A 491,137-nucleotide genomic window follows, 5' to 3' on the forward strand; every position below is an offset into this window, starting at 1 on the left:
TGATGTAGGCAGAGTGGAAGTTGTGGGAGCGCCAAATGCTTTCTTTCTCTAAAGAGTAGAACCAAGGTACTGTCAATGTCAAAAAAAAGCACTGTCTTTGTACAAAAGAAAGTTACCTGTGAGCACTGCTACTGATCTCAAGTGTTTAATCATCAAGGAAGCGCCCCCCAACATTTAGAAATAAAGTATTACTAAATACACAGAAAGACCTCACTTTTTATGCCTCCTGGATATGGATGTCCTTAGTGTATAGGGCAGTTATGTCTCCAGGCTTTTTGCTGTAGCCATTACAGCTCAAATCCCATTTTCCTTCAATCAAAGCACCTGTGCAATCCCTTGACAGTGGAGACTGCATCTTTAAGGAGAACATCAAATATTGAAAAACTTCCCTTTATAAAAATACACAGATTATTTGTAACATCCATCAACCAGACATTGCCTCTGGTTCAGGGTAGCCCTGGAAGCTATCAGGGGACCTCCAAGAGGTGTCACTGTGTGCGTTCCTGTCCTGCTACCACTCACGGCACGTGATAGCAGTAGTGTGGACACTGAAGAGTTAATGACCATTCAGATTCATTTTTCTTCCTTTCTAATTAGATCCCAGAGGAAAAATGCCACAAACCTCAACCGTGTCCTTAATCTCCTGAACAAGAGAAGCAGTATTAAAAGAAAACAGCTCCTCCTGGGAGGGGTGGATACTCCTCATTGTTCCAGTGCCAGGTTCCTGGTGCAAGCCCTGTGGGCTGGCTGGGGCACACAGGTCCTGCTCACCTGGTCTGGGCTCCTGCCAGCATCGTGTGTGGCTCCAAAGCAGCCTGCACTGTGGAGGACAGTGGAGAAAGGGAAGGAGAAGCCCAGGTATGTGGTGAGGACCATGCTCGCCTCTTCGATACAGCTTCTTTCCAGGCTGGCAGCACGGTGGCAGAGGGATAAGAGGACAGGTGTCTTGTGCTTGCTCGATGGAGCTTTGGAGTAGCGCCTTCCCTCACCAGCTCTGTTGGCTCCCTGGCACCATAAATACCCTATGAAGAGTGTGCTGCTCTGAATCCATGGTGTAGAAAGCTTTGGCCAGCCTGGCCAGTCTGCCAGTGGTTTCTGTGTGCATCGGGAAGACTGCATACAGCTGCCCAGACCATTATCAAAAGAATTGGGACACAGAAGTGCACTCACTAACCCACCCTCTCCTCCTCCTCCCTGTGACTCAACAAGTGGTGTAAGCTGCAAACAGCAACCTTATCCCAGCAAGCGAGTGCTTTATTTCCATAACAAATTGAGGTATTTTGAATTTTAAACCCCACATGTTTCTCTGAGTTATACAAACACAGAGGCATCTAGATGTTCATATACTGCCTCGTTAGAGCAAGTGGGAAAATCCCTTCAATAGTATGTGCCTGCTCCATGGCTACATGGCTGAGCAGGGTTATTCAGAGTGTGCAGCAGGCTGACATAAATGCCCAAAAAGAATGCAGAGAAAGGTGCAAAAGTTTCCCAGGTGAACCTTGGTAGAACTAGAATGTACTGGAGTCCTGGCTCCCAAATCAAAAGTCAAGTGCTTCTGTGAATGAACTGATGCAGAAAGCTATCTAGCAGGAGAAGAAGCAAAGAATATTGAAAGAAAGAGGGTGTAGCTAGACAGGTAAATATTGCATTCAGTGTTTTCCAGTGTACTATATTTCGTTTTCCTCTTCCTGCTTCCTTGTTGAGACAGAAAGTTGTCATCTGGACACAAGGAGAAATTTCCCATTGATTTGTTATATTAAGGTATATAGGGGAAGTCTGGTGGTATATAGCTTCTTTCAGAAGATGTTCTACCTTTAGAACTATCACGGACACCAAGACTAGCTGCTGGAGGTCTCCCTTGGTGGACTTAATTTATAGACTTCAGGTCTATAAATACCTAAGGTGTGGGGGGCAGAGTGGCGAGGCCGGACTCTTTTCAGTGGTGAGTGGAGACAGGACAAGGGGAAACAGCCAGAAACTGCAGCATAGGAAGTTCCGCACAAATGTGCGCAAGAACTTCTTTACAGTGAGGTGACGGAGCACTGGAACAGGCTGCCCAGGGAGGTGGTGGAGTCTCCTTCTCTGGAGATGTTCAAGACCTGCCTGGATGCCGACCTGTGCGACCTGCTGTAGGGAACCTGCTTTGGCAGGGGGGTTGGACTCGATGATCTCTGGAGGTCCCTTCCAACCCCTACAATTCTGTGATTCTGTGACTTGAGATGTTGATGAGGAGGTCCCAGAGAAAGTGGCCATTTCCTTCTAATAGATTTGGTATTTTAATCAAAGAGGTGTTAATGAACTCAGTGTTAAAAGCAGCTGCTCATGCCTCATACTAGAGCTCACCTTCGTCATAATAGCTCTGCTGAAAAGAAAAGAGTGATTTCCTGGTATGGATTCAGACCTGCGTAGGCTTTGTCTCTCTGGTTTTCTTCTGTGAGGCTCTGCCCCTTCCATGGAATGGGCAGCCTGCCTCTGTCTACTTCCCACCTACCTTGGGATGTCCAGAGTTACAACAATCAATGACACGACCCAACCTTATCATCTACTTGGAAATTATAGAGCTATTAGGAATGCGGAAAATACATTTTCTCCCCCTCTTCTCCCTCTAGGCAACTGCAATCAGCAAAAGCTTTAATGTAAGTGCAGTGATTCAGGAAAAAGCAACAACAGGAGTTGTTTTGGTTTGGATGGTTTTTTTTGTTTTTGTTTTTTTTTTATTTTTTTCCTGGTATGGCTCCTCTGCTATCTGGGAAAATAAACTGCAAATGCAATACTGAGCTCTGCTTGCTACAACACTACACTGATAGCTGTGCTTTGTGTGGGGAAGACAGTGAGGTCTGAAACTGTGCAACTGGTGAGGCAGTAAAATATTTTGTTAAAAACTGCAGCACCCTGAGAGTGAAGGAACAAAGCTGTAGGTAGATAGGAAAAGCATTTGACAACATTATGAGGACATTCACATGCACACATAGACTTTCTAAGGAGAGCTTCCCAATACCACTATGTATGTGGCTTCTTGTCCCAGCTTGCGTAGGCTGGGATGCCAAAAGCAGCTTGGTATGAATATCACCAGGTCTTTCTGGCTGACAGGTATTGACCATAATACTAAGTGGCTGACTCAGTTTCAGCCTAGTGGCCTCCTAAATCTCTCAATTTGTGCCAGATATAAGGAGATCTCCATCACGCGGGTATCTCCAAAGCACCAGATTGAGGCCAGCACATCCGGGCACGCAGAGTACTAATCAGTCCTCCAAGGCTGAATCATCATCCATTCTTACCAGACCTGGTTTTGAATCAGGTCAGAGGATCAGCTGTTTATTGTAAAAATTCTTAAGCTCTCTATCCTTCCTTGCCAGTAAAGCTATTCAGCTTTCCACTGCTGTTTCACAGTTACCCCATGTGGCCTGTGCTTCACTTCTCCTTAATGTTGCTCTCCAGAGAGAAGCAAACATAGCGTCACCCTTGGTCAGGGCAAGGTGCCCTCTGTGCATGACCTTTACCATGTTAACCTGCCCTCATCTTGCCTGACAGTGTTAATTGCCTCTTAGGGCAGCTTTGTCTCCAACCCTGGGAGCTTAGGATAGACAGCTCATGCTTCCAATATTTAGTTAGGAACTAGTAATAGCTACTTGGGATTCCAGTATGAGAAAAGGAGAGGCTGATCACAGCCCTGTTTCAGCACTCCATTAGAGCAGAGGAATACCAAGATGCACGTTAGTTTCAGCTGAACCCTCTCCCTTGCCGACACAGGCTCTTCCTCTTCTCCTGTCTCAGCTCTGCAGCACAACCCACGTGAGGAGGGCATGATGCAGTCTGTTCTTGTTTCTTCCTTCTCTGGGTTCTATCAGAAACACCACGCTGAATCAGAGGCAGGGGCTGTGACTGAAATGAGAAAACTCAGAAATGCACAGATTTTAGCCACAGCTCTGCAGAGGAAAACTAGGCCTCAAAAATTTCTGAGATACTGAGCAAAACAGTGGCTACAGAAACACTGTATGAATTAGAAACTGCCTAGCAAGCAGCAAAAAAGGAAACCGGAAAGTGGCCAGCTTAACAGAGGTAACAAACAGGAGTCAGGGGTGCTACGTGACCTTCTACGCTCTTGGAATATCTGTTGTTTTTGTAAATTTGTTTGAGAAGAATCCCTGCAAGATCTCTCTTCTGTTCTATTGGGTGGTGATGGCTGGGTTTTCCAGCACAAACATAGCTGTTCTACAGTGAGAAGTTTCCAGCAGGGATACTCTTTTCACATGCATTTGGATGAGAAGTTATTTAAAAGCCCATGCTCCACATTTGGTAGTTAGGGACAGAGTACCACAAACCAGCAACACGTGTAGAAATATTCTAGTTCCAGACATGTAAATCTAGCTGCTGGCAATATGTTCCCATTGTATATTAAGCAGCACAGATCTGGAAGTATCTGGAAATACTTCCTGCATCCAGATCTCCCCAGCAAGAACCATGTCTTGGGCAGGCTGTGTTTTTATTGCCTTTACTGCCTTGCTCAGATGATAGCCCAGTGCTTAAAGTGAGCTGTGTGAGTAATGGGATTTCAGTATAATGGAGCCATTTGCATCTGCCCAAATGAAATGGTGTTTAATGGTCTGTACAGTTATATGACCTCTGGTTGCAATCTGATCAGATATTGCAAAATAAATGGAGTCTTACTGATAAAGGGAGAGGAATGGAGGATGTTATAGGGGGAAAGATTGAAATCTAGGGTATTGCCCCTGTAGGGGTGATCACTAGGTGGCAATCTTATATCTGAAGCAAGAAAGGCCCATGACAGTGCTAGAAAATTCCATGCTACCAGCCATGTTTTCCATAAGATGTGTAATCATGAGGTCTAGACTCTTTGGGTACCAGTTCTAATTGCACTGATTTATTTTTTCTGGGCAGTGTGTTAACCCTGCACCATTGCCAAGTTCCAGTTATTATAACTAGGTTTCCTTTCCCTTGATTTTTCCATACCTGCGGGTTGCATGTCAGATAGGTCATATAGTCTTCTCCTCAGGTAGAGAGCAGTATGTGTAACCTTGCAATTTGCAGTTAGAAAGCTGCTATGAAATAGACACACTGTGCAAATATAAGTTGTAGATTATCATGAACCAAATCTGCCATTAAGACATATGAGAGGTGGAAAGCTTGGTGCTTACAGCAGTGAGTGACCACCTTATAGATCTTGCTGGCCTGGTTTGTCTGTGCAAAGCCAGTCAATTGCTCCAGTTTGATCAACATTGCTTTTAACTCAACACTGCAATTTAGGCATCTTCGCTGAAACAGTGCTGACTTGAGAAATGCTTTCATTTGGAGCTTTTTAATATATACAGAAAAAGTACTGCAAACCATTTCCAGAGCATTTGACCTCATTTGCAACCTGTCATGTGGGAAAGAGGCCATGAAGCAGAAGGAGAGTGGTTGTGACAAGTCAGGAGAGCACAGCAATGGAAGCATTTGTGATATGTGTTGTCCTAACAACAGCAGCTTTCTCTAACCTAAGATTTCCTGTTTAACATCTTGAAGAATCTCTGGGTATGGCCTGTTACCTGAAAGGAACTTCAGGAGAGGGAGGAGGTGAGAAAAAAAACACACGCTGCTGCTTTAGGGTGAATTTAGCATCGATGAGAGAAATTGTTCACAGCCTGGAGCCTGAAGCTTTGCTTCATTCACACATATGTGGAGGACAGGCAGAGCTGGAGCAAACACACTTGCCATACCTTTGCCATGAGTGTGCAGGTCCATGGTCTTTCATGGGGACCCTTCTGGGACCACAGTCACTTGACATGTCACCAAACTCTGTACAAGCCTCAGTACCAACCTGTGCCCTGATTCAGTGAAGCAAGGTGAGAGAGCTAAAAGGTGGCTTGGGCATGGTTACATATCAGGTTGTGGCAAGGCCAAAGCCTTCCAGATCCTTGTCCTTCCTCTCAGGTTAGAGTAGTCTCAGTTGCATGTTCAGAACTTAACCTCACAGCTGAGCAGATAATTTGGGTCCATTGCAACCGAGATGTGAACCACTGAAGCCTAAAACTTGTTTCACTCAGCCTGCCAGCAACCACTGACTGGAATTTGACAGCTAAGCACTGCTAGTCTGTGTTTGATTTACACTGGCGGCCTTCTCACTGGGAGTCAAGGTCAACAGGAGCAGCACAAGGAGGTGAAGAGACTGTTACAGCACACAGAAGCCACCCAGACACTCACATGCAGCTTGATTTCTCACTCTTTTTCATTGCTTATTTTTCACAAAGCATACCCACAGATTTAGGTTGTAACCCCAGAGGTGTTGCAACAACTCATGTCACATTTCATCTTTGACACTTGCACGGTCTGCTTTGCAAGCAGCCTGGGCTTTCCTGGGCACACCAGAAAGCACTTGCACAACGGCCGATACTAGGTGAGCTGCACGCTGAGGCTGGCACATTGCCACAGCAGTGTTGCCCCACATGTTGCAAGGATGAGCAAAGCATATTGGCATTTTGGGAAAAGTTCTGTCTTGTGTCTAAGCCAGAAGTCTCCCAACTTGAGGAGCCAGTTTGAGCTCACAGAATCACAAGCAGGAGTGGAGGAAAGGCTGGGATATATAGGAAGGCCTTGAGCCTTTCATGTGGCCTGGTCTATTTGTGCTTGTTCCTTCTCACCTTTGGTGAAACACTGTTTGCTTCTCTCTGAAGGCCATTTCCTTCCCAATCACCTACTGTGTCAGTCCTCGAGAAAGCTTGCTCTGGAGTAAAATGCCTGGTCAGTCAAGCTTCACATCTCCTCTTCTCTCTCTTGACCTTGTCCCCAGCCATCTGCCCCATCCCCACCTCTCAGCTGCCTGGAGGCCTCCCCACGTCCCAAAGAACTTGGTATGGGGGCTGGGAGGACAGCAGTGCTGGTGTAACTGGTTTGGTCAGCACAGCAAGCTGCCCAGACTGCAGCAGGTGCTCCTCAGGGCACGACAACCATTTGTACTGGCATCCTGCACTGCCTTGTGCTCCTTGTCCAGGGAACTTAGGGCCTCACAGGCCAGGGAGCAGGCTTCTGCTGATAAATGATCCTGTCTGACATATGGGTGGTGGGAAGCCAGCAAAGAACATTCACTGGTGCTGGGTTCAGCAGCGGGGAGTTAGGGATCTCCATGAAGCTAAGAAAAAGGATAGAGATGCTCTACGTCCCCTTTAGCCCCGTGTGCACATCCAGGCACAATCAGGTGCTGCCCGCTGGTTTGCAAGGGAGCAGTGTCCTTGTAGAAAAATGACTCTCACCAGCACTCTTTTGCAGTCCTAAGTGGTTGCCCTGAGGGAAGTGGAAAAAGCCAAGGGGGGAGTCCTGTTCTGCAGCATTTTCTCCTTGAACTCCAGAAGGATAGGTAAAGTAATGTTAAATGGCCGTGGACTCTAGCAGCAACCATGTCTCTGTTGGGACATTTCTGCCTAGCTGGCGGGGATTTGCATGAATGTACAACAGGCAGCCCAGGGCAGCATGTTGGCTGGGCAAGTTGTGTTGTGGCATTTTGCTGGTACTGTTTGCCAGTGTCCAGATGTTCAGGAAGCTGGAGGTGTGCACTCCTGGCCTCAACAGGCTTTTTTTCTGCTCCTCCTCCTCCAAGGGCTGATATCCAACAAGCAAAGAGCATTAGGCAAGGACAGCTAGCCCCTTTCTTCTGCCAGTTAAGTCTTCAGCAGGAGATTCTTGCTCTGGACTTCAAGCTTAAGCCAAAGAAACTTCATTGGAGCAAGCGTAAGTATCAGATCCCAAGCCCTGAGTTGAGACTCGGTCTTCACTTCTGTCACATCGGAAGGGCAAAGCCAAAATGGGTTATTTCCCTTTCATTTTTTAATTCCTTTTGCCTCAATGCTGTGGACAAGTGCAAAGAACTTCTGGATCTCCTTTCTTTGGACTTTTTCAGATACTGCTGGTATCCCTGGAACAAGTGATCTTCCCACTCTCTTACCAGTGATTTCATTTTTTAACCCTATTCTCTGCAGTGAGTTCCAGTGAGAGAGGTGGCCTGTAAGCCTGAGATCACCCTGCTCTCAGCGAGCCAGGACTTGTGGAAAGGAAATCTTTTCAGGCCAGGAATGTGTTAACTGTTCAGCATTGGCTCTCCCATCTGTGTGTTGTACTGGGGATTTTCCACCGGTTCTGCCTGTTCCAAGTTCTCAGCTGGGTGCATTTTCCCACAAAGATGTGGCCTCAGAAATGCCATCTTCATTGTAAAGTCACGCAGGTAAAGAAAATGGTCAGAGCATGGTTCTCATACTCCCTCCTTGAGAAGGAGGCACTTTGCTTTATCTTGTATTATAACTGAGACTGAGCCTTTGAAAAACTACATGTCAGGGCTGAATTATTTATAGTCATGTCAGACATTCCTGAGTATATGGGTAAAACCCAGGATAACGTATCCTGGTATGCAACTGATGAGAAAGGCGTGTTATGCTGACAAAGATGGTGTTTGCCAATCAGAGATCTTTGTTGTTTTAGTAGCAACATCAAACAACATGTCGTATTTTATGATTACCTTAATAATCACATATATAATAATGCATTTTGTCAGCAGCAGACTTGCAGCAGGAGACAAAAGCCAAATTACATTTGTGAATTTGACTGGAGGAGGTCGCAGTCTGTTCTCAGGCCACGTTTGCACTGCTCGCCAGAACAAAATATTACTTAAATAGAAGGCTGGAGACACTACATTGTAGCTAATATATGACCCATTAGAAATGCTTGAGAAACCGCAGTAAAAAAATCTCCTTATTTCTAATAATTTCTCCCAAATAAAGCTGTGGGGAGGGGAGGCAGCTGTATCGATGAGTCAGTAGTGAGTCCAGATCTTGATATGTAGCTGTTTATTTTCTTCATAGTCTATTTGCCCTTTTTAAAAATAACACAGGCTTTACACACGCGTGTGTTAGCTATACAGTGATACACTGTTGTCCTGCTTGTCCTTTAAATAATTTCCTACTTAAGAATATTCCAGCACTTGTAATGCTATGCCTTGTATTCAAAAAGTGCTTAGGTTTAGTGTCTGTGCTCACCTTTTCTTAGTGTAATAAAGACCTCCACATCTCTAGATTTCCATGTATGTGGGTATTCCCATTGCCCCCCGTGAGAGGAAACTGTGGTAAATCATATCATTCATTAGAGAATGTCTGAACCAGGGCATTTGGGAATTCTTACTCCCTGCTTTCCTGTTGAAATGGGCTAGAAGGTTATTCAGACTGTTGAATCTGAGCCAGATCTGAAATGGTTTAAATGGAGTGTCCAAGAACAAATAAACCATTTTGGTCTTCTCAATCATATTGTACCAATATATGCTTTGCCTTCAAAAGCAGGTAGGCTTGCTAAAAAATTAGATCCTCTGATTTGCTCTATGCTTATGCAAAAACAATCTTGATTCACGAAATACAGAAATATTTTAACTTCCACCTTTCAACTAAGGAATGGAGAGGACAAAGAGTAAAGCAAGTTTGCCTATAATAATGTAATGCTTTACGTTTCTGTTTAATAGACAGCTGCAGTGGAGAGAACAAGCTGTTTGATCTGTGTCTTCCTCTTGACCACCAAGCCTATCTCTCCTTGGGAATAAATGCATGCATCCCTGACAAGCCATTGTGCTGGGGAATCCAAGCACTTTGTATTGTGTTTTGAAGGCAGCTCAGGTTCTCTGCTGTCACACAGAGTATGCAGATTTGATTGTTATTTATTGATGGTTTTAGTTCAGGGGCATACATTTATTTTCTGGTAAATCTCAGACAGAGGTAGAAGTTTCCTGGCCATAAAGGAAGCATTGACATCCTCAGTGTATTGACATCTGCGGAGAGACCACTGAATGGAACAGTTAAATAAATTGTGGGAGAAATTGAGTTAACTACTGTTGGCTCTTTGTCAGAGCTGTGTGACTTCTCATACTGGAGTGAATGTTTTTCCCTAGGTTTGTTTTTCTCTTAGTGACTTGGTAAAGTGTAATGGTGATACTGATAATGTGCATGCAAATCACTCTGCCTTGAAAAGTTTTGCTGTCTGGTCCGAGATATACTAGCTAGGAGAACACACATCCAACTCATATCTGTGCTGGCCCTAATATAATTTCATCTGTGCTTGCAAAAAATAAAAATAAAAATGCACAGCTTAGTCTATTTAGGTAGCTAAGAAAATAGCTCCTCCAGTGGTATGAATGGAATCTCTATTACTGAAATATTTTTGTCATGGCTCTAGCAATATATATATGCTGAAAAATCCCCTCTAGTGTAGACACACCCAACAGGAACATATGTCCAGCTCTGTGGGAAGGTCAACTAGGTGGCTAACTCTCATAGACACATTTGAAATCAACACTGTCTAAAGCCTGTTGTATTTTTATTCTTTTTTTATCCGAGAGTTTATACTAACTATTTGTATTCCCAGTGGGGTCTCTGGCTAATGTGGCATCACCTTTCCTCAAACCCGAATCCAAGACCAACCTGCTGGTCACCCTGTCTTCAGCGTGGGCTTTCAGCCATCCCCAGGCAGCAAAGCCAGGCCTGGAAGCCTGGGCTGGGCTGCACTGGGATGGAGAGAAAGTGCCACAGGCACTTGGAAGGGATGACTGAGCTTGTCAACAGCAACAGCAAAGCCTATGTTAGCTTAGCCGTGGCCAATCAAGGCACATTCCCATCTAGTCAATTAGACCTGCCCCCACGATGCAAAAGAAGTGGAAGATTTGGAGTGTTACACCAGTGGGTGTAGGTTTCACTTGTTTTAAGATACACAAATCCTAAGCCTATTTTTCTTTTCTGCCTCTGGAGCTAATGCGTTTAACTCTCAAAGAGGAGACAGCTGGTTGTAAGCTTCAGCTTGTCTTGATGTTCATTTTCTTTGTAAACGAGCTTGCATATTATTCTAGCTTAATGAGATCTTTCTACAGATAAAATCCTTGGAAGGGGCCCACACCCCTCCCCCCACTCTGCTAGGTTTCTGGTTTGATTCCTTTCACATGTCCCTTCCCCAGTGAATTCATCTGAACGTTACGTGGCATTAATTAAGGATCTCAATTGCATATTCACCTTTGCAAAGTCGTGACTGACTGACAGCATGAAGAACAATGGGGAAGCCTTAACAAGGCCTGGCAAGGCACGACATTGAAGGGCAATCAAAGGGGAAGAGCTTCAGCAGAGGCCTTCAGGTAAATCTCTGTCTGGCAACTGTTATTTCCTTAATCATCAACAGCAGGAAACCGTTCAACCCTGCTGCAGTTGGTGATAAAGTGCTCCCCCAAGGCCCACCACAAGATGAAATAACTGTGTGGCTTGAGGTAGAACAAGCTGTTCTGTAATACAGTTGTATGGTTGTTCGGGGAAATCTTGAGAAACTGTTTCTTTCCAGCAGGGGAGTGAGATTGGGGCAGATTGGTGCTGGGCTCTATAGCTGTGCCAAGATCAGGTGCTTGTGACACTGATGCAAACAGGCTTCCAAACAGGAGGTTGAGTGTCCCCTCTTCTAGGCAAGGTCCTCGTCAGTAGGCTAGAGTTTCACCAGGTCAGTCATCCCTTCTGCTGGCCTCCTGGGGTAAAGCTTGACAAAGCCTGCGTTTCCTCACACAGGTGGTCCATAGGGTCACTAAGATGTCACCTTTTTGGTTTCCTAAGCAATGTGAGAAAATCTTGAGGCAGAACAAGTAATTAAACTTGAGTTTCCCATTGGTATTCCTCAGGGAATTACTTCTGGGATTTCCTGCCTGCAGACAAGATCACCACAGCATATAGCAAGAGGGCACAGTGGCAAAGCACTACAGCAACATGGTGGTCTGGGATCTGTTTAGTTTGGGAGCAGCAGCACAACACAGCAGCATTAAAGCCTTTCCCTCCATCTGTCATGCCTGAAATGGCATTTACGCAGGCAGATCTCTATGCCAAGGAGTCGCATTACAGTGCAATTCTCTGTTAACCATGTTACTGCATGTTTTTTTCCTCCCCTGTGTATGCAAGTCCAGTCCGTGTTACAACTCAGGGGACAAATTCCTTGCTAAAACAGAGTTTGCCCTTACGTGTAATAACCAATACTGCAGTAGGATTCTCAGACACCTTCACTTTGCAGCGTGGTGAGGACTCTCACACCAATGAAGGAAGACTTCCAAAATGAGGTGTGCACTATAAAATTTTATAAAATTTATAATTATAAAATTATAAAAATCTATAGAGGTTGGCAATATCCTTTTAGGCAATGGTGCAATTATTATTTTTTTCTTTATTTCAGCATCTCCTCCCTATTGTATGCCAGTCTCCTGAGCTGAAAAGCATTACAGATTGGGTGTTTAGGTGCTGGCAGAGCTCTTGAGAGACCTGGAACCAGGATCATTGCCTACTGCAATCTTTTGCATCTGGGCTGGGAATGTCCCTGAGGATATGTTTGTATCAGGTGAACTAAGTGTCTGAGAAGCTCTTCCTTTTTGCAGGCCACAGCTGGCTAAACTAGCCCAGGGGCAGCAAGGCATGACTATCTCCCCACTGATTTTATAGCTTTTCTCTTTAAGAGGCTGAATGGACTGCCAAGCTGGCTCAGCTGCTTATGAAGCCGTTACTGAAGCACTGTGGTTAACAACTCTCAGTATTGATGTATATTAAGACCAACATAAAAGGTTTCATGTGAAAAATGGACGTACTGGCTCACTCTAAATGTTTATCTGTTCTAGTTTCCTCTCTCTGTTGATTGGTAGCAGATGCATAAAGCAAAGTGCATGAAAATGGTGAGTCTCTGGTACACTGCATGCACGAGGGTGCGGGTTCCTGAAAGCTTCCTAGAATCTTGCTGTTTAATAGCCCCTAATAGCTATACTCGTGACTTTGTCAAATCACTTTTCAAAATGTCTTTTTGGCATCCACAGCACTATTGGCAGCAAGTGACAGAATTTAACTATGCATTTCATAAAGCATTTCCTCTTGTTAGCTTTGAATCTACCACCTTGAACCTTTGTTTTGTGCTGTGTAGTCTTGTCGTGTGACAGAAGTGCATGGCAGCCTTTCTGCAGTCACCAAGTGTGTCAAGAGGAGGTTGTTATTCCCTTGGAACATAGCAGTATAACTCCCAGTTAAAATTCCCTTAGAGCAACCCCAGCAGGTCCGTCACTGACGCACCTCTTCTCTCTTCGCTTTGCAGACATGAAAGCTTTGCCCATGCAAAGCACCAGTGCACAAACATGACTATGCAGCAGCCCCACAGGCAGAAGGCAGGGCTGTGCTGCAAGAGGGAGGCGGGGAGGTAACGTGTGCCTGTGCTCCCATGAGCAGTTGGTAGGTCAACAGAGCAGCAGCTGTAGATTCAGCCCCTGGGGCTCAACCAACCTGACAGCACACAGAGCTGTCCCTCAAGTCATTTGAATGAAGAAGCATAAACATTATGAGGTCCCTTCCTATATTAAGGAGTCCCTGCCCCACAATAGCTGTACTAGCTATTGTGGCTATAGCAATACTTATGACACAGCATTCACCAAAGGCCTATGCTTCTGATTTGCTTTCCAAAGCTGTGTTCCCAAGTCCATATTTGACAATTTGATAAAAGACTTGATTCTTCAGGAACCCTTGAGTTTCTATTAAAAGCAGCGAGAGAGCAAATTTCTGCTCGTTAGAAATTCAAGCCATCTACTGAGGAATCTAACTATGGAATTGGACTTTTATTTTATGATGTACTGTCCTTTGTCTTGGGTTGTCATAGAGCAAACATGATAAGCTAGCGACTGGCATAAACTTTTCAGTCATTTGCTGAATGTTACAGCAGCACAAAATGAAGTAGAATTACCAAAGGGTCAAAGGCATAGATTAGAAGTGGCATTAAGAAATGGCAAGAATTGCTGATAAGTCTTAGTATCTTTGTTTTATTACTTCCCTGTCTCTGTCAAATCTGCAAACACATTGAATCATGTATAATTGAACAACAGCTTCATTGTGAAACCTGCCATTCTTAGCTCCAGTACAGAAAATATCTTTAAAAGCCACCTCCGCTTTCTGGCATTGTGCAAAGAATTACAGGTCGTCTGCCATAGGTATGCACCACGTGCAGCATCATCTTCCTTCAGTCCTGCTCTTTGCCCTGCTGCCCTCCAGCTCTTTGTGCACCTTGCACGAGTCACCAGCAGTGTCCTCTGGGCTGGTGTCCCACAGCTGCAGGGCAGGGCAGGCAGTGCTGTGAGGACATGTGCCAAGGTGACCTTCAGGTTCCCGAAGCCCTGCCCACACTTGGCACGGCATGCAAGCAGACTTCCCTGAAAACACTTCACAATGAAGTGTGTTCTGCTTCCTTCTCCTGTGGGCTATTGAAAGTTGCATCTGCTACCTGTGATCAATCTTACATTGTTGATTGCTCTTATGTAAGTAAAAAGATTAGATGTCTTGGAGCATTTGCCCTACATTTCACTGTTTTGCTGGTCAAAGCTGAGCTGGGTAGGAGTGTGAAAAAAACAAAGCTTGTGAAAGCCCTGATGTTGACAAGAGTTATGTCACCAAAAAAGCATTTTTGTCCAGATAACTGACTTCCTTTTGGAGAACGCGTTCTGTTGCTGCTCTGAGCTGTGGCTGTACTGCGGTACTGGCAAGCCTCATCTGGAGATCACAGAATCATCTAGGCTAGACAAGAACTTCAAGAATCACGCAGTGCAGAGATGCCCAGCTACACAGTCCAGCTGGGTGGTGACTCAGTCTGTGTGGTTCTGGCAGATACTCAACCTACTCTGATGACCTTGGTGCACCTCCTCAGAATGGTATGCACCTATTGCAAAGTCTAGGCATGAGGAGGGTGTGCAAGAGCCTTCTGACCTGCCTCCGACTTACGATTTTTAATCGGTGAGATACTGCAGCTGTGGGCTCAGAGGTTGTTCACCTCTGCTTGTTTCAATTCCATCATACTGGACACTCTGCAGCAGAAGATGCAATGGTTTGGAGGAGGCTGGGTGATCCTTTAGGTCAGATGACAGATTCATGTACGTGAGATGCCCCATGCTATATAATACATCCCTCTGTCTTCCTTAGAACATGTAAGGGTTTGCAGTGCTGATGTTGCCATAATTTAAACTCACTGGAGTGACCTAAACTGACCCAACCAAGGCTAGAAGTGACAGTTTCAGTTTAGATAAGCCCTTCATTGGGCTATTTACATGATATCAACCATGTGAGTAACATTCTCACACCTGAACAGCCCCTCAGACCTGAACAGCCCGCTCTGTTACTTCAGTGGGGATTTCTTGGGCTCTTTTTTTTTTTTTTTAATTATTTTTTGCTGTTTTAAAACTTCTCATGCAGTCAAGATCAGGCTGGAAATTTCTCTGCAGCAGTGGTGCATTCCCATTGCCTCTTACTCTCGGTTTTAACCTTTACTCATTTTGCTTTCAGCCAAAATTGCTGAAAGCCCCTTCCTTCCAATCTGCACACTAAAGATTATGAAAAGCTAATGAGAAAAGCTAAAACTCATTTGATCAGAAAGAATAATTCCATCTCTCTTCTGTGGCAAATGAGAAAATCAGGCAAACACAATGCATCTGTCAAAGACAGTTGAGTATTCCGTGTTTTATTCAGCTTCATGTAAGGGCACTATAATAAAGGTGAGGGCTTAAATCCCCGACAGGTTGACTGTATGACTGAATGACTCTAATGTTGTTTCTTCAGGGCTTGTTAGAGCTCTGTAGCTCTCCACATGGAGGACTGAAAGCTTGAGGAAAGGGCTGGGCTCAAGAGATCCTGGTAGCACAGAGGGTAGATAGCATTGCTATAGCAGGTTGTGTCTGCAGATCTCAGCCTAGCCCCTACATCCAGCTTTGCTGTTGTCCCTGTGAGCTCTGGCCAGATAGGTCTATGGATCAGGGTGCCAAACATGCAGTAACTATTATTTGACTTCTAAGCATTGCTCCAAGTTCTCTAGAAAACATCTATCCATTGTCACCAAGGTAGAGTCACATTTCCACTCCTCTCAGTTTCTGCCTCAGGAAAAGGTAAGCTTTAGTGCTTCCTATCTTTACTACCATTATAAGATGCAGCACTGGAAAACTTCACATATAATTCTGAGCTTTACCAATGATCTCGGGATGCTGGTACAGCTTACCAGTGCTGTGTGGCTACACCTAATCTGGCAAGATAAAAATATTTATAGGAGTGAATTATCTATTCTGTAGAGGCAATCCTATGTTTTTCTGCCTTGCTCAGTTTTATGCTTTGTTCCACTGTGTTTTTGAATCTTTCAGTACTGCTCCATCTCACCCCACTTTTGGGATAGGTGGAAAGATGAAATTTATGGCTCTCAGAACTGCCTTGAACTCCTGTGGAATGCCTGTGCCTGCAACCACCTTGTAAAGCCTGAAGACGTTGATGTTTCTGTTTCAGCTGCACTGCTGACATGGGGAGGTAGACAAACTGAACCACTGTACATCCTCAAGAACTTAAATATAGCAGCAGTGTCATGAGAAAGGTGTTGAGACTCAGAGAAATCAGCATTCATGTTGGTGTAATAATTTCAGGCTGAAGAAAAGCAATGGCTTTCTGTCCTCCTTTTTCTTAAGCTGCTACAGACCAGAGCTGTGTTCCCAAGAAAGCAGGGACTACAGATTTGCAGAGAGAAGCATGTCAAAAAAAAGTACTTTATTAAAAGCAAAAATTGGTTTCAATGGAAAACACACATCCAACAAAATGCCTGGAACAATTTGACTGCAGCAAATATCTGACTTCATGCTTCAGTCAAAGATAAGCTATCAGGCTGACTGAAGAAGTAACAGAATGAAATTATACTGTCTGTGTTACGCTGGAAGGGCAGAACAAATGATCCCCAGACTTTGCAGTCCTGAAGAACTGCGGCATTTTCATGAATTTTCTATGCAGTGTTACTTGCAGCCAGACAAGGCTCTTGCTAGCTTGTGCTTCCTGCCTTGCCTCTGCCCTTTGGGTCTGCTGCAGAGCATGATGTGGTGGGGTAGGTAAAGAGTACAGTAAGGCTAGATCCACAGAAAACCTGTTGGGCCATTCTGGCACTCTGGAATGATCCTAAACAGGGCCCTTCTACTCCCTCTGGGAAGGCTTCTTTACAAAGGATTGCTCAGGAAGAAGTCATCTCAGTGAACTAAAAGTGTGAATTTCAAATAGGTGAGTTAACCATATTAAAGTGGACACCTTCAGTAAGAGTTAAATGGTGGGCTAAATTAATTTGCTTCAATTTGCTTTGGAGGTGGAGTATACTGTAGAGAATAAACACACCTCTAAGTAAGAATGCCCACGTGGGGCTCTAATGTGATTTAATTATGTTTACAAGTTTTGTTAGCTTGCCAAAACTCCATTCAAATGAGGTTTCCAGACCATCTTCATGCAGTCATACCCGTAGCCTCTGCCGCTGATGAACAGGCACCTCTCTGCCTTAGAAAAGCAGTAGTGCTGGGCTCAGTTCATTAATATCTGGAAAGCATTTTGCTGTGTGGGAGGCACGAGGCAAGATGCACCTCATTCTCAATCACAGGTCCAGCACAGGCAGGCTGTGGGCAGCTGCCTGCTAGCTACAGGGATGTGACTGTCACCTGCATGGAGCTGTACCTGAGGCAACAAAACACCAGTTCTGTTTGCTCTTCTGCCCCCAGCTTCCTTCCAGGTACCTCAGGTACCTGCTTGTTCTAACAGGGACCACAACAGCATCAGCGTACTTTAAAGAGGAGAGGGGAGAGAAGAATTTGCAGGCCTATTGTGAGCACCTAATGCAGGTGACTTTTCCTGTGGCATTTTGTTACAGGAACTCGACTGCAGCAGATCCCTGGAAATCTGATCCCTGGGATAAATGTGGAAGAACCAAAACAGCAAAATCTGTCCAGAGCTTCACACTTTCAATTCAGAGGCAGGTCAGAGGATCCCTGGCCTAAAACAGGGCTGTTGGCATAAAGATAGCCATCATCATCCATATGCATCCAGTGGGCTTAGGTGGAGACAAAAGGTACACTGAACAGCTCTGCTGCTTTCAGAGTCACGGCCTGCTAGCATGCATTTTCTAAGAGACTGATGACATTTAAAGCTCTTTGAGTAAACTGTTTGCTTTCCATTTTAAACAGGAAACTCATTCTGCTGTTTGTCACAGAATGAAGCACAGCGATCACCGTTCCAATCAAGAAAATGTTTGCCATCTCACAAATGCTGTCTCAGAGAACAAATACACATCTTTGCTTTTAAATACAGTCTCATTAGTTATGCTGGGACTGATTCTCTTACAAAGGTATCAGATATAACAGAGCATCCATCTTGCTAACCTCACCAGCCTTTTTCCAGATGGTGTTTTGAGTACAGTATAGATGAGAGGCCTTGCTAACCAACCCATTATTCAATTAATTAGCACTTAGAAAGTAAGGATATGCCTAGCAGCATGTCATTCCGTGTGGCTTGACTCTTGTAGTGCAGCCAGATAGGATGGAGAGCCACTGTGCCACCACAGGTAACATGCTGACCACTTCAACTGAAATACAAAAGGCAGAGTAGTTTGTATGTGCTGAGAGTCCAAAGAAGAAACTCAAAGATTCAGAGCTCTCCACATACACTTATGCTACAGGCTAGTGTGCTCTTTGGGGTTGTTGACATGTAGGTGACTGCTCAAACACAATTGTGAAAGTAAGATGAAGGTGCAGGTAGGCACCTCGCTCATCAGATGCACTAGCACATATCTACAGTGTGCCTCTTACTGCTCAGTCTGCAGGAAGGCTGATCTCTGGGCACCCTGAGCTGATGATGACTTACATAGTGACACCATGGACAGCTTTAAACACTTCTGCATGAGCTGTGATGATAGGTAACAGTGCAAAGCCCAGCAAAGGCCGTAGCTGCTCATGTGTAGCTGTGAGACCTGCCCTCACATTTACACAGCTGCTGGCCTCTCAAGTTTACACAGATGAACATAGAGAGGCTGCTGCCACATCACAGAGCTGGAGGGTGAGGTACAGTGTGCCAGATAGAAACTGCTGCTCCAAAGTGAGAAACAGATGAGGTTTGGGACTATACCCATTTTTCTTAGCTGTTAATGTATTCCCTGGCTTGGGAAACCCTAAGCTGTTTACACCTGGGAGGTTGGTTGGTCACTCTGCATTTGCCCTGCTCTTAGGAGATTCTTTGAACTATTTGCTACTGGCCACAGCTGAGGAAGAAACTGGCCTAAGTGGACTTTGATGTGTTCCAGGTGTGTCCAGTCTTATGTCCTTAAAATTGACGTGACCAACTTGTGATAAAACTGCCTAGACGAGGCTGTTTTGGTAATGAGTGTTCATTTGTGAAGCACTTTGAACATACTCTGATAACAGCTGATCTTTGATTACCAGTAGAGACAATTTCAAAAGGAAATACAGATGTGAAGGAAAGGGAATTTGCATTAAATTCCCAACCCTGATTGCCGGGGGAATACCTTAAGATACAGAGAACTACGTACTACTTTGTATTTTGGGAATTTTTCCAGCAAGAAAATAGCGCGATTCCAGGTCCTGGGGTCCTTTGTCTTTTCACAATCATGTGGATTTACATAGCAAAACGAAGATGTTGCCTCATGTCAGTAACAGCAGCAGCACATGTACTGTCCTCCTCTACCTATCACTAGACCAGACATGATGGAGTGGCTTGTTTATGGTGTTCATTTCCCTCTGCGTGGAACTTGTGGTTTCATATTCAACAAGAAGTTCCTGAAAAAGAGCAGAGGGATCTGCAGACACAAGTGCCAGGTCCCACTCTGCCTTTGTAGAACAGATTAGCTTTGTTGTGGGCCAGGCACAAATGTCCATGTGAAAGGTAACTGAGCTACATGAGCAGAAAGGCTGAACCACAGAAGACAAAAGCAGATCTTCCAAGGTACAACAAGCACCTAAAAATACAAACTGAGGTCCATCTGGCTTTTCCAATGCTCCACGTAGATCTGGCCCTTCATCTTCACTGATTATAATGAGAAAGACTTCAGCACTTTTTAAAATCTTATTAGGTACATGTTTGCCTCCACTGGCCTGTGTACTAATGACTCTCATATGGAGCCTTTCTCAACCAGAAATGAGGTTGTGTGACATGCTGTGGTCTGTGTAGGACTAGTTAAAAGAGAAGATTTCAGATTCAAGTGTGGTTACAGCACTGAACTTAAGCCAGGGGAATGAAGACAGATCATTTCCATCACAGAACTGAAGTGTGTTCTGTCACAATAACTGAACGTCAAAGAAAACCTCAAGACAGATTCTCCAGTCAAAATGTGGTCATTTTTAACATGTATTAATTTACTGTGTTTCAGGTCAGGGTGCAGTGTTGTTATCGCAATATGCTGCAGTCATACCAAACAACCCAAAACAAAGCAAAGGCCAACAAGAGTTCAACAGAGGACAGCAGGCTTTCCAGTTGCTAGAGCGAGCTACCTTCATATGGTAAGAACTTACAGTGTGAACAACACTGGAGCAATCTTTAAAATTATTAAAGACATTTGTTAGTTGTTTTAGGGAAAGGATCTCCCATGAGAAGGAGAAGAAAGGCCTCAGACAAGCACTGCAAATCACGTAGCATCCCACTGTGGCCCTGACGGAACAATTAAAACAAGTTGTTTAGGAACAAGTTGAACCCTAACTTTCCCATTCTGATTGCCAGTTCCTGTGTGGGGCTACTTAGGTAAGTCTTGCTCCTGATGGCTAAAGATAGAAATATTTTCCACTCAGATTTTTGTTTTACTTTTTAAACTGTGTTAGAGCAGTCCTCAGAATAGTTTTGGAGTTTGTTTAGTTCTCGTTCCCTGACTTGCTTTAGTGCTGGCAGTCCCAGAATGGCCAGTCCTGGAGTCAGCACAGGTCTCACTGGGGCAGCCAAGCAAGCTGGTGCCTAAATACAACTGCCATCAGAAACCTCTGTCCGGAGTGAGCAGGAACTGAAACCTTATGATCTTGCTGCCAAGACAGAAAACTAACAATGGCCTGTTTCAATGGTGCGTATTGCTGCTCTATTCAGTAGGAGCCAAACAGGAGACATTTTGTGTTAGCCAGCAGGGGGTGAGGCTGAAGCAGACCTCTGGAGTTGCAGGCTCTGTATCTCCCCAAGCTGTGCAGACACTGAACGAATCAGGAGCTGGTGTAGCTGTTGGAGCTCAGTGGACAGCTACCAGACAGCTGACTGCCGCTCCAGGAAGGGCTCCGGGTGCCCGTTGGCACAGGATATGTGCTGTTCTTGCCAGTTTCATAGCTGGTTCCTGGGTAATACTTCTTCCCTGTGTGAAAACAGGGTGGATTTCCTGCAGGAAATTATTTTCATATTATCTTCACTGAAGAGATTAATTTTCTCCTCTTCAGCCAAAAGGAGAAATCCTGGCAATATGGTTTGACTTCTGCTGCCTTAACAAGTTGCTGTTGCATCCATCAGAACCATGTTGATAGCTGGCAGGTTCCGTTGCTAGTGGGTGTGCTCAGACAGGGTGACTCTGTACTGTCCACCATTGATATTTATCTCGGCTATCAAACACCAGGCACACAGCATGCTGTCTGTCACGCATCCCCCTTTCCTGTTTCCACTTTCCTGCCAGCCAGGCCACTCCAGAAACCACCTGGTGTCCTGCACCTGGTCTCCAGATCATCATGAAGTGAATGTTTTTTTCTCTGACTAAGCACACGAGCCTTTGCCTGCCAGGGTTGGTGAAAAACTTATACCAGTTGGTCATTGTTGCAGAAAAACAGCTCAACTTGCATGGGTTAAATCAAATCAAGACTGGGGTTGGTTTACTGATTTATTAAGGATATGTGATTAACTATCAGTGAACTGTATATTCAAAACGAACACTAGCAACACATCAGCTGACCCACAGCGTTAAGACACTTAGGAAACACGAATAAATTCCTAGAAGCTCCTAGGCATACTTTTATAACCAGTCCCCAAAGGTTTTCATCCCTCACACACAGACACCCACCCCAGTCTCTCCAGAAACGGGGTCATTTCTGGCAGTGCAGGTCCCTCCCACTCACATCCTGCTCCAGCTTCAGGGCTGCCCATGCTGCTCCCTACTGATGCACCCCACTGATGCTGGGGAAGGCACCCCAGCAGGTTATTAATGTGCACTTAAAGTGTGGGACCCTGCCCGCAGGGTTAGGTTGCTGCCAGCATCCCAGACAGGATGCACCTAAGCTGGGAGAGTGTGATGCCAGCAGGGCAGCTGCTGCCAGCGCCAGGATGGGTTTCCACTTCTTCTCTGTCCCTCTTTGAGGTTTCTCCCCACTCTGATACATGTTTTTGGGCTTCTTTTCTACATCTTTATGATGTCTTTCAGATCGATGTCTTGTCATCTCTTGCTTACCACTTAATTCAGCTGATGGTAATTCTCCTCTTTACCCTAGTGGCTGTTTCCCCCTCCAGCAAGATCATTTTGGTGTAAATGCCCTCTCAGAGACTTCTGGATTTTCCATTCACACGTGCTGTTTATGCTGACTTCTGTCTTAGCAGCTGTTATTGTCCACACATCTCGCCAAGGGTGAGCTGTGCAGGCACCCCCACAAATAACACTACACTGCCATAAAACTGGTATTAGAGAAAGGAACGGTGGCTTCACAGCTGAATTTTCTGTTCTATATTTACTTATTTTGCCAGTATCTACCAGTTCACAACATTTTAAACGTTGTTAACTCACATAGCTCTGTGTGGCAAATCCGTTCAAATGCATTTGTCACATTCATTGGACCAACCATGTGTGTCTATAAGCTAATCCCTCTTGATCCCACATCTGTGGGGAACAAGGAGGAAGACATGGAAGCTATTTTTGCCATACCATGCTCTGGGACGCTACAGGTCCCACCTGAGCCAATGTGAGGCTGAAAATCAGAGGACAGTGCCATGCAGGACCAGGAAGCTGTGTGGGAACCACACACTGGCACTCCCCTCCTGGGGAGACAGAGGGTGATTCTTGAAGGTCATTCCTCTTCCCCCAAAGCCCCATGCAGCTACCAGGGGGGTGTAAAAGGTTGTAAAATGCCTGTGTGCCACCAGGCCCCTGCTTTCAGCAGGAGAGGCTGGGTTGTGTGCTGCAGGGCTCCACTGCCCATGCAGTTCCTCACCCCCTCTCACCTGCTGTGTGTGGCTGCAGGCCCTGTGCCAAGCTCTTGAGCAGCTGCCCTTTTCCAGCTCCAGGCACGCGAGCCTGAAGAGGCCTAGCCTCGTTTGTTGCTGGTGGCAGCCTATGAGCAGTAACTGTTTAATGTCATTTTGCCCACTTCTGACATCTTATAGTAGCTCTCAGTCCTACAGCCTGTGAGCTCCTCCTCACAGCATGCCTTGCCTCTTCCTCCATGCATGCCATAGCACAGACCGCAGCTGCCTTCAGAGATGGTTCTCACACTTTACCTATGCTTTCTGCCCGTGACCGTCAGCCACAGTGCCTCATTTCCCAAGTCACCACACTAGACAAACCATGGCTTTGCTCTGCTCTATGCCATGTTCTTCTCTGTTGCTGCTGCATCAAATGTCTGCCCTCCATCTGACCTTCAGTGGGACACCTTTGCTTTCTTCCAGTCCCATAATGCAGGAAACCGCAAGGAATATCCTTGTTGGACAACTATGGCCAAACCCACTGGAGGAAACCAGAGTGCTCTTCACAAGCCAGCTCCAAAGGGTGGAAAGATAAACCCTAACAAAGTCCATCCCACGGGTTTTTCTTTCCTAGGTGCTACTGCACAACTCTCCCCAGCCCCGTCCTTCCTCCCACAGCTAATCTGGATGTGGATGCCTTTGCACATTTTGTTCTTTGTTCTTGGCAGTTTCTAAAGTTGCCTCAGGCTCTTATCACCTCAAAAGATCAGATCATATACTGGTGGCCTTAGAGACAGCCTGATTGATATCTGAGCAGTCAAACAAATGGTAAATCTGAATAAAATATGGCACCCTGTTGCCTATTAGTTCTGCTGATTCAGGGAGAATAATGTGCCGACATCAAGCAAAGCGCATGTCTTGAGCGTGCATGGGATGGCAGCTTCAGCAAAAGGTTTGCAGAAACGGTGCACAACCCTCATGGAATGCCTTCTGCCCATCCCGGACCCTGCATGCCCTGTCCTGTGCAGTTATGGGGATTTGGTGCTGCTGCCAACCTAAAAGGGATTCTGTGTTTGCCCAGAAATACAGACTCTTGCAGGAAGTTTCCCGATGATCCTTAAGCAAACAGCAATGAAGCCAGGCTCTCCTGCAGCTCAGCTTCCACAGGCACCATCAGTTCTGGTAGTGAGAGAACGTGCTCAGAGAAAGATCACGTTTCCGAGTGGCCATTTATGCTGTAACCGTGATATGGCTACTCAGGTTAGATGGATCATTCATCTTAGTTGCTTTCTCCAGACTTACTCTCAATGGCCATAAACCTGCTGTTTTCACTTTGGGTGTCCCTGTTGCTTGGACAGAAGGCAAGGAGGGGAGGGCTGCATTAGTTGCTGCCATTCCACCAGCCCTAAGCCAACTTGTGTGGGATTTTCTTGGCTTGTAGACATGGCCAGACACAGCATAAGTGGACAGGCTGCCTCATGAACACATTTATGTGGCAACATCACACATCTGCACTCAGTTCCCAAAGTACTGGCTGAGGCAGGGCAGGGTACTGAAGCCATGAGGGGCACCCAGGATATGAGAGGGAGCCGGTTTTGTTACCAGGCAGCCAGGCAGAGTGGGCGGCCCACAGCTGAGGATGTTGCCTTGCTGGCTACAATAGCTATAGCACTGGGATCTGTGCAGTGGACATGGGCAGCTATTCCTCCCACAGCGTCTTGTTTATTGGCTTGATTGTAATCACAGTCCTCTTAACTCGTAACCGATACTCCTCCCTACAAGGCACACGATGTTCACTGGGTATCAGATCCTGCTGTCTGTGTTTGCTCTTGTTATCGCCCACCATCAGCAGGTCTCTTTAAAGATGAGCTCTGACAAACACCACAGAGAAAAAGAGAGATGCCACTCATCCTCTTCCCCCTTGGAAGATCAGCTGTCTGAATGCCATTGGGAGCAAGTTCCCCTAACTTACCTAGGACAAAAGTCCATGTGGCTGGCTCCTTTCATCACCTATAAGGTGCCACAGAGCTGGCTTCCTCTGATACCCATGTTACGCCATGGATATCCATGGAGCATTCAGCAAAGCGGCTCTCCCACTTAAACACACTTAAACTCCCCATTCTCCTGCATGACGCTTCTAGCAGATGAGCCTGGGAGGCTTTGGGAAGCACCATCAGGGTGTCTGTCCCCACGCAGCCTCAGCAGGCCAAGGCCCCATAAACCATCTCAGTATTAGTTGCCTCAGGGGCTTTGGCTGTGCTTTGGCCACGGGACCTGTGAAGGAAGGCTGGGGGAGCTGGGTTTCTTCAACCTGGAGAAGGCTTCAGAGAGACCTCATTATGTGGCCTTCCAGCACTTGAGGGGAGCTGATTAACAGGAGGGAGTCCGACTTCTTACACGGGCAGATGGTGCTAAGACACGGGGGAGGCAGTTTTAAACTAAAAGAAGGGAGATTTAGGTTAGATTAGAAGAAATTTTTCACTCAGAGGGCGGTGAGAGGCTGCCACAGCCGCCCAGAGGAGCAGCGGTGCCCCATCCTTGGAGACGCACAAGGCCGGGTTGGATGGGGCCGTGGGCAGCTGAGCCGGTGGGGCTCACGTGGAAGGGGCACCCCGCTCACCGCTCTGCGACGCACGGCCATCCCCGCGGCCTGAGCTCCCGCCCCGCCTCTCCCCCGCTCCTCGCGCCGCAGCCCCGCGCACACCACCGCTTGCCGCAGCCCCCCCGCGGGTCACCTTGCCAGGGCGGCTGCGCCCCGCGCCCTCCCTCCCCCCAACGGGGAAACAAAAGAAGCTGCCGGCAGGTGCCGAGCGGCGGGGGCGGCGCCTGCTTTGCACGGAGCGCCACGCACGCGAGCGCGGCGCGAGGCCGCTACCCGCTCGCGGCGCCACACCTGCGCGCGCGCCCGCCACCGCGGGCGCGAGCTCCGCACGAGCCCCTCACGAGCCCGACTCCGCCCGCCTGGCACCGCCCGGCCCGCCTCGTGCCCCGCCCTCGCGCCCCACCGCCGGCTCCCATTGGCCGCGCCGCCGGGGGGGCGGGAGCCGGCGGCGTATATGAAGGGGCGCGGCGGGCGGGGAGCGCGGCCGCTCCGTGCCCGGTGGGCTCAGCTCGCTTCTCTTTCGCCCGTCGCCGCCGCAGCTCGCGGTAGCGTCCCCCGCCGGGCCAGCGCCGCCGGCCGCCCCTCAGCGCGGGCGGGAGCACCCACGCCTCCTCGAGCCCGGGGTGCGGAGTACCGGCCGGGGCCCCTCCGATCCGACGTTCATTCTCTCCCGCCGCCCCCCGCCCGCTCACCATGGCCCGCGGGAAGGCCAAGGACGGCGACGGCAATTGGAAGAAGTTCATCTGGAACTCGGAGAAGAAGGAGCTGCTGGGCCGCACCGGGGGCAGCTGGTGTGAGTGCGGGGCTGGGGGCGGCGGGCACTGCAGCGCGGAGCGCCACGCCTCCATCCCCTGCGGCGGGGTTGCGGCGGGGCCGGGGGCTGCGCGCCTTCCGCGGGGGGGCGGGGGGGGGGGGGGGGGGGGGGGGGGTGGGCCGACCTTGGCGAGGGCGCCTCGTCCTTGGGGCGCCTTCCCCGGCATCGCCGCGGCGGGCGGGCGGCCTCCCGGCTGCGCCCCGCTTCTTCCGCTGTATCCTTCCCCGGAGAAAGGACGCCGAGCTGCCTGCGCCTCGCCGCAAGAAAGCGGCTGTCCGTTTCCGCGCCCGCGAGGACGGAGAGGCGGCTTCTTGCGGCGATGCTCGCCCTCGCGGGGCGCCGCACGAATGGCCCTTAAGAGCCTTAAAGAGGGTTTTGCTGCTTTCCGTGCGCACGCGACGCGGGTGCCGCAACCTGGCGGCGGCTGCGGGCAGCGTGATGTTGGGTAGCGCTGACCGTGCCTTCCCTGCGGCACGCCTGTGTTGCCCGCCAGGTGCCCGTGTCCGCTTCAGGGTCACTCCTTGAGCTGCTGGCCCTATGCCCAGGCACGTGCCGACCTGTTGCGGGCCGCTTTCTCATACGGTGCCGTGTGCTTGGGCCCGGACCTGTGTGTTTTTTGAAAGCTTGACCTTTAAGGTGCCTTTGGTGCTAAGAGCATCCTGCCTGGGAAGCTGATCAAATGTGCTACCTCCCAGCACCGGCCTTTTGATGTTACAGTGCTCAAAAGCATCGTTACGCTGCAGACAACGGCGTTAGTGTTTGGTTTGTTACAACAGCACCTCCTATGACCGTGCTCTGGAAAAAATTTCCAAATGCTTCTGACGTCACAGCCACTGGCTTTACGCTGCCTGGATACCAAAGAGTGTTTTTTAACTCGTGGAGAACCGCGCTGTTGCACCGAGCTCTGCCCGCCAGCCCTGGCTGTGGTACGCACCAGGAGGACAAGAGAATGGAGTGCGTGCTCACCGCATCCCTCAGCCTCCATCGCTGGCAGTTCCCCCTGGTCCTGGTTCCTTAGCAGATGAGAAACAACCAGCCAGAGACAGCTGTGTTAATCAAGAGGCTTCTCAGCTGATGGAGGCTTTTGTGCTGGGGCTCAGGAGAGGAGGAATACTTTCACCTGCTGCATCCTCCCCTGCCCTTGTATCTGCTCACCTTGAGGCCTCCAAACAGGCCTCTCTTCTCCCTGGCCTGCAGCAAGGTCAGGGCATTGGGATCAAGTGCTCAGCGCCTGCCGCACTGCCTGGCTTGTCCCTGCGGCCCCATTAGCATACAGTTGCTTGGCATGGGCTGGCTTATCCTGGTGATGCCTAGTACGGCATGTTACCGTGCAGTTAATCAGTTGAGATAATCTCTGTAAACCAGTAACCGATACCCAGAGTATGAGCTGCGCTGTGTCTGAGGTTATTTTAGTCATCTCTGTTCAGACCAAAACTGAATTCAGTCTGTCATTATTAGAGAACTCTTTTTAATTGGAATTGGCAGTGCTGAACTGCCTTTATAGATGCAAGTGATTGGCAAATACGGAGTGCTTTGATGCATATAAGTCCTTCCCTACACTTGAGACAGAGCATCGGTGATTATTTGTGCCTAATTCCTGCTCCTGTTCTTGGATAGAAGCCAAATTCTGTATTACTAGGGAAGGTCAGACTTCACTGGTGCTCATAAACCAGAATCTAATAGCTCTTTAAGATTCCCTGGAAGTAGCTTTGAGGCTTGGAGAAATGTGGTATGAGCGTCCTTCAGAAACCTACTGTGTGCAGCATGTTTTCTCTGTGCTGGGCTTGTGTCCCGCCAAAGCCTGTCACCTTGTGGTGGCATTGCTTAGCTGAGGGATCCATGGAAATAGAGAAGAACACAATTTAACCTTTGTGCTTCAGAGTACTGAGAGTTTTGGGGCTTGATTCATCTTTCTGTTCTTCTCTTGCAGTTAAGATCCTCCTCTTCTATGTCATCTTCTATGGCTGCCTGGCAGGGATTTTCATTGGGACCATCCAAGTGATGTTGCTCACCGTCAGTGAATTTGAACCCAAGTACCAGGACCGTGTGGCACCCCCAGGTAACTGGATGGAGGAAAGTGATGGCTGGTGCAGACTGTTCTGGGGGCACTTCAATTACTCACCTCAGGGAGGAGGATGAAAACAGCATCTCCTTGCTGCAGTGCATATTGCTAGGGGGTGGGTATGTTCCAGGCCTTCTGTGTGCAGCACTGGTGCTAGAAGAAAGTCCTGTTAGAGCTCAGGCTTGCAGCACACTAGGCTTTCTTCCTGTCTGAGAGAAGCCTGAACCTGGATTAATGCTCTCCCTTTAAACTGAAGCAGTGGGGTGAGGTTCAGACTTCACTTGGGAATGAGCTGCGCAAAGAGCTTGGGTTCAAATTCTTTCATAGCCACTATGTTCCCATGGGGAAAATGGGTGGACAAAGTAAAATGCTTGTCAGTGAAAGTGGGGTGCACAAGGAGAAAGGGGAGAAGGTTCCAGTTCTGGATGTGCTTAGTGAATCACATTGGTTAATGCTAAGTTGTGAGCTCCGGGAGGCAACTGCAGCAGCGAATGTGCAGTGGGAGGATCAGAGGTGAGTCTGGTGTCTCCCGATGCGCAGCTTTTCTCTGCTAGATCAAGCATGGATCTGCCAGAAATGCAGGTATCTGCTTGAGTTGTGCCCAGCCTGCCTTCTGTGCCCACTGCCGCAGGGTCCCTGCTCTGCCTGCTGCCTCCTGCGGCAGCTCTGCACGTGGGGGGAGCTGCGCAACTGCTGCCTTCCTGTATCGCGGGTGACCTTGAGGCTGCTTGGCACTGGGTATGGTAATGATCTGTCTCCAGTTGCTCTGTAAAACAGCTTTTAATAACAGTGGTATTTAAGTGACAATTGTGAGGCTGATGGCTTGTGGCTGCAGAAGCTGGCTCTGGTGTCACACGGCGTCTTACAGTGCTGCTGTCTGCGGAGCTGTTCTGTAACCATTCCCAGCTCCAACAACGCAGGGAGTGCTGCCTCACCAGACGGTGCTGGTATCTCGGCAGAGAATTGTCTCTTGTGGATAACTGCTTTTCCACCAACACTTTGAGAACAGAGAAAGGAACTGCTGTCAGCTTGTGGCAGTTCTTAAGGTACTGGAATGGCTGGGATAAGCGCTGCCCTCAGCGCTGATGCTGGCTGTTCCCACCTCTGCATCAGGCCGTGATGCTGGCGGTAAGGACTCCATACTGCTGACACTGACCAGAGCTGTTGTCTGCATTTGAAAGACAAACATGGCTAATGGGGAATAGATATTTCTTAAATGTGGTTTTCCTCAGTTGAAGCTCAGGCGTGAAATAATGAGCAGAAAAGTGGATCTTGGGTCGCATCCAGACAGTCTTGCTGCTTAGTCCGGTGTCACCTAGTTACTCATTCTAGGTAAACTGTTAGGATCACAAACTGCTGTTAGGCAGAGCTAATTGCAGAGCAACTCTGTAGTAAAATTTCTTTGCAAGATTTCAGCCTGCAGGATGTTATTTGTCTTTTAATTGCCTACTGCACCACTGAGCTTTATCTTCTCGTAACAAAGGGAAATGAATTTCAGGATGCTGGCTTAGTGTGTACTATAGAAATTGAAAAAGGAAGAAATAAAAAGGTTCTAAGGGATTTTCTGAGTTTGAAATGGGCTTTGGGACTGAAATCAAGCAGTATAAGAGAATCCAACAGTGAACAAATGGCAGCATGCAGCCCAATAGAGAAGGTTTAAAGAACTGCTGTAATGGCATATGCACACAACACAGCCCTTCGCAGGGCGTCATCTGATGTTTTTCTCCATGTGTGGACAGGTGAAGGGTGGCTCTTACTGTGGTGTCTGTTCCTTGTTCTGCAGCATGGCACCTCTTAGACCACAATACATCATAAAGCTTTCATAGAGACTGAGCTTGTAGTGGGGTGCAGGGGATGCTGTGGGCAGACAGTAATCACTGTGTTCCTGTAGTATGCAGAGGGCTCCCTGTACTGCTAACAGAACTGCACCTCTGGCAATTAGCATGTGTTCACTCACATGGTGAGCATCTAACTAATTTTCCATGAACTGACAGCCCTGCAGCCTATGAACTATGTTTAAAAAAGTGTTATGCAATTCTAGTTCCTGGTTCTTGTAGGGGGAGTTGCAAGCAGAGTACATATAGTGGCAGCTTGATAGGTCCCAGATGTCCTGGAAAGCTAGAAAACCTGATTTTGTGCCTGTTAAATCCTTTGTCCTTGAGCAAGACCATTTTGTGATCCCATGTGGTTGGGAAGGGTGAATACTTGACTCTCCTTCAAGGTTTACAGGAGGAAGTGCTGTAGAGGCTGCTGTAATGTCCTTTTAGTTCTGCGTTATGAAAGGTTCCGAACAGCAGCAGAAGATACAGGATGTTTCCTCAAGTTACTGATGTGGGAATATAGCCGTAAAGTGCTCTTTGTAGCCAAATGTCGTTTGTATGCTAATTGATTTGTGTGCTGAGCACAACGGGGATGTGATGCAGCTTTAGGGCAGCTGACTGCCATACCTTCCATGGTGCTTTTTGCTCTTTCTCCCTGGGCTGGGAGAAAAGGGGCAGTGTGGTCACCTTTTGTCCAGCCTTGCTGCTGTAGCAGCAGGCACAGTAGGCTTCCATGTGTGCTGTGCCTCGGACTCTGCTCTACCCACAGCGCTCGCCCTGCTGGCAGGGAAGAGCCTCTTCAAAAAATGAAGGTTTAATATTCTGTGTTGAAGTCCATTTTTCTTCTTCCCCAATGGAAATGGGGCTGTGTATCCTGCCATCTCGTGGTGCTCCTGTGGACCATGATGTGCCTTGCAAACAGTGCTACGTGTGCTTTGAAGTGGTGGCAAAAAGGAGGTGGCCTTTTCTAATTGGGAGAGCTCATGTCTCTGCTGTGTTAAACGTTGCCTGGGCAGCATCTGCTGGGAAGGGCTGCTCTCCTGTGTGTTCTCCATTCGGTTTATTCAGCTCTGATAGCAGCGGGGAGATGGAAGCCAGGGTGATAGGAAAGCCCCAAGAGGCCTGTACCACCTCCTGTTGAGTCACACTTCTGCTTCTGTCTCTTATCTCAGCACCTAAGCATGAAAAGCATCTGAATCTCAAGCTCTAGGGACACTGTCTGCCTCCTCCAAGCCAAGCAGATTTACTGCATTTCTAGAAAACTTGCACCTGCTTTCTTGCGCTTCTGGGACAAGATAGAGGGTGAGTTAGAGTTTGGAAGGGCATCAGTTAGCATGGAGACGTTGAAAGCCCACCCTCACTTAGTGTGTGGGGTGTGAAGTAGCATTGGTGTAGTGGTTGCTAAATTTGTCATCTGTGTCACCCAAGTAGTGTTTAAACTTATTCTGAACCACGGTGCTGGGAAATGAGCACTGCGTGATGAAGCAACTGTAGTTCCTGCAGGCTTGCACAACCGCTGCTACTAACAGCCCTGACCTACTGCTTCTAGTTCCTTCTCCTTCACCTTCAGGACAGTGCTTTTTCTCAAGTGGTGCTCCTGGAGCTTAGAAAGCTAGAACACGGAATGTTCAGTTGGAAATGAAATGGATTAAGTGCACTTGTAATCTGCGGCAGTATTCTGGGAGTGGAACTGTGGCTGGAAAAAGAATTAGGGGCTTGTCAGACTTGTCTGGTTTGAGATACTTCAGCACATTTGGAATTAGATACAACCTTTCAATGGTTTCTGTTACTGAGGTGAGGCACCATTTGTCTCTTGTGCAGACAGTGTCAGTCAAGTGAAAACAGTGATCTTACTGCCTAGCAATGCACTCTGCGAGGCAATTACAGAAATAGTATGTCAGAATCAAAAGTGGTTTTGTCTCTGTTTTCCTGGAAGTGAGTGCCTTGATTCTTCCATGTTATGAGCAGCATCACCAGATGTGACCGGTAATAACACGAGGTGACCTGTGGCACACGTAATTTGAAAATGGAGAGAGTTTTGTTTGGACTACTGACCGTGGGAACATGCAAGGCTTCATTTCTGTCTCCCAGAGTTTGTTGATGAATGGCTTCCTCGTGAGCACGAGTCCCTGAGAGCCTTATGCAGCCTTGTACTTCCTTATTGCCCACCAACCCCTGGCAGGTAGCACTGGGACGATTCAGCTCGCACCCTGATGCTTGTTTCAATTCTCCCTATAGGGATGAGAAGCTTTCAGAAAGATCACAATGTTTTGGAGAGGGTTCCCCCTCTTTTCTTAGCAAATCAGCATTAAACAAATTTGCTCAGGAAAGGTTTACCTATGGTGCCACTCTGGTAACGGTACTGAAGCTTTTGTTATTCCTTCTGTGCCATCTATACATTCATGCTCAAAACAAAGAAATAAATGATAGGCCTGTGCTTAGGGCTGTGCGTGCAGTCAGTCATGTGTGTGTGAGTACGGAAGTTGTGGTGGAAACCACTGATAGGTTTTCAGTCGGCATCGAGCACCTTTTGTCTTCTCATAGGTTCACTTGTTTGTCTCCAAAGTGGAAAAGCTGATCCTTACTTTGTTCTTGTCTTGAACAAAGCGAGCCCCTGTGCCACCAAAGCATGTGCTGGGCTGAGGGCAGCCAGGCTTTGCTGTGGCTGATGGCTGTGGTCAGGAAGAGCTTTCTCTTGGAGCCGCTGCACGAGGTGCTGCTTGGACTCTGGTGCTGCTCTGCAAAGGTTTACAGGATGGACTGGGAGCCTGTTCTCCAGGTCTTGTGGGTGGCTGGAGGATTGGTGCTGGGCTCTCCTGGCAGTGAGCTCGGGGCTTTCACGGGGGCTGCAGGGCTCGCTCTGCCCTTCACCCTCACTGTGCCTGCCTGGGTGGCTGTGGGTGCGATAAAAAGCAAGTGGGGACTTCCTTGCTGCTAGCAGGTCTGAGTGAGCTAACAGCCCAATGGCCTGAGCAAAACTTAGCAAGCCTGGCCAAGCTTTCCTCAGTATTATATTTACTCACTCAACTGATAACTGTAACTTGAACTCTGGAAGAGGCAGGCCCAGTGAGTCATTTTGAGTAACTCCACACTCACTGCTTCCTGGTGGATCAGTAACGTGAGGAGAGTTGCCGGGATAGGTTGAAGTCCTTTACGAAAACCAAATCCAACTTATTTTATGCATCTGTAACCATTGGTAGGACAGGAAAGCAAGGAGCTGCTTGAAAAGAGGTTGAAAGCTCCACTGACTTTGAAGGGTGCAACTTAATTCTGCTGATGGAATGGTGAATTGCTTCTGAATATGTAATGCTGAGCATGGGCAGTTTGTACCAAAGGGAGCTTGGAGTGGGCAAAGCTGCTTCTTGGAATAAAACCTGAAATTGCAAGCTGCTCTCCAGGTGTCTCACTATCTTCAGCCACCAGGAGCTGCCTTCAGAGGGAACAAAGCTCATCTTTGTCCCAGGTTACAAATTCCATCTCAGTGGGTAGGGGGAGCGGTGAGCTGGCCGAGCAGCGGCTGAGCAGAAGCACAAGAGTGGCCTTAGGAAAACAGCTGGAGTCACAAGCTGCTGCCAGCTGGGGCCAGACTGCTGAGCTGCCCGAGCCTTGCTCTGAAGAAACTTGTTGGCAACAGACCTCTTCTGAGCTGTCAAAGGGAATACTGCTCTCCTGCTTGTTTTTTTTGGTTCTTGCTAAAGTGAAGATGGCAAACTGAACAAAAGTTGAGACCTGAGTAATTACAGTGGCAGCCACGAAGGCAGCATGAATTCCAGTTCCCATTGCTTTAAATTTAAGTGTTAGCCATGCATCAGTGCATTCAATTAAAACATGACCTAAACTTCACGCAAGAGCAGCTATTTCCAAGTCCCATACTGACAAAGGGCTTAGTGTTTTTCATCATCTACGGGCACTGCTTCTATCTATTCCACGCATTCTTTTTCTACTTGTCCTCCTGAAGTCAAAACTGGAGCCAGTCAGACAGCCCAGGATATAGGATGGCCTTGAAGCATCTCTCTTGGTGGAGTGGTGTTTCCCAACTCACAGCATTGCAGCTTTCCAGGTCACCCTGTGAGGTATGCATGTGTAGGAGCCAGCGTCCCTGAGAGCTCACAGTGTGGCTGCTCTCAGGTGCAGGCAGCTTCCTGCTGTTGTTGGTGAGGAGGCAGGGGCCTGCAGTTGTCTGCTTTTCTGGAGGAAAACCTTGACTTGTAGCCTTCCTTCTGGAGCTGTGATTTTTATCTGTGCAGTGATGCAAACCTCATGATGAATATTCCAGACTCTTGGTGGAAACTGGAGATAAGAGCCCTTCAGAACCTCCCCTCTAGTGAGCTTAAGTTGTTTTCTGTGAGTCGTGAGGCCTGAAAAATACAGATTAGTAATACTGCTTTGTGCTTTCTGTGTGTAGTGCTGCCCACAGGCCATGCAGCTCTTCATGTTTTCTTCCTGATTTTGTTTTCCTTAGGACTGACTCAAGTCCCTCAGGTACAAAAGACAGAAATTTCCTTTACTGTCTCCGATCCCAAAAGCTATGACCCATATGTGAAGAATCTGGAGGGGTTCTTAAGCAAGTACAGTGCTGGTGAGCAGACTGACAACATCGTATTTCAGGACTGTGGAGGTAAGTCCTGGTTATTTCCTACATTGAGGGCTCTGACCAGTGCCTCTGTTGGCACATGAGGGTCAGTAGTGGCATTTTCTGTCTTCATCTGTCCCTTTCCTCATACGAGCACCACATGGTAGACTTTAACTGGTGGGCTTTGGTTCCATTTCTGTCAGCTGCTCATTTAAAGATGAGTTTGGACAGACCGGATCTGGCTGGGAGTGTACCAGAAGCTTATTGCAAAGGGTATGTGGCTGGGGACTTGCAGATTGCTCTTGGAGAAGATTGCAGCTGATTCTCCACAGCATATAGCACTGACCTTATAACTTCCATGAAAGACATGGGAGGTTTTACTGGTGACTTTGCTGGGGGACTGTGTCAGTAGTGTTGATGCAGTTCTGCAAAACATCTGGAAGATTCTAGAGGGCAATGAGATGATAACCTGTTAATACACGCATGTAAAATCTGAGGGGATCCCTCTGTTACAAAAAGTTACCAAAAAAATCTCTGTGCTCTTGTATTGCCAATGTTTGCTCTCGTGTAGCCCATAAGAACTCTCAGTTAGGCAGACAGCCCACAGACGCACGGGGCCGTGATCAGTCTGTGTAGGGGGAGGAGCAGCTGGGCACAGGCCTGTGCCGCAGGCCCAGGAGGTGGTATTGGAGGTGGTATTGCCCGTGTGGGCGAGTGGGAATCCTGAGGGCACAGGGATGCAGAACTAGGGCTGTCCCTGATGAGAAGAGGGTCGCACTGCATGTGATTGTTCTTCCGTTCCTCCCCGTGGTAGACACACCTGCGGATTACAAAGAGAGAGGACCATACAATGATGCCCAAGGTCAGAAGAAGGTCTGTAAGTTCAAACGTGAGTGGCTGGAGAACTGCTCTGGGCTACAGGATAACACCTTTGGGTACAAGGAGGGCAAACCATGCATTCTCGTCAAGCTCAACAGAATTATCGGCTTCAAACCTAAGGCAAGTACCTCCTCCCTTTCTAAATGAAGCTACTGATGAGGATGGGAAGCTGGCTGCGGATTTGCTGTGGTTCTGGAAAAGTCCTTCAGCTTGTGCCTGCTTTTCTGTCTCTGTAGAGAGAGAGCAGTATTAACCCCGTTCTGCAAAGGAGAGACTGTGAGATCATTGTATGGCCGGCTTTAAAAATGGTTTCATTAAAAAGCAACAGAAAATGCATACGGCAGGTTCACAGCAAGTAGCCGTGAGCCTCATAGTGCAGACTCCTGCTCAACTCTGGTGACTTACAGAGCCTGCTAACTGAATTACTCCAATGAGGTGTTTTCTTCAAATGATAAAAACCCACGTTACCTGTGTGCTGCTACATGACAGTCCCAGACCTATGGTGTCTGCAGTAGGATCAGCCAGTTGTGTTGTGCCTCAGACACCTTCCCCAGGTGCTGCAGAGCTGCCTGCCTTGCTAAAACCACTTAGTTCAGTGCAGTAGTGCTGTATGAGGTATTAGACTATGAACTGTAAACTACATCTGGGAGTTTGGTACAGCTCTCACAGCAAGAAAGACAAGATGAGCTCTGGGTTACTGAGTGCAGACTCAGAAAAACCATGAGTGTCTGCTGTTCTGCCCCATGCTTGGTGCTGCACTGAGAGACAGGTTTGTGGCAGCTGTTGAAGGAAGTTAATCTGGGCAGGAACTGCTTTTACTTTATTTTTTTTCCCCAGCCCATTGAGATGCCAATAAATTGTATGAGAACTCAGAGGCAGAGTACAAGTTATTGAATGAGGCAAAGTTCTCAGTACACCGCTCCATTTCCTGGATGGAAAGCCACGCGCTGGTACATCAGGCAGCCTGCATCACCATCAGTAGGCGTAGTTGAGAGGAGGGGGAAAGGCTGGCTCACTAACGTGGTTGGAGGCAAACTTGTCTACAAAAGGAAGGCTGTCCTGTGCTACAGGAGATCAGTTGGATCTTGAATCATCTGATCCCAGGTGGAAACTGTGTGCAGGAATTTCCTGTGGCAGTTGCAGGGTGCTGTGAAGATGCACAGTGTGATTGAGGAAGAGGAGGGTTTGGTGTGTATTGAAGAGCAGGGTCTGGGTGCAGTGTGACTTAAAGTGTGTGTATCTGAGGCGGTGTTCATTTGTTCCTCTATTTCATGCTTTGGCAGAAGCCCTACATCTTGTGTATAGGGAATGGTGTTTGCCAGGCTGATCTGAGCTCTGCACACAGCTGGCACTGCCAGCTTTTCTGGAGTCCTTCCACATGGGTGATGTCAAAGTTCAGCAATGTTGTCAGGTGTGACCACCTCTGTTGTTCTTTGCTGTGTGTTCCTAGTCCTGACTGCATTCACCTGGCGGTCGGGTTGGCAATCTCCCAGCACTGCATCTCCTTCTGCCACTGGGTGACATTTGCACAAGCAAACAGGAGATGCTTTCTTCAGTGACTCCATGAAATGAAAGTGTCTGTAGGAGTAGATAGCAGCTGTACTTGGGTGCACTGCAGTGCTCACAGTTGTGTCACTCTGCCTGTCTGTCCCAAGAACCGCCAGCGATGGCTTGTGGCCTCAGGGGCTGAGCCAAAGGGATTCCTGTTGGCTGTGGTTTGGTGCCACCGAGCTGTGCTGCTGCGCAGGTACCCCAGTCTGTGTGGATGCATCATCCAGTGTGTTAACGTTGCACTCTTCTGGGTTTCTTCCAGGCACCAGAAAATGAGAGCCTCCCTGGAGGTCTTGCAGGAAAATACAACCCCTATCTCATCCCTGTCCACTGTGTTGCTAAGGTGAGTGAGATATAACAATGGAGAAGTGGGGAACTGCAGGCAGAGTCTTTGTCCAATAGTAACTGCCTCCTGCTGCCCTTCAGCAGGTGGTTGGGGTGGCTCTCTCGTGGGAGCTCTTTCCTCAGTAGTGGGAGCTTCTCAAGTGCTCTTGGTGATGAACAACAGCAGTGCCCTCACCAAGAGGGTGAGGCCAGAAGTGGCTGTAGGGCTGCAGAAAGTTGTACTGCAGTTCTTAGCAAGGATGGCTGGGAAACTGCTCTGGTGAAGAGATATTTACTTAGGATGCTAAAGCTGCTGAAAAGGAGCAGAGGCTTTTTTGTTTTGTTTAACCGAAGACAGTGGTCGCACAGAAGCTGTGCTGACTTCTGAATGTACAAAGAAATGGTTGTGTGAGGTTTTTAAATAAACAAATTGTGAAAAATGCTCTTCCTGGCTGCACGTGCTGGGAGGGCACAGCTTGGGAGCTGGTGGGTAGGCAGCTCCCTGGTGCCCTTTGGGTTGGGGCAGTCCTGGTGAGGCTGTGGATGCGAGGAGCAGCAGTCACCAGAGAGAGGGCACAGTACTGATAAAATAAACCAGCCAGTGTGAGAGAGCACAGCTATGAAATGGGTGTTTTCATCGTTTGCTCTTTTTCCCATCTCAGAGGGAAGAGGACTCGGACAAGGTCGGCGCGGTGGAGTACTACGGCATGGGTGGTTACCCGGGCTTTGCCCTGCAGTACTACCCGTACTATGGCAAGCTCCTGCAGCCACACTACCTGCAGCCACTGGTGGCAGTGCAGTTCACCAACCTGACCTACGATGTGGAAGTGCGTGTGGAATGCAGGGCCTATGGGCAGAACATCCAGTACAGCGACAAAGACCGCTTCCAGGGACGCTTTGATATTAAATTTGACATAAGAAGCAGCTGATTGTAAGCACAATTCTCTCTCCCCCCTCTTCCTCCTAGCCATTTAAAAAAGGTTTAAAAAAAAAAAAAAAAAAAAGAACAAAAAAGAAAACCTACTAGTCTTGAACAAACTGTCATACGTATGGGACCTACACGTAATCTATATGCTTTACACTAGCTTTCTGCATTTACTAGGTTAGAATGTAAACCAAGTGTAGCAATAGCGACAAATATTTATTCTACTGTAAATGACAAAAGAAAACAGAATTGAGCCTTGGGACATGCCCATTTTTACTGTAAATTATAATTCCATAACTGACTTGTAGTAAGCAGTGTTTCTGGCCCCTAAGTATTGCTGCCTTGTGTATTTTATTTAGTGTACAGTACTATAGGTGCATACTCTGGTCATTTTTCAAGCCATGTATCGTATCTGTTTTCTACTTCTTGTGAGCAAAGACTTCTGCTGTCCAAGGTGTAAATACTCAATGGGACTAGAACTGGCATGATACTTCTCATTATTTTGTTCCTTTGAAAAGAAAGGCCCACCTGTGAGACTCTATTCAACAGCACTCCATAAGGCTTCTGACTTTTCTGTGGTGTTAGGATGTTTTCTTTGGAGGGGTGGCAGGCTAAACTAACTTAAGTGAGATTAAAGAGAATAGATGACTGTGTACTGTGCTTTGTAGCGAATGCTGTCTCTCTCTCCACCTTTTCCCTCATCCTCCAGTGTGTCTGTGAGAGACCTGGGTCAGGCTATTGCTGTCCTCAGTGATAGGCACAACTCTTTGCTTTGTATATTTTCTTTTTTCTTTTTTTTTTTCCTTCTGGAGGCATCGCACACTGTGGTGCTAATGTCTTTATTGAATGTTTTAACCATTTTCATGGTGGATGAATTTTATATTTATGCAGTTGTACAATTTTATTTTTTCTGCAAGGAAGTGTAATGTATGAAATAAACCAAAGTCACATGTTTGAAAATAAATCTTTATTTTAAACTTTATAAAAGCAATGCAGTACCCCATAGAATGGTGTTAAATGTTGTCTAAAGTGCAAAACTCTATGTTCTAACATGTAATACTTGCCAGGAGTACAGTGCTCTTGTTGATCTTGTATTTCAGTCAGGTTGACATATTGGACAAATAAATGAATGAACACTGCTCTGTGCCCGTGCCTTCTGCTTTGAGGGTGGGAGCTCTCAGTTGTCCAGAATCTTGAAGAAGTACTGCACCTGTTTCAGAAATCAAAGGACGTCATTCTCATTTCCAGCTGAGCTTGAGAGGTTGACACATCCGTAACATCCACTGTCAGTGTCATAAACTGCTGCTGCCACCTTTGACCAGATGTTACGTGTCTGCTCTAGAACAAAGTGACCTAGGATGAAGTAGTGGCTTCCCTCTCTCTCAGCTAGTTGCTCCCTCAGAGGCTGCAGCAGTACCTGCAACTGTGCTGTTCCACAACCACTCAGTTGAAAGGTTCAGCACTTTCCTCTTCACTTCACACTCTCTGAGCCTGGGGTGTCAGCTAGTGGGTAGTAATAGTGCATCCTTAGCATGAAGCAGCCACCAGAGGTGAGTGCCATGGGAGCAGGGAGGGCGGGAGTCACAGCAGCAGGAGAAGGGAGCTGCAGGGCTGAGAGCTGGGCTGGGTGCCGCACTGAGCACAGGGTGCTGCTGGCAGGGCTGCCCAGAGACTTGATGAGGTTTGGCAGCCAGCGTCCTGCTGGAGCCACTATCATTTCATTCTGTGTGAAGCGGATTGCCAGGCAGAATTTCTTTGTGCTGAAGTAACAAAACATTGATATCCCAAAGCAAGCTCTTGAAAAAGCCTTCATAATAGGAATGCAATATATTAGAAAAGCGGCCTGCTGAACTTTTTGCCATCTGCTAGGAGGACAAGCGCAGCTATTGCATGCTACAGCATTTAGCGTAAGCATCTGATCATCTCCAAGCAGAGCAGGAGCAGACTGGAACACCACCTTCAGCTGTTTGATGTGCTGCTGGGGCTCAACAAAGACATGGTAATTGCACTAAAATCCTCCCCTGCAGGCAGGCCAAATGAGCAGCGTTAAGAAGGAAGTGCAGCCATTTGGCTCCTAGAAGTCAGTGGGCTGACACTGATCAATCACAGGGGTGCTTGGATCACGGTTGCCTTAGACACGGCCTCACCCCTACAATTCATGCCCTACGTGCATGGCATTAGAGAAACAAAAAGCTTTCATTTTCAGAGCACCAAGAGATCCAGATAATTTATCTCCTAACTTATCATGTGAGAGCAAAGTCCAAGCATGAACTACTAATAAAAATAAGGTCTTACTTCAGGGTTTGGTCTAACATCATAGAAACCTTACAGCACCTGTCGTCCTTCAGGAAGCACGTGTCACAACGCACTCGTAGCATACACCCTGATTAATACACTATAAAATAATACAACTCCAAGCTCCTATCCTCAGCTCACACCAACTCAGTGACCTCATGTCACCCATGGATGAGGTGCCCACACACCTGCCAGCCTCCCACCGTGGGGACCAGCAGGTGCCATGACAACCCCGCTATCAGCAGGCTGCTCCTGGCTCCAACCACAGTGGTCTGCAGGCTGTTGGACTTCTCGCTTGTTTATTTTTCAGTTTGTGTTGCCTATGTAAAAGCTGTTCTCTTCAGGTTATCTCTGCCTTACTGCCCAGCAGTAAATCACCCTATAAACCAACCACCCACCTGAACACTTTGTTCCCTCTGCTAGGTTGGCTCAACACCGTTAAGTACAACTATAACCATTAACGTGAACTTTATCACCGTGTTGATACAGGGCACCTGTGTTTCTGGGTTACACAGAGATGCATAAAAATACTAATAAAATAAATAGCAGCGTAACACATTTAATGACAAGCATCTTTAAGCCTGTGCCAGCACTACCACTTGCACAAATACACAACAGCCATCGGTGTTAACAGTGCCAAATCTGAGAACTTTTGGACTGGTGCTGCCCACTTGGCCCCAAGCACCTGAGCTACCATGGCTAAAGCCTGGTGCCACAGACACTGGGCTGGGCCCCTAACAGCAATGCTCACAAAGCTGTGTGTAGCACAGGTCCCGTGGCTGTGAGAAGTGGGCAAACTTCAGGCAAGGAAACTACCAGATCCCACCACTCCTTTGGACAGCCCTGTCCCTCCACGCCGTAAGATGCTGAGCAAGTGCCTCCTGCTCGCTATCTGTTGGCACCAGAATTGTTTGCTCTGACCCCTTGGGTCATTCACTGCCCCTGACTTTTGGCAGGCAATCCACCCAAGCCTGGCTGAAAGCATCAGCTTACTTATGACCTACAGGTGACATGAGAACAAGCACAGCAGTTATGCATTGTATAACGTGAAAATGAGGGCCACTGTGTTCTCTTCGTATATAATTATGATGTGGGTCAGCCACCTCCCAGTGCCCATTAAAACCTATTAGCGTCTGAGATGGCTGTGGTACACGGAAGGCTCTTCACCCCAAGAGCCTCACCCTTGGGAGAAGCTCCAGGCAGCAGGGTAACAGCTGTCCCGCTCACATGACAAAGCATGTGGCGCTTTGCAGAGATGAGAACCAAGGCCAAAGACTTCAGTACCACCAAGAGACAAGGGATGCCCTCCCAGTCACAGGTCACAGCTCCAAGAGCCCAGCTCTAGAAGCACCACGCCATCTCCCAAGGGGAGCCAGGGCTGGGAGGTACCCATACGGAGCTCCGGCCAGGGTCAGGCTTTCCACAATGCCCGACATTGCAGGAAATACAGCCACTCTCATTACCAGAGTCCAAACAGCATAAACCACAGGAAAAGCAGCCGTGCGTATATAAAGCCTCTCAGCACACCTTACGTTTGACCCAAGGCAAGGTCAGCTCCTATGAACCACACACAGATGAAGAGGTGGTAGGGGAATTCACCTCTGCACACACCAGGGAGGGGTCAGAAACCAACTGACTCCATCTCCTGACCTTCAAAGAGTGCTGATATTCAGGCGTGCTCATTCTTTCCCAGGGATGGAAGAGGATTAAATTTAAGATCAGCACTCTCCTTGCAAATCCCAGAAACCATCTACCTGCTTTACAGCATGCCGCTATGCCCGCTCCAGTTCCTGCTCAGGGACTAATAACAATAACGTTCAGGAAGTAATAACAGGGATGAATAACCGCGACTTTCTGGCTCTGACCTTACAAACTGCTTCAGCCGGGAGGAGCTGAGAGCTGCTTCAGTTCCCTGAAGATTTGCTTCCATCACAAACACATCTTGCACAACTCACTCTGATGGGGTCGGCTGCTCCCGCTGGAAGCTTCCAAATGTTACCGCAAAGTTTCAGTAGTTAATAAGGATGGCGATAATGAATTCCAGTCTAATGCCATGGCAGAGCACAAGTAATTATCATTTGAACAACGTGTGCACGGAGCATGGAGAGACAGGCAAAATCAGGAAAAAAAGAAAAAAGGAAAGAAATCAAATGAGGCATCCAAGGGAGAGTAGCAGATCTTGGTAATAACCCAGGACCCAGTGCGGTCACAAAATATCCTGAAGAATTCTAGCGTAAGTGGTACAGACACCTACCATTTACTATTTTTACTCAGTAAACAAAGCAAAAAACAGTGCTGAAGAAAGGTGTTGGCCCAATGATGACATGGAATGGCAGAATGGTTTGGGTTGGAAGCGACCTCAAAGACTGTGTGGTTCTAACACCCTAGTGCAGGCAGGGCTGCCACCCACCAGCTCAGGCTGCTCAGAGCCCCATCCAACCTGGCCTTGAACACCTCCAGGGATGGGCATCCACAGCTTCTCTGGGCAGCTGTGGCGGGGACTCACCACCAAGTAAAAAATGTCTTCCTTATGTCTAATAAAATCCCGCCCTCTTTTAGTTTAAAAATGTTACTCCTTGTCCTATCACTACAATCCCTGACAAAGAGTGCTTCTTCATCTTTCCTGCAGCCCCCTTTGGGTACTGGAAGGCCACCAAGTCTCCCCACTAAAAAAGGAGAACAGCACAGCTCCCTCAGTCTGTATTCAAAGAACGGATGCTCCAGCCCCTTGATCATCTTCACATCTCTCCTCTGGGATGGGAGCAGGACCTCACAACTTGGCCTTGGTGAACCTCATTAGGTTCTCACAGGCCCACCTTGCAAGCCTGCCTCTGGATGGCATCCCTTCCCTCCAACACATCAACTGCACCACTCCGCTTGCTGTCACTTGCAAACTTGCTGAGGGTGTGCTCAGTACCCTTGCCTGTGCTGCCAACAAAGTTGTTAAACAGCTCTGGTCCCTCCATCGACTCCTGAGGCACATCACTCTCCCTCTGGACACTGAGCTGTTCACCACACTCTTCGTGCAGCCAACCAACCAATTTCTTATCTACTTTGTGGCCCATGCATCAGATTCATCTTTCTTCAATTCAGAGACAAAGATGTTGTGCAGCACTGTATCAAACGCACAAGTCCAGGCAGATGACATGAGCTGTTCTTCTGCTTTCCTCTCTGTCCCTCCCAGCTCAGGGTATCCTATGATTTGCCATAGAGACAAAGCAAGGCACACATTGAACACGTCTCACAGCATTGTGAGACATGCAGCAATCATTATGTCTTGCCATAGAGAAAAATCCTGGCAATTAAAGAGTACCTTAGCAGTCATGGTCCATTCATACTGACCCTTGGGCTGGCAGTTCTGGACAAGTAGTATTAGAATGATGAGGAGACACATCAGTAAAAAACACGCTGAGATCACAGATTCAATTCACATCCATCATTCAAAACATGCCAGCAGTTCCAGTCCTTCTTCATCACTGCCAAATCAGAACTGGCAGCCGTGAGATGGAAAGCTTTCATCCCTGTATTAATTTTGAGCCATCAGTCATCTCAGTGCCTTTCAAGCAGCCAGACACTCATCAGTACCTTCTCCATGAAATCCCTGTGAAACTGCACCTTCTTGACTCAGTGCAGGTATCTAGCAACATGATCCAGGGGGATGTTTGCTAACCTTAATTTATAGCATCACTAACAAGTACCACTCTCCCAAAACACTGAAGTCTTATAATTTTTATAGGTCATCTCACCTTGAGGTCACTAGTAGGAAACAAAGATCTTTTTGTTCATTAATTTTGTTTTGAACATCAACATGAACTTGGAGCCTTTAGTGCATGCCTGCAGGCACTCAAGGCCAGGTTGGATTAGGTCCTGAGCTGGCAGGTGGCAGGGCTGCCAGCCCTGCCCACAGCAACAGGGTTGGAACTGGGTGGGCTGTGAGGTCCCTTCCAACCCAACCATCTGTAATTCTATGATTTGCTAATGCCTAAAATGCCTTTAAGCCACACTTCACTCAGCACGTCACTAAATTGTTAGGTTAACACACCCAAAACACGTAGATTCCTACCATCTTTCCAGGCAAAAGCAGTGTAGAAATGAAAACTGTTGTCAAAGAAGAGCATCTAATTCACTGACCATACAGAATTATTTTCACATACACACCTGAAGAGAATTTAATCCTAGCAAGTGTGTTTAAACTGAAAGTTAATCATTCTTGTCTCTCTCTAAGGCATCCAGCACTGTAAGAAATAAGGCTCCTCAGGCTGACTGAGACTGGACACACGGGTTTCAAGTGTCCAAATTAATGTCTAAAGTACAGCTGGGAAAAAAGACCCTGTGCACACAAAAAAATCCCCACACCTTTGTAAGGAAAGGTTTTAATAAAGAAAGACTACTGAATAACATAGTGCATATCCTGCTTTATGCTGTGTGCTGAAAACAGCCACCTCAAACATCATGTATGGTTATGATCAATTCAGAAAATATGGTGAAAGGGCAATGGGAGATACACGTTTTGAAATTTTACTGTACATTAGAGAAATCTGGACTTTAAACAGGATGTAAAAGAATCACTACAAGACCACAACCAAAATACAAAGAAAGTGAGTTTTATGCTATTTACTATGTAGCAGCACAAGAAAACAAGCAAAATAAAAACATGACAGCAAGCACTGCTTTCACAAGGATCCAAGGTAACTCACTGAGTCCCCAGAACCACTGCCTCTATGCATCATACACATCAGTAGGGTCACTTGCCTGCTGTAAAGGTGGAGACTCTTGTGCATCACAGAATCATAGAATTGTTCAGGTTGGAAAAGACCTTAAAGATCATCAAGTCCAACCACAACATACTACCCTAACTCTAACAACTCTCCACTAAGTCATGTCCTGAGCACCACATCCAAACGAGTTTTAAACACACTCAGGGATGGTGACTCAACCACCTCCCTGGGGAGCCTATTCCAGTGCTTAACAACACTTTCTATAAAGAAGTTATTCCTAATATCCAATCTAAACTTACTGTGGCACAACTTGAGGCCATTTCCCCTCGTCCTGTCACCAGTGAGAAGAGGCCAACCCCACTCTCACTGCAATCACCTTTCAGGTATTGGAAGAGAACAGTAAGGTCTCCTCTCAACCTCCTCTTCCCCAGACAAAACAGCCCCCAGTGTGCCTACAATGCCCCAGAGCCAGGCAGCTCAGGTGCAGACAATACACAAGGCCCAGCATCACAGGTGTCGGTGCAAGTTGCAACCCTGAAAAAGCACCTGAGATTTCTCAGTAAAGCTGGGTGTGGATGTGTTCTCACAAGCCACAGGCGCCACTGGGGCTTCTTGCCAACAGTGAGTTATGGCTCTCCAGCCTACTCTCAGAGTATGGAAAGTCACAGTTCTTCTGATTAATGCAAATAGGGTGGAAGTTATCACAAAGAGAGGACAAGAATGTGTAAAGCAACAAGCACGTAAGTGGAATAATGAATAAAAGCAGCCACCCATTTAAGCTCTTTCCGAGCAACACAGATGCTTTGCATTTGGCCAGGGGACCTAACAGGATGCCCCTGGCAGCAGGACAAATGTTATGACACATAAGACAGTAACATAACATGCTGCAAAATAACAACAAAACAGAAACACCATGCAGTCCACAAGCAGTGGTCTCCCGGGCACCGTCATAACTCCTGTGCAGACCGTAGCTCTGTGTTGACAGCGCAGCACCCAAAAAAAACCCACCTTCTATGTAACGTCAGTAGATGTGGAAAGCTCCGTTCTCCTCTGAGACAGGTCAGCGTTGGGAGCCCAAGAGCTCTTTTTAAGTCTCAGCAATCCTCACTGGTTACAGCACTCTTGCCACGGGCTGAGCCCTGAGCTGCCACATCAGGACCAGGCTCCTGGCACATGGATGACCATGCTCCTGTTCAACAGCTGAAATCTATGTGATAACTGCCACAGGAAGCCCTCAGTTCCTGGACTGTGATCAGATATTCCCAACACAGTGTCCCTCCCCAACAGAACAGCAATAAATGCCACTGAGGTCAACACAGAGAAACTTGCCCACATAACCATGAGATACACTTGTAGACAGGTCACTCCCCATCTATATGTCAATGCACTTAAGATTTGAAGAGGAAGAGGGAGAATTTCACTCTGGCTGGTGACTTCAAGGAGCCCGTGACAACAGCCAGTATCCTTATAGGTGATCACCACCATTTTGTTCATTCTGCTCTCTATTTGCACAGCTGCCAGCACAGGATTATCACTCAGGGCCTGAGCCCTCAGTATTACCATAACAGAACACAAAATCAGTACTAGTATGACACTACACTTTGAAAAATTGGTTATTATTAACTGTGCAAGAAGAATTGGTTTATAGAGATTGATAACTCTTAAGATTGTCCATGTTGTTAGCATCTACGCTAGATAGAAAAACCATGTTTGCACTCCAGTCTTCCGTCCAGATTAACACAAGTCTGGCTTTGTTCCCTACCCTCCATGCTTCAACATGATTTTCAACACATACATGTGTTGAATGATGAATGACTTCAATTCTTTTCTCAATTACAGATGGTATACAGTGGTCAGTCACTGACAAAAAAAGGGGTTAACCCAATACAGAAAGCACAAATGCAGCTGATCATTTGCCTATCTAACCTCTGAGGCAAAGCTGGGAGGCGCAGCTAGTTGAGGTCAGGAATAGGAATTCATGTTAAAATATATTTGCAACGCACAGCCATGTGCCACAGGAAAACAGCGCTACTATTACAAGAAGAAAAGGTGAAGGACTCTGTGCTTAAGAAATAAAAGGAGATTCTGAGCTTCTACATAACAAAACCCACTTACTGCTTTTGCTGTAGAAGGCAAGGTTTTTTCTGTTCTCGCTTTAGTCTGCCAAAGAGCCATTGAGTTGCAGCTTAATTGCTGTTGTGTTTCAAGTGGAGGAACATGGAGGGCAAGAGGAAGCAGTGCTGGGGATTTTGGGCTCAAAATGAGGGAACAAAGGTAGCAGTTGAGTAAAAACCACACAGTGGGCCTCAGATGAGTTTCAAAGAAGCATCGTGCCTTCTCTCTGCCTTGACCTCCCCTCCACAAAATGACCTTGCTCAGCGCAACGTGGACAGGTGCCAAAAGCCAAGCACACACAAGTTACCAGGAGAAGGTGAGACTCAAAGAGCTGCTTGATTGACACTCACTGGCTGCTCCTCTCCAGCACTCAGAGAGCTCCGACCTGGCAGAACGAGGAGGAACCAAACCTTGCATCTCACCCTCAAGAGGAAGTACAAGGGCTGAACTATTTCACTACTCTGTTTAAACAAGGTTCTAATTTAGTTTGCCTGTCTAGCCCACAAGCACAGTAATTATACAACTGATGTTCAAAATTAGGCTGCAAGTGACCCAGTATCATCATTTAAAAGAAAGAAAGAAAGAAAGAAAGAAAAAATCGATCATCAACAACGTGTTCAAAATCCATCTACTGTTATTTTACACTTTCTCTTCATATAATGATCTAGTGGGCATGGTGGTGATGGGTCAATGGTTGGACTACATGATTTTAGAGATCTTTCCTCATTCTTTGATTCTATAAGCCTATGGAAAAAGCTTAATTTGCTGTACAACTGTATATACAGCCTGGGGAAATGTTTGGAGGCAGAATTCCAGTGCTAACATTCTCTGATATGCAAAACCATCACCAAATGAGAAGAAGTTTTCCTACACTCCAGGTTCTTTCTGCCCTGTTCCTGTGGCTGTTGGATAAAAAGTGTCAAGAAGTTAAAACAGAGAAGCACTCGGAATCATAATAAGCATTACCTGACAATACTCACTATAGAGCAGAGAGACTAAAATTTCCAACTGCGGCCAGAAAAAACTATTGCTTTGATGAAAACTTGCAAAAAAAGAAACAACAACCAAACCTTCATATTTTTCATTTCTGTTCACTGCAGATGATTAAAAGCACCTTACCATGGATTATGCAGCTCAGTGTGAGCCCCTAATAAAAGGCTTCATTGCAAAATTGCCGTATGACTGAGTGAAACAATGGCTGCTTTATTAATATTTTAAAGGCTCCCGAGGGAAATACTGTACAGCTGAAATGCCCTCAGTGAAAGGTTCATTGCCATGCTATGCACTTCTGCTGTGTAATGTTTTACAAGACACGCTGCCCTGTGAATGGAGAGAGTTAGTTCTCAGCTGGTAGGGGCAGCTTGCATAATGCCAGACAAGTTAATCGGTAACAAGCAATACAGGAGACCTTTGTTCAGAATGTGACACACACGAATTCCACACTAAGCACATTGACGCCTCTGAGAGTTACTCATTGACATGCTGTATTAAACCGTTTGGACTATACCTTGGTGCACCAAAAGATGAGTTTAACAGAACTTCATCCCTCCAGTGTCTTCTGTCCTAAACCGCTGTGTTACAACCTAAAGGCAGCGATCAGCTCGCGGTTGGTACAACAGCATTTCCACCCTGCAGCACACCCACACGTAGAGATAGTGGCAGTGAGGAGGAAGGAAAGAAGCAAGCAGAAAAAAGGCAGGTTGGCAGGGAGCAAGAGTGCTCCTGTAACAGGACTCCGTTCTGATGGAAATGGTTATGGGAAGCATTTATCATGTCTCCCTGCTGCAAGGTGAGTGTCTTCTCATTCACTCTGAATAGCACATGAGATCAGCTTGCTCCTCCTTGACCTCCTCAAATAAATGCAAAGGGAAAGCAGGAACAAGGCGTGCTTCTCATGGCACTGCTTGGAACACCAGACCAAGGTACAGCTGGCTTCTAGCAGGTGGAATGCATGCCGCATCAAAACCCATGGCCAGCTCTTAACCAGACAGAGCATTTAATTAACACAGAGCCTAAGGAAAGCAATACTGGTTTGCATCACCCACAGCACTGGTACGGACTAAGCACAGCTGTGAACTGGCCCATCTTGTCACTGCTTATTGTCTGTCATTGCCTCCCACTGTCCTGAGGCTGGATTCAGCCAGCTGAACTTCCTAGTTTCAGAACGTGGGCAAGTCTGTTCTGCAGGTCTCTGCCAGTAGTTTGTACAGCTGGCGGATACCACGTGTGTGTTTAGAAACAGCAAGCCAGGAGAAAGAGCTTCCAGCAGTACAGACTACCTGCACAGCCAACATTTAAAGTAATGGGGGAAAACATCACACCACTATGGCACAGAATAATAGAATTGTAGGTTGCAAAGGACCTCAAAGCCCACCTGGTTCTAGCCCCTGCCATGGTTAGAGCTGCCATTCACCAGCTCCGGCTGCCCAGGGCCCCATCCCATCCAAGCTGGCCTTGAATGCTCCAGCAGTGGGGCACCCACAGCTTCTCTGAGTAGCCTATTCAAAAAGAAACCATCAACCAATCAACCAACCAACCAAAAATCATCTCTCAGAAGACAAACACATCCCATTCTTCCTGATAACAGCAAAACCACCCCATCTAAAAGGTTATTGTCGTATCTGCAGAAGCCACAAATAGCTCAGAGGCAAGGGAGAAGGCCAGCAGATGATCCCAGAGGAGGTTCTCACTACTGCCTGGCTGGAAGGCTGCCTGTGACACTAGAAGCTGACCCATCTGCCTCCACAGTCCCCCGAAGGAAGTGCCTGATGGCAACTGGCAGCCACACGGAAACATGCACATCCTCCAAGAGGAGTCAGTGGAAAGAGCATCCACAGATGCAGGCACAAGGCCAAGAAGAAAGCTGGCACATTCTCCATAAAAACTGGCTTGACACCTCTGTCCGCTCTACTGTTTCATACATAGCCTAGAAGACACACACTCCCACAGCAAATGCCGTGTTATCGTCCACTAGAAGAATTAGTCATCTAATAACATATCTCCCTCAGCAAAAACAAGGTTATCCCACCCAGAACTCACACACTACAGGACTTGGTTTAGTGGGGAAGTATTGGTGGCAGGTGGACAGCTGGACTAAATGATCTTGGAGGTCTTTTCCAAGCTTGGTGATTTTATGGCTCTGTTTTGAATCATTTTGTTGTTTATCTCACTTATGGCACCATCCTCTACATGTACACATAGATACACATGCCTATTAGGCATTCTTCATTAATGCAAAGAAGCTGCAGGAGACCGACCCTACCCAAACACCATGACATGGGAACACAGAGCTTGTGGGGACAGCCTGGACATGGCAGGTTGCACCTCAGTGGAGAGACCTTTCAGACAGCCCACATAGGAATAACCTATACTCCCTAGTGTCTGGCTACAGTGCAAATGCCCTTAAGGAACCACTCACAAAAATACCTTGAACTGCATGGTATGGGTAAAAATTTACAGGCAGAGCATGATAAAACCCAGAAATACTTGTTTTGTAACAACTGCAGGTTTAGGATAGCAGATTTTTAATGGCTGCAGATGAGTGGATTCCTGCATAATCTGCAAGGTGTTCTGCTTGGTGGAGCTGCAAGGAACTGAGGTGTGCACACAGCACCACCTCCTGTGGAAAGTTGTACTCATTGTACTTCAGCAATGTGAGATTTTCACAGACTGATTTTTAATTTTCTTTCATTCTGTAAGGGGGCACATCAATTGTGAAGCCCGGTAGCCACAACACGTTCCAGAGTACTTCAACTAAACACAGACCAGGATTAACTAATTTCAAGGAACCTTGTTTGTCCAGGGGATGCTGATTCATTGGATCTGATAGTTTGCCAACACACCTATTTCAACAGCACTTTTTACCAGAAATGATTCTCAGGTCCAAGACGGTGAGTGGAGCCAGAGCAACCTTTTCACTGCATGCACATGAAAGAAACAGATGCAACACTGTCTCTGGTGTATTGCTCAGATTCAGAAAAAAATGTGAATCCAGGTGAGCACTGTAACTGTCTGAATGGTTGAAATAGTGCCTGGTGTTTAAAACAGAAAAAAACCGCCAAGATGTAGACTGGCACCTGCTTTGCATATGGAAAACAAATACAAACGCCTGCTCTGAATGAATATCCTAAGCAACATTATCAGTTCACCCGAAAAATAAAGAAATTGAGGTTTTAGCCATTACCTGTGAAACGCCAACATTTCATAAATACCCCACGTCTCACAGATTTTTTTCCTTACTTCCTCCTTTCTCTCCTCTGCCCATTCAAATGGAAGATTTACAGGAGAGCTGTGAATACAGACTGTGCTGAGCTATTTGCGTCTATATGTTGTCACTTACGACAATACATTTTGTACTGATACAAGGACACACAAGTACATGAAATCAATAAAAAAGTGCCTGGCCCAGTAAGTCAAAGTGCTCATCTAAGTGGCTTCAGGGCTCACTCCTCCTGTATCAGCATACTAATAAAAACATTAGCTGCTAGAGCTTTACAACTGAAAATACACTGGTTTTTCCACATGGCCAGTTGTATTTTAGACTCACTGCATCATTCCTCATCTGCGGAGCCCAAGCAAGTTATTCATTAACTCTCTGATATGTTTCAGTCACTGCCCAAAACGTGGAGTAGAACGTAGAACAAAGATAGGACTTAAGGGTCAAACTAGTGGGAGCAAGTGCTGGTGTTTGATTTTTAGGGTTTGGCTTGTTTGTTTGTTTGTTTTTTAGATTAAAAAGTGAATGTTCCTTTTTCCAGGTCCATGGAAAAGAGGACCAACAGAAAACACTGGAAAACTACTGCACTACATTAATTACATATAGTGTTCTAAAACTACGCAGGTAAGCTGACCCTTCCTTAGTTAATCAGCCCTTGTTCCTGAGAGTGCTGCTCCCTTTCCTCCCCAAGCATGTGCCTTTCTTGATCATGATTCTGGGGAGAAAGTTCACTGCCTTCCCTTTCTACTAACCACTGAGTATATGAACCACCAAGGACATAAAGAATCTGACTTAACATCAGAAAGCATCTGATCTTCAGGTACCTCTCGCACCTCCCTGAACAGTTAAAGGACATCACTCCATTTATGGGCAATCAGCCAGCACTATAAGCACCTTTAAAACCTCAGCTACATCTTCAGCCATGGTTGATAAAAACTGCATAGGGTGGTGGGAAAATATTAAAATATGCAGTATCTGGCACTGAGGATACCTGAGTCCTCAAGAAAGCACTGGTATGTTCCCTTCTACACAGGAATGCATCTTTATTGTGCTTTAATAAATGCCATGCACTTCAGGTACACAACAGGATAGTGAGTTAGCCAGGCATCTCCCCTTTCCATACCCATTTTGTTCTGGAAGATCAGAAGTTCCCAGAAGAATTAACATACACACATCAACCTCTTCACCTTCCCAGCGACAAAGCAGCAAGAGCAGCAGTCCCTTTTGACCATTTTGCCCTCAAGCTCCTATGGGCAATGCTGATCCTGTGGACGTGTGCACAGAACACGTGACCACAACGGAGTCTGGATTGTGGCAGGGACCCCCAAAACACTGCATTAACATTAGCAGTGTAAGTACTCTGTGTGCTGGCTAGCTCTTTGTACAAACCCACAGGGCTCTCTGCAAGCTCAGAGTTGAGGAAAATCCACTCTGCAGGCCCTTCAGCCTGTAAGGCGAGGCAGTACTGGAAATGGGAGCATCTGGAAAACGGTGATTCAGCCATAAAACATGGTCAAGGTTGCACAGAAGCTCTGAAACAAATGTAGCAAACACTATTATTCACTGCCTATCAGACTGACTCCGTCTGCTTTTGGGGCTGCAACAGTTGGGTAAGGCCCTCCTCTCTGGCTGACCAAGAGTTTCGGAAAGATTACACCACAGCATCCTCTTTCCAAAAATACTTATCGGGTTTAGGGGTGGTGCAAAACCTGACAGGATTCAGAAGAGAAATTACACCATTTCCTGTTCTGCAAATTAAAATAGAATATAGAAGGTGTATGTGGTAGGAGACAGAGAAAAAAGAGGTTTTAACAACTTAATGTCATTATTTGCAATAATGATTCTGCAATTTGCTTTCTAAAACTAGTTGCACTTATTTTTGCCTCCTCCAAAACGGAATACTAAGTCAGAACATCTACATACAGAATAGGAGATTCAAATAGTTTCATGCCAAAATTTGAAAAGAGGTTTGGCCAAACTCACATATAATCAGCACCAGAGTTAAAAATGAAACTCTGAAATTCCTAGCTCTTGTGCCTGACTTCAGGTTGCCAAATTTACCTTTTAAAACAGCAAAAAGGAGTGCAATGATTTGCGTGTAGTCTGGGGTTTTGAACTACACTGGATGATAGCTGTAACAGAGTAGTAATCTGGTACAAAAAAACAATGCCACCTGAAGAAATGCTAGCGATTATATGCTTTCCTTTGGGATTTTTAAAAGGTTTGTTCATCTTTGTACTGTACACCTAGTAGGATGGATTTCTTTCTGCCATTTCAGTCAAAGAAGTAACAGCAGTACGTTTACTCCAATCTCCCCCTCTACTAATCAGCTGTCCTACAAGGATACTGTAAAGTTTTTATCAGAACAGCAGCATTAACATCTCAGTAACAGTTACATCTTCCAGGACACAGACATAACAAATGCACACAAACTACACTGAAAGAAGCAAACCCCCACTGCTACATTTGGCCAGGGAGCCAAGGTAAGACTGCCAAGCTCATTCTCCTCTACAAGTGTTTTATCTATTTCTGGGTTCTCCCCCTCTGAGGCTAATCACTCTGTTCAGTTCAATATATTAAAATATTCAGTTATTCATTACAGAATGAAAATATTCTCCACCATTCATTGAAAACAGCGTATTTCCTGTAAATGTTAGCCTGGCCTGGTGCCTTTGGCTGAAGTTTTCTTCTGTAGTTGTCTTCCATGCCACAGCATCATTTTGCCCAGGACATACAGCACCATTACAGTTAATGGGGATGGGCAAGGGGAAAGCCTGGCTTCTGCTTGCCAAGCGAGACCTCCGTGACTGATTTTAAGTACAAAAAGCTTATAGAAGAAGTTTTTTCCCCAAGAATCACCTCTGAGCACACTGGATCATTTATTTTTCATAATTCGTGACAAGCTTAAACAAATCCAGATGCTTACCTACGTTTTCAGACACCTCCATTTCTTACAAAACACAAAAAACAAGATCTGAGGAAACACCATAAAGTACAGTTCTGACAGTAAAAGGCTTCCATATAATGCTCATTTGTCAACCAAATTTAAGCACTCAACTGATGTCCTTTACAACTGCTGCTTTAGCCTCGACTATATAGAAGAAACTAGAAACATGAAGAACCACATTCTGTATACAATTAAGCCTATATTAGCTGTAAACTCAATTTAAACCATCAGCAAAATGGAGTTATAGTTGCTCTGCACCATCATACACAAGACCAACAGTGAATATGAAAGAGAGAATTCTGCTGAAGTACTAAATGCTGTATCAGTGTTGGTGAGATTCTCTTCTTTCTTGTGGATTACGTCTTTTTTTCTACTGCCATTTAAAAGAAATAACTGATAGATCTTAGGCACATGATGACAAATACCTGCTTGCTTGTTTAAATCCAGACCCATTGCACAGAAATTAGAAGTTGCCAACTTTCAGTGGCAGCTTGGAAATGGTTTAAAAAGCTGTGACTTTGTTGATGTTGGCTGCAATTTTCAATTAACACTATACTATTTTTTAAGTTAGATGCAATTTCCTGTCAAACAGCACTTTTAACCCACACATCTAATTTTACCTCACACTGGGAGATCATGACGCAGTTAGCTGCTCTTCCTCCCTCAATGAAAACACTTTTGGCCATATAAAGTTATCCAAGCTAGGAGAACTCTCACTGCTTCATCATGTTGCTATAGTTTGACAGCAAACCACTCATAAATGCTTGTAGAAAGTACAGTAGAAGCTATGTACACACTGAAGAAACGCATGCATTGATAAAAAGATCCATCCAAGATACACTGACACACTACTTCAACATCTCTTGTCCAGACCTCATTTTTGGGCATGGCATTAGGTGGCTGAGCTTGTTCTGCCTTTACAAATTCCTTTAATTCACTTTTTTCCATTTTATTGGACTTAATGAAAGCATACAAAGCCAAACTCTTAGTAAGTTACTATAAAACATGGTAAATCCCATATGATATGCATAATTATGCCCATGTATCAATAAAGCTGGTACCTATGTGAAGAATTTGAACCTTTAGTGCCTGAAACATTGCAAGCCTGTCACAAGCTCTCTGCTGGGACATACTAGACTGGGTGTTATAGTGGCCATTCAAGCAGAGGCCATGAAGGTGTCCTTGCAGAAGCACTGCTAGATGTTGGTGTCCAGTTCAAAAGATACATTCAGCCAAACAAAAGACTCAATTTTCATTTCACTAAGTATTCTAGCATACTTTGTGTTCAAGAAAAGTGCACAGATCAAGTTTTTACAGTATCTGAATTAAATGAGTTTATTGCTCTTTATAAACTTTTTGCTTTTGCTTCTCAGTGATCACTGGAATCCAGCAAAGCTACTCTACAAATAAAACACTTCAACAGCTTAAAATAGTGTCAAGTGCTGTTTTTCACCTTAAATTTCCTACGATATAAAAGCATATGTTTATCTAACAAGTCTTACCTCCAGAAGTCCATCTTCTGGTAGATCTGTGCAGTGGACAGCATTCTGAATCTTGTTCTTCCCAAAGACAGCACGCAGAGTTCCAGGTCGGAGATAACGGGCTATCTCCTATTAAACACAAGAAAATCAAAAGACCTTGTGAACTACATGGTGCAGTAGAATCTTATAATGCAAAACATTACTGTGTTATACTAGCATACGTGGTGTGCTAGAAAAGAAAACAAAGAGGGTAATTTCAGTTTGAACTACGCAGGGACAACTGCTAACAAGTCAAGATCAAAATCTTGAATGTCTGCTTGAAACTGGGCCAACTGAGGCAGCTTAGTTGGAATGTAGGATTCTCCACATTACAGATAGTCCTTCCTAGCATTTGTATCATTATAGTTAACTTGTGTTAACAATTTTGCAGCTCCTGAGCACAGAATGTGCTAGTACTTAGTGAGCAGACACCAGCACAGAGCCTGTAGACTGCCTCCATGAGCAATGCACTCCTCCTCAGAACCTGACATTGGTGACAATGAACTACTGAGCAGTGTTTCAGCTATCCAATGCTGCTGTGCTTCTGTGACCCTGTGACCACCACCAGTATGGTTCTCAGCTAAGGAAAGATGTTGTCTTTGGTTTGATCCTTCTCCGTATCACTCCAGATTTTTTACATCTCTGTTCTTCATATTGACATTTCAACCCTCTTTCTTTATCTATAGTACCAAACTTTTTCTTGGCCTTCAAGAGTATGTTTGATTATTGTAGCAGATACCGCTCAGATCTTGAGACAACAATCCTCTCTCATCTCTGCTATGGTGAATTTCTCACCTTATACATCATAGGACTGCTTTTGTTGGCTCTTACTCCCACTATCCTCCTTCTTTCAAGGCACACTTCAACCCTGCTGTACTTCTCTGCACTATCACCTTGCAGACTTACCTTTTGACCCTTTTCCTATGCTAACCACACCAAAACTTGTTGATCTGTCCTCCCTGCATTATTAGAGAGTAATCACTTTGGAAGTGGCTAGCATAGTTTTACTGTGCCCCTCCCAGGTGTTTGCTTTGATGTCTCAGCTGGTCATTCCTGACCCTACAGCCAAACCGCCACACTGGATTGTCCAGGCGTTCCTTAACTTCTTGGGCCAAGGGCTTTCAAAGCAACTTCAGTAATGGCTCCTGGCTAACGTGGAAATCTGTGCACAGGTACAGATGAGAACCACCTGCATGACGCAAGCTTTCCTCTGGGAAGAAATGAGTCCCACAAGAACTCAGAAGAGCGTATCTGCCAGCACTCTTCAGCCACTTTCCAACTTCTTTCATTTGTCTTAGTTTAGGAAAGAGATGTGACAACTCGACTTTAAAGGCAAGATTTTCCCTTAGCCCAGCAAGCCCTAGCTGTTTTCCTGTAATAATAATTAATAATTATTTCCTGTAATAATAATCTCTTACCTAATAAATCTCTGTTTCCAATGCAGATCTGATATACACCTAAAAGACAAAATGCTTTAACACCTGAAGCATGTCTAACATGGTAAAAGTTTCAGTTCCCCACTGCTACATTACTGATCATTCAATATCTTTGAATATGGATGCCGGGGATATTTAATAAGATACTCTTGACATCAAGCAAATTTTTCTTTAAAGGTTCATAGTTTGATATTAAAAAAACAAATAAATGAACAAAAGACCTCCTTACGCTCCTCACTAAAGCCTTGCAATGAGAAAATCTGCTGGAGAAATGGAAGTCGTACCAGCTATGTAACACTTCAATCAATCACTTCCTTAAAACAACTGCTGATTCCAGTAAGAACTAACATGTCAGAAAGCTGGCAATAAGCTTGGGAATATTACAAAAAAATGTTTGTGGCCAAGGAACGTTTGGAAATACTTCAGTAAAAGATAGCTTAGATCTCAAAAGCTAAACAGAGCACGAAACACCTAACTTTATCTCCTATCTATCAAACTCTTTGGCTGAAACTGTTCCCTCCTCCTACGGGTCCAAAAATGATAGTTCTTAAGAAACTTTCCCAAGTTTTTCCTCTTTTCTCACAAGACTCATTTTTGCTTTTTTTGGGTTTTTTTTTTTTTTTCTTTAAAATCAGCAATGGCCATTTCATTTGCCCTTAGCTCCCATTTCTGCTTTACAACTTCACGCCAGAAGACTTTGCTTTTGTTCTTCACTCGGACTCAGCTCACTCTCACTTGGGCTGGCAAAAGCTCCCACTTTTTGCAGTATATGACCTATTCTTCCTCCAGTTTTCCTACATGGGATATGACACATTCTCCTGCTCCCTTGAAATTCATGAACCTTCCTGCACAAACAGGGACTGATTCTGTTCTGTCTGCCATCGGATTAGATTAGAAGGAGCAAAAGGTAGGCGTTTCAGCTCTTTACGTTGTTAGCACTTGATTAAAAAGAATCTAAATAAACCTTTCCGGCCATCAGTTAATAAGCAGAACAAGAGGTAGGACATTCTCCATTTACAATTACATAGCCAGAAGAAGAAAACAAGCATCAATTCCAAAGTGTTATTAATCTATCTCTTATAACACACTGAAAAACCTCCAGTAAACAAAGTAGCAGTAAAGGACAGGGATACAAACAGCTGTATAAGACCCACGTACAGGTGTTTGCATGTATGTATAGTTGGAAATCTTGGGAATGTTTCTGAGAGGTGGGAAGAAAGTTCCTTAGAGAATTTAGTCCTCACAGCACATCTTAATATACACTCTTCAGCTCTATGACAGGATACTTGCTGAGTACTTTATATATAGTGCCTTATATGCAACAACAGAGACACAAATATAATAGTTGTGGGTTTTTTATGTTTTTTCTTTTTTCCTTTAACCATTTTTATAAGTTTGCTAGTTTTAGGAATGCATTTTGCATAGTAGCCATTTTCAAAAACTTTCTCAAAGGCTTAGCTAAAGCAATAGCTTCAAGTTGTGCCAAAGGAAGTTTGGTCTGGAGGTCAGAAAGAATTTCTTTATGGAGAGGGTGGTCAGGCATTGGAACGGGCTGCCCAGGGAGGTGGTGGAGCCACCATCTCTGGAGGTATTTGAGATGTGGTGCTTAGGGATATGGTTTAGCAATAGACTTGTAGTGTTAGGTGAATGGTTAGACTTAACAATCTTCAAAGTCTTTTCTAACCTAAATGATTTTATGATTCTGTGAGGGTAGAATGATGGAAGAGTTAAGAGCAACTCCAGCTGTTCTACCATACGTCTAAGAGAGGAAGAACGTGTGTGTGCGGGAGCTTCATGCATGTGTGCAAATGAGAATGCTACAAACTCACTTCTCCCATGAAAATTACACTATGTCTGCAGCAGAGCCAGCCATGCTAGGCTACATATTCTTGGATCTCATGCAGCAGGTTATTTCATCACACTTTACAGACTGGGCTTTGATTTACAGCCCTTTGAACAGCCTTATCCTCTTACACAAGCTACAGTCACCTATATTTCATGTTTCTATCCAACTTTGCCCTATGAAAATACTGCTTGTATGAAATACAACATGCTAAAATCTATCTCTATATGAGCGGAAGGAAAAAAAATCACCAGTGATATTGGTAGAGTGTCAAAATCAGACTGAAAAATCATAAACGTTCTTCATGAGCAAGGCTTGTGAATCACTTGTCTTTCAAACAACTGATTTTTCATGTGCTGGAGAGAAAGTTATTATTTGAACTGTTAAAACATATTCCAGCCAAAACTGCAGATTTCAAGTAAATTAGCCAGATTGTTTTTTAAAGCATCTACTTTATTTGGATGTCTGGAAGGGCAGAAAGGTCTGTACCATGCTTTACTGTTGTTTAAATAGCATTCAAGCTAAAACCAAAGCTGCAGTCACTGCTCTGTGTAGCAACCCTTTCCTCCTTCCTCACCCGGAAACCACAGAAACCTTGAATGTATCAAAAGCACACTCAAAATTTTATAGCCTAGAACTGTGTTCCACTTAAACATCAACTGGAACAAGGGAACCTTGACAATCTGTTGCTAGTTCTGTTGAGTGAAGCAGAATAAAAGTAAGAGAACTCATGATCCATTCCTCACCTATTACAGTGTGCTGCCAGAGCAGGTTCATTCTTTTAGGTTTGCTTTCAGGACAGCAGCATTGAGAGGACTTCTTGTGCTGCAAGAAACCCTGCACAGTCCCCTCCAAGCTTCAGCAAAACATCCTGTTTGCCTTCTTCTGAGCCCTAGCTATGCATTGGCTCCTTGCTGCTCTCAGCACTCCTCATTCATCACTCTTTCTAAAAGCTTTATGATGACCTAGTCTTCCACTCTGTACACTCTGGGAGTTTCTTCCTTCTCTGCTTCTCTATGCTCAGCCACTGTCATGAAAGTGATGGCCTGTGAGGGTGCTGTATGATTCAGAAGGCAGGAGGCAGAGCCACGCAAATAAAATAGATGCTTTTCTCTTTCTAATGATCAGCTATGCCTTTTTTCAAGAGAACAGAATTCCTATTAACAAGGAATAAGGTAAATTTCAGTACTTGCAGTGGAATTTGTCTGATCTAGCCTTAATCACCTGAAAGCTGATGGCAACTGAGCTTCCGCTGTACTGAGTGAAGGGTGATAAGCCCCTTCAGAAAAAGATTCCTTCACAGCACAGTTTGCAAGGCAGGTAGGATAACTGTCTTCTCTTCCCATCAACACAGCTTTTCAGTGGGCTCTCCTCTAGGGAGATTTTAGCACCAGTCACACAGCACGGATTGCAGCAGGGAGCTGCAGAGAACAGTCATTCTGACACAAAAAGTAAAATAAAAAAGCTAAACAACCTCTGCTATGCAGAATGCAATGCTAGACCAGTGTTTCCTGTAATGGTTATTCAAGTGAAGAAACACCAGAAAAATACTGTTACAGTGGGAGCAGGTTCACTTGATTGGTCTGATACATCCTTCCCAGAAGCTCTCACCCAAAGGCAACGGCTATGCTGTCAAAATCACATTTGTGTTCACGGATGACCTTGAGCATGATATCAAAAGGGCTAGCTTGCCTCAACTTGCTTTGTATGCATTCTCTGCAACGCATACTTTCTCCAAACTCTAGTCAACCATTTTGATAGGGGTGTTTTCTCCATCACCACTTCAACTCTGACCTGGCTGACACTCCCCAGCTTCATACAATGAACCACCTTATATTCAACATCAGTCACAGCAGAAGAACGTGACATCTTCGAGCTCTTTCACCAATCTCAGGATTGCTTAACACAGCAAATGCACTGCTGAGCCTTCTACCTACATTACTGAGAGAAAAGCCTAAAGGAGATGGTACCGTCACCACTGTAACTGAGTAAGAAACCATTTTGCCCTGAAAGCTCCGGCCCTTCTGCTGACAAGTACTTCAGAGACTTTCTAAAAACAAAACGAGGTCAATGTTAAAGAGAATGCAGCAGGTATCCTTCAGCTTTCATTTTATAAAGCTAACCAGAATGCAAGTCCCTTGACACATTGATACATTTTCTTTTTCCTCAGGAGCTGCAGCAATGTCATGTAAACATATATGGACTCAGTATCTGAGGCCGTACACACACAACTAGGGGAGTCAGTGTTATCAGAAACTCTTTTGTATATTCTGCATATCATAAAAAAGTTAAACCAAAACAATCCTCTCTGAACACACATACATACCCTTCACCTCCTAATGTTTTTCAAAAAAATGAACTGATGTACAGATCCTCAGGAGTCTAGAAAGACAACACTGAAATTCTTAATAAAATTTAGCATAACCTTCTATCATCTGAGCACTACACATATGACCTAGACATCCAAGCTGTCTTCTCCTGATGGATGATAAAATATTTACGTTCCCGATCACTTACTGGATGTCATCATTAATTGAGCAAAGTCTGTGTGCATACAGTTACATTTTTGAAGTAGTGTGGTTGTAAAGGTTTGCTCAGCAAACTCAATGATCAGAGCCAGTCAGGAATGTTTTCAGTTGCAAGGCTATAGAAAGTGCATCAGAGACTCGTCTTCTGAAATCAAATAGTTTTGCAATGATAACAGCAAGTAATCAAATCATAGTTTATTTTGTTACAAAAGCCCACACTAGCTTGGGTAAAAAAAATCCATCTGCTCTTCTGTTTACTTTAAAGTCAGCCTACCTCTGAACTAAGCGCTCTGCAGCCCAGTATCTTCTGGAGTTTTTGTTAACAGCCCTAAAATTATGTTCTGTACTCCAGTGTTGGCAGGTTTTTCTGAAGCTCACAAGTCTGCAGAAGTTGTTATACTGTCTGCTTCTCACCCTGCATCCCCTTGAGGCAATATCACTCTCTCCACTTCACTCCCACACACCCTCCCTACGGAGCCTCCTCGCTGGCGGCCCAAAGGTGCCACACCAACTCTCTACAGACTTCTCTGTGGGCAGCAAACGTGGCACATTTGCCAGCCTGAGACAGCATTTTTGCTGGTCTTAGCACTACCGATTGATGTATGAGCAATTCGAATGATAACCGCCCTGCTCTAATTTATTTACTGTTGTATTTATGTGCATATCTGACACAGCTTACGGGCTTAATTTAGATAAGAGTAAGAAGCCACACTTCGGAGTTAAGTCTGAGCTAGATTTGATGACGTTTTGAGGATAACTGACGTACCAAGTGTTAGTTGGCCACAAATTAAAGATAAAATACCTAGTTATCTTGCTTTACTGCCGGGGTGGAATAACATATTACACACATTACTCAACAAGCTGGAAAAAGCATTTAGTAACTAAAAAGCAACTAACTCCACAAGACATCAGAAAATATAGTATAACTGTAAACTGAGCTATTAGTTACATTACTTCAAGCTTCAAAGATGAAAGGTTGGTCCTACTGATCCTTTTCCACCACCTTCAATGCATCCAGAATTTCATCCATTAACTCACATGCAAAACAAGGATAAAAAAAAATACTAGGCTGCAGGAGATATTCTAGAATATTAATCCGTGTTAGCAAAACATACAGAGAGTCTCCAGTGAAAGTCACTATGAATTGGCAAGACATTTTTATCCTGCAGATATCTTGGCTAAGTTTGCCCCCCTAAGAATAATTGCAAATTACCTTTTTTCAGAAATTATAAAGACAGAATTTCACATTTGCAAAAGCAGTCCAGATATCTGACTGAAAAAACTGCTTCTAAGCTTCTACCAAGATTTCCCAACTTGAACTATCAACTTCAACAGAACATGCAGACCTTTCTCACTTGGAGCTTAGCAACAGAGAGTGATTTCCCTTCCACTGCACCCTGAAGCCTCTCCTAGCCAATAGCCAGCTTCTCCTTGGAGGCAGTAGCTCTGTCATCTCTTCCCACACAGTTGTGAACAGTCCTGTTCAGATGAAAGAATCAGTCATTATTTTGTGTAACAACTATATTCTCTAAAGTCCCTGCTGTGTTCAGGACAAGTTGTACTAGTGAGCGTTCCTATACATATCAAGACCAAGTTCCCGGTCTGAAAACCCTGCCATATGAACAGACATAAAGAAGAACAGAAAATATGAGGAAAACGGAATAGGAAGGCAGAGAGAAAGCAATTTCCTAGAAGCACAAAGAAATACGTACTTCACAAGCATCATAAGCTCTATGTCTAGTTCTTAGCTCAGATTTTCCCAATCCAGTTACTCAACTATTCTCTCCTTGACTTAATGCTGCTTTAATGGCAGTGTAGCACACTGTTGATAAGTCATGGTCTACAAAATCCAGACCATTCAGGTCACCAAAGGAAAACTGAGAGTTACACGGGAATATAGCATTGTTCAATTGGAAGGGACCTTGAGAGATCATCTAATCCAACTGCCAGATCAATTTAGGGCTAACTAAAAGTTAAAGCACATCACTGAGAACATGATTCATAATGACTCTTGAACACTGACAGGCGGGTCATCCACCAGCTGTCTAGGATGGTTTCCAGTGTTTGACCACCTTAAGAGTAAATAAATCTTTTCTGGCTCTTCCCCCAGCACAGTTCTGTGCTGCTCCTATCCTGTCACCAGTGACCAGGAGCAGAGCTCAGCACCACCCTCTGCTTCTCCTCCTCAGGGAGATGCAGAGAATGAGGGCCTCTTCTCTAGACTGGGCAACTTGAATGCCCTCATGTCTCCCAGCCCTGCTACCAGCTTATGGCCCTTAGTGAATGCTTTCAAGTACCTTAACATCCTTTTCATATTGTGAAGCCCAGAATACGCACAGTATTCAAGGTGAAGCTGCACTGATGCAAAATATAGTGCAAGAATCACCTGTATTGATTGGCTGGGTGTGCTGTGCATCTCAAAACTTGATTTGTCTAGAAAGATGTTGTGAGGGACAGTACCAAAACCATACTATGTTCTGGAAAGATTACATGCTGTGCCTTTTCTTTCATCTACCAAGCAAGTGACCTTATCTTAGGAGATCAGATTACTAAAGCAAGACTTCTCCTTCATGAGCCCACGATGATCTGATACCAGCTTTGTTCTTCAAATGTCTTTCAGTAACACCTAAGATAATCTAACTTCAGGACTAAGGTTAGACTAGAAGAACTGTAATCTTTCCTGGGTCTTCCTTTGTGCCCTTCTTGTAATTAGCATCCTCCATGGCCTTCCAAGACCATCAGTAAATTGCTGGAAGGGGTCTACTTCAAACATCTCCCAGAAAGATGAGGGCACATGATCAGACATTTCTCCTAATTGCCTATAGAGTGACTCTTCAGTGTTGGTGATCTATAGACACCCATGACAACATCTGCTTTGTCATCCATCCCCTTAATTTTCATCCAGAGGTTCTCTACTGAATCATCCCTAACAACAATGCCAGCACAGTCTAAACTATCCCTTACATACAGTGAAACAACTTTACTTTGTATGCCCTGCTCACCCCTCCTGGACATTAGATAGTTTTCCAGCACTCCGGTCATGAGACTCATTGCACTGAGTCTAACTAATTTCCATGTCAGAGCTCTGGGAAAGGACCAGAGCTTCCAGTTTATCCTATCTGTTCCTCCTACTGCACAAGTTGGTAAATAAGCATTTCAGATGTGCTCCTGAGGCCTCAGGGCTCCCTAGAGCAGCACAAGTGCTCCTACAACCCTTGCTGCTTTCAGATGCTATCATTCCATCCCAAGGCTTAGCTTCAGTGTTCCTAACAGTATCCTACTTTCTCCATCACTCCTAGTTCAAAGCTCTGTCAATTAGTCCTGCCAAGTTACAAGCCAAGAAACATGATCCTCATCAAGATGACTGGATTCTGTACCTAAAAGATCTAACTCCTGAGGAGGTAGCAAACTTTTCTGAAAAGAGGGTCTGATCTGCAGATGGGATATTTCAGGATTATTTCAGGATATTTTTTTGACTATAACTTGCTGTTGCTTCTTTGCAGCACTGTCTTGATATTACACTGGCTACGTGGGGTATTGGTTCATCTGACCTTAGTGGGAGAACACAGATTCCTCTTTTTCTATCTTTTCATATCACTTGCATACCATATCCCACAAATATGAAGAACTCCTGCTCACACATCATCTGCCCCAACCTCATTCTACCCTTCAGACCAGTAAGTACAATAGGTGCAGAGAAGTCTCATGTGGACATCAGATGCATGCCATCACACTGCAAATGAAGCTGCTAAAAATTCTGCACAGGTGGCTCTGAAAAAGTCAGCCTAAATCAAACAGACCAGCAAACAGAACCTTAAATTCTTCAGGTTCTCAGCATTTTAATTATTCATTTTATATCCAGTTTTCTTGAATACCTTTGTTAATAACGCACAGAGACAATAAGACCAGCTAAAGACTTAAAACTCTGACTGCAGCTGTTTTCAAAGCTATCAGCAATTGCAGAGAGGAGAATTTAAAGAAAAGTAATAAAAACAATAAAATATCCATCATCATCAGAAAAGTCAATCCAGACAATCTATTTACTTCTGTTACAGAAGGGAAGACTGAGATCCCAGATTTACTTTTGCCCAATTTAAAGCCATCATAATGTAGCTCAAGCAGAAAGTAAATCCAAGTATGTTTTGATCACAGCATGTACATCTCACAATAATTTAATGGCATACAAAGCATCTACAGAATTTCAGTCCATATACACCTTGCTGAAATGACTCACGCCACCTACAAAGCCAACCAATCCATTTTAGGGGAAATTCACCTGAGAAACTGATATATCTCCTTCCAGCAGTGATCAATCTCCCACAGATCAATTTATTTTGCATACTCTAAGATCAATTTATTACCAAATTTAAGACCAAATTATCAAAAGAGTACATAAAACACACTATGATTTGCATTTCTTTTTCTGTTTGGTTATGATTAGGTCTACCACCTATTTATTAACCAAGCAGAGCTTGAATAAGCATTCCTCTGGGATAAGAGCTTTTACAGACCTGGTCATCCTCTCCAGCTGTCTATTCCAAGAGCTCTTAATAAAGGAAAAAAGAAAAGTCATGGTCATCCAGGAATTGCCTGCTCCTAAGTTGCCAGCTGAAAGACATGAAATCTTTTGGGACAGCTGCAGTCAACTCCAGGATACACAGGCTCACACCATCATCATGGTTATATGGAAAAGCAAGGGTACTACTGCCTTTTTCTTGCATTTTTGTAGTTTGTTCTGCTGTACATTTTCAATGAGCACCTGTGTGCACTAACCATAACTGCCTTCTACAGTACTCTGGAAAAAAAACCCTTGCAGTGTGGCAAAATTCCAGCTCGGTGTATTATTTTCTTACATTGTTTTTTACTGAAGATAAAATTCATATTACTTCATAAATTGGAGTATACATAACAGTAGTACAAAACTACTGTGTTCCAACCTTCAGTTCCCTTGAACTCAGGAAGAGTTCAAGGGAAGGACAAGCCTATCTACAGTCAACAAAAGCCTGAATCAGGCATGTAAGGCAAATGCTTTTAATCTATTCAAATCAAAGATTCTGCAAAAACACAAGGTCACTGTGACCAGGATGTATATCTGTTCTACGCTATGAAACCAGAGAAGGAAAAAACTGTTGTTCAGTGCATAACAATAACATATTCTTCCCCAGACAGAGTGACGTCAGCATTTCCCACATCTTCTGAAAATACTGCTCCTTTTTTCCAAGAAAGGACTAAGGTCATATGGAATTTTATTGTTATTATTATTATTATTTATTTCAGTCCCTCTTTTCAGAGATTAGCTTTGTATATTCAAAAATATTGCTGTTCAGCGTAAAAGAATGATTTGCTGCCTACTGTAACCAAACAGAACACAAGGGAAACAAAGGAAACAACAGCTTAGACTGAAACTAACCCAGAACCAAGCACATTTTCAAGGAGGCTCTTACCTTGTGCTTTCATGGACTGAATATTTCAATGAGTCTATTCTCAGAAAGAAGAAACCATCACAGAGTATTTCAAAGGCAGAAGTTTAAAAAAAAAAAAAAAAAAAAAAAAAAGGCAATCACCAAAGAAGTTGGATCTCCCATGACTGCAAGAGAAGACTATAGCCTGTGGCTTCTGATGGCTAGATTTGATAGAATCATAGAATCACAAGGTTGGAAACGACCTAAGATCATCCAGTCCAACCGTCTCCTCATCACCATTGCCACCACAAGCACTAAACCACATCACATAGCACGTCATCCAGACGCCTCTTGAACACTGCCAGGCACGGTGACTCCACCACCTCCCTGGGCAGCCATTCCAGTGCCTGACCACTCTCTGAGAGAAATAGTTCTTCCTTATGTCTAATATGTGTCTTATTGTCAAAGATTGTATATGGACTAGGGGAAAGAATATTGTCATTTTTAGAACAGAGTATTTTAACCCTCCTGTTGGCATGGTAATCACATTTTAACCCTGTCTAGCAGGGAGAAACAAGCCCTGGAGAGTGAATTCTATAGGTCACCTTTGATCAGCCTGCCTGTGATAAAAGTACATTGTGTATTTGTTGGCATCAGGCTGGTGTCGCACAATCACCTGGTATGTTAAAAGCCTACCTCTTTTTCTACAGTAGTGAGAAACAAAACATTTCTCCCCAGTCCATCTACAATACGCAAGGAATGAGAGACAACTAAGATTCTGCCTTTTGAAAGAGCTTTTTTCCTTAAAAAAAAAAAAAGCAAAACAAATGCTAAATGAAACTAGATAAGAGAAGCATTTTTAAAAAGTTACTTGCTTTCAGAAATAATATACAGTCCATCTACATTACATAGGTTGCTCCAAAAATAATGTCTCCTATTTATTCCCATGGAAACTACAACAGATACAAAGAACACAATAACACTATTTGACAGAGCGAATTCTCAGTTACAAAACACTTTTTCAACATAGTCACTACCATTAGCTCTGCATTTTCACCAGCGATGAACAAGAATCTGCATGCTGGACTCATCAAAATCTGCCACAGTGGGGGTGACCCACTGTTTCACATGGTTACTATTCACATCACTATTACAACATCATTTCTATGAAAATTTTGCCTACGCAATCCATCCATCTTTCGTTGGTCCAAACAGATGGAAGCCAGAAGGCACCAAATTCAGACTATACAGTGGGTCTGGTGGGACAGTCAGCCAAGATTGGCAGTGACTTCCAACTGGTGGTGGTCAATGGAGTGAAGTCCAGCTGGAGACCTGTTACAAGTGGTGTCCCCCAGGGGTCGGTACTGGGGCCCATCCTCTTTAATATCTTCATTGATGACTTAGATGAAGGGATTGAGTGTACCCTGAGTAAGTTTGCAGATGACACCAAGTTGGGAGGATGTGTCGATCTGCCTGAGGGCAGGGAGGCCCTGCAGAGGGATCTAGGTAAGCTGGATCGCTGGGCTGAGATGAATGGGATGAGGTTTAACAAGGCCAAGTGTCGGGTTCTGCACTTTGCCCACAACAACCCCATGTAGCGTTACAGGCTTGGGGATGAGTGGTTGGATGATTGTGAAGAGGAAAGGGACCTGGGGGTGTTGGTTGATGCTCAGCTGAACATGAGCCGACAGTGTGCCCAAGTGGCCAAGAGGGCCAACGGCGTCCTGGCCTGCATTAGAAATAGTGTGGCCAGCAGGAGCAGGGAGGTGATCATCCCCCTGTACTCAGCACTGGTGAGGCCGCACCTCGAGTACTGTGTTCAGTTTTGGGCCCCTCACTACAAGAAAGACATTGAGGCCCTGGAGCATGTCCAGAGAAGGGCAACGAAACTGGTGAGGGGTCTGGAGCACAAGTCTTATGAGGAGCGGCTGAGGGAGCTGGGATTGTTCAGTCTGGAGAAGAGGAGGCTCAGGGGAGACCTCATTGCACTCTACAACTTCTTGAAGGGAGGTTGTGGTGCAAAAGGGTCTGGCCTCTTCTCCCAGGCAAATAGTAGGACCCGAGGAAACGGCAAGAAGTTATACCAGAGGAGGTTTAGGTTGGATATTAGGAGAAACTTTTTCTCTCAGAGGGTGGTCAGGCACTGGAATGGCTGCCCAGGGAGGTGGTGGAGTCACCATCCCTGGCAGTGTTCAAGAGGCGTCTGGATGAGGAGCTACGAGAGATGGTTTAGTAGCTTGTGGCACTGATAGGAATGGGAGGGTGGTTGGACTAGATGATCTTGCAGGTCGTTTCCAACCTTGTGATTCTGTGATTCTGTGGTGTGGGCCTCAGTGATATCGTGTTGCAGAAGAAAGGCTGTCTTCTTCTCTGGCCTGACTCTGGAAGATCAAGCCTTCAGCTTAGTCAACGTTGCGATCCTGTGGTCAAAAGTTGATTGTCCAAGCTCCCGGAAATGCAGCAAGATCCAAAAGGACAGCACACATCACTTCACCTGTTCAGGGCTATATCTTAAACTTTTTTCTTTGATAGAAAATTCATGCCGTTAGTCCATGGACTGCCATTGACACCAGATTGTAGTGGTAACACCAGATCTCATTACCAGTAATGATGTGATCCAGGAAAACGTCACCTGCAGTTTCATATTAGTTCAGTAGATCTTGACAGTTTCTGTCTGTTCCTGTGTGAGAATTTCGGGGAGTCATCTGGTGCAAATTTTGTGATAATTCAACATTGCCACTGTCATTTCCAACATACTGAAGATGATATTCAGCTCTGTACACAGTTCTAAGGTCATAATCCAATGATATGCACCTGATTGAGACACTCTTCATTTTGTGATGTGACAGCTGTGCACAGCCATCCAGAACACAATTTGTCTTTCATGTCGCTGTTGCCATGCTGAAATGCACCACCCACTGCTTCATTGTGCTTACATCCACTGTTTGATCTCTCTAAATGTTCAGCAAGCATTGATGAATATCAAGGGGAGCCATTTTTTCTTCACAGAGAAATTCAGTTCCACATCTATGCTTCATATACACTTCCGTGCCAGATGCCATTTTGTCAGACTGCCTCTCTACTGCCATCTGTGACATGACAGCAATATGTAATGAGGTACTGGTGGGATGGTTCAGCCTCTACTGCCATACCAACAACATCCGCCTTTGAGACTGTGGGCCAACATCATAAAATAGGAGGCATTACTTTCAGAGCAGCCTTAGTATATACTCAATCCATATTATTCTCTGAAACACAGCGTACAGTGAAAACTTACTGAGACTCTAAACAGAAAAATAAAGTACAAAAAGGTCGTGGAAAAAATGATTTTCTAAAAAAGACCTACAGATGGAGAGTTAGAATCAAAATCCCCCAGGATTGAAAAAAAATCAGATCCTAAAGGCTGAGTAGACAAATTTATATGACTCACAACATTTGTAAGAATCTTGTGTTCATCACAGAAGCCTAAAATACCATATTTTTAATCACACCCACCTATTGCTTTGAGACGCACACAGTCTGAGTGTAAAGGGAGCCTTTACAATCCCTAAGACAAGCTTTAAGACTTCCTTCACACTGATAGACACAATTAGTCTGTGTGATTTCAGACCAACCTGAATGTCTTTACCTTCATCTCTGAAACATCTATTGAATGGCACGAAAGTTCTTAAGCAAGAAATAAAGTTTTCTTAAAAGTAAATATTCTAAGTATAGTTTAACTCTTTATAAAATGGTTAGGCCTAAGATGTGTTGTAAGGAAAAGTCTAGAAAACCTAGCTTCAGCATTCTTTCAGAATGTTACACATACTGGGGCATAGCTAGGAAGTCTCTGTGGCAGCACAGCAAGTCAATGAAGATGGAACTGAACTTGGCAAGGTATTCCACAGGTATGTAGGTCAGAAGAGACGGGCCAAAGAGAGCACACCTCCTCTGCTAAGTAGCCAGTCCTTCTTTCCTACAACAGATACAGAGAAGGCTGAAGTCCTCAGTGAGTTCTTTACCTCTGTCTTCACTAGCAGCCAGGATTCTCACATCCCTGAACCTGAACCTCTGTGTGGGAACTGGGGGAACAAAATCCACCTCACTGTAAGGTCAGAGCAAGTCCGAGACAGACTCATGAGACTGAATGTGTATACAAGTCCACAGGGCCAGATGACATGCATCCTGGAGTCTTAAGGGAGCTGGCTGATGTGACTGCCAAACTGCTCTCCATCATGTTTGAAGAGTCATAGCAAAGTCCTCCAGGACTGGAAAAATGGAAGATATCACTCCCATTTACAAGAAAAGGAGGAAGGAGGACGCAGGGAACTACAGGCTGATGACTCTTACCTCTGTGCCCAGGAAGATCAAGGGACAAATCCCAGAAGATGCGTTAAGGCACATGCAGGACAAGCGGGTGATCTGAGATAGTCAGCATGGTTTCACCAAGGGAAGGGTGTGCCTGACCAATCTGGTGGCCTTCTATGACAGAGTGATGGCATCAGCGGACAAAGGGAAGGCAAGTGATGTCATCTACCTGGATTTCTGCAAGGCCTTTGACATGGTTCCCCACCACATCCTTATCTCTAAATCAGAAAGAGATTGATTTCAAGGATGGATTGTTCAGTACATAAGGAATTGGTTGGAGTTTCGTAGCCAGAGGGTTGTGGTCAATGGCTCTATATCTAAGAGGAGGCCAGAAACAAGTAGTGTCCCCCAGGGTTCTGTTTTGGGTCTGGTATTCTTTAATTCTTTAACATCTAATGACACAGATTGAGTGCACCCTAAGCAAGCTTGCTGATGACACCACACTGAGTGGTGCTGTTGGTATAGCAGAAGGAAAGTATGGCATCCAGAGGGACCTTGATAAACTCAAAAGATGGGCCTGTGTGAACCTAATGAGCTTCAACAAAGCCAAATGCAAGATTTTGCACTTGGGTCAAGGTAATCCCAGATATGTTTATAAACTTGAGTAGCCCTGCTGAGGACTTAAGGGTTGATGAAAAACTGAATGTGAGCCACAAGTGTGAGCCTGCAGCCTGGAAGGCCAATGGTATCCTGGGCTTCATCAGAAGAAGAATGACCAGCAGGCTAAAGGAGGTAACTGTCCCCCTCTTTTCTGCCCTTGTGGGGCCCCAGCTGGAATACTGCATTTAAGCCTGGGGACCCCAACATAAGAAGGATGCTGAGCTACTGGACTGGATATGGGGAAGGGCCACAAAGATAATTCAAGGGCTGGAGCACCTATCCTATGAAGACAGGCTGAAGGAACTGGGCTTGTTCAGTCTGAAAAAGAGAAGCCTGTGGGCACACCTCATTGCAGCCTTTCAGTTTTTAAAGGGAGCTTATAAATATGAGGAAAATCAACCTTTTACATGGGGAGATAGTGACAGGACAAGGGGAAATGGTTTTAAATGAAAAGGAGATTTAGATTGGACTTCAGGGGGAATTTTTTTTTTTTTTTTACTGAGTGGTGAGGTGCTGAAACAGGTTGCCCAGAGAGGCTGTGGATGCCCCATCCCTGAAGGCATTTAAGGCCAGGTTGGATGGGGCCCTAAGCAGCCTGATCTAGTAGCTGGCAACCCTGCCTGTGGCACAGGAGTTGGAACCTGACTATCCTTGAGGTCCCTTTCAACCAAATCCATTTAATGATTCTATGAAGATCAATAATCAATGCTGTTAATGCCTTGTGGCACATCCTTGTTTTCCTTCAGTCTCTGGTCTTATGTTCAGCTTCCTCTTGCTAAATGCAAGCCATTTATTCCAGCCTGGGACCATGCACAAGGAGCCCAGAGCAAAGTCCGATATAAGGGAAATACAGGGATGCAGATGGGCTTGAGGCTTCTAAAGCTAATGCTGATTTCTGAGAGATCATACAGAACCTTTGATAAAATGTTGGTAGCTTCCTCAAAGCATCCAGAAATTTCAGTTAAGGGGCCTTCACTGTCATGGGATACAAAAACATTGTCTCCCAGAACCTTCTCTCCAGTGGATGCAAGCAGCAGACTGCCCCCCAGTCATGCCTCTGTGGTGCTGGTGGGCTTGATATCAAGCCAGACAATACTTTTTATTATCTACTATTATCTATTTTATCAAGTGACTGCAATTTTTCATGACTAACATTAAGTCCAACAATTTCTGATCTAGCATTTATTTAGGCAGAAAATGTCACACTGTTGACACTGTCAAGTCTTGTAGTTCTGGAGCATCAAATGAGGAGTGTCAGATAAAAGTTTTGTTCAAACCGCAACCTTACCAACACAGCTCAGTCACCCTGGATTAAAGGCAGAGCTCAGTCTTGAGAACTTTCAGCATTTAGTCTCCTGATGATGACTGCCAATCATGACTAAAAATAGCAATTTTTAAAATATATCCATTTACTTACTGAGAATCAATGTGCGCCTACAAACTCCTTTTCCACACTAAATGGTCATCATATGACAGTGATCTTTGGGCAATAATAAGTAACATTTAAAGCAGCATCTAAAAGCAACAGTCTCTGCCACCACTCTAGTTTTCTGATTTCCCCACAAAGATGTATTTCAGTGAGGCTGAAGTCCCTTTCCCTGTCAGAGGACCATCACCATTAAAGGTGATTTTCAGAAGTCAGTATGTAATAAACAAGAGCTGAGTCATCTCAAAACTGTAACCAGATTGTGCATCCTGCAGCCGTAAAACATACATACATATGAAAAAGCCAGGTGTCAGGGGGTTGGCAGACCTTGTGATACCCTTGCAGAAGCAAGAGGACACATCGGGAAAACTCTGAACACTGCAGTCATACCTGTAAAATTTTTTAATCAGATTCTTAATTCTCAGCTGCTCCTATGGCTACGACACAGCTTTGAACAGAAGAACAAACATGACATTTATGAATGTCTGTTTTCTAGTACAACCAGTGCAGACTCTGTCCATTTTAAACAAAGGAAAGCAAACCACTACCACAGATGTGGGGTTTGACATCCACAGAACCACAAGACGTAAATGACAGCAAGCTGTAACACTTTTGGAGGCAAATGTCACACCATACGCCAGTGTATCTGGCACAGTCTAAAGCAGCGATGGCAGCTCATTACTACAGCCACATTATAGCCACGGTCCATTAGCGTACAGCAGTCTTAACACTTTCTTTCTTCTAGACAGGGTCTTAATAGGTCCCCTGCTCCCCCTGAAGGTAGAAGCCCTAAGCTTACTTTGAGCTGTGTGAACCAGCAGCATCAGCTCAGCCAAAACACCACAGGGAAGAATCTCTCTCCGCGGCCTCTTTCTCAGAAAAAAATTACCAACTAGCAGGCCTCAGCACTGTCTGTATTACATTTTCATTAGACCTGCAGAGTTTGATGGGGAAATTAAAAACTGAAAGGACAGAGTCAGATGACTGACCCTGGATAACATCTAAGCAATTCAATCATGTCTTTCCCATTGCAGGCTTAGACAGCAGGATATCGTAACTCAAATCGATCTGTTTGCTGCTCTAGCTGATAATGGTCTGGCGCTGAATGAAAAATTTTATTATTATTACATGACTCAGACTCTCTGAACAGGCAGTTTAAGATATGAAAGTCTTCATTAGAGAATTAGATTAATAAATCGTATTTCTCTTGAGACACATTGTGTATTTGATTGTCAACACCCTGATTGAGGCTCACCAGGATACAGGGAGATCCACACTGAAACAGGTCTGAAGGTATCACCAGAAGACACATACTTGAAAATAACCTTTATATTTCTTTATACTTTTCTCTGAACTCATGTGTTGTAATAAAAAATACTGTGCTTCTAATACATGGCTGAACATAAACATTTTTTAGCCTTGCATGTAGATCATTTCCAGTGCTAGATGTTCACAGGAAGGCTATCCAGATAAAAATCTTACAGCAATAGTATGAGCCAAAGAGCATTGTTATCCCTATTTAACTGATGTGATAACTGAGGCAGAAACATATTGAACCTTTTGTCCAAGGTCACACAGTGAGGTCAGGAATGGAGCTAAAGCAGACTCCCACTCTTCCAGTTCACTGCTTTGCTTTAAACCAGCCAATCTCTCTTTCAGCTCTTTGTCACTGATGCAAAATTACAAAAGAATATTAATACGCTGTTACAATTAAAATTGCAAATCCCCTACATAAAAAGAAGGCAGGTTAGGATCAAAACCAAATTTATGAAAACCCCCCAGCAGACCCAGCCCATCAGCTGCAGAAATACTGCACCACATCATCCCATCATGTTAAAAATATTTCACAGCATAAGGCACTTGAGTAACTTTCAGTGTACTGCCACTCCTAACTAAAAGGAGTTAAGATTACTATAAATTACACAATCAGCCAGAAGCATGTAGCTTACACAAATTCCTTCAATCACGTTACAACCAACCTTTTCATTTGTGCATGAAGGAAGTTCAAAGAACAAAAAAAAGCAATAGATCCAATTTCTACAGTATTTTTCAAGTGTTTTATGAATAGAAAGTAATCACCTCGACAATTCCATGACAAAACATTACAAGCAGCTAATTCAACACAAGATGATGTGAAATGAAAGCTGTATCTTCAGATCTAAGTATTAGCAAAAGGCTTTTAAGTGCTTCAGAGGCCAAAAAACCACACAAACACCCATCAGTTGAAACATCCATGCAACTGAACTCAAGCAGTAACAGAATCCCCTGGACTATTTATCCTTGCTATGAAGCTGAGGTTTTCAGTGCTAACCTTTGCTTCCAGTTACATGTGAGACAACAAACACCTAAAGGCTCTTCACTATTTGCAGCAGTCCCACCCACATTTTCTTCCCTGTCCTCAACTCAGCGTGGAAGAATCTTTGGTGTTTTTGGATAAGGCATGCTGTGCTACATTTACCCCATGGTGCACTCCCATTTCTCAAGAAGAAACATAACTTCTTTTCTATTTAACTTTGGTTGCAGTTAGCAACTCTTATTTCCAAGCGAGTGTGCACTGAAGTTCAAGTTAATTGACTTATCAAGTCCTCCTACCAGCTTTCTAGATCAGCTGCCTTTTTACCACAGGTGTATTTTTTTTTTCTCTCAACTTCAGAACCACACCAGCGAAGAGAGTGAGATAACAGCACCCAGCATGAAATACACAGTTTGATAATCTACTTAACAAGATTTGATAAGGTGGCATGATTTTGAAAAAGGGCTCAGTCAATTCAGAAACCATAGAAAATCTGTGGAACTCAGTCATTTCAGAAATCCCATTCCTACTCAGAATTCAAATATCTAAATAGACGTGTTCCACTGCTCATAGGGTCTTGATATCTCACACCTCCTCACTTTTGGGTCTTAGGAGAGAGTGGGGCTTCCCTGAGAAGTTTAAGACTGGTGTGAAACTGAGACTTTTTTTTTTTTTGAACAGCACATGATAATTTTGTAAAGAGCAATATTTTCAAGATAGGCATCAGAACAGCCTGTTAACTTTTTATAGAGTTGCTGCAACAATATGTAAGGCATGAATATTTATTTATAATAGCAGATGTGGAGAGTCTTTCATTTCTGTGCCTCCACATCAACTACCAAGAAGCCTTCCAGGAAAGAGAGATCAAGGTGCAGAGGGATGTCGAGAGTAAGCTACATGATCCGTCTGAGGTCTGGCTGCAAAAATAAACTACAGGCCTGCAACCAGAAGACAAGACAACCACCACAGCTGATCTGAAAGTACAGAGAGGCCTCAGTTGAGGCCACCATAACCAGAAAAAATCTGGCTGTGCTGCAGAAGGCTAAGCTATGTATGATTAAAGATTCTGACAGTTCACCAAGAGTGCAACAACCCAGACAGCCATTCATCAGCAATGTACCACTTTAAAATGAGAATGCAGGAAGCAGCAGGATCTGCAGAAAAACATTTCTCATTGTCCATTCTCTATCCAACAGGGACACACACACACACACACACACACACACACACACACACACACCCCAAGACCACGAACTGTGACGCCGATCCGCTCAATCAAGTCAGGGACAGTAATTTTGAGAGTAAGAACAGCTAGCACAGGTCATTACATACAAATATCTTTACCCAACTTTCCAGATTTCATAAGTTATTCATATTCTCCTACAAAGAAGCTCAGAACAGGTTTCTGGTTAGCAGCCTTCCCCTAATACCACCCAAGACGTTTTAATAAAGAATTTCAAAGCTGTATTATAACGAAGGATATTTTTGGCAGAGAGCCTTACTGACCTGCGGTGCTAACAAAATATTACCCAGTTATAGAAAATAGCACGAAGTTCTACTTCATTTTTAGCACTGTATACTTGGTATAAATTGCTAGCTTATTAAAGTCTAGTGCTCAAAACGGAACAACTCTGATTCTTTCTTCAGCCTTAATGAGAGACTTGGACAAAAACTGAATTTATTTCTAATCAACATCTTGCTTTGATTTAGCAAAATATGGATCACATCTCTTTGGATGCCTTTTATAAAAGAAGCGTGTCCCAGTCATCTCCCTGCAAAACCAAGAACAGACTTAGAGTGCTGCTGACAATCAGATCCAATTGCAACACATGACTTGCCACAGAGTGGTTATTACATTTGCGACGTAGCTGAGATATAATTCACAGCACACGTGACTGAGAGCAATTCATTACGTAAGTCAAATTCCAGTTCCTTTACTAACTTTAAACACGACTTTGCTTTGAAAGTAATCACTGTGATCTCAATACTACTAAATGGAAAATACTTAACAGGAGCCAGAATGACTCAGATACATTCTGTACTATAGCTACAAACTTTTCTTCACTTGTATTTCTAAATAGGTTGTACACACACCAGGACTTAGCATATATAAACAGGTGAAAAAAAATACAGATAGATCCAGATCTCCTAGTCACAATACATTATTTGCATGACACATTTACTTTAACCACTAGAACATCAAGTGCACCGTATCTTAAAGGTCCCTCCATCACGGTCTTTTTCAACCTCGGTGATTTTATGATTCTATGATAACCTTGCTACATAATGCAACTCCAATGTGGCTTCTGATACCTTTATTTGAGACAGATATTTTCACTGTAAGTTCATTGGGGAGTTTCACTGACTACACAGGTTATGAATGACAGAAGGCCACTGAAATACTCAGTCACTTCTTCCTCAAGGACAAGCCAGTAACACAGTCTGAAGAGACACACATTTCAGGCAAAGATCACTCTTGAAAACAGGCACAGTCACTGCACATGCACTTTACATGCTTGAAGAGTCAATTAGCTTGAAATTCTGATAGAAAACAGCATACAGAAATACTAAACACAGCTGCCTATCTTCCAAACATACATTAGTGCAACTGCTGTGAAGATGGTGTCCAAAAGTTGCAGGTTATACTCTGTTTACAAGATGCTAACTGAACAGAGGAACATTTGTAACATTCAGTGTGATCAAACAGAAGGGGAAGACAGGTTTGGACAATGCCTTTAGCTTATACTTCTCCAGATCTGAAGAGAAATATATCCCAAACAAATTACAGTACCAGTAAAAATCTTCATGATCCCCCCCCCCCATGGAAACTGTTAAACTCACCCAGCCTGCAACTAAAACATGAAATTATAATATCTATTTATAATTGTAATATCTAATTTCATTGCCTCCCTCTTGATATTTCTCCTTGTGGCTTCTGTGTGGTACGTTAGCATTTGCTATTTAAAAAAAAAATGGCAAACCTTTTGAGACAGCGTTTATGCTTGTTTTATGCTCGTCTCCAGACTGCTTACAGTATCATGCATATCCAATTACTTACCTCAAGAAATTAAAAATAAAAGCTGGAACTATTAGCATAACAAACAGCTACAGTAAGATTTGCATTTTTTTGTTTCCTTACAAAAGCCACAGAAACTGTTTCTTCTTTTATAGTTTTGTCTTAGAACAATGCTACAGACTGTAGTGCACTAACAACTGATTTCCACGGGCATACAACAATAATAACCATTTGTTCCAGCTCTCAAGACTTGTGCTAGAATACTTACACATCTCTAACAATGGATAACTTTATTTTCACATAAATATTACCATCATAGTATTTTATCATCTGTTTTAGGTAAGACTGAAGAAATCACTAGTGAATTTGCAAACTGATCCGAAGTCTAGCATTTCACTTCCATAATGTGATGCTCACATGTTTTGAGGAAATGCAGCAGGTATATGGCAGTCATACCACACTGTAATGTTTCAGTTCACATAGATTTCAATTCATAGACACTGCATCTTCTTTTTTTTTTTTTTTTTTTCAGCATTCCTTATCACTCAAGCAAGTACTTACAGGGTCAGAAGGACCACAGAAGTCTCTGAACACTTTTGGAAGTTCAGGCTGTATAATCTCCATTGCTATGCAAGGGCCTGAGCACAACTCTGTAACCATCTCCTGGAAAAGAAAAAAGACCAAAACAAATCTGAGCTTTCAGCACTATGGAGGGTTGCATTCCCCCAAAAAACTTGATCCAAACATACCAGATAGGAAAGAAAAAAAGAAATACTGGTGGATTTAGGAAAGCAAAGATGTGAAGCAAAGATATCATTTGTATTCATAAATACATATATACATAAATACATATATATATAGCACATTTTGTAACTTAGTTTACGTGGTGGAGATGGAGATAAATTGAATATTCTATCTCTGGGATACTGAACAATGTGCAACAGTATCCACAATACTTTAAATTCTTTTACAGGTGCATTCTTACTAATCTTGACTTGTATTTCACAGAACTGCCTCATAACTTGTCAGTCTAAACTGAATCAATACTACACTTTGCAAGGCATAAGTGTGAAAAATGACACCATGTTGAGCAAGTTCTACAGACATCATGTTTAACAACATTTCCTATAGGAAGCACAGGACACAGCCTATATTTGATGGCTTAAAGTCAAGAAAACATCTCTTGGGCTTTTGGTTCTGTCATTTATTTGTGTATTATGGAAGCTGAAACACACAGGACAAAAGAACCAGGAATTTAAATTGAAAGGAGTGCATGGCACATCATTTCAGGAAAAAGATCCTTGATCTGGCAGTATTTCTTGTGTATGCTCTTACCAGAATCTCGGTTACACTGAAATAAACCTTTTTGCTGGAGCCTCCTGAAGCGTAAAGAGATATCCTCAAGTCCTCAGTAGATGATAAATACAGGTTTTTAGTTTTTGCAAGCTTAGGCTATCTCCAGACATTAGTGCCAATTTAGAGTTTGTCAATTAGAGGCATAGATTTCAGAAGCAGAAATATGCTACCTTAGTCTAAATTGATTTAAAAAACAAACAAACAAACAAACAAAAAAAAAAACCCTGCCTTTATAATTTCATTCTTGTCCACCAGAAATTTGGGCAGGCAAGTTTTAAAGAAATAAGGGCAACTAAAAGAACTAAAGTCACTGAGGAAAGAGAAAAGAAGAAAACATTCACAAGAAATCAGAGAGAATAGGGAGTAGTGCACAAGGTGCAACCAAGCTCACCAGCTCTGCACAGGTCAAGGATGAGCAGAGAACAAGAAGAGAAGCAGAGAACAAGAGCATCAAGAGCAGGCAAAAAGCACTAGGAAAACAATGGAGTCCACCTCTGCATTTTATGAAGTATGACAGAAATGAAATACTCAAAAGAACCCAAGTCAAGCAACACTGTTCCAAAGAGTTGCTATCTTTATAATAAATATCATGTTAGGAGCACATGCTTCATCTTAGCACTGTGACATGAATAGACAGAATTTTAGCCAAGTGCCTCTATCATTAACCTGCTCCCAGCAAATGTAGATAGAAATATTCTTGAGAGCACGTGAGTAGAGTGCAGGCTAGTTTCATGCTTTACGACAAAATAATACATATTTCCCTTCTAAAAAAGGCCTCATCACCTTTTCCTCTTTGGTAGGACTTGTAATTTAATTACAGCTAAATTAATTTTTTTTTAGCAAATGATTTATTCATCAGATAATGTGGCTAGTGGTCAACCAAGACCATTCTTGAAACTGGATGAAGTTCAAGCATTTTTTATTAATAAGGTGAATTTGGAGCTAGCACAGAATCTTCCTCCTTTTTATCAGTAAGCAAAATCCTATGTAGAATCCATTGATTAGAGGAGATACCAACAAACCTAATTTTTTTTTTTTTTCAATTTAGCAACTGTTCAGCATTTTTTTCTAACAGATATATGTTTTATGTACAATACATCAAGCCTTCACCTGACTGTAAAAGTGTAACCAGAAGAAATAAGAATACGTTTTCTGAAGAAGACTTCTGGATGATGAGTATCTTCCTCTTCTGCACCAACTTATTTTAAAATGATAAATAAAATTCAGATCAAAACAGACGGTTCTGAGTTACAGATATAAGAGGTCATATTCTTTCTTCAGTTCCTTATTTCAAAATGTACTTCTTCCTATTTGGCCTGCACTGACAATATCTACTGCTGTTTCCATATGTGTCTTTTCTGGATGTCTTCACCATCACGATCAGCTTTCCCACATTATCCTGTTTCACAAATAAGCCGAGTGCGTGAAGATAACCCCTTAATTTCAACTAAGTGTGTCAAGCACATGTGGCTTTCAGGACGGAGCCCCAGATTCTCACTTGAAATCCCATCTGAAACAGATTTCCTTATTTACTTATCCAGCTTAAATGTCACGTTCCCTTCTGAGTAACTTTTCAGACAAAGTATGTAACTTTACCACTTTTCTGAGGGTCAGAGCATATACCAAACAGCAGAAAATGATAGAGACTATCAAATTTGGTTCAATTTGTATTTTTATAATACCAGAGGATTCTCTGGGTCTTGAAATACCAGTCAGGCACTACCACATCTGAGTTCTGTAACTCACCTTCAAGTCTGTCTGTCCAGTCTTATATGAGTTCCTGGCACAAAGGATGTTAGTAGAGGAAATTTTGTAAGTATTCATCAATCTGACAGCAAACAAACAGCATCCCTAAACTATATGAAGAGGAATCTATAAACCCTGTTGAAGTTGACTAAACAATCATAAAGGAAAGAAAAAGTCACATTGTCAGAGTACTATTAGTAATTGTCTGGAATAATAGAAGTAACTGAGTAGAAATCTTTTAATAATTTAACTATTTATAAATTAAGGATAATTTGCATGGTACATATCATGGCAGTGAAAAGAAAATCATTACTAATTGTAAAATGAATAAAGGTTATAGGGAAACACCAAGTTGTCTTCCTGATTCCTGTTGTTCTATCTGCCATTAGGAGGCTTTATACTGCAATACAACAAACCATAGTAATATCATGTGATCTTAGATGCCCCTAGGATTACACTATATCTTAAATTTCTTAAATTTTCTGAAGATCCACAGAAGCCAGATCAATAAACTGAAGAACAGCTCAGAACATCACTAGGAAACATTCCAGTATAGCAGCCCCACTGTAAACAAAACAAGACATACTTATTCTGGTACAAGCTACAAGCAATATCAAACTGACCAAAGATGTATATGCTATATATAAATATGTATATATACATAAAATGTGTGTGTGTGATACATAGTTCTACCACAATAAAATAATTTACCTGAGGGCTTCTTTCTCTCTGTTGTATTTTACAAATTACTTAGTTCAGTAATTCCCACAAAGGATACTCCTTTCTTACAAGATAGGCAGCACAATTTTGGATATGACATACATTTTATTTCAGAACAAGTTAGAATTGGACAAAACCAAGTTCCTAGAGGAAGTATTATCACAGTCTCACGATGGGCAGATGTGACCACTTCCTTGTTTAATCATGTTTTATTTATAAATAGAGACTTTTCAAATTTATGCTTACCATATATTCAGCAACAACACCTTTGTAAATCTCATAAAACTCTTCCACATTTGCACGCTCCATGTTGAACTATGAAAATAAAAAGTGTTAGTCATTCACATTAAATGGAAAAAAATGGATAGCCCTTCATAACCATCAAGAATTCAGAATGCTATTCTAAGTTCCACCCAGTAAAAGAAATGGCTTTACAACTGTAATATGTTTACCATCCTTTTAGCCAATGGTCCCACACGCAAAAGAGCATAAAGTACCTTCTTCTACCTTAAACATCAGTAGACAATGTACTTCATTTGTAGTGTTGGCTAATGCCACTAAGATCTACAAGAGGATCTGTTTGTTGCATAGGAAAGAGAAGAAACTAGTCTTCATTTCTGGAGTATTTGAATCACAAGGAGATTTCAGATCTGAAGACTTTCAGAAAACACAAAAGGCAGTTCTTATAGGGCTACTCTCAGGAACAATCTCTGTCCAATTCCCTTTAAATTCTGCTGGTGATGAGGATGTCAATCTTTGAAGTGTCTTCAAAAACTCTCCTATAAGTTCACACTAACTGTAAGTTTAAAGACTTGTAGGATGTTAACAATCTTTTCCCTAATCCTAACTAGTTCAGTTTTCAAAAGATATCTTAAGTGTTCCAGAAAACATCAGCATCACTATGCCCCTTCTAGCCATGTGAAACTGAAACACAGAGATGAAGTCTCTCCAGTCATGGTTGAACAGCAAGGGGAAACAGATCAGCTGATCAACCAAACAATAAAATACAAATATAACAAAGGCAGCACTGATCCTAAAACATAACTACACAGCTGGTACGAGGGTTTTGTATTTCAGGAAGTCATCTCTGAATTGCTGTCAAGTGCATATAGCACAGTTCCAGCCTCTGTTTATAAAAAAGATAAAGACAAAAGAAAACCTACCATCTGCAAAGCCGAGATCTGAAATCCTTCATTGATGATGGCTTTTATAATCTTTCCAGCTAGTCCTGAAAAAACATACAAAGTACAGTACTCAAACAAAAGAAGTTAGAATTCTAAAGTATTTATGCTGCCATAACAGTTAAGCCAGTGTCTATGCAAAGCTATGAAAAGAAGCAGGGGGCAAAGCTCCCTATCTAAATACTCTATATTTATGAAATTATAATATTTTTATTCTCTATCTAAAATGATGCAGTAATAATTTTGAACAAGTAAATTCTATTCAACTGCTGAAAAATGATTAATTAGGCTCTAGCCAAAAAGGTTGCTGGTGAAGTCTTTTTTTTTTTTCCTGAGATACCCAGTAACTTCAAAATCAAGATTTACATCCATACTGAAGTTCCAATACCAATATTTGTAGCTTAAGCAGTAATCAATTCAGGGCATAGGCTACCTATTTTGCAGTCTTACACAGTGCTCACCAGAGCTGGATCCAAGTTTGAATTAGAAACAATGCAGAACGATAATAAATATCAGCACAGAAGTTCATGTCACTATGTGAAAAGCACAGTGAAAAACAGCCCACTGCTTCTGAGGTTCTAACTCACAAATATGTTACTGCTGATCATACTATTTTATGCTATGAATATATGCTCAAAGACCCAATGACACTGAAAAGGAACAAAATTAATGTAATAAAATATTAATATAGAAGAACAAGAACCACTGATTTTCCACTGAATGCGCGTTTCAGATTGCCTGCACTTATACTAATCATGCCATTTGAAAGATCGTGGCAGCTAAGCACAGTACTCCGTTATTTGAGAATTGTAGAGCATTCCTGTTTTTACATAACAAAACTGTCTGCCCTCTAGTACAAACTGTGAGCAACTACAAATTTCTGGACATTGATTCAGAGCAGAGTATTCTGTAATGAATTACAACAGCAAAATTTGACTCTTAATCATTGAATCCTTTTATTAACTAGTCTTTAAGCTGAAAGTTTTTTTTAAATAACATTGCATAAATTCAGTAAATGAAAATAAAATAAAGCTGATATCTCAGTCCTAGCACACTCGAGACCTGAATTGTATACTGTCTGCTAATACCTGCAGCACACAATTGTAAGCTTCCTACACATTAAAAGGTCAGAAGAAGTTCTGAATAAACAAAATAGATACCTGGAAAGAATCATAGAATGACCTGGGTTGAAAAGGACCACAATGATTATGTAAGTTTCAACCCCCCTGCTATATGCAGGGTCGCCAACCAGCAGACCAGGCTGCCCAGAGCCACATCCAGCCTGGCCTTGAATGCCTCCAGGGATGGGGCATCCACAGCCTCCTTGGGCAACCTGTTCAGTGTGTCACCACCTCTGTGTGAAAAACTTCCTCCTAATATCTAACTTAAACCTCCCTTGTCTCAGTTTAAAACCATTCCCCCTTGTCTTACCACTATCCACTCTCATAAACATTTGTTCCCCCTCCTGTTCATATGCTTCCTTCAAGTACTGGAAGCCACAGTGAGGTCTCCCCAGAGCCTTCTCCAAGCTAAACAAGCCCAGTTCCATCAACCTTTCCTCATAGGAGAGGTGCTCCAGCCTCTGATCATCTTAGCTTTTAAAGAAGTGTTTTTTACAAATGAAAATGAAAAGACTTGTGCCTGAAGTATCCACCACAGCATTTTTTAAATCAAGGCTCATGTAAAACCACCTTCCCCCTATAAAATGGCACAATTTTTTTTTTTTTTTTAAATATTTAAACTGCTAAAGGGAGTGCCTGAGATTTGGGTATGTATTCAGTGCATGCAGCTCTTGGGGCTTACAGAACAAGTGGAGGTGAGTGCAATTCCTGTTGTCAAAATATACTGTTACATCGTGGCTCACTTGCACTGATAAAAATTTCCTTTTAACGCTCACGTAAAGCTAGAAAAATATGTTTTCCCTATTTTTCAAAGGAAGTTTTTAAAAAATGCAGCAGCAAAATGAAGAGACTAAGAAATTTACACAGTAAGCACAAGACTATATAAAAAAGGAAAACACCTCTAGTTTCTTTTTGTCCACGCTACAGAAAAGGTTGACCAACCCAGTGCATCTACACAAAGGTCTCAGGGAAGCAGCAAGCCTGTAATTGTGACTTCAGAGATGAAAGGCCAGCTTGGGAATCCCTCCAGGAAATAAAGAAATAAATAAGTAATCTGCAGCAAAGCATAAAAACTTCCTCATTCTCAGTCTTCAGATACAATATTCCAGTTAACAGCCACTGGCTTATGAGAAATCAAAGACGGAAGAAGGGACAGTGCCAGGCAAAGGGCAGTCAAGGTTACGTTGATATGAGAAAGCTGCTTGGCCCAACAGCTGCCCTTCTCCATTTTACACTCTGTCAGTAAAGAATAGCCCGCTTGGACAGGCCTTCACAGCTGGCAAGAACACTAAAATACTCATCAAGTATCAGGTTCTGAGGTACCAGGGGAATCTGATTTTTTAGAATTTTATCCTCGACCGTTTTACACACTGTAAGCAAAATTCCTCTTTTAGACTTAAATATTCAGTTTTCTGGGCTGCTCCTCCACTGAAGTGTTAAGATTTTTCTTCTCTGTAGAGATGGGACAGGCTTCTTTAGTGATAGAAGTCAAATAAAGTAAGAACATTATTTGCAAAATGGTCTTTAATACAAGATTAGTTTAATATTTAACCGTGATAAACCCATTGAGATTGTCCAGTACCTTTATTTCTGACTTCACTCTCACTCAAAGACACAGAGTGCCAGAACTGCAGCATTAAAAAGGCTTAACCACAAAAATCACTGTCACCATTGCTCACAGACAGATGTCTCTCTCTCTATAGAGATATGTAAAGGGGGAATGGCTGTTAATATATTACCTATATTATATACTACAAATATTAAAATATATAAAAACATAAATACAATAGTATACATAATGATATATATTATATATAATACATAATTATATAATGTATACTTTTAATATATTTATATATAATTTTTTTGTTTATCTATCTATCTATTTACAGGGGTGAATGGTTTTAAATTGAGACAGGGGAAGTTTAGGCTAGATATTAAGAGAAAGTTTTTCCACACAGAGGGTGTTGACACACTGGAACAGGTTACCCACGGAGGCTGTGGATGCCCCATCCCTGGAGGCATTCAAGGCCAGGCTGGATATGGCTCTAGGCAACTTGGTCCAGTGGTTAGAGACCCTGCATGTAGCAGGGGCTTGAAACTAGATGATCATTTTAGTCCTTTTCAGCCCAGGTCATTCTATGACTCTATATGAATATGTATATACCATATAATCTCTTTGAGAGAGTCATGAGATTTCATTTATGCTTGCAAAACAAGATGTTAGCTCCACTTCCCAAAGGCAGGAATCAAGGCACAGGAGGATATATGCGCTGTGAGCCTCCACTTGGCCTCCACTGTCTCAATCTAGGCAACACATGCATCACTTCTCCCAGCGACGCCTTCTTTTTAAATTCTATCGCCCCAAATAGGAACAAAAAAACAAAGGCCATCCTGAAGCAGATGAAACGCACAAGCTCAAGGTTCAGCCTGAGATGTCTCTGGCTTTCAGCCAATTACATGACTGAATTGGGACGTATGCTCTCCTTTGTGGGCAGATAAGGCCAAGGAAAAGAAGAACTAATTAGACAAAGTGTTATTTCAGCAGCTTTTCACAACGTGTTTTCAACTTTAAAATCCAGATATGTCATGGAAAAACAACTTTTTCAACTTTTTAAGGACCCTCCAAAAAGGGCCAGTGCATGTTTAAAATGCGATTACAGTAAGAACCCAAATCAAAGCTGCAGATTAGGCGCTAATTATGATGAATTTTTAATCGCAACACACCAAAGAATCACAAGTATTACTAAATACAACCAGGGAATTTAATACTAATCCTTACAAATGACAGAAAGAGGGAGGGAGCACTAAGTCTCCTAGAAAGCATTGTTACTATGCAAATTACACTGGACAAATAATCTTCCAACAGAGTTTAATCAGATGAAATGATAAGATCTCATCAGTGACACTTTTCTGCAACACAACATTTGAAAATCGCACTCCATTAAGGAACAGAAAATATCAGGGAAGACATCAGACTGAAAAAAAGCTACAACTTCTTGCAGAATTATGGATTGGAATAAAAATAAAACAGTTCACAAAAGTCACCTAACAGCACTTTAATTAATGGGATGTAGCAGCTGTGTTCCTGGGATCTGCCAGTCCCAGGCACTACCAACCACCAGCCCTATGACTAAGAACATTACATTCTCTTCCCTTTGTTCTTGGCCCATTTCCCAATGTAACCACTCCACTGTTAAAAGCTTATTAAGGAAGACAGTCTGCCTTCAAAGCAAGTCAGGCATCTCAGTCTCGATGCTTCATTTACTTATTACCCTTCCAATAATTGAAAATAATTCCTCAGGAACAATAGAAGATTTTTCACATGAATACATAACCTGCCATCAGCAATGATATCAATGATCTACCTAATCCAATAACGTATTTCCAGAGGCAACCAATACAACACACTTAAATTAGCACCAAGTAGCTACTCATTTTGTGTCTGGCTTTTTTTGACATTTGGAAATGCATTTCTGCTTCACATTATAATGAAAAGAAAAAGGTTATCTTATTCTTTGCTGCCAAGATTTAAGCTTCTATCCCAGAGGATCATCAGGTTTGGCTCTAAACAGTCTTTTTTTTCCCCTCCATTTCAAAAGAAGAGAACGAGGGACTCAGAGCTGGGCCTTCTTGAAATGTATTTCAGCCATAGGTCAACAGTGCTCCAGAGAACAAATTTTATTGGTCCCTTCTCTTATTTTCTACTGAAAAATAATGCAACTCTGAGCATTCTTATTAAGCAGTGCGGATACAATTTCTAAACACCCCAAACCACAATCACAGTGATAGCCCGCGGCTACTGATCTTCCAGCCTCACTGTGCACTGTATGAAAAAGGATTTCCAGATGTTTTTTATTTGCTTTATTCTGGAGCACCAAAAAGCGGACTACAGGGGGAAAGATGATCTTATGAGTGACCCACATCAGGCAAACGGAAGGAAACTAAAGCATCACACTTTCCCTTGAAAATAACACATTCAAGCATGCCACCTAGAATGTTTCCACAGTTATCATGACTTTCATTTACTTCTTTCCTGAGCATAAACAAAACTAAACACAGTATTTGAATCGAGACTGCACCACTGATTTATACGACAGGATCTAGCATCATCATTCAAACCACTCACATGCTTATTAACATATTTTTGTTATTTCTCACTGAACACTGTGCACGAGACTGATCATGAATGGTTATAATTACAAAGAGGAAGTGGTTAAAACTATTCCTTGCAGTTTGCGTTAGCCCATAATTATAAATGGCAATTTTAATCTATTGTTGCAGTTATCAATAAACACAACTCTAGAGGTTAAAGCCCTCAAGAGATTCTCTAGAATCTGTTCCAGAATATACTAATTTTCTAATTTTCTATTTTACTCCCTGCAGAAAGTTTGCCAACTCTGCCCAAGATCAATAGTAAATGTACTGTAAGTTCTATCATTTATTTTTGCCTTGGCAAAAGACCATCTCATACCTCTGCATTCTGTATTTTTGACTCATATTGCTTTTGCTGCTCGTTATGTTATTTGTGAAACAAAGTGCCTAGAAGCAGGAGGCAGTGCACAGGTTGCAGCCTTACCAGCACTGAGTAGAACTACACTGTGTCCAACACTCACAGTGCTGATTGTGCACATGATATATCGCTGTTCCGACCACTTCTCTGCAGGCTTTTCACCAACACCCAGCCTGTTCTTATTTTACACTTGTGCTTCCTCTATTTTACACTTGTCTCTATTTTATACTTGAAGCTTTAATTTTCCTTCCTCCACTGTAATGCTATGAAGTTGTTTACATTTTCATCTGCACATTCTGCAGTTTATCAGGAATGTTTTGAGTTCTCATCGCATCCCCCAAAACTACTGTAGGTGCATGGTACCAAGCATGCTTGGTTCTTCCCCATCCCAGTCATTAATAAAAATATTGACAAGAACTAACCCAAGGATGGATGCCAAGACCTCACTTGTGGAGCCCCTTTAATTTCACATGCTCATGTCTCCAGTTCAGTGTTAGGGAAAAATTATTTAAAGCTGATCAGATGACTATTTTGCACAGCTCTAAACATGCAAATTATTTCATTGAAGGAAAACTTTGGTTTCCTAACACCAAGGGGCCCTAATGAAAGCCCCAGTATTCAAGTGAATTAAACTATCTGGATCTGATTTATCTTTCTTTATATAAAGTGTACTTAGAGAACTTACAGACCAGTAAAGCACGTTATCCTTTATAGAAGACATGCTGGTAAATTTCCATCATATCATCATTATCTAAGTGGTTTAAATTAATTTATAGACTCTTGACTCATCAGCTTTCCTTGTATTAAAGCAGCGTAATTAGCCTGAAATTCCCTGGACCACTCTTAGAAACTATTAAATCTAACTACAGCATTAACTTTTCACTAACACATTACGAAAGAAAATTCCCAAATGCAGTAATAAATGCTCCTTCTTAATGTCTTTCTTGCAAAACATTAAGTCTGTCTTCTGTACACAGAAGGACGTTCAAGTCTTCCTAGTAGTATGAGATGCGAGCTTCAGCAAAGATTAGCAGTGCCATTTTGATCTTCTTTTTTTTCCTATGATGTATAGCTCCTTCTCTTCCCTTCTGTCTCAAAGATTGAATTTGGAAATGCTTTCTACCTTCCCCTCTACCTCATTAATATAAGTTTATTTTTCATAATTGGAAAAATAAATGTCATTTCCCCACTAGTCACTGAAATCACAGAATGGGCCGGGTTGAAAGGGACCTCAAGGATCATGAATCTCCAACCTCCCTGCCACAGGCAGGACCACCAGCCTCCCCATTTAATACTAGACCAGGCTGCCCAGGGCCCCATCCAACCTGGCCTTGAACACCTCCAGGGAAATCCAAAAATCAGACTAAACTGGGAAGCCAGTGCCAAGCTGTAAAAGCATGCAGGAAATAACTGAAAAACAACATAGGCTTAGTTTCAAAAGACAAACATCCCAAAACCAGAATATTTATCATTACAACTTTACAGTTTACATTTATACATTTATCATTTACAGTAAAGAAAGTGAAAAAAAGACAAAAGTGGATGGACTGATATTTTAGTGGAGGCTAAAATTTTCTCAATTTTAAAGTGGAAAAGAAGGTTGTTTTTAAGTGATTCTTCATTTCTCTGTAAGAAAAGAAAATTACCACTAGACCAACACTTCAGAACACCTCAACACTCTAACATCTCCAAGAAATATCTTAATGCCTTTAATTTTACATAAATGCTGCTTCTTTCAGCGTAAATCCTTTTCAAAGAGACGTCTGCATCTGAAAGCATGGTGCATTACTGGGTAGTTTTCATTTGACTGCAGCATTAAGACTGACACATTGCATGTGAGACTATCCAGAGGTCACACTCAAATGATCTATTGTACATATCTCAAGTTCCTGCAAAGATTTGTGTTCATCCTGCTTATCACTGATGCCTTTCTGCACTCAAACTTGTAGAAATTCACAGCATCTACCTTTCACCTTTCTATAGTACATACTTAGAGACAGAAAATATGCTTTTAGATTACTTAAAAGAAAATGGCATTCCTATTTCTTCCTCAGTTATAAGAAAACAGCTTTCTGAAAAGCCTGTTCTATTTCTGAAGTCTCCTGGAAATAAAAATGAGTTACTCAGACTTTGCCTGTTTAAAAACTCAGGGTGAGAATATATGATTTCCAGAGCTTGTTTACAATTTTTCAAAACCTGACATAATGTATACAGATCATCTTCCTAAAAGGCGAGATAGATGCTGTTATCTGAGAACGATGACCGATTTGCACCTCTCCTATTACACCCTCTCTTCTTTCCCAGTTTATTTACATTCCTAACCGCATACACGTAATTACACTTATCACACTACAGAAGTGAATTGGACATTTACACAGTGATGTATTCCCATTCAAAGGGCAATAAGTCTGTTGTAGATCAGGAACAGTTCTCCTGTTTGCAGTCAGACATATCTACTGCAACGCTGGATTTTAGTTCTCTCTCCAGTCTGCCTTAGAAAGTAACTTCATTTGAGGTCTTATGTGGGTGCACTCTTTTTCTGCCTTAGACTCAACTGCTGTCTTAGCTTCTCTTTTCTTTGACAAAGTAAAACTTGTCTTATGAGTGAATAACTACTCTCAGTTATGATTTTTCCTAGACTGTATAAATAAGGAAACATGATTCTTACACTGAGCTTTCATGTAGCATTTTGCTAATCAAAATAAAACTCTGTGATTTGCTAAGGCAGTCCAGTAAGTATTAAGTTAAGAGAGCTGGTGATAGCTCCCAAAGATTTACTATCCATTCAAAACAGAGTTAAAATGATATTTGTACTGAATATCTTTTACTGAATATCTTTTGGAAAAAAATCAAAACTGTCCTGCTTCTTTTGTTTTCTATGAGATTTAAATCTTAGTTGAACAATTATGTGGAAGACAGCACTGTAATTACTGTATTTTTTTTTTATTTTAATTACAAAAAAGCATAAGATTTTAGTAGTAATGTTAGAAGAAAATATCTAGCTTAACACATCCCAGCAGAACAAACCTGTCTGTGTAGGCAGTCATGCACCTAGCAGTTCTTGAGGCCATAGAGGCTTCTGTGTCTTTAAGCAAGCTTTTCAGATTGCATCAGATCCAATGAAGTCCCAATTACAGTTTTGTTTTTCAAGTTCATGTCATAGTTTTAGCCTCAAATCTATTTTCAAGAAAACTCTGACTTCAGAACTCATGTCTCAAACTTGGGAATGCAGAAACAGAGGGCAGGATTTCAACTCTTGAGTTCTGTGCTGTAAACTACGAATGTGAAAATGTGAAATGTAACACTTCTGAACCCAGCCTTTACATCCTGATCATTGCTATTTTCATTTTTTTTCCCCTGCTCATTTTACAAGGAAATAAAATAAAAGCCATATTAAAGAAACTTTACAATCAAAGTCATGAAATACCAAGCTCTAATCCCTACAGCAAACACGACTAAACTATTACAGATAATAAATTAAAGTTAATTCCATCCAGTGATTTACAAAGCACTGTTTCTACTGACAAAACAGTTGTGCCGTAACTGTCAGAGCATTAGATTGAAGTTCATATATTTTGGTGTATTTATAATTTTGCCTTCTGAGCACTACTGGTAATACCTCTGGACCTAATAACATGAAGGGAGTTACAAAAAGAATGTCTAACTGGTTGCAGCTGTGACCTTGTATACCTGAGTTATCAGAAGCTCCTAACACAAGAAGCAAGTGGGAAACACAGCAACACTAAAACTCTCCAATTGTTAACAGATCAAGCCCTAAAATCCTACCTAACATACTAAAGATGCGTGCTCACTAGTTGTCATCCTTCTTGGCTGAAAACTGGCCCCAAGACAAGTGAAGGAGGTAACCAGAAGACACTGAAAAGTATGGCAGACTCCAGAGGGGTCAAATCAGGCTGTGACCCTCAGATACACTTCTGGTCAGATCAAGTATGCAGCTCCATGCAGCAGATTGGTTTTTTCAGCAAAGAGGAACTGGAATGCTTTTGCAAACCCTCTTCAGAGTTCACAGGCAGAGCCATGTGCTGTGTACTGGGCTGCTTAGCAACTGGCGTTTCTGTGCACTGGTCAGGATCAGGTCAGCAAGGCCAGAGATTAAACTCATGGTGACTTTCCACTGCTTTGGCACTGGACAGGAATCTGTAAACTCTCTACGGTAATCAAAGCCAGCTTCTAAGAATGATTCTGTCCTTGAATTAACCAACGTAAACTAAAGATTAGATCCAGCCTTCTGATAGCAAGGGAAGCTAACTAAAAAGCTTTTTTGCTTATCTATGGCTAAGCAAACCCTTTCCTGGATCTAAAAAGTTGCAGATTTTTTCCTTCTAAGAACTACTCACGCAATGGACTCTGCAGGAAAAAAGAAAAAAAACTGGAAAAAGGAATAAAATTCAAATCAGAATCCAGTTAAACATTCCTATAGAAATAAAGACTAAAGCTCTGAATAAGCTCAAATGTGTAAGAGAAACTTCATGTAATTGTACGCATGTAATGAGCAGATTACATTCATGGTAATTAAATAAGTTCAAGCTCAGCAGTGCACAGGAAATTACAGAAAGGTTTATTTTTAGATACTCAATAGTAAAAATTTGTGGAGCACAAATCAAATCTGCAGCGCATAAGAGACACTCCTGCATTGACCCACATAACTTTCCTCACTGAGCCTCAGACAGACCACCTCCTGGCACTGATGGCTGCATGGGATTTTCTCTCTCTCCAGATGCCTTATTTTACCTTACATTCTACCAGCCAGAAAAAAAAAATCAGGAGTGGACAACTGCAGCAGGGAGTGCTGCTTTGTTGGGAGGGGGTGGGGAGGAGGGAAAAGTTGCTCATTTTTTATACCACGCAGTCTCCTACCAGCAATTGCGCCTGAGGGGAAGCTCATTAGTTGCTATAGCACCTACTCTAATTGAGATACAGGAGACATCTCAGGTATCACCAAACACAGTTACTAATAGCTGTTAGAAGAGAGGTGAGATGAGCAGGGCCTCCCTCTTCTGTTGCAGACCGCTGAGCCTGAAGGAGTCTCCCAGACTCCAAAATAATCTCTATGGGGAAGGAGGACCAATCATACCAGAAGAGCTGCCACTCTGCAACAGACTAGAGAGGAGTACAAGAGTAAGGAATACAGAAGAAGGCAGGCTAAGATAACCAAACCCTCCCTGGGACACTCCTGGACCATTGGGAGGAGAGCTCCCACAGCCTTTGTAAAGAAGGATTCCTCTCATATCTAACCAGTCCAGCTGCAATATAAAGCTAAAGCAGTGCTCTCTACCAAAAGGGGAAGTTGCTGCCCAGTCACAGTGACTCTTCCCTTCCTTAAGATTCACTCCCTGTCAGAAGTCAGGCTTCTGAAAAGATTAACAAGACTGTCACAGAATCATTATCTCTAAAAAGTGCAGGACGTGTGGCTATGGAAATAGTCAAAGTAATGGCAGAAAGAACAGATAGAAACAACTAAATTTAGTAAGACAAAAGCATAGCCAGCCCGAGTTCCATCACTCTTGATAATCATTTTAAATTGATAAAAAGTTTTATTAGCTTAGAAAATGCAGTGTTGCTTCCTTCATTCTGTTGAAAGAACTTTTCAAAGCAGTATGGATGGAGAACATGCACACGAGGTACACTATTTTGCAAATTTTGCTTGAAAGCAGTGGTCTACCTTTCCTGTTCCCTATGGTGTGAGATAGGACTATAGTAGTGGAACCTAAGCTTCACTTCTGACCAGTCCTTTCAGCTCTCACACTATAAAGCAGAGTATAAACTCGTATTTTCTGCTTTTACACATACACACACACACACACACACACACACACACACACACACACAGAGGAGAGTACGGCCAGGGCCAGAATTTGATGTCTGGAAATTCAGAAAAATCCAGAGAAGTTCAAGAAAAATGAAAATAATGAACAAGGCACTACGAAATCTACAGAAGTGGAGATGATTAAAATTAGGGACAACTTTCGCTCACTAAGAGTTTGAGCCCCCATATATGACACAAATTGCATCTTAAGTATGAGAGAGCACACTTCAAGCCACCCACTTTGCAATTTTGAAAAATTAAGGACGTTAATAATCCTACCACAATAAAGTCTGCCTTTTGCAAATGTTTAAATAGTTAAGTTCACAGTTTTAGCTGCTGCCTATATTTTCTTAAGAGGAACATCTTTCTGTCTGTGCTGCAAGGCAGATGTATCAGGAACAGATAACTTCAAAGGCCTCCAAGAGATATCAGGCATTTTTATCAACGCTGAGTGCAAGACTCTTCATTATAAAAGTTTTTTGGTTTTTTTTTTGGTTTTTTTTTTTTGTTTTTTTTTCTCCATGTCCTCCAGATATTCTATTGGAGATATGAAAGGTCTGGAAATTGCCACAGCCATTTCTGCTGTCTTTATTTTAGCTGTCCATAGAGAAATAACTACTGTGCTGCATCTTACCAAGAAAAATCTAAACATGCTCACGTGACAACATTCATTTTGCACTCAAATACTGTTGAAATGCCAGAACTGAAATATTTTACTGCACTTACTGCTCTTACACATGCTCCTGTATCTAAGTGCATGACACAAAAGTGAGATTATTTCAGCACGGTAACAATTGGGCATTAAACTTTTCTGAGGCTCATGTAGTAAATTTGCAAGATATGCTCCAGAACAGAAAGAACCACGGAGTCCTACAAATATTTGCTACTTCCCATCCCCACAGTGCAAGATTCACATCTGAAAAAAAATTCCCTTTGTGAGAAGTTTTAATGTAATATGTTACTGTGTAAATGGAAGACGCTGTAATATAACCAGGTGTCCTGCTTTCATGAGGAAGCTAACCTCCACTAGAGTGGTAGACAGATAGGAATATGGTTAAGTTATCACAGCTTAAATGAGATTCATTGACTCATTTATTTTTTTTCCCTCCAATCTCTCAGTGTTTATTCTGAAATTAACAAGTATCTACACAGCACACAACCCATGATAGTAAACTGGAGAAATACTAAAGGCGTATGAAAAAGGCTTTGCATACACTTTCAAGTACAATGAAATACTCCACGTTCCTGCAGTTTCACGCTGTCACAAAAAGTGGCACAGGAATGATCATGAGATAAAACAAAGTGTAATTTGTTTTCACCTCCACTATTTATATTGCTTACCTTCATTAACTGCATGAGGCTTAATAATGCAACAAGTAGAGTTTGTGAATTTTGCACTGTTGGCTGGTCCATGACCTCCACTGGAGGGAAAGAACAACTCCAGCTCCTGAAAACAATTGCAATTGAATTCACTTTAGTTTTATCTAGTTGCATGCATGAGCTTTCATCATAAGTAACAACATCCAAAGTACTCAGTCACAGAAAATTATTGATTTTTGCATTACAAATGTAGGTTATTGTTGGGGAGAAGTATATCTTTCACTCCCTGGCAACATTATGATTGCTACAATCATAAAAACATCATTTGAATGTTTCTTGTAGGTTTTTTTTTTTCCCCTTTCTGCTTCCACAATACAATCTATTTCCACTCAGAACATTCAAAGTGCTGCTACTGCTGCCACAATCATTTGGCAGATGAAGCATTCCCAGATTTCTAAATTCTCTTTCCTCAGAATTTTTTGCAGATCTACTCCCATATACAGATTTTAGCTTCCCTCTTTTCATGACACATTTTCCTCCACTTAAGCAATAACACTATGAGCACCCAATTTTTCCTTATACAAAACCAAACTCCATCCTACCTGCTTACAACTATTTTTTTTCCTTTTGTATTAAAAAAAAATCTTCACCTAAAATTGTTGGCTCCACTCTCATGACTTACAGACTCTTGTACCCCTTCTCCCCCCCCCCCCCCCAGCCTTAGTGAATGGAAGATGAACTCAATTACTCTGATTTCTGAGAAGAATCAAAAGAACCTCTTTGTTTCCCATTACTTCCTCTCCTCCTGCCATCATTATTCAGTCTTAGACTACAGCAAGCTTGACACCCAAGCTTCTTTCCTCAGCGATTTTTAGTATTTTTTTTTTTAACTGTTCACTGCCAGCTTCATGCTTTTTCCATACCATTTATTCACATAGCTTACACAATCTGCCAATAAATATTAGTCAAATGCTTGAAACACAGATTCCATTTAAGACCTATTGGTCAAGTTAAGTAAGAGAATTGATGAATTTCTATTTAAGGGAAATAATAATATCCTCGAGATACTACTACCAAATCCATCTAATTTTTTTTGTGTGTAACACTAAGAGCGCCGAAGGCCATTTCCTGGAAATGTCTCATTTAATTTACTAGCTCAATTCAGATAGAATAAACTTAACTATTTCTCAATCTTCTCCTCATGTTACTATGGCAATTCCTGTAATCCTGACTTGAACAATTACACAGTTTTCACTGATGGATCTTTCAACAGGAAGGAAGGTGAAGTGTTTTTATTTTCTGGTTTTTTTTTGTTTTTGTTTTTGTTTTTTTTTTCTTGTTTTTTTTCCTCCTAGCAAACAATGCCCATTTTGAGTGCCCATAACATCCTTATTTTGGTGACATGCTGCAACCCTCAAAGACCTTGTGCCATTCTGTTAACTAATGTTCATTCTAAAAGCAGCAGCGAGAAGGAGACAACAAAATACTTCAAATATTTACCACTTTCTTTGGTCCATTAAATGCCAGAAGAGAAAAGTATCTAAATAATGCTGAAGAGTAGGATAATGAAATGACAAACAAAATCCAAGTGATGCCTTAAAAAAGCAATTTTTTTATTCATACCTAATATGAAAAAAAAATTGTCCTACAGAAAGAAAAATAATCTCAAAGTACACCAGGGGCCTACTTTCATTTGTCATTGCACTGTTCTACTCTAACTGCTCAGTGTATAGTACATCCATTAGATGTAGTTGGGACTTTGGTTTTCTTTCAAGAAAAATTTCATTTAGGTCCCTCTATTTTCTATTTCTTTTCAGGAAAGCTTCTGCAAACTGCAACCAACTAGTTTCCATGGCAGCTGCTATACAAGCAGATAGTTCTGCACCTACAATGTTAAAATACGTAGAGGCCTATTAAATTCACAAGTTGAGTTGTTTTATCAGAAAGTGGTATCAGCAACACCACAAGGATGCCTACATCTGCAAAAGTTCAGCAATACAATAATTTTAGTCAAAAATACTACACATGAGCAGGGCCTTCAAACTGTTGAAATGTAAAGAGAACTACAAACTTAAGCCAAAGCACATAATTAAATTTCCAATCAGAATCTTATGCTAATACAGTCTCCTACACTCTCAGGTAAAAACCTGGCACAGCAGGTCACTGCAGCACATAGAAACAAAGAGAAACTTTTCCCATTGTTCATGAAGACATCAGTCTACTTAACCAGAATTACAAAGACTTGTTTAAGATTCTCCTTCATAAGAATTCAACTTCATCCAACCTCTTTCTGGATATGTATCATTTCCACCAGACTTGCCACCACAAGAAGTATTTCACATCCAAAACATGACTTGTCAAAACCAAAAGGTGTGCAGAGAGGCCCCACAGGCCATGCACCATGCAGACACCTGAGCATAGTGCTTCAAGCAATGCCCAGGACTCACAGTGAGTTTCCCATGCCCTGCAAACCCACAGCAGCTGCAGCTACGCTCACCACTAGCACATCATTGCTACACATTTTCTAGTACATAAACTGCCAACTACCATGAGGCATCCCTCAAAAGAGGGAATCTTTTTCAAGTTTGTGCTACTGCAGCTGTTTCAGGGTAAAAAAGAAGAAAGACCAGGATCCCAGAAGCAACAATTATCTTTTCCCTGCTAGTTTAGAGCTAAGATAACAGTGCAGTACTGAAAAACTGTTCAGTAAACTTTACTCTAGCCATTGCTTATCAGCAGATCTACCCAACATCAGCGTTCACAAACACCTCTGTTCTATGGAAATGCTGGTAATATTTAATCACCCAGTCCTAGGGCTTTTTCTTAATACTTTAAGAAAATACAGACTACAAGGAGAAGGGGAACTCTTAGAAGCCAGGCCCACTGTATTACCTTCCAGAACACAAAGCAATACAAAATGGTCTGTCTTCATAAATATTTGATATGCACAATGGGAGCAGGGTTTTATAGGACTAGGCACGTTGTCCGGATCAAAATGTCCAAGACTTCCATTTATGGCAAATATAAACAAGATTCCTGTTTCCAGACAGTTTATTCTTCCATGCTAAAAAAGAGAACACCTATTCATTCAGAACTCAAATGGGAAAAAAGAGAAATGAGAAATTCCTGACCACTTGCATTATCAAATTAAATTAATAAGAAAACTAGTTAAGAAACAAAGTCAAAAACTTACTCGAGCAGCTGAGGCAACTGAATCTGGGCCATGAGCTGCATTTCTTATGCCATCATGTCCAAAGTTTGCTCTAATGCTGTCTGGTTCATCAGTACGAGCCACTGCAGAATTTGCAGGCCCCAGTAATGTTTTCCATTTACAAACTGCATCATCCCGTAAGATTTCCATAGCAACAACAGGACCACTTGTTATAAACTGGAGAAGCTCACTGCAAAATGGAAACAACATATGGTGATCTGGGCTGTAAATTAAAGCCAACGAAAATATGTGACCCAGTAGAGAGGTTCAGAACTCAACTCAGCAAAGCCCTGAGCAACCTAACTTTGTAGCTCTGCTTTGAGGAAGATTTTTCTTCTCATTGTTTTGAAATGATTTATAATTATTTGTTTCTAAACTTGAGAAAATTCCTATATAGAAGATGTAGTGAATAAGACTGTAGTAGGGAAGACCAAGCAAATAAGGACAAAAGCTTAAGGTTCCTCAGATAACTATCATTAGTGTAGATAGACATCTGTGAAATAACACCACAGGCAAAACTCTTGCTTTTTATCAACATACTCAAACAATTACTTAGCAAAAAAAAAAAAAATAAAGTTCTAGATCATCTGATCTCCATCATGGTCAGATATAGCCTGTACTCAGTCTCACTGAAGGGCTTGAGTTTGGACCCACAGTAAATTAGTTGCTGTTGCAGAACAATAAATGTCAAGCTCAAAGTGATGTACCTACTTATAAAAAGGTTTTGATTGATGGTCTACGTAGAAATCAACTGCTTCTTTTCTGGAAAAGTAAAAAGATGCAGCTTTATATAGATATATACAACGTGTATATATGAGTACACATATATACACACACTCACACATATAACTCTGAGAACCACAAACTATCATTCATCAACATTTTTCTATTGATAACGCCTTCCCGAGTTGGAAAATTTATGGGGCATTCATACCCTGTAAAAGAAACTACACAGATTGCTCCAGAAGTAATGCCTCCTATTTATTTCCATGGAAACTAAAATAGATACAAAGAGTACAATAACATTATTTGATACAGAAAAATCTCAGCTGCAAACAGTATTTTTCAACAGTTACTTCCATTAGCTGTGCATTTTCACCAACAATGAACCAGAGCCTGCATGGTACTCTTATCAAAACTCGTGCCAGCAGAGGTGACCTACTATTGCTGTCAGTGTTGAAATGCACCACCCACTGTCAAACAGTGAATGTGGGCACTGTGAGATCTCCAGAAATGTTCAGCAAGCAACAGTGAATGTTAATGGGCATCATGCTTTCCGCATGGAAAAATTCAATGACACACCTTTGCTTCATCTGTGTTCTCATGTCAGGTGCCACTTTATCAGACTGCCCCTCCGCTGCCACCTGTCACACAGCAACGTGTAAGGAATACTGGCGTGAAGGTTCAGTCTCCACCATAGTAAAACAGGAGGCATTACTTTTGGAGCAGCACTCTTACATTTAACTTTGTCATATTTAGCATGGTTAGAGGTGTAACTGACTCCTGTTCACAATCCTGATCTGGGAAGGAAGTCATCACTAAAACTAAGATTTTTAAAGTCACTGATGAGCTCCACATTCTTAGCTTGGGAAACAAACACAGCAGAAACGCCCTCCTGACAAGCTATTCACTGTTACATTGCTTTGATCTTTCAGTTCAATTTGAGTGTATACGTCGGGTAATGAAATCTGGTTTTAAAGCATAAACAAACAATTCATCCACTTCAGTGAAATCTATTTCCTTATTGGGGCTAGTGTTTGATGACAGTGAACAACAGCATATTGCATGATCTGGTTTCTACTCAGTATCCAGAAATGTTACAATTCCAATAGGTAGCACAACCCCTCCAGATTAGAACATGCTTTCTCATATGCTTTTCCCTTTTATAACTGAGTTTGGTCACGCACTTCCCTCAGGGAAAAATCCAGTCACTACACACTGTCTGCTCCCATAGCGAGGGATTTCCACGAGGAGAGCTCAGTACTTTTTCAGGTAAAAAAAGGCAAGCAAGCACACAAAGTGTACCTGTACTGCAGCTGTTATATAGTCTCAGTACCCGAGTACAAAGATAGCACATCAGATGCTGCAGGCTAAATGCCAGAATATTCATCACTAACACAGCATGACAGCCCTCCCCAAGCTCTGCACTCCCACAGCCATGCCTCTAGTAGCCCTGTGCTCAGTTTCAGGGTCCATAGTGCAGACCCTCCTTCCATTCACCTGTGAAACATCACTCTTTGGCTTTTCACCTTGCCACTTCCTGAGCTAGACAGCCCACCCTCCTCCCTCCTTCTTCTTGAATGGCTCCTCATGCAAACTCTTGCTACCTTCACTGCTTTTTCTGCATGACAACAGCTAGAAGAATCCATGAGAGTTTTCAAGTTTAGCCGTTATTTTGCAACTGCAGCTTCAAAACGCCAGTTCAGAAGTGCAGGTTTGGACTTATCCCACCGTGTACCATGTTCTGAAGCTGGAATTTGCTGAGATGGATAAACTCTTGAAGCAGACTAGCAGCTGAAAGCAAGCAGTAATGCTGATCCCCCAGTCTGTGTACAAAGCTCATAATCAAAGCAGAGATGCATAGAAACTGAAAGATCCCCATCTGAAAAATTATTTCTGAAGGTAAAAAATGTCTCCTGAAATTTTCTGGTCTCCACAGTTTCACTCACTTCAAGCAGCTCCCTTTACTGAAAGACACCACCTGAATATATTTCAAGTAACATGCTGCAAGTCAGAACCAAGTCATAGTAACTGTCATCTGCAATGCAACTTCTCACATCTTTCTTCATTTGCAGTCCAGACTTAGGCCTGATATTGCCAGAGGCAAAAAATAACCTCAAGAAGTACCTAAAGATAATTTAATTTCCCTGACAAAGATTTTAACAATCACAAATTTCTTCTTTGAGGAATCAGAACAGCTATCTGCCCATTGGAACCAAACAGTTCCTGGTTGGTTGCTTCAAAACCAATGCTAGTCACAGGAATACTTGCACTCTCAAGCTCCAAGTTTTTGCTTACAATTCACTATTTCATCAGAACATCCCTTGCCGAAATTAATTCACCAAATAATTTTGGAAAGCAAATGGGGAAAAAGTACACAAACAGATTCCATACTGTCATTTCTGAATATGAAGAAATATTTCTGGAATATTTTTTCTGTATCAAGTTGAACTCTACTATTCAATTAAGAATTCCTATTGCAAGAAATATAGAACTATGGTTGTGCTGTATAACTTAGCTCCTTTTTCCATTTCATCTCTTGTTACTGTTCTGCTTTTAAAGAAAGGAAAACAGCGTTCACCAGGAAATAACAGACTCAACTCACATGCGATTAACTTCTGTGTCTAGATAGCTGACCTATCAAAGCAGGTATCTGTCCTCACTTTTGTATCTTGGCTATAGCTTTTTTTTTTAAAAAAAAAACAAAAAAAAACAGAGGCATAAACCAAGTTAACAGGGATTGCCAGATGAATGTCAGTAATATTTTCTTCACTGAAAGCAACAGATGACGATGCTTGCTTGAGTAAGTATGCCAGATCTAGTACAAAATTTTGGCAAAGCCACTGTTCCAGCATTTTAAAATGGCAATAGCAAGAAACAGTGTATATGTTATGCAGAGAAACTACAAATACTCGTACATCATTTAACTAGATTTAGTACTGAGGCTCAATTTCACACTTAATAATCATTTTCAATTTTACAAGACAAGCAGGGAGTTTTATATAGGCAGTAGGCAATAAAAGTTTAATTCCCAGTTTCCATTTCCTTCAGATCACACAACTTGGCTCAATAGTTCTCCAAGTTCACTGACACTGAAATAAAGAACCACTCAACACTTGAGAATCAAATATCTCAGACTGCAGGAAAGCAAGCCAAAAAAAAAAAACAAAAAACCACTGGCTTGAAAAACACTGAATTGTAAGCCAGCATTGCAAACCTGACTGAACTCACAAAGTGGAGTTGTTTGAGAGAGCATCTGGGACCAGTCTCATCAAACACTGTAGTAAGTGAACACAGACATAAGAGGAGGTGCTCACTTTTTTTTTAATTAGTATTTCAGAAAGCCAAAAAGAACTTCAAGGTAGGATAAAATTGTTCTTGACCTCACAGAGAAATCCCAAGGAACCATGAAAATTGTACTATTTAATACTTAATAGCTTTTCTTGTCAAAAAGATGTTGCATATCAAAAGGCTTGGCAATGCAGCAACTGAGAAATACCATAATAATCTTGGAAAACTCTTGTAGGGTAAATTAATCATCTTTATGGGAAAGCATTTTGCAGAGGAAACCATAATCTTGTGGTTGAATGAGACAGGTGGAGAGCAGCAAAGGGTGCAGGGGGAGCATTCAGGGAGATGCACCTGTTCAACCCTGCAACGTGATCAAAAGATCACCTGCTGTGCCTGGGTTGCCTAGTTATTAAAAAGCAAACATGTTCAGGCTTCGGGAGCACAAATTAAGACAATGAATTTACAGAGAGTGAAGAAACCAAGTACTTTTAAGACAACTCTGTTATAATCTGTAATATGGCTTATATCAGGAAGTTACAAGGTGAGCACATGCAGAGAAGTCATTGGTGAATGTTACTGAATTGCTGAAGTAATGCTAGTCACCTTGGATTCACACAAATTGTTGAATCACCCATACTCATTTGCACAAAGCTTTGTAATACTTTATTTTCTGTATGTATTTAAAAACCTACACATTGTTATGAAACAGATGAGCCTTCCCTTTATTACTCACTGGAATGGATTTAATGTGTAGAACAACATGGGATAAACTTCAGAAAATGGTCTGAACTGCAGAAATAGTACATACAATAGAGCCAACCTTATAATTTCTTACCTTGAAAGCACCATCATTTTGGCCTTAGTTATTGTAAATCCTGCATTAATAATGATATCTACTAGTTCTCCAATCTTTGGTGTCGCATCAGGTTTAATCAAAGCCAACGTTCTGAAAGAAAAGGGAGAGAGATACAGCCAACATTACTTTTCTTAAAGAATTTAGTGTGCATGTTGAGTTTATGCTCAGATGGAAAAGCACCACAGAAAGACATTCTGCCACAGTCAAGCATTCTAGTCCCACTGTCTCACCAATTCCTACGCTATTCTTCAATGCCTGTGCAAGGCATTATTCCAATGAGAATAAGCTTTGCTTATTACAGTTTCCTCAGCTTTCTAAAGCCAAGTCAGCCCATAGCGTTCCATCAGTTGCCATTTACCAGCTTCTTCCCTCACTCTGAGCAAATAATCTGATCACTTCTTGAAGTGGTGCATACCTCTACCCACAGTAACGGCTACCTTTCCTAACCCAAACCTCACAGCAACTGTTCACAGCCTGCTCCTGAAGTTTGGTTCTTCTCTTTCACACATGAAATTCCTTGTATTCTCAACACTTGCCTGTTTCCTGATATTCTCAAACTGATATTCTTCCCACAGAATCCATCCAATTTAAAACCTACACTTTTTAAGCAGTTTGTCCACGAGATTTTATTCAGTGATTTCAGTTTTAAATATTCGAGAACGATAACCTCATAGTCACACAATTGTGCCTTTAGCAAGACAGAAAAGAACACTTTCCTAGAGCACAAAAGCTATGAGGAATATTCAGTCACAAGGAATTATGAGATACGTATTAAATTTTTTGAAGTACATCTCTCTCATGCTGCAAAGGTAGATAGTTTCTCTATGCTCCTCACTCCCTGCTTTGAGTTAGAACATCACTCATTTGTTTCCTTCTCCCTCCCTACGCTCTTTCCTTAAGTAATCATTATATACATAAAAAAATCAAGCTGATCAACTTCTGTATTTAAAAATATTACTTAAAAACATGCATCTCCTACAAAAATCAAAATGAAATGATTATTGTATTATTATTTTAAAAGTTTAGGAGGCCCCAGTTTTCCTTCATACAGTACAAACACTTCACAGTATATGAGTTGTGTGCCACGGTAGCTGACGCTGATAATGGACACAATAAAATGTTGGGAGATAAGGTATTAGTTACTGACTGACATCTGTATTCTAAGAGAGACCAAAAAAAAAAGTCTCAATGCTCTCCCCCACATTTTTGTTTTCAAGTACATCCTATCTTTTCAACAATTATCTTTTCATACTGTACATCCCCCAAGGCCAGGACAGTTTTATTAGCGTGCTTTGCATCAGACCAAGTACACCAAGCACTAAATATATTATTAATCAAAAGTAACAAGCAAAAAGGAAGGTCTGTAAAATGGCATTTTCTATTTGCATTCATCTTGTGGTGAGTCAGCTTCAAATGTGCTCAGCTTACAAATCAACAGATGATTTATTCAACCCTGTATCTCTGAAACTGTGACAATCCTGAAGAGCTCTTTCACTCTTTCCATCTTTTTACACTGTTTCTAATAACAAAGGCTTCTCAAGATAGATTTTTTTTAAAGCAGCACCTCCATAAATGACAGGTAAATAATGGCAAACTTCTCTTTTTATTTAGCAGCATAAAAATGAAAAGCAACCCATAGGTTTGCAGCAGTATATTCCAGTGAGAGCAAATATGCTGAGGTTACAGGAGATGGATGAATTTCTACTACCTTTATTACCTTACCTTAGGCAACCAGAGATTACCAGATGCTTTGGAAATGAACAGGCTATCTATTTTACAGCAAACGTTAAGGAAGAGAGGTGTCAGAGCGGAAAACAAAGAGGGAAATTTGAATGCATGCAATATCGCATGTGAAATTAAGAGAGAGACATAGATGACCTTCACGGCTCAGATACCAACGCAGATTTCCACAAGCATCAGAAGGCTTACATACACAGATCAGCGGGGAAACATAACACAGGAAGTCTTGTTGACTAAAGGTAGAGGCAAGCAATTATAAGAAATTGCATTTGAATAGTCAGCTGAGCCTATGCTTCAGTACATCGCAGTCCAAACCAAAAATGATTTAACCCTGTCTTCAGGCCAGAGAAGGCTGACCTCAGGGAAGCGTGCTAGCATAATCCACGTGGCCATAGCCTGACAACATTTCCCAAGGATTTAATAGCTCCAATTTATTTTGTGGTATTATTTATCATATGACAGAATGTGCCATGTGCATCAAGGCACATGAAGGTGAGCAGTTGTGTGCTAGGCCAATGACAAGCATACCTTCACACAATGCACAATGTACACCCTGGATCAAGAAGCTCTCAACTTTCTCATTTACCGTGATCACCAAGGATCAAATCATTGAATAAAATCGCCAGTGAAGTTGACGTTTCCCTGCGGAATTATTTTTTTTTAATCTATGCTATTACACAGGCTGTTCAGCACAAAGTGCTAACACTAGAAATAAACAATCCCTTACACTTCTAATTTCAAGCTTTCCAGTAAAACTCTAATTCCCAGCAAAGTGCAATGAAACATTGCTTTAAGTTGTAATTCACCTAGAAGACACTAATTGTGACTCACCTAGAAGACACTAATTGTGACATTGAGGCCCTGGAGCGTGTCCAGAGAAGGGCAACGAAACTGGTGAGGGGTCTGGAGCACAAGTCTTATGAGGAGCGGCTGAAGGAGCTGGGATTGTTCAGTCTGGAGAAGAGGAGGCTCAGGGGAGACCTCATTGCACTCTACAACTTCCTGAAGGGAGGCTGTGGTGCAAAAGGGTCTGGCCTCTTCTCCCAGGCAAATAGTAGGACCCGAGGAAATGGCAAGAAGTTATACCAGAGGAGGTTTAGGTTGGATATTAGGAGAAACTTTTTCTCTCAGAGGGTGGTCAGGCACTGGAATGGCTGCCCAGGGAGGTGGTGGAGTCGCCATCCCTGGCAGTGTTCAAGAGGCGCCTGGATGAGGAGCTACGAGAGATGGTTTAGTTCTTGTGGTACTGATAGGAATGGGAGGGTGGTTGGACTAGATGATCTTGCAGGTCGTTTCCAACCTTGTGATTCTGTGTGATTCTGTGTGAAACCGCAATGAGCAAATCTAACAAAACCTTTTCGCTAACATCAGTGTATAAAGTGTGTAACATCTCAGTATGAGCTTTTCAGAAGCAAGCAGGGCAAGAAAAAGTGTAATTCAAGATGCAGAAGCCTGTTCCTGAGATTCGATCAAAAATGTCTTATTTTTAGCTTTAATTAGCAATATATTTTTGTAGTCTTACATGATGCAGTCTGCAAAGTACTTTTTGAAACAATTTTAGGTCTAGGAACAAAGAATGAAAACTCATCCTGATTGCTTACATTTTCAGAAGGATTGTTTGACAGTACTCCAACAAGTGCTAAAAAAAAAAAAAAAAAAAAAAACAACCAGGAGATGGGAGCTGATCAAAGAAATGGTGCACAACTCATGTTGTAGCTATGCTTGTGAGACCTACTTATTAAAAATAAGCTACAGTACGTGCAAAAGTCCTATGTCATGTAGGGGAAGAGATACTGATTATGTCAACGACACAGCCAATTTGAAGAGATTGAGTATTTCTGCTTGAGACACAAGTTTTCTCATACCATTTTCAAAATCATGGATATTAACTGACTTTGAGTACAGACAACTTAGAAAGTACACACTGCTCAGACAAGTGTTTACTTCAGGTTACAACTGTCCAGGATCAGAAGTGGAGGACTATACAACAGAAGTCACTTTCTTAAAGCAGTGTTTCTTTACACAGCATGCTCTAAGTAAATACGTGCTTACCTACCTGTCTTATTTCCTTACACTGGCCTCTTACCATGTGTTTCACACCTCATGTAATTAGAGTGACATTTGCTGGCTCTCCTGACAAGAACAAAGGCCCCTAATTCAAAACATTCACTTTTTTCTTCTTATGTACATTGCTTACTTTCCCTCACAGGTCTTTTCTGAGCTTTGTCTGCATGCATATTCAGAAGCCAGAGAATGTACCTCCAAAGCTGAGATAAACAACAGATTATCCTGTACAGTATAAAGGCAAGGAAAGACAGGAATATTTTTCCGCTCATACAACATCCGCAAAATTATTAGCAACATTCCAACTAGAAATTATTTTCAGGAATTAAGTGCTGCAGAAATCTTACTAATAATAATGTTTAACTAATAACTGCTTTAAATGCTGTGAGGACCAGGCCAAAAAGACAAACAGTCCACATGCAGCCATTTTGCACAAGGATTCCTTTACTATGACCCTGTTTACCCAGTGAAAGCCAGCTTCTGTGAAGGAACTGGATTTTGAGGATACCTTGCCTGTTTAAGACACCTTTCACTATGTTCCCCAAGGCCATTCTGAATATGTAACATCACTTGCATATTTATGTTATCTTTCAGCTGACATTCCTAAAATGTTTTCCAGATAGCTTACGTCATAAATTCTCTCCTTCCTTTTGTAGAGCACCCCCTCTCCAAGGACCACCTCACTGACAAATCTGTGGTGTTGCTGGCTATACAGTGTTGCTGTACAAACATACAGCTACACTTATGAGAAAAACGTTGCACTTTATCACAAGCCACCTTTTCTTATTATAAATCCATCAGTACCAGGGCTTATGCAAGTTTAGGCAGAGCATGAAACATGCAGCAATAAAAAAATTACACCGAGATAAAACCCATAAACAAGACAGATGTAATCTACTCAACACTCCAATGAGAAACACAGAGCAGTGTCATACACAGAAGTCCTTCTCTGCTATTCTCCACCCTCTTTGCTACTCTTCCACCATTGCTACTCTTCCACCATTTGCAACTCCAGACTGAAGAAAAAGCACCAGAAATCATCCTTCTGGAAGCTTCTTATGAAAACTTATTATGGCAGTCATTTCCAAGGCAATGTTTTTGTGAGGTTAGGACAAAGATACATGCCAAAACTTGCAGCTGTTCCAAAGTGTCCAGTTATGCTTCTTCAAAAAGAGTTCAAACTAACGCCAGACAGTGGAAGGGAGCAATAAAACTGAACAGGGCTCACTGCAACACCATGCCTATGAAAATACTCTATGAACTTCTTTAAAAAAAAAAAAAAAAAAAAAACAACAAAAACCTGGAGCAAATGATCCAAATTCACTAATTCCTGAATTCAGAAATTACATGCAGTGCAGGCAAATCAGATTTAAATTTCTCTTAAAGTAACCTTATTGTCATTCTAAGTTTCTCCTACTACTTTTGTTCTTGGATGGGTTTTTACCTATCTACCTTAACATACAACCACATAGGTTTTATTGACATTCCCACTCCACACTTCTCATCCTCATGCATGCATAGTTTATGAAATGCTGAAAGCATTCTCAAATGAAAAACCTCCACAGTGAGAAAAGCAGTAGAGGATAGGAATGGCCACTCTCACTCCAGTCCCTACTGTTCTGTTACTACTGATAATACAGGGTAGACATGTTTGGTAAGGTACTAGTTTTCTGCACTGATTGCAGAGAGGCAGTTTGCAAGATTGTGGCCCAGTATCCATTAAGGTTACTACATCAATACTGCCCTGAGAGAATCCACAAATCACAAGAATGCTACTCCTACCAGCCCTGCAAGGAGTAACAAAGCTGAGTTGGAGCTCATGCTTTCCTCCTCTACCTCTCCTCTTCAGAGAGATCTGGAGAATGCAGCATCAGACACCGTGGATAAACTGGCCTTGAAGATGTATCAGGTGGGAGGGATAATGGTGGGTTTGCCTACAAGCAGGGAACTTCTTCCCTCCAGCTGTCAGTATGCCAGATGACTGCAAACCTCATGCAGACTTGTGACTAATTCCTCCTTTTCCCACAGTACAGAAATCTTATTTTCAGCAAAGAACAATTACCCCAGTCATAAAGGAGGATTTCAAAAGAACAGGTTTTCTTACCTTTCTTTGCGGCTCCCTAGTTTGCGTGCTGTATATTGATCTCCATAGTCCACTAAGGAAAGATGACGAGAAAACACAGTAATTTTGTTGCCCACAAACAGATCCTCAAGGTGTAAGCTCTCATACTTGGTGCGCTTTAAAAAGGTACGATGGTTCTTCACATCATACTGCAGACAAAAGAAGAATAGAACCATAGAACCTTCTACAGCAAGAGATCTAAGCTGTTGGCAAACTCAACATAATTCTTACTTTTCCTTCAGAAATTTCCATAGCTCTGTGGGATTGAATCTGATCATTAAATTGATTTTATTCTTAACCCTTTGAACTTGCACATGCACCAGGAATGCTTAGAAGATAAACGGAACAAATGTGTAGCTTTAAGTGGTCTCAGGGGGATGGCTGCCTTCGCAGTTTTTATTCTATTACTTGCTTGTGCTAATTCCAACTATGGTAAATGGTTCACGTTCCTAGTGGCTAACTCTGCTCAGTCTCAATCAGAATTCCCCCTAGCTGGTCTGTGCTGTTTCACAGGCCAATGGCTTGAAGCAGTAGCAACCATAATACATGCTGTGGCAGGTCTTGTCTTCAGGGGACTGTTCCAGTGATATTATGATTTATTTGGCTGTATATAACTGAATGAGGGATGGTTGGATGGCTGCAGCACTACGTTCAGAAGTTCTCACTGCCTAGAGCTGCAAGCTGAAATGCCTGTCAAGACGATTCAGCTACATATCAACATTCTGAGCAAGAAGGAAGACATTAATGCGCAGTTTCCTGGGTGGACTGCTAAAGCACAAAATACAACCTCATGAACAGTTTCTTCTCTACTACACATAAATATTACAGATCCCTTCAGTCTCTTAGAGAAACAGAATCTCAGGAAAGGAAAAGTTTTGTCCTCTTCAGGCCAAACTTTTTTTTTTTTTATACCTCCTTCTATAAGCAGGATTCCGTAATAAAAACATCCTTAGCCCTCACCTGTACGCTCTCAGTGTTCTTCATTTTCAAGAAGAGTCCTATTAATTGAATCAAGCATTAAAATTCTTAATATCTCAACTAAAAGCTTGATCACACCTTCACTGAAGCACAAACAGTTCCTAGAAAGGCACACCCCCTTCTGCTTCTCTCTTCTCAAGCAGAAGATGAAGAGGGAAGAAAAAAGCAGCATCTATCTGTATTAACAAATCCTTTAGAGTGGAATTTTGTATCTGCCTAAAATATCTTTATAATACAAATGAAAAGTCACAGCAGAAGAAATGTAAGATGTCTCTGATTTTTTGTTTTCTCTCTTCCTTCTCTTATGTATATGTAACAGGTAAATTGTCCACAATAATTCTCTCTAGGAATGTGTCCTTTTCAAAGATCTCTTCTTTATTTTAGGAAATCTCCTCTAGAAAGAGAAGTTTGGATTTAAAAATTCTGCAAGAGAGTTAACTGTGGAAAACTTGGATAGTTGGGGATGTCTCTCTTAACGTACTCAGTCTGATCAGAAACAGTTGCTTGCTGTCCTTGGACAAAAACCTGTGCTGCTTTCTAATGTCTGCAAAGCAAGCTGGAAACTTGTCATGTTATTTCCACTGTATTTTTCCTTCACGGGAAGGAGCAAAATATGAAGGAGTAAAAAACAAATGGAAACCTGAGAGCCTCATAACATAAGCATTGAACAGCTCTATTCCACCCTCAGCTAGAGTATTACAAAGGAAAGCTACCATTGCAGAGATGGGAAGGGTGATTGACAGCTCTCTCATAAGCAGAGAGAAGCTGACTCGTGTCCATTACCTCTCTTCTCCAAGAATGCATTAGAGGCAAAGCGAGCAGCTGCCATCTCCTTGGGAAGATACAAAAGATCCAGAAGAATTTTGCAGTAACCAAAAAAGAATCACCAGACTCCAGATAAGTTTCAGAAACCATAAATAAATCCAGAAAATCATCTTAAATGTAATTTCTGTCTGCAAATTCACCCCCAAACTGAACTTGCGGAATCGCTTCAGCAGAGATACTGTAGGCATTTTTGCTTTTTTAGCAGTTACATTGATCTCACAAAGTCCATGCAAACTCATGACTGCATACACACAATACTGCCTCAACCCTGAGAACACACTGGCAAAATGTAGGAGCGTACCAAGTCACAGGTGTTAGATGCATAAAGCCCAAGAACACCTTGAAAGCTATGGTTTTGAGATATCTAGGAGAAATGAACAACAATTTTGTCAGCCTCCACATGGTTGTGTAGGAAGATTATTACAGCTCCTGACTGATTAGCTCTGATGTCTCACGGAAAAAAAAACCCTCACGTTTTGACAACTGTGCACACACATATCATACAAATAACTAAGTTAAAAGGGACAACATCACAGTAGAGTTTATTTCAAGAGATTATCAGTAAAAAGTGCACAGTGCATCTCCTCACAGGTGGGTACCATGGTTTCAGTAAATAACAGTTTGGATAAGAAAAAGGTGGATTCGGATAGTTCTGTTATTTCTGTGTTTGATATTTAAGGCAAGAAAAAATTTAAAAATATATTGAAATTAATACATGTGAATATTCAAATTTAGGCTATTCTCAGACCTTTCGATCCTCATTAAAATCTAGCAAACTCTAGTCAACAATCACTAATTCATTCCTAAACGGAAGCACAAAGCACTGGCTATTTTACTGGATTATCAGTACAGGATTATCTGCACTATATTTCTTGCTTTAACCTACTATCAATTAAAAATGAGGATTAGGTAAATGTGGCACAAGTCAGAAAAGTCTATGCAAGAACCAATAATGGAAAAATTTGGATTCCACTCGCAGAAACATCCTTCCCTGCTGTAAAACCAAATTAGTTCACTGTTTCCTCCACTTTGATAGAAGCTGTTTACAGCTAACGCTTCAGAGACTTGTAGAATTCTAACTGAAAATTGTTCTTGTTAAGGATCACCTTCAATTTGTGCTTCTCATGCAGTAGGTTGATGCTGCTGTGTTCCAAACTTAAATCCAATAAAAGATTAAATGAAAACAGATCTGTGAAAATGAAACTCTCCAAGCTTAAGACAAAAATCATTAATATGGAACCTCTTGTACATGCTCCACTGTGAACTACCACGCTTATCTCTATTTCTCAAACTAGAAGAAAAGCATGTCTTCAGCTACAACCTAATTACCTGGAAAAATAATTGGCAGTGGTTTTCCATTTTATAAGCAGTTTAATTATTATATTTAAAATTACTGTTTTTTATTCTTACCATTTCAACTGATCCATCTTTTGGATAATACAGAAGCTCATAACGCCGAAAGAGTGAAGCATTTGGGTCATACCATTCAGCAGTGAAAGCATACCTGTCATCTTGACTCTGCAAAAACAAAAGGGAGGGCTACTGAAGTAATCATACGTGTAATAAATAAGATGTACAGTTTTGTTGCATTTGTTATCAGAAAAGCAAAAATTGTTATTGGATGCATTTGTACACCCTGCATATTATCATTTGATAAATACAGCTGGTGACATCTTTTCACTTGTTACACATCACCTTTTAAGTGATGATAAAAACAATATGGCAGTTTTCCAGGAAATATCAAAACTTATTCTGATTCCACCAGCCATGAAATCTGGACTTTTGTAGTAGTTCTTATGAGACTTAACTTTGTTACATTGAGTCAGGGATTAGACTTACTTTCATTTGTTGAAAAAGTGTGCTTGTTCCCAATTAAAATACTGAATTTTGTCATGTTTCCCCACACAGATTACAGGAAAATCACTTTCTTCCTGAGCTGTGATATCTGAACTTCTGTTAATGTTGAGAAAAACAGAACTAAGGACAGTAAAGTGATTCAGGAGTTAACCTCCTGAAATGTATATAAAGCATAAACAACCTGAATGCATTTACAACTTATTTCCTGCTCCTAAGAAGCATGCTTTTAAAGGCAGACTGCAATAATTCTAGATCTGTAGCTACCCGCTTCGTTCCCCCTCACACACCCTCGAGGGAAGCAAGCATAAAGGCAATGCAATCCATGTGGATGTGCAGCTCTAGCACCTCTTAGTGGCATATGTTAGCTATTCTGCAATGTCAGCTACTTGATAGCTGTTAGGTGGAGTTGCAGCCAACTAGGCCTTTTTGTCATCATATTTTAGAGAACAACAACATTTTAATTGCTTCAAAAGACTTCCCACTAAGAAATGGGACAAAGACTTCATGTGGGCTTCCATGACTATGGAAGTAGGTAAAAAGAAAAAATCATAATCCCTTTTGCAGTGAGTGGAAGCCTAAAGAAAGAAAAAGATAATGAGTCCACAAATCTGTGATCTTGCTTTTGTTGTCAAGTGCATTTTTGCTTCAACATCTTCAGCTTAAAATTGACTTAAGAGTTTTCCCAGGTTACAGTCTGAGCACAAGCAGCAATGAGAAAGAATTAGATAACGAATCATTTCAGAATTTCACAGTGTGATGGATAATTAAGTGTAGGCAGTGAAAAGCGTCATGCCTTACTGTCAGCCTCTGTGGTGCCCCTCTGCTGCAAAAAAAATACAGGATCCTATCAGGAAAATTCACCCAGTGCCATGTGAAGGCTGCAAAACTCTTATTTCTAAATGCACAAGTTCATACAGCAATGAACTCAATATTTGTGCTAGTTACTTTAGAAGTAACTTGCGTTATCTCTACAGCAGACACTACAGCCTTTGACATTATTTAAGCACATCTTTTAGGCACAGAATGATGCACAAAAGTTCCCTGCAGACTTACCCTAGTTTCTGATCCTTAGTTAAGTTAGTTGTGCTTGTGTTTTCATTGCTACTGCCATCATTCGAGATAAATGTAAGCCAGAATAAACACCTTCCTACGGCAAATCTCACACTTTGTTTTCCATATAGGCCTGTGCTTGACAATAATAAGGGCTAACAGATAATAATAAACGACTAATTTCAACCTTGTTCTTAAATGCACTCATACTGCTGAAAGACAAGACAAAACATTGACTGATGAATTGGACCACCATCTTATAAAGGATGCATGTTATATAGAACCACAGTGAACCGATAGTCTGCTGAAGAGGTTGTCTGAAAAGAAAAGCAGTTCTTGTTCCTGGAGTACAAACGACAGAAGAGGACTTCTGCAGAAGGCTGCATCAAAGTTCATTTTCTGAGATCTTACTCAATGCCTGAGCTTATTCATTTCTGTTATTCAGCAAGCTCTACTGCTTGCTTTGTATTTATATACTTTATATTAGCTGAATGACCATTCTGTGTTATCTTCTTTTAGGATGGTAAGCAAACCCAAGGCAAAAAGGTTACTTAGTCTTGGAAAATGCCACCGAGACTACACTCTCAATGTACAGCAATGGAATCAGTAGGAAAGTTTGAATTGATTGCTATTTTATACCTGAAAAACATGTAGAGCTAGTAGTTTTCTACAACGATCATAGCGAAGAAGTCTGTACATCATTCCAGGAAATGGCTGAAGCATGTCAGTTGCTAGTAAAATCCCATCAGTGTGAACAGTTTGATTAATAACAGAACAAGGCAATCTATGCATATCATAACAAGAACTTCTCCCTTTGAAACAGTTTCCATTCATTTCGTCTCTCTGCTCATCACAATCACACGCAGACTCTTCCTTCATGGCTATGCTACTACACAAGCAATAAAACTTAATTTTCTTTAGTTTTCACATCAGTGGAAAAAATTCCGACATCAGAAAACCAAGAAGTAACTGCCTGCTTTATATTTAGGTACCAATGGTTTTAGAGTTACTGAATTCAAGTTCAGTTTTTACAGGCTCTTTTCATTGTGAAAACCAGCATATAAGAAATCAGTGACATCAGAAATTTACCTAATGTGAAGATGAAAAAAATAATCTTTCTTCTTTCATGGGCTGCAGAGAAAAACGTTTTGATACACATCAGGTTTAGCTAGCTTGGTTTTTCTTACTTTATATTTCTATGTATGAATATGCAGTAGAAGTATGGTTTCTATGGTTCCGTGCTTATGAGAAACATTTACTGAAATACAGCTGAACTTTTTTTAAAAAAATCAAATATTGTATGTACATAGTACTGAAAGTGATGTAAGTAGCAGCAGCTCTCAGCTAGTGTGGGGCTACATTCTGGAAGCCAAAGCACTCATAAAAACTCATGCTGTAGAGGGAAATGGTTTGTCTGGAACATAGCTGCCAATGAAGCCCATAACCAGAAGGGAGAATGCTTAGTAAGCTGGGCAGGAAAAGATGTCTTGCTGTATAAAACTCTTAAATTTCCACAGGGCTTCTGTTCAACAGTAAAACAAAAATGGAGCTTTCAGAGATTCTCAGATGAAGGAATGTGATGGAACAGTGGATGGAACAGTAGAGTTCAGGCACTAAGGAACTTGCATGCAAAGGTGGAGAAATAACATCCCTCCAATCCAAACTAGGCAGAATATATTCTGATGTTTCCGACTGCCACATCACTTCATTCTTATGGGATGCACACTTTTATATCTTCCTCTGGTTTTGACTAGAAATTTCATTGTGGAGCTTTTCTTATAATGGAGAAAACAGGAAATAAGTGCTTAAGTAGTCTGTTTTCTACTGGACATATGTACTTTCTGGCTCATCACAGTCTAAGAAAAGGGCACCTAAAATGATTCCCTGTGTTAGTATACAAGTAACTTCCGCCCCCCCCCCCCCCCCATCACGATCTCCAGCTGTAACCTCTCTGATCTCTAACCGAATAGAAGCAACCACCCACACATACAATAGTTACCAGCCTGCAACGTTTCATAACCTCTACAGCTTAATACTCAAGAAAATTTCACATGGAACTATCGAAATAGTCCTCAGAACTAAAGGAGACCTAAGATATCTAGGAAGTCCACCTTTACATGCTATCAGTAATCTATATGTGCTATCAGAAACTTCAATGTGCATGAAATATGTGACGTGGACTCACAGACTGCTGCCTGCATATTTAAAAGTTTGGGAGTCACAAATAATATCACTGTTCTAATTCAGTAGATTTACGTCTGCTGCTCCTTCGATTTTCCCAGTAATTCTGAAATCAGATCAGAAGGAGAACAAAAGCACATGAATCAACTCCCAGAGAAGCAATAAAAAGACTGCAGAAACCTCAGTAGAAGCTGAAACGGAGCCAGAAAGATCCATCTTGGTCTCAGCATTCTGTATTTTGTAAAACTCTGTGCTGTCACAGGGAAAGGTGTGCTTGAGCATGGATTTTAATGGTAAAGCTGCTTGTACAAAAATTAATGGGAACACACTGGGCTAGCACAAGAATGATTCTCACATCGAATGGGTACTTCTCATAATTCATAGAGAAAACTTTCCAGAAAGCCTGCCCTGAATCTTCCTAACTATAGCTTATATAGTTCTTATAGAAAAATGCAATAATTTTTCCCTTCTATCTCAACCTGTTGATACTGTCTGACATATTTTGGGTGAGCAGGAATATTTTTAATAAAAAAAAATGGTATTGAAAGTCAAAGATACAAATTATTTCAAACTTTCCAGGTGACAATATGAGGCTGAATCCAACATAAAGAAGTCTACTTATGCGCCTGCCTAGGGAGCTGCATGTCCAATAGGACACCTGGCTTTACAAGTAGCACCGTGTGCTTCTGAATCCAGACAAAATGTGTCACTTTAATTAGCTTTAAAGGTGGTCTCTGCCAGTGGGCTTGGAGTGCTTTTCTTTTATGTAAGGACATCTCAAATGTGACAGCCCCCTGCGGATAAATTCATGAACCTGAAGGACCAAAAAAAAAAAAAAAAAAAAAATCAAAACCATTTTAAACAATCTGAATCTCTACAAAAGTGTTACATAAAACGCTGAACTTGAAACATCACACAAGACGTGGCAAGCTAAATTAGATTAGAAGATGGCAAAAATACTTAATGAGTTGCCCAGCTCCATTTGCACAAGTTTTTATCCAAGAGAATAGGAAAACGTCATGAAATGTCTTCTGGATTGTTAAGTGAAGGTTGATGGAAGACAGGAAACAGAACTGAGATCTCTCTGCTCCAGCTCTTCATGGACTTCCTGTGCTACCTCAGGCAAGCCCACTTAACCTTGCATGCCTCTTTTCCTCCAAAAAAATCCTTAGTCTAGAAGGGCATGCCCTTCCCTGGGCACTGGTAAATAGAGGGTATTCGTATCAGAAGAACTGTAAAGCCATTTTAGTTTACATAACACAGGGTATAGCTTCCTATAATGCAGTCTATACCTGAACTGCTACAGCAAGATGCTCCTCAGAGAGCAAAGGAAAAGTCAGCAAAATGGACAGAGTCACTTTATCACAGACTTGCTGTTTCATTATGTAAGCCTGCCTTCATACCTTCCACATTCTCTATGTTCTTCAGCTTGATTAAGTAAGAAGGTCTGTACACTTCACTTCAATAGGCGACAAGATTAAGCAAATACACTTCTCTATCACTACACTCTGCCTTATTTTAAGGCCACCTGACATTAATAAATAGCAAGAAATCATAAGAATGAGGCCTGGTTTTCTGCACTGGTCTTTCTCAACCCTGACCATTCTTAATGCAACTTTTCTTCAGCTCAAGTATTAGAGCAGGCTGAAACTCACCTGGATTCTCTGAAGTGTCACCAGGGCTGCACTCAGTGAAGTCTTCCTTTAAAAATGCCTTGGAAGGTTCCCTCCCATTCCCAAGACACCCAGAGGAACATCATTATACCTCTATCAAACCTACCTGACATCTGCCAGTAAACCTCAAACTTACCAGGGGAAAAGCAAGGGAAGAAGATGGGAGTCAGACACGCATACTGCGTTGACATAAGCTTTGTTTTGTGAGGCAAACAGGTTGAAAGCAGCTATGTGAAAAAATTCTATTTACACAGTACAAGTAATTTTTCATCATCAATACTTCATTAAAATAGATATATCAATTTGTGAAAGAAAAAGGTGCAAAAGAGTAAAAAGAAAGTGCAGAAGTAACTAAGCTATTAAATGCTAGCAACCATTTTGCAAGAAATGAGAGGTTTCAGACATACCGGTGGTATTTAGCAAATAGCATACTGAGTGGCAGAAAGTGTTCTCATTTTCAGCATTGTAATCACCCTTAAATCCCAAAATAAATCCTCAGCAATGCACGCTTATTAAGTTCTGTTATTCAACCCATCTCTGTCTTCCACAGTTCCAATACAGGATATCTTCCAGGTAAAACTTAAAATCACAACACTGCGTAGATAGAGCTCTCAATTAGCTCTGTCTCTTAAACCTCATCTTCCTCCTCCTCTTTGTTCATGTTTCTGATATTGGCACCAGCATAATTTTTAGAACTGGTATTTTTTTAGAACATCCCGCCTCGCTGCTCTTGCACCTCCCCCCACATTTGCAACAGGCTTTTCTTCAGAGGGCCAAAAAGATCACTTTCAAATTGAGAAACACCTGGAAACTGCAGATTCCATGACAGTGCCTTGACTACAAGCAGTTCTCATTCAATGTCAAATTCAGAAGTTCACTGGTGAATTTTGAAAGCATCTCCTTTCCCCCCCCTCAGCATAAAGCAAATCCTACCTATTCAAAATTTTATATGAATTCTTCTAGATAACTTTATGAAACTGTTGGTTTGTTATTAAATACTTAATATTAATATATGAATCAAACACAGCTGCAAGTACAACATTCACCCTACCATAAACAGCTGCTATTTTCTTTAGTTCCAGTTTCCTAACTCCCAATATCACAGGTGTCCAGCTTCTCAGATGCCTTTAGAACTGCCTGCTTATATGACTTGCTGCTTGGGCCGTCTGCTGCGAAGTAATGGTTATTTCTGCCTCTGTTTTGACCAAGTGAATCATCTTCGACTGGGATTTTGGCTCAACAAAATGATTCCATATGTGCACGGGTCTTGATGAGCACAGCTCTAGAAGGCTGAAGACAAAATTCTCTTCTCAGATTCAGGAATGTGCACAGCTACCTCGCAAGTCATCTGGCCCTTCTGTCAATTTACTAAGGAAGAAATCCTCTTACTAGACTATGCAAACCCTGCAGGCTTTGCATGAAGCATGTAGGCATGATTAGTGGAAGATACTCCCTATTTTTTTCCCTGTCTCTCACATAAGAGAGTCAAGAACTGAAATCTTCAATGTTTAATTCTAACCCTCTGTAATCACATGTAATTAAGTACTTAAAGGATTCATGTTATCTAATGATGTTGCAATGCAGTTCCTCTAAAACAGCCACAGGATCCTGTATTGCTATTCTAGCTTTAGAAGTCCAGCCAAACAGTCTGTCGTGGAATAGCTCCTCATTTAACACATGAGCCACGATGCAGTCATATGTACATAGGTCACTCTAAAAACAATACCTCCTATTTATTTCCATGGAAACTACATCACATACAAAGAGCACAATAACACTGCTTGACAGAGCAAATTCTCAGCTACAAAACACTTTTCAACAGAGTCACCACCATTAGCTGTGCGTTCTCACCAGTGGTGAACAAGAGTCTGCACTGGAGTCACCAAAATTTGCGACCTGCTGTTTCACACCTGCTTTGACATCATCATTGCTAGTGAAACGTTTCCCATCCGGTCTATGTTTCACTGGCCCAAATAGGAGCAAAAAGTTGCTACATACAATGATTGTGATAGGACGGTCCAGACAACATCACAGTGTGTTCCACCATCTTCCAACTGGCATAGGGGCCAGAAACATGGTGTTACAGGAGAAAGGTGGTCTTCTCTGGCCTAACTCCGCAAGTCAGAGCCTTCAGCTTAGTCAGCATTACAATGAAGTGGTCAGAATTGGCGGTAGGGGTTCCAGGAAACCCAGGATTGCCCCTTTCCTATCCCAAAAGGCAGTGCATATCACTTTATCTGCTGAGGGCTCCATCTTTAACTTTTTCTGTAATGAGGAATTTGCATGCTGCCACTCCGTGGACTGCCATTTTGACTGTGACATGTACTGGAGATACTACGCCTCACCACTGGTAATGATTAGATGTAGGAAACTGTCCCCTCTAGCCTACCATTGGTTCACTAAATCCTGAGGAACAGACAGAACAGCGTATGCAAGTTTCTGTGCAAGCATTCATTATACTCATCCATTCATTTGGACTCAGCTTCGCAATATTCTAACATTGCCACCATCACTTCCAGTGCACTGAAACCAAGTTCCCTCTTGTAATCTGCCAATCTGCATTGATTAACTGATCAAGACACTCTTCATTTTGTGGTGTAACAGCTGTGCATGTCTGCCCAGAACATCACTTGTCTTTCACATTGCTGTTGCCACTGCTGAAATGCATCACCCAACACCTCACTGTGCTCACATCCACTGTCTGATCTCCACAAATACTCAGCAAGCATCAATGAAGGGCAACAGATACCTTTCCCCCCCCCCCCCACATGGGGGAATTCAGTTCCACACCCCTGCTTCACCCACACTTCCATGTCAGGCATTCTGTCAGACTGCCTCTCTGCTGCCATCTGTGGCTTAGCAACAAAATGTAAGGGAATACTAGTGGGAATGTTCACCTTCTGCTCTACCGCAACCATTTGAAGTCATGGGCCAACATAATAAAATAGAACGCATTACTTCTGGTGCAACTCTCACAACTGCTCTTAGAGACATTAGTGCTCTGCAGCACACTGTTGGCCTCCACCAACTCAGAAAGAGTGTGACACTGACTGCAGTGAAAGCAGAGCACTTCCCTAACTCAGAAAAGCATCCATTACATAATAACCTATGTCACAGACCTGAAAGATTTGCATACAGACTTGGAATATTTGAGCATACAGCTCAGGTGCTTAGAAAAATTTACCACAAGAGGCAGAACCACAGAATGACCCAGGCTGGAAAGGACCTCAAGGATCACGAATTTCCAACCCCCCTGCCACACGCAGGGCCACCAACCTCCCCATTTAATGCCAGACCAGGCTGCCCAGTGTCCCATCCAATCTGGCCTCAAACACCTCCAGGGACGGGGCATCCACAACCTCTCTGGGCAGCCTGTTCCAGCACCTCACCACTCTCATAGTAAAGAACTTCCCCCTGACATCCAACCTAGACCTCCTCTCCCTCAACTTAAAACCATTTCCCCTTGTCCTGCTGTTATTTACCCTTTCAAAGAGTTGATTCCCCTCCTGTTTACAGGCCCCCTTTAGGTACTTAAAGGCTACAATTAGATCACCCTGTAGCCTTCTTCTCTCCAGGCTGAAACCTGCACTGAACCAACACTGCCCTGATGAGCTACCGAATGCTGGGTCTCTGACATTGGAGTGAGGTCAGCATCTGCATGTGACCCCAGAGGGCAAGAGGGCTATATACGCTTTGAGGTGCTTGTGTGCATTGCATTACATGCTCTCATCCGCACTGTACGCATACTTTTGAAAGACAAAGCTTGGCCAAACATTAATGTGGACAGCAATACTCAAAGGTAGTCTTCCTTTACAATGACTATTTCTTTGTTAAAAGCTCTTGGAGGAAGACCTGCTTACCCACTTATTTGTTGGGACTGACAAATTTTTCAATTTGTTTCCCACAAATCCTTATTCCATTAAATTTGCAACCCCCAGTAGAAGCTATCTGGAAAATTTCAAGCAGAATAATTAAAACCTGCAGAAAGCTACAAGCAACCGGAAGTAAAGGTTTGAAGGAAAACACCTACAAATCTTGAATGAAAGTTTTCAACAGCACTTCAGCCTAACCTAATTCCTACAGCATCCTTAGATTATCTCAGCTCATAATAATCCTCTGAAAATCATTTTTAACAAGAACTGTTTGCCTTGGAATCACAGCTAAGGAAGTTTGTGTCCTTCAGCCCACTGATACCATCAAGCACTAACACCCAGGAGTTTGTGTGAACGTTCCAAAGACCACACATGCTGCATCTACCTCGAATGTTCAGAGCACATAACAGTGTAGTAAAGATTTATGATCCACTGAAGTAAGCAAACAACTCTGCTGACAGGTTTCTTATTTACTACAGTGGGCACTTAAAGCAAGTACTTTGCCTACGCCACTGTTTAACCAACTGTTGAAGTTAAAACACTATTTTTCTCCTAAATTGTGTCAAGTATTAACTCTAATGTAACTGGACTAAATCCAGGTTTCAGCTAGCACAGATGTCATGCCCATTTACTCTATACTCTGCTGTTGATCTATTGACAGTTAACATGAACAGAATTTGTCATAAGAAAAGAAAACCATTCAGCAGCTTCCCGTTAGTGAAGTTGTCAAAAAGTAAAAACCTCTATGGGGTAAAGAAAGCAAAGTGGGTACTTATAACCCTGTTCTTAAATTCTGCCATTTCTAATGAAATTCTACAGGTCAATTTTATAAATGTTTGGCAATTTAAAAATTGACTTCTCTTCCCAGAGCACAGAACTTTCGTCACCACAGTTTGGAGCAGAGTACATTAGTTCCCAGAGATGTGAAGGTCTCTGATGGATGCAGGCAGCGACTGAAGGATACATTCAGTCTTGTATATGGTTCTGATCACATTACTTTTCCCCACCTTCACAGCTGTATTTAATGCTCAGCACTTTCAGAAAAAAGACACTACACAACCCACTTCATCCTTTTGTGAAACAGGATAAGTCATCACCATTCCTTTCACATAATAGAAAGATTTGATGGATAAAATATCCAGATTTCTTGTGTAACCTGCTACCACGTTTCTCCAAAACCATGGCAAAGGCAGCCCAGTTAGTTCATCCTCATTTCCCACTTCTTTACACTCCTCACTGCAATGCAAAAACTGGACACTGAAAGGAGGAAGAGCAGGGTTGCTGATGCTGCCCAGCCTGCCAGCTCCACAGATGCCACCAGCAACCACTGTTAGTCCAACAGCTCCCCAGAGAGGTGAGTGAGTCACTGTCCCTGGAGGTATTTAAGAAATGTTTAGATGTTACACTAAGGGACATGGTTTAGTGGGGAAATACTGGTGGTAGGTGGACAGTTGGACTGCATGATTTTAGAGGCCTTTTCCAACTGTTATGATTCTACAGTTCTATGTCTTCTCACCAATGAACCGTGAATGTTCAGGCTGAGCAGCCGCAGCCCAATCAATTAAGAAATGTGCCATAATAGAGAACAAACACATTAAGGTCAGCATTGTAATTAGGTAACCAGAAAACACATTGCTTTACTTAGTCCTGCTCCACAACCACAACTCCAGTAAGTGAATAAATATACAGAAAGGATAAAAACAGAAGGGCTACTAAATTTAGTGAAAGACCTAAATACGCATGGCATTGGTATAAAAGAATCTGCACATAGCCTCAAGTATGCATGCACACATTTCCCACTTCCCATTAATATACCTCTGCATACCTTCTCTTTATAAGCATGCTAGAATATTCTGCAGAAAAAAAGATGACTTTTTAAATGAATAAGGCAGTTAAAGAATCCCACGCAAATAGAGAGCCTGTTATATTCTCAAGAATACGTTTCCAAGAGCCACTTACTTGCAAGTGTAGGAGCACCATCTAGCGTTCAAAGGAAAAAAAGCAAAAATGGTAAAAAGCAAATGGTATCCTGTGCTCCATCAGAAGAGGGGTGGCCAGCAGGGAGAGGGAAGTGATTGCCCCTCTCTACTCTGCTCTTGTGAGGCCCCAGCTGGAATACCGTGCCCAGGTCTGGAGTCTCAGTACAAGACAGAGAGCTGTTGGAGAGGGTCCAGAGGAGAGCCACAAAGGTGATCAGGGGACTGGAGCACCTCCCCTATGAGGACAGGCTGAGGGAGCTGGGCTTGTGCAGCCTGGAGAAGAGGCAGCTGTGGGGTGACCTCATTGCAGCCTTTCAGTACCTAAAGGGAGCCTATAAACAGGAGGGGAAATAAACTCTTTGAAAGGGTAGATAACAGCAGGACAAAGGGAAATGGTTTTCAGTTGAGGGAGGGGAGATTTAGGTTGGATGTTGGGGGAAGTTCTTTACAGAGGGAGTAGTGAGGTGCTGGAACAGGCTGCCCAAAGAGGTTGTGGATGCCCTGTCCCTGGAGGTGTTCAAGGCCAGGTTGGATGGGGCCCTGGGCAGCCTGGTCTGGCATTAAATGGGGAGTTTGGTGGTCCTGCAAGTGGCAGGGGGTTGGAGATTCATGATCCTTGAGGTCCCTTCCAATCCTGGCCTTTCTGTGAATTCTGTGATTAGGCCAAGCAGTTCTTACACCCATGAAATAGTACTTTCAGTGATTATTCACAGTGGCCACAGCTGTAGATAAAAGTCAGTAAATAGAAGTCAGTGTTCACGGAAAAAGCCTCAGGGTTCCAGGCTCACAGCAACAGGTGATCCTTACAACCTCCATTTTTCAGCAGTCAGCTAATCATTAACAGAGTATCCCACCTGGATGCAATAGATCCCTGCAATTTTTATTTACTTTTAGGAACTTAGTTAAAACATTTAACCGAGCAGCCAAAAGTCCTTTTCAAAGATTCACTATTCTCACAGATTAAATGCATAGAAAAAGGCAAAACCTTGTGCTTCTCAGAATTTTGCCACTGGCCAGTAAAACCAGTACAGACTGTAGAACAAGACATGCAAGATGGAGCTGAGAGAGCAGGACCTGCTCAGCCAGGGAGGAAGAAAAGTGAGAGAGACAGCAGCCCTCAGCTCCCTGACTGCAAGATGGGGCCAGCCTTTTCAGTGTGAAAGCAAAAAGGCAAAGGACACAAGCTGAAACACAGGAATTTCCAGTAAGGATTTATCTGATTATTCCTTTCTTTAACCAAGAGGGTGGGAACACCAGGACAGGTTGCCCAGGGGAGCAGAATCTCCATCTTTTGATATGTTCAGGATGCACCCAGGTGTGTCCCAAAGCAACCTGAGCTGATTAGAACCATTTTTGAAAGGTAGGTCAAACTGGGTTACCCCAGCAAGTCCTTCCCAGCCTAAATGATGTTTTCATTGTCAGTTTGGCTGCTTCTTGCCAAACTTTCTTTCAGGGTCACATCCATCAGAACTTCTCAGTTTCTCCAGATCCTACACAGATGTGTGGGCTTCTTATGGTAACCTGAGGTGCTTTAAAAAATAATTGAGAGCTCAAATACAACATTCTTAAGTATCAATTTTATCCATATGAAATCTGCTTGGAAAAACACTTTAAATAACCACTGACTCTGTCAATAAATCTCTTTTTTTAAATCATAAACTTTCAATTGGCAACTTCTCCTTATGCTCCTGGCAATGCTTCACTGAATAATTCCCGAATTTCTTCACTTTCTAACAGTATTGAAAGAAAAAAAAAGTCAAATCCATACAATTAGAATAGATGTGCCAAGTTATTAAAAACTGCAGCTATAATCTGAAGAATCCTGAGTGACAATTCTGGGTAATAAAGGGAGATTAAAATGGAATTTATCATTATGTAATTCTAGATAACTTTGCCTTTCATACCATCAGCTACTTCAGACACATCAGTCAGAAGAGCTATCATTGCATCTAAAATTGCTTTTAGGGATGGCAGCTCCTGCAAGCCACAGCTCAGAGCTGGCTAGAGTAGGAGGCAATTTATCCCATGGATTTCGAATCTGTCAGCTTTATATATGTAGAGTGGTATTTTATATAGCGAGTCATATCATAAAGATGGCAGTATCAAACCCAGAATGAGTTCCTGGAACACAGTTTTCCACTGCTGAATCAGATACATCTCACAGGAAAGTTATATTCTTTTAGCAGTTTTCACTCAGCTCATACAGGGCCAAAGATTCTGTTATTTTATCAGATATACCTTCTGCTGCATTCACAGCCCACCTGCCCAAGAGAAAACTAGCATTACTAGGAAACATTAGTTCAAGAAGAAACCATATCATAATTCAGATGCTTATAAGATTCAACATGCAACACTTTTTATCTTTCCCAATGATGAAATGCTGCAAATGAGAGTTAACCATTATGTCAGGAAACATGTTTGTGCCATGCCAGCTTATAATGGAAAGGCTTGGGCCACTTACTCTGCAGAGGAAAAAATCAGGGTGGTCATCTGCAGTGAAATTCAGCCTTGGTTTCTGGGCCACAAAAGCAAGTCTTCACAACTATTAAGAAAGCTGTTCTCAAGGGAAGGTTTTGCATCTTTTTCAGGAAGAGTTTAAAAAAAAACAAACTTTTTTTTTTTAAGTACAAGAGTTTTGCAACAAAAGGTACAGAATTTATGAAATAACTTCTAGTCATTTGCAAATGTGCACTTGTTCAGCTCTATGAAGTGGGAAAGTTTTGCCTCTCTATATGATCATACCTGAATGAGAGTTTTCTTCACACAAAACATCCCATTTTGCCAGCTAATCCACTATGGCTGAAATTACTGGATCCCAAATGAAACTGCAGCCTACAGCTGCCTGTGAGCTGTACTGCCTCTATAATGCCTGCAGCTGAAAATCTGATCACAAGATACCCTGGCCATGAGCAACCCAGGGTTCTGCAGCTGTGCTGTAGGAATGGCTGATGTACTACTTACTTTCTAACATCCATTCCCAAATCACAAAGTAAATCTCTTCCACTGATGAATCAAAGCTGTTTTTCAAAAAGTACCGATTTTAAATAATTACTCATTTTACAAGAAAATTACTTATTTTTCTTCCCTGCCTTAACTAAGCACTTCTGTATTAGCATTCACTGAGCCAGGCTTTGGGGATTTACCAATGTACTGAAGATAACAAACATATAACACAGTTGTTAGAAAAATCTTTGTTGGAGTGTGCTGAACTGCTCATCTCCAGTTACACTCAAGATAGTGGTCAACATGGCATGATTGCAAGCTCGGGCAACCTAGCCCAGGAAAGTCTACTTCATAGATGTTTTTCTGATTTTGTAGAAAGAACTAAGGAAGCTGAAAGCTCAAATTCCACTGCATGCTTCCACACCCATAAAATCAAACCCAGCTGACATCCTATTAGACTAAGCCACCTGTTCTTTGCGTGCAAGATGGAAAAAGATGCTTTTTAATGTACTCTGCTGTTACCAGAGCTGTGGTGACAAGAACGCTTGCATTAAAGAACAGAGGAAGAGAAATATGGAACTGCACCTATAGGCAGCCTGAGTGCAATAAGGCTCTGTACCTGCCAGGCAAGCTGCTTGCACACAAAAGCTATTTTTCCCAGGTAAATGGTGGGTTTCCATATCTAGAATGCTTTTAAGTGACAGAGTACAACAAACTCATGAATAAATAAAAACTAACATTCTCAACATGATGCTCTAATACATTACTACATTTTTCTTTCCATGGCCATAACCATGACTTGTAACAGGATTATTGTCTTTCACCTTGAGTAGATACATACACTGTAACTAACACAGTCACAATTTACACTGACTATAAACAACACAGTGCTATAAGCATACTAAACTTCCTACCAGGAAATTCATTACTTACAGGATGTTATTAGGTTCCTGATGTTTAATCCTGACTTGCAGAAAAAACTGAATACATAGGAAGAAGTCATTTATTTTTTAACTCCGTCTTTCTGAGAAAAAGAGGTTTTAAAAAACACATGAGTGAGATTAAATGCTTTAAGTCCCAGTATCAAACCCTTAGAAAAAAAATATATCCATAGCAAAATGGAAAGCACAGCAATGACAGCAGAATAGCAAAATCCTAAGCCACAACAAGCAAGGATCAGCTCAAACACAACTGCTGTAGACACAGAAACAAAAGAAAGAAGATACTTACATTTATAAGGCCTCACAAATACAGGAACCTCCAGAAAGATATCCTTACCTCCACTGCCAACCCTTATAAGAGGTCTGGGAAAGAGTAGATACTGCTCCACCCCCTCTGGTCAATCAGGAGCATTGCTTGCACCTGAGCTCCCCTGAGTTGGCCCTGCCTTCCTACCAGGTGTTCAATCACTACTTCAAGCTGTGACTTAGCATTTTTACTACAGTATCCCGCTTCTAGGATGAAACCAAAGAAGGAAACTGAAATACAGAGTTTCTTCTTACTGCAGCACTCACAGAAGCAAATAAGCGGGTTACAACTGGAAAGGTAATTTAGCTGGTTTAAGCCAGAGCACAGAACTAAAAAACAAGGAAAGAAAGAAGAGTTTAAAGAAGTTAGACATACTCGCATCAGCACATGAAATGGTCTCTGATGCACTAAGGACAGCAGCCACAGAAACCTCAACCCACTCGTACTGTTGAGCAGCTGTAGAGAACGGCCTCAGGGACTGGAGGAGATCAAGGATGGGACAGCTCACTCAACTGCAGACTTTGGAAGATAACAGAATGAGTTATTAGAAAATCAGTGAGCATCTCTGAAGACAGAACGTTATACAAAGTTGATAACGTTAATGTGACAAGAAAAAAATCCTGTCGTGACCGTTTTCCCTTTCAGATATGGTAACTGGGCTAAGTAAGTAAGGAAGAAGCCACTGATGTGACACGCTTGGCTTTGATAGGACCTCCAATCTAAGACACCCCATGTTCTGGCAAGTGAAGTAGGGAACTGCAACCTACATTAAAGCACAGTTACAATCGCCACGTGCAGAAGTAACTAGGAATAATTCTCTTGCAAGCTGTAAGTCAATTTAGTCAATTTCAAGTAAGGTTCCAAAATGTTCTGTCACCCACCTGGTTTTATGTCATGTTTTATTTCATTGCTATGCTGGCAGTGAAACAGAGAAATGCACTTTCAGAATCCAGGCTCACACTAAGCTGGGAGAGACTGCAGTTTGGTAAACAGAGCTCAACGCGATTTTGATGATCTGAGAAATGGTCTGAAATTCTGTAATCCCATAGAGATGGCTGCAAATTATTACAGTGACAACCAAGAAAATAAATTCAAATATCTAGGGGAAAACTAACAGCAAAAACACGGGGAAAAATCCCTGAAGGTTACAGTGGATCACAGTTAGATTGGAGAATGCAGCCAGGAGCGGGAGAAAAGAGAGATCATTTGGCACTACGAGTAACTGGGACACAAGAAACAAGAGTTCTGCTCTGTTTAGTGGCAGCGAAACCTCAGCTGGCACACGTTATGAAGGTCGGACACCGCACTGAGAGAAAATTACACACAGCAAAAACTAGATCTGAGCGTGCACGAACAGTGAACGGGAAACTATCAGGGCACGAGCGTCTGCGATAAGAGGGAGAAATAAGATTGTGATCTCCTCAAGCTCTTTAGCGAGTAAGCGACAGAAATGGATTCGATTTATATCCATCAAGCACTGAACCGGTAACCTCCTGCGGTAAGGAAAAAAAAAACAAACACAACAGCGACTTATACAAATCATCATTAAGTCGTGGACCTATCAAGAGACCGCGGTGCCCCTGCCGCTGGGTGCCTGTAAAGGCGGGTGGGGGGCGGCGCCCCGTTGCTTTAACCCCGAGCGAAGAGCCCACCCAACCGACCCCAGGCCCGGCGCTCACCATGGCGGCGGCCACTTCGCTTCCCGCGGCCCTGGCAACGGACGCCCCGCCCTGCGCTGGGCGTGAGGCTGTTCCGGACGGAAGCGGAAGGTGGGCAGCGGCGCTGGCGGAGGTGACGGGTGCGGGCTGTGGAGCTGGTAACGTGTGGGGGTTGTGCGTGGGGGGCGGCGGGCGCCGGTTGGGGTTGGGGTTGGGGTTGGGGTTGGGGTTCGAGAGCGGCGCCGGGCGGGAAGGAGTATGATGGAGTCACAGAGGGTGAGGGCTCTGCGTAAAGGAGGGAGACTGCAAGGAGGGATTTGAAGAATGGGAACTAGAACTGGACGAGCAAGAGATGGAAGTTGAAGCCCGGCCCTCGGTGAGAGAAGTAGCAAGTGCCAGACGGCTCGGATCCTTCTTTTGACTTTTCTCGGGTTTCGGGGGCATCTTTGCTTTTACATTTGTTTTGGTGTGGGCTTTTTACCTCCTTTAGAGCTTATAGTTCACAGTAAACAGTGTATCAGTGTGCCACTGAACTGAATTTTAGAGGCTGTATTCGAAAACACGTTGATTAACTTTCAAGATTAACTTCCCTTGCTGAAGATGCTTTCCCTCCTTTCCTCCTCAGGATTACGTAGTTAAGAAGAGCTGACTGCTAGCAAGAAAATGACATCTCTAGAAAAAAGTAGGTGGTTGGTGAGGTATCTGAGCTGACTGGATTAAAAAGTCTTTAACCTGAATTCTAAGGTCTTATTTCTTTAACTGCATGAAATGAGCAGTTAATTAAACTAGATCTCCTAACGTGGTTTTGCCTGGAAAAGCAGGTTTGTCATTCGTGCGGTTACGTGTCTACACCTTTGTCTGATAGCCCTCTCTGGCCTTTAGAAATTGCTGGCACTGCCTGAATCCTGAAAGTAGAGCACTGTAATGGCAACACTATTGTGTTTTTGAAGTCCAGCATGGGGAATAGGACAGAGGATGCAGGCACATGTTACTCCCTGCAGTAAGAGAAATAATGGCAGTATGTGTAGCAGTGTTCTGAGAAGCTTTCCTGCCATGTCCACTGTGGGGAAACCTTACTGTGATAGCATTTAACTCAGCCGAAAACGTAATGAGCTTCAGCAAAATGAATTTCAGGCATATTTGGGAATCTAGAGCAGAATGTAGCCTTACTAGGAGTACTGGGGGCTGTTAATTAAAAATGAAATGCAACTGATATGTTGGCTTTTTTAAATCATTAACTCAAAACATGTTGTAGTACTTAAATCCTCTTAAATTTCTTATGGTGTTAGTAGCTGTATAGCTTAATAGCAGCTTTGGATTTTTAAATAGATCTGCTGTGATTTTTGTCAGCTCCCAGAAGCTGAAGTTCACTGTCACTCCATAGGTAACATTGTCAGGAGTTTTTCTCCTTAATGGTTGTTGATCATATCTGCACATCTACCCAATATTATGTGATGGAAACTAGTAAAATTTATCAGTGAACGTGTCATAATTAGCAGTGCATACTTGAGTAAAGGCTTTCTAGATTCTAATTTGTGTTTGATAGCTCCTGCTGCAAAGGACTGTTTTGTATGCAGTGTAAAATTAAAACTTTCACCTCTGAAGTACGTAAATGAAGGGAAGAGTTGCAATGACATTAAGATGGTAACTTCCTCTGCTATTTCTGAACTGTAGTTGACTATGCCTCATCACCCATCCGAGGACCTGGAGATGGCATGGAAACAGAGCAGACGGGTGAATCTGTAGAAGTAAGCACTGGAGCCAGCGCTACAGCCCATCACATCCACCACAGCCCACAAAAAAAAGCAGTCTCATCGCTGAGTCCTGGAGTTCTCCAGCTAGGGCAGATACATGCTGATAAATCAGTAGAAGTTGAAGCTGTGCGTATATTAGTCCCCAAAGCAGCTATCACCCATGTAGTTGCAACTAAAAATGCTAAAGTAGCTAAATCGGTGGGACACAAAGGAGATGCTTTCCATCAGTCAGATGGAACTGCAGATCCCAAGAAAGAACAGACTGAGCTCAAAAATGCAATCGAAAAGCTGAAGAATTCAGAAAAGCGGTTGTTACAGGATAAAGAAGGTCTCTCTAATCAGCTGCGTATACAGACGGAGGTAAGAAATGAAGGGTTTTTTTTTTCCTCACAGTTGAGTTGCTTTGGTTTATTTAGCTTGTGAATAAAATCAAAGATAACTGCTACGACACTGAAGCTTTGAAACAAATTGTTTTCTTTTTGAACGTACAAGATAGAGAGTAGAAATGCATCAGAGTACTCTGGTGCTTCTCTGTCAGCAGATAAAAATATCAAAGCATGAATCTGGGAGAAACAAACACACTGTAGGACTGCAGGGAAATGTCTTTTGAGGTGCAAGATCTTTTCTCATGACCCAACACTTAGTAAAAAAAAAAAAATGTTACACCATAGAAGGAGGTGTAACATAACTTACAAATGACTTATGTAATCCTTTGCTATTTTACTGAGTCAGGACTTGAATAGGACTGAAACTTTCTTTGTTTCATGTACCACGTTTTTATTCTTCCTCCTCGAATGCTGTCAAATTTAAACAAGGAAGTGTTAAATGTGCGTTACTCTTAAAATTTTGTCTCACTGGAGTGGATTGTGAGGCTTATTATCCTCTCCTTTGGGTGCATTCCATTCTGGAAACAGAAACTGCTCATTTTAAAAAATAAGTTGCCTAAGTTGCACTGCGTACAAAAGTAGTAAGTGTTTCAATCCATATTGGTAATGATCAGATAGTTTGGTCTGATTCTAGGTGAATCGGGAGCTGAAGAAACTCCTTGTTGCTTCTGTTGGAGATGATCTGCAGTATCACTTTGAGCGGATGGCTCGTGAGAAAAATCAGCTTATCCTAGAAAATGAAGTCTTGGGCCGGAATCTGTCTCAGTTGTCTGAACAACTGGAGCGCATGTCTATACAGTGTGATGTGTGGCGAAGCAAATTCCTAGCAAGCAGGTATTCCCACTTCAAGCAGCATTTTTCTGTAGGCTTTTATTATATGCACCCACTGCAGCACTTGGGAATGTGTATGTGTGTGTATATATATATGCAGAGGGCAACCACAACAGCTATTGTAAGACACTTACTATTTAGTTTCAATCAGAGAAGAGATAAAAGAAACTGAGCTGCTTGTAAATCTCAGTAGTTCTGCCTTTCAAAAGTAATAGTGTGGGTCCTAATACTCCTAAAATGCTAACTCCAGTTCTTGTTAACATAAGAGAAGTTCTTATTTCTGATCAACTGTGTAACTGTGTCCAGTTTAGGGTTTGAAAATGTCTTCCATGACAGCTGAAAGTATGATGCAATCACCAATTTGTTTTTAAAAAAAAAAAAAATCATTAATTTATCAGGGATCTACTAAAACCAGCAACTAAGAATGGAAGAATAGAGAGACCTCTTCATTAAATGTTTGTTTACAGAAGGAACCCTACGGTAACTTCTGTACTCATAAACTAATACATTGTAAGAGTTAAGAGCAAATCTTAAGCTGGTCTAAGTGTCAGTCTCATTTGACAAGGGATTAGACTTTTAACTTGCCAAGTGTAGATGATCTATCAGATCTGCAAATAGTGATAGGATTTTAATCTTCTACTGTACCCATCTATAACTCACTGCATTTTAACTAGTGATGCTTAGTGCATATTATGAAAATGACTTACTGCTTGAAGGAAATGAGAATGTATGATCTAGTCCATTTAAATTGCTGGTATTCAGCAGTTTTGATGTACTGAGTGAATGATAAGCAGTTGTGATAGTACCATCCAGGCAAGCATTACTATCCTAGTTTTACTTGTTTCTTCAGCATTAATATGAATCCTAAGATCACTGCAAGGGAGCCTCTTCCAGTAACACTTTTGACAGTGTGGAGATGTGATCAAAGTAACACCTGTTCTATTGTAAGGCTCTCATTCATTCAAGTCTCAGATTCCTTGCTAGTAGTTGTTAAAATGCATTCTGTTCTTGGTGTTTGCAGTATCTCAGGCATTGAAGTACCAGCTCCAGGGGTCTGTTGGCATAGAACAGCAAAATATCACAAGCAGTTCTCACATGCTTGTATCTGGAGCATTTGACATCTAGGTATTGTGCCCCGAGAGAAGCAGTGAAGTGGATGCAGTCTGCAGCCATAGCTGTCATCTTTAGAAACGACTGTGAAAAGATGTGATTACAGTGTACCTGCAAGAAACCTGTCAATAACAAAATGTATTCAGCTTTGTCTGTCAGGATGTTTGTCCACCGTGCTCACTTACCCATTTGTATAGAGTGGCATAAGATTATTTAAACTCAGATGTAGTTTTGCACTTAAATGCTTGCAGTTGAATAGAAATTGCTCTTAATGCATGTCCTTTGTAATTAGGTTGACAAGTTCTGCATGGGGAAGGAAGGGGAATGGCAGCTTAATCCTTAGACTGAGCTGATTAAATACTGTCTGCAATAGAGTGAAGGTGACTTTCAAGCTGCTCACTTAAATTACTAATTGGAAATGTCTTTTGCAGGGTTATGGCTGATGAGCTAACCAACACCAGAGCAATTCTTCAGCGTCAAACCAGAGATGCACAAAGTGCAATTCAGGATCTGTTGAATGAACGTGATCAGTTCCGCCAAGAAATGATTCATACACAAAAGTATGATTTTCCTAATCCAGACTATTTCTCTACAAACTTCTCATTTCTGTTGGTTTATTCTGGGCTGGAGAAGAATTGAAATAACTTTCCCCTATTCCTGTTACATTTAAGAAAAAAACAGATATGCAGATGATTATATAGCTGCTTTTCATTCTCAGTGTTGAAAGCCAAAGTAGCACTAATTCTTTCCCCAGTATTCCATAGAGGTGTGAGTTCTTGAAGGTCATATAGCTTCAAGGTATGAAGGTAGAACTAACATATCTCATATCTGCAGACTATATGTAGTTAATCACTTACTGTCTTAATTTCAAGAATCTTCTCTTTCCAAAGCTAACAGATTCTTTTACCTGCCATGACTTTCCAGTGCTTAGTCTGACAAATGTCTTTTAATTTTTTCCACTGTTAAAATTCTGCATTGGCGAAGCCTTGTCTGTGAGAGTAACCTGTTTTGCCTCCTTGCTTTAAATAATGAAACCTTTTTCGATTAACATCTGACTTGTACAGCAAATTTGGGGAAGATTGCACTGAAGCATGTGTGCTGATAGTATGGAATATGAAACCACTAGATTGTTTTTCTCTCTCCGCAGGCTTCTGGAGGAACTGATGGTTTCTCTTCAGTGGGGGAGACAACAGACATACTATCCCAGTGCCCAGCCTTACACTACAACAGAGCTAGCAGCTGTGAACTGTAAACTAGCCAAAGCTGTAAGCTCACATCTTCTTGGAAATGTTGGAACTAGCAGTCCAAAAAAGACTTCAGCAGCTGTGGAATTTTGCAATACCCCTGCTGAGAAAATGGCTGAAAGGGTAAGAACCTTCCATACAACTCAGTCTTTCAACATACCAGAGGGGCAGGATCAGGATCACGTTTTCAGAAGGAAAAGCCTTGCTTTGTGGCAACTGCTTAATATTGTATTTAAAAATGATTTGCACGTGAAACATGCTGGATAGAGCTGTGTGGTGTTTAAAAATCAAAAACACAGAAGAATAAGCACAACATAAATAATATATGTATTGTTTGAAACCAAGTTGAAAAACTCTGCTTTTGAGCAGAAAACCTTCCACGCTGTTACAGAAGGATAAATCCTATTAAGCTTAGCAGATAAATTTTCATTCTCAGCTTTTCTTCTCATAGGTGCTACGTGTACTGGATCCAGCTGCACGTACAGAAACATCAACAGAAGCTTCTTTTTCTGAGACTTCTCCCTCTTCCTTCCTTTCTACAAAGAAGAATATTGGAAGGTTTCACCCATATACAAGATACGAAGACATAACTTTCAATTGTTGCGACCACTGTCAAGGAGAGCTCATAGCCCTTTAAAAACATGGCTGATGTTTATGACCACACATGCACTCTTTCTGAAGAATTCCACTAGTTGGTGTTCAGCAGGCTTCCCTTTTTCCTGTTTCTTTCTATATAAGTGGGTTTAAAATTGGAAATCCTGTATTTTCTGCTTCTCTGCCTCTTGAAGCCAGGGACTGCCAGGATTTCTTTATTCTGTGGGCTGCTTTATTCCTTTTCAGTCTGAAAAACTACTTCCTTCTACAAAGGCAAGACCAAAGACTTTATGCTGGTCCAATTTGTAGAGCCTAGAGATCCCCTGACTACTTAAGTTTGACAATCTTATTAGCAAATCTTAATGAATTCATCATCTTTACGGGGAAGTAAAAGCATAAACTATACCAAAGCAAAGGAAATGCTATATTTTTAATAAGTAATAATCATAGGTCATTAGGATATAGTCAGCTCCATGGTTCTTTAGTGTTATCCAAGGCAATGAACTGTCCTCAGGTGTATGTTCAATCTTTTAAATTTAGTCATAAGGAGTGTAAGCAATGAGTCTTTATAGCTGTAAGCTCTGAAAGAGTGCAGAGGAGAGGAAAAGAGCTTGAATGAACTCTAGCTACAACATATAAATAGTAACTGGTTTTAAATGGATTCTTGAAAACTGTGGAGTGATATTCTTGTATTTTCATGCAGGTAAAACAATGGCTTTTCCCTCTCTTTTGTCTTCTACAGTCATGCTGTTAAGTAGTCAATCCTCAGAAAAGAAACAGATACACCTCCTTTAATACACAGTGTTGAAAGCTAAACTAGCATTAGAGTTCATTCCTTGCCCACAGTCTTCCTGGGTGTTAGGGGAGGCTGAAGATAAGCACTACTTTTGCACAAGTATTAGTAAAAAATATTTTTTTACTTTATGATTTTGTTACTGTGAAGCAAGTTCAAATGTATATTCCTGCAGCTTATCTGCTAAATCCAAAGACAGGACGTAGAAGAAACACAGGAGCAAACGCGGAGGAAAAGCAGGAGGATGCAAATAAGCATTTTTAATTTAACTCCCAGATTTATCATAGGTAGTGCCTATCTTAGGAAAAGGGTTTCTACAATAGCTGCTTTCACCCTTTTTTTTTTTTTTTTTCTTTTAAGTCTCATACTACAACCAGAATTAGCAAGTTACAAGTTCTTGCTTTCTTGGGCATGCTTTGGTTTGCATGAAGAATACAATAAATTTTCTTTGCTTACAAGTTACAATTTTGGATTTAATACAGCTCATTTCAGACCCTGTGTTCCCCGCAGATAACCTTGATTTCATAAGTCATTTCAGCACATTCTCTATCACGAATTCCCAATATCAAGGTAGTGGTATATTTTAATAAATGTGGCAAACATGGAAATGTACACAAGGAATTCAGCTTCCTTGATATTGGCAAAGGTCATAATTTACATTATCTTTCATTTCATGGAATAGAAAATTACTAAATATGAATGCATCAGTTTGACTCACAGAAAAGAAGTTCCAGAAACTTGCAGGTTCACATACACATTAGCCTTTAGTCACCACTTCCCCTAGTTAGAATAGTTGGGCTGGAACAGCTGCTCCACAAGCCAATAGAAAGTGGCAAAGACTCCAGAAAGCATTTTTCAACACCACAAGTTGCACACTCATCACAAGCAGCAAATACCAATATTAATCCAGAAAAAAAAAAAAAAAAAAATCAACATCATAATAGCCTGCATCCAGGAATTCATGGTGGAGTTCAATATAAAGTGCCTTTTAAAAGGAAATGTATTTGCCACCCCCGCAAACAGATCTTGCTCTCATTTTGATTTGGTCAAACCAAGAAGATCCCTGAGTTGTGCATAAAAGCAGGCTTTTCAACAAAATAAATTATAAATAAATAGCAAAACCATTGTCGGTGAAGGGGACTGTCGAATTTGCTAGAAAGCTTTAAAAACACCACAAAGTCAGTAGCTGTAAACAGCAGTAGCTCAAGCCATAAAAATTAAGAGGGCTGTCCCCAGGAACTCAGTGGTTACCTCCAAATTTTCAACTGTAATTGTCTCTGAAGCGAAAAGATCTAGGCTCTGAACTAATGCTGTGCATGTTCTGCATCTGTTTTGCCCTTCTAGCTTCTAATCGAAGCTGCCTTGCTGCCTCTTTAGCCGCCAGTTCTTCAGCTCGCTTTTCTTCTCTCTTTCTTTTTAGCCATCTGTAGAGAGAGAAACACGACTCACAGATAAAACTGCAAATTTTATTTCATTCTTTCAAGGTAGGCTTGGCCTTGTTTAAATAAAGCCACCAGGATAAAGGTATTATGGCCACGCCAATCTAAAAGCCTGTCTGCCACAAGCATGAGAGGCACTACTTCATCCCAATACTCCTGGTGTCATTTTCAAAATGGTTTTCATAGGATTCTACTCACTCCTTAAAAGCTCTGTTGCATTCCTCTGTCCTTGGAAAAAATGTAATTCCCTCTTCCTGCCGTCTCAAAATTTCTATTTGTTTTTCTTTCATGTGTTCTTGGTGCTTTTTTTTAAGCCATAACTTGAACGCTTCTTCTGGATTCCTGTTTCTCTCCTATTTAAATAAGACATATGCACAGGGGTCATCTTTAAACAGCCTTTATATTAACTGTACTCTTATAATTTTGGAGCTCTGCTGACATCTCCCATTGACATTAGAGAAACTTGTAGCATTGGATGTTTGCTGACATGTCATGGAATAAATACATGAGCAAGCACTCAAAGCAGCACGTTATAAAAAATACAGAATTTAACTTTTTCAGCTCGTTGCAACATAGGAGAACTTCAGAGCATCTGAATCATCATTCTGGTTAAGCCACACACATTAGCTGATTGCCAACAAATTCTGATGGTAAGGAATAAACTTTAAGGGCTTTCTGCTCACAGCTGGGCTCAATTAAGTCATCCACTTGATTAAAAAAAAGGGCATCACTGTCTCTCCTGTGATTTTATTGTGAATAAGTTCACAAATGGAGCCTGTATGACAAAAGCCAACTTGCCAGGCAGAACCATCCAGAACATGCAAGGCAATCTAGCTCCTCCCTGCAAGCAATGTGACAAAAAAATTCCAATCACTGCCCATTTTCATAGACTTAGCTAAGAACCCAGGCTTACAAATGGAATCAGATCAGTATGACTGCCAGTCCTACATTAGGGTGACCTTACTTTGGTGTTCAAGTTTTCTAGTTCCTTTGCACGACGAATTCGCTTTTCTTCTTGCACTTGTTCTTTCTTCTTCTGTAACCAAGCTCTAAACACCATCTCATTCTCCCTTCTCTTCTGTTCTTCTTGCTCTTTCTTCCTTTCTTCTTCCTTGTATGAAATTAAGAGCAAATAAAACTTTACTGAAACGACTGCCTTAATCTGCAAAGGCCTTATTGTCACAATGGAGTGATTTGAGTGTCACAGTGAGTGATTTGAATTATATTCTGACAAAAATATTGACGAAAAAGGGATAACCAGACTATAGCTAGTTGCTACAATCTTTAGGAAGAAACTAGTCCAAGCACTTCCCTGCAGCTTCAGGCTACATATAGATACCCCCAGTCTAACTGCCTTTCGAGATTACCATCATTTCCATGGTACATCTTGACTTGTGAACATTTCAAAAGCAACAGGTCAGAACTTTCAAATGGACGTCTGACATCTGCCCAGTTGAGCTGATATGAAGACAGTCATGGGTAATTGATACATTTTAAAAAGTAAAGAAACACTCTGACTTGAGAGACCACTAAATCCAAAAGGATATTTAACTACTTATTGGAATGCTGGCATTATCTTAGGGAGCTTTTTCTGGGCATGAAGTTGTAATATGCTTTCTTAGGGATGTATTAATAGCTCAGCACCATTCAAGTTCATGAAATGAATTGATACTTGGAAAATTGAGAACTTTCTTCTAGCTACTAATCACATTTTAGCTAACAAGTACGTACAAGTAGGGGAAAAGACTTCAAACAGTGCTTCAGAAAGCTGATGAGGACATTTTACCACATTTTGATAACCCCCACTCATTGCAATAGTCTTCTCCTCCCACCTATGCACAGCATCTTTACTGAAAGAAACCCACCAAAATAAGGCAGATGGATACCAATAACATCAAGAATGTTTCGTGCCTGTGAAATCAATCATGCATTTGTTCCCCTTCAAGAACGAAGAAATGAAGAACTACATTCTTACGTTCTTCATAAATTGGCCAACAGAGATGTAGTGCACACTGTTAGTCTAACAGTGGACTATCATACTATTTACTTTAAATATGTGAAATATGTGGTCAAGAGATCTAGTCTTCTGTGTACGAATTAACACATACAAAATTACCACATTAGTAACTCTTCACATTTCATACCTCTTGTTACTGATCTATGCCTCAGCAAACTTTCCAAATAAAGCATGCTAGAGGTATTTTCACGGATTGAAAGGCCTTCAGAACTACTTAGCCAGCTCTTTTAGAACATCGTGGCACAGCAAATTGGTAGATGCTTCCATGACCTTTTTATTCAGTGACCTTATAAATATAAGGAGCACCTGACTTATATAAGATATATAATTATATATCCTTATATATAAATATAAGGAGCCTTATAAATATAAAGCACCTGACTGGAAGCCTAGAGGAGTGTGAACAGCTTGGGTAGAATCCATGCTACCTGTCAGGTCTGGAAGGAACATTTTTAAATGTGACCATTATTATGCTCACATAGAATTTGTGAATTGAAACGTTGCTCTTCAAAAAAAATTAAATATTTAACTCTTAAGTAGAGAAACAAATTGCAACATATCACAAGCTTTTTCCTTTCTCCAATTGCATCACCAAAGTGAAACAAAGCAGCCCTGTTTTTAAAGACTCCACTAAAGATTTATGAAGCTCCTGCTAGCAGCTGTCAGCAGCTGATTCTGCTATTAAATATTTTTCTGAAAAGAAGCTGAAGAAATAATAAAATATTGAGTATATAAATCCCTGAATAGACAGGGATTTGATTTTCTAAAATATACTTTTTTTTCCCCCCTTTTATTTGACTGCCCTGTATAGACAAGAGAATAACAACCTCTGCCATGGGAATATTTCTTTCCTTTTGTCCTCTGTGTAGCAAGCAGGTAAAACCAACAAGGGAAAATAATATCCATTCACAGAGAAAGGGAAAGCGTCCCACTTTGCAACAAACTCATTAAGAAAATTTACTACAACAGCCATGCAAAATATTTATAGGGAAAAAAAAAAAAAGTATCCTGTTGCATTACCTTTCAAGGTGATACTACCTGCATGCATCTCATGCAGCCAACAAGGCATGCTCCTTGTGAAGTCTTCCACACATTTGAAACACATGCACTCTTGTTCATAGTTCTCATAGTCACTGTCCTGTGTAAAATCCTATTTTATGACTAAACACTGTCCCATATGAGAGTTGTCAATTACCTGCTTCATCAGCACCCAAATGTGCACCTGCATGACTGTGGTTTCCCCACAGATTACACTGCAATGTGGATGTGATACCTTGTACAGTGTTTCAGTAAATAATGGGTTTGCAATGGAATTTAGAGGGAGTCAATAAACAAAAGCTGTAAGTATAGAAAAGCAAAAGAAAGTCTATTCATGAGGAGATGATTAAATATTTTGTTTCTCCTGTGAGCAAGGTATAATCCTATGTCATTATCTGTAATTCTGTTGGGTTTTGTTTCGTTTTAAGAAAATGAAAGGAATTTTAAGAGATTCTATGCTAACTCCAGAGAATTAATATTACTACTGTCTCTTTTATCATAAAAGAACAGAGTAAATGCTGTAAACACGTGGCCTTTATGAGGCAGAGGAATGCGATGGTCATTGTGATCTGCTTGTTGCCTCTGTATCTTTACCTCTTTCCTCAGTTTTTCCTTCCTTTGTTCCAACTGCTTCCGTAGTTCTTTTTGTCTAGGAGAAAGGCAGTAAGTGGAACTTCTCAAGGGCACGTTTGCAGACTGTGCTCTTGGTGGCGTCTTCCGTTTTCCCAGACCTCTTGCAGCATTGATAGCAGAATTTGGACGATGTTTAGGGTGAGATGGAGGCTTAGGCAAAAAGGCACACTCTTCTGCAGCAGGAGAAAAAGAACGTATGCCTTGTCTTATTGGACGTACTTCCTTCATTCTAGAGACAGTGCCAGAAGAACTGAGGTGAGAGGATTTTGGAGGCATACGTTGGGTTTCAATATCAGTGAAAGAAACACTTATTGGGGGCAAAAAGCCCTGGCTTTCAATATCACGTAAACTTAAGAGCTCAAACTTTCCATCTTTTTCCACTAAGACTTTACCATTCTTCTGTTCTTCATTCTTGCCAGCAGGGAATGAAAGTGATGTGCTTTCTGGTCCCGTTTTATTAGAAATATGCAACTGAGACAGCTTAGTTGAAACATCACCTCCTCCTGCAAGGTCTGCTTTATAAACTTCAGCATCTTCAAGAGGAGGAACCTCAAGATCCACCAAAGTATCCTTAAATTTTAATTTCCGCTCTCTGTTCTCACCCACAGGAGCCTGATTCTCCAGCAGTTTGTTGGCTTCCTCAATTTTTTCTAATACGTAACGCTTTATTTCTTCATCTACCTCCTCATCCAGTTCCTCTTGGTTTTCCAACTTGGATTCCTGGATAGAGCATTCACTATCAGTATCAGAAACCTGGTCTCCCTCTTTCGTGTCAGATCCAGACATCAAACTTTCCTCCTCACGGGGCTTCACTTTCACATCTATGCCTCCTTCTGAAAGCTCATCTGGATTGTTTTCCATTTTCTCATGGTCTTCCTCAAAGGTCGCCATGACTTTAGCATTTTTCCCCTCAAAGTCGTCTTCTTTCTTTTCAGGAGTCTGAAAAAATAAGCTCTTTGTCTCAATTTATTCTCTCAACAAAGAACAGTATCCAAGAAACAGAAAAGAAAGAGTGAAAGAGGAAAGCAGTACTATGTACATGTATTTTAAAAGGGGCTATCACGCAGAGAACAGATTAACAAATAGCTTTTTCCGCACTAATAAAACATTTTCTCCATGTACATATCTACACAAAGCTTAACTAACCACGGCTCGAGCACTGAAGCAATCAGTGATAAGGTGAAAACAGAGCAATGTGCTGCACAAGTACTCCAAGGAGCCTGCACTGGAAGCAGTACTTTTGTACCAAACACATTTTCAATGAACACTGAATTTTTTGTGTTAAGACATTTGTAAGCAAACTAACCAGGTCACTGGATTATTTTCTGCTGTCATTCCAAATAACCTTCCTTGTCAAAATTCAATGAGCATACCCACGCATCTCAAACCACAGTGAATTTAGTGCTTAGTATGCTTAACGTATATTCTTTTGGCCTTCTAAATAAAATGACTAACATTTAATTTAACAAATACCTCTCTTTCACCAAGGTTTTCCTTCTCCTCTTCATTAATTAGCCATTCAAGGTCTTTTTCAAAGTCATCCTCATATTCTTCTCCTTCTGTTAAATTATCCATATTTGCCAGACTACCCTGGTCTTCATTTTCACTCATTTTGGTGCTATGGTAGAGTGATGCTATGAAAGAAGGAAGAAATGCTTTAAAACTCCAGCACAGAACACAGCTATCTCCCACAGCACCCACATCAAACTTGCGAGCAGTATCAGTACAACCACGTAAGGCAGTGCCACGGCATCGCAGAACTAAGGATGATTTAAAAATATGAATGGCTTTGGCCTTTCCAGCTCTAATTAGGAGGAGGAAGATTTGAATCAAAACACAGCAAGACGACATACTCAGCATCTCTCCTACAGTTTTTGACACACAATCTCCTAACTGGTATTCTCCTTATTTAACAAAAAGATCACTATTTTCTCAGTTTTAGAGGTATTATGAGCTTTCAATGCTCCCAGGTGTGGGATTTACATCCTCAGCGTTGCTCTCTACCTGCTTGCCCCCCTCTCCTTTAAATATTTTTAAGTTACATTACAAAGCTGTGGGATTCTAGAAGATCTACGTCACAGCTTAAAAGAGAAGGAGCCAACAAAAAGCTTCTATTAAAATGAAAGACACTCACTGACTGGGCAGGAGCCATCTGCTACCATTACCAAACATATACAAGCAGCCAGCACTTACACCATGTTATTTCCACTAATACTTGGGGTCAGGAAGTCAGACAGACCACGTGAGACTGACAGAAAAAAGATTCCATTCTGGTTTGAATGGATGAAAAGGGTAATGATGGGAAAGAGTAGCCAGTTAATCAAGCTGGATATAGCCAAACTCATGACAGAACTGAAGATAAGCCACCATAACGATAGAGTCTTTTAAACAGTCTTTGGACTGCACAGCACATAGGTGCCAATGGCTCCTGTTTGGATGCCAGGGTGCCTGCCTGGAATCACTCCCACCTAAAGTCACAATAGGGTTGAAGGTATGCAGAGACACAGGCCAGACAGCTGATGATGTTCTTTTAACAGCGTTAGCCACTCATCATTCACTCCCTAATTTGTTTCTACTTGTTTATTGAAGCAACATAAAAGGAAGCTGTTCAAAAGTTCCCTTCCTCTTTGCACCCTTTGCTGTAACCTGGAAGTTGCCGCTTCCACATCTCTCTCCTATAATTACTTTGCATCCTCACAAACACTATAGGATCTCAATATGAGTAAGCACGTGGCAGCACAACATGGGATGCAGGAATTAGCTCTGAGCCAGGAGGGCCCCAGAACAGTAGGACAACTCCAGCTGTTTGATTTGCCCTGCTGTTCCAGACAGGAAGGGCTGTGCCTGGACTTCCCTCTCTGCCTAATTATCTTGTCATATGTTCTGTAACATCCAAAAGCTGCTGCTGAACCTTTTCTTTTATATTCTGATGAGCATCACTGAGTTCTCAGTTATGTACTCACACACAGTTCTGTCTCTCACAACTCTTTGTTCTATGCATGATGAGCGCGTTGTTCTTTTAGGCCTCGAAATTTAGTCAAGATTTAGTTACAAGGAAAGAACAGTTGTAAGGTTGGTACTTTTATTGCAAACATATACAAACAACCCTTATGAAAGCTCCTTATTGTTTAAGCCATTCTCAGTTCAAGGAAATCTGGACACTTTTTTATTCTTAGCTCTCATTTCTGTTTAGCTACCACTTGCTGGGATAATCACTTCAGGTCACACCAGGTCACTCTTGAGTTAAAATTTTCGAGACTTGTTCTGATTCTTGTCTTGACTTTCTACACCACATCTATTTCCCCTCACGTTTTACCTGCACCTCCACTCATAACAGACACAAATCTTTTTGCTTGGAAAGGCCCCTTCCTTCCCAAACTCCTTTGCTCTGGGTAGTGGCACATACCTTAGTTCCTAACAGAGGTTACCTTACTCTAGGACATACTCAGCATAAAGAACTACTCCTCCTACACTTCTTCATAATTATGTGAAGCAGTTTTAAAAGGCACAGAGCTGAACTGTGCCTTTAACAAAACACATTCATGACAATCTCTGCTGCTTAATAGTGAATTTTTTTTTTTAAAATGATGCAGATAACAAAAGAGGCTAGTGTGAGCTCAACCTCTTCTGTCTTAGCATGAAGCAGTTGTGGCTGAAGAGGTACTTTCAGTTTAGCTTAACAATCCTGTTCCAGAAGATCCTGAATCAGCTCCTGCTCCATTGTGGGAATTATGAAGTAAGAATTAAAAGCACTCAGCTTCAGGAGGGACCAGAAGTTTTTAGTGAATCTCAGATCTTCAGTTCCATAGAACAGTTGGGCTGGAAAGGGCCTTAAAGCCCATCCGTGTCCAACCCCCTGCCCCCCCCACCAGCTAAAGCTGCCCAGGGCCCCAACCAACCCAGCCTTCAACGCCCCCAGAGATGGGGCACCCACAAGCTTCTGTGGGCAGCCCGTACCGGGGCCTCACCACCCTCTGCGTAACAAATTTCTCCATAGCGCGTCATCTAAATTTAGTTTAAAGCCGTTACCCCTGGTCCCACCAATGGAGGCCCCTCTGGCCTCAGGCCCACCCCTCCGGGCCTCGCTGGTGCTCAGAGCGCGGCTCGGCCCGGCGCGGTAATGTTGCCATGGCAACAGCTCCGCCCCCCCCCCCCCCCCCCAACCCCGCAGCAACGGTCACCACCGATGGCGGCCCCCGAGGGCCAAACTCCCTCCCCCGTGGCCGTCGCCATGGCAAAGGCGGGCGCGAGCCCTGCCGCCGGGCGGCGCCACCCCGTCGCCGTGGGGACGGCATGGCGGCCCTCTGGGCCCATCCGCGGGCATTCCGGTGCCGGAAGCTTTGCGCTGCGTCGTTCATGCCGCGGTATCAAATCGGGAATGTTTGTTAGTGCTACACCGCTGGGGAAGTGCCCCCTCTGTGATAATCGTGCATCGCTCCGACAGCTTTGAAATGTGAACTAAGAAACAATCCTAAATAAAATTACCTTCTGGGCTGAGATGGCTCATCCCCACCAGCTTCCCCCCCCCAAGCTGCAGGCCCAGCCACCCTCAGGTCACGCTAAGAACGGGAATGTTTTCCCTGTGCAGAGCGTGGTGCTTCCCCACACCTCACTGCGGGGCATGTCCCTTCTCCGGGCTCCTGCTGGCGTGGAGACTGTGGCCACAGCAGCACAGTGGGCACAGGAATGGGACAAGGAGACGTCCTGGCATGCAGCTTGTTATTCTCAACACGGCAGTAGAGCCCTGTTTTGATTTAAAAAGTCCTAACAAAGCTGAAAGAGACAGCCTAGAACCACACCAGAAGGCCAAATGCCTCAGAGAGAAGGGAGGGCCCCACGGTATTTACCTGAGATAATGTGTTACCTACTGATGGAGGTCCCTGCTGCAGTAGCAAAAACTGGCCTCAGGCAGGGTCAGATAGCCTGTATGTGAAGATGACACTCCAGAGTTTCAGTTCCCCACATTTACATGCATAGACAAGTTCACAGCATCTAAAATAAAACTTTGATATTGCCCCAGTTCTCTCTGTGCTCTTCTACTTCTAGCACACCCTTCATCTTACAAAGCAGTGCCACCCTTTTCATTTACCAGAGATGCTTTATTCTTCTAATTACAAGTCAGCCTGATTGTAAGACAAGGATTAGACTTAACTGCTGAAAGATCAAGCTTTAATGCCTGATAATGAATATGTAATTATATTTCAAGATGAATCTAAAAAGCATGCACATGTTTTTGAACCCGTGTGTCATTAAGTTTATGTCTTCAGATGTTCCTTTCTGTGATGGAACCACAACACAACACGGTTGTGAAGAAACACAATGGAAACAATAGCTGAGCAGTGCAGCACTCCAGGGACAGGTTTCCTACATGCTGGTTGCTCTTTTTTGTGTCACTAATGCACCAGATACTGCATTTAGGAAACACCAATTTATTCAGGACAAGTGTGCTTAACAGAGAAAGGCTGTGTGACACCTGCAGAGAACCACTGAACAAGCACTGCCACATTTTTAGTAGGAGACAGCTGACACTGTCACATGTCACTAGGAATAGGAACTGGAGCTGCTAGCCCCCTGCCCTCCTTCATAACTAAAGTCTCTCTTTCCTTCCCAGTAATTAGCTACAATTGTGCCAACAAAGTAAAAAATGTAATCATATCTGTGCAGAGCCCTTCCCTTCCCTGAGAGCACAACCAAACAGCCCCTGCTTTACACATGCACACAGCCACAGCAAATTTTAACATAACTCTGCAGTGCCCTCGCAGGCTCTCAAGGCCAATGACAGCCCAGAAACACAGCAGTGGGTGCTGCCTGCTGTACTGAGTCCTCTAGCAGCTCCCACTGTTCCTTATCTTTTGAACACAAGCCTCTCCCCTAACAAGGACCAGAAGCCCAGGAGCTATGTAAGGACCTCAGCAAACCGAGCACAGGATGCACAGATTCAGTTTTGACACTTACCTGAAAAGGGTACCAGCCACCACGTCCCAGGGAAGCAGCTCAGCCACGCGTGGTATTTCTCTCGTCCCTATCAAACCACACCTGCTGCTAAGGCAGGAATCCAGTTTGTGGCAGTAGCTTGACGTCCCTTCTCAGCTATCACTGTGGCAGTGTGCGATGGGAGGAGCAAGAGGGATTGCCACGGTTCACGTGGACCTGCTTTGCTCACAGAAGAGAAGCAGCATCAGGATTCTTGTCACAGCACCTTTCATCAGCAGCAGAGATGTGAAACACTTGAATCTGCTTTGAAATGTAATGCTATGCTATCTGAGCTATTAATTAGTCCCCTGCTTTATGCAAGCATAGATTTTAATCCCCTGAACGTTCAAGAAGCTAATGCTGGCATTCCTATTCACCCAGATAAGGCAGAGAATGAAATTCACGTGTCTGACGTACTGACAGTTGCATCCATCCTGCCTCAGCAATAAGGCTCTCAAAGAAATACTTGCAAGAGCTGCATTTTTTCCTAGCATACACACACACCCTCCCCAGTCACCTATTTTTTCCTCTTAACAAGCAATACAGAAGGCTTGTTGGCTACTCCCCACACCCTGCCACAGTCTGGTAGCCCAGAGAGTACTTCCCCCCCTTAAGCCCAGCCTGCACTAGCAGGTAGCAGTCATCTCTTCCAGAAGTACAGCACAAGGACAGCTTCCTAATGTAATCAAGCGTAGATGTGCCTGGACAGGAAATCTATAGTGTTCTGCCTTAGAACCTCAATTTTGTAATCTGGTTGATGTAAATAGAAAGATCCACCTGCACAGTAAACACACCTGCTTTCTCTTGCAGTCAACCTTAATGAGACTTGTGCTTCCTGCCCAGGGTTACCCTGCACCAAGATTTTCCCTCAGCTGCAGTCTGTACTAGAACTACAGAATGGGATTTCTGAACTGCTCAGCAATTAAGGAACCCCAAGGCAAGACACTCACACAGAGTTCTGCAAACCTATACAAAACAGAGCCAAGAAGATGATAGTTGATTCTTTGCATGGTTTGTCCAGATTTTTTTCCCCCCCCTTGTAGCAGAGATGCTCAAGAAAACCTGCAAACATTAATGGCAGCAACGCCATGGATTAGCAAGATATCAGAATAGAAAGACATTGACCACACATGGTATCTTGAAAAATTTTTATTTAACAAAAATACCTATTAAATTAGAAACAAGGTGAATGGGTCCTACCAACAGCATCAACATGTTTACAGAATTTCATAGGCATCAGTAATTCTGTGTACAGCTGCAGTTAGCCACTGGCATTTCATCACCACACCAGCAGCACAACATAATAACATCCATAGCCTTCATACTTTGACAGGCCTGAAGATGTACACAGTGTAACATGCTGCTCTATTACAATTTCATTACTTTTGTAGAAAAAAAAAAATCATTGTTACTGCTGTAACTCATAACTATTTGACTTTTTTTTTTAATAACTGTGTTGCTCCCCATCAAACATTTATTCTCTGTAATAAAAACAGTAAAATTGAGCTGCTTCTTTCAGTCACTTGATACAAGTGCCATGTATCCATGCCTCATCTCATGTCACAGCTGTCATCAGGCTAAGGAGTCCAAAGGACAGGAGACGCTCTTTCTACTCCTCTCTCAAGACACCCTGTCAGCTAGACTTCACAGCTTCAGATTTTTTTTTAATACATTAAAGAAGGGAACGTATACATAGGTGGCTTCAAGTTTCTATTTCAGGATAAGGCAGTTAAATTTATGCATTTCAGTGTCACTACAGCTGAACCCTGAAGACACTTCAGGAGGTGGGCTGCTGGTACTATGAAGCTCTGGAGAGTGCATCTCCTTGCACAGCCAACCTGGAAGAGCTCCACAGACCCCAGAGAGCATAACCTCAAATGTGTTAGTCATTCATTTTGTGTGGTTAAGACTAAGGCTCACACAAATGATGAGAATGGCTGTATCTCTTCCAGGCAGGAGAGAAAAAGCTATGAGTTCTCCACAGCACAAGACAGACCAGGCAATAAAATGAAGCTGACTCTTCAAGGCTGACTGGAATAACTCCAGCTGCACAAGGAGTAGGCATGGAAAAGAAGCAGACTGTACAACATGTTCTCCCATATGCTTAAAACCACAACCTGCACAGCAACAGGGACAATTTACAGGACATGCCCACAGTGCTGTGCTGGTTATGGTGCCTGAGTACCCAGGTGCCCAGGTCTGGGACAGCTCTGTGTAACTCCTCACCAGTGCTGAAGCAATTTGGAACAAATAAATTATTTTAAAAATCAGCTATGAGGCAAGACCCAAATTATCCAGACCAAAGAAAATAAAACATTTCTCCCACAAATATTCTTTTCTTTTTGCTTAAGTGGAAAAATAAGGCAGAACTAGTGATGCAGACCCACCAGAAACAAAGGCGCTTTAAAATGGGAAGGAGTGACAGAGCAGTAATCAGTATTTCTCAAGACCTCAAGAGTTCATTCTGTTAAATACAGTAACTGAAGTAAATACAGTAACGGCAGTCACAATTCTGAGGTTACACAGAACAGTCTAAAATCTTGCAAGTCACCTTCCTCCTCCGATGATGCACTCATATCCACCATCCCACTGAGATAGCCCAGCCATCAGGGTTATGAATCAGTGACTCATACAATTGCAAGAATCTGCAACCCTAGAGGACAAAGGCAAGGACATCAAGTGGTTCTGCAGACTAGCACCTAGTCCACTTGAAAATGGATCCCTCTCAGGCTCCCCTACAGCTTTACATTCCCTTGGGCACAGGCCTTCACAGCAGAAGTAGCATCACTGAGAGCAATTCAGGGCTGCCACAAGTTGCCCCAGGACACAGTTAGGCTTTTGGAGAGGCAAAACTATCAGCTATAGTAAAAATCTGACAGCAGAGATAGGAGACAAGCAGCAGAAACAGTACAAACAACTGAAGGAAGCATGTGCGTATGCAGAAATCTTAGTGTCAGAGACCTCAAAACAAAGTAACGAACATCACAGGGCAGGCACTGTGAGAACCATGCTGCAGAGTACAGGCCTAAGGCCACCGCCTCTCCTGGGCCCAAGTCTCTGCAGAAAGAAGTCTTTGAACACACCCTTTATGCAGCAGCATCTTAACAACAAGAGTAGTGGCTGACCAGGCAATCCTAAAGCTGCCTTTCCTACAGCAGCCTCCAGATGCACAGCCTTAGACTAAAACGTCCCAAGGCTTTCATTTTTTTGAAGTTTGTTCTTCATTGCGCATCCCAAACATGCAACAGAAGAACAAAAGGCATTTTAGAAAGAAGATATTTGTTCTTACTTACGTAAGACCTAATACATTTACCTTTGAAAGTGTACTACTAATATAGTATAAATATGGATCAAGTACCATCAAGATGACTGCCTTGGGAAGAAAAGGCAGAGATTAAAAACAGACCTCTGTCTTCATATGTAGCCACACAGTCTTCATGTAGTGCACTAACAGCTTTCAGGAGACCTGCTTCGCACCCGCTCTTGTCTTCTGTGGGCTCTCATAATACTGAATAAACCACTGCCCAAGAACACCAGGGAGATAGCCGCAAAATACGATGCATAAATCATGAACTGCAGAGAAGAGAAGGAAAAAGTGACTAAACAAAACAGTTACTAAACATGTAAAAAGGTTAATTCATGAGCTTCCTTATTCTTAAAGATCAGGAATTAGTAAGCATTTCTTTATCAGCAAACCCTTGCCCCAGAAACTGGTGGCTGAGAGACTTCATAGCCTAGTTTTGCATTCCTCCCTCCCATCAGTAAAGAAAAAAGTCTGTCAAACCTGAGTGAAGATGTCCAATCCAAGCCCACTGGCATCCACGACAATTAATGTGAGTAAAGTCTGAAGTGCTAAGGCAATGAATGTGTTGACCCCAAACACCAGAGCATACCGCTCCACACTGAGATTTGTAGCAATCTGAAACCTGGAGAGACAGGGATGGACAGAAACATAAAGATGGGGAAGGAGAAGGGAAATGTAAGACTAGGAGGAACATCTCTGTATAAGATAACTAGGCAATGGAGGAGCTACATGTTCTCTACAGCTAAATTAGCTTGCACTGGTAGTATACTTGTCTAACTAGGATCAGACTAGTGGAGACTCCAGAGACATATAAGAAGCTACAGATACTTTGGGAAGCTTGTGGGTTTCAGACTTATTGAAGCAGCTCTGTCTGATGCAGTCTGAACAGGTACAATGCCCTCTAATCTCAAGAACTGCTGGCAACCTCTAAGCGTCAACCTACCTCAGTGTGGGCCGTGACCTCCTGCACAATCCTGAACAGGAGTTCAGGATCCCTTTGCAGTTACCAGTTTCACCATCTCCCCTCCAAAGTACCTGGGCTGTCACACAGCACTGGGTATAAGCTCAACAACAGCTGCGTTTACCTCCTCAAAGCAAGGAGGTAACACTGAAGAAGTCTTCTCCAGTATATGTTAGGGAAAACTGACCCCATAAAATGGATAAAGTATTGTCCTCTCCTCGTGGCTAACACTTCACCCCCGCCATGTTTACAGAAATAGTGGTTCTTGCCAGGGCAATCTAATATTTAAACATTCAGAAAAATATATTTTTAAATATTTTTAAATATTTTTTAAATAAAGCCATTTGAGCTTGGGCACACTTCCAGCAAAATACACACCGCTGTGCCACAGTTTCCAACTTGAATCAGAACACAAACCCTTACAACAGATTTCCTGAACCAAGGTGAGACACTGCTTACATAGAAAATAGGTCAGCTTTCACATCAGTTATAGCCTTGAGAGTAATTTACATTAAAAAAAATATACACTTACGTTGCTATTGTGATTAGCAGCATGTAAATAATTCTGAAGACAACATAAGATGCATAGCACACCCAGATGTTGTGAACAGTGTTCATAATATATACAGCAGCAGCAATAAGAAAGGAGAACAGGGCAAGTGCCACTTCACCCCACATGGCCCAGGATGTTTTTATATGACCCACAGCAAATACTGCAACAGCTCCTGTGAAGGGAAGGAAAGTATAACTATTAGTTACTGCACTTGGAACAATTTGGACACAGTATTAGTCGTATGGCCTCTACTACCTAAACACAAGTGAAGTGGAAGATACTTATGCACACACCTTAGCAAATCTAAGCTCCTATTTATGCTAAGGGAGAAAAACAAAATAGGTCAGTGAGATGACTCCTACTGAAATCTCCTGCCTGGCTTCGTAAGCACAGCAACCTCGTGACTCAGAACATAGTTGCTCTGATCAGAGAAGTGTTGTCAAGTAGGCAACAGAAATGTAAACACTGCTTTACAGAAGCACCCTGTTAACAGTGCTGTGGTGCTTCAGGGTCTGCATTCACTGGGTGTATACCCACTTTGACAGGCAGCTGCTAGAACTATCATTTAGGAGGCAGGAAAACTTACACTTACTGTCTTCTTCCCACTGGGCTCATTAAGTGAGAGCATGGGATCAAACCCAGATCTAAAATGACAAAATTTCATTACAAACTATTGAGGCCAAAAAAAGAAAATCTTACCACTGACTGTGCACAAAAAATCCTTTTATAACTAGAACAGGTCTGTAGATCCTGCTGGATTTTAGAAAAGTGGAGATGGAACAAGACAGATCCCAAGATGGGTGGCATGAAATACGCACTTCTCAAACTGCAGGCAAGGTGCATTTCATGCACTGTCACAGCTGTAACTACTAAGGAGCCAAGATATCTATTACAAGAAAATTCCTATTCAAAATAGGCTTTGTTTTGCAAACAAGTGAAAGAGCAACCAATATTGTAATACTGCTGCTAGAACTAGACAAACAGCATACTGATAAAGGGAGGCTTACTGGAAAGCTCTGAAAAACAGGATTGTATTCAGCATTTGATCACCGTACAGAAGTGCTACACTGCAACATCTAGGCTTTGTAGCCCTCAACTGGACTGTTCTCTTAGAAAAATCTCAAAACATAGAGGCTCTTTTTGTCAGGGCATACGTCTGCAATCCTGTCAGATCTCACAATAATCTTGCAGACTAGAAAAGGTAGTTCTTTTTGCCTTGGAGAAAGAACATATTCACCCCAACCAAAACTCTTCTTCCCAGTGCCTGCTGTGATACTACCTGACTGACATTTTGCTCTCTGAAAGCCCGGCTCTCCCTAGCAGAGAAACACTAATATGCAAAAAGAAGCTAGGTCCTAGAGTCTTCTTTCCATCATCTCATTAATTTTGAGATTTGGAAGGAGGCATTCAGTGTCTCATTCTGGGGATCTAGGAACAACTCAAAGTTGTATTTCCAATAATGCTCAAAGTTATACCAGTCCAGTACCTGATTATAATATATACAACCTGTGTCCAGCAATTAGACACATATAGCTGATCCAGTGTTTTCACATCCCAGCCTGATGAAGGTCTGCTACAACCCTAAGAAACCACATAGATTTGGCTAAACAGTCAGTTGACCTGACTAGAAAGAATAACATTTATGTCACACAGGACAGGAAATGAGAGACACATAAGTCACTATGCTCTATTCAAATCCTTCTGCAGAGCAGCACATGTACAGGCAGGGATAGCAGCAGTATGTTATATGAAGGTAAACAGACATTACTCATAATTGATCACAGGATGACTAAGATCCATGACAACGGCAGATGAAATCTGGGATGCACCAGGACAGAGATCAGAGATTTCCGGTAAAGAGAGAGAAGTGCATTCATGCTCTTCTACAAGACCAAGGGCTCCTTGAATAAAGCTGAGTGCTGTTCTGGTCCATCCATCCATCCATCTTCAAGAAGAAAGCAACTCACATCAGATATGACACAAAGTTGGTGCAAAGAGAGGCCAGTGAGATGAGCTCAAATGTACTAAAGAATAGGTACAAAAGCTTGGCAGCACTGGCCCATGGTAAAGAACATCTACAGATAGGCCAAAATGAGAAGATTTCGTCAAAAACATAGCCTTTATGTGAAGTCAGAAATATACTGCTCATAAATACATTCAAACTGGAAAACAGAAGTGAGAGCATATGCATTACTGCCTAGAAAGTCAGGTTATTAGATGATCATCTCAGATTCCTCTAGTCCTATTATACATAAAAATCACAGAATGGCTTGGATTGCAAAAGATCATTTTGTAGATCATCTAGTTCGAACTCTCCTGATGTAGGCAGCTGCAAACCACCAAATCAGACACTAAATCAGGTTGCCCAGGGTCATGTTCAGCCTGGCTTTAAACACCTCTAGGAATGGGGCATCCATAACTTCTCTGAGCTTGCGCCAGAGCCTTACCACCCTCTGAGTAAAACCCTTCTCCCATCATTTAATCTAGATCTCCCCTCTTTTAGTTGAAAACCATTCCCTCTTGTTCCATCACTATCAAACCATGGAAAAAGTTTGCCTTCCTCTTGATTATAAATGCTTCTCAAGTGCTAGAAGTATACAAAGAGGTCTCCAGAGTCTTCTCTTCCCCAGGGTGAACAAGCCCAGCTTTCTTAGCTTGTCTTTGCAAGAAAGCTGCTCCAGCCTTCAGGACTTCATGGCCCTGGATGCACTACTCCAGATGGGGCCTCATGAGGGCAGGGCAGAGGGGGACAATCACTTCTCTCATGCTGCTAGCTACCTCTCTTCTGGTGTAGCCCATGGATACAGTTGACATTTCAGGCTGCAAGCACATATTTGTCCAGTTTCTCATCCACCAAGACCCTCAAATCTTTCTCTTCAGTGCCACTCTGAATTCTTCTCTCAGTCTGTATATGTATTTGAGATCACTCTGACCCAAGTGCAACGCCTCTTGCACCTGGCCTTATTGAAACTCATTAGGTTCACACCCTCCTGCCTTTCAAGCTTGTCCAGGTCTCTCTGGATGGCATCCTTCCATTCTGTCATATCACTCGGCTTGGTGTCATCTGCACGCTCTCTGAGGGTGCACTCAATCCCACTGCCTAGGTTACTGAAAGCTTTCAGTTGAGATTACTAATCTTCACTTGTTCCAAATACTTAGTCTGTGTTAAGCAGAAGAATTTTTTGGTTCTCTTTTATGAGTGGTTCAAAGAGAGAAGCTAATTCATTTTCTGAAAGCATCTCCCAAAATGACTCAGCCCTTTGCAGAAAAGATATCAGAGGGGAAAAAAAAAAAAAAAAAACCCAACAATGTAGCTTTGCCTGAGTTGAGTGTCAACTACCTTTTCTAAGGCCATTGTTTACAGGATTTGATAAGCATAGAATCATAAGGTTGAAAAGGACCTATCAGATCATCTAGTCCAACCCTGCTCCCATTACCACTGCTACCACAAGCACTGACCCATATCTCGCAGCTCCTCATCCAGACGCCTCTTGAACACTGCCAGGCATGGCGACTCCACCACCTCCCTGGGCAGGCTATTCCAATGCCTGTCCACTCTGAGAGAAAAAGTTTATCTTTAATTTCTAATCTCCTCTGGCACAACTTGTGGCCGTTTCCTCAGGTCCTGTTTTTATGCCTGGGAGAAGAGGCCAAACCCCTCCTCATCACAGCCTCCCTTCAGGAAGTTGTACAGTGCAATGAGGTCTCCCCTGAGCCTCCTCTTCTCCAGACTGAACAATCCCCGCTCCCTCAGCTGCTCCTCATAAGATTTGTGCTCCCAAATCCCTTACCAGTTTTGTTGCCCTTCTCAGGGCATGTTCCAGGGCCTCAATGTCTTTCTCGTAGTGAGTGGCCCAAAACTGAACACAGTAGACAAGGTGCAGCCTCACCAGAGCTGAGTACAGGAGGATGATACCTCCCCATTCCTCCTGGCCACAGTATTTCTAATGCAGGCCAGGATGCCATTGGTCCTCTTGGCCACCTGGGATCTCGATCTCAAAGATTTGAAGAATAATTACCTCCATATTTATACAATTTATTTATTTTTACTTTTTTTTTTTTTAATCTCCCTACATTATACCCCCTTAACACAATAAACTTAGATGCTTAGTAAAGACATCTCAGAACCTGACAGCTTCCCTCTGAAGCATTCTCCAGCTGAAGTAAGAAGATGATGGTGACCTGTTATTTCTGCACCCAGACACTGACCGAACTGGCAACTTCTTTCCCTTGTTACCAATTATTTTCTTTCCTGAGGCCAAGGCAGGATAGCAGCGGAAGACAAATAAAAATAATTAAAATAAGAGCCATGGTATCATGCTGTGAAGGCATATCTGCACATGCTATTTAAGTGCCATTCAAAGAAAACTCTTTAATAGTCAGAATCACAGGATTGGAAGGGACCTCAAGGATCATGAATCTCCAACCCCCCCACCCACAGGCAGGGCCACCAACCTCCACATTTAATACTAGACCAGGCTACCCAGGGCCCCATCCAACCTGGCCTTGAACACCTCCAGGGATGGGGCATCCACAACCTCTCTGGGCAGCCTGTTCCAGCACCTCACCACTCTCATAGTAAAGAGCTTCCCCCTGACATCCAACCTAAATCTCCCCTCCCTCAAATGAAAACTATTTCCCCTTGTCCTGCTGTTATCTACCCTTTCAAAGAGTTGATTCCCCTCCTGTTTGTAGGCTCCCTTTAGGTACTGAAAGGCTGCAATGAGGTCATCCCACAGCCTTCTTTTCTCCAGGCCCAGCTCCCTCAGCCTGTCCTCATAGGGGAGGTGCTCCAGTCCCCTGAAATCTTTGTGGCTCTCCTCTGGACCCTCTCCAACAACTCCCTGTCTTTTTTGTACTGGGGGCTCCACACTTGGATGCAGTATTCCAGCTGGGGCCTCGCAATAGCAGAGTAGAAGGGGACAATCACCTCCCTGTCCCTGCTGGCCACCCCTTTTTCAATAGAGCCCAAGATACCATTTGCCTTCCAAGCCACAAGGGCACACTGTTGACTCATGTTAAGTTTTTCATCTATCAAGACCCCCAGGTCCTTCTCCATAGGGCTGCTCTCAAGGACCACTCCGTCCAGTCTGTATGGACGCCTGGGATTCCTCCAGCCCAAGTGCAAAACTCTGCACTTCGCCATGTTGAACCTCATCAGGTTCACCCGAGCCCAAAAACTCAATGGTCAAAAACTCAAGAATTAAGTTGCTGACTGGTTCAAACCCAGTTAACACATTAGATAAGCTTCTAAAGCTATAAAACAGACAGAGCCTCCCACCAAACTCCAAGATAGGGCTGAACATGCCAAAGACAGATTTCAAGCTTGTTTGTTGGGATACCATGATTTCTTCTGCCCCCAAGAAAGTACCGTGCACAGGAGATGGTTAGAACAACGTTCCATCAAAGAAAAGAAATATATTACAGCAACATCTAAAAAGCCTCTGGAAGGATAAGTTAGCTACATTAAAAAGGTATTGTCCTAGTACTGATAATGAAACACTATTAAGCAACTTATTAGACAAGTTTGTGCACTGATGGACCATCCTGGCCCTTTCAAGTCAAGAGACACATCTTAAGTAGCCTTTCTTCTTAACAGTGCTGAAATGACTATATGGCAATTCACTGCACCCTGCATGTGTACAGGAAACTTTCATATGTTCCCTACACTGCCATAAAAAAAGCAGTAAATGCAAAGAACCTTCACCCTGGCTTTGAGTGGCTAAAACAACAACCATCCCAACTGCGTTAAGCCTATAGCTACAGTGGCAGCCAAGAAGGGGCAGCCAGATGCCTGGAGCCTTCTGCCAAGTCTTTCAGAATAACTGACTCAGGATGCTCCTTTAAATACCTATGCACTGAATTACAAGAATTAGAGCTTCACAAAGCAAACTCAGTGCTGAGTACTGCATCATGCATGTCATGGATAACTCATCTCAAGTGCAGAAATTCCCTCTCCCGCATGTATAGGGGAATATAAGACATGTCCAAAGTGCGCTTTGGTGACACTCAGGGACATAAGACATTTTTCACAGCAGAGCAGGAGCTACATTAGCAGCTTACCTAGCAGCGTTGAGGCTGCCTCCACACCACCATTGTAGATCTCTGTGCTTTGAGAAGGCAGCACCATCTCCCACAGGCCCTGAGCATAGTTGATGACCTGGAAGTAGCCACAGGTAGACAGCGCCCACCAGACTGACCAGCACAGCATGGTCCGAGAGGAATAGCACTGCAGGAAGTCCCGCCAGAGATCCTTGAGCACTTCTAAGGCATCTACTTTCTGCTCCTGCATAAGTTGGAGAGGGAGGGAAAGATAAATGTTAGTCTATAAATACTTCAGGCTGCTCTGCAAAATTATAGCTTCCAAGAGGTCTGGTCACTGAGTAACAGAACCACTTTAAGACACAAAGTTGCACCAAGCAATGAACAATGATCCCTCATCACACAGAGGTCCCAGGAGCTGATCCCTGCCCTAACCAGGTAACCAATGTAAGTGCTGATTCCTTACATGGGATGGAAGGTCTCAGTCACAAGCACCCTCCCTCCCCATTTGTCTTTCATTACAGAGCAGTAACTGCTGGTTACCAGAAGCATTACATGAGCAACTGACAGATAACAGAGAGAAGAGACTAGGGACAACAACCACTTTGAGGGAACAAGATCAGAAGTCAGTCATTCCTCAAAGGCAAAAGCATCACTGACAGCTCATTTATTAAATCCTAGCAAGTCTGGTTGAATTTGGATCAGCATAGAAAGAACTCAAGTAACAGTATTTTTAAAAATATTTCTCCTCACAAATAAAAGTCGATTTTCCTTAGTCCAGCATTCAGGGGTTAAGAATTCAACGAGGCAGTACCATTGCACCACTCTCTATCCCTGTTAATGTCAGTCAGTGCTCTTAGAAGAGAGATATTGTGTGAGGATCTAAAGAGAATGAAAGGTCCTTCCATCAGACACCATCACAAACGACAATTCTTGCACATAGAAGTTCTTTGACAAAGCAAATGAGGAAGGAGTGAACCTTTCTCTTCCAGATCTTTCTAGAAAGAACACAAGAAAGAACACAAAAGGGAAAAGGAAGAGGAAAAGTCCCACAAAGTGGTTAGAAAAAAAATTAAGTAATGAATCTTAGGGATAACATTCCTCACCACTTTGTTCCAAATCAGCAGAGGAAGCAAGCACGCATTCACTCTGTAGCCAGAGCTGCTTGCAAAGTCCACCCTTCTCACATCAGCCCGAGCAGCAGTTAATTCACATGGAATGTGATTCAGTCAAGACCCTGATCCCAGCTGCATCACCAGCCCCATGAGCTGAAACTCCCTGCAGGGAGACCTGCCAGTGTGAACTTCTGCACACACAGCCATGGCACAGCACTGCTTCCCTTCAAACCACAAGTCTCATTTTGAGATGTCTCCACTGAAATCCCCAATAAAGGCTGTGATCTCACTCTGTCCTAAGCTCCCCTTTTACACTTCTCAAAGTAGCACCAATTTCTGAGCATCATTATTTAATAGTACACAGTCTGTTCAGTGCTTTGCCAAAGGCAAGATGCTTACTCTGCACAGACACTGCTTCTGCAAAGTCCATCAGAACAATGTGAGAAGAGGTCAGCACACAAAGCATGCAGTTAGGTGCAGGAAAAAAACAGTAGCTGTGACCGTCACACACTGCAGACTCTGATTTGCAATCTTGACAGACTTATGCCTGATAAGGCCCCATCAGCCCCTCCCCCTATCCCTCCTGGCAGTGCTTCTGTACATTAGTGGTAGTGCAAATAATGGTACATTCATCAAATGTGCTTGTCATTACCTTAATTAAGGCTGCAGCCAGGCAGCAGTGCCTCTCAGATTTTGGCACCTGGTGTGACCCAACCCCAGGCTGGTACTGAATTCCTTCACCCCTCCCCCCCCACCTTCCCCAACACGAGTTCTGGAGCAGCCCTGTCCCTGGCAGTGGGGGGTAGGAGTCAGATAAATAGAAGGGGCAGAAAGGTGATGTTAATCCTGTCATTTATTGGCACTGAATTTCAGTCCTGTTTAACAAATATTCAGGCAAGTAGAACGTGGATAAATATACTCTTGCTTTTAATCTCCTCAGCAAAGCCACTCCTGCCCTAAAAGCAGAAAATCTGCAAAAGCACGTGCAAACACCACTGAGGTGCCATGCTGCTGCCCTTCCTTTCCAACAGAAGGCAGAGCAAGATAAAGATATATGCATCACTTCCTTAAGAAAAGAAAACAAAAGACTCTATCCAGCATTTCATTTTCCCCTTGCCAACTCAGCAATGGGGTATGTGCAAGTTGTGCCCAAACCACAGCTGCCTGGCTGCTAGGGCATAAAGCTCCCTCGTTAGCAAGCAAACCCCAGCCCCGACACACACAGGAATAACACAACCCAACTCTAAATTAAATAAATATAAGCCCAACTCTCCATTCCTCTCACTCCAGGGACTGGCTTGCTTTCGAGGATGAATCACACCTCAGCTGCCTGAAGCAGCAGACACGCCTACCTTGTGCCCTGTTCTCAAAGAAGCATGACTTCTCACTGCTAGGAGCAATGCTGACTCTCCTCAGGGCCCCAAGTCTACCCTGTGCCACCACAGGTTCTCACACATCTCAACAAGCTGCAAACAGGTGTAACAGCCTGCAGCTGCCCCCCCCCCCCCCCCCCCCCCGCTGACTGTGCTGGAGGTCACAGGCCTGCAGCAGCTGGAGCACTGCTAGCATCAACTGTGGTGCACAACTAGAATGCAGTAAACTGAACACCAAAGATATCCCCTGCAAAATATCCAGCACCAGTCTGTAAATGCTCTCCAGGATTACCACAGCTCCCTTCCTGGATCATAAGACAGAAACCAATTGCTACATGCGTATTACTGCAGTTTGCATAATATTCAAAGGAGCAAAAGCATTCAAGACGTGGGTACAGAAAGATCAGTTTCTTTCCTCTGAGAGTCACAGGCATATCTAGAAGTGAACACAGCATTTGGACGAGCATAGAACTTTCAGCACCCTGAGATACACCTTGTAACATTGGATAGAGATTTGGCAGCCAGAGAGATCTAACCAAAACCCTGTGATAGGTGCAGAGAGACTTCAGAAAAATCAAGGAGCAGCCTACTAAGCTCAATCAGAAAGAGGAAACCAGGAAAAGATTTGCCCGTGCCATAATTAAGGAAGTGGGGTAGGTGAAGGGATGTTTTTTTGCTGTTGGATATTGCACCTGCGTACACAAATAAATGAGGCGCACGGAGGATGGAGCTCACCTTTTTCTCTGCCAAATGTCCCTCTCTGTTTAAGGGCATTTTGACCTCATCCTCCCATCCAGGCACTCTTGGCACACCGGGCTGGTCCTGCACGATGGCCCCATTCTTACAATCCATGACCTTCATCTCCAAGCTGAAGGGCTGAGTGGCGGCATGGTGGAAGAAAAGGCTTTTCCTTGGCATCGGCAGGAACCACGCTGTGCCAAAGGCAACAGAGATGGAGGTCAAGGAGATGACATTGAGTCTGAAGAGGGACCACCCTGCTAGGGACACAAGAAGCTGCCCACACACAGAGCCCACTGTGTAGCCCACCAGTGTGGCACTGCGGCAATAGCTGGTGACCTTGCGGTACAGATCCACATCCACCACGCTGTAGATATAGGAGTAGTAGGCAATGTCTGTGGCGGTGCCCATCCCATAGAAGAACTCGAGGAGCTGGAAGGCACGCAGCCCTTGGGCGTAAAGCAGCAAGAACCAGGTGACGATGAGGCTGAGGCCTTGCAGCAGCACCACAGGCTTGTAGCGCAGGTAGTCCGTAGCCAGGAACACGGGGAACAGCAGTGCCAGGTACGAGTACGTCCACACCGGGTAGATCTCGTTGAACACCTGAGGAAGGAGGAGGAGAAGAGAGGGCGGTCACCCCACGGCGAATGGAAATAAAGAGTGGGCACCCGGTCCCGAGCAGCCCAGTACCTGCGTCTCGGTGAGGTTTTTGTGCAGCCCCAACAGGTAACGGGTGAGAAAGGGCTCCGAGGGCCGCACACTGCAAAAGAAGCCGTAGGCACACAGCAGCCCGGTGGGCAGAGCCCAGCAGCAGCCGGGACCACTCCTCGCGGGCCGGGCCCCCCGCAGCCCCGCCATGCCGGCGCAGAAGGCTGAGAGGTCACCTCCCTCCCCAAAGGCACCTCCAACCTCCGGCCCGCCGCGCGGCTCTTAAAGCCCATTCGCTGGCGCTTCGGAGGCGGGACTGCGTACCGCTCTCTCATTGGACGAAACCTCCTTCTCCCGGGCAGGCCGACCAATGGGAAGAGGGAGGTGGGAGGGCTGTGGCGGGAGAAGAGCACGTGTGTGCGGGAGTAGGGGCGGCGCGGCCGGCCTCTGGGGTCCCGGAACCGTGGGGTCGCGGGTGAGTGGGGGACGCAGGGAACTGGGGTAGGGAAACGGTGGGGGGAGGTGGCTGAGGCCGGGAGCGGGCACCGGAAAAGAGGGAGAGAGGAGAGGATGGAGAAAACTGCAAAAACTGTTCATCCGCCCGTTGAAGAATTAGCAGAAAAATGCATCAGTTCAGAAAAAGATGTATACAAAACGGCAGTAACCGAGAGTCCACTAGAGAACGCGATTCAGTCTGAGCATCGCATCCCACGTCTGAATGGTGTAAGTGGGAGGTCCTCTGGTTCCACAGCTTACAATACGCATTCAGAACTGATTACTGAAAGGAAGGTTGATGCCCCTCTTGTGTATGGACAGAAGGAAAACTCAATCAGTGTGTTGCCATTGCAGTCCTCTCCTTGCCATTCTACTCCAACAGCTCCCCACCTCCCTCTTCTCCAAGGGCAGGCACAAGCTTTCCCTGGAAACCAGTTCAACAAACAAGGCCTCTACCTGCCGCTCTGCACTGTGCTGCCCTGCTCAGCTGTGCTGTGCTGGCTCTTTCTTTCCTTCAGCTTCTTATCTCCCCCACTTTTTTCAGTTTAGGAAGATAAAGAGCTGGAAGCACTCCTGTGGTTTACTAACAGCAATACCTTGTTGTCCAGTCGAAGGAAATACTAAACAAGAGAAGAAAATGAAGCTATTACATGCAAAACAGTTATCTAAAGCATCACCCAGGACTGCTGCTCTTAAAGCTTTGTCAGTCTCCTTCTAAACTGCTGCTCTGCTACTTGATCTATCCCACACTGGTTTACTGTCTACCTATTTCACCTCATCCTGTGCTGCATTCCCTTGATCTCCACCACATTGCTACCACTGCTATGGCTTCCTACTCTATCTACCTAAGGTTTGTTCCCCAAACTAGCTGATGCCATAGAAAGTTCACAAAAGGGTCTCCCACCTTTGCCATTGCATATCTTCCTCCTAGCTGAGGCTCAGTGCATGAAGATGCGAAATAAAAGCCCTCAAAAGGCATCTGGTTATGCACAAGTAGACAGGCAAGAACAGGTTCTTCTTGGCCTTAGAATAGATTCCTTGAATTGCAGGTTTTTATTACCATCTCCATCATTATAGCTGAATAGATATAGCTACAAAGTATTTTAGGTCAATAAGAATACCTAGCTGTGTAAAACTCAGCTAAACATTTTGGGCGTCCCTTGGTGCATCCTGCTTAGGGGCAGCACTTCCCACAGCTTCCAGGCTGCTCCCAGAACCTGATGATTGGCTTTTGTCCTTCCTAAAATGGCAGCCCCTAGAGCAGACATGTCCCACCTGTTACTTATATATATTAACTATATATCTATATCTGCTCTAAGATTAATGCCTGCTTTTTCATCATGTTGCCCACAGTGTCAAAGGCAGATGTAAATGGTATAGCAGTAGAGGTTGAACCTTCCTGCTAATATTCCATTACACTTGGTTGCTGTGTGACAGATGGCAGCAGAGGGACAGATACTCTGACAGAATGGCTTCTGACATGGTATTGTGGATGAAGCAAAGATGTGTCATTGAATTCCTCAGTGAGTGTTCACTGACACTTACTGAAAGATTTCTGAAGACCAAACAGTGAATGTGATCACAGTGAGGTGGTGGGTGGTGTGTTTCAGCAGCGGCAACAGTGACAGTGGGTTATCTCCACTCGTACATAGTTTTACAAGCCTGGCTCACAGGCTCTTATTCACTGCTGGCAAAAATGCACAGCTAGTGACTATATGGAAAAATCGTGTTTTGTAGTTGAGAATTTGCTCAATCAATTAAACAGTGTTATTGTGCTCCTTGCATCTGTTGTCATGGAAATAAGTAGGAGGCATTACTTTTGGAGCAACTACATATGTGTGGCCCAAGACAACTCCTCTTCACTCATTCAGCCCAGGCAAGTCTAAAGGTTGGACAACCACGCCTTAGAGTTACACCACGGGATCTGAGCTATGGTTTCCAGGGTGCAGGCCAGAGCAGAAGTTATGTCACTCAATGTGTGTACCTAGGTGATACAGACAGCAGTCAGTGAACCTAGATTTGGCTTCCAAGTGCTGTGTAAGAAAAAGAACCTGCAAAGTATTGTTAGAAGCACTCCAGGCTTTCTGAGGGCTTCTTTTGCTCTCCAAAGAACTCACTTTGTTTTGTTTTCACAGAACACTTTCTTCCTTTGGAAACAAGCCAGAAGTTTCTTGTCTGGATTTTTACTTCTTTCCTTTCCCAATCTTCATTTTCTCTCTCCACCCCCTCTATTCTAGTAAGAACAGTATGTTAAGGTTAAAGGGGTTTGATGGTAGAGAAAAAAAAACAAAACCCTCATTTTTTTTTTTTCCCCAAGATGGAAAATGTGAGCTGTGAAAAAGCAGGATTTCGTTTGCATTTGTCTCTTAATCATGACTGCTCCCTACCTTTCTCAACAAGCACATACATTATTCATTAGAGAAAAAAAAAAAAAGTAATAGAAAGTTTAAAATAAAGAAGTACAGAACAGTAATTCCTATCTCTCAGTTGTAAGTTAAGTTCCAAGGCCAAAATAACCTTACAATTTACATTAGCGCTAGACAGCAGCGTGGTTCTCTCCAAGGCTATATGTTTGTTCACTTCTAGATTCACATGATGTGAAGAGTGTTTTGAAAATAAATGCCTTCCACACGGGATAAAACTATTTTTTTCTGAGAAAAACATTTTCTTACTGGAATGACTTGACCAGTTTGAGTGATCACAGAATCACAGAATCACCAAAGCTGGAAAGGGCCTCCAAGATCATCTGGTCCAACCATCCATCTACCACCAATGTTGCCCACTAAACCCTGTTCCTTTGTACTACATCTACACACTTCTTGAACACCTCCAGGGACAGTGTCTCTGATGACTCACATTGTGAGGATTCAACACATGTAATATAAGTGGAAAAAATGTAACATCTCTCAAGACCATAACAGTGCTAATCTGCCAGAAGCACTTGACATGTATGACTTAAAGTGCCAGAGTGAGTTATGGTATGGATGTGATGTGTGATGGCTGCCTTTTACAGACACAGCTTTGGCTTGCACAGCTCCTGAACATACCCCATCCAGCAACATTTCATTGGAAGGTACAGCTCATGTAGCACTGTTGGACAAAACAGGAGCCCAAGACAAGGATTTAGCCAGACAGCTCTGTATCATCCCTGATATGATCCTGAAGTTAAAATGTCAATAGGAAACCAAAGCCATAGGGAATCCATTAAAAACTTGGTCTGATCTTGGATGCAGTGATGCAATTTGCATTAAAATAAATGTCACGTGGGTAGCAATAAGCAAGTCCTTATCTTCAACTCGTCAAGTAATTGCAGTGGAGTAAATATGAATCTCTGAGAATCCCACCGACCTTGGCGGCTGCAGGTCATTGCCCACTGGCTCAAAAAGCCTTTCCTGCTGGGCCTCCCTGGACATAAGCCCACTTGTTTCTCATGCAGCCCACTCCTTTGGTGGCATTTTCTGTGCTGTGCTACCTGACCGCTCAGAACTGCTGTCAGTGTACGAGTTTCCTCAAATAACCTCCAGTTCTTTGGCCGGCCAGGGGACATGCTGGCTCTGTTTCCTACTCCTCTGTTGCACAAGCAAACCTTGCAATCCACCTGTACTTGCCCAGAACATTTCAGATTTTCAGAGCAATCTCATAAATTGCTGTTGGCACTTTGGAAGAAAAGAATCACACCAATCCCTTTAGAAAGGTACTATTGCTGTTTTCCTTAGTGCTAACAACTAAAAAATCCCTTTTAGTTTTAAGTGAGGCAGCAACTATCACCCCTAAAGGATGCTTTGTTGGGCATGGGATCCAAGAAGCTCGTCTGAATGCACAGTTCAGTTGCAGACAATGACATTTTCAGGTCATGCCTTACCTGCACTATAAACTGGGAGAAGTTTCACACAAATATGCATCAGATAGGAGTACTGGTAACCAGTTCTGGCCCGCAGTTTGTTGTGTAGGATTTTGTAAAATGCATGTGTGAGGGAAGTTCTCTTAAAGTCTTACCAAGCTGTTTGGAGAAAAGCCTCTGTATGTTAAAGCTTCCTCCCCTCTTGAAAAGCCAGTATGTGAGAGCACTAAGATGGTCCAGATGACTCGGGAACTCATTAAAACAAGGGAGTAAAACAGACTTTTTCTTCGCTGAACGTGGACAGAACAAAGGCACGTAGGTATGAGGAAAGGCAGCAACTAATTTCTGTGGTTTCATGATTATGCCTGTTTAATTAATCTGAGGAAATAGATTTTACTAACAAGCCTATGTGTTGGAATAGAGATGGAAGAAGGCCAAATTATTTCTGAAATGAAGCATGCTTAGTTTACCCCAAGGCCTATAGATTGTAGTGATTTTTAAGAACAGATTGGTTGCAGTCTTGAAGGTCTATCTCTTCCAGCTCCTCCTCACAGATCTTTTGATAGTGTGAGGGCTCTGAACAGGAGATTTACAGAAATTTGACAGCCATGAAGGGTTAATTCAAAAGCACACACATCAATATCTTTACTCAGATGCACTCATTTCCTTTACCTCCTGTGTGTCTGGGGTTTGTTAGTTTCAGACACTGAAGGTCTCTCCCCTATTGAAGAGAATAGCCTTGTTCTGTAAGCACAGAGCACGTGTTTCCCCAGCATTTAAAAAAATGAAATAAAACAATTTCACTGGAGGGACAAATACACCGTTATCCCATCAAATTGTAAATGAGTGATTTTAAAAAAAGCATTAAGAACAGAACTGTTTCAGCTCCATGATCCTTTCCTCTTACATTATTCTTTTCCCTCTGCAAAAAAGATTACTTGAGTTCCGCTAGGATATTCTTTCAATGCCATGGCCATTTTGGAGCCATTCTGGCTTTTTGAGAGCCACAAAACTGCTGCAGGAATGTTGCAATTTTGTTTTTTAGAGAAATGAAGCGAGGATCAGCAACCATTGCCATGTCTATTTTAGTATAATCTGATCAATTGCCCTTGAATTGCAAGAAAATGTCCCTCATTAAAAGAATACAACAGCCCTTTTCTATTGCAGGGAACAGTGAGAAATATTTTCTGCTTCTTTTTTACTACAACACGATCTGGAAGTCCAAGATATTTTAGCACAGTATTTCTATGCCAATTCATCTTATTTTTATTTTTTCTGAAACGTCACTGCTTTTTGCCCATAGTTTGTGCCTTAATGACTGCATCATTCCACCATGTGTCTCCTCCAGTGCTGTGTTCATCACCTCTGATCTTGCTTGATCTTGTGTTCAACATGACTGGTAGGCCACACATATCCTGAAAGCTGTGCATGGGGAAATCACTGAGGAATCGGTTGCTACAAGATCTCAGATTAACCCTTAGTCTTAGATGAATCATTGTACAGCAATAGACATTTCCATTTGGGGCAGAGCATTTTTGAAATGTTTTTCAGTCAGTTGCAAGGAAAAAAGTGAAAAGTCACTTAAGTCTGCCACAGATGGGGATACCAGTGTGCAAATGTTCATGGTGAATGCTGGAAAAGAGCGCAGTGGATCAAGCAGAGTTAGAACAAACTCAGTGCTTTCATTAAATGTAGAAGCATGTGGACCATTCTGAATTTGTGCCTTTAGACATACCTATGTCACAGTGGGCTCAGCATAGCATTTCTCCTGTTAGGAATGGTGTCACAGAAGTTCCCAGGACCCCTCAGAATGATTCCATGTCCCATTTTGGAAAGTGTTACATGAACTTCCAAGAAGATGGAGGTTATTGTAATTAAAGCATAATGCAAACACTGGGCGTAACAAAGAAGTGGAGAATGGGGCGCAGTAATGATAGGAAAATGCGAGTGGATAAACTGGATGGATGAGATACAATGAGCATGAATAAACTTAACAAAATAAAGGAGTGAGAGCAAGAAGGGTTCTCTGAGAGGAATGAGTGACTCACTAATAGGAAACAGCAATTGGTTACCCCAGGATAGTGTTTCATTTCTGTGATGATAGATGATAACATGTTAATAAACAGTCTTTCCTCACGCCTTCCTCCTCCAGGTATGTCTCCAACAGATCTTTTCCTGTCAGAAATGTACTTCCAGCTTATTACTGCATATGAAGTTGCAATCCATTGTTTTGCCACTTTGGCACAGTCCCATAATTCTGGTTAAGCCACCTGTGCTCACAGTCGTATCAGGGTGCTGCTGAAGGCTGGGCATCTGCCAGATTCCTACCTGGTGCTTTTTCCATGGAGTTTTCTTGGCACTTCACACAGGCATGCCTTCCTTTTGCCACACACACTCAGTGACATCACTGAAGTGTCCCAAAGCCCAGATCCACCTCTGCATCTATTTTCATGTACACTTTGGGAGATAGACAATCCACGTTGACTCTGATTCCTGCGTAATGTGCAGCATTGTATTCCCGCCAGGCGTTGCTCTGCCTATGTTGTGAATGGAGCCACCCACTAGGCAAACAGCAGGACGCCTTGGTGGAGGTGAGCCTGCTCAGCTGCAGTCCTGCTACCTTGCAGCACATGTGGTATGGCCAGAACTGCCAGCAATGAGCCAGCAAAAAAATGGAGCCTTCATCTATTCTATGAGAAAGAAGGCTGCTGTGCTGCCTGAATCGCCTCGAGACTTTTCAGTCTGTACAAACCTGCCTGAATACTGAGCTCATGTCTGGCTCTGAGCTGCTCAGCTGTGTTTATGTGTATGTCCACCTCGCTTCCACAACCAGTTGCACAATTTCTGTGTGATGTAGCACAGCCACTGCCTCTGGAAAGCAGAAGGGAACACTCAGTGGCATTTAGTGAGAAAAACACAGGGATTTGTACACTGCTATCCCTATACCACGCTCTGGAGATGCTTTGGGCTCCCCAAGGCCACCTGGAAGCATTAGAGGGCAGCAATTCTGTTACCATTCATTTGAGGCTACAATTAGCTCTGGGGCTTTGGATCAGGAGGGCAGTGCAAGGCACCCTCAGACTGAGGGGAAACATTACTGGTGAGATACAACTACTCCCAGGCCTGGCGCTACATTTCTGCTTTAGTCCAAAAGAGCTTGTTTGCTTCATGTTCTGATGCACATCTTTATTTTCTGCTGTGAAAGAACTGCAGAAATTCCTGCTCCCCTTAAGTATTTTGCAGTTCATTTCAACATACACAGGATTTATTCCATGGTGTGTAGAATGTGGTGCAAGTCTGACCATTTTGATGGTCTAAAGCCTTGGCAGATTCGGTCTATGCTGGCTGCTTCATACAGCCAGTGATGAAAACTCTTTTCCAGCCACCAAAGTGCTCACTAAGCATAGATTACTTTCAGTTTGGTTTGGCAGGTCCCACACAGGCATGTTTTCGCATCTCCCTTCCTGTGAACAGAAGGAATTTGTCCCCAAATTGCGTATGGAAATACTCTGTGTAATTCGTCTCATTAGGATGGAGTTAATTTTCTTCACAGAAACCCCCAGGTGCTTTATTTTGAATCTGTGACTAAAACCATATTAACAAGGCACCGATGGTTTGGCTACTGCTGAACTGCTTGCACAGCGCCGAGGCCGCCTCTGTTTCTACTGTGGGCTGCAGTGAGCGGACAGGTGAGAGGCTGAGAGGACAAAAAACCACAGCAGCTAGTGCAAACTAAGCGCAGGGATATTCTGTGCTACATGGCATCACGCTCGGCCATAAAAGCTGCATGAGAGCACGAAAAGGAGGGATATTCAAGATCATGGCATTTGGCATACTGAGGCCCTAATTTCCAGGAAGTGGCTGGATTTCTGCCCACCAGTGGGAAGTAGCAAATTAATTCCTTACTTTGCTTTGCTTATTAAACTGTCTTTATGTTGATATGCAAATGTTTCTTGCTTTTGCCCCTTTTGTCAGGGGGAGCGAGCAAGAAAAGGGGTGGGGGCTTCCCTGCTGGCTGCAGTCACCCTGCCACGGTCCTTTTTGGTGTCCAAAAAGGGGTTTGAGATTATGGCAGATTTGATCAGTGTGCCAGAGGATTTGTTGCTATTTGAGCTGTGTAGCTGTGAATAAGCAGGGTCCTGAGCCTTCATTAGAGTCTGGTGCTTATTAGAGACTGTTTTTGGCTTTTGCTGTTTAGAGCACTTATCACCTTACTCTGCTGTGCCTAGGAACGTTTTGATAACTGCACTCGCCACGTACCCAGGCTGGCAGATTGCTTGGGCAATGCTTCTGTGCTGGACGTGCTGCAACTCCAGTAACTCAATACAACACTTCTCCCCTCCCGAGCAATGACCTCAGCAAACGGAACCCCAGTCATGGACTATGAACTCAATGGATGTTTCACAGAAGTGAACCATAGGCTCAGAGAATAATATCTGTGAACGCACGCATCAAAGGATGAGAAGCGAGGTGGTGGTTAGCAAGGATCTTGAAGATGTATTACAGTGTAAGAGCTGAGTGTGATGTAAACGGTGTGGAATAAGGAGTGGAGATCGTACTGAGTCTGGCAAAGGATGGAGCTGATTTTCTTCAGGGATGGTGCTGAGTTGTGGATTTGTGGCTAAAAAAATGTTGACAATGGTTTAGCTATTGCAGAACAATATTTGCACAGTGTCAAGGTCTTCTATTTTTTCCACTCTTTCCCTCCAGCTTGTAGCTGGGGGATTCACAAGAGGTTGGGAGAGGACAACAAGGACAGCTGCTCAAACTGACCAAAGTCCCATCTGTTAACAAGCATAAGCAGAGCCTCCAACTTGGAAAACCGATGCAGATGTATGTAGTCCTGCTCCTGCACTTGTCTAAGTCTAATAATTGCTTATTTAGAATCTTTAAGAACACTTCTTAAAGCCTTTTGAAATCATAATTGTTAAGGCTGGAAAAGACCACTAAGATCACTTAGACCAACTGTCAGCCCATGCTCCCTAGCCATGTCCCTCAGTGCCACATCTACACAGTTCTTGAGCACTTCCACAGACAGTGACTGCACCACCTCCCTTGGCAGCTGTGCCACTGCAGCACCACTCTTTCTGAGAAGAAAATGTGTCCTCATATCCAACCTGAACATCCTCTTGTGCAATTTAAGGCCATTACCTCTCATCCTATTGCTGTTATCTGGGAGAAGAGACCAACCCCAAACAGAGACTGTTTAGTACATCTCTCACAAAACTCTTGTTCTGCCAAACTTCGCAAGCATTTAATATTTGTATTCTAGGGTAAACAGTGTCTCCAAAGTTCAAAATTTTTTCATCTAAGTGAATACAGCTTGTGATGCAACTTAGTAGATGTATGAAATAAAAATAATTTAAGCACCGTCATAAAATATTAAGTAACCAGTCTTTCAAGAATTATACTGAATTAATATAATATAAACTGAATTCATACTATTTCACAGTTTGAAGTTAATTCTAATTAGCACTGAAATTTCCCATTCAGCAGAAAATTTTACTTCTGCGATGGAAATTTCACTAATTATTGGCAAAGATGTAGTACTGCAGAGGCAGATATACAAATTAAAATGTTGATGCTTTTCATGCTACAGTGTTATCTTTATTTTTAGTGAAAAATGACAACAGCTTTTGACAGTTGAAAAGAAAAAAGAATTACTTTACACTCCTGCTTTACATCCTTATTTTGAAATGTGCATTAAGATACAAGGACTGAAAAACTGCTGAAGTAAGCTGGATAACGCCATGAGGCTCAAAAATAACTTCAAAAATTCCACATTCTCAAGGAAACCATAACAATGCAAGTTCTGCAATGATAAGTGCAAGTTCTGCAAATAATTTGCAGGATGGAATCCAATGACACTTCTGAAAGCTTAGCTAACCCTCTGCTGGAACGATGAGTTCACAGTCTGCATAGGTGTTGTCGCTAAATGTAGCCATCCTATGAGAAATGCACATATGCTTTCCTTCTCATTTTTGGGCAGTAGATGTTGCTGGCTATCCCTCCCCATTCCTGGGCACTGAAGATAAAATGTTATCCAAAATCCATAGCATTTCCAGTGTGCTTGCTATGTAAGAACCAAATCAATAATGTGAACCCCATTCTCAAAGAAGAGAGGATACATATACCTTGATGCTGGGATGCTTTCTACCTTTGTCAGAGCGTAGATGAAAGGCGTCTGGAGGTGAGCTCATCTCTACAATAATTTCTTACCAAGGCATTGCTGGAATGCAGAATGGCAGCTCCATGTCTGCACTGGTTTTCCCTCTCAGCCCTACACATGGAGAATGTCCACCAGTAGCTTTCTATTATTCCCCTCTGCTGCAGAAGTATGGCAGATATTTAAAGATATAAAAATAAGTACAAAGCAAGACAGTCTACTCGTAAAGATGAAGAAGCAATATATAAAATAGAAGGGACCACTATTTATTTCCACAGAAAAGAAGCTTCTTTCTGAAGTGTGTATTTATAGGAATGGGATGCCTGCCAAAGAACCCTCTCTCAATTCTTGTTAGCAACACATTATGTCCTTTGATGAGGCACACATCTAAACTATTACGTACGATCACTTTAAGAGTTTGTGGGTATTTCTGTTGTTTTTTTTTAAGAAGTTTCTCTGTGTGATGATTGCAGAAAGGTTAAGAGCTCCCAGACTTCTCAGTTCTTTTAGCAGTCATATCCCCACCAAAATCACAGCCAAAAAGTTCCACCCGAAGGGCAATACCATTGTACCATGTTTTTGGAACAATGCGGATAAACCTGGACAGGATAGGTGGGTTGAAGAAGTGCTTGACGTGCCCATTGTTGTTTTCATTGCCAGAGAAAACCTGCAAATACAGAATACACCCTTAGGTAAAAGGCAGCACTTTAAAATAAGCTGTTTTTTTTTTTTCTTTTCTTTTTAAAATGCTTCTAAGCCACTGCATTAGCTGCCCAGAGCAGATGGACCAGCTGGATGCTGATGTTATGCAAAATGCAGTTTCCTCTTGAAATGCTGGGTTGACGCTATTTCAGGCCATCAGCATCTCAGCCACCTCTGTTGTGATGTCCATTCACATCACAAAAGGTTCCTTTCTAATTTGAACGGATTACAAAACCAAACTTCCCCTATTTTACCTCTATCTTGCCCCGTGGGCCAGGTTGATGTAAAGTGATATGAGTTATAATATAAAGTATGTCACCAGCTCTTGGGCATCCAGAGCTCTCCAGCTGCGTTACACATAAATGCTCATTGATTTAAATCATATGCTAAAGGCAAAAATAAAAAAAAGCTGGAAAGAGGCCCTTGAAAATCTTTTGTTCATCAAGATTAAATGGCCTTGTGCATTCAAATGAAATGTCCTTTACAAAGTATCAGTTCCTTTCATCACAAAGTTGACTGCATTCTCTATGGATTTGGTGTTCTTTCCTTCTATTACTGTAAAGTACTGTGAAAAATCAGACTGATATTACGACATTATCTTAGTAACTCCAGCTCCCTAACATTTTAAAGTCCTGAGAGAGTATCTTTTTGGCTGAGTGCTCTGCCCTTACTGTGCTCAGAATCTGAAACAAAACAATGGCAGAGTTGTCTGAGCTGAAGATGATACCTTTTCCACTGAGCTTGAACCCTCTGTATAGGATTTCCACTCCGAGCCTTGGTTGCTGTAGAGAATAACATAGGTTTTCACAAAGTTTTCGGTTGATACAGACTTGACCCCCTGGGTAGCAATAGCAGTTATCTTCTTTATCGTGAGGAGATCAATTTGCAGCCACTGTTGGTTGTTGTTTGACTGTAATTGATAAGCAAGGTAACCCATTAGAAAACATGTATATCTTTTTATTTGCTTAAGTGAAAATTCTTGTTGAAGGATACAAGGCCTGCTCTGAAGATAATGCCACCTATGTTATTATGTTGGCCCAGGACGTCAGAGGCAGATGTTGGTGGTATGGCAGAAGAGGCAGAACCTTCGCATCAGTATTCCATTACATGTTGTTGCTGTGTGACAGATAGCAGCAGAGGGGCAGTCTGACAGAATGGTGTCTGATGTGGAAGTGAAGATGAAGCAAAGGCGTGTAACTGAACTCAACCATTTGGAAAGTGACATTGGATCACCTCTGCTGGTGCAGATTTTTACCAGTGTGGCAGGCAGTTCATTGCTGGTGAAAATACACAGCTAATGGTGGTGACTACACTGATAAATATTGTTTTGTAGCTGAGGATTTTCTCTTTCAAATAGTTTTGTTGTGCTCTTTGTATCTAAATAGGACATATTACTTTCAGAGCAACCACTGTAGTTAAGAGCGTATTAAAACTGCAAAGAGGAAAAGAATAGTAAAGCAAAAACAGAAGTCATAAGCACACTTTGTGGCCATTGCAATTAACTTCTTCATTGCAGATGGTGTATCTTAAGATTTTTGCATTATTTTCAATACATATAGAAAAATAACTATTATGTTTATGTGGCAAGGTTTTGGTAATGGGGGTGGTTTCTGTGAGATAAGACCAGGAACTGCCTGTTTCATATTGGATAGAGCCGATTCCAGGTGGATCCACTGCTGGCAAAAGCTAAGCCAATGAGCAATGCTCATTGTTTCTTTGATACCACATTTAGGAATGGATAAAAAACATGAGCAGCTGTGAAAGAGGAGGATAAGAAAAATGTGAGAAACAACTCTTCAAATACTCAGGGGAGGGGAGGAGAGAGGAGGAAATTCCACTGCAGCCCATAGAGAAGACCATGGTGAAGCAGCCTGTCCCCTGCAGTCCATCATGGGCCATGTCAGAGCAGATAATGACACTGCAACAGGTAGACATCCTCCCAGAGGAAATGTAGCCCAAGGACAGCCTACTCATGAGCAAGCTTCTGGCAGGAACTGCAGCCCATGAAGAGGTGCCCACATTGGAGCAGGTTGCCTGACAGGAACTAAAGCTTGTGGCAAACCTACATTAGAGCAGTTTACTCCCAAAGAACTGCACCTTGTGTAAAGTACACATGCTGGAGTAGAGGAAGAAGCAGCAAAGAGAAAGCCTGTGAACTGAGCACAGCTCCCAGTCACCAAGTGCCACTGGGCAAGGAGGAGGCAGGAGAGTCAGAAGTGAAGCTGAGCCTGGGAAGAAGTAGGGGAAAAGGTGCTTTTAGCTTCTTGTTGTTCTTACTGTCCTGCTCTGTAATGAGTTAGCAATAAATTAAATTAAGCTTGCCAAAGTCAAGCGTTTTTGCGTTGTGACAGTAAGTGGTGAACAATCTCCCTGCCCTTATCACAATCCATGAGTTTTTGCATAGCTTTTTTCTCCCCATTCTGCTGAGGAGGGGGAGTGAGAGAGTGATTTGGTGGAAACCAGGCAAAAAGCCAAAGTCAACCCACCACAATAATAGATTTATCTCCAATGTTAAAATATATAATGTTAATATCAAATGCTTATATAAAGCAGAAGCTTCCAGCAAATTTCAAAGTACTTTGTACATAATACTGTTACCAAACACTTCTAGCAAATGCTTGCTTCCAGCAACTCTGAGGGTGCTTCATAAATAAATGCAGCTCTATTTTGCAGATGCAATTCACCCGCCCTGTTGAAGGCTTTCAGTAGAACAGGGGCAGAATGAACCACAAAATCTGCAGCCTCAGATCCATTATGCTGTACTGACTACATGCCAATCCAGGAAGGGTTTCTTTAGCTCCATGAAGCCAAATATTCAAACTTGTGTTCATTTAGAAATTAAGAGAGAGATTTCCGCAGGGAAGTGCTGCAGGCTGTGGATCTGAGGGCACCATCCATCTCTCCAAAATATGATTTCAACACTGTTGCCAAAAGTTTAGTAAGTTTTCTAGTGAGAGTGGAATGGGCTTCTTCACACAAGATTGTTAAAGAGTTGTGAAGTAACCTATCATGTTTGGCACTGGGCACAGCCTACAGAAGGCACAAGAGCACAGAGTACAAATTTATTAGCAGTAACTTTCCTGCACTTGTCCCTCTTTTTCACTTGTTACCTTGGCTCGCCAGGCATTTATCTTTCCTTTCTGGTTAAGACGGGCGAGGGAAGGCTCCCAGGTACTAAACCAGGATGTCTTAACAGATGAGGCTGTTATCTGAGTATTCTTGATCTCTCCATTTTCCATTCCAAGTGGCAAAGAGCAACCTGTTAAGAGAAGTGCCATGTTCAACCAAGTAGCCATAGTCTAAGTGACAAAGCTGGAATTGGAGAACACTCACAATTTTAGCTTCATTTAACATAGAAGTTCAAAAATTGCCAGAAAAATTGTCAAGCACAAGCACACAAATCATTCTTACCATCTACTTCACAGCCAAGGAGCTCCATGCGAAGAGTAGGTTCATTGTAGGCCTGTGTTGGGTAGACTCTGATATACCTCGCGATAATAGGAGGATCAATGATGTTCTCTTTTATACCATAGGCATCAGAATTGCCTTCAAAAATCTTAAAAAAATAAAATGAAATACCCACATACAGTTAATTTAATGCAAACACAAGCTTGGATGCTGAAAGCCTGCTCTGTAATGGAAGTCTTTTTTGCCACTAGCCCTATCCACCATGATGGAGCATCTTATGTTGCAGGGAACATGTATTATTTCATGGTCCCATCTTAGCACATTTGGAAGCATCCAAACCTTCAGTTCAAATAAGCAACCCATTGCTATGCACTACATAAAACTGTTGGAAAAGAGGCAAAAGGAGAGGTAAGAGAAAGTGCTTTGATTTGGGAGTCCTACCACAGAAAGCTGTATTTGGCAGGGCTGGAGTGTTTGGGTATAAAAGGAGCCTCTTCTGGGGTAAGGCCAAACTTGTCACACATGCCTACTGCAGGCAATTCAGATAGTTTAAAATTCAGTTGTTGTGATAGGAGGAAGAACAAAAAAGGAAGAAGCATTTGGTTCCTAATGAAATAGGGTCTAATTTTTAGTTCATCTTCCTGCTTGTTTCAAAAAGTTAATGTGGGCTTAGGAAACAAAAGTAGGAAGAGATGCTTGTGAGTAAGCCAGACTCTACAGAAAAGGTCACAGGGACAATCTAAATCCCAGTCTAACAGGTTTATCTTACAATTTGTCTTCTGGTCTGAATTTTGATTGGTAAATGCTGTTTGAGGTTTCAAGCTCAAGGTCTCTAAAGACCACCGATTCTTCCACTGTCTCTAACATAAAATAAAGTTACCAACTCACTGTATCATCCAATGAGGTTACCTAGGTTGTTACAATCCCTATTGTATGTACAAACCTTTTTTGCTGGAGAGCTGTCTCCTCTGAAAGTGTTCCACTTTCGTTTGTCTCTGCTGTAAACAATAAAGAACTTCTGGACGTAGAAGGACTTTAAAAAATGCTTGGCACCCTGCGTCTGTATTCCAGTTAATAGAACTTGTCTTTGAAAGTCCACCTGGGAACAGAAAGATGTTTATAAAGTCAGAACTGCACAATGATATAAGTTGTATTCATTGGCATCTACACAGTAGCTTTGAGCCCTGCATTTTGGTACCCACAATATAACACCCCCAGGAGGAATACAAGCAGTTGCTGCAACACTAGTTTGAGTCTCTCTCTTCTTTCAACTGGTCATTTTCACAAGAGTTTAAGGAAATCATAGGTATGGGTTTACCTTAGCCATCTGGAGCAAAAGTGATTAAATAGAAGAAAAACATGGAAGTGAGGCACCTGAAAAGTACAGTGCTTGAAGCCATAATTTTATCAGCTTCATTTGCATGTGATACATCAAGCTGAACACAGAAGCATCCAATAAAAATAAATATTCTCCAAAACTATCTTAAGTACTACTTGAGAGTATTACACTTTAAATCATCACCCAACAAATGTACATAAAAATAAATATATACAGTTAAGTAAACATAAAGAAAGTTAGAGGAGAGAATGACTTTAATTGCCTAACAAATGGTTTCAGTCTAAATTGTAAGGGTGACCGTTGAGCCATTGAGCTTCAAGGGCACTACAGATTGGGTTAACTCCAAGAGAGGTAGGCAGTTTATGGCGTCTCTAAACAAAGTTGATTCATCTTCTGCTTTCAACAGCAGTTTTCTCTATAACAACAAAAGCAGCTTAATTTTCTAACACAAGTTGCAAGAAAATAACAACACAGGATTGCATGGACACGTCCAGGCTTAATGATGGCCAAGCATATGTTGTAATATATACCTGAATCCAAGGAAGATCATTTGTCATTGTTGTACTCCAAGCATTATATGTTCCAGAATTGTTTAACCGGGCTAACTTAGGTTCCCAGTAGTCTACAGAAAAAAAATATGAATAAAGAATTTAAAGAGATATGCTTAAAACATGGAGTACTTTGGTTCCTTTAAGATCTGTCTTGGAGAGAAAAAAAAAAAAAAAGAAAAAAGGAAAAAAAGGTTGCTTGTGCAACCTGTGTACACCTTCACTTGCTACTGTCTGTGTAGAATCCTAACAATTTCTCTAGAAAATGATATAGTTTTCATGTAAAAAGTTAACCTGGTAAAGCAAAAACTGTCATCATTCTGGATGCCAGTTTCCCAAATCTTTCAATACAAATGCACTTTGCACTTTGACAGCTCATATCACATGCAAATTCCAAAAATTTTTTGAGCACTTCATGTTGATTTTCAAATGGGGATAAAAAGATGAAGTTATATTTGTTCCAGGTCATGCAGCAGGCCATTGACAGAGGTCTGCTTGACTCTTGGGCTTATGGTGCTGGCAGAAGATCCATGACAGTGTGTGAATTCAGTGGTGAGGGCTATCTAGTTCACATCAGTCTCTGAAGAACTGGAGAGCTTTTTAACCTGTCAAATGATTCATTACTGATGTAAGATGTAAAAATAAAATAAAATAAATGGAACTGCAGCACTTTGGTGGTGATATTCCGTATCATGCTCAGATCTTTTCAACTATTAACTCACCTATATGATGCGAAGCGTTGATTTGTGAATCAAGTATAACTCCACTTGCCATACCCATTGGAATCTTGCACTCTGGGGAGAGCACAGTAAGTTTGTTGTTAAAAGGAAGATTTAACTTCAATATATATCCAGATGGAATGTTCTAAGGCAGCACTGCTCAGAGCAATTCTGAATAATAATGTAACTTTACCATTCTTTTCCCAGAGGACAAATAAATCTCTGCAGTTTCTTTCAATCGATTAATCTAATGGTCACTGTGAGAAAACCAATGAATTCAAAGCTAGTATGCTAAAGGCTGAACATTTTTTCTTTCAGAATAAATTTGCAGTAATCACTCCACCCCCTTGAAAGCACATTTTGCAGAGCACTCCCGAACTTATTTTCAGTGACCCTGAAAGGACAGAGATGACTTTATAGCTTGATTCCCCTAGCCAAAAAAATACCTTAATTCAGTACCTTTCTCAAGAACCAAATAGGATGCTTGCATTCCTGCTTGCTGATATTCCCCCACTTCAGTGTCTAAAAGCCACCAGCCAGGTCTCTGTGGTTTCATTTCAACTGTCTGAAATGAGCCTTGAAAAGATGGAAGAAAAAAAAACATATCAGAAGTGTTAGCATTATAAAGTTGATGTTAGTGAGGCTGTATGTTAAATTAGAGATTATACTATGGCTTGATTCAGAAAAATTTCTCCATGCTAAACGTAGCAGAGAAAGCAGAACTAATACCACTGATGCCAATCCTTTTTTCTTCTTAACAAGCAAGTTCAATCTGGAGACAGAGAATTAAGAGAGCACATCAAAACCTAGTCTTTCCTGCTACTATAAAAGTTACAGAAGCGTAGGTGACGGTATGCAACAACAGACATCTGCACATAGCAGATCTGCACATGGCAGACTGATCCATGTAATGAACAATACTAAATTTATTACATAATGTAGGGGTGTTGATTCTGTGGTGTTGATTGCAGTCCTTACTTGTGCTCCCCAGTTTGTTCAAGTAATGTACTGGATGGATGTAAAGAAAACTAGATGAAGGACACTGACATGTATGAGCCCTTTCTTCACTTTTTGCATACCTCAAGAAAGCCAAGGATTGAGTAGGAATCAGACCTTTAAGGATATTTGTGTGATCTTTTTTTAAATTATTTTTAAGAAAACACAATACATGCTTCATTGCTTTTCTTATGTTTCTAGTTAGTGCAGACATGACAATTCTGGTTCTCATTTAAACAAAAATGGCCCTGCATGTGGCAGGGGGGTTGGAGATTCATGATCCTTGAGGTCCCTTCCAACCCTGGCCATTCTGTGATTCTGTGAAAAACATACAGAGATGTCATGGTGAAAAATATTACAATAAAAGGTTTAAACCGTGAACAAATCATCTAATGTTCACTGAAATAACATCATATCCTTCCAAGCCAATCCCATTATTTTGATTGTTTCCTATATTATTATTTTTTTTAAAACATGCACAGCTGTCAATGCAGCCTTTCTAAGTGCTGTTATGCACGTCACAGTGTTGACGGTGATGGGTAAAGGAGGAAGTTCTGGCCTAAAGAGTGTTTTTAGCTTATTTAATTGCTTTCTGTATGTAAGTATTCTCCTAGGGCTGACATTTGTTCTGTTTTTTTCTGCATCATACTCACTTCACATTGTAAAAATAAATGCTCACAAGCCAGACACCAATAGTAATTCCCAGCAAACACTGATGGGACTTCCAGAGGTGCTGACGTCTGGGAATGTATGAACAGGACAGCTGTGTTATTGTATATTCTTAATTTCATGAGGAATTTGTGGCAGACACTATCCTATGGAATTCCTTTACTTTCTTTACTGTTGAGCACTTTACAAAGCCAAAGCCAAAGCCAAATCCAATCTATGACCTACTTTGTAGAAAGGGAAAGAAAGACACAAAGGACAGAAACCTTAAACCAATAGTCACATGCCTAGTGAGCAGCAAGAAAATACAAACAAAAGGTAGTACTATGGACCATACTAATATTCATTTTCCACATACATTTCTACTCATCTGAGAGGAAAACATTTGCCCAAACACAAATGTTTTGACCATAACTTTATACTTATCTCTCACGTCTTGATTTCTCACCTCCCAAAATATTAAGTGAGGTGCAAATAATGAGTTTCTGACCACTGTTGGCACCTGGACTGTTAGCGCCCTCAAGTTCTTTTTTCCTGTGCCCAAAGCCAACTTCTGTTCACATTTACATTGGTATGACTGTACTAACTGACCCTTAGAATTTATTCTGATACTTACCTGGAAGGAGTGTGTATGTACCAAGCTGATACTTCATGAGCTCTAGTTGTTCTGTGAACGTCTGTCCATGAAAATGAACAACATGAATGTCTTTTGGCACACCCATATTAAGCAAATGCCATCGGACGAGTTCACCTTCATACATCCTCAGGCCTTGCAAACTGTAGGTAATCCCATTAATGGCTGAAAAAAAAAAACCCATTGCTGGAATGGTTAACACTTCACTAAACAGATCTTCAAAAATGTGAGAAAGTAGTTATTAAAATAAGTCAAGTATTTAATGAAATATTTATTGAAATATTTAGTATATTCAGGAAAAACATCACTTTTTCCAATCCAAGTGCTGTACAGTACAGTCTACATACCATCAATTATTTCAAAGAGAACAAAAGATTATCTCTCAGCACTTAGCCACTTACTCCATTCTACGTAAATAAAATCCCTGTGTCCACACAGAAGCACACGAGGTCCTAGATCTGCTTAAAATTCTCTCAGTAGAACTAGTCAATTTGCCAAATTATTATTCTGCTTTTATATTTCTTGCAAAAGGATTCACTTTCCCAGAGTATTAGCCTCTTACCGAAAAGAGTGGTTTGGGGGGTTTTATTGGTATGGTTTTTTTCTGTTTGTTTGTTTAAATTGAAAAGCCTTTTTAAAGTTTCAGGTCAATATCCTTTCTACATTTTAATACCAATTTTCCAGTCAATGCTAATCTTCTATGATAAAACTATGACTGTTATGGGGACAATGGAGAACAGCAACTGCAAAAAAAATATTCAGATAACTTATGTGCAGGATTTACGTTTGTTCACAAGCAAAGTGAACTGACATAATTCCCTCAACACCTTTCCCTTTACCCCACTAAATACTTGAGAAAAGGAAATAAGTACCATAGAATTTGTGGCATTGTTTCATTTCTCGGGTCTTCTCAGTACAAGGCTTTCTAGAGCGTTTGTCAAAGTACCAGCTTTTTTCTTCATCAAAGACCATAAAAAGTAAGAAAAAGTCTCGAGTGTTTGTTCTGTTGTTGTCTGATGCACCGAAGGTTCCTTTTTCACAGATCAGTATCGGCCCAATCAAACCCGAGTGCGTATCTTTCTCCTACAAGGTAGCAAACCCTTAATAAACGTAAGAACAGATTTCCTAAAAGATGTCAAAAACATTCTATGGAAATGCATAAAGCTCTAAAAACGTAGCAGAAGGGTCCTGAAATTTCCAGTGCTCTATCTCTTTAGTTGCCTCAATCTACTAGTGTTTCCTATTCTAAATTAATCAACAGTTTATTCCCTCTTTTAACTGAATATAAGAGATTAAATTTCACATCGGAACATCACACCCAAAAGTCAGGACAGCTATCTAAAAAGTGTTCAGCATCTTACATTTCCACATCTGTACAATAACATCATTTGGAGATACCAAAAATCTGACTGGATGTGTAGTCCAGGCAACCTGCCTTAGTTGCTTAGAGCAGGCACGGGGAGATTGGACTAGATAATATCAAGAGATCCCTCCACACTCTATGATTATATATAAATCATAAATTGCAGCAATACTATCACTTCTAGTTTGATTTCCTTACCAGATTTACATCAGAGTAGTAGACCCAGGAACGACAAGCTGCTCCTGGCTGCAGTGGTCCTGATCGTTTGTTTGCATACCATACATATATGTAGCTGCTATTTGGCTGAACTTTATCATCTTCTTTAAACCAATCACTAGACTCATCATCATAAATGCTTCCCTCAGAGGACTTTTCATAAAAAAGTCCATGGGCGTGGAGGGAATATGGTCTGGATGCCAGATTCTTAAAATGAACCTAGAAAAAGAAGAAGAAAAATCCGTTGAGCAATTTTGGGCCTAAAGTAAAGGTCCTGTGTAATGCCTTCTAATAACCTCAAACCAGGGTCGACATTTGTATAATGACCACAGGCCACACTGTCAACAGCAAAGCTGGTAAGAATAACTTTTCAGAGCTCCACTCAGTGTCATGCTCTCCAGTGATGGTTGATAACTAAATATGATAACTAAATATTAGGAAGCATGAGACAATCTCCCTGCCTTCTACTGGGTCCAGGTTCCTAAGCTTTAACATAGCTTAGTGTGTTCCTACTGTACATCACTCACAGAAATAAGGAGAAAGGTGTGAGATCTACTTTATGCAGTCCATGCTTGTGTGTTGGAAGATAGATGGGGAAGGGTGAGGAAAGCAGGAAAACACTACGTCATCATGCTTCCTAGTCTAAGTATACTACCAGTATACTACCAGTGTACTACCAATTCTTCTTACAAGTTATAAAATGATCCACTTTCACATAAAAAGTAATACTTTTAGTGCAGTTTGGGTCTAAGAAAACTTTTTAATGCTAAACATAAATCTGATGGGAAACACGAGAAAGAAAAACAGGAGTGAATTCACAGTGAATAAGACAGCAAAAATCTTACTCCTTCAATGAAATAACACATCACTGTGTTCTTTTGTCCTCTGTTCAGTTTCTGGCTCTGAAAAATGTATCTCCTCTATCATCTTTTAAAATCTGTGGCATTTTTAGATCCATTCTATGTCACACTGTAGATCACCATAAAAATCCTATCTTGTGCACATATTGAAAGAACAGCGACTTACCAGGATTACATCATTCACTTCAGCCCGGATAACCGGTCCAAGGATGCCAAGATGTTCTTCATACTCGCCTTCATCCTGAAGAACCGTAAAGGTACTGTCTGTGTACCTTTGAAAAATCACCTTCTTTGTGCTGCCATCTTTACAGATTTTGTCATACATCATCGTACTGAAAGCAAGCCCCCAAAAGAAAACACACAGTGAATTGGACACAGTTTTGATGAAGTCTGGTACTTGTGCAACAGAAACATTTCAGAATGTAAAGAATAAACACAGATGTGTCAGATGATTTTGAAAATCATAACTTACATTGTTTAAAAACTTCTAGTTCTACAGTTTGGGAGACTCTTCAAATACTTGGCCATTTGTCACTGACAAAAACTACAACTAGTCTCTGGAAACAGAGATGGTAAGAACAAATTAGCTCTTAAGCACTTGAAGCATTATTTAGATTTTAAATAGAAGCACTAGGGACTCATTCAAATAAGTCCAGGAAATTCAGCCTGAAAACTTAGATATTTCAGAGCTGAGTTTTCTGTAATGACAGATGAAAACTGAAGTTATGGTTGTGGTCTTCATTTCAAAAATCACAAAGTTCAGCCCTTGGATGAAAGATGACTAGGAATTCTACACATTGTAACGTAAGTAGTGACCTTAATTTGGTTAAATCAAGATAATAAATTTTTAGTATGGAGTCTCTCACGAGTCATACATACTTTTTTTTTTTGTTGTAGCATTGAGATGCTGTCAAAAAAAACTCAACAAAAATCAATGTTAGGGTTTGTGATCCTGTCATTCTGTGATTTCTCTACGCACTATGAACAACACTGCAATAATTCATCCAGCTGTATTTTTACTTTAAGTGTAAGGAATTCTCTATCACCTGCATGATTAAGCACTTTGCATTTATGTTTCATTGCTAGGTCTCGTAAGTGTTTTAATTTTATAATAGAGAATTGAAACACCAGAACCATTTCTTTCCAGTGCTAGAAATGGTGCAATTTCGTACTACCTGTAAGCACAATCTTTCTGTATTAGATCAGTCACATCATTTAATACCTGAAAAGTCTTTATACAGAGAGGTTTCTTTGTCCAGTCTCTACTACAGAATCTAAGAACTGAAGGAGGATGTAAAACAGGTCATTCAAGCACAATAAAGCTAAATGAAAGTTAATGACAGAGGTTTTTTTCCACTTTTGTATTAAAGAGTGTTTTGAGTGAGACTGCAAAGGATTACCAGCCTCCATGAAAAATCCTTAGAGTTGTGTAACTGTAATGTCAAAATCACACCACAGGTTACAGATGCTCTTCAATTCATCAGCATGCAAATCAACACTTTGTTAGTGTCAATACGACCAAAATGAAAGTAAAGGATTTAGCCAAACCTTTTTTTAAGTCCTGCATAGTTCCAGCAGACTTCCTTAGCTGCAATGTAGTATCTCCTCTCATTCCCTCTGCTACGCAGGTAATGTTCAGCAATGTTTTCTGGATTACGCTGTTCATTGACGTTCAGTTTTGGGTCTGTCATGTATGGATCATCAAAGCTCACATAATAGTATTCATATTCATCACCTGATGTATCCTCGCTGTAATATTCTCCTGAAGTATATTCATAGTTCCCATTTTCGTGGGGAAGCCCAATGACGATGGATGGCCTAAGCTGCTGTGTATCACCTGGCAATTCTCTGTGGCTGGACTTACTGGGTGACTCTGTGGTGTTAGTGCAACACGGCAGTGTTACGTGGTTGGCCCCACCTGGAAACAATGTGCGGCCAAGCTCTTCAGTAGGTTTGGTGAATTTCTGGGGCTTTTTACTCCTTGGGTTCAAAAATTGAGTAGTTTTTGGGTATTCTTTTTTTTTCCTTCGGATCTTGACAAAGGTTCCAGATGTACTCAAAGTATTATTCTTATTCCCTTCCTTTCTTTTCAGAGGTGGGTGCTTGTAGTTGCCTTTATGTTTTTCTCCAATTAGATGTGAGAATCCCCCATCCTTCTTCATATGCTTCTTATTTAGGAATATTGTACCATTTCTGCCTCCATAATTCAACTTACCACTAACAGATTTGTCTAAGTTTGCTTCCAGTCTCTGAATCCCCTTTGCAGACACCAAATTCCATTCCTCATCTGTCATTTTAGATGAGTACTTCACAGCCCTGGGCAACGATGCTTCCAGAAAGTTCTTCACTAATGCAGGGCTTGAGTGAGGTCTTATATCACCCAATGTATGATCTAAAGAAAATGAATCTGTTTGTTTATCTTTGGATAGCTCAAGTTGAGAGAGGCTGGATGCATTAGACTCATTTTCTTCTACAGTGACTTCCAACTCAAGCGTCAAATTACCTGCATGCATGGCATTGCCCCCCTTGGTTTCTTCCTCTTCCAGATCACCATCATAATCACTTGGATGCTGATCATCTCCCACTGTGGCTGTGCTGGATGTGTTCTCTGTATGCTGCATAGAATTAGGTGCATTTGTCTTATCAGAAAATGAGACATTTTTATTTCTTACATGATTTAGAAGAGCTTTCATCTTTTGGACAGAGTAAAATTTAATGGCCACCGAGCTTCGCTTTTTTCTTTTGCTATTAATGCTGTTATTTTTTTTCCCTGTGCTTTCTTCTTGATGTTCTTCAGTAAAAAAATTACTGTCCTTTCTATCAGTCAGATGCTCTTCTGCATCTTTCACCTGGACCTCTCCATTGCTCAGCAAGTGCTCACCTCCAGACATATTACTGTGATTTACTGCATAATCGCTTCTGCTTCTATTCTCAAAAATTAAGTTAGGCTTTCCATCACTTGCATTAGCTAAAAGTAAGTACTCTTCTGCTGCGACTGATGTATAATTTGATTGGAATGTTTCAGTCTCAATTTGGAGAGGAGGAGCAGTACGAGTTTCTAAGAACTCTGTCAATTGACTACCATTGGTAACTGTCAGATTTGAGTCAACAGCCACCTTAGAACTTGCAGTATCAATGTCTTCAGATTGTCCCCAGGCCAACGCTGTAAGGTTTTGAGTTTCTTCAGTTTCTCCTGTATTTCTTAAGCTTCGGATGGAATAAACAGAAGCCAGCAGATCCTGATATTCTGAATCATCTTCATCTACCTCTTCTCCCAGATCTTCTTCAACTGAGGTGGAAAGAGCCTTTTTATCAGTCTTGGTGTTTGTGAAATCCACAACATCAAACAAGCTATCATCCTCATAGTCACATCTGACATCTCTGAATCTCAGTCTCATGCCATAACTCATCTCTGTAGAACCCCAGGATGCCAAAAGCCAAGTGCCTGCAAGCAAAACAAAAATGTTTTTCCAATATTCAGTATTTATGGGAGTGAATGCTACCTACCATGTAAACAGTGAGGGAAAATTGCTGGTTTTTTTCTACAGCACCTGCTATAGAAGAGTGTTAATCCTCAGCTGAGTTTCCTAAGAGCTACACTGCAATGAAAAATAATACTTGTAAAGTAAATAGGAGCCCATATAAATAAACAAATAAATAAATAAGAACTGGAGATCTTTCCCAAAGATTGAGGCATACCTTGGACATGAGTGAAAACATATCCCATGAAAAAGATCAATGTGAAGAAGAAAGAAAAAATGATATGAAAGATCCTATATTTAGAGTTGGATCTAAGATTCTGTCTTTTGAGATTAAGTATTAATTTTAATCAGTCTTTGTTATTATATCTATTGCCACACACATAAAGATTCTAAACAAAGCACTTTGTGATACAATGTAGACAAATCTTTGACAAACACAGTATTTCAAAAGCTTTTGAATGCATACCAGACAATCTTTAGAAGAATAATAAAATATTTTGAGTTTCTAATCTCTACACAAATATCAAACTGTCAGCCTCAGCATCTAAATGACTAGGTTTGGAGGAGTTACCAGAACTTTCAAATTAGAAGATGATATTTTCCATTTGAAACTAGGATCTGTAGAGAATAAAAGTACAATCCCATTCCTCAAATGGCATCAAGTTCTTTGCTTGTTGTATATTTGCTTTTGGAACTAACAAAAGTGACAGAATACAGAAAGATAGAGTCTGAAAAAAGACAAACTGCAACCTGCATTGCTTTCCCTATTTCTAACAGCAATAAATTTACAGGACCTAGATGGTAAAAACAAATTGCATACCACAACCAAACAGAAATACAATTATTTCTGGGGAAGTTGTCATTAAATCTGATGGGTTTTTAACGATTCCCTAGTCCTGAACAACAATGAAAAATCCCTACAATGTATATTTTTAACTGATAAGCTCTTGAGGCTATGAGATCATCAAAAAGCAAGCTGGGAGGACAAAAAATCTTTATGAAAAAATCTAAAAACAAAACCACAACCAGAAAGCTCACTGATATTTTAAACAGAATAAGGATACCTAAATCCTATGGGATTTTAAGATAATCATTGGACACTCAGAGTCTTCAATGAGGAATAAATTTTTGTCCTTTCACAAGGTAATTTCTCAAGTGTAGACTACATGAACTGTACTATTTTTTTTTCAAGGTCTAGTATTAAACACTGTTAGATATTGAGATAGATACTGGTGGACTAGTGACCTGATTCAGCGTGGCAGACTTTACTGCTGCTAAATGACCAATAACCTGAGGTAATGTGTAGCCACTTTGTTCAACAGTAACAAGAGCAATTTGAGTCTTAGCTTTTTTAAGTTACTTAAGATGGAGAAGCTGGGAATCAGAGTCGGGAATCAAAACGTCGGAGGTGATACCAGGTTGTTACCATGAACATTAATTTTAATACCTTAAAATGACTGTTGCTAACCCCAATTCTAATTGTGAATTGGAAAAAAACCCAAATACACAAAGAACCACTAAAAGAACCTCATTATCAGCACATATAATTACGTATGTGCTAAGCACCTGTGCAGCTAATGAAACTTCATACACATCAGCTGCAACAGACATCGATTCAAGATTTTCCTGGCACTGTGTGTATCTGAAAAGGTTTTCTATTTTGGTAAATTCTTATGGACCGGGGCTTAAAAGGCAGTTAGAGGAGCTGTCAAATAAGCACTGCAGTCCTGCCTCTTACCAATATTGTCCATTTCCACTGTGACTGATTCTCCACTCATTGGGAAAAGGTTCAACACATCTTGGTATTTTCCTCTATACAGGAAAGCATGCCCAGAAAGGCGAATAGAGACAATCTCGTCCTGAGTGCCAACACTGGAGAAGTGCCACTGAACAACATTATCTTGGCAGAATCCAAGGATTTCATTTCTGTCAGTCACATAGCCATTTATTGCTAAAAAGAAGGCAAAATATAGACGGTCTTAATATTTTCATGCCTCACCAATGTAAAAACTAAAGTGAAAGACTTTTAAAGCCTCTTGTTCATTGATGTCAGTCCAGTTTATTAGGCCTACACTTGGCAGAGAGAGACTGACACAGGGCTGAAAACACAATACAAACTAGGATGGGAATTCCAGCTCTGGAAACAGTATCTCCAAATCAGCAGAATGCTGTATTAAAATTAAAGAACTCTTGCTTTTGCTTCAGGGCCAGTAGTCAGCCCAGTCCCCACTAGAGAAAAACCCAATTGCGTTACATCGGAGAACTGCAATCACTGAACGCTCGGTCTCACATGACTTCCATAATCTTCAGTTTGTTATCCCACTCACTGTGCATTATGTTTGAGTTATAGAACTTGAGGTCATCCTTTCTAACAGAGGCAGGGTTACTGCAGTAGTCCTTGATATTGTCTTCTATGTACCAGCTCTTATTTTCATCAAACACAGCAAACATCGCATGCTGCTCCCCATCTGCCTTTTTCTGAAAGACAATCAGCATAAGCACAATTACATTCTATGAGCAGAGACACTAATGACTCAGATCTATTTTACTTACCTACAAGGTAAGTGACATAAGCTTCAACACAGTTATGGTGCAATTCAAAGTGAATAACTGAAAGGCAACTGGGGGTCAGGACTTCAGCGTGACACTCTACTCCAGCTCAGCTGTGTGTGGTGCAACCCTGAGCAAGATACTAACACTACTGACATGCAGATGGGCTCTTAGTAAATGGACCGGCCTTCTGGTTTGATCCAAGCACAAAGTTTTTGATGTTCTTTCTCTGAAGTGATGCTCTAATCTTTTCCAAGCAAGATTTCAGTCGATGGCAAATAAAATCTCCCAGAACTCTTCCATATCACTGGGTTGCTCTAGAATCAGTGATGCTAGAGACTGGCAGATCATGTTGAGTTAGATGTGTTACAAAGAAAGACCAGCTCAGATCTGAATGAAGAAGTGTGAAGGTGTAATAGCAGCAGGAAAGTTCATTTCCAAGTCTAGAAACAGACATACAAATAAGGCTGACTTCTTGTTGAAATGCTGCTCTTGCTAAGAAAATCAGAATAAAATTCCTCTACCACTGCAGACAGTTAGACTGTATCTTCAAATAATTTCTTCAGGAACCTATTAGTTTGATTGCTCTCTCTAAGACATTTCTCTAAATTAAAATAAAAACAAATTTCACTATAGATCAAGTAATATTAATGAGCAAAATCCCTCTGAGACGTTACCTGCACACCCTTCTGAGAAAGTGCTTCACTTTTACAGATCAGAAGTGGGCCAATCAGTCCAGAGGCTATATCTCTCTCAATATCTACAGCACTATGATACAGCCGGGTAATGCACTGTGCATCCTCTGCAGTGGGTTGATCTGTTTTAGCAATTTGCCATTCATACGTGTAGGTCTTCCCTGGTAGAATTCCTTTACTCTGGGTGGCATTGCCTAAGGAAAAATAAACAGATAATACAAACTTAGAGCCAGATCTTTATTTAGTGCCAGACTGCACCTTTTAATGAAATTGGTGCACTTACGTCATTTCAAGCTACGTCTGAGATAAATGAAGTTCAGCAAGAGCTTTTGGTTCTAAAATCACCAGCAAGACACTGAAGAAAGGTTATTTGTTAATGCTTTGCAAATAGTACCTTGGTTTCTCCATAAGGCAGCACAAAAGGTCAGCAGAGGCAGAGCACAGAATCCAGGTAATGAATTATGACTGACAGCATCTCTTCGAAAGCAGCAGAACTCTCCACAATGATACTCAAAACATGATCCACAAATTTCTTACCTGTGGGATCCTGTGGATAATTAGCTCCTTCTGCATTCTTTGAAAGCGTCACTCCATGGAAGTACATACTGTAGGGTCTGCTGGCCTTATTTTTGAATACAATCTGCATTGATAGATGAAATAAAAAGGAAAATTTAGTATTCCAAAAATCTGTGTCTGAACACATAACCAAGTTTCAACTGTAGTAGAATTTGCCTAGTTTCAGCCCTGAAAAAGCTGAAAAGGCAAAAGGATGCTTCACATATGGTTTCGCAATATGAATTCATTGTCTAAATGCTGCTGGTACCTGGTGGGATCCTGCTTCTGCAGGGCTTGTGGAACCCACACTGTGAACTTCAGCTTCTCACACTTGCTGCCTAGAAAACATTTGTTCTTCCAGCTTCTAAGCACATACTGCCTCAGGAAATATGAAGTTATTGACTGAAATGCCTAACAGCCTTCAGCACTAGAGAAAACCAACTTAAAAGAAAACATTTTCCCTAATTCCAAGAGGGAAAGAGATTAGAAAAGACGACATGCTGTCTACTCATGATAAAACCAGGAAAAAAAAGGAATGTTTTGATAAATTCATGCATCATTAAGTGACAACGGAAAGGCAAGAGGATGCGACACTACAAAACAGCAGCACAAACTTGTAATGTTTTGTTGTTTCATTTAATAACTCTATGAAAGAACATTTAACTACTGAAAACTGAGCAACACTAACTAAAACAGCCCAAAAAAATAACATCAGATGGGTGGCTCATGAGGCTTAGCCTCTGACCTAAATTTCCCTAGAAGTCCAATCTGATCTGGCTTTCTTCACTGTGTACCAGTGACAACATACTTTACAAAAGAAAGTGTAAACGAATTAAGTTATTAAAATAAAGAACAATCGTGAAATTATAGATAGAACGTTGAAAAATTTAACCTAAAGACTGTCACCTGTGATTATACTTTTTAATAAGGCCACTATTTATTAAATTAGCTAGAGGATTTGGAAAAAACAAAAAACAAAAAACAACCAACAAACCACAAAACCAACAAACCAAAAAGCAATAAAACCAGCCAACCAAAAAAAACTATGAACAAATCAAACTAGTTCTTACATATCTCTACCCAATAGAAAATTATTCTACAGTACTAAACTCTGAGCTTACAGTACTTACTTTAACTTTATCATTGATTTGAGCTCTTATAACTGGACCCAGAATCCCAGTTTCCTTGGGACGAGGATTTTCCAGACGTTTGGTGAAGCTGCCATCAGTATATTGTCTAAAAATAGCCTTTTTGTATTTTTTACCTATTAGATTTGAGTAGTTGTCCAAATGTTGAGCTTTATAGTGTCTTAAAAAGAAAAGAAAAGACAAATGGATCAACAAAACTTGAAGAGTGACACCAATTACTGATCTGGCACTGAACAAACTAGTAGAAATCTCACTATTTGAAATAAAATTCAACTCCAGAGTTAATCTAATGGTTCTCACCTCAAATTTTAATCCATATCAAATAAGAAAAAGCTTGCAATGCTATTTGTGTTTTAGGGTCACGTACAACCAATTAATATCAGTGCTTTCATGGAGTTTAATAGCAAATGCATGCAAGAAAGAGATAAATTGAAGTAGCACCCACATTTTCAAGATAAATTAACAGAAAATAATGTTCTTTAAAAAGGGCACAGACAAATTTAGGAAAAACACTGCTTACAATAGCAAACACTTCAGGGAAGCCAGGAACAGTGCTCAGATAACCTCAATCCCAATCAAATATTGTATAACAAGTTGTGAAATTCCCATGTTTAAAAACATTGAGAATTATAATGCTGAGCAGAACTAAGATAAACATTTCTAAGCAACAAAGAATAACGTGTTCGTCCTGGTCACTAGCCCTTCAAAAAAGGCTACTGAACAAAGCCAAATGCCGAAATTCCAAACAAAAGAAGGCAGAGTACTGTAGCAGTTGAGGGATGCCATGTAACTAGCCGAGAAAGAGACAAAAAGGAGACAAGTATGCCAAATATGCCAATGTAATATGACTTTTATGTCATCTATTTGGTGCCATGCAAAGGTCACATATAGAGCAATCTCTCTTTTGCCCTGTCCCATATTTTTTACCATGCTAACATTTTTAAAACCTTGATTCTCTAGAAATACTGCCTTTCTCCTCGAAGGATTGTTTATTTCAGCAGAATTTGTGTTGAAAAGTGATTTAGAAGGCAGGCTTGCATGCTACCTTCTGCATTTCCTGTCATCTGCATGTTTTAAGCTCCCCTTTAGAGGTGAAAGAAAGTGTTTTCTTAAAAGCACTGCAGCAAAAGAAAGGCACTGACACACTGAAGAGAGTGCAGAGAAGGGTCACCAACGTGATTAGGGGGACAAAATACATGTCATACATGGAAAGGATGGGCTTACTCAGTTGTAAGAAGAAAGGGTTAAGGAAGGAATCTTGTTTTTATCTTTAGTTATGAAATGAGAGATACCATACTCTTCTTCAGAGTTGCATAATGATGGCATGAGTGGCAATAGCTAAAGGTCTCAATATTAGAACATCTGATTACATGTGAGGTTGAAAAGGCACCGAGGAGAGGCTAAGAGGTCCCCAGCTGTGCAAACAATGAAAATTCAATCAGATAGGGGCTGCCCAACCTGGTGTAATTTTGCAGATGGATAGAATTTTTAAGTTTACGCTGCTTTGTGTAGAAATTCAGGTGAGACAACCCTCAGAGGTCCTCTCCAACCTGAATTACTCTGTGATCTCACATTAACATTCCATATTATGTTGACAAAGTATTATTTTACTTATCAAGGCTGTCTGGAATGGTTGGGGCATAATCCCAAACAACTTCTTCTGCAGCAATGAAATATTCCCAGTTTTTGATCATGCGACGTTCCTTAAGGGACAGACGACTCTTCTTCACCTGTCTGTCTCCACAGTCTCTTACAGTAAGGTAACCATGCATTCCAGCTAATTGAAAAGAAACAGAGTACCACAGTGATTTTCCACTTTGAGCTCTGACCACCTGAATCACATTTCTTGTTTCTCTTTACCTCAGCCTGCAAGGTTTGTTTATTACTGTTATTTTCTCAGGCTTAAAAAGGTTGCATCGATGTGGCTTGGGAAGCCTTCAAGGAGCCTGTATTAATCAAATGGAATACAACAGCTCTCTCACCTACTTGTCCTTGGAAATATCAGCTGAATTCATAAAAAGCTTTGTTTTTGCCTGTTTTTTTTTTTTTTTTCTTTTTCTATATTTTTCCCCAAAACACATCTTTCTGCTCTTATGAGAGATTTTTCTCAATCTTTCAAACAGAACTTTGATCGCTACTATCAAACAAACAATGAACAGCAAATATTTTCACTAGACTTACTAGATTTAGTGCTCCATATCTGAAAGAGCTCCATTTCTCTGAAAATAGGTGATTCCTCACTCATTTTAAAATGGTGATCAACTGAACAGCTTGCAGAGACTTAGAAGTTTGAATTCTGACTTACTGCTACTCTAATCTGCATGCAGATGTATAGCTGTAGATAAGAATGATTTGTAATTCATCTTGCAGTTCTAGTTTCAACAGAACATCCTATTTTCCAGTGTTTTCTTAATTAAATGAAAACTATCTGAAGTATGGTTATTCACTGCAGGACAGAAGCTTTTGGGGGCTTAAAGAAGAAAAGGAAAACTCTAAAGTTGCTTAATAAATAGATGTTTCCTTGCCTTTCAAGTGCTTTTGGACAAGAGAAGATATCAGCCACCTTCCTTCCTCACTCACTGTCATGTTCACTGTGGTTGATGCTCCTCCCACTAGGTTTACAGTAGAAATGCGGTGATGTCTTTGCTCCATGACCTGGCCATTTATATGAACGGAGAAAATTTCTGGCTTAGAACTCATTCCTATCAAATGCCAGCTAATGTTGTCATACATACAAGCCTCTAAATCTGAAAGAGAAGTGAGAAAGGTGTTAAATCTTGCATGCAAATGACAATCTGAATTACAGCAAACTGGGGAAGAAAGAAAAAAATCAGCAGCCTCTTTCTGAGAGCCAATTTCTCCTCACTTGAAAGAAATGAAAAGGACTGAAGTTGAAGAATGAAGGCTATGGGTAGTGAAATTAAGTACCCTGTCTAGTATTTGCTTAATAAAAGCTCAATACCCTAAACAGCCTTCTGTATTTGCTCTATGGACTGGACAGAGATAAGAAAGGAGAAAAGGGAGAACGCTAACAGAATAGTCCTATTATCACCATCTTGGTCTTCTCACTTAACTGTCTGATTTAATGGTAACTGATTTTCCACTTCCAGGAAGTTTTTCATCTGGGATATTCCATGTGCTGAAAAATCAGAAGTTCACCTAGTTACATCACTACTTCCCCCATTACCCAAGTTAAAAAAAAAAAAGGGGTTTTGTTTGTTTTTAAAGTGAATAATCTTGTTTTCCTTAATAGCAGTATGGCATAGCACTCGTCCAGAATTTAGGTGATTAAAAACATGTTCTAAAAAAGGCTGTACCCCACTCATCTAGTCCTGTCCTCTTGCACAAAAACAAACAAACAAACAAAAAAAAACAAACAACAAAGAGAGGCAACGTTCAATCTTCATTCATGTGTACGCCATGTCACATCAGCTTGTACAGTACCTGGTAACGTTCCATCAGCGTACCCATTAATTGTGTATTTAAGTGATGCTGATCTTTGCCAACTCTTGTTTTCATCGAACACACCAAACATTAGTATATATTCCTTGTCAAAAAGTTTCTGTGACCCATCCTCATTTAGGCTTCCTGTGAAAAATAAATAAATAAAAGGTGTTAATTTCAAGCAGAAGTGAAGCAGTTTCCATACCAATGTAATGGCATGTGTATGTATTTAACTAACTTGCTTCTGTTATCATGTGCTGCCTGAATCTGCTTCCAAAAACAAAGATCTTAAGAATGATCATAAAGTGATTTTATTTCTGAAAATGCTTTTTGTTTTAGGTAACCACGGAATCAAAAAGTCTAATATCCAAGAAAAGAATATCCAGCAGCCTTCTCGACACAACTAGACTGACTTCTCTCTTCTGAGACTACAAGGCAAGGAGAAGGATGGCTGAGCCATCTGCAGTGTGAACACTGCCTTTTCAAATACCCCATGAGGTCATCAGCTCCTTTAAAAAGCATAAAACTTCTGCATACGAAAGACTCACAAATACTTCAGAATTGGATCAGTTATAAGAAAGTATCGAGTTGAGTTTGTCACACAGGTGAGATTTCTATCAAAAAGTAGAATTCATTTTGGGCATAAGTACCTACCACACAGAATTATGGTTCTTTCTACAGATTGTTCACATACAAAAAAAAAAAAAAAAAAAAATCCATTTGCTGCTTTCAATAGATGTACATCATTTAAGACTAAAATAGATGTCATTTGGACTGCAGAAACTAAAAACTTTGGGAGCATGCAGATTTTTCTACTTAGAATGAGGCACCTGCCTTAAATGTCTTTCTTTAATGAGAGACTACTCTTTTATATTTATGAGAGACTACAAAATCCTGTTTTCTTGCAGAAAGGAGTCTTAGCTTAACAGCAGAATTTATCTGTTTCTCATACAAAACTTAATCAGTTAGCACTTTAACTGAAAAGTCCCTTTTTATAACATTCCCATATTCATTACCTTTCTTGCAGATAAGCAGTGCTCCAATCAATCCAGAGTTAAAATCAGTTACCATGTTCTCATGAGAATAATACGCATAAGTAAGACAAGGAAGGTCAGCTTCTCTTGGACCAACTTCTTCTGTTATATCCCACACATATGTGTAGACCTGGCCTGGAAGCACAGCATCATCTTGTTTTTCTGCAGATGATGTTCTGTCATCATACAGAGAACCTTCAAAGAAGAGAAAGCAGGGTGACATGAAAACTGAGTAATGAAAGTATGAGCTAATTGAAGTTCCTACAACAATTCCAAAAGCTTGATATCTTTCTTACGTACTTGATATTTCATAGGGATGACTGATGGCTCCACTTACATTGTGGGGAGTAGCATGTAGGAAAGTATCTATTTCACTATCCCGTTTCTTACAGATTCAAGATTTTCTAAGACTGTCACCTCTGTCAAAAGGTGTCTGTCTTCAAATTAACAGAGTTAAGATGGCATGAACCTTCAGCCTCTGCTCACTGATATTCAGTAGAAGTTGAAATACTGCTCTCTTTGCCAGCTTTCTAATCACTTCTCATAAAGCCACTATGCAGGCTAGCATTGGCTTGCTGCCTTAGAGCTTTTGTGCACTGCATATCTAAATAACAGTAATGTCTCATATCTAAGCCTACAATAACCAAAGAAATGCAATATTAAAAAGAGGAGACAGAAAATGAAAATTCTAGGTGCCAAAGACACATTAATAGAACAGTGAAACTGAATTACTTATCATACCTATGTGATATCCCAGGAGATGAAGGTAAAAATTTTGTACCCACGCAACAAATAAAGTGTTGAATAAATTTGGAAACAGCCAGTAAAAACTTTGGTTCAGCACCTAGGGCAAGGCAATCCAAGGAGCACAGGCAATCGCAGAGATTCACCCCATGATACAGCAGGAATTGATGTGTCAGTTTGGACACTATCAACAAGAGATCATAAACTGTATAAATGAGTTTACAGTTCCTGAAGAAGATTATTTTACACTTGCAGGATAATATTCTCCGAAAACTGTGTGTTCATCCTAGCAGTTATGTGAGGGAACAAGAAAATGGCCCAAGTTTCATTTATTTCATGAACAGTTACCCACCTGCTCAATTCAAAGGTCACAAAATTGTCAGACCCTCCACGTAGTCTACAAAACCATTCATGGAGAACTTTCTCAATGTTTGTTTCTGCGATTCTAAGATCAGTGTTGTTCTGAAAAGCTTACAGTTTAGAATCCTTCTCTCTTACACTTCTTTCACCAAAATCTGCTCCAAAAAGAAAAGGCCAAAAAACCTCAAGACACCCTTGCCCCAATACTTTCCTGGGCCACTCTCTTCCATGTTCAAATATCAACAGCTACAGCTCTTTGAGAAGAAGGGGCGCTTCATTCATGCCTTTGCTCTGTCCAGTTCAAATTTACAGTCATTTTCAGGTTTCTGGGGACAAAACCTGCATAAGTCCCCACTGTTGAAGATGCTTCTCTTTTTATGAATAAACATTCTGTAGCACAGTCTTGAGTCTAATTTTCCTTCATTCTGAAAGAGCTAGATTATTAATTAGCAACTTTGTCTTTCTACCTGCTTCAGACTGTCTTCACAACCTTAATGAATTTTATAAGGCCAGTCCACTACTGCACCTTTTTTATACTTCCATGTGAATTCCAGCTTTCTGCAGCCTACTTGACTATCCTTTAAATTGTCTTAACATCAAGTTGTGTTTTATTTTTGATCGTTAGAGAGTTTTAAATGGCCATACAGCATTACGTTGAGTGATAAAAAAAAAAAAAAAAGAAACATGCTAGTTCTGCCCAATCATTGTTGTACCCTGGAAAAGCATTAGACTGTATTTGTGTTATCCAAATGCATATATTCAGGTTCTGCTAGGAAATACAGCTTCTCACCCCTTAACTCCCTTCACTTCCTCAGGTTCCTGAGGTGCAAACTGAACTAGCACAGTGGAGCTGGTCAGGAGAATGTATGTTTCAGAAGACACTCATGTTCCTAGTATTACAGTCACAGACAAGAAAGAAGCTGAAAATAGGTGTGAAGTTTTAATCCACTATCAACAGATATCTGTGCTACACATAAACCCAAACGTTCAAAGAATCACCAAGGTTGGAAAAGATTTCCAAGATCATCTAGCCTAACTGTCCACTTATCACCAATACTTCCCCACTAAACCATCTCCCATAGTACCTCATCTAAACGTTTCTTGATCACCTCCAGGGATGTGACTGCACCATGCCCATGGGCAGCCCATTCCAGCACTTGAACACTGTTTTGGAGAAGAACTTCAGAACATCCAACCTAAATCTCCCCTGGCGCAACTTGAGGCCATTCCCTCCAGTCCTGTCGCTAATCATTGCAGGAAAAGAGGCCAACCTCCACCTTGCCATAACCTCCTTTCAAAGTAATTGTAGAAAGTGATAAGGTCAGCCCTGAGCCCCCTCTTCTACACACAAAACAATTCCAGTTCCCTCAGCCACTCCCCATAAGACCTGTGCTCCAGACTCCTCACCAGCTCCGCTGACCTTCTCTGGACACGCTCCAGGGCATCAATGTCTTTCCGGTAGTGAGAGGACCAAAACTGAACACAGTACTTGAGGTGCGGCCTCACCAGAGCTGAGTACAGGGGACAATAACCTCCCTGCTCCTGCTGGCTGCATTCTTTCTGATACGAGCCAGGATGCCATTGGCCTTTCTGGCCACCTGGGTACACTGTTGGTCCATGTTAACCAGCCTAGCATCAACCAACCTCCCCATGTCCATTTCTTGCACACAATCTTCCAGCCTTTCTGCCCCAAGCCTGTAGCATTGCCTGGGGCTGTTGTGGACAGCATGCAGGACCTGGCACTTGTTGAACTTCATCCCATTGGCCTCAGCCCAGCTTTCCTGCATGTCCAGATTGCTCTGTAGGACTTTCCTACCCCCAGGCAGATCGACACTTCCTGCCAGCTTGGTGTTCCCTGCAAGTTTACTGAGGGTGCACTCAATGTCCTTGGTCAAGATCTTAAACAGGACAGGCCCAGTACATTCCCTTGGGGAGCACAACTCGTGACCAGTCACCAGATGGATTTAATTCCATTCACCACCACTTTCTGGGCCTAGCCCTCCAGCCAGTTCTTTACCCAGCAGAGCGTACCTGTCCAAGCCATGGGCTGCCAGTTTCTCAGGAGAATAATATGGGAGACAGCATTGAAGACTTTGCTGAAGTCTAGGTAGACTACATCAACAGCCTTTCCCTCGTTTACCAGGCAGGTCACTCAATCACAGAATGAGATCAGGTTAGTTAAGTAGGACCTGCCTTTCACGAACCCATGCTGGCTGGGCCTGATCCCCCGACTGTCCTGCACATGCTGATCTGCTCCATAATCTTCCCTGGCACCAAGGTCAGGCTGACAGGCTTGTAGCTCCCCAGATCCTCTTTGCAATGCTTCTTGTAGATGAGAGTCACACTGGCAAGCCTCCAGTCCTCTGGGACCTCTCTGGATGACCGGGAACACTGCCTCTGCCTGCTCTCTCAGCACCCTTGCATGGATGCCATCTGGCCCTATGCACAGTCTAGGTGGAGTAGCAGGTCTCTAACTGTTTCCACTTGAATTCTGCTCCCCATCTGAGACTTCCAGGTCAGGGGGTAGAGTTGCTGAGGATAACTGGTCTGACTATTAAAGACAGATGTAAAGAAGGCATTGAGAACCCCTCAGCCTTTTCCTTATCCTCAGTGGTCACATTCACCACCACATACAGTGAAGGACAGAGATTCTCCTTAGCTCTTCTTTTACTATTAATATATTTGTAAAAAAAAATTTTGTTCTCTTTCACTACAGAGTGATTTCAAGCTGGGCTTCTGCCTTTCTAATTTTCTCCCTTCGTATCCTAACAACTTCTTTGTACTCTCACAAAGCTGCCCATCCCTTCTTCCACTGGAGGTAGATTCTTTTTCTCTTGGAGAAAAAGTTTCCTGTTCATCCACAAAAGTCTTCTTCCGCTCCTGGCTCATCTTACAGCACAGGGAGACAGCTTGCTCCTACTTTTACCCTTCAGAACTGAATCTCCAGATACCCTCCCTATCAGCATCCTGAATAGTTTAAAGTCTGCCCTCTGGAAGTCCAAGGTAGCAGTTTTGCCCCCCTACTTTCTTGACATCACCAAGAACAGAGAACTGCCATTTCATGGTCACTCTGCTCAAGACAGCTCCTGTTCTCCATATCTCCCACCAGTCCTCTGTTTGTGAACAACAGATCTGGTGGGGCACCTCCTCTGGAAGGCTCTCTTACAAGCTGCATCAGGAAGTTATCTTCCACACACTCTAGAAACCACTCTAGAAACTGCTTCATTTGCACTGTATTTACAGCATATATCAGGGAAGTTGAAATCCCCCGTGAGAACAAGAGCTGGTAATCATGCAACTTCTGCCAGCTGCTCATAGAACACCTTGTCTGTCTCTTCATCCTGGAAGATGAAGACCCCCACCAGGACGTCAGCATTGGTCGGTTCTCTCTCTAGTCTACAAGAAGTAAACATGGGGATTTTACAGCATTTACCTTCTGCCTTTTTGTTGTAAACTAAACCTTGGGGATGAATACTTATGGGCTTGTCAGCCATATTCTTAAAGTGAACTATTAAAGTATCTCCCACTTCGGCACGCAGGGTTGGCCCAAGCAATCCTGTCAAGATAAGGAGAGAAAAACTGTGAACAAAACAGTTTGCTTAATGAAAGGAAGAATTCTTTTTCCAGCAGAGAATAAGAGCTTGCTCAAAGTACAAGTTGCACAAACTATAGACAGGAACGTAATACCACTGCAAAGATTTACCTGTAAAAAGGCTCATCAGGCAGAAAAACCTGCAGTTTACTGACAGTTATGTTATAAAACTGAGTGAGTAGCACTCTGGCTATTTTCCAGATATTGCATATTAATCAAATGGTTTCTGTTGGACGTTCATTGGGAATTTCTAGGATTCATTCCTTCACATGCAATTTAGGCAGATATTTTTAGGGAGGCAGAAAAAGAGATTTCAAGGGCATTAAAATATTTCTTTAAGTAGCACTCTCAATGCATCTGTCAAAGAACAAAAAGTACCTAGAATGTATTCTAAAGTTCAAAATCACATGTTGAAAATTTTTTTACACAAAGCCTGCAAATGGTTCTAGGAGGGCCTTAAACCTTTTCTCATATTGCAGAACCAACCAAAAAAAAAAAAAAACCTCGTTAGAAAAAGCCTGCTAAAGTAATCTTTCACCTGTTTGTCTCCTTTATTGTAAGCCACTTTGTGAATTTCTTTCTCTGTTAAATAAGAATTTTCAGAAAAAAGAGGAAAACACATTTGGAAAAAAATCAGATTTTTCAGGCTCACTTGGAACAACTTGGTATCACCAAAACGACATAAGTTTGCTTTGAAATTAGATTTAACATCTGAAGTTATTTTTTCCATTAATATGAAGAACAGACTATGTAATTACTCTGCATAAGTATCAAAATACAAGTATAACACTTATGTATAGCATCAATACAAGACTTTGCCTCCATCTATCTAAAGCACCTTGAAATAGTAAAGGACATCAAAGGCAAGGAGTTATTTTTTCACACTTGACCTCATAATTCATTTCTTCCTTTCCATTCCTTCCTTTCCGGTGATCTATCAGAAACACATTTAGTCTCAGACCTTAAGCAAATTGTACATGAATTTATAGTGTCATATATAGTGTCATATAGTGTCACATTACTGTGTGTTACTGGCTTTAAGACAAGCAGCAAACAAGCATCTTCTTTTCTATTTACCTGTAGACTTATCTGCTGGCTTTTCTTTTTTAAAATCCACTTCATATTCTCTGTAAGAAATTTTCTTAAACACGGGATCCAAATGTATCAATCTGAAACCACAAGAGTTACAAAAAAATTAAAAGAATGAAGATTCAAAAAAATGTCATTACAGATTAACAGATACCTTGGAAAATGAATTCTGGAATTACATTTCATCACTTCCACATTTCGCTGAAGGCTGGCCACCATATTCCAACTCTCTGTACAGTCTTTCTTTCCCTGTTACTTCACTGTACCTATGATATTCTTGAGCTAAACTATTCCATACATATTAGACATACAATTACAATACCTAGCACAGTTTACCCTTTATTTTGCTTGTCGTTTCTATAGTCCTGATTTTGTGATGAAGATGTCTTTATTTTCTTCATTATTTAAGACACAGTGGAAGATGTTCTGACCATCTTTATCTGGAAAGCATCTGACACAACACTATGAGAAACCTGTATTTCTCTTTAAGGCTCATCACAATGATTCTATAATAGCATAAATAACAAACACCAGTAGCAGCTATGACAAAAATAAATAACTAAGACAACTACTGTTCAGGGAAACCTGGCAGTTCTTAGTCTTGTTACATAGATGACATGCACACCAAGTAGACCACAAACTGTTTTCTCAGCAAATGCACAGGCAAGCAGACAGGAAACCAGCACAGAAGCCTTCTGGAATTAAAATAATGGTGAAACAAATGTTAAAGGGAAAATACTTTGTGCTTAGTTTAACATTTATGGTTGATTTCCTAGTACGTACAATGACTGAATCCAACAGTACTTCTACTTGCTATTTTTGTAATGCCTTCTCAGTTAAGCAAGGCACTTTTGATAGCAGGAAGTTTATGGGCTGCTCACACACACAGAGGCTGAGCAGAGATAATCAAATGAGCTGGCTTCAGTGACAGTCAGGGTACAGATGGGGGAGATCTATTCTTGAAGAGATTTTTGTAAATCCTTCTCTTACACTTTTGCAACAACAGTCAGGCAGAAGCAGTTCATGCTTCAAATCTTGGAAGTCACTGATAAAATTTAATTTCACTCTGAAGGAGAAGGGCATGATCCACGATCTTCACTGATATGCTGCCCTAATGTGGCAATGTGCAATAGAACACGTACATAAGACTACAGGGGTAGAGAAAGAAACTTACCAATGCCAACTGTACAGCTAAAAGAAACCAAGTAATTGGGTTACCAACACTTCACAAGTCTCAGAACATGCAATTTGGTCTAGTTACAGAACTTTCAGTAGCTGCATCTGCAATGCTTCACTCACAAAAAACACATTTTCACTCTAAGTATTTTAAGTATGTTAATTATACACGGTAATCTATAAACCCCTATAAAGATAGAGGGATCTTGATAAACTCAAAAGGTGGGCCCATGTGAAATTATTGAAATTTAATAAAGCAAAGTGCAAGGTTTTGCACCTAGTTTGGGGTGATCCCAGATGTTTATACAGACTGGGAGAAGAACTTTTTGAGAGCAGCCATGCTGAGAAGGACTTACTGGTCCTGGTTGATGAAAAACTTACCACGAACCAACAGTGAGCCCTCATAGCCTGGAAGGCCAACGGTACCCTGGGCTGCATCAGAAGAGGGGTGGCCAGCAGGGTGAGGAAGGTGATTGTCTCTCTCTACTCTGCCCTTGTGAGGCCTCAGCTAGAGTGTTGTGTCCAGGTCTGGGGCCCCAAACACAGGAAAGATGCAGAGCTACTAGGAAAGGCTTAGAGGAGGGCCACAAAGATGATCAGAGGGATAGAGCACCCTTCCTATGAAGACAGGCTGAAGGAGCAGGGCTTGTAGAGAAGGGAAGGCTCCAGGTAGACACCATTATGGCTTTCTAATATTTATATACTAGTCATTAGGGAGATTTTAAACAGGAGAGAAATCAACTTTTTACATGGGTAGATAATGATAGGACAAGGGGTAATGATTTTAAACTAAAGAGAGAAGATTTAGATTAGATGTCCAGGAGAAGTTTTTCATTGAGAAGATAGTGAGGTGCTGGAACAGGTTTGCCCAGATAAGCTGTTGATGCCCCACTTCTGGAGGTGTTCAAGGCCAGACTGGATGAGGCCCCAGGCAACCAGAGCTGCTGAGTGACAACCCTGCTGGCAGAGGGTGGCCTGGAACTATGAGATCTTTACAGTCCCTTCCAAACCAAGCCATTCTATGACTCTGTGCTGAAGAGAAGCTAAGTATCCTTAGTCTAAACATCTTGAAGCTCAATTAAAAAAAAAAAATAAAAAAATCAGCAGAATCCACTTTATTTTCAGCATCATCATTTACCTGGAACTCTAAGAAGCAAACAATCACATTCTTACTCTACATTTAAGCACCAAGTTTCTGCTGAAAGAGAATGAGTTACATACTCAAATGCCTTTGGGATTCAAGTCATTAGCCTTTCTGCAATAAATATTTTTCCAGAGGTTTTTTGTTTTTTTTTTTGAGCTGATGTTCTACAGAGTTCATTAGATCCACTCAAGATTGTGTTGCTCTATGTACTTATGTGATATTACTTCAATAGGCATTGTATATGGAAAAAGTCTTACAAAACTATAGACTGAAAACTTCAAACTGAGGTTTGAGGCATATCCTATCCACTGCATGAAAACAATTTATCCAAAATGTGATGTTTAATAAAATGGTAGGTAATCTGCATATTGATGCATTTAGTGCAGACAAGAATTAAGTTCTAAACACTAAATCCACACGTCCAGGTCAGTAGTTGACATTTGGCTTAGTTTACCCACACTTAAATTCCATTTTCTTCTATCTTGGCCGTTTGGTATTAAGGTGATAGCAGTTTTCTTACACTTCCAAGGGGAGTTTTAGAAACCATAGAAACTTTGTTTGAATTAATCTTGAAAAACATTTAGAAAAACTGAAATCCGACCTGGAAGCTCAGATTTACACACACACAAAACCAGACTAAGAAAACCAGTCATGCGCTGATACAAAAAAAATGTAGTAGTATCAAAATACATCCTTCAGTATCAGAGAAAACACATAATTTGTATTATTTAACCCCAACTCATGAACAAATAAAAGCTGTGAATTGTGTCCATACAGTGAGCATAGTATAAGAACGAAGTACAATTAAGACAATTCCAAAGAAGGTGCAAGTCATTTGCAGCATTGCACTTGCAGTGTTTATTATCACAAGCATATCTTGTCAAAACAAAAAGCTAATTTATATGCTCGATCTGCATGTGCATGTAGCATTATCAGCTTGCAATGCAATAAGAAAAAAGAATTTTGAAAATAGTATTTTCACTTAAATAGCAATATTTGATTCTACAACCTTTGCTCAGCGGAACCCAGGATGAACATTTCACAGAAACTACTGAATAACTCAGAAACAACATCAGCTAGTTCCAAAGTTCATCAGGCTCTGATTTAAGTGAAAGTAAGAGTACCCAAATTAGAAGCTACTTATTCCCTAAAGTCTGAAAGCTTTTGCAGAATTACCACTCTACTGCTAATTCTAGCAATCCACAAAATCCATACTTTTAAAAATAATGACACCAAAACAAAACAAGACAAAACAACCCAAGACAACAAAACAAACAAACAAAAACCACCGTACAGATACAGAAGATGATAAAAGCAATTTCTGAATATATGCAACAAAAGTGCTCTGAAAATCTAAAAAAATGATTTTATTAAAGCTTCTGATACTTCATTGGTTCTAGATGAGAACACACAGGTCCTCCAAAACCAACTGAAGTATTCCTGGTCTCTGAAATTCTATAAGAGACTAAAAAAACTTTCAGTCACAAGACAGGACTAGTTTCACCCTTCCCATCTTGTACTTTGTTACCTGGACTTTTCCTCAGACTCCGGTTTGTAGGTCCAAACAGTGAACTGAGCAGCTATATAATGCTGCCTGACCTTCACAGCTCCCACCACGTGCTTCTCTGAGTCCGGCCACCATGAACTGAGCAGAAGCAAGAGAAAAAGATGCATGCAGTGGAGTGTCATGGTACGAATGCCTGCTTATGCTGCTCTGGAAGATGAAGCAGAAACTGCTACTTTTATTGCTGTTTCAGCTTCTAACTTCCCCTCAGAAATGAAATAATCCTGACGCAAGAGGGTAACACTGTTCGCTACACTCAGGTCACTGCTCTTCACCTCCTCCTCCCCTTGCTGACAGGGATCCAGTAGAGATAAAAAAAAAAAAAAAAACAACCTGTTTAAACTACCTTCACTCCCCTCCTCCACATCATTTTCAGGAAGAGACAGGAACCAAGGGGAAGCTGCTTCAGCCCCCCTACAGACTGTGGGTGGGTCATTGTCTACTGAAGCAGCAGGATATCAGAAGCAGGAAACAATTACTTAGATTACTTACAATTACAAGATGTTTGACTTGGTTAGGAAGAAGGGGGCACGTATTCCATCTTCCAAGAAGATTTAAAAAAAAAAACTCAGCAGATGGTCAGTATAGTGGAAATTTCCCAGTTGGATTTTGCATCTCTTAGAGCCTAAGGAATCATCCCTTTTGAGAGGCAAAATGCTGAGGGATTAGATAGAGGGACTAGAAGTGGATGCAGAGCTAAATATATTTCAAGTTTACTTCAGGTTACCTCATACTGAATATTCATCCAAACACGTTGTTAACTTCAGCTTGGTTCTCACAACATTCTCAAGAAACTCAGATAATGGATAATGAAATGGCTTCCCATTGGCAGCTCACAGGCCAGCCTGAAGATTTGTCTGTAATCAGAATCCTTCTAATCAAGTCTTCATTAGGATTTATTGTAATTTATCTAAGGAAAAATTATGAGGAAAGTACCTTTTGATAAGCTCAGTATAAATGTCAACTATATCAACAAAGGCGTCTCCCTGTTTTTGCTAGTGTTTAAAAACATGTCAAAACAACAAGAAAATTGTTAAATTTGATCCCTGTACACAGGGATTATTGGAGAAAAAGAAAAAACACTATTTTTTTCCCCATGAATACATATTTACAACGTTGTTTCTTTTTTTTCTTCAAGAATGTCTTGCTGATGTTTCCAAGAAAAAAAGAACCTAACTTACTTAAAAAAAGAAGTCAAAATAATTTCATTCCAGACTTAGACAAAAATAAGGATGAAATTACTTTATACTACTTCAAAACAAAAGCTGCTAAGTTCCAGGTTCAACAATTCCTTGCTCAACAGCAGAATGCCTAACTGGCAGCTTCTATGGTAACTCTATCCAAACGAGTATGACATAGCCTTAGAAGAGATAGGGAGACAGTTATAAAATAAACAAATGAGACATGACTAATTGCTAAATGTTCACTTACCAAAGTTCTGGATAGTTCAGTGCCTAAACCTGAAAAAAAAAATCACAATCAACTTGTAGAGCCAAAAACCACAGGCATGGAAAAATAGGTTAGCTCCTATTCCACCTGCATGGAGCTCAGTAGTTGCAGCCAAGAGCTGCTTTGACTCATACATGAACTTGATTCAAAATCCAGAATCCAGCAACAACCAAATAGGACTACAGTGTGTGCAATACTATTGAAGAGAAAATCTTAGGTACACAGTTCAATAGTATTTCATTATTAAATAATTATTGTTTTGATTAAAGAATCCACCACAATCCTTAGCAAACTGCTTCAACGATTTTAAAGTAATTAGTTACAATATTTGTCTCACTTCTGCTTTGGTCCTAATCTTATCTCTGGCTAAGGATTTATTTCAGTGCCAGTGTTTAAAAGTTTGACAGTGTAAAAATGCCTGTAATTTGGATTTTATGAAAAAATAATTTCTGGGCAAATGAACAATTTGTACAAAACTGATGAAGAACAGCTGTTTCTGAAGTACATTCTGTTAAAACTTAACCATCCTCGCTTTTAAATCAGTTCGTCTCATGTCCAGAAGCACATTTCTCAGACACCAAATCATGAAGAAGTAATCAAAAAGTAAAAGGGATCAAATACATTAGGAATCAAAAATGCATTGTATCAGTGAAATCGCTTTTCACAAACCTGGCTGATAAAATCAATAGTTTTAAAAGAAGTGATCAAAATAGACCAGACCAATCTTCCATTAAGCTACAAGGATTAGCATGCATCAGCCTTCTCTAATCTTTTAAGAACAAAGTCCCATGTTGGCTATTTACCTATTTTCTCCTCACTTTTCCCGTCTCATAAGATCCACGTAAAGTTGAGTAGCCTGAAGTCATCTGGGTTAGCCTGTTTCTTTTTTGGTAGTAATTTAAAAAAACTTACTGTACCTCACTGTGTCCTCCAGGCTTTGGGATGTTTCAGTGTTTCGAACATCAGTATTAATAACCTGAAGACCCTGATTCTTTCTATTTTTTTTCTATTAACTGCCTACAGTTGTGGTTGTTTTTTTTTTCCAGTTAGCATTGGCTGTCTGCAAAATACTAAAATAAATAATGTTACAAGTGATGCAGAAATACATTTTCAGGTTCAGCTCTTTCAAAACCATGCAATTTTATTGTCTATACATAAACATAGCTACAATATTAACAACTTCTCCTTGGCAACACTGTATGTGCATCTAGTTTTGTTGTCATCATTGCTTGCCCTTATTTTTAAACAGCAACAGTAACACCGAAAGATTTTGTGGGCAAAAGCCATGCATGGAGTTGCATGGATCCAGTCCACACTGACAAAAGACATTCAGTGTTATTCCCAAAAACTATGTAGTACTTTTGGGATATATTGATATTTACATGATTTTTTCACATTGATATTTGGGATGTATTGATATTCACATGCTCCATAAAAACAAAGCATGGAAAGAGAAGCATAAGTAGTATTTTCTAATAATAAAAGCTAGCTACTTCCTACTGAGGAAATGTATTGTCTATTCCAACACCTAGTAATTATGGTCCTGGAACAGAAACATACTGAAATGGTGGCACTGTAGATTGACCCTTAAAACAAATTAGAATCATAAGTTTTTCAGGCCTAATAGCCTAGACTGAGTCTGTGCAATCAAGAATAGATAACTTTTCAAGAAAGAGCTCTGAAATTATTTTCCTCTTTCTACAAATTACTATACCTATACCAAAATTCTTTCTGCTTTATCACAAACACTATCCTAAGTGCTCCAAGGCAGCAACAACTCAAAAGCTGCTGTCAGTTTTAACAGTTGCATTATTGTGACAAAGAGGGAGCTAGCATAAAGAAAAGGTTATATAGCAATTATTGAATTGGTTGCTATTAATAACCTCACACAGACTTCTCCCTCTCCCATTCAAGCACACAAAAAGCACAATGTGCCCAGTAAGAATACTTCATTTAGCAAAGGGTGAAAGGACTTCTATGGGCAAACAGTGAGTTAATTATTGATCAGCAGCAAACACATGGTTTTGAATGCAGGTAAAAGATGGAGAGGGCACTTACCAAATCTACCAGGCACAATTCATATGAGAAGCCATCAAATAAATATCTTCACATCTGTAAGAATGCACTAAAGCTAATAAAAGTTAAAAAATGACTAATTTTAGAAAATTTGAAGCAGATGTACTATGTTGAAAGCCACAAGTGCATACTGTGAAAATGAACAGTATTTAGAAACTCTTCACCTTTCTTTCTGAGAACAACTTACACATTCTGTATTTGGTGGCAGCACACATAAGAATACATTCTGTGCAGCCCTTATATGACCACATAACATCTGTGGTCATACACACTATAGGACAGCAAAAATGCAGAACAAAAATATTTGACATATTTGTCTGACATTGTTGCCTTTTGGTCTGAAAAATGTTCATATTAAGAAAGAAAAACTACCTTCCACTGACATTAGTAATGACAGTCTCAAAAAATTTTTACTTATTTTTGCCCCAAATTTTCAGTCTTATTCCACAAGGGATTTTGCTCCTACTCTCAGTCCTTCTTGTATTCTGTGTTTCTGTTTGACTTCTGTACTAGGATTTCTTTATTTGTTCAGTCTTACAACTGATTTGCTAAACAGGACAAACTGCCTTCATGCTAAGTCAGTCATAGCAGCATGTCCACCTTGGCTTTCTTTCTGCTTAGAATAAAAGCGGTCAGAACACAGGCATTCTGGTTTTCTAGCAACTGATTAGGCTGTTTGTTACCAAGCTGGTTAAACCAGCTGCACTTTCCCACACCTACAAGGAACAGATGAATTGAACTTTCAAAATTCTAAATAAATAAATGTGGTTTGTTTGTTTTTTTTCCACATCTCATTTAGTATCACTGAGGTTAGTCCCTTTTCATCAAAACCCATTCTCTCTAGTAATAAATAAATGAATAAATAAAACCACAACTTCAGTTCAGATTCAATGGAATCAGAATTTTACCCAGGTTTCCACTGCAATACCTGTAAACTAGGATGTATTCAGAAAAGTCTAAGACTGATACATAGTGATCTAGAAGGCAAGTGTAAAGCCATAGAAACTATAAAATGTGCAGCAGAGAAAGCACACCAGAAGAGCAGAACTTCTCAGGAACTTTTTTAACGTAGAAGAAAAATTCAGACCATGCAGAATTTGCTAAAAGCTACAACTGAAGTTATTGTATTTGCTTAAATTTATAGCAGATCCTACAACAGCAATCCTCACTTTAAAAGGAATTTTTAATACTAGTGCCAAACAGAAGAAAATATGAATGTACAGTTTAACTGGTGGAAGCATACACATCAGCTTTTCAGGTCAGGTACAGCCACTCTGATATGCAGCCAAATAGAGAGCATCATACATGTTAGTCACCAAGTATCTGCTTATTTTCAAGTGTGGGATGGGCTTTATGGTACTCAGAGTATATTAGTGCTACAAATTCAATATTTAATATCCTGGTGCTGATGGAAGCCACTGGCTAGCTGGCTTCAGTGCTGTTGCCCTGTTTATCTGAAATGGTCACACAAAAAAGCCTTCAGTAGTTTAAATCATGCCAACTTACTTTCACCAACAGCCTGACTAAGAAGAATGTCATAATTACTATCTTAACATATTGGAAACCAGTGAAAAACTAATTTACCCTCCTAACAAGAACATTTTGGCAGAGCAAAGAAACAGAAACTCCAACATAATGTATTAATGCTGGTTAATTTTAAATCATAAGATCTGTTTGGTCCCTTCCTCATTAAAAAAATAAAAAGAATCTATTCACTAAGTGAAGAACAATTTCACCCGCTACCAAAAAATCCAAAACATCTTTGAAATGAATCTGATAAGGAAATCTTATTGCATGACTCAGTGGGTGTGGTTTTTATCATGTTTCAGCCAGCATTACTGTTCACTTACGCAGACATTGCTTAAATTCTGTCCAAGAAGGAAGTGAAGATGGATATCAAAAGAGGAAAGTTAATTTAAATACAGAAGAAAGAACTGGTTACAGGCTCTCAGGTAAGAGCATGGTACAGAGAACAGCCAAGAAAGGGTTCCCTTATGCCAGCCTTCTTCTCCAACAGTAAATTCAGACAGCCACAGGTATCCAACTTCGGATTCTCTGGCAGGGTGACGTTTGGCAGACAATCATGTTGCGATAGCTACACAGATTTAAGTGAACCTATGACATACACTTACCAATCCTTTCTCCCCATCTCCATCAATGAAAAACTAACATTTGATAGCGAAAAAAGTGGCTGCCAAAACCAGGACGCGTCTGTGATATCTGACTTCACAAACAATACCAGGTACAGTTACCCTCAAAATGGAAACCATGCTATTAAGCTACCAGTTAGCATAGTCTATAGGTCAAGACACGTTACAAGACTAAACTTTAGTCTAACACAGTGATTTTAACCCTCTACCTTCAATCTGGGATTTTTTCAACACGTCTGTTCTTGCCTTTATTACAAGATCAACAGACTGCACACTAATACTATTTCTCTCCCTAAAAATTCCATCTCAAAATGCTAACCTTGTTCTCGTGTGAATATAAATTAGCTTTCATAGCATGCTTATTTGGAGCTACTTTAGTTTAAGATGCAGTTAAGTTTTCCTAACAAGATTCTACTTAATTTCTTTCAGGTTTAAGTCTTCCTACAGTTACAGCAAATATAATCATTCACAACAAGGGGAAAACAAACAAATAAACAAACAAACAAACAAACAAACAGCAAAAAAACCAAACCCAAAATGCCTTCGCTTTCAGGTGAATTTAAATCAGACAAAAATAAATGAATCACATTTTTGAGAATCATCTTAGCAACAAAGCCAAAAGCATACGGATTCTACTAATAAAGGAGACTGACTTCCATGTGTGGAGGAAAAAAAGTTTTCTGTTGAAATCATTTTGAAAGAATTATGAACAAAAAAAATCCACCTCTTATTGCAGTATTTATACAGGAATGAAAGTGATTTATTTATTACACACAAAAACTTTTATTAAAAAGGCTGGTAATGGAACATTTTATTTTCATCTATCAGCTCGATAAAAGGTTAATTACAGAAATTGTGTATAATGTATGTCACATGGATGGGTTATTTAAAAAAAAGACTTGATAGAGGATCTTTTATCTTAGTTACATTGTAAAGTGCCTTGTGTAGTCATATTCTATTGTTGGAATGACTGCCTGTACAAATTTCAAGAAAATAAGAAGGTACCTGAATTTCTTGTTAAGGAAGAGTTGTAAAAACTGGAAATCCCATAAAACAAACTAGAAGTCACTTACAATATTTCGTTCAACTGTTCTTCTTGCTAGCAGGAAAATAGCACTTAGAAATTATACAGTTAGAGACTGGGAAACTAATACAACAGATCTCTAGTAATAACTTGTGCTTGCCCAAACATAGAAGTCTTACTTTTTCAAGATAAAACAAGGAACCAGAAGTTACTTTCAGTAACTCTTACAAATATCATACAAGAACATATAATGCCATTTACTAACTTAACATTTGTTATTAACAAATGCCAAGCCGAACTGAACCTAGCAAGGCTAATTCCTTCCTGCAGCTGCAGCGAAAACAGGCTTCTTCTCACAGAATGGCTCATGGATCATGAATCTTCAACCCCTCTGCCACATGCAGGGCCACCAACCTCCCCATTTAATGCTAGACCAGGCTGCCCAGGGCCCCATCCAACCTGGCCTTGAACACCTCCAGGGATGGGGCATCCACAGCCTCTCTGGGCAGCCTGCTCCAGCACCTCACCACTCTCTCTTTAAAGAACTTAAACTTCTCAGTTTCAGTCTCTCAGAAAAAAAAGTAAGCTGCTGTTCTGAAACACTCTTTGGAAGTGCTCCTTGCTCTTGAGAAGGGAAATAGAAATAAGCTTTGCTAAGCTCAAAAGCTTGCCTTTAAATAGCAGATTTTCTTAGTCTTCCCTGTACGATACACCTTCAAACGATTGTTGGTCCCAAATTTGTAATGTTGAGTATGCTGGACAATTGTAAACTGAGGTGTCTGTCCACTTGTGACTGAGGCATACAGTGAAACAAAAACTAAAATAAATCACTAAAATCAATCTCAGAGCCAAATCTAATATCAAAGTAGTACATCTGATATTTCCAAGTCTACTATGTGGTAATATCAAAGCATGGATTCTCAAACTTCACTTAAATACATGCCAACTCCGGCCAACGTCTATGTAACTCCAGCCTTATCTTCTTAATACATCCTCCCTCACCAGGATCTCAATTGCATATTCATAGCTACCTCCTTAATTGAGATGCAAACTTTCAATCTTGTCCCTTCAATACTACTTGTTTTCCACTCTGGTTCCTCACTTGCCCTTCCCTCTCCTCAGCAGAGTAGCAGTGTTCATTTACACAAAAGGAGCTCATCCCAGAAAACTAATTAAGTACTACCACAAACATGGTTTATTGCTTTCACACACTACTGAATTCTAGTTTAGGAACCCTTAAGTAACAGCTCCCTACACTGAAAGAAATCCTTACAAATAGCATGCAGTAATGAAAAAGGATACATGTGAACTCCAAGTTCTCCTCCACCTTCTGCAACAGTCTCTATTATTTTCTTCATCACTTCCGCGTGCCTGAAATACAGATTAGAAACAGTGAACGAAAAAATAACGAAAAAATAACTTCTTCTTCATCTCAATAAAATCATATTACCTGCAAATTAAAAAGTTTCGGATGTTTGGTTCCACAGCAGCAAGATGAAACTTGCAGTTTATTAACAGAGAAGTCCCAACAATGACTGAAATATTAATACTGAAGTGCTGAATATAACAATTGCCAGCCTCCTACATTCACAAAGAAAAAGAAAATATTCTATGCTACAGTGAAGACTGAGTAGCATAATGCAAGACAGTATATTTTCCTTGCTGCTTGTACAATTGTTAATTGTAAAATGACAAAGTCATCAGGAAAGTCTCTAGAAGGTAATCCTCACTAGAAGCAGCAAGCCAGCAGAAGTCCCCAGATGATCTCTGAAGGTGACCTAGAAATCACTGCAGCGTTTTCATCTGCCTCGGGTGATTTTCAGTGTGCTTAAGAAATATCAAATACATAACTCATAGTTTCCTTGGAAATGCAGGGTAAGCCAAACCTACATAAAATACCTTTTATAAGAATATAAAATGGAATCACAAACTATCTGAGGTTAGAAAAGTTTCTGGTCATTGCCTAGTACTGCCAAGTCCAGCTTTTCCTGCAAGAAGAACAGTAAGCTAGAACCGACTGCTCAGGAGCCTGTCTGATCTAGTTTTGCACACCTCCAACAAGGAAAGCTAAAAATCTTTTAATGATCAGCTACAATTCAGGAATAATAGTCTTGTGTTCAAGACAGCTATTCTATATCATAAACTAAGGGATGAAGAACATACCAACTCAGAGGAGGAAAATACTGTACGGTCAATTGAAGTTTTAATTATAACTTATTAACTCAGACTCACAGGTTGTCACTTTCACCTATCCATCAGCTTTAAATTCATGATTCTGTAGGCAGTCCTGACCAGAAACGCCACGTGGTGTTTATGTTTGCCCACCCATTTAACAGTGCAAGTTAGTCAACAGTAGCAGTTTAAAGTACTCATCCTGAAACAAACTGTATTTGTAAGAACCAGGAAGAGTGGTAAGCACAGTCTGAATAACTTACTGAACATCCTTTGACATAATTATACAAATCAAAACAGCCTAAATAACTGACTAATAGTGGCATTTAGTAATTATCTCTAAAGTTACTCATGCCGACAGTGACTGCAAACACAAGGAAGGAAGTTGTTGTAAAGTTACCAAGACACTTTGTAAACAGGAATGTGTAAGTCTGGGAAATGATAAAGGTCAGCATTTGTCACTTACTGTGCTGTTGGTCCTTAGAAACCAACTTATCATCAGAGTTGATTCCAATTCTGGATCCTCATGATGCCACTGCAGAACTTATGCTCACACAGGTACCTAAGCCAGATGCTTCTCTGTAGGCATGTGGCCTCTGTTACAACTTAAGTTTCATCCTCTCATCTGTTAATGGTGAGTTATTTTTTGTAGTGGCACAAGTACAAGTCACCACACAGCTATTTTAAGTCTTTTACAGGATACTGGCTCAACCTCATACAGAATCACAGAATCACAGGGTTGGAAGGGTCCTCAAGGATCATCAATCTCCAATCCCCCCCTGCCACACGCAGGGCCACCAACCTCCACATTTAATGCAACCAGGCTGCCCAGGACCCCATCCAGCCTGGCCTTGAACACCTCCAGGGATGGGGCATCTACAACCTCTCTGGGCAGCCTGTTCCAGCACCTCACCACTCTCACAGTAAAGAACTTCCCCCTGACATCCAACCTAAATCTCCCCTCCCTCAACTTAAAACCATTTCCCCTTGTCCTGCAGTTATCAACCCTTTCAAAGACTTGATTCCCCTCCTGTTTATAGCCTCCCTTTAGGTACTGAAATGCTGCAACGAGGTCACCCCGCAGCCTTCTTTTCTCCAGGCTGAACAAGTCCAGCTCCCTCAGCCCACACGTATACCTTAATGAGAGTTGTTCTTTCCAGTTTTCTAAGAACTAGTAAAAGATAACTGGAATTCTCTAACAGCCACATAATGGTCATTCTTACAGTTTTACAGTTACCTGTGAGAAACTTTGTGACTTAGAAGCTTTCAAAAGTTGGTTTCCTTCTACAAGAAAATTTTGAGAAGACAACATGAAGAATATGTATCCTAAAAATAAAAGAAGCAAGCTAACTTCAGGAGAAGTGTAATTTGAAAAACCCTATCTAGAAATCTCAAAGATTATTATTATTACCTTACTTCTGAATATTAGTTCCCCCAAAATAACTGGTTGCCTTAACCCAAGGTAACTCTAAATGCTACATGTTCACTGATGTTTGTTTCAGGCCTGTTTGTATATCACTTGAGCTAACAAGTAGATCAGTAGATCAAACATTTGAAACATCTACTAAAATCTCCTAATTTACTTACTGGTATATTACCAACTCTTGATGTGCTTCAAGTAATATGAGTTAACATTCATATTCTAAGTAAAAAATACTGTTGTTCATATTGAAAAGAAATTGAGACAGATACGTATAGAGATAAGTCCATAAATAAATAAATTGAGAGAATCCAATTTATTAGATTGATTACACTCTCATAAGTTTTTACTTTGTTAAAAGTTTTTGCTTTTGAAGAGAATCACAGAATTGTAGGGGTTGGAAGGGACCTCCAGAGATCACCAAGTCCAATTCTCCTGCCAAAGCAGGCCCCCCACCGCAGGTTGCACAGGTTGGCATCCAGACAGGTCTTGAATATTACCAATACAACCTGGGCTGCCCATTCCAGTGCTCTGTCACTCTTACTGTGTGGAACTTCTTGTGCTCCAGTTTATGCCCAATTCCCCTTGGAAGTAACTAAAATCCTTCAGAAGTAAATGAATAAATAAAATCAGCCTGACAGTGGAATTCAGCACAGTCGACATACTGATATTTTCTCAGTATCAGCTGAAAGGGAAAATTACAACACTGAAAAGTAAATGTATACAATAAAAACCATCCTGACCTATTGGGGGGAAACACAACCCACAAACCACACAACAGCAATACCAGAAATGATCGATTATTCACAGTTCAAAACAGTAAAAGGCCTTCTTCAGGAATTTCAGTGTAGTGGACAACTATAAGCTTCTAGAACAAAGAGCTGAATGTAAGACTCTGTAGGACAGTGTATTTTCAAGAGAAAACTGTCCACGAATGTGACTCAGTGTCTGTAACTGCTCACACAAAGACACTGGCGGGAAAAAAGCACAGAGGTGCTATTTTCAGTATAAACCTGCATAATCTTGACAGTTGACCATAAACTCTACAATTCACTTATCCTGAGCCTTACAATCACTTCCCTGCTGACAGCTTACACTATGTAAGGTTAAAAGACTTCAAAAGCCTATTATTATACATTCTGAAGGAGAGGAAAATATGATCTTGGAATTAGTATATGTAATTCAAACCCAATTGTAAAAGTGTTTAGTAGTTAACTAGTTTGCTATCAAATTATCAATCATTAAACCCACATAAATAGCGAGAACTGTGGTTAAACCAGTTTCCAGCAATTAATGAGGAAGTTGAATGTGTTCCTGCTGGTATCATAAAAATGCTGATAAGGAATACAACTTCCAGAAGAGCTGCAAGATTAACACTTTCAACTAACTACTTAAAATAGAAGCAGTCTCAAGAAGTGGCAGTCTCCCTCATGCCAACATCCCATTTCCTCCTGTTCTCTGACGCAGGACAGAAGGACATACGCATTGCAAGAAACAGCCAAGTGAGTTTAGGACCACGCAAGTACCCCACATTACACAATATATGTAATGTGTAGGGAAGCAACAGCTGCAGAGCTAGAAAAACACTAACTTAACAACAAAACATTTTTGACCTTTTAAAATAAATTAATAAATAAAATCTCAGAAGTCCAGACCTTCTCAGCTATAAGCCTAATTAAATTAAGGAGATGGAATAGCTTGCCTCATACAGCAAGAGAACATATTTAATGCTTTAAGAATTAAGCAGCATGAGGCAACCTAATTTAACCACAGCCTTTGTAACATTAGTACCTAGCAGTCACATAGAATTCCATTTTAAACCACCATTTTAGATACACTATCAGTCACTTTCTTCACGTTCTCAGGACAACATCTGCTAACTTACACAATGTCAAGCAGTTGCCAGTCAATTAGATCACCTCGTCTTGTTTTGGAGAAGGCTACATTGCTTCCTCTACATTTAAGACTAGTGACAAACTGATCTCACTGCAATATCAATCTTCCTTTTTTGTTCTTAAAAGACTAATTGCAATAAGTCTCATGATGCAAGCTGTTTTTCCAAGGGTAGATGTGAATTATGTAACAAAGTCACTGAAACTTTACTCATTTCAGAGGAAGAACACATACACTCACAGCTCTCCTCTGTGAAAAAATTTCAATCCAAATTCACAGGCTAATAGGAAATTGGTTCTTCTTCTATAAAGAAATCTGCAAAATTAAACAGGATACATTGTAGTCACAGACCAGAATATACTCCCCAGCTTTAAGTAGTCAGCAAGGGTTGTCATGTCCAAATATCTTGTCATCTTTATTTCTTTTGTGAGTGCCCTCCAACATGCATCCATCAGAGGCTTCCTCACATCCCTTTATTAGCAGGTCTTTCAGCATCCACTAAATTGAGCCGCATCAGGAACGTTTTCTTCTTTGCTTTGGTTAATTGCCTTCCCACTCAGTCTGCTAAACCATCCTACATTCATCCCACCTGATCAACCATCAAAAGTAAAGAACAGCATATGCTATTTTCTTCCCAAATCCTTCTTACAGCAAAAGATCTTTTTCATTCTCCTCATTATCTGACAAACTCATAGTACATGCTCAAAAAAGAGGCCTGAGCACGTACTTAGTAATGCTTCCCTCAAATTTTTCAAGTCTCCAGCAGTACACAGACTAGAGGCTTCCTAATTCTGAAACAGTAACCACACCTGACAACTCTTGACAACTTTTCTTCCATTAACTTCCTAAACAACTTTAATATTTAGTTTTCTTAGATACATGCAGATTTTACTCCTTTTTCTGGCTTTCAACATGCCAGTAATGAGTTCCATTCAATAATACGCACTTTACTACTGAGGAAAAAAATAAAAAGAAAGACGTGCTGGCTATTGTCCCTCTGTGGCTTTCATGATAAGAGTCACTCAAATCAGAACTCATTCCTCAGCTGTCTTTTGCTAGCTAAAGGGTCCCAGATTATTCAAATCATTTCTTATTTGGAAGAAGCTTCATAACTGCAGCTGTTCCTGATACCCTATCTGTACCTCTTCCTTTATCTCAAAGACTACAGAATGGGTAACAACAACTTACTGCAGTATTCAACATACAGGTCATCCCACAGATTCACAGAAGGAACTTAATGTTTTCTGTTTTAGTCTTTATTCCTTTTCTAATAGTTCTCTAAGTTGTTATCTGCTTCCTATACTACTCTTGAGTACCAAGGCTTGTCTAGATGGGTCTTTATAGACTTAAACCTGGTCATTTAAAGACCAACAATGAAGTTCATTACTTAAATTTCTCTACATCAGCTGAACTGGGCAGAAAGCTATTTCCCACTTGTAAAATGTTTTCCCTGCTTAATATTGTGCAGGCATAAGCTTGAGTGCTTGTTAAAAGCAGAGACTATTGCAAGGCGGTAGTTAAAGAACCAAAATCTGGAAGACAAGATACAGATTATAAAACACACGGATATACAACCTCATAAGATCAAGAGCAGCCATCCACCAGTTCAAAGCTTCCATTCTTCATAAAGAATGGTACAGCCTTCCCAAAATTAATCGTATGTTCAAAGAATGCCTAACCTAGAAGTAAGAATGCTTTGAATCTGCAGAAGTTACCACAAGCTTGTCAGTCACATGCTAATTGTTTGGCATCTCAACTAGCGACACAAGATCCAGAATTGTTTCTTCAAGCACAAAGAAACTTCTGTGAGTGAAAGGGACAATCAGAATTTTTATTTATTTGTATAGTAAGCATGTACATGATACTGGATGTTTTTCCTTTTTATTTTTTAATGGGAAAAAAAAAAAAAAGGGAGAGAGAGAAAGCCCGAATTCACATCTCCAAGATCTTGACAATAGCAAGAAGCTGAAGAATCACTCTACATCTAAGATAAAAGCCATCTTCAAAAACATGTTAGAAAAAATATCTGTGCAACTAGTCTAACTACAGACTACTTGTATATTGGATGAGAAATGTGGAAATGCAACAGAAAAGATCCTGAAAACAATTTTTTTTTTTTAAACATAAGTGCAAAATAATATTTCAGTGTGACAATTACAGGACCTGTACTTAGCAGTTTAATGGACATTTTGGGGAGAAGGTAGTAATGAAAGAGAGTTCTTTCACACTGAAATAACATTTTCCTGCTCTCAAAGCATATATTATACTTCTACTCCCCCAAAAACAGCAAATGAAAGCACAGAACTTGCTTTATAGAGTTCTAGTAGTCTGCCATCTTCTGGAATTTCTGGGAAAGTGGAGGAAAAGCAAGTTAAGCACAGAAAAGAGAACTCTAACTGCATAGTACATTTGCAGCAGTGAGCAGTGGAATGACCTCAGAGAAAAACTATTATCTGTATTTTATATTCCTTCAGAAGCTAAGAGGCCATTGTGGCAGCCAAGTATGGAAATAAGTCCAAAAAAACCTGAATCAAAACCTTAACAAGAACAGCAAAGTGCCTTATGTCCACATCCCGCCTCACACTAGAAACACTTACCTGCATGGATGAACTGAGCACATGGGAGGTGGAGGAAGGTGAGGATGGTTTTCAATGGTCACAGTCTTCTTGACGTGATCTTGACTGATGTCTTCATACATATGCTCTACTGTTAAAGGCTGCCGTTGCTACAAAGAAAAAAGGAACACTCCACCAAAAGCATTACTAAAAAAGAATTTTTTACTGCTTCTTAGTAATTCCAGCATCACGAACACATGTAGTACCGTAAGTCACAAGTACAACACTTCTGAAAGTACACTGAAAATACAGATTGTGTTAAAATTCATACGGTGTTGAAATAGTACTACATAAAACCTTGCTTTTAGTATATAACGTGAATGGTCAATTCTATATATGACAACCAAGGCCCTGGTTCCCATCTAGGTACCTGAGTCATAAGCCCTCATCAACTTTGATCCAAGAAACTTAGCTAGTAAAAGGGAAGTGATTTATCTGATCTTTTTATCACAAAAACATGTTTAGTTGTCTGAATTGACAGGGGTTATTTCTCTTAGCTTCTCTTAGAGCAATAGCTTAAAAAATAACAGTGCACAATCCCCCTTTTTTCCCAAAAATACTTAGTTATCAAGTACAATTTTTCAGTGAAATAATTTCTGTGTCCTGCAACCCTAAAAGCCCTGTCTGCAATCCTGACTGCATAATGGCTTCCTCACCATTTCTTCCTTTCAATTTGCACTGTGATTTAGAAAGTAATAACAAAGTAGCCTTGTTATCTGACTTGGTCTCATTTCACAGAAGTGGGAAAACAAACAAACAAAGAAACATTGCTGTACCTCATCATATCCAAATAACCAGAGCCTTGGAGTTTGGTAATACTTGTCGTAAGTGATGTAGAGGTCATAAGTTCTAGTCTGTAGAATAGCATCTTCCCCTCCAACATCAACTTTGGCTTTGTTAACTTCTACAATCTGTCTTGTGTCAAGTGTTGCCTGGTTTTCAAGGTGAAAATGACAACATTAGTACAGTCCTGTTTGTATTCCCTCTTGTCCCATCCTATGCAGCTAGGTAGGGCTGCAAGATCAAAATAAATGTTCTCCAGTGTACATTAAGAAATACAGGCTTTTAGGTTTTGTTTTCAATATTCAAAGAAGTAATACAAATTTCTCTCCACTTTTTTTTTTTTGTTTTTTAAGACACGATTTCTCATAGAAAGGTGCAACTACGTTGTCCTACCCTCTTCCCTTCTTCCACCAAAAACTTTTAAACAAAAAAGACAATCCCAATGAAATTCACAAGGCAGGTCTCAGATTATGCAGGTTTCATGAAAACCTCAGAAAAGTGCCTCCAAATAATGATGCCCTGTCTTCCCTCATTAGATTCTGGAGTGTGCACGTAATTAACTGAACCTATAAGACACTCCGTCCACCACATACAGGTTTTAGAACAACCACCACACTTTATAACTTGCGAATTGAGCACAGTATGTAAGCAGAGCAAAACAGAACAGCAAAGAAAGCAAAATTACTGCGGTCAAAATTTCTAAGGACCTAAGAGTTAAGGTAGTTAGGAAGGAGACAAATCCATAGGAAACCAAGCTCAGGAATCCCACTGCTCCTAATAACCTTACGTGAGCCACTTAACATCTTTATTTTTACTTTGCTTGTGCTCATACTGGTGATAAGTATTTTAACAGACAAGACAGAACAGTTCACTCACATCATCTGTCTCCAATAGCCCACTTTCTTCATATTCTGAAAAGAAGACCCATAAAATTCTGTGTTCAGTTCACAGCTAGTTGTCATATTTCTCATTCCCACTGTCACATGTATATAAACATGTTTTACTCACATAGATTTCCCAACCCCCAAACCAGACTAAGCCTTTTTAATACAAATGTGACACAGCCTACAAGTACATGATAAACAATCCTTAAAAAAGTGGTTTTTAGTTGACAGATTAGGTACAGCCATGTAGCAGGAATAAAACTATGCTAAATTCCTAATTTTTCTTTGCTTCTACGTTGCTACTCAAACCTATTCGCCTGTCAATAGTCACTGAGATTTCATCACACAAATTAAACATGCACCAATAAGACCATACAAAAGATAATAAAGGAGATCTGCCTGTTGATTTTTGTTAGCATGCATTCTGTAAAAATAAAGTAGTATTCTCTTAAAGTTTACCACTATAGCTAAAGGCCTGAAAAAAAGTGCATCCCATTCAATTACGGAAATACCTTCCATGTCTGCAGCTTCTCCTTCATCTTCCTCATCATCATCTTCACAGGATGCTGATCGCTCTGGTATTTTTATATTATCCTTTAGATAAAAAGTAAAAATTGAAAGCACTACTTTAAAGACAGCTGCATTTAAGATGCCCCAGCAAATCTCAAGAATTTAGATCCAGTCAAAACAGCCATGCAAAAAATAAATAAATAAATGAAACAATCTGCAATACTAACAAGGATTATACTGAACTCAAATATTTGCCTTAAAAATCCACTAAAAATTTCTCCTTTGACTTTGTAGTCCAGACTGATTCTATTTATATGTAAAGAATAATCACAAATAAAGAATAAAGTATACACAGCCATAATTTATTTTCAAATAACCCACTTGCCTCAAATGAAAGCCCACAACTAGACATGTAGATTAAGACCTTCTATAAACTAAGCCACAAACAAGCCCTCAAACAACTTTTGTGCCTATGGATAACGTTTGAATCCAACAGACAATTCCAGAGAAATTCAGAGAGGGAGGCCTCAATTTATGCCAATGTCATGAAGACTTCAAGAGAATACTCAAAACAATGACTAGAATTAGGAGCTGCTCTAATTATAAGGAAAACAAAACAAAATATAATCAGTACATAACTATGTCGTTGAGTACTTCGGCAAACGGTATATTTGCCAGCAGAAAAAGATTTGCCATTCTGGATTGGCCTTGTGATCCAAGAAATGAAGTACTCTACATGCAGATTTTTTTTCTGTGCACAAAACAGAAGTGAAATCCTTAACACAACAGCAGTTGCACATCCAATAAGGTTCTACAATTACATTTTGTAGAAACACCAGTCACCTCCAGGTGATTCTTAAGAGAGTTTTTTCTACCCTTACGTAACTGAGTTGTCAAAAAGTTGTATTTTCACAGTGTTCAGTACAGTCTCACTTGGATGAATTTCACAGTTAACCACACCAACAGAGTTTGAGTTGCTTACAATTTCCATTCTCTTTCCATCTAATCTTCAGAATCAAAAGATTCATGCTTGGATGGTTTCGCACATTCTTAAAGGACACAAATAGAACTCCACTCGAGTGTTCATCATTAAAATCATTTTGCCCTTTGTGACATTCTCCCCATCTCTTAAGCACATTAGCTATTACATATATCCATTTCAATTTCTGTTCTCAGTTTCATGAGGCCTTAAGTTTCAGATTTGGATCCTGCTACCGAGTGATTTTTTGGAAACGTACAGAAACTGATGACTTTGTAAGATATTTAAACAGTGCTAGTATGTCAGTGAATGTGAGGGCATCAAACAGGACTTAAAGAGTTTAAACACTACTGCAAATGAAGTTTAAAGATTATGAATAAATACTTTCTACTCCTGAATTATTTTTCCACAAAAAAAAAAGAAGAATTATTTACATTGGATCACCAAACATCAGCTTCCTGAGAAACAAGGGGAGTTATCACTGTAAATCCAGGTGCATTTTCAGTTTGTAGAAGTTTGGCACAAGAGCACACTAGTTAAACACAGCCTAAAAAGAACACCGCTCTGGTAAACACATGGTAATGTAGAGATTACATGCTTAAATCAGTATCACAAGCTATGAAGGTCAATGAATATCTGCAACACATCTAGTGACAAAGAGTATTCTAGACTTTCAGAAGCAATACTAGATGGCTGCAGGGAAGATTTCTATTACCTTTATGTCCAATAATAAAGCAAAAAAAATAATTCCAAAGCAAGTACCTTACAGTCTAGAGTGATCTCCTTAACTGCTTCTGTTGCACCCGCTATACCTGTTAATTGAACAATAAGTTTGCATTAAAGAAACCTGCTTCTCTGTTACAGAACACTACAACGAATGATGCATCTCAGAAAGCAGCATATGATCATTCCTATTACATCTCACAACAACTCTAGATACTTGAAAAGCTATTTATTTGGTGTTGGCAGCATGCTTGGAGCTGGACATCCATAAACAGACCATGCTAGTAATGCATAGCACAATAGCACAGCTCTTACGCTGCAAACAAATTTTGTTGATGGAATAACAGCAAAGTAATTTGCATTTTTTATTTTAAGGATCGTTTGCACAAAGAATGAATTCACGATGTGAATTCTCTCAGCTTCACAAGCAAGGTATGCTTCATTAGTTGTTTCGAAGCATCCTGAAGGCAAAGTGCTGACAACAAAGCAGAAACATGGTAGCATACAATGCTTTCAGCTGAGAAGAAGTGGAAGTAAAAAACACCCCAAATCACAGCAGTATCAACATTTCAATGCCTCTGCATTTGATTCCCAGTTTTATTGTAGCACTCATTTGCTGCTCTTTGGGATACGCGACAACATTCTGCTTTGGAACAGTAAATGAATCTTCTTAACTGCTCAGGTGAGAAGTTATATCATGAATGAATGAACTTGAAATCAAGTTACTGTCCTGCAGAAATGCAAAAATGGACCTTAATTGCTTAGGGAAAGGGATGTCAGGTGAATGCTGCTCAGAAACAACGCATTTCTAGTGGCAGTGTGATTCTTTACATGCAGTTTTGCCCCACACACCAAAAAGTGTTGTTATAAAACTTATCAATACAGATGAAAGGAAATAAATTTTTACCTCCTAAGATTATTCAGACACCCGGCTAGATCTAATTAGAAGTCTTATAGCCGTACTAGCAAAGCATAGGAACCAAATCAATCAACCCAAATAATCTCACTCAATAAAACAAACAAAAAAACCCACACCCAAAACTTGACAGAGCAGAGAAGGAGAAGGCATACCTAATTAAAGAATATGACAAAGCTACGTCTCACATGATTTCCTTGCAGAGAGGTGTTCAATTATGAAGAGCAATACAGAGAAGAATTTCCAGTGATCAAAAATACACATTTACAAAAGCAAAAGCATCTTCTTGCACCCCTGCTCTCCTCAGTATGGCTAAATTATTTATGAGAGAAGATTTGCCAGAATATAGCAAAAGAAATTACACTGAAAAAAGTAAAGCTGACTGAAATATATTCCAGCTTTGGAGGCAGTAGAAGACAACGTAATTGAAAGACTGAATTTAATCAACTCATTACAGCTCATGAAGAAATTGATTAAAACTAATAAAACTGCCATTTCTCAGAAAAGGACAACGTGGTTTACTAGAAGCTGTGCTACACAAGATCATAGAATCACAGAATCCTAGAATGGCTTGGTTTTGAAGGGACCTCAAGGATCATCAAGCTCCAAATCCCTGCCACAGGCAGGGCCACCAACCTCCCCATTTAATACTAGACAAGGCTGCCCAGGGCCCCATCCAACCTGGCCATGAACACCTCCAGGGACGGGGCATCCACAACCTCTCTGGGCAGCCTGTTCCAGTACTCATCACTCTGCAGGTAAAGAACATCCCCTGATATCCAACCTAAATCTTCCTTCTCTCCACTTAAAACCATTTCCCCTTGTCCTGCTGTTATCTACCCTTGTAAAGAGTTGGCTACCCTCCTGTTTGTAGGCTCCCTTTAGATACTGGGAGGCTGCAATGAGGTCACTCTCCAGCCCTCTCTTCTCCAGGCTGAACAAGCCTGATAATGAGACAGATCCATGTAAGCAATAATTTTTAGACACAAGCTCATTAAAAATAAAAAAGGATCATCTTTCACAGTCATCACCTTATTTAACAATATTTTTAGCCCTTCAAATGACATCAAATACTAAGAGCTGTTTTCTAATTGTTCCCCTTTTTAACTCAAACCCTACAAATTAACAACATGGGAAATACTACAGTCATTAAGTCTCTTTGCATCATCATTTAAATATCAAAATCCTTCACATGCAATCTGACTAAAAGCAGAAATTAGTACGTTCTTGACATATATTTTAAACCAGTGTTCTCTTTAACAGATCTCCTTGCTGAAGAATGAGCCAGTACACAGCCCCTAGCTTCCCCCCTGGCAATAACTTCCTAGAACTTTTCTAAGAGAATACCAAAATAACTAAAATACCATTGACATCTCTGAAAAGCAGCCTATTTCAGACACATACAGGCATACAGTTAAATATGTCATACAAGCAGTCATACACAAAGCACGTGGGTTTCTGGCACAGTAACATACTTTCTTCCAGATTAGATACTAATACACAGTCAACCGCATGAGAAAGATTTTACTTTCTAATAGTGGAAACTGATAATCTTATTGATTACCAAATGCAAAGTTTGAAGCAAGACTCTGAATACCTGCATTGTGAAAGGTGTCTACCCATCCCCCATCACCATCATCTTCTTCTATAATTGCCTCCTGCTCATCTGAGTACTCCATCTGCTTGCACCTTTTGTAGCACGGTACTGCAAAAAATTGCAAAACAAGATGACTGCAGCCATTCCTATACAAAATCAGATTGATGCAAGAAACTTTTCTACAAGGTCTTCTGAAATATAGTTAGCTCATATCTTTATTTAAGGAACCCTGGATATATATATTTCAAATGAAATTAATTATGCTGATGAGCTGTAAGCGGTGTTTTATCTCACTACAGCACATCACTTGTTTGAGTTGCTGCAAGTTCATTCTTCTTCTAACAATTAGAACTTTCACCCAAACTCACGAGTACCAGAAACAAATTAACTTCTCATGTGTTTTTATGCTACCTATTCATTTGCTAACAACTAAACTACTGCTAAGCACTAAATTACATCTAGCCCAAGTACAACGTTGCCTATATTACCACCAGTTTACTGAGCTGATTTGTCTCTAGAATTCTTTTAAAGTTTGTATCAGATATTTACTGTTAAACGTACCTAATTTATCATGCTAATTAACATCTACAAGTTTGGAAGAGGCTAAAATTAATTTGTTAATTAAAGTAACTTCAGTCATGTATTATATTGCCATTTAAGTACAATTTAAATATAATTTTCAGAAAACAGTCACAGAAAATGCGGATCCAGTTAAGACAAAGCAGACTCTTTCCAATTGCATAAACGAGCAGTACAACAAAAATGCTAATTTTCAGAAAGAGAGAAGGTTTGAAAGTCACAGTGAAAGAACGTTCTCCAAAGACTTCCAAAATGAAGCCTGTAGAGTGGCTTTTGGCTTCACCCTTAGCCCACAACTTCTACTCAGGTGCTTGGCCAACGTGTCACTACCAGTAGAAAGAGCACAAACACACTGCTTTAAAACGTGGCCTAGGAAGCTCACAGCAATGTGGTACCCTGGAAGGAGTAGAAGAGATAAACAAAGTAGATCACCTGGCTATTCAGCTATCAAGGCTATCTCACTGAAGTCTGTCCAACACTAGCACTAACATCTTCATATGATAGTTCCCTACAGTTCCCTGCAAGACTTCAAAAGCTTGCAAGGGACATCAAAGCATGAAATACAACTTCCAGCGGGTAAAAAAACTTTTGAGGATCTTCACAGTATTGCAGGTACCTCTAATTACATTATCTTTGACACATTTTTATACAAAATCTCTCAAGAAAACAATTCTGCCATGGTAGTGCCAATGCACATCAATGTACAGGTCTCTCCTGCATTTTCTTAAAAAGGTAGTCATCACAAGTATTATACATACACACAATTGTGAATCTGATGAAAACTGGATTTAAAATTGCATTTTATATAATCGTATAATATAAATTATTGAAAGGAACAGTGACATCAGTTATGCATTCCAGAAGCACTGGTATGACAATTCTGGGAACTTCAATAACCCATGATTTCCAAAAGGAGGTGTAAAATAAACATATCTTATTTATTTAAACATAATAAACCAATTATGATCCGAAGGGTGGAGGAAAAAAAAAGATAGACAAGGACAATAGACAAGTTTATGGCATTTACTCTTCATTTTTACTTCATCAAAAGAAACTGCACTGCTGGTATAAAGTCCTGGTAATAACAGATAAAAGGAAAAGATTTCAGATGTGCAGGAAAAACTTCTAGTATCACAAGAACAAAATATGCTTCAATTGTCAATACAGGCAATGAGTAGATTTGACAGCACAATCAACCATGCTGTCCTAAACACACTTATATTTAAACTTCAGCCTTACCATTTTTAGTTACCAAAAATTGTTTGTCTGTTGGCAGATAAGCCTTGACTTTTAGCTCTTCTCCTGAAGCCCTGCAAAACAAAGTGCACCACAAAAAGGTTGGGAATTTGATGACGTGCAAGCAAAAGAACCCTATTTTCAATCTACATCACAAGTATTTTATGTACTCCTTTTGAACTTTTAACAGAATTTGTTTGCTATAACTTTGCCCTTGGTTATATAGAGACTTCGATATCTGTATGGGATCAAAAAAGTTGGCCATTCCTAAACTATCAAGTCTTGGATTACAAATATTTTCTGCTTCAATAACCACCTTCACTTTGAGATAGCCTAGCAAAGATGGGCTGACAAAACAATCTAGTCTGTAAGAAACATACTAGAATCAGCAACAACATAGTACCAAGCATCTCTAGAAAGCAACTTCAGAAAAAGAAACGGAAGTTATAAAACCTGTCCATAGTAACCAGACTCCAGTAATTTTGCTAAGCTCACATTATTCAGAGCACTTTCTTTTACCTTCCTTGCTTTTTGGTTTGGAATAAAAGTCTTCTAATCTACTAAATAGTCTGCTGCAAACTATGTGCATAAAGCTTATGTACAGACATGATTCAACATCTTATTTTTTCTGAAGACAGTAAAAAAGGCAAGAAACTGATTCAAGTATAACAATTCTTTATCTGTTCACGGTCCAGAATGGTTTGTTTTATAATGCAAGATACTAATAAAATGCAAGAAAGTACCTTGTTTGCACCCCCCACTGCGTGTGAATAACAATGAATTTCCCAGAACAAGCACAGCACAAAGCAACCTGGCGTGGGTCTACTTGAAAATACTGAACCAAACTCTTGCTTAAAACATACCAATTACAACTTGTTCTTAGCAATTCTGTTTGGACATGGCCTTTGCTTTTTTTTAAACACGAAAGACAAACCTGGGAAGAGACACTGCTACCGCAGCTAAGTACTGAAAGCATGCATGGTATGTACAAGTTTATTTCCACCAGAGCCTTTGGAGAACAATAACAACGAAAAAAAACCACAAACAAACCCTTATTTCCCCTACTGCTACAAAGAATAAAAAAGACCTGTTTGACTTAAAGTTCATATATCTTCATCATAGAGATAGAGCAGATTGCACTGCAAGAGCCAGAGTACTATTCTGAAATGAGACAATTGTACGGTTGTATCCAGTGGAAACACATCAAAGCATAGGTATGTAGGGATGCTACAACTTTGTGCAATTCTTTTGTGTTTACTTACCATTGCCAAGTAGGACAGTGGTGAACTAAGTGATCGCCAGCTGCGACAAACTGTTAAGGCAAGAAAAAATTAAAGAACTGTTAAATATAGCATAAGAAAGCAATGTGCAATTCCTGCAATACTATTTATATTTCAGTTGCATATTCCTCTGATTCTTATTACATAGTTAATCTGTTTATACTTTGTTTGATGCTTTCTTTAAACTATTTTTCAGCTAATCATAAAATGACTAACAAAACTAAATCAACTTCACCTGAAGGAAACGCATACTAACCACTGTTTCTTAATCCAAGTTACATCACTGATTTTGTGAAGGATAAATTATTTTTATTTGCTACTCTTCATGTTTTACAAAGACATTGAAGAGATTAATATGAGATGAATAACTGAACTTAAGCTTTCCATCCAAAATCAACCCAGTAAAAACTTTATGTACATTTATTTGAGTTTCAGCTACAAAAAACACAAAAGTTTAATTCTCTTCTAGTGTTCACAACAATTTTGCAGCAAGAACAGAAGCGGGACTGTCACTACTTCATTGAATTAGTGAGAGAACTGCAACAGAGGAGTAAACAGTATGCTTCAAGAAGTGAACACCAACCACCATATTTCACCACTGGCATTTACTAGATATGGATAACCACACACTTAGTAAATTGAAAAAAATTATGTAGAACGCTGTTCCAAACAAAGAACTTTTAAAAATCTTCACTCTACTTTTTCTTAGTATCAAAGATAACAGCTATTTCACCATGCAAAACTGTACCAACTCAGAATCTACCCAGCATATTCTAACCCACTGGGCATAGTTTTCCTGCACAAACTGAAAAAGAAATCCGTATTTAAGAATACTGATTTCTGTGTTCCATGCACTAGTTCACTTTGAAAAGAAGGTACACACCTAATGCTACAGTTGTTTTCTTCTCTTAGAATGCCAATTTACAACAACATATTTGTAAGCTGCCCACAAGGCGTTATGGGGCGATACAGCAGGCTTGTAGCATTAGCATCAGCCATTTTCTCATCGTGCCTTCCAATGCAAAGGCTCAGCGCACAGTGGAAAATACCAGAACATGTACTGCATATGAGTTAGCAGACCTGATCTCTGCAAAAGCAAACCATTTCAACCATTCTCCAAGAGAAGCCTCTAGCTGAAGTGAAATTTTCAATTTAAGGAAAACTGTAATCCCTTCTAACACACAGGGAAATTAAAAAACAACAACAACAACAACAAAAGCATGCACTAGGCTTTATGTGATAATAAACACCACATGGAACTCCAGAATCATCTAAAATTCTCTGTCCAGGGAACAGGAACAGCGCTTGCAGCTCCACTGTTAAAAGACATTATTTAAGACGAAAAAATTCAAAGCATTCTTTGCAGGTTTTGTAATACAAAAAACCTAAAACAATCTCTAAATTTCACTTGCATTTTTCTTCAGCTTGGACTGCATAATTAAATCAGGTGGTTTCACTTTCTATTTCTACTGTGCTACTGCTATCGTACCTTAGTCGGTAACATAAAAGTGACAAGAGAACAATTTTAGGACAACATCTTACTTCTACTCTTGAAAAGAATTATTTTAAAGATTTGCCCATGCTCACATATGAAATTTAAAGGGCTGTCTTTATGAGTTATTAATTAACAAGAACACCTGGCAGGCAAGAACTTGCTAAAATTATATCAGTTACGCAGATCCCAAAAAAGAGTACTAATGTTGAATTTAATTAGTCATCATTAGTGTTATTATGAAATGGTTTGGGTTGGAAGGGATGTCTAAGACCACCCAGTTCCAACCTCACTGCTATAGACAGGGATACCTCCCACCAGACCAGGCTGCTCAGAGCCCCATCCAGCCTAGCCTTGAATAGATTCATCTTCACAGACAAGCCACAAGATCATAGAACCATTAAGATTGGAAAAGACCTATAAGATCATCCAATCCAACCCCAACTCATCCCCACCATGTCCACTAAGTCATGTCCCTCCTCACAGAGTTTACCACAGTGGTATCTCAGACTAAGATGCAGGAAAAACAAGTTAAATTGAAATTCATTACTCAGGAAACCCAAACTCATTCAAAGATAACATCCTATCATCACCACAGGTGACTTCAACTCTTTAGCAATCACTGTTCTATAAAGAACAAAACCATCAGTGAGTAAAAAGGTTGTCAAAGAGACAATAAGCAGGTCCACACTTCAGCCCTACCTAAGTTTAAGAAAACCATTTGTCTTGCTACATAACCATTTCTCTTGAGTAAAGCTTTGAAGGATTCAATTTATTCATCACATCAGTATCTGTGTTTACACAGATAATACATATTATTTGCATTATTTTACTGACCCATAAATACTGCAAACAGCTTAATGTAGCATAGAGTGTTTCTTGCCACTACAGAAACTATCTTTTCAGTTCTACTATGGAGTTCCCTCCTTCAGATCAAGAAGGGATTAGGCATTAGTACATTCATTTACACTTTCTCTGTAAAGTTATACTTGTTTTATATAGAGAAAACAAATATATTAGTATGTACAATATATAACCATCTACACATATATATTGTTATCAATACAGCAGAACACTTTGTTACTAAGCCTGTTCTTCAGAGTACTGCTCTTCTGGATGACAGAGAGCACAAATGTTTGCATGTCTCGTAACACAGCAGAACAATACTAGCTACCAACATTAGGAAAAACACTCCTGCCCATACTAGCTGCAGTTGGTTTAATTTCATCTTCACATTTGTAAGTCATCACATTTTTCTTTCATTCTATCTAACTCTGTTCAGTAAGGACAACGTATTTTCAGAACAGAAGCATTTTAATGGGAGAAGAAGCGTAACCAGGGAGCCCAAACAGCACTGCATATTCAGTGTTTTTACAATTCTAGAAAAATTCTTTTTTTCCTCTTTAAAAATTGCAATTGCTTGGCAGCATGAAACAGCCTCCAGAGGGGGAGAAAAAAAAAAAGACAAAAATAAAAGCATTGAATGAATGCTTACCGTAGGCAAGCATATATAATGATTTAGCCATAGTCTTGGAAGGAACCAAAAGTGAGGTAAGCAAGATACAGTAATAAATTTACCTCATGGGTTTATGGGAAAAGCCTTTGAAATAAACATATTCCTGTTAACCCCCAAGACAAACGGAGCTGTTGACCCAACAAAAACTTTCTAACTAGTGTTTTATTACATAACACAGGAAAAGACATCCCACATTCAGATCTCAAGAATTCTGATGCTGACCTACTTCACCTGTAGGCTAAGAAGGCTTTTTTTTTCACATTGTGGAAATTGTTTCAAGAAGGAATACTTAACTGACAAAGAAGTAAACTGTTTGAGATGAGCACAGTCACTTTGAGTAAAAATTATCAGTACTTTCACAGTTTCCAAATGTATTTCAAAGGTTCTAAATACTTACTTCTTCAGGTGTAATGACTCCAGTTTCTTTAAATTTGGATTCCTGCAATAAATAAAAGGTAGAGTTTTTGAGCTCGGCTGGCAAATCAACATATTCACTTTCGTGGTGACAAAAATATCTGCTCAGTCCACATAGATCTGCAAAGCAGCTTGGAGGCAGCCTCTGCTTATGCTGATACCTCCATATCCTATAACATAAGGCTGATGAAATTACTTTGTAGCAGACTTGGGGGGGGGAGGGGAACAAGGTTCATGGTAAGATTACATAGTGGTTTTTAATTTATTCTTTTTTGCTTTTGATAGAGTCAGTTATGTCAATAATAATAAATATATTATAAAAGTAATAATAAAAAAAAAGAGAAAAAGGACACCTTACACTCTGTATTACATTTACCAGTTAGAGACAGAAAAACAGCTGGAAATAATGATCTTTAGAATAACAATTTTGAGACTGTTTAAATACTGAATGACAGCGTAATGCATCAGTATGTGGGTTTCTAGGTCATGAAATGAAGGACTGAACCAGCTTTCACCTGTGATAAGAAAAGCTGCAATGACTGTTACTAAATCTTTTTGGTATCCATTTTGTTTTGATGCCTTCATTATACACACCATAGAACCAGTTATGATTACAACAGATGGCAAACGGCCATGTAATTTAGCTTTGCATAGAAAAACTAAGAACTTTTGCATTAAAGACAACATCTATGAAGTTTAAGGCTACATTTTCAGCGTAATCAAATTTGGAGAGAGTATTCTGTTTATGATTCATTTGCTTTTTCATTCAGAAAAGCCTCAAGGAAACCTACAGTTTTTCAGCTATTTAAGAAGAACTTTTGAAAGAATATAAATTTCAAGGATGGCATAGCTCACTTTTCAAGTCATCAATTACTACATAGCTTCTTGCCCTGAAAGACTCATGATTCTTTCTATCAAGACTAAAAGCAGCAAACACAAAGGATTTTATGTTTGGCTACAACTTCAGCAGGTTCAGTCACTGGGAAAGCATTAAAGAAAACCAGCTGCTACTTAACTTAGTTCTTCTTGGTGCTTGACCCTGGTGCACGCTACCACCTGCGCTATATAAAAGGAAACAAGCTCACCTATTTCACAGAATCACAAGGTTGGAAATGACCCACAAGATCACCCAGTCCATCCTCTCATTATGATTGCTAACACAAGCTACTAAACAATATCTCATAGCTCCTTATCCAGATGCCTCTTGAACACTGCCAGGGACGGCGACTTCACCAGATCCCAGGACAGGGGAGGTATTCATGAATACCTGATTCCTTTTTCTCCCATTATGTCCCTGAAGAAGAGACACTGAAGTGAATGATTAATGATAAACAAACTGGTTGTCGTGCAAACGTCACTATATGCACTGCTATACGCAGTTAACAAAAATAAAAAAAAAAACCTAAAGAACTAATTTAGCAATTTGCATTACTATAAAAATTGAGAATAACATATTATGCAACACCTCGTTACAGTCTACTTATTATTTAACCTCAAAATTATCCATATATTTTATGCAACAAGAACAAGCTTGTAGTTCTGGAATTACATTAGGAAAAATGTAAAATAACCACTCTCTGTTCGCAGAGGGTAAATAGTTCACTTTTTCTAATCTATGTGCATCATGTGGTATGCAAGCCCAGCACAAGACACAGTAGCTAAAGTGAATTTCTGAAGTCAAGAAATCAGCGTACTTGCTTAAATCCCCTTGTAAAGGGAATACATACATGTTATCATCACCTCCCACTCATGAGAAGTTCCACAGCCCCCCAGCACATCTGAGCACAAAAACTCCTCTGCTATTCACATAATAAAATACCAGTTGTGCAACAGCCATACTGCAGTGAACAAGCCACATTTCCACACAACTTCACAGCAGCAGATGGTTCGCACTGGTGGTGAAACCTACAGACTATCCAGGCAGGAGCATGTTATTTGCTTTAAAGGGACAAGTTCAATTAATAACTGCATATCACCGACTTCTGTCCAAGGATCCAGGTTGCACAGTACAAGTTGTGTAGCAGGTCATGCAGTAGACCTATAGCCAGAGAGCTTATTGTTGTAGGCAATTACAGCAGGCATACAAGGGTTGCTGCAGAAGTAATGCCCCCTATTTTATTAAGTTGGTCTACAATGTCAGAGGTAGATGTAGGTGATACGGTAGGGTTGAACCCTCCCACCAATATTCCATTACATTTGGTTGCTGTGTGACAAATGGCAGCAAAGGGGAAGTACGATAAAATGGTGTCTGACCTAGGAGTGTGGATGAAATAAAGATATGCCACTGAATTCCTCCATGCAGAAAAAATGGCTGCTACTGACATTCATCGACACTTGCTGAGCATTTCTGGAGACCAAACAGTGGATGTGGTGACCTTCGTTACGGTGACAGAGCACTGGAACAGGCTGTGCACGCAGGTTGTGGAGTTTCCCTCTCCGGAGATTTTCAAGACCTGCCTGGACACATAGTTGTACGATCTGGTGTAGGGAACCTGTTTTGGCAGGGGGGTTGGAATTGATGATCTCTGGATGTCCCTATGACTCTGGCATGGACAAGGTGAAGTGGTGAGTGGTGTGTTTCAGCAGTAGCAGCAGCTGGTCATCTCCAATGATGCAGATTTTGATGAGTGGCATAAAGGCTCTTGTTCATTGCTAGCAAAAATGCACAGCTAATGCTGGTGCCTATGTTGAGCAATCAGGATTTGTAGCCGAGTATTTTCTCTGCCAAATAGTGTTATTGTATTCAGTGCATTTGTTATAGTTTCCACAGAAGTAAGCAGGAGGCATTACTTTTGGAGTGTCTACATATTTTAATAAAAACATAGAAAAAGTCTGAAAGTCAGTAGTGAGAGAACTGCTGGGAAGTTAAATATTTCCATACAAAGTCAACTTTTGAATAGGAAAACAGTTGAAAACTGAAGGTAGAATATATTATGGAATTGAGAAATGGAGAAAAAAAATAAAAAAAAAAATCACTTCCTACCTACCTAAGCAAGCAGGAATAGATTTGCTGCACACCTTTATAAGCATACTATTAGAGGAGACCATGAAGAATTTCTACTGTTTGCTGTTACGTTGTGCAGACGCTTCCTTTTATTTAGGAATGCTGATACAGCCAGCCATGCTATACAGCTTTATATTTGCGCACATAACGGAGACTTGACGAGTTTGTTTCTTTCTGTCAGCTGAGAAAGCTGCACTCTTACCCAAAAGACCCACTGCAACCCACCCCTGAAACCACGCTCAAGCACGCTTGGCTTCCATCCCTGCTCACACAGGCAAACGTTCAGCCACTTCAGCACAAACCGATGACAGCAGACAAGCCGTTCTTCCAGCAACCCGCCGCCTCCCGAGGCCTGCCACCATCATCTTCCCCCACCTCCCCAAGGGATGCTCCAGCCCTGACGGAACGCAAAGCGCAGCTCAACCCCACGGAAGCAGGCAGCTGCCCGCTCCCTCCTTTGGAGCCAATTCGCAGAGGCGGGGCGGCGCCCTCGCGACCCTCGGGGCGTCAGCGCGGCCTTCATAGAGAGGGCGGCCACCCACCCCTCCCCCCTCCCGGAACGCCTCGCAAGGGAACGCGCTGGGATCTCCGCGCAGAGCCGGCACCTTGAGGACGGGAGTGAGGTACTCGGCCACCTCCAGGGCCTTCCCCTTCACCGTATTGATGACGTTCTGCATGCCGCCACAGGGCCACGGGAACGATCGCCGCAGCCAACGGTCACGGCTGCACCGGCAGCCCCGCCCCCTGTCCCGGCCACGTGACCCAGCGCCCGCTCCGTCGCGCACACGTACGTCATGTGCGCACGCGCAGGCACAGACCAAGACGGGAAGCCGGCGGCTTTTCCTTGCACGCGTCCCCGAAAATAGACGTATGCATCACGTGGTGGGGAGAGAAATCCGGAAGCAAGCCTGGATCACGTGGGTAGTTGTCATGGAGAATGAGGCGGCGGAGGAGGGGCGGTCAGGGGGCGCGCGCTGCCGTCCGTCTCGGGGAGGGTTCCGCCCCGTTCGGCTCCGCGCCGGCAGGTGAGGCCGGCGGGGAAGCGGGAGAGGGGCAAGGTGCTGGGGATGAGCACCGGGAGAGGAAGAGAACGAGCGGGATTAGGGACAGGGTCGCGGTCTTCATTCCCCACCAGCGACGGGTGTGTTTGATAGCGGCGTCGCCGTGCCCGGTGCCCGGCAGCTGCGTGCGGCGGGGCGGGGAGCTGAAACGGGCTACGGCCGAGGCCGGTGGGAACAGAACGGGGAGAGTCGAGCGTCGGATGCGCCTTCCCGGTTCCCCGTCTCGGCGGCAGCCGCCCTCTGTCGGCCCGGCTTGCCCCGCGCCCGCGAGGCGGAGACGTGGCAGAGAGTGGCGAGCGCAGCCGCGAGGCTGAGGCGCAGCCGCTGAGGTGGATCGGCGCGAGGCGAGAGACCGTTGACAGCCGGTGCCTGGCGGTGCCGGGGCCGCCGCCCTTCCGTCTTTCGTTAGCGGGTGGCTGAACAGCGGAAACAGCCGCCCGGAGCGCGTCTGGTAGCGGACGAGCCTCGGGCGGCCCTGTGCAACTCTGTCTGCTGCGATCGGGAACAGAAGCTGTTTGTGAAAGAGATCGAGGCCGGGTTGGATGGAACCCTGGCAGCCTGGTCTGGTGGGTGACAGCCCTGCTCGCGGCGGGGGCTGGAACTGGATGGGCCCTTTTAACCCAGCCATTCTGTGATATACGTACATGTATATTCAAACATAAAAATCCTGTGGAGAAATAACAATGTAATTCATTTATCTTGTTCAGCTGGTGAGTATTCCGTAGATATCACTGTGTATGCGAGGTGTTTATTTCCCCCTGGCTGGCCCTCATTTGAAATAAAATGTTGATTTTAGCATGCAATTATAGTTCTCAACACAAACCATTTTGTTTGCGATAAAGCAATAAAAGGCACACGTTTCACCTCACCATATCAGCTTCTGGAAGTACTGTTTATAGCATATGTGTGTTGTGTCATCCAAAGGGCACTGACAGCAAGGCAGCAGAATGGAGAGCAAGTGCTGTCGTCGCTCTGCAGTTTGCTCCAAGACAACCATCTACACCTTTCTACTTGGAGGAGTCTTCATTGCTCTGGGCTCGAGTCGAATCCTTCTGATGAAATATTCTGCTAATGAAGGTATTGTTGGACAATAAACGTAATGAACTTCAAATAAGATTTGTTATTTCAGGTGTAACGGATACCCCAAAACCTACTTTTCCACCTAGTTCTCCATTACATAAACTGAGGCATAAATTTCCCTGTGTCTAACGTAGGATAACAATCTGAGGTTGCAAGATATCTGATCCAGTTGAAGATTAGCCTCAAAAGATGAGACAGTAGATTACTTTATAGCTGATTTCCAAATATTAAACTGTGCAAACACTGTTGGTGGTGCATGACCAGTTTATTTGTTTCACAGCACCTTCAGGAGAAGGTGGTATAGTGGTGTGCAAGCTGTCTTACAGCAAATGTTAGCAAAATACGCTGTCCTTTTAGCAAATGTTAGCAAAATATGCTATCAAAGAAAAGATAAAATCCACGATGTAGGTCATGTCATCCTGGAAGCTTTCTCCTACTAGGAAAACATACTCTATCACTCTGGGGGGGAAAATATTTCCTGGTTTGATTGTTTTAAAAATGATGGTTAGTTCTTCCAAAAAAAATGTACTGTAAACTGAGAGCAAATGAGGAAAGATTTCAGCCTAGAAGGGCACCTGACTTGTCAAAAACTGACTATCTGTAATAGGAGTGCTAACACTTTGTGTTTATGAGCAGGGGGTCTAATCCTGACTGAAGGGGTTAAAGTATTTCCTTTTCCAGTTGTGAATGCAGAAGGAATCTGATGGTGTACTCTTTACAATTTGCTGAATCCCACAGATAATAAGTATGATTATCTTCCTACAACAGTGAACATATGTTCTGAAGTAGTAAAACTGTTCCTGTGCGTGGTATTGGCACTATGGGTTAAGAAAAAAGGTGAGTACATATGTTTCAAGTAACTAAGATGTGTTGACTTGCTAAGATTTATTATACTTCATATCTTTTTTTTTTTGTTTTGTTTTGTTTTTTTACTTTCCCACTAATAGATTCACATGTAATGGCATGAAGTCCTGACAGTAATGTTCTCTGGAATTATGTCTTTGATACACAATTATAGCCATACTTATTATAACTCTAATTTTTCCATTAAATTCAGATGTTCTCAAGTTGTTTGTATGATAGCAGAAATGAGGATAATGAGTTGAGTTAGTGTAATGAAGACAATCTAATCTTTTTGAAATTTTAGCACAGCGTTGGGCTAGGGTAATAGGAGTTGCCTCACTGTGAAGACATGACTGAAAAGAAGCTTGTTACTGGCTACCCTTTGGGTGCTAAATGAACAGATCCTCCATCTGTGTCATTATTTCTAATCTAAATGAGATTGATAATCAGCTGATACTGATGTGACTATTGTGTGGGGGCTTTCTGGAGTGCTTTTTGGTCCTCAAAGAACAATTATGATGTATTTTTGCACCAGTGGAGAAACACTCTGATAGGATTAAAGGATTCTCTAAGCATCTTTTTGCTGTTTCTGTTCAGCCCTAGAACAGAACAAGACAAAATGACAAAAGGAAAAAAAAAAAAAGAGGAGAGCAGAGCTAGCGATTGCAAATTTTGTCTCCTGGTTTTAATTCTCACGTGAGAAACCCTAATTCAGGTTTCTGTCTTGTGGACAGATTAGCAAAATCTGCTTAGAGAAATTGTGGAATCTCCTTTGGTGATAGTCAAGACTTGTCTGGGTGCCTGCCTTTGTGACTTGCTGTAGGGAACCTACTTTAGCAGGTTTAGCAGGCAGGTTGGACTCAATGATCTCTAGAAGTCCCTTCCAAACCCTACAATTCTGTGATTCCTTCATAGTTTCCTTAGTGAAGCAAGGATGTGAATGCTTACAGACACTAGATTTTTGCTTTAGCTGTTTGTTCTGCCTTGGGGCTGTCCTCTGTGTTGCCAGAGAACACTGCTGACTATTCAAAGGGCTTCGAAATGGACTTCTGATAATAAAAAAGTTGTTTCTCCTATTGATTTGTTTTCCTTCCAGAGGGCTGCTTAGATCATCCATTTGGCTGTCTTTCCTGGAAGAATTTTTGTAATTCCATGAAGTGGTCAATTCCTGCCTTTCTTTACTTTTTGGACAACTTGATTGTCTTCTATGTGCTGTCCTACCTCCAACCAGTAAGTATGCCTGTACTGACTAAAGTATCTTTCAGTGTGTTAATAATTGACAAGACTGACTGTAGGCTATCAGCAATTGCTACATTGACAGTACAAGATTGGCAGGTAAATGAGTCATCTGAACAGCTAGACCATCCTTTCTCCTCCCAGTGATCCAGTTCTACAGCTCTCAGTAGAGGAATGTTTCTGTGCGTTTTCTCTATCCTAAGTGAGTGAGGAACAGGCTGAATTCCTTAAGTAAGGGGCAGGTTTTTTGTGCTTTCCAATCTTTGACTTCTTCAATTCTGTATTTCTCTCTCAAGGCATTTGCACTTGTTGCTGATGCTTGAGTTGCCCTTTTCTGTGTGGCTTCTGCCACTTTATTTACATGACTTCACATGTTGACTTGTTTTCTTTCCTCAACAATTCCAAAGAAAATTAAATAAATGTAATCCCCCTAAGTGAAAAAAGTGTAATGGGAAGTGAGTAGGCAAGGAATAAAACTGTTTGGCTCTCAATTTTTTACTTTTTATTTTTATATAACAATATATAAGACTTAGTTATGTTTAACATGTTTCATTTATACTTTTTTTCTAGCTGCATTCAGCCTTCTGAATGAATCTATGTATACTTGGGAAATATGGTTTTATTGTGCTCTCTCTCTCTTTATGCTAAAATACCTTTTGGCTCAGAATCTGTTTGAAATTTCATGGAAGCAAATGGTTACTGCTTGCTATAAGATACTGTCTACTCTTTTTTTACCATTAAAAATCTGTTTAACTGTTTCTGTTCATTCTCTTTCAGGATTTCTTCTCTAAACTAATGTCCTTTTAGATCTGCATTTCTGGTAGGGACAGAACAGTGTCTAGAATAGGACCTGGCTGAAAAAAAAAAAAAAAGATTAAAATGAATAATTCCCCTAATTCTGTAACTCTTTGTAATTTGGTATTTTAACATTAGTAGATGGTATTTTGTGTTCTTTGCTTTCTTGGAGGGGGGGGGGTTGGTGGAAGGAAATTCAGCTATAGCATTTATAATAGCAAAGTCTGATATTTAAAAGGCTACACAATACTTATTGCTTTCTTAAACAGTTTGATTTGGCTGAGTTAGAGCAATCTCTTGTTAAATGTGCATTGCAGATTTTGTGTTGCATGTACACACCCACATGCATTCATATGTAAAACTTTTCTCTCTCCTCAGAACGTGTGCACTAAAGTTACTTTTCTTTGGAATTCTTAGTGTCTTTTAGTTTTTACCTGATGGGTAGATAAGACTGTGACACCATCATGGCTAACCAGACAGAAATAGTAAATGAGGTAACCAAATACCTCTAAGGTAGAATATCTTGATGGAGTTGCAAAACCCTCAGAGTGGAAAAGGCAGATGCAAGATGCCTGAAAGAAGGCAGCCATGCCTGGCTACACTTTGTTTCATGTGAATTTTGACACTAAATAGGCTTTGGACTATGTTATACTTAGGTGAGCAGGCATCTTGACTGTAGAGTTGCTTTGGTGAGGTCTTTTCTCTTGAAGCTTCAGCAGTAACTGAGGTTATTCTTCAGTATTTAATGTATGTTACTGGTAAGACTTATTTTTACAGGCTTTGCTTGTAATGCTGGCAGCATGTAGGCCACTAGTGTGGTGGCCTTTTGTAAATTGTTTTCTAATTTGTACTTATGTGAGATTGATGTCCCCTGTGGCCTCAGAATAGAGCAACTCAAAATTAATTCACTTTAAGTATTCTTCCATCGATTTGGGTTGTATTAATGTTACCAGAGATGTTGTTCCATGTATGCTGTGTTTTTGTCTCAGTCAAAAGCTCAACCATTGTTTTGCACGTCATTTGTACATCAATTTTAAGTCTCTTTCTTCCAGAGTGATTTCTACCAGCTCCAGTTTCATCTGTTCATTCATTGTTATTTTCTTCCATAATTTTCCCCTAACATGAGTTTTTAACTGAGTTGTAATTTCACGAAGCATAAAATGAAGCTGTGATTTCTTAGGCAGATGTGTCATGTGTCAGCTTACTTAAGACCCCATGTCGTTTCATGAGGAAGTGATCTGAGAGGGCCAGCACAGCTTCACCATGGGCAGATCATTCTTGACCAATCTGGTGGACTTCTACAATGGAGTTATAGCAACAGTGAACAAAGGAAGGGCAGCTGACATTGTCTGCTTTGACACTTTGAAATGACGCTCCAATGTTATTTTAGGGCTATGCTATCCTAACACTTTGTTAAGGAAAGAAGGTTCAGTACTAGAGTGATGCTTTCCGCTCTAGTCTCCCTTCTGTAAGGTATTACTGAAAGTTGTTGGGCTGATATCAACATGTCTGAATTATAACTTTGTTCCTCTTCTTTTTCTAGGCAATGGCTGTCCTCTTCTCAAATTTTGTCATTATAACAACAGCTCTTCTCTTCAGGATAGTGCTAAAGTAAGTAGTACTTAATAAGGTAAACAAAACTTTAAATTTTGTCTTTCTAGCCTAGATACAGTGGTTACACTACAGTCTTTCTTTGTCTGATGGCAACAGTAATACTGTTTTCTTGCAACTCTACCATCTTAGAGAAATGGCTTTGTGTTCTACATAAGAAGGTGTTGGAAATAATAGGTTTTCAGAGGCTCCTGTGTATCTCCACGTATGGTCACCTGTCACAGATTGCAAGTGATAGCTGTTGAATGATCAGACTTAAGGTTTGGGTTTGTGTATCTTCGTTTGTGCTTTAAATCTCATACTTAATGATGAGCAGTACATCTTTTCAGACCAATGTAACTCTTAAAGGAATGTAAAGGTAATCTAGCAAGAAAGGATGAGATATATGAGAGTGAAATAGGTGTTTTCAGTAATATTGTTCCTGCCCTGATGTGTTTCTGCTTATTTGCATAGGGTAAGTCTCTTCTTTATTATTCATGTGATAGGGAAAAGGATATTAGCTTTCATACACTACCTGAAAAGTTATTTGTGATGAAGTCTGAACAAAGATGCATTTTCCACAGGTGTTAATATTCCAAAAGAGCATCTAGTAGTTTGGCCAAAGTGCTTTTACTCAGTTCTTTAATTTTATATCTCTTGTGATGTCACAGTTTGTTTAATCTTCCAAATTTTGATTTTTTTTTATTATTATTTTTTTTTCCCCCCCACAACAAAGTAGTTTCACTTGCTTGAGTGAGAGAGTAGTTACAACAGATAAGACATTAGGCCTTGTACATTACATTTCTACCATCATAAAATATGTAAAAAAATGTACAAAATCATGGGGAAAAAATGAAATGCTGTAAAGGTTTACTGGAGAGAGAATTATTGGAATGTCTGACTTCCTTTTAATCCTTCAAGTCTGTGATTACAAGGACAGCAGTTGATTTTAGTTGTTAGGTAGCCAGCATCTACAACTGACTTAATCTTGAAAGATTTTCCTTTTGTTGTCTCTACATTGGTTTATTGTCTATTCTGTGTTTCTGCGATCACCAAGTTGGGATCCCCTTGCCATAAAAAAGTATGTTATGTTTTGGCATTTTCCTGTCGATTCTGAAAAATCAAGATTTTTCATCATGCCACAGATAAGGAAACGTAGTCAAGCACAATGTTTTGTGTGTGCTTTATAGGGCTTGTTCTCATTGAATTTGTGTGACCATGTTTCTAAAGTTCGTGGCTTTTTTTGTCTGCTCCTAGGCGAAAACTCTCTTGGGTACAGTGGGCATCTCTGGTTATCTTATTCTTATCCATCGTCGCCCTTACACTAGGAACTGGAGGCCATCAGCAAAGCTTGGCTGTGCATGGATTCCATCACAGTATGTTTTTCAGCCCATCTAACCACTGCCTTTTTTCTGCTGGACCGGAGGAAACGTGCATGGAAAATGGTAGCTGTGGAGCACCAAGATTCCTTCCCACCTTCCGGTGGAATGTTACAAGTACCATGGCAGGAGCATTGAAACCTCTACGACTCAGTCTGGGGCATCTGCTTATTCTAGTGCAGTGTTTCATTTCTGCCCTGGCTAACATCTACAATGAAAAGATATTGAAAGATGGAGATCAGCTTGGTGAAAGCATCTTCACACAGAACAGCAAACTGTATGCCTTTGGAGTGTTGTTCAATGGACTGATGCTGGGCCTACAGGCTAAGGACCGGAGGCAGATAGGGAATTGTGGTTTCTTTTATGGGCACAACATCTTCTCGGTGGCTCTCATATTTGTCACTGCTTTCCTGGGCTTGTCTGTAGCTTTTATCCTGAAGTTCCGAGACAATATGTTCCATGTTATGACAGCTCAGATCACCACTGTCATCATCACTACTGTGTCTTTTGTCATCTTTGACTTCAGGCCTTCTTTAGAGTTCTTTTTGGAAGCTCCTGTAGTGCTTCTCTCCATATTCATCTATAATGCCAGTAAACCAAGAGGCCTGGAATATGCCGCTATGAGGGAAAGGGGCAAGCTCTTCAAAGGAGATACATGGGAGAGGTCAAGTGGGGTAAGGCTTTTCTGTGCTTGTCTTCTCTGATTATTTTTTTTTTATTATTTATTTTTTCTTATTTCCTCTCTATTTACGCTATGGGATATGGACCGAAATCACTCATCAACTGAAACACCAAAATCCGTGTTCTTTGTCAGAAACCTTCAAAAGTGATTGAGTATTGCTTTGCATGTCACACTCTTTCAATTCATAAATCCCAGATAAACAATGCTTTTCTGCAGTGACTGTGCTATGAGCAACTTCAGCTTTGTACAAATTCTCTGTTGAGGATATTGCTGGCCCTGGGAATACAGAAATTGGAATCGATGCCAGGAAACTAACAATACTGAAGTAGAACTGAATTTTTTGTGTAGCTGAGCCCACATCATGAAGAAATCATATTTGTTATTAAGATTATTTCTGTCATAACAGTCAAAGATACACGCAGACACAATGGTAACATTGGAGTAGACATTTTAATATTGTTTCTTACCCATTTTCTCCAGGGCCTTTTGTGTGTTGTTTGTTTGTTTTTTCCCTTCCCTAAGTTGAACTGTAACCTAGATAACTCTAATATGGCACAGAGAGCTTGCCCTTAAGAATCCCAGTTAACTCACCTGAGCTGTAGAAGTCAGTCTGAGGGGGAAGGAATTGCTTCATTCTGTGTGGACAGCTGTATGTCTGTAATACATGTTGTAACCAGCAGAGAGTGCTGTCTCCATTTAATTCTAGGAAACATTAAGCTTCCAACAGATGTTTTCTGAAACTTACAAATGGTGCCCTTTTTAGATGCTTGTTTAACAAACAGTATGTGGGGTTTTCTTTTGTACCTGGAGCTATTTATTTTAGCATTTACAAGTGAGCGTATGCAGTAAAAACAAAGAATACTATGTGTGCAAGTTTCCTGATGGTGGGCTACAAGATTTTTCAGGGATCAAGCTACAGAAAAAAGCATTGAAGATAAAGAGGTTGTCATTCATTAGCATATGTGTACTAGAGTAAGATTTGAACGCACTTGTAGAAGATAAATTACTGGGTGTTGACATCACAGAGATTGCTTAAAAATAGACTTTCTTCTTCTCTCCTTTCTTTATGTATTGATAACCAGTTCACTTTTGTTCACATTGTTTTCTCCTGCTTCTGGTTCTTGCAGGATGGAGAAGAATTTGAGAGATTGAACAAACCAAGCAGTGACATTGATACAGATGAAGATTCACTCTAGCATGGAGCAGGCTGAGAAGAATGCTATTACTCATAGTGAGGGAATGTTCATGCTTCCTTTTTCCCTTTCTGCAGAATGATTGAGACTTCTTTGGGCCTAAATGTCAGAGATAGATGAGGAAAACATTCAAACTCTTAATTTGAGCCACACATTCTTGAAGCTGTTTTCCCTCTTACTGTCTCTGCAAATGAAGAGGTTAAAATCTGCTGTAATAAACCAAGTTTATAATTGATGTGAACAAGAAGAGACTTGGATGCTGGACTCAGTTGTGTGGGTGACGTGCTGTATTGGAGGGCAGTCCTTGCTGCAAATACGCCAGCGTGTGTCTTTCGTCACTTTGGTTGGTTGTGAAGCGGTGCAAATTCCTGTATGAATGCTTTTGTTAGCAAAACAGAGGTGATAAAACTGTTGTTCATGTTGCAGAAGTGGTAGGAGGACTGATGAGCATCTTCTAATTAAGCTGGCACTAATAACCTTATAAATAATGAAGCATATTGACTGTTTTATTGTATTTTGGTCAATCAGATTGAAACATCCCTAGCTGAGTGAAAGAGTCCCCTTGAAACAATCTTATCAAACCTTGACTTGTGAATGTATAATAAATCAGACAATTTGGGTTAAGGATTCTTCAGACAGAGGAATCTCTAGAGTGTGATTTCAGTATGAATGGTTTTAATTTAATTTTCATTCCTGTTCTACACCAGTGTAACTCTGTACTGGCTCCTGTGGAGTCCTTCTTGATTCTTTGATTGAAGCAGAATAGATTTCAGTGACTTCAGCCACTAGCTCTCTCATATTTCTAGTATGAGATTGCTTTGTGCCTGTCTCCCAGTGTTTGGGGAAAATGAAATATGGAATGCCTTTATAGAAAATAGTGTATTTTACATGCAACTTACGTGGCCTAACACCGAAAGAGCCTGAATAAAACAAAAGTATGTTATTCAGTTTGAATGTATCATAGGATCTTTTCTGCATGTGGAAAGCATGTATGTAGAGATATACTTACACTGGGGCCACCATCTGAAAGTGAATATTACATAGCTACAGTGAGGCACTACAACATGTAGTACTAAGTACATGGAGCACCAAGCAGGAGGGCACAGGTGTTGGAATCATTTGGTGTTGCTCCACCAACTCAGATTGATAAAGGTTTGCATTCGGTTTATAGAGAGAAAAGTTATTCTGCATAGTGCCAGGCAGGGTGATTTCAGAATAACTGTTGGCTTCTATTTTGAGTGAGATGAAAAATAGATTCCAAGTAATTCAGTGAATCCTAAAAATTGAAGGATGAAGTGAATAGGAATGCAGATAAGAGTTATTAATGTGTTCTTGGAAAGATACTGTCAAAGGAATTCCTAAGGAGGTATGCAATAAGTTCAGCATCAAACTCTCATACCACAGAATATAGTAATGCATTTCTCTGTGGACAGTTCTGTCTTTGTTCCCCTCTTCTACCCTGTTTCCAGGCTCTGTGTGCTAACAGCTTACTTACACATACTGTATTGATGGCTCATTGCTGCATTTATTAGCATACCTCCTGTCACTGATCCATCAAAAAGAGCAGCCTGTTTCCAGTTGTGGCCAATGCCTGTCAGAAACTATGTATGTGAAATTCTTACTCTGATTTTTGTTTTTTTCGGATGATGAATGTGAAATCTTACTGTTGTTTTTTTTTTCCCCCAGAAGTGTAAGCTTTTTCTAGTATGTATTAAGACTAATTATACAAAGAGAAATTACTGTTGTGGTTTGTTTATATGAGGTAACATTGTAAGTAGTGTTGAAAAATGAAAAACATTTTACAGCTGATGTCGTTGTGCTTGTTGTGCTTTCAACAACAACAAAAATCTTGTTGTTTGGATCTATACAGAATGAATAAGAAAGTATATTTGAATGTAAACTCCACATGGTTTCATTGATGTATGATATCCTGATTTGGGAAATGAAAGTTCAGTGTTAAAAAAGAAACAAAGAAACCCTTAAACTGTTTTGAGACTTAGTTTGCAATATGACAGCTTCATTTTGTTTTCCATTGCATACAGGTTTGCAATATATGCTGCCTGAGTTCATTGTTTTTGCTTTTGGTTTTTTTTTTTTTCCGGTCACAGCTACCCACTTTTAGCAGATATTTTCATGAAAAAATGAAAGTACTGTTGGCTTTAGACTGCTGTTAAGAGTGGTAGCTTTTTATGTTGACTTTTGCAGACAGTTTTGCCTTAGATTAAGTCACAGCATAGAATTCTGCTTCATACCTCTAGTGACAGTGTCAAACCTTAAATGAATGTCTTGAAAACATTATTTGACCTTCCTGCATGAACTGTCTGCCTTAAGAGAGATAAGAGTTGGAAATGACTGATTTGCAAATTTTATGAAGTGTATTTGGGATTGCATTCAGCTCTTGTCAGCCTTAGTCATTTCTTCCCTCTTTAAGTTTCACTGATGTTGTAACACTTGACTTGTTTTGCCGAACTCTGATTGCACAAAGATACCAGATATATAACTGTGAATGTATGCTGATATACTGATTTACTGATCTATCTGATTTACTTTCCACGTAGAGTTAGGTGCTGTCTAACGTGTGGAAATCTTTCTGTTGTCTTCAGGTGAACAGGTTGGAATGAGGCTGTTGGATTGGCCAGGCAGGTTTCTTTTAATAATGGAAGAGAACTTTGAATCCTCTCAGCAGTAACAGGAACATTAACTGTCTAAAAATGGGTAAGGACTTAATATAAACTTAGCAATAAAAAGTAATTCAGAAATATGACCATGCATTTCTGTGCAGTCATACTGCCCATGGTGATAGTCAAATGTAGTGTGTATATGACATTTGTTAGAGAAAGTGACTATAAGCAAATGTTAGCTGAAAAAAACAACTCTGGTTAGCAAGTGAGGCTGTTCTGTGGAGCTATACATTGCAAATAGATCATGTGATCCCTACAGCAGTAACAGTGGTTAAGTACTTCCACTGTGGAAGACTTCTCACTGTGGTGTCCTTCACCTACTCTGTCAGAAAGCTTACTTTTTTTTTTTCTTCTCTAGCTTACTATTTTACTCCTCAAAAGGCAATAGGGAATTTTATTAGGAGTTTTTTGGATATCAGCATCAGTTTGACACGTAGTCTTTAATGAAGGTGTTGGACTGAGAGCTCTTTCAAAGTTGTGGATCAGAGCCCAGATTCACAAATGTTTGAACTTTATCACTGCTTAGAATGTTATGTTCCTCCCTTGGATGGGAGGAATTAGTTCATAAAATCTCTAAGGAAGAGAGATCTCTTCATGTTTCTCTTGTTTGTAACAAGTATGTTAAAGTAGTTTTTATTGGTTAATTTCAGCTACTTTGTGAAAGTAGAAGCTGAGCCATTGTGCTTAAAGGACAGCTCAAGCTGAATCAAATCCCAGAAATATGGATGAGAAAAAAGTTTTGAATTTTTTCCTTCATTGTGTCAAAACTTCCTCCTCAGAACTGTAAAAACAGGGCTTTAATCTCAATAAACCTGTCCTCACAGTGGTGCTGCAGGGACGGATGCAGTATTTTTGATCTGTGTTTGGCACGATTAAGTGTTGGTCTGGAGTTGTCTGTCTCTCTGATACTTTTGGAGTCTTTGAGGTAATTTTTGTTAAAAGGATTAGTGTTCCTCCCAGGCTTTGCTTTTAGTTTTCCACAGGGAGAGGTAGGTTGCAAAATCAGGATTTTAAGTCATTGCTAAAAGTTGTTAGTAATTTTAAGCCATTTTGTAATGAAGGCAGAATTGGCACCAGAAGGTACAATCATACTGAGTGTCTCAGATTTTATAATGTTAAAATGTGCAGTTTTGGTTAAGAGCACATCCCAGCCTCCCTTATCAGTACATAACTTGTTTGGAGTTGCTTTTTTTAAATGCAACTTCCACATCCAAGACTGGGTTTGATATTTGCACAACTTGGATTAGGCATAGCCCTGTCTTTTGTAAGTTTACTGTCTCTTCCTACTGCTTGGCACAGGATGTTTAGGTTCCATGTTTTGTACTGTCAATTAAAACAGCTTTTATTTTTCATTTGCATGAAAAATAAGGTTATAGGAAAGTTGAAATGAAAAACTGAAAGAAGACACTCCAGAGATGCTTCTCCTTTTGTCAACAGGTGGTGGCTGTTAGGTACACTTTCCTCTGCTTTTGCTTTAGGCAAAGATGGTTAGGTAACTGACCTTAATGCATTGGTTCAGTACTTGTACTTGTTCTCTAAGACTAAGCTGTGGGACTCAATCTTTTTTCTTAGAAAACTTTCAGTTCTATAACTTTTTTTTTTTTTTAATCTGTCCTCTTTGGGCTTTTTGTTTTGTTTTCTCTGTCCTCTGTTTTCAGCTGCAGAAATTCTGTAGGTAAAGAGAAGTACTGTGCAGGCATCAGTCCTCTCAGATTGGATCTGTCAGAAGTCTATCTTTGCCCACTTAGCTCCAGACACAAACCTGAGAGTTATAAGATAGAAGCAGTATCCTGTGTTGGCTAGACCTTTTGGCAGAGGGCAGCCAGCCCTGGAAGGTGACTAGGTCTAATGCAGAGGAACAACTGGCCAGGCCCTGTGACCTCTTGACATCTGTCTGCCTTTCAGAAGGGTAAGCAAGATATGACCTTCCCCCCCCCCAAAAAAAACCAACCCAACAACAACAAAAAACAACAAAAACCCTCACTCCATCAGAAAAACTAAACAAAACAATCCACATCTGGGGGGAAAAAGAAAGCAAAAACAAAATGGAAAATACAAAATCTCACATGGTAGAGCATGCTCTGTCCAGTTTTGAGTTGTACTTTCTACCTACTCCAGTGCTACTGCTGTGATGACAAAACCTAATGAGTGCCCTGTTACACATATGCATGAAAGGCATGAATGCATATCTGGAATATGCTTCCATGTGACAGATTATAAAAAGGAAAGGTGACTGATCAGGTGTGCCTGAAACAGTAGACAAGACTATTGTGCCAATGTGAAGATTTGCATGATGCCTTCACTTCAACATATTCCTGAATCTTGCTGCTGAGTCTTTAGCATTTGGGAATCTAACCCAAATGATACTGAAAACACAGCTTTGCAAGGAGTTTCTGCAACTGACTTCAACAGAATAAGGTTATGCAATGGACCCAATGCGCGAAGACAACAGTGAGAAGGGAGAAGAAAACCATTTCAGAAAATGTGGCAGAAATACAGCTGGTTTAGTAGCAAATCAAATTATACTCAAACAATTCTATAAACATTTCATCCTTTTTTTCTTTTTTCAGGGGGTAGGATATGAGAAGAGGTAGAAGGAAATCTGGAGTTTAGAGCAATAGTTTACATAACATTACAATAGAGAGCTAGTACAACTTATTTAAAATATGTGAATTGACAATGTTTTCCTTTTTTCTGATTAGAAATAATGCTTTTAGTTTATTTCAGACAAGACTATATGGCTGGTGTTTTCACTTAGCTCTCATTAACTTAGAATTAACTGCCAGGTGTGTAAGACCTAAAAGAACAGGGACCCAATTAAAAGACTAGATGGCCGCGTGCAGCCAGCTTTGCTGTTAAGAGAACTTTACACTGTTCAGCGTTGGAACAAGTACTGCCGGAACCAAAAATTCTTACTTTCATTGGCAAAGTCAGCAAATTACAATGCTGATGCACTGTAGAAGGGATGCTGTGTTTTTTAGACAAATTACTTCAAAAGGATTTTTTTTAATTATTATTGAAGAACTTGTCAAAGGCGTCTTTCATAATGTTTCCTTTTTTGGGAAAGTTTTGAAGTTCTTTGCTTATCTTCATCAGCGCAATGCAAAATTCTCACTTTCCAATAAATACAGGGTTTTTTTTCTTAGAAAAAATACTAAAAAGAGCATTGCAATATTTGTCAGACCATTCATGTCCTGCCCTACAGTAGCGTCCATGGACTGAGGCTGTGGGGACTTTCTGTTTAGTTTTAGTACAAAGAAATAGCAACTGCTGATGCCTTTTGTTTTTAGGATTAAAAATATAAAGGAGTCTTTATTGTTTAAAGCTTCAATACTATGGTTTTGAATTGTTTCACTGTAAAAAGGCTTCTGCATTTTTGAGAAGGCAAATAACCAAAGTTCCTTGATTGAACAGTGCAAGAAGGAGGCGTGGATATCTAGATGGCCTGGAAAAACTCTGCAACAGGCCACATATTGCTTGGATAGCTATTAGAAGACAGGCACAGGGCAGTCAGAGACTATCTTGCTCTTTTCAGTATGGGTATCCATGGTGGTAACTTCCATGGTGACGGTAGTCATCTTGGTAACCTTCCTGGTATCCCTGGTGATAGCTATGGTAACCATACCCACCATACTCATCTTCTGGGCACTGCATGCCGAGCGATTGCTGAATTGTCATTTCCTGTCGCCGAAGCTGCATGGAATCAATCAGATCATACACAATTGCCATAGACCACATTGGAGAAGGATACCAGGATTTGACGTTTCCATCTTTCCCAACTAGAAGCATGGAGAAATACTCTGGGCTGATTTGGAAATAATTTCGAATGTCTTTAACCAAGTTAGCTGGGATATCTTCTCGGTCTACAGTAGCGCTTCCTAGAAAGTGATCACATAAAACAGCATTGGCATTTTGTTTAAGCAACAGTGATGAGTGTCAGTAACTCAGTGAGTTTGCAGTGTGAGAAGAGATACAGCCTAGCGTTTGATAATGTAATATTCTTGACATTTGCAGTGTAGTATTTCCTGGTTCTGAAATGAAAGGCTGCTGTACTGTGAACCAGAGATGCATTTTTAACAGTTTTGTTAGGGTTAGTAAATTTGTCTTTATCCTCTAGGCTGAAGCTACTGTGGTCTGGCACACCTTTTCCTCACCTGGCATGCATGTGTGTCTTTTGCTTCTTTTGCAGCTTGAGTAACGGTTAATGTCTGCAGAAGGCACACAAATAGTCACAGTGAAAGAAATCACTACACTAGAAATGTGATAGTGTGAAGCACTGCAGGATGAATATGCTGGGTCATTAATGGCAGTGTAGAGCCTCACTTTTGAGCTGGAATGCTGTATGAAATTTGAGAAGTGGCAGATGTCTTGATGACTTTAAAAAATAGGCTCTCATGCTGATCTGCTGAATTTGGCTTATAAATATGAAGGCTGTACTAAGTGGGCAGAAAGTATAAGACAACTAGGGTCAATGGACACCTATATGCAGAGTTGATGTAGTAACAGGACTACCATGAAGTGGCATCCTGCTTACCCACTTTGTGAGATTCTCCAAAGGAGATTTGTGAGTGGGTAGCTGAGAGTGGTCAGGCTGATACAGTTGATGAAGATTACTAGAAGGCTTCAAAATAAACTTTGATAATATGATTGGAAGGCAGAAACAGGGTAGGAATAATATATCATCAGTTCCTAGAGTACAGGAAGGTAGCTTGTGTGACCTATTGTAGGGTACCTGCTTTGGCAGGGAGGTTGGACTCTGATATTCTGAAGTCCTTTCCAACCCCTGCAATTCTGTGATTCTGTAACCAGTAAAGTTCACAGTTGTCTATGGTGGGACTGGTGCTATTCTAGGTTAGAGCTTATGTTTATGAAAGGGAGTTATTTGAAAGGCTTGTTCTCTGCTCACTAGTGGTCAAAAAGCCAAAACAGATGTTAGAAGCTATGAAGAAAATGATACAGGAAGGAAAACAATATCATTATGCCACTATGTAAACCTTTTGTGTCCCTCTTGAATACCACATACGCGTCTGATTCTCTCACCTTGAAACTGGAAAAAAATCTAAAGCAATGAGGATGGTCATAGGTTTGTCAGTGGGTTGGGGGAGCAGGATTGTGTATATTACTGCAGGGATTAATTAACTTTTACCCACAGAAAAGGTAAGGGATATCTAATAGCCCTATAGGAATCACGTTTAGGACAAGTAAGAGTTGGTTTGCAGATTTATGGAGTTTCTCAGAGGGAAGTATGGATGCTAAAAGTTAACATGAAATCAAAGGGTGATTTGACAAGCACATTAAAGGTATCTGTTGAGAACTACATAGCATGTATAACAGTATCTGATTTGCTCCTTTGATTGTTATCTTTTATTGATAGTTCAGGCCAGCAGCAATGAAGTTGCTGAGAGAAGCCTGAGGATTATCAAAAAGAATTTCAGGGGACTGAGGCAGTTAATAGGCAGAGCAGGTGTACAGGTTGTATGTTCCTCTATCAGTGGCAGGGATGTATTCTGAGAGAAACGAGAAAACCCATCTCATAAATACATGGCTGAGGCTGGTGCAATCACAAGAAATTGGGGTTTTTTTGACCGTGGGGCAGTTTACTCTGTTCCTGGCCTGATGTCTGCTGATGGGTCTCATCTGTCTTAAAGCAGGATATGGATGCTAGCCAAGGAGCTGGTAGGGCCTGTTGAGAGGGCTTTAAACTAGATGTGAAGGGGGAGGAGGGGGCTAAAAACCAAGCTTGCTAGAGATGAGCCTAGGGGAATAATGATGGGATTGGGAATGAGGCAACAGGCCCAGCTGAAGTGCATCTACACTGATGCATGTAGCATGGGCAACAAACAGGAGGAGCTGGAAGGCATTGTGTGGCAGACAAATATGAGTTAATTTCCGTTATGGAAACATGGTGCGATTGCTTCCATGACTGGGAGTGCTGCTGCAGTAGATGGCTGTAAGCTCTTTGGAAGGGACAGTTGAAGAAAGAGAGGTGGTTGCATGGCTCTCTATGTTAGAGAGTGTTTTGATGTTATTGAGCTTGGGGCTGGGAATGATAAGATTGAATCTTTAGGGGTAAGGATCAGAGGGAGGGCCAACAAGGCAGGCATCCTGCTGGGACTCTTATAAACCACCTAATCAGGGTGAAGAGACAGATGAGGCATTCTACAAGCAGCAGGCAGAAGTTGCATGATCGTCAGCCCTTGTTCTCATAGGGGACTTCAACTTTCCTGATGTATCTTGGAAATAGAACGCAGCACAGAAGAAGCAGTCTGGGAAGTTTCTAGAGTGAATGGAAGATAACTTCCTGATGCAGCTTGTAAGAGAGTCTACCAGAGGTGGTGCCCTGCTGCTAGACTTCAACAGAGTCTTCGATGAATTCGATGCCGCCTCCCTGGACTTCAGCAAAGTCTTCGATGCTGTCTCCCACATTATTCTCCTGAGAAACTGGTAGCCCATTGTTTGTACAGATACAGTCTTTACTGGGTAAAGAACTGGCTGGAGGGCTGGGCCCAGAAAGTGTTGGTGAATGGAGTTAAATCCAGCTGGTGACCAGTCATGAGTGGTGTTCCCTCGCAGTCAGTATTGGGTCTATGTTGTTTAATATCTTTATTGATGATGTGAATGAGGGCACAAGTGCACCCTCAGTAAATTTGCAGGTAACACCAAGCTGGCAGGAAGTGTCGATTTGCTTGGGGGTAGGAAAGCCCTACAGAGCAATCTGGACATGGTGGAAAGCTGGGCTGAGGCCAATGGGATGAAGTTCAAGTGCCAAATCCTGCACGCTGGCCGCAACAACCCAGGCAATGCTACAGGCTTGGGGCAGAAATACTGGAAGACTGTGTGCAAGAAATGGACATGGGGAGGTTGGTTGATGCTAGGCTGGTTAACATGAACCAACAGTGTGGCCAGAAAGGCCAATGGCATCCTGGCTTGTATCAGAAAGAATGCAGCCAGCAGGAGCAGGGAGGTTATTGTCCCCTGTACTCAGCTCTGGTGAGGCCGCACCTCAAGTACTGTGTTCAGTTTTGGTCCTCTCACTACCGGAAAGACGTTGATGCCCTGGAGCGTGTCCAGAGAAGGTCAGCGGAGCTGGTGAGGAGTCTGGAGCACAGGTCTTATGGGGAGTGGCTGAGGGAACTGGAATTGTTTTGTGTGTAGAAGAGGGGGCTCAGGGCTGAGCTTATCACTCTCTATAATTACTTTGAAAGGAGGTTATGGCAAGGTGGAGGTTGGCCTCTTTTCCTGCATAATTAGCGACAGGACTGGAGGGAATGGCCTCAAGTTGCGCCAGGGGAGATTTAGGTTGGATGTTACGAGGAAGTTCTTCTCCAAAACAGTGTTCAAGTGCTGGAATGGGCTGCCCATGGGCATGGTGCAGTCACATCCCTGGAGGTGATCAAGAAACGTTTAGATGAGGTACTATGGGAGATGGTTTAGTAGGAAATAGTGGTGGATGATTGGACTGGATGATCTTAGAGGTCTTTTCTAACCTCAGTGATTCTATGATTCTGAAACCAAGGTCATGAAGTTCTTCAGTGAAAAATAATTGGAGACTGCGAAGGTGTTGAGAAAGGAAGCACAAAATCTGCTTTCTCTGTTATTCTTTCTTAGGCATGGAATTATGTCTTTATGAAGCTAGAAGGGCAGGGATGTTTTCTAGTACAGTGCTGTAAGAATGACAAGGGAGTAAATAAGCTCTTTCCTGTTTCCATCTCTTCACTGATAGATGTAGTTGTTTGGATCAGGTAATAGAAGAATAATTAGCCTTTGAAATGTTCCTTGACAGCTAGTGCTCCTAAGAATCAGTTAGCTTGCTGGGATGCAAGTGGAACAGACGATGGATAATGGATCCATATAAGAGAATCTGCTAGATATTAGCCTTACAAATTCTTAAGCATGTAGATCCTTTACAGCAACATGTGTAGACTGTACCTAGGACTGTGTATATCGGTGGAAGATGAAAATGTGAGGTGCCTTCCTGATCATCTTCGGGCTTTTCTGTCCTACAGAAGCTGTATGGTATTTAGCATAGGTATATCAAGAAAGTTTGCTTTTCTGCCACCTTTTTTCTTAAGCAATGGAAAGAAAAATGTAATTCAATCATATCCATCCCTCTAGAGAAATTACAGAAAAAAAAAACAAAACACAGTACTGCATTATGCTCTTCATGAATAGTAGTGAAGAAACTGGAAACAGTCACTTACCATTAATTGGATACAACTCTAAGACACCACCAATATCTTCTCCAACTCCTAACAATTTGAGGATAGTTATATGGCGCAGACCTGTGGAAGAAATGAGGGAGATTTTGAGTGAGACCAGTTCTTTATGCACATTCTTGGACAGATTTCAGTTAATTCAGCCAGATCTATGCTGGCTAAATTAGCAGCCAGTCTCTGTGAAATTAGCAGCCCTCTGTGAAGCTGAACAGCCAGTTTTCCTTGAGTCTCTGCCAGTCACATCACCTGGTCGCAAACATGGGGATAAGCTAGCATACTGACATACCAGTAACTCACAGAGGCCACCTCCAAAATTAACAATATCTGTACTGTTTTGTTCATGGGTAAAGTTCTTGTCATATAGCAGAAACATAATTAGGGGTGATATAAGAAACAGTTAAACTGCTGATCAATGTACTGTATGGCTCAGGACAGACATTCACTTCTTTCACTTGCTCTGAGCAGAAGTTTGGACTGTTGCCTCAGCGTTGAAGAAAGTCTTAAGGGACTCAGAACCTCTTCGTGAAATGTGAGTCTATGTGATCTACAAAATCTCTGATGTAACTTCTTACAATGTGGAGATCAGATGCTTGGAAACATCACTTGGTTAAGAAAAACCATTGAAGACAAACCCTTTAGGAGGTCCTTCAGTCTATTCTTAGCAAGAGGCAGAAGGAATGGCCGTGTTCTGTTCTTCTGAAAGGAGTTTACAATGGTTTATACCACAGTTTTCTTTGGGAGTTACCAAATAAGATGTTGCTAAAGCTCTAAGTGAAAGCCGGGTGATTATGAGTAAACAAGGCAGTGTAGCAGTAACAGTGTTGAAATGTACTGAAATAATGGCTTTTGAATGGGACCTATTTCATTCTGTTACAGGAGTAATAAAGTCTAGGCCTTGCATCACGCTGTTATTGCTAGGAACCTAAGTTAAGGTGCAAGGCTCTCTAGGCTTTTGTAAACAGTCTTGCTCTCAACTGCCTTGTGGAACAGTCTGTCTCTCTAGTGAATATCTTAAGTGCCTAGTTAAGGAGCTGAGAAGGTTGTTGCTGGATTAAAGTAGCTTCCATTAACATTTTTTTACAGGTTTTGGAAATGGAGCAGGAAGGAAAAGGGGGAAAAAAATAAATAAAAGAAAAAAAAAGCAACTGATACCCATGCATCTCTCTAGCTCTAAGCTGGGTATAAAAATCTGACTTTTCCAAGGCGCTGCATCATTAATTCATGCAGTAAGGTAGATCTTCTGAAGTATAAGCTGGAAGAGAAGCTTCAGAGCACTAACCTTTCCTGCCTAAAGCAAAGGATTCTAGGGAACGCTTGATTTAGTGTTGTTAGCTGACGGTGCTGTACTACCTGCTTATCATGGTATTTTCCAATTGTATTTGGAGTAGCTACAAGCTTCAGTTGTGAGACTCCTCAGATTGTCTAGTTTCAGACTTGAGCAAAAGAATCCATCGCATCACCAGGAAGGATGTGGTTTTTGGGGAGCAAGAATGTAATTTCCTTTGACTCACCAAAATTACAGGCTTGTCCACTGAGAGCAGCAAGCTGCTGGGAATAAGCCCAGTCCTCATCACTGGGAGCAGAGATCACCACTAGCCGCCTTCTCCATCGGAACCTGAAAACAAAAGGGAGTGCAACAGGGAACCATCATGACATACGATTGGAGTACTTTGAGGATTTTTGTTCTTTAGGCTGAGATACGTGTAACTTTCACAACTTCTAAGAAATGGCTGCTGGGAGTTCTTCCCAGTTCCATTCATCATGGAAAGAGGATAAAGCCTATCTGGAATTGTACAGCTCCAAAACAAAAAAGACTCTTGCAGTTTTGCTGCAGTTTAGCCACACAAGCACTGAAAAGCTTAAGATCTTTGCTGAAGGCCACCTTTGCTGGATATTACAATGCTGAGACCTGCATATTCAAGTGCAAGAGAGATTCCTGTAGAATTTCTCATTAGACATTTTAGCTTCTATGTCATTTGCTGCTGCTGGAACTGCTCTGTTATTTTGCAGTCCAAGGGCTGTCTGAGAATTAGGGTGTATCTTCATTTCAGACATAACTCATGCTTCTATGTAAATAATCACTGATCTCTTTTTCTTCTTTACCACACACGCTCACTCAAAATACTTTTAACATTCTCTTAAATCTAGTCTTGTTTACGTAGATGTCTGTATGAGACTGTGGCTACATAAGCCATCCATTGGGCAGCAGAATAGATTTTGGAATTCTCTTTAACAGGGGTGTCTCATCTAACCAAACTTATGCACTGAGGATCACTTTTCATTGTCCTCTCAGAGAAAGGGAATGCCATAGGGACACTTGAAACCCTTAAGAATTCTAACTACAGAGTTATTTAATACTCTGCAAACAGCCCCTTTTTTGAGTAAAGGTACTTATACACTGAACCTAAATAAGTCAGATTTATAGGAATTTGCAGAGCTGCAGGGATATTTTTATAGCAGGAAATGATATTTTAAATGGATGCAGATGTTACTCTGTTACAATAATAGTCTGCCTTTCTGCAGCACCACATGAAGATCTCAAAATAAAAGCTAATGCAGTGGATCGACACTGTTCCACTTGAGAATGCAGAAAATACTGTGGGATTTGCTCAGTCACAGAAGTTACTGAGAATGCATGGGATGCTCCTGCCTAATTCTTTATCTTGTTGACTGACTGATGCTTTTTTTTTTTTTTCTTAAATAAGTTATTTGTTTTGTTTTGTAAAATAAGTTCCTCAGTTTTAATCTTGCCCAGGAGGAACAGCTAGGAGATGTGAGATGTGCATGCAGGTATGCAAATGGGAACAAGAAGATGTATTAATCATATAATGATGTAAAGAAAAGAGGATAAATTTCTTGTTTTTCTGAAAATAGTAGATTTTTTTTTTTTTTTGGTGATACTTTGTATAACAAAAACACTTGGCTGCCTATAAACAAGGACAGAGAGTGGGAACATTGGATCATATTTTGTCTACGGCGTAAATGAGTATAGTACCTTACCTTTGAGTTGCTTTAAGATACTCTAATGATTACTTACTAATTTTTGAGTATCTGCTTTGGATGCTTAGAGATGAAGAATATTAACAGTCACTTGAGTTGTGAATTCTTCTATCCCAGGCAAGGCCTATACCTGTGTGCTTGTTTGAAGTCACATCTAACCAATACATTAATTTATTTAGATTTTTACAGCTGTTGGTTTAGAAACACTAATATACAAATTTATGCCTATTTTCCTGACGTGGGAAACACAAACTGGTCTTCCTGTCCCAAATAATCTGCCAGACCCTTCCCTTTGTGCACGCTGTCTTCCTCATCTAACTGGTTTTCTTTCTCATTCTGATTTGTGAGCCCCGAAAGCAGCACAGCCAGTGTCTCAGTGTTACAGGGATCCAAGGAAATTCAAGGATCTCTTGCCAATATGTGTGGTTTTTAAGAATTACTTAAGGAAGTCCTGGCTCTTGGTCTTCTTTCACACTAGACAGAGTTGTAAAGAACAACATTTGCAATTTTACAAGGGCTGTTCTAAAAGTAACGTCTCCTGTTTTATTATGTTGGTTGTATGGAAGTAGAGGTTGAAACTCCTACCAATATTCTGTTAAATTTTGTTGCTGTGTGACAGATGGCAGCAGAAGGGCAGTCTGACAAATTGGCATCTGACGTGGCAGTGTGGGTGAAGAAAAGGTGTGTTGCTGAATTCCTCCATGCAGAAAAAATGTCACCCACTGTCATTCATCAACACTTGCTGAATATGGAGATCAGAGTGTGGATGTGTGCACAGTGAGGTGGGGGGGGGGGGGGGGGATGAGGGGGACGAGGGACTTTTCAGCAGTGACAACAGCAACAGTGGGTCACCTCCACCTGTGCAGATTTGTATGAGTACTGCATGTATGCTCTCTTTCATCACTAGTGAAATTGCACAGCTGATGGTGGTGCCTATATTGAAAAATGGTGTTTTGTAGCTGTTAACTTGCTCTATCAAATAGTGCTGTTGTGCTCTTCGTATCTGTTATAGTTTCCATGGAAATAAATAGGCATTACATTCAGAGAGACCTAAGTACAACTGACCTCCCAAATCTGCAACGCTAGGTCTCTTGTTCAGCTGGAAAGTTAATCTTGGACAAAGCTGGAAGTAATCTTGCTGGGAATCTGACCAGTTATCGTGGCTAATGAAGTCCACCCAATACTTAAACCTGATGTCTATTCCACAGACAACAGACAAATTTTGTGCAGCAGTAGTTCTGTTTATAGATGCACCATTCTGTATTTTTCCTGCCTGCTTCTCTAACGTGTATTTACTACTAAGGCTGTTCATAAGCAAAGAAGTATTTGGGAGCTGCCACTTCTCAGCATACAAGCTCTTTCTTGTGTTGGACAGCTGCTTCCAAACTGTGGTTCTTCTTGGTGGTCTTGAGGATGAATCACTGAGACCTAAGCAGGAGGTGGTGAGGAGGGTGGGGTATGTCTTGTTAAAGGTTCTCTTTCTGTAGAAGTGGCCATAAAATTTTAAGATGTTCATGAATAAACAACCTACCAATTTGCCTGTTGCTCCATTCCCCCTCGTGTCATAACACATTATTCTGTCCCAGTTATTTGCATAGGCATCTGGCATTAAAGGTGTACCTGGATGGATTCTGATAGTAGGTGAGGAGAACACAGTAGTACCACTTAAAGCTTAGAGTGATGAGATAGCCCTAATTTTGTGTAAATTTTTCTGTACTGCTGTTCTTTGGGTCTGAATTTTCCCACAATCCAAACGTTTATTTCAAGGTATTTAGGTCTCGCAGGTAGAGAAATATAGAGACTGCACAAACAAAACTGCCTTTCTACAGAAGGCCTCTCAGGCATTTACAAGAAACATCTGCAAGATCTGTAATGCATGACTAATATGACTAATACTGGCAAAGGCCAACTGTTATCTTAAGCAGTATAAGAAGGAAATTACAGCAAATGAATTAGTGAATCAAACTACATGAAAAGGATTAGAAGGGGATTAATGAGACTGTGATGGTGGTTGAAACATCAACATTGTACTTTATACATTCAAAACAATGAGCTAACATCTGTGAATTAATCCTTATTTGCTCTTCTAATGCAAATCAGTGTTATTATCTCCGTATCTTGGGGGGGGAAGTTGGGGGAGGCTGATATACAGAAAGTTAGTGTCCAAAAAATGTGCAACAACATGCACACTGACTTCTAGCTCTCTGTGCAAGACAGCATGCAGCTGTGGCTACATCTCTGTTTTGCTTAACACTGATAGCACTGAGAAATCTCTATTAAAAATTGTAGAAGTAGTTGGATAGTTATTTTTCTAGTAAGACAGCAATTACTAGGACAAGCAGCAGTTAAGAGCAGAAGGTAATACCTGGATAAGAAGCTTTCAAGGGATTGCTTTTTATCTTCTTTGCAGACAATGCCCTCTTTTTTCTGTCTTTCCATGTCTTTAATTCGTGACTGGAAGGTATCGATCAAATCAAACACGGACTTCATTGCTATGGGTACTTCATAGTATTGCTGTCAAGCAAAAAGAACAGTTGAAAAATGGTCCACATATTAGCATTCTTTCTGCATGCATTGCAGCACTGTAGGGTATACAGAGATTCAAATATCCTCCTATGCACGCAGGTAGCAGTGCCTAAAACAGATGATGAACTATGGTAATATTCCTATTTTTGCAGTCAGACTGCTCCTTGGGAATGACAGATTATTTGTCCAATGTGTTAAGACCAGGCCATTGCAGGCAACACATTGTCAATATATGCTTTTGTAGGGCGTTGTCATATAAAATAGTTAACATCTTGGTGAGTTGTCACACTGTGTTTAAAATACCAGGTACTGCATAAACATCCCTGTCCCAGCAGTGTCAGCTCACCATCCCCACAGAAAGCCACAATCCCTGAGATCCTCCCATCTGCAGATTATGAAGATCTAATTCTTGACATGTTCTCTTACTGTCTTTTTTCTTGTCATCTAGCAATGACAATCTCTTATGTGCCTGACATGCTAGCCTATATTATAATTTCATCTATTTATTTTTCTCATATTTTTCAATGACTTTTCTTTCCAAGAGTCAGAATTCTCACCTTGACCTTCATGTCAGTGTCTGTCAGCACCATGAAGAAATCATTGTAGGTCATCCCATACTCTTTCCTCAACTCACTGATGAGCTGCTGATCCACAAGATCTTCATCCTCTATCACTTTCATGGGCTTTTCGTTATCTTAATACAAAACAGAGGAGAAATAAAAACGGTCATGGAATTGCACAGCAAGTTGTCTTCAGTTACATCTTGCAAGAAAAAGGGAAGTTCATCTTCCATAGTCCCTCTTCCCACTGCAATGGCAAGATCTTCAAAAACAGTGCTATGGCTTTTAACTGTCCAGTTTTCTGTCTCAGTATTTTTGGAAAATGAGTTTACCCTAGGTCTCATGTACTTCAACATTAGGCATTTTTACTTGCTTTTGAAAAATTTTGGTTGCCTACTCTTTTCTGGAGAGGGATTTGAGATTTTTTCAGACATATTTATATATTCATGTGTGTGTTAATTATTTCAATAGCTCCTGAAATGCAGCTGCTCCTGCAATAGAAAATAGAAACTGACAGTTTCCTGCAGAGGCTGGAAAGCGTTGAGAATTTGAGTCAGTAAAATGTAGTTAGAACAACTTGAGGCTGTCCAGGACTCTGCAGTATCTTTCTGTCTTAAAAAATTACATGGGATGTTTAGTGACTACAAGAAACTGGAAACCATTAAACGTATCTTGGATACTGCAGTTTTAGCTCTTTGGGTCTGCACAAATACCATGCTGTGGCACTCTTCTATGTGCTTGCTGATGTTAATTTCATATTCTAGCACATTGATGGGGAAAAAAAAGGTGTTCTGAGAATGATTTTATGCATACTCACTGGTTCTACCCTAAGAAAACTTTCAGAAAAGAGAGAGGAAGAAAAAAAAAAGCAGACAGTGATTTCATTTTGAAACTTACAGAATTACTAGATGTCCAAATTATTCAAATGGAAAAGAACCAAACACCCAAAAAGATTTTTAACTAACTCAGAACTTTATGCCCGCCTCAGAACTTTATGTCTCTTTTCTTTTATTTAACATGAAAAATGATTAGTCTGATGCTTCAAGTTTCAACCTAAAAGTTTCACCTCTTTCACCATTTTCAAATGATTTATCATCATTTGATGACAAGTACCAAAAGATAGTCTAGGTATGTATTTACAAAGTTAGATCCATGTGACTTGTGACAGAGATTTGAAATGTGTTCAGGACAAGCCCATGGAGGTACTGAGAATCCTTAATTTCCTTAAGCCAGAGTGCGTTAGGGCCAAGTCCTGAAAGCCTCCATATCAGCAGCTCATCCCCAGCATCCAGAACAGCACTGTACAACTACGACAGTGCTAAAGCAGGCCTCCAGATGCAGCTATGGGCCTGGGAATTAAAAAGCAGGGAAGTCTCACACACAGTGAAATAAAGCACCTGGGGGCCAAAGAGCTGTCTTCAAATACTACTTGTTTATGCCCTAAGACAGCACTAGGTCATAAATACTCTCATCATCACTTAGCGATCTCAGTCGTGGCTTAAGTGATCTGCCTGAAGTCAGAGATGCCACAGCCAGTAAAGAGCTGCAGTGCAGAGGTTCAGCTTTACTGTCTCCTGCTTCATTGTTACTCACCAACAAACAGACATGAGATGAACTGATTTCAACATCCAGCAACAGAAAATACTTCTTCAAGAACAAATGTATATTTTGAAAATAGTTGAGTATTTAAACAATACATATATATATATATATTTCTAAACATCCATAGCCTCTGGGAGCAAGCTAATCTGATTCAAATTTTGCAATAGATCCAATCTTTGTGACAGACTCAATGAAACTTCTAAATTAAATCTCTGGGAAGATGTTTGGATCAGAACCTGACCTAAACTTCATACCTTGGGGGGAAAAAAAGCCAAACACCATCAAGTGCTATAATTTGGCTATACTAATCATTCTACAGACAACATTTTTAATGGTTGTAGGTGGTTATATGCACTTCACAGTTTTGTGAAGGACTGTAGGTAATGTTATAAATTCTCTGTTATATGGTTCAGTTATGCTTTAATGCTTCTTAAACAAGACTTACATCTTACTAATGTCAAGCGTGACTCTTAAAACATTAACCAAAATTCATACTTATGCCTGCAATTTTATCCCAAAGCAAGATCAGCACTTTCTCATTGGTCTGTACAGAGGTAAAATAATGCAAGAGAGGTTAGTGGAAAACAGCTTCAATGGTACATTACCTTACACTAACTGACTCATAGCACTGTTTTGCTTCAAAGGTTGCAAATAGCAACATGAAGATAGCACTCTAGAGTTTCACTGTTTGGATGTTTTCTTTCAGAGCTTACAATGTAAAGTAAAACAAATGACAAAAGTGATACAGAAAAATGCTTTCTGGGGAAAAAAGCCAGAAGGACTGACTTGCCTTGAAAACTTATGCAAACTTAGAAGTGGTTTTTGGAGAGGAAAATATAAGTTAATCCGATAGCCTTTTTCCAGTTCACCACTTGTCCCCAGCCTTCACTGTCATAAAGCATATTGGGTCAGCCTGAAGAACAACACAGTTGAGACCGTCTGCTACCACCAGCAAAATTCTCTTTGATGTTTCTGTATAGGTCACTGAAAAAGTGTAAAATCTTTTCTCAGTATATCTTTAGCAGCCAGATAGGCTGGAAAGATGAGTTACTCTTTACAAATAATTCAGTCGAACAAAGAATGTCAGTACTTAGCTGTGAAAGTATAGAAGCCTAGTAGATTATGTGCTGGCTTTGGTTGTAAGATGGTTGTGTTACAGCTTGGAACTGCAGTTTAGTTCACTGAAGCCCTGTTCCCAGGATGTGGGGGAAAGAGACCAAATGGCTAACTTGAGGTGAAAAGGATTCTGATTTTCTGTCATTCCAATGGGAAACAGTCTTTGGTTTCATCATAAATCAGTCTAGGCCAAACAGTGTTAATGAGCTCTTTCATTAACTACTTCTAAATATGTTTGAAATTCCAGATGAAGTATTTTCTGTGGGCCTTTCTGTTTTTGTCACTTATAATTCACTAGCACAGCAAGTCTGAGGATATAGCAACGTAAGTAGATCCCTTTGTGCTGGCTGCTAAGACTTCTCACTTTGGCAAAATACTGTGAACAAAACATTTGTTAGGAGTTTTTGCTGCCTCTGATGCTGACAGAGACTGTGCCATTAAGAGGCTATGCCAGCAAGAAGAGTAGAGGAGAAGGGGAGGGAGAATAGAAAAGTGTTTGTATTATTAAAATTTTGAAAAAGCTCAGGAGATTAGGTGTTCTGGGCAAAAATGTAAGGTGAGCTTCTCATGTAAGGTTAGCTCATACCCTTCTAAGTCTCTTGCTTTTTTTCCACAAGTTAATTCCTCCTATGAGAATTAAGCTGTTATACACATTTGTGGTTTGGGAGAAGTTTGGGTGTAAGTTAAGTTTGGAAGAGGCTGAAAGAGTATGGTCTATGTCAGAGTGAATGTCTGTTTATTAGAGAGACTGGAGCTAAATATATTCCTAAACAGTCCACTGACAGACAGATGGTGTAGGTACAGAAAAAGTGACCTTGAGTAACCTTGGTCTGATGTGGAAAATTCTGTACCACTCCAGATTTGCCAGAGAGATGCATGGATGGATAGTCTGGATATGTGAGTCTCTGCTGTTCAGAGACAAGTCTGCTGGCCCCCAGCTAGCTCCCCTCTCTCTGGTAGTAGCAGGGCCATGGCTGGAAGCCAGGCATAGTTCCATCATTTTCCAGCCAGTTTTATGCCAGATCTGAAATACTCTGGAAGAGACAGGTGATGGGAGCATCATGTAGTCCTGAGCTTTCCATTCCATCATACATTGCTTCTAAGGTCTGGGAAACCAAACCATATGAATTTCTGAATGTGGTCACTTATAAGCAAAACTAGTAGTTTATATACTGTTGATTTGCCTTGGTTCATCAAAACACTTAAACTGGTGCGAAGCTGTAGATGCAGACAGCAACAGGATTGCTTACATTCTTTAAAAGACACTAAAGCTTAGGTGCTTTGCTGGACCTGGACTTGATGTCTCTGTCCAAATTCCACCATAATTGAAGGACAGGTTCTTGCTGGCTTTGGTGGGTTTCCCCAGGACCTGAGCACTGACACCTGTTGTTTAAAAACTACGTAAGAGTTGGATGCCCAGTGCCACTTGCAGATACTGGAACTCTAAAGAAAGTGGAACTAGATAATGCTGAAAGAAGTGCTTTACAAGACCTGCACAGTCTGATTTATAGTGCCTCCAAAGATTAACCTCTTAACAGCCAGCAATAAACAGACACACTGATGAGTATCTTGCTTTCTGGGCAAAGAGAGGCTATCAGAATTAAAACAGTAAACCTTTTAATATCAGGTATGCTAGTACAAATATATAGGGTTGCCCATACTTAGAAGGTATGGATGAAATCTCCTAAATTAATATCTCTTTACTAGCAGAGAGAGGAAAACGTTCTTGGACCTCACTTGTAAAAAAAAAGTGAGAAAGTACTCACTTTAAACATCTCAAAATTATCTGTTAAGCCTAGAAAAGCTGATCTTGGAAGGAAAAGAACTCACTTCAAGGAGTCTACCTGGCACGCTTCTCTCACAGTCCTGGGTTCAGTGAGTGTGTCCCTGTGCAAAATTAAGCCTTTTCCATGGCCTCAAGAGGAGTGAAAAGGCATAAGTAAATGTTATATGGCAGGACAGAAAGCTAATGATGTTGAACTTCAAAACAGAGTAAGCTTAGACCGAGTTTTGAATTATCATCTCAAACATTCTCTTCAGCTTCTTCTGTACCCCACCTCCTCTCCTTCATGACATCAGACAGTTTCCTTAAACCGTGTTTAAAACATGCTAGCAAATATCTAGCCGCCCATGGTTTAGAAAAGAAACAATGGTGGAGCTGTATTAGGACAACCATCCTGATAGTGAGGTTAGTATTCATGATACTGGTAGAGCTGAGCCCCATTTCCCCCATTTTCCATGTCCTCATCAAATTTTCAGGCCTTTTCTCTGTTACACTATTTTACTGTCTTTATGAATTCCCACAAAAAAAGCTGAAGTTACAGCGCTGGAAGCCTAAGCATGGAAAATATTAGAGACCTTTACATAAATACAGAATGACAGTAGTCAGCATGGAGGGAGGAGGAATGGGTTTGAAAGTCCTACTATCCCACAGCAGATGGTCTTGCTTAGGTCTTGACCCAAGCTGGGGAAATTTCTCCCTTTGCTGTCTGTTATGTGCCCACAAGATGGAAAGAAATTATATAAAAAAAAGGAACCTAGCTGGAAGTGGTCAATTTTCATGCTGCTGTTGTTCATGGTGCCAAAAATTGTAATGACTGAGATTTTCCTTGTTGCCATCTTGCAGAAGCTCTCCAGATATTCGTCTCGCTGCTGAACATACATGGTGTTGTCCGCCTTGGGGGTTGTAATCAGCTGGTTGGTGGCAGAGACAAAAGAGCTTGTTTAATATAAGAAATGAAGCAGATTACTATTTCACTGAAGGAGAACTAGTCTCTGTCTGCAACCTTGGATTTCTTTCTCATAAAGCTATTGACTCCTCTATAGTTTTATTTTGCTTGTGGTTGTAGCATACCTTTAAGACTAGTCCTCTCCAACCAGTCCCAGGAAAGCCATAGGAAGCATGGTAGCACCAGCTCTTCCAATGCCTTTCCACAGTACTGGTAGGAGAAATGACACTGGAATTTACAGGAAGCCCTCTACCTTCTTATTATCCTTTGCCCTACCACATCTCCCCCCACTCACCAGGGATGCAACATATTTAGGATTCCTCCCACCCAGTCACAGCAGGAGCACTGGGAACATGGCAGCCTGGCAGCTACTCCATCCTCATCTTATGCTCCAAGCAGAGCTCCTGTGGCTGTTTCGACTATGACAGTGCAATTACAACTAGAGCTCATTGAATAATAAAGCAGGAGGAAGAACAGTTATAAAAACAAAAGTATAAAATTATCCACAGTTTATGTTACTCCATTCATTTCAAAGTCTCCTAACAATTGCAAGATTAAAGAAGTTTAAAGCACATAACTTGGCTCCTTCATCAGTGACTAGGATTCCGACATCCCAGGAAGGGTGTTTGTCTCTTAAATGTTCCCTGCTTTGTTCTGCAAGATTTGATGACAGGTCTAATTCAGACTTCAATATATGTTCTCACTCATGGCTTCTGAAACTAAGAGGAAAGTGCAAACCAATGGTCTGGTCAGCATGCAGTAGTTCTATGCAGCAGTTTCCAGAAGTTTGGAGAGGAATGCCCCCAGTCTAGCAACATAATCATATAAATGCTGTCAGTGCAACACACTGAAGTACCTGCAACCACTCCTCCAAACACAAAGGGAGTTGGAATCTGAATTTTATCATTTAATATATTAAAATACCAGAATCCGTCAATTGCAAGCTTATGCTTCAGTCTGTAGCAGGTAAAATTATCTTCTATATACCTCATGTTCATAGGGCCTGAAGGCTAATGTTTACGATATACTCATTATTAATTTTAATCACTGTACTGAAATGTAGGGGGCATTTATCAGCTTGTAAAATCTGACTAGTTTATAGAAAGACTCCCTGGCATGACTACAGCCCTGGGTGAATGAGAATTAAACACAAAAAGTGTTTGATTTACATGTAATGAATTGTTTTTAAATTGCACAGAAATACTTCAAGTTAAGAAAAGATCATCAAGGGGATTTGAGGACTGAAACCAAAACCAGACCATTGGTTTGCCTTGTACTTTTAGTTTTAGAGGCTGTAAATAAGAGCACACACTGAAGTCTGAATTAGATGTACTTGTTCAGATCTTGCAAAATGAAACAGGGAGCATTTAAAAGGCAAAGCAATCTTCACATCAAAGCTTTGTTCTAGGACTGTTAAAGCCAAACAGAAAATACATCACATCTACCTGCATTTTCATGCATGTGTGTGTATGTGCGTGTGTGTATTCATATATGTGCACGTGTGCATAAATGAATTGTTATACAAACTGTCAGCTTGCACTTCATCACCATAAGGAAATAAACAGAAAACCCAAACTCAGTAAGCCAAGACTTCTCAATGTTAGTAAGAATGAAACAAAACCCTTAGTATGGACTGGTGGGGCTGCAGACCTCAATACCCATGTGCTTGTTCAGTGTTCACAGGTGGATCCTATGTTTGTCATTAATTGAACTTAACGCAGATTAGCCTTCAGAAATCTGTATGTTTGAAAAGCATGCTGAAACCTGCAAACTGAAATCCTTAATGATGCATAAGTCTTAAAAGCCTGTGACTCTCTTAAAATTCTCTTGTACTGGGAGAGGACTGAAACACGTCTTTGGGAGACAGTCTACTAAAGTGACTGAAAGACAGTATCATAGCAATGTGGTGGTGTTCTACTCAGGTAGGGCCAATTCTGTAACAGTGTGGGCTAATTCTTTAGAGGAGTTTGAAGACTCATGAATGGTAGAGTTTGTCCAGCTAGAAGGACTTACCCTAAGTGAACTGAATAGTTTGATAGGAAGGAGTGCAAAAATGCATGTGTATGGATTAATGAAGCTTGGAAAGCTTTTTGTTATCCACGTGCTGGGGATGGAAAAGAGAGAACAGGCTTCAGCCATTGCTTTTACTATTGATTACCTCAAACTTGTCCTTCAAGAAACTTCAGGACAAGCAGGCTGAAGGTAGCATTAGATACTAAAGAAATACAATGGAAATGGCACAATCATTTCTCTTCAGTGAGTTCTAGCCTGACAGCCTGAGATTGTGCAGCTCTTTTAATGAAAATGCAGCTGACAGGTGGCCTGGTATCAGCTGATTGAAATTTCAGACCAGCCTTTAAGTTGCTGTGACTGTGCTGGTGTAATGAATTAACAGTTTGACATCCATAAGCTCAGATTTTGACATTTTACATATTTGTTTTTATTTGCCTTGATGCTAGACATGTTGTTGGAAGCCACAACATTGACATATATGACCAAATTTCAAAGATCTCAGACTTCCTTGGTTTGCTTAACTGGTATTTAACATGTAACTGACAAGCATTATTTGCAAAATTAACTTAAGTTCAAATTTTTCAATAATAATAATAATAATATTGAATAATATTATAATCTATAATATAATATATTATATTATATATATAATATATAAGGCCAAGTGCAAGGTCCTGCATCTGGGTTGGGGCAATTTTAAGCACAAATACAGGTTGGGCAGAGAATGGCTTAAGGGCAGCCCCGAGGAGAAAGAATTGGGAGTGTCAATTGATGAGAGATTCAATATGAGCTGGCAATGTGTGCTTGCAGCCCAGAAGTCCAACTGTATCCTGGGCTACATTAAGAGAAGTGTGACCAGCAGATGTAGGGAGATGATTCTGCCTCTCTACTCTGTTCTCGTGAGACCCCACCTGGAGTACTGTGTCCAGTTCTGGAGCCCCCAGCACAAGAAAGACATGGAGCTGTTGGAGCAGGTCCAGAGGAGGGCCACAAAGATGATCAGAGAGCTGGAGAACCTTCCCTATGAGGACAGGCTGAGAGAGCTGGGGCTCTTCAGCCTGGAGAAGAGAAGGCTCTGAGGATAGTGGTCTTCGAGTTCCTTGAAGGGGGCCTACAGGAAAGCTGGGGATGGAGTTTTTATAAGGATATTTATGCAACAGGATGAGGGAAAATGGTTTTAAACTGGAAATAGGTAGGTTTAGACTAGATATTAGGAAGAAATTCTGTACTGTGAGGGTGGTGAGATACTGGAAAACAGGTTGCCCCGTGAGGCTGTGAATGCCCCTTTCCCTGGAAGCATTCAAGGCCAGGCTGGATGGGGCTTTGGTCTAGAGGGAGGTGTCCCTGCCTATAGCAGGGACTTGGAACTAGATGATCTTAAAGGTCCCTTCCAACCCAAACCATTCTATGATTATATGATTGTTCTTCTCCACTCACAACATGCTAGGGAATGTTCTTCTAGCTCTGCACAGGCCCTAAAGCTGGAAGAATAGGGAGGGGAATAAGAAAGTTGGATTCTACTTACGTTTGTGAATCATCAACAGAATGATTAATTACATTCCAGTGGTTGAAATCTTGGCTTGGCGTCTTAGGTATTTGGATTGAAATATGGGGCATCAAAGTGAAAACTGTGTTGTGACACTGACTGTTGAACAATAACTGTCAAAGAGGCCAGCTTGCAGTGGAATAATTGCAAGAAACCAGCTCCCATAATAATATTTTTAAAGAACTATTTTTCAAAGTGTGCCATTTCAGGATATGTGCCATCTGCCAGGAAAAACATCTGTACTACAGCTAAAACTGTTTCCTGTTGCAGGTGAAGTGTTTTTTTAGATAAGTCGTTGGAAAAACATACAACACTATTAAACCCTGAGAGAAGTAACTCCAGATTGTTCTGAGTTTCTAAGACTTGAAAACTAACCATACAGTTATTGTTTAATAAAAACAGCAGGAGAATAAAAGGGAACAAAGTTTGTATGGGATCCCTGAAGATATCTAGGAGATCTGAACGCCAAATTCCCACGAGAAATAATGGCACATATAACAGTCCTACCTCAGGGCAAACTTGTCATATGCCTTTGTACATATCGTTAGTCAGACATGCATAATACTGCCAAAAACACTTGGCTTGCTTCCAGTTTTAGGACACCAGCACCAATACAAAACAGGTTTGCCAGCTGGCAGGACATGCTTAGCATCAAAATGTAGTGACATTGGCAAGTGCCTTAAAGCAATGACTGAAATCCACATGAACTTCATTTTATTGAATATAGTTGTAGGGATCCTGATACCTGTATATCTATTGAAAATAAAATATTCTGATGACTGTATGATGGCTCATGGAAGTGAGTGGGAAGAAGTTTTAACCTAATTCCTGTCTGATGGATTTTTGTACCATACGTAAGATTTTCTACATGAGGCTGCAAAAACTTCCATGTTGGCAATGATCCTCCAAATCTAGAGATCTGATCTCTTAAACAAAATCAACAAAATAGAGTAATACAAAAGCACCATAAACTTTCTGTTCCCCATGTTCCTACTAGGATGGAGATACTAGTTCATTTATGAAATAGAATTCAGATGAACAAGTTACTTACAATGAGCCGCCTTTTGCCTTCAAAATAGTCTAGGAGGTTGGCCACCGATTTCCTGGGAGGCTGTAAGAAAGGCTTCTTGTTGGACTTGGGGAAATCCTCATTTTCTGTTCTGCTCCCCTTCTTGTTTTTTTTGCTACGGTCTTTATCCTGCTTGCTCTTTTTCTCAGCTTTGTCCTTCTTGGACTGTTTCTCACTCTTCTGCAGCTTGTCAGGTCTGTCCTTTTTCTTTTTCTTCTCAGGTTTATCCATTCGCTCATGCTTCTTTGATTCTTTCCCTTTCTTTGGGGGAATACTTCCTACTGCAATCTCTTCCTCTAGATGGGGACTAGCAGGCTTACTTGGGTCGTATTTATCTTCGTATTCATTACTCAGTATCTTTTCTTGCGTCTTCTTTTTTGGTGGTTTAGTCTTAGTTGGTTTGTGTTGCCCTGGTGTGACATTCAGGTCCCTGTGGTTATAGTCCTTCCTGTCTGTTCGATTATCTTTAAACCTACTCACGCTTGCCTTCGTGTAATGCACTGAGGGGGCGGTTGGGACTTCTGTGAAGCTCTCATAGCGGCCACCTTTGCTTGGTTTCCGTGTGGCTGCCAGGTGTTTCTCTGGGTGGCCTCGCTGCCGGTCCCTGCGATTTGCCTTCCACACAGGAGAATAGAAATCCTCAGAGGCCATGACTCGCGGTGTGGTGGCCTCAGAAGCTGCTGGCAGCCTGTGGTACTCCGTGGTGGTATGTGACTTTGTGGTCCATGTCCTCTGTGTGGTGGGGACGGGTGTAGTTGTTGTTGTAGGCCTGCTTGCTGTTGTCACTGTGCGGGTGGTGGGCCGGGTGGCTGCAGTGGTGGTAGGGAGGGTAGTGGTCCTTACTGTAGGCAGAGGAGTAGCCACAGTGGTTGTCACTGGTTTTCTCACTGTTTTGGTCCTTGTTGGCTGGTTGTTGCTCCTCCTTGGTTCCTCCTTCCTCCCTCCGGCTGATACTTGGACATGCCCACCACCAGGGGTAGATTGGGTGCTCCCCCCGTTATTGTCATCTTCAACCACCTGTCCCTCCACCCCAGCTGCTTTGCAAGTCTGTATGAAACCCTTCTGTCTCATCTTCTCGATTTTTCTGATGGGGTTCTGATCAATGACCTCATACATGGCCTCTAGCCTTACAGGGTAAGGGTACCTTTCCTCCACCTGTAGAGTTTTCTTCAGCAGCACCATGCCAAATTTCCCCTTTTCTAGTTTCAGAAAGCTCATGAGTTTAGGGATGAGAGCAGGATCCAGTGGCTGTTCCAGGATTTTTCCTTCATTGGTTATCCTTCTGACTTTTCCTCCTTCTTCCCCTTCTTCATGGAACAACACAATCTGCTGGATGTGTCTTTCAGCCAGTTCACAGTAAACATCATTTTTCAGCAGGCTCATCATGAGCCGGTAGTAGCCCTCCGAGGCATGGGGGGCAGAAATGACCCACACCCGATTTTTCCCAGCAAAGCTGGCCAAGACATTGGGGGAGCTTGATCCTGAAGGGAAGCGTACTGCTCGTGACTGTGGGGCAGTAGATATCCCTTCATCTTTGATCATCTCAGACTTGGAATATTTGGCTGCAGCTGTGAGTCTCTGTACCCGCCTTGTTCTGGTGCCTATGCTCCTGGGCTGGGAACGTGATTCCTCTTTCAGGAGGTTGGCAGGTGCCTTTGGAGGTACTGAAGAATCTCTCTTGGTGACGGGGTGTTGGGGATTTGGGCTCAGATTCTTTAGGGATGCTCCAGACCTTCTCAGGAGGCTGCTTGCAGCCCTGTGAGACTGAGGCACTTTCCTAACTCCATGGCTCCCTCTCTCTGCTAACCTCCCTGTCGTCTCAGAGCCACAAACTAGCCATGCTGTCCACAGCAGGGCTAAGCTGAGAGCTGGCCTCCAGTTCATTGTGCAATCTGCTTGTGGGAAGGAGGAGAAAAAGTCAGGTGTTAACAGTATGATGATTTGCACAAATGATTAAATAAAACCACAGAAAGAGACTGGATAGTTTTAGGAATTTAAGAGTGCTGGTTACACCTCAGTAGTACCCCAGTGGTTTTGTAGAGTTTAAAAGTTATTTTTGGAAAAGCACAAAATGGATCATTTTATCAAAAAATGACATCATCCATCTGTAACACAACTCTGTCTATCCAAAAGGACATCATGATCCACATCCTTCTCACTCTCTCAGTCTCTCACGCTTTCACATGCACACATGCAAACACACAGAGAGAATAGGTCTGGTACATAGAGCAGAAAGCCAAGAATTAGACTTGAGACTTACACTCTCACGGAAGTTCCCCTTCCAGAGACGAGGTTTCACGTCTTTTTCCTTTAAAAGGAGACAAATGCCATACAGCTTTGCTGCTGCTCGGTGATTTATCCTTACACAGCCTAGCAGGTCCCAGAGCCCGTCTGTCTACTTGTGTATCTTTTACCTTTTCTTTTTTCTTCACGTTCTTGACAAGCGGGATGAGGTGAGTGGAAATTTCCTTTGGGATCTCTGCTTCTCCATTTACCTGCAGGTCTGTCTTCTTTCTGTACCGGTTACCCACACAGGCAGGGATTTCATTTAAGAAAAGGAAACTCCCAGCTGCTCTGAGTCTCTCTCTTTCAAACTTCCTCAAGCCTCCTTCCCACTCCTTGCTTCCTCAGTCCAGCTTAGCTCCTTTGTTTCCAGAAAGGAAAGCACGAGCATTAATATATTTTCCAGGCTGAAGAAAAACACAGGAATGTGATGTTGAAAAAAAAGCAGATGCTTCCCTTTCCCCTTTCTCCACACTTAGACAAAAGCAAATTGTATAAGTTTAATCTTTTCTTCTCCTTCCCTTCTTGGCTCTTTACGGTCCCAGAAATGTCAGGGTAACCCCAGCGCTGCTCAGAACCAGCTTCAGACAACAGTGGCCACTGGAAATGGGGGAAACTTCACTCAGGATTTAACAGCTCAGCAGAACCCGCCTCCTCCCTACTCTGACACAGGGAGGGAGGGAGGAGGAAGGCTCTGGGGGCTGAAACACTGCACAGCATCACAGCGCACTTCAGAGAGGGTGACTCCAGCCTTAACTCTTTCCTTTGCGCTTCCGAGCTCCCTTGCGCTCCCCAATCTCATCTTTCTCTTTCTTCCCATTACAAAGACACACTCTGAATAAAAAAGAGTCCCGTGAGAAATGTATTTCCCCATTTGTGTCAGAAACCACTCTGCTGTTTTAAAAGTAGTTGCTTTGTAACCCTATTGTTTCTGCCTTCTGCTCCCCTTTTCCCCGTTTGTTTGTTTTCTGGGAGTTCTCCAGTAAAATCCTGTTTTGCTTCACTTTCCTGCCAATTTCACTTTCAGATCCTCTTGGATGTGTCACTATAGTCTGCTCTGTAAACATATATGCACATGGCTGTTTGTTCATTTGTAGTTTTAAACAGATCAAGATGTTTACTGCATTATGGTACTAAAAACAGCGTCACATGTATTTCCCTTGAATGTACACTAGCAGTAAAAAAAAAAGTGCAAAAATACCTAAAGCGACATGGTTAAGGACAGGGTCATGTCCTTTGCTCTGTTCATGGAGTAAATGACACCATTCTATTGAGCTGATGTAAACTGGCACTGCTGCACTGCCAGCACCTGGTCTTTAGCTGATTCACACTGGCTTCAGTGTGTCATGAACCTTTAGTGTAAAACACCACTTAGTTGTGGTTGATGGATAACAACTGAAAACAACCAGGATCTTAATATTCTTTTTATAGTTTTCCAAAATCTCACTTATTTACAGAGATGCTGCTGCATTCTTGTGATCGTGATAAAGTACTGCATTTGATCTGAATTATTGTGGCAAAGGTGTACCTTCTTTGTCCCTTGAAATGAATGTTTCAAAGACAAAACACTTCCTCTTCTCTCTCTTTCCTTATTTGCTTCATTTTAACTTTATGTTATCAAACGCACTGGTAAACATTAGTGGTGTTTTTGCTCCACACTAATTTGTGTGCACTGTTTGCATTCTATGGCCTCTGGTATGTGTGGAGGTATGGGAGGATGGTGCATGCCTGTGCTCACATTAATGTGAATGCAATCAGCCCCTCCCAGAATATCAGCTACAAAATAGGAGGATTGTACCTCTCAGAAGGACCACAAAAGTGGAGTTCTGTGAAGCAAGGATTGGGTAACATTTTCCATTTAAACTTACACTAGTGGCAGACCTGCTGCATTATTAATCTTGACAAGGAAAAATAAGTCTTTAAACAATTTCAGTTCATTGTGACTTTTTAAAGTAAATAAACTCTAGCTTCAGAAGTGCTTTTCATTTCAGTGTTTCCTTCAGTTTTACTACAAAGATTTAAAAAAGAAATCACAGAGTTGAAGCCAAATGCTTAATTTGGAACAATTGATTTTTTTTTTCTCACTAAATCACTTCAATTTTCTTGTTGTAGGAATCCATGCAAAAGCCAAACATTTATCTGCATAGCTTGAACAAAGCCACAAAAAACACATCTAGCACATGAAAATGAAGGAAAGAAACAGAGATTCTCTCTACTGTCTGTCCTATCAAATTATAGATACACAAAATAATCTCTGTGAGGACTTCATTGAAAAGTGCTTCAGAATTTCCTTTAAGCTTATCAAAAGGTGACAGATCACCAAAGGTGACAGATTGTAAGTGAGCTGCAGGGACAGACTATCACACAGCAAGAGCTGGAGCTGCAGGAATTGTTTCCAAGGCTGATGCTTCTTGGAATTTTTATTGGAGGTGAGGAATGAAACCTGAAATGACTGCTGAAAATATCTGGCATTGGAATTTCATAGGAGGTAAATAATTTTTACAGGCCAAAGTGGGACTCCTAGTAAAGCAAACTTACGTCTTACAGGATCAAAGCAAGGTCATACTGCAAGAAACAAAAAAATGTGTGAAATATGCATGAGATGAATAAAAATATCCTAGAATGCAGCTATTCTGTAAAGAACTTAAAGGTCAGAGTAGATAATCCACTGGAAATAAGCTTCTGCTTTGATACTGCAGCAAGGAAAACATCTACTCACATACAATGAGAAGTTAGGAATTAATATGTAGTACCAATAAGGCTGTTCCTGCCATGCACATCAAGCTTTTCTGAAGAGTTGCATGGGATTCAAAAAGTGATGTGACATCTGGATATGATCTTATGCAAACAGAGGTCAAGCTAACTGTAGAGAAGGCACAGCCACACCTTGGACACGATCTCCGCATGCGTACACAGGAAAAAGTCCTTTGAAAGAAAATGGCTTTGTAATCCATCAAAGGGTGGCAAAAGGATTAGGAATTAAATCTTGACAAATGCAGACTTGAAGTAATTGTCAATTACTGCAACTTTTTTTATTAGTGATCTTTGTTAATCCCTGGGACCGTTTCCCCAGTAGTATGGTTGTTTTCTGCTGTCATTTCTTCAGATCAAGCCTGTAGGAGACCTGTGGATTAGAAGACATGGCAAAAGGATGGAAAGAGATCCTCATGGACTCACCAATATGGGAAATTTGAGAGCAAAATGCCATCCACTCTTGAAGAGCGTGGCTCTTTGGAGACTTATGGAAATCAGTTCTTATTGCTAACACAGGCTTGCTATTTGAGACAGGTAGAGTTGCTACAAGGCAGATCTTGTAGTCTTCAGAGTGGTTTGAATGAGGAAGTGATAGTTAATGCTGTGTCCACAAAAGGGAAATATATATGTGCTTATGAATAACTGTTTTGTGGGTATTTCTATGTTCTGCTTTAGGTATCAGAATTAAACATATATATATAGATAAAGTGTGTGTAAAGGGCTGTGCACAAAACTGCGCTATTTTAGCTGCTAAGGAATTAACAGAAAAGCCTTCAGGGAGTTTACGTGGAAGGTGACGGGAGATGAAGGGGCTTGGGAAAGCCAGCATCAGCTGCTCTGTGCTGGGAAGCTGGGAGCCAGAGGAGCAGGTGGAGATCCCCTGTGGATGCCAGTGGGGGTGACTGGATAACAGAGAACCAGAGTCTGAGTCCTGGGAAGCAGACATTGTTGCTCCTCTGAAAAGGGGCAGGTTTCTTGAACTCTGCTGGCTCTTTGCTTTCCTCTGAAGGGAGGAAGCTATTATTAGTGATGTGCCTGGGGTCATAGCCCATCCAGCAGCTGGGGAAATAACAACTAAGAGTGTACACAGTGGACCTGTGCTGCAGCCCCCTATATGTAAGCAGGAAAAGGAGTCAATACAGGGAGGCTTGCAAAAGCAATGACCCATAATAAAAAGAGCGGTGCCTGGTTAGTCAGATCAAGCTCCTAAAATAGAAAGGCGCTTTTGATAAATAGGGAGGCCCCAGCGGAGCCTTCACTATTAAAATGTACATTTTTTCTGTAGAGTCCCCCAGCAGTGTTGCTTGGAAACCAATGATGCAATATGACACATATTACAAACTTTTAATTCTGAGGTTAAGTCTTCAAGATACTGACAGGGCTGCAACCGCATAGGTTTGGGCTTTATTTGAGATGCAGCGAAATTCTAATGTCTGGATATTAGTACTGGCCTGCATGCAGGGTGACCTTGAGTTTAGCACCTCTGTCAAGTTTACAGGGCCTCCTGGTGAGAGAAAGGCTCTCAGACCCATTTCTTGTTCTACATCTGGTTGACATCTGCGATGGAAGTGTCAGCCAGGAAGAACATAACATTTTCTGGCCAGGACAGACACAAATTCTATTCTAAACTGATGCAACTGATGTTATGTACTCTGAGACCAAAGTGCTTATTGAGAGCAACTGAGTACGAAGATTGCCATCTGCCGGCCTTTCAAACTGTGTTACTAGTCACAAGCCACTGGGAGTCTCAGAGCCATTGCAGCCTGCTGTAGCTGGTTTCTTGATGTTATAGCTGCTGATGTACAGGATTCTTTCAGTCACAGAAATAGTTGTCTCCTTTCTTGGTGTTACTGGGAAAAGGAGACTTCATGAGCTCTGATCAATAAGTGAGGCCAACTTCCCTCTCCTGGAGCAGTATTTCCCATGGGGAAACTGTACTGAGGGCATTTTATGATGCTGAGGTTTAGAATTGTCCCATGAAGCACAATGGTTTCCCAGGTCATGAATTCAGCTATGGCAGCGGACTCACCAGCTGCAAGGGCCTGGTTTCTTTTCCCACATTTGTACCTCTGCACAACAGAAAGTTATACTGGCGCAGGTCTGAGCAGTGATCCTAGCCACCTCCTCCCTCCAGCAGACTTTCTTTTTTCTTCTATCCTGTCTGGATAGAGGGGAAATTCTCTCCTGGCTCTTGCTGCTCTGCTTTGTGGTATGAAATAGATTAAAGTAGGATGAAAGCTAGAGCTTATGCAACTTCTTTGCACAAATGCTGGGACTTCAGCTCCCAGGTCTGATTTCCCTGATTACTGTTTTTGTCCAAGTGCAACCACTTATGGATTTGCACGTGTGGAAGCAGATCAAGTAGAAAGTGACCTGCAATACAATCAGCTAATTCACTTACCAGGGAAGGCTCAGTTCTCCTCTTCATTGACAGAGGAACTTGAAGGAATTTCTGCCAGAAAACAGCCCACTGATTCAGATGAGGTTGATCCTTAGATATTTGTGGGCCTTATTATCTAGCCTAAAATATTATGGTTTGTAAACCTTTTTCTTTCACCCTGTAATTTAAGTAAAAAATTTGTTTGGTTCCTTCTTTTTTTAAAGACTTGTTTTGATTATAAAATTGAAGGGGTTGGAATCAAGGAGGATCCTGTTTAAAAAACAGGCTGGGCTACAGTTTAGCACAAGAAGACTCTTCCAAAACAGGGCTGTGCTCAGCGATTACTCTCAGAGATTACGTGTCAGAAAGCTTTATGGATGAATATAAAAATGACTAGTTACATGGTTGCAAACATTTTTGTTCTAACATTTTACTAGCCAGTGGCAAAGATTCAGATTTTCCTGTGATTCTAAGTCAGATGAGCATTTAAGCATATACTGACATTTCATCTTGTTTTGGTAACTCTCGTGGCTCTATAGAGGGAAGGGCATGGAAGGCAAGGAAGACAAGGCAAGGCACTGAAGTGGAATAAGAATGTAATGATTCTATCTGTATTCTTTAGGTCAGACTGAAGACAGTTCAAGCCTGAAAGTGACATTCAGAAATATTATCACCTTTAAATAATGCACCACACTTTTTTGTCAGATTGCTCATGCTCACTTGCAGGCATTCATGGTCCTTTTTTAAAATTTGCTATCAGGAGCATTACCAGATTTCATCTTGTGTGAATTCACTCTTTTCTCTTCACGTGAATGAAGAGAATCAGATACTACTATGTTTAGCTGAGGGACAGCCTGTGGCTATCCCTTGCCTCCTTTGGGCTAAAGTAAGTCTTCTCTGCCAGATGCTTCTTGAGTCTTTCCTTAGTGGGTGGCAGAAGAGGGTGCTACCTGTTTGTAGGTGTGGCCATCAAGTAAGCAGATGTTCCAGAAGCCGGAGACCTGTAGGTCAGTTTATAAAAATGAGAAAAAGGAATACAAGTAGTTGGAAGCCCAAGGCTCTTAATTTCGTTCCTTGAATCCAGCACAAGTGTCTACTACTGCCCAGCTATGTCCAGTCATGAAGGAGGAGAAGACAGGCCTTTGAAGATGGAAGAGAAAACTCTGGAGGAATGCTCTTGGAGATAGAGCAGAAATGTGCAACTATCACCTTACACTCGAATATTTAGAAAATGGAGTCAAAAGTTCTGGAGTCATTTAGAGCAGGATGAGGATCTATAGCCTCCTTTAAGAGCTTTTATTTTCGGTGAGAAGACCCATGCCAGCCTTGTGGGTGTGCGCTTTGGCTGGTGAATACAGTTCTTGCAGAATTTTGTTTTCCTTCTGTGGCTGTGGAGGAGCAAAAAGTACTCACCTGGGAGAGGAGACGAATTGCTAATTTGCTTAATCTCATCATTCCACCAGTGTACAGGGTCATAAATCAGTCATCTTTCTGCACCACTTTTGGAAGCAGAAATATGTGCAGAATGATGTAGGCAGCGAGTTCTTAAACCATAATTCATGAGATAATGGCAAGTGGTCAGCAGCTGGCAATACAACAGTGCTGGCTATTATGGTCCTTTCAACTGAAAACATATGAAGAGGGTGCAAAATGGTGTGAGGAGTCTTGAGACATGACAATGGTCCAGAGGGTTTGGCAACTACAATTTGCAGTTCTTTAGGCCAGTGATTTAAACTCAGCTCAGATTGGAATCAAAGCAAAACTGAGGTCTTGTGGATAAGTTTCCACAAAGCCAAAGACTAACGATGCAGTTGAATCCTAAAGTGGTTTTCTTACCAAGAGAAGCAAACAATTAAAAAAACATCCTAATCCCTGTATATGGTATTGTACACTGACATGTACACACCTCTCTCTTTCCCATTCAGTAATACTGGTATTAATTTTTAATCAAATGATAATAAGAAAAAGCTGGGTTTCTGAGATTGCTTCAGAAGCAATACACTCACATAAAGAAAAAAGTTGCAGATGGGGTTAGCATACGTAGCAGAGGCAGGGAATGGTCTCTGCCGTGCACAATCACCATCAGTATTTTCATTCAGAATATAAAACGCATTTTAAGAGTGGAAGAACTTATGCATATAAATTCCACAGCTCAGTTTTGTACTGCAGAGTGAGAGAGAGACATTTTTTCACAGTTATTGACGAAGGACATTCCAGCAACTAGTGAGATCTGGAGTTCATTATATATTTTGGGCTAGAGTGCAAAAGCACAATCTGCCAGAAAAAAAAATAAATATGGTTGAAGCGTGTTTTATTAATGCATTGCTGCTGTTCTTGGATTATACTCCTGTAGAGGCTCACATCTGAAATGATGCATCTGATATGCTATATACTAGATAGCTTTTCAAGGTTCGTTTTTGGATCTGGCTCCCTTTCAATATACAGATACTATGTAAATTTCTATTTTTAAGCTTTCAGAGACATACTGTCTCTGCCCTTCTGTAGATCATTATTGCAAGCTGTTTTTGCCCATATTCTAAAAGCACTAATATTATTATAAAGGAATAAGTTGTTGCCACTGAATATGGTACCTCTGTGTGTAATGTATGAGTGGAGGGTGACATCCCAGTCCAGACAGCTTCTTTCCAAATAAAGAGGTCCAATGTTGTCAACACTGCATGTCATTGCAGTGAATGTGCTGTTAGGAGAGAAGCAGTGGCAACACACTTGTGCCGCTCAGCAGGAAGCAGACCTAGAGGACCAGAAGAAATGCTTTTGCTTCCTGTCACCTAAGCCCAGAGAGCTGTATTAATGATAAAAGCTCCCTGACAATTATCTCCAAAATGAGCAAAACAAGAAAGAGAGAAACATGTACAGTCAATTTTTTTTCAGGAAAATATACAGCTAAATCTGATATTTCCATTTCTGGTTTTGCATTCTCATTTTCTTGTTAAAGACAAGCCCACACGTGTTCCTGATATATGAACCAGCTGCCTTGAAATCAATGGCAAAGTTCCTGTCATCAGCAAACATTCTTGGATGTTACCCATATTTATAGGATATGATTAAACTGAAAACTTAAGGGAGATCACAGCCTTCCAACAATTAAAGAGGAGGGAGAAAGAAATGAGAACGTAAATATGTTGTGAAAGAGATCCCAGGTGAAATAATTGGTCCAAATTTTCAAGTCTGGATGTTGTTAGTTTTTCCATAATTACTACAGCAAGCTCCTGCTTTCACTGAGGGGAGGTGACCTGGTTTTGTTCCAGTAATAACAGAAATTTTAACACACAAATGACCAGGATTGCTAAAGCTGCTTTACACAAATGTGTCAGCACTGGGAGAATCGAGATATAGCAGACATCATTTAGTCAACTACAAAATTTTGTGTCCATGAACTCAAAATGGAAAGAAAGCAAAGAACAGAAAATCACTGTTTATCAAGAATAGATTGATTTAAGCGTCAAGTCATGTAAAAGTGTACGGTGATGCAGGTGTGGTTAAAACATGATTTAGGTGTCTTATTTCCTGCAGGTGTTTTAGAGAGTCATGTTGTTGGAGTAAGGAAGCCCAATTTACTCTTACACCGCCTTTAGCTATGAAAGTATCTGACACAACACAGCAACTGATGTTGGAAGTCCCACTGTATTTAAGCCTCCAGTTTTCTTCATTGTTGTTTCTACATAGACAGTTAATATTAAATGGTTGCATGGTATTGATGCTTATGAAGTAGCCAACTCAACTCAGCTCTCAGAGTGAATGATTTTATAATCCTTAAAAGCCTGAAGCCAAATGTCTGTGCTCTCCAAAACTGTTTGGAATCTGTCACATTTCTGCAGGAAACAAAACTGGTGACCAGATACAAAGTTAATTTAAAGTTCCTTTTTCACAGGCTCTATTTTCCATTTTTTTGTTTGTATTACTATATTATTGTTGCCATCCCAACCAGAGGGAAAAAAAAAACACTGAAATCAGAAAGCAACTAAATCCTGTTACGGAGTAACAACATCAAAATTTATCAAAAATTATTTACTGAATGAAATGTGCTAGTTTCATATTTCCAGTAATGTCTTCCTTCTCAAAAACTATTTACAAATATCCATAATTGTTGTCTGATGCTAAAACTGTCATTGATATGCTAATAGTGTTTGCCCTTAATCTCACCCTTGGAAATATACTATTACATCTGATATGAATTTATTCTAGCTAACAGCCGAGAATTAAAGGAGTAGAGAGAGTTTGATGATTTCACAGAATGGCTTGGGTTGTGAGAGACCTTAAAGATCATCTAGTCCTAGATGGGTTTCATTCATGGTCATTAGTATTAGTAGCCTGGCTAGTGCCAGGATGCTGTTGTAACAGCAATCAAAGATCTGAAGCATCAAAAAAAGTTCTTCAGGAAAACTGCAGTCTCTGCTGAAGGCAATAGGTGGTTATAGACAGACAATTACAAGACCTCAAGGAACAATGAAGCAATAGAGGCAGGAGTGCCAGGCTGTTGTGTTAGACATGAATGGCCAAATACATGTTAGACACATAGGTCTACACATCAGCGGTGCAGGCGTATCTTAGCATAGGGAAGTTTATAGGGAGCTCTTAAAGAACATTATAAAGAATAAGAATGAGCATTTTTCCTCAAATGTGAGTGAAAAAATGTGATTTTGCTCATCAACAATATGAAGCGAAGGGACAGAACTAACCCTCTGTTATTAGTTCATTTAAGGCAAGTTCTCAAGTTTTTGTGTTAGAGGAATATTTCTTTATTGCTGTACTGGTAGCCAGAAATGTCTAACATCTGTATGACTAACATCTGCATGCCATCACACATAACAGATGGTAAGCTATAAAATGACAAGAAGCTTTGGTAATGGAAAGATCAGCAGCAGACTCGAACACCAACCAGCACTATTTATAGAGGGAGAGATTTAATTCTCTTTGAGAGAAAAAGCATAAGTGACAGAGAGACTGAGAGACTGACTGATGAAGAGAGAATGAGAAAGAAGCATATACATTAAGCTTGGGGAAATGATAAGCCAAAATGAGCTGTGATATGAAGAACCAGGGAACAAGAGGTTTTTTACAGGGAAGGTTGGGCAATAGAATCACTGGACAAAGACAAGGCTAGCATGAGGGATAGGAGTCCATGGAAGTAGACATATCAAAACTTTACAGGTAACTTCCCAAGGGAGGTGGCAAGTGCTTGTTATACCTGGATTTCCTAAATGTGAGCTGGGCAGAGCATGAGGGAACATCTTAAGAGCAGGGAAATAAGTCTTAGGGGACTGCATCAGCATTTTGTGTCTCATCCATCCAGTTCTAGTATTCCATTCCTGGAGCATACATACCCGTCCTCATATGCATCCTGTGCAGAAGGAAGTAAAATAGAAAGCTCCAGCTTCACATGCTTCTCCAACCCTATACTGAGACCTTCAGACCCTCTAGTTCTGGTTTCCTGGGGAGTTAGAAAAATGCCTTCTGATTTTAGTGACAAGAACGAGTCTCATGCTGTCCCTGCTAGCCTTGGAGAACGGACACAGCTCTGGGGATGAGAGCTGGTCTCTGTTACAGCTCATACATCATCAACAGACTTCTTAACTGAACTGCAAAGGCAGAGCCTCATCTCTGCCAGTCCTAATGCTGCCAGTGCAGCTACATGGCTGTAACTGTAGGCAGGCCAGAAGGCAAGTGGCAGTGCAGTTGTAATTTGGAGCTAACCTCAGCTGAGAGATGGGTGGGTAAAGTGGGGGATGAGATGACTGTCTTGATTCCCAGAGCTCCTAGGAGGAGGGCAGGTTGTCTCCGAGCATTTATCCTTTTAACTGTTAAAGTTTGATGAGCTGATCTCAAATACATATTAATATATACAGCACCTCTTCATATCAACTTTAGAAACTCACCCTTAGGCACAACTACAACACAGGCTTTAAGGAAGGGCAGTCAATCAGTCATCTGCATAAAGCTGGAAACATGCCCAACAGATTTCCTAAGACAGGACCATGTTCACTATGAAAATAGCCCTAACTTTGCTTCTCTCCCTGGTTTCAATGAGTTAGTCTGGTAGGAATGAGGATCTCACTACACTTGCAAGATCGCTGCGTCGGGGCAGCAGTAGAGAAAGAAAACTGGTCATTTGTGTGTGTCATTTGTACGGTCTGTCACTGTAGCATCTCTGACTGGGAACTGGTACCTGAGCCTAGTTCAGTGAATGTGGTACATGAGCAGGTTCTCCAAAGTATCACATGTGAGCACAGCAGCTTATTAATCAACTTTCACAGCCTTGTGATTTGCCATTAAGCTATACCATAACTGTTTTGCAACGCCATCTAGTGACCATATACAGATGCCTCAAATCCCTCAAACTCTTGCTTTTCTCTTATTTTATTGCACTGAATGGATCATCTGTGATTTTTGCAAGAAAAAAATAGATGTTTACACTTATCAGCAGTGTCAATTAGACCAGAAGGGGCGTTTGATGCATAGGATGTGAGCTGTTTTCTTATTCTAAATGAAAAATAAAAATGTTTGCTGAAGCAATAACCTGTCTCCAAGCAGTGTTCAGTTCAGCTTCAGGTCTCAGTGAGAGTCCATGTGATGCACAAATGCTCCTCTGCTTTTAATATTAATTAAAAACATCAACAACAAACTAGTTCAATTTATGTTTCATGCAAAATACCCCCCAAATTAACATAACACGTACATTACATCTGTGTTCTTATTTTAAAGCAAAATTAAAACCTCTCTCCTTTAATCAGATGGTTATTAAAATGGAAGTCTTCGAGAGAAGTTACTGACAAGTTCACCATTTGATGAGCCTGCTGCATAGTAAGCTTCCAACTTTTGTAAATCTATGAAGAATTAGAGGGAAAAAGAGCTCGGAATCCAGAGAAGCCAATAACCTCCTTCTATAATCCTTAGCTGTCTAGAAAGGCACAAATCAATTTTTCCTCATACTTCTTAGCTTTAATATTTTGGAAAATGTTGAATTATTGCTGCTTTTTCTTACTTTGGTACTCATACTTTTTTCTCTGCTTAAAAAAAAAAAAATTGATGAAAACCTTATGTTTGAAAAATGTACTAATTCTGAGGAATGGTAAAGCTCTTATTATCCTGTGGCAAGCTTGTAACTTAATTTCAACCCTAATGACTGTTTTTACTGTAGCTCTCCCCTTGCCATCCTTGGACAGGTCATAGCAAGAAGTTACTTTGCATCTGCTGTGTTCTCTCCATCCTTTCCCTTTCGAAGGAATCTGGCTGTTTCATGGTGCTGTTGTGTTTTTTGCATTGAACAGAAAGTTTTGGAACAGATTCCTTAATCTGAAACAGATGTCTCTTCCCTCAACTCCTTGCTAGCTGACTGCAGCCAGAGGATGGAGCCATGAAGGGATATGCTCTTTTTTCAGGAGCACCTGGCAGAGGCCATCTCACTCATACAGGGGAAAATAGTGCTTAAAAACTTCTCACTCTGTATGTGTGTGGGAGGAAAATAAGCACATTCAGACAAAGAGAATTCACTCTTACCTGTGCTTTGTGCTGGGTGCTCCTTGAACTAAGGTAGTAAGGGTGTGACACAGGGACAAGAAGGCCTCTTTGTATGAGAAACCCATTTCAGTATTAAACTCTCTGACCAAAAACCCACTTCTGTAGAAAGCGTTCCCTTTCTGTTATTCCAGTAAGCAAGTGTAATAATATGCAATCTAGCAGGTCAGAAAGACATGTGACTAGGCATTGGTAAGTGTTTTTATTGGAATCAGTAGGACAATGCAGAATATTGTCATGGTGCCTTCATTTAGTGCATTCGCTGACCCATCTCAGGCCAGTGTTTATACGGGGATCTGTACAGACTTGTATAAATACAAACCTCAGCCCCTGTCGCGCCATTCACAAAGGGGCTGTTGTGGCAGTGCTGGTTTTTTTGTTTCACACATTGTGGCCTATCTTACAGGATAATGTTGTCTATTTCTATTATTTCCTATTTGAGATCCTAAACTGAAAGCTGATGTTTAGCAATATCCAGGACTCTACTATCAGTGGCTTCAAGGCACTTTTGAACTACATGCCTCATGACAGCCTTTGTGGTAGCCTCAGTTTGCAAATATGGAAACAAAAGCATAGGAAATTTCAGTGGTTTGATGCGTCATTTGCTATTCGGAACAGACATCAGCACTGTCATCTCCCCTTCCCTTTCTGTCTGTACAGGACACAAACTCAGAGCTATTGTTCTTGAACATGGATGTATCTTTTTTCAGCTCTTCTCATTAATAAGCAGCAGACTGTGCAGAGGCAGGAGGAACTATATCAGTGAGCATTTGGATGTTACTGAAATCTCTTGTGTTACCTTGGGAAGGTTCCTAAGCATATGGCACAAGTACTGTCATTTTAATTGTAAAATGCATAGCCTATAAACAACCATAATATCCCATGAAAAGCAGCCAGTCTTACGACACTGTATATTTTGAACCCTGGAATATATGATTCATCTTTAAAGACGTATTTTTTTCTGTTGCCGCTACTAGTGGGCTTCTCATCACTTCATCTGTGTATTTCTGCCTTTTCTGTCCTTAGCCACAAAAGTTGGAATTTTCATTTGTGTCATTTTTTCCATCCCATGGAATGCACAACCTTGGTTATGGATTTGTATGTTGAATGTATGACAGAAAGCAATCCAGAAGTGTCCTGCTCCCTCTTCTGAAACATAGAGTCATAGAACCACCAAGGTTGGAAAAGACCTCTTAAGATCATCCAGTTCAACCATCCACTTATTACCAATATCTCCCACTAAGCCATGTCCCTCAGTACAACAACCTAAATGTTTCTTCAACATCTCCATAGTCAGTGACATCACCACCACTCTATGCAGCCCATTCCAGCACCTGACCACTTCTTCAGAGAAAAAGCATGTTGCATGGAGAGCCATAACTGCAGCACTGGTGTCATGGAAGGATTTTAGAATTCAGCAAACTGGGCAGGCAGCTGTGCATGGAACAGGCAAACCAAAAAGACTGAAAATCTAAGATCATGATAGGAAAGAAGTGGGGAGAACACAGGGCAAGCTTCAGATATAGCTGGCAGCTTCTAGGCAGTATGGGCTTACAGAGTGCTGCCTTGCTGACCAAAGCAGGAACACACTGGCCCATGTAGTAGCAATTTATGACAGGATGGAGGATACAAATTACAATCTGCTACTAAACCTTCCTTTCTCCTTCCCACTGACCAAATCTAAATCTCCCTTCCTTTCATTTGAAACCATTTCCCCTTGTCCTGTCATCAGCAAACTTGCCGGGGATGCACTCAGTGCTATCATGTATGTCATTGACAAAGATGTTAAAGAAAACCAGACTCAAGACCCCTGGGGAACACTGCTTGTTACCCAGTTCTACTTGGAGATAGAGCCATTGACCACAACCTCATTGCTGTGACCTTTCAACCAATTCCTTATCCTCTGAATAGTCCATCCTTCAAATTCCTTTCTTTCCAATTTAGAGATAAAGACGTGGTGGGAGACCATGTCAAAGGTCTTGCAGAAATCCAGGCAGATGACATCACTTGCCTTCCCTTTGCCCACCTATGCTGTCACTTCATCATAGAAGGCCACCAGATTGGACAGGCACAACCTTCTCTTGATGAAGCTGTGCTGACTGTCTCAGATCACCCACTCATTGTATTGTATTAGCTATTAATTCTATTCTTCCTAACATAAAATTTGCTTCTTGAGTCAAAGTCAGGATCTCAAAAATAATACTGAGAATTATATTAGTGGTAAAAGTGCCCAAATTTAGTCACACTTGGGAGTCTGCATAGATACTAACAGAGATTATTATTTAGGTCAGGAGTACAATTAGAGTCCAAGGTGAAGGTGAAGACAAAGACTGTGAACTGCGCTATGTTAGCTCCAAATGTAAGTGGAGACCCTGTGCCCACAACCTTCCTCTTTGAGCTCAAATGTCCCAGATGTTATCCTACAGAATAAGGCATGCTTCTTGTTACATTTTCCTTTGTAATATCTTAGTTTTTGAACATTTCCTCAGGGGATGTCAGGATACGTGTAAAACACTGGGATGGGTGCTGACAAGGTTTACAGAGCTTTGTGGCATCGAATGATTTGAGAGGAGAGAGAATTTTTTTTTCTTCCCCAAAAGCAGAACTGCAAGAAGGAATTCATAATTATATTAAGTTAGAACATGCAGCTCTGGTGGCCACAGATAGCTCTTCAGAGAAGCACTCTAATTAAAGGCAGAAATGTTTGAGGAACATGTGATTCCAGCTTATTTGGAAGACTGTGAGAGGCCAAAACTAATCCTAATAAAAGCAGCATAAAATATCAACATGAACAGAATTGCTCAGGGGAGGGAATAAAACCATAGCAGCTATTTTGTGTACAGTTTGTGCACACATTCAAACTGAAGGAGGCAGGACAGAGAGATTGACTGAGTATGGACTAATAGGTGTACTGATGAAAGCAGTGTAAGTAGAGAGAGTTAGACCCACCACTTAGAAAATTATAATAGGTTTGTGTGGACAAAATTCAGCCATTTTTTAATCTCTGATAGAACAGGTGCAACAGGATGAAAGAAAAACAGTCTAGCACTGAAACCAGGGAAGCTTGATTGCCTGGGGTCTAGGCTAGGAACTGAAGAAACTGTGAGGTCCTTACAAGCTTAGGAACCTAGGCTAAAGGTCAAACCACGTGCCTGGAGCATTGGCTAGTGGCTGATGTGGGAGAGGTGATGTGGACAGCGATAGAGACTTTCCACATATGCACTCTGCTGAGCATGGCTACCAGCCATCTTACTGCGGTCAACACACTTGTTACACTTACTGCCACTGGCATCCCAGTCATTTTCCACATCCAGTCACAAACAGCAGGATCCCAAGCATTCTCATAAAACTAAGATTAGAGAGAAATGGAATCTGGTATTGCTGGTATTGATGATCCACAGCAACTCCATTTTGAATGATGTAGTTAAGAACAGAGACTGTTGTAGATAAGAAACTCCTAGGACAAGATGTTATTTAGAAATGATGTGCTTGAGTATCACTCACCACTGACAAGCAGGACAGTGCTGTGGAGATGACTAAAGCTTTATGGTAGAATGCAGAAGAGAAGACAATTGCCATGGGCCCTGTGAAGCACAGGGTGATTCTGTGATTCTGTGATATAATACAATATAAGGACACGTTACTTGAGAGAGGTGATGGAAAATTGAGTTGAAGTCTTACAGATTCATAAAAGAATTGAAGAAGGAAATGAAAGCTTTAAAGGCATAGCCCTACACCTCTTGAAACTGGCAAGTTTCAATAGCAGCCTACAAGTAGTTAAGGAAACTGAAGACCTGCTCTAAGTCAACACTGAATCAATGGCACAATCCGTTATTGATGTTGGAAGATATAGCTACTTGATTTGCCAGGAGCAAAAAAGTGAAACCCCTTGTGTTGCTTTCACTGGGTTCAAATTTCCCTCATCAGACTATCTGCAATTGCCAGAAAGCGCAAATGCCTACAGCCATCAGCCACTACCAATGATCCTCCTATGACAATTGAACTGGGCATTGGGTGGATTCCCAAGTATTTGTCAGATTTAATCTTTATAAAGAGCTTGCATGAGACAAACAGGAAGGCTAGAAAAAAACCAATAAATGATAATCTAAGAAGATTTAGTAGCATCTCTTTGAAGGAACAGTTGGAAAGCTACTTCTCTTTGGAGAAACCTTTAATATACATATTCACAGCCAAATCTCCTAATTTGGGACAGTATTAATCAATACTTTGAGGGATACAAGTGAGAATGGGCATGAAGAGAGTATCTTCTCATCTGCTTTGCACGCTGTTCAGTTGACCTGGCTAGCTGAAATACATCACGCATACCTGGGAGTCTCTTCCATTTTACTTGTTCTTTTTCAGCATAAGGGTAAGTTGTGGAGGAAGTGGAACCATCTGTTTAACTGTGGTATGTGATAAAAAGATCCAGACTTTCTCTTGGTTTACTACCTGGGTAAAATATTTATATATGTGAGATGCTGTATTTCTTTGTAAACTTACTTCTGCAAGCCAAACCAAGCTAATCTTCCAGCATCATGAATTTATATCCTAACAGTGGCCTCCTGCCAGCATCCTCTCTATTGAACTGTATTTACATTAGCACTGTAGAACATTACTTCATTCAAGCGTCTGAAGTGAAGCACTCACTCAGTGCACACACTTAGTTCTTGTTCATTGCCAGCTAGTAAGATGTTAGCAGATTGCCTTTCCCAGCTGGGCCCTGCCGTTCTACATATAATGAGAATTAGGGACAGTGGTCTTCTATGGTTGCTCAAGCTTCAGCATTGGTTTTAGTTGTTTGTAGCTGGTGTAAATGCAAAATATTAGACAATTTCCTTTGCTCAGATTGAAAGATGAATCCTTCTATTAGATTCACAGGCATTACTTAAGTATCAGATCTTGGTGTCTTTAGTGATAAGTAATCTGGAGAATGGTTTGTTGTTTTTCAGTCTTTTTTTTTTCTGTAACTTTCAAAGTGCTTTACAAAGTGGAAGTATTTTCATTCTGTGGAAGGCAAAATTGGTAGAAGAGAGGGGCAGATAACATTACTGAACCTGGTATAGATCCTTATGTGAAGCTTCTTTGATTTGCAGAGTCAATAATGCAGTCTCAGCGAGTGTGTGACTGAACTAGGACAATTTCATAGAATCATTAAGGTTGGAAAAGACCTCCAAGATTTTCTATTCCTGCTGTCAACCCACCAACACCATGCCCACTAGACCATGTCCCTCAATACTATATCTACACGGTTCTTGAACATCTCTAAGGACAGTGACTCAACCACCTCCATGGGCATCCTGTTCCAATGCCTCACCACTCCATCTGAGAAGAAATTTTTCCTAATAACCAACCTGAACCTCCCCTGGTGCAACTCAAGGCCGTTCCCTCTAGACCTATCACTATTCACCTTGGAGAAGAGGCAGACCTGCACCTTGCCGCAGCCTCCTTTCAGGTGGTTGTAGAGAACAGTAATGTCTCCCACGTCTCCTCTTCTCTAGACTAAACAATCCTGGTTTCCTCAGTCATTCCTCATAAGTCCTGTGCTCCAGACCCTTCACCAGCTTCATTGCCCTTCTTTGAACATGCTCCAGTGCCTCAATGTTCCACTGCACAGCTATCCAGCCACTCTGCCCCAAGCTTGTAGCATTGCATGGGGTTGTTCTGACCAAAGTGTAGGACCCAGCACTTGGTCTTGTTGAACCTCATACAATTGGCCTCAGCCCATTGATCCAGCCTATCCAGATACCTCTGTAGGAACTTTCTTCCCTCAGGCATAGAGAAGAGTTTTCTGTAAACTTACTAAAGGTACACTCAATCCACTCATCCAGAACATCAATAAAAATATTAAACAGGACAGGCCCCACTACAGACCCTTGGGGAACACCACTTGTGACCGGTCAGCAGCTGGATTTGACTCCATTCACCACCACTTTCCGGGCCGGGCCATCCAGGCAGTTTTTTACTCAGAGCACACCTGTCTAAGCCATGAGCTGCCAGCTTCCCCAGGGGAATGCTGTGGGAAACAGTGCCTGGAGAAATGAAAGACTGAAGAAGTCCGACTGTACTCTGTGTGCTCTGATGCACAGACTGTTACTTCTGTATAAGTACTTTAGAATGGAGTTAAAATTATACATTCTCTCTGTGTTCTAAAATGGCCTGCTGAGCACAAACTTTGTTCTCTTTATCTAAAGAGATGATTTGAAAAAGGATTTTTCATCCTTGAATTTCACTAAAAACACTTAAATTACTCTCCTTGTCCCATGTCATGCTGTATTCTGAAAAAGCAGTGGGACTTTGCTAGCTCACAAGAAGGAGAAAGCAAAAACATTTGGTCCCATCTCCAAAAACGGATGAATGACAGCAGCTGATGAATGAAGTACATGCTTCGACTCAATTGTAAGAATTAAATAAATAATTCTCTCTGGAAATTTGAAAAACACTTTACTTGTAGTGGTAAGAAATATGTGACAGCTAGTTTAAGGAGAATAATTGTGTAATAGCTTGGAAATCTGATTTCTCATACAGTGGTTCCAGTTCTTAATTACCTCAGTGTTAACATGCAGACTGGGGTATTGAAAAACTTTTCTCACAATAATCAATTTCAGGGCTGTGTGAAGTTTTTTAAGGTCATTGCATACAAGGTTTGAAGGAGATTACCAAGAAAGATGGTAGTTTCATTATAATGTAGTCTTCTATTTTGATTTGTTTAGATTTTTATCTCCATTTTGAGGAAGTGGCAAACAGAGAATGAGGAAATATTTTCACATCCTTCTGGGAGAAGAGCAAAAAACATGAGTTGGGGGATTGTAAAGACAGCAGTTACAGTAACCAGCACTCCATTGCTCCTTAAGATGGGCAACAAAACAAAACAACTACCTGCCCCCAAGTTAAGTGAAATTGACTTTTGTGGTTTTAAATTTGCTTTATGAATGTTTGTGTCTTCATGGGAAGAAAACACTTTCACATTCCAAAACCACTGGACTAGGACAATAATGATCTTTCCTGGTGATGAAGCCAGCCTTTCCCTCCTGTGTATATGAGTAGCTGCCACTCTTTCCTACTCAAACAGTTTTCAAATGCTGCAAGCCTAATGAAGGGTAGGTAAGTTTGCCTCTCTGAAGCAGGTCTGTGACTGTAAAGTGCAGGTGACACCAGTGGAGATGCATTTAAATTTGTCTGAGCACTTGACCTTATTTCTAATGTTGAATATGTTTACTTCTGTCTTACAGGGTCATCACTGGTCAGCAATGAGGGAACATTAAAGAGTCTGGAAGTCCATTTTGGCTCTGTCAAAGAATGTGAGCACACTTCTGTTTATTTTCTTCCCTCCTTCATTCCCTCCTTGCCTGTGGTGCAGATTAGAGGTAAAAGTCTCCAGAGAGTGGATTCCTCATTAAGATTCCCGATACCTCCTGGTATGCGGTGCCTGAGATTACCACATGAAGGGTATCCTGCTATTTTTGCCTCTGGTCCAGTCCCTTTGAAGGAACCCTGGAACACTTTACACTCATGCAGATTTATGAGTGCTGTGTACCCTGCCAGAGACTTTCTGACATACTCCTGTAAACTAATTATGGGAAAGTCCCCCAGGCCCCTGACGTTAAAAATACATTCTTAGCATTTCATGAACAAAGCTTAGTTTCCTCCTTCTGTTCCTATAGGATATGATCTATTTCCTGACAGATGTTTATCCTAAAACACCAAGTGATTGCTTCTGAGGAAAGTAAGTGAACAAAATCATGCCATGCCACCTACAATGAGTCACAATGTGAATCCTGAACTCTAGGTGTGATCTGAATTTCTCTAGTGGCCAAGGATTTTCATTTTTAAGATTTTGATTTATTAAAATTTGTCTCAATTGAAGACTGGGCACTTTAATTTCTGCAGGCAGTCATGAAGCCTTCCTTTTCAATGCCTTCAATGCCTGCCTGGCTTTTGATCAAAATCCATTGTGCACCTGCTGACTGTTTGGATACCTGAATGAAAGAAGTTGATCCTTCCAAGTGCTTGTGCCTTGCTTCCTCTTAGGCACTACAACACGAGATGCCAAGAAAGACAAACAGATATAGAATAAACAAGAATGGGTGTTGGCAGGAGTAGAGTTCTGGCTCATATAAGTAGAAAAACACAACATTTGTTGGCTGACAATTATGTGTGATCCTAGGGGCTCCTGGGAGAGGGGAAGGTGGCATGTGCATCAACTGTGAATGCCTGAAACAGTCTTGGAGGTTATGAACATAGGTGTAGATGCTCTCAACACATACATTACAAACAATGCCCTTGGAAACACTTATTCCCTAACTAGACAAGGAGCACAGGGCTAGGTGCAGTAGGGAGAACTGGATTCAATTCATAATCTTAATCTTCAAATCATAATCTTAAAATTCATCCCATTACGGAGCCATACTGAGATGCGTTCTGGCTTAGACAGGTGGTCAAGTTATTGCCATTTACCTGATTGTCTCAGAGCAACTGAGCTGCCTTAACTGTGTACGCTTCAGTCTGCCTCACTTGTCAATTACTGTATTTTAGCTCAAATTTCAGTGAAAGGCCTGGCATATATCAACTTATTAACCTGAGCTGTCACATGGACTTGTGTTTGGTCAGTGAGCATGGTCTGTGTAGGAATTTCAGCTTCTTGTTGTTGTTGCTTGTTGACAGTGTCATCTGGGGTCCTAATCCTTGATACGGCCTGAACTTAGAGTGTTTCAGATGTAACATATATGTTCACAGTGGCCACAGAGCTATTGATTTTGTTAACGGATCTTAAAATCTGAAGGTGGTGTTCTTCCCAAGGCTTTCAGCTTGTGTGAAGGTCAAACACCAGATGATCTGCTACAGCACAAGGCTTGGAACTGAACCCTGAAATTATATGGCCATCCTCCATACAGCTATAAGGTTTTGAGTTGCCAGATAAAATGCAGTGGGAAAAATAATATGCAGAAAGATGTCCATATTTTCCGCCTGTAAATGATTAAAACAAAGATTCTGCAAGAACAGACCTATTTTGTACTAGTATTATTACTTCAGCTTTCTGTTCTACTGCACAGATTTTGTGTTTTATTGTTGTCATTTGCTTGTTTGATTGTTTGTTGGTTTCCTGTAAGTAAAGAGATGGGTCACAGAATGAGACCAAAGCAGGAGAAGAACCTGAAGCACACTTTCCTTCCCTTGACACATGATGAATAGCAGGCACTGAGGTAGAATCCTTTATGGGGTGAAGAGCTGAGAAGGCAGTCTTTTTACAGAGATGGCGGGAGATGCAGAGAAGTGACAGTAAGAAAAAGGGAATTGAGAGACAGAGTGAAGGGACATTCAGGAAAGTGCTGATACATGTCCAGGCAAACTAAGGTGGGATTAGAAAACAATTCCAAAGCCTCCTTCTCTGCATCCTGTCCCACAAAATGATGTGCAATAGCAGTGAGCCCCAGCACCATCTTGGTAATGCTTGTTGATGAGTAATGCTGAGGAGAATGGAATAATTCCACTAAATGAAGCTCTCGCTCTTGACTTTACAGTCTTCTATTTACTCTTGGTATTGGTATAAATTCTTAAGGAAGCAGAGGAGCAGAAAATCAAGCTGAGCCTCTGGGAACACTGGATAATTCCCAGTGTGAAACGGGTGAGGCAGTAATTGAAGCGTACAAAGTGAGAGATGATGTGGTCAAGTGAAGAATTGGTGGAATTAGTTGTCTACGTATAGCAACTCCACCCATTTTTCCTTTTCTCAGTGGTGTAGTTTGGCTATAAGCCTATTCCAGACAATCCTAGCTTTCTCCTTCCTTATTTCTTGCAGTACAGTTGAATAAAATCAAATGATAAACAAACTGCAGGCTCGAAGTTCCCTCTAGGATTTACAGAAAAAACAGTTGTAGGATTTTTTATCCGTTTTTCCCCCGCTCTCAATCTTTTGTACTTTTCCAACTTGTTCTGTGAACAGAGCAGGCTTTCCTCCTTGGAGTTGATGCTGATAAATGGCCTAAGCGAGGGCCAGCTGGGTGTGTCCCTGTGATAATTAGTATCTTTATTTTTCTGCAAGGGGAAAATGAGAGGGGCTATGAGACCCCTTCCTCAGCTAGTGTCCACCACTGTCAGAGATAGAGTAACAAACAAAGAAAACACTCAGGGGAAAAAAATCGTAAGTAATTTTCATGAGCTGTGGATTAGCTGATAATTTGCCATTGGGGTTCCATTCTGCAAGAGGCCTGTATGATTGATCCCGCTCCAAACCCACCACTTTCAAATAAACATAAGCTGAACTGAGTTTACGCTAGGAAGGTTGAAAAGCTGCACAAGGAACATCCTTTGTGGACCTGAAGGATGGCATAACAGAGATTCTTTCCTTTTTTCCCACAAAGATGTTAAACATAACAGTACTGCCAGCTGCTCCAGATCCAGCAGAGCACATACCAGCTGGGGATCTTTTCCAATGTGCTCCTTTGAACAGGGTGCTATGTATATATATTCTTGCTTTACTGAGTGTGTGTGCCTGTGGTATATCATGCTACTTCTTCATCAGCATCAGACAAGTGTTCTAGTGCCACTAAACATAAAGCATATGAGCCACAGTCTTCTTGGCTGTACTACAACGTTTTGTACTGATATGGTATTCACCCCTTTCCAGAGTCTTAATTATGACTTTGTCATGAAAGCATGAGTTTATGAAACAGTCACCATTGTAGCCACTTCCATCTACCTCTGCTCCAGAAGAAACAAAAGTAGAAACAATATATTTGGTGTCACCTAATCAATCTCTGACAGTATGGAATAACTCCTACTACTCTACTGCTAATATTTAATTTGATGTAATTTTTACAGTAGAAGAATATTCTCCCTTCTTTGGAATTCTATTCCAAACTCTAACTCCTAACATTCGCTGTAGGATGCACTGTATTGTCTGTAAGATGTAGACAGACATGAAAAAGTTGCTGTTGGAGCAACAAGAATGATAAGAGACTTAGAAAGCATGACCTGTGAGTAAAGGCTGAGAAAATCAGCTTTGTTTAGTCTAGAAAAAGAGAATATGGCAGGAGCAAGGGGTGGGAAATACGATAGTCTTAAAAAATGTCTAAGTTCAGCAAAGAAGGCTTGTATTAGATCTTTCAAAAAGGGAGAAAAAAAAACTTCTAGCTGTAGGAATAGGTGAGTGCTGACAACCTAGAGACCTGCAAAATTATTTATGTAGGACATTCATAAGAATGAGCTGGAGGGATGAAAATTGGAGAAACTAGATCCCAAACTTTCATTGTGTTTCCAGTCACATTTTTGTGTATCACCACCAACGCAAATTTCCTTTTTAGTCTTGAACATTTTTAACTAAGTGCAGTCCACATTTTTTTCTCCCTCCTTTATTATTCTCTCATGCCATTTCATATTGCCAGATCAAAACTCTGGGTGGCTGTAGACTCAAATAGCTCAATTTCTATAACTTTATTATGTTAATTTGAGCATGATGCTTTTGTCTTTATTTACCCTCACTCCCAGGGGAATAAAGGTCAGAATCTTGCTCTACTTCTGAACAGCGCCTAGCACAGTAAGGTTCTTGTCTGGCACTGGGACTCTAAAGGTTGCTGCCAGTCAATTACTACATACAATAATAATAGTTACCCTCTGTCTTTAAAAAATATACTGATTCTATCTGTGGCTGCCCTTGACCAAGACTGGGATGTTTGATTTTTTTAACTGAATGAAATGTTTCATCTGATTATCTAACGCTGCATGAAGTACACACTTGTTGTGTTTGAAGTATTTGCCAGGGGTCAGCAGTAGGATCTTATGCTTCGAAGGAAAACATTGTGATACATACTCATTTTTGCAGTTTTGAGATAGCGTAACTAGGTTTTCTTGAAAGGAAATGACTGAGGGCACGTAATGCAACTGGACCTTATGTGTTAGCTAGCCTACATTAGTTGCCCAGTGAGGCAAGACCGGCACCCTGTAAAGACTATGTGAGATCAGCCCTCAGCCCTGAATGAAACAGATTAGAAGCAAAAGGAGGAGAATCATGTGTCCTGATTAATGACAGCGGCTTTGAGCAAGTCACAGTCATCTTGTGCTTGACTTTGAAGAGGCATTATAGTGGATAATGAGGAAGAAAGGGCTGAGTTACTCCTCCATCCGTTCAGGGGAACATAATGCTCCTGTGTTAACATCCAGATTTACAGCCCACACATCAACATGCAGCATAGCAGGAAATACAGCCAAGGTTTCCTGTGGGGAAACTGGCAGCTCTTGGGAAACCCCTCCAGGACTTCCTCACTCCTGCCTGCAGGAGGGCAGACAGCCCATGGCCTTCTTGGCATCCCCCTCCTTCTCAGCCTTTGAGCTGTGACCCCCTCCAGAGCTTGGGCACTGACCCTGTTAGGGCTGCAGCCCCTTGCAGGAATGCTGTGGCCCAACAGGCACTGTCTAGCTCTTCAGTTGAGCAATGCCTGGCATGGCAGGGGCTGAGCTCACAAAGCATCTCTGTATCCAAAAGCCAATACGCTCAAGCTGGGATAATTCAGAAATCCAAGCTGAGTTGCACAGTTTTAAAAGGTCCTGAGACTCAGCTGGGGCACTGAGATGGCTCTGGTGGCATTTCCAGCCTGCTACAATGTCACTGTGCTGTGCATGGCAGATTGTGGGTAAACCCATTGGTTCAGCTCTGCTTCTGGCTCTGCCAACTGCCCCACTGCTGTAAAGAGTGTGGTGGAAAGATCTGCAGGCCAGGCATGGAATTTGTACCAAGGATGGGATACAATTAGCACAAACCTTCACCTAACTCGACTTCTGCCAGACCCAGTGGAAGAAAATGCAAAGCAGGTGAGGAAAATATGCCAACCACAGTATCTTGCCATAGCTGGTTGTTGTTTGGAGATAGTGTAGAACTGGGACCACTAATCTCCTTCCACACAAATATCTGTGGGTATATATCTAGTCCTACATTCAGATTTGGTGATGGCAGCTCCAGTTGGCTTGAAATGCCCCTGTCCAAATTATGCCTCTGTGAGAACACGGGTGAAGATCTGGGGAATTTTTTTGTTCTAATGCTGATCTGTTGAAAATTTGGGACACTTGTCTTCTGCTAACTAAGCCCTTTTTAAACAATTTCAACTTGAACATATGGTCTTCTTTCTGTCTCCATTCTACAGCATCCTCTGGTGCTTCTTGTATCGTGCTTCATCCTCCACTTGCTCTTCCACCTCCAACACTGGGGCTTTAATAGCTGCCATGCAAGTAGGCTGTTTTTCAGGCTTTTCTCTTGCTGACGCATTGAGAAGAAATTGGGATTTAAATTACAATGTAGGGTTGATAACATTTTCACTTACTGTGTGACCGTGTTGGCTCAAGCTATCTTGTATCTATCCGAAGTTATTGCAGACAGACAAGCTTTGATCTCTCCAAAAGTGCAGAAGTAGATGTTTGTCCACAATGTACTGTCTCTCCTATTATTTCAGAGCCTGGAACACAATAATATCTTATGGAGAGCTTTGGAGTTTAGATTACAGCCCGTTCATTTATTTTGCTGGAGCACTGTCCCATAAGGAAAATCCTGTGCTGGGTTTAAAGAGCCAGACAATAGAGCAGCCGTCACATTTGGATGTTGCTTTTGAAAGAATACCCTAATACTACATCACTTTGCTCTACTGGGTTCTGCTCCTATTCTTCAATGGCAAAAATCACAAGATCAGAATTAGTAAAAGGGCTTTAGTGATGCTTAATGCAAAACATGTTGAAAATGAAAACACCAGCTCAACTGTGCTGAAAAAGCAGCTCTCTGGTTCCTAAGTTTCTTCTTGACCAGTGGATGTAAGCATTACCTCACAGTCAGTACAGAGTCAGACAATGGATTCTATGTCTCAGACTTTTGCAGGAGAAAATATAACATTAGGGTAACGTGACAGTTCTGTATGTCAAAGATACACTCCATCTCTTACCATTGAATGGGGCTTTAGAGTCCCTGAATATATAGAGAAGAAAAATATTTTTTTCTAGTCCTATTGTATGTGAAAATAACCCTAATCCTTCTCCTGAGTTTGCAGATAGCCTGAAGTAGCAGCTTCAGCATGTATGACTTACTGTACTTATACTTGATGCATTTTCAATGATAAAATGAAAAACAGGCAGTATTTTTACAAACGTTTTGTTGAAAAAGGTGTTTATGAAAAACACTTAGTGAAAAAAGTTGATCATGTTTTGCTTGCTCTATTTACCACATTCCTCCCTTCCTTCTTTTGCTTCCTGTTTAAAAAAAATACTAATATGGTACATGTAAGCAGCTAGAAAGAGCTCTGTATTGCAAAGGTGCAAATTGAAAAAAAATCAAAAAGAAAATACTTGAAATTCATTTTACAGAGTGAACTTTCAATTCTCATCTTCATTAGAGAAACATAAATGACTGCTTTGTTGACATTTTCCCTATGATTTGCATCTTGCATGGACTGCTTAATTTCTTAGACAGTTTGAACAACTTATCTAGCCCTTAATAATCTCTGTTAAACTCTCCAGATTTTACTTGCTCTCTTAAAATCTCTGATTTTCACAATGCAGTTAAGTATAAGAATTATGAAAACTGAAGTTTTGTGTGCATATATCTATATATATATATCTAAGATAGATATTAGGATACTAGAGCAAGGGAGTTCTGCATTAAGTATTTATTAAGTTCATGATTAATCTCTTGATGATGTCACTATTTTTCAATGGGTGCAAAATACTTGAGATATCTCTGTCATCAGATTGCTGCAAAACCTGGGAATCTTGCCATGAAAATTAGGGCTGGTTTGTCATGGATTACATGGGCTTTTGCTAGTAATTACAGGAACAGCACATTCAGTAAGCTGGCACTTGATGTATATACACATATGGCAGGTCAAACAGGGTAACAGGAAGTAGTACGAGCAGCCCTTTCAGCCAAGTTTTCTTTTTGAAGGACCAAGTCAATAAAAACAGGCCAAACTAAAAATTTACATCTCAAACAGGACAGCCAAGACTTTGTGTGATATCTCACCTAATTGCTTAAGTCCTTACTGATCAGCACTTCTGTTTTAAGATGTTTTTTTCCTTATGGGTGCCATTGAAGATTCCAAGCCTTTACCCTGAATATGAATCCATAACTCTGCTTAAATGCAGATGCTAGGACTCATTTCAAATTACAGCTACTCTGTTGGACAAATTGAGAAATAACAGATGATGAGAAAACTATAGACATAACATACAAGCTTGGGTTCAAAGCAAAGTCTGTAGATCCAACTGGAGGGCTGAAATTACTAACCTCTGAATAAAAAGCTGTGCAGCCTTTGAAGAGCCCACACTGCAGGAGCTTCGTATCTTCAAGATTTTTGTGAGATACCAACAGCATAGGTCTATGTGGTCCTTTCATAGATAATTCAAAGCCTGGAAACCTTACCTTGAGGGTAGAGATATAAAAGGCTTAATCTATTCATTTTAGCAAAGAGTAGGTGAAGAGGTGACTTGATCAGAGCCCATAAGGCTTTAGTGTAGTAGGAGGTTTCTGGGAACAAAGAACTCTTTTACGCAGCAGAGGCATAACAAACCCAGTGTCTGGAAGCTGCGACGAGGTTTATACAGATGGGAACTGAGGTGCAAAATCATGGGCTTGTGGCAGGAATCACTGGCAGAAATTCTATGCCTGGTGTTACACTGTGGATCAGACTAGGTCATCACAACCAGCACTCTTGGCTTTGAAATCTGTGCGCCTATGATTAACGTGATTCCCACATTATATGCACACATCAGCATTACATTTAGTCACTGAAGAAGAGAGAGAATGCATCCAATTAGCTCCGGGCTTTCTGCCCGAAAAGGGAAAATGAAGTGGGATTTTGTTTAAGGACAACCCCGAAAACTCTGAAAAACACACCATGGGATCATTAGCACTTGGGCAGAGGGGACAGGATTTCAAGTCCAGCACAAAAGCCCCTGCAGAAAGAACTCTGCTCAGTGAGCTGTGTAGAAGGAAGGACTGTGCCTACCTCGCTCCCGGCTTAGTTACAGTTCTAGGAAGTACAGGACACACTTAGATAAACAAATCAGAAGTATCCTGTATTGTTTTAGAAACAACTGTTTCAAGAACCCTTTTTTTCTGCTGGGTCTTGCACGAGTAGAAAGGAAAATACCCTCTTCTCTGAGAACGGTCTTGTTAAAATAGCTGACATGGATGATGATGGTGGGAGGCATCTGCTCCTGCAAAGCAGGCCTGGTTTGAATGTCTAGTTTTGCTGGAAAATCCCCAAGTTCTCGTAAGAACTTTGCAAGCATCAGTTTCAAAAGTTCTTGACTCACATTACAGGAAAAAATGTAAAAATGCAAGTTTCAAAGCTACAAAATACATTTTTCAAATGCAAGAACTTGTCTTTGAAAAGGTAAGCAAAATACGTAGTTTTTTTTTTAAACTACATTCTCAAAATCCCATTAAAGTACTTAACAGGTGTCATAATGAAAGGTTTTGGTGATTCAAATAGAAAATCCGTTAATATTTTTGCTGGATGAAAAGCGTTTGGTCCTTGACAATCTATGCAGATTGGAAATATTTTGAAGTTGTTCATGGAACAAGAAAAGCCAATTCCTATACAGTCTAAAATTCTGCTGCCGCAGGTTACTAATAATATGTAATTGTTGCTCATGTATGTAGGTAAATCCTTTTAATACAGCTGCTTTATTTTCATTTTCCATTCTTTCCAACACAGTAGCCAGTTATCCTAACCAGACCCCTCTATTTGTTCAACGTTTCCTGTCATCTGACTCTAAAATTTGAGCAGCCCAATAAGGAACGATCAATTATGGTTCTCACTCAGGAATTCAGGTTGTTGTTGACTTTTCATTCTCTTCTCTCTTGTATCCAAACTGAGTGACAAAACAAGCTGTTTCTATCATTGTAAAAGACCACATTACCCATGCCAAGTTGTGTAACATGGTCTGAGATCTTCTCACTCTATTTTCCAGCCACCTTAATGAGGAAGTATCATGCAAAGTCATGCCTTTGATTACACTGAGGACTATAGGTGCAAATCTGAAAAAAAAACTGCTTTAAAGAGCCCTTTAGTTTTCAGTTTATTGCTATTGGCAGGGGAAAAAAAAAAAAAAAAGAAAAAAAGAGAAGAATTTGTTCCTGGCTGATTTTTAAGCTGAATGCACATACGTATTTTTTTTCTGAAAGTCCTTTACATGGGACTGGTTTTTGAGGGCTTGTGATCATACATATAATTTGCTTTTCATGTAGCCACATCAGTTTACTGCATTCACAGAAGAGTCTTTCAGCACCTGATCCTATATCCAGGGCGAGTTCTGCAACCTTTAATTGTTTAATTAGCTGGTGCTAGTTTAAAAATATTTAACTGTGCTCTTTTAGGTAAACAGTTTATTTCAGGAAGCATCACTACCAAATATTTTCATTCCTGTTTTACTTCCTTTCTCTTTGCTGCTTCACACAGCAGAAAGGAGCAATGACCGTGTCTTTGAAGGTGATCTGCAAATGTTTGCAAGTAGTTCTCATTTTCACAACTGGTGAAGGAAAAGCTTCTGCCCAAATCCTCTTATGCTGAGGGTATTTGTGCTTTACGTGCTCTGTGATGGTGTGTTAAGAGAAGTGAAAAAAATGCTCTGTATCTTTCCATTGCTTCTTAGTTTGTTTAGTGGTGAGTGGGTAATTCTTTCATCTGAAACTTTGCGTGTTTTTTCCTTCTCCACATACATACCTCATATAAAGTAACAAGTAGCACACAGCTGCTTGTCCTGGCTTCCTCTGTAAAAAGAACATTGAGCAAAAATGAAAGGCAACACTTGTAAAGTTGTTTAAAAGAAAACCTTTTGATTGCTACCTAGCTGGGAAAGGTGGCACTGAATTTGAGATTCTTGTTTGTACGTTGAGACGTTTTGGATTGATGAGGAGAAGTCTGTGCTACTGAAAAGTTTTGACTCTTTTGGTGACATCCAGCCACTCCTCCTTTCTCATCAATCAGGCTGTCAACTGGCTTTTAGTTTATTCCTGGTAAAATTTCTGATATTTTTCATATTCAGACACTGGCAGATGAAAAATAAAAAATGAAGTGATTGTTCATTCTGATAGGGATAAACAGGAGCAAACATAAACTATCCCAGTATCACTTTCAGAGAGCCACTTTTTAGACTGCAGAGTCTTTTGAAAGTCAGCATTGCACTTGGCTGAAATGACGAGATGCTGACATTGAATGCTATTTAGGTAGAGCCAGTGTTAATATTTTCAATGCCTTAGAAAAAAGGAAAGTATGTAAACTAATTCTACTTCTGTAATGATGAAGTTCCTTCATAACATCTGAGCAAAAATCAAAACTGTGTTTGAGGACCTAAGGAAAGTATAATTTTTCTGCTATTTATTTGGGGTGAGATATGATAGGGGGAGATTATTTTAAAAATGCTCAGTGTGAGTCATATTCCTTTCTTCACCCCTGTGTGAAAACTTCCAAGTCACCTTGTTTCCCATGGTCAACAGCAGAAAATGCCAATAATTACACATATTGTCAGCTAGTGAAATTCATAATTTCTATGTTCCAGAACAGAGACAACGAAAAAAAAAGCTACAGCCTTTCAATTCCAAATAGATCTCTGGGCTAACTGCTGACATGACTAAGAAAAATACCTATCTAAAGAAATCACTGTGCAAAAAAAACCCCAACTCCTTGCCTACCCCCAACCTTGTGTTCCCTCCAGCAATTAGTACTGGCTAGCTTAACTGTGTGCTATAATTCCTGCAGCAGCTAAACACTTTTACCTACAAACATTAATGCGTTATTTCCAATAACTCCACTAATGTGCTATTCCTATCCATTTTACGGGTGAAGACAACTGGCCATTGCTAAGATGCCATAGAATCATAGAATGGCTTCATTTGCAAGGGATTGTACAGACCACCCAGTTTCAACCCCCCTGCCATGGGCAAGGATACCACCCACTAGATCAGGTTACCCAGAGTCCCATCCAACCTGGCCTTGAACACCTCCAGGGATGGGGCATCCACAGCTTCTCTGAGCAACCTATTCCAGTACCCCACTACCCTCATGGAAAAGAGTTTCTTCCTTGTGTCTAACATAAATCTGCCCATCTTCCTTTCAGTGTTAATTTGATTGGTGTTGAGTCCTACCTGTGCCCATATAGTAGACTGGTGTATCTTATCTCTCACACGCTCATCTGCCACCTGCCTGCTCTGAAGCCTGATCTGATCTAACTGTTCCACTTTGTGTTGCTGAAGGAGCACCCTGTGCAAAATTCCTATTAGCTCACAGTGCGATTACCCACTGGCGCGGCTGTTGTACAGTAGGGGGACATTGCACTTCAGTTTATCTGGAAATTAAGACTGCTGACTGTGAAGTGAGTGCCAGACTGTCTGAAAATTGGGCTATTCATTGATTTAATGGTCTGTTGAGATAAAAGAGGATAAACCAGCATCACTCCATGATCACAGCTTATCTTCTAGAGTCCATCTGCAGTTTATGATGACTAATCTTACAAATGACAACTTTCCAAGAAAAAGCGTTGTCCCAGACTAATGGTAAATAACATCCTTCAGCTAAAGCAGTTTCACACAGTTCAGTGCTTTGCGTTCCTTAGATGTTATTAAGTATTTCTTGCAGTTCTCTTTTTCCTCTTTGCATGACTTTGTGTGACTGCGTCTTCCTGGAAGTTGGATAAGAATATCAAGTCTGGGAAGATAAAGGGGTGGTTCTTGCTGTCTCTTGCAGGAAGAAAAGAAAGTAGAAAAGATTGCAAACCTTAACACATGAGAGATATAAAGACAATATGCTTCTTGTCAAAGCAATCCAGTTGAACCTTTCTGTATCATGACCCAAGCCTTACTCTGGTACCAGCTTAGATGTAATTTGGCCAGGTCCATTACTGAAGCAAGTTTGGCTTAAAGAAAGGATTTTATCCTATATGGTTTCCAATACTGTGAAAAAAACATTAAAGAGTGATTGAGACCAAGAGAATGCTGTTTATCTGTAGGAGCAAGTGAGGGGTTAAGAAAATGTTTCTATTGGAAGAAACATACTGGTAATTTTCCTATGCCTAGGGAAATGGAACCTCTCTAACTAAAAAGTTTGTACTAAAAATATGTTTATTTATGTTCCTGACTCCTTCAACAAGATATTAACTAGGTCCCAAGATTCACCAAACCTGGCATTTCAGGGACACAAAAGCAGTAAAGAGGTGAGGAAATCACTTTAACAATTTTAATGCTAATATCCTTTGTATTCACATTAGCCTATTCAATTTCCTTGCTTCAGCAGGAGAAGTGCATCTCATTCCCTCTGCTCTGGGCATCACTGTCCTATGTTCTTTTTATAACTGCTCTCTCAGTTCAGTAGCCATTTGCACAGTCACTAAATTCTCTTTTTAAAATATTTCTCTGGTTCTGGGCATTTTTGCTGCCTTTCTTAAGAATCCATCTACTTTGCTCTTATAGATTTATATCAGCTTAAACAAATTGCACTCGGTCAGACTGCAGTGCCCTCGCCCATATTACACAGTGCTTTGCTTTGCAAGCAGTGAGCAGTACTGCTCAACAAAGAAGATAGCTAGCTGCAGTAAAAGATCTTTGCTTGACGTAAAAATCTGTGTGATAAGAATCTTCCCCATCTGGATGATGAAAGTCTGTTCTTTCTTTGGTGAGTGTGCTGAGCCCTACAGATCAAAACCTGGCTATACACACTAAACATATTTGAGTGTTTAGAGGCATTTCTATGATACTCGGAGTCAACAGTGTTGTGAAAGAACCTGTCAGGAGGTAGGGAAGTTATCTCTAAGAAGAATGGGGTTTTTTCAATAACCACAGAGAATGACAAATGCAAAAGCTTGCCAGGGAACAATTTTTGAGAATCTCTGATCTGATGATTTGCTCGTTCCTGGACCTACTTGGTGAAAACAGTCTTTTCTGTATTATAAATGTCTGCACAGAACTTAGGTGAATATTTATAGAAAAGCCAAGCCTCAAACTTATTTCTGCTTTTCTTTTTTTAAATCTTGGTATTTATACAATCTAACCATAGGGTAGTTTTGGTTGCAAAACTGGCTGACAGAAGCCTCGAGGCCCTACCACAAGAAAGAAAACTTCACTGGTTAAAAAAACTTTTTTTTTGGGGGATGTGCTGGAAAACGTTTTATTTGACTGAAACAACTTTTCTTAAAGACGGGACAGCTTTGTGGCATAGTTCAGCAAACTACTGAACTTCTGCCTCAGAAGGATTCTGTCTCTACACCTCTCGCCTTTGCTATCCAAAAATACTCTACTTTTTAATGTATAATTGAATCTTGATTACTTTCTTGCAAGTGTGGTCTTACTATGAGAAATTCAAGTGTTTTCTACATAGCAGAAAATTGAAAAGAATACATCACTAAATGTTTTTGTTCCAATCAAAGAAGAGAAATTAGTCATTATACATTCTGCTGTTTGAAAAGCCTGAGAAGGTAAGTAGCAGAGAATATAGTTCCCATTTCAGAACAACAGAAATGTGAGTTCCTCAAAGTCATACCAAGACAAGCTCTACCACAAACTTCAGTAGCCCAAATTAGTTTCATGTCAATAGCCTAAGATTGGAATTTGCCATCTTACCCATCTAACCACTGAGGTTTAATTATAAAAGAACTCTGTTATGAACAATCTCACGTCTGAACTAACGGAACAAAACCAAAACTGATGAGGTTTTGTGACATTAAACCAAACCTACTTCTCATAGAAGAGATAACAATAGTGTAAAGCATTTTATCTGAGTGCCAAGTTCTGGTGGTTTGGATGAGCAGAGACCAGAGACCAGGCTTCCCACAGAAGCTGGAATGGAGTGCAGCCACCCAGGTCAGATTCCAGTCACAACAGTAAAGCTGATTTCTTTCATTTTCTGAAAAGAGAACTGGAGTATCTCTCATGAGAAGAAGGCTGGCTGGCTTCCTGTTCTGAAGAACCCAAGGTGCTGATATCATGATATGAAGCTTCAGTCAATACATCCGCAGAACAAGTTCCCGTTTTTACCAGTCACAGCAGGGCACTGTAACTTGCTGTTACCTCTAGCAGTAACTTCATCAGTAATTAGTAGCTGTGTGGCTAACCTTACATGATACTCTTGTCATACTCTTTCATTAATTCTCTTACTGCACAGACATGAATAAGTGACCTCCAGCTTTCATTTGCATTTATTTGTTGTGATCATTTTTGGGCTGAGAATGAATATTGGCATGTCTCTCCTGGCCACCTGATGACATCACTGTTTACCCAAAATTGTGCTATGGTTTTCATATTCATATTCCAAATGAATTTGCTTGGCTTTCATTCATTTTCCATTAAAGATGATGTTTTTCCCCAGGGCTCATATAACCATTCCCAACTCACCATGCTTCAGATCTCCCTCTGCTAATTTTCTTACGTGGAGCATGTGTTTTTGTTGTTGTTGTTGTTGTTTTTTCCCCCCAGTAAATTCAGTAATGTGAAAACTGAAATGTGCAAATGCCTTGCTGGAGAAGTTATAGATAAGAAAAAGAGGGTCTGTTGGGTCACCCAAGCTTAGAGTTTCCTAGCCAACTGATCCATCTACTGTACTTCAGGATGTGAACAGATAGGTTTTGTTCTGTTCTAAAAAAGAAAAAGCACCTGTTCTTGTAGCAATGAAATTATCACAGGATATTCTTCAGAAAAAAATAGTATGGGAAGAAAGCACTTATTTTCATATTTGCTCAGATAGCTTGCTAGTTACATTCATAAGATTAATGGACTGACCTTGTTCATAGCTTATTTTCTAAGTTTAGGGTAAATAATGTAGTATCTACATCACAGTATTTAATTAAATAAAATGCTCAGTCTGGCTCCATAAAAGTGATGAAGCTTGTATGCATGGTGTTTATGCAAGACAGAGTTTTTGACTGTACTTTGTCCAAGGTGTCTTCAAATGCAATATGTCACCTGCCTCCTTCTAGAAGCAGTGCTCTGACTAATTAAGTCTGTGCAACTGTTCCCATTGGAATTAAACCTCAGCAAAAGAGATGTAAAAGGTTGCAGAAGGCTATATCATAATTATTACTCATGCTGATTTGCACTCTGCTTACATAAAGCAATATGCTTCTCAAGAGCTGCAAATGCTTCTCAAGACTGCAAATATCTTGCTAATCTATAGCTTTGCTGTTTTGTGCAGTACCAGATGTCTTTTATTGTGGGAACTCTACTATGTATTTGAATAATGTGTCACTACAGGCCTTATTGTTCTCTTTTGAGCAGAGTGAACAAGAGAGTACTAAATCCTTTGAAGAGTTAGTAAATGACAGTAACTAGTATAGTAGTACTCCACAGCTGATGAAGAACCAGATGATCTGTTTTTTTTAGGTCCTGTGATGAGTTTAGTGAGAAAAAAGACAAAGGAGATTTCTTCTGTTCTTGTAGTTTCAAAGCAATTAGAATGTAATACTCCACTTCAAGAGATTTGCTAGCTGCTCAGAACCATGCCTCTAATTTTCTGCCTACGCTGCTAACCTTTTTTACATTATCTCAGCACGTATCTGCTTCCTCCTTTGCAAAAGTTCTTGACATCTGAGAAAGACTTACTCTTCTCTTTGTAAATTGTTTTGATATCTAAGGATAAAAAAAATGAAGGTCACCATGTAAATATTCAACAGACTGGTATGGTGATGCTTCAGTTGCAAAAGTAAAGCTCATATGTGGTGAATGAGATGTACATTTTCTTTGTCATGCATGCCCATTCTCCTGCGAACAATAAAGAGGACCCTCAATTTTTGCTGTTAGGTAAGGTTGAGGCTTTGATGGATTTGGTGCTGAAAAATGCTCTTTTGCCAGTGCTAGTGGAGAATTTGATCAGTGCATCACAAGAAATTTTGGTGTAGGTCACACAGATTGTCAAGCACATTCCATGACATCTTTTGACAGCAGCCACAGTTTGATCAGACTTTGGGCTGCACCTTCCTGCATGGGGGCTCTTGTGAGCGAGGTGAACTTCAGTGAGAGTGAATCAGTCTGGGTGGTGGCAGAGTTCTGAAGTGTCTCCTCCTCTTCTGCCAAGTCACTTTCTCAAGCACTGGACAGCTGGCTTGAATATCTCAAAGCAAGAAATTGTATGAGATCACAGTGCAGCTCTGGGCTTCATCACCCAGATTTCTTGTGTGACTGTGCCAGAGCAGAAGGTTTGGCTTGCTTGAGAGGAACATCCTTGTGAAATATGGGCGCTTTGAAATGAAAGTGGCTGGATGGGAGAGAGGACTGAGTGCAGAATTTATCCTGTTGTGCATTTCACATGATGAAGTTTCCCTTACTAAAGTGACCCAAGCCAAAACAAAAAGAAGGAGCAGAGGGAACTGAGAATTTTTGTGGTAGAACTGTGCTTCACGTGCTGTTCTGCATTATGAAATGAATCCAGCTGTATCCAGCAGACTGTAATTAACTTTTATTAAGGGGAAAATAATAGTTCTACAATACAGAAGACTATTTAAAAAATGAAGTATCTTGGCTGTTTTTAATCCCAAATGCACAAAAGATCTAGACTACAAAACATTCCAGTGGCTTGAAATATTCCAACTGGAAAAAAAAAAAAAGAATTAATTTATTTTTGACATGTGAAAAGACATCACTGCATCCTTAGGTTTCATTGCCTTTATTTGTGCAGTAATAAATTGAGATAATTTTGGTTTGAAGTCATGCAAAAAATTACAGTCCCGAGGATGAAACCTTGACTGTGAATATCAGTGCTGAGTGAAATACTTCCAGCTAAATTGCTAACCTCTCTAAATACTCCTTTAGCTGAATGAACCAAATCTGAGAAGGAGAATGCTGATTTTGGGCTTAATATCAGCAGAGCATGTGTCTATGTGGCAGAGATTATGTCATCAGGGAATGTGGACTTGGAAGCCCTCATCGGCTTGCCTCCTGCACTTAAAAAATGGCTGTTACTTGCATCCTGTGGTTAAGTATTTAACTTACCCTCGTTCGCTTTAATTTCCTCATACAAATTCTCTCTAGTACAGTGTTTTCTTAACATGAACTTTTTTCTCTTTTTTTTTTTTCTTTTTTCTTTTTTCAACTTTGTTAGTGGGCTAATCTTGCTTTTCATTTTCATCTAGCAGTTCTTGAAGCTGCTGGAAATCTTGAAGATCACTGTATTCCTACAACTTCTATGGCAACCAGTTGCTGAGAAGAGAGAAGAGGTCCAAAGTATTGCTTTCATAAAGGAGAGACAGGAAGCCGGAAATGTCTATACATTTTATCTCATCTGCAATGCTCTTTCTTTTACAGAGGTGAGCACTTCATAGTGGGGACTGTGGAAAATTACTTTGCTGCAGCTAAGCAAGGGAAAAAGAGTCTTATTTTGAAGTCTTACCAAGTAATATCTTCTTTTACAATTTTTCAGCAATGTGAATCAAACAATTTTGGAAAAGTACTAACACTTTCCTCTGCCCCCAGGAAAAGGTAGAGAATGACATTTACCTATTCCTTGTCTTAGGAGTTGTGTATTTCTGTCTCAGAACTGATGGACTGAATTTTGTTCGAAATCACATTTTTCCTAGCTGTACAAAAGAGTAAGGAATAAATAAATCTGACAAAATTTGCAAGGATCTTTAAGGGTGTAAACTGTACCCAATTGGTTTAAGCTTTCAAGGAGACTTGGCAAAGAAGCTGCCATCCAGGATGTAGAGAACAAAAAGATCTAACACAGTGCAAAACCGTCTTCTTTCAAATTCAGCTGTTCTTCAAGCTGAGTTATATGATAAGAATTCTGTCCTTTTGCTACTCCTATGTACTTTTTATTGAGAAATAACAAATTCTGAGAGCCATCTTAACTTTTTTCTTAATGGAGCCCAAAAGAAGACTGTGGGAAATAGTGCTTAAGAAACAAAGCATTTGGCCCAGTATTAGTAATTCGTCGTCATATCATCATTTTTTAAGATTGTTGTCCAGGGTAAATCATAAACTTATGAAGTACAGAACTGAATCCAAAAACATTTCTACTTTACAGAACAACCATATTGCCAAGAGGCAGACTTAAAATCCCACTCTGTTAGCAACACTGACTCTGAAACAGAGAATTCAGCTCATCCTCCCCACCAAAAAAGAAAACAAATGTTTTGGACCAATGTTAAAATACTCATTGCATAAATAAATCACTCCTACATATTCTTTCCTAATCCTCCATGATCTAGTATAGACAAAAGCACCTAATATTTTTTGAGCAAAATGGTGCATCTAGTGGAGATTTTAGGCTATAAACATAGAAAAAGCTCTGTAACTAAAGGCCTGTAGCTGAAGTATTAAAGAACCTTCAGCTCCTTTTTGGTCTAAAAGGTAAATGCTTTAATTTCTGGTACTCATCCTTGTTAGGGAGTGTGTGCAACGAAGGTTAGAGTTCCCAGAGCAAGGACACAGCCTCTACTACAAAGAATATGTGGTCTGAGACAAGAACCCCAGGGCTCCTGGCCTGCCAGGCTGACAGAGAGCCACTAATCATTTGCCTGCAGATCGTAAGGTCCTCAGTGTTGTGGCCTGTTTGCCTGCAAAGACTGGGGACAAGCAGACAAGCTAAACTGGGAGAAAGGGAAACTGGAAACTCCTAGCTCACAGCCTAGCCTTCAACACAGCCATCCTACCTATTTCTCTCTGTACCTGCTTTCTGTTTGGGGTCAACTTTAAGATCTGTGTGTTCAAACAAGGACCAGTTCTATATATAACACACTTGCTTAGGTTGCCCTGCAGTGCCAGAAGTATTTTCTCCAGGATATCTGTGTTGCTGACTCATTTCATCATTATTCTTTCTCATCTCTTGCTGGTTAATGGCTTAGCTGTTTCCAGCTGGTACTCTACTGAGTTTGCAATTCATTAAGTATCAAGTAACTTTTAAAACAGCTCTCATAGTTTGATCTTGCCAGTTACCCACAAACTCCAGCTTTGTGCTCCTGTTTAATTTTCATTGTAAAAATGTCCAACTGAGGAGGAGTGAATTTCTTAAAAGAAAACCTGTCTGTCTTTGTGGAGGAACAGGAAGGAAATATCCCAGAAGCACTTAAGTAGGAGACATGACTCAGATCGAATATGTTGTTCTGTTTCTGGGATTTTCAGCCTTCAGAATCTTCTATGAGACATTGTTCATTTAAATGTAAATCTGCAGGTTTTCTGGGGCTTCATGGAGGTGGGCCACTTGGTGTGAGGTATCAGCTGCAATACAGAGGCACAAAGGTGGGTAGCTACAGTATTTTGTCAGGGAAAGGAAAATAAGGGATGCCAGTGTGAAGGAATGGACACTTCCTTCCTGATTCCTCTGTGCCTATACAGTGCATAAGCATGCACTTTCACATCTGGGATCTAAGGTGCATTCGAGGTTATATCCAGGAGTTTGAACTGAGGGCCCAGCAACTCCTAGATCACTTCACACAGAGCAGAAAAGGGAATTGGCTGGTTTCTCAGGAGAGGGCATCAATTTAGGCTAGTGAAAAGTTTTTCTGGTGAACAGCCTGCTGCAAAGGTCTGCATGGGAAAGCACCATCACAATGCACATTTGGGTGAGCAATACATCCTGGGAGAGACAAGAAACTTGTTAAATGTCTAAAGCATGAAGTTTGGACTCTACTAGACACAAGCAGTTCCCATACAGGAAGGTCCCTGGTGACAATGGCAAATTCTGCTTTTATTCGGAACCAGAAAAAATGAAGTTTGCTCATCCTGGCTCAGCATCAGCAAAATCATCAAGATAAGTTCCTGTGTGGTCTGAGATTAAAAATATCAGCTCAAACTGATTTTCTGTTTGGATTCCGTTCAACAGCCTTTCCAAAATGGAATTAAGCTCTGGAGGATCTGCCCATTCTCAAGTGTACCAGTGTGCTTGGATGGTAAGAGAAAGAATTTTAATTCCTCAGTTGATTTTCATTTCAATTTTGCTGTGCTTTGCTGCATTACTATTGCATAAGCCAGTGTTACTACTCCCTTGTCCCTCATCAGCATCACTAGGATAAGCAGGCTGGCCACAGCTTAACCTTTTGGTTAAGGCCCCTTCTTTGTAAGATCACCCCTGTGTTTTTCCCTCCATGGCAACAGAGAAGCCAGTGGCTGACAAGGCCATGGAAATGGGCTTCTTCCCTTTAGAGGGGTGTCTGGAGATAAGAGTTGGAACACATCGGTATGTGCTGTTTTGGCAATTGCCACTGCTGTATCTTATCCTGTATCTTTTTATATGTAGGAGATATCAGGCTCCAGTATCATCAATCATACATTTGTTTATTTTAATGAAAGGAAAGAAAGAAAGCCCCGGTTTCACTGGAAAATGATAAAGAAAAGCTTGACCTAGTGCCAGATTTAGAATGATTAAAGGGAGGCTGTTATTTTCCCCATCTTTATAGATTTGTGTGCTGCCAGCTCATGGGCCCCAGTCTGTCAAGTCAGGAGTGCAGGCTGGAGCAAAAGAGCTGTCTTTTTCTGAGCTCTTCTGTATGTACCAACTGTAATGATTAGTCTGAGGTCAGGCTGGATTGAGCACTTTCCCCCTGAGGAATAGCATCACTGTATGATGCCAGAATCAGCTGGCACAGGCTGATTTTCCTTTACTGGATTATCCTCTTCCATCTGTCTGCCTCCTCTTCCTGTGACCCCCACAACCCATGCTCAGAAGCATGCTTCAGCCCGCCTGCAGTGCTCATCCAACTGGCAACTCACCCACAGCTGCTCTGGTAAAGGATTTGGTGGGCTATTTCCTGTCCCTAACTCCCACCCTAAGCCATACGCTTTCTTACTTTACCTAGACACAGACACAGATGTACTTGCACAACAATCCGCTTTATCAGCCTGAGCCATTTCATACAGTGGAGATTTACACTCTCTGCTGTCGTGGTTACAGCCTGACTTCACTGGCTAGGAATGAGACTACTGTATGATCTCCTAAGCTGAATAGGCGTTTGAAGGGCAGCTGCTTCGCCGTGAACATTTTATTTATTTCTTTACTTCAGAAGTAAATGGTCAAGCCATCTGTTTAACCTTATTTTGGGCCAAATCTCCCCTACTTAAAGTCTCTTGAAGCTGCTGCACACACGTAACAAATGGGAGAGTTTGAGCCATTGCTATTCAGGGCTGGAGCTATAGATGTGATTACACAGGCTCTCTGGGAATGATGCAGTGTGCTATATAACAGTTCCTTTCAGCTGCGTTTGGGCAGTAGATCATTGTTTTCTTTTAAAATAAGGATTCCCATTTGAACTACAGCTGAATTGATTCCAATTCTGTGAGAGACTGTTCCAAAAGAGACTTTATTTTCTCTCATAAAGTGCACCCTGCAGTGGTTCTTCCTTTTGTTTTTGCTGGTAACGTTTGTAAAACATTTACTGAGAAGGGTGTCAAGATGTAAGTTTTGCTGGACCAAGGTTTATTTTCCATTCAATCATACCTGTACCATAGGAGAAAAACATAAGCTTGAACTGGTGTAACCGAACACAGAATTTGACTTATCTGATTTTGAGCAATTATTATAATGCCTTAAATTTTAGTTTATTTGAATTCTTGCAAAATAATCTGTGTCATCCTAGGCAGTCCTCTTGAGAAATGTATTTCTTTCATCTAGCTGTTGTCATTTGGTCTTCTGTAACCTACTTTTTTTACTTCCAAAAATACAAGAATTGCCACATGAGATTAGATACTCTGGTATTTTGCTTCCATATGTAGCCACTATTAATTGCTTCAGGAAAGCTGTAAAGGTCTCAGTAGCAAATACTTACTAAATAACCTAATGCTGATTGAAATTACTTCTTTCCACCTGTCTTAACTTGCGAAAAGTTGGTTATGCCCAGCACGATATCCTTCAAAGCATTTTTGAATTGTCAATCATTGAATTGCACCCTCTGCCCTGGTGTATTTTCTTTCCCTAGGAAATTTCTATTTCTTCCCTACATGCTGCTGAATTCCTGGCCTCAGTCACTCCCTCAGTGAGTGCTCAGATTCTTCTTTTCTCCTTTACAGGAGCTGGACTTTACCTCTTCAGATTAATACTTCAGTTTGATGTTAATCTGGGCCACTTCTTCCCCACTCTGACATTCATCTAAATCGCTGCACTTATACAGCAGCAAGAGCATTCACTCAGTGCTGCACAAAGCCAGTGCTGCACATTTACACATCCTGTGTATTACTGATCCAGTATCTAGTGATGACCCAATCGTTTCCTGATTTTTTTAAGTATCTTCATTCTGACCTCAAAGGCCTGTTTCCCTCTTCTTCCACTCCTCCTTTCTGCTTGTCTCAACAGCGTGTGTGCTCCCTACTCGCCTCACCTTCACCATTAGAGTAAGGTCTGCGGTTTGCTGGACATTCTCCCTCTCATTTTATTTGATTTATTAGCTTCAATTCCAATTATATTGTATTATGTTGTGTTATCTTGCATTCTGATATCTTTTTTTAGTAAATTAGCTTTCTTCCTCAGATCACTGCCGCTGTTTTGTTTTTAGGCCCATTTCCCTACCCTTCCCCCTTTTCCCTTTTCTCTTTCCTGCGGCATGGGTCTCCCTGCCCCATTAGTCACAGAACCAGGCTGATCTGATATGTAAACTGTTGACAGTAAAATATTGCAGGGGAGTATTAATTCATGTAAAACTTTTATAATTTTCAATGCATTATTCATCATTCTGATGTTTTATATATATATATTTATATATATATATATATATTAAGTCTTAGATGACAAGCAGATAATGCAACACTATCTTTTAGTCATCCATCACAGAAATTGTGCATAAAAGAGAGACAATTTTTTTCATTTGCAGTTCATTGATTCTGGGTTTTAGTCCCATCGAGACATCTAGTATGCCCCAATGGTTTGCTTCTCCTTTATTTCCATTCAGTGCTTCTATTTTCTGACAGCATTATTATCTTTATTATATGAAGGGATTAACTCCAGAGTTTGCTGTTCACTTTGCCAAAGGGTGAGGCGATGAAGGCTCTCTGCAGCTAAATCCCTTAACTACTCTATACTCAACACACATGGGATTCATCTAGCTGATTTCAGAAATACCACACACACACAAAAAAAACCAACACACTCACACACAAAAAAGGTTCCTAGAGCATTTTATCAAAAGGGAAGAGTAATGAGAGGGATGAGGGCTAATTTAAGGAGCCTCTCACCTGTAAGTCAATAGTTCAACTACATGATAAACAGAAGTCGGCTACTCTTTAGTCTTTCATTGTTTTGTGCTCCTTCTAGTTCCAGCATGCAGCTGCATAATAGCAAGCGCTACCAGCTCCAGCGGCAGGGCAGACTGTGTGTGACCTGTAGACAACTGAACCCTAAAACTAATTTTAAAAGTAGCATTTGTACAGATTTACACTGCTCCTGTACAACTTTCATAACAGAGAGAAAGCATATGAAAAGCTGTCAGACCAGTGCTAAACAAAATTGAAGAGGAATACACTTACTGATCCTACTTAGCTGTTTAGGTGTGAATTCTTGGCCTTATGTGTACACCTCCTGAATTCTTCTGGATTTAGACATAGGCCTCTGAAAGATTCAAGTGTATTAACATGGGATCTCTTACAGAAGGCTCAAGGCCAACATGATACAGGCCCCTGCTTTACAAAGTGCTTGTCAGATTTTTCAGCTGAAATTTTGGCCTTTGGCATACGTCTAATATTTTGAAGTTGCTTTAGAGAGGAAAGTCAGGAAGGAGTGTGTGGAGTCAAACCTTATACAAATTACAGTCTAGACCTGAATACTGTTCCACAGTGTTGATCAACAACACTGATAAATAGGGATTAACAAGGAGACACTGTAGTGGAGTCTGTAACATTGCCCTGACCTCAGCCACAACTTTTCCCTGGGTATGAGCTTGCTTATGTTTGTGTGGTGCCGGATCTGTCTGTTTGCTGCCTGAAACAGCAGTCTGAACTGTGCTCAGGCTGGAAAGAAGAGCCAAGGTACATTACATCATACATTAGTAATTCAAACTACAGGCAGTTGTACCAGCACTTGCTGAATTTCTCTTTTCCTCTCTCTTCTCCTGGGAAGAAAGCTGTTCTCTATTACAGTGAGTTCTAATCACATATTATGGTTTTCCTGGACTGTCCAAATGACCTGTTGGCAAGGAATAGCTCACTACTAAGTGAGATATAAATAAATAACAATAATAAAATGTCATTAAACAGGTAAAAATGAATCACTGCACTGTAGCCAGAAGGAAGGTTTTGATCAATTTTTTCCCAGTTCCCTGCACACAGAATGCTTCATAATTAGCTGTCTCAGTGTTATATACGGCATTTAAGTGGGAACATCTATATTCATGTAGACCTCTGTAGACAGAATCTCTTAAGATTCTGTATAGCTGGTAGTTAAGTAAATAGATGTTATGCTGAGGGCAAAAAAAAACAACTTTGCTAATTACTTGTCTTCCATTCCATGTAACCTAAGATTTCACAAGAATCTCTTTAGATTCTTCAACTCATCTAGCACTTACATTCAAGAAAGACTGACTCAATCCTGACTCAAAGTTCTCAATTATGGGAGAGCCAGTTACATATCTAGTTACCTTATTCAAATGGTTGATCTACCTCATATTCATTTTTGTCATATTACATTTATCTGAATTTGCCCCAACAATAATTTCCAGTCGTGAGTTGTCATGAAGCTTCTATGCTAGGGTTATCCACGTGCTGTTTTGGGCAGAAGCACACTGTTATATGAAAGCCATAAATTTCAAATCTTCCTGAGATCTGCTTACAAGTTCTTCGTAAAGCAGCACGCAAACACTACAAATTTTGCAAGGACTTCTGGTAGGGAATGTGCATCAGAGTTCATAGGAATGTGGTGTAAGTGACTAAGTTGGGAAGAATGAACAAACTAAGTAAGTTTTGCCACACCAATGCCATTAGAGAAAGTTTTCCAGAGAATTAGAGGCAGCACAGTTAGTGGAGGAAGTAGACATTTGCTCTAACATCTGGCTGGTATCCAGTCATTTGCTTTGTGTGATGTAAGGTCTGGTCTTTTTTTTTAATCAGTGGGTATTATAAATTAATCCTGCTTTAGTCCTTGAGCTATAGTGTGTTGTAGAATTAGCACTAGGAGACTAACTCTGCTTTTCACTCAGCACAAGTTATTTCCATTTTATGCAGAAGCATCTTGGATCCAAACCATGTAAGTCATAGTTGGCATCAGTGGACACTTGTTTTGATTAAAGCTGGTGGCTTACTCAGATTAGGTTGAGGTAGCTTACCTCTTAGCTCATTTTTTAACATGCAACCCTAATCAATTTAATGAGAATAAATGTTCAGCTTTTCTTTTGCTTTTTCACAGTCTTCTACTTGGTCATATAAATACATCTACACTGTCAAATGTCAACCTTTCCCAGTCCAGGTGGTATAGTGTTGCTTACAGTCATACTCAAGACGAACCTGCTGAAGAACAGGCTGACAGCGTTTATACCGAATCCCTTCTCACCTCTTCCAGAACTACATGGCAGATACGTATATATATACGTCCTAGATACAATCAGTATTTTAAATTATCTTCCTTTTGCATTTAAAATGCCTGCAACAACAAGGAATATGTTGCAGCTCACTGAGATGATGTTTTTATCAGATGAATTCAGTGGCATAAATTACGTGCTGTGCACGTAGTGTGAGGATTTGTCAGAATGCTTGAGAGTGCAAAGCACGCTCAAGTAGGTACTGTAAAGCTGAACTCAGGTTTGGTATGGTTTATATCTACAGTTTATTTCTATGCCAGCTGTCTGGGGCAGAACATAGAATGAACTATTCTCAGTAGTGCCTGGGCTTCCTCTAGCATAGACCCATTTTGCTCTGTCCTGAAAAATGTGGGGAGTAATCTGACCTGTATGCAGCACGGAGGGGCAGGTATTTAGACTGGCTAAGGCAGTTACTTGAATGTAGGCACAGTTGAGGGAAAATCGTGTTTCAGGTCCTGCTCAGCCACAGGCTTTTTGTGTGACCTGAAAGAAACCACTTGCCCTCTTCACACTTCATTTTCCCATCTATAAAATTTCTGGCCCTTGTCTTGTCAAAATCATGTTAGTGCTGCTAACTGGAACTATCTCATTCCTTGTCTGTTTGGAGAATTCAGCACAATATGATGGCTGATTTGCAGCTTGCAGGCTCTGTAAAACTGTAATAAGAAGACATGTCAAATTTTATTTTTGTACATAATCATAATTTGACGGGACTTAAGAAGAATCTGTTCTCTGTTTTGTTTGTTTGAGCGTGGGTTCTTTTGTTTTTAATGTTCTGTTCTTTCAGGAGAATTTAAACTGGTACAGAGAACAATCCCTTAATTCTCTTCTTCCCCAGATGAGCGTATACGTAAAACATATGGAAAAACTGAGAATCTTTTCCACATTCAGGCCTTCATATAAGCATCTTGTGCATTCCATAAATTCCAGGTGAAGGAGTCAGACTTACTGAAGCTATCAGTAGGGGCAGAGTCTGGCTTTGGTTATTTGCCCACAGAAAATGACACAAATCTTTTCTGAGAGCTTTTCAAATCTACAGAGATTTTGCAACTGGTCCAGAATAGCTGTGAGGTGGCAGTTCACCTAAGCTGCTGATACAGAAGCAAGTCAGCAGTGCATATAACAATCGGTGTAGAGGAAATGAGGACCATGGGGCTGGGTAAGATTTGAAGACTCTCTAGGTCTACTCTCTTGCTGTCATTATCCCCCTAGTTTTTGTAACGCTCCTCATGAACTCAACTTCATCTTAAAACAGTTTAGCTTTTTGTTATTGCTAATGTTTTTTGGCTTCTGTATATCACAGCAAGAATTAGAAGAACTTGGAATCAGTCTCCTCCTCCACATTCAGGATTCTGAGACTCACCTAGGCACTGTTTAAACATGTGCCTAAATGGAAGCTTGTACACTAATCAATGAGTCCAGCAGTGTTCTACAAGATATATATGGGCTTGACACCTTGTTGAATTTGTGTACTTACTTAGATACATAAGCTTCCTTTTAACTGATTGTGTAGGGGTTTCCAGAGCATGATCATACTCCTAGGGATGGAAAGAGGTAGAGGAGTTCCTCTGAGATGACAGAAGAGGAGTGGAAGTCCTCTGCAGCATAGGAGATGGTTCTATGTGTTGAGCAGCGTGCTGAATTGCCCATTCTGTGAGATTATGTAGTGAAAGACCCCATTGTCCAATGTGACATGCAGAGGAAAGGGGCTCGAGCTGCTGTGGGAACCTTCAGCCTGAACTTCCTGACCTTTGTGCAATTAAAATTTCAGACAGCCTCGCATGTATGCGTGCTCTTGGCACTGCATTCCCTGTGAGGATTGCTGTTCTGATTTTGGGCAAGAGATTTGAAAACACTGTTGGATAAATAAACGACAATCAGCTGCAGATGCCATTGTGTGACTATCACTCCTCCCTAAAACTGCTGCAAATATGAAACGTCTGGGTAATTTAACAAGTTGCTTATGTTAATAAGGTAATTTGAAAGGTGTTAGGGTGAGGTAAGGGAAAACAAAGCAAAGCATCAGTAAAGTGCTTATGAGCCCAAGTCTGCTTTTTCTTTCATTGGCAATGCAGCCAAGTGCTGCACAAAACATGCGATTGTTGCCCTCTTTAACTTCAGTTTTCCTCTGCAAATTCCAAGCAGGCCTAACACTCCTGAGTGTTAAGGACAGCCCTGCGCACAGGCTGCCCAGCAGCTGCTTTTCAAGTTATATGTTTCAGTCTCTTGTAACTTGTTAATTTCATGCTGTGTATCTGAATATGCTGGATGCCTGTGTGAACTTTCTGTGACTTAGTATTTACAGCACATTAGCTCTCTCAGGCCCCATCTGTGTTTGGACTGGATAAAGCAGCATACCTTAAGTGTAGTATGTTGGAGAGAGACTTGAGCTGGCTGTTAGCTAAACTCAGTCCTGTCTGTGAGGGAGTTTCATCTTCTCAGTGAGGTCAATTATCCCAGGTGGATTTCCACACTAAGACAGCTCAATTTTTCTGAGCCAGTTTTGGTGTCCGGATGGTGCAAACATACTCTACTGGAAAAAAGGCCTGAACACGGCCTGCCAGCATACATGTGCTTGTAAAATCTGCAGACCTCAACTTTATTAAGTCTAAGGCACTTTCTCAAAGCTCTCAACAATATGCGAGTGGGGGTAAACCATAATTTTCTGCCTCAGCAATGCTAAAGGCTTTAGTGTAAATAGTAAATAATCTCTTTGATTCTGGATAATATCACACATCAGTGGTGCTAAGTCCTTGGGATTCATGTAGGTTTTCATTTCTTTCCCCCAGAGTGAGTCAGGTCACTAGCTTCTCAAAGGGGAATATTTCCAGATGGAAAATGGAATAAGCTCTGCTCAGAGGGAGGCCTCTCTGGTATGGAAAGAATGAATAAATTATGGCACATATACTCTAGTATTTGGTAACTTTAGTAAATTCCAAGCAAGCTGAGAGCTTTATTCTCCATAGTGCAGGGCAATGTATGCAGTCACTGAGTTCACCTTCACATGCTTTCCCCCCCCCCAATCTCTATATGAGGCTAGGAAGATTAAAAAACAAACTTATGGTTATGAGTCATCCAAACGTCATAATCAAAACCTGATAATAGCACATAATGTCATGTCACGCAAGATATAACCACCACTGGGATAGTGATCTGTGCAGTATTTCAGTTATACACTTTGCTGTTTAAATACATTTTTGTGGCTCAACTCAGATTTGGACAACTCCAATTCAAAATCCATAATGTTTCTATTATGGGAAAGAAAGAAAAGAAAGAAGAAGAAAGTATTAAATCTTACTTGGAGATGGTCGTTGGCACGAAACATGGCTGTTGCCTGGCTCAGGAACATGTGCTTTTAGAGTCAGTTCTCTTGAGGGCTGCATTATTCCTAATCTGTCTGTTGTACATTTTATAGAGCAAAGGAAGTCTTTTGCAAATAGCTGAAGCACCACCAGCTTAGTCAACTGTAGGACGAGGGAAACGAGTCGCCACCAGGATTCCCACATCCTTCTTCCAACCCCATTTTCAGTGTTCTGTACAGCATCTTGATTTTCTTATGGAAGAAGAAACTGGTATCTCCCTGGAATCAAGAGGCTTAACTAGTATTTTGTGATCATGTGGGAGAAACGCAAGTAGTAAAGACACAGACAGTAACAGGAAGTTGAAGTGGTACATAAACCTCAGTTTTCTAATGAATTATTGTTTCAGATTGGATTTACTTAAGCAAATCCACATGATTAGGTAATCCCAGCATAAACAAGGATGTGTCATATCAGGAGCTCGGTTCAGTTTTATCTGGAACAGAAATTGTTCCTGCTCAGTTTCAGTACAGGACACTAACTGTTTGTTAACCAGCCTGGTAAATTGAAACTGACTCATAGCACAGTGCTGGAAAAGTTTGGGTGGAAATGGAGCTTCAGAGAGAGAAAATGTTGGTTCTCCTTTATAATTAACTAAAGTAAGTTTGAAGAGGGTCCAGTTCCAGTTTAAGTTCCCAAAGGCTATAGAACAACACTCTGGTTTTGGTTCAAAAGAGAAATGACAATTCTGAGTGATTTGTGGTTGGATTCATTTATCAGGATTTGCTGCATAGCAATTGTATTCTTCTCTCAGGTGTTATAATCACCTGCTGAAAGATGATGGGTACTACAAACAGAAGAGCAGTACTGACTCATTTTCTATGTGTCCTCAACAAGGTGGTTCTATTTGATTCCCCACATCTGCAATTCCACAGTCCAGTTTAATAATATTTAAAGCAGTTAATAAGGCCTCTGTTACTTAGGAAACTATTGTTCTTTTTTATAGATTTTCCTATCTTACTATTTCTTCTAGCTTTACCATAAATACTTCTTTCTCCACGGAGGTCCAACTAATTAACATTTGTGGTAGATTTTTCTTCTTCTATGAGACTCCATACAGAGGCTCAGCTTTGCCTCTCAACCTCCCAGAAGTTACTCACATGAGTAGTCCCACAGAAAGAAATACACTTGTATGACTAATCTGCTCAGCAGCATACAAAATGTGCTGTCTGGACTAGAATTAAATTACTTTAGAGAGTGCTACACAGGTTGCAAATGGGGTGAATTAAAATTTAGGAGATTCCACTGATAAATGCCACACTTTTAGAACAAGGCTGTTCTTGCTGTCCAGCCAGACTGAGTCTAGATGCCAATTTTATTTTCTCAGTTTTTTTTCCTGTGTGAAGAAAATGCAATGTTTTTTAGTATTTCAAGAAACTGCATATAACTTTGGACATTTTGTAAGGGTTACGAAACTCTTAAAATCAATACTTGGAAATGTTGCAGGTCTTGTTTCTCCCAGACATTTGCTTACCAGATCTGATGAGCCAGTAAACATGTTGTTGTGTGTATGTTGGCACATGCATTACCTCAGCTTAAACTAATTTATAGGATACAGCACCTCTGACACAGTTCCCTGTTACTAACAGCAGTCCTAATCAGTCCCACTCTGAAATATGTGTGATGTGTGAACTAGAAGTACTGGTAGCTTTTCTCTTGCTTAGGACTGTTGCACTGGCCCATTTTTCAGCCTTCTATGAACAAACATGTAAAGCAGCTGACTGAAAGAGAGATGACATTAACAGGTGGATCAGTGTTTTTCTTCTGTCGGGAAGAACAAAAACATTCTGAGACAACTGTAGGGTAGGGGAAGTAATACAAGAAAAAAAAACAGTTTTCTTTTTAATCAAAGATGTCTGGAGTGAGCCTGTATCAGAACACCATAGTATGTATTTACTGCCTTTTGAGTCACTAAGGAAGATAGAATTTACTGAGGTAGTGGAGTAATCCTATGGTTACTTAGGAAGATGGGGATACTGGGGCTGGCTCTTGCTGCGCTTCCAAGAGAACTGCAAAGAATAGCCAGTGCCACAGCGATTCCTCTCTAATACTTAAGTACCTCAAAATTTATGTGCCCCTCATAATCGGGATATTCAAGGGTCTCCCCCAGATTGAAAAGTGAGATTACATATGTCTTTATGATTCATTTTGGAATTTGGGAGAACTAGCTTCTCATCTTATCATCTTCATCATATATTGTATCTTTCCTAACTATCTGCAGTCTGCATTGGCTTGCCCTGACTGTCTTGCTAAGTATAGTGTAAGAGAAATGTTGGTTATGCACTACTCCTGCACAGTCTGTGGCCATTTTTTCAGCAGGATCATGAATTTGCCTTAAGACCCACTTTGGCACCCTTTTAACTGAGGAGAAGGAAGAAAAAGCAGAAGTGGAGGTCCAAACATAACGATTGTATGATTCGGTGATACTAAGAATTTACAGAGACGTTCTAGGTACCATCAAGAATAATCTTCCATCCATCCGTTTCTTCAACTTGTCTCACAACTCACAAAAAGAACTAGGGAGATTAGCTGAAGGATTTCACTTTAAAGAGCGGTCAGTGTTTGGAATTGCTTTCTTTAAAAGTTGCCAAAAATATTTTTTCCATTTAATTTGAAATTTCTCACAGTTTCTTCCTTTGTTTTTCCAATAAGTGAACATTGGTTTGAAAAAACAATTGAGCGTCTTTAAAGGAAAGAAAGGAAGAAAAAAAGGAGGGAAGTAAAAAGGTGGTCTAGAAAACTTTACAAGATGAAACTTTACAAGAGTTTGCTTTTTCAGTAAATAACTTCAAACTACGAAAAAGAAAATCTCTATGAAAGCCTTTTCTTCATCTCAAAATGCGTTGACATGAAGTGAGATGGATGGCTGCTTTTGCACTGAGTTGTATGTCCCAGAGAAGGAGACTCCAGGCAAGGACATGAGTCCAGTCCAGTCCACTGCACCCCACAAAATGGCCTCCTATTGATGGGTGTACGGGTGGGCGTGAGGTGCTTTTCTCTTTACCCAGATGTGCCCTGAAAAGGATGCCCTGAAATACCCTGATTTTATTTATGATGAAAAACTGTTAAAAGAAAAGGAAAACGTGACTCAGTTCTCGGTTATTTTTGTCACTACATTAAGGCAGTGTTGTTAGCAGTATCCCAAACACTGCAGCTGGCAGCACACTGTGCTGAGCTGGACTGCCTGAAACAGAAGAAAATAGGGCTGTTTTCAATCACTCCTGAGTTTCTGTGCAAAACCACCCCTTCTCATTGTGCTAAACCCTGTCTTAACCCTCCTGGCTCATACAAAGGGCAATTACTCTGTTCACATATCATTGCAGCCCGCTGCTTAAGATGTGCGGGTGATTCCTGTGGGGCTGCATCAGATGCTGGAGTCTTGCAAGGTGGCTTCTGCTGGAAGACTGCCTCTTGCCCTGTACGGCCTGGGGGGGAGGGGAGGTTTGGCAAACTGGGAAGGGAAGGTGAGGAGCTGGCAATTGGTGATTGGCAGTTGGCTGTTAGCAACTGGCCTCTGGCAACTGGCTGCAGAACATTCCAGAGCCCTGCAGCTGAGGGTAGTGGGCACAGGAAGCAGCTGAGTGAGGGGAGGCCTGGGGCACAGCCCAGCTCCTGAGGAGGCCGCTGTGGGGCAGCCTGGATTCCACATAGCACTGGTGGTAAGAGCGATGGGTCCCTTGGGGTACTGTGAAGGTGTGAGAAGAGGGTACCCAATCTGTGTCTGTTGGATATGTTTTCCACTCCCTTGCAACCTCTTTGAAATTCTCCACTGTGGAATTCATAGAATGGTTTAGTTTGGAAGAGACCTTTAAAATCATCTTGTTTCAACTCCCTGCTATAGGCAAAGACACCTCTCTCTAGACCAGGTTGCTCAGAGCCCCATCCAGCCTGGCCTTGAATGCTTCCAGGGAGGGGACGTTCACAGCCTCACTGGACAATCTATTCCAGTGTCTCACCACCCACACAGTAAAGTGAGGGCAAAAATCTCTTCCTAGTATCTAGTCTAAATCCCACTAAATTCCTTTCCTTTGCTTCCACCCAACCGCTCCCATTTGATTTTTTGCTGTCCTGCCTCACAAATTCCTCTAGTGACTTTCCTGCTCTGTCCCCAGACAGACCAACAGAACAGTCCTGAGGGAACAGAGAGCCACTGCACAGCCAGGGCGCCATTTGCTTTTCCCATCTTGTACCATCACGGTAGGCATGAAGCAGTGCACAGTCTCCAAGCTGCTCTGCACCAGGCTGCATGGGTACTTCACATGAGTTAGGTGAAGCTTGGGGTATTTATCTGAGGAGAGAATTCCTGCTCCCTCTGGCTCCTTCTTTTAAGCTCTCCGCTCCTTGGTAGTTTTCTTATTTGTCTAACATACCTTTCCTAGAAAGTCTTTCATATCCTCTCTAGCAAAGAAGAATGGGGTGTGTAAGAATGTGGAATACATACTACATTGCCTGTGAAAAGGTTTTTTCATCCCTCAGAATGAGGTAGGAATAGGGTGGACAATGTGATTTTTAAAAGTGAATAAGATGAGTCCATTTTTCTCAGTGAATAATGTCATCTGAGCTGAACTGAAAAAAAGAATGTGAAAGAGATGCAAGAAAAATGATATCTAGTGGAAAGATGAGCATAATTCCGCTGTGTACTCTTACAAAATTATATCCTTGTAGCAGTCTGCAACCTCCCTTTCCATCCTTCTGTTTTTATGTTTTTAAGCATATGGATTTGTTCGCATCCTAAGGGCTGAGGAAATCAGAAGACAGAAGTTTTAAAGTCAAACTTTCCCCTACATGTACCTTACTATGCCTAGCTTCTGTGTGTTAAACTACCTGGAACTCTTCTCTTTGACAGGCAGGACTAAGAGACAAAGGAATTGCACCTCTAGGTTTGTTCCTTTCCTTATGCTACCCTCTCTTACTGCCAGAGTCCCATGACAAGCAAATTGCTGTGACTAATAAATTCCATCTCACACTTCATATGAAGAGGTTTGGTGGCTTTTTCCAGAGCCTTAAATTGAATCAGGGATAAGCCAACAAAGAGATTACAGACATATCAAGAGTTTACTTTGCGTGATTGCCACATATTTGATGCCAGAAACAGTATCCTGTTTTCCCTCTACACTTCACTTGGAGATCACATCAAATAAAACTCAACCTCTCAGTTATGTAAAAATTAAGCAGGCAGCCCTCTGGTTTTAAAATTCTTTTTATTTAGCAAGAAATGGAGGGGAAAAAAAAGAAAAAAAAAAGAAAAGAAAAGCAACCACATAGGCATTATGCTGAGGAATTAAAAGCAATTTGAGAAGAGATCATGATGAAAGGTTTCTTCAGATCTTTCTGGGGAGGTGATCTCTGAGTCCAAATCATGACAAACAAGACTGGGTGGGAGAGAAGAGGGAAAAGCAACTCACAGTGTTCTTTTGACTTAAAAACACTTTGGTTATTTACTGACAGCTTTTCCTTTAAGCTGTGACCTATTTTCACTTGCTGCACGGAACCTGATGAAGCTTATGACTAAAATGATTCCTTTGTCACATTGGGAAATAAGAGTCCTCATTGGCAGAGGTTAGATTTTAGGATGATTTTCCTTAGACCTTACAGTTGCTTACAGATGCTCAGGTTTCTGCAGTAGCCCTCTCCTAATAAGTCTTTTGATGTCAGTAAGCACAAGTGAACTTTCCCTTTTGGTCTATACAGATCAATGCTAGGCACTGTAGTAGAGTTTCTGCTTATTACCCAGCATTTTTGAGTCCATAAAACCACTTCATCTTTCCTCCATTACAATGAAGCCCATTGTGTTGGATTGCCCATACATGTTACAGACTGACAGAATAGTTTGGGTTGGAAGGGACTTTAAGGATCATCCATTTCCAGCCCTCTGTTTACCTTCCACTAGTCCAGGTTGCCCAAGACCTTATCCAGACTGGTCCTGAACACTTAGAGGGATGAGGCATTCACAGCTTTTCTGGGCAACCTGCTCCGTTGCTTCGCCATCCTCACAGTAAAGAATTTCTTTTTTACAGCTAGTACAAAACTTCCATATTGTAGTTTTAAACTGCTCCCTCTTGTCCTATCACTCCCTGCCTGTGTAAAAGGTTGCTCTTCAGACTGAGATTAATTATGCTGCAAGCATTGGTGCGTTTGGAAAGTTTAACTGTCCTTAGCTACACTTCAAAAATGGGAAGACTGTTGCTGAATGTTCTTGCAGCAGATGCTGGTGACTACAATCAGCTCTGGCAAATAAGCATGCCTGATCAGGAAGGAAAATGTCTTCAGTGCTGTAGCCTGACTTGGAAAAAAATTCCTCCCTTCTCCCAGTCAGTTTACCTGTGAGAGTGCAAAGTCACACTGACATGCCCAGCAGATTTACTTATTTTCTCTTATGCTATACACTCAAAAGTTGTGATCACTATGGTGTGGAGGCTGGAAGTGAGGTGCTGAGGAAATTCAGTTTATTTTCTTTGATAGATGAGAAATGCTTTCATGCATTTTGCCAGTGTTTAGCTCATGAGCTCTGAAGGCACTGCAACTACTATCCTCCATTTTCTATGAAAATCACACAGAGTACTTAACAAAAGGTTCTGAAGAGTTTGTGTTCATAGTCAGGGAAATATGTCTATAGATGCATAAATATGCTCTGTACATTACAAAATAAAAATGAGGCAGATTCTTGCCGCAGGATCTCCTACAGCAGTTCCCAAATGCCCATATTGATTTTCAGCTTGCAGAATTACACGTACTGGGCAGCTTTTCCAAATGCCTTGAGCCTAGGGGTTTGCTGAGGCCTCAGCTCTTGCTACAGAGCTCTGACCTTTCTCTTACTGTCTGGGTACTGTCAAGGGGCTGCTGCATGGTGAGCCAGGAGAGAAAGGAACGATTTCCCAACCTGGTAATTCCCAGATTTTCAGGGCTCTGAAATAGGTACAAGTACTGGGAAATGAATTTGAGATTTTGTCCATTACACTTTCTCTGCGATCAGTTGAGATAAATAGGTGGGAGTTGGGCACTCGTATTGAAACCTGTGTCTGAAAGCAGCATTTGAGTCCCATTTCCAGAAGAACCAGTGGTGTGTTAGGGGCACCACACACTCAGGAAAAAGAAATAAGATAAGGCAGTGGAGGAATGGGCAGCTCTCCTCACTGCCTTTGGGAGGTGCACTGTAGAAGTCACATGTGCCAAAGCTTTATTTTCCAGATAAGACCTTCATCTTTAAACTGTCAAGCAAGCATTAATTTTGTGACAGGAAAATTGACATTATCTTGCAAATGCTTTTATCCATCTTCAGGACAGAAAGATTATTTTCTGGAGTTTAAAACATAGCCCTTGAAGCTTGTAGACTTTATAAGCCTGCACTGTGTGGAGTAGAGAACAGGCTCTCCAGTGAAAGGCACAGGAACTTGCAGTTTATACGTATGTAGCACTTGCAATAACATCATAAATATTTCATTTCACTTCACACTTGCAGTTCCCAGCACTGTTAATATAGATGTATTGTCAATCTCCAGCCTCTGAGGAAGGAGAACTTGTCTGGAAACTGGTTCATTCCTTTACTGAAAGTGCATTGCCTCTACAACTCTGTAGCGAGCTGACTGTAAAGCATGGGCCCCTGGTTTCCCTTCTAAGTACATGAAGATTATTTTTGTTATTTCTTTCCTAGCAGAGACACTGGGATCTCTCATCTGACTTTCTGACAAAGTCTCAGTGGAATAACTCAATTTCCTTAACTCTGTTGCTCGATAGATATCGAAATAATTTTTGCTGCCAGTTTGCTCAATAATGCAACACTAGTGGGATTGTAGCAGCATTGAAAACACCACTGCAAATCAAGAATGTTTTTCCCTTGCAAGGCAATGTCTATGTATACACATTAAAATCCCAGTGAGCTTCCTTAATCCTTTTGTGTTTGTGTATGTCCTAACAGTTTTAGAAGTGGTCAGCTATGAAATAAGCCAAAAGATAAACTGAAATGTTTATCTGAGAAATGAACGTGATTTCATACACTAAGTTTCTGTGTCTATCATAATGAAAAGTAAAAACATCTTCTACTTGCATTGAATCTGAAAAAGAGTTAATCTCAAAAAAATTCTGATTTTGCTCTGGAAAGGTTTTAGTATGTCAGTGTGACGATATGTCAGAAGTGGATGGCAACATCTGTGCTAATGCAGCTGCAGACATCAAGGCTCATTTTGCAGATTTAGAGAGATGTGTGTCCCTGGGACTGCTCCATCACCATCTCCAACAGCTGACTTGACACTTAGTTGAGAGTCCAGCAGCAAGGATTTTTACTGTACCAGCACACATTCTGTATCACATAGTGGCCCAGAAAGGTTAACTGTCATGGTCCAGCCCAGCAACAGCAGTGACAGCATGTCTGGTGGTGCTCAACTTGAGCTGAATTTCCATTGGCAAAGCTCCATGGAAATGAAAAGCAGAGATGGTGATGGTGAGACTAGTTTTACTTTAGAGCCAAGGGCATGGCTTAGCTTAACTTCATACAAGCCCAGTAATCCCTAAGTGTTTGAATATCCTTGAATGCACGTTTGGAGACCACGAGGTCTATCAAGTGCGTTACTGAATGAGCCCTTTGGTTTGCAGCTGTATAATCTGCAAGGTTTTCATGTTCTGCTGCAGCTCTTGGTGAGTACCAAAGCTCTACTGAAGACTGAGAGCTTTTAATGTAGACCTTCCAGTTTATTTAAAACCTGCAATTTAACTCTGCAAGAGGGGTATCAGAGCACCGGCCTTTCTGAACAGAACTTAGATCATAAGAGTAAATGTTGAAAGACTTCACCATCTCTGAAGAAAGCATCATCTTTCTTATGAGACCGAATGAATTAAATATGTGCAGTGCCATCTTGTTTGTTTGTCCAGACGAACAAATAAAACAGGCAAGTGCTGCTCTTTCTGAAAACTCAGCTGAACTTTTTCTGTCCCTTCTCATACATTACCACCAAGAAATAGTGTTGAAAGTGATATTACAGTTATCGTACTAGCAAGCATTGCAGGCTATGCTTCACCTCATAACCACGGAGAAATCATCAATCCAGTCATGTGCATATTAAACCATTATCAGAAAAAGAGCAAGAGAAATCTGAGGTGGCACCTTGGACTCTTCCTGGGGCAAAATCGTGCCAGTCTGCTCTGTTGCTTTGCTAAAATAACCAAGTTTTGAAGGAGATTTTATTTCCTGTTGCAAAGTCTGCATGTTCAGAGCAGTGTTTCCTAACACAGACTTTGTGCTCATCCTGTGTTCTTTGTCCTTTCATCTCCAGCATTCCAACATTAATATTTTGGTTCTGTGGTTTCCTGACTATACTGTAGTTTTACACATGGATGCCTCCAGTTTAGCTAACAGCATGTGCTTTCAACTATTATTACTATTGTTAGCATTATTTCTGTCAGAAATACAGAGAGCCCAGAGATACAGAGATAGAATCAGAGCCCTACAGCAACAGGTGTTTTGTACACAAATACACACTCTCTCTCTCTTCTGAAGTACCTACAGTCTTTATCCAACCTGTAACTGTTTTTGTGCAAATTAACTTAGTGTCTGGGACAGAGGCCCTCTGAGAATTTCATACAGAAATAAAAATGATGATGGAACGTATCTACATTTGCAAGTACTTCTTTTTTTTTTTTCCCATAGCAAACTGGAAATCTTAAATAATTCTTTTTGCAGGCATTTTATTCCTTTTATTACAACCTGGCACGCATCACTTGTTTGGTTTTTTTTGTTTGTTTTGCGGGGGCTCTTTGTCACTGAGGTTTGCTTTTCTATGGTACCATTCTCATCTGTTAAAGTCTCACTACAATTCTGGAGATTAATTTTGCCAGTTTTGTCTTTAAACTTGCTTGAGGAGAGGACCAAATGGGAGGCAGTACTCTCTGCGTAGTACCAGATTTGTCTCCAATACTTTACACAGGCTTTTATGCACATAGCCACTGACCCTTGCAGCCAGCAGAGGTTTTGTCTTCTGTTGCCTAATACACAAATAAGCACCAGTTATATAAAATATTGTAATGAAATGCAACGTAGTTTTGCCTACTGTGAATCAAGTTGAGCTGAAAGTAATTCCTATGGTTCCCATGAGCTGAAACACTACAGCAAGTTTGGTTTCAGGTGCAAATTTTGTAGCTCCAACTGACCTGTAGAATTTTCATTCCTGAATATTGCTAGTATTTTATTAGTACCTAATCATATGAATGCTGACAGTGACTTGTTTGCTACTTTCTGCCAGACAAAACATGCTTCAACATAAGGAAACAGGGAGGAGGAAAAGGTAGAATCGTAGAATCATAGAATCACAAAGTTTAAAAGGACTTACAAGATCATCTAGTCCAACCATCCTCCTATTACCCTTGCTACCACAAATCACTAAACCACAGAGGAAAATATATAGGAAAGTCAGCCATTTTATTAAAATTAAACTATTGTCCTGTGTATTATTTACAAGAAGGCATAGCCTGTGAAGACCAGGTTAGAGAATCTTCATGTTGAATGTCTCAAGACCACAAAGCCAGTTTTAAAAACCACAACAGCAACAACAACAACAAAAAAGGCTTGAGGCCTGTAACTTAGCACAGGAGTTACAAAACATATTAAAATGTCTGAAAAATAGAAAAGATTTGTTCTAAGTAGATACAGTGAGCCATGTCTATTATCACACTTCTGTTTTTCCAGTGAGATAGGATAGCTTCATATCTAACTTCAGAAAAGGGAGGTGCAGATGATACTTTCCCAAATCAGTTTGTTTCAAAGCACAGATTGATATAGTTCTACTTCTCTTTCTTCATTGCATGAAGCAGTGTTTTTCCTTAGTGCACAAAAATAAGACATGCTAAAGGGTATCACTCTGTCTTGCTTGTTTCCAGTTGTCCTTGATGTTCTAGAATTCACTGTTCTTCCTGGAAGAGCACTCTGAAAGTGCTTGAGCAGATCATGGATGGATCTTTACATACAATCATAGAATGGTTTGGGTTGGAAGGGATTGTAAAGATCACGCAGTTCCAACCACAGCCATGGGAAGGGCTGCCACCCACCAGATCAGGCTGTCCAGGATCCTATCCAAACTGGCCTTAGGCACCTCCAAGGATGGGGCATCAGCTCCTCCAGGCAGCCTGTGCCAGTGCCTCACTGAGTAAAAGTTTCTTTTCTAAGATCTAATCGAAATCTCCCCATTTAAAACCATTTTCCTTTGTTTTTTCATTACCAGATTGTGTATAAACTTTGTTTTCTGCAAGTGAAACCAGCTCACTCAGCCTTTCTTCACAGAAGAGGTGCTCCAGCCCTCTGATTATCTTAGCAGCTCTCCTCTGTACCCTTTCCAAAAGCTCCATATCCTTCTTGTGCTGGGGGCCTCCAGGCCTGAATGCAGTATTTCAGATGAGGCCTCACAAGGACAGAAACAGTCACCTCCATCACTCTGTGGCCACCCCTCTTTTGATGCAGCTCAGGATACTGTTGGCCTTCCAGGGTGCAAGCACACACACTACTGGCTTCACATCCCCCTAGAGCTCTAAGTCCTTCTCTGCAGGGCTGCTCTCAGTGAGTTCTTTTCCAGTCTATAAATGTATCTGGGTTTGCCCAAGCCCAAGTGTAACATCATGCACTTTGCTTTGCTGAATCTCATTAGGTTCTCATGTGCTCACTTTTCAAGCCTGTCCAGGTCCCTCTGGATGACATCCCATCCTTCTACCATGTCAACTGCACCACTCAGATTAGTGTCATCAGCAAACTTGCTGAGGGTATACCTGATCCCTTCATGTCTTTGATAAAGATATTGAAGAGCACCTGTCCCAAGACTGAATCTTGGAGATCACCACTCATGACCAGCCTCCATCTGGACATAGAGCCATTGACCACAACCTTCTTGCTGATCCAACGCTCTGGCTGCAACATCTGATGCCTGTAATTATAACAAAATATATCATCAGTAGATTGTAATATGTTTGTCCCTTGGAGTCAGCCAGAAAGGCTTCATTTTATTTCTGTGATCTTTGGCTCGGACTCTGACATTTGCTAACATCACACTAACAAGCATTGCTTCAGTTTTGTGAAAACTATCTGGAAGCTGTTTATTTATACTCTTAACTTACTTTTCTCTTAAAAAAAGAAGCATGCACCCTCAATTCAGGCCAAGCATGAGTTTATCACTGTCAAAAAAGGCTTAAAAAATTATCTTTTGTTAAAGCAGCTTCATAGAAGAAAGCAATTTTTTAGCAATAGTGCTAACAAAGTCAGACCTGCTGTTTTTAGTAGGCCTTTGTACACATTATTTCATTATTTTGACTAAATCAAGTTAAAAATTTCTGACAATTGGCACTATCCAATTTAAGCTGTCATTGCTCATTGCTCTTCTTCATTGGAAAACATTTAACTGACCTGTAGTTGTATTCCTGAATATGTTTTCAGGTACTTCCTCTGCACAGAGGAAAGTATTTAGTGGCAGATTTCAGCAGAGATGTAGGCATCAGCTACTTTCTATCTTTATTTGTAAATAGGACTTTCTATACTATTTTATTTAATGAAAATACAGTGATTTTGTCCATGCACAAACATGAAGTGCTGAAAAGCAACTGAAAATATTCCAAGGTTATTAGCTTTCAGTTTTATAATGCAATTCCTCCGATGGTCTAACACATCAGGAAATGTATGCTGAGATATTTCTAATTGAAAGATGTGAATGATGCTTGTGTTCTAATTAAAGTACATGAGGAAACTCCCTAATCAGGATGTAAACATAAGGTTTCTGTTGTCAGGCTCATAGTTTTCTGATAAGATTTCCAAATGTGATTTTATTACTGTTATGAAGTAAAGAATTATTTAGGGTATTATAATAACCTAGCAATGAATGCTAAAATCCTTTTTCAAAGGAGTGAACCTAGTTTATATTCTGTGCTTTTCATGCAGTAACTTTCTTTAAAAAAAAAAAAAGAAAAAGTTAGCTCTTCCTGTTAATGTGGATTAATGAAAACCTGCTATATCATGTAGATTGCCATGTGGATGGTTACAAAGCTTGTACTATGGGCAGTTGAACAGTTTACCTCTGTCTCTAAGTGATTCCCAGCAAAGGTTTATACTCACGTTATTTAAATTCCTTCCTCAAGAATAATTTTTATTTGTAGCTCATAGCTTTAACAGAATCTGTCGTGCACAAATAAAGCATGGGGCTGTCACCCACACTGAAACAGAGTTCTGTAGCAGTGCCAAGCATTTGGGTTTTATTCACTTTGTTAAGCAGTTTCTGTAGAGTCTAGATCCTGAATCTGACAAAACAAAATGCTAGAGGAGCCTATAGGTTTGTGAAGTGTTGGGATGATGTTTCAGTTGCCTTGAGCTGAACAAAGTTCCTAACAGATGAAAAACATTTTTGTTCACTTGAGATAACTGCAAGGCAGCCAAATGATTACATTCAAACTTTCCAATCCTTGCAAAGATTTGCTTCTGAGTCAAAGCCAAACATCAATAACAGCTGCCCAGAAGGGATATTGTTTGGAAAGGGAGAGATGGCTGTAACTGATTGCAGTGCTGAGCCTGGAAATTCCTTGTCAGTCTCATCTTCAGCACCATGCTTTTGCAGTGCTCTTAACTCCACTGCTGTTGAAGCAGCAATCCAGAAGCCGCAAGCTTGTCTTTGTGATGTAATGAACTACTCCAACAAAAAATGTGTTGAATCCATACATCAGGGAAGGTATAGTCTAGTAAACAGGTAGCCTGCAGAACAGAAAGCAGTCAACAGCATTCCTTCAATCAATCAATCAATCAATCAATCAATATACTGCATAAATCTCAGCAGTTAATCTTTTATCATTAGAAACACCGTGTAGCCAAACAAGATGCTCTGTCAGTATTAAATGCAGGTTAGGCTTTATCAAATGACAGTGAATAGTTGGCTATTAATATAATTTGGGCCTTTAAATATTGGCCTACAGCAATTTATTTTTGTGTGTTGTTAATGAAATTTCAGCTGTTATTTTACAAATATTTTCTCTTGGTCTTAGAACTAAATGTTCCAAAGAGCTATCATAAATTAAAAAGAAACAGGTAGAACGTCTGCAGAAAGAAGTCAGGATAGGAAATACCTTCAGAAGAGCTTAATATTTGACTGAGAAGAGACATTGATTCCGGGATACTTGCGGAAAATCAAAAAATGACAAGCATGCAGTGTTCAGTCCTTGACCTGACTTAAAGGCACTGACATGTCTTTATCCAATCCAAAAAGGATTTATCCTTGGATTCATCCATGTCTTTATCTTCCTCAGTAAGGCGTTCTTGAAAACCTTAAAATACTCTTCTTGAACATCCTGGCATTTTTAGTGGTAGAAGGAATTAATATTAGAAAACAGACTCCCAAGAGAGACTCCAACCCTTAAAACAGTGTTCTTTCTGTGTTGTTTCTAGTTCATATGCGACTTTTACCTACCTCCAACCAAAATGTTCTTTTTCTAAAAGGAGGAGGACTCTCTTGTAAAGGATTAGGAAGATTCTGGGCATCTGGTGTCTCTCCTTGCTGCCAACTCTTCGGTTAAATATAGTTGCAGTCTCTCCCTTGTGTGTGTGGGTATAAAAAGCAGATGTCTTTCAAATCCTACGTGAAGTTTCTGTAACTGCCATTTGAAAGAAAACACCCATGACTTGTGCATCAGGCAAGTCTGAACTGAAACCATTTACCAGAGTAAATATGATTCTCCTGGTGTCATTTTTAGAGGCTCTTTTTTGCACATAACTGCTCTTTAAATGAAAATAATCACTGTTTCCTACATATGTGATTTTTTACCCTGAGAACACTATTAGGGATTTCACAAATATTACCTCAGTGTATATTCAGACATTATTAAAACAAATTACTCCATGGCAGTACAGCTAAGGCCCATTCATTCATTCATAATGGTGGAGGACTGCATAACGTCCCTGAGGTATGCCAGAAAGAACTGCTCTGTTGTGAGTATACACACTGAGTTATTTAAAATTGATTTATTTTGTTAATATCGTATAATGGTTCCCAGGAGGAGATAAAAACAAACAGATCAGAGCTGATTATGCCTCCAGGTTATTCCCTGAGACAAGGCAGTAACTTTTAAGTCTAGAACTTGCAGCCACAGAAAGATACTGCTTTGTGCTTTGTGTGCTTTTTTTTTCCCTGCATCCCTTTGAACCTCACAGTATTCGTGTGCCTTGGGTGTTAAACCACCACAGGCCTGCATTGTACAGCTTGGCCCATGCTCTCCAGATTGCCTAAACTGTATCTGGCAGAAGTCCAGAGGGGTCTTGTGCACACCACTGTAGCTATTGGAAACCACCTATACAGCTCTCTGGTTTTGGGACTCTGGTCTTGGGTCATCAGTTGGCACAAGGTTAAATTCTCTGCAGAAAAACACTCCAATAGTTGAGGATTCCCAGTGCACAGAGACAACCAGTTTGTTCCACCTTTTCTGTTCTGTATATGAATATACATAGGACATGACCTAGAACACAAAAATGTCTGTATTAACTTTGGCTCGACTTAGAGATTAGGGCCAGCTAGGAAATTTGGACCCATATGGACCCTTATGGGATCTATAACAATGAAGGCAGTTTTAAGATCCAGATAAGTGTTCCTCTGAAAATAGCAGGATTAATGTGTTGCATGTTTCTGACCCTCCATTTGCTTCCACTTTCCTGTCAGATGCAGGTTTCTGTAGACTTTAATGATAATGCAGCCCTGAAAAAATAAATCCTCAGGATTTTGTTGACTGTCTGTGGTTTCCTCCACAAACCATTTTTAAAAATAGAATCTGACGAGCAGAAGCTGCCTGGCCCATGAGATGATAGATAGGTAAAAATGAAGTGGTTCACTGACTAAAAGAGAATCATGAGGTTTTCACTTATGCTCCTAGACCCTTAAGGCCTCAGTGGATAACACGACCTTATTTAAATCCTTTAGTAACCATCTAGGGGTCTACCCAATGAAACAGTTAAATTACTTTCAAATAAGATGAGGCCAGGACAAGGACACATTTTTTATTTCTTAATGCCTAGTTGAAGCATTGCTACTTTGATTATATGTCTGGTCTGGTCTTCAGATAGAGGCCTGATTCAAATCTATTAGGGCTGCATTTTCGAGGCATTTCCAGTAGTCCATGCATCTCCTTAGAACTTACGTGCATTAAGACTGAGTAAAGCTAACAAAATGTTGACCCTGGAGTGTACTTTCAACTGTGTCTGGCATTGAATATTTCTATGCAAAGCTGGTAAAAAGTGGTTTTTTTTCCAAAGAATTTTAGTCGTGCTGGGGTCTGTCATTTTCTAGTAGGGAGTAGGAATGAGATGTTTTCTAGTGCTGCTTAGCATCAGCACATTCTCTTCAGAAAACTATCAAGCTCTAGAAGTATCTATAACTCTCTACTGTTAAGTATACCTTCTGCTGTTTATCTGCTTAATCCTTGGCCTCCAGTGTAAGTTTAATATACTACATTATCACTCCAGTTGTTACCAGCAGTGAAGTTAGATTTGGAAACTGATCTTCTGCCCTTAGTTTCCCAGTTTCCAGTGAAACAAGGATGAATGTCATTGTATGCCCATCCTTATACTATAGTATAAGTACTATATAGTGAGACCAACTTCCCTTTTTTTTTTTTTTTTTGTTTTCTTTCCAATTTTCACCTACCTCCCATAATCAAGCATTGATTCAGGAGAATCCATCTGTGAAAGATTCAGGTTCTCAGACTGTGAATTGGTAACTTGTGATACAACCTTATAAACGAGGACGAAACATTTTGGATGAAATCTGGGCTCCAAGCTTCATGTTAACTTCTTCTGATCTGATAGAAGTCGGTTTCAAATATTTTATTAGAAACTTCTTCTGCTTCGGAAATGGGAAGCAGCAAACCATTGCAGGAACCTGACTATATGAGAGGGGCAGACACAGAGTAGACACGTCTGAATGGGGCTCATTCACCAAGACCCAGACAGCATGCTTAAAAGCTGTTGGGAATCTCTGTATAGTCTGGGGCCTGCCCAGCCCTAGTTTGAGCCATACAGATTGCTTTAATTAGGATCTTCTTTGCACTAGTGCAGGGGCCCTGGTGCACTAACGCTATTGCAAACCCCCAGTGCAGATGTGTCATACTGTGCTGACAATGGCTTCATTCTTTTGGCCCTGCATGTTACACATTTTTTCACTGATGGGTATAAAATCTTCTGTGTTATTGAAATTGCAAGTTACTTTTGAGATGCTGGAAAGGAATGAGGTAAAAAAGCTTTAAAGTACAGGTCTGGCATGAAGGCTTGGTGTTTTTTCTTCCACTCTGTCTATTTTGTCTTTTCAGACTGTAAACTCTACAAGGAAGAGGGTTTTGTTCCCTGTTTTTCACTAGCATTTCTAAATTGTCCAGTTATCCTATTAAATAATAGTAAAATTATATACATACATTTGTATATTCATATATAAATATGCAGCTTGAAATTATTTTGTAAATACCTTTTTTTTAATTCGCAGCTTTTCATCAAAGCAATTCTTTGGTAAAATTTAAAAGCACATGGAATTTCCAATAAAAGACAAACCCAAAGAGAAAAAAGAGAAAAAAGAAAAAAAAAACCAACAAAACAAAACAACAAAAAACACCCAGCAGGGATAGAGATAGAAAGGATGAGCAAATAATGAAGTTTATATGTGGGGTATGGGTCAGATTTCAAAAGCAGATGGAATAAACTTAAGCAGAACAGCATGTATTCCAAATTGGAATCAGCTATATAATATTACGAGAAGTCTGTGTACCTCCTATTGTAAATATTTATACTTTTGAATTTCCTTAGTAAACTGCCAGATATGATTCCCCAAAGGACATTATTTACTTGTTTTAGGTTTTAGCTAATCTGTTCTTAATTCTTCCTGTGAGATCAAATTCTGACATTACTGAGAGATGGAGGTTTTTGTATTGCAGATCAAAGAGGAATATAACTCGTAACTCATTACGGCATCATATGTTAACACCTAGCAGACTATAGTGACTAGAATTTGACTTCATAGAGCATTAATATCCGAATATTGTGGCATTAAAGGTCCATAAACCTCCCTGAGAACAGAAATCCCGTACTGATCCTTGCATAAGTGACTTCTGCACAGTGTTCCCTATCCTAAATTGCTGCCTGTACTTCCACACTACTTCAGCTTTTTCCACCTAAGCATGAGGAAGCACATCTTTACTGTGTGGATGACAGAGCACTGGCACAGCTTGCCCAAAGAAACTGTGGAATATCCTCCTTGGAGATCTTCAGAAGCCACCTGGACATTGACCTGGGCAGCCTGCTTTGGGTGTCCCTATGTGATCAGGGCTGGGAGCTGGTGACCTCCTGAGGTTCCCTTCCCACTTCAGCCATTCTGCAATTCCCGTGATTAAAAGGGAGAGCCTAATGCATCCAAAGATCAATGGAGAACTAGTGCAGAAATTACGCTATTTAGATTTATGCATTTCCTGTTCTGTTTCACTGTGCCTGCAGTTGTTAGATTTCTGATAATACTGACAATATGATCAGTCTAATTAATTCCTGTCCTTTATTTCATGCCTTGAATTCCATCTGCTGCCTACCTTCTCTCCACAGCAGGAATATGGTGTCTTACATACTTTCAACTTAACTGCTTTGATGTCTGCCGAAAGAAGTCCTCATAAGAACTGGTTTCTGCTTTTTTTTTTATATCAGAGACATGTAGTTATTTAAGTTGTTATTGTTGCTTGAATGGCATAATAATTTAACATTCGTTTCAATAGGAACAGAAATGGAAACTCTGTATATCAGCTTGCAGAGTTAGTCGTTTGAGGTGAGCCTTCTCAATACAGTCATAATTCTTACACCTCTGTATGCTTTTGAAAACCTTAACTTTGGTCCAGGAAGGTCTAACAAGGCATTAAAGCACTGAAAGTGCAGCCAACATTGCATGCACTTTCAAACATCTTGATAATATCCTGTTCTCTCGTATCTGGTGTGTATGTTTAAATTCTAAGTTCCTTAGGTCAAAGACTGTCTGCAACTCCCTGTTTATATAGTGCTTACTATATCTTTGTCAATTTTGATTAGTCTCTAGATATTGCTATAGCACACATAGGTAATAAAAGAGCAATGATCTTCAGTCACTTCAGATTTGAGCCAGCGGCATAGAAGCAAGTCTTCATTATCCCCCTGAGCCATTCATTCAGTCTTTTGAAAGCAAGTTCTTAAACAGAACAAATCATTTTTCTTCCCCTCTCTCCAGCAATCCCCAGTCCTTTTTCTTTATGTAATTAAAAGGCAGGCAAAAGAGAATACCTCAAAAGCCCTCGGGAAAAATACGTCTCCTGAACACCTCCAGATCCTGATGACAGAACAACAACAACAACAACAACGATTTAAAAAGATTTCCTAGTTTGGCAAAAGAGTTTTGATCAAAATAGCTGCAGTTTTCAGGGATTAGATTTGGTCTGCTGTTTTGCAGAAGTAAGAATTGGACAGTGGCTCTTTATGATTTCATGGCCCTATGGTTTGGCTGCCAAAGTAAGCATGTTTTGGATGAAAGTCTGAAAAAGGGAAAAAAAAAAAAAAAAAAAAAAAAAAAAAAAGAGCTGGCATCAAAAGACATTTTGGTGTCTACCTCCTGCCCTAACAATTTTCTTTTGATCTTTAGCCAGGACATGAGAAATACAATCCTCCTACATTAAAAGCAATTAAGAGATCGTATGTTAGACTGTATGTGACTTGAGATTTGTTCCCTTTATGGAATGAATAAGGTTAATGGAATCTGGCTATAAGCTGAAAAGCCACCATGGAAATTTTTACAAACTTTCTTTCTTCTACCCCCTAAAAGTAGCTAGAAATTTCTTTCTCATTTTGATGACAAGAGGAGTAGAGCAGTAGGGAATAGCTTCCTGAAATAATATTTAAGAATTCTTTTGAGTTATTCTACTATACTTTAGTTCCTTAGATCTAGTGTCTTGGACTCTTTCACTCCCATTCAGTCATCTAAGTGATCTTTTGTGTCCTGTTTTATGGTTACGATTATGGTTATAAAGAGTAGAAATAATGTTTACTTTCAGCTGGTGCAGTAGAGCTTGCAATGGTAAATGAAAGCAGATGACGTCCAACCAAAGTCCCAATGTTATACATTGTTTTTGCAGTTTGTTTCCCACTCTTTTTAAAGCCACCCTCCCATCCCTGCGTACACGTGGCAGTGTTTGTAGATTCTCAGCCTTCAGAGTGTTAGCAGCTGAGTCTTGTGTAACCTTTCCACTTTAGGGCATGAGCTCATCAGCTTGTACAGCTCAAGCACTGCTGAGCACTGATCAGTGTGAAGAGACCATAGGAAAACAAATAAGCAAATAAAAACCAGTGTCCCATGGAAAGCATTACTTAATAAATGGAGAAGAAAAAATGATTTGCAGCAAGGTGACATCTGAAATCAAATACCAAAGGACCTTAGAATGTTATTCCTTAACAACTCAGCATTATTCTCTGTAAGAATGTTATATGCACTTCTATGACATGGAGGAAATATGGAGGGATGGGAGAGAAGGGCAAGTTTCCCCATCTGACCTGCGTTTGGCAGTTTCAATGTGATATTACTGTTTTTACTTTCTGTTCTCTTAAATGGATTAGCAGTATTCACAGTTAACTGTGGTCAAGCTCTGGTGTGGAGGCACTTTGATACTAGAAGTGATGCTTAGTTTCTACACAGTATTATAAGTAGAAGACCATGCAGTTCACAAAGTAGGTCACTATCGTTGCCCTGTTTTACATAAGGAAAAAGTGGGACTTCTAGAATTAGTTTGCCTGTTTTTACTGGAGGTATTGTCAGCTTTTTAAAAATGGATTTGAGGGTGCTTATAACAATCTTTCTTTACTACTGCAGTTGATCTTTCCTGATTTCTATTCAGAGAGACCTCAACAGACTCGAAAGATAGGCCGGGGTGAACCTAATGAGGTTCAACATGGCAAAGTGCAAAGTTTTGCACTTGGGCTGGAGGAATCCCAGGCATCCATACAGACTGGAAGGAGCGGTCCTTGAGAGCAGACCTGGGGGTCCTGATAGATGAAAAGCTTAACATGAGCCAGTAGTGTGCTCTTGCAGCTTGAAAAGTAAATGGTATCCTGGGCTCCATCAGAAGAGGGGTGGCCAGCAGGAACAGGGAGGTGATTGTCCCTCTCTACTCTGCTCTTGTGAGGCCCCATCTGGAGTACTGGAGTCCAGATCTGGAGCCTCCAGTACAAGAAAGAGAGCTGTTGGAGAGGGTCCAGAGGAGAGCCACAAAGATGATCAGGGGACTGGAGCACCTCCCCTATGAGGACAGGCTGAGGGAGCTGGTCCTGGAGAAAAGAAAGCTTCAGGGTTTGCAGCCTTCCAGTACCTAAAGGGAGCCTACAAACAGGAGGGGAATCAACTCTTTGAGAGGGTAGATAACAGCAGGACAAGGGGAAATGGTTTTCAGTTGAGGGAGGGAAGATTTAGGTTGGATGTCAGGGGAAATTCTTTACAGAGAGAGTGGTGAGGTGCTGGAACAGGCTGCCCAGAGAGGTTGTGGATGCCCCATCCCTGGAGGTGTTCAAGGCCGGGTTGGATGGGGCCCTGGGCAGCATGATCTAGTATTAAATGGGGAGGTTGGTGGCCCTGCCTGTGGCAGGGGGGTTGGAGATTCATGATCCTTGAGGTCCCTTCCAACCCGGGCCATTCTGTGATTCTGTGATTTTTGAATGGGCACAGTGTAGTTCTGGGTGACTGTGAGCTGATTATTGTACCCTTCATGTTCCTGTCTATTTAAAATACCAGTGATGATTTAGAGGGGGTCAGTGAAACTGAAAATATAAGTAATGATGAAGTGCTGTAAAATCCTTGGCTAGAAAGTGTTACTGGCAGGCAGTATTATTGCTCTTCTAAAGTATTCTGACTGCTCTTTAAATACTAAGTCCAGAGAAGGAGTGCCTATTTTCATCAACCTCACTGCATAAATGTGGTGCAGAGAGCTTTTTTTTTTCTTCAAAAAATAAAACAAAAAAACAAAAAACAAACTACCTTTCATATCACCTCTCATGCTGCTCTCTTGTGGCACTGGCATCTCTTACATTTGCACAGTGCTCTTGGTTTGGATATCCCCTATCCCCCCTTGTTAGCAGGTCTATTATGTGTTGAGTTGTTCTGCCTTGTGGCTCCTGGAGTTGGAAAGGGGCAAGTGCTGGCAGTAGTAAACACTCCTAAAACACATGTTCCTACAGTTATTAATCTCTAAGCCACTCTCATATAACTTCTTCTAAAGTTTCTACTGCAAGTCTATGCTCTTGATCCTACCAGAAACAGTTAGGGTAGTATAGTTAGGTTGCGTTTGGATTTCATGATCTTTAAGGTCTTTTCCAACCTGAGCAATTGTATGATTCTGTGTTTCTACTTCCCTTTCCTGAAACAGCATGCCAAGGAGTGTGGTGGATCACATACCTCCATGCCCAGTCATCTGTTTGCTTTGTGTTTGAATATACAGCTTTTCACACCATACATCCTCAGTCCCTTGTGCTATGTTTATAACAAAACTTGATATAGGAACCTTATTTTGGAAGCTGATGAAACTTCTAATATTATTATCAACATTTCAGTACAGAGAGGTCTGAGTGCTTGCAGAAAAGTGGAAAGAGAAAAAAAGCAGGGGCAGTGACTTGGATTGAGGTGGTTACCCAGGAGAAACATAAAGGGGACTAACATCATACTGCAGGTGACTGCAGTAAGATGCAAACTTTAGAAAATATATATATTTGATTCATGGTTCTCAGTGTGAGAGAGCCACGAAAGATACAGATGTAAGGGCAAAGGGATGATGACAGAAACATTCCTACCAGGTTTCTATGCTTATGTTTTCTTGTGAATATAAATTCTTGGCCATGTTTTATAGGGTTTTCTTTAGAAAGAAAGACCAACGTAGCAGTGTGGGAATGCCTAGATCCTACAATTAAAAAGGCAGCATAAACTCCCCTTAGTTTTCAAGATCCTCTCCAGTTTTATCTTTCATGAAGGCAGAAAATGTGGCTTCTGCCTACTTTCTCCATCATGCTTTCCATCAGGTTTTGATGATTCTCATTCACTGAGGTGGTATGCAGTGGTCTCTTACCCATTTCCTTTTCCTCTTTCCAAACTGGAAGATGGAGATTAAGCTCAGCTCACACATGGTACCAGAGGATCCCACAATAGGATTCAATCTCTTTGTATGTTGTGTGGTGTTCTGGGTTACAGGTGTGTGCTGAGGGAAAAGAGTAGGAAATCTGGCCAAAGCTGACTTCAGATGTTTATTTTACCTAGAACATAAGCAACAATTGTCTGAATCGAATAATAACTGAAGCAGATGCCATTCTGCTTTACTATCTGCACCTTTTTGATCCTACTAGCAACAAGAGTAGTTAGGCCATACGCCTCTGTCCTTTGTTGTGTTTCCACTGGGACCTCACACCCACCTGCTTCCTTTCCCAAAAGAGCAGTCCAGGAGGTTTGGGAACCAGTGGGGTCACAGGAGAGAATTAGCTGCTCTGTGGGTGTCAGGCTGTAGATGGATTTGGATTCCTGTAATAAAAAGGAATAGGAGCCTTCCCACTGAGAAGGTGGGGTGCTGAAAAAGGAGAGAATCCACTGCCTTTAACTGCAGTCCTTTGAATTCTCATTAATTCCTCCATCTTCCCAATATGCCTTTTAATGCCCCACCTGTAGATATCCTACTGGCTTTTCCCCGTTCTCTTCTCTATCCCATCAGAACTTACAATAGTACAAAAAAGCTACTTACAAAACTGTGATTTTGTGTATACCATAGGGATGTCAGTAATCAATTTTGAATGAGCTTGTTGGTGAATATTATACTGTATTTGCTGCATTCAGAATTGCCTTATATGCCACTATTGTTTTATATGCACTGTTGTGTCACCTTCAGGAAAATGTGGTTTTTTTTTTTTTTTTTTTTTTTTTTGAAGTAAGAACCTCGTGTCACAAAAGAAGCTCCACATGTAAGAAAAAAGAATCACTAAAATCCCAAATCCAATGAGAGAATATATGGAGAACGAATATTCCTCCCGTGGCAGTGTTTCTCAGAGGATGAGGTGAAACTGTCATCTAGTGGTCATTATAGGTTTTAACTTATTTCCCTGTATAGATGTTTTCATCTGGATATAGCTGGAATGTTTCTTATTCCCAGGATATATCACCTGAACATGCTAAGCTAGAAAAAATAATATTAAAAAAAACAATGGTGAGGCTTTGAGAGGAAGGGAAAAACTCCACAGATTTTGATCAAGTGGAATCAAGTTTAATAACATTATGTAGCAAGGCTGTAAACTCACTCTTTCCTCTCTATACTATCATTTACCACAGTGACACACGAGCTTCTGCCTTAGAGGTGTGAGGCCGAAGACCAAGATCCCCGATGCCAAAATAGGGCGTCAAAAGAACTTCTCTTTTTAGGCCTTTTTATATTTTGTGGGTCAGCCTGAGTTTCAAATTTCCTCTTAACAGCAGCAACATTTTATCCTAACTCACCCCAGAAGAAGGTTTTGTTACAGAATCAGCACAGAGCCTGTGTTTTCAGTTGGACAGACACAGATCGTAAGGTAGAAGAGCCTTCAGCCTAGAGGTGTAGGTCTTCTGATGTGCCTTGACTTCAATTAGTTGTAGTAAACCTACAAGGACTTATCAGCAGTCTACATGCACCTTGAGCAGGCACAGCCTCAGGCTCCTAGATCTTGGAGTGCAGCTATTGTAGAGCAAATGTATTGATATTGCCAGACAGAAGCTGACTATGTGCATCTGCTCACCATGGCCTTGTAAGTTAATTAATGTTTTACAGATTACTGATTGGTAAAGCTAATAATAACACCTAGACAATAATGACTGAAGGTAAGAGAGAAACTGTGTGACAAGAAGTGAGTCTGGTATGCAATGTGATAAGAATATACTCTTAGAAAGATTAAAGCAATTAGAACAGTGTTCTGAGTTTGATGACTCAGGCTAGGGTGTTGTTGTGTAGCATTGCTGATATAGGTGCTACCTGCATCCAGTATATGTGAAACAGCTCTAATTCCAAGCAGAATTTGTGGCAGACAGAAACAGCTGTGAATTCTCAAGTTTTTTGTATGGTGAGATTCATGGTGCCAATCAGTGAGGAGGCTTTTTACACAAACAAGATCTGTGTTTGAGCAAAATGGATAGCGTGAGTCATAATATGTGACAAACATACTTCCCCTCTAGCTCAGTTTGTAGCTTCTTTGTGTTATTCATATTTTCACACTGTGTTGGAGTCCCTGTTTTGAATTTGGATTCCTCTGTACAATCTGATAGCAAATTCAGGGCCTGAATATAGCATTTGCCTTGTAATGCTTACAGTTTTAACTATACCAAGGGGCCGTGATGACAGAGACAGATTTTGGATACCATAAAGGAATGACAATGCAATCTGATCTGTCCAGTAAGCAGTAATTCCAGAATGCCCATATTCTAAATAATGTCATTTTTAATGAACAGATGTCATTGCAGAAGTTACACAAAGGCATTGTTTGGGGTGTGAAGGAAAACACTGAGGTAGCTTTCTAAATGTTTATGCAGTTTCCTAGCCAAGGAATGTCCCATCTGTGTTAAATGAGAAAAAGTGTAATTATTTTTAAATTTAACATGTGGTTAAAGACATTTGTCACCTTTAGTCTGCCAGAGAGAGATACTTTCTCAGTAGTGAATGTCAGGGAGAACAGAACAGGCTATGGAAGCCTTTCTGATGTAGTGACTAGTGAAATAAACTCAGTAATGTAACGTAATTACTGCTTAGTAATTTCTGTGAATTTGTTTTCTCCTCTCGAACTGTGTTTTTGCTTTCTAGCTATGACTAACTGCATTGCATACTTCTCTTCCCCCACCAATAGAATATGAATTGCTTCTTACACTGCTTGTAAAGATTTCAGAACTTTCGCATTTCTTTTAATTAATGTTTCTTGAAACTTATTTATCAGCTCCTTGCCAATAGATTTTCCTAGATTTGTGTAAAGAAACACAGTCATTCTCTCTATATATAAAAAGAAGTCCTTTCTACATCTGCAGTTAAGTGCTCATGTCAGTGCTCATGTGAAAGACATCCAGCTCTAATGTCAAAATTTACATTTATCTTCCAGAATGATGAAAACAGAAGATGTTGAAGTCATTTTAATTCGTATCTGGCAGTAAGCTGGGCAGAACAGCGGGGCAGTCACACACCGAACAAGGGAACCCAGAAAGGACATCAGGATTAAAAACCAGACTGTGGATAGTAAAGCACAAGTACAAGGAGGTGATACTGGCAGGAGAGAGGAGCTGTAAGTCCTGAAACCTGACAGAGTGCTGAACTGAATGGGTCATGTTAGGAAAGCTGTGTGAAGCAGGTAAGTGGTAATATAATGACTACTCTGCTAGAAGTTGTGTTTTAATGAAATTTTATATATTGCTGTAGTGAGTGGTGGAGGGGTTGACTCCGTACCCATGAAATAATTTCTGGTTAGAGAGTCCCAATAACTGATGTTTTGCAGCTTTCATCAGTTGCGGGGTTTATAGTGCATCCATTTTTTCATACTGTCAGTCTCATCTTAAAAAATAAGCCCTTATTCTGAAGGAAGCTGCTGTTCTTCAGTGAGCGTCACAGCGCCTGCTGACTTTCAGTGCATGTAAGCTCAGTGTTCAGGGTTCTTTATAGTCATAAGATAACCATGATTATTAACTGCCTGATTAGAGCAGGAATGGCAGTTGTAAACTAGCAAGAGACTGCACTGTATGTGTGTAAATACAGCAGCTAAGGTGGGAAATAAAATTAAGCAGAAGTAAATGTTGCAGCACAAGGTTATTGATCCTTGATAAATGTGGTGGAAACCAAAACTTCTGAAAGCAGTTGAAAAGCTGCTAACTTTCTTCCAACTCTGTAACATGCTGGGAAGTTTTAGAGGGTAGGATTGTCTGACCAGTAATAGATAAAAAAATTTTGGTATGGAGGATGACTGTAGCACAATAGCAGTACACTGCAAAGAGAAATAGCAAGTAGCCTGATAGAGAATGAGGAATGGAGGAAGGAAGATTCAGTGCTTCTTGAAAGAAAGATGATTTTATACGTATGTGTACCTGAGATGCTTGTATGTATTTATCACAGTCACAAAATATGGGCAAAAGCCTGTTCTCTGTCAACTTACTGTAGAGGATCTGCCTGTATCCTTGGCTATGCTCGTCAGTTAGGCACAAAAAATGCCTTCCTGTCTACATGAAAGGGAAAGATTATTTATTGCGTTGACTGATTGGGCCTTCTAGCCCTTGGCTGCACTGGGCTTCAGGTCAGAAAACATTCATGCCACAATCAACAGCCTGCTGACTCTTGCCTCAGAGCGCATGGCCTGATGGCCTGATGGTGGAACAAAGTAGAGGACAAAGGAGATAATTGATCAGCTAGCAACTTAGCAAAATCTAGGTCTGAATCATACATGTTTAGTCCAGTGTAATGGACCTGTAAAGAATCTTAAAACCCTGCAGCTGGACAGCAGATTAGCAGGTTCTGTACTTGGATAGATTTAATATATTGCATATAAACTGGCAAGAATCTACCTTGAAAAACAGCTGCCCCACAGGATGAACCCCATTTTATGGACACTGAACAACATAAATGACTTTCCAGTCAGTAGGAAAAAATCTGAGAAGTGGTGGTTGTTTGCAATGCAAAGAAAGGTCACTCAGACAGCATTACACCTATTTAAAGAGGGAAATTTTAGAGGACCATGACTGACTGGTTCTCTCCTTTGGGAAGACACTGGAAATTAGAGTTTATTTAGATCTTCATGTCTGTAGCTGATTTATATTTCAGTATGCTAAATTAATTTTGCAGCTTTGATCCATTACATTTCAAAATGACAATGAAATGGAGAAAAGCAATACTTGCATACATATGAACACTTGGACAAAAGCAGCTGTTTCACAGCTCATAGAGTGAAAATCAATAATCACATCAGTTTACATGAGTAATGCATTCAAAGAACTTCAGTCAATGTAGAAGTCTGTTTTCTAAGCACAGCCCTCAAGAGACTACCTCAAAAGAGAACTCTAGCAACATGTGAGAAAGAGAATTCTGTGATCTAAAGGAAAAATCCTGTTCTTCTCATCCTACCATCAGGCCAGCTACTCATTCTGTCTTTTCAAATACTGAAAGAAAAGGCAGTAAACAGAAATTTACAAATGGATCTCTTTACTGTTACTGTAAACCAGTTTATACATTAGTTAGTAAGACATCAGTCAAAAAATCTTGAGAGCTGCTAGTTTAGATATATATATATATTACTTATTCTGAAAATATGTTTTGGGAAGATGAGAAGAAATCACCTTAACATGAGACACTTTAAAATATACAAGCTAATTTACATACAACAAAGGGGACTTGCAGTTACATTAAAAAAAATAATAATGAAAGAGCTAGACATACGAGTAAAATATCTCCAGTTGTACTTAAAATAAATATCACAATCATCAGGAGCTTTGTCCTTTTAGTACATTATTGCACAGTTATAGATAATATATTTGAACTTTTCATTGCGAAATACTTGAAGTTAATTTCTGTTAAAAAATAGCTTACCAGATTTGAGTAATGTAATTCTTTTACAGTACTTTAATGCCAATACATTTAAGAAGACCCCATCTCCAGATAATCTTATAGAAAAGTAATCAGAGCAATAATCTGACTAACCAAATGAACAGGTTTAGTGGAAATACTGAGCATAAACCTAACGAGTTAAATCAGCATGCTAGTGATGTCTCTTTTTTTAGTGAATGAACTTGTACGTTCATGACTCATTTCCATTTTCAGAGCAGAGAGATTGAAGGTCTTCCCTACTGATACCTTTTGCTAGGCAAAATGTTCTGTGATGATCAGAGCCATTATGTTAGTCATTTGTCAATTAGGAAAAAGTGGCTGCTAACTGAAGGGTGTTTGACTTAAACACTCTCCGCATCTCCCAAATGTATGCAACATAGTGTCAAGTGTATCGAAGTAATGCCTAGAAGTGACCAACAAAACTAGAATGTCCAATGCAAGAACAGCAAAGGGAAAACCAATCATAGCGTATTTTTTCCAGGAAAAACTATGTCTTGATGTCAGTGAGATTTTCCCTAGGAAAAAAAGGACATCTCTTTCCTTTACCAATGAGGAAGGCAAAAAAGAGGGAAAAAAAAAAGAACTATGCAGACTCATCGATTAACATATATCTTTAAAGAGACCTAGTGAGCTATGTTGCCTCCCACTTTGGCAAAATGCTTTGAGAAATTTCTTTCTGTGACTTGTCTTAGTAATAGAAATCGTCTCTCCCCTTTCCAGTGTTGCTGAATCACTCATGTTGCTGGTGACTGTCCTTGTGGAAGATTCTGCCTCAATGTCAGATCAGATACTGAGTTGTAAATTGCATTTTCCTTCTGCACATAAGTAGTATAAGGTTCCACCTCCACTGTGTCATCCTAGTAAAACAAAACCAAAAATTGTGAATACAGAAAGTAGTTTATTTTGTCAAGTCACTGCAAGCTTTTCATCTGGAATGGAAAGTATGAAGTTCAACAAGGCCAAATGCAAGCTCCTGCACCTGGGTCAGGGCAATTCCAAGCACAGATACAGGCTGAGTGGAGAATGGCTTGCGAGCAACCCTGAGGAGAAGGGTTTGGGGATGTTTGTTGATGAAAGACTCAACGTGAGCCAGCAGTGTGCACTTGCAGCCCAGAAGGCCAAATTGTATCATAGAATCATAGAATGGCTTGGGTTGGAAGGGACCCCCAGGTTCATCAAGTTCCTACCCCCTGCCCCAGGCAGGGCCACCAACCTCCAGATCTGGTTCTAGACCAGGCTGCCCAGGGCCCACCTAACCTGACCTTGAACACCTCCAGGGATGAGTACCCACAGTCTCTCTGGGTGCCTGCTCCAGCACATCATCACTCTCTCTGTAAAGAACTTCCCCAGCTTCCAATCTAAATCTTCCCTCCTTGAGCTTAAAATCATTCCCCCTTGTCCTGTCACTGTCTACTCAAGTAAATGTTGATTCTCCTCCTTTTTATGATCACCTTTTAAATACTGAGAAGCTGCAGTGAGGTCTCATAGAATCATAAAATCATAGAATGGACTGGGTTGAAAAGGATTTCAAAGATCATCTAGTTTCAACCCCCTGCCACAGGCAGGATTGCCAACCACTAGACCAGACTGCCTCTAGGCTCTCAGCAGCCTTCTCTTCACAAGGCTGAGCAAGCCCAGCTCCCTCCCATCTCACCTATCTTTATAGGATAGGTGCTTTAGCCCTCTAGTCACCTTAGTGGTCCTCTTCTGGACCCTCTCCAACGGCTCCACATCTTTCCTGTACTGGAGGCCCCAGATCATAACACAGTACTCCAGATGGGGTGTCATGAAGGCAGGATATCCTGGGTTGCATCAAGAGAAGCGTGACCTGCAGGTCGAGGGAGGTGATTCTGCCTTTCTGCTCTGCTCTCATGAGACCCCACCTGGAGTCATATGCCCAGTTCTGGGCTCCCCAACACAAGAAGGACATCAAGCTTTTGGAGATGGTCGAGAGGTGGGCCATGAAGATGATCAGAGGGCTTGAGAACCTCCCCTAATGAGGAGAGGCTGAGAGAGCTGGGGCTCATCAGCATGGAGAAGGGAGAACTCCGGATAGACCATAAAGTGGCCTTCCAGTACCTGAAGGGGGCATGCAGGAAAACTGTAGAGGGATGTTTTATATGGGTTTTTAGTGACATAACAAGGATAAATGGCTTTAAACTGGAAGAGGATAGATTTAGAGTAGATGTTAAGAAGAAATCCTTTACTGTGAGGGTTGTGAGATACTGGAACAAGTTGCTTAGGTAGGGTGGACACCCCTCACCTTGGAGGTGTTGAAGGCCAGGCTGGATGGGGCTTTGGGCAACCTGGTCTAGTGGGAGGTGTTCCTGCCTATAGCAGGGGGTTGGAACTAGATGACCTTGAAGGGCCCTTCCAACCCAACCTGTTCTATGATTCTGTGATAACTGTGTAGGGTCTACACTAATGAAAGTGTGCCAACACGAAGACTGGTATATAACTGATTATTTTACATTTATGAAACTGTGTCTGTTAGCAACAATTAAGAGGCAGGGCAGCAGAAGATAACGAACGAAAATAGCTAGAATTGGCTAAGTCATTTCAGAAATCTAAGCTGAAGTACTTTAAAAATGTGAGAATTTGAGCCTTGAATCTACTGTAGGTACATGGAGAAGCACAATATATATGTCTCACAGTTTCTGTGCATGCTTTCCTGTGTTTGTCTTGTTGTTTAATCATTTTATTTACAATCTTTCTTAGTATTCCCCAATCCACAAAATTGCCCCCCTTCCTGGGTATTGTTAGTACAACAGCTGTGACCAGTGTATCTCATATGTCCGGGAAGATGCCATGGGACTCGCTCCTTACAATAATAAAAGATGGCAGTTATTGAGTTTTTGCTCAATGCTGCTAATATTTGCTCCAAGACAGAATTATGGTGGTGACAATACTGAGATACAGCTACATTCAAAAGTATATGACATAATATTGCCAACTGAAAAAAATAATAATAATAAAAAAAATAAAAATCTTATGGTTTCTCTTACTTGACCATGTTTTCAGGGCTATTAGAAAATCCCTGATTTAGTGATGGCCTAATCTCCTTACCTGCAAGGGATATGTAGGAACAATATCAGGAGGTTTGGTTTTGCGACAGAATCTGTGAAAAAGAAAATAAGCATTAAAACAAATGTCATCCTCTGGAAGGATGCACAATTTGTCCTTAGTGAATTTGTACTGAACTAATTATTCATCTCTGGGAGAAAGTTGGAACAAAAGCCAGTTTAGGAATAGGAGACAGAGAGAATTTATCAGGAGTGTTCAGTCAAGTGCTAATTAGCCTTTATCTGCACAAAAATTATTTTTATATTCTTTTTCCATGGGACTGCTTTCTTCTCCACTCCAAATCCTAAAGGGTGTAGAATTCAGCTTCACCCAGAGATCTTGTTCAAAATACGTATAAAACCTGCTGCCCCATCAGTTGATATGGCAGGATAGCACTGATGAATCCTCTGGCACTTGATAAAGCTTAGTGGAAGAGAAATTAATCCTCTGATCTGAACAAGAGAGACACTGACAGGCTCTCACAGTACCTGAAGACTGGATTTACTCTGCCAGTCTCCTGACAGAATGAAGTTTCCATTCACTGCAGCACGCAGTATAATGAGTATTGCTTGCCAACATCTAACCACCTATGTTTGACTCAGTGGCATTATTCAGTGAAGATGTGTGCAATGCACAATTACTGCAGTAGAAAGTCAAAATATTTGATATAGTTAATTCACCCATAGTGGTTACCATGAGCAGCACAGAGAGACAGAATCATTTGACTTCAAGACACAAACAGTATTTAAAGCTTTCTGCTAACACCAGATGAGTTTTCCTTAGCCCCATCTTGTACATACCTGTAACCATGGAGCTTTAAACAGTAAATGACAGCCGCAAACATGATGATGATCAGGAAACTGAGAACGATGGCTATGCACAGGATAAGATATCTGTGTGCTAAATGCAATGAGTTAGTCTTAGTTATGTCTTCTTACTTCTCTGTTTCTTTAATATTTCAGTGTAAGTTTAAAGCTGCTTTAATATATACATTTTCAGCATGCTTGTAAAATATAATCCTCTTTGGCAAAAAGGAAAGTCATTAATGAAAGCTATCTGAGAAATGAAAACATGGTTTGTGTCAGAAACAAAAGCAGATGGCCCAAATTCCACAGTGGACAACTCATGACATTTATGCACTAAGTTGTGGATGATCCTCTCACAAGGACTCAGCATATCTCCATATTGCAATTCACATGTAGTTATCCAATTAAAGAAAAAAAAATTCAAACCAAAATGCAGAAACCAATCTTACTGTGTCAGATATTCACAACTCAAAATGATTTGTTTGTTTCTGCTAGATATATGGTAGTTGGGTCTCTTTCTCTCTCTTACCATGATCCGAACAGGAGATCATTTGCATTTTAACAATAAGAGCATGTCTACTCTGATGCTGCTTCCTACAGCTTTCCAAATACCCAAATAACACTAATGCATCAATGTACTTCCGTCTTAGGGAAGAAACCACTTGGAAATAGTGTCTGGAATGCAAACAAACTGTCAAAGTTTATGAGCAAAAGTGGTATGGGATGGCACTCATCTATATAGAATTTGATTGTAGGTTTCTTTAGCTGTAGAGCAAGAATGTGCAGAGAGGGTTAAATGGGACTTTGAACACTGAGCACACAAAGGGAAGCTTACGTGAGGAGCAGTCTATGGACTTGGCCTCGTTCAGAGTTGTGTGGGACACGATGCAGGTAGCATTCTTCCCATCGCTGCTACGTGCTGCAAACCTGCTGAGAACTGTCACTGTCCCGTTACTGTGACTGTCTGCTCTGGGTGTGGAGTTGCTCTGTGGGACCCACGAGATCTCAGCAGCCGGCTTCTCTGTCTCTGCCTCGCACACAGGGTTCCCATGGTCATCGCAGTACAGAGCCATTCTCGGGGAAACTGCAGAGTACCAGGAAGGGGGGAGATGCGTGTGGGTTGCTGCAGTGGGATAGGAGGTTTTATCGACTATCCAAAGGGATCATAGTGAGAAGAGGGGAATTGGAAGTGCCATCTCATCACAGCAATGTGTTCCAAAGCCACAAGAGACAAACATAGTATATCTTTTTTTCATTCTAGACAATTCTTCTACATTCAAGTGAGTTACTATAGCCACGTGCCCTGAGAGGAGGTATTCCTGGACACTGGGTGTAGGGAATACCCCAGAATACAGGGCTGAATTTGTCTTTTGTCCCAAGAGACATCAAAGTCATAGCTTAAGATGGATTGGAATGCCAACTGAGGAGGAAATTATGCTGTTCTTCCTATCTGAGTACTAACATAATGTGTTTGATAGAATATCTTGGTGCTCATAGTTGTTTATCTTATATGCTTTAGAAAAATTAATGTATTACTGAGTTACTACAAAATAGCATGTTACCCATGCAAAATCCTTCTGTGTCTTGAAAATTGCTTCACACCTGTTACTTGTAACTCTATAGGAAGAAGAAAGAAGAATTTTGGCAAATAAGAAAAGGGAACAAACAGTTACTCTACATGAAATGCGTGACCCTTTCTAGCCATGAGAAAGCTCCTCTTCTTACCCTAAACTTCCTCCCATGCACAAGGAGAGGAGCTTTGTTTGCCCAGGCCTGGACACGGTCCTCTGGAGAACAGGGAAATGAGGAAGGAGACCCTTACCTAGCACAGTCAGGTGATACGGGTTATGGAAATTCCCATCTGCATTTACCACTTCGCAGGTGTAATTTCCCTCATCAGCCATTTCTACTTGCTGTATCTCAAGTGCATGATCCCAGTCTGGTCTGGATCTCCAGTTTATTCTGTGACTGCAGTTGATTTTTTCTGTCTTGTTACTATCAATCAGGTATGACAAGGTGCATTGGCGTCCAGCCTTGGGGCTTGTTTTCCATGTTACCATAGTTATATTTGTTTCGTTACGGCAGGTCATCACAGTGCTGTGACCCAGGTGTGCTGACACTCTGTTAATTCCTGGAGGAGACAAGGAAAGAGAAAGAGGTATGAAAAGGTGTCCAAGGATGTTACATATGGCCTTGGAGTTCTTGTCTGTGCTTCACGGGGAAATGTCAGTAATATTACATTCTGGAGTGAGGCCCTGCCTTTGCTTATCCATAAAGTTGTCATCTGTTGTGGACTGTGGAGCCAGTGGGCTATTACAGTCTGCTCTATCAACGTGTTTCCCACTGGGACTTATCTTATTCGATGAGAGAGATACTGCAAGAAGAGCATGCTCCAGCACATTGATTTTATCAGATCAATATCTTATTCATATGTATTCAACTCTTTGTTCATTGCTTAAACATTTGTTGGTAGATTCATTCAGTTGTTTCCTGCCTCTTATGTCTCTGTTCTTTCTATCAGAATCTCTGTATAGTTGCCACTTTTCCAGGTTTGTAACCTACTTTGTCTTTGCTTATGTCACTTGGATCTGATTCTCTACTGGCAGTCTTTTCTGAGAAAGCCATTGATTTCTACTGTCTTGATAGGTAGCAGTGATGCAAACTGATCTCATTTTCCTGTACTGGAGGAAGAGATATCCCTTTTTCCTAAGGTATTGTCTACTGTCATGAGAAGTGCAGGAAATATATTTATCTTTTTTCCTTAATTGAATACATTTTTAATCCTCTTATTGGACATCTAAAAAATGTGAGATTATCTTACAGTTCTCCTGCTTGTTCCATCATGGAACCACTACAAGAATTCAACGAATATTAAAAGAATATTTTTAATATGGCTGAGTTGCTACAGTTAGCATCGTGGATTTGCTGACAATAATATAAGAGGCAAAGAAAGCTTATTCTCAGTCTTCAAGATTTGTACAGTATTTAGATCCAGTCCAGGATATTTCTTAGTTCTTTTTCTCTCTTTATGCCATCTTAAAATGAGTTACTCTACAGGTAGTGCAGCATCATAAAATGACCTAAAACACAGCATGTCAGACAAATACAAAATGGATGTATAAGAGCAATGATGCCTTTGTGGGGGGTCATGGTTATATCTATTGGATCTCTTCTGATTCAGACAAGATTAGTAACTCTTTAGGCCTACTATTCCAGAATGCAATGCTGATATCTTCTTACAAAGGAAATTAATTTTGTCTGATCTAGGTGGGAATTAAGTACTTTGCTCTTTGAAACTGCTCTTGGAATATGGCTTGTATCTGTGGGTAAATACAGGGATTATCGATCTTCATGACGGCCATGATCCAGCCCTGTTTTCACAGCCTTGTTTACACTAAAATATTGAACTTCAGTAGGACATCCCTAACACTAAGAACTGGAATGAAGGTTCTACTGAATGGGGTTTCACTGAAAGGCTCACCTCCGCTAGTGAGCAAAAGCAATATTCATTATTTGGGTTAAACCATACATGTCCATCTTGCTAACTGTATGATTTGCTGTCCCAATTTTTTATGCTTTAATAAATAAATAAATATTATGCTTTAATAATAAGTAAGTAAGTAAGTAAAGTAGTTTTGTTTCTTATATAGCCTCAAATTGCAGCAAGGGAGGTTCAGATTGGAAGTCAGAAAAAATGATCTCCACATTTTCACTGTTCTTGTTTTTAGCAAGTTTTGCAGGTTGGGACATTAAAAATAAAAATAAAAAATAATTTTAAAAAGAGGTTTCTTTTTTTTAAAGTTGATGGGGTTTTTTTTTGTTGTTTTTTTCGTTTTTTTTTTTTTTTTTTTTAATTTGCCAGGGGTGGGAGGACAAAGCTTGAGAAACAGACAAGCTGAACACGTATTTGCCACACACACAAAAACTAGTGATTCAGAAGATAGGTGGTTTTATATGCACCTCTCACCAGTGTCCTTTTCCCCCATTTTGTAAAAATATGCCTGAACACTTCAGGGCTATTACCACCTTTTATTTGACCATCTGGTCATGACTTTTTTTTGAAACTGTTATTACAAAGGAAGTAAGCAACTTTTATATCTGCATTCATGCAAAATAAATCCAGCACTGTGGCAAAGACCTTGATTGTATCTGTCAGACATGATTGCAACACAGATAGCAATGGGGAAGCTTTGTGCGAGAGAAAAGTCTAATGTCCCAGAGGTGTCTTTATTTTCTGAGTCTTTGTGGACATGGTCATTCACACTGTGTGTACACAGTGCTCATACGTGCTTTCATGCTGTGACGGGCAGCAGTCCACATAAGGCATATGTAAGTCCTACCCATCTTTGCTCCATGCATGCAGCTACAAAGGTGTAAAATGTGCCCAGTACCTCTATCCCTCTTGCTTATGAGGCTAAGATCACAGAGGATCTTTATTCAGCTGGTATAGCAACTTGTGTTGACTCTAATATTGTGTCTTGTTCGTGTGTTCTGTTTCACATTTGCATAGAAACATTCTCTTTGTTTTTTGTTTGATTTTCTTTCTATGACACTGACTTCTTTTGGGCTTTAAGTGATGACTTTTGGATGGAGTCATGTACAATGACTTTTGTCTTTGTCTTTTCATGATCCATGAGCTGTGTGCTTAAATAACCTAAATGTTTGCATGGAAAAACCCTGGACATGACCTCTCTGGAAGTTATCGCTTTGGCCATTGGAAGGGCGACAGCCAGGCCACTGTGGTGGCTCCTCTGTATTATGTAGACAAGTAAGATTTTCTTATGCAAGACAAGTAGCTGCACAGTCAGGATTGCCTTCAATATTTTTTTAAATTATATTTTTATTTTTTCCTATGTGTCCATGAATTGCCTTTTCCACAAGTTGTCAGGGCTGAATCATTTTTGAAATGTTAGATCTTTTTATACTGACCAGCCTTATAACTGCTCATATGCCTATGTCTTCAGCTGACACATCCAAGGGGTTTCCTTGACAGTTACAGTGCTGTGAAGCCACTCAAAATGATGTCATATTTGGGACAGTTCTGTTTTATTTCAACTATCCACACTGGGATATTTTCCTTAATAAGTTAATATGTGATGGGTGTTGTTCACAGTAAACATTTATGTAGACAAACACTCGGAGGTGAAAGAAAGGTTATCTGTCATTCTTTCAGATTAGTTCCTTACGTGTTATGACATTCATAGCACACTTCCTCTGTGAGGTGCTTTTGAGATTGAGAGAAGGCAAAATCCCAAGGCATAGGTAGCAAAATGGCATGAACAACTGCGAAGGGGATGGGACTTTTACATTTTTTGGTCCTGTTGAAGGAGAAACCAAATAACGTAAAAAATCAGCAGTGTATCTATATGTATAAATAAACTCTTGAAGAATTAGGTGAAGTGCTGATGGAACACAAGGGAAGAGCCCAAAGCTGCACTGGAGGAGGCTCAGACTGGACTTTAGGAAAAATTTCTTTACTACGAGAGTGGCCCAACACTGAAACAAGCTTTCTTGTGAGGTGGTTGATGCCCATATTTGTCAGCATTCAAGGAACATTTGGGTAGTGAACTCAGTGACATGCTGTAACTTTTGGTTAGCCATGAAGTTGGACTGGATGATCTCTGAAGGTCTCTTCCAACTGTACTACACTATTCTATTCTAAATGCAAAGAGTTAGAAGACCTAATTTGTGCTTGATTATTCAGACCTATGCCAAAGTCTTCCCCAGACTGGACCTTTCTGTGTTTCTTGTTCCCTTGCTTAGTGCTGGAATTCTGTGACCTCTGCCAACACAACATGAAGGCCAGTTCCTGAACATGTACCACACTATAAGAAATGGTCCTAATGAAAACCACCTTTAAGTTTTTAGTCAGATCATTACTATTAGTTTGTTTGAGAAATCAACAGATAAAGTGCTAATTATTCAGTTTTCTGATACATAAATTATACACCAGCCCTACAAATGCTTGTTGTCTTAATTCAGTTATTTAGCATTCTTTGATACATTGTTACACTGAAGGTGTTTTAAATGATGAAGTTTTTTTCTGCTAAATGTCATTTCAAGAAAATGTGAGGTGCATGTTTTAAAACCAGAAAAGGAACTGAAAAAAAGCCTTTTCTGTCAGGATGGCTTCTGCATGTGAGCTCTATGAATGCCTCTGAAAACTGGAGAACAAAGTGTTTCCTCTGCCAGCTTAACAAGGCCAAGTGCCTCAGAACTCTGAGTCATGTCATCAGTATAGCTGACCTCATCTAAAAATGACTAAGCAAACCTCTGCATTCAAACAGACTATATGTAGGAGCTGAGGTGGTTGGGGTTTTGTTTGGATAATGTTTGCAATGTGTACCAGAAAAGACAATCTTGTATATGCATAATGGTGTACACTTTCATGTACATCCTATAGGAATATCAGTTTAATGGTCTTTCAACTATGCATTTCCCAGGTGACCTATTGTGTTGGGTAGTTTCCCAAAATGAGTTTGCATACTTCAAGACTGGAAAGAAAAAGGGAACAGAAGTAATGCTTTCTGTTACGCCTTTCTGTCAGTCACCTCAGAATTAGTCAGGTACCATTCTTTAGAAGTGATAAGTCTCATGAGTCAGCTTAAAATCTGTTAGGTCATATGTAAGTACAATTTTAGGTTTATGACAAATCTGTAGAAAGGTTCTGATTTCCCCTGTAACTTGTTTAATACAGCAAATGTTTTTTTCTCCAGATGATAGTTTAATTACTAAAAAATATATTTGCTTGTCCTATTCTTACATGCATCTGCCTACTAAAATATAAATATCATAATGTTAAACTACTTTCACCTTAGTGTCCTCTTTCATTACTAGAGTATATGTAAGTGGCATTTACATAAACATAAATTGTATACATTCTTTCTTGCTTTTCTTCTTTTGTCTAGTATGTTGCTAGAATCATAACCTTTAGACTTCCTGTACTGAAGAAGGATGTGTGTGCCAAAAATGGTTAAAGGTTTGGTTGACTCCTATTTCTATATTGACTGACAACCTCTTCTTGAAGCAGAGTAAGGAAGATGCTTTTTCCTCTGTAGAATAGAAACACATTACTAGGTTTTATCGTATCTTATGACCCTGTTAGTATTCTCCTAAAGCTAGCTAAAACTCTGGCTGTCTGTTGTTGAGTTGAAAGAGAAAGGGAGAAAATGGTGAAGGAGAAAGGTATAACTGCAGGGCCTATCCAATATGAATACCTAGCCACAAAACTAGCGTGGCCAGGTTCTGCTAGTCCTTTGCTTATTAGCTCTGCTTGTCAGCCACATGGAGGTACAGTGCTACTGTATGTTTAATACTTGATGAGAACTTACAAAACAAGAGCTTACAAAGAACAATGTCATACATTTTCTTAACAGTTTCTGATAAAAACAGGATTTGCCTTTCCTTCTGTTTTAAGCTAAGACATAGTCTAAATCCTGTTTTTATCAATGAGATGTTGAGATTTCCTATTCATAACCACAAAATTAGCTTTATTTAAATACAGACTAAAATATGCATATGCTCCAGAATTAGTCTGCTAATAGTTATGGCACATATGTCCTACCCACAGCCTGGCCATCCACTGCCCAGCCCATCCCACCCTGTGGCCTCCCCTTGCCCCTACATCATCATGGCAATGACTCTGCCCCACTAAGCAGCCCAGCCCTGACTGCGCAACCATCATTCACAGCAACCACACAGCACTGTGCAAGCAGCACTGTCTGGGCTGGAAGCAGGACATAGGGCACAGTGCAGTGCTGACTCAAGAGATGGCAAATAATGTTACGCGTTTTGGTACATTGATTGAACACAGTCCTGTGATCAGTGAAGAATATGCAGCCATGCTTTCCATTTTGATGAAGGTATTTGGGACAATGTTCCAAGATTACAAAAAAATCCATTTTTTATGCTTGCAACTCCACTTTCAGTTGACATAAATACATTTGTCTGTGAAATTTCAAATGGAGTGTATAGAGTTGTAATCGAGTATTCAAGTCAAAATTTTGATCATGCCTCTTTCCCAGACCTTTATAAGCCCTCTCTTACCAGAGAAAAACAACCATCACTTCACAACCACATCTTATTTGTGTCATCACTTTTTGGCAGTACATATATTTGTGAGCAACTATTTTCAAGGATGAAACAATAGGACAGTAAAATTCCATCAAAAATCTGACAAACATCTTGAGAAGTCAGTAAGAATTTCTGCTGCTGCTATTGAACCAGACTGATACATCAGTTTCGACACACACACACAAAAAGATCAAATATCCCACTAATTTTATGTGGGGCTTTTTTTGTTCTTTTTAATGTTTTAATAAAAAATATAAAAAATAAAATAATTTTTGTTACTTATATACATTAACAATACTATATATTCTATATGCAGCCCTAGACAGTTCCTCTTCACTTAGTGCAGCCTGGACAAGCCAAAAATTTGAACATCCATGAGCTATGGGATCAAACAGCACAAAAGCAGTTCTTGAATGAAAATTATCCTCTTCCCTGTCCTGTTCTTTCTGGTCAGCCACAGCTTTACTTTAGTGTGTAGGTATTGAAGGGATCTCCTGTTAATCAAGGGCTGCAGTTGGTCAAGCCATACCTTTTCTTTACAGTGAGCATTCCAAAAGCCTTCTGTCTCTAAAAATGTTCCTTGGTAAAATATAAACCAAGGAAGTGATAACTTTTCAGGTACCTTATAGTTGTTGGCTGTACTCATCAACGAAATGCTCTCTGTGCCTCATACAAAATGACTTCTTTCCCCTAGTCCTCTTTTCTATTCCACCAGCTTTCAGTGACTTGTCAGGCTGCATGGATTTCACATAATTTCTTCTTGTCTTCTTTTTCCATCACTTCTATGTCTTCCTGTAGATTTGTTCCAACCAAATTCTTTGCAAGGTTCTGTCTCCCAGTCTGTTTTCTTTGCCTTTCTATAGCCTGCCCGAGCCTGCACTCTTGGGTATGAGCTGAGCAGCTCAGGAGGAGAACACAAATCCCCCTCTCTCCAGGAACTTAATTAAACATAAAGGATGCATACCTTCTCTGTGGGCAAACTAAACAAAATTATTCCACTGCAAAAGAGGAAAGGTTCAATGCTGTAGATATTAAAATTCAGACTGATCACTGTACCGTTGTTTCCTGGAATGGTGCTTTCATACTGTAAAATGGCAGTCAGTTGCTGAAGTTTTCTCTGTGATAGCTGATTGGTTTAAGACCTGAAGTGTCAGGGCACATATGCCATACACATCAGCTTTTAGCAATTTGAATGATGGCTTGGAATCAAGCCAGTACATTGCACTGCTGCTTCTCAAAAGGTGAAATCCCATGCTATAACTGAGCTGAGCTGGACTGATAGCTTACTCCAACTGAAAAAGTGAATAACCAGTTTAGCAAAGGCCTCTCTCTCTGTGGGTCTGCAGAGAAAAAGAAAATTGAAGAGGTGTGAGCTGTCACGCTTGTCTCCTTGCAGTGATAATGAAGAATGATAATTAAATGTCAGCCTTGCTAATGATTTCATTCTATTCAAGAGAGACTATACAAAGGATCACGTATCTACACATTTATTGTAAATAACTCTTCATTTTCAGTCTCATTCACAAATGAGTGAACTCTGAAAAATGGCAATCATTTTTTTCTGTTTGTTGGAAGGTGCAGAGCCTTGGAGAACGTGTTGTCAATCATTCCAACGTAGAAAAAAGGCAATTGAGATTCAGGGAGTTCTGTATAGCTCCAAGCTGAACTACCAAAATTTGGTTATTGAAACAAATCCCATTTGTGGGATTTCACGAAGATTTCACTTTGGAGCCTCCTCTGACAGGTTACGAGGTTGGAGATGGGGTTGAAGACCAGACTCAAGTCCTCCAATTTGACTCCAGACAGTTCACCTTATTAAAATTCAAATAACATTTTGTCATCCTTTCAATGTCTCCCATTGACTCTTGCATAGATTTTAAGCAATATTTGAGGAAGTTCATGAGCTCTATTCCAGTGTATCGAGTGTACGTTGCAATGCACTGACAAATTAAGGGTAACAGAACACTGGCACAGGCTGCCCAGAGAGGTTGTGGGGTCTCCTTCTCTGGAGACGTTCAAAACCCACCTGGACGCAGTCCTGTGTGACCTGATCTAGGTGCTCCTGCTCCAGCAGGGAGATTGGACTAGATGATCTTTTGAGGTCCCTTCCAATCCCTGACATTCTGTGATTCTGTGAAATTCCAATTTAAAAATGGACATATCCTCACTTGGGAAAAAACACACTCAAAGGAGGAGTTGGTATTTGTGTTTCAGAAACGTAGTGGTTACTGTTGTCACGCTAAGATTATTGTAATTGAAAAAGACTGGGGAAACAAATTGTCTTGTTTTTTAACATGGTTAAACATAGCCTGTTTGACAGCTCTGGTGGATAACTAGTTACGCCAGTTCTTTTGCAGTATCACTTAGTCATTTCTCTTGTTTCTACTTCACACAGTAGAAGGAGAAATAAATATTTTAAAAACAGGAAAATTTGAATGTGAAACCACTAAAATTTTCAGAGGAATCACTGCAAAATCAAAGACAGCTTGAAAACACTTCCGATTCCTTTCAAGTAGGAAAAATTTCCAGCCTTTTATTCTTTGCAGCAGGTAAAACCTTTTCTTACCCTCAGAATGACTCAAGTTTCATGACAGCCTCTGTAGAAATCCAGGTGCTAAAGAGTTTTTTACACTGTAAGGAGATTTCTTATCACCGTCGCTGGCAGTGTTCAAGAGGCGCCTGGATGAGGAGCTACGAGAGATGGTTTAGTGCTTGTGGTACTGATAGGAATGGGAGGGTGGTTGGACTGGATGATCTTGCAGGTCGTTTCCAACCTTGTGATTCTGTGATTCTGTGTGATTCTGTGATACTTTAATTTTTCAGGCACGATCCTGTTTGTGTATTTGTATCTTCATTTCTTGCTGTCACTATCGTGACAACGCAACGTGTTTTGGAGCATCCCACCTCCCACCTTTTCCCCCTCCCTGTGATAATGACACGTTAAATTTAGATACATAAAGAACTGAAACAGTGATAAACCACAGTTAAATGACTAACTGTATCTTGGAATGAATACGTTATATTAGTCATAGCAAGTTATGATCAAAAAGGCAGTACCAGACACTTGGAAGAGGCCAAGTACAATAGGTTGAGCTCTGCATCTATTTTCCCTTTCTCCCATCACAGGGTGCCTGTGAACACTTAGAAAGTCTTGTCTGGAATGAAGTGAAAGATAAACAAATGGAAGGTCTTTGTACTAGGATAGAATTTGCTAAATTACTGTCAGAACTTTCTATATGGCAGCTTCATGACTTTGTCAGTGTAGCCAGAATGACACAGGACAGAATGCAGACTGAAAACCTGCCCTGCATTCTGGGTAAGCAGTAGTTTAAATGCTGTAAGTCTCGCAGTAGAAATACATGAACCAGTTGGCTTGAACTGATGTGAATTCACATCAGAACTTCAGCTACAATCACAGCTTTTTCAGTGTCAACACATCCATAGATAGGCAGTACTTGACACAATAAAAGACTGAAGTCTTTATTGTTGAGTTCCTTCAAACCCTCTTTTATCCATCCTTTTTCATTATTCCTTGAAAGTATCCTTTTCCCATTTCATTCTATTTAAGCCTTTTTCCTGTCTACAGAAATTTCATTTTTATGCCCAAACTGTTCTTTTGTTCTTGCAGCACATTTCTACCACAATTCCTGTGTCAGTTGCAGCATGTATCTCTTTCCTGCTGTCTTACCAAATTTAGTGGCAAATTTAAAACAGACAGAAAGTTATGCTGTTTCAATGTGAACTATGCTTTTATAGTATGAATTGTCTGCAGCATGGCTGGATTTTTTTTAGATTGCAAACTTTAATATCAGGGAGTGATTGTATATCTTGCAGAAAGACAAGTACACAGACAGAACTTAATAAAGAACAAAAGGCTTCAGTTTTCACATTCCAGACAGAATATAACTTTGCAGTTGCCAAATCTTGGTTCTTAAAGTCCCTGTCATTTCCTCACGCTCTTTAGCTTTCTTCAGCATCCTTTCAAACAGTCCTTCAAGACAACTGGTTTTGTAGGCAAAAGGAAGATGTTAAATCTCACCTCATGGGAAAAGAGGTTTGATACACTGTCCTCTCAAAAATCCTAAATTGAGCTGATGAGAAGAGGAACAGTTGGAGGGATGTGTGATGGATAAAGAATTGTTTCCAGGAGAGAAAGCAAAAGATAGTGTTGAAAGGAAGTGTCACACTGAAGGTAGCTTGCTAATAATGTTTTTCAGCAGGCAAGTTTTTTACTAATTCTGTGTAGCATTTCAAATAATTGCATTGGTATTTGTATCTGGAGTTTGTGAGGAAATTTGTTGAAAGCAGAAAGTATATAGTATTATAGAAACACCTCAAAAGAATAACCGGGTAATATTCATGATGGAATAGTAGATATGCACTAAAATCTGTCATCTCAAAATGTAATAACAATTTTAAAAGTGCAACAATTATAGGCTGGAAATTGGAATAGAGTATCTTGCCTCAATCTGGATTAAAAACAGCCTTTCAACGTGTTTAGGATTCTTTTCCATTCTCTTTTTTTGGTGCTCAAATTGTTTGTTTGACGATGCAGTGCCTGTAAAAAAGGGCAATTTGGTGCAGTGACTTAGGGATCTTTTCTGAGGCTGTTTCTACTCTTATGTAAAAGAGCTATGTCTCAATATCAACATGCCTCTGTAGAAAAAAAGGATCAGTATGCCTCTTTAATGGAGGAGCTGGCGTTGAAGTGATGTGTTGGCATCATCCAGCCCGTAGAATTAGCACCTTAGCCCAAATCTTCCATCATCAATAAATCTTCACTGAACTTAAGCTGTCATGTTCGTTACAACTGTGGTTGCTATCTTTAAACTTGCTATAGCAACTTGTGTATGTAGATTCAATAGATCTTTATCTTTGCAGAATGTGAGCTGGAAAGGATAAGAGGAAAAGAGGTTTTACACTGGAAGCCAAAGTGATTTGGGTATTATTTCTTTCATAATGGATACCCTTTGAAATAAACTGTGAATGCCTTCTGAACTCTTCTTACTACAGAAACAGAGTGTTTGATATTCTATTCTGCATGCTGACCTTGACTTTCTACTCTCTTCCTCATCAGGAGAAGAATACAAAAAGTTTTACCACTTATGCTTAAGAGGAATTTTCCTGTTATTCCAAACAAAAATAGAGCATTGACAGCAAGTGATGGGTTGTATGCCCTGCCCTTTTTTCTTTTCTCTTTGTTTGCAAAGAGCAGATAAGGAGCTGCTATGAAAACAGGCTTACAGCTTCATCTTTATATGGTTAAAATCTCAGTCATACCTTGCTTAGTAATCAGCTTCAGCTTTTCTTTTCTAACATTTTCTTACTTGGGAAAAAAGTCAAAGTGATTCCAGCACACAGAAACAAGGGAACAGCAGAGCAATCATGAAACAGAGACAAATGAAAATTTACCAGAATGCTTTTTTAGCCTATGATTTTATTTCCGGAGCAGTAAAGTAGAATAGGAAGCAACAAGGAAAGGGAACACACCAAGTCGATGCAAGTAACAAGGCAATAAAACACCATCATATTAGCAAAGGAGAATTAAAAGGTTTTGTTAAAGAAAGAAGCTAAGTGAAAGCTAAAAGCAGTTGCATTCAAGAATTTGTGTAGTTGACCTTGCACTCTAGACAGGTTGGTCTGACGTTCTATTTCAATTTTATTCACCTCATACACTCTAATTCCAGCACCAGTGCAATTGGTTTCACTTCTTTGCTATTGTTAGAACTGAACTAACCATAGAGAATCACATCTCATTCCTGAGAATGGACTTACTGCAGCTTCCTCTGAAGCACTAGGTCCTATCTATTGTCACATGGTAGTACTGGAGGTGTAGGACTTGTATAAGTCAACGCTGCTTGTGTTACTCCAATAAAGAGTTTAGTTGTGTGAATCTCTCATAGAAAAACTTGCCCTCCCTTATCCTTTTCCTTTGGAGTATGTATGCATACAGCCACTCAAGGTGCCCTGTTTGTTCTTTTAAACCAGGAAAAGTCTTCAAAGTTTGCCAGCAAGATTTTAATTCTGAATCACTTCCCCTGCTTCTGCAATGAGGATTCTCAAGAAGAGTCATACAGATCGTGCACCAGCTGCTTTAGCAGCATATTATTGTTCAGCCCCATTTGGGTGCAGATTTAAACATAACAGTCATGGAGTGAATTTGCTGAGCTGCCGTTTTTCTTATTTGTAGAAACTGACCAAAGCCACATAAGGCAGCATGCTAAGGAAATGTTAAGGAAAGTACAAATGCAGATAAGGTCTGGTTATGCACAACAATTTTTGCGTGACATTATTTCACTTGGAGTATCTTGCTTCAGTCTTCAGAAAGGGAGCACAATTCCCTCTGAGCTTCACACAGCATTCCAATTCTCTGGATAGAGTACACACACCAGATTATCTTAATACTTTTGGTCTGGGATCTCTAAGTGAAAACTGTTGTCACTACAACTTGCTTAGCACTGTCACACTAATATTGAAGTGCCCAGCTCTCTCAGAACTGTAGATTGTCTCTGATGCTATCATAACCTGTATTCATGACCTTAGGACAGTTCTTCAGCATTCTTCTGAGATAATTTCATTTCTGATAGCTGTTTTGTTTATGTTTTGCCTGCAGTGTGCCTACTGTGTGCCACAGAATTAAATAGTTTGTGAAGTATTTTGAGTTTTTCCAAGTAGTGGCACTGAGGTTAGCACTTCAGATCCCTTGTTTGATCTACCAAATGCATTACTGAGTGGTGTTCCCTCACTGCCAGCAATGACTGCATCTACTCTGCTTAAAAATATCTTCAAGGAGCTACTCTTGCTTTCTAGCCAAGTGAATAAAATAACTCATTACCATGCAGCTTAATTCTACCTGTCCATAAGAGTAATGGGCACATGCATATTACATGTTATTCAGAGATATCTCCAGCTGACAGTTTAGGTTTCTGAAACTGCTGCTCAAATTCCTAATTCACTGGCCGAATCTTAGGACTACTGTTTGCTGTCTGGAAGAGCGCAAACTGCATATGCAAATAAACACTATCTGGAAGACATTAACTTCTATAGCTAGAATATATTAAACTTAAGTTGATGACAAAGAAAGGGTTAGTTCACCGTGTTTGGCACCAAAGCCCCATGCATGCTTGATTGCAGTTATTCCTATTAGCCTTAGAGAAAAATTACAGAAGCTGATCCCTACTGTCAGCTCACCAGTGATCTTCCACCACTTCTCAGAAAGATGCAAGAGATCCCTGCCATATTTCACTGTGCCTACCACCTCTCCTCAGCAGAAATCCTTACGAGAAGAAAATACCTGCACACATTTCCCTTTTTTCCACCCTGATGCCTGTTCGCTTTCAGAGACCAGTTCGACTCACCCTCTGTTCTTCTGAGCCTGATGATAGTGAGCAGCATGAAGACACACACAGCCTTTCCAGCAATCTCCATATCAGCTCCTGCTTTCATGGCTCAGGCAGCTCCGTCACTCCATTGCTCTTGCTGGCAGCTTAGCTGTGGTCATGGAGACTGTTGTTTGCCCATGCATCCTCAGCAGCCAGTGCTGGTGTTTTCTCTTCCCTCTCCCTACTCCTCTCCTGACCGCCTGACTCCTCAATGCTGGAGAGGTTCCTCCTTCTGACTTTTCTGAGCACTAGGCTTCCTGTGCTGAGTGCCTAGGCGAACGCTGAGGAAACATACTAAGCAGTTCTGCCTTCCGTTCATTGGCTCTCCTCAAGAGGCTGATGAGCAAAGATAAACCCTGCAGCGGATCTCAGATGGGGTAAAAATGGAGGAGATTATTCAAGCCTGAGTTTAATATCAAAAAGAAAACCTTTGTCTTGGGGAGCTAGTAAGAAAATTTTTTGTCTTCTTTATCACCTCTACTACCACTAGTGTAAACGTCTGGCACTTCTGTCACACTGCATTATAGAAAATTCCTCCTCCTGTCTTAAGGATTTCCCCCTTTCTGTTAGAACAACAAGGCTTTCAAGATACCGGGAAGAGAAACTGAGTGAGAAGAAAGAAATACTATTTACATACTTTCCAACAGAAATTGTAGCAATTGAAGCTTACCCATATCTTTCAATGAAAACTGTTTGGTATTTTTTCAGAATAATATGTTTTCTTTTGATAACATTGTTCCTGTTTCTTCACCTCCTCACTGATTTAGTCATTTCAGATTCAGAGCTTCTTTTTTTTTTCCTTAAGCCACAGCACTTCCCTGGCACCTGCAGGACAGCAGTAGAGAGGATTTCAGCTGCCAAAAATTACAAGTCAGAGTAATTATCATTGAGGACAGAGACAAAAACAGCGAAGACAAAAAACAGATGAAAGTCAGCAGAAAGCTGAGGTTTTCAGGAACTAAGACTGCACAGCACTTTTGGACATCAACGTCTTTTGTGAATAAGTAAAAAAAAAAAAAAAAAAAAAAAAAAAAAACAAATCAAAACAAAAAGATAATGATCACATAAAGAAATTCAGTCGAGGCAGAAATTTGTTTTTCTTGCTCCTAGAGTCTTACTATTGACTAGAAGTTTGTTTGGCAAGGAGTTCTATAGATTTTTCCCACTTGATTTTTAAATTCAGTTTAACATTCTGATATTTCTCTGCACTATTCTGAGGTTTTCACTATGCTGAGGTTTTCACTATTCATAATAACACCCTGGTTTATTTTTTGACTGTTCAACACTGATCTAGAAATGTGACCAAATAACACATAACTCTACTCTAGACAAGGGTTTGGAGAAGAAGAGGAGTCATTTATTTAAGTCAAGATTAAGATAAAAGGTGGGAGAAGGAATTAGGCAGCATGCAAACAGTACAAGGCCTTAGATGTGAAATAAACAGTGATCAAACTTGATGCAAAGGCCAAGTGAAACTGAAGTGGTGTAAATGTGGAAGCCGGACTGGGCTCTGAACAACCTCATCTAGCTGTAGATGGACATCTGTTCATTGCAGGAAAGTTGGACTATATGACCTTTAAAGGTCCCTTCCAACTCAAACAGTGTTATGATTCTATATTTGGCAAACTGGACGATTGCTGCTTGAAGAGAAATACTTGAAGAATGAAAGATGTACTGGGTTAGATGAGATTTTAGAAGAGAGTATACTTATTAATAATGAAAGTCCTAGTTTAAATGATCACAGTTAGACTTCTGCCATTCCAACAGGAATTCCTTTGGAACCAGAAATTAGCTGAGTTCTTTTGCTAGGCAGGTATTGTTTAAGATGCCATTAGAAAGCCCTGTGAACAACTTCCTGCTTCAAGCCTGGGTGTTCAGGAACAAGTGGGGCCTCATAGGCGAAGGTAGGACAGAAATCTGAGGATGACAGAGGCTGGAAACTAAAGTTACAAGGCCCTTTTTTACCCTTGTGAAAATACCACTGCAGGCAACAGAATATAGGATGTGAAACGGCCATGTCTACAGTGAGATGTTATTGAAAACATCATTCTACGACAGGAAGTGATGGATCCTGAATTTCTTCTTCCTGTCCTCTCAGTTACAGATTGGAAGCCAGGATTCCATGACAGAGGAATCAATCCCAAAAAAGGCCAGAGTGGGACAGAGGATGACCTAGATGGAAAATAATGCATGGAAGTGGGGGAGAGGTATCAGGGATTGCTGGCTGCATTGGTTTGGAAATATCATTGTATTTGATGAAAAGGAGAAGAAAGAGAGGGACAAACTGACTGTAATAGCTGTGGCTGAAGCCTAGGTCATAAAGACACTTACAGTGAATGCACATTTCTACACAGTAGCAGAGGCTCATTTGTTTAAGGTGCCATGAGGAGCCACTGCAGTCTTCCTTAAGTCTGAGCATTCCCTGTCTTCTGTGTGTAAACCATAAAGACTTGGCCTTTGCCTGTGGTTTACAATGTGGGTTATTGCAGAACCATTTTATGTTAATTATCATAATGTTATCAGATATTATTTGACAAAGGCACTGTCTGTGATCTGCTCTGTTTGAAGTGGTTTTACTCAGCCTTGAAGTCCTTGCTGACAGCAGATTCCACACCAATCATTTGTTCAATAAGAAATGGAGATGTGTAAGGCTGGATTATGACTATCAAGATACAGACAGAAATGGAATTTTTTTTCAGGAATTTCATTCCCCGTGCTGATATGAATATCAGTGTGCTGAAACCACAGCTGCTATAAACTGGTATGCTGGCCTGCATCTTCTTGTGGATCTTCCATGTTTTTCTCCACATGAGAATTCTCCCTGTTGTATCTCCTTCTGTGTCAGCTGAGGACCCTAAATCTTGCGACCATACACGTAGCACAAGGCTGCTCGTATTTGGGAAAATCCAATTATCTCTAACTTCAGAGTGGTTCTGGAAAAGTGTTGTGGTTCTCTGTGCTACTGAGAGAGTTGTCTTACAGATTAAGTACACATTCTGGCAACAAAATGCAATGGTCTTGTCTGAGAATTTGGCAAGTAAGTGGAATCAAAGCTAGAATATGTTATGTAGCAGCCTTACCCAATGTATAAGGCATCAAAAACACTTCAATTCTTTCAAAGATAGCAGTATACGTCACTTTTGTCACTGAATTTCCTGCCTTTTGATGACCCGTCTTAGAGCCTAGAACTTGTTACATTTATAATGAAGGAAAAATAATTTCTTATGTTTTATTTGCATCCTCCAGAACAAAATACATTAATTTTGAATATAAGGGTGCGTGAAAAAGCAAGCATAAATATTGGATAGTCTCACTTCTTGTATGGGCAGATGCAAAACTTCTATATCCACCTTGCAAACGCACTTTACTCTGTATGTCTGTTCCTCCTAGTATTCTGGTTTAGAACTTAAACAGAGTTTGTCCAGTCTATCTGGAGTGTGATTGACAGGCTCCCACAAAATATGATCATCTGAATGCTTGCAATTGCAGGCTTTGTCATTTAGCATACGGTGCACCATTTCCTAGCCCACCACAAGGCGAGTCAATGGCACTATAGCTGGCTGTGGAGATAAAATTTATAAATTTTGGGGCAGTAAAGTGACATGGTATGCTTATAAAGTCGCTTCCTGGTTGTTCTGTGGTTGAGTGTTGTTTATTCCTGGAAACACCCACACACCTGAAAGTCCTGCTGAGAATATGGTTTCTTTTACACAACACCTACTGAAGCATAGGTGTACCTGAGATGAAGCCCACATTCCCAGAGTCCTTCTCCCTTCAGGGAAGCTTGCATTGAATAGCGAGACTGAAATTACAAGGCCTGACTGCGAGTTCAGAACTATTGTTCCCACTTTACACACATGAAGGTAAATAGAATTCTACCCATGGTTTCAAAGTATTTCTAGGAGTGCTGTATGGGGAGCTAAGTACGCTAACCACTTCCCTGCAGCCTAGTCTGAAATTCTGTTTCCTGTGTCTCCTTGGATTCCTGTCTCGAAACCTTCTGCGGGCAATGTCCGTACTTCACAGTTTCTAACATCCTGAGCTAGCTTTGAGCTAGCTTTAGAAATGGAAGAGGTACAGACGAGTCAGCAGTTCTGCACCTCGCCAGGCAGAGCAACTTGTTCATGCAACTAACTGCTGCCCCGTGGAGATGAGTGTTCAACGCAATGGCACGTCAGCTTACTTGGAGCTAGCTCTGGTATCACTAACATATGAACAATTCTGTTGATGTGGAATGTTGTGGCTCTTTCTCAGCATTAAGATTCCTAAAAACATGTGATTCACACCAGCTCAAAAGTCCTGCTTTAGCAAAGATATCTAGGAGTTTTACCCTGTGATACGCTTTGGTTATACTGTAGCCTACCTCCCAGAAAGACTTGCCTTGAACCCTGCTCCAGATTGTGCAAAGAAGACTGGGTTAGTTGGAGAAGTGCACTGAGGGCGGATGACTGAAAAGTGGGGAGGAAGTGACTCAGAGGACCGGATTAAATGAGACAGATGTTTGGTGAGCAGGAACTTGCAGATGAGCCCTAGCTCCCCTCTGTGCTGGAGATCCAAAACTGGAGTCAGCCCTTCTTTTCTTTAGTCAGGAGGAAAATCTTGCAAGAGGTTGTACTGAAATAAGTTACTGTTAAGGCTCTGCTTTCTCAACAGGAAGATGTTTCACTTCTCTGATTCCTTAAAATGCTGAGCATTCTTCACTCTATTCTTCTCCATCTGGATCAGAGGATTTCATTCCCCATATCACTATTTTCGGTCTCTGGACTTGTGGGATTGCCTCTCCCCTGAAGATACTTTGGTACAAGTCTGCTTGTCTGCCACACAACCCTTTGCCAAAATAAGAGTCCCCTTTAGAACCAAGAGCTTTTTGAGGAATGAGACAGGTGAGAAAGACACCGCTGTGATGGTCATTGCTGTGTGATGCAACAGCTGAGATTCACACTGTATGCACCTTGATTTCCATCTGGGTGGATGGCAACAGACACCTGATGTATCACTGGGAAATGTGGTGAGTTCCATGACAACAGTCCTAACCTCAGGCAGATAAGGCTACCAACACCAGATAGCTGAATATTTAAAGAAATCATGCATGCAAACAGGATCTCAGTCTCTGTGTAATCCTCTGGTGGACAGAGTCACAAAAATATAAATAATACAGTCCTGTGATGTTGGGAGTTTTTGGTTAAAGGTGTGGACTTCAGGAGAATGAAACTTGGTGTCTTCATTTCCTTAGGGATGAAAGACTTGAGAGGCAATTTCTGGACTTCTTGTGGATAGTTTTTCTACTGCTTTTTAATTTGCAAACCGTATTATTAAAATCTGTTTTGGAATTTAGAAATCCACATACACTAAGCATTAACATTTAGGTTCTTAACTTCTTAACATAGGAAAACTAAAAGCTGGAAGCTATTCTGTTACCTTCCTCCTGCTGCAGAAGGGCTAGTGTTGGAGGCTAAAGCAAGAAAAACACAATCAGAGATCAGTGGACTGTAGAGAGAGTCAAATGCCATGGTCTGGTAGATTCTGGCATGTTAGTTTGGAGTTGTAGTCCTTGTAAGAGAGATGAGATTGTTTTTCAGTCTTGCACTTTAGCTATATGTACAGCTGTGGAGGAAAGTAAATGAAAATTATGACTACAAGATGAAAGAAAAAAGGAAGCTAAGAGAAGCATTTGATTCAAGTCTGAGGTATCTGATGGTGGTGGCACATGGCTAATGTATGAGAGCTTTTTTAAGGCCACTCTGAAATTATAGACTAAGTTTATTAGGAACTCCAATGCATTATGTATTTCACTCTGCAATTGGAAAAAGATAAAGAACTGAAAGCAGTTCTGGATCTGAACATCTCCTGTACCTTTAGAAAGCTAGTTTTTCCACAGCGTAGTCAAGGCATGCAGAAGTGAGCATTGTATGTGCGGGTGTGTGTATTCATACAATTTTAGAACTATAAAATCGTTTGAGTTGGAAGGGACCACTTAAGGTCATCTAGTCCAACTCCTCTGCAATGAACAGGGACACCTGCAGCTACATCGGGTTGCTCAGAGCCCCATCCAGCCTGGCCTAGAATGTCTCCAGGGATGGGGCATACTCCACCTCTCCGGGCAACCTGTTCCAGCGCCTCATCACCCTTATTTTAAAAATTCTTCCTTATATCCAGTCTAAATCTCTCCTCTTTTAGTTTGAACCCATTTCGCCTTCTCCTATCTCCACAGACCCTGCTGAAGAGTCTGTTCCCTTCTTTCTTATAGCTTCCATTTTAGATACTGACAGGCCACTCTCAGGTCTCCGCAGAGCCTTCTCATTTCCAGGATGAACAGCCCCAGCTCTCTCAGCCTGTCCTTATGTGGGAGGTGTTCCATGCCTTGGATCATTTTTGTGGCTCTCCTCTGGACACACTCTGACAGGTCCACATTTGTCCTGTACTGAGGACTCCACATCTGGATTCGGTACTCCAGGTGAGGCCTCACCAGCGCAGAGTAGAAGGGCAGGTTCACTTCTTGATTTGCTGGCCGTGCTTCTTTGGATGTAGCTCAGGATACAGTTGGCTTTCTGGGCTGCAAGACCACACTGCTGGTGCATGTCCAGCTTGCCATCTAACAGTACTCCCAGGTCCTTTATGTGCTCCATCTTACAACCTCCAGCTTGTGAGGAATATTTGATTGTTGGGGTTGCCATGACCCAGGTGCACGAACTTGCACTTCAATTTGTTGAACATCATGAGGTTAACCTGGGCCCATTGCTCGAGCCTGTCTGGGTCTCTCTGCATGGTACCTCATCCTTTGGGTATGCTGACTATACCATACAGCTTGATGTCATCTGCAGACTTGCTGAGGGTACACTCGATCTCAATGATGTAATTCATGAAGATGTTAAAGAGTAGCAGTCCCCGTACTGACCCCTGAGAGATACCACTCATCACTGATCTCCATCTGGATATTGAGCCATAGACCACCACGTTCTGGGTATGATCTCACAGTCAGTTCTTGTCCATCAAATAGTCCACCCACCAAATCCATATCTTTCTAATGAGAAGGATGTTATGGGGGATTATGTGAAAGGCCTTATTGAAGTCTATATTGTTGCTGTCTACAGACAGTTTCAGTCAAATTGACTTTTCATGTGCAGGATGGTTACAGTATTGTTTAAATATTTGTGCTAGACTCGTGCTTTTGAATCAAAAAAGGCTTCCCAAATCCAGTTATACTGCCACATAGAATTAGCAAAATCTCAAGTTTGCCATTCAGAACAGTTATTTTCAGCATGGTATCTTTGAACACTGCAGAGGAAATTTCTCTCAGTTCTTCTGGTTTATTAGGATAGCCTCTCTCCTATGTGAAGTTCAACTTAGCACAGGTAAATTCACAGTAAACTCACAGTTCAAAATCATTTTTAAACGGTGGAAATTCCACTGAGATCCATCATGACATTCATCAGTATTCACTGAAAGTTGAAATTAGTCAATTTTTTGTAAAACAAAAACCTGTCAGATATCTGTCTAAAATCATCTTTGCTTTAAAACTTTTGGCAGGGTTAAGTGGAACTTCAGGGGAGAAAAGATGAAGCCTTTCTATCTTTCTTTCTGATCACTGCCATTGAAGTGACCAAGAATATTCATTAATAAATCTCATCCTGAAAAGGCCAAATTTTACAAGCTGTATATTGTCAAATTCATTAGTTTCATTGGAATTTTGTCTCAAGGCATGAAGAAACCTGTATGAAATAAATGATCAGGTTGTCCTGACTTGTACACATTCATTTCCTCAATTATAGCAAGAAATGCTTTTCTGGAAGCTCTAATCCTTTGGTGAGATAACTACAATAGCATACAAAGAACCATGTAAGTGGAAACACAGGAGATTAAATTTAATCTGATGTCAACATGCAAATATGCGGGAAACATGTACAAAGGAAAAGTGCAGGTGTTAAAGGATGTTTTAACTGAGTGAAAAAGAAGCAACACCCACCAAGTTACATCCAGTCAAATTCAAACCGTAAATCAGACATGGTTGTTTTTTGGTTTTGTTGTTTTTTTTTTTTTTTAAGTGAGTATGACTCACTTGTTGGAACAAACTACTGTAGGAAGTAATGATTCCCATGCCTCAATGTCTTCAGATTAAAAACCAGCTGCCTTCTTAGAAAAGTGCTCTACTGAAGCCTGGGTTTTCTGGCCACAGAGAATGAGTACTGGCAGTATCTAATTTTTTTTAGATAAAGAGGAAGTTTCCCATGGCATTTGAAACACCCTTTATACATATCTATACACTCCTCCCAGGATCAGACTTAAGCACGGTAGTGAATGGTGTAGCAGTGATGAAACTAATCTGCAGATGATTGAGAGAAGTTATGTGTTCTCAGCTTTAGGATCCGCTGTGCTATTCTTTATTTTTCCAGAAAAGCAAAACAAAACAAAACCAAACCAGAGAGCTATAGGTGGGAAAAGGAGACTATATTAAAAAAAGAAACTCATAATTTCCTCAAGGCTACAGAAGATCAGGTGTGTCCAAAATACAGAGAGTGACACTGCTGTTTACTGACAGCAATCCACATCCCTCCTCTGCCTCTAGGGGGGCTGAGGGGTCAACAATGAAGTAGAGGATAGGAAAGTGGGGAGAAATGTTGTTCTTTTAATATTTTCTTCCTGTTTCCTACTAGCCACATGTTTTTATCAATTGACAATAATTTTCCCATGTCAAGTCTGTTTTGCCCATGACAGTAATTCATAAGGAATCTTCTTGTTTCTTTCTTGACTCATGAGATTTCTCATTCCCGTTCTATTTTCTTCCCCTGTCCTACTCAGGGTGAGAGGAGTAAGTGAGCAGCCACGTGGGCTATTTGTTAGCTAAATCTAATCTAGGATGGTCATTTTAGGTGCAAAATCATTCAGTTATAATTAGTTTTATCAAGATGTAGCAAAGTCTAAATGAATCTCTATTCTAACCTCAGAAAGCCCCGTTTATTTATTTATTGAACAAATTTCCTGATTATGTTTTTAGTGTACAGAATGGATTTTCCTAGTTTCATGGTGCTGTTCTTGCCACTTTTTGAGAAAGGGAAGAGAATTGATTTGTAGGGATCAGGACAGGCTGGAAGTATAGATATCTCTTCCAACTTTGCCACTGGCAGATTCTGTGACCTTCTGTTTTTGCCAGTGGACTGTAAAAACAGCTTGTGCCAGCAGAAAGGCCCAATTCCCAGGCTACATGCATTATATACATATAATGCTGATGTTGTGTTCCAGGTGCATGTGTTGGAAGTTGAGAACAAATTGTCTTCTCTCTGGTGAGTAGATTTGCTAATTGTATGGGAACTGCTGAGTCACGGCCTGAACCTCTGACTGATCACCTGAGGTGAGCCTTGAGTCAGCCAGAGGAGCACAGGTGAAGGCAATTCACCTGTGCTGCCGGAAGGGGTGGAGCCTGGCTCCACCCCTCCTGGACCTATTTAAGAGCTGGCTACCAGAGGGGAAGGATCTCTTCTGGAGATCCTCCTCTTTTGGTATCTTCTAGTGAGCTCAACCCAAGGGTAAGCTCTTCTACTTATTCTCTTTTGTGATCCTTGTTTGCTTTTGCCTTACTCTTTTGATTATATTGCAATTATAACATCTTGGTTATACACTAATCTAAACAGTTTGTCTTTTTCTGATGCTGACATATGGATAGGAATCAGCCCTGCTTGTTGCACCTGTATCAACGAGTCCTGTCTGGTACAGAAGATGGGGTGGAACTCTAAATATCATTTCATATGGGAATTTAGTACTACTGAGAACATTTCAGATGAAAAAAAAAAAAAGAAAAAAAGAACAAGATAGTATCACTCCGGTAGCTGCAGTGTTTGTTTCTATGTTTTAATCAGCTCAGAACATAATGTACATATTGGTGAATAAAAGCGATGATGTGAAATTTGCATCTCTCCAGTGCAGTGTGAATAAGGCAGTGAGTTAGAAGCTCAGAAATGATGACTTGGGCAGTAGAAATGACATGTTGTCTCACACTGCTCTGTTCTTTCTTTAGAAACTGCTGTAGCAGCTATTTGGGAAGAAAATGCTGAAATCATGATGTAGAATGAAACAGCATTAAAATCCAGGAAATGCAACTCTAGTTTTGATGAGCCAAAAGAGGGTATTAAGTTTTCCGCTTGGGGATGGTTTTCAAAACCTTGAGCCCTTTGATTATGATGGCGTCCTATGACTGGAGCTCTGTAAAGAGCATCTGGTTTTTCTGATAAGCAGTTCACTAATGAATGCCATTTCTGTCAGTAAACACGCAGCAGGAGTACAGCAGTTTTCTTCCCAAAAAATCATTTTGTTATACATTGTTGTGATCCAAATCACCAAATACAAATAAGGTTTCCTGCACTGCTACCCACGTTCGGAACGGACTTTTTGCCTAATAAAGTGGGTCATTCATACAATGTAGGGAAATAATTCTTATGCAAATTCACCAGCCTACTTTTCTCCCTGGCTGATGTCTTGTGCTGATAAACATGTGGTAAGATCTTGTTTCACCATAAACACTGACAGATCAGAAGTGACTTTTCAAGGAATATCTTGTTTGTGTTGTATGGTTCTCCCACTGAACTTACCTGCAGTCCACCTACTTTTCAGCTACTCTGGCAGAAAGAGATAAGTGTTCCCTTTTCTCTGGAGAAGAAAACTGTCTACAGGTTAATCTAGAATGCACAGCAAACTGAGCTATTGCTTTATTTCAAAATGTTTCAAAACACAGTGTCAGATAATCCTTATCAGTTTTTCCTCACTATCCAGTCTGTAAGACTATATTGTTTTGATGGTGTACATTTAACCTGTGGGTAACTTCAGTAGATTAAAAAGAAGAGAACATGAGTTGGTCAGTCATCCCTACCTTGCAGCCAAAGCAGATAACACTTCCCTCTTTCAGAAATATGTTTTAGGATGGAAAGAAATATGTTATTCACCACAAAGTGAAAGATTAATTTGTTCAGGGGAGCGGGGTTTGTATTTTTAAAAGTATTTTTGAAGTTCTACTTCCTGTAAAGCTTGAGGAGAAAGTCTGCAGTACTATATGACTTTTATCTAATGTAATTACTTGAATTAGGTATAGCATAATGACTGGTCATCATTGTTTTATTTTAAAACATTTAAATGAAAGCATTTAATTAAAATGTAACTGCTGCATTGAGACTGCTGTAAAGATTCATCTTTGTCTAAAAGTAAACTCATTCTTCATCTGAGAACTAAGCAAGACAAACGAGAAAAAACTTTTTAAGGAAATTTCCTCATTAAATCAGAAAAGACAGTTAGCATCATGAGAATTACTGCTTCCTGCCATGGCACAAAACATGAAATAAGCAAAACTGAGTTTGCTATAAGGAGGTACTTGTGTTATCTTGGATGCGCTTGACAGCTGTGATTTGACTCACTGTTCTCAAAGTTCAGTATTCAGCTGAGTTCAAAGTTGCCTCTCAGTGCAGTGCACATGAATGGGCTGTGTGTTTTTCCCATTCCATGGAGAAAGGGATTTGTTCGCTGAGGTTGTTTGTAGCCCACATGACAGCAAATATGAGCAATTCTAACATTGTTTTCACCTCTATTTGTAATTCCTCACTCTTTTCAATCTGTGATCCTGAAAAGAACCAAAGCTATTTATCTGGAGTAAAATGCATGATCAGTAGACAGTGACACTCCTCAACTAAGTTGCTGATACATCTGAAACATCACAGAAAATGGACAGGGGACAACATCAAAGACCTTACCAGTACCTCACATAAATACAATCCTGCGCTGCTATTCATGCATGGGCTCTCAACCTTTCTCATTCAGGTTCTTCTCATGCTTTTTTCTTCCTCTTACAGAAATACTCCCATATACACTGCAAATCCACGTGATTTTCAAATCCACCTCTGAGGCAGTATGTAAAGGAGTTTCATAACTGAGTATTTTTCCTAGTGAAATGGGCTACCCACTTGCAAGACCTGAGACTCACTGGTTTAGAGAGTTGCTGGTGCTTGCCCAGTTTCATAACATACTGCATTTTGATGACATTACCAGGCAACACATGAAATGAATAAACAGTACTTGATGCAGTGTAAGATAACCTTCCGATGCACAAGTGTTAAGCAGACTACTTAATAGGAAAAAGTGCATGTGCATGAGTGGAAACACCACACATAGTAACAATAAACATAGGTCCAGCCAGCCTTTTGATAGGAAGACGGGTGGCGGTAAGTGAAGATTAAGCAAGTCCTATTATTTTGCCATTATACCACCTATATTGTGAACATTTGCAACTCTAGACTGAGTATCTGGCACTGGGCAGTCCCCCATCACCAAAATTACTTCAGCAAGTAGATATTTTTGCACTGTTGAGCAGACTAGAAGTTGTAGATTTTTAATTTATTCACAGATTTGTGTAGATCTCTTTCCAGGCTGATTATTATCCTAGGGAGGAACAAACCAATACAAGCAAGAATCAATTGAATGAAGGTCTGGATGCAAGCAAGCTATAGTATTGTGCTCATTGTAAGCACTGCCTTTCAGAACAAGACAATCTTGCTCACTGGTAGCTGTGAGTGACATGCAGCCTGTTTTACAGTCCTACAAGAAACAATATATTTTGTGGCTACCACAGTGATGCAGGACTCACACCATCTGCTCTCTCCCATTTCTGTAGATATGCCTACATTGCAGTCCCTAACAGTGACTGCACTGTATGTAAATCTAGATGCAGCAAAAGAACCAGACTTCTAAGCAGATTTAATGAAGCTCATTCCTGCACAGTTAGTTTGCCCTTTGCAGTGGTTGGATTCAGGGAGCACTAACAGGTACCAGGAGCCCTGACTGAGCCTCTACTCACAAATGGGACAGGAGCCCCCATTTAAACCCAAACCTAGGTCTTTGCTTTCTGCTTGATCTCTAGCTTGGATATGCTGCTGCTTTACTCTAGACTCACTTCACAGCTGCAGTCAGGCTGCTGAAGCTGGAGAGCTTCCAGTCCATGCCTTTTTGCAGAGCTGGACCCCCTGTACCTACTTTGCTCAGCCTTTCCTCACAGGGCTGATCTGCAGCTGATAACCCCTGCAGCAGAGCTCTGATGGGATAGGAGTCTTTCCTTATCTTGTTTCATCTAAAAGAGAGCATTCTTTTTCTGAGCTGGTGGCAGAAACATATCCTTCATTGAGCATTGAAAATGCTCCTGTCTTACCAGCCCCTCCCCAACTCTTCTGCAAAGTGCTGACAAAATAAGTCTTTCTACATTTGCACTGCTGATGCCTTCTTCCAGATAAGAAGCGTTTGGCCATTAATGGGAGCATAGTTCTGAACCACATACAAAGAGACCTCCTTGGAGAGAAACTGAGGAATGAGGGAGATGCTCCTTGTATGCTAGGAATTGGTACCAATTCTATTCTAGTGCCAGTCTGTCCTAGTGTATGCCATCCATGCAGCATGACAAGGAATAAACACAGGGCCTGAGGGAGCAGCTAGCATATATCAGCCTTACTTGTCCATGGGATCCTTACTTAACTGAGAAGTTCTGCTGGAGAAAACTCCTTTTTGTGGGGAGTTTTTTGTTACTACTGTCACTTCTATCAATTGTCAATTATTTGCATAGTACCTTATGCTTCTATTCATTGCTCCCCATCTCTAAAGTACTGACAAAAGCACCTGCTTATCTCAGTGATGGATTGTTAGATACCAGATTAAAGATAACTTCTGAACTACATAGGCCTTGGTCAGCAGACTCTGTGAGGATGTCGTGCACATTAAAGTGATGTGGATGGACTTCTGCATGATGCCCTAGGACAAGCTGGCAAGTTGTAATGAGTTACAGTAGTAATAATGAATAAGTCTGTAGCTGGGTGTTTGCTGTGTTCTAAGTAATACTTTCTGTTAACGCTTAAGTCTCAAAGCTTGTTTACTGGACATTTTTGGTAGGGAAAAACTGAAGGCAATCTCTGGGTCTCTCAGGGAAAAGTCTGCCATGCATTTCTTACAGTTTGCCTTGCCACTCAGTTCAGAGAAAACTAATCCACATGAAATAAACATAAATGATAACACAAGGTTGGTGGTTAAAATGTAAATATGGCTAGTACTCAGACCAAGCTGCTAAGTATTTATCTGAAAACAAACTATATTTCTCTGATAATATCTGAGATCATGGCAAAGCCCACAGTCTCACGTTTGAGAATGCTGAAGAATGGTATCATAAAATAAGCAGTATGCCCTTTGCTTTGAGCACTCTGTTAGTAACTTTTGTCAGAGAGAGGAAAGTAGGTCTTGAACTGTCAATTCTTGTTCTTTGTGAACAGCGAACGGCTCCACCTGTGCATGAGCAATACCAGGTGTGCCTACTCTGCATGAGTGGATGTGAGCTCAGGTTGCTGTGCTGCAAGGACAGCTCTGTAATAAGCAGTACCTTTCAACTGCAGCAGGCTCACTTTCACTCTGTGAGCTTGATCTTCGTGTTAATTTAAAATACATGTTTTGCTTGTGTGGCTTTCAGTTATGTTACCACAAAGAACTAATAGCACCCTCAGTTTACTCACGTGAAATGCTTGTGCTGTTTCTCATTTTTCACTGCAGAAGGAAAAAAGGGTTTTTGCTCTGATGGGTAATTTATACCACACTTCTGGTCTGTATGGTATAGACTGTGTAGAAACTGTACTGCCCACACATGTAGACCTGTGTGTCTAGGTGGTACCTTTCAGTCGGTTTAACTAACTTTTCTTCAAAAAAAAAAATGCATATGGCCGTGCACAAGTCTCTTTTAACGAAGGGTCAAAATTAATGACTGCATCAGTATCAAACATGACTCACATCTGTTCTCCAGCTAGACTGCTAATGAGAGAGTGAGTGACCAAGCATTGGTGGGACTCAACACAGCACAGCACTGTCAGAAAAGCAAGTGCTGCCATATATCAATCCCTTGATGTAAAATATGTCTTTTCAAACAAAAAGCTGCCCACGCTTTCTGGTGTTAGCAAAATATTCTTGGGAGTTACTGATCTAAATGAAAAATTAAAGGAAAAAATCAAATATTGACATGAGGCAGACATCTACCACAGATAATCTCAGCTCAAAATTGTAATATTTATCAATATAATAATTGTACAAAACATTCTTCAATGGATCCGAGAAATACTCTTAAGAGCTGATCATACCACAACTGCTTATAGGCACCCAGCCGTGCTTCTGCACAGTACTTACATAGAGATCACTCACAAAAACTAAGAACCAGAACAAAAGCAAACAAGAAACACCGCAGTACAGTTTGGTCAAAGTAAACTACTTATATATTTTGAAGCATTTCATTTTTAGATAAATAATTTAGGCTCTATTTTGCCTCTCCTTTTTATTTAATCCTTTTCCAAAGTGAGCATTTGCCAAAGGTTGCTAAACCGTTTCATTGTCATATCACGTGGAAGAAAGGAATTACAGATTCAAGTGCCACTGTGTCTGTAGCACAAGCTCAGATCAGCTTTGTTCCAGATTTCAGACTTCCTGTTTGCTGCTGAGCAGGTAATTGCTTGTAATTTCCTGACTATAAGCACATACATATTCAAAGGGTTATGGTGTGGGTAACACACATAGAAGAGAACACACACAGAAGATTAAGGGGTGCTTCTGGAGCAAGGTATTGCTAACCTAGGGTAGGTAGAACTGAGATTGCTGGGGAGCTCACACACTGAGAGGACGTGGGAGGATTTTTCATAATCCTCAGATGGACAGATACAGTGAGTAAAATACAAAGAACCTGTGGTCACAGATTTGCTGTCTTGCAACTAAGCATTGTGGCAGAGGAAGACTTGAAACCTAGTGATCTCTGTTTTGGTAATGGAAATTTAGAAGTAATTGTTGGTTTTCTCACTAAAAGCTCTGCCTACTTCTTGCTCACTTTGTACCTTTAGTATACATTACATTGAGAAGTAAAATAGAAGAAAAGGAAAAAAAAAAAAAGACAAAGAGAATCATGTTAAAAATGTACTGGCTTGAAAATTAAGCCATCAGATGTAAGGAAAGGCCCTGACAAGCACTGAATAGCTTGCATGCATTGTTTTACAGTCTGCACATAATGACCATGTGACACATATACAGACCAGAGGGAAAGGCTGTCCAGAAACAACCAACAAGGGGTGTCATCATTTTGACCAACTTTGGCTGGGCAGATGCTTGCATGGACTGCAGCTGAGACAAGCTGGGTATGTAGGAGAAAAGAAACTGCCGGGGAACCAGCTGTGTTAGAAGTGCTGGTGATAGCTCAGTGTGGTTGTTTTTCACTTGCTTGACATATAGGCACTGTGCTGGAACTTGGAGTGACGTCTGCCATTCTGGGTTCTAGTCTTTTTAATCTCCTCTAAGGGAGTTCAGGAATGGATTTATCTGCAGACTGTGGAGACCCACTGGTTTGCTTGTGATCGTGTGGTATCCTGAAAGTAATGCTGAGTTTTGCTGGTGCTGAGGAGAGTGAAAGCTGTGGCTTGGCATGTAAAAAGGAATTGATATAAAAGGTGCTGGCTTCTTTTCTCTCTTGCTCTGCCTGGTCACTCACAAGAGTGCAGTGAGGTTGCTGCTTCAGTGTAAGGCTGTGAGGCACTGGTGGAGAATGATCACTGCAACTTGTCTGTGGCATTTGTGGAATTCATGAATCAATAGCAGCAAACCTAAAAGAGACATTTGAACTGAAGTCCTTTCTGATGTCTATGGTTTATTTGCGAGTTTTTCCTGGTTTGTTGGATTAAAATAATTCATTGACTGAAGCAGCTGTGCACAAATATTCCACACAGAAATATATGTTTATCTTCAGTCTTAAGCTGTACAAGCTTAACAAGAGATTTTCTGATGCTAAATTCAGCAAGTTTTTGTAAAGACCAATAGTTATGAGATATATAACTCTTCTTCCCCTGATGACTGCTTTCAGCTTGTCTCAGCTGAACCCAGAACTCAGAAACTTACTGCTAGAGTGAATGAGAATAACTATGTTCTGCCCAATGGAACTGTGGCTTGTTAGAAAAACTTGAGAAATTGTAAAGATCCATTTATGAATAAAAAGATGCTTGTCTTCACCTCACTCCAACTTTCATTCCCTAGCTCTGTCAAAAAATGTTTGTCTATAAACTAGCTACTCTTAACAAATGCATAATCTGTGAAAGCCACCCGGGCAGAAATACTGGTCTTTAAAGCAGTCTTCTGCATGAAAAGTATACTGTCCATTAATGTCTCGAAGGTATAGACAAACAGCTTCCATCAGGATAGCAGGTACACGTGTATTTTCCCATAGCTCTACCCAAAAGCAAACACTTGCTGTGTACTAATATTTTCCTACAGTCCAGATTTTACAGTGGGAGATTCCTACTGAATCTCTCTGAAGAGGACAGGTTTGGTGTCCTCTGGTGTCATAAAGGAAAATGTTTACTATCCCTACTCCAGTAAAATCTGTGGTAAAATCCATATTTTTCTTTAAGAAAAAAAAAATATTCCAATTAAAAATTGCAATTAAAATATGTAGGAATAGTAGAAAGTTACTTTTCTTGTATACAAGCTGTTGTTTCTTTTATTGCTGCAGATGAAAGTGAGGAAATACCTGGATTTGAAGAAGAGAAAAAGAAAGATCCAATTAAAATAAGCTCCTAGATTCTGGAGTTATGTGACAATTTCAGGTGCTTCAAGTATTGGAGGCTGTACCATTCTTCAGAGGAGTATTGCAAGTGACTGCAAAGGCAGAGCATAACTCACCCAGGACTGCATTCACCAGCACAATGCCAGGTGTCAAATGAATACAATACCTGGCTGCTGCGACATGAGCAGGCATGCAAAATAATTAAGCATCTATGCAAATGTGAGGGAATCAAGGGAGAACTTGTCTCCTCTTCTTTCCTCTGAACCTTTTGGGTGAAGGCACAGAACTACGTGCAGGCAACTCTAAGCCCCAGCTGTGGTGTTTGCCACCAAAGTTTCTTCCTCAAATTGTTATTGCTCTCTTTCAAATGTAGACTGAAAATGCCATTTTTCATACATTCCCATGTGAATATTCAAATATTTTATCTGGTTTTTTTTTCATATCTTGGTGCATGACAGTACAGACATGCTAATATTCTTTCTGATCTGCTTGTTCTGTGTACAACCAAGGTAACAGTTCTAAAATACACTATCAGCTCTTTCATCATCGACTCGTGTGTTGAGCAAATAGCAGCATTTAACTTTTAGGATGGAAGGAGAGTTTTCACTGAGCCAAAACAGCACTTGACTCATTGTGAGGATTTCCTGTGCATCTTTTTTTGGTACTGTTAGACTTCAGTCAAGATGTAGACTTCTACATGTTAAATTTAAATATTTAATTCTGAGGCTTTTGGGCTAAAACAAATTGAAATATTCATGAATTCAACATCCATCATAAATATATTCTCAGCTCTGCCCTTGGTGCAAAATTCCTCTCTGGTCTGTTCATTACTGGTTGGTTTTTTTTGTTTGGTTGGTTGGGGTTTTTTTGCATTTTTTGTTTGGGGGTTTTGGGTTTGGTTTTTTTTTTTTTTTTTTTTTGTTTTAGGGGTTTTTTGTTTTTGTTTTTTTGGGTTTTTTGTTTGTTTTTTGTTATTGTTGCTGTGGTTGATTTTGTTTGAACCCTGGACGGATTTGCAGTTTGTGAATATCTGTTTTATTTGGTGCCAAGTTTTTGTGTGAGCACGGGGCATTGTAATAGATGTATAAGCGTAGCTGCAAAAACCATAGCACACACACAGCTATTCTCCTCCAAACATGGAAACCATCCAAGTGCTAAATGTGTGGATTTTGGTGGTCTTAGGATTTTCTTTTGTTTGGTTTGTCATTTGGTAATCATGGTGACAAGTGCTCTCCTAACCAGTGAGAGCAATTGTGTCAATGTATTCACTGTCCTATGGCAGAAAGTGTCCTTCTGGGTGATGCCCTGTTTTGGTATCCTTGTAAAGGTGTCTTGGTGGTTGTGCATTGCCCTGTGCTTTGATGGGCTGAGCAGCTGCTTGAATCTGCCATCTGCTTCAAACCAGACTCCCATTCTCAGCCTTGTGTGTCAGGAAGATGCACAAATTTACACACGTTTCTTTGAGTAGGTTCAGCTGTGAGCTTGCCATCACAGTGTTCTCCCTTAAAATCTATCTAAACTGTTTTGAAGACTGCCTTCAAGACCCAGGGAAAATATCAAAGTATACCAATCACCAGAAAGCCCCATAAAAGTAACCAGTACTTGTCAGTATGTTGTTTGGAACCTCTTGACCGGGGTTAGCTGTTTTCCTAAGAAAACCTAAACATTTCCTAAGCTGATCTCTGCCACTTCCTTCCCACACATCTTTCACCTCCAAAAAACAAACAAGAACAACAAAATAAACAGAAAAATAACCACCACCAGAGGCTCACATCCTTCTCTATTTCCTTCCCCCAGCCCAGCCCAGCAGCAGAGCAGACGCTTTCTCTGCTGCCAGTTTGTTGTCCAGCATCATGAAAAGGAAATCTGGGGAGCAAATTCCTGCCTGGTCTCGCTTTTCCGTAATTCCTGTGGTGAATTTTCTTCTGTTCCATTCTTTTTTCTTTTTCCATTCAAACTGCTGTCTGATGTGGATGTGCCACCTAGGCTTGAGTCTGACAGCAAAGGCAAATGGTTGCATGTTCTCCTGACCTCCAGCATTAATAGCTAGATACTCATGAAGGTAGTCAGCCTTGGAGCTTGCTGGAGATCCCTCTTCACAGCACCAAGCCTCCTGTGCTGACAGTATGGAAAAGCATGTGGAAATAGATAACAGTGACTGTGGCTTCTGCTTGTCCCTTCTTTGCACACAACTGGGTGAATATATATTTTGCATTAGATGTTAGGGGTCGGGAACGAAACGTTCTTCCTCTAGTAATGACAAAGTATTATCAGTGTCCAGGCATGATCCCAGCTTATTCCTCTCTCAAAATAATATCAGCTGACATATTTTCTTTACAATGTGGTCTTTTGCCAATGCCTGAACATATCCAAAGGTGGAAAATTAACAACAGGGCTTTTAAAACTGCTTTTGGAGAAAGCAGCTGTTACAGATAGAGGAGCCTCTGAGTAGCAGAGTTAAGCAGAAATGTCTGTTGTTCATTCGTTTTTAGACACAAGAAGAGCTCTTTTAATGTAGTCATGCTTTCCATCACAGTCTGCTCTGCAGTTTCATTGCCCCTATAAAGAGAAACTGCCTCCACCTGGAATACAGCATCACTTTCACGCTGGAGCACCATCAGCATTTGAGAGAACCAAGCAGCCTCTGCTTCACTTGCCCTGTCCCCTCCCTGGCTGTTCCTCACCACTGCTGTAGTACTTCCTCCCTTATGGCAATCTTGGGGTAGATCAGACAGGTTGCATGAGTCATAGCACACAGAAGAAAAGCAGGGTACTCTACAGGTTGGTGTGAGAGCTTGTCAGCGAGACAGGCGTGGGTTTATATCCTCATACCAAGCTTCAGAAATACTCTGGGGAACTGAAAATATCTTTCAATCTCCCAGTGTCCCATCAACCATGCTGAAACAGGATTAGTAGGGGAAAAGAGCAGAATTGTACTAGGAATTCAGAACTAGCAGTATGGAAGAGCTACAGATGGTGATGCTGGAGAGCTCACTGAGAGTTCTTGCAAGTGAACAGGATGTGAGATGGCTTTACATAATACTTTGGGATAGGCTCACCAAGCAACAACAAAAAAGGGGTCTGTGGTCAACTTGCGGTCTCAGTAGCGTGTCTGTGCTGCAGAAGGACCGATATTTAGAGTAGTACTTACTTAGGGGTAAAGGTGCAATGAGGAAAGTTAGTGTGGTCTCTGAATTTGTCAGAACTGTTTCCTCTTTTTTTTACATATAAGAAGAACAATAATTTAAAACTGGTATATTAAAAACCAATGACAATCAAAAAAACAGGCAAACAATCTTTTCTTGCCGAAGCTCACTATGTAGTGAATGTGCCAAAGAGAATATTTGGCATCTGGTGAGATAAAGGACAAAACATTCCAGGTTGTTCCAGTAGCTGCTCAGGAGACAGGACTGAAACTCACAATGTAGAAATCTTGGGTGGCTTTATCCTCAGTCCTGCAGAAGGATTTGTGATGGCTTTGAGAATAAATAGACCAAAGAATGGTGGCAAGGTTGATCATATAATCCTGTGGATTCTACTGTAAGAATTTGATCTCTTTCATCTCTGAAGGAGGACAGAGAGGCTCTGAGCTGTTTGAATGGAAACTGCAGCAAAGAATGCTAGTTATTTTTCTTTCTGGCAAAAGTCAAATACCATATGCTAGCCCCAAACAATACAGCAAGATTCACATCTTGCATTCTGCTGACACTGGTGGTATATTGCTAACATAGGGGCTAACTCTGTTGGCATCTCTGAAATGTTGACTTGTCCTACAGTTGACGAAGAGAGAGAAAAAAGTCTTATCTGTGTATTGTTTGTAATTTACTTAGTAAGAGCCAAGCAGAGTTGCAGCTCTGCAGGTTTTCTTACAGTAAAATACAACCACTGGTGGAGCAGCTGGGTGTCTGCATGTGGGTTTGTATGTACACATGCCCAGAGCTTGTTCAGATGCTGCAGAGAAGCAGTTTAGCTGAATACTACTTGCATGCAGTCGGTTGATGCACACTGTGGAAACTTACCAGGATAACTACAAATATCAAAGTCAGTGTGGTTTTCTGCTGGCTTTTGATAAGGCAGTTAGGTTACCACAGTGAATTAGCAGTAATTTGGTTAGCATTGCAGTGAGTTTATCCTTCTCTTGTCTCCGAGTTTACTTGAATTGTGTGTCAGTTGTACAAAGTTCAAGCTCTCCTGTGACCAAACAGCCGTATGTGACAGCAGATGGGCACAATGAGGCTGTGTCTGTGAGCATGGAATGGAATCATCAGCTGTGTTCATCAAATGTCATGGCCAGAAACAGCCCAGGAAGTGACTTACAGGACTTTATCAGCTGCACCAGAAAAAGGTGAGGAGAAGAAAAGTAGTGGTAAATAAACTACTGATATCAGCTAAGAAATGGAGGCCAAGCTAGTTTGCTATTCAAGGAGAAAACAATACATCTTCCAAGTTATTAGGATTTATGAGCAAGCAATTATGTGTCTTCAAATGGTTTATACCTATTTTTGTCTGTCTAGATGTACTTGGCATGCCTGACACCCAGGGAAAGCCAGGGACAGCCCCACCAGAGGAGCTGCAATGCTGGACCTGTTGCTCACCAATGAAAGTGAACTGATTGGTGACATCAGGATTGGAGGCTGCTGGGGCTGCAGTGACCATGCAGTGATGGAGTTCACACTCTTGAGGGATATCAGATACACAAAATCAGGAAGTTTAATTTTAGGAAGGCCAACTTCCAGCTCATCAGGCAGTTAGTCAACAAAATCCTCTGGGAATCTGTTCTCAAGGACAAGGGAATGGAGCAGAGCTGACAGGTGTTTAAAGAAGCTTTCCTGAGGGCACAAGAGCTCTCCATCCCCAAGTGTAGGAAGTCAGGAAAGGAGGGCAAGAAATCAGCATGGCTGAATCAGGACCTGCTGGTCAAACTGGAGAGCAAGAAGAAAATGCACAGGCAGTGACAACAGGGATGCTGCTGGGCTGTGTAGGGATGAGGTCAGGAAGGCCAAGGCCCAACTGAAAGTGGATTTGTTAAGGGGCACAAAGAAGGGTAAGAAGGGCTTCTGTGGGTACATCAGCTGGAAAAGTCCAGGAAGGTGTACCCCCTCTAATGGATAATATAGCCAGGCTGATAACAACAGACAAGGAAAAGGCAGAAGTACTCAACAGCATTTTGGCCTCAGCCTTCACTAGCGACTGCTCTACACAGTCTTCCAGTAGATGGCTCAGTTTGTGGTCATTTTTATACAGAAATACAGAATTCTTCCAATGAAAATAATAAATCCACTCAAACTGAAGCTAACTTCAGTCCCTGCATAACCATCTTGAGAAAGTTGCTATTGTTAGTATGCAAGAAAATTTCTTCTGAGCCAGTAAAATAGGATACTTGAATATGAGGATGTGATGTACTTAAAGTTGAGTGACTTCCTTCTATATACCATGAATTACTTTCTTATTGTGTTTATTTAAAAAAAAAAAAAAAGGATACTTGCATGGGTGATGACATCTATGGTTACCTTAGAGAAAGGATAAAAGAGAAAGCTGACAAAGGTCAGCTAGGATCTGCCCTGCATGTCATATTTCTGCACAGTTACATTGGCTGCTTCATGGATGTTTGCTTCATCTGCCTGAATGCTTTGACACAGTGATTCACGGTGACATCTCACATTGCTGAGACTGAGGCATATAGGGAGTTTCTTTCATCTCTGCTCAGGTGCTGAGTTAGGAATAGCCTTGGACAGCTATGCACATGGATATGCCTCGGCTTCTATGAGTTCCTCTTCTTTCTTGAAAACAAAACATCAGTACTGTAAATGTGAGGACCAAGATTTTTTTGAGAAATGCAGTTCTGGGCTCTAGGAATGCAAGAACAGAATTCCTCCTATTTATTTCTTTTGGTGGGGAATTTCAGAAACATGAGGCTTTATATCTGTGATTATATATATCTGTAACCTCAAGTGAAAATACTTTCATTTTGTTTCTGCATTACTTGTTTGTACTGTAACTTTGCATAGCAGTTTCACCTTGCAGCATACAACTGATAACTGGCCATGCTGCCAGATTGCTGCCAGAACTCTGAAACAGTTACAAACTGATTCTGATCTTGTGCAATACTTCCTGCATTTCTGCATGACCCCTGCCTTCCTTACCTTTATTTGAGAAAGACAACATTGTCCAAAAGTGTGTACCCAACCTCTGGAAGATATTTTGCTGTCATTTAATCTTCATAGCCTAGAAATCCCGTTTTTTCTATCTGCGGAACTGTTCTATCAGTGGAACTGAACTGACCATTTGTTTTGTATTTTTGCTACTGGAAGAAGTATGGCAGCAGGAGGCGGGTCTCGAGCACCAATGAATGAATTCTAAGAGCAGCTGTGATGTTACATATCTCTGATAAACCCGCATGAACATGTGCTGAGCTGGTTCACTTGTGACAGATTCTGACATGACTGCACATGATGTGAAATAGCACCAGAAGCCCTCGTAAACTTCTCGAGGTGTGACCAGAGGGGTGTTATATGTATCACATCCTGCACATACCTGGCATCACAGAATATGCAGAGGTGAAGAACAGCCAAAAGGAAAAATGAGGCCAGCAGACAAGCAAGGCTGATGACACAGTGATGAAACCGTGCAGTGCGGTCTAAAGAGAAACAGTTATTTTAAGTGCACCTCACAAACCATTTACTGCATGCCTGACAGAATCACACCTTCTAGAAAATATTATTTGCCGTATACTTCTGAATAAGACTAATTTCAGCCTTATTTTTAGAAAGGAAGAGTACCATGTTTATCTTCTTGCCTAGAATTTCACAGAGCAGTTTTCAATTCTGACAGCACAGTTGTTTATCCTTCCCCACCCCAACAAATTTCTCACTGGAAACTTCAGCTCGGCTGCATGGTTGCAGTCATGCCAGTGTCACTGATGTCTTAGTGCAGGAACAGAGGACTAAACAGGAAACTGAGCACACAAAGGGAAGCTTACGTGAGGAGCAGTCTATGGACTTGGCCTCGTTCAGAGTTGTGTGGGACACGATGCAGGTAGCATTCTTCCCATCGCTGCTACGTGCTGCAAACCTGCTGAGAACTGTCACTGTCCCGTTACTGTGACTGTCTGCTCTGGGTGTGGAGTTGCTCTGTGGGACCCACGAGATCTCAGCAGCCGGCTTCTCTGTCTCTGCCTCGCACACAGGGTTCCCATGGTCATCGCAGTACAGAGCCATTCTCGGGGAAACTGCAGAGTACCAGGAAGGGGGGAGATGCGTGTGGGTTGCTGCAGTGGGATAGGAGGTTTTATCGACTATCCAAAGGGATCATAGTGAGAAGAGGGGAATTGGAAGTGCCATCTCATCACAGCAATGTGTTCCAAAGCCACAAGAGACAAGGGTATATCTTTTTTCATTCTGGACAATTCTTCTACATTCAAGTGAGATACTACAGCCACGTGCCCTGAGAGGAGGTATTCCTGGACGTGGAGGTAGGGAATACCCCAGAATACAGGGCTGAATTAGATTAGTCCCAAGCAGCTGTTACTGAGTGACTGCAGGGTATCAGTGTGCTCATTCAGAATCCTTCTTTAAAGTTCTCTAAATTGCTTCACACTCATCATTTATAACTCTACAGGGGAGAAAGCAGCAACAGAAGGTAAGAGAGTTTTGGCAAATAACGAAAGGGAAGAAACAGAGTTACTCTAAATGAAATGCATGACCTTTATTGCCATGAGAAAGCTCCTCTTCTTACCAGACACTTCCTCTAGTGCACATGGACAGTAGCTTTGTTTTCCCAGGCCTGGACACGGTCCTCTGGAGAACAGGGAAATGAGGAAGGAGACCCTTACCTAGCACAGTCAGGTGATACGGGTCACGGAAATTCCCATCTGCATTTACCACTTCGCAGGTGTAATTTCCCTCATCAGCCATTCCTACTTGCTGTATCTCAAGTGCATGATCCCAGTCTGGTCTGGATCTCCAGTTTATTCTGTGACTGCAGTTGATTTTTTCTGTCTTGTTACTATCAATCAGGTATGCCAAGATGCATTCGCCTCCAGTCTTGGGTTTTATTTTCCATGTTACCATAGTTATATTTGTTTTGTTGGGGCAGGTCATCACAGCGCTGTGACCCAGGTGTGCTGACACTCTGTTAATTCCTGGAGGAGACAAGGAAGGAGAAAGAGGTATGAGAAAGTGCTCAAGATGTCACATATGGCCTTGGAGTTCTCTTCCGTGCTTCACGGGGAAATGTCAGCACCATTACATTCTGAAGTGAGGTCCTGTCACCGCCAGCCCAAGAGCTGCGTGTCTCGTTTTAGACAGAAACCAATTGCCAAATTCATGGCTGTGTTTGCCAAAGTCGGTCCTTCGTTTTTCTCCTTTCCTCTGCACATCCCATTCCCTAAACTGATGGATAAGTAACACAACTTGGAAGCAAAGGCTGGCTGAGCCCATTGGCGTGGGAAGGTCTCCTGCAGTTCCCTTCCCTCAGCATCATTGCCCAGTACAGGAGAAGAACAAACAAAGACTGACTCCTGTTTTGTGGTAGATATGAGCAACCCCCCCAATCAGGGCAAGCACAAGAGTCAAATTCTCTCCTGCCACTCAAAAACTTATGTGAACCGATTTCCCTGATTATGGCGCCATCAAATGAAAAATGACAAAGTAGAAGAGTAAGTACAAATTTAGCTGAATGAAAACATCAGAAATTCCCTTTGGCAATTTCTAAGATCCTTTCCTTTACTTTTTTTGGTTGTTTTTTTTTCCCCATCTGAAGAAGAATTGAGAAAAAGATCATTGTGATGCACTGCTCCTTCCTTCTCAGCCCTTCATAGACACTTGATCCCTAAATACTGTCAGAACTACCTGTAGCTCCTGTGACTGCGGTGCTGGTGAGCAGAACAACAGTCCATGTGGTGCTCCTGACCACTTCCAAGGCAGCTCTCGTTTTCATGGGTGATGCAGGCTTCTTGCACCATCCAGCTTGCTGTGAGTTCTCCATCTTCCCCTGCTAGGGATCTGCAGCACTTAGAGCCACTGCTCTTCCTGTGCTCATACAGACCCCTGACTGTGGCTACAGCTTGATGGTTATTCATATCAAGAAGCTTCTTCCTGTGCACTGAATTGGTCAACGTAAAGGAAGTGGTATTGGTATTTGCTTTCTGTTTTCTGGACTTTTGCATAATGTTACTTAGAGAAGATAAAATCTGTAGCAGAGGTTGCACAAAGTACAAGCAGAGTGACTTTTATGTCTGGCTCTGATCCAACAGTGGGGATTTTATCATCAAGAATGGGGGCAAGGTTATTCTTATCCTACTGCTTAAAGGATGCTCGGCATATTAAAAAGCCAAATAAAACCCTCTCAAAATCCATTTCCCTTCCAGCCTACTCTATTTTCCTCTTGTACCAAACAGCCTAAGATCTTTTCTCTAAAATGTATTGCCAGTCCCTGCTCCCCTCCAGGCAGGGAAGGTGGGTATATAGAGGCTGCCCACGTGATTAAGCCTGCTGTCATATCAGCAAAGGTACCTTCCTAGATATAAGATGTACCTCTTTGGAAATTAATGCAGTGAATGGAGTTTTATCTCCAAAGTGTTAGCCTTCCCAGCACTTGAAGCCACCGGACTGGAATGAGGTGCTGCCTATTTTGCCTGTTCCTAAGGGAACAGAGCTCTTTGCCCCACAGCAGTCATCTGTTTTGTAGATGTCCATGGCTGTGCTGAAATGTGCCTGCCTGAAAGGGCTTTGGTCCTCTGGTCAAACAGACACAAAGCATCCACAGATGAAGAAACCATTGGCAAGAAGGCAGATATCTCACCACTGTCCCTCCTCCAAATTGCAGGTGTTAGCTGAGAAGGGGCATAGCACCCATTGATGACTCAAAGGTGAATCTGGATAAGTTCAAGAGGTAAGTTGGGTTTCCTGTGTTCACAGTTTCTGTATTTAGAATAGCCAACAGTCACGATACACTGAAATTTTTATCTCTGCCGTTGTTGCAGTTTTATTTCCAAAATATTTGACAAGCAATTTCAGCTACCTTGGTCAGTACAGCCTCTGCTGTGTGGTTTGGAGGTCATGCGCAACAAGCATTTAAAATGTTTAGACATGAGCCCAAGATGAAAAGAACATATTTAACACTCTGATGCAGATATCCCTCTAGCATGGGAGCTTCAGCCACTTCCTCTTGACGACAGAGCTTAGCACTAAAGGACAGAGGAAGAAAACATGGCCTGAGCCATGAAAACTGGAAGCACTGAGGTTCACATTCTCCTAGTTAATGTCGTTTTTTTCAGTTTGAATTACAAGCTGCTCACAGCACAGCAATTTACTGCATGCCTATGATGAAGGGAAAGGCCATGAAAGTGCAATATGGATGGGGTCCAGTGGTGAGGCTGGCTGCTGTTTCTCAAGTTTTGGAAGGTCAGCCTCTGTCGTCCTTTAACACTGGAGCCACACAGAATGGTAATAAGGTGGCACGAGCATCATTGGTGTGTCACAGGTAGTTGCTCTGTGCAGCAGAGCTTCTGACCAGGCTGTTTTACATCTGCCTCTAGCACGTCTTTGGAGCTGGTTCTAAGTGTCGTTCAGCCTCAGACTGTTTCCTCCGCCTCAGTTCAGACTTCTGTATTTTGAGAGACTGATTTTCTCGTGGTCGCAAAGTACAGCGAATGACTGCAAGGTGCCCTGCTTCCTTTGTGTCATTTCTTCAATGCTGCAGGAGTCCTGGGGGGACTTTGTGCATGCATCACGCCTCTAGCAGTGGCCTTATCCTTCCCATTTCCTCCCCAGTTAGTGATGTACCAAGGGCTGTTTTTAGCTACCAGTGTCCCAAAGCGCACTGCGGAGCAGTTGCTGGCCAGCTGGCTCACCCCCGGGCACCAAATGGCAAACACCTCCTCGAGTCCTGGAGGAACGCAGCACCGTCCGTGTAAGGGTGTTTCCATGTGCACACACTGCCTGCACCCTCACTTCCATCTCGTGGGCATAGCGAGCAACAACAACCACTTGGGAAGCTCCTCCTATTACATGAGAGTCCGACCTTTTGCATCGCCTGGGCTGCACGGAATGAAGGGGAATTGTTCCAGGCTACATTTATGTCGGTTGCTCCTGAAGTAATGGCTCCTAATTATATCCATGGAAACTACAACAGATACAAAGAGCACAATAACACTATTTGATTGAGCAAATTCTCAGCGACAAAACACTAGTTTTCAAAATAGTAACCAGATTAGCTGTGAATTTTTGCGAGCAATGAACAGGAGCCTGCCCTGCGTACCACACTCGTGAAAACCTGCACCAGCGGAGGTGCCCCACTGTCATCACTGCTGAAACGCACCACTCACTGCCTCACTGTGCTCACATCCACTGTTGGATCTCCACAAATGTTCAGCAAGCATCAGTGAATGTCAGTGGGTGCCATTTTTTCTGCATGAAGTAACTCGGTGGCACAGCTTTGCTTCATCCACACTCCCATGCCAGATGCAGTTCTGTCACACTGCCCCTCTGCTGCCATCTGTCACATGGCAATGAAACACAAGGAAATACTGGCAGGAAGGTTCCATCTCTACTGCCATACCAGCAACATCCACCTCTGGTGTTGTTGGCCAACATAATAAAATAAGAGGCATTACTTTTGGAGAGCCCACCATAAAATATATAATATAATTAATGAATGTAAGTAACAAAACTTCTTTCATTTTTTAATGTTTTTTATTAGAACATACCAGAAAAGAGAGCAGCAAAAGTATAAAATTAGTGGGATATATGACCTTGTTTTTGTGAAACCAGCAGATTGGGCTGATTCGATGGCAGTGGTTGCAACTCTCAGTGATTTCTCCATGTGTTTAATAGGGATTTTTGATGAAATTTTACTCCTCCTGTGCTTCATCCTTGAAAATAATTGTTCATAAAGGTACATACCGCCAAAAAGCGATGACATGAATAAGGTGTGACTGTGAAGAGAAGGGCAAATAGAGGTCTGGTGGCAGGACGTGATCAGATTTTTAGTTGCAACTCTATACATTCCATTTGAAAATTCACAGGTAATGTACTGAAAATGGAACCGCAAATAAACTAAAAATTTGATGATTTTTTCAGCAATCCTGAAACATTCTCAAATCTCTGTATCAAAACAGAAGCACAGCTGTTCAGAGGACTGTGGTGGCCCAGTGTAACAGTGTAATGGAAACCTCAGAACTGTGACCCATGTGACCCACAGAGCCCTCAGCATCACTGGATTGTGTCACATGCAGCCTCTGGATGCCATGGCCACAGAAACTCCCAAATGCTAAGAAGGGCAGTGTTGGACTGCTGCCTGTATGCCTACTACAAAAAGCAGCTGTCAGAGGCTGTTCCACCGTAATAGGCTCCCCAAGGAGGTGGCTGAGTCACCATCCCTGGATGTGTTTAAAAACCATTTGGATGTGGTGCTCAGGGACATGATTTAGTGGTGGGTTGTTAAAGTAAGGATAGTGTGGTTAGATAGTGGTTGGACTTGATGACCTTTAAGGTCTTTTTCAACCTGAGCGATTCTATGGTTACCTAAAGGCTGTTCCTTCATATCCACACACGGCCAGCCTGGTCAGCAGCCTAAGCTTTTTCTCTCTGTTAGTCTATGATTTGTTCGCATCACTGGGGACAACAGGAATACAGATATCTCTACATATCTACTGTCTGTATTGTATCCGTTGTCGTTTCCATGAATACAATTCGGAGGCATTGCTTTGGGAGCAACTGAAGTATGTGCAGCTCAAGACAGCTTTCCTTCACTCAGCGCGGCCCAAGCAAGCCACCGACGGGTTAAACGCTGCGTAGCGCCGAGCCCGCCCCGCCCCGCCCCGCCCCGCCCGCCGCCTTCCGGGCAGTGCCGCCGTTATGCTGTTGCTGCGGGCGGCGCGGAGCCGCGCGGGGGTTCCGTATGGCCGCTCTCCTCTGCCGCTGGCCGGCCTCTCGCAGGTGTTGAAGCTGGAGCGGAGCCGCCGCGACGGCGTCATGTTCCCGCTGCAGCGGCTGGCGCGCAACCTGGCTCCCGGCGCAGAGGAGGCGGCCTTCAATCTTTTCCAGCCCGGGCTGCCCGCGCTGCAGCACGCCGAGATGCTCTTCACCTCCCGCCGCGGTCACGCTATCGACTACGTGAGCTCCGCCGTGCGTATGGAGCACGCCCCGACGACCGCGCGGCCCGAGGTCAGGACGCGGCCGGGACAGCGGGGAGGCCGGGTGGGTGGGCTTGGCGACCCCAGCGCTGTGGTTTTGTCCCCGTTGTGCCACGTGCGGCTGCAAAAGCGGCGGTGGGTGCCGGCCGCCCCGTGCTGAAGGTCGGTGTGGAAGTGCTCGCTCTTCTCTAGCACAGGTGTGCTTCATCGGCCGGAGCAACGTGGGCAAGTCGTCGTTAATCCGGGCCTTGTTCTCGCTGGCTCCAGAAGTGGAGGTCAGAGTGTCAAAAACTCCAGTAAGTGCTGTTTATAACTTCTGTCCCTCTGGGCTAAAAGCTGCTGGTAACCCAGGCAGTGTGACTGAGGAAGAGGGAAAGGCTTGAGTAGAAGGAGAGCACTGGCCTGGCTTTTGCACAGAGAAAGGTGGGAAGCAGGTAGCATAGCTCCTGAGCCTTAGTGCGTAACACACCTGGCACATGGAGTAAAAGAACCCTTTGTAAAAGAACCAAGATACCTGTGAAGGTATTTTTAGTTGATTATTTTAAAGATAGAACCATAGAGGATTGTGAGGAGGAGATGACAGCTTATGTACGGGGTATGGAACAGAGACCACTTTCAGGCTATCACCTAACTGCCCATCTTAGCATCTCCTTCTTTTCTAAATCCTCTCCCCAGGGCCACACAAAGAAGATGAATTTCTTCAACGTAGGGAAGTACTTCACTTTGGTGGATATGCCAGGGTATGGCTACCGTGCCCCAAAAGACTTTGTGGATATGGTGGAGGCTTATCTGCAGGAGCGGCACAAGTAAGGGACTTCACTATACCTCAATGCAGTAATGAGAGATGAATGCCTAATTTGCAGATTCATGTAATCAGAAGATAAAATGCCACAGAGCTAGCAGCATTCAGTGGTCATGTTGATGAGTCTGAAGTTGTTCCCTGGAAACCTCTGTGGTGACCCTTATTCAGTCACTCATGCTTAGCCAGATCGAACAGCAGAAGACATGAAGGTGCTGCTCCATGCTGAACTCTCAGCTGCCGTGCATGGCTTTTCTTGGCTTTTCTTTCTCCAAATCTTGCATTTCTTGTTCTTGCTTATGACTTTGGCAGGAGCACAGCAGGATAAAATAATGGTGCTGACTATTGTTGCCTGTATTTCTGACAGCTTGAAGAGGACTTTTCTATTAGTCGATGCTGTGGTAGGAATCCAGAGCACAGATCTTATTGCAGTAGAGATGCTGGAGGAGTTTGGGATTCCTTATGTGGTAAGTAATACTTTGTTCTTGAGAAGGTGGAAGCAGTAGGAAAACTTGACTGGTGTTAGATTACCTTTAGCATATAACTATAAAGGAATGTACCTCCTACCTGAACTTTTGCAAGCTGTCCTACCTCACTAGTAATACCATCCACTCCGCCTTCTTTATTGATAATAAAATAGATCCAAGGTTTGTTTGGGGGCATCTGAGGGATTTTTTTTTAATTTATTTATTGACAATTTTTCAGTGCTCAGCTCAAGGAACATGAAAAGGTCTATAGCCTGTGCAGGCTGTGGTGGTGTTCTGGTAAACTGTATTATACCACTTCTCCCAGTTAGCTATGACCCAGAATTTTCTGCCTGCCTTGCAGAATGCCCCAGGAGCTCTTCCAGATGTTCCAGGCTAGCAGCAAAATCATCTTCTTTTCCTCTCTGTCTTTTTCTGGATCCATACAGATGGTGTTAACAAAAATTGACCGAGCTTCCAAGGGACTGTTGTTAAAGAATGTGCTGGGGATCCAGAAGTTTGTAAAGGAGAAAACTCAGGGTTGCTTTCCTCAGCTATTCCTAGTCAGGTAATGGTTCTTTTTCTTGCTGCTGTTCCTTGTGGATGATGATTTGCACTGACCAAGCTACCTTTGTCTGGAACTGTGCTAGCGGTAACAAGCTATAATTGATTACATTAGAAGTGCTTACTCTATTAATGTTGTATTGCACTGTGGGGATAAATTTAATTTAATGCAGCCAGTGGTTGAATTTGCTTGTCTTGCTCCTAGATACGCAGCATCAGGCACTGAACATCCCTTTGTTTCCACAGTTCTGTGGAGTTTTCAGGAGTCCACTTGCTAAGGTGTTTTGTAGCCCATGTTACTGGAAACCTGCCTACTGTAGAGGCCAGCTGAAAAGTCTGGCTCCTGGTCTGCTCAGCTCATCTGGAACAAAAGGTACCAAAACCAGAGGTCTGGAATTTTGTTGTAAGAATCTGAAGCACCAAAATTATTTTTGGATAAGCTTGTATAAATTTTTGTCTAAGGTAATGTTTTTAATGGTAAGCTTTTTGTTTAATAAACTCATTAATTCAAGACATTTGCACTGTGAATGAATCCTGGGTACTACACAAAACCTATGTATTCGTGTCAGTGGAGGAAAAATAAATAATCAGAGAACTTCCAGAGCAGCCAGGTTTTAATAAAGGACTCCATCTCCCTTCAGGTAAACGTTCAAAAATTCACTGCACCTGTATTTAGAATACTACAGGTAGCCCAGTAATCTCATTAATAAAAAAGCATTTAGTTTAGAAATGAAAAAAAACACGGCTGTATGTTAAGTGAACTAAACTTGCCTTGTTGAGCTGAATGACATCTAGAAGTTTAAACTAGCACATGGGCACTCTGCCTGCTCTAAGGCTATCCAGAGTGAAAACAGTCAATGCTTTGTTTGCAAAAGGCTTTTTGGAAACTTCTTGTATTTTTGCACCTTTGTAACTCCTCTGCATTGTGCATTCCATAGGTTCAGCACGATAGCATGCCTCGCTTGTGTACGTCCAGTTGTCCTTGTTCCTGGTGGATGCAGGAAAGGAAACCTACTTTATGGGATCTGCCTTCTGGTTGGCTTGAAACAGTGGTGATAAATGAACAACACCTAGCGGAACTCTCTCCTCCTGCACTTTATCATCACTCGGTGCTGCATCTACCTTCTGTTTTAAATCCCACTTGAAGTTCTGCAGCTGCCCTCAGCTGAGTTATCAGAGATGGGTCTGTTACCTGCATCTGTCCTGTGCTGGGAGTTGAAGCACAATACTGAGGTCCCACAAGCGCTGTACCTAAGAGTACAATGTGGGGGAAACCAGAGCTTGTACAGAATCTACAAAAAGAACTGCCATTAAATAGCAGTAGTTGTGCACAGGAATTTAGACCAAAGCTAGTAAGTGCCTGTGTCATGCCCTGGGACTCGTCCTGTCTTAAGACTGCCAATTCTGTGTATGCAGTTGTTCAAGCTAACTTACATTAAGTGTTTAAATCTCAAGAAAAGGTAATTCTTTCATAAACCACTCTGAGGCTTGAAGGTGGTGTTTCTACTGTTTGCTACATTAAGGAATTTCTTGTAACTCTCAGATTAGATTTGAAGCAGAGTTTGTTTCCAGCGGATATGTTGGAAGTGGCAAGGTGAGGAATACTGTAGAGAGATGTGGATCTCCAGTTTCTACATGTAAGCAGAGATCAAGCCTGTAAAACTCTACTGTTTTGTTTCTAATCCCAAAATGCTCCAAAGCAAACTGCCTGTGGGTGTTTGATTCTAGAAATAAATACAGTAGGATCTAGAGAGATGTTGACGTGCATGTCAACATTTCAGGAATAAGCGTGTATTAGTATCTTAAAACCAGTGTCTTTCAAAGGCATCATTGTAGTCAAAGAAGCTGTAATCTTCAAGGCCTCAGTTTGTTGTGTGCAAGAATCAATGCCTCTGTGACAGGTGTAACAGTAAATAAAATCAAATTAAGCAGGATTTACATGTTCAAGCATTTTAGTGCATGCTTTGGCTAAACAGTTGTGACACACTGGCAAGTAGACTTTCTTGCCAAGTTCTTAGGAGTGTGCTGTGTTGCTGAATGAAGAATTGCATTTTCTGAGGCTGTGGACACAGAAGTTCTCTCTTTCGTTCACTCGCTGATAAGTGGTGGGCCTGGCAGCAAACTGAAGGAGAGATCCTGAAACCATTCCATGTAACATCTGTTTTATTGCCATCTCATCAATTTACAGCCAGCTGTATCAAAACCAAAAGAAGTACCCTTCCCTTACGTGCACAAGTGATTTTTAATATTGGGTTTGCTAACTATTGTATCTCTTACTGAATTAGCCAAAATGTTAAGCCTGTATGCACTGTTCCATTTTAATACTAATTTAACGCTGTTCAAGCATTTGTTAAATACTTGATTTTTAATTACTTCAGATATAGCTACTCAAATCTTACATAAGCATAGAAAACTGTTGTGCTCAATAAGGTAATTATTGAACAGCCATTAACTATTTAGTTTAATAGGGAAGATGATAATTCATGTTTTTGTATTCTAATAATACACTATATCATTTGTGCACCACGTGGCTATTTGTGCTGATGCTGTTCCCCAGTGGTTCCTGTGACCACAGTACTGCTGGACTGCTGCCCTCAGGCAAGTGGTATCTCCTGCTGGCAGCAGCCACAGACTGCCCTGGGGAAGGCTGTTTAATCTCAGACACCTCAAAGCAGTGTATTCACTTCCTTTGAATTTACTTCTTGAGATCCTTCTGTCTTCCATCTTCTTGACTCTACTGTCTACTGGTTTTGTTTCTCCAGTGTCATCACCTCAGCTGCATCTTTTTCTTCCTCTTCTTCAGCTTCCTAAAGAAAAATCTTCTGAATAGCTTAAGTTACCAAGGTATCATTCCCCATGATGCAAACCAGCAGCCATTACTCTTCCCTAAACTGTAACTGTTCTGTTAAGCGCAACAGGTTGCCTGAAAGGTATCTCCAAGCATAAATGCCTAGCAAACAGGATACCTAAAGCCACTTTGTGTATGTCACACTGCTTAATAAAACAGTGGTAATGTTCCACACAATACTCCATCATTTAGGAAAAGTCCTAAAGATGTTTTAAAGTGACGTTCTCCACAAGAACTCACATTGTTCAGTGCTGAAATTCAAGTTGTGAAATTCAAGTAATCTGCCATGATCCATGTACGTAGGAGGAGGAATTTACCCAAAATCATGCTGAAAAACTGAGTCAGAAAGAAACAGGAGTGGATCTCTGCAGAGCCTCCTCCTGACAGGGCGTGGAACGGGGTACTGTAACTGTAGCATTTACCTTATATTGTCAAATTTCATCTTCAGCTTTTCTGGACAGACCTATGCATCAGCAAAAGCTTGTGTCTTCTTGCCCAAGCCACTGACATGCTGAAAAGGAATTTGGAGCATTTATTTAAGATCCTTTATCCAGAAAACCTTGTCACAAAGTGACCTGCGCTCTTCCAGTGCCTCGCTACCTGCAAGAAAGCTCCACTGATACTCCAATACTATCTTTTCTAAAATGAAAGTCAGAGACTGAAATTGATTTTTGAGATTTGATTTAGCATATCCACTGCTTTTCTTATCTGCAGATTCCCTAGATTTATACTCATTATGATACTACAAGTGTACAGGAACTGTCAACTGCTAACCAGAGGTAGATGCTGTATTAGCAGTCTCCTAATCACTCCCTGCAGACAAACGTGCCTTCTTTGCAAGCTTTGGGAGAAAGGAAGAGTAGCACTGCGATACGAGTGCTACAGACAAGGATCTTGAGCGTCAGGAGCATAGCAGATCCTGGACATAGAATCTGTGATATAAACATACTGAGAAAACTCTACGCGGGATCCCATGGAAAGCGTTTCTGAAGGGCAAAGACACTCAGGGAAGCCGGCAGGTCTTCAAGTGCAAGAACTGGTCAGGGCAGGAGAAGAAAGCGCTCTAAGAGAATGGTTCGGCACAACAAGATGGCAGCCCCCGTGGGAGGCGGGACGGAGCAACCGGAAGGTCTTCCGTCCTCGGCCGGAAGCGGTGGCGGGCTGTGGTGGCCATGGCTGACGAGGAGGAGGATGCGCCGGTGAGCGGCGGGGGGTTGCGGGTTGTTTGTGTGGGGCGAGCGGCCACGCGTCTAGCCGTAGGGCGGGAGGGGGCTCCCCGTCTAACGGTCTCCTTCCTCCGCTGTGCCCCTCCAGTTCGAGGAGGACTCCGAGGAAGCCGGCGGCGGACTGGACGGCGGGCAGGGCAAGAGGAAGAGGCTCTTTTCTAAAGAACGTGAGTCCAGGCGGGGGCTGCCGGGGCGGTGTGTTACCCGCCGCGCTAGCTGCCCCGGGGCCGGTAAAGCGTTCGGTGTGGGGCCGGCCCAGCATGCTGCTGTCTGACATCCCGTTCCGTGCGCGCTGCTGGGATTTTGTTGGCTTCTGCCTACGTGTTCCCTGCACTCCTGCCTGCCGGGAGTGGGTACCGTCCTGCTGTGGTGACTGGGCGGGAGCTCGGGATGGGAGCTTTGCTGATGTGCTGAGCAGACGGAGGCCTCACGCTGTGTATCTTCCTGCAGTAAGATGTATGATGTACGGATTCGGGGATGACCAGAACCCTTACACAGAATCTGTGGACATTCTTGAGGACCTGGTGATAGAATTTATCACAGAAATGGTAAGTCAGCCAGAGGTGGTGTACTGAAGGCGGCTCTGTTCAGCTTTGGAAAAGAAGACTGAGAGGGGATCTGATCAATGTCTATAAATATCTAAGGTGTGGGAGGAAAAGAGACAAGGTTGGACTCCTTTCAGTGGTGTGTGGCAATATGACAAAGGGAAATGGCCACAAACTGGAGTATAGGAGCTTCTGCACAAATGTGCACAGTACTTCTTCACGGTGAGGGTGACGGAGCACTGGAACAGGCTGCCCAGAGGGGTTGTGGAGTCTCCTTCTCAGGAGATGTTCAGGACCCACCCGGACTCCTACCTGTGCAACCTGATCTAGGGAGCCTGCTTTGGCTCCCTCTGCTTCAATGACAGCGGTATTCCAGGCAAAAACTCAGTTCCAGCTAGGAAGAAATCTAAACTCAGATGTTGCTCTTTGAATATTAAGACAAAATTAATGCACTTTATTGCACATGGATTTAGGGCAGAGTTTGGAGCCTTTAAGTAGCAGAGGAAAAAATCTACAGCTGACTTTGAGGTGCCCTGTGGCATCACTATGTGTTCTGCTGACAAATGGCTCAGTTTTGAAAGGTTGTCCGCTGCGTGTGTTCTCTCAGTGCCTTTACACAGATGGGAATGCAATCCCATGCCATAAAATAAGTGCAGTCGTCTGGGCCCTAAAGCTGATCCAGACACGTGGATACTACTTGAGCACTTGTGATAAACAAGAACAGAAAATAAGTGGTATTGTTTGTGGATCTCTTCTCATGAGAAGTTAGCCTTGCCTACCCTCAACAGAACACCAGACTTTCCTCTGATGCAGGTACTGCACACTGCATGCAGACTCTGCTTGATGTTGTTGTTTCCTCAAGCACTTTGCAGATCAGGTGTTTCCTCCCCAGTCCGGCTTCAGTTCCAAAGGCATTCCTGTAGAGTGGTACCCAACGCATATGAGGTACTGCACTTGTAAGTTCTTCTGGGACTTGGATGGCAATGCCCACATCCTGCACTTGTTGCTTCTAGACTGTTAAAAATGACAGGGAATACAGTGGGATTGAGATCAGAAAAAAACTAAAAGGGGTAGAGGAACACTGATTTTTCTCTCTTGCAGACACATAAGGCCATGTCAATTGGACGGCAGGGCCGTGTACAGGTTGAGGACATTGTCTTCCTAATCCGGAAGGACCCCCGGAAGTTTGCCAGAGTTAAAGACCTTCTGACTATGAATGAAGAACTGAAACGTGCCAGAAAGGCCTTTGATGAAGCAAATTATGGATCTTGATGCTGCGTACAGGCTTCACGGGGGCATGCTGTGGGCTCCTGTAAGAAGAAGAAATGTCACATGTGTTGCTTTCAGGGGTTTATTTGAGGTGGAGATCATTGCTGCTGGGATATCTGCCCTGCCTCTCAACCTCTTGTGGTAGGCATTCAAAGCAGCCAGGTGTTACCTGATTGCACGTGTTATTCCTAATGTGTTTTTATACCATTCTGTGAATTTGAGAAATGAGCTCTAAGGATTCTTTAAAGGTGAGAAGTCTGTTTGCTGTGGGACTGTTGAATCTGGCATCTAGAAGGCCCAAGTTCTTCTTTACTTTGGTTATTGCCAGGTATTCTGTTGACAAGAAACCTGGAAAATAGATCTTGGTTAACTGGACGAACGAAGTTTTCAAGCCAAAACTATTAAAAATTCTGCTCTGTATATAATCCTTGAATAAAACAGCTCAAGTCTGTGCCCACTCTTCAGAGACTGAACTTATATTGACCAGTTAACACAGGGCACATAAAAAAGTATGAGCTCTTCTAGCATCTCATGGGCTCTGAAGTGCAGTTTCTGTCCTAGTAGACATAGCTCTGCTGTTCTCTACCGTATATTTAGAGAACTGAAATTAACCTGTTCCAGATTTACTTGCTCTTAGACCCCTTCCTTACCCCTGTTGGGCAGATGCTCAGCTATAAAGCTGGTTTGACTTCATTCAGAGAAGTTTTTCAAATAAATAACCCCAAGATCAGGATCACCAGGTAATTAAGAGCCTGATGGAAAGCACTAAGCATGTGAAATGGTGTTAGAGCAAGCAATAAATATGTGCTGGAATAGCTACACTTCGCTTTGCCAAGCAGGCAAAAATTGCATACTGAAAAGACTTCAGGACACTGGAGGACTTGTTCAAAGGTAGGTTTACTCTTGCAGGCTCTGGCTGTGCTTTGCCCTATTTCCAAAGCAACAGGATTTGGTTAACTTCTTTTCAGGACAAGGATAACAAGTATAGAACGGTGAAAACACTGCAAGTCAAGGCTGTTGTCTGTACAAACAGCAAGAGAGGAGTTATAACACTTTATGGAGAAGGTGCAGATCTTTAGGCCTGAGCAGCAGCAAGTGATCAGCTGCAGCTTTCTGCCTTGGGTGGTAATTAAGTGCTGTTGAATGCACAGCACGAATAACAGGTGGTCCCAGCAAAAGGGAAAAGGCACTGAGTAGGAAGTAACTCAAAGCTGCAGTCCCTGGACAAGGCTGGGTAAAAGGATAAAGATTACTCATCTGTTTTGAACACTGTTCCATAAAAAAGGAAAAAAAAACTTAAAAAAAAATAAGATAGTTATTCCTTTGTTAGCAGAACTTGGTGTATGAGGTACCAAGACACTTAGAGGCATTCCGAGTTCTACTTAGAAAAACGAGACATGTTTCTTCTTCCCAGTCCAGAATCAGACACCCATTACTGCAAAAATAGAATCAATATCCACATTCTCAGAATCTTTGTGCACAGACTCGGGGCTTTCTTTTAACAGCAGCTGTTTAGGAGTCCCTGCTGTACTTTGTTTCACAGAGGCTGTATGAATGATGGGACATCCTTTCCAACTTGAAGGCCTCACGATGGGTGAAACACTGCTCACATGGTCCCCAAAAAGCTCAGAATGTTTTTGCTGAACAGTCTTCAGAATTCTCTTTGAGCACTTGGAGAATTTTGCCCTCCTTTGAAAGAACCATGCCCCACGGTACTGCTTTGGCCAGCTTGTGTTCTGTGAGCCACGCAGGAGGTATTTACAGAGCGTTGTTTTGACACAGCACAGTTTCTTCTGCAAGCTTAAGAGAAAGGCAGATGTACAAAAGAGAACTTTAACAGCTGTTACTGTTACTTCTGGTCTTTTCAGAGATATAGATAAGGGCATTCTCTTACCATTTCATTTGTCATAGCCAGGAAATGAAACAGCATCTTGTACAGTGGTAGCCATAGCATTCTCAAGAAATCTGATGCCCTTTACGTCATCCAGCATCATTATACATGCACATAATCTAAGCTGCATTTTCATCCTCCCTCTTTATTATGTATTCATGCACTTAGTAACTTTTTAAATCCTCTCACAAGTGAAGCTAAACAGAGTATTCATATCAGCAGTTCTAGTGACCTGAAGGTGTGATCGTGCTCAAGCTCAAAAAAATAGGTTAGACCACAGTATTTCTCTGCCTTGTAGCAAAACACGTGAAGTTAAACTATAGAAAGTCAGATCCAGAACCCCCAGACTCAGGAAAAATACCTGCATCCTTGCGCCTCCACGTGGTGCAGCCGATTGCTTTTCAACAACTTGCTGCGCAGAAAATAAGCTGCTGATTTGAGTTTATTGCCTTTGCACCACAGAATAGCTTTTCTGAGTGCCTCTGACAGCTCACCAAAAGATGCAGCTGTTTGAAACATCTGTACGAAAGGCCCAGCATGCTGCAATTTTGCCACAGAAGAGGAAAGTGACACTGATGTTTCTTTAAAAGGTTTTGATGTCGTGCATCTACCCTGAAACAAAGAACAAAAATAGTTGGGTTTCTAAAAACACGAGGTGTTTGATCCTCTGCTGGAGTGGAGCAAAGCACTGTGTTTTGCATTTCTTAAGGAGAGACACACAATGAGCATTTCTATTCCTGTCTACTGACTTCCTCTCTGGTCACTTCATTTGACAAACCAACAAGTGCTTTCGTAACAGAATGACCTGTTAGATGAATAACATAAGGCAAGGAAAGGGGACATCTTCCATCATAAAGGTATCAAGTGCCAGGCTCTTTAGAGCAAATTAAAAAAAAAAAGCCAACAGAAAAGCAAACTCCTGTAAAATGGTGGCATACAAACCCTTTGTACTGGAGGTCTGGATGGTCTAAGCAAACTCTTCACATCAAACCGCAGGTGGTTCCCTACAGAAAGAGAAGAGTTCCCATTAAGCAAAGAGTTTTAGGACCTTGCACAAAGACACTGTAATGCTTTGCCCTGCTGAGCTCTCAGCTCTCCACTGTCTCAGCAGACTCATGCCTATACTCAGCACTTACAAGTGTTTCATCATCCTGCATGGTAACTAGCAAGGGATGAAGAAGATGCAGATTTACAGGTGGCTGTAAGGGTGAGCTTGCATGTATAAAAGCTTCATGCACATATCCAGATGCATGACTGTCACTGCCAACCGTAGGCCTGACTGCAAGAGAAGATTGCTAGTTCTGGGCTACGTGCCCTCTGTATCATAATGTTACATACTCGTGTGGACTTTGCATCCCTTGCCATACTTGGGCCCCAATTATACAGAAGCAAGAAAATACAGGACCTGTACACAGCATTCATTACCTGCTTCTCTCTTTGCTGTGTTGTTTAAAAACAGTTCTTCCCCAGTACTGACATTATCTACAGCTTTATAAAATCAAAGGTGCATGCAGCATTCTCATCCTCTTCCAAGGACAAGAGAGGGGAGTTAGTACCAGAACCACACTCTGGGTAGTAAAAGTGCTTGGCTCTGTTAGACAAAGCTGCAGCCAGTCTCAGATCTCAGAAACCAGTAGCACTGTGGCAAAAGACTTTACCTCTGCTGTCTCTGGTTGCCAGAACGGGTTCTCCAATGTCATCTGCAGGGATGCTGTGGTTTTTCACAGCACTTGCAGGGGTCACAAAACCTCTCTTTTTCCCAACCTTTGACACTGCTTCTGACGTGGTTGGGAAGAGCTTCTTCAGCCAGCTGGTAGGTCTTTTTGCTGTAAGCATTTTAGCTTTTTGTTTCTTCACCTCAGAAGAAAGGTTAACTCCAAGAAAGCTACTGATATCAGAAGGGAAGGTAAATCCCTTGATGTAAGGCATCTGCTGGGTCTCAGACACCAGATGAAGTGATGTTGATACCACGCCATACAGGGAGATGAGGCTCTGCAGTACACACCTGTATTGAATCCTGAAGGGAGAAGACAAAGGTGTAGACTCTCCCCTAGCAAGAACTTGTGCTTATATTCACTGAACAATTGCCTTGAACTCAAGGGGAAGAGTTGACTATAAAAAAAATCACATTTCAAACTGCCCTTTCCCTTTGTTCTCCATCCAGTAGAGGCCCTTCTTTTTACATTCCATCACATTTTCCTTTAATACTAGCCTGAGCCTCTCCTGCCAAAACACCTTCCATCTTTCAGGCACATTCATGACCACAGCACAGGACTGATGTGACTGGTCCTACAGCTTTGTAGAGTGCAGGCTCTCACAACGTGCACAAATCATTTCACAAGAGGTCTTTCTAATGAGCAGTGCACGTGGACTCAGGACACTTGTGCTTGCACTGATGCTCTGTGTTTGCTGGGGAAAAAGAGATTTCTTATGTGAAAAACAATTTTAGCAAGTTCTTGTGCACAGTCCTGTTACTTCCTCAGTTACAGGCAGTAGTTATTTCTTAGTGCTGCTCTGACCAGAACAATGATTTTCCAGGAAAATTATTAGTGAGCAACTTTATCACAGCCTTTCCATGTCAGCATGAGGCAGATGTACTGCTTGCTGCAGACTGCCAGACGTCAGTGTCTGGCAGGCTAGCAGTAATGCTGTGTTTTTATTAGCACTCCAAAAAGCTTATGATGAACAAAGAACAAAGCCTTCCAAAACAGCACTCTCCACTCACACAACTCTTCAGGTGCTAGAATCGAGTCCAAAAGGATGGAGGGATCTCTGATTTATAAGATCTTTTTCCTCTCTCCTCCTAGCTGAATAAAGCTCACTCAGCAGCAATGCTCTAATCACAAGCTTTCTCCCTGACAGGCATGTCAAAAAGACAGCAAACTCAAATACACAAACCATAGCCGGCTCAACAAGCCTGAAGCCACGGTGTTCAAAAGTATGAATTCTTCTGAACAGAGATGTTTAACAGACAAGCTGAAGATTACACCAGTTAAGGTTAAAGAATAAACAGTATGTAATGAAACTTGCTGAACACACCAACTACAGGCAATTCACAAGGCAATATCCTGAATAATTTGGGAGATATGTATCCAAACTTTGGGTTTCTCAAGGCTGGAACAGCAGCCAGCCAACAGCCTGAGGTTCCTACCTAATAACTTGAAAATAAGATGTCTGGCTATCAAAGAATCTTCAACATGCACAAATGAATTGCACAGTGGAGTCCACCAGCACTACAGAGCCTACAGCAGACCTTACTTTGGCCTCGTGAAGTGCTGCCGGTGAACTGTAAGAATGTTTACATAGTGCAAAAAGGATACAGAAATGCTTTACAGCAACAGTCTAGCAGACGCAGTATGAGCTTACAGCCTCCCAGCACCTTCACGGCCACCGTTTCCAGCATAGGCTGGCTGGGAACTAAGCACTCCGCTTGGGCCTCGGCTTTATTTTTCCTGTGACAAGACAAGGGCAAGGAGACGTCTGTGATCTAGCATCTGCAACTGAATCTAGCATAGCAACTGAAGGAGGCCTTCAGTTCCGTAGGCTGATCAATGGGTAGTATTGCATACAGGGTCACATATGCAATACCTACCTGGGAATCAGTTCTGCCAGGGTTTCAATGCAGCCCACCAAGTTCATTTTCCACAGGCGCTTCAAGCATTGTTCTACCTAGGAAAAAAAAGGGAAAAAAAAAGAAGAAAAAAAAAGGAAAGTCCTTCAGCTGGTGTTCTGAGACAAAAATGCCCTTGTCTAAGAGCAGTCAGTATTTTAAGTGACACCTTCCTCTCATCAGTTTAATAGCAAATTGCAGGTTTGTGTGATGCAGTCATGTTCCCATATCTGCACTGTGCAGAAGAGACCCCTTTATCACCTTACTGTGAACAGGGAATTACGAGCAGGAGCAGGTCACTGTTCATTGGCACTGCATGGTTTCTCCTGCAGCATATAAATGGAGTTCAAGAAGCATTTAGACAATGCTCTGAGGCATACGGTCTGATTTTTGGGTGGTTCTGCATGGAGCCAGGAGTTGCACTCATCGATCCTTATGGGTCCCTTACAATCCATGCTATTCTGTGTCTCTGTGATAATGCAGCATGATGGGGATAAAGTACAGAGGTTTCTGAAATATTAACAATGGAATGTGTTTGGGATGTAACCAGTCTTTCAAAAACAATAAAGAACAAATGAATCAAGAAGGTAAGAATGACTGCTGTTTTATTTCAGCATAGTTATTTGAAGACTATGGCAATCCCTTTACTACAGAACTGCTGAAGAGTTAAGCTTCTGCCTTAGGAGAGGCAGTGCCCGACAGAACAGCCTGCATTTGTTCTTCCACACACAAACCTCCCCCCTCCCAGCTGAATCAAATAGCATGAGGCTCCAAGACACACCAGCTGAAATAGAGCTCTGCTTTGCACGATGTCCCAGGCCCATTCTGGGACCAGTGCATGGTGTGCACAAACCATCCGTGGTTTTGCACTTGGGCTGAAGGAATCCTAAGAATCAATGAGCAGACCTTGAGAGCAGCCCTGCAGAGAAGGACCTGGGGGTTCTGATGGATAAAAAGCTTAACATGAGCCAGCATTATGCTCTTGCAGCTCAGAAAGCAAATGATATCCTGGGCTCCATCAGAAGAGGGGTGGCCAGCAGGGACAGGGAGGTGATTGTCGCTCTCTACTCTGCTCTTGTGAGGCCCCATCTGGAGTACTGTGTCCAGGTCTGGAGCCCCCAGTACAAGACAGAGAGCTGTTGGAGAGGTCCAGAGGAGAGCCACAAAGATGATCCAAAGATGGAGCACCTCCCCTATGAGGACAGGCTGAGGGAGCTGGGCCTGGAGAAAAGAAGGCTGCAGGGCTTGCAGCCTTTCAGTACCTAAAGGGAGCCTACAAACAGGAGGGAATCAACTCTTTGAAAGAGTAGGTAACTGCAGGATGAGGGGAAATGGTTTTCAGTTGAGGGAGGGAAGATTCAGGTTGGATGTCAAAGGGAAGTTCTTTACAGAGAGAGTGGTGAGGTGCTGGAACAGGCTGCCCAGAGAGGTTGTGGATGCCCCGTCCCTGGAGGTGTTCAAGGCAGGTTGCCCGCCGCTCACCTGCTGCATAGCGAGGTAAGGCCGGTGCCGCAGCAGCCTGCTGTGGAAGACGTAGAGCAGGGCCCGCAAGACGCGTCCCTCGGCGGCCAGGCCCGGCCCGGACAGCCGCTTCAGGGCGCCAACGCAGCGCCGCCGCAGGGCCGGCAGGCAGCTCACTGCGAACGGGAGGCACTCAGCAACGACCACGCGCACTGCTGTTCCCCACGCGCGCTCCCCGCCCCAGACTCCGCACACCCAGGGTCGCCTTCCCCCTCCCGGCCCTCCCTGCGGCCTCTCCGGCTCCGGTGCCTCCGCCCCTCCCCACTCTATCCCGGCCGCGCGGTCCGGCAACCGAGCCGGGGACCTGCGGGGTGCTGGGCGGTCACGGCCACCGCGCTGCTGCTAGCGGGCCACGGCACGTCCACGCGGTTCCACGCCGCTTCGGGCGCCGCCATCTTTCCCTGTGCGGGGCGGCGCTGCGCGGGGCGGGACGTGCGGGCGGGGGTGCGGTCTGCACTCAGTCACCCCCGGCGTTCCCAGCGTGCATGGAGCGTTGCCGTTTGGGCTGCTCGGAAAGGAGGGTGCAGCAGCTGACGGCCCTTGCGATGCGCTGCGGCGGCAGCCCGTCGGGCGGTGACACAAGTCCTGTTGGCTGTCCTCTGCCATCACGCAATGCCCAGATCTCACAACACAAAACACGGCGATGTGCTTCACGTGAGCAGCAGTCGGCATTTGGGGCGGGGAAGAGGGACTGAGTGTGCGCTCGGGTGCCTGATCCCAGCCCAAGTCCATGGTCCCCTTCGCAGTGCCAAGCTAAAGGCTGAAGGCTTGGGGCAGAGCGGTTGGAACGCTGTGCTGCAGAAAACGATTTGGAGGTGTTAGCTGACAACCGGCTGAACGTCATCCAGCAGTGTGCCCAGATGGCCAAGGCCAGCTGCACTCTTGGCTTGTATCAAGAGATGTGCAGCCAGCAGCAGCAGGGAGGTGATGGCCTTTCTGTATGCAACACTGATGGGGCTGCACTTCAAGACATTTCATAGCACCATAGAATGGCCTGGGTTGAAAAGGACCACAATGATCATGTAGTTTCAACCCCCCTGTATGTGCAGGGTCGCCAACCAGCAGACCAGGCTGCCCAGAGCCACATCCAGCCTGGCCTTGAATGCCTCCAGGGATGGGGCATCCACAGCCTCCTTGGGCAACCTGTTCAGTGCGTCACCACCTCTGTGTGAAAAACTTCCTCCTAATATCTAACCTAAATCTTCCCTGTCTCAGTTTAAAACCATTCCCCCTTGTCCTATCGCTATTTCCTCACACTTGAGTCAAAGATAAATGTTCACTCACCTACTAGCATCGCCATTAATATATTTGCTGTAGACAACTACATTAAACTGAGTACAAATTTTGACCCATCTCATTATTTTAGAATCCAATTTGTTAAATGCTTCCTGTTTTTTCCTTCAAAGAGGTTTGTGCAAATGCAAATTTAAGTGGTGTCCCTTTAAAAAGCTAGAGTAAAATTGGCATTAGTGTTCACACCTGTGTGTGGCAGAGTGTGTGAGGGAACAAACCTTGAGTCAGAACTGGTAAAAGGCTGCTGCCTGAGCATTCTCTTGTCCTGGGAACAAGGCTGTTAAGCTTCCTAGTCTAGTAAAGAGTTGTAAAAATGAACATGGAGTCTCCATGCTGTGAGCAGAGGGCTGCAAAGGTCTCTCTAGCTGAGATTTTGAGGTGCTTTGAGCACCCTATAAGCGAAGAGCAAGCCTGGGCTATTTGCTTTCAGTGCTGCTGCAGAATGAAAGAATTAGCCCAAGGGCTGTACCCATCACTCCATTCTGTATTCATAAAAGGTCCTGGGAGCATCTTTATTCATGCTGATGGCACTGTTTCCTTCCGGGTGTATCATAAGTCTGGTAAGAGTATAAGTAGCTGTGGATGCCAGGGGTTGTTTCTGTAATTGGTTGAAATTTAGGGACAAAGCGGATAAAAGCTTTTTATTTTTCCCCTTCTCTGTATGCTCAGGTTGTTCTCACTATATAGGCTGCTCTTCTGTCTGTACTTTATTTTAAAGGTTTATATATAAGATGTAATGCAGATATGCCTGCTAATTTTTCTGATAAAATTTTTCTGACTGTGGAGTTCATTGCTAGACTCTGCAGGGACAAGAGCGAGTAGTAAAGAATGAAGACAAAGATCCATTGCCTTCCTTGTGATTAGATATGTACTAACAAAGGAAAGAAACTAACCAGTGGTACTTAAATTGGAGCTAATGGTCACAGTAAATAAAGGGTATCTTGCATTGCTTGGCAGGATTCTTGAAAAAATAAGCCTGCTTATCTAAAAACTGTTGATCAATGCCTGTGCAGTGATCATCCTGCCCTACCTTCTCTTGTTTCCCTTTCAGATGCTGGCAGCATTCAGCAGTCAGAGGACAAGGTAAGCCTGTGTCTTTGCTTTTGTATACATGCGGATATAATCCTGCCATGTAGAAAGCCAGCATGGGAGATGCAGGCATCTAATTGCCTAAAACTGTAAAGGTATTTACATTTACTGGGTACTGTGGGCGTGACTGTCCCTGTAATCTGAAAAATGAAATAAAATGTTAGGAGTGAGCTCCAGTAAGACTTTGGGACTGGGAAACAAACAGCGTGCACTAGTGCTGCTACTGTGGAATAGCGTATAGGCTTTTTGTCCTGGTGTCATCATTTAGAGGTTCTAGATAAGGCCTTTTAAAAGCTTAACATAGCTCACTGGGGAGTGTCCCAGGCTACTTGAAGAGCAGTCAGTTGCTTTTTGAGCTCCTCTCACCCTGAGAGATGTGCTCAGCCCTGTGGGGCAGCAGCAATAGGGAAGTGAAGGCTGTGGAGTTGTACTGCTTCCTTGGCTTCTGTCTGCAGCTGCTGGAGTACCTGGGAGTGGTGATCTATGAAGCTCTGGACTGGGGAATTGACAGCCAAGTTGAGCGAGAACTGAGTGATCCGCTGGATAAACTGCTCTGCCTCATGTTGAAACTGGATGATGAGGGAATGAAGCCAATAGTCACCCTGCAGGATGTTATCAAGGTTTTCTTCTTCTTGCTCAGTAAACACAGCTGCTTTAGAGGAGCTGAGGGCTAATCATGCTGACAGGCTGTTTCTGGGGAGTAGCTGGGCAGTTTGTTGGATGGGGGGAAGGTGTAGCTTTTCTCTCAGAGGTGGAAGGTTTAAAACCTCTGAGGTGCACTCAAATGTCTATGGAAAAGAAACTAAGGAGGAAGTCTGAACATGGCTCTCACAGCTTTGTCTACAAGGTTCTTCAATATGTAGTCTCCAACAGTAGTGTTCAATACCTAGAAGACTACAGATATTGAAACGAGTCACTTGTCCGTAATATTTGGTTGCTGCAAGAGGATTTGAATGCCACAGCTGAAACTAATAGCCTCCTCTCAGCTGTAATTTAAGAAAACAAGAAATCGTCGGAGCCCTGGTGTAAGCAGGGTAGGGTGCCAAGGGATAAAATGAGATGACAAGTGACTCCACCTGCTGTGTTTTGTTGTGGTTTGGAAGCTTTCCCTTCCAGGTACTTATTTCAAAGCACAGCTTGTGGAGATCAGGATATATAAATCACAGATCAGGATATATAAATCACACAAGTACTGAAGTTATTGTAAATATAAGATTTGGCATTTTACTTCTTTGCTCCTCTGCAGCTACAGTAAAATAAACAAAAAGATACAAAGGAACAATGAGGGAAATGATTTTTAACCACTGATTGAGGGGAAAAAAAGGATTTTGCTTTCTTCAACCTTCATGTGTTTTTATTTCAAGATTTCTTTTAAACAGTTCCACTTCTTTCAGGCCTGTGAGCATCACCTGTCCATGCCTTCTGAGGCTACCAGTCATTACAAAATGACCTGTAAGAGTCTTTTTTCTGAATTTATTGAACTTCAGAAGCTTGTGTCCATCATCCAGACCTCCAAAGAGGTATATTTGGCATCACCCCTTATCTACTATGCCTTCTACCTCCATAAATTGATGTAGTTATAATCTTTCCATTGCACTAGAAATGGAGTACCTAGCTGATGGTCTGTTTTCATGATATGGAACATTTCTGTGCACCACACTATTTATTGTAAATTGTGAATGTTTGGGTGTTGGGGCCCTCTAAGCTTTTCGAGTCACCATTAATAATTTATACTGGATAAACGGGAAAGCACTGGACAGCTCAATGTGATGACCTCTTGTGCTCACTTCTTAGAGTCTAAAAAACATGGATGAGGAAGATTTGCTGGAAACCCACGTGCAGAAGAAGGAAAAACAGTGGGTAAGGGATTTCATTCCTTCATTAGAGGAGGTTGGGCTTGTTTGTCTACCCTTGCTCTCTGAGGCTTCCTAGTGACTCCTTTGTTTAAACAAACGAACAAAAATAGAGCTTGAACATCAATTACACTTGTTACATTGTTCAAGAACTTAAGTAGTTAAAGACTTGTCTGCAAAACAAGCTGGGATGTGAACTTGAACTTAAGCTATTTCATGTGTTTACCTCATGTGGATGCTTTTGCTGCACAAAGAGCCTCTTTGTGGTTCAACTTAAACCACTTCTAGAAGTGAAATTGGAGGCACTCTTTGGAATAAGTGTCCACAAGTAGTTACTCATGCTGTTTCTTACTGAAATGACTCCCACACTCCATCTCTTGGCAGGATTTGATACCTGTCAAAAGGAATCTGTTTCTTTCTGTAGTTGGATTAACAACTCCCAGAAGACTTCCTGTTGGTGGTCAGAGTAAGATGGACTGCATCACTTTAATCACGTGGAGTCTGCTGTTAGTTCAGGGCTGGAGGGGAGGAAAGTAACTCCATCCCTCCTTAGGGTTGTGAGCTCCAGCAGCTCGACAAAGGCATGAAGTAGGGTGAGGCTGGAGATGTAGCTCCTACCTTCTGTTTTCTGTGTTACTTGTCCTTCCGTTCTGTCCTTCTGTAGATCTTGGAATGTGTTTGGGGCAGAGATAGCAACTTATTCTACTCTTTTCCAAGGCCCTACACAGTCAGGGCTCAGTCAGAAACAAATAGCTCTTCTGGCTGGAGCTTTGCCCAGCATAAACAAATGCTCTGTAGTCTGGAGTCTGTGGAGACAAATGGCAAGCCCCGAGAGACTTGTGGACTTGCTCTTTTTGTCTAAATAGCACTTGCTTTGAAGCGTGCTCAAACTATTCGTATGAAAATGTTTGTGAAATGTGTGTTTGGGCATATTCTCAAATTTGTGATCTATTAAAATAAGCTGGCAAGCAATCTTAAACCACAAACTCATCAACTGCTGTAGCACTTTTCTGCAGGGAATACATGAATAAATACATGGGCTTTGACGTGTGGCCTGGAGGCCAGTGTTTTTGGCCTCTGCTCCTTCAGGAGACATGGATTCCAAAAGCAGGATGTCTGTTGCAAATCCTTTGCCTCTGGTTTCCAAGTCCCTCAGCACCAGTTCACTGCATCACTCTGACAAACTCTTGAGTTTAAAATAACCAGGGTGCCGATTTCTGGGATTCCAGATTGGAGCTGAGGCCTTAAGTAGTGCCAAGCAGTTAATGCTGTCTGTGGACCACACTTTTCCATCTTGACTGCTATGAAATGGGATTTCTGAAACACATACTGCAACCTGATATCATGCAGGGTTGTTTTGTCTGAGCAGAGCTGATTCATATGTGTCACAAGACAATCTTCTGCTTGAAATCTAAGCACCAAGATCTCTTGGGAACAGCTATCTTACCACTTCAGATGTTGAAGAGAATGGAAAGTGTTTAGTGTTGAATAGGAGACAAACACCAATCTATTTGCTTAGCTCTTTCCTTGGTAGGACTTTCAGAGGTGTGTGTGTGTGTGTGTGTTCTCCTACACAATAAATTATGTTAGTCAAGGAGATACGGCTAGTATATGGCTAACATCTGACTGCTCTTTTTTTTTTTTTTGAAGTGAGATACCACTGTTGCAAAACCCACCTAGAGCAATCCAATTAAATGTCTTTCTCCTCAAAGGCAGCCTACCAGTCAGAGTATACGTAACATTTTTCTGCTATTATACCAAGATATCTGAAGGCATAATTTGAGAGAACGCACTTCATCCTGTAAAAGGAAGATGGATATGAATTTAAATCAGAAGTTCTGTTCTGAGGCAGTTTTCTAAAACATGTTGCTTCCTTCTTTACTGTTTATAATACAATCACTTTCATATTCAGTTTGCCTTTGGGAACTAAATAAGCTGTTGACTTTGCTCTTCCGTTACAATGTTGTCTAAACAGGCTATTGAGTGGATTATGTTGTGTGTTTTTTTTCCTGCCTTTAACTTTTGTTGTGCTATCCTACATGCCTGAGCATCCTGTGGAAACAGGTATTATACAGGAACTGGATGGGAAGATAGGAGTTATCAGCTTATGTCTCCAGGCTGTAACCACTAACATAAGTTGCTGTTAGAGATTGCTTTCTCTTTGTCTTCTTCGAGTTTGTGGGCTCTTCAACTCTTGGTTTCCAAAAGTTCAGAGGATTTTAATCATAAGGCTTGGGATTTCATTCTCAGTGTTTCCTAGAATGCAATAATATGAAGATAGGAAAGAAGAGGGGGAAACCAAAACAAAAACTCTTCTGGTACATGGAATGCTTACAGGAAGTACTTCAAGAAGATGAGTCTTAAATACCTGGTCTTAAATATCTGGTAACAAAAAGTGTGTTTTGATGAAGTACGTTCATAAAGTCGATGACAAAAATCAGGGATAAACCTGGTACTATTCCTTAATCTTCAAGTGGGTTAAAGGGGACTGTTGAGAACACACTTTGTTTCTGCAAGACTTCAGTTGCTCAGTTTGTCCCTTTAACAGAGAGGGAGAGAGTGCTCTTCCATGAGTTCTAGCTAGATGTTGACTTGTTTCTCACCGGATTCTCCTAGGCATCCCTGTGGCCCAGTGTCATCCGTGAACTACAGAATGGTGTAAAGCTGCAGAAGGCCACTGAGCGACCACAGCGTCCTGTCCCTCTGAAACAATGTACCTACTCCCCTTATGAATTACTTCTAGATGATATTCGGCACAAGAGGTACAAACTTCGGAAGGTGAGTGACTACAGTCAGAGGACAATTTTGAAACCACCTGGTTTCCAAACAGTATTTGTTCTGACTGAAAGGTACTCTTCAGGTCTTTCTCAAAGGTACATCCAGTCCAAAAGTATTTAGAGCTCCCTCTCAGCTACAGCTCAATATTTGATTGTTACGTTTATCCAACCAAACGCTTCATTTCCAGTACCTTTCTAATCTGGGGCAGACAAACTTTTATGAAGCTGGATAGCAAGCTTGTTTCCCCTCCAGGTGTCAGTCAGTTCCTTCTCCAGTGCAATTAAGCTGCCTTGCACAAAACAACTCCATTAAAGAAACTCTTGCCTGCTCATGCTTTTGTACTCAAGACACTTGTCTTTACAGGCTGCTTGAGTTGTGCCATGCTTGGCATCTCTTACTGGATTTGTTGCCTTAGCTGCTGTGAGATGTATGAAAATGTAAAATCACTATGGGGTTAGTGCTCTGCTCAGCCTAAGGCAGAGGCCTGTAGGAGTGTATACGAGCTACTGCAGGAGCTTAGGCAGGATGAAAAAAAAAAGTTCAACTGCTTCCAGGGCAGCTGTGGTGCTGACTCAAATGGTAAAGGCTTCCAGCAATGTTGATGTTGGTGAAGATGCACAGATATAAAAATGACTGAGTGCCTCCGAAGGTTTGTGATGCTGTTTACTTGCTGCAGCTTGAGCTGGGAACGATGAGCAGATCTAAAACACTGGCATAAGGCTTTGTGGCATTGGTGTGTTTTGCAAACAGACATCTTGGCAGAACATAAGACACAACTCCAGTTATAATAAAGACCAATATTTTAAAGTGAAAAGTTTGCTTAGCATGCTAGACATCAACATTTTTTTCCCTCCTTGCTGGCACTCCTAGAGTGCGGGGGATTCAAATCTTCAGCTCAACACTCATAAAACTCTAACTCTCACTTTTGATTGTGGCGCCAGCCTTCAGATAAGGCTTTAACACTTATCTGGAGACTAATTTGTTCAGAAATACATGAGTAGTAATGGAAAGAAGCAAATACATTACAACTACTCATTTCATTGATACTGCTATGTATTGTAAAGCACTATGTAGTACAGAAACGTGACTGAAGGTGGCAGGATGAACTGGCTCTTGATTTCTTTTTTCTTTTTTTATTCCCTGTGGTTGACAAGAAGCACAAGCTTCAATTTGAAGCGCATTTGTCAAAAATACTGGGAGAAGGAAAGGAGTGCTTACTGTTTCAGCCTTTGTTTGAGAAGTCTCTTAAACAGGGATTTCCCCATGTGCAAAGCTACTTTAAAGCTCCTGTAGCAAACAGTGGTCTAATTTTCAAATTAATTAAGGGACAGCTAGTGGTATTTTACTGCACTCTCATGTATTCTGCAGTTGTATACACACGGAAAGAAAATGGCATAGCCTCAAAGTAAGAATAAGTGGACAAGGCAGATAAGTCAAGTTGTACATGTGTATATATATATATATATATATATTTTTGTCCTCTCTACATCAAACACAGGCCTTGATGAGAGAAAAAATCTGCCTCACAAGCAGTTCTATCTTGCTATTGTTCCTAGTTTATGTGGGGCTGTAAACCAGTCTCTGGGACTCTAGCTTATGCATATAGTTGCCTGCTGCTACAGTTCTTGTTATGGTGTTCTATGTTAACCTATTCAGTAACTCTCCTCCTTGGAGCTGAGTTATCACTAATGAAAGTATTGTGATCAAGTCCTGACCTTAAAATATGACTACAACATTTTTTTCAGTAGCTTCTTAGAGCATTTTGAGCTGTCTGCTTCCTATGCATGCTCCAAAGGGCTGTGCAGGGCTTCTGATCATCTCTTGCCATAGGCAAAGCTGTTTGTACAAAAAACCTCTAAGCAAACTTAATCACTCTACATTTTCCTACTCTTTTTTTTTTTTTTTTTTTTTAATTTCTTCTCCACATTCTTTATTCTCATTTTTTTTTTTTTGAGTTTTTCATTGTGCCTCTGAATGAGAAGGTGTGAAAACTGTGGAGAAACTTGTTGCTCAAGCACCATTTCTGCTTTTTCAGGTGAACATCGAGCAAAAATGCAAAACCCCCAGCAATGCTGTAGCCACTCCCAAGCCTCATCTAAAACCTGTAGGTGACTTGGTGCTGTATCTAATGATAGCAAAGCAAGATAATGTCAGAGTTGACAGGATGGTTTCTGGGAATACAAATTTAATGTTTTAACTACTGGTTTGAATTTAGGAGAGGGCTAAATTGTAATTAATTGTTGGGCAGAACCCGCTGCCAACACATGGGATTAGGAAAATGGGAGGTGGCAAATCTTCAGAGAAAAATGATCAGTCTATTTCCACTGTTGCTACTTCTAGCTGGAGCACTTTGTGGTCCTGAAAGTACTCCTATACTACTTGATCTAGCCTTGTTTCAAATCCGAAAGTTGCTGAAATGTTCTTTAACAAACACATTATCTGAAGCTTCTCTCAAGTGCCTCAAAAGACAAGAAATGAGGTATGGAAGGCATGATGTAGAGGGCTCAGTGCCCTCTTGAGTGAGAGGCGCTTGTACAGCAGTACCCTTGCTGAAGCTCCAGTTCTGTCACCACTGTCTCCCCACTTTAGCTACTGGCTCTTTGCAGTGCTATGCTCTGCCTGCAGGTGCTGGAGCGGAAGCTGAAAGAGTGTGTGCCATCAGAGCCTACCTTACACAAACAGCTCATGGCAGAAATTAAGCAACCACAGAAGCTTCAATCGTCATCAGCAAGGGAAAGTGGGAGCAAGCCTAAAGGTATCTGCTACAGAGTGACCTTATCAAGCATACAACTGAAGTCACCAGACTTCAGTTGTGTGCTTGATAAAAACATTGCATAACATATAATGTCAGGGAGGAGGGAATGCAAACTTTGTTTGTAAATGATAAGAATATTTCTAGAAAACTCTTTGCAGTTTATTACATCTTGAGGATGTTTCAAACTGTGATTTTTATAAATAGAGAGTTGAATTTGTCAACTGACTTGGAAAGCAGGATTTCAATAATTTCCTGAAACTAAAATATTAAATAACAGGGTAAATATCAAACTCTGATATGTGGGTATAAGATGTGTTACTTTCTTGCCACAACATAATATCTTACTGTGTGCGTGTATATTCTTTCTTTCACTTCCCTCACACCACCCAGAAATGTCTATAATTCCAAATGTTGCCTTGAAATCTCTGAATAATATTTTTTTTAACATCCCTAGATGCCAGTGCAGCACTTCAGATCGTAAACACAAGAGCACAGCATCCAAGATCAGGAATTCAGGTAAGGCTTTAAATGAAAGGGCTGAATAAGTATAAACAGTCTATTCTAAGCATTGTATCTGTGCAGATATGTACCTTAGAATATCGAGTTCAAATCTCAGTGTGAGCAGTCTTGTTCTTCAAAAGTGAACAAACATGATACTGTTTTGTTCATTGGAGTATTTGACTCTACAGAAACTCATGTGATGTTTAAACACTTCTTTTTATGACACGAGTGTGGCTTATAACTCTAAGGTCTGCTGTTGTCACTAAAACTAGGTATTCTCAAAATCTTGATAAATATAGGAGAAATTTTGGCGCATATTAGCCAAACTCCTACTTTTACCTTGCAGTGAGGCAACTGATGCTAGATGCGTTTGCATTTCACATGATTTAGTTACAGGAAGCAACTTTACTGGTGAATTCCCACTCTTCTGCCTGGGAAGCAACTGAAGGAGCACCATTTTTAAGTAAACTGGGCTATGCAGGCTTTGGGTTCTTTAATTTCATAGCCTGATCTTGACTGTGTGGTTCTGGGATTCAGTCTGAGCACAGTCAGAAACTGTATGGAACAGAACTGAAACCCTAACACGTTATGCCTAGCACAGATGCTCTGGCAAGCAAACAGGAATCTGTTTTCTGTAAGCATTTGTCTGAAATGCATTTGCTTAACTGAGGAAAATGGATATGAATTAATAAAAGCAGAAAATCTTAGCTATATTTGCACAAGAATGTGCTACTTGTAGGAATATTCACAGCTTGAGAACTATTGGTGTATTACTGGTGTATTATTGTGAACTAGAAAGACCTCTGTGGAGGCTGTAACTTTATTCTGCTTTTCTAGAGAAGCTAGAAACTGTGCTCTCTACATACAGCATTGGGTTTGAGCTAAGTTATTAGTACACTTAACTGTTTTCCAGTTGGTACATGTGAGCCAGAACTAAGGAAAATGGCAAAGCATTCTGAAAGCTGTAAAGAATCTAGTGAAGTTGGTTGCTGACCCATTGAAAATTTGGGACTAAAATCAGCATTGAGCTTGATTGAGGTGATAACAGATGAATCTGAAACTTAACTGGCTTGACTGGAGCTTCCTGTTTAGGGAAAATTTACTTGCAATTGATTCTTGGAACACTAAGTTTCTAAGTATTCTACATTGTTTTCTTTCTTTCTTCTACTTCTGAATAAGCCTTGTACTGCTTCTGGTCGATTCTGAATCCTGGGTTTTGTTTAGTAATAGTCTGAGCAAGCTTAAGAGTACCTTGTCCTCTGGTCTACAGGAAATGACTCCAAAGCTGTCTTCCAGCACCCAGCATGCCTCAGCCAGGTCATCAGTAGCGTCCTACAGCAGCACAGGTCAGTGCTGTTTTTGCTATGTGTGTAAACCAGGTGGTGACAAAGTAGTCAGTGGCCTACTGTGCTGCCATAAACTTAGGGCTTACTGTGCTGCAGCTCTCTGATCACTTGAAGGTACTTGACAGAAGAAGCTCCAACACTAAATCATGAGTCTGGGGAGGTGTCCTTAGAAAACCATTCCTCTGCAGTTGACTGATGCTTGTACATCTCCTGCAGCTTCAAAACAATGATAGCGTATCCCAAAAGGCATAATTGAATTCACAGTAAAAACTTAATGAGCCTTTTGAATGTTGAAGTAGAACGCTTGATTATATTAAACTAAATGGTGCTAATGAAGGCTCATCACTTCCTACTGACAAGCGTAATTACAGTAATCTCTGCTTTTTATGATCTGAATTAATGGAGTTTGAGAAGGAGAGATGCAGGCCTAGCTGTCTTCAGAAGGCAGTGTCATGCTCTTGACTATTCAACTTTTGGGGGAACATTTAGAGGCTGTCAGCCCATTTTTGTCTGCTGTCTGAAACTTTCTACCCAGGTCTTGCTGCAGATCATACACTTCCTCCCATGAGCACACCCCTGCTAGGAGTCCTTCAGCCTAACAGTGTCCTGAATGTTGGCCAGCAGCAGCTGCATCCTTACAGAAGAAGGTCCAAATCTTTAGACACTGGCCTTCAAAGCAAGAAATTTGTAAGTCTGGCATATCAGCTGCCAAGCTGTTCTAATATATCTGATGACGATTCCAGTGTGCACCTTGAACCTGGTGTACATGTATTGAACATGTTATGTTGGTTTTATTTAAGCCATATTGTATGCTCAGCTTACATTGGGATATTATTTTTCACTTGGAGGCAATATAAAACTTGTAGTGTCCTTGGAGGGAGCTGCATTGCTCTTTCTCCCACCCCGGATAAAATTCTAATCTTATCATAACCCTGACCTCTTTGTTCAGCAGCATAGTGGGGGATGCAGGTGGGCAAGGCTCCTCACCCAGATAAAAACTGGTGATCTTGTTGAAAAGGAAAGAAAAAATAGCTGCTAGTTGTGTGGGATTAGTGGGTCTTTGGCGAAAGATAAAGCAAGAACATTGTGTTGTGGAAAGAGAACCTGTACCTTAGGTGAGGAGTGGAAAAGATACCATCTGTGCTATGTCTGTATCCAAGGGTAGGAGAGTTTTCTGGTGATGGGATTAAATGCTTTGGGGGGCCAAAGGACATGCTTCCCTAGTGCAGGTTCAGGAAACTACTTGAGTTTTTTACTAAAATCTCAAAAACTAAAGCAGTATTCCCTGAAGTGTGCTCTACTAGCGACATATACAGTCCATCAGCAGAAGTGAGTTGTGGATAGAAACGTTGCTGAGCCTCTTGGGACTGAGGTTTGAGAATAGCTTTTACAGTGTGTGTGTGTTTAGCTCTTTCTGATGCTTAACTTCTGTCTTTGGACAGGACTCTTACTTTCCTGCTACTAGGCCATCACCTACCATTGCTGAACTGATTGGAACCAGATATGCAATGATAGTGCTGAAAAGGGGAGGCTTTTTCCAAGGAAGTGGTGATGGTGTCTTTCCAAGAGCAAAGGTATGTTTCCTTCTCCTTGTAGAGTGCTGTCCTTGCCTTGATAGAAGCTGCCTGGTTTCATCTCTTAGTGTTGAACTGCTGAGGTACTCTGCCTCAGTTCTTCCTGTTCATGCTGCTGATCTGAGTTTGTCCCTAGGCTGTATAGGATCTTTTAATACTTGTGCTGTGATGGCTTCTAATCAAGCTTAGGCTGTGTAAATTCCCTAAGTAGCAGCTTAGCCTTCACTTAGAATTTCATCTGTTATTTCTATGCTAGTTTAGCTGATTGCTGTTCTTGTTGTTCAGCTCTGAATTCACAGAGATACAGATTGCTTCTCTGTGTACCGAATTTCAAAGGCTTTTAATTCCGACTCTTAACATCTGAGTTGTGCTGACCTAAGCCATCCTGCTGAGGGATGAATATAAAGGCTAGAGAGATGAGGGAGGTTGAGAATGCTACAGCACAGGACTGTTGCCTGCCCACTCTGCTTACTTATTCACAGCCTGTTCTAGAGGGCCTGCTTCCACCAGCCCCTCAAGAGCAGATGTCTTCAGAGAAAGCCCTTTGCAACACAGATGTGAGGAATTTCATGCTGTTAGGCTTTGGGGTCAGCTTCTTGTACTCACTTAAGTAGCAGTATGCACAGAGCCAAAGAGTTCTACTAGTGCAGCTATGATAATTCCACTCCTGTTACAGGAGTGTTTCCTTCTCACCTTTCTTAACCAATGTTGCTTTAATTTGCTTTCTCTCTGTTTATTCTAAAATGGCTCTCTTATCCCCTTTGTGTTCTCACTGTTGAAGTTGTTGTTTTTGTTTTTTTTTTTTTTTAGCTTTCTCAAGCTCTGCTTCTCAAGATAATATCACTTCTGACTGCCAGCTGTGTATGAATGTTCTTTTTATAAAGTTCAAGAGACTCATCAGCTTCCTTATGACTCACTTATTGCTTCAGGATTGGATTCAAAGTTGCCCTGACTTAATCTCTTTGGGATTGTTGCAGTCTACCTCAAAGAATGTCTCTCTTCTTCCCTCTCTTAACTAGCTACTGTTATGCTATTGCACAATACAGCTATTGTTTGTTCAAGAGCCTCTTTTTGAACTCCTGTTGTCTGGCAGCTGCTCCAAACCTCTGCATCATAAAAACATAGACTTACAAATAAGGCCTCTTTTGCCTTTTTAGCTTTTAATTCCTGTGTCTCTGCTATCCTTCAATGGATCAGCTATTCTGTGTGGATCTGAAGCCTTGAGAAGGTTAGCTTGTATGCTCGCTCTTTGGCAGGCAGTGGATACTGTTGGTTGAAAGATATTTCCTGTTGGCATTCACAACATTTTCCATTCCACAGATCTGTTTCAGCTGCCATAAGCAGATGTTTCTTAAGTGGCCTTACAGCTGTTACCTCTGCAGCAGGTGAGTGGGTACGAAAGGACTGAATGAGGATGGAGAGAAGGGTAAAAGAATAGCAGTGAGAATACTCAGAATTCATATGGTAGCAGTCCTTGGATTGGAATGGGTTCCTTAGCATTTTGGCTTTGCCTTACTACACAAGCTAGGCTGAAGAACATGGGAAAACTTACCTCGGAAGTGATATCTCAATATTAACTCTTAGTAATAGCTAGCAATGCCCAAATTTAAAGTGCAAGCATAACGCTCAATTCTTCTCAGCAATCACTGTCTTCATTTTGCTCTGTAGGTTGGATTTTACTTCAGTCAAGGGCTTGAGCAGGTTCTGGATAGCCTTTTTAACACAACTTTCTATTCAGGACTGGAAAAGTGGACTCCAGACCTTGTGGCTGGGGAAAGAATTGGACCTAGTATTATCCACTGATTTGTCAGAGTTTTTCTCTTCATAGGAGAGGAAAAGAGAAATTTCAGGCTCTACCAGGCTCATTTAAGTCTATTTGAAACAGCAGCAAAGCGCTGCATTGAATACAAGCAATAACTAAACAACCAGTGGTAGTTCAGTATCTCTGTTAGTGAAAATGGTACTTGCATTTGAAGCCTTCAAGCTACAAATGATGATATGCTTCAGATGACCTAAAAGTACTATAAATACCATAGGAGGGCTGGCTGAACAGATAACTCTAGACTTGTTCACTTTGCTTTCAAGTGACTTTGCTGCAATCACAAACTGAGACTCTGGATAAATCATCCTTAATACAGAACCTGTGTTTACTGAGCTTTTCTCAAACATAATGCTGGGTATTTCTTTTTCTTAGTGTCGTCTGCTGTGACTGCTGCATCAAGGCAAGTCTAGTCTTTACAACAAACATGTTTTTTCTTTTCTGTTTTCTCTGCACTTCATTTAGTCATAAGAAGCTTTCCTTCATCCTATTGGTACCTCAAATCTACCCTCTAGCTTGTTTATAAGAAAAGAGGCAGTAATAGAAGATGCAAAAACAACTAGGAAAGAAGGGCATGTCAGCTGAAACAGCTCTGGTTCCTCTTCCTTTGATCCTGTGTAAAGTTGTTGGGATTATTCTGCGCTCTATTTATGCGAGGGTCAGGGAGTTCACTGCATTACTGTTTATCTTCTAAGTGCAGCAATAAATCAACTAAATGCCATGCAATCTTCCTTCTAAGAAGAAAGGTTTTCCTGAGAACTCAGGTGATTTGTGTTGTGATTCTAGATGTCCATGCCCTTCAGAATGTGTGTACATCTTCCACTTCACTTCTTAAAACTTTTGAGACTCTCCAGAGAAGAAGACCCAGCTACTCAAGAGCAGAAGAGCTCAGAGTTGCTGCGTGAAATTGAACAATGGGAGTGTTATAGGTAAGCTAGGAGAGATGTATTATGCTTTTACCTTGAAACGTGTTACCAGATACTTGTCAGCAGGTTTGTTTACCTGTGCATACAGCTGCATTATGTAGTCTTGTTCTAGCCAACTGAATATTATACTGAATGACTGGTCTAACTGATCTACAGTTCATAAAAAGTATTGCAGTCAGATGCAGAACATTTCTAGTGAAAGACTCATTTGTATGAGAATTTCCCAAATTCTCACTGTGTTCCATATCCACGGCAGCTGGGGGTGTTTCCCTGCAATCCAAGAGTACCCTATCTATACCTAGAACAGAAATATGTGAAAGGTCCAAGGTGTAACTGACTGAAGAGTAATGCAGCAGATGGTTTTCTCAGTCCTTCTCCAAGCATTCAGACACCTTTTCTATTTAATTTTTTTTTTTGTCCCTGGGAGGGCAATTACTGCCAAATGATTTTTTTTGACAGGTCTGAGTAGAAAATACATTGTGAGAATAAGTGCAATATCTAGAACTGGAAGCGTATGTTCTGTTTTCCTCTTTCCAAATCTATATTTGTGTACGTTGTACTGGCTGAACAGGAATCTACTTTCTCTGATATTGTTCTCTAATATAGCCAAAATAGTCACAGCAGTTTCTGGTTCAAATGCTTGTACTTCAGTGTCCAAAAATCAAGCCAGTGTTCATTACAGATGTTAGCACTGACAGTGCCTGGGTCTGGCTCACAATGCAGATGCTGCAGAAGAGTTCTGAGTGACTGTGTTACTGTCGTACTTCCAGATGTCAAAGAAACATTGTACAGCATATGCTGTAAGTCATAATCTTGGATGAATCGCAGATATGTTAGCTAGCCCTTCTGTTGAAATACTGTTAGGCTATTATTACAATAGAGAAGTCTCAGTGAATGAAGTTGTTCTGGTGCCTAATAACTTTCCCAAGCGTGGAGATGACTACTCCATTGAACCCATCCACTTAGCTAAAATCATTTAGCAATGTTGGATCAGGTCTTGAGGAAGGGTGGAAAAAATTCAGTATCCTCCAACTATCTGTGGGTTGATTTACTTGCCTTGCCTTCTTTTCCTTTGCTCTCCTGCTCCAGTGTGCCTGTTATTTTGGAGCCCCACGGCCTAGCGCAGCCTCTGTGCTGTCACACAAGGACCATGGCAAACTGGCTGACTGCAGACATTTGCACTCAATGTGAGCATTATCTGTTGAATGTGGCTTCCAACCAGCAGCAGAACATCCCACTCAGGAGAATTTCCCAGTCTTGGACTAAACTGGAATGACTCCGCTTTATATTTTTCCTATCACCTGTTCTGTACCTGAATTAAATTAAACAGCTTTATGCACTTTACTGACATAAAGGCCTGAGTAAAAGACTTTCCTGCTGCTTAGTCTAAGCGGGAAGTACAGTTAGTATTTATGTATTGTAAAGCATTATAAAGCATTGCAATTTTTAGAATTGTTTTAATCCTTTTATGATTCTTTGGGGGAAAATAAATGTTGAAGCACCTTTGCGCCTCTAGTATTCCTCCTTTGCACCTGCAGTTGTCATTGTTCTGTGGCACTGTTTGCATTCATTGCTAAGCAGTCTTTGTCCTCTGTGATGAATATAGGGAACTTTTAAGCTAAAACCTCTGTTTGTGAGAGTCTTGGAAGTGGAACTCTCAGTTATGTGATCACAATGCCATACCTTTGGCAAATAATTCTTCCTTCCTGCTAACTCACTACAAAGCACCTGAACTCATTCCTGTGATACATGTACCATCATAGTGATGGCTATAAAGCAGCCTGCTCAATCTGCTTGCTCTGGAATTGCTCCTGATTTGATCTTTATTTTTTTTTTTTTTTTTTTGGTGCCAGCTATGCCTTGACAGCAAAGTCTTCTAGGTCGCTGAAGTTCCTGGTCTATCTTGATGCCATCACTGCCTGAGAGAGAATAGCTGTTTTGTACATAATCTTTTTTTTCTTTTTTCTTTATTGACCTACTGCTTTGTAGTAGTGAAACTGTAGTGGAACTACTGCAACCTGTGTAACACTGGAAAAAATTTGGTGAAATCTTTTTATTTGGTTAAAACCAGAAATGAGATATTTGATAGTATGTTTCTCCTCAAGAATTGCCAGTGTGGAAGGGGATGTAGGTGTTCTGATTTGTTTTCCACAGAATTCTACCTGGTGTGGTTTGCAGAGCCTGGAAAAGACAGTACTGAGGGATACAGTGGACTTGTAGCTGGAATGAGCCATACTAAAGAAAATAATAGCTGAGAAGGGGAAAAGAAGGGCCAGTCCCCCCAGAGAGGGGAAGAAAGACATGTTTAAGCTGAGCTCAAGGTGTGCCTCCAAAGTGCCAGAAGGGTCAATATCTCCAACTGACTTGTGCTGGCCTGACTCTGTTTCCTCTAAATTGCTTGTCTGCAAGCTGCTGCCTACATGCGGGTTTGGACAAGTTCTGCAAGTAGATGAATGCAGAGAGGCTGAAGCTTGTGCTTCCTTTTGGAGCAAGTTCAAGTCTTGTTCTTCTTTCAGTCAATTAGGAGGGGTGCAGCCTGCCTGTCCAGGTCCTCTATGGCATCTGCTAATTGCTGCTGCTGGGAGGCACATCCCTATCAGGCAGGTGGGCTCCTTGCGGGCTGCACAGAATGGCAGCCAAGCCACAGCTGTGCTTACTGGCAGGATGGGCACAGAGTGGGGCTGGGGGCATGAGGTACTCTTGGATGCCTGCTGAGTGAGTAGTTAAGGCAGATCAAGAAACGAGCTGAGATCAGCCTGTTTTGATTAATCTGTGAGCTCAAAGAATTTCTCAGAGCCTGGGTGTGGGGAAAAAGCATCCATCGCACTGATGCAGATGATTTATCAGGAGAGCAAAGGCAGTGCTGGGTTCTGTCTCTTGCATGCCTGCTGCAGCGCCATGTGTGCTCTTTTTACTGACTTACCTTTTTACTACCTTGTGATCATGAGTGTCGTGAAATGCTCTCATGGCAGAGCAAATGGGCAAAGGAGGAGGGATATTGAAGCTGTGTGGTAGCCTGACCTTTGCTGCTCAACCCTGATCTACTGAACTGTTAGAAAGGCCTGAGTTTTTATCACTCCTCTACTTTCATGGTTGTGTTGCCCCTGGAAAGGCTAGTAAAGCCCCTCTCCCCTGCATAGGAGTGACCTCTACCCTTCCACAAATTTTGGCTTTCAACCACTGTTCTTGTCAATGACAAAATGTGCCGTCTTGTGGGAGCATGCTTACTAGAAGCATCCATTTTTAATTTTTTTTCCAAACACAGCAAGAGCAGACTGCCCATCCCCTCCGTACTTCTTTCTTCCCCTGATCAAGGCAGCCCCTGGGAGGGAATGCTGACTTGGCTTTACCTGGGAGCTACAGGGTGGAGCACGCAGGGAGCCTGAAGCCAGAGTGGGAGACGCCCAGGTGGAAAAGGCCTGGGACCCAACCTCAAGGGCACTGAGAGCAGTGTTTCTGAGGGAGATGGGGGTGACACCATAGAAGCCATTCTTTTTGGGAGTCCTGGAATTTGATGGTTTGGAGGAATGTATTCCTGTGAGAACAAGGCAGGACTTCATCTGTTTTCTAGTTTCTTACTGGTTCCTCTCAATGTAGAGGCTAGAGCTTCTGTTCCCTGGTCATAGTTAATGAGTCTAGTTGTTAGTGTTCTGTACCAGTGACACATACCTTTGGACACGGGGACCTTTTGGTGCTTACAGACTGCTGCAGAAAGCACTCCGTTTCCAAGCTTTGACGTTGGGTGCCTTCATGCATTCCCCTAAAGCACAACTGCAGCCCTTCATCCCATCCCGACGTGGGGAAAGAAGTCTAATTACTATGCCTAGCAAAGGCAGGAAGCTTTTCCTTAAAGAGAGAAGCTATGGTTAGCGCTGAATGCAGCCACCCAGTGACGCTTCAGGCCCTGTTACCCAAGGCACGGGGCTTCTGAGGCTGAAGGAGGCGGCGAGCTTCCAGCAACGGCCGGCCTTCCAGCGGCGGCGCGGGCTCGCCCTTGAGTCCAGCCGCCTCGCCAGGGGGCAGCCTCGGGCCGTGCCGCCGCCCCGCCGTCGGGGTGGGCGCTGCGGGCCTCGCAGGGTGCTGCTCATCTTGGTCAGGCTTAAGTTTTATTCTTCTATCAGAAAGGGTAAGGGGGGGGGGGGGGGATATTTTTATGTATGAAGCAAAAGTGGATACGGTGTTGGACTGGATTAGAATTAAAAATTATTTGGGCAAACTGGGGAAATGGTCTGGAAGAAGCCGTCAGCCGATCGCTGGGTGAGTGGAAAGTCTTACGCTGCAGCAGCAACACAGCTCCTCAAGGACCAAGTACTGGGTTAACGAGCAGTTCTTCAGGAAAAGGATCAAACGCCGAGTGCGAGTCAGCTATGTCACCGTGTGGAGGTGATGGAAAATGAGAAGAGATGTGGCGTAATTGGATCCAGCACAGAGGAGAGCAGGGAGAACAGCTGGAAGCCAAGGAGCCATTACCTGCCATGAGAGCTTGAAAGAACTGAAATACCCAACCCAAAGGAGGGGAGAACTGAACTCTACAAGCACATAAAAGCACACAATCTTTACTCCTCGTTTGTGGTGGAGGAGGGAAAAAAGAAAAAAGAAAAAAAAAAACAAGGAAAAAAAAAACCAAGAAGGCTTAAATCACAGCAGGAAAGGCTCAATTTAGATGTTAGGAAAAACTTTCTAATGACAGGGGTAATAAAGAATAGACTGCCTGGGGAGCGGAGAGCTCTAAGATCAAGTTCGGCAACATCTGTCAGAGATGCCCGAGCCCTAGGTGATCCTGCCTTGGGTAAGAGGGATGGACTGGTCTGACCTTTCGAGGTCCCTTTCAGCCCTAATTTTTCAGTGGTTCTGCGGGCTGACATTAATCTTCTTAATGGCATTCAAACAGTCAGCAGTTTCTCTTAAGTAACTGCTAGCAAGTCTCTTCTCTTGCCTGCAGTTTAAAATTAGCTTAATTTCCATGCATCACTTTCACCCCGCAGCTCCCAAAGTCCTGCATAGCCAACCAGCAACTGAATTCGTTGACTGCTTGTCAGTACTTTGCTCGTGGCGCTATACATATCCAACAAGAAAAAGAAGGAATGGAAATGCCTGGTCAGTACCTGTGCCTTCAGAGGGAGGGCAGCCTCCTTTCCCGTCTCTGTACGTGGGAGATACAGCCTGTGTTCTTGTGACAGCCTGAACTTGCGTGCACTCATTTCAGTGCCTGCCCTGTGCCCTTCCATGTCACCCACAGCTTTTATAGGGAGATTCTTCTGCCCTGTTCTGGCCCTAGATGAGGAAGGAACTGCCTCTTGCAATGGCTGACTTCTTCCTGAAAGGAGCTGTGTTGGACATAGTTTAGTGGGCATGGTGGTTATGGGTTGATGGTTAGACTAGATGATCTCAGTGATTTTTTGGAGGGCAGGTGATCTCTGCCCAAATGGAGGAAGGTATCCAGTGGGGAGCTGGCTTTCTGTGTGAGAGTGTGTCCTTACTACATACAAAATTGACTGAAGTTTGTCATCAGTCAGCAACATAGCAAGAGGAGGAGAAAACACTAAAGCCTTGTAATCCCTGTCTAGTAAGCACAGTCCTTGGAAAGCAGAAGAACCTGTCCTGAAGGCAGGGATGCTTGTGAGATTGTTAGTTATTTGCTTAAAACAGAAAATATGATGTTTCTACAGCTAAGGAAAAACAGTTTCTAATGAAAGGGGGAACCACAGGTATCTTATCTACCCACAGAGAAACAGTCACAGCTTTTACCACTAATTTTCTTCAGTGGTTTTCACCAGCTGAGATAATTATGGGGCTGATACCCAGGTCTTTACATTTGCTTTTGTCAACAGACCAGGGGCTGTGCTATATTCCTGCTACTGGTAAGTCTTAAGAGTGTTATTTTATACATGGGAGTAGTGTACAAAGAATTTGAGCAGCCATTGCAGCAGCAGGTTGGAACACAGGGTCTTTCACTCAGCTCTGAGCACCTTCTTCCAGACTCTGTTGCCAGCTTGCAGACATGGTGCGGAGGGCCTGTTATTTATATGCATAATAAAACACCACCTGAATGCACCTGGAATCCTACCTTTGAGCAACAGTAACACTCCAGTGACTTCATTTACAGTTATTTTACTTTTGCTATTCTTGATGCTCGGAAGGAGAGTTTCAGGTGTGTTTCCCTTTAACAAAAAATACTCTGAAATATGCATATTTTACAGTAGGTTGTGCTTTTGTAGAGTCTGTATCCTGAACTATATAATGGAGTCTCTGTGCACAAATTGTACGAAGTCAGCTCCACTCCAGTGAAAATGTATTTATCAGAACTGTGTCAGTTTGAAGGAAACTTTCTAAATGAGACCTTAAATTTTTAAGTGAATTTTTGGAACAATTCAAATACAGCAAGCTCCAAAGTTCCTCACAGGTTAAGGGCAAAGCAAGCTACTCCCATGCTGTGGCTTGGGAAAGCTTTTTTGAAGTGCATTAAGTATCACAATCTTTTGTGAGATATTCTGAACACAGCAGTATCCCACAAGATTTATAAGTAGGATGAGATTAGCCCCCCAAAATGCAAGTTTATTTGAATGAAGCAATTTATATAAAGTACAGTGGGATATTCCAAGATAAGAGGGAATTGGGAATTTCTGTTTTCTGAGCAGACACTAACACCACCTGAGGAGCCCATGTCCAGCTATAGCTGAACGTGCTTCATTTTGGGTGCTACAGACTCCAAGGTTTTCTGTTTCTGTACTGCTGCCAGCTGTAGCAAGCTTGATCTCTGCTTTGCTCCAGAGTTAGAGCCAGACTGCATGCTAACACAGTATGGCTGCAGGCCTTTTTGGTGTTTTTACTCTGTGGAGTTTTTATGAGACCATATCTGTCAAACGTATGTGTGAAGATAAATCAAACAAGCACAGCCACGGCTATTAAATAAATGTGAAATCTGAGTGGCTTCCACCAGTCCCTCGGTCCCTCCCCCCCAGCTGCCATGTGTGCTGAGTGTTTTACAGAAACAGGGGGGTGAGGGATGGCTGGTTATGGGAAAGGGAAAGCAGAGGAGAGGAATTCCTGGGAAAAGGGCTGGTTTCCTTGTAGGGGGAAGCAGAGAGTTACAAGATGGATTTGGGGCCACGCTACTGAAAGATTTCGATCTGGAAAGAGCCTGTTTGGGATTTTTTATGACTTTTGGAGAATTAGGGGCTCAACATTCCATCAGGGATGTTGTCTGACTGCTCTCACGACATCCACAGTGCAGTGAAGAGCTTTTAGCAGAGGAGGTGAGAAGGTGCACTGAGCACAATTGTGATGAGTCAGTCAGTCTCGGACCATGTCTGGAGATAATGAGTGAGTGCCAAAGCATGAGAAGGACACCCATGTGCTACGTGCCTCAAGACTGTCCTCTCCTGTGGAATAGAGTTATCTTGACCTGATCCCCACTCGATTCTTTTCCTCATTCCCTAATCTGTGCTTCTGCCGGGAGAAGGCTGGTCTTTCCGAGGTCAGGGTTGAGGTTGCTGTCAAGTCAGAGAGGGCAAGGTCAGACTTAAAGCTAGCTGGCTGTACCAAAGCTATCCCATGTAGGGAGAGGGCCTTGCAGTTTCCAAAGCCATCAATCTCCTCCCCACTTTCACCAGCTATTCACCTCTTCCAGTTTTAAGTGGAAGAAAATACAGCCGAGCTCTTCAAGCCCTTGTGTTTAGCCTCCAAGAGCTGCATTCTTGCTCTCAAGTGGTCAGTCAGTGAAAGAGAATAGCCAATATATCACTCTCAGCGTCTTTATTTGCGAGTTGAAGTTGGATCAACAATGTATCTGAAGGCTACTGTAACCGGGAAATGATTCTTCTGATTTCTGACAATGGGGCCACTTCTGCTACAAAGAGAGCATTTGTCATTTCCCCCTGGATGCACTGCAGTTTGGCTGAATGTGCTCGTTTACATGAACACTTGGTACATAGGCAGAGAGCATCCTTGCGGGGGAGACAGGGCCCGACAGGAGACAAGGCCAACAACTTGTGTAGTAATGTAGCATGTAATGTACTGTGCTCGTGCCTGAGGTGAAGCAGGAGGTCCAGCACTGTGATGTGTTCTGGACGTGGCCTATAAAGCAGAAGTGGGAGAAAAAGGGTATTTGAGCTAGCTCCTACATACGTGAAACCATTGCTCTGCTATGGAACTGGAGTGCTGGTTAATGCTGGAAGAGGGTTTGAGCTATAGGAATATAATCTGCTGCACATATGTGTTGTGAAGTCTCCTGGTTGTCGTGGTCTGTACACATCACCAGTGTTCAGTCAAATGAAAGTAAATATTCAGAGACGGTGGTTTTTTGCCAATGGAAACATGAAAGGAAATAGAAGGCTTGTGCTTTCATGTGCATTTCTGATGAGTTGCTAATGCAAGGCAAAATTATTAGTAGAAATAATTAGCAACAAATGTGAGACTGCCATTCAACAAATGACCTGTTAACACCCAGAAGGCCAGGAAAACACTTAAAACTAATCTTTCTTCCATTGAAAGCAAGTCATTCAGATGGAGCTCAGTGTACTTGTAGGGCCAGGTTGCTTAGCTGACATACATTCTTAGTTGATGTGCTGGTACTTTTGCCTTCATTGAAACCTAAATTTAGTTGAGCTGAACATCTTGCCCTACATTTTCTGTTGGTCATTATTGATGTTTAAGGGGCTAGATTCTCATTTAATGTTGGGGTTGAGTTTATTGTTTTCTTTTAAGAGTGTGCTGTAGCTCTCAGTTCACAGAGATTCAGCTATCACTTACCATCTGAAATGCTGAGTCTCTGCCATCACGTCAGTGGGGAACAATTTCCTTTTGATCACAAACAACAGAAAGCACAATTCAGAGGTCCTGAAGTGCTTGGTTGTCTGGGCGGAGTATAGATTGCAGTTTGCATTTGGGATGGGATACAGAAAAAAAGTGGTGGTCATCTGATTGCACTGATATGCCTGCAACTTACCTTTGCGTATGAACACTCTCTAATCTGCCATCCAAGGATGATACACAGGTTTATAATATGTTTTAATCTTAAAAGCATGGTTCCCCATAGTGCAATTCTGAACTTATTAGTGCAGGTATTTCTTGGAACAGAAGTGACACTGCAGTGCATGCAGACCAGGATAACTTTTAGTTCTCTGCCTCTTAGTTTATTCTGCCTGTCTCTCCTTGTAGTCACCAGTAATCTTCTGTTTACATTGCTGCCCTGTAACCAGTGCAAGAACCTTGTAAAGATCAGACTAGAGATGCAGATTGTCTTTGACATATACTGTAATGCCTGTTGTGAGAAAGAAATAAAAACAAACACCTCACACTGGGATCTGCACAATGCTGTAATGCGTACACAACATAGATGCTTGCCTTGGATTCCAGACTTGCCACCTTTCCCCTTGCTTTATCCAGAGGAAATTAGTGCTGGTTACTGAGAAAATGTGAATGCAAGCCACTGGTTTCTTACCTCCTGTGGGCATAAATCACTGCTTCTGTCACCACTTGTGGCTCTGACTATAGGGAGCTTCTTTTTGCAGCAGCAAGAGCTTTTTCACCCACCCCATCATACCCAATGGCACTGGGAGCAGCAGGCCCTACTTTCCAGCTTTTGTTAGTGCTCTCCGGCCTGCTCTTGCATCCTTTCCTCCCTGTAGTGTGGACTGGCTCTCCCCACTCTTCAGATGTGCAAAAAGGTCAGAGGCACCTACTGCAGTGATGTGACTATGCAGAGAGAAAGTGCAGAGGGGGAAGGATGTTTACAGAGTGCAGGCTGAGGAAGGGCAAAGAGAAACTTCTTGGTGTACTTCCCCACCTGCCACTGAATGGTTGCAGCAAGGTCCTCCATTTTGGATCGACCATTCCCAGCCCTTGTCCTCAGCCTCCCCCAGAAGAGGCACTGAAATCTCTGTTCTCCCTCCAGATCCCTGAGGCCGGACACTTATGTCATTCCTGTCAGCTATCCAGCCTGTTCTTCAAGCATTCCACTCACAGAGGCTTCACAGCTGGATACTTCATGCATTACTTCCATCTATTTGCCCCTATTTAGTTTCATAACATCAACCCTGAATCCTCTTACAGTTTAAGCCTGTTGTGGTTTCTTAACACTTCCATTATAGGCCAGTTGAACAGATCAGCACCTTTCCCCCTTTGTGTCAACCTTAAGACATCTTGTGCTTCTTGTTGGTCTTATTTTCTTAAAGCTAAACTTCACCAGTTCTTTCAGGTTTTCCTCACAGATTATATTCTCTAGATTTCTAATTATTATTCTTGTTTTCTTCTAGACTGTATCTGATTAGGCCACTTTTTTTTTCTTTTTTTTGTCTTTTCCAAGAGTATAGCAATGATGACAAACACCTCAGGTTTTAATCTGCTCTAAACCTCAGCTCCAGTAGTTCCATACCCATATTTGTATAGTCAGTTATTCCTTAGTGTAGAGTCTTTAATGGATTCCTACTGTGTCCTTTCTTTTTTCTTCTCGACTCTCTAATTCATGAAGCTGTTTTATAAAAAAAAGTTCTGTTCCTGTCTTCAGTGCACTTGCAGATCCTTTCAGCTTTGGGTGAATTTAATCATTTTTGTTCCAGTTCAGAGTCCATAGCCCTAGCTGATGGGAGTCAGACTCAGAGAGAAACCTGTGGATGTCTATTCAATGTGTTCCTGTACTGGAGAGCAAAGTCCTATTCTCAACCATCTGGGTACCAATACTTTATTTGCTCTGCAATCAATAGACCATGCATTCCTTGCTGGTTTATGAGAATTTCAGGCAAGCTAGTGTCTAAAGACTTAACAAATAAAAATACTAACATCTGCTTCTTCTTACTGGCCTATGAGGTCTGTCTCCTTGTTTTAAAAGGAAATTAGATGGGTTTGTCAAGACTAGACTGTGAAGCTAATATTGGTTTTTGCTCATCCCGTTACATTCCAGTTTCTTACAAATAGATTTTTTATTATTCATTCCAGAATTATTTCCTGTAAATGAAATTCAATTCACTGGTCTATAATTCCTCAGCTCCTTTTTTTTTTTTTTTTTTTTTTTTCCATAGACTTTCTGATTTTGGCTGTCCTTGCTTTTGCTATAATTGTATACTAATTCTTAGTAATCTAGCTTGGATTCCACTCTTTATGCATAACTTTCTTGTTCTTGAGGCCAACAACAGCATTCTAGTCAAGCTGGCCTTTTCTTGTACTCCTTTTCCTTTCTCTCAACTGATGTAGAGCTTGCTACTTTCTTCTCCCAGGAACAAGATGGCTGCAAAAAAATCTCCTCTTACTATAAAACCCTGGGCTGTGGTTGGAATCTGCTGTTGCTTCCTGGCTTGATGGTTTGCAGGCTACTTGTCAATGGGGGGCAACCTACATCTAGTGACCTGTGGATCACCCTATACTGTTGATGCTCATGTTTTCTCCCTGAGTTATATGAACGACAGTGTTTCACCTGGCAGATGCTCTGAAAGGTGCTGAAACAACTGAAAGGTGATGGAACAAAATATTCTGGATGCCTTCTCCAAGCATTTGGAAGAGAAGAAGGTTATCAGTAATCAACGTGTTCCCCAAGGGGAAATCATACTTGACCAACCTAATAGCCTTCTATGATGTCATCACTGGCTGGTAGATGGGAGGAGAGCAGTGGATGTTCAGTGGACGTTGTATACATTGACTTCAGCAAGGAGTTTGACACTGTCTCCCACAACACCCTTGTTATGAAACTTAGAAAATGTGGGATAGATGAGGAGGCAGTGAGGTGAATTGAGAAGTGGCTGACTGGCAGAGCTCAGAGGGTTGTCATCAGTGGTTGGAGGCCTGTAACTAGCTGTGTTCCCCAGGGGTTGGTGCTGAGTCCAGTCCTGTTCAACATCTTCATCAATGACCTGGAAGCAAGTTTGCTGATGATACAAAGCTGGAAGGATTGGCTGATACACTGGAAGGCTGTGCTGCCATTCAGTCTTTCTCCTGGACAGACCGGAGAGTTGGGCAGGGATGAACTTGATGTGGTGTAACAAGAGCAAGTGTAGAGTCTTGCACCTGGGGAGGAATAACTGCATGCATTAGGGGCTGACCTGCTGGAGAAAAGCTCCGCATAGAAGCACCTCGGGGTCCTAGTGAACAACAGGTTGGCCATGAGTCAGCAGTGTGTCCTTGTGGCCAAGAAGGGGGGTGCATTAAAAAGAGCAGGACCAGCAGATCACAGAAAGTTCCATACTGATATGCAGAACTATTTTATGGTGACAGAGCACTGGAACAGGTTGCCCAGAGAGGATGTGACATCTCCTTCTATGGAGATATTCAAGACTCAGCTAGATGCCTACTTGTGTGATGTATTGTAAGGTATGGGGGTTGGACTCCATGATCTCTTGAGGTCCCTTCCAACCCCTGCAATTCTGTGATTCTGTGATCTGGGTCATCCACCTCAGCATTGGTGATACCTCAATTCTTAGTTTCTTCCTTTTTTTTTTTTAATTCTTTTTTTGGGGGTTAAAAAATGGAGGAATGAAATGGTTGTATCTTGAGCAATGCCCAGCAGCTATCCATTCAAGGTACTCTGCAAGGGATGGGATTGATACTGAGCACCAGTGGCAAGCCAGTTCCTCCCCTGCAATTACTTTTCTTAGCCTTTGAAGTGAAGGGTAGATCTGCATTTCCACACTGGTGATGAAGTCCTAACTGAGGCCATCTTTGGATAATGTTTGCTCAGGTGTAGTACGTTGGAAGTAGAATCACCACTGTTCCTTTCCCAGAAAAAATAGTCATTGTTTGCCACATTTAATTAAGTTTTTCCCTTTCGCACAGCCTCCCCCATCCAGATCTGAAGTTAGTTTTACGGTTTCCTCTCAGCCTTTTCCTTTGATCCTAAAGTAGCTGTCACCCCTGTACCTACAGCTCTTCCTTTATCACCTTGGCCAGCATAAAATGTGTCTGTGTGTTATGGCTTTCTTTTTGGGGCTGCTGACTCTCTTTTGCAGTTAGCTGGATGCTAGATGAAATCTTTCTCTCTGCTGTTTCAAATATGTCATATATATATTTCCTCGCCTGTGCTTTATATTCCATCCCAAATTCGTTCATAGGAAATGATTCTGTTTTACTTCATTTTGTTTTGGAAAGTGAATCTGTTGCCAGGGGAATGCATGAAATTTCCAGGCGTGGAGTCCAGGCTTGGCGCAGGAAGGTGCTGCGCAGCACAGACCTTGCCACACACAGCCTGGAGCTCCTTGTTCCAGCCTTGTGAGCAGATCTTCCCTCCTCAGTGCTGGCTGTGCTCATGCCAAAGCTGTGTTAGCTCTCTGCTTTGGTCAGCCTGTTACTTGCTCTCTCTGCCTAATCTGACTCTGGTAAGCTCATTTGCCTCTATCTGAACTACAGCTGAGGCTTGAACTATTGTGTCTGCACTGGTGAAAACCTTCATCAGTAAACCAAGCTATAGTGTGGTAACCAAGCAGGGCAGGAGTGAGCAGCTTGACATGAGCATGACAAAATAACCCCATGCTGCAAGATATGCCATTATAAGCAGTGCCATATTTAGGCTGTTAAATTTCTCTAGCAAAAGTATTAATAAAGTGCTTTACCAAGAGTGTTGCTTCCATAGCTTGACTTGGAAGCCTCAGCCCAGAAATGCCTTATCTGTTGCAGAGCCTAATTTAGATGCTACGTTCTGCCATGCCACAGCAGGGAGATTCAAAGTGCTCAGTGTGGTTAAACCAACGTGTAAAGTAGACTGCACATTTTCTCTACTGTGGCATTAACCAATGCTCCTTAGCTCTGGTGCTGGGATGAGAACACAGGATCCATCTCACAGGTATGGTGTACGTGAGAGGGTAATGCGAGGAGGGCTGATGTGTGTCTGGAAGAGCAGATCTAGAAGGAAGGAATGACAACAAGAGGAGTGAAATTCCAGCAGAGAAATGCGTGCAGTTAGATGCAGGGGCCTCAGCCTGTTCCCTCTCTGTTCCATAGAGGTGAAACCTTATGCTGCTGTAATCAGTGACAGATGCCAGCTGCTGAATAGAACCAGAGGGAACTGGAGATGAGGGTACACAGAGATGTGTGGTAAGAGTGGTCCATGAGGAACAATTGCACATTTTTGTCTCAGAAATAAATATATGTTGTTCTCCAGTGTTTGCTAAAGATTAACTTATAAATGAAACCCCCGCACATATTTGTAGATAAGGTCTAGAGAAAATGTCTGTGATTTTTGCTTTTTTTTATCTCCTTGGCACATTACTATGTGAGTAAGCTTCCTTCTGCAGATGATTTTCAAATGTATGCTTACATTATGACCCCCCCTCCCCCAAAGAAAGGAAAAAAATACCTCTGTCCAAAAAAATGGCTGGCAGAGGATGAAAAATGTCTGCTTTGGAAATGAGCACTGGCTCTCCCTCTCATTCATACACATGCATACCCTCAGCAGACGGGCAGCTCACAGTTGATCACGGTTACCAACAAGAGTTAAGGCCAAATCTGGAACAAGGGAGAACTCTGTATGTAGAAACAGCGCAGCAGATGCACATTTATTAAATTCTGAGCAGTAGAAAAGAAAAAAAAACAGCAAAACATTTCTTGTTGCTTGTGTCTGATTTGCCTGCGATGACCTCTCTTTCCATCAAGCCAAGTCCTTTCCTTCTGCAGATCTCCATGTATGGTTGGCATTCCGCAATTAGGGAGGCATCAATAAATCAGTGACAGACAAGCAGGGACTTCAGCCTTCCCTCGAATTTGCACTGTCAAAAGTTCATCTCTGAGTACTCCCCCTCCATTCTGAGCATTGCTCAGAATGCTTGGGGTTTGCAGGCAGGAGCAGCTTGGGCTCAGAGCCGGCCAAGCTGTGGAGCTGGAGTCAGAGGGGGTGGGGATTCAGATAATATTGGGCTGAACCGAATGCTGTTAGATATTGGCCTGTGCCCTGAGCCAAGAACTTGGGTGGTAGCTATTGTTGGGAATCACGATCAAGAAATGTTGTTATTACATAGTGCTTTACAATGGGTTGGAGCCTGATGCAAGCAGTGGGGATCCAGCTTTGCTGAACATAAAGACCAAAGAAAGGCTCATGGGGCAAATGTCCATGTGAAGAAAGTCCGGCATGGTGGAGAAGGTACTGCATGAAGTATCAGTGGCGTGGTGCAGTTGCAGTTGCCAATGGCATAGGTGCCATTTGGAATATCTTAATATTCCTGGTCACATGAGACAGGACCTCAGCAGGGCTCTACCCTTGAGCCCCTGCTAAATGCAAGGCTACCTTCAAAAACAGATTGTAGTGTCTCTGTTCAGCTGAGTTCTAAAAACCTCCAAGGCTGGGGATTTCACAGTCTTTTTGTGAAATGTATGCCAATGCTGAACCAGACAGGATTTTTTTCCTCCATTCCAGAAGCATTTCTCTTGTTGCAACCTGTGCCTGTTGCCTCTTGTCTCACCCTGCACCTCCCAGTGGAGCCTGCCTCTTGCCTTCCCTGCAGCCTCCTTAGGTAACTGAAGGCTGCAAGCAGGTCCTCCTGAACTTTCTCTGTTCCAGGTCCATTTCTCTCATTGGCGTCACAGGTCCTCTCTAACCCCAAGACATGGGAAGTAATTTTCCTCTACCTTGTCTATATAGACAGGATGGTCTTTGTGACAGGTGGTGTTATTTGGTACATGCATTGCAGTTTGAGACCTCCTTTGGATCTCACTGCAAGGGTCTTGCAAGTCTGCTGCAGATAAATAGAGAGTGCAAATCAGCTTTGGAAGTCTTCTGAGAACCAAGCGTGCAGAGGGACTTGGGGAGGTGATGAGTTAGAGCAAGGAGACAAAGGCAATGGGCAACCACTTTATGAACAAATTCTGGGGGTCACCTTATTCTCTTGCCTTGCTAGAAGTCAGAGAGGGGCTGTAAGTAAAGCTGCAAGGTCACGTGGGGAGCAGGGCAGGGAAGGAGCACATCTCTGGGTGCTTGGTAGTGGTCCATAGATGTCCTTTCCTAAAGTGTGCCTTTGAAGGAGAGTCTGCAGTATCCATAGTTCCAAAGACTCGCTATTAAAGCTCAGTTGGCCTACATACTTGCTGCAAACCCAGTCCTCCTCATGCTTCTCCTTTAGAGTCTGTAGTCCTTAGCCTTTATGTACTAGAAGACTGTTATGTTCCCACTTAGTTGTCTCTTCACTAGACTAAACAAACTCAATTCTTTCAATCTTCTCTGAAAGACTATTTTCTAAAGCTTTTATCATGCTTGCTGTTGCATTTCGGAGCGCTCTCCAGTTTGTTTACCCTTGGAGAGTGCTGTGCCTAGCGTCCAGCTGAAGCATCTTCCGGTGCCAACTGTAGCATGGTTGTTTTCTCCCATGTCTGTCCTATGAATCTCTTATTCATGGATCCCATCAAGAGGCTTGTCTGTTTTGAAACAGTATGACAGCATTGGCAAAGTTTTTGTCTGTGGTACTGGGAGCACGTCCCTCAGCAGTGCTCTTTATCCAATTTGTTCCTGCTTTGCACTGGCATCCTAGCACCTCGCTGTGGCATTCTGTGCTTGCTCTGCTGTGATTTCCATCCCACTGATTTCAGACTAATTCTCTGATTTATCTGGACAGTTTTGTAGTCCACTGCTACCTTCCCCTCTGCACACCCTGTGGCTGCAGCTCCTCCCGGCTGATGAGCCTGCCATGCACATGCAGAACTCTCACGTGAGGCAGGAGCTTGGGGGGCTCATCTGTCTGAGGACAACCCTTGGAGCTGGTCTGCTGACTCTTCTGCTTACATGCCCAAGTTACATACATTTTTGAATATACTTTGCTCCAGAAATGAAGAACTGTTAAGCTGAGCTGAAAGAGTTGTTTATACTAAAGTTAGAAAACGTGCAATAATTTATGTTCCCTGCATGGGTAATATCCATAAGTCTGTCATAATGAGTTTCTAGCATGTATTCTAAATCATGTCGACCCTGGTAATTCAAAGGGAATTAAGAGAAGTGAAATCTTTGACCTCTAGCCTCTGTTTGGAATGAGCACTCACGTCCTAGTTGTGGCACTACACCCTGCAGTGCCCAACAAGACACCCTGGCTAGTCTGGAAGTCTTCCTACAGGACATCATGCTGGGCTTCAGAGTTACTAGTCCAGCCACACAGCCTGGTTAAATTGTATTTACAGCAGTATAAATGTTCTGGATCTGCACTGACAGCTTGGTTAGTGATTTAGGAGTATGCAGAATGGATATAGATCCAACAATAAGATACATAAAATAAGACCACAGCTCTTTGTCCTTCCTTGGGTAGAGTCTACCAGGCTGATGGCTCCATCTTTATGCATCAAGACATGCAGATTTTCATTCATCTCCATTAAAGGCAGAACCATGAACAGCTTCTGAAAGGGTTTCTTGCCAAAGAGATCGTCTTCCAGCCCACTTTGGTAACATCTTTCATTTGCCCTCTTCAGGTGCAAGGCCTCTGTTTGGCAAAGCCCCTGAGAATAGCATGGTTTCGGTTGGAAGGGACCTGTAAGCCCACTGAGTTCCAACCCCCCCTGCTGTGGGCAGGGCTGCCATCCGCCAGCTCAGGTAACCCAGGGCCTCATCCAGCCTGGCCTTGAATGCCTCCTGGGATGGGGCATCCAAAGCTTCTTGGGACAGTGTGTGCCAGGGCCTCTGTTTCACAGACATGAGCTGATGGCAGGGGAGGGAGTTTGGGATCCCCTCAGTGCCAGCTTCCACTGGCTTAGGTGGAGTGAAGACAGTGGGCTGCCCAGTTGAGGTTTTCTGGGGATGTAAGGTGGGGAAAGGTTTGCTTGGGTTTTGTTTCACCAGGCACGCGAGGGCCAGGAAGCCCTCCTGCAGACGCCTTGTCGCCTTGGAAAATGAGCACTGTCTCTGTTTAATTTTAATGCAGCCCTTTAACTAAGCTGCCTCGCTGCACTTTGTCCATCTGTGTTGCCCTGTGTGCGGCAGCGTTTCCCTTTCACATTATTCCCCCTGTGACTCACCCCCCCTCTCCCCACTGCATTGACATTGTTCTGGGCAGTGAGCCGTCCATGTTCCCTCATGCAAAGATGCTGACATACCCAAAGATAAACAACATGCATATAGCAAAAACAATTTTTTAAGTATCCTTGTTTCATGAGAAAGGGAATAAATATGATGGAGGATGAGGCCACAACTACCAGAAAAAAGAAAAGGGTAGGGAGGAGGAGAACGGAGGAGCTGGGGGTGAGGGAGTCAGCCAGACAAGCGGGGTCCCTCTGCTGCAGCCATCAATTAAAGGGCCTGTAGCTTGGTTGCTGCTGTTGTCGGCAGCGTGGAGGGTTGTTTTCTCTCTTTTTTTTTTTCTTTTTTGTGAGGTCTGGGTGAGCAGCCGGGGGCGGGGAAGGAGGGTGAATGCAGGATTTTGCCCAACCCAGTGATTCTCAATGGAGGCTCTGGGCAATGCTGGAAGAAAAGCACTCGCAGGGCTGTGGCATCCCTTGCTGATGAGATGGCCGTTTTGAGGCAGGGGATGATGCAGATATTTTGGAACTCCCAAAGGGATCCAAGTCCAGACCATACACTTGTGCACTGCTGTAAAACTGAGGTGGGTAAATAAGCCGTGCTGTACTAGAGCTTTGGCTTGGGGTGACGCTGGCCTGTACCAACTGGGGCTTTGTGTATGTGTATAGCTACACATACATGTGCACATATATATATATAAAAAACATATTCCTGCGAGGAGTGTGGGCTTTACAGCCAGAGTCCCAGAGACCACTGGGACTCTTCCCCTTGCAGTTTGAGCAGTCCCTGGCTAGGTGATATCATCTTTTCCAGAAAAACATCTGGTCCTGATTTACTGGCTGCCCTTATGGGTAATGTACTCCTCAGATTAATTATTTTCACAGTTAAAAAAGTGCACCTTGACTTCACAGCCTGAAGCTGTCCAGCCTCAGCTCCCTGCAGCTGGTCCTCATCATGCCCCTTTTCTGCCAGATTAAAGGGCTCTTTGATATCAGGAATCCCTCTTCCCCTTGAAGTGCTGGTAGATCAAATCACTCCTTGGACGCACCAAGGAGACTGTACTTTTTAAATTGCACACAATAGGGCAGGTTGTCCAGACTTCAAATCCCACCTCTCTGGCAGCTCATGCCAAAACCTTTCCCAATTGAACTGTGCAGAGTTAAATATCCTGTGACATCTGCACCTGCTCCTGACTGCTCACCTGCGGCTGAGGCAGATGTGGTCACAGTCATACACCCGCTGATGGAGGAACCAAGACCTGGGGAATTCTGGTCATCACTGTGAGTCCTGGGCATGCTGCTTCTCGATATAAATGAGTGGTTAAAACAAAATTCACAGCCCTTTGTGCTGCTGAAAAAGTAATGGCACGCCAAGTCAGTCATGGCAAGTGATGTTAGTGGCCAGCGAGTTTTTTGCTACCAGCCTTTGAGGAACAAAGTAAACTCTTGGGACAAAGGGTGTTTAGTCAGAATAATTTGTATGTGGGGAAAAAAGGTTTATTTTTATGAGGGCTACTCCAGAAGTAATGGTTCCTTGTTTTTTATCATGTTGGCTCACAATGTCAGCGGCAGATGTTGGTGATCTGGCAGTAGAGGCTGAACCTTCCCACCAATATTCCTTTACATGTTGTTGCTGTGTGACAGATGGCAGCAGAGGGGCAGTCTGACAAAATAGCATCTGACATGGGAGTGCAGATGAAGCAAAGGTGTGTCACTGAATTCTTCCATGCAGAGAAAATGTCACCTGTTGACATTCATCAATGCTTGCTAAATGTTTATGGACACCAAACAGTGGGATGTGAGCACAGCAAGGCGATGGGTGGTGCATTTCAGCAGTGGTGACAGCATCATGAAAGACAAACCATGTTTCAAATGGTCATGTAGATTGTTATGAGTGTGGCATGCAGGCTCTTGTTCATTACTGGCAAAAATGTATAGCTAATGGTGCTGACTGTTGAAAAATTGAGTTTTGTAGCTGCGAATTTGTTCTATCAAATACTGCTGTTGTACTCTTTGTTTCTGTTGCAGTTTCCATGACAATAAATAAATAGGAGACATTATTTTCAGACAAACCTATGCAGAAAACTCATTCTCTTTTGAGGTTTGGTTTGCAACAACATGCTTTTAGAATTTCACTTTTTTTGTCATAGTAATGCAAGCAGAGCAAAGCTTTTCAATGAAGCTCACCACAAGTGAAGGTATCTCTTCAACCAACGTTGCAGTAAATATGTGTCTATGGCAGTGTAGTAGGAGGCAATGCAACATGGCAGAGAGAGAACCATGTTATTCCCCTATACTCCTGCATTTTACAGTTGTTTGTTTTTTCTTTAACTTTGTTATAAGCTCTGCAGCATGGTATTGTTTCTGCATTTATTAAGCTCAAGATTCATGCAGAATGGTACGTGCATTTCCATCCAGATTTGATCTCTTTTCTATTGTCAGTGTTCATGTAGGCCTTGACTTTTGTCCTTGCCCCGTTTTGGTGAGTCTGAGTTCTTTCTCCATGATGTTTGCAAAACAGGAGTAATTGCACCTCTTTAGAAAAAGTTGTTTAGGGAAACTGTCCAGGGAACCTGTAACTTTTTTTCCAGCTCTGCCTCTTCATCATTGAGCCATCTCCCAGGAGAAGCCATTCCTCCAGAGTTTTCAGGTCAGGGAAAAGGAAGAACTGCCTGGGCAGCCTTTCCTGTGTAACTCCATATCTAAAACAAACACAGTTGTATGTTTTATGCAGAGCTATGAGTCTTAAGGGCGAAGATCTTCATTCCCCATCTTCTGAACTCAGGTGGTGAAGCCATAGTGTGTCCCAGGAGGGAGCACGACAACCCCTGGAAAATACAGACCACAAAGCTTTTCTCCAAAGATGTGTTAAAATCCACTTTTCAGAAGGATTTCATTCCTTTACGGGCTCTGTAAAATCTCCAATTCAGCCTCTACCCAGTGCAAATTAAAGCTAATTGAAAAAATCTCTTCAATCTGCCCAAGCAAGGCAAGTGAAGAACTCCATTCCCCCTGGTGTGTCAGCTGGTGGGATGTATCCACCACCAGGCCTGTATCTCCATCAGCAAAAGCAGGGAGAGCAGTTGGCTCTTCAGACTTCGAACCTCCTCCTTCCTGTGCGGTGCTCAGTGCTAATGGGAATAGAAAGCAGAAGAAAGATCTCCTTTCTTGCCTCAAATCCTCCTACCCCACATCCCAGTCCCAAGGGCCCCTTGTGATATGAGAACATGTTTTCCTTTCATCTCTGTTCAAGAAACTCGTGTTTCTGCATTAGCATGCAAGATGGAAGAGAGCCAGCTGTTCGGTGGGCCTACTTTGGGAGGATTTCATCCTGCAGACTACTTTTACCTTTTTGTTGTAGCATTGTCCGCAGCAGGAACCTCCTGTCAGTTTGTTACCCACTCATTCCTAGAGGTGTTGAGCTGAGCCACTTGCCCCTGTCAGTAATATACTTGGAAATGGTGATGAGCATCTCTCACCAGAGGCTGTTTTCAGTACAAGGCGCCCTATGGAGCTGACAGTGGAGGAGTGGAGAAGGGAGGTGACTTCTTGTCTCATTGGTTGTAGAGATGATAATTAAAATGGCTAATTTGACTTTTCTGACTCTGTCATCTCTCTTAACCAACTAGGCTGCATGTGACCAAAGCAGCCTCCCAGCCAGTGCCATGTGAGCCCAGCTCTCCTTGCTGGCCAGCCATTGTCTCCTGGCCCCATTCCCACCTTGTGCCGCTAGTGCATTTCCTTTATTTATGAGACATCTCTGGGCAAAAAAAAAGAAAAAGAAAAAGAAAAGGCACTTACAATTCAATCATTCTTGGTCTGTCTCTGACTGCTTTTTAGCCTTTGCTTGGCACACTTATGTCCATGGCATAAGCATCACTGCAGTTCAATACTCAGGTACCAAACACAGAATCATTTCAGCTCTTCCTTTCTGGCGAGGTACATTTTCAGAGAAGTTTCAAAAGGGTGAAATGTGATCACTGTATGTGTTTGCTCGAAAAACAACAAAGATGAAAAGTTGGGGATTAACATTCTTGAAAACCAGTGACTGCTCGTGCTCAATGTAAGCACACAACTTACTGGGAGCAGCCACAGGGACCAGAATTCTGACCCATTGAGAAAAGTGAGAACACATCTTCAGGTGTGTTACTGTCTTTTCTGATGGTCTGCCAATGAGACCACCAGCCAGTGCCCATCATGGTTAGTCTGCCCTGATATGCAGGAGGAAGTACTATGGGATGCAATTTATTCATTTCCCATGTGCCAACATTCGTCAAATGCTCGACCATCATCGATCCCCTGCTCAGGTTCCAGAGAATGGTATTACTAAGAAGAATGAAACCTACTTGTCCTGTAGCATGAAGTTCACTCGTTGCAGTGGGAAATTGTGAACATATTGTTCATTTTTATTAGGCGTACAATTGCTTGCTGAGAGAGGAGGCCCTGAGAGAGGAATGCTTCCCAACCAGACACCAGCCAGACCTTAGCTGTGTGACCCTATGGCTTGTAGACAGCAGTTATGCTAGCATATCCAAAATAAACCTCTCCTTTGTCCAGATGCAGAAAATGCACAGAGGCTGTTTCATTTAGAAGCTCATCTTTGGACAGCTTATTCCTCTGGTGGCCCAACAAGGCCATCGGCCTCTCTTGCAAACTATTTACCACCTCTGCCCTTTGTAAGACTGAGACTTTCTGCTGCCTTGCTTTCTCCCCAGGACCAACAGCATGAAAATAATAACGCTCACCCAATTTAAGCAATGTGTGACACCCCCATGCTCTGCCTTCACAGTAAATAAGCCACTCGGGCCTGGCTAGCACTTCACAGACATCCATGAATTTTTCCATTCCCAGGGACGCTTTAAGTTTCTGCGTTCCCACTGAGATAGCCCAGAGCTTGCTGTCTTGATCTGATTTGGAATGGGGTAGGGGTTCATGGCTCCATGCTGACGCCAAGCCATGGGTGGGAGTGGAGAGGAAAGGCTCTTTCCTGGGGACTTGAAATCTCTCCTCACTCAATTTCTGAAAGATTTCATCTCTCCAGGAAGCCGTGCTCTCCCAAGACGGGCTGTTTGTGCAAGGCTCGGCCCTGCGGGCTCGCACTAAACGCTTCAGATGTAGCCAGACCAAAAGCCTCCTGCTCTTTTTCTGGGTTTGGTCCAGTCAGAATCCAAATTTCAGCAGAGACTTTCTGTCCAAGAAACTGAATCTGAGCTGCCTTTATCTCCAAGTGGGAAGTGTGTCAGCCGAAAGAACAGCTTTAGCCCAAAGGGGCATGTGAAACGCTGTCACTCTGGTGTAGCTTTCCCTCCAGACAGAAGGCAACAAGGCTGTGAGCCACTGGGCTTGTAACTGGGGTGGGTGGCTGACAAGGGGACTTGACAAAGGGCATGCCAACTGGCTGCAGCAGGGACAAGGGAACAATCGCCATGCTCTTCTGTTATCCCTCTCTGACCCACAGAGACTGGTTTTCAAAGTTGGATGTGGACCAGAGACTCCATGCTCAGCAAAAAACTGACTGTAAAAACATGGATAACAGAGAACAAGTCAGGAGAGTGCAGAGCCCATTTCTAAGAGCTTTCAGCAGAGCTGCCGGAGTTGGGGTGCACTTGAAACACACCCTGCTTTAGGTAATGAAAGCCAGCATTTGAGGTGGATTTTATCCCAAGGCTGGAAGTGTGGGAATGTCTTCTCCTGAGGTGTATCTTATTACCGTGGTCTGGATAATGAGCCCTCTCGTTCCCAAACTCTTGCAGCCGCCGTTTCTTTTCAAACATCCTAGCACAAATGTTTGCCGCCAGATCGCTGGATCAGCTTCCCGCTCCCGCTAGCTCCGCGTGTTGCGTTCAGCCCCTACATCCCGAGACTAGCTGCGTTTTGCACCCTACATCCTGAGAGGAAACGTGTTTCAGAGAAGAGCTGTGCTTTGCTTGCACCCAGCAGCAGCATCCCTCCCGCTTTCACAAAGCCAGTGCGAGTGGGGACGGCGGGGGGGGAAATAAGATGTCACGCTTGTCCCGGGCAGAGAGACAGAGACTTGTCACTGGAGATGGAGGGGGCCGGGGGGAAAGCAAGGCTGTGCTGACAGACTCTCCTGAGACGTCCCTGACCCCTGCCCGGGCTTTCCTCGGTGCCCCCGTGCATGCGCCGGCCAGCGGCGCGGGGGGCCCTTAAAAAGCCTTGCTGAGAAAGGTATTTCTTGTGGGGGGCGGAAAAAAAATAAAAAGGCGAAGGGGGGGGAGGGATGGGGGGGAAGAACAGAGAGGGCAGGCCTCCTCGCTCCCCACTGAGCCCATTTCTCCTGCTTTGCCGGAGCTGTCAGCCTTGAATCCCGGCGGCGTCCCGTAACGAATTGGCAGCAATGGGGGCTTTGGGAGCCGGGCGAGCGCGGGCGCGGGGGCTGCGCGGGCGGCGCTGGTGATAAAGGCGCCTGTCAGCGCCATTGTGCCTGCCCGCGGGGCCGTGCGTCCGCGCTGCGGCGGGCCTGGCCGGGGGGCGAGGGGACGGGGCAGGAGGTAGGTGCTCCGGAGGGACGGGGAGCGGGGGCTGCCATGCTGGGGACGCGGACACCTACGCTCAGGTCCCTGTTGAATTTCTGCTGGGCCTTCTCCTCCGACGCGAAGGCAGTTGTGCAACAGCATCGCAGATAAAATATTGTCTGGGCGACGTTTTTAATGGTTTGAATAACCAAAACGGTCAAGTGGGGCAAGTGTAGGAAAAACAGGCACTGATGCCCTGGGCAAAGTGCTCACAGCACAGGTGTGCGGGGAGCATGGTACATTTGTGCTGTGTACCTGGCCTTTGGAGAGAAAATGAGTGTCTGGAAGGTGGGGCATGAGTTCATAGGTTTGAAGGACAGAAGAGATCATTAGATCATACAGTCTGATCTTTCCGTGTTCCAAAGGGCTCCAAGGACAATTATTCTCATTTTGATCTGACCAGTAGCTACTTGTGTGTGTGTGGTTGTTTTTTTTTTGTTGCAATCACTGATCTGCAGAGTTCAAGTAGACCCTATGCAAAAAGGATGGGCTCAGCCCGCGGAGAGCTCTCAACCACTTGGCAGGATATGTTTACTGTATTGGCCTCACCTCACTGAAGCTGCTGCTGGATTGCTTTCTTGTGTCCAAGACATCCAAGAGCTATTGCAGCTCTGCCTGCATATCCAGTGCTACTAGCTCCTGCCTGATCTCCCCATCAACTCATTGAAAAGATGGTTAAGGCTCAGCTCAGAAAGGAATGTGCCCTAGTTCTGTGCTTCAAAAATGCCAGCATGGCTGCAGTCTGCACCCACCTGTTGCCACTTGTAATGGTAGCACTGAGGGCTCTGCAGAGCATAGACCTCGTGTGGTACAGTATTAATGTGTAATATTAATTACCTCAGCAGACATGTAATGCCAAGCCCCCCCCTGTGAGGGTGCAAATTGGGCTGGCATTGCTTTGCAGCTTGCAGCTGGGCACTGCTCTGCCATAAAGAGAGACATTAGCCCCAACCTCTTGTTTTTCTCTCTCTCAGCTGACAGTAAAAAATAATGTGGTTTCAGACAATAAGGTGCTGTTCTTTCCATGTGGAAAAACTGGAAAGGCATGCAAGATTGTCCCTCTTTTTTTTTTTTTTTTTTTTTTTTTTTTTTTTCCCCCTACTAATTGCCTCGATTTCTGCCTTCCAACTCCCAGCTGCCGCTCCTCTCCAAGTCTGCCCTTTCTGACTCCTCGATTAACTTCTTTGTCCACCCATTTACCACTCAGGACGTGGTGACCTCGGGATGTAAATCTGCACTGACATCCCTGCCACTTGCCTGCTTTTGTGGGGGCTGATGTCTGCAAGACTCCTGGGCCCCTTCCCAAAGCCAAGAGCCTTGGTCCAGGATGAAAACCCAACAGCAAGCCTCCTACTGATGTCGATCTCCAACTACCCGATACAAATGAGCCGGGATGGGGTCTACACCCTCTTTTTTTTGGTGGTTCAACAGCTCAACTGGCTTGCCATCAGCTCCTCCAGCCATAGGCTTATATTAATTTGGGCAGGCATTCTTGATAAGACTTCACAGAATAACAGAATGGCCCGGGTTGGAAGGGACCTCAAGGATCATGAATCTCCAATTGCCCTGCCACAGGAAAGGCCACCAACCTCCCCATTTAATACTAGACCATGCTGCCCAGGGTCCCATCCAACCTGGCCATGAACACCTCCAGGGATGTGGCATCCACAACCTCTCTGGGCAGCCTGTTCCAGCACCTCACCACTCTCATAGTAAAGAACTTAAGACTTGGATTAATTGGAGGTGTAGGTCGAACATTCACAAGCTCTACTTTGGAGCTAAACCATACTTTCATGACAGCATCTTGAGAGACACCATTAGGGTAGAAACGAAGACAGATACGGGCTTTGCTTTAAGCCATCATGACATGCCAGAGTTGTTTTTCCAGTAGAGCAGAAGCTGGCATAAGGGCGCAGTCCAGGACTGGTCATATCCTTCACTGGAAGTGCTGCTGTTTGAAACTGGAGGTTTTGGGGTACACCTCCACAGCCAAGGCAATTAGCCTTGGTATGGGTGGGGGAGAAGGGAGGGGTAGCAACATAACAGAGAACAACAGTGCATCCCAGCCCAGACTAATAACAACAATAACAAGGGTGTCCACAGAATGGTTTTCTAGGGCCATGGCCCTATAAACTCTTGAAGGAGATATACAGCTCTTTCCTAAATGAGGTCCTAGGCTACAGCATAAGGGCACTATTTGCCCAGATGTGGGCTTTATTCTGCATTCAGTCTGACTCCTGGGTCACCACAATCTTCAGTGTTATTTCCTGAATTCTCTTCTGAAGCCTTCAGTGTGCCTCCGGCCTCGATCCTGAGCCTCCACTGGAGCTGCCAGTTAATACTCAGCTTCCCGGCACCACCCAGGGTTTTCAGCTTTAATTACCCATGTGGAGCCCCCCCCTTCACCCAGCACAATAAGGTCAGGCACCTGCAAGCCCCCAGTTTGGGCATAGTCACCGCAGTGCGTGATGAAGGTGGGAGGCAGGCAGCTGCAGCAGAGGAGGCCCAGCTGGAGCCCAGGACTTGTTCCTCTTGCTTTGTGCCTCATTTGTGGGCAGCGGGGCCCCACACTGCTCCTCCTGGCCCTCTTTAGATTTGTCAGCAGCAAGCAATGTGCTTCTCACCTGCTGCACCGCTGCTGCCAGGCGGGGGACGAGCTCCTTGCTGAAAACCTTTCTGAGCAGTAGAGGAAAAGAGTCTTATTTGATGTTTATGCATTGAGACATTTTTCTTCTACTCAGCCTTATCCAGATTGAGCAAGATGACTTTGAGGGGGGTTGAAATAAATGAGTTATTCGTGTTGGCCCTATAGGCACTAAAAATGGTCAAGGTAAAAATCTCAGCTTTGATACACTTGGATCACAGTTTTCCTTTCTTCACTGGGGAGTGTGCTCAGATGGCATTGCCATCCTGTGTCCAGCTGCTTGAATGATTCTAATTTCTTTCGTCTACTTTAGCTTCCCTTGACACAAAAGAAACCACAAACATCACAGCTGTGCAAAGCGATACAAAGCTGGACCTACGTGCTCAAGAGGCCTGTGAGCCTTACAGCACACAGGAGGCAAATGTTTTTTGATGAAATCAAATACGAGTTGAGTTTCACCATGTTTTCATCCATCTCTTCGCACTCAAGTGAAAGGAAATAAAGGGGCATGCTCTTTCTTAAGAAAATGAGCTTTAAGGGTTTGGAAAGAAGAGAGGAAAGAAAGCAGGACTAGTAGGTGGCCTGTGTTCTGCCTGGCATGCTCCCATGGATGAGCTGTTTGGTTTTGTTTAGGTCCCAGTACCACTCTGCTCCTCTGTGTCTCTGTGTGTGTAATGGGAAGAATTATAAGCAGATAAGCAAAATGGGATCACAGACAGGGAGGAGTAGATGGATCATGAGAGAAAAGGGTGTCATGGTCAATATTAATATACTGTCAGGAGCTCTGGGGAGCTGCATCATATGGCAACAGGGACTTGCCCTTTGACACTGGGCAAATGGACCATGGGGCTGACCCAGCCAAGCTTTTCCTGTGCTACTAACAGTGCCCACTTTGACAAAATGCCTCTATGTAGGTAAATGGGAAGCACTGTACTAGTGTTATTCTCATTAGGGATGATTGGCTTGAAGGACCAAGAGAAGTCTCCACCCCACCATGACCTACAATGGGGCAATTACAAGGCAGCAAGTTAAGCATGAACTTTGGTCACCACAGGTCTGAGCTCTTGCAGCTTATGCCCCCTCTGCTTTCAAAGGGGTCCACAGTACCGAGGGAGGATGGGTGCTGGGTCTGCCATCCCTAAACCCCCAGTGTGGTGGGAACGCTGCTGTGTGCCGAGGGTTCCGCACCTCCCCACAGCTCTGGGGCTGGGGAATGAAGGAGCTGGTGGAGAGGGGAAAGGAAGCAACTTTTTAAATAAAAAAAAAAATAAGTGATGAATAGATCGGCTAATCCCGGGAAAGCTTGAGAATATAGAGCAGCGTCTGTGGGGCCTCCCTTTTTTCTTTTCTTTTTTTAATTTTCTTTTCTTTAATTTCGCTGCAGCACGTATAATCAATTATGGCCTGAATCGGGGATAAGGGGAGGGAAAGTACTTCAATTCATAAATCAATTTTATACGGTCATCAGTCAGGTTGTGAATGCAAATACCTCTGTCGGTTTAGGTTATTCAGAATTAATTGACTCCCACCGGGCTGGGCTGCAGATGGAGAGGAGCTTTCTCACAAAGTCTGCTTGGGCTCAGCATGGGGGCAGGCAGGCGGGCTGGCTTCCTCCTCCTCCTCCTCTTCCTCTGCTTTCCTCTCCCGGAGCATTATGCTGCTGGCGCTGAGTTTTGTGTGCGTGTGCGTGTCTGTGAGAGGGAGCGGGAGAGATGCTTGAAGAAAGAAAGGGATATGCAAAGATTAAAGTCACAAGCCCCCTCTTCAGCCTTGGCCTGTGCAGACACTTTTATGTGATTAGGAATGCTTTGCTTTCAAGGGTTTGCTTTTAAGCCTTGAGCTTCTCTTGAACTTCTCCAATAAGAAAACAAACAGCAGTGTCAGAGCTTCCCCCTGTGCCTGGAATTCGAGCGAGAATCGTGTCATTAAAAAGCCACTTTGCTACTGGGACTTTGGCATCTGAGCCACTGTTTCAAAGCCTGTCTAGGGCAGGGGAGATCGAAAGTCATTAAACATCTACTGCTTGTTTTGGTGGCCTATTGAAAAAATGAGTTTTGGAGGGTTTGGGGCCACTGGGAGGATGCAAGACACACGCCCCCACCTGGATGCCCCCTCTCTGCATCTCCTGCCTGTGTTGATGAAATTATCTTGAAGCTCATAGAGTGCCCAAGAGATGGATTTGCACTGAGGGTGAAGATGAGTGAAACCCATAGCCCCTCTTTTCAGTCCACAGCAGTGCTGCCCTGCTTTGCTGAGCCATAGGGCAGGAATGGGTGCAAATACCTGGGCGCACACTTGCCCATCATTATCTTAGATTGGCGCAGTTAGGACTTTAAGAAATGGTCCTCTCCGCTTCAAACTCTAGAAAATCCTCTCAGCTCTATAAAACTCTAAGAAAAGGAGTCCCACAGTTCTGCCCAAGTAGTAGCTAACTCTTTCCATTAACAGACATGAGATCAGTTGCCAAAAAAGTTGGCGCATATAACCCTCTTTTACATGTGAGTAGGGAGTGGCAGAAATTATGTGACTTGATCCAAAACATCACCCTTTAAAACCTGGCCTAGCTGTAAATAAAGCTTAGGTCATGTGATCTCCACCCCATTACTGTACCCGTTAGGACTCAGCGGATCACCAGAGAGTTGAGCAAACACCTCCACCTATTGCAGAGTGAAAGATATTGAAGCTAACCCAATGGAACTGACCCACATGCTCTCATGGAAACAACAGCTCAGCAAATCTGACAGTTCAGAGGAGGCCTTGGAGGTAACAACCATCACTGAGGTTTGACTATGCTCAAAGGCTGCAGAAAAAGATGGAAGGAGCTGTTTGTAGCTAAGTGTGGAGGTGGAAAACTGCCTTGCAGTCCTTCAGCAGGAGCAGCACGGAGCAATTCTTGGCAAAGGGAAGTGGGAGGGAGCAGCAGAACAAAAGAGCCATGCAACTTTCCCTCAACGCTTTCCTCCGTTTTGAGCAAATCTGCTGTTCTAGTGATACCCAAAGAGTTAGGTGCCCTGGACAGCCTTCTGCAAGGCTCTGCCAACTTCACAGCACTCCTTATCTACGAAATCCTCTGTTGTTTTTCACACATGCTATTTTGTTAAAACCTCTTTTTTTTTTTTTTTTTAATATTGTAGTCTATAGAAGGCACAGATTGGTTCACTGGCTCCAGCACTAACCTAGAAGCCTCGGGGAATTTGCTACCCCTTCTATATGCTGAAGTGCATCCTATAAGAAAGCACAGGAGGGTGTTCACAGAGCATTTCAGCCACTCAGGCTGAAAACTAGAACTGTGCAGACACATCCAGATCCTTTCTGCTGTCCTTGGTGTGTTTGACTCTTCCTTCCTCTTCAAAAGCTGCCTGGACCTGAACCTGGGCACCCTGTTCTCATTGGCCCTGCTTGAGCATGGTTGAACCTCCAGAGGTCCCTTCCCACCTCAGCCTCTCTAGGCTTCTGGGATTCTGTTTGCTGTGGTTACCATGGTTTCTTCTGCAGCAGCTCCAACTAGATACCCTACTAGTGACTGGCATTGCAAGACCTTGCTCAGAGGCACCCACCCTTCAGTGTTCTGAGCCTTGGGCACAGCTAGTCCCTGGATGCAGCTCAGGCTGCCCCACATCAGCTGCACAAGTGCTCAACGAGCCATAACAGTGTGTGGTACAAAAGGTGCTTAGGAGAGAGCAGGAGGCAGGAGTGTCTGGTGAGTCCAGCCTGGGCGGCTCCTGACATGGCAGCTGGATGCTCTTTCTTCCCATTTTCATTGCCAGAAAATTCATGCCTTAGATAATAAGTGCTGCTGTGGCCTGTTCCACTCCAACGCATTGCTCTTTGAGGACTTTGTCTGGGTCCCATCTCTCTGCTGGCCTGGCAGTAACCAGGTCTGACTCTTAGGAAACAGACCCCTGGGGCTGGAATATTTGCCAAGCCTCAGTTGAATCCCCACCTAGAAGCCCTTGAGATGATCTACTTGGGACTCGCCAGGATGGAAAGCAGTTAAAAAAGTCTTTCAGCTCTTGATCAAGTGAATCCATCATGTGCAAGAGAGAGCCACTTTAGCACCCTGCTGCTCTCCCTCGCTGCTTCGTCCTTCAGCATCTGACAATGCTCCGTGTGTTTCTGTTTGCTCAGTGTGCAGTGAGGAGGCCTTCCCCTCGCCAGAGCCTTCTTAGCATTTTTAATCATGTTTATAAAGTCAAATACCTAAGTGACCAAGAGCTACCAGGGCGCTTCTCTGCCCAGTGAGGTATCTGAAATCTCTCCTTTCCGCAGGGAGAAGCACGCTCTCTTGAAACACTGAGAGGATCCATGGTGCAGGCAGAAGGGGGAGTGAGCCCCTTGTCCAACTCACACAGCCCCTTTCACTGGGGCCCGGGGAAGGAGGGGGGAATCTTTACACCCGCAGTGGGACTTCTGAAGAATTTACAGTCGTCTTTTTTGGAGACGCGAAAGGTTTTACAGCCCTGGTACCAGCGGTTACAATGCCCTATGGAGCACGGGGCTGAGCATGTGCCAGGGACCCCTTCATCTTGCCAGAGTCTGGCCGGTGGCCAGGACCTTCGCATGGGGCTGTGCCTCTCAGCGAGGGATGGAGTGAGGCTGGTAGAGAGGCCAGAGCAGGGGAGAGGCCGAGTGGAGGGGGCAAGGAGGTGAACAAAGGACTGCATTACAGGAGATGGGGCAGAGGGGAGCAGAGAGCGATGGAGGATGGAGGGGATGCCAGCGCAGGAGGACAGAGAGCTGGGTACATGGACTGGGAGTGGGAAGGAGAGAGAGAGAAAGAGACGAGAGGCGCAAAGAGCAGTGGAGGGAGGAAACGTGAGAAGAAGGAATAACAAAAAGGGAGCCAGGAACAGGGAAAGGAGGGAACAGCAAATAAGGACTGAGCAAAGTTATAAAGCAAAACAGGGTCTGCAAGCAGGTATGGCAGGGAGGCCCAGAACGAGCTCATAGTCCATATGCGGGAAGCCTCAGCACAGAAAATGAGGCTTGGCAGGGACCCTCACCAGGCCTCAGCACTCACAGAAGAGCTCTTCTGCATGCCCTGCTTTGCATCAACCTGCACCCCAGGCAGCTCTCAGGCAAATGCTCACCATGATGAATGTGGTCGTGCACACCTTTATGCACGCAAGTGTGTCACACACCCCAATGTCCTACATTCATGCTGTGCACCTGCTATCACAGGCAGCTCTCCCCTGACCCTGCAGCACCTCTCCCTCCTCAGCTGGCTGCAAGGCTTGTGCTTTGAGAAGGATGTTGAAGTTTGGCTTTTGGGGTTCACTCTGCGCTAGGGAGAAAATGAGCCTTTAAGGTTTTTTTTTTTTGTTTTTTTTTCCTTCACTGGGGGAAAAATGTCCAACCGAAGAAATGAATATGTGAGGTAATTCCTGAATGCTGCATCTGCTTGGTTTGCAAATGGGAAATTTGCTGTGGGCCCCACACATTGGTATACCTCCTGCTAGTGGAGCCACAGCAGACGTTTCTCTTGGGCCAAAAGGGTTGTACAGAACTACTGCCAACAGTACGTGCATGTGCGTGATCCACTGTGTTTTTAAAGCATGATATGCCAACCATCCTCAGGGAGGGTCAGCCACACTCATAGAAGTCCCTTGTAGTGAACATAGCACTCACCATACTTCTCTCTGGTTACAGTGGACAGAAAATGGCTCACAGCAGAGATGTTCTAGACTCTTGTATGTGTTGCAATAGCCCAGAAGGGGTAGGGAGCCAAAGGGTGAGAGGCCTGGTGACTGCATGTTGGGATGAAGAAGCAACAGTGGTTTAATTTTCTATTAAAATCCCTCCATGCAAAGCTGTGCAAACATCCTCTTGCTAGACAAACATTGTGCAAAGGGCAACGTGTTGTTGGTGGGACTCTCCCACATGAACAACATGAGCTGCAGGGCCCAGCCAGCAGCCAATGGAAGCAGATTTGTGTACCTGGCCTCCTTGGAAGCATGTCCTGACACCTGGGCACCACAGTAGTGCCAGAAGGACCTCAGGAGAGCATCCTGTAGGATGTTGCAGGACAGCACCAGTGCCAGGCCTTGTCCTTAAGCACTCCATGCCCAGTGACACAATTCCTGGGAAGAAGCAGTAGAGATGGGTTCCATTATTTCCATGCCTGCCCCATGGCACAGCTCCTTCAGCATGTTAGGAGTTTTGGGAATGCCCACCTATTGCCACTGGCTCGTACTGCCTCTTGTTGAAACACCATTGATCCAGGAATGCCTTCTTTTCCCTTCTCCACATGTTTTCCTTGAATTTTTTTCTTTCTCCAGTATAATGAAGACATGCATGTGGTTTGGTGTTATCTTTTCTACCCAGTTTGCTTTGATTTGATGACCCAAGCCATTCTATGATTCTATGATTCTATGATTTGGAGTTTGATCAGTACAGATAAAGTAGAAACAAGAATTATTGTTTCATCAGTAGTTGAACACTTTTGCTCATGATTTTACCTCATTATCAGAATGACGAGGAGACCAGTGCCCAAGACTCAATTACAATAATGGAAAAAATGGAGAAGCCAGAATGTATCAGGATTAGAGAACATGCGCTGCATGGTTAGGGATTCATGGGTTAAGAGAGCATGCTCTGTAGAACGAGCAGTGCTGGTTGAATTTGCTGTGTTTTCACTCTTCAACCTGTTTTGAGCAGTCATTGCAGGTGGCAGTTAAGCCAAGGCAGCATGTGGTCACTGTTGCTAGGAAAGCACACGAAGAGCTTACATGTCAGGGCAGGAGTAGAAAGAAGCTGGCTCTTGTGCTGAGATTCTCTTGTTAATCCAAGAAATTCACCCACAGAAAACCACTAATGACTTCAAACCATAGTCCAGTGGCGCCCTGGCGTCCTCAAACTGTAAACAGAAGAGAGAAAAATAGATCTGATAAAGAGCAGCTTGGCTTGTAGGCTTGGAGAAATGTTAAGTGCAGCAGGAACCAGCATGGCTGAGCACAGGCCTTGGCTCCAGGACTGATACAGCACCAATTGCGTATGTCTTTCTCTCCTGCTGGTGAATACTTGTCTGCCCAGCTGGTGGGAAGCTGGTTCCTCCTCCAGCCTAATCTGGCCTTCAGCTATGACATCCAATCCAAATGTTTCAAGGCTGCCCTTGGAAAGCAAAGGAGCTTGGCACCTTGGGAGGTGTGGCCCACGGCCTTCATTCCTGATGTTATTTGGTTCCCTAATTTTGGAAAGAGCAGTGGAAACAATTAGGTCTCTTAATTTCTCCGAGGCAAGATCCAAATACAGAAAAGAATACATCTCCCAGGCAGGGAGAAGTGGAGAATTAACTGCCTTCTTTTGGATGAGATCAGAGAAAGCTGATTTATGAAGCAAAGAGAAAGCAAAGTGCTTTTATGGGTAAAATGTTCCCTGCTTATTTCCTTTCTGTCAGACTACGTTCCTCCCACGCTTCTGGCTGCAAGCTTGCTCCTTCGAAGCCTGTTTAAGCATTTCAGCATGTGCTGATTTAACTGGGCAAGGATTCCGACAGATCTTTGCAGAAAACTTCACAGGAGTTGCTAGAGGTGACTGCCTAATGCTGACCTGGGGCACACGGAGGAGGACCAGGCTGGCAAGCATTGATCCTTGTGCTCTTGCAGCTCTCTCAGAGCACCAGGCTCTCCAGAGATGTTCCTCATGGTCTGCTGGGCTGGGGTGCATCTCCCCACCTGCTTTTTCTCCTCCCTTAAGGAGCTATGGGGCTCTGATCCATGGAGAGATGCTGAGAGCTGAAGCCTCACCAAGGCCGGAGGCGTTTGGTTACTGCTCAGCCAGGGCAAGCGAAAGCAGAACGGGAGAGAAATTGAAGAGAGTGGGTGTGGAATGAGAAAGCTTCTGTGAGTGAGTTTCCACACACGGGGCTTTCAGCTCCTGCCAATGTACATACAAGATGGATGAACTCAGGGGAACTCAGAGAGGCGTATGTCTGCTAAGGGAGGCCATAGCAAACATCTAACATTGAGTTATAGGGTACCAGCTGGGACACCTGAAGCACTGATGGTCTGGCCCTGCTGCCTGCTCTGCTTCATGATTCTTCCTGACAAAGATGGCTTAGATGCTGGTTCTGACAGGCCTACTGCAAAGGTGCATAGAATCATGGAGTCATAGAATCATTAAAGTTGGCAGAGAACACTAAGATCTTCGAGTCCAACCCATCACCACCATGCCCACTAACCACGTCCCTCAGCACTACATTCACACGGCTTTTGAACACCTCCTGGAATGATGACACCACCACTTCCCTGGGCAGTTTGAGCCACTGTTTGAGCACTCTTTCAGATAATAAGTTTTTCCTAATATCCTGAATGTCCCCTGGCGCAACTTGAGGCCATTACCTCTCATCCTATCTATCTCCTGCATCCTCTCACCCCACCCAAAATCACAGTTCTTGCTTAGGTAGGCGGTCCAGGCACCTGCACAGTCCTTAGGCCTTGCTGGAGGGAATCCAAACAGCAGTGCTGCTGTATGGATCAGGGCCGGAAAGCAGCCCCATGCTCAGCAAACCCTCACTGAACAACATCAGCAAAGGGGATGGAGTTTTGCCCTGTGAAGCTGAGCAAAAGAAGAGAATATTGTTTTATCATAACAGTAATGATGTTGAGGAGACCCCTTGCGCAGACTCTGAGCTGCGGTAGGTTTACAGGCAGGCAAGGCAGTGGGGGAGGCTATGGAAGAGAGAGCCCCACAAATTGACCTCTCTCCCCCCTGTCCCCGCCTCTTTCTTTAAATCCCCACCTAGTCAGGAGTGCTCATTAAGGATCTCTCTCGTTTCCCTAATTAGGCCGCCCCCTTCTTTTCACGGGGCTTCAGACCTCTGCCATTCAGCAATAACAAGAATAACAAGAAACTCATTATTTTACAACCTGGGCTAAGGAGGAGGGGTGAAGGGGAGAAGATGATAGCTTTGTGATGGGCTGCTCAGAGGAAAGCCAGCTTGGAGCAACCTGGGGACTTTGGGAGGGCAGAGGGAAGTGATTTGAAGTGGAAAGGGACTTACAGGTAAAGGGAGTTGTGTCCTGGAGCCCTGGAGGCGTGGTGAAACCAAAGGACCAGGAAGAGAACTCTGCTTTGCCTTCACGTAGCATCCTGCCCCAGGAGGACACAGCCATGCTGGCATGGCTCTGTGTGTATTTCAGTGTTTTTCTGGATGATAGGGAAGGAAAAACAAGCAAACAAACAAACAAAAACAAAGCCAAGAACAACAACAACAAACCCAAAAAACAAAAAGCCATTCGCCACCTTGCAAAACCAGCCCTCCCTTGCCATTTGGAATGAATTTGTCAAGAACAGCTTATCGTCTCCATAAATTGTCACAGATCCACGCTATTTTGCAGAGCTAAACATTTCAACATTTTATCCACATTGCCAATTAAACCATCTTTGCTCCATTTATGCCTCATTTAAATAACTTATTACATCAGATATAGCTTTTTTATAGTTTGGTTTTAAGTCTCTTTCTCATACTCTCTTTAAGACTTGTCTAAGTCTTTCAAGATGTTCTTTAAAGCCCTCAGACCAAATTAAAACATCATTCACTGGAGCTTTGGCACTTAGCAGTTTCTCACAGATCTGGCAGTTACCCTTTGAAATACCTCGGGAGCAGAACAAATGCCAAATGGTGTCTGCCCCAACTTATACGCGAGCATTTTCAAGCACGAATGTCCATGGTTACACCTCAGAAATAAGTGCAGACATGCAAGCCAGTGGCCCTCATTTTTCTGAGGTGACAAACATCCTGCAACAATGTCCTGAAGGATTTATGGTATCAATCACTTGAATTTTGCCTCTGAGCCTTTCTTACGGTGATGGGTCATATTGTTTTCTAAATTCATGTTCATGCCTTAACTCAGTTGCATCTGCTAATGGTTTCAGATTGTCCTGATTGTAAATAGGCAAACAAATATGTATCTGCTGGGACCAAGATTGGCTGTGCCAAACCCTTGTTAAACTCTCTTCTCTCCCTCCCACAAAGAAAGAGATAAAAGAAATCAGCCAGAAACCCAAACAAAACAAACAAAAAAAAAAAAAAACAACCCCCCCCCCCCCAAAAAAAAAAAAAAAAAAGCCTGAAACTGAGTCCTCTCAAATTTAGACCAAGGCAAATTGTTCATTTGCTACAAATTACTACATGGCTTTTTCATGGAAGATGTTTTTGTGCCCTTCACCCTCTCAAATTTGTGTCACCTGAAACATTCAGCAAACTCACATCGATTTTGTTGAATTACTCCGACTGAAAGAAGCCTTGTGTGCAAGGAGAAGAAACTCTCACCCTCTTGCTTGCCCCTCAGCCACGTTTCTGCAAGGCTTCTCCCTCCATAGATCCACCAGGCTTGCAGGCTTGGACAATGTTGTTTTTTGCTTTGGGCTGTAACCACTTTTCTCCTGCTAAGAAACATTTGGTGAGGACTTGGGCTGCAGAGAAGACATCTTACAGCTTTGTGGGCAGCCTGAGCTGTTGGAGCCCATTCCAGCACATTCAGGTTTTGCTTTTTCCTGATGGTAAAATATGGCTCTGTTTTCCCAGGGATCCTGGCCATCCTCCCCAGAGAAGCACTTGGATGTGTTGTTTGTGCTGAACCCCAGCCAGAGCTGGGAGATGTCTTGACCATAGCGGGTCGAAAGAGAGTACTCTGGATCACCTATCTAGTTTTACATCTCCTCTCACTCCTCCATTCCAAGCAGAAACATATGGCAGGTATCTTCACAAGCGCAGTATATTTGTGCTGCACTTGGAAAGGAGCCCAGAAGTTACTTTTGCTGTCTGTACCAGCAGTGGACAAAGGGAGATGGGAAGTCCTGGCGTGTCCCAGCACAGATCCTGCTGAAGAGACTGCAGACGAGCTCATGCGTGGAGTTGGAGGTGAAGGTGGATGTGGAAGAGAGCTTGGCTCCAGGCAACTGAGTTGCTTCTCCAAAATCACACATGGAATGAAGAAATAGAGCTGTGCGTGATCACTTTTGTCTTGCACCTTGGGAACAACATAGGCTCCTGTATTTGCTGAGAAGAGCAATGGAGAAAAAAGCCCCATTTTTTTCCCTTCTCTGCTCAGTCCCTGTTGCCCCAAGTGCACGGTCCCCCTTTGTCCCCAAGGAGCACATGTGTCCAGTAGGACCACAGTTATTGTTAGGACACCTTGGCCAGCATCCATGCCGGTGGTGGCTTTGGTGAGCTGGGAGCAGCCGACTTTTCTCTCTGCCTTTCAATGTTTGGAAACAGTGAGGCTGCCAAGGGAGCTTGTCTCTTGCTCTGCACTTCCAGCCTCTGGAAAGTGAGAGTGAGCCCTGAAAAGCCTGGCAGGATGACCGGGTGAGCGTGCCAGGGAGCCGGCTGCACTGTGCCAACATCATCGACTCCTCTGTGTGACCAGTGAAAGATGGGGCCAGGGAAAGGGGGGTGAACGGGAAGCAGGGGAGGAGGGAGAGGCTGGAAAAATTGCACAAGGCTCCTTGGGGAGAGGCTTTTCATTTCCTGCATTTCTGCATTGGATATGAAGGCGGCCAGGGAGGGGGCCGGTGCTGTGGGGCTCAGCCCACACCAGTATGGAAGATAGAGCAGGGAGCTGGAACTGCAGGACCAATGGGGCTTCCCCAAAAATGGTTCCCTTAGCCTCCTGGTGCCTGTTGAGAAGGTGTGGAGGCATCCCTAGGTGAGTCAGCAGTAAGTACCGAGGGGCCCTGGTGTGCAAGTGATGTTTTGTGCCTGGGATGTCCCTGGTGAAGCAAAGAGCAAGTCTGGCACAGCTGGCAGTCTGCTCAGCCAGCCCATGCTGCCAGAGCTGTTTTTGCCCCAGCCATTCCAATCTCACCTCTGAATGAAAGAAGTAATTTCAAAAAATACAAATAATAAAGAAGCAGGAGGCCTATCTTTGTACAAAGAGCATTGCAGATACCCCATGCAACAACAGTGGCAGGAAGACGGGTCCTGCCTGGCTCAGTGCTGTGCCACTGCTGAAAAGGTGAGGAGCTCCAGCACACGCGTTATTTTAGACAAGGTGGCTGAATGTTCACTGTAGATGCTGCCCCCATCTTGCCCTCCTGCCTGCTCTCTTCCTCCTTCTCCATTCCCGTGTTTTCGGTTCCCTCCCACCCCTCTCTCCTCCACTCCTCCACACAGCGGGATTAATCCATCAGCCTGGCTGGGAAGGAGGAGGGGCGAGGAGCCCGCACTCCACTGAGCACTGGAGAGGCCCCCATTCATGGGCCAACAAAACCGGGGAGGACTCTTGGACTTAATCATCCAAGGAGGGCTCCAACCCTGCAGACAATTAACATCAAAGCAAGGCAGGAAAAGGAGAGACGAGGCAGAGAGAAAGCCTGGAAACCCACGTAGGAATCCTGACTGACAGAGAAGGAAGCTGGGGTGGGAGGATAATAGGGAGGACTCAGTGCAGGAGGAGCTGATCTACAGTAAGACAGCTGACATGCAAAGAGATGGCCTGAATGTGACAGGATCCCAGCCTACCCGCTCTGCCCCAAGCCTCCTGCTGAGGCCAAGCTTGCATGGCTGTTTCCAACAGTCCCACCACAATCCATGTAGTGAGAATTATTCATTCATACTTTGTAAACAGAGAGCAGCACCTGCCTCTGTGGTGTAGTGAGCACGGTGAACCCAACAAAGCAGAGGGACATGTTTGTGAGAGCAAGGGGCTGCTGGAGGGGCTGCTGGAGGGGCTGAGGGGCTGCTTTCTGAACATCCAGCCACATGCCTCCCCCTTGGTGGGCCTCACTCTGCAGAGAGCTCTCTGCACTTTGCGAGCAACACGAGGAAATGTTAGGCTGCTAGTGAGCTGTTTCAGTGATGGTTTACCATCTTCTGATGGATATTGAATGGGAAATCATACCTGTGTCACCTCTTACTGGTGTGTCCTTCCTCCTTGGCCTCAGGCTACTCAGACTTGTCCTCCCCCAAGCTTCATAGAATTACAGAATCACAGAATAATTAAAGTTTGAAAAGACTGCTAACGTCATAGAATCATAGAATCATAGTCTGGCCTTGAGTTGAAAAGGACCACAATGATCATCTAGTTTCAACCCGCCCTGCTATGTGCAGGGTCGCCAACCACTAGGTCATCTAGTCCAACCTTCAAACCATTGCTACTTCATCACCTACACTTTGTGACAGCTGCCACTGCCACCAGACTGCAGATACAGCCAGTGCTGTGCTGAGATTTTGCAATTCACACAACAGCTTCACCTATGATGGAGGTGCATTGCCTCCCCTACCACCTCATTAGTGCTGCTGAAACTCCACTGCTGACAGCTGGATCTGTAGGGCTTTCTACTGCACCAATCCTTGCTGCTTAGAAGTTTGCACCATAGCCCCTACTGGTTTGGAATATATCTAGGGGTGTATATATAGTGGTGGTTAGGATGAACTAATCAATAGGGGAATTGGGAAATACTGACTCATGGGTTTTGAGGAAACCATGTAGAGATAAAATTTCATTACAGACTGTAAGCAGAAATCAGGGACAAAGATAAGGAAAACCTGGGCAAAAACACTGTCAATATGAGCTACCTCTTCTGGTTGAAAGGTAAGTTTCATATAAAGAAGAAAGGGAAGAAGCAACTGTCTCTGAATTGCTAGATAGCCAATGAAGCACACTGTTTCCATACCAATATCTGTGCCACAATACATCACCCAACACAAAGATCCCAACATCTGTTTTCATGTGGTGGATGCCATCCCTGGAGACATTCAAGGTCAGGCTGGACGGGTTTCTGAGCAATCTGATTTAGCTGTAGGTGTCCCTGTTCATTACAGGGGTTCTCTATCAGTTACAATGTTGGTCTCCAACCTGTGAGCTGAGCATGGGCAAGAATGGCAAAGACACGGCTACATGCATCCCCAAAAGAGCAGGACCTCAAGGGTGGGCAGGGGGCAGGGTGATGTCCATCCTACACTGGGCATACATAGCTCTTTTGCACCGGGGCAGTACCAGTGTTGGACAGGCAGGCACAGGAGCAGCTCTCAGTGTATCAATTACATCTTAATTGTGGCTGTCTGGCTGTGAGGAAGAACGGGAAGGGGAGTGCAAGGCCAGCCTTAGCTTTTGTTTCATGTGCTGAAATTTCAGGCCCCTCTTTCCTTTCTCCCACCCACCCCTTTTGCACAGATAGAGCTACCCACATACACATACCATGCGTACTCCTGCTGCATCCCACTGTGGCTCTTCTCCAAGAGGTGCTTCTTGGAAGAGAGGGGGGAGCTGGGGTTGCACTAAGGTAAAACAGTGTAGAAACAGTAATTCCTGTAAATTCCTCCTCCTCCTCCTCCTCCTCCTTTGCACCATCTCTTGAGCATCCCTCCCTCTTCCTCAGCAGGTACCTGTGAAAAGTGACCCTGTCAACAAAACCCCAGCAGGACCGGCTTTTGGTCTCACTCCAGCAGCTGGTTTCCATTAACTGTTCTCAATCACGGAGAATTCTTTCTCTCTCTCTCTCATTTGAAATATTTTATTATTGGTTTTCCTTTCTCTCGGTTCCTAAGGAGAAGAGGGGGAGTGTAAGTGCAGTGAACTAAAGAAATGGAATTTAGAGCTTGATCTTATCACTCCTGTGTGGAGTGCCTGTGAGTTATCAAACAGCTGGAACATTTATTCCCTCCCTAAAGTGCCCAAGGAGTTACTTCTCATCTTTTCATTCCCCCTTCCCACTGCCTCAGGTAGGATCTACATGGATGAGAAAGGCTACTGTTTTCCCCCACCATCCCTCTCCATCTGCTTGGGTGCAATTAAATGAGCCCAGGAGTTAAAAGTGGCCTGGTTACCCATGGTGGGAAGCTAAGGGGAGCAAACATGAACACTCTGGTTTTCACTTCTGAGTCCCTAGTGAGATCATCAAAATTTGTACAGTTCTGTTTCCATTAGAAGATGCTGAAATGAGCAGAGTGGTAAAAAAGGAGGACACGGTTTTGGCTGGCTAATAACCAGGGTGGGTGTGCTTCTTCTTGCAGAGAGATGGAGGTGAATGACTGCATAAAACCACATTTGGCTAGGACTGATTCTGGGCTTTAACAGGTGAGGTGGTCCTGGTGTTGGATCTGCCACAACCTCAAATGGCAGAAATGGACATGCACATTTTCTTTTTTAGGTCATTTTTCAACCTCCGCTGCCTTTGAGGAGACAAAGGGGACATGAAATCACATGCTGTCCTATGAAAAAATGCCTGCACTTGGTCTTCTCTGGAATTCCAGCCATTCGTCTCTGCTGCTTGTTTTTATCTTTTTGACTGACTGTGGCCTGGTGCAGTGTCTGCAATGCTCCTCTTGGGACAAGAGACACGTTTCTCTTCACAGCTTGTTAGAAGGAACTGTCATATCATCTTCAGCCATCTGAGAAAGTGTCCTCCTTGTCCTCTGGCTTGCAGCTGGCTTGTGAACAGCTTCCCTGAAGGGCTAGATGGCAAGGAATCCTGCAGCTCTCCTGCCTTAGCATGAACACATGAGAAAGAAATCAATCCTGAGTGCTTCGCAGTAGGGATGTAGTGCTGGAAGGGATCTCCTGTTTTACCACATCTCGTCCCTTGCTATTGTCAGCAATCACATAATGCAATCTTTCTTGCAAATATGAAGCTCCAAACAATCCTAACAAGTTTTAAGATTTCACCCACTACCCCAATTAGTAGGCTATTCCAGAGCTTGACAGCTCTGAGGCTTGAACCATTCTTCTTATTTCCAGTCTCAATTTATTCCTGGCTAGAGAATGCCCACTTGTTCTGCTGCCAACATTGTTCCAAGGCTTAAATAGCTCTGCTCCCTCCCTGGTTCTCATCCCTCTGATGTGTTTACCAAGAACAATCATATCCATTCTCAGCCTGAGTTTTGCTGGGCAAAATAAATCAACAGTCTCCTCTCCTGTGATAGGCACTCTCCTCCATGACCATCCAGCTACCCTTGGTTTGCGTCTTCTCCATTCTCTTCCTCACATGGATGGGAACAGTAGACCCTTCTGCACAGCCTGTGCCCTGGGAAGAGTTCTGAGTAGCGCTGTGGTTTCTGCTGGTGCCACAGCAGCCAGAAGGTCCAACATGAGGCTTTTCATAAGCATAGACTGCTTTTCCCAGTGGAGTCAGCTTTCAACCCCCTAGTGCTGTGTGGGATGCAACTCTAACTTGGAGTGGTTTCTTGGTTCTGCTACAGAGTCAGCTGCCCCGCTCAGCTCTGAAGCTATTGTTGCTTCCTGTAATACATGCAATACTTGCTTGCAGAACTGTAGGTATAAAGTTACTCCTGAGGTTTTGACTCATTTGGTAGCGCTGTTAAAGCTGGATCTCTGATTTCCCAGTGCAGTGAGGCACTCTGAGCTGTATCACGGGATAGCTTTAGCAGAAGGTTTTGTTTATCTGGTGGTGTTCTTACAGAGCAAGACATCCACATGCATTTTTCCCGTGATGCTTTCCTGGACACTCTGAGTTCCTGTCAACAGGATATTGAGAGACTCAAATAAAACTATGTACGTGAGTGTGTGCTTTTTCTCTAATTTAAGAGGTATCTGACTCTCTCTCTCTTCTATAACACTCCATTTTTTCTCTTGTGAAAGGTGTCTTGAGTGGAGATGACAGACTTTAAACTTGGATATGTTGCAGCAGAAAGAAACAAATAGATGTACTTTTCTTTTAAGACAAACCTAGGCTTCAGGAAAACAAGCAAAAAACACACCCCAAACAAACAATGTGTAGGAATACAGCCATGCTCCTCATTACTTTATTGCTCTGTAGCTCATCCTTTACACCCGGGGTGCCCTACTAGTACCATGCCCTTTAGATCCACTACTGTGGAAATGCACTGCAATTCTAGTTCAGGAATTGGAGTTAGGAGCAGTGACCAGCTGGAAGGGAGATATGCACAGGCTTGGGGCAGAGTCCTTGCAGTCCTCGGGGCAGAGCCTGCCTCTGGGTGCCTGTCACTTGCTCTCACTTGTGTCCTCCCCTTGTTACATGAGTGACATAAAGATATCAAGCTTTTGCCTTACGTATCTTCTGGCCTGCAGTGGACTTTCTGACCAGATGTCCCGAGAACTGTGAATTTGTGCAGATTTTTCACCATGAAGATGGTAATTCAGAAACAACAGTGATGTGATGCTGCGAGAGAGGTGTTGAAAGGCAACCCTTGTTCTGCATGCTTTCTGCAACGTTAGAAGCGATGGGTTACAGAAGACTGCCCATCACATTCATTCACTGTTTTGTACATTGGTAACACCACTGCTTGAGTGTGTTGTCAAAATCCTATATTGTGACTTTGAGGGATGCAAGATCTCAGCAAATACCCTGCTGCATAGAAGCAGTACAGCACAGAGATCTGAGTTTTTGAAGGATTCACTTCACACTTGAGAAAACAGGCCTCTCTAAGCAATCATTGGTGGCGCAGGCTGAATCGGGTTCTTCCCAGTGCTACACCAATACAGGTTTTGCACAATGGCATGTTTTCTATCTGCACAGGGAGGCTGAGGTATAAGAGGAAAGAACTGCTAAAAGACCTGAATGGCTTCTTTTTTCCCCCTGAAGTCTTTTGTTTCTGGAACCAAAGCACAGTAAATCAAGGGGTTCTGCTTTCTATGCAATTGAAGTGCTCTTTAAAAACAAAACAACCCCCAAAACTACCAAATCCCCAAGTCCCTGAAAGGAAGAGGAGGAGGATAAGATGAGACCTCAGAGAGGATTCATAAATCACATTGCAATGGACCTGGTGCAGATGTTTCTTCATTCAACCCACCAGGCAAAGTGCAGCACCATAGTGGGACTGAACAGACACATGTGAAAGCAGACAGAAGACAGCTGACTTGGAGGAGACGTGCTTTCTCCAGCACATGTAACACATGCTCAGTTCCTACCCTGGCCTCTTTTGGTCCCTCCTGCCAAAAAATAAACAAGCCAGATCAAACCTGTCATGGTCTGGAAGTCTTCAGCTATCCCTTTTATTTTAATGTGGTGCGCGTAGTCTAGTTTCCCAGTGCTTAATGCCTTGGCACAGCACTGAAATACTGCTGGATCTTCAGTTCTGGGGCTGCAACATCACACCTGGCTGTCCAGGGAGTGCTCTGGCTTAGGGCAGCAAGACACAACAAGGAGTGAAAAGAAAGAGATGGCTCCACAGCCAGACCTTTCCCAGCATTTTGCAGGAGCTCCAACTGAGTTGCCTAGGAAGCCCCAGTCCTGCAGCACATACTTTTTCCTGGAGAGTACTGAAAAGGGCCCAGGTACCCCAAAATAGGTGGCTAAGGGCTAAGTAAGTACCTGGGACGTGGGACACAGCCAGACAGGAGAGGCTGGTGGCTATGGGGCTGGGGACAAGAAAACCCAGGCCCAGGTGATCATGGAGGAAGAGACTGCCTGATGCCACTGCCAATGGCTGCACAAGCAAGAGCATAGTCAGTCCCCAAGTCCTCGATCCCAAAGCACCCTCATTCACATCAATGAGCTTCACAGCTCCTTCCTTTGTTCTCCAAGCGACCAGGTCACAAACGATAGGAGAAAAGTTCACACATCACCAAGCTGACTTGAATCCAGGAAATGAGAATTAAGTGGCAGATGAGGTTTAAAACCAAATTTTTCTGTGAGTAGCCTTGGAAAAAGCATGTCTTACTGTGCAGAGAAGCCTGAAATTCCACTGTTAGAAACAGTCTCAGGAAGCGTGCTAGCATTTCCATCGGTGCATTCTGGCAGGTGTCACATCGGAAAGGAACTAAATCTAGGACTTCTTTGTGCTGTATGGTCATTTGCTTTTGTTTTTGGTGTATCCCGGTATCCATCTGACAGCGTCCCGGTATCACGGCAAGTGCAGAGATGGGCAGCCACCTTGTCTTTGTCTCCTACAGGCAGAGAAGCAGACATATGTCATATGATGCAGTCATGCCATTGGGGATAAGTTATTTTTCCCTGACATTTTTTTTTTTTTCTTTGATTTGTCCTTGTTTCAAGAAGCGGGAATCATTCTTGTTGGGTTTTGTCCTTTGTGTAAGGGTAGAAAAAGACACGTTGAGAATTCCAGCAGGCTTTGGGGCAGCCAGCACCTGGGTGGTGCATTGTTTTTAAAATGATCTCCAAAAATAACCAGGACCGCAAAAGGGGAAAAATTAATAATGATAATTAACTGGTTTCCATCTCCAAATGCTTTGGAGACATGAGCTAATCAGCCTGTAGACACATACAAACATACACAATGTCTATAAATTATTTGCTCTTCTACTGCCTTACCTCTTCCCCCAGCAGATTGCCCACTGAGATCCCTATCAGACAGAACAGGTCTCTTTCTGCCCCTTCTGCAGAGGCCTGACAGCCATGCCTCTGCTCATATTGCGCGGTGTCTCTGTCAGTCTGTCTGTCTGACTGCTTCCCTTCCCTGCTGGCCAAGATCAGATTTCACCAAATGAATCACAGTCTCGTGGAAACTCCCTCTGATCTTTGCCAAGAATTGCAAAGTTGATGAAAATGGGACTCACAGCCAAATGGAATTTAGCATGGTTCCTTACTGGTTCCAACCAACTCATTGGGTTCTCATTGCAGTTGGTTGCTTCTGGTTGTCCTGTTTCCATGTTCAGCCTGGCACATCTCCTCCACCCAGAGAGTCGTTCCCAGGATTATCAAGTTCATTACCAGATGCTTTACTGCATCTCCAGGGCCCTCCTGGGAGCTGCACACTGTTTCCTTTCATGTAGGTTTGCTTTTTTGCAGTGAAGAGAACTCATTAAGACCAAGAGCCCGTCCCTCCAGATCACCAGTGTGGGTTTAAGCACCTTCTCTGTCCTCAGCAGGTAGTTTTTGATCTGGTATAGTTCTGCCCTTGAGCCTTAATTCCTTCTCCAATGTCTTCATGGCTCTTCTGGTTTCAACACTTGGTCTAGCAGTGAAGGTAGCCACTAGCTGAGAACTACAAGTCCTCTCCCATGGAAAGCCCTACACAGTGTTACTTTGCTTCTGATCCTCATTTTCTCCACCTGTAAAGTGAGTGTAATAAACTCCCTTTTATAAATGCTTTAGGTAAGACACTGGGCTTAGCGTTGAAGGGGAATCTCGTGTTGGAGAAAAAACAGCGTGGTCTCCTGGACCCTGCAGCACACAGAAAAGATGCTGCTTCATGCCATTCTCAAGTTAACTTCTAAAGACTTAGTAACAAACTTTCCCCAGCCCCTGGCTGTGATGCAGAAACGGAGGTCCTGGGGGGCTGCAGCCTTCAGATTCTCTGGCCAGACAAAGCAGAGATGACAGACATTTTGAGGTATTCCTGAGAAAGAAAAGTCCCAGTGTCATCAGCCTTAGCACTTCCTCTACAGGAGTGTGCTATGGAGCGTCACCAGGGACCTGCAGGAGAGGCCCTATCCTACTCCCGTGTGCTTGTGCACTTTACTCAAATCTCTTTGCGTTGTGTTGTCTGCACATCCAGAAACTAGGCTGCACCTCAGGTGGCTCCTGAGAAGCCACTGAAGAAGAAACACTTAAGGTACATAATTGATAGGAAGGTCTTCATCCCCAGAGCCCCCAGGTGCTCCAGCATCTCCAGCCTGGTGTGCAGCATCTCTGCCTCCACAGACAGATGTCATCCCCAGAGTGGACAGACAGCAGCCAGGGCAGGCAGTGTGTTTCCTCAAGGAGAAGGCAGCTCGGCTCTGCTGCAACCCCCTCTCCTGAGGAGAACCGCAGACCCTTATCAGGATTCAGCCCCTCACTGTGAGGAGGAGCGATTGTTTTCCTTTCTGGGTCTCCCAGCTCTCCCTCTAATGCTCTGCTCTCTTTCTCTCTCATCTATTTCCTTTGACACGGGTCCCAGGCCCACTGCCAAGTCTCAGATCCATTAGCGAGGTGCCTCACTGACTGAAGCACAGATCAGGACGGATCCGGGCGCAATTAGCAGCTTCTAGCACCTCATCTGGAAGGCATTAGCTTGGCTTTTGGGGGAGGGGGTTATGAGTTGGGAGAAGAAGAGAGAAATAAGAAGGAATGGATACAGATGCCAAACAGAAGAAATAAACTAGTTCTACCCCTCTTAGGAACCACCATCTAGCAACTGACAGCAGCACACAACCAGATGTACAGTGGCCATAAGCATGGAGCTCAGCTGCTGTACCAGGCTGGTGTGCCTCACAGACCCGTCCTTCCAGGAGTATGAGGTTATGAGGTCCAAGAAGAGGCTGAGACAGCACAGAGGTGAGCAGTCTGACACAGTCTATGAGTGAGGATTCTCTTAGCTTTCCCTCACACCTGTAAGTGCACTTTGTCCTAACTTGTCCTCATCTTCCTGTAGTGCTCTGCTTCACCTGGCTCTCAGTGTACTAAAATCCCACAGCATGATGTTGTGGTGTCTCTATTACACTCGAGGAGCCAAGACAGACAGCACATTGGTCATGATGGTCCGTAGGCATGTTGTAGTCCCAAAAGCCACAGATAGCAGTTCATGTCTACAACGTGTATTGGTGTCAGTATCCTTCCTCCAGCCTTGTACATAACTTTGAAGAAATCCCTGGTATTGCTCTCAGCAGAGGCAAAGGCCAGTCCTGCTCCTCACCATCTTTCTTCGAGTAGATGGACACACAGGAGGCTGTGGCTTTTGGACTGCCTCAGCCCTAAGCTGAAGGGACAGGGCAAGTGTACTTACAGTAGAGCTGTCACACTCTCAGAAAGGGCACTCTGTTTTCTGAAATGGCGCGTGTCGAGCAGGGGGGAAACCAAACACTGTTCACTCTCTCATGCTGCAGAGCTGCTAGCCTGCAAGGCGAGGGGCCTGGATTCTATTTACTCACCTGGGTGCGATCCCATCGCCCGGGCGCCAGATAGCCCATGCCATAGCTCATAGGCTTTTCCCCTTCCAGGGCCACCTGCTGATGGCCAGGGGCTGGGAAGCCAAGGCGTCCTCTGAGACAGTGATCTCATGTTATTCCTGTGCAGGCAGCAGCTGGAGGTAGCTGAACACATACCTCAGAGCAATTTTTCCTAGGCTGGTTGCTGCCAAACGGAGCCCTGCTGGTTGGTGAGCTCATGGAAAGTGATCTGCACCTGGGCTCAGGGGCTGTCAGCCGAAACGGTGGTGACAGAGGTATGGGGCCACGTAGGGGGAAGCACAGGGGGTGATATTTGTTGGTTCAAGGAGTTCGGGATGTGGTTGTACAGCCAGTGTGCTCTGTTGTTTCCCTGCCAGCAAAGATGCATATGACAAGTTGGTGAGATGGCAGCAGGGGATGCGCAGAGCAGGATCATGCCTCACTGTGTGCAGAGCAGGCTCACCCTCTGGCTGCACGCATCCCCTGTGCTCCCGACTGAGATGGAGGAAGAAGGCCTGGTTTCGGTTAAGCCTTCAGTCACACAAAGATGCCTTTCCTATTACTCTTTTGTTTTCCCTTCCCAGTGACGTTCCCATTTAACTCTTCCAATGCTCCCTTGGGGTGTCGCTTGCCATGCCTAGGGACTGGCCCTGGGCAGGGACAATTCAGGAGCAAAGAGTTGCTGCAGAGTCCAGGGCTGGAGGCCCCCATTTTGCAGTATGCTTGGGGAACATCGGCACATAGGGTGATGGCAATGTTGAGAAGGGCTGGAGAGCCAGGAGGACAATATGCCAATGGCACAGTGCTGAGTGTGGTGGAAATACTTAAAGAGTCAGTCATGGTGTTATCATGGCTGAATTTGGCTCCAGACTTCAGATCTGCGAAGGAGTAATCGGGGGAATGGGGGGGTTGGAAAAGAAAACATGCAAAGGCCTTTTCAAAACCAAAGACCACAAGAAAAAACTTCCTATAAACAAATCAAATGGAAATATTTTTTTAGTTCTATAAACATTTCCCCTTGAAGCGTTCAACCCAAATATTGCATCACTGCGCTAAGACATAAACAAAGCTTACAGTGAAAGAGATGCACACCAACAATAGACTGTTTGCCTTGTCTGGGCTGTGAGAAGTGCAAAAAAAAAACAAACAGGGCAAAGAGTGACAAGCAGAAGAGAGAGATGTCTGAGGAGTGCTTCTCCGAGTGTGCGAGAAAGGGGAGAGCCCCCTCCTCATTTCCCACTGAGTTTCAGTGAGGAAATTCAGCTGCTTCAGGGTCCTTAGGAAATCCCAGCCCAGCAAATCACACTGGCCAGATCTGTCTATCAGAACAGGTAGCCTCCGGGTTTTCCCAGTATATTAACCCTTTGTAAGGGTGTTTAAAAAAAAGGCTTTGACATCAATACCTCTTGGGTAGAAAAGTATTTCTTTTTCCAGTGGTTGAAATGGGAGTAGCAAGAACAAAACTGGGCAGGCATTGTTTGATACTAATCTCATGCTTCTCTGCAGGAAGCCCAGCCACTTGCCCACAGAAAGGTTGTTGCTTTTCGAGCAGCAGTGAGTGGGCATTCAGGAGGTGTCACGGGCAGGGGGCTGGCTGTTGGTTTAGAGGCACCTTAGGAGGAAGGATTTGGCACCAGATGAGAAAATGTGATATTCCACATCCTAGAGACGCACACCTGAGGCAGCAGTATAAGGAGATGCTGGCTACCTCAGGGCTGTCTTTTGCTATGTTTTACTGGGGCGTAGGTATCCCTAACATGGCACTGGCACATTTCTCGTGTCTTAGAGACATGCTGTAACCCCTCCTCTGTGCTGGGTGGCTAAGAGAAACAGGCAAGAAGCTGCACAAGCCACACAGGTGAGAGGGGGATCCACTGTTATTGAAGCTCCTGCAAGAGACATGGGTGGCTTAATGCCCTCCCTTCATGAGTACTCAGAGACCTACCACTTAGTGACCCTGGCCAAGCAGCCTGCAGGGCTGTGTGGAACAGAAAACCTATGGAAGCCATTCCATCTGCCCAGCCTCACTGCTTAAGCTTCTTAATGCACGTTTTGAGCTTGCCAGAATGACTTCAGGTGCTGCTGTAAGAGCTGATTTATGAGGGGAGGCCAGGAGAAGAAAGGGCCTCACACATTTCTCATGTTACACTGCCTCTATATCGGCGGGCACTCAGAGCACCTTTGCCTAAGAAGCAGAGGCAGAATGGGGCCCAGAGTGACACTGACCAACAGACAGGATCAAAGATCTGGAAAGAGTAAGCAGGGCTGGTCCGAAGTAGTAGGGCCAGAAGTCATGAGGTGGGCTGTGTCCAACTGGAACCCACCAGTTGCACAGAAAAGACTACAGCCATTCTGCTTCCATGAGGAGCCATGGGATGGCAAGAAGGAGTTGCGTGGCTCTCGAGGGTGCTGGGAGCTTGCGAGACCTCAGGAGGTGGTCTGTGAGTGAAGTACAGCATCCTCCTCCAAGTCTGTTACCCCACACTCATGCTTCACGCAATATCTAACACATGCAGCCAAATGAAACGGTGGTGAATGAAAGCAGCTGGGAGGAAGGAAAAAAAAAACAACAACAACAGAATTTCAAAGCTTTGCCTGATCTTTATTTGGCTGCATGTGCTGGCTGCTACATGGTATCGCTCCACAAAGGAGTCTGCGGATTTTTGATAGTTGTTTTTTTTTTCTGCCCCAAAAGGTTAGTTTGTTCTCTGGATTAAAAAAGGATCAGGAACACTGAGTTGTGTAACCTTTTAAAGCTCATCCAGCCCTTGTCCTTGAAAACTGTGTGCTCTTGAGCACTGCGGCATTGGTATCTGCTGTAATTCCTTTTCAAAATGAGGTTTCTAAAGTTACTAAGAAATGCTTTCTTGCTCCATAAAATGCAATGAAAGTGCACGTGTGCAAAGTCTAGTAAGAGAACAAAGCCAGGTGTATGTGCACAGAGGCACTGAGCTGTAAGAGCAGCTCTTTGCAGGCTTGCAGACTGCAGGAGGGTGACAGTGTTCAGTTTCATACAAGAAGTAGTGTTTGGGAGGGGAATGCGTCAAAGGGATACTGAAAACAGGCAATGTGTAGCCAAACTAACCTACAGGAGAGGCACTTAAAGAAGAAGCTTGGAAGTCAGAGTGTGCAAGTCTAAACCCTGGGATACTGCTGAGGATGAGACAAAAGGAATAGGAATGATGAACAAGGGTCAGGTTATGAAGGGTGGCACCTCAGATATTCATGGTGAGCAGTTCAGGGGAACCTCCATGGGGGCTGGCTGAACCCTTAGCGGGACCCACCATGGTCTGCAAGCTGGGCTGTGTGCTTGCAGAATTTTTCCAGGGATTTCTTCCAGGCTGTTTCTCTGTGATCCCTGACAGAGCCCATCAGAGCTGCCTTTTATCAGCACTGCACGCCACAGTGAGTCTGTTCTGCGTTAGGTTAATCTGTCAGCTTTCAGGCTGGGGATAAGAATGATGGCAGGGTAGGGGCATGGGGACAGGCAGGCTGGGCATCCACAGCCTTCCGACCTAGTGAAGATAAGGACTTGGAGGGCTCTTCCTGTGGCAGAGCAATCCATAGCAATGAAAATGCAACAGGTGTGTGGGGAAGTGGTAGAAGAGGAGAGATTATGGGTAAATAATAGGTGAATACCTGGACTGCCACAAAGAGAGAATGCAATGTAAAGGGAGATCTGCATGCCTTAAAATGTAAGCTCCCTTGCAGATAGACATGACAGGTAGCTATTTAAAATCACTGCAATTACTCAGGGACTATACCACAACTAAAGGGATCTTTTCAGCCTTCGGCATTAACGTGGAACACCTTTTGGATGCCTCCTTGTCTTGACTGTTGATGTCTGTAAACCCCAAATGACTTACTTCAGATTAAGAGAATAAGAGTGTGAAATCCTAAACATAGTACAGTCTGCAGTGATGGGTATTAGGTTCTCATTGACTACCGTAGCACCAGGTTTCCACATAGCATCTCCATAGAGAAAAGAAATGGTCCATCCAGTATGAGAAAAAACTAAATCCTTTTTCCAACAAACCTATGCAAAATGAATAGCAGGGGAAACAGATAAAACCCAGCTAACCCAATACCACACAAATATCTCACAATTTCTGTTGGTTCCCAGATGAAGGTGTGCTCCCGTCATTTTCCATGAGCTGGTCATGGTGCTCCTGTGTCCATACTCAGAACTTCCCACATCCAGTGTGTCAGCACTGCACTGTGGTCATGATCGCTAATGTGGTTGCATTGCCTTTCATTGCACAAAGAGCTTTAAACTGTAGAATTGTTGCTAAGTTCTGACCAAGGAAAATACGATCTTAGGAAAAAAAGGTATTTATTTGGGGTGTATGTCTGAGCTTCTTACTCAAGCAGAAGTTTTTGCTTATTGCACTGGATAGTTTCCAGTTAATAAAACTTTTTCTTGAAGACCCTGTCTTCCACCTTAAATACTCAGTGGCATTGTAAGTCATTCCCCAAATACAGGACAGTGTCTACAACTACACATCTCTAAACAAGTTGAGACAAGGAAACAAATGGGTCTGAGCTAGGTCGTCCAGAGAGTTCCACAATTGTCCAAATATTTCATGTAAATGAACCAACTATCAACAGAACTTTTCCTAAGAAAGTCCCCCATATGCATGCAGTGTGACACCCAGAGTGTAGGCACAACTGTAACCACATATAATACCATTTATATCAATATATCCATAACTGTGCAGAGGCAGAATGACACTTTCACAGGGACATCTTTCTTATTGGTTTTGCCGTGTCTGATACAGGGATCGTACCTGTAAAACCACCCTGTTGCCAATCCATCTCCCAGATGAGGCAAAGGAGATTGTAGCAAGGTGGGAATCAGCCTCTTCTCTCAAGTAGGACAAGAGGTGATGGCCTCAAGCTACAGTGGTGAAGGTCAGGATGGATATTAGGAAAAAATTATTCTCAGAAAGAGTGGTCAAACACTGGAACAGGTTGTCCACAGAAGTGGTGGAGTCGCTGTTCCTGGACGTGTTCAAGAACTGTATAGATGTAGCACGGAGGCACAGGGTTAGTGGGCATGGTGGTGATGGGTTAACGATTGGACTAGATGATATTAGTCATCTTTTCCAACCTTAAGGATTATATGATTGGAAGCTATCTGCAGTTTACCCTTGAGATTACACCAGAAATTGTTTGTATTTGAAAACAGTATGTCAGCGAACGTGAGATATCTATGTCTGACATCAG

General features: G+C 41.9%; 15 protein-coding genes across 28 annotated transcripts; 6 read left to right on the plus strand and 9 right to left on the minus strand.

Annotated features, from left to right (window-relative positions):
- The first annotated feature begins 26,171 nt into the window (after positions 1–26,171).
- Positions 26,172–39,668, plus strand: ATP1B1 (ATPase Na+/K+ transporting subunit beta 1). The gene is made up of 6 exons (XM_042866667.1): positions 26,172–26,374; positions 28,326–28,454; positions 34,740–34,895; positions 35,665–35,849; positions 37,543–37,623; positions 38,267–39,668. The coding sequence occupies exons 1-6, from the start codon at positions 26,275–26,277 to the stop codon at positions 38,531–38,533; spliced, it is 918 nt and encodes a 305-aa protein (XP_042722601.1). The 5' UTR covers positions 26,172–26,274; the 3' UTR covers positions 38,534–39,668.
- Positions 39,466–131,360, minus strand: NME7 (NME/NM23 family member 7). Of its 2 annotated transcripts, none has more exons than XM_042866665.1 (12): positions 131,305–131,360; positions 114,233–114,340; positions 111,002–111,168; positions 105,073–105,183; positions 100,938–100,988; positions 100,209–100,416; positions 97,037–97,142; positions 84,217–84,281; positions 83,300–83,368; positions 79,793–79,894; positions 56,323–56,430; positions 39,466–39,739 (listed from the first exon to the last, which is right to left on the minus strand). In XM_042866665.1, exons 1-12 carry the CDS (start codon positions 131,305–131,307, stop codon positions 39,707–39,709), a joined length of 1,131 nt encoding a protein of 376 aa, XP_042722599.1. In that variant the 5' UTR covers positions 131,308–131,360; the 3' UTR covers positions 39,466–39,706. The 2 variants fall into 2 exon arrangements, with proteins under 2 accessions (XP_042722599.1, XP_042722600.1); XM_042866666.1 differs by lacking the exon at positions 131,305–131,360 and adding an exon at positions 129,311–129,397 and having other exon boundaries at positions 39,467–39,739.
- Positions 131,361–131,389: 29 nt separating this feature from the next.
- BLZF1 (basic leucine zipper nuclear factor 1) lies at positions 131,390–138,460 on the plus strand. 2 transcript variants are annotated; one of them, XM_042867826.1, is made up of 7 exons: positions 131,390–131,441; positions 131,909–131,965; positions 132,958–133,397; positions 134,058–134,257; positions 135,796–135,924; positions 136,512–136,731; positions 137,060–138,460. In XM_042867826.1, the coding sequence occupies exons 2-7, from the start codon at positions 131,947–131,949 to the stop codon at positions 137,243–137,245; spliced, it is 1,194 nt and encodes a 397-aa protein (XP_042723760.1). In that variant the 5' UTR covers positions 131,390–131,441; positions 131,909–131,946; the 3' UTR covers positions 137,246–138,460. The 2 variants fall into 2 exon arrangements, with proteins under 2 accessions (XP_042723760.1, XP_042723761.1); XM_042867827.1 differs by lacking the exon at positions 131,390–131,441 and adding an exon at positions 131,530–131,659.
- CCDC181 (coiled-coil domain containing 181) lies at positions 136,922–149,303 on the minus strand. Of its 2 annotated transcripts, none has more exons than XM_042867825.1 (6): positions 149,078–149,303; positions 144,596–144,756; positions 143,084–144,061; positions 140,399–140,545; positions 139,633–139,787; positions 136,922–139,419 (listed from the first exon to the last, which is right to left on the minus strand). In XM_042867825.1, exons 2-6 carry the CDS (start codon positions 144,731–144,733, stop codon positions 139,257–139,259), a joined length of 1,581 nt encoding a protein of 526 aa, XP_042723759.1. In that variant the 5' UTR covers positions 144,734–144,756; positions 149,078–149,303; the 3' UTR covers positions 136,922–139,256. The 2 variants fall into 2 exon arrangements, with proteins under 2 accessions (XP_042723759.1, XP_042723758.1); XM_042867824.1 differs by lacking the exon at positions 149,078–149,303 and adding an exon at positions 147,152–147,217.
- A 925-nt stretch (positions 149,304–150,228) lies between these two features.
- SLC19A2 (solute carrier family 19 member 2) lies at positions 150,229–164,057 on the minus strand. 2 transcript variants are annotated; one of them, XM_042868217.1, is made up of 7 exons: positions 163,872–164,057; positions 163,179–163,784; positions 159,977–160,199; positions 153,893–154,085; positions 152,880–153,021; positions 152,502–152,668; positions 150,229–151,748 (listed from the first exon to the last, which is right to left on the minus strand). In XM_042868217.1, exons 1-6 carry the CDS (start codon positions 164,037–164,039, stop codon positions 152,543–152,545), a joined length of 1,458 nt encoding a protein of 485 aa, XP_042724151.1. In that variant the 5' UTR covers positions 164,040–164,057; the 3' UTR covers positions 150,229–151,748; positions 152,502–152,542. The 2 variants fall into 2 exon arrangements, with proteins under 2 accessions (XP_042724151.1, XP_042724150.1); XM_042868216.1 differs by having other exon boundaries at positions 150,229–152,668.
- A 10,519-nt stretch (positions 164,058–174,576) lies between these two features.
- On the minus strand, positions 174,577–208,632 carry F5 (coagulation factor V). 2 transcript variants are annotated; one of them, XM_042866934.1, is made up of 25 exons: positions 208,324–208,628; positions 204,464–204,555; positions 203,228–203,350; positions 198,673–198,885; positions 197,657–197,800; positions 196,738–196,959; positions 195,824–195,989; positions 194,195–194,372; positions 193,047–193,149; positions 192,492–192,703; positions 191,592–191,742; positions 191,003–191,215; positions 187,331–189,227; positions 185,949–186,114; positions 184,905–185,141; positions 184,216–184,426; positions 183,326–183,508; positions 181,507–181,623; positions 181,051–181,122; positions 180,311–180,402; positions 179,385–179,540; positions 178,445–178,589; positions 178,144–178,292; positions 175,761–175,943; positions 174,577–174,998 (listed from the first exon to the last, which is right to left on the minus strand). In XM_042866934.1, the coding sequence occupies exons 1-25, from the start codon at positions 208,482–208,484 to the stop codon at positions 174,810–174,812; spliced, it is 5,775 nt and encodes a 1,924-aa protein (XP_042722868.1). In that variant the 5' UTR covers positions 208,485–208,628; the 3' UTR covers positions 174,577–174,809. The 2 variants fall into 2 exon arrangements, with proteins under 2 accessions (XP_042722868.1, XP_042722869.1); XM_042866935.1 differs by lacking the exons at positions 174,577–174,998; positions 175,761–175,943; positions 178,144–178,292 and having other exon boundaries at positions 178,500–178,592; positions 179,387–179,540; positions 208,324–208,632.
- Positions 208,633–214,793: 6,161 nt separating this feature from the next.
- Positions 214,794–239,823, minus strand: ATG3 (autophagy related 3). The gene is made up of 12 exons (XM_042867961.1): positions 239,677–239,823; positions 236,051–236,092; positions 232,628–232,677; positions 231,369–231,439; positions 229,551–229,658; positions 227,077–227,126; positions 225,338–225,419; positions 224,818–224,852; positions 223,935–224,090; positions 223,141–223,268; positions 216,361–216,429; positions 214,794–215,039 (listed from the first exon to the last, which is right to left on the minus strand). The coding sequence occupies exons 1-12, from the start codon at positions 239,746–239,748 to the stop codon at positions 214,958–214,960; spliced, it is 945 nt and encodes a 314-aa protein (XP_042723895.1). The 5' UTR covers positions 239,749–239,823; the 3' UTR covers positions 214,794–214,957.
- Positions 239,824–239,888: 65 nt separating this feature from the next.
- On the plus strand, positions 239,889–250,929 carry SLC35A5 (solute carrier family 35 member A5). 6 transcript variants are annotated; one of them, XM_042866521.1, is made up of 7 exons: positions 239,889–239,992; positions 241,057–241,209; positions 241,951–242,049; positions 243,152–243,285; positions 245,630–245,697; positions 246,934–247,729; positions 248,865–250,929. In XM_042866521.1, the coding sequence occupies exons 2-7, from the start codon at positions 241,080–241,082 to the stop codon at positions 248,931–248,933; spliced, it is 1,296 nt and encodes a 431-aa protein (XP_042722455.1). In that variant the 5' UTR covers positions 239,889–239,992; positions 241,057–241,079; the 3' UTR covers positions 248,934–250,929. The 6 variants fall into 6 exon arrangements, with proteins under 6 accessions (XP_042722455.1, XP_042722457.1, XP_042722454.1 ...); XM_042866523.1 differs by having other exon boundaries at positions 239,889–239,988; XM_042866520.1 differs by lacking the exon at positions 239,889–239,992 and adding an exon at positions 240,015–240,096.
- Positions 250,930–254,094: 3,165 nt separating this feature from the next.
- CCDC80 (coiled-coil domain containing 80) lies at positions 254,095–278,917 on the minus strand. Its single transcript, XM_042866519.1, has 8 exons — positions 278,249–278,917; positions 275,971–277,880; positions 271,169–271,325; positions 265,911–266,047; positions 265,193–265,341; positions 261,339–261,442; positions 259,813–259,893; positions 254,095–255,489 (listed from the first exon to the last, which is right to left on the minus strand). Exons 2-8 carry the CDS (start codon positions 277,870–277,872, stop codon positions 255,143–255,145), a joined length of 2,877 nt encoding a protein of 958 aa, XP_042722453.1. The 5' UTR covers positions 277,873–277,880; positions 278,249–278,917; the 3' UTR covers positions 254,095–255,142.
- Positions 278,918–355,987: 77,070 nt separating this feature from the next.
- LOC122177663 (cell surface glycoprotein CD200 receptor 1-A-like) lies at positions 355,988–375,921 on the minus strand. 2 transcript variants are annotated; one of them, XM_042867279.1, is made up of 6 exons: positions 375,650–375,921; positions 362,041–362,349; positions 361,054–361,302; positions 360,213–360,312; positions 359,416–359,467; positions 355,988–357,206 (listed from the first exon to the last, which is right to left on the minus strand). In XM_042867279.1, the coding sequence occupies exons 1-6, from the start codon at positions 375,735–375,737 to the stop codon at positions 357,084–357,086; spliced, it is 921 nt and encodes a 306-aa protein (XP_042723213.1). In that variant the 5' UTR covers positions 375,738–375,921; the 3' UTR covers positions 355,988–357,083. The 2 variants fall into 2 exon arrangements, with proteins under 2 accessions (XP_042723213.1, XP_042723212.1); XM_042867278.1 differs by having other exon boundaries at positions 361,054–361,341.
- A 24,244-nt stretch (positions 375,922–400,165) lies between these two features.
- On the minus strand, positions 400,166–402,261 carry LOC122177449 (cell surface glycoprotein CD200 receptor 1-B-like). The gene is made up of 3 exons (XM_042866832.1): positions 402,113–402,261; positions 401,095–401,403; positions 400,166–400,491 (listed from the first exon to the last, which is right to left on the minus strand). The coding sequence occupies exons 1-3, from the start codon at positions 402,246–402,248 to the stop codon at positions 400,166–400,168; spliced, it is 771 nt and encodes a 256-aa protein (XP_042722766.1). The 5' UTR covers positions 402,249–402,261.
- A 3,838-nt stretch (positions 402,262–406,099) lies between these two features.
- Positions 406,100–410,159, plus strand: GTPBP8 (GTP binding protein 8 (putative)). The gene is made up of 7 exons (XM_042866761.1): positions 406,100–406,429; positions 406,596–406,694; positions 407,074–407,204; positions 407,565–407,664; positions 408,111–408,229; positions 408,472–408,598; positions 409,164–410,159. The coding sequence occupies exons 1-6, from the start codon at positions 406,121–406,123 to the stop codon at positions 408,554–408,556; spliced, it is 843 nt and encodes a 280-aa protein (XP_042722695.1). The 5' UTR covers positions 406,100–406,120; the 3' UTR covers positions 408,557–408,598; positions 409,164–410,159.
- A 2,018-nt stretch (positions 410,160–412,177) lies between these two features.
- Positions 412,178–414,570, plus strand: TAF13 (TATA-box binding protein associated factor 13). Its single transcript, XM_042866762.1, has 4 exons — positions 412,178–412,272; positions 412,388–412,466; positions 412,750–412,847; positions 413,946–414,570. The coding sequence occupies exons 1-4, from the start codon at positions 412,246–412,248 to the stop codon at positions 414,114–414,116; spliced, it is 375 nt and encodes a 124-aa protein (XP_042722696.1). The 5' UTR covers positions 412,178–412,245; the 3' UTR covers positions 414,117–414,570.
- A 421-nt stretch (positions 414,571–414,991) lies between these two features.
- On the minus strand, positions 414,992–421,508 carry NEPRO (nucleolus and neural progenitor protein). Of its 3 annotated transcripts, XM_042866758.1 has the most exons (8): positions 421,440–421,508; positions 419,597–419,673; positions 419,325–419,456; positions 418,903–418,980; positions 417,663–418,021; positions 416,947–417,008; positions 416,366–416,616; positions 414,992–415,913 (listed from the first exon to the last, which is right to left on the minus strand). In XM_042866758.1, the coding sequence occupies exons 2-8, from the start codon at positions 419,641–419,643 to the stop codon at positions 415,535–415,537; spliced, it is 1,308 nt and encodes a 435-aa protein (XP_042722692.1). In that variant the 5' UTR covers positions 419,644–419,673; positions 421,440–421,508; the 3' UTR covers positions 414,992–415,534. The 3 variants fall into 3 exon arrangements, with proteins under 3 accessions (XP_042722692.1, XP_042722693.1, XP_042722694.1); XM_042866759.1 differs by lacking the exon at positions 421,440–421,508 and having other exon boundaries at positions 419,597–420,546; XM_042866760.1 differs by lacking the exon at positions 421,440–421,508 and adding an exon at positions 421,097–421,175 and having other exon boundaries at positions 415,836–416,616.
- A 1,116-nt stretch (positions 421,509–422,624) lies between these two features.
- LOC122177953 (protein spire homolog 1-like) lies at positions 422,625–438,572 on the plus strand. Its single transcript, XM_042867783.1, has 16 exons — positions 422,625–422,988; positions 423,480–423,511; positions 423,973–424,137; positions 424,912–425,037; positions 425,312–425,377; positions 427,987–428,148; positions 430,184–430,252; positions 430,774–430,903; positions 431,358–431,419; positions 432,675–432,750; positions 433,286–433,437; positions 434,193–434,324; positions 435,645–435,709; positions 436,519–436,546; positions 436,930–437,072; positions 438,159–438,572. Exons 1-16 carry the CDS (start codon positions 422,742–422,744, stop codon positions 438,343–438,345), a joined length of 1,842 nt encoding a protein of 613 aa, XP_042723717.1. The 5' UTR covers positions 422,625–422,741; the 3' UTR covers positions 438,346–438,572.
- The last annotated feature ends 52,565 nt before the right edge of the window (positions 438,573–491,137 follow it).

Source organism: Lagopus leucura, unplaced genomic scaffold, assembly GCF_019238085.1.
Source record: "Lagopus leucura isolate 7727_CA_CO unplaced genomic scaffold, USGS_WTPT01 Super-Scaffold_100001, whole genome shotgun sequence".
NCBI lineage: Eukaryota > Metazoa > Chordata > Aves > Galliformes > Phasianidae > Lagopus > Lagopus leucura.

Excerpts from the sequence above, each read along its gene's own strand:
- ATP1B1 (XM_042866667.1), top strand. The coding sequence starts at position 26,275 with ATGGCCCGCGGGAAGGCCAAGGACGGCGACGGCAATTGGAAGAAGTTC. Across the intron at positions 35,850-37,542 it reads TTATCGGCTTCAAACCTAAG|GCACCAGAAAATGAGAGCCT; the intron begins GCAAGTACCTCC and ends GGTTTCTTCCAG. Across the intron at positions 37,624-38,266 it reads CTGTCCACTGTGTTGCTAAG|AGGGAAGAGGACTCGGACAA; the intron begins GTGAGTGAGATA and ends TTCCCATCTCAG.
- NME7 (XM_042866665.1), bottom strand. Across the intron at positions 97,143-100,208 it reads CAGTTGCCTCAGCTGCTCGA|GAGCTGGAGTTGTTCTTTCC; the intron begins GTAAGTTTTTGA and ends AATTGTTTTCAG. Across the intron at positions 39,740-56,322 it reads CAGAAGATGGACTTCTGGAG|GTGCAGTACTTCTTCAAGAT; the intron begins GTAAGACTTGTT and ends TTTCTGAAACAG.
- BLZF1 (XM_042867826.1), top strand. Across the intron at positions 135,925-136,511 it reads GAAATGATTCATACACAAAA|GCTTCTGGAGGAACTGATGG; the intron begins GTATGATTTTCC and ends CTCTCTCCGCAG. Across the intron at positions 136,732-137,059 it reads CTGAGAAAATGGCTGAAAGG|GTGCTACGTGTACTGGATCC; the intron begins GTAAGAACCTTC and ends TTCTTCTCATAG.
- CCDC181 (XM_042867825.1), bottom strand. The coding sequence starts at position 144,733 with ATGAGTGAAAATGAAGACCAGGGTAGTCTGGCAAATATGGATAATTTA. Across the intron at positions 144,062-144,595 it reads AAAACCTTGGTGAAAGAGAG|ACTCCTGAAAAGAAAGAAGA; the intron begins GTATTTGTTAAA and ends TTATTTTTTCAG. Across the intron at positions 140,546-143,083 it reads AGGAAAAACTGAGGAAAGAG|GAAGAAGAAAGGAAGAAAGA; the intron begins GTAAAGATACAG and ends ATTTCATACAAG.
- SLC19A2 (XM_042868217.1), bottom strand. The coding sequence starts at position 164,039 with ATGGCGGGGCTGCGGGGGGCCCGGCCCGCGAGGAGTGGTCCCGGCTGC. Across the intron at positions 163,785-163,871 it reads AAAACCTCACCGAGACGCAG|GTGTTCAACGAGATCTACCC; the intron begins GTACTGGGCTGC and ends CTCCTTCCTCAG. Across the intron at positions 160,200-163,178 it reads GACATTTGGCAGAGAAAAAG|GAGCAGAAAGTAGATGCCTT; the intron begins GTGAGCTCCATC and ends CAACTTATGCAG.
- F5 (XM_042866934.1), bottom strand. The coding sequence starts at position 208,484 with ATGACACTCCACTGCATGCATCTTTTTCTCTTGCTTCTGCTCAGTTCA. Across the intron at positions 193,150-194,194 it reads AAATCAATGATAAAGTTAAA|ATTGTATTCAAAAATAAGGC; the intron begins GTAAGTACTGTA and ends CTATCAATGCAG. Across the intron at positions 181,123-181,506 it reads CTATTTGGTTCTTGAGAAAG|AGTGCAAGATTCCAATGGGT; the intron begins GTACTGAATTAA and ends TGCTCTCCCCAG.
- ATG3 (XM_042867961.1), bottom strand. The coding sequence starts at position 239,748 with ATGCAGAACGTCATCAATACGGTGAAGGGGAAGGCCCTGGAGGTGGCC. Across the intron at positions 229,659-231,368 it reads ATTTTTGGTAACTAAAAATG|TACCGTGCTACAAAAGGTGC; the intron begins GTAAGGCTGAAG and ends AATTTTTTGCAG. Across the intron at positions 227,127-229,550 it reads AGACACCTTTCACAATGCAG|GTATAGCGGGTGCAACAGAA; the intron begins GTATTCAGAGTC and ends TTCAATTAACAG.
- SLC35A5 (XM_042866521.1), top strand. The coding sequence starts at position 241,080 with ATGGAGAGCAAGTGCTGTCGTCGCTCTGCAGTTTGCTCCAAGACAACC. Across the intron at positions 241,210-241,950 it reads GAAATATTCTGCTAATGAAG|ATAATAAGTATGATTATCTT; the intron begins GTATTGTTGGAC and ends TGAATCCCACAG. Across the intron at positions 245,698-246,933 it reads CTCTTCAGGATAGTGCTAAA|GCGAAAACTCTCTTGGGTAC; the intron begins GTAAGTAGTACT and ends GTCTGCTCCTAG.
- CCDC80 (XM_042866519.1), bottom strand. The coding sequence starts at position 277,872 with ATGAACTGGAGGCCAGCTCTCAGCTTAGCCCTGCTGTGGACAGCATGG. Across the intron at positions 266,048-271,168 it reads AATTGACCACTTCCAGCTAG|ATAACGAAAAGCCCATGAAA; the intron begins GTTCCTTTTTTT and ends TTTTGTATTAAG. Across the intron at positions 265,342-265,910 it reads ACACTGACATGAAGGTCAAG|CAATACTATGAAGTACCCAT; the intron begins GTGAGAATTCTG and ends TTTGCTTGACAG.
- LOC122177663 (XM_042867278.1), bottom strand. The coding sequence starts at position 375,737 with ATGAAAGCAGGAGCTGATATGGAGATTGCTGGAAAGGCTGTGTGTGTC. Across the intron at positions 361,342-362,040 it reads GTATCACCTGACTGTGCTAG|CAACCCACACGCATCTCCCC; the intron begins GTAAGGGTCTCC and ends ATCCCACTGCAG. Across the intron at positions 359,468-360,212 it reads TTAAAGCTCCATGGTTACAG|ATTCTGTCGCAAAACCAAAC; the intron begins GTATGTACAAGA and ends TCTTTTTCACAG.
- LOC122177449 (XM_042866832.1), bottom strand. The coding sequence starts at position 402,248 with ATGGAGAACTCACAGCAAGCTGGATGGTGCAAGAAGCCTGCATCACCC. Across the intron at positions 401,404-402,112 it reads CGCAGTCACAGGAGCTACAG|GAATTAACAGAGTGTCAGCA; the intron begins GTAGTTCTGACA and ends TGTCTCCTCCAG. Across the intron at positions 400,492-401,094 it reads GTATCACCTGACTGTGCTAG|TTTCCCCGAGAATGGCTCTG; the intron begins GTAAGGGTCTCC and ends GGTACTCTGCAG.
- GTPBP8 (XM_042866761.1), top strand. The coding sequence starts at position 406,121 with ATGCTGTTGCTGCGGGCGGCGCGGAGCCGCGCGGGGGTTCCGTATGGC. Across the intron at positions 406,430-406,595 it reads CGACGACCGCGCGGCCCGAG|GTGTGCTTCATCGGCCGGAG; the intron begins GTCAGGACGCGG and ends TCTCTAGCACAG. Across the intron at positions 407,665-408,110 it reads AGTTTGGGATTCCTTATGTG|ATGGTGTTAACAAAAATTGA; the intron begins GTAAGTAATACT and ends GGATCCATACAG.
- TAF13 (XM_042866762.1), top strand. The coding sequence starts at position 412,246 with ATGGCTGACGAGGAGGAGGATGCGCCG. Across the intron at positions 412,467-412,749 it reads GAGGCTCTTTTCTAAAGAAC|TAAGATGTATGATGTACGGA; the intron begins GTGAGTCCAGGC and ends ATCTTCCTGCAG. Across the intron at positions 412,848-413,945 it reads TAGAATTTATCACAGAAATG|ACACATAAGGCCATGTCAAT; the intron begins GTAAGTCAGCCA and ends TCTCTCTTGCAG.
- NEPRO (XM_042866758.1), bottom strand. The coding sequence starts at position 419,643 with ATGAACTTGGTGGGCTGCATTGAAACCCTGGCAGAACTGATTCCCAG. Across the intron at positions 419,457-419,596 it reads CTGGCAGAACTGATTCCCAG|GAAAAATAAAGCCGAGGCCC; the intron begins GTAGGTATTGCA and ends GTCTTGTCACAG. Across the intron at positions 418,022-418,902 it reads GGCTTGTTGAGCCGGCTATG|GATTCAATACAGGTGTGTAC; the intron begins GTTTGTGTATTT and ends TTCTCCCTTCAG.
- LOC122177953 (XM_042867783.1), top strand. The coding sequence starts at position 422,742 with ATGAACATGGAGTCTCCATGCTGTGAGCAGAGGGCTGCAAAGGTCTCT. Across the intron at positions 430,253-430,773 it reads CCAAGCCTCATCTAAAACCT|GTGCTGGAGCGGAAGCTGAA; the intron begins GTAGGTGACTTG and ends CTCTGCCTGCAG. Across the intron at positions 437,073-438,158 it reads GAACAATGGGAGTGTTATAG|TGTGCCTGTTATTTTGGAGC; the intron begins GTAAGCTAGGAG and ends CTCCTGCTCCAG.